Source organism: Zeugodacus cucurbitae, chromosome 3 (genome assembly GCF_028554725.1).
Source record: "Zeugodacus cucurbitae isolate PBARC_wt_2022May chromosome 3, idZeuCucr1.2, whole genome shotgun sequence".
Taxonomy (NCBI): domain Eukaryota; kingdom Metazoa; phylum Arthropoda; class Insecta; order Diptera; family Tephritidae; genus Zeugodacus; species Zeugodacus cucurbitae.
The window spans coordinates 27,369,727-27,857,313 of NC_071668.1; the positions used below are offsets into that span (position 1 = coordinate 27,369,727).

Consider the following 487,587-nt stretch of genomic DNA (forward strand, 5'->3'; position numbering starts at 1 on the left):
ATTTATTTGAAGCACTGACGTCCTCATGTTGTATATATGGGGACTTGTAATCTTATTATCTGATTTCGAGTTTTAGAAAGGCGACCCCACACCATTTCTGGTGTTTTCCCTTGCTGAATTGAATCATTATTTGTGGTTTTCAGCATAACTTTTGTATGGGAGGTGGGCGTGTTTATAATCCGATTTCCTCCATTTTTGGACTAAAAGAAACGACTGTAGAGAGTTGGCTTGATATAGCTTTAGATATGTACAAAAAACCTATTTGGGGGCGGGGCCACGCCCACTTCTCCAAAAAAATTGCATCTAGATATGCCCGTACCTAGTGTGATCCTTTGTATGAAATTTTATATGTTTTCGGTTTTCGCCATTTTGTGGGCGTGGCAATGGTCCGATTTCGTCCAACTTCCTCAGAGTGCCAAGGAAGATGGGTTCCAAGTTTCATTAAGATATCTCAATTTTTACTCTTATTTCACAGCTTTTAGTCTCTTTTGTTGGTTGTTTTCATTTGACTTTGACCTTAGCATTTATGGCTTCTTGCGCCTTTCTGCTGACTCTTAGACGATTAATATTGAAGAAGAGGAAACAATCAGTCATTAGAACCAAATTAACATTAATAGAAAGGTAGGTTATAATTTCCGTTTCAAGAAATGAAACAATTTTTCCTGGTCCATTCGCATCCCAAATATGGCTGCTTATTTTCCAGGAAGGAATTTGTCTAGCTAAAGAAGTTATGAAGACAAAAGTGTTGCAAATAAATTTTCAAAAAGCATTTTAGACAGTTGAATTGAAAACATCATTATTTACAATAAGGATCGACTAAATGTTCACAAATAATTCCTCATTATATCGTTCTGCCTATTACTCTCCAATATTAGCGAGATAAATGCCGCCCAGCATGCTCCATTGCACTAGCTCAACACAAAAATGTCGTTTAGCTGCACTCGAACCATAAACCGACCCCGAAATCTACTCAATTCAGCCACTCCCTGCGACATAAATTTCCATTTGAAGGCCAAAGCTCGTAAAACTGACCACCCATGGTGATACACAAAAAGAATTTAGCCAACGGCTGCAAGCATTCAAAAGACAAAACAAAAACGAAATAACTTCAAATATGTTGCACAAGCTTTCGTGCAAGTGGTTTGAGAATATATGCGTGCAGTTAGACATCGAGGAAGGCAGGTCAATTTTATTGCATTTCGAGTTAATAAAAATAAATAATACGATGGTAATAACTAATCGCACAAATATATATACGCAAATAGAAGGCAACCCCGAATATGATATTAGTTTATGGTTTTGCTTCGCTTAACCTTTACTAGCGATGTTAGCAACATTTTCTCGCCATTTAAAGCGCTTAAAGTGATGTGAATTATGTGTTGAGAGTTGTCAACCGCCTAAATGTATGTCACACCACACTAACGAACACACACCAGTCAACGTAAAACGATACTCGTATGCCCTTTAGGGTAAGCGATTTATTTATTTTTGCCACATTCATTGCGCGTTTTTACTAATGCTCGTAAATATGCACAGGCCTTGGGATGAAGGGGGTGAAAGTGAAATCGTTATGTGAATGGATTGCCATGGTGCGGAAATATTTTTGAAAAAATACAAAATAGAAAAAAAATAGAAATTGAGATTAGATATGAAGAAGATAATAAAATATTCTAAATTGAAATTTATTGGGATTTTTTTAATAGTTATATTTCTATAGATAAGATATGATCAAAAACATGGCTAGCTAGCTTTTTTTCTTCTTTAAGCAATCAACAAATAAATATCCCGATAGGTGGCGCTGCGGTGTTGAATGCCATATTTACCAGAGGAAATCTAGAATCGAACATATGTTGTGTCAAATCAAAAAACTGAGAACAAGACGAAATGTCTTCAGTCATCAAGTCAAGACTGAACAGTAAGACATCATTTATCATAAAATGATTTGTTTAAAAAAAATGTGTTTTATCTGATGGTTTAGCGAACTTTTTTTCAAGCATATAAGGTACGGGTATTTGGTAGTATTCTTCCTTTTTTCTTATATGCTTTATCGAAATTATCTTTATCCTTACTAATAATGTTTCTTCTAGTATTTCTGCTCAGTTGTCAACTCTGCATTAGCTGCCTTTATTTATGTATTTATTTCTCTGCATACATGTTTAACTATCGTTATGTAATATATGTATGTTTGGATGCGAGTACATTGCCCTTCGATTTGAATTTTATTGTCAACGATTACAAGCAAATGAATGACAAAAACAAAAGTTATTGTGGATTATCGTTTGCCTTTGGCCTTCCTTTTATACTTGCCCATCTTCGCCAGCCATTAAATACATATTTACTACTAGTCCCATTGTTGTTGTGCGCTGTTAAGGCTTTATTGTTTTGAGATGATTTTTCATGCGTAAAAGTATTTATGAATACACATTAATATTTCCGCAAACATTTATGGTATATTCCACAGTGTGGTTGGTCTGTGTGACTTGGCGTTGGCGATAAAGACTGCTTACTAGTTACCGATACGATATGATGCCAACCAACTAGGAACTAAATTCATGGAAAACGCAAATTATAATTGAAGGCGGATGGGTGCCATCTTACTACTTCAGACATTTACTGTACTTCCTTGTGTAGTGTAGCTTTAATAAGACTTTGTTTATTTTTGTAATAAAACAATTTATTTGTTTACATCTTTTTTTATGAAATATTATATTGTAAAACAAGTAAGGAAGGGCTAAGTTCAGGTGTAACCGAACATTTTATACTCTCGCAATTTATTTATTTAACTTTATTTATATTATATAATACACAATTTCACCCACAGTCCATTGAAAGTTGGAAACCCTAATATTAGGTTAAAAGCACCAAGGTCTTCATGTTCGATATATGGAGCCTTAAAAACCTATGGTCCGATTTCGGCGATTTTTAGAATGGGGCTGCCACACTATTAACATAGTATTTGCGCACAGTTCTGCACCGATATCTTCACTAGTACTTACTTTATATATTGTAAAGTAAACGATTCAGATTGTCTTCAAAGTTCTGGTATATAGGAAGTAGGCGTGGTTGTGAAGCGATTTGGCCTATTTTCACAACATATCATTGGGATGTAAGGAAACTATTACAAACCAAGTTTCATTGAAATCGGTCGAGTAGTTCCTGAGATATGGTTTTCGACCCACAAATGGGCGACGCCACGCCCATTTTCCATTTTGTAAAAAAATCTGAGTGCAGCTTTTATCTGCCATTTCTTATGTGAAATTTAGTGTTTCTGACGTTTTTCGTTAGTGAGTTAACCCACTTTTAGTAATTTTCAACCTAACTTTTGTATGGGAGGTGGGCGTGGTTATTATCCGATTTCTTTCATTTTTGGACTGTATTAGGAAGTGGCTAAAAAAACGACTGCAGAAAGTTTGGTTTATATAGCTCTATTGTTATTATACAAAAAACTTAGTAGGGGGCGGGGCCACGCCCACTTCCCCAAAAAAATTACATCCAAATATGCCCCTTCATAGTGCGATCCTTCGTACCAAATTTTATTTCCATAGCTTTATTTATGGCTTAGTTATGGCACTTTATGTGTTTTCGGTTTTCGCCATTTTGTGGGCGTGGCAGTGGTCCGATTTTGCTCATTTTCGAAAGCAACCTTCCTATGGTGCCAAGAAATAAGTGTGCCAAGTTTCATCTAGATATCTTAATTTTTACTCAAGTTACAGCTTGCACAGACGGACGGACGGCGAACGGACGGACGGACAGACAGACATTCGGATTTGAACTCCACTCTTCACCCTGGTATATATATGGTATCACTTTGGTATATATAACCCTATATCTAACTCGTTTAGTTTTGGGTGTTACAAACAACCGTTATGTGAACAAAACTATAATACTCTCTTTAGCAACATTTGTTGCGAGAGTATAAATATGTGTAACGTGTCAACGATGATATTATTGGAAAAGAAGCTATGCTATTAGTAGAATTGGTAGAAAACTGGTCTATAGTCAATACTTAATTTAGTTATACTAATGACTATCGACATGCAAAATTTTGTTTGCATCCTGTTGTTATAATTTGAATAAGGTTCACAATCACATCAACATCACATAGTATGTATAATACAACTTTAGAGACCAACTGATCCTGAATAAGAATCAATGAAGATTTCACTAAAAAACTCTATACCAATACTACATTGGAAGTATAAAAAAAATTTAAAATTGTCGGACTATAACTTCTGGTAGTTACGATACCGTATGTATCGGAGAGAACATTAAGAAATCATATCATATTGGTCATAATACGTATATGTAGCTTGAAAATGGCTGAAATTGATCCAGGAGTTACTAAAGGCCCCATATAATACCCCAGTCAAATAATTATATGAGCATTTTTGCTTTTGTTTATATTTCTTATTCACTGTTATTTTTTAGATTTCGGTAAATGTGGAATAAAAGGTTAATATGTTACCGTTACTATGCAACGAAAATTGTTTCATACTTTTCTCGTTCGTTGTACAGTTACATTAAGAATGTGCTTGTGAATTGGGTATTGCATAGTAAATATTTATATGTGCAAAATCAGTTAAGTGGATCTTTCTTACTGATAGTGCTGCAGTAAAAACTTTTTTTGCTAAAATTTGTTTTCAAAATTATTGTAGGTGCATTAAATTAATGATTTATTAAAAATTTTATAACATTTATTTTACTTTAAGCCTAAAATGCCTCGTGGTACTAGTTTATCAGCCGAGGAACAAGTAATAATCATAGGAATGCATGAAAGCGGTTCCAAAATGGCTCTAGACCAAAGCGACATCGGAACTGTATCTCAAAATTTCTTAAAAACCCCACTAATTATGGTATAGTGCGGACGAAAAACAACATTGATGAGCGGTACGAAAGGATGATTCGACGGCTAGTAGTTGCGGACTTGATATGCAGCGATCAACTATGGACCTAGTTAAGACAGAAAATCACAATAAATATAATTTTTCCAATTTTACATAAAAATCAGTTTCTGAAACACACCTCCATAGCACCTAAACCAACGCTAAAGAAGGACATAATTAAGCACATTTGCAAATAAATAGCAATTCCGTCTCGATGAGTGATAGAATACAGTCTTTAGTGACGAAAAAAAATTAAGTTTGGAGAGATTCGCACCAGGAACGACGGTCCTACTACAAGCGATGTTTTGGAAGCGGTACCTTGATTTCATGGGCTGCATTTTGCTGCTGTGGAAAGCTATCTACATTATTTATATTCACTCAAATGAATACTAATATCAATGTAGATCTTTTGAACAGTGAGGTAATAAAATTTGCTGGCAATATTTATGGCATATAACTGGACATATCGAAAGGATAACGCTTCAATCCACACAAAGAATATCTTTAACGACCGGAAAATTCCGGTATTACAATGTGCAGCATTGAGTTCGAACCTAAATCCTATTGAGGATCTCTGGGGGAACCTCTCTGCTCCTGTTTTTCAAAACGGAACGCAGTTTGAGAAAGTACGTCACTTTAAATTAGCCATAAAGCAAGAATTTGCCAATATTTACATAACTATTCTACAGTCAGAGGTTAATTCTCTGATTAAGCGGCTTAATTTAGTTTTAAAATATAAGGACAATTCTACTGACTATTAAAATAAACATTTCTTTCAGTTAAACTCAAATGTAGAGGCTTTACTGGTAAAAATAGTAAAATGCACAGATAAATATTTACTATTAGCCTAAACTTCAATTCTGTTTTATAAGCTAAAAAATATTTTGAAATTTGTTAATTTTTTGTTTTTTATATCGTATGCATTAATAATAACAAACCTGCATACTCAGAAACCGAGGTATATATAAAGATTTCTTCAATTTCGGCATTTTTTTGGGATTCACAGAGTCCTAAATCAAATCTTTATTTCTAACATTCTAACTCCTTAAACACGAAATTTTTTTTTATGTGGCGCTACCATATTGTTTTCGGTTTTTTTTTTTTTTTGAACATTTCTTATTGTTTTTTATTGAACAACACACAATTTTGTCGAAATAATTTGGTTACTCTCGAAATTTGTAATTTTCTTATTTCTTTCACTGGAAACCTGCGCTATTTTCCTATTAAAGGATCCTCAAGTTTTAACAACCTAAGCAGTCCAAGGCGCTACTCCGATCTACGTACCATACTATAGGTACTTATGCATTTTATAACTAGTAATTCATTCACTGTTGTCCTTACTCTTTACATTTCGTTTAAAGCGACAATAAATGTATGAAAGTTATATTTAATATTCACACGTTTTTCACAGATTCACAACGCAATATTTCTTAAATAAAAAACAACAAATCCTTTCCATTTGTATTATCCCTGCATTATTTTAAATATTGATTCCCACTCACAGTCACTTGGGTGTTGCCACTTCTGTTGCCGCTTCTGTTGCGAACTGGTTGGCAAACACTATCGACCACTAACAGTATGTTGGCCACAACACTTCAACCACTTTGCTCTTCCAATACATCGACGTTCATGGTTTTTGCAATTTCCCATTCAATTAGCATGAGCTGACTTTTTTAATATTTTAAAATCTGATTTTTTCGCATTTCCCCTCATAAATGTTGCATACTCAACCGCAACATTGTCCTTTATTGGCCGCCAACAATAAAAACAACTCATTTCTCTCTTTTTATTTATTTTTTAAGTTTGTTGTGCATGTAATACTTGCAGTAATAGGGTTCAATGGCTTCTAATTACACGATTAGCACTGTTTTTTTTTCTTTAATATAAAAATATGTGTATAGATTTGTTTTTTCATATATATTCAATTTTTTTCACCATTGCAGTTATAATTATTAATTTAGTAATTGATGCGAAAGCATTTGAATTTGTCAACTGATTTAGTGAAATTGTGATATATTGTATGATCAGTTATTGAAGTCTATTTTTATCCTATTCCTTAGTGAAAGACATAATAAACAAGTAGGGAAAGGCTAAGTTCGGGTGTAACCGAATATTTTATACTCTCGCAATTCATTGCTATATTTTTATTAAGAAAACACACAATTTTACCCAAATATTCGGCATAAATATATTTCACATATTATAATTAGGTATTCTCATATATTCATATATAAGAGAAGTTATGACCCGATTTTAAACTTTTCTGGTGCAGAGACACACTATTAGAAGAAACATATTTCCTCTGAATTAAATTAAGATACCAGAGAGATTTACCAATATTTTCGGTGAAAAGTTACCTTGGGGCACTGAGTTCTTCATATTCGATATCCGGGGCATTGAAAAGTTATAGTCCGATTTCGACAATTTTTTCACAAGTGATGCTACAGATCATATATAGTATTTGTGTAAAGTTTTATTTCGCTATCTTCATTGGTTCCTTATGTATATATTATAAAGTGAAGGAATAAGATGGAATTCAAAATTGAGTTATATGGGAATTAGTCGTGGTTGTGAACCGATTTCACCCATTTTCCACACGTGTTATCAGGGTGTCAAGAAAATATTATATACCGAATTTTATTGAAATCTGTCGAGTAAGTTTTTGACCCATAAGTGGGCGATGACACGCCCATTTTCCAGCTTGTAAAAAATCTCAGTGCAGCGTCGTTCTGCTATTATTGCTGTGAAATCTAGTGTTTCTGGCGTTTTTCAACGTAACCTTAGTATAGGAGGTGGGCGTGGTTATTATCCGATTTGAACTATTTTCATGATGTGTGGTGGGGTACGTAGGAGAACCGACTGCAGAAAGTTTGGCTTATATAGCTTTATTGGTTTGCGAGATATATACAAATAACCGATTTGAGGGCGGGGCCACGCCCACTTCCCCAAAAAAATTACATCCAAATACGTCCCTTCTTAGTGTCTTAGTTATGACACTTTATAGGTTTTTGGTTTTCGCCATTTTGTGGGCGTGGCAATGATCCGATTTTGCCCATTTTCAAAAGCAACCTCCTCAGGGTGCCAAAGAATACGTGTTCCAAGTTTCGTTAAGATATCTCCACTTTTACTCAAGTTATCCGTTGCACGGACAGACAGACATCCGGATTTCAACTCGTCTCGTCATCTTGATCATTTTGATATATATAACCCTATATCTAACTCGTTTAGTTTTATCACTTACAAACAACCGTTATGTGAACAAAACTATAATACTCTCTTAGCAACTTTTGTTGCGAGAGTATAATAAAATGACGAATTGTAATATATGGGGTAATGAGGGAAAGAAAAAATCTACAAATCACTAAAAGGACAGAACAAGTATATTGTTCGGTATCTGAGGTCTTGAAAAGGTATAGTCCAATTTCGACCAATTTAAGATAAGTTGAGCACTGCACAATGAATGCACAATTTGTGAAAAGATCCTGTGAAAGAATTTAATGTTATATTATATGGGAGTAAGGTTACAACAACGCCTTACTTCCCATTCCCATTTCAATATTAGGACGGAATAAAAGATTTTACGTTAGAGTGTGGGCCCATATTTATATATTTCTTTATGTAATGTTACCTTCACACAATTCCTCAATCTTAAAAGTTTCTCTTGATATCTCCTTACTGAACTCTAAGTCCTCTTAAAAGTCAACTTTTCTTATTTAACTACCTGCCCAATAAAAAGTTGACTAAATCTCAAGTTTGCTTTGACGCACTTCCTGCTAAGGCCAAAAATTAAATAAAAATGCTAAATGTTTGCATGCGCTCAACTACAATATCAAATCTCGTTAAGCCAACAAATCCCATAAATAAGCACAAATCAGATTAGAACGCAAAATATCTTCATAAATGTCAAACAACAATAATAACAACACAATAGCAAGGTTTTTGTATGGAAACTAGACCTGATGTAAAAAACAAGCAACGAGAATAGAGGCAGATGTCGAATACAAGCGTACATGTATTGAGTAAATAATACAAAAGCGAGAAAAAGTGAGTTGCCTGCTGTTAGGCGCTGTGGCTGCTCGAAATCGCCCACGCACGACGCCTTAAGCAACGACATGCTGCAGATCTTTGTGTCGATGGCAAGTGCAAAAGAGTCACGTAGCACTTAGCACTCGACACTTTTTTGCGGCTGTTGGTGTCACCGTCATTTTCGGAATTTTGTGGATGTTTGCTCTGCTTTCCTGTTGATTGTCGCTGTCACCCTGAAAGTTCCACACAAGCTGACTTAAAAGTCATATTTCTTTAGGGAAATGAAAAAAGACAAATAGAAAGACAATTGCAGAAAATCAAGAAGAAACATGGCGAAAACAACACTTTTTTCTTCTGATGTCAATAGATCATTGGAAGGGTGTGGTTCCAACTCGACATACGGAACACCAGCGTCAAAAAGAACCATTTGTATGCTGCCTTTTTTATAACAAACATAATCCATTAAATACTTACGTATCGAATCGATTTCAGAACATTTATTACCCGGATTGTTTGATGTTCTCGGGGATAAGGCTCCAAGATAATGAAACGAACGATCTGAATAATGTCTTGATTATTCTTACTTCACTGTTAGACGAAAAGTAGATCCTACACCCACTGATAGAACCTTTAACCTTCACAGAATACTTTCCGAAAACGGTTTGATGTAGATCGACTATGCACCTCTCGATGCATGAAATAAATTTGATTCTCTAACTAACTAAAATATCTTCTGAAGAAATGTATGGAAGATAACAGAAGTTTGAGAGATCATGTAAAATTTAAGGTAGATTAGCAGCTGAAAATCAGTCTAGGAAAACCGACTCTCCAACAATGAGCAGAAAAACCATCAAGAATTAATAGTAAACAAGTAAGGAAAGGCTAACTTCGGGTGCAACCGAACATTTTATACTCTCGCAATTTATTGCTATATTTTTATTAAGATAACACAAAATTTTACCCATATATTCGGCATAAAGTCCAATTGGAAAACGAAAATCATCATATATAGTACATAGGCTGAGGTAATTCCTAAACCGATTTCACTCATACATTATATCTAAGATTATATGCTCATTTAATTTGGCTAAGATATTTAATATATTACACGATTTATAAGCTATTAAGCCCATCGTATTTTTGGAAATCCTATAATTAGGTATAGGAGAGCTAGAGGAAGTTTTATGGTCGTTGCCACGCCCACTTTCCCAAAAAAATTACATCCAAATATGCCCCTTGCTAGGGCGATCGTTTGCACCAAATTTTACTTTTATAACTTTATTTATGGCTTACTTAGACACTTTATGTGTTTTCATTTTGTGGGCATGGCAGTGGTGGATTTTGCTCATTTTCTTACGGTCTCAAGGAACAGTTGTTCCAAGTTTCATTAAGATATCTCAATTTTAACTCAAGTTATCCGTTGCACGGACGGATGGACAGACAGACATTTGGATTTTGACTCGTCTCGTCATCCTGATCATTTTGATATATATAACCCTATATTTAACATATTTAGTTTTATGACTTACAAACACCCGTTATGTGAACAAAACTATAATACTCTCTTAGCAACTTGTGTTGCGGGAGTATAAAAAGGCTCCTGCCACTCAACATTTCGAGGTTATGAATCGATTAATGTATATGAAAAATCAGAAGTATCGGTAGATAACAATTTAAATACTTCAAATAATTGTTTCAGAAAGCTAATTATGCTACACTTTCATTACAGTATTCAACTATTCGAATCTTGTGAAAATATTATTTTTGTTCGTTTTAAATGGCTTACACAAAATACACAACTTTTTGGAATTTATTCCGGGATTTGGCTGCCTTTAATCACTCAACTTTATGGTATTGTTGTACAACTTTTTCATGCTCAATGTATTTTACTCTACTTTTGATACACAACCACCACTACTGGCAAACATTTTTTTCCCTAATTGTATCCGCAATTTATCTATTTGTTCTGCTAAACTTTTAATGCACAAACACGCCTCCAGCTGTTCAACATAACTTTATTGAGTCTATTCGAATTCGAATGTGCATTATGTATTCATACAAATGCACAAAGCGAAACGATAGCTCAACGTCAACTTTTTTTGGCCAAAGGTAATGAAGCTAATTTGATTAAATTCGTGCCTGGGAACAGGTTTTGCTATGCAGTATGCTTAGTTGTTTGGGTTTACATATCAGCAATCGGACGCAAAAGTATTGAAGGTTTAATGAAAAACGTGTAGCCAACATATGATGTGTATATGTATACACATTTATATAAATATCATATATTTTATTTGGTTTCTACATATTATTTGTATTCAAAGAGCCCAAAAGTTTAGTTTGAAGAACTTATTTGGTGGTTATGCATAGTGAGAGAACATATTTGTTGTGCACTAATAGTTTTTATACTCTCACAACAATATTGCTAAGAGAGTATTATAGTTTTGTTCACATAACGGTTGTTTGTGAGTCATAAAACTAAACGAGTTAGATATAGAGTTATATATATCAAAATGATCAGGATGACGAGACTTGTTAAAACTAAAAAGGGTTGTTATTGAAATCGACACAACGCCTACTTCCCATATAACTCAATTTTGAATTCCATATGATTTATAATATATACATTAGGAACCAATGAATATAGCGGAAAAGGCTTTACACAAATACTATATATAAGCTGTGGCACCACTTGTGGAAGAATTGTCCAAATCAGACTATTCCTTTTCAAGGCCCCGTATATCGAACATGAAGAACTCAGTGCCTTAGGGTAATTTTTCACCGAAAATATCGATAAATCTCTAAGATATTTTAATTTTATTCAGAGGGAATCTTTTTCTTCTAATAGTGTGTCTCTAAATTGGTTAAAATCGGATTATAACTTCCCCATGGTCCCATATACCTTATATTCGTATTATCAACCTTCTGGTGGGCTTTATACCGCATATATCGGTTAATATGTGCGATATCCTAGCAAAATTAAGTGAGCATATAGTCTGGGATATAGAGTACCTTGGTGGTGAAAATTAGTTAAATCGGTTCAGGAATTACCTTAACCCTCATATACTGTGTTATCTTAATAAAACTATGTTAATAAATTGCGAGAGTATAAAATGTTCGGTTGCACCCGAACTTAGCCTTTCTTTACTTGTTTCTAAAATGATAATGATATGTTAAAATTCAACAGGTTAAGCTTAAATATGTAAATATGACTTTGAAAAATTATGCATTTAATGCATTACTTTCACGTTCGACTTTCTAAAACATATAAGAAAATTATTTTTGGTATATATGCACTATATATATTAAATATTCGGTGTTTATTTTATAGACACCAATTATACCGTTCTATCACCAGTTATCTAAATTGAAAATGTTTTAAAGCATGGTATCATTAGACCTGAAAGTAGAACTATGGTTACGCGATGAAACCGTTACACAATCCAACATAACTACTTCCTGCTAAATATATCCATGAACAAAACAATAGACCCATGTATTTTTTATTCCATGGATTTCTTTAGATTCCGAATTAATTTAATCTTAATTAGTACTGTAAAATTATCAATGAGCACATTCTAATGCGATTCACCTTTTGTGTTTTTTTTTTTCTGAGTACTACGGTTTTTTTGTCAGCGATTAAGGGAGATAAATATATATTAGTGGTATTCGGTTAAGCAAATAAGATTACCAATCTCATATATTTATACATTTACGCCCTGTATTACACCAACGCACATATACAATTATTTGTGTAAATGCTTTTTATCGATCAGCAGTTTCTTTTTATAGTGCTCAATGGCAGCGAAAATTAGGCAAATTCTGTTTATTATTATTAAAGAAAGCATTTTCGAACATGTTTCGAATGTTGAACTAAACAATTCTTGTAATAAATCGGTGAATATAAACTCTTACTTCCGATAAACCGATTAAGGGAATGCTGCCCATTCCAGTTACCAAAGTGATCAGGGTGACGAGTAGATTTGAAATCCGGATGTCTGTCCGTCTGTCCGTCTGTGCAAGCTGTAACTTAAGTAAAAATTAAGATATCTTGACCAAACTTGGCACAAATATTCCTTGGCACCATAAGAAGATCAAGTTCGAAAATGGGAAGAATCGGACCATTGCCACGCCCACAAAATGGCGAAAACCAAAAACACATAAAGTGTCATAACTAAGCCATAAATGGAGATATAAAAGTAAAATTTAGAATAAAGGATCGCACTAGGAGGGGGCGTATTTGTTTGTAATTTTTTTATAGAAGTGGGCGTGGCCCCACACACAAATCGGTTATTTGTATTTAACTCGCAAACTAATAACGCTATATAAACCAAACTTTCTGCAGTCGGTTCTCTTAATGAAATTCCGTATATAATATTTTCTTGACACCCTGATAACACGGACAAAAAATGGGCGAAATCGGTTCACAACCACTACAACTTTCCTTGTAACTCAATTTTGAAATCCATCTTATTCCTTCACTTTATAATGTAAACATAAGGAACCAATGAAGATAACGGAGTAAAACTTTACACAATTAGTGTATAACATCTCTGGCTTCACTTGTGAAAAAATTGTCGAAAACGGACCATAACTTTTCAAGGCCCCAGATATCGAACATGTTGAACTCAGCGCCTAAGGATAAATTTTAACCGAAAATATGGGTAAATCTCTCAGATATTTCAATTTAATTCAGAGGAAATTGAGCCTCTGTTCCAAAAATTATTAAAATCGGGTCATAACATTTCCATATACCTCATTGTAGGTTTTTCAAAAGTATCTTCTCCTAGCTCCCATATACCTAATTATAGGTTTTTCAAAAATACGGGGAGCTTTATTCCGCATATATGTATTGGTTAAATTTCTTCAATAAATTGCGAGAGTATAAAATGTTGCACCCGAACTTAGCGTTTCCTTACTTGTTGTCTTTTATACTTGTTTATGTGTGAGATTGATTATGTATCTTGGGAGTATGCAATTCCTCATATACCGAATGATTTTTCATGTCGACAGTGGCATTTCATCATGGAAATAATTACGTTCGACCTTCCCAAGCGGCATCGCTTCGTTCTATGAGTTCTTGAAAAGTCCAAGAAGATCCGACCTTTTCGAGCCAGCGAGGAGGTCCATTTCTGGGTATGTAAATTGGCGCATTTGGGACGAAGAATAACCTAAAGAGATTCAACAACTATCATTTCATTAAAAAAAAACAACGGTTTGGTATGTTTTGTGGGCCAGAGGAATCATGGGTCCATATTTCTTCAAAAATGCCGGTGAGAACGTAATCGTCAATGTCGACCGCGCCATGATAACCGACTCTTTGATGGCTGAAATTGAAGCTCGTGATCTCGGCGACTATATTTAAAATGTACGTTTATTCATATGTATGTATCTATCAATGACCTTGAGACAATATATACGTATAATACAATGAGCTACGAAAGCTTTCTAATTCTAGTACATTACATACAGATATCCACGAAGTAAAAGCAAATTATCACTTATACGCAGAGGCGCACAACTTTCACTAAATTATATTTTAACCACAAAATACGTAGTTGGCTTGTAGAAGGACTTTCGAAAAATTTAAGGTACCTTTCATTATCAATGAAAATGTAGTAAGCTTGCAATTTCTGCCCTCACCGCTCGCTACAATAACCACAAAAGCTTTTACAGCATGTGTCGGTATGTAGCTAAAATGCCGTTCATTCGCCATTATACGGTTAGAAAATTTATATTGCATTATAGCGCATACGAGAGAATTTATGTAGTTGTTGCTAGCTAAAATTGGTGCACTGCCACAACCAAAACCAACGCAACCGAATTTCGAGTTGCTTTTAAGGCCGAATATCGCTCGGTTTCTATGCCATGGGCGGGCTTTGTGGTATCGACATATTTCGTATCACTGACACTGTGTTTACTTTCAGAAGCTTAGTGGAAAGTCCGCGCCACAGGTGCCGCATTTGTTTATGCAGCAATTTACGATTATCTTCGAAAATTATTTATACGCCAATTTAAGCCCTTCAACTGGGGCAGCCACAATTGTGCAAAAGTGCATACTTTGTGCTTTATTATTAAACCGAAGTGTGGTGAGGTTTTGTTCACACAGCGGAATGCTTGTTTGTGGGTAAATGACATGTTCGGACATGTGTTAATTAACTTTTTTTGGACTTTTTTTTCCAGTAGAGATGAAAGAACTTGGTTTTGACTCAATCCGATCTGGTCGATTTTGAGAAACTTATTTAATTATTTTCTCTGAAAAAGAGAAAAGAATAATTGGCTTTATTGGTAACTGCGTCGTACCTTTCCCTCCAAACCGCTAACAAGTATTCTGAAAACTTTGTATCGTTTTAATTGATTTAAAGAGTGAAAAGGTAAAATTTTTCGTAATAATTATTGTCGGTCAAAGTGTGATATACCTTGACATACGACCTTCATATCCAAAGTTGACCATGAAATTAAAAACTTTTTGGAATGTGTGACTTATATTACGTAGAATATGTACTATTTGCAAAAATTGTATTTACTTTCGAAAGAAAAATACATTGTGTGCAAATGATACTAACAAAAATAGAACTACGTAAAGGTAAATAAATATTTTTCTTTACCTCTAACAAAATTGAACATATTTTTGTAAACAACATTTGCAATAAACCTCAAACAATAAAATATAAAAGCTAAAAACAATAAAGAGCGAAAACAATATTTTATTAAAGGCATGAAATGGAAATAGCCAGCGATTGTCACTACACTTGCGGTTGCAAGCGCTGCAAGTGAATAAAGCGACGGGTAGCCTAATTGCAGTTTTTCTCATTTCTGCTACACTACTGCATATACATACATACATATATAGATATACATACACATGTATATTATAATATTTTTCAATGGCTCTTACACAATCAGTCGAAAGTGTAAAACCATGTTGCTTGCCAAAAGTTATAAGCATGTCATTCAAGTGGCAATCTATGTGTTTAATTGTTTATAAAGTGTGTAATATCATGAGTAATCAATTTACTAAATCGGAAGCGCTACTAACCTTCTGAATGCCAATTAAAACTAGTTTATTAATGCGTGGCACAAAGTAAAAAACTGATTGAAACACTTATTTATATAAATATTTGTCATTAATTCTCATCACTATCGCTACTACAAATATGAAAATAAAGGAAATAGTTTAAAGCTTATTGCTTTATCCTTAGTTATACGCCATTAAAAGATACTGTTTCCTTGTTTTATCTGAAGAGAATTTATGTTGTGAACCAAAATTAATAAAAATGGGGTGTCATGAGTACTAGATACATATACAAAATCTGTTTTGGAATCGCATTGCAGAAATTTGAGAATAGCGATTCGAATAAACTATACCAATTGTTCTCTATAAACATTTATATTATATTTGAAGATTTCAAAGTTCACTACACCTACATATGTACTTGTAGGTATATAATAATCTTTACAATTTCATTTTAACAATCATTTTTGAATTAAATTGATTTTTAAAACAAATCTTTGTCTTCTAATAACCCGAAAATAACTATCAGATTTAATTAAAATCATCGATACTCCTGATGAAATCGTGAACAATCGTGGTCAAACCTTGTTTTTCTATTAAATTATCAATCAAATAAGGAAGGGCTAAGTTCGGGTGTAATCTAATATTATATACTCTCACAATTTATTTAGAGAACACACAAAAATATAATCGGAATAAAGTCCACTTGAAAACAAATATCGTTAAATATAGCCAAGCTATATTATATTCAAAATTTCACGTTTACTTAGTGTTGCTAAGATATCTCACATACTAACCGACATATAAAGTATGAAGGCCACGGGACGTTTGAAAATCGAAATATGAGGTTTATGGGGGCTAGAGAAATTATTGCTCTGATCTTGCAAGTTTTTGACACAGACGCACACAGTTAGAAACGATATATCTCCTTTGAATTTCTGAAGAATATCTGAGAGATTTACCGATATTTTCATTAAAAAATTAGCTGTCAACTTTTAGGTCCTTATTTTCGATATCTGGGGCCTTGAAAAGTTATGATCCGATTTTTGTGATTTTATAAGGGCTGTGCCACCCTAGAAATAAATTATTTGTACAAAGTAAGCGAATGGGAAGTATGCTTGGTTGTGAAACGATTTTGCTCATTTTAATATGTATGTAATATGTACCAAATTTCATTGGTCGAATAGCCCTTCTGTTTCATATTTCCCATGAAATTTAAGGTTTCTGATGTTTTTCCTTACTAAATTAAAGCACTTCAATATCATAACCTTTGAATGGGAGGTAGTTGTGGTTATAATCTGATTTTGTCCATCTTTAGACTGTATAAGGAGATGGCTAAAGGAAACTTTGGAGAGTTTGGTTGATATAGCTTTAGTAGTTTACGAGATATGTACAAAAAACTTGGAAGGGGCCCCAAATATGCCCCTTCCTAGTGCGATCCTTTGTTCCAAATTTTACTTTGATGACTTTATTTACGGCTTAGTTATAGCACTTTTTATGTTTTCGGTTATCCCAATTTGTGGGCGGTACACATGTACCAAGTTTTATTAAGATATCTCCATTTTTACTCAAGATACAGCTTGCACGGATGTACAGACGGACGGACAGACAGACACCCGGATTTTAAATTTACTCGTAATCGTGATCACTTTAATATACATATATAACCCTATATCTAAATCTTTTAATTTGACAAGTTTCTGTTGGAACTGCCAAAGCTATAATTGAAATCAATTAAGGAATTTCAATAAACTATCAAAAACAACCTAACGGTATTCTCTAAAACTTCAATAAATGATATAATTTTGTTCTAAAATTTAATTTTACACATTTATTCAGGTAAAAGGTTATTGGACCAAACACATTTTTCCAGGAGATTGAGTCATAAGTCAAAAAAATTAAGAATCAAAGAATACACTTTTTTACTTGTGAATCAATCTTACGAAAAAAAATAGTTTGGAGCAATACCCAGCCGGGTGTTGTACAGTGTTATATAATAAAATATAGAAAAAACAAATGAATTAAACGAAAGTTTTAATTATTAGAAAAAACTTAATAGAATTGTGGATACTTAAGAACAAGAAAATAAGTAATTTACAATAGAGGATTATATCTCACATATGAAATGTTATTAAAGCATTAATATAACCCTATAATGGGAGTTTTTTACAAGTTATAAACCGTCAATGTAGGTCTACTAATCAGTCATACTGTTGCCTTACTCTGCCGGAGTAACCACCACAGCAGCAAATAGCAACCCCTAAAAGTGCCGAGCAAAATAAAAACGATAAACAAACAATCCTTATCAACAGCAAGACTAAAATAGACTAAAAATATGTTTATTTGTTTACAATGTCAGAATGTCAACAGGTGTTGTTTACTAACACTAAATTTAACAACAATCTGGCCGGCAATATTTTTGTTTTTTCCATAACCATACCAACACCGGTTACTGAAGCAACGGAAAAAACCATGGCAACCGATGGTCAAAACAAAAGATAATATTTCCTAGTTTCAAGAAAATCTTTTCAGACTAAAGGACTCGTAGTATTTTGAGTAAAACTTTGAGAAAAAATATTTAATTTTCGGCGAGAAAAATAAATTTGTTCAGCCATGAGTAACAACATTCTCAACAGCAATAAATCGAAGTTTATAATAAATACTTCAGGTGAGTGATTCGCCGACAAAAATTAAATTTTCAATATATTGAATATATATGCATATATGCAAAATAGCAATATGCAATGCACGGTGCTATGCCAGGTGGTATAAAATTATATGTTGCACTCTCAAAAGCAGAAGCTAAATTTGTGGCCACACGGAAGTAAACTTCAGAGTATCAGCCGAAGAAACTGTCCGTTTTTTTAAACTCCTTATTTATTATTAACTATATTAGCTGTACTCCTGACTGCGTATCTTGCTTCGTACACCGCTACTAAATTTCTCATCCACTCTTCAACTATTCACAGTTGAATATTTTGCGGCCAGCGTGAGCGGTGGCCCTACTGCTGGCGAGCATCTGTCCGCCGTGCAGGAGTTTCTCGAGAACGATGAACTGACCGTCATTGCGGCGGTGCATAACAAATTGGATGGCAGCATAAAATTTCATCATCGCATACCTGGTGACGAGGTTTGCTTGCTATTTTACAAGATACCACAGGTCAGCGGCAAGAGTGGCACCGCAAACATTTCAGCAGCAAGCAGTGGAGCGGCATACGACCAACCGCTTGGTATTTTGACGCTCGAGGGCGGTTTGGTCAAGTCAATTTATAATTCCGTTTCGCGTGTATTCTCACCGCAAGCTGAAGCCAGGGTAAGTAAACGTTGCAATATGGTCACTTTTATATGCTTTTACGAATAATATGTAGAACTTAGTTGTTGCAGCACTAAGCTGGTCTTAGTAGTTGGTTCCCACATACGTGTATACTCAGTTTTTCTCTTGCGTATTTCACTTTACTGCTTGGCTTATCTCTTTACAAGCATTAAGGTTTTGCACTTTTATTTTAATTGACACATAACTAGTTTACGGTTCTATGGGTTTTCGCCCGGAGTTGTAAAAGGTGCATAGGTCAAAGCAAGCCACAAGAGTTAACTCACCGCACATATTGACTTTAAAACTTTAGACCTCAACTACAACTTTTCACAAAAGTATTAAACAATTTTTCTTTAATTTTTCATTTTCAAGAAAACTGAATACAGTTCAGAGTTGAACGGTTTGCTTGAAAATTTACATATGTCTTTGGGCTCAACTTTGGGTTTACCACAAAGTGGTGAGTATATATTATATGAAATGGGCATTATCCTTAAACTAATATGTTCATTACTTATGATACTAGTGGTACTTATTATATTTAATATTATATGTGAATAACATTTCCTGCCAGGCATAACATCATTAAAGGACGAAATTAAATATTGGCGGCAAAAGTTAAATCAAAAGTCCAGCTCTCGTATAGACCGTGAAATGTCGCAGGCTTTTATGGGCTTGCTTGAGAATATCGACAAGCAAATGAGGTAAGAGGCGAATAGTTCGGTAATGATATGTATCGTTATACGAAGCACCGTAGAAAGGTTCAAGCATTCTAACTACTTATTAAATTTCATAAGTTTAGTTGTATAGATTACACAAATACCGGCACGAGCATTGAAGAGTTCTTAGACAGTTCACATAATTGTCTAGATGAGTTATGGCGTTTACCATACCAATATCCACAGGCACGCATGGCTGATCTACTAGATATTATAGGTAATAAATGTTTTCAAAATTTCCATATTTCAAAAAATAAATGTATTATATTTGAATTATGCTCTCAATCTTATAATAGGTAATCGTCTGCTAGCAATATGTGTAGAACAACTTGTAATGGAGGATATTTGGAGTTTAAACTCGCAACACATGAACACACAGATGAGTCAATGCATTGATACTGCTGACTCCTGGATGCAGCTTTGTGATTCGCTTACGCGCCTATTCTGGCCTAACTATATGCAGCATCCCTGGGTTGGAGAGCCCCATATATCCAAGCGCGGTCAACAGTTTAAGGAACGACTTTTGGAGATAAAGAATATCAAGAATCTCTACAAACAAATCGCCACGTTGTTGAATGATGAAGAGATGCAGAGCATTCTATATGAAACATCGCCGTTTAAAGGTAAAGTATTTGTCTATTATGCTCGATTTCATTACCGATTTCATTTCGTCTATAGAAGTTAATATTTTCGATACCACTCCTTTGGGTCAATCGAGATGGAATAAAGCTTTGCAACATTTCGAGCAAGTACTGCAACCAATTGACGAACGCATTGCTTCAGCACTGAAGGCACAACTACATAATCATCTCAGTAATCCACGGCAAGTTATATTCATTTTCTCCAAATATGAAACACTCATACAGAGACCCGCCGTGCTTGAGCTATTGACGATCGAACGAGAACAATTTCTACAGTCCTTGCAATTTTTACTACAAGATTTACGCAAGGCAATGTCCGATACGAATATGGAGCCCGATACCGGTCATCTATCGGTGATTTGCAATGAATGTCGTTGGTTAAAGGTCGTGCAATATCAGGTGAGGTGGTCAACTTCAGCTAAGACTACAAATTAGTTTACATTTTAGTACAAAAAAACTTTTGGTTCACAGATTCAGGAAATCGAAAAAGTAAGTCATTTGGTCAGTGGGCGCGAGGGTTTCGAAAAGGTCAACAAAGCAGTGCAAGAGATCAAAGAGGAGACCGAATCCCTACTACGCACCAATTTTGAGATTTGGTGCGGCCAGTGTTCCACAAACGTCAAGAGTGGAGAATTAAAGTATTAATACTTCTTCAATGCTTCCCTTAGAGCTTTTCTAATATTATTCAAAACATTCATATTACAGACTCCGCGAAGATCAACCGGTCGTCAAGTTCGAGAAGGAAGGTCGACAGTTAATGCGTGTTACATTCAATCCCAAATTGGTCACTTTCTGTCAGGATGTGCGTGAGTTCGAAAACCTCGGTTACAACGTGCCTTCAGAACTGCGATCATCAGCTACACATGCCGCTAAGTTCATGAGCTACGCGCGCCGTCTGCAACAGATTGCTACATTCCACAACACAATTGGTGACCGCATGATACCGTGTGAAAGACCGATCATGTTGAAGAATGCGGTAGAGTTGTCGAAGCTAGTGCAGAGTGAGACGGTCGCCTGGAATGATGAAGAATCAGTGCAACGTTATGTGAATATGCTGCAAACCGCTGTTTCGAAGCTATCCGCCGATAACACCCTGCTAGTTGGTTACCATGAGCAGGCCAAAAGAACGGTGTGTTATTACTGTTACTCTTGGCAATATTAATAATATTATCCTCCTTTTTTACTACTCAGGTCATTAAACTAATGAATACCGATTTGTTCACACAAAATCAAGTGTGGAAGGATGAAATGCGTCATCTACGCGATCTGGTGGCTACAATGGAGCGTCAAGGATACACTAACTTGGATGCCTTTAAATTACATTGGGACCACCAACTCTATAAGGTTTTGGAATATCAGTACATCATCGGTCTTGTGGATATGAATAATAAGTTGCCTGATATACACATCGATATTTTATTCAGGTACATATATCTAAAACAAGCTCCGCAGTTAAGATAAATATAGGCTCACAAAATTTGTATGTGTACATCTAAATAGTCTTCCTAATTCTGTCTAATAAATATTTCCAAATTTTTAATACTTATATTAATACTTTTTTCTTTCAGACAACGTCAGCTTTGCTATCGTCCACCCGAAGAAGAGATACGAGAAAAATATTTCACTCAACTTCGACGCTTCATCGAACGTCCCAGTAGCTTTCGTGGACTATCCGACAACAGCACCGAGCTATTTAAAACAATGATTGAAACCAATCGTCGCTATTTTGGGCCACTCTTCGAACGTGCCGAGGAATTATTTCGTAAACTTGAACAATTCAAAAATATCTGGTTACCTTGGGTCGCATTAGGTTGTGTAGATATAGAAGAGTTATGTGACATACATCTTACAGCAGCAGATGACTGGGATCGTGAATTTAGAGCATGCAAAAATTTCAGCCAAAAGATTGCGAAAATTCAGAAGTATGCGCGTTTATCAAAATAATTGAAAATTTTATTATAGTAAAAACTGTCTTTTTTAGCTCCGAAGAGTCCATTGACTGCATCATTATCAACACTTCGCCTCTACGTTCAGAAATTGAATTAATTAGTCGACGTTATTGGGAATCGTTGACCAACAATTTACGGACGGCTATTGTAAATGATGTCACCATGGTCCAGGAATTCTTACAGAACTCACTACAATTCCTGAATAATGTACCCATGGAAGAGACTTCGATAACTGAGTCCGGCATGAAATATGAGAAGATGATGTCGGAACTACCAAAGGTTAACGGATATGTTTTTTTTTAAATTACCACTATACTCAATATATGCCGACTTTTTGCAGATATCCGAAACGCTTGATGCGGTGAAAAGTAAAGACGCCTGCCTAGCCGGTTGGTGCAAGGAGCGTGTGACCGCCTTAGCTAATATTATCTTACAGTGGGAACGGCTACAACCTCTTATTGAAAACCACGCGGTTATACTACAACGTCAAGTCGATATGATTAAGGATCAAGCCCATTCACAATTGCAGAATCTACAAAATGAAGCCGAAAAGTTTTTGCTACGTTGGGAGTCGACAATCAGTGAATTGGAGAGCAATGAAAACGCCACGTTGGAGCTATTCAAAGAACGCCGTGAGCATTGGCAACAAATAAAAGCGAAGAAAGCGCAACTTTTGGAGGAATGCAGCAAATTTAATATGAATTTTCCAACGGAGTTATTGGCGCCTTTCAAAGAAATCGAAGAGAAGATGCAAGCACAGTCCAAACAGTGGGAGATTTACGACAACTATCTCACTGAAATGAACAACATTATCGATGAAGAGTGGGCCATCTACCGTCGACGTCCTTATGAGTTGAACGAATTTATCAACAAATGGGAGGGCTCAGTACATGCATCCATCGATTTGCCTTCGAAGCGTATTCGTCAAAGCGTGGAGCAGTTGCAGGACATTATGCCTATTTTACAACAATTACAATCCGATACTTTAACCGAGCGTCACTGGGCCCGGATCTTTATGCTGTTAAATAAACCAGATCCAAAATCTATGCACACGCTGCTCTTACGCGATATTTTAGAAAACTGTTATGCTCTACAACAGTCCTCTGCTGAAATAACAAATGTCGTGAAGCAAGCTGCTTCGGAACAAATAGTTCGTCAAGCTTTAACCGAATTGGATCAGTGGTCTGTAACAGCTAACCTCAAGCTGATAAATCACAATGATTCGGACGGAAAAGCAATACCACTTATTAAGGACTACCAGGAAGTGTTAAACAAAATTGGAGATAATCAGTCCTTATTGCAGTCTGCTAAGAATTCGGCGGCCTTTGAGGCATTCTCAGATCAAGCTGATTTATGGGAGAGTCGCTTAAATACTTTGGACACACTTCTAACGAGTTTAAGTCAATCCCAAAGACGGTAGGTACTCCATATTTGGAAAGCATTCTATGAGAATAATGGTTCCATATAAAATGTGAACGTAAATTCAAACTTATAAAAATAAACTCATTTCCAAAATCTGTCTTAATCCTGTCAACACATTCTATCAACTCTAGGATCTTATACTCAATTGTTTATATGGTTCTTAATCCGATATCTTCCTAAATAGTTGGGTGTATCTGGAGCCTGTTTTCGGCGCGGGTACCTTACGTAATGAAGAGGCATTATTTCGTCGTATCGACAAGGATTTCCGTTATGTAATGCGTGAAATACAAGCAGATCCGCGAGTAATATCACTTACCAAGATTAATAACATATTAACTATTGTGAATTCGCTGGAAACGCAACTATCACGTTGTCAAAACAATCTCATGACCTATATTTTGGTAAGCTTCTATGGTATGCCATTAACTACACTTCAACTCATGCGCAGCGTCTTGTCTTCGGTTTATTTGTAGGACAAACGAAACTCTTTCCCACGCTTTTATTTTCTTGGCGATGATGATTTACTCGAGATATTGGGACAAGCGACAAAGGATGCTGAAATTATACAAAAACATATCAAGAAACTCTTTCCCGGTTGTCACAGTCTCGGCATAGCGAAGTCATTGAGCGAAGCACCAACTGTGTACACCATACAATCAGTGCATAGTACCGAAGGCGATATGCTGCAGTTGCAACAAGTCGTGCCTATGAAGGGACCCATTGAGGTTAGTTTACAAACAAAACTTTGGCAAAGCAGACAAACAAACCGGCTGCTTTTAAACGACTTCCCACTCAACGCACTCGCTTTATTTGACTTTCTGCTTCTACTCCTTGCATGCTGCTTTCCGACAGGATTGGCTCAATCACTTAGTTAACTCCATACAGCGTACACTTAAGGATGCGATATTTGAATGCTACACAGTCACGGGCTCTGACAAATTCTCCGAGTCGATGCTGCGAAAATACCCCATCCAAGTATTAAGCACCAGTCGCGCCATACAATTCACCCACGAAACGGAGAAAGCAATACAGTCCATGTCATTGCGAAAGCTGCATCAGGCGTTGAACACTGAAATAACACACTTCGCCAATATGAAAAACCAAACAAACGACACACTGCTGCAGATTAAACTGCGCGCACTGCTCTTCGATCTGGTGCACTACGCATCGGTGGTAGAGACGCTGCAGCAGCACAATGTTATGCACAGCACCGATTGGCATTGGCTCAGCCAGTTGAAGTTCTATTTGGCCGGCAGTGACGGGCGCTTAGTCGTTATGCGTATGGTTTACGCTGACTTCGAGTACTCGTACGAATTCCTCGGCAATCCCAATAAGCTGGTGAACACCAAGCTGACGCACAAATGTTATCTCATCCTCACACAAGCGATGCACATGGGCTTGGGCGGCAATCCGTTCGGACCGGCAGGCACTGGCAAAACAGAGTGTGTCAAGGCGTTAGGCGCGATGTTGGGTCGTTTGGTGTTGGTTTTCAACTGTGATGAGGTGAGTTAAGAGTGTTGCGTTGTTCGTGCTGTTGGTCTCGGTTAAGTAAGATGTTAATGCTGCCTTTTACTATCTTTTGCAATAACAAAACGGCATGCAAATGCAAATTCGACGCGCACAATGTATGGGTGGTTGTGCGCTTTTAAATCAGAATGTGGACACTGAATCGATGAGCCTAATTTTAACTGGACTGGCGCGTTGCGGTGCTTGGGGCTGCTTTGATGAATTCAATCGTCTGCATGAGGCAACGCTCTCGGCAATTTCTATGCTAATACAACCCATACAGATGGCTTTAAAGGATAAGTCAGATGTCGTGCAAATTGGCGAGAGAAACGTAAGTATCTGTGGTCGGAAGCGACGCATACACTTAAGCTGCATCAAATGCATTTCACTGGCCGTTTTGAATGGCTTCGAATACGCATATGAACTTAGAAGCTATCAGTCTGAAAAATTCTGTTTATGCAACCTATTACTCGAATTACTTAGCCAAAGTGTAGTATTGAGGGAAGCGTAAAGCTGCAACAAGAGCTGCATTCCAGTCAGTACACTCAGTTAGTGAGTATTTTGGAGCAAGTATTATATAAGTTTATAAAGGAATATCACCAGAAGTCAAGTAATCAAATGACTAGGGTAATTAGGAAGAAAAAAGTTTGCAAGTAGTGACTCATTTCAAGACTTTCTTCATTTTAACTACCTGGTAATAATGAAGCAAAACAGTTAAAGAAATCAAAGGCTCTCTCCTAGCTCTAAGCGCAAACTAATCTTGCTCTCTTATACTTTCATTGTGTTTCTTAATATCCTTTCTCTCGTTATTAGATCAAGCTCAATCAGCATTGCGGCATTTTTGTCACTTTAAATCCTGCTGGCGCCGATTATGGAGGCCGGCAAAAATTGCCCGGCAACATACAGGCGCTATTTCGGCCGATTGTGATGCAACAACCAGAGCCGTTGGAAATATCACGTGTCATGCTATTTGTGGAGGGATTCCAACACGCCAACGAAATCGCCGAACGCATTGTCGAACTTTTTGATTTGTGCACAAAAATGTTATCCGCCCAACGCCACTATGATTGGGGCTTACGGGAGTTGAAAACCATTTTACTAGCCTGCGGCATGGAACTACGCGTACAGTTAAGCAAAAACAAAATGTGCAAGAGCTTTGACTTTGCCACTGCAGACACCAACGTTGGCGATTTGAATATGGAAATGTCAACTGTAGTGAGCATGTTACGCATGTCCATTCTATCGAAACTCCATCTACACGATGTGGCACGCTTCGATATGTTAGTGACAAACGTTTTTCCGGAAATTGAAAAAGTCGCTTATTGCAAATCTGAGCTGCAGCAACCATTAGTTGAGGCGTTTGGGAAACTCGGCCTATGCGTCAATGACATGCAAATCGAAAAGGCGCTGCAGTTGCATGAACAGCTCAACAAGCGTATGGGTGTGGTGGTAGTAGGACCTCCAGGGTGTGGAAAGTCGACAGTAATCACATTGCTAAGACAAGCTTTGTTGTCAACTGCAATGCAAACGACATCAACCGACATGACGCCAATGAGCGCGACACAAATCCGACTACATACAATCAATCCAAAATCGATGAGTCGCGTTCAACTGCTCGGTCGCCTTGACCCAGACACGCGGCAATGGATGGATGGCGTGTTGACCAATACGGCTGTAATAGTGAATGCTGAACCGTCAAATGTTCACTCTTGGATAGTGTGCGATGGCAGTATTGATCCGGAGTGGATAGAAGCTTTGAATTCAGTACTTGATGATAATAGGTGAGTGCATTAATATTAAGGTCAAAAGAAGTGTTTAAGTGACTCAATGAAATGTCAACGTAAGACAGTAGGCAAACAAGGCATGTTGGAAAGGACTAAGCGGTTAAGTGGTAGTTTGGTAATTACACTTCGCAACAATGCTATGGCATTTATAAACTAGTAAGGAAGAGCTATTATATTCTTTTAAAATTTGAGTGCCAGGGCCGTTTTTTACTTCGCTCTTAGTTTCCTAGGTTAAGTTCGTCTAAAGCGTTATCCTTTCGTTGTACTCCAAATATATCATATAAAACCTTCTCATAAAATCATACTACATTCGGAGACTGCTTCAAACTAATAGATTCGTTTAATTTTGAGTCCTAGGGGAAGCCGTCGAGATCTTAAGTGCCTTTAATCAGAACGCAATTGCGCTTACTCTAGTTTCTCAAATTAAAAATGTCCTCTCCCCATTACTGTTTAATTTCTATATTTCTAAACACCGTCACCCACCAGTAAGAATTTCAGTTACCTCCTACACTGATGATTGCACGACAATGACGTCGGCACTGGAATTGATGACATGTGTTCCAAAGTGAACGACTTGAACTTTCTCACTTCTTCACTGCGATGAGCCCGGCACTCTCTCCTGCTAAATCCACGGCGATCCTTTTTACCAACTGGACAAAGGAGTACAGACTAAATCTCAACATTCACGTCGATGTTACACCAATACCGACCCTCAATAACTCTAAAATTTTGGGTATTACCTTTGACAGTCTGCACTCCTTCACTCCACATACGACGATAATGAATAAAATACAAAGCCGCAACAAGATCCTCAAGTCACTAGCGTGTAGCACTTAGGGAAAGTACAAAGAAACGTTGCTGGCCACTTATAAGGCTATCGCCGGCCGGCCGGTCGTCAACTACGCGGTATTGGTATGGTTACCTGGATGCAGTGAAGAGACAGACGTGCCAGAACCACACTCCGGACAGTCATAGGATGCCTATTGATGTCTCCTGAATCACACCTACATAAAAAAGCTACCTGTAAAATAGCATAATGATTCTACTAGGGTGTTTTCGCAGAAATCACCAATGTAGTCATCTGCTGGAAGCAGAACCCCAGCTACATCAATAGGCTGCTTCTACAATACTTCGACGATGTAATGCAATACACCGACCAGACTGCAGGCGCGGACAGCTTCCAACACGCCTTAAACACCATTCATAGCGGATCCATTAACACCTTCACTGGCTCTCTCCCAGTGAATGGCGTCCTTGGAGTCAAACCGCCACCTATATCAGCGCGATGAACTCGAGTTGTCACGTGAAACCAGAGTGACCCTTGCGCAACTTCGTTATGGATAATGTTGCAGGTTAAACTACTTATCTATTTATCCAGACAGAACCCCGACATACAGAATATATGTCCTACATGCAATAAGTTCTCGCATGATACTAGTCTGCATGGCCAACGAACCCAACTGATCTAACTCCTCTCCCTTTGGTCCGACCCTGTCGAAAGAGCGTGTTTTCTATGCCTACCGTTAGATGACCCCGACGAAAACTAGACACAAACTCACACTTTCTGATTCAGCAGGGCTAGATAAGTGTTAAAACAACAAGATAATAGACAAAGTCCCTCGATAATTTCGCTAAATTAATACAGATTTCTATGAATAATGACTCGGCCTTATGCGAGTTTATTTTTATTTTCGTCAAAAAATCCCTCGGATAATTTAAGAATATTTATCCGCTAGATAGGTTTTTCATGTTATTTAGGATACAATATAATTATAATGAAACACTTATAAACTAAACTTTATCTTACAATTTGAAAGATATAAAACAAAATAATATGTAAAATAATGCGTCACATATTACATTTAAGTGTTTTAAGCACTAAAGCGTTACCTGCGTTTAATACATAACATTAAAACTTTACACTTAAAGATGATTTTCGAAATCAACAACATCATTCTTAAACATATTCTCTCCCTCATGAAAACTGTTAATTAATGTCTATGCAAATGAGCGAAATCAATTCGTGATGATGAAATGTGAGCGCGTGTAATTTTGAAGTTATGGGAATATGAAAATATCAATTTATCGGCAGCGTCTTGCTGAACAACTAGCTATAAGGAATACTTATGTGCTAACGCTAATTTCAAGTAAAAAAGTTGTTTATAAAACGATTGCATTAGATGAACTTGCTTGCTTTTAGCTTAAATTCGCAACGCCACGTCCCAGTTTCTGCTGCTACCGCCTACGGTACTAAGAACCTTTGTGGGCCGCATAGTGTTGCATTTGCTGTTGCTGCTGGTGATGGGCATGCGTGGCTGACAGTGGCGGTGGTAGCGGCGCGTGCGTGCGCATCTGTGACATGTGCGCCTGCGGTGCCATGTGTTGGAACATGCTGCACTGTTGTTGATGCAAATGATGTGCGTGCGCATGCGCATTCTGGAAATGGTGTGGCGCCGCAATTATATCGGTGGAAGTGTGCAAAATAATTTCCGGTTCGATTATTGCTATATCACGATCTTCACCCACGTTGGCGGGTCTCGTGGCGCGTGGCAACTGCGCACTCGCATTAACAGGCGCGCTTGAGGCTGTTGTCTCCGCATTATATTCCTGCTTGATCTGATGATATTCCTGCTTAATGCCATTGGTGGTGGTGGGATACAATGACGCACTTAGGTTTTGATGTAAAATCGGATGGCATAATTGTGGCATTAGCGATACACCAGCAATTGGTAGTGGATGGTGGGCGAAATTCGGTGGTGGATAGAGCAGACTTTTATTCAGTTGCGTCATGCGCGCAACAGGTGCCTGTTGGTGTATATTAGCGTTCACCGTTGAGGCACTTGTCACCGCCGCTGCCGTTAGTGCTGCGGTTGTTATGGCGGCAAGGCTGTTAGTTGACGTCGCATGGCTGACGTTATGGCTAGGTGCGCTCACGCTGACGCGCTGACGATTGCTATGCTGTGACGGAGTGCTACCATTGGCGGGCAGCGGATCCGAAATGATAACTTCCGGTTCAACAGGCACTGGCGGTATGTTCGCAAATTCGGCTTGCAGCGTCTCCTCGCTGATTATGCCCTTTTTGCGCTCCTTTCGTATCTTATCACGTAATTTCTCCAATTGCCGAAAGGCTTCGTTGGCACGACGTGCCTTCTTTCTATCACGATCACGTTCCTGTTCCATACGCCGATACTCGGGATTGAGCCGCTTCATGCGCTTTCGTTCCCGATCGCGTTCGCGCATCAGCATCTTATTGCGTGCCTCCTCCTCAGGGGTGAGCTGGTAATAAAAATTAGTTGGGGAGAGAATTAGTTTGTAAATTTTGAATAGTAACAAAATTGTTGTAATTAAAGAGTACTGTTTAATATGAAATTAATTGCAGATTACTGACGCTGCCTTCCGGTTGGCGCATACAATTTGGCAACAACGTGAACTTTATCTTCGAGACCGATGACGTACGACACGCTTCGCCAGCGACCATATCGCGCATGGGCATTGTGAACATGAAGTAATTATACTCACAAAACTCTAATTTTATGTAAAATTATTAATATTCACTCTTACAACAGCGCGGCCGACTTTCCACAAACACAAATAATGGACGCCATGCTGGCCAAGATAGAGTTTGGCGATTTGCTGCGCAGCTATATTGATGAGCAGTTCAAGCCAGCCGCGCAGTGGGTAGAAAAAGAGTACCTCTAGTAAGTATTGCTCAACAAAAGTATTTCGAAGCCTGTATTTATATACTCGAACCCAACAGCTGTCTACCCGCTTTAAATACATGGAACTTACTAAGCGCGCTGCTACTGATCTCTCGCGATGTACAAAGACGTGACGAGTTCTGTGTAACGTTATGCCGTGCTCTATATGGATTTTTACCAACAGAACGCCACAACGAACTCGCCAATTATGTATATGAGCGAGCAAATCTTTACATAAACAATCCGAATCACGCCGAACTTTCCTACTTCGATAAGGCACGCGATGCAATAGAGTTCTATGAGTCGGACAACCTACCGATAGTTAGCGCTAGTGGCGCAGTCCAGCTCATACAAACTGCCGCCGTCAAATCTTATTTGAGTACGCTACGCAGCTATTTAAGCGCAGCCGCCAGCACACCTTTTCTCATTGTGGGTCCTACAGGAGCGGCCAAAACGTTGTTGCTGCAGCAGGCTGTACAGGAATATGCTGGCTATGATTTAATTGTCATTAACTGTTCGATGCAGCTAACCCCCGCCTACATTTTACATTGCTTGAAGCAGGTAATCTGAGTTTTACGGTTTTTTCGACACTTAACGGTATATAATTATTAACAGAACTGCGTCGTTGTGAGCGGTCTTCGCGGCAGAGAATTCAAAGCAAGACAAACGCGTGTGGTTTTGTTTCTGAAGAACCTTGATCTGTGCTATTTCGATGCTTGGGGCACCAGCGATATTATGGAACTGCTACTGCAGTTGGTGCAACGCACCGGTTTCTATGCAGACAACTTGGAATGGGTACATGTCAATGGTGTGCAAATATGCGGCTCGGTTTCACAGGCCACCACGTCGTTAATGAGTGGAGGCCTGCATAAGCTGCCGCCACGTTTTCTGGCAATAAATCAATTTCTGCGCGTCAGTTATCCAACCGATGCGGATATGTTGACCATCGTGCAGAGCCAGTTGGAACCGATAATGGCAAGCGGACACTTCAAAACGGCAGCAGTGAATGTGCAGTATGTGGTTGAGGTATTGTTGGAGCTATTCAAGAAAGTAAGCTTGCCAACTGGAATATAGTTCGTAAAAGTAGTTATACATTATATCTTTCCCCGCAGGTGCGTGCAACTTTCACAAGTTCTTCACACATGTGGGAGCATTACAACTTCAATCCGAAGTTCATAATGAAATTATTGCATAACCTTAAATATTATCCCGCTGACGCTTTCAATGAGGTAACCACATATTTCTAGAAACCAACAAATCATATTTCAACAACTGTATCATTTCAACCGCGTTAGGCACTATGTTCGGAAGTGATATCTATATTCGAAGATCGTTTGGCAATCGAATCGGATGTTCACGAGTTTCAGAGTATATTCAGGCAAACAATGCGCAAATTTTATGGCAGAGAGGTAAAGATACATATATATAGATATTTATAACAGTACATAAACAATTTAGAAATGCGCTAATTTCATTTAAAAAACACAGAAAGTATTCTTCGTGCCCAAGACTACAAAACATAGCGCCGAGCTTCGTGCACTCGCGCACGATGAGTGGTTGGAAGAGTTGCAGCGGCAGATAACAATTTGCAGTAAGTTCTAATAAATATTTACTCAATCTACGCGCGATTACTAACTACATTTTCGTCATTTAGACGCTGAGTCCTTCGTCATTGACGAGCCAATTACGAGAGAGCTACTTGATCTGACAACAAAAGTGGCACGATTGCTGGCGCGCGATGAGACTCATTTGCTGATGCTTGCACGGGCTGGTGACAGGCATATGGATGCGTTGTATGCAGCAGCCAATTTGCAGCAAGCCAAAATTTATAACACACAAGGAGGCGCTGGATATGGAATGTCGGATTTCTACAACGATTTAAGATTGGTAAATTATTAGCAATTAATACACAGTTATCTTTTATTATATGTGTATGTAATATTGAAACCTCCCACAGGCCATGCAAACTGCGGCGATTGAGGATCAATGCACTATACTACTTATAGAGCACTGTTGGATCACTTTTGCACCGGATATTTTGAAACCAATTGAGGCGCTGCTTGAGGGCAGTGAAATACTGGATTTATTCGGCGATGATCTAGAATCTGTAGCAAGTTCACTTAAGCATGCTGCTCAGTTGGAGGGTTTTCAGGAGTCTATAAGCGCCTACTTTTTGAAAAGTGCAGTTATTATCTGGATTATATACTATTTGTACTTAGTAACAATTTTCAATTATAGAAGCGAAGCAGAATTTGCACCTCATCATTGTACTGGATCCTGCTAATCCCGCGCTTAACGGTTTGTTTAGCAAGTTCCCAGCGCTTTATCGTAATATGGAGTTGTATTTCATACGCGCAGCCTCCAATGAAACGCAAAACCAATTGCCGAAAAAATGTATCGAAATGCTAGGCGAAGCGACGGGTAACAGAGGCGCTGTGCCTGTATTTTCCTACTTCACCGACGCTGTGGAAAGCTTAGTTATGCAGCAGGCACCAAAGCGTTACTATCAACTCATACGCTCCTACTATTATATATACACTAATTTCGCAAAGGACATCAACAAGCGATTGGTCAAATTGCAGGTAAATATATCTCCACTAGTTCAATTTGTATTTTCTGTTAACTCGCACCGTTCCAACTCGTTTCTAACGTAGCATGGCGTTGACAAACTGGCCGCTGCACACAACGTTGTAGACACACTTAAATCGAATGCCAGCCAACAGGAGGAGGCGCTCGCCGAGAAACGCAAACTGGCTAACGATGCGCTCGAAATGATTTCGGCAACTATGCGTAGCGCCAACGATCAGAAAACCAACATGCTAGAACTGAAGAAGAAAACACAGGAAAGCAGCGAACAATTGAAAGAGCGTCAGAAAGAGATACAAAAGGAACTCGCCGAAGTGGAGCCCATACTCGCTGAAGCTAGCACAGCAGTAGGTCAAATAAAATCGGAGGCGCTCTCTGAGATACGCTCACTACGCGCGCCACCCGAGACTATACGCGACATACTTGAGGGTGTATTGCGGCTGATGGGTATACGTGATACCTCGTGGAATAGCATGAAGACCTTTCTGGCGAAACGTGGTGTGAAGGAAGATATACGCTCACTGGATCCGGCGCATATAAATCCAGACAATTGCGCTGCTGTTGAGAAGTTACTAGACGCTAAGGCTGAATCATTTGAGATGAAGAATGCGAAGCGGGCCTCTGCAGCTGCGGCACCACTTGCCGCCTGGGTGAAGGCCAGCGTGCGCTACTCGAAGGTCATACAAAGCATACGACCACTTGAGCGCGAACAAAACGAACTGCAGCGCAACTTGGACGTCGCTGAGGGTGAAATGCAAAGCTTAATGAGTGGACTGGATGATGTGGACAACCGTGTTAAGCAGTTGTCGGCAAAGCTGAACTCTTACACACAGGAAGCAGCGGTGCTAGAGATTAAACTGGACGATGCGCGTAAAACTCTACATGCAGCTGAGGTACTAATTGGGAAACTGAACTCTGAATTCCACACTTGGAGCATGCAATTGGAGGAATATAAAACATCACATAAAACGCTGGACACCAAATCGTTGTTAATTGCGCTGGCCATCAACTACTTTTCGCATCTTACATTGGACCGCAGAAGGTGACATTTTCTATGTTATGTATTTTTTAGTTGGCAACTCCTTTATATCTCAATACATTTCAGCTTCAGTATGGATCGCTTACTTGGCGAACTGCAGCTACGGCCATTCGATCTACGTAAAAGCTTACTCACCGAACAGGAACAAATTATTTGGGAGAGTATGGGTCTCGCCTCGGATGCGCAGATAATTGAAAACGCTGCGTTACTTCGTCAAATGGTCGAACTACCTTATGGCAGTTACCCTATACCACTGGTATTAGACCCCACACAAACAGCCATCAATTGGTTGGAGGAATATTTACGCTCAAAAGAAAGACCTTACGATATAATCACACAAAATAATGAACGCTTGAGCTACATGCTTGAATTGGCCGTACGTTTTGGCAAAGTGCTGGTGGTACAGGATTGTCAACAGGTGCGCCCGCCACTGCTGCAGTTATTACAGGGTCACTTTTTCGTCAAGTTCGGCAAGAAACTGGTAGAAGTCGGCTCAAAAATGATAGATCTACACGAGCAATTTCAGCTCATACTCTTTACGAAAACTAATAAGTTGAGCATTCAACCTGAAACTTTGAGCTATCTGACTTGTATACCGTTTACGGTTACCGCGATCGGACTAGCTGATCAACTCATGTCAAAAGCAATAGTTCTGAAGAATCCAGAACTGGAACGTAAACGTATTGAATTGTTGAAGAATGAAGGTGTTCTCTTGAAGCAACGCATCGAATTAGAGGACAAACTGCTGGAAGAGCTCTCAACGGCGCAGGGTGATATTTTGAAGAACGACATGCTATTGAGCACACTCAATGATGTCAAAGAGAGTAGCAATTTCATTGATAAGTCACTCAAAGAAAGTGCGCGGGTAAAGGAGTCACTGCTTTCGGACTATACGAATCTACGCGAGCTTTGCACGCAATCAGCTAAATTTTATATGGAACTCACGGTATCCTACGAGTTGCCAGCTTTAGCTTTCATTCAAATATTTCTTAACTCGCTGCAGGCCTTTGAAGGGCATAACTCCGTTTCTTCAAGTGAAAAACGCATCTATGAGCAATTGGTTTCTGCCACCTTTCAATATTTGGCGCGCGCAATACCACGCTCCAGCCACTTAACGTTGGCACTGTATGTGTGTAAGTGCGCCTATCCAGAGCGCATGCCTGCCGCCGAATGGGAAATGTTCGTCACAAACTTTATGGTTACAGCTGACGCCAGCACAGGCAGCGTAGACTTGAGCACAGTACAAATGCCCGATTACATGAGCAAAGAAACAGTGCTTAAATTGAGAATTTTGCTAGCACAAGTACCACAACTGGAAGAGGAGTTGCAGTTACAGAAGGATTATGCTTGGCGTAGTTTCATAGTAGATCAGCTGCAGGATATACCAGGTAATTAGCGAATATTGATTTAAGTTCTAATACCCAAAATAATTCCGAAACTCAAATTTTAGGCGAAATCAAATCTTCATTTCATCGTGTTCTCATAGTGCAGATATTTCGACCCGATCTTTTGTTTTTGCAGTTACGTCGTACAGCTGCCGAAATATTGGAAATTTCTCCAGACGCAGTTCCGCAGCCAACAGTGGATCAACTTGCTGATGAAAACACTGAAAACAAGCCAATTCTTGTAATTACTCAAGCGGAAAATGATCCAGGCACTGAAATTCGAAGTTCTGCGATAAAAAAAATTGGCTTGGAAAAATATACTGAACTTTCTGTGGGACGTGGTATGGAGCGTCGTGCACTAGAGGCGGTACGACAAGCAGCCGAGGTTGGCAAGTGGATTTGCATAAAAAATGTGCATCTAGTACCGGATTGGTTGTCCGAGTTGGACCGCGAACTTGAGCAATTGAAGAAACGAGAGGGCTTTCGTTTGTGGCTTACTTGTGAATCGACAAGTGGCTTCAATGAGACGATTATGTACAAGTTTGTGAAAATTTTGTATGAGTTTCCAAGCGGTATTAAGCAAAAGGTTCGACGCATGTTACAAAACTTTATGTTGAGTGAATATCGCAGCATTTCAAAAGATGCTAAGCTGGTCAAAATACGTATTGTGATATTTATAGTCACCGCTGTACTGCAGGAGCGACGCAAGTTCATACCACAAGGTTGGTCCAAATACTACGAGTTCGGCGAAGCTGATTTCAAAGCTGCTATGGACGTGCTCCTTTGGTTAGATAAAACGATGACCAGTGGCCGTTGCGATTGGACGATTATGCAGCGTTTGTGCGAAAATGTGGCATTTGGCGGTCGCATAAGCAATGCACGCGACATAAAAGTGCTGCAACGCTATTTGGAGGAGTTTTGTTCAGCTGATGTGTTGAGCAATCGTTGGAGTCCTTTAAATACGAAAGTTGTTGTACCTACAAGTTCACAAGTATTGGACTATATAAGCGCAATTTCAAAGTTTCCCGATTCAGATGATCCAGAAGTATTCCGTTTGTCTAACTATACTAACATGAATCGTGAAATTGAAAATGCAAAGTATATTGTAAATGAATTACGAGCATCCTACTATAAGAAATACGATAGTGTAGAAGAATCACTTGAACGTGAACAGGAAAGCACTGATTTAAATAAATTAGAGAAGCAAATTAAACCGATATTGACACTATGGAAGAAGCTGGCTGTTGTAAGTGTTGGGAGCCGTTATATTATATTATAAACACATAAAAACACTTAATTCTCCCACAGAAATGTACAGTTCAAAAATGTCTTGAGGATTTGAATGCATCTTCACAACTTGTATCACCTTGGCAGCTATTTATTGCTTCTGAATTAAGAACAGCAGCCAAGTGTTTCCAAGAGGTGCACCATACACTTTCACTCACACATAATTGGCTCAAGGCTGGTTCTAAAAATACCAAAACAGTTGTAGACTTGAAATTATTAAAAACCCTGGCGGAAAATCAAGTTAGTATAATTATTTTTATTTTTTCACTTGTTTTATTATTGTATATTACAGATACCAGGCTCTTGGCTCCGTTGTTGGAGCGGTCCACCTCTAGCGATGGACTATATACGTGGCCTGGTATTACGTACACAAGCCTCAGAAATGCGTTACCGTTCAGATATTCACTTGGAATTTGGCCAGCAAATAGACTTGACGACAGTTTTCAATTGCGAAACTTTACTTTCTAGCCTCAAGCTAACAAATTCAGTGCAGATGAAAACATCGTGCAAGGATCTTCAACTAGTTACCAACGTAGTAAATAGAAGTACGGAGCACAGTGGGCAAACAATTGGTTCTGGTATCACGGTAGCACCACTTAAGGTAATTAAACTTTTTAACCGCAAACTTGTTTATTTTGCTTTTGTGTAAACAATTAGACGACGGCGTTTTCCTGTTGCAGCTCTCTTAAGTGCTCTCTTTTTTTGATACTCACCTTTCCCATTTTGGCCATAAAATGATACTCCACTTTAAAACAAATATTAGATTCCTTTTATAAAAGAAAATATATTGTTTTTAGGCTTTTTGCCTTGAAAACCCACGAATTTGCAGAAATTTCAACTGGCTGGCTGTCTAGTTTTTGTTTTTGATTGGCAGCTCGCAGAGAACTCTCTGCAGCTCGGCAAATTGGCTGACATTTATTGTAGTAGATTAAGCAATATGTATTGAGTTGCCACCTTCATGCAAATTAATTATTGGAAGTTTATAATGACTTTTTGCATATATTTTGAATTTTTTTTTAAAGAAAACAACAATAAATAACTAGTTTCTTATTTTTTAGGTGGATGGCGCTGTTTTTACATACGGAAAACTTACAGTAGAGGCAAGCGCGGATAGTCGTTCACTGGAATATAAAACTCCTGAACTACTTTTTACTTTTAAACCTTATACCAATGCTGAGGAGAAAATAATCATTCAAAAGCCACCTGCTGGTGTTTTGAAATTGCCTTTATATTCAAATGCTAGCCGTGAAAAGTTGCTTTGTTTTATTGATATCCCAACTATCGAAACTGCAGATTTGGTACTCTTATCGGGAGCAGCACTCATTGTGCCTGATTTGTAAGCAATCGGAAATCAGTTGGAATTTTATTATATTGAATTAAGTGAGAGTAATCATACTATTAAATGAGTTCATACCTTCAAACAATAAATGATTGTTTTTCGTTTACTCAATCGGTGCCATATGTTTATGATAAAAAAAAGTCAAAATATAACTTTATTGTCAAAAATTTACAAACTTTGACATTAGACAAGCATGGTAGTACATCGCAGGAGACCACGATGTCCTGAATCTCAATTCCATCGGTATTAGTGTAAAAGTTATAGAGAAACTGGACATCCTACAATGAATGGAACATGTTTATCTTATCTGAAATATTTATCCATGTTTACAACCATGTTCCAATCAGAGAATGTTTCCACCATTTCTAAATTGCTTAAAAGCTATTCGGTTTTTAGAGCGTACGTTCTTATCTAAAATATGGTCTAAATTTGGAAGAACGTTTTCATAAAAATAACATTAAATAGAGGGAAATACGTAACGTACGCTAAATTCACAAAGAACGTAACAAAGAGAACGTACGTTCATTTCGTGAGCATTTCCAACGTTTGTGGTGAATTCTTCAAAATGGATTTGGTTGATGTCTAGAATGTGTAATGGAGGCGGTTTGTTACAATTCACAGTGGTACAAGTTTTTTCATACTTAAAATGAGAGTAGCAAAGGAATTGGGCCAATATAAGGGGTTACATCTACTTAAGAGCCCTAAAAAATGAGTTTTCCAAATTTTTTCCTTGGAAAAAACATAATTTTTCTGCCATAAATTGGGAAATCGGTAAATTTTTATCGGTAATGAAAAAACTTCAATTAAGTACTAGAAAATTTTGTTCAGAGGCCTGTGCAAAACTGTGAGACTGATCGTGTTTACAATTATGCGTGTAACTTAAAAAATAACCGTCGGATTGACTTGAAAATTTCAGAGTGTCTACTTGAATACAGTGAAACCTTCCACAAGCGGACACTGACGGATTATAGGAGTGGATGAATAAACATTTTATGAAAATTTATACACACACTATTTATAAAATAAATTAGATTTCTTGGTCATTTAACTACCGTTTCATAGTTATAATAAATTGTACATATTTATTTATGTTTGAGTTTTCAAAAATTCCTTTACCGTGGTTTGTCGCAAGTATCCTTATTTCAATTTTATAAAACTGCTTACAAGATGATTTTCAAAATTTGTCTCATCTGAGCGGCCATTTTTATCAAATGTTAGTAGCCACTCACTCACATGTATGTACATAAGTAATTTCATGAGACATCCAAGCTTTCGGATTTTACTTCCATTCAACTGGCAGGCTTCTTACATCGTATTTTTTAAACGCGCGTGAGCATGCTGCTTCGCCGATCACAAACGGTTTTTCTTTATCTCCAGTCATATTGGCAAACAATAGCTCTCTTAATATTTCCTTCGATAACTTACCGCCAACGCATTTTTCGTTCTTCAAGGCGAGAGTCTTCTTTGAGCTAACAAGGAAAACTGTCCAGTTTCATCTGCAGTAAATATATTATATCTTCTTGCCTGAAGCCTAATAACATGGATGGTAGCTTTTGTTTGATTTAATGAACATCCTCGGGATTAACCTCTGCAGATTCCCCACATACTCATATGAACGTCATATTACAGTTTTTCTACTAATTCTTTGCAAAATGCAAGCACAAGTCGAAGAGAGATTCATAAGAAATGAACGGGATATTCTTTCAAAAAAAAAAGGCAAACATGTGTTCATCTGAGATAATTTGGGCATATATATGTACATCATAGCTAATTTTCAATAGTAATGGATGCTATTGGCATATATCGGTGGTGTTTTCCTGGCTGCATGGGACCATTACTGCCGAAGATTCAACACTCTTTCACTACCTCATTGTTAATGTTGCTTATGATAATTTTTGCTGGCAAGAGTGAGTTTGCGTTGGATTTCGAGGCTGACATTGTTGGTGCTGTCGATGCTTGTTCTCAGTTATACGAAATTATCTACGACTTCGAAGTTACGAACAGTGACGTGGTAGCCAACACGAGAATGCGCTGACTGTTTGTTTGATGACAGGAATTATTTCGTCTTGTCCTCGTTCACCTCCAGACACATTCGCTTCGCTTCCTTATTCAGGCGGGAAAAAGCAGAACTTACGGCACGGTTGTTGCTTTGATGATACCAATACCTTCTCTATGTAGCTCTGCAGCTCGTATTATTTTTTCCAGCATCAAGTTAAAGAAGTCTCATTATAGTTTTGCGGGGATACCAAATGCAGAGATCGCGGCATAAAGGCAGCTCCTTTTCGTGCTGTTGAAAGCAGCTTTAAAATCGTAGAGATGGTGTGTGTCGATCCTCTTTTCACTGGTCTTCTCCCTGGTGAATATCTGGTCAAATGTGGATTTTCCAGGTCTAAAGCCACACTGCTAAGGTGTAAGGTGCTTTTTTCCGACCATATTCCGCAAAGAAGCTGATGCATGCACCTTATCAGCTCTTCGCCGCCGTATTTGAATAGTTCGGCTTTGTTGTTCTTCAGGCAGGTAATTGCTATTCGAATTTCTTCATGGTCGGGTAATGGAACATTACCATTCGAACATTACCTCTGTCGGCCAGCTTCTCAAGCTCTTCATACTCACGCATTTCGGCCTCTTTCTTTTTTGCCTGCAAATAAAGGGTGATTTTTTAAGAGCTTGATAACTTTTTTAAAAAAAAAAAACGCATAAAATTTGCAAAATCTCATCGGTTCTTTATTTGAAACGTTAGATTGGTTCATGACATTTACTTTTTGAAGATAATTTCATTTAAATGTTGACCGCGGCTGCGTCTTAGGTGGTCCATTCGGAAAGTCCAATTTTGGGCAACTTTTTCGAGCATTTCGGCCGGAATAGCCCGAATTTCTTCGGAAATGTTGTCTTCCAAAGCTGGAATAGTTGCTGGCTTATTTCTGTAGACTTTAGACTTGACGTAGCCCCACAAAAAATAGTCTAAAGGCGTTAAATCGCATGATCTTGGTGGCCAACTTACGGGTCCATTTCTTGAGATGAATTGTTCTCCGAAGTTTTCCCTCAAAATGGCCATAGAATCGCGAGCTGTGTGGCATGTAGCGCCATCTTGTTGAAACCACATGTCAACCAAGTTCAGTTCTTCCATTTTTGGCAACAAAAAGTTTGTTAGCATCGAACGATAGCGATCGCCATTCACCGTAACGTTGCGTCCAACAGCATCTTTGAAAAAATACGGTCCAATGATTCCACCAGCGTACAAACCACACCAAACAGTGCATTTTTCGGGATGCATGGGCAGTTCTTGAACGGCTTCTGGTTGCTCTTCACCCCAAATGCGGCAATTTTGCTTATTTACGTAGCCATTCAACCAGAAATGAGCCTCATCGCTGAACAAAATTTGTCGATAAAAACATTTCGAACCGAACACTGATTTTGGTAATAAAATTCAATGATTTGCAAGCGTTGCTCGTTAGTAAGTCTATTCATGATGAAATGTCAAAGCATACTGAGCATCTTTCTCTTTGACACCATGTCTGAAATCCCACGTGATCTGTCAAATACTAATGCATGAAAATCCTAACCTCAAAAAAATCACCCGTTACGTATCGCTTCCCTCTTCAGCTCTCAGTATTTATCCCATCCTGCCTGTGTTGTGATCGTTCTTTAGTTACTCTACATTTATTTCAATTATTGCTCTTCGTTGTTCCCAAATAACAGTTTCGCATCCGCTTATCCGCAATTCAAGTTTCTTATCCGAGAGGTCCGCGTTCGCTTTCGAGAGGTAATAAAAAAAGTAGCAAAAAAGTGTCCGCGACCGGTCAAGAGAGGGTTCGGTTGTTAGAGTGGAATTTGTTCTGAAAAGTAAAACTTGGTTCCTGAATTTTTGTTCGGTTAAGATAGGGGTTCGCTTGTACATGTACAAATGCAATAAAAAAATCGGGTTTTTGAAAATTTTAAATAGGAGAAGTATCTTAATAAAAATAATTATATGAAAAGTCAAATTTAAATTAATAACATAAAAAAATAATGAACTATCAGGATTCTTAGCTGTTATGTGTCCATTGAATCCATCATCCTCCATGGATAGGTTCTTTGGGTTCATTGTCATTCCATGTATTTCACTGTTGTCTCCGTTAAAAATTTGATACCAGAAATACGGTTCTCTTACTTTACTAATAACGGAAGGTCCATGTAATTGGTGGGGTCATGCCATAAAATATACTGCTAAAGTATTTAGACCGCAGTTACCGGAGGAAACTCGAGGTCTTGGTTGGTGTCTGTATCTCAACGTGCCTACATTATGTAAGTGCCAATGCAATAATGAAAGGTACGATCATTATTATGGAACTCAATATTTGTAATCTTTCGAAATGTTAGAAACCAAATAAAAAAGTTAATCTTGGTAGTCAAAAATGCCTACGAAATGTAAGAAATTTAAGTTTAAATATATTCATATGTTTATGTTTAAAGCTTTAAAATTCGATCTTATTAAACGACTTGAATCCCCTTTAATTCCTAATCGATATTTAATAAATAAATAATATTAAAATAATTTAATAAAATAAATTTGCCACAATTATTGTAAATTTCGTGCAAATTAATCGCTTAAACTTCAATGCCAAATATAATTAAGGCAAGTTTGACACGGTCAACGGTTTTCAGCGTAGATTAATTTAAATGGGTATGATTAAATTTAGACAGTTGTGTGAAAACTTCCCTACACACAAGCACAGTTACTTATAGCTGTAAATTACGCACAAATATACATATGCAAATTGGAATAATACATATGTACATATGCATAACTCTTTCTCTGTGGGCTTACTTAAAGCCGCATATGACATTGAATGCCAATGGCAGGTGGCTTTAATCAACCCCACACCTGTGTTGTTGTTGTAAAGCACTGATCACCGCTGAATTGCGCATTAATCGTTTAGCCTCTGCCATCATTGAATTTTCAACGGAATCACTAATTATTAGCGGGTTCGCAATTAAGACGTAATGTCAGCATTAAGTTAGCGCACCATAACGGCATATTGTAGATACAGAATATGGCTTTGAAATGCGCTAATCCATGTCCAAATTAGAGTACGCCTATAGGAACATTAAAACGCAAGCAAAACACATTTCTTGTATTATTAAAAATAGTTTACATATCTAAGAATCCAGAGTGGTTCTGGTTTATTTGGTTTGAAAAAAATTATATTTGAATTCATAATCTATTATATTTCAACTAGAGTTTTGCAGGATCGAGTGCATTTGAAAACCATATTCTTCGGTATCTTCGATATTTTTAAGAGAAAAAAAAACAGTTGATCCTTTTGAGAATCGAGATGTGGACATTTTCAGTACTCATTCTCCTCATGATTAGTTTGTGGAGCAGAAAAGCTGTACGACGTTAGGTCTTTCTCAAATATTCTCTTGAGGGACTACTAATAATACGACTCTTCGCTGCAACTTAATCTCTGTGAGCCTCTCTCCCCTGTTGCATCAACACATTATGCATTAATTGAACGTCAACACAAACATCACAGCAATATTGCTGAGCTGTCAGTAGCAATCACGCCCGTTAGAGGTGCAAATATGTGCACACCAACATACATATGTCTTTACACACACTGACTATTGCAAATATGTATGGATGCTTGCGAGTGCGTATTAGGTCATCGGTTAGACCGCCATATAATCAGCCAAGTGACAAACGCATTAAATACAAATTACACATTCAATTGAATCATCAAAGTTTTACAAATGTGTTACGCTTGTGTAACTGTTAATTTATGCCAGTGTATTGGCAACAAACATTAAACATCAGCCAAATTGGAATATGATAACGCAGTAGAGAGTACAAAGAAGGTACATTGCAGACTAGACGGAAAGTAACTAGAGTGTCAGTAGTGCATGAAGGTTTGTAATTAAAAATATCGCTAAATCCTGGGAGACTTCGTAAATACATTAAAAAATTAAGAATTTACTGATTTTTATATCGACATTACTTTGAGTACCCGGAATGTATGGCGAACTACTATTACAATTATGTTTCTATATAAGAGTCCTATGGCTCCGCGGGGAAAGCAAAGGTCCACAATGAGATTCCTCAATTTAGTACGATCTTGTGTTAGCCTCTTCATTTGACCTCAACTTCTTTGGACCATATAAATATATATATATATATCGCTGTCCAAATTTTCTCCAGGTTTGGGCTTGTGGATTCGAGTTCCGGGGGATTGTATCTGGATCTCGTCTCAGAACATGTTCTATTCAGCCCCATTTTCGATTGATTGATTATTTGCCCCTACGGTGTTTGGTTTGTGTGTGATCATAAGTCCGTATCAGAGACGATGGCGGGCTGAAACTGTTATTATTGATAGAGTTTGAGAGCATTCAAAATATAATATAACATAGGATATCTTTGGAGTATTAGTTTTCAATATTCAATAATTTGAATGTCATACAAATTTATTTTTTAGATTTATTATATTTGCACCAGCAAAAGCCACTATTGAATGTCCAGGGTTAATTGTCTTTGTTATTCACATCTCCTTTCTTCCTCGTTTGGACGAAAGAAAATTAGTTTTAGGTGTCAGTAGACGAGTGTCGAGAGCTGTGAAATTTATTTATATTTAGAAGATTAGGTCTAGTTATAAAACAGCTACTTCAGCCTGCTTGGTATTAGTAGTAGCTCTGCTCAGTGGATACTTATTTAACGATTACCATAAAACTCATTACAAAAACCACAGCTTAAATACATTACGCACTCATAGAAAATTATATCGATCCGAATGCATCAAAACGCCCATAAAATGTATATGGGTTGAGAATATTTGAAAACTTGTAGAGTTATACATTACAACTTCTGCTTTGCTAATATCCAGAATCACATTAAATGACAAAATGTACTTTCAAATTAACTTAAAATATACCAGTACAGCATGACTGAGTTTTCCTGCAGCAAAATAATAACTTGAATCACACATCCTACTATGTTCGAGATAAGCATTCGTGTATCAAAACTAGCATATACGACTATTACGTTTAAATGTACGGCACTTGTCTCATATTTATATTTAATTATGCAAAACTGTCAGCGACAAATCGGCGAACTCGTCTTCATTTCTTTGTTCAACGTTCACTCAAATGTAGTCATTAAAAAGTGAATAAGTAGAGACATAAATAAACAAAAGTTTTGGTAAACCACTGGCGACATTTAATTACTTGTATGAGATGGTTGTTATTCACGGCTTGATGGCGTTATGGCACAGTGGGGCATTTTCGCGTAGTCATCAGTAAAAGTGAAAGGTCTAAGTTATACGCAGTTTATTTACAATACAGTCTCTGTGTTGAGATCTAATGAAAAGTTCATGAAGTTCAAAAATGCATCTTTCAAGCAGAAAAGTTTGTATTGTTTCTATTTGCTAGTAGACTTGCCGTAGTTAGATCTCACAGATATTAGGAAAGTTAGACACATGTATAAATTGCATAATAGTAAATGGTACCCTAAATTCTGTACAGTACAAAAATACCCAAAGAATCTGTTTGACATATTGTCCATCAACAGTTGGGAAACATGGGAAAGCTCTGTGCAATGTTGGTGTCACATGAGCTTACAATCGTCCAAATATGCCGTTATATGTGGAAAATTAATTTATTATTTCTCTTCGGAGTCCAATCCGTTGTAATCTAAGTGGATTGCATGCAGTGGAAAAGCAGCAGTCAGCCGGAAAAGTTTGGACGTCTATATATCAGGGTGTAATTGGAATAATTTTCATCGGTAGTTTTCTGAAAGAGGGTAAACCATGATTGGAACATTTTAAGGACGAAATGGTTCCTTTTGAAGGGGAAGGTTGCAGGAGGCAAATGTGGCTTTAAAACATGTTCTTCTTCTTCTTAACTGGCGTAGAAACCGCTTACGCGGTTATAGCCGAGTCCACATGTTACATATCTATTAATAGGATGACAACTGCACTTGTTTTAACTGACTTCGAATTGCTTCCTGATCCTCGCTATTCTCCAGATCGATTTTTCTAATTCTGAGACCTTAAAGAATTGGTCGCTGGCAATAAATAGCCAAGATTGAGAACTTGAATACTTGTATAATTTTTTTAGGGGTCAGCAAACTTTTCGTGAAATTTTAAGCTCGCTTGTACAGTTAAGCTGTACAATCCATATAATATGTATGTTAAACTTTTTTTAATATAGTACTATAATAGTAATATGTATAAGTCAACAAATTGCTGCAACTTCAGAAAATATTTTTGACAAAAATCATAAGATTGCACCACTGTGCCCCACCAGCGCTCACAATACAAATTTGTTAATAAGCAGAACATTAACATATACATATATACATACATATTTTGCATACAAACAACACAAAACTAATGCTAATATTCCAAACGAAAAGCAAACACACATTTAAATAAAGGAAAAAGCAAAGCAAATGGAGAAGTTTCAAGATGCGCTGCCATATGCCAACACACACACACTCATACAAACACAGCAACATGCACATTAGCGTATTAGCAAAAGTATTCCGTTAAATGCAGGCAAGCGTACATTTTGTTTACATCATTAAACTAATTTTATGCGTCTGTATGAGTGTGTGTGTGTGTAAGTACACATGTATTTATGTCAATATGGCTTTTCACTTAAATTACAGAAAATTTCCGTCGAAAAGTTTAGCACTTAGCTGAAAGCATTTAAATGAAATCAAACTTGGCGCACATTATTCGTTTGGGCGAAGTCCTTGTTGTGCACTACACACACACCCCCACTCGTCTACTCTTTGGCATCGCTATACCAGTATGACCGTATAATAAAGCCTTTTCTAGGCCTTAGCAGAAGCAGCATAGATACATACCAATTCCGTTGTGTATATTTGTAAATGTATAGAGAATTTGAATAAATTTCTAATTTTGAACCCTTAAATGAAGTCCGTCCCTTCAGCTCCTTTTTTGGCTTTTCTTTTAGGTTTTTCTGTGATACTTACCCTTTACATGCATGTCTACATGTGTTCGTATTTAACAGTTAAGTACTTATTAATTTATAGTGTTTTGTTTTAGCTCTTCGACCTCCCGTTGGGCAAGGCCCTTGCATGCTGGCCGTAAGTTGCCTAATTCGATTAATTTTCATACAAAAGGATTATGTTTGCTTAAAATGTTTCCATGTTAATATGCAGTTTGTTTGCCTCTTAAGTACATCCGCCAATTTGCCGAGATTATTGTTGTTTACCTCTTTCTGTGTTGAGTGCATTTACCGACCTTAACTTAATTATGTTTGATTGCCTTTGTTCAAAATCAACTCGTCTCTATGGTATTTTCCTTTAATTACTTACACTTGAGTTCAGGCAAACAAAAATGTCCCGTTGAACTAAACAAATTCCATAACAGCGATTTGAATTTGGGAATTTAGCTAACACATGAGTAAATTTTAAATACAACAACTACAACAGAAATAATCAAGTTATGACATCGGCTTACGTAAATATATATGCAAGTTGCCAATTCGTTCGAAAATAATATTTGTCCACTGGATTGATACAATAATCTCGCCGGCAATTGTGACCGAAATAACAGTTTAATTTGCTTATTCCTGCAAGTTGGTTACACTTGATCTTGTAACGCATGAATAAAGCACAGCCTTTTATTCTGCACAAGATGTTATGAATATAAGTAAATCGAGCAGAGCTAACTAGCGATTAGATACATCAGTTGAGCTTATTTGATGGCTCCACTGAATAATTGTTAAGAATCATTATAAATTTAGGCTAATATTTAAATAAAGGAAAAAGCAAAGCAAATTTTCGGTTGCACCCTTACCAACCACTTAGCATTTCCTTACTAGTTCATATATATTTTTTTATGGGAATATATTACGTATACGCCATGTTGCACACATAACCCTAAATAAGTAGTAATTGCATTTAATAGATATAAAATGAAAACCACATTTCTTTATATTCCGTATTTCTATTATTCTCAATTTAAATTTTTTTTTTGTTTTTTTTTTTTTGTTTTTATTACAATTGTACCTAGTATACAATTAAATACCAACAACAATTAAATTCTAATAACTTAAAAATAATAATTAAAAGCTAAATGTTAGAGAAATTCATTTCCTGCTACAGTTGCCTTGCTAAGTCTAAAGGCCTGTTAGATGAGCCTGGATGCCTCTTCATTTACATGCTGTATAAGCCTCATTTCGTGAGTCTTTGCAAGTTTGGTTATTTCGTTTACTACTGAATTCACACCAAGATCACGGTGAAGGTCAGCAGATCTAACATACCAAGGAGCATTAACTATACTTCTGCAATACACTTTTGACTTGAGCATCCTCATAGTTGAGCTCCATAGGTCCAAATTGGCTTTAGTACTTGATTATATATAAATGCGATTGAAAGCGTGGATCTCCTACCGACCAGATGGTAAAACTTAGCAAATTTTAAATCAAGCTCGCACCTTTTTTTCTTGATATGCTCTTTCCAGCGAAGCTTAGCATCTAGGGTAATTCCTAGGCACTTAGCATTATTGTGATGTGGTATAGGAGTACCATTTATATAAATGGGATGGTATGATGGTTTTTTTAAAGTAAAGTCTACGTGCATTGATTTGCAATCGTTTAATTTAATGCGCCGCTTGGAAGCCCATTTAGTAATTGCATTGACTGCTGTTTGCACTCAAAGGGTAGATATTGAGGTTGACTCTCCTTCTGCTAACAGGGCTGTGTCATCCGCAAATGTCGCTGTTACATAACTTGAGTCAGTGGGGATATCACTTGGCCCCAAAACGCTTCCCTGGGGAACACCCGCTTCTAAGAAGGCTGCAGAACAAACGTTCTTTTTATCCATAGCATTTTCAACGAAATTAACGATTCGGTGTACCTGGTCAATTGTTGAATGATGATCACGAAAAGTAAGGTGTAAGGTGTTTTCGATCTATTATTGATTTGAGCCTCTTTATGAGAACATTCTCGAAGACTTTCGATAGAGCGGGCAGCAACGATATTGGCCTATAAGATGTGACATTATGTAGTGGTTTACCGGCTAGGTATCATAATAAATTCAGATACTTTCCAAAGCGATGGGACGTATCTTTTAATTCCTTTACAAGTAACTGGAGAATGCTGACGAGTCTCAATTTAAAATACGACAAAAAATATTTTAACTTTACAGAATATTCCTTCGACATTTCGATTAATCGTTACTTTAAAAGGTCACAGGTTTCAACAAATCGATGTTTTTATTGTTTTATTAAATTCTGTAACATCTCTTTCCAGTCAATCAGAGTAATAGTATGGACATATAATCTGAAAAAGTTACGCAATACCCTGTAGCTTTATTGTCACTTAAAACTTTAAAAGCGTTGTTTTCAAAATCTGTTGTCAAGATTTCTCTAGAACTACTCAACCGATCATGAATACATTTTAGATATGTAGGTCTCGATTCAAATTCAATTGTCGAGATCGGACTATAACTTTTCAAGCCCTCGGATATCGAACATGAAGAACTCAGTGCCTAAAAGTGATTTTTTACCGACAATATCGGTAAATCTCTCAGATATTTTAATGTAATTCAGCGGGTCATGACTTCCCATAGCTCCCAGGTATATGGGTATTATAGGTTTTTCAAAAATATGGTGGGCTTTATTCCGCATATATCGGTTCATATATGTATGAGATATCTTAGCAAAATTAAGTGAGCGTAATTAAAAATTTTCTTTATTCTATTGGACTTTATGCCGAATATATGGGTCGCATTGTCTGTTATTTTAATTAAATTTTATTATCTTATAACATAACTATACATTTACTTTTATACAGCACTATATAGAAAGTTAATACAAATTTATACATATGAGATAATCAATGTCTATCATAGGAGCCGCGAAGACTGCAAGTCCATGATAGTGTTAGGCAAAAATTACGGCCACAGTTAAAGGTTAACGTTTCAAAACACAGTATCTAATTTGTTTCCTTGCAGGAGAAGCTCATACGTTGCAGATATTGGTTATGGAACTTTGCAACCTTTTATAACTAAGAATTTTCCTTAAATTGCCCTTGTATATTGAGCTGATGACATTCGTCCGTTGTTTGGCTTTTGCTTTAATTAAAATATCTGAAATTCAAATATATAAACAATAATTCGCAACAAAAATTTAAGCTGAACTAATCTTTAAACCATTTATAAATATTTTACTGCAATATATGCTTTTTGCATTGTTCTTTGTTGACTTTGTGGTGTTAAATATTGTTTGTCATATTTTTAACTCATAAATACATACCGCTTGTAATATTTACTCTGAATAAATACATTAAAGCACATAACAACGCTGATTGCATCATTCACAAATCAAATAGTTATTGGCCGACTTTGTAATTGGGCCTTGAATAATTAAAAAAAGATACACTTGAAATAACATTTTTATGACTCTAACTAGGTTTTTTACTCATTTTATTAGAGATAAACCTAAAATTTCGATCGAAATATGTAACTTAATAATACATTACTTCTTTGTTAGTGACATCAAGGTTTTAGTAATGTAATACGTTTTTCTTCATTCTTGACTTCATTCCAGTTTTTATTGTATGTGTTGTACTAATATTGTCCATTATGCGTTGTAGATAAAGTCAAACTTTCCCACATTTGTTCACATTTTGACACATTGCCACATTTTTATGCGGCTTAGTTACCTAATTGAAAGTATCCGCCCGGTTTAGTAGTATTCTGAAAGGGATACAATGCGGTCGCAGGATATGTATTATGTTTTTGCACCTTTTTTAGTTACATATCCGCATGTGCGTAAATATGACTTACATAATAACGTTATCCAAATTCCATTAAAAATTTACATGCTATTGTATTTCGGGCTTATCTTCCAAACCATATGCAAATACAGCACCAGCAATGTGGTAGTAACATGAAAGTGTACCCTCTTGGAAAATTGGTTACAAGGGGAAATTTTTAGTTTAAATATCAAATTAAATTTTTTTTAGAAGAACTTCGAATTTTGAATTAACTTATTAATGAAACACAACTTTTTGATTACAAAATGCTACGGATATCAAAAAGCGGTGATGCAATTATTCGTCAGTTGGTGCCTAAATTCTATTGAGGTAATATATGGACCGAAGAATCGAAAAAAAATCCAAGCAATAATATTAGATGACAAAAAAGTTGATCAACGAAGCTCTCAATATATCAGATAATGTATTCGAAACCACCAAATTCTTCTAAAGAGCTTTGTAGCAATTATTTGATGTTTACAGACCTTCAAATAATGCTTGATGGAAAGAAGTCGCCTGTGCATCAGCCCGACTATTTAAATTTCCTGCAGGTTCCGTATGTGCTTATGTAACTTTTACACACTTGTAATGGACCATGGCACTTTTATTCTACTACTCGTAGCGCTGGTTAGAAACAAGAAACTTTTCTACTATAAATCTATTTACGAGAACGATAACTTTTCTCTAACACGTTTGCTAAAACACTTTTTTCGGAGAAGGCTGTATACTTTTTTCAATCGACCATGCAGTGAAGCATATAAAATATTTTAAATTTTATGTTTATCTGGAAGGATAAAATACACACACATGTATTTTACCTTCATTTGCATATCAATTTTGTAACGGTCACCAAAAGGACTTTATGGAGTGTGAAAAATCTCACCACAACTTTTTTATCTGTAGCCGGTGTGTGTGTGTTTTTCCGCAATTCCGATTTTTAGTGTTATTATTATTTTAAAATTTTACACATGCACATTTTGTAGCACAAGCTGTTTATGTATGTACAATATTGTCAGGCCATGCGTGTTATGAAGCTCCTGGAAAAATAAATACACACATATCTCATACAAAAATACCAGAGTATGTACTTATTTATATTTGATATGTGTTTTTGTGTGTGTATTTGTGCAGAGAGAAATATGTGAATACCGTTGGGTGAGTACCACTGACAGCTGTTGACGTCGGTCATGGTACTTGTAGACCGAATACCATGTGTGTTGGTGAAATTGAAGTTGATTTTTGGTGTGGCAAAGTGATATGACAGAGTACAAAAAGTGCTGCCAGGCAGGTGCTTGGGGTTGACGCGGTCGTTGAGGAAGCAGTCCTCTTGTGGAGTGAGTGATATGCACGCAAAAAAAGTTTACAAATACAGTGTACATAAACGAGTAAGGTTGTGTAGAATTCGGTCGAATACTAACTTTAATGTCTCCTATTATGCTGATCAAATCTCACCCACATTTTGAAAACCCGGGTACATAACAGAATAAATGTAACATGTTTTTAAGAAAAGAAAACGCTATTAGAAGTTTAAGATTTCAGAAAGGCTTCACTATTTCACTTATTTTTCTACGAATGATTAATTCTGAAGATTTTAATTCATATCATCCAGTTTTGATATGCCATTAGTTTTGAGAGCATGATCTCTAGTTTCATCGTAATATCTCTATTATTCTTTAATATACCAATTGAGAAGTTATCTGTATAGTTTGAAATATGTATATCTGATATATGGAGGCTATTCAAAGACATACTCATAAAATGATAGGTTCTGTACCAAATTTATACTTGCAGAATGCGGTGCCTACCGGATATGTCAACGAGATAAAATACTATGCTTGCATTTTTCTTTATTACCTTAACTAGAGAGTTCTAAAACCATTAATCTGTGTTTCAGATAAACATAATATATTTTATAAAGGGTCAAAGTGCGTTTTATGTTTATGTGACACTACACACCTGGTCTGGCAAACCAAATTGTCAAGTCAAAACTATAAACTCGATTCGAACTCGATATGTAAAAATACTTACTTGTGAAAATATTTGAAAACTAATGCATTTTTCTGAAGCTCTTTCACAATGTCCATATCAGAGAACTGCAAAACTCACTTTTTCCTTGAATCAGCTCATACGCAAAAGTTTCTATTCAATTCCAATCACTGAGCGAAACACAGCGTTGAGTAAAAATCAGCTCATGTTGCTGCACCGCTCATTCGCGTACAATGTGAGCCTTCGGACCGAAATGCTTTGCTCACGTTTGCTCACTTCACGAAATGTTTAGCTCACGTTCGCTCACTTCACGAAATTTTTATCTCCCTTTCGCTCAGTGATTGGAAGTGAATAGAAACTTTTGAGTATGAGCTGATTCAAGGAAAAAGTGAGTTTTGCAGTTCTTTGGTATACATATACAATTATATATCTACGTATATATGCATGTGTGTGTGCCAACGCATTTTACAAAACCAGTAGCGCTGCTGGTTGTGCATTTATTCAAGCACAGTGAGTTTATTCATATGTGTTGAATTTGCTCATACCCGTTGAGTTTGCTCATAGACGTTGAGTTTGCTCTTTTGTGTGCTTGTTTTCATTCAACACGATCATTGTTGAGCCGAATGAGCGAACGCCTGGGTAGAGCTGTTTCAATACGAGCCTGAATAAACTCAGCAAGCAAACGAATTACCGCAATTGAGCTGAATTTAGCTCAGTAGCGAATATATTCACGAATGCCATTTTGAGCGCTTGAGCCGAATGGGCTGATAGTTCGGGTATTGTTTGTGCATGAACATTTTTGCGCTCAACGGAAGCCGTTCTCTGGTCCATATTAACTATATTGATATGAGCATTGCCAATGATGTCGATCACATATGTGCACCTTGTTATTTTTTCTCCGACGTTTTTTGTTAGACAAAAACTTCCATTACTGTGTTTCCAGAATTTTACTTGTAAGAACTAAGCAAAGGAGTGTAACTTTATAAGATCATTTGGCATAAAATATATCCCTTCCATTTTTTTGGTTCTGGAACAAGCACGCACTTAGTAATAATACTCAAAAGCATTGCCATAGTTGTTTTCAAAGCTTCTGAAAAGAAAAGCTGAGAAGAATTAGAACTTAGAACACATCTTGTAGAGGGGATGCTATTTAGTGGGAGTGTCTCTAGGATCCATTTCTTTGATTAATGGATGTTATGCTTCGAAAAATAAAATGATAGTTCACTGGTTTATTCCTGATCGTAGTGGTTTTGTTAGAAGTATCAAACAATACATTTATCACGACGAAAATGGAAATAAAAATTGATAAGGACCGTTTATACATATATACTTACTAATTTTGAAATTAGCAACAATATGGGTGTCCAGCAACCATTTATTCAATCTTATAACTCAAAAACAATAACTGCTACAAATTAAATTAGAGTAATACAGTCAGCTAATTTAGCATTCGCTGTCGAAAATGTTTGAAAATACAAATCATCATACAGATCATTTGGTATTATCCCATGTATTATTTTATTTTTTTAAATTTCAGATAAAAACAAGGTGTAACAAATACATACAAATTTTTGAGAAAATTGCTCTACTGTTTGCATAGTGATGGGTTTTGAAAACAGCTGTTTAACTGAAGACATTTTCGTAAAAAAAACTTTATATCGTTTCAAATTATTTAGTTGCTACTAGCACTACCCTCATCTGATCTCCATGCTTTGCAGGTATGAAGAGTGAAAATGCATAACTAAACGCCACTTTAGTTTAGCGGCATAGAGACTGAGCGAATGCTGCGTGTTGGCACATTATTATTTCTATTTCGCAATTTATGCGCTTTGATATGCCAAATATAATTTTCGTACATCGACCATTTGCATTTGCAAAGCCAAGGGGGCTGGCGGCAATGCAGGAAACACCCCTTTGCTGCTGCTTCCGGTGACAGCACCGCTTTCACCTTTGGTGAGTTGGCTGCGAGCGCTGTGCCATTTTTGTTGCGGCCCGTACGTGCTGACGACGCGTTGCGAAGACTTTTAAAATAAATTGTATTTGTTTTGCGGCAATGAATTGTGCACTTTGTTCGCTGTTTTCTGTTTTCTATTTTTTTTTTTGTTTTCAGCTTTCTTATTTGTTTTTCCGTTAGGTAGCTTTTCAATTTTTATATTTTGCATTCTACATTTTATGTGGACAAATATGGTGTCTAGTCAAGTTGAATTCGAGTGCTTGTTTGGGCTGCTGCTGCTGCATGTGAATGCGCATCACTTTATTGCTTTGTGCATTTTGTCATACCGAATGTCACGTTGCAATCAACGGAATTGCAATCAGCTGTTTTTCTCTCATTACTTTCCGCAATCAGAATTTTCGCATAAACTTTTATGCAGTTAACTGGAATAACTATGCCACACCTACATACATGCCTGCTCACCCAAAATGCAAAAATGCACCTGCATAATGCATAATTTCGTGTCACAGTCACAGCCGCACGTGTGACTGCGCGGAGTTTGCACAAAATAGACCGTTGTTTGCTTTAGATTAATAAAGTTATGGTGAAACGTATTTCATCTCGCCTCTACTGGTTCCAACTGGTATCGATCTTGTATCGTCTTTTAATGTAAAACTTATTAAGCCATAGATTTGTTGCTTTAATGAGATACTTCTCGATATTATTTTCGATTCATAAATTTTATTCTGTTGTGTGCATCAAGATCGAAGTTATGATTTAAATAGACGTATTATTACAAACAACAAGATCACGAATCTTCATCTTTGGTATTTTTTGATTTCACTATGAAGAATTTTTTCCAATGGTCATGTCATCATATTTATTGTGAATCAGTTACTCTTTTTAAATTGTTTGAAGATACAGTCTGAAGACGTTTTGCACTCCAGGATAGTTGGACAGTTACTCGCGTTTTTCTCAAAATTGTTCTTTAAAAATCGATTGTCAAGATTTACTCAACCGATCTTTAGAAAATTTTAGGTCTTTGCGATACAATTTATAAGATTTTAGATAAATGTTTTTTTTGTATTGAATTACAACTATTTAAAAAATATACCGCGAAAATAACTTTTCGTAAAAAACTCGTAAAATCCAATATTGATTTTTTCAATTTTTCCCTTCATCCAAGTTCTAATTAAAAATCTTAACTAAGCAAGTATTTTAGTTATTTGTACTTCAGAGTTGTGCTGTCAAAACGGACGCATCTTTTTCACAGACGGCTTGTCGAAAATGACATTACAATTTCAGGGGTTTTAATATTTTTCTTCAATTATTTCAGTAAACCCTTATTAAATGTGTATCTTTAAAACAAGCCCACCAGAGCGCGCCACTCATTCCTCCTTCTTGCTACTTGACACCAATTGGAAATCCCAAGTGCAGTCAGGTCTTTCTCCACCTGGTCTTTCCAACGGAGTGGAGGTCTTCCTCTTACTCGGCTTCCACCAGCGGGTACTGCATCGAAAACTTTCAGAGCTGGGGCACTTTCGTCCATTCGAACAACATGACCAAGCCAGCGTAGCCGCTGTCTTTTTATTCGCTAAACTATGTCTATATTGTCGTATAGCTCATACAGCTCATCATTCCACTGTCTAAGGTATTCGGCGTTGCCAATGTTGATAGCTCCATAAAACATCCGTAAAACCTTTCTCTCGAAAACTTCTAGTTCCGTTTCATCGCAAGTTGACATCGTTCATGCTTCTGCACCATAAAGCAGGATGGGAATGATGAGGTACTTACAGAAATTTGTTTTTGGTTCCAAAGTAGCACCTGTTGGCAAGAGTGATTTTGCGTTGCATTTCGAGGCTGACATTGTTGGTGTTGTTAATGCTGGTTTCCTGTTTTTATAAATTTAAAAGATTATCGTTATACCGAGGAACGGAATAACAGTCTGACAAGCTAGATAATTTGAGTTGCCGAATAATAATATGAGCTAAGAGGCTGACCTAACCTGTCTTTTATAGTTAGAGATAAAATCCAAAAATAATCGTGCTATATAAAATGTACCGAATATGGTAGTTCCACTACTCCGGTTAATTTTACCCAACAGATACACATTATATCTTTAATTATTGTAATTTGTATGGATATTTAATGTTAGTTCCGCTATTGACTTCTAAGTTTTACATTTTTGCTGTTTTAAGGGGTTATATACAGTTAGAATTTTCAAAAAATCGATTTTTTTATCTAATTTTCTTAATGTACATATATTTAAGAATACACACACAGAAAATTTCATATCGTTCCGGTGAATATTTTCAAAGCAAATGAAAATTTTGAAAAGGCGTTTCAGAGTGCTTGGAAGTACAAGGTCCAAACTTTAACGTTTTGAAACGTGTTTTCAAAATTTCGGTGAAAAATCGATTTTTTTTTGAGAAACCGCCATTTTGTCAAAAAATTTTATTTCGCTTATTCCTTCGATTAATTACTAGATTTAACATTATTTTAACGAAATCTGTTTGGTTTTTTAATTTCGGATGATCCAGTTCCGAGATATAGTGGTCACCGCAAAACGTCTTTTTTGAAAGGAGCTCCTGGAGATGAGCTGTAGCTCTTTTTCAAATAAATATTTTTACTAGTACTAAGTCTTAAAATACAGTTAAAAGATACCATAATATGTGTATAAATTTTTGGATCAATAAATTAAAAAGTTTTCTCAGAAAAAATTCTGGAAAATTCACTTTTTCGGCCGTCTAATTGTATATAACCCCTTAAAACTTGTTTTCTTATGACATGCTACGAGTAAAAAAACTGATTCCGCAAAAGGTTTGAAGTAGAGACGTTAGTACACAGAATATTTCCACCGAATATGAAATATTTAACAAATATCGTTTACAAATAACTCGAGTTCCTCTAGGAACAAAAATCAAAAAATCTATATGTTTCCAAATAATTTAAATACTAACATCCAGCATATGAACGACCCATTGAACTTATTTCCTAACCAAAAGTTATAAATCGCCGTTTAAATTCTAATACAAATGCTCACATACATACTTACTTAAATCGACATGTTCGCGCAGTTGTTCGGTGCGCCAGTTTAATATATGATTTTCCCCATCAATACAAGTCAAATTTATTGCTGTAGATTTACATAGTTTAGAGGGGAAAAATTGTTTATAATTGCAATTGACGTTAACGAATGCGAGTGCGGCGTTTAAATATGTACATTGTGTATATGTATTTATGTATTTTAGCTGAATGATTTCCCAAAAAAAAAAAACATTTTAAATTAGGTACACAGATTGTGCAAACTCACATAATTTTCAATTGTTTGTGTTCTATCGGTTTATGTTATTGATACTTCGATGTTTATTGAATTTTCCATCGACCGAAAGGATATTTTCCCAACGGCATGAATGAAATAAAAATTAAACGGCTTAAATGCAGAATAAAAGGGTGGACACCAAAAGCATGAAATGTTTCATATATTTTAGATAAAAATAATAATTTTATTATTATGAAAACACCCGTAAAACACATATGTTAAATAAAAGAGTATGCTGATCTTTTATAATTATATGTATATAATAAAAAATATTTTTAATTAACAATAAATTTTTTATTGTCCAATAGCAGGTCTTAACTCTGTGATCTCCAAGATGGATAACTCAAATAGTTTGTTTCCATGTAACGACTGAGCGTATTGAACCACTTACAAATCTGCTGAGGCTTAAGTCAAAAAGTTCAGACTTTAGTATATCCGAAATGCATGGCAATCTATAAGGAAAAATTAGAAATATATAACCGTGAGTAGACTGATTGAACAGTGAACCATTCATTACGACGTACCACTCATTAGAGATCCTATACTCGAGCAAGAAGCTATTGTGTTCTATGGGGCTTTCGTAGCAAGCTCATTAACTTTATTGTTATGTTTTAGTCAGTTAGCCATACTAGACTTATCATCGAATATATATCGTCTACTTATTATCCTTCCTTGAAGGAGGAATAATGGCGAATCGAAGGTTGGGTTTGTGTGTTTTGAAAAAACCACATACCATAGTTACTTGACATTATTTAAAAAAGTTAGAGCTTATAGTTCCACCCTTGCATTTTGCTGAGTCGCACTTTATTTTCACTGAGATTCACAATTCCGCGAAAGCAAACAGCCAAACAAAATGTATAAATACAAATATACATATGTACGTTTATTCACAAATTTACTGTATATGGTATATTGAATATGTGCACATTAGCGCAAACACATAAATTGCCAAATGTGGCAAGGCCACACATGTGACGAAGTCCATATTTTGTGTTTACCAGCGACTGCTCATTACTTACACACCGACTTCAATATTATATACAAGTGGATATGTATATTCTATATGTACATATGTACACATATATGCAAGCTCGTATCGCTGTCTGTTTTCCCGTTGCACAGGGGGGAAATACAACACAATTTATTATCTAAGCCCGGAATAAATTAGCGTCCAAATAAATGGCAAAAACAATGGATAGCAACAATAGCTTCTCGCCATATCGTCATTGGCGCAATCGTTTCACTTCTGAACTCAACAAACCCCTTGCAAAGCTGACTAAAATTGCAAACAGCAAAAATATATGCACTAATATATACAACGGTATCTCTACCAACGAAATAAAAAATCTGTACAGGATAATAAAATCAAACTACCATTGAATATATTTCGGTTAGGAGTGCGCTGCTGATAATGGAAAGGGAATTGTGGAGCGAACTTTAATGCGGAATAATCAATTAAATAAATGACAATAGCGAACTTTGATTGACGACATAGAGACATCACGTCATGGCATGAAAAATTCACTACACTTTCGATGCTTGCTTGAAACTTATTGCCACTTAATTGTTGGGTAGCACTATTTACGGGTACATGTTCCAACACATTAATTAGCTGGTACAATTAAGACGTAAATTGTCAAATTGTGTTTCGTACATGCACTCAATTAAGTTGAAACAATTAGTATTTGACAGCTTTCGAAAAAGAGTTTTATATGTTTTTTCACGTAAAAAATATTGAAGCTTAACTGCCAATTTAGTAGATATTCGTTTACACTCTAACTTTATTAAATGATTTTCTGGGTTATATATATGTATGTGATTGGCGTTGAACCGTTTAGCCGGTTATAGCCGAATCGATAGATACAACAAATATTCTTCAAAGCTATAACATATTGACAATAACCGTATGCATGTTTTTGTCACCTAAAACTAAACGAGTTCGATATAGAGTTATACTCGTATATACAAAAAATAATTAGGATATCCGCCAAATTTCTTGCTTAAAGCTTGATTGTACATGAGCAACGGAGGGTCTTCTGCACGATAATTAGCTAATCGATATTTACTGCTCATTATTTACATATAGCATTTTCATGAGATCTGAGAACATTGTAAAGTCACCGGAACGAGATCCTGGGAATACGCAATCGAATCTTATCGAAGTTCATTACGTTCATTGTATCAGGGTGCTCCATAAGAAAGCAGTTTTTTAATTCAAACAAGAAAATTAGGGCTAAGTTCGGTTGTGACCGAACATTTTATACTCTCGCAATTTATTTAATAATTAATATAGTACACAATTTGACTCACATATTCGGCATATATATCGTATAAAGTCCATTGAAAGTTGGAAACTCTAATATTATGTATATGGGAGCTAGATGAAGTTATGACCCGAATATCTGAGAGGCTTACCAATATTTCGGGTAAAAAAAATATTAGAAGCACTGAGGTCCTCATGTCCGATATATAAAGCCTCGAAAATCTATGTTCCGATTTCGGCGATTTTTTAGAAGGGCGATGCCACACTATAAGGGCAGTATTTGTGCAAAGTTCTGTTCCGATATCTTCACTAGTGCTTACTATATATATTGTAAACTAAACGACTCAGATCGACTTCAAAGTTTTGGTATATAGGAAGTAGGCGTGGTGGTGAACCGATTTGGCCTATTTTCACAACATATCATTGGGATGCAAGGAAAATATTACAAATTGAATTTCACTGAAATTGGTCGAGTAGTTTCGGAGATATGGTTTTTGACTCATAAAATGGGCGGAACCACACCAATTTGAGTGCAGCTCTTCTGTAACATCTTCATAATGAAATTTAAGGTTTCTGGTGCTTTTCCTTGCTAATTTAAAGCATTTTTAGTGGTTTTCAACACTAGGGAGGTGGACGTGGTTATAATCCGATTTCTTCCATTTTTAGACTGTATAAGGTAACCCTTTCTTATTTGTTTGAATTAAAAAACTGCTTTCTTATGGAGCACCCTGATACAATGAACTTCAATAAAATTCGATTGCGTATTCCCAGGATCTCATTCCGGTGACTTTACAATGTTCTCAGATTTCATGAAAACACGACTGTAGAGAGTTTGGTTGATATAGCTTTAATAGTTTACAAGATATGTACAAAAAACCTAGCCCGTTCCTAGTGTGAAATTTTACTTTTATAACTTTATTTATGATTTAGTTATGGCACTTTATATGTTTTCTGTTTTCTCCATTTTGTGGATGTGACAATAATCCGATTTCGCTCATTTTCAATACCAACCTCCTCAGATTGCTAAAGAATATGTGCCAAATTTCATTAAAATATCTCAATTTTTACTCAAGTTATCGCTTGCACGGACAGACGGACTGACAGAGGGACAGACAGACATCCGGATTGCAACTCCACTCGTCATATTGATTATTTATGTACATATATATAACTCCATATCTAACTCTTTTAGTTCTAGGTGACACAAACTACCGTTATGTGGACAAAACTTTAATACTCTCTTTAGCAACATTGTTGCGAGAATATTAAAATTATAAAGACGCCCACTCCAGTTTATCAGTAAGGGCAGAAATTAAGTTCGGCATAATAAGTACCGAATATATTTGCTCTATGACATATTATTTTTATAACACACATATATAAATAAGTGTATGTAAATGACAATACACACAAGCTCACAGACCGTTTAAGTACTCATTTATAAAATTAACAAATTTTCAAAGGCCACGTACGGAATAGTTGATAAATTGATTAATGCTCAATCACATATTATTGCTTTAATTACATACATACATATACATATGTATGTACTTAAGTCTTTGCATAGCTGACAAGTTTACGTGTATATATGTACTTATGTAAGTCATATTTAATAGAAGCGTAATGATAGTAAAACGTATTTAATAAAAATTATTATTTTCTAAGCCTAAGGCTCATTAAAGGCCAATTAAATCAAATATGTACGTATATAATATACATAATGTTATATGTTCATAAATGTGTATAATCACAGATCACTGAATATGTCAATCAACTAACCAAATAAATCAAATTGGAAAAGAAATAATCAAAACTACAGTTAACAACCGTATTAAATTGCTTCCTGTTTACCAATGACAATTCCAAAATTTGTCTAAAATCCACAAATATATGTATGTCTACATGAACTCATGAGACCGAAAAACGCAGTAATGAAATACATACAATAGAATAGTAAATAGACAGGTAGCCGTCTAAGTATTTCAATAGTGATATATGTTTATCAAACTTTTGGGATATACGTTTTTAAGTATTATTTTAAAAGATAAAAACACATAACATACCCAATATTTTGTTTTATTATATTTATTTCAGTTCTTTTCATTGTTTTTAAAGACGGTTTTAACATTCCGTCTGTTTTGAAATACATTGCAGTTTTGTTTTGATAGTTTCGAGATAATTATTTGAGGATGGTGCAAGCTGGGTCTACGGATAGTCCACCATTGGACTTCCACTTCCTTAGCATGAGCGATCCCTTATATACAACACAGAAAGCTGTGGAAACATAATCTCGAAAACAGTAAAGGACATGACAAGAATTTCTATAATATTTGGGATTAAATAAACAAATGTACACTTATTTCTAAAAATATTAATCAAGAAATGTGTAACTGTAAGATAGTGAGTTCGGAGAAATATTATATAAATATCTCCTTCCATCTTTTTGTCTTTTGAATTTCGCGGCTATGTATAAAGCGCTACAGAGCTCGTATCTGGCAATACTATACTTGACATAACCTACAAAACGATCTATATATGATTAGTTTGGATATTGCGTTCAACAGTTATAGACGTTTAAACATGGAGTTCACTAACGTCGATATTCGCGCTATTTTAAAGTTTTCCTTCGTTAACGCAAATTCGCTGGAGAAACGTTTCGTGAGATTAATGGTGTTTTGGGGAATGGTACTCTATCACTTCGAACTGCGGAGCAATGCTTTCGACGATTCAGAGCGTGTGAAAACGACACCATAAATAAGCCAGACGACGGAAGATCTGTGACGACGAATACCGATCAAATCATGGAAAACATCGAGTTAGACCGATATGTGGCATCACGTGACATGGCCCAGGAGATGGGAGTTAGTCACCAAACCATTATAAACCATCTGCAGAAGGCTGGATACATAAAAAAGCTTGATGTTTGACAATATCAATCGAAAACGCTCGTGGTCGTAGGCCGTTGAATCGTCCCAAACAGTGGCTATGCCGGGATTGACGGCCAGGAAGGTTTTGCTGAATGTTTGGTGGGATTGGAAGGGAATCATCCACTATGCTGCTAACATATGGCCAGACGCATTCTATCATCTACTGCGAACAACTGGACCACTTGAAGCAGGTGATCGATTAGAAGCGTCCAGAATCGGCCAACAGGAAGGGTGTAGTGTTCCACCAGCACAACGCCAGACCACACACATCGTTGATGACTCGTCAGAAGCTACGGGAGCTCGGATGGGAGCTTTTTTCGCATCCACTATATAACCCGGACATAGCGCCAAGTGATTACCACCTGTTCCTGTCCACGGCAAACGCCCTTGGTGGTGTAAAGTTGAACTCAAAAGAGACTTGTGAAAAGTGGCTGTCCGAGTTCTTCGCAATTAAGGAGGGGGGCTTCTACGAGGGGTTTTATAAAGTTTTCGTCTAGATGAAAACAGATTATCGAACGGAACGCCGCATATTTGAACTAAATCCGATCACTGTAATGCTTTTTATAAGGCATTGAATAAAGAGCAAAAAAGGTAAGGGAGATATTTGCCAACCTCATATGTAATCAGGATCTCAGTATGATTTTGAAAGATTGATTTTGTAAGAATATACACGATCAAAACTAAACCTTAACAAAACCTTAGCCCAGATGGCTCTTTTCAGCTTTCGAAGACTGCACAGGCGATGCATGGAAGGAATAAATGGAGAAATAATAAAAATAAAATTCATTGGAAATGATAAGAATGAACAAAAACAGTATCTGGGGGAAATTGAGCTTAAGTTAAAATTTAACACACTGTGAAAGTAAGAAAACTTTATTATTAGCCACGGTTGGTTGGTTTAATTAACTATAGTACACCGCAGGATCGGTTATTAAATCGTTGCTTTTTATCCACCAAGGTATTTCAAGGGGAACAACCATGTATATTCTAAAACAATTGGGAAAAATGATATGTCCACAATTTTTGAAAGAATTTCCTTATATAAATTGGATTTTATTTTATGATTTTGTTTTAAGTTTTTAAATATTTCATGTAATATTGATTATTAAAATTAATTGATATTTAATTTGTCAAGTGCCTAACTGTATATGTATCTCCGCTTTACATTATTTCTTTTATTCTAGCGAGTATTCTTCTGTTGCCAAGTTAGTAGAGAACAATTCTCTAGTAATTGCTGATTCCTGTATTTTCATGCAAATAAATTTGTAACATATTAATTTGAGGTACTAAATATAAGAGTAAATATATTTTTCACAGAATCTTCTCCACTCAACCATTAAATCTCGAGCAATGTAAACAATTTGCAGTTATTGACTCCCATTTATGTGAGCACTCAAACACATGTATTTGTTTGTATGTGCTATAGGTGTATGTGTATAAATACTTATTTATTTGCAACATGTAGAACTATGTAACTGATATTGTCCGTGCGTTTGCACAGCTCGTTCTAATACTTTTTTTGCGAGTGTGGTGACAATATACTGCTACATATCTACATTTTATATATGATTGTATTGGCATACAATTTGCGAGATCGAATAACGCGTGGCAATAGCTAGCTCGAATACATCCGCAGTGGAAATCTTATGATGTTTACATGTACTCATTGATTTTACCATATGAATATGTCCATGTTGTGTGTGAGTATTGTTTATGGGTTTTGTTGTTGCCGTCCGAAGATATATGCTACTTTTGACGGTTGTGGTTCTTCTGTCGTGCAGCTGATAAACATGTTGCCGGATTTAATTTATACAAATGTTGCGTTCCACTTGATTTGCTTGCAGATTAATATAATTGATTGCTCTACTGAAAAGAAGACGACGAAAGAATCCACGGGGAAGATAATCGAAGCCGTCGTAGCATTGATGAATAACATAAGGAAGAACAAATAATGAATACATGCATTCAAAGGCAAATAGAAATAAGGGAGATGTCACAATCATCATACAAATGAAAAAGTGATCCCTGTTAAAACAAGTAAGGAAAGGCTAAGTTCGGGTGCAATCGAACGTTTTACACTCTCGCAATTTATTGATGTAATTAAAAAAAAATAACACAATTCGGCATATATGGAATAACGAAAATTATCATATATAGTATATGGGGACTGAGGTAATTCCTGCCGCGATTTCACTCTTTTCACCACCAAGATACAACATATCGAAGACTATAAACTCACTTAATTTTATATTACCTATAATTAGGTATATGGGATCTAGGGGAAGTTATGATCGGGTTATAAGAAAAAAATTACCTCTGAATTACATTAAAATATCTGAGAGGTTTACCGATATTTTCGGTGAAGAACTACCTTTAGGCACTGAGTTCTTCATGTTCGATATCTGGGGCCTTGAAAAGGTCCGATTTTGACAATCTTTCCACAAGTGATGTCACAGCTCAAATACAGTATTTGTGTAAAGTTTTATTCCGCTATCTTCATTGGTCCCTAATGTATATATTATAAAGTGAAGCGATTTCGCCCTTATTCTACCATGTGTCATCAGGGTGTCAAGAAAGTGTAATGTACCGAATTTCATTGAAATCGGTAGAGCAGTTTCTGTGATATGGTTTTTGACCCATAGGTGGCCACGTCCATTTTCCATTTTGTAAAAAAATCTGAGTGTAGCTTCCATCTGTCATTGCTTATGTAAATGTCAGTGTTTCTGACGTTTTCCGTTAGTGAGTTAACTCACTGTTAGTAATTATCAACATAACCTTTGTAAGTTAGGTGGGCGAGGTTATTATCCGATTTCTTTCATTTTTGGACTGTATAAGGAAATGGCTAAAAGAAACGACTGCAGAAAGTTTGATTTATACAGTTTTTTTGGTTTGCAAGGTATATACAAAAAAGCTTTTTCGGGGCGAGGTTACGCCCACTTTTAAAAAAAAATTACATCCAAATCTGCCCCTCCCTAATGCGAACCTCTATACCAAATTTTATTTTTATATTTGTGGCTTAGTTATGACTCCACTCAACTCCACTCGTCATCCTGATCATTTATATATATATAACCCCATATCTAACTCTTTTATTTCTCGGTGACACAAACAACAGTTATGTGAACAAAACTATAATACTCTCTTTAGCAACTTTGTTGCGAGATAATAAAGAAAAAATATCATCACTGAGATCATTTACCTTTAATAGAACGATAACACTCACCCATACTCGAACTCATTTAAAAGTTCCCGAATTATCATTAGTTCGCAAATTTAATGACCAACATAAAAACTGTTGGACATTATGTGAAAGGGGCTGTGGTGCATTTCATGTTTCATGCAAGTCAAGGGAGAAGTTACTCATACGCCCCGGCATCAAATGCAGTGTAGTCGTTGCACATTCAAGCAGCATTTCATACTGACTTCACAACTTTTGACAAATAATTGCATTTTTTCTGTGTCCGTAAACAACAATTCACGGAAACTTTTGTAATTTTTCTGTTTATTAAAAATGCAAAGTTTAACTTGTAACAATGCCACAAAAAGCATTATGAGCGAATATTTTGTAAGTAAATGAAATGCAGCAGGTGACACACTTTGATGCGCTTGTTCAATTGTTGACGGATATGCAGAGCTGAAATAAAACATACTAAAAGTGAATTCGTACAAACAACGCGCTGGTTTGTGTGCGTGCACATTTGCGTGAATAAAATTGTGTGCTTACATTTCGAGTGGATAAATATACTTGTGGAACACACACTTATATTTATATGGATATTTGTAGGTTTATTTGAGTGGGGGTTTCCAGAATTGCTGTAATGTTAAGAATTTATAAATTATAATATTATGGGACCGATTTTTTTTAATTGAAACGCAAGGTTAGCCAATCGTCTACACATTAACGACTATAAGGCTACAAACAATTGGTGTGAGATAAATGGCAACTCTTCTCTTGAATATCTCCGACCAAAAATTATTTTTAACCAGCTTGATCTTTATACAGTAATATTTCATTGATTTTACCATTTTTTTTAAATACAAGAATAAAAAATGTGAACAGGTGGCAACCTTGTCAAAATATATTTTTTAATTTGGGTTTTTTTTTTAAATAAAAACAGTTTATAAATTGCAAAATTTTTTTCAATTATTTTTTTTTGGTGCTCACGAATATTTTTGTTTTAAGGGTTTTCAATTATCTGGCAACATTGTAACGTTTACTTATCCAAATTTATTCAGTTAAAAATAAAATTGCCTTGGAATTGCCCACTTATATTAATATCTACGCATATTTTCATTTACATACATACATTTTTTGCGTTTGTGTGTGTAATGCGTTCATATTTAATAACAAATTCTACTGTTAGTACCAATGCAGCGGCGGAGAAAAGAGTGCGAATGACAAAAAATAAATTGCTCTAGTGCATGTTGCAAATTCATGCAAAAAATTATTGCATTACAACCGACATTTACCTACATGCATATGCCATCAGCTGCAGGCCCTGAGCTGCGCAGCGGCACCAACTCACTGCAAGAGCGGCGGCAACCGACCGCAACAAAGTGCACTCCGCCGCACAGTGGTGTCATTTGCGGTGCGCAACTCAGCGGTGAAATGCGATTTAATGTTCCTGAAAATGAGTTCTGATTTGATGCTGATTCTCGTTACTATTTCTCTGAATGCCACATTGGAGATGATGCGGTTGCATGGCAATGGCAACAAAGGCAGCTAAGAATCTTCTAATGAAATGAAATGAAGATGCAACAAATTAGTTGTATATAAGAGTCACAAATAATTATATCCTTTACGTGTTGACAAGCAATGGACAACAAAATACTGTAAATATATTATTTGAGCGATTTTAGTGAAATAGTAGATTTCATTACAGGAATCGAATGCACATTGTAATTATTGTATTCCCGATGGGAGTATAATGTATTTTTTGCTGTTTTTAATATCAGAAACTGATCTTAGATAGACATAGAGTTACATACATTGAAAGTAAAAAAGAATGTTAAACTTTCATTTCTGTAAAATTAGTTCAAATTGGGTAATGACACGCTTATTTAGAGATTGTGTTCCAAACTTGTAAATGTGCAATAACCCCCTGCAATGCCAGAAACCTCAAGTTCCTTGATGAGATGATGATCATTCACATGATAATCGCATACATTTAAGTGATATTCAATATTTAAAAAAAGTATTTACCCGTTTTGAATCGAACTTTGATCATACCATTGCCGCTATATTCCCTGGTCCTGTTGAAAAATCGGACCACAACCATGCTTAATTGATTCATAGCTATCTTATACCGAATACCGAGTTCCTATTTATAATCGGTTAACACCTTCCTCTAGACCAGGCTGCTTTCATACGATGCTTATAGGTATACCTATACTCTACGTCTACAAATCTATCAATCTATAGAATCTTTATACAATTATGCGGACATATAGTGTTCCAGAATTAAGCTTTTCTTTATTGCAATAAATTTCACAGTTGCTTTTACTCTCGAAATCATTAAATATCACTATCGATTAATATCGCTTTCAAAAACCTCCATGCATTTGTGCAATATAACGCACCGTCATTTATGAAGTCACTTTATTTATGGTTAATTCCTACACTGTTTACCATTTTGCATACATATTTTTTATTCATTTTTAAAACGCAAAAATTCTTTCATTTAAATGGTGATTTGCATCGACTTGTTTGTATTTATATTTGTGTAAACGTATGCGGATTTTTATATATAAATAAATTGGAATTATATATATATATATATATATATTTGGCGTAGGAACCGCTTTAAGCGATTATAGCCGAATCCACCAGAGCGCGCCACTCATTCCTCCTTTTTGCTTTTTGGCGCCAACTGGAAACACCAAGTGAAGCCAGGTCACTTTGCACTTGGTCTTTCCACCGGAGTGGAGGTCGTCCTCTTCCGCGGCTTCCTCCAGCGGGTACTGCATCGAATACTTTCAGAGCTGGAGTGTTTTCTTCCATCCGTACAACATGACCTAGCCAGCGTAGCCGCTGTCTTTTTATTCGCTGAACTATGTCAATGTCGTCGTATAAATCGTACAGCTCATCGTTCCATCGCCTGCGGTATTCGCCGTTGCCAATGTTTAGAGGACCAAAAATCTTGCGCAAAACCTTTCTCTCGAAAACCCCAAGAGTCGTCTCATCGGATGTTGTCATCGTCCACGCTTCAGCGCCATACATCAGGACGGGAATAATGAGCGACTTATAGAGTTTGATTTTGGTTCGTCGAGAGAGGACTTTACTTTTCAATTGCCTACTCAGTCCAAAGTAGCACCTGTTGGCAAGAGTGATTCTGCGTTGGATTTCAAGGCTGACATTGTTGGTGTTGTTAATGCTGGTTCCCAGATAAACGAAATTATCTACAACTTCAAAGTTATGACTGTCAACAGTGACGTGGGAGCCAAGACGCGAGTGCGCCGACTGTTTGTTTGATGACAGGAGATATTTCGTCTTGTCCTCATTCACCACCAGACCCATACGCTTCGCTTCTTTATCTAGTCTGGAAAACGCAGAACAAACGGCGCGGTTGTTGCTTCCGATGATATCAATATCATCGGCATACGCCAGGAGCTGTACACTCTTGTAGAAGATTTAGTTCTGCAGCTCGTATTATTTTTTCCAGCAATAGATTGAAGAAGTCGCACGATAGTGAGTCACCCTGTCTGAAGCCTCGTTTGGTATCGAACGGCTCGGAGAGGTCCTTCCCGATCCTGACGGAGCTTTTGGTGTTGCTCAACGTCAGCTTACATAGCCGTATTAGTTTTGCAGGGATACCAAATTCAGACATCGCGGCATAAAGGCAGCTCCTTTTCGTGCTATCGAAGGCAGCTTTAAAATCGATAAAAAGATGGTGAGTATCGATTCTTCTCTCTCGGGTCTTTTCCAAGATTTGGCGCATGGTGAATATCTGGTCCATTGTGGATTTTCCAGGTCTAAAGCCACACTGATAAGGTCCAATCAGTTCGTTGACGGTGGGCTTTAGTCTTTCACACAATACGCTCGACAAAAATATATATATATATATATATTATATTTGCAATTCTACAGTAATAACAGTCTTTCGTAAATAGCAGGATAACGTTTATACTTTTCATACATTTTTTCAATTTCTTTTTTTAACTGTGCATCTTGTCAGCTATTTAAATACGACGCTATAACCCTTCAAAAATCACTAAATGATTGGAATGGTCGTGAAATGACGTTGATTGACATAACTGATTGGCGCTCTAAATATAATAAAAACAGACCTGATATTTCTTTCATGAATATTTGATTATGGAAAAGTTCGGAGTAAAGTGTCATATGAAAAATATTTAGTTTGAAGCAAAAATACAGTTGCTATACTATAAAAATGATTTCAAAAAGCAGGAAGATCGATCCTCGACGGCAACTATTTCACAAAATGAAATGAAATTATTATTTTACAAATTTACTAATTAAAAATGTGTTTATTTTAAAAGTTACATGATAGCTTAGTTATTTGTAAGTCTCTTTTTTTTTAAATCACCAGCTCAAATACGAAGCATGTCAATGATATGTAGGGCAAGCGTCTCCTTATATTTCTTCTAGCTGACATTTCATTTCTCTATTAAAGTTGTTTCCGGTTATTACATAATATATTTCATATTATATGCAGCGTCATTGCAATTCGATTGTCATAAATACGAATTTGAAATTCTGCATATTGCTTGCATTTGCAACATGTAACTGACAGCTGTGTCTCATTACTAAATTGGCAACACTATCACCAAATTCAATGCGAAGCAGACGACATGTGTCAAAACTCGTACAGGCAAACTTAAATCGGTTTAAGTGTTTAAGGAAATAGTAGATATTGCATCTAGGAAAGTGTCAAAATGATGACCAGAATAGTTATATAAATATGTATAAGATCAATTCTTTAGATGGGAAAGTGTAACAGTAGAATGAAAAGGTAAAAAAAAAACAAATAATATTTGAAAAAGGTAGCAGTAATTGTTACAACATGCTTAAACAAACAACCCTACTTAATTTCTTTACAATACATAATTAAAGAAAAAACACAGAAAATTCTAATTTGTTGGGAAATGTTTATTATCATTCCAAAGAAAATTATTTGGAGAACATTCATTTCTTTAAAATGTTGGCCGCGGATACGTCTCAGATGATCCATCCGTGGAATCCAATTTTCGATGACTCGCTCGAGCATTTCGACTGGTAACTGGCTCGTGATGTTTTGCTCCAAGACCTGAATCGAAGCGGGATTGTCCGCATAGACTTTAAACTTTACATAAACCGCAGGAAAAAGTCTAATGGTATGATATCACGCGCTCTTGGTAGCCAACCGACCGGCCCAAAACGTGGAATTATAAATCCCCACAGGAAAAAGTCTAATGGTGTGATATCACGCGCTCTTGGTGGCCAACCGACTGGTTCAAAACGTAATATTATCTGCTCACCTCAGTGTTCTCTCAATAAATCCATGGATTGATGGGATGTGTGGGAGGTGGCGACGTCTTGTTGAAACCAAATGTTGACGAGATCATGAGCTTCAATTTCAGGTAACAGATAGTCGGTTATCATGGCGCCATAACGGTTGACGGTTACGTTCTCATCGGCATAATTTTTGAAGAAATATGGATCGATGATTCCACCGGCCCACAAACCATACCAAACCGTTACTTTTTCTGGATGAAATGACAGCTTTGGATTGCTCTTCGTCCTAAATGAGGAGATTCTGCTTGTTACGTACCCATTGAGCTAGAAATGGGCCTAATCGCTGAACAAAATTTGGCTCGAAGGGTCGAATCTTCTTGAAACTTTTCAAGAGCCCATACAGCGAAGCAATGACGCTTGGGAAGGTCGAGCGGCTTCAGCTCTTGCACACGCTGCATTTTGTACACTTTCAATTTAAAATCTCGACGTAAAATGCACCATGCCGTTTCGGTCTATTCGGTCGAATATTATCCAATATTGAAATAATGAAATGACTAAAAATACTGAACAAATATAATATGACAGCTTGATCCGACTCATGCGAGGACTGTCAAAAAAGGCTATTGTAAAAAACTATTCTAGTTGGATCACCCGTTAGTTCTTTAAATTGTGAAAATTTTCTTTCAATATGTTCGAAACCATACATGTCCACTCTGCTCCCTGTGTCGCTGGTTTAACTTCCTGAAATTTCCAAAAGTATTTATGTTGCTTCTGTTCGAACTTGGCTCTCCTTCACCTGCCCTTAATTAAATACATTCCAATTATTGCAAGTCTTAAATTGAGGTTCGTATATACATGTACAAAGTTGCTCGTAAACTCCGTTTATTATATCAAATTCACTAGCACTCGGGTGTGATATCACTGTCAGGTCGCTGAAGGCCATAGAAATTCTCGTACAATCGCAACGAGATAATCTCACGTGCAAGCAGGAAAATATCAATTAATGAGAGTGCATTGAGGTGACAAAGTTGTTGTTGCTATTGCCGTTGCTACCAGCTAGCTATGATGCTGCGCTGAACTGCCGTGATAATTATCTAACGAGATTACACGAAATTTTCGAAGCTGCAACAAAGGCCACATTAGCGGATGCAGTTGAGGCAGCTGTGGCAGTCAGGCGAGCGGTATTCAGGACATAGTCAAACAAAAGCAACAAAGCTGCGGAAAAGTCATCAACAGCAAGCCAACAAGGCATACTCATGATTTCCACATTGATGCGCTCCACTAAATATTTACGGTGTTGTTGTTTGGACCATTCAAACTCAAGTAAACTGTGCAGTCTGTTTTCAATCCGAGCTCCTTCAACTGGCAGCTGCAGCAGGAGCGGAGTGTCACAGCTAAGGATGAATGTGAAGTTGAAGCGGCAACAAGTAGGGAATAAGACGGCGGATTGCAAGCAGAATGCGGAGTAATGTTGAATGCTGTTCCAGCTAAATACAAACATCCGTGTCGTTAGGGCAACTGCAGCTATAACAAACACCAGAGGCAGTAGGCATGACAACACGCAGCAACTGCTGCCGTACAACTTGCCACATCCGGTCAAAGTTGAGACGAGAACTTGGCACTGCATCGTCGTGCTGGAGACATTATTGTCACACAACGCTGCCCACAGATCTTAGCGTCTTCGTTTGTATAATACATATGTATATATATTTATTTATATACAATATATACGATATGCTATTCCTCCTATTTAGTGCAATTTCTACACTTTGTCGTCTTGAGGGTTTATCACTTTTATATTGCAATAAAGGTTTTTGTTCATTTAACATTTGTTGCTATATCTATCTCATTCTCACTCAAGATATTACAAAGAGTGCATATAGTAATTTTGTTGAGTAACTGTTGTTTGCAACATCATTAAATACTCTATATATCCATATGCCGGTCTATTCAAATGACAACTTGAGTAAATATTTAAACTTTCTGACAAATTGAAATTAATACACAACACGAAGAGTATCTAGCGTTCGATCCAGCGAACGAACTTAGCTATTCAATATTTGTTTCGACTAAAGCAAAATCTCATACTAGAATCAGTAAGAAATGGCTAAGTTCCGAAAAATGGGTGTAACACATTATTCCAAATCACATTATTGTATACATATCTGATGAACAGTTCGCGAACAAGAATTACATTTGCCTAGTAGCTACAGAGTTTTAACATTACTTGCGAATAACATTTGTAGACATTTTCAAAGAGTAAACATGACAGCAAATGATGTTCGTGCGTACGTTGACGTCTATTGTCGAATATGTTCGCCCGAACACACGTAAGAAGACATTGGAGCACCAGCTCGTTCCCAAACTGATGAGATTTCGGCTGAAGCGCCCTTACGTGCGAGCTCATCAGCTCTGCAGTTCCCAGCGATTCCGCTATGACCTGGCAAACACGCGACTAAAGTTTCTGGACTCAACTTAGGTTGATTCTACAGAGTTTTAAATAAAACCAAATAAATGAAATTCTCCTGGTTATACTTTTTATTCTGATCCAATCTTAAGACTGACTATGAATGAATAGATCATCATATTAAGTCGGTAACTTAAAATATGCAAAGTGGATTGTGGGAAGTGGGAAGTGAGTGCCTGGGAAAAGTGTGGGCATGGAAGTTAGGATATGTGTAATGTGTATAGGAATGTGGGAAGTTTTGGAATGTGGGATTGAAGTGTGCTTATTATAATAGTGTGTTTACAATATGAGTATGATCTGTTTAAATTTGGGTACGGAACATAACTCCTCCCCTCTTAGATTCGAGATTCTCCCGAATCTCGTAATAGCTTAACGTTTAATTTAAATTGAATGAGTATCAAAAATGTTCTTATATATTTACATTTGTTTTTATATAAGTAATGACAATAGCTGTAATAAGTCACTTATGGTGTGTAATTTAATAACAGAAAATGTTCATATACATGTGATATATTATTAGGGTGCGGAACATTACTCCTCCCCTCTTAGATTCGAGATTCTCCTGGTCCTCGAAATAATTATAAATGTCATTAAAATGGTATGTAATGCAATATCAGGAAATATTATTTATATAGGTATATATTTAATTTTTTTTTTTTTTATTTTTATTTTTTTTTTTGTTTAAGATATAAATGTAAGTAACAGTGGGTGTAATAAGTGTAATGCTATTGCAATATTATAGTATAAGCAAATAAATTTAATGTTATTCAATGTCAGGTTCAGTGTTTTTTTTTTTTTTGTTTTTTACATTTTCAATAGTTGTTTTTTTTTATATAATTGTACATTTTCAATAGTTGTTTTTTTTATATAATTGTACATTTCCAATAGTTGTAATAAATCTAACGCTTATACGCTTATGGTATAAATAACACTGCAGTATAGATAAATATGTCAGGTGAGTTCAGTCCTGTTGGTGTCAGTTATTATCAGTAAAATAATTAGTAGAAGAGTCTGCAAATTTAAGTGGTCTTTTAATGTTGGTCTCGTGAATGTTATCTAATTTGAGTTTCCTAAACTTAGGTTGTTCTTTGTGTCGCACATTGGTATAATTTTTTACAAAACCTATTTTCCTGTTCCTGATCCTGTTCAATATAGTCCTCTCTCTTTGTATTAAGTTTATTGTTTCTTATTTCCTTCTGTAATTGAATTCGCTGTTTTATTAAGTCTTTATTCGCATTATTATAATGGACGTTATGAGGAGTAGTGGAGTGAAAAGTGTGGTTATATAATTGAATTATTAATTGACATTTGTTCCTTGATAGGAAGTTTTTCTTCTAAATTTTGTGATCTGATCTTTTCTGTAATTGTATTATTGAGACGTTCTACATCTGAGTTACCTGTATGACTGTTAGGCTTAGTGAAATGTGTTTGAATTTCTTGTTCTTTGCAGAATTGCTTAACATTCGTATTATTGAATTCATTATCAAAAACAAATTTATTTATTTTTCCAGAAAGAGATAAGTATAAACGCAATTTTTCTACTAAGCTTACACTGTTTCTGTCTTCTAAGTAGAAGCTTACTGCGTGTTTAGAAAATTTATCTAAAAACATTATAAAAGCTTGTTTAGAATTAATATATGTGTCTACATGAACAATTTCATCTATGGTTGATGGTGTTTCTGTCGTACGAAATTTCTTTTTGATCGGATTACGGTCATATTTGGCCGCACTACATCTTTCACAATTATTAATTACTTTATATATTATATAAAGTAAATTTGGAAAATATATTACGTGTTTCAGACTTTGATAGTTTGCTACGATGCCAGCATGACCAGATTCTTTGGTATGGTAGAGTGCAATTTGTTTAATTGCATGTTCCTCATTTTCCATGTCTTTTGCAAAATAAGAGCATTTCACAAATTTAGTACTGCAATTATTTCCATATAATTCAATTAACTTAAGTTGGACCTTATTATACAAAAAATCGCTTAATTCTGAATAAATGGCAGTTTTTCTGTTTGTAAATAGTAAGTCTTCATTTTCAATATAAATACGTCATTTTTATCAATATAAATACGTTTGTTGCCTAAGATATGTTCAAATTCCTTTGTTTTTTGTTCAACTAGAATTATTTGTGATTTAAATCTGTTAACAATAGTTTCCAAAATTGGAATATGATCATTAGCGTTCTCTTCTTGAGAGTGAACAGTGGCCATTGTGGAAAATAAATCATTTTGTTCGTTTATAGCATTTATTTTATTTTTGCAAGCATCTATTCTGCTGAGAAAATCTGCAATTTTGTTATCTTTTCCATTGATATAATCTATTTTGGCGTCATATTCACCTAATTGTATTAATCAACGTTGCAATCGAGGATTTATATCTTTGCCATTATATTTAGCTTGGAGCCACTTAAGTGGTTGATGATCACCTTGAAGATCGAATTCCCTACCAAACAAATACGGTCTAAAATATTGTGTCGCCCAAACAATAGCTAAAAATTCCTTTTCAATAGCTGAATAGTTTTTTTCATGGTCATTGAGCGTTCTGGAAGCATAACAAATAGGGTGCCCATCTTGGGATAGTACAGCACCTAATTGCGTCCGTTGTCAGCTTGAATCGCTTGTTAAAATTTGGATAATGTAGAACTGGATACTTTGTTATTAATTCTTTTAATTTTTCAAAAGATGTGATATAATTTGGGTCATTTAGATTGATCTTGTTATCTTTTTTTAGATAATAATCCATCGGATAAGCAACTTTAGCGTAATCTCGAATACATTTCCGATAGTAGCCTGTTGCTCCTAAAAATGATTTGATTTGTTTTTCAGTGGTTGGCAATTTAAGTTTTTGTATTACTTCTACTTTTTTATCGTTAGGAGTAATTCCTTGAGAAGTAAGAGTATGACCCAAAAATTGTGTTTGTTTACTTAAAAAATTACATTTATTAACTTGGATCTTCAAGCCTGCCTTTAATAAAGTGTTAAATATGATTGGCTGGGGCGTTTTTAAGCCCAAACGGCATTCTGACAAATTCAAAATGACCATGAGGGGTACTAAATGCTGTTTTCTTTCGATTTTCTGTTTTGACCTTAATTTGGTGGAAACCCTTAGCGAGATCTATTGTAGTAAAGTATTGTGCTCTTCCCAGTTTATCAAGAATAGAATCAATATTAGGTATGGGAAACTTATCACTTACAGTATTTGCATTCAGTTTTCGATAATCAATTACAATTCTCCATTTTTTTTGGGAGGAATCGTCGACTTTTTTGGGTACGATCCATAGAGGACTATTATAGGGAGACGAAGATTCTGTAATTATTCCCTGCTGAAGCATATCTTTTATTTGGCGTGATATTTCTTCCTCATGAATTATGGGGTATCTATAAATTTTTGAGTAGATTGGATTGTTTGTTGTTGTAACTATTTGGTGTTGAACATTGTGAGCAAATGTAAGATTATCACCTTCTTTGTAGAATAATGATTCATATTTTGTTATTAATTTTCTTATTGCTGCCCTTTCTTCGCTATTTAGATGTGAGAAGTCTAAATTTTCAATAGCTGTTCTATTTATATGTGACAAATGACATATATTTACATCAAAAGGGTATTTTTCAAAAAACAATTTCCTTTTGCCTACTTCTATATAGTCATCATCATTGTTAATGGTTGCTTTGAATGCTTTCAAAATGTTTCTGCCAATGATCGCGTTGTAATTTTTGTTTTTCAAGTTGACCACTTTCCAAGATATAGTTCCGAATGAAGGAAACTCTTTCGGAAAAGGTGTAATTATTTTATCTGTAATTTTATCTCTTCCATTTATTGTAGAAAAGTAAATTGGGGTTTTGAGACTTTCTAATTCAAAATTATTAAGAGTATTCGGGCCTATTACACTAATGTTGGCTGCCGAGTCTATAAGACATCTAATTTTTTGGTTGTCTATGGTTAATGTAATTATTGGTAATCTTGATTCCGAGGCTCTTCGTGAAAATTTATGCTTTCATTTGTTCCGTCATTTTTATATTGATCTTCAATATTTTGGATCTCCATTCGTTCAGTCGGGTCAATAGTCATATAGGACATTTTCGTTTGAGTTGAATTTTGTGAATTATACTGTTTTGTGTTGTTCGACTTATTATCATTAAATTTGTGATAATTATTATCCGTCCTGTAATTATTTCTGTTTAATTTGTAATTGTTGCTATTCGAACAGTCGTACTTTTGGTTACTATTGTTGTTGTAATTGTTATTTTGTGTCTTATTATTCGAATTATATTGAGGTTTACTTGTGGTCTTACGGTGGCCAAAAGCAATCGTATTATTTTCATCTAAAAGCTTGTATTTTGTATATTTTTCTTTTATTTGGTCAAGAGTATTCGTTTCAGTCATAAGAGCTCTAGTTGATGGATGTATTTTGTCTAAGAGAAGGTCAATTAAGTCTCGTTCTATATTATGCGGTTCATACATATCTTTTTTGTCATCGTCAAAAAATTGTAGTTCTAACAGATCGTATTTTGCTGAAATAAATATACTTAAAAGTTCTCGTAAATTACTCACTTTGATATATCTACACTTATTATATATTTCGCCATACGTTGTCCTTGGATGAAGATGTTCTTTCAATTTCTTTTTTATTTCTTCCGAAGTAGCATTTTCCTTTATTTCACGGAGACATTTAGCTGCATCACCGCATATTTTTTCCTGGATTATTATTTGTAGTCCAAACTCCTGTACGGCTGGATCATCAGAACACAAGCCTAATGTTCTTTCCACCGACTTTGTAAACTGCATTAGATGGCTTGTTCCTTCCAACTGTTTCAAGTGGCGGAACTGTTTTAATTTGTCTCTATTATTTAGAGATAAGTGTTGTTGTTGTACTAACTCGTGCATTGCTGCTGTTGTAGCACCTTGGTTTTGTATATGGTGTGCTTGAGTTTTAATTGTATTATCAAGCTCTTGGAGTTTTAATTGTTGTTGCTCAATAATAGCTTCTTGTCGACTGATCATCAGTTGAAGCTCTTCAATTTGTTCACTATTCATTTTTCTATTTACATCAAATTTGTGTGTCATATATTGATATATGTATGTATTTTTTGAATTGGCTTCAAAATTATAGGTTTTTTTTTTTTAGTTAATCACCGACTGTTTCGTATTCATTAAGTTTTTCTTTCACAAATATTGTTTTACTAAAATCTTTTTGTAGTCACTGATTTTTTATTTATCAATTACGCTGTTTTGCACATTTATGACACATTAATCTGTTAGTTTTTTATTTGTAATAAATTTTTATTACACCACTTTTGTGTTAAAACTTTTTAATAATGGAACTTTTTCGGGTCGTTTGCCGACTGCGCCACTAAAGTTTCTGGACTCAACTTAGGTTGATTCTACAGAGTTTTAAATAAAACCAAATAAATGAAATTCTCCTGGTTATAATTTTTATTCTGATCCAATCTTAAGACTGACTATGAATGAATAGATCATCATAGTAAGTCGGTAACTTAAAATATGCTAAGTGGATTGTGGGAAGTGGGAAGTGAGTGCCTGGGATTTGTGGAAAGTGAGTGCCTGGGAAAAGTGTGGATATGGAAGTTAGGATATGTGTAATGTGTATAGGAATGTGGGAAGTTTTGGAATGTGGATACAGGGTGTGCAATTAACCATTCTGCCATAAGTGCCATATGGTACGACAACAAATACTTCCTTAGTCATCTGATGTCAAAAAGATTTGACTTCCTTGACATTTTCATAGGTTTTTTTTTTAAGATAAATGTATGTCACGTTGAAAGCATAGCTACACTGAAATAGTTAATGTTATGGTGTTCAGTTAAGGCTGCAACTTGGTGGATGTGTTATTCAAAGCATGATTGAAATAAAATGTAACGGTACAAAACAAAATAAAAATATTTCAGTTATAAAAAGCATTTGATGCAAAGTTTTTCAATATTTATATACCGACATAAAAAATGGTGCACCTTATATGTGTGCGCTCATTCAATAAGCCACAAGTTCCTGGGTATGTTTGTAAAAATATGCTCTGCTTTTGGTGTGAAAAATTTGACGCCCGCACATTTTCAATTAGTTTGATATTTCACAGTATTTTCGGCATCAGTATTGATGTTTACCACCCACAGTCGAAATAACTGAAATTGACGTTGAGTAACGCCACCAAAGTGGTGTGGTTAACGTCAGCGTCAATTGCAGCATGCAACGTGTAACACGCAACGAGTCGGTGGCGGCGCTTTCGATTGCCCAAATTGTGTAAAATATTATTTTGGCACTTTTTATGAGTGCAGTTGCATTGAGGTCAATGTTGAGTTGCACGGAGATACCTACGATACATATATCGATGTTGCTGCAACAAATGCGGGTTGTATCAAATACAGTACAGTTGTGTGCATATGTATATATGTAAGTATGTGTTGCGTGATTGTGGCACAATCGGTTGCGGCTGAAATGGCAGCTATGTTTAATTAAATTATGCATACCTGATGCAAAAACAAAAACAAACACATAACGTGGCATACATAACGCAAAATATTATTTACGAATATTACTTTTTCATGTTTGCGGTGCATTTGAAATACACCACATCACAGGCATACCCCTGCACATTCATATAAATATACATACACTCATATATTAAACGCAGCGAAATTATTATACGATAAATAAATAAATAAAAAAATCTGTGCAATATTGCTTGCTAATTTTCGCAAAATGCGAAATTCTGCACATGAAATTTTGCGTGAACCAATTTATTTTTCAATTATGAAAGGATTTGGCAATTTGCCGTGCGCGTCGAGCGTGTTTAAAGAGTGCTAATGCCATGGCTCACCGCACCAGCGGTACGCACACACTCACACATGACTGAGTGTTTGTAGGTGGTTGTGTGCAAGTGCGTGAAATCAATAGCAGTGAAAAGTAAAATAATTTCAATACACTTTGTTAAAGTAAGCATGCAGGTTCCGCACACCGTAAAACATGGCAATTGTGGGGGAATGCGGTAATGAAATATCAGACCACCAAGTGCTCTACAACATGTAATATGCTGATATGCTCGCCTGCATTTCCATACGGTACCGACATACATAAATATATTTAATGATGTACTTATATTGTTAATATCGTGTTCCAAAATTTGACGAAGATATGCTCCCTGTAATGTGTTGATACTGGCACAGTTTCATGCAATTTTGATATGTGGGAGTATATACATATATACTTCTGTATATACGTATATTCTGTATATATGTATATTCGTATAATTTCATATATTCATCTGGAAGTTTGTGCTAAAATATTCATGCTTGTAGTTCACTCAAGCATGTTAAAGGTTTCGATGAATAATATTTCACTATATAAGAAGCTGCCTTCGGTATGCACAAGTTTAAAGTAGAAACCTTCTTCGATTCGCCATTTCTATGCTCGCTATATATGAATGTGGCTCTTTTGTCAAAAAATCTGCATATTAAAACAACAAAAAATTTATCAAACTTAATTCAATACAAGGACAACCTCATTAAAAATACGATTGCTTTTTCAATATTAGCAAGGGATGCTTTTAAAGACAATTTACTGTTGGGACTGCTTCAAATATCATCTTAAAATGGCAGCTGTGAAATACATGAAAGCTAATTAAACAGCTGGTATAATGTGTTCGATTCGCTACTCCACATTATTCACAACACTATATTATATTTACACAAGCTTCCTTGATTAAATGGCTGAAGGGTTGTAGCCACAATGTATCCTAAATAAAGATGCATCCATTTTCAAATGAAATTTCCAGATCTATGTATTATACAACTGCTGAAATGGAGTCCAGAAAAAGAGGATGAAACAAGATTGAATCAATATGATTAATTTAATCCCGACTTATATTTGTGTCATGAATTTCAGTTAAACTTTTTGTGCATGAAATTTTGGTTTATTTAGTATGTTAAGAGAATATACAATATTTTATATAAATCACTATAGAGTTACGCCAAAATAAAACCATTATTACACCCTAATATCGTTTAGCCTCGGAAATGAGATAGAATTTTGTAAATATAAGAACCTCATATCAATATAGCTAGACTCAATACTGTGGCCGAATATAATTTCAATTCCTGTTGTGTTATTAACAAAACTATATTTTATAATCAGTAATGATGAGGAAGATGTAGTAGTCTTAGAACAAGCTGAGTAGCCAACAGACATCCGTTTGGAGGCGAGCTAAAGTGGGAAGTGGGTTTGGGACCCACCATGATTTAAGCGCATGCACCTGGAATGTCCGGACCCTTAACTGGGAAGGTGCCTCTGCCCAACTGGTTGATGTCCTCGTAAGAGTAAAGGCTGACGTCATTGCCATCCAAGAAATGCTATGGACGGGACAAGGACGGAAGAAGGTGGCTCGTTGTGACATCTACTACAGCGGCCATATAAAGGTGCGCAAATTTGGTGTGGAATTCGTGGTGAGAGCGAGACTCCGTCGTCGAGTCCTGGCATGCACTCTGGTGCATGAACGTCTAGCCACAATCCGCATCAAAGCGAGGTTCTTCGACATGTCGCTTATTTGCGCCCTCGCCCCGACGGTAGAGAAGGACGATGTGATCAAAGATATCTTCTATGAGCGCCTGGAATGAAATGTTTTTATGCCATGTAATGGCTTTTGGGTGGTTGGTTTTGCAAATTGTGTATTTCAATGACAGATATTATCCCTGATCACGAAATAGCGCAACAGTCCAACAAAGCGTACTGGGATGGTTCCATTTCACCATATTCCTTGCAAACTTCGAAAGTTTGTATAGGTTTTAAATTTTAGACACACGTAGGAGAAAATATTAAATGTCCAATTTGGTTGGATTGATGATGATTTAGGCAATGGAGGTGCCAGACGATACTTTTATGGAATTTCATACCATCTACGTACTTTGACTAAATTTAAGATTATCATGATATTATGATATGATGAGTTGTGATTTGAATGATATAACATTTTACTCACTTTACAATAGATGGATAAAATATCATTAAATAAATATACCGAAAGTGCTGATAATAAGTTAAATGCGGATGACAACATTTTTCTGAAAATGTGTTTTCATTTGTTTTTTGTTTTTTGTTTTTATTACGAGAATAGCTCTTTTTTCAACAATTAATAATTATTTTTCCAATTGTTTGTTTCTCCTTGCATAGAGGCTTCCTTACATTATTCTGCATTCTTATAGGCGTTAACTTGGGGGAACATATTATATAATGCAGAACTTTGAGCATCGACTTTGCTGCTCATTTAAAGACCTTATTGCACAGCATTTTAGTTTTTCGCGCTGAATTTGATGTTATTGTTTGAGTGTGAGTACGTGCATAAGCAACGTTTTTAATAATATGAATCATATTATTTTTTTTATAATTCAATATTCGTGCTTGATTAAGTGTAAATCAATTAACTTAATAGCAAATCTCTTCGCATTTTATGCGCATATGCGGCAGATTGTGCGTATTTGGATATTTCAATGAAGAAAACTGCACAACAAATATAATTTTTTTAGACGGCGCAATAAAAACCATTGTGTTGTGTATATGTAGTTGTGGCGTTAATTTATGTAGTAAATTCTTTTGCTGCGGATTTGATTGCTATTTTCGCTGCTCTTAAAATGCAAATTTCATCGGATAATTGTGTAAATTGAAATTTAATTTTAACTTTCATTTGACAAACTGTAAACCATTACAAAACAACTTTTGATATTGTTTTTGAATAAATTGTGTTTTTTTGCAATTTGTGCTGTTGCACTTGAAAAAAAGCATGCGCTTTAATATCCAAGGGCAATTTAAATAACTGTGTGTGTGTATGTTTGTGCTCAAGTGTTAAACGTTTTTGTTAATGGTTTGCACGACATTTCCAGCAGATAATAGAATTAATTTTTATCATTATAAATATGTAAAATCACTTACACAAAAAAACGTAGGAAATAGCGCAATTCCGACACAACTTTAGTGATTCATTAACCACCATGGACACTATACATTCCATTAAAGGACTTGGAAGAACATTAAAATTATACTTTTGATTTGTTAAAATCGGAATGAAAATTTATAAGTTCTGCAATAGCTTGAATTTAAGAGTTTCTCTGAGATTCATTTAAAATTTAAACATTGTGTTGCATGTTTCATTTCTTACATTACTTCCAATACCCACTTTGCCAAGCCGACCTTGAGTGCAGATGTCGCAGAAAGATGCATTTTGCAAATATATTGAGAGAAAAGTATGCACAGTTATTGAGAGGCGAGGCTAGTAAGTCAACTTACAGTTGCTGCCTCCCCGCTCTTTTTGCATTGCACGCATTTGTTATAACTTTTGCGTTACCTACCGATGTCCTGAGGCAATAACAAACCACAATCGGCGTAGAGACCATTGCGTATGTCAAAGATTTTAAACTGATTCGACGGTTACGCTGGCAACGGCCACATCGGCTGTGCCGTTAACCGCGCAGCGACATATGTAACGACAATAAATACTTTTGTACACAGGCACATTTATATAAGTGAACTTGTGTAAATCTGTATATATGTATATTAGTGTGGTCCTTGTATTTAAAATCGTGTAGATAAAAATAAATTTTACTACAGTTATCCAAGGAAAATTCTCTAGACAGACTCTAGTCTTTTCCATCTTCAGGGGACTCACATGTTCTGAGCTTCTATAAAATCTGAGTTGCATCGAGAAAATTGTAATGCCTTTAAGAGTCTTCTCTAAATAAGTTTCATTTGATAAAATATTGTCAAAGCCTCACTTTTGGTTTAACAACAATTTGTATATATGTATGTGATTGGCGTTGCAACCGTTCAGCCGGTTATAGCCGAATCGACGATAGTGCGCCACTTCTCTCTCTCCTTCGCGGTTCGGCGCCAGTTGGAGATCCCAAGTGTAACCAGGTCGCTCTCCACCTGGTCCCTCCAACGGAGTGGAGGCCTTCCCCAGCAATTTACTGCTGTGAAATACACCAAAAGCGGAATTATTGTGTCTTTTGAGCACAAATCATGTATAAACCTAGAAATCAATTTTATTGGCTGACAACACTTTATTAAGTACTGTTTTAATAACAAACAAGAATCAGAAATTCTAAAAAATTGAACGTTTTTTTATGTTCACGCTATTTCCGAATGGCAACGCCATTTGTAATACTCTTAAGCTATCTCAGCTTGACCTGGAAGAGAATATTTATAGTTTATACCACGTTTTTGAAATTTGCTCATTAATCTCGGGTTTAATCCTTCATTGAAATTGTTTATCGATTGCACAGCTGAAATTGACCGCTGAGAATATGTTGGATACTTTCCCCTTTATTGTCCAGATAAGTGAGATAAGATAAGTGGTTTCAACTTTGAAGTCACATCTTAAGTGAATTGCGAGAATTAACTGAAACCGCTTTAAGAGATTGGATCGTGGATACTTAAGGAACTATTAATCCACATGTATGAGTTATGGTATTATTACCACGGTGATCAGTCTCGAATGTTAACTTAACCTTACCTGGAGTTGCTGTTGTAATCTCTTTCGAGGGTTGTTATTCTGCGGATATTTGTTAAGTAAGCTTGGTATAAGCATATTGTTTGAGCAATTCGAAATTATTTGAAGTTTTCAGAAAGTACTAATATTTTGCTTTAGTCTTCACTATGAGCATAGTGCGAATATCTTTTGGCTGTATGTGTAACAATAAAATTTTACTAAACTATGTATAAGGGACATCCTAATGTATTTTGTGCGCGTAAAATTATGCTCGGGTGGGAATATTCTCGCTGTGTCGCCAATAGTGCTACCAAAACGTGTGCAGCAATGCGGAAGCGAGTTTGGTTGCTTTCACGTTATGCTGCGGCATTTCAGGTCGAAACGCAATCGCTGATGCAAAACACTACCAACACATACCAAGCTTTTCCCTGCAATAAATATAAGTGTTACCAGAAGCACATAAAACCGTTTTGTTTTGCACTGCTATTATTCATAAAGTAGTTTTTATAATACATACATCCCCTTGTTCTTACCATTTTATATGGACTGACTTTTCCAATAAATATAGAAATTGTTTAAATGCCGAAGGAAGTCCAGGAGTATATTCTTTCGTAAGTGACATATAAGTAAGTTGAATTGTGGAACTTAAAACAAGGAAATCTCTTCAAGGGTTATAATATTCAGCCGGCTTGAAAGCCAGTAGTATAAGATGAGATAGACTAGTGTGGGGGAATAGAACAATTTGTTCTAATATTTCTTGGGCAAAATAAATACTATATAAAAGAAGAGCTAGAGATATTTGTTAACGGAATTAGGGGTTTACTTATATATCATGTGTTATTATTATTATCAGTTCCATTTCACGCACTTCCTCCTAACTCATCCAAAAAGCACTAGTGTCGATACAAAACGAGTTATTCGAAACGGTCCATCTCGCTACAGGTCACACGAGTATATACTATATTTCGATTCACACATGTTTACCCGCCCACTTGCGGTGCATTTGCTATGGCACTTGTAGCGAGTGTCATTGTGCCTCGAAAAATTTCGGAAATATCTCAATTTGCTGGCGATACGTGGAGTGATTTTCAATATCTGCACAAATTTGCATTCAATTTGGTTGAATCTTCCTTTACATACACATATTTTTTTCCGAATTCCCGCATAACAAGTAAGCGTTTTGGTTATATTGTCTACCTTTCTTACCATTATCCAGTTTTTTTGTGTGCATGACAATGAACTGAAAATGTCACTTGTGTGTGACAGGCTTTTCGGCGAAAGGAAATATTTACAATGTGTTACGTTTCGAAGACGTGGCAAGAAATAAAAAATGCCTTAACTTTTCATACACAAGCACTCACGTCGCTTGGGCTACTTTCAATTTGTTCAACAAACAAAATGGTATTTAGATGGAAGTGGTTTTAAGAGCATAAAGAACCACATATCAGTTAAGCCAGGGACTTCGACACTAGAAATAGTTTCTCGGGGCTTCGACCAGGAAGTTGAAGCACCTGAGTATCCAATCTTTGATTGCCCAATGACAATGGAGGCCCTTTATAACACAAAAATAATTATTAAATAGGATACTGTGCTAAGGGGCGAGGGTTCATATGTCGCAGTGTGTGTCGCCACTTTAATTGAATCCAATCTAATCTAAGCCATAAATGGTGTCAATCCTCTGCGTAGGTAGTTCTCCTGAAATGCTTTTGTTGCATTTTATAGATTTTAAGCTCAATTTTGCAAAAGCAAAACTACTATTAGTCCTGGAGGATCCATTCAAGGAATTACATAGATATATCATATTTTTATAAAAGAAAGGAATAAATTAGAAATTCAAAAAGTCTCTTTTACAATAACATCAAATTTCTCTAAGAAATTTTTGGTAGATTATGAAGTTTCGTAGTCTCAAATCAGAATCTTACCCGACTTGATGTACTACTTGGATTTCTTGACGGACGAATATTCCGCGTACTTCGTAGGATGTAGAGACCAAACATCACTTAGTATCATAGAGTTTTTATTCCAAAAACATTATTTTATTAACATTCGAAATATTTTTTTGTTTAAGCGAAATATAAAAAAAATTATCATTTAGTATACTCTCGCGAGCCAATAATTCGAGAGTGAAATTCGCGACTTTTTTTCGTTTTGTCCTTACTTTTTCGCCCGCCTTGTATTGTCAAAATTGTGGGTTTTGATAGGTGTTAACACCACTAAAGCTATTCGCAATATAAATAAAATTATTTTCTTTATGAACACGAAAACTAAATGATTCGAAAATAATAGTAAATGCAAAAGCGACAAAAAAACAAAATGCGACAGTTGCAATTTTCACATTTGCATGCACTTGTCGCTGTCATAGCCGTGTTGGGTTTAGTTGACATCGATGTGAGTGCTTCTCAGGCATGTAAAATCGTATCTCAAGATGTCAATGGAGCTTTAATGCTTTGAACAATAAAAACAACAGCAACAAAGGCGCTGTCTTTTTGGATTACACTCCTTTCGTATCGTTTTTCACAAAGCCGCTTTCCTCCATTTGCCCGCTTGCCATCCCGTGAAGAGCGACATTCCCTTACATAGGAAATTAGCTTCGCCGAGCACTTCAAAATAGTGCATACGAAATGCCGCTCCTTGCTACGAGACAACGCTGTGCATTTTGTCACTAATTTTGCATTGCAAAAACTTAAGTGGAAAATTTGCATGCAATTAAGGCGCGCGCACGCTACCGACAACCTTCAGACGTCAGCTTTTCGCTGTCGTTGTTGTTCACTGTTCACTCTTCGCATGCGCTTTTTGACCTTTTTCTGTGTTTTGTGAATTCTGAGCAAAGCAAATTCAATGTAGTGACACTTGGAGTGGCATATGGCAAACTGGGTGTGCAAGCAGTTTTCTATGCGAGAATTTGTATGTTTGGGTGTACGGATGTGTACGTGAAAGATACTACGTTTGCATTCTTACGCAACTGGGGATGCACTTTTAAGTAGAAATGCTTAAAGCTGTATACTTGTAAACTTATAAAGTTCTGTGATTTTGACTATTTAGCCGAACTTGTTTAAAGATTTTGGAACGTGCACTTATTAGACTCTCGCAACAAAAGTTGCTAAAGAGACTATTATAGTTTTGTTCACATAACGGTTGTTTGTAACACCTAAAACTAAAAGAGTTAGATATAGAATCATATATACCAAAGTGATCAGGGTGACGAGTAGATTTGAAATCCGGATGTCTGTCCGTCCGTCCGTCCGTCCATCTGTCCGTCTGTGCAAGCTGTAACTTGAGTAAAAATTAAGAAATCTTGACAAAACTTGGCACAAATATTCCTTGGCACCATAAGAAGGTTAAGTTCGAAAATAGGCGGAATCGGACCATTGGCACGCCCACAAAATGGCGAAAACCAATAACACATAAAGTGTCATAACTAAGCCATAAATGAAGTTAGAAAAGCAAAATTTGGAATGAAGCATCGCTCTAGGAGGGGGCATATGTGGAAGTAATTTTTTTGGGGAAGTGGGCGTGGCCCCGCGCACAAATCGGTTATTTGTATTTAACTCGCAAACCAATAAAGCTATATAAACCAAACTTTCTGCAGTCGGTTCCCTTACGTACCACACAACACACCATGAAAATAGTTGAAATCGGATACTAACCACGCCCACCACCCATACAAAGGTTAGGTTGAAAATTACTAAAAGTGGGTTAACAAACTAACGAAAGTCGTCAGAAACACTAAATTTTGCAGAAGAAATAGCAGGGAGCTGTACTCAGATTTTTTTACAAAATGGAAAATGGGCGTGGCATCGCTCACTTATAGGTCAAAAACCATATCTCAGGAACTACTCGACCGATTTCAATGAAATTCGGTATATAATATTTTCTTGACACCCTGATAACACGGACAAAATTGGTTTACAACCACGACTACTTTCCTTATAACTCAGTTTTGAATTCCATCTTATTCCATCACTTTATAATGTAAACATAAGGAACCAATGAAGATATAAAAAATAAAAATAACAAGTAAGGAAGGGCTAAGTTCGGGTGTAACCGAACATTTTATACTCTCGCAATTTATTTATTTAGCTTTATTTATATTATATAATACACAATTTGACCCACATATTCGTCATATATATTGTATAAAGTCCATTGAAAGTTGGAAATATTAGGTTAGAAGCACCGAGGTCCTCGTGTTCGATATATGGGGCCTTAAAACCTATGGTCCGATTTCGGCGATTTTTAGAATGGGGCTGCCACACTATTAACATAGTATTTATGCAAAGTTCTGCACCGATATCTTCACTAGTGCTTACTTTATATATTGTAATGTAAACGATTCAGATCGTCTTCAAAGTTTTGGTATATAGGAAGTAGGCGTATAAGTTTTCAAGAAATCATTATTAAGCCAGTCCAAGTAGAACCGATTAACGAAACTCAAAATCTTAAAGTTTTTTAAACTATATTAATTAATTAAGCTTTTAAACTATATTATTATTATTTTTTTTTTTTCAATATTTCTTTATTTATTGAATCTGCTTTGTTTAAAGCCTAACAATAAGTATTAAAATCTTAAATCTATTTACAACTAAGTAAGCTCAAGAATGTGTTTGAGCTTTTTGGCAGAACGTTGCTCTTTAGTAGGCAGGTAGATCTCTTCTTTTTAAACGAGTTTGATTGGAATGTACCAAGGCGTTTGCCAATGGGTTTGGATGTTCACGAAGTTTAGAAATATATTTCTTTCTGCTGTCCTCTATTTCCTTCTTTACCATAGGAATATCAAGATCCTTATGGATATTTTCATTACGCATGTACCATGGTGAACCCGTTATTGTTCTAAGCATTTTAGATTGGAATCTCTGAATTATATCAATGTTGGTTGCACAGGTCGTACCCCACAGTTGAATACCATACATCCAAATCGGTTTTATGATTGCATTGTATAACAGGACTTTGTTGTCTAGGCTAAGTTTAGAATTTTTGTTTAGAAGCCAATTTAAATTTGCTGCTCTTAACTTCATGCAAGTTACTTTACTCGCTGTATGTTTCCGCCACGTAAGCCTTCGATCCAGGTGAATCCCAAGATAAGTAACTTCATTCGCTTGGGGTACTAATACATTGTTTATTTTAATTGTCGGACATGTTTCTGGCCTTAGAGAAAATGTAACATGCTTGCATTTTTGCTCATTAATTTTTATACGCCAGTTGGCTAGCCATTCTTCGACACAAGTTAAGTGCTCCTCTAATACTCTTGATGCTCTAATGGGGCATTTGTTTCGGCTTACTATGGCTGTGTCATCCGCAAAAGTGGATGTCAATACGTTGTTAGCTATTGAAGGTCTGCTGTATATATTATGTACAGAGTGGGGCCTAATACACTGCCCTGAGGTACACCGGCCCTTATTGCTCGTTCTTCTGATATAAAATCTGCTACTTTAACCGTAAATTTCCTATTTCTTAAATATGACTCCAATGTTTTATGCAATTCGTAAGGTAAAACGTTTTTGATTTTCCATAAAAGGCCTTCATGCCAGACCTTATCGAACGCCTGAGCTACATCGAGAAAAATAGCTGAACAGTACTCTCTGTGCTCGAATGCTTTCCTGATTTCGTTTGTAATTCTATTCACTTGCTCTACTGTGCCATGTTTAGCACAAAACCCGAATTGATGGGTTGGTATTATATTATTTTCGTGGAGGAAAGGAGACATTTTTGATAGTAAAACTTTTTCGAATATTTTGGAAAGACATGGTAAGAGACTTATTGGTCTGTAGGAAGATGGTTGTGTTAAGTCTTTTCCAGGTTTATCTATCATGATGATCAGCGACTTTTTCCACGAAATTGGATAGTACCCGAAACCAAGAATTGCATTAAAGAGCAAAGAGAGCACTGATATAGCAATATTTGGCAACTCAATTAACATTTTTGGAGTAATATTATCGTGTCCTGAAGACTTTTTCGGATTTAGCTCTTTTAGGATCTTGATAATTTCATAAGTAGACGTCCTAATAGACACGCTTGACTCGTTTGCAATATTGGGCAAAGTTGGCAACTTAAAGTTGTTTTTTGGTACATTGGGTTGAAATACCTTTTCAAGGTGATTTGCAAAGCAATTTGCCTTTTCCTCATTACTGCGCGCCCAATTACCATTCGACTGTCTTATAGGCATCTTGGAATCTACTGGAGGCTTAAAATACTTTTGGGCTTTCCAAAGGGAGTTTTTCTTGCTAGAATTTGGACACAGGTGCTTTATATAATTTTCAGTATTGTATTCTTCATCGCGTTTAAGTGCTTTTTTTAACTTACGTGCAGCCGATTTCAGTTGACGCAGAGTAGAAGGGGAACGACTTAACTGCCATTCACGTCTCGCTTGCCTTTTCTCATTTACAAGCTTTTCTATTTCATTATTAGTCATGTTTCTAAAAACCTTAACTTTTCTTTTAGGTGTTGCCAAGACAGCTGCATTTGTTATTACATCATTGAATTCCATTACGCTTTCATCAATGTCTCTTCCTGTACTTATTTTTAAATCGATATTAATGTGGCTACTGATATATTTTCTATATTTCAACCAGTTAGTTTTAAAAGATGTTAGAGATACTTTTGGCTCAACTATCATGGGCTGTTCGAATAACTTTATTAGTACAGGAGAATGATCTGAAGATAAGTCTGTACATGTATCTGCTGTTATTAGCGATTTATCTATATTTTTGACTACAGCAAAATCTATTAAGTCTGGTATTTTGTTTCTATCACTGGGCCAGTATGTCGGCTTACCAGGAGATATTATATCAAGGTTATTGTGCTTATTTATAATAGTGTAGTACAGCTGTCGTCCTTTCGGATTAATAAGACGTGAGCCCCAGTACATGTGTTTTGCATTATAATCACCACCAGCTAGAAATCTTGGACCTAGCGTTCCAAAAAAATCTTTAAATTCGCAGTCTGTAATTTTAAAACGAGGTGGACAGTATATAGCCGTCAGATTGAGGTCAGAGCCTCGATTTTTCAATGATATTGTTGTAGCTTGTAGCTGCGCTGTAGCATGTGGTTCTAAAGCATGGTGGTTTAGCCGATTTCTAACCAATACTGCTGTTCCACCGTGCGCCTTTCCATCTGGATGATTTGTAACATGAAGTCTATATCCCGCTATAAAGAAATTGTTTTTATTTGTTAAATGAGTTTCTGATATCAGCATAACATCTATGTTTTTTTCAGTCAGAAATCGTATTAACTCCAGTTTGTGTTGGTTTACACCGTTGGCATTCCATATACAAATATTTAGTATACTCATTTTTTAGATAATAAAGTTTGTAACATTTGATTTTGAGATTTGATCAAATCTTGGATCATATTTTGCATCGTAGACATGAATTGTGTCATACATTGAGTCAGATTTAGAATCATATTTTCAATACCTCCACTTGGTGGATTTTGCGGTTGTTGCATTTGCACAGCGTTGCCTTTTACCACATTTGCATAGCTTCCCTGGACAAAGATATCCTTAGAATTACCAGGTTTCGAACTCTGGTCTGTAATTACTACATTTTCGTTACGAGGGATATTCAACATTTGGTTACGACGAGCTTGAATTCCCAGTGACAATTTTGATTTCAAGTCTTTATATACAGGGCAGCCCCTGTAGTTAGCAGTATGATTTCCTCCACAGTTACTGCATTTTTTATTTGTATCCTCTTTTTTAAGAGTGCATTTTGATGTTGGGTGCAAATCACCACATACCACACAAACACTGCGTAGAGTGCAATATGATTTGGTATGCCCATACTCTTGGCAGTTAGTGCATTGTACCGGACCATTTCTTTTATGAGGTTCTTCAACGGTAATTCTACGATGGAGTAAATATTTTAAATTGTATATTGGGTGTGTTTCATTCTTTTTTATTGGATTAGAGTTTGGCAACAATTCAATTTTAAACATTGGTTGTGGTACTTTATTTCTATTGAAGATATTTACCACATTTTTAATTCCAAAGCCGCATTCTTCAAGGGCTTCTTTGATATCATTAGATTCTACCGAAGACTCAATGCCTTTTACAACAACAACTAGGCCTTTAGAGCTCTTCAGTTGATAAGAATAATAATTCTTGTTGTTATTTGACAAAAATTTTACTATATCCATAAAACTTTTCTCAGTGTAGGATTGTATTTTAGTTTCATCAATCTTGCCTTTTTTCAAAGGCACGATATGAAAATTGTTGGTACCTACAATTTCACTGAGTTTATCAACAAGTGCATTTGAGCTACGCTCACGTAAATATATTGGCGGCGGCTAAGCATTCGCGACTGTGGTGGCACCCTTCGCATCGTCGTCCAAACCATTGCTTAGTATGGCAAATCTGTTGCCATTTAAATTTCCAGGCTTATTTGTATTAAGCGTGGCGGGTTGAAACTTTTTGGCATTAACCGCTGTCTTGATAGGACTTGATTTCCTTTTTATGTTGACGTAGCGGTCAATGCCAGTCTGTACAGATTGTACTTTTCTCTTCGGTACATGCTCACCTTGCATTGTTTTTTCCATTGTTGTCCGCTCGTTTGCTGATACCTGCTTGGTTGATGTTGCCTGCTGATTTGTTGTTGCGCACTTGCTGTTTTTTTCAGTTTCTGCTGATCCCTTCTGCTGCTCGGCTGAGCGCTTCGATGACTCATCTTTCTCACCGTTTGATTGTTTATTTGAGAGAGCAGATTTTGCAGGCTCAACAAAGCTGAAGTAGGCGTTCAGAGAATGCCTACGACCTTGCTGTTGAGACTGCGCAGCGCTAGCGCTCATATTTGTTTTTTTTATTTGTTTGTTTTGTTCACTTTTATATGTTGTTTGTTATTTATTGTTATTTTAAACTAATTTGTTTTGTTTATGTTTTGTGTTTTGATTTCAAATTTCGAATACACAAGTTATTGGTTGTTTATTTTTTTTGTTTTGCTTTTATTATTAATTTATTATGAAAGTTTTCACGGAGCGCATTAAACACGTCCGTACTCTTTGAAAGCTCACACTCAATATTATTATTATATACACATATTTGTACTTAAATTAGCCTAACTAATATAAATCATTCAACATAATATTGCTCTGGGCGGTACATTCGGAACCATATCAAATAAGACATCTTGTCAATCCGAATAATCTGAATACCAGTTAAATGGGAGAACCGTGTTAACATTTCTTTCACTAGACTACTATCAATAAAAGATGTTTACTTAATTTCGTTAAGATATCCACAGCGTGCCAGACGATTTCATTCGAAGTCAGTGTATCCAGCGCTCTAGAGCAAGTGGACCAGTGACTACCCATCTGCTTGTACGCCGACATCAATGTTGCTAGAGTACCCTCTCATGCAAGCTGGTCCGCTTTGCAGTTTCCAGCGATTCCGCAGTGACCGGGTACCCACACAAGTTGGATTGCAAAGTATTTCGATGCTACTGATAAGGATGTTAGACACTCCTTTTCTAGCTTAGAGCATATGTCAACGAATCCAAGGCCAGTATTGCCGCTCTGCTGTCGGAGTGAATACACACCTATCTGGAGGATGCCACATTTCGGAGCCGCACTGAAAGACGCTGCAAATGTAGTGATGAAATTGAGATGATACGGTTCTGCAACAGATTTTTCATTTCGATATCCACTAGTTCGCGCGGTTCTTAACAAACATCTATACATACTATATATCTATTTGTGTACAAAATTGCATCGCAATATATTGACTCTTACTCATTTGAGTAAACAGAAATCAATTCGTATTATCAACCTGATTATGTCGATATAAAAAGCGATACAAAAATGTTTAATGAGATCTGTAATCTAATAGACTATGCAACTTACAGCCATCTGCCATCTAATGCAATATTTGTTTATTTAAGGTGTCGGCATGACAATGATCCAAAGAACGGGCTCCCTTGTAACGTGAACCGAGAATCCTAAATTGTTTTCCACAGTTTCACTTAGAATTGAATTTTATTAAAAGATGTAAATTTTGTGGTAGACACGTAGGACTTAGATTAGATCACAGTTATACTAATAAATACATCTTTCAATATTTATGTAAATTAAAAGGTCGGAAATCAAAGAGTAGCCCACAATTTTTAACTCAGAAACTTTACTGTATACTATATATAGTATATATACTATACATTGTATGTAATATAAGGATAAAAGAGAATGTGATACTACAAACAACAACAATAGGCAAACCAAGGTAAACTTTTCAAGTCAACAATGTGGGAAATATTCTCAGCTTTGCATACTTTATTTTATTTTGTACGAGAAACCTAGTAAGAACATGTATAATACACTTATACTTAAGTAGAAGTAGAAGTGTTGTAGGGAAGCAGATACGAACACATATTTTTTTCATTACTTGCTAACTTTTCATGCAAATGGCACAGATACATGCACATATATACACATGTATAGTATATAGACATGGTACTTATGTGTTGTTGTGTAGATATTTGTAACACTTCGTTTGACTTTTCACTTGCTTATTTCGAGTATTTACCTTAGCCCGCATGCACTCGCCCTCATAAGGACAGCTGACACGTGCCAATTCACCTTTATAAACACATACATGAATATGTATGTACCAATATATACCGATGTGTGAGTATGTATTTATAGGTAGCTGCTTGTATCGAACTTTAGACGAATAGTGTGATAGACAATTTGACAGCTCCAGCATTCCGCTTGTGCAACATTTATCGGTACAGTGAAATTTTTTTATTAGAATGCCACAATTTTCTGCTTAATTCAGACCTTTCAACGCACTTGTATTTTCCCATGGCATTTTCTAGAGGTGCCGGTATTTTCTTGGTGTTAAGCTTAAGTGGCGACTTAGCGCGCTGCCACCGTTTTTTGCGCCCCGTTCACCAAAGGGAGTGTGCATTGTAGGTGTAAAGGCATGTTCGTACATACAATTGTAATCGCATTTACACCCACGCGCACACACCCGCAGACACACAAACGCGCAGAGAGAGATGTAGAGAAATGTCAACACTTACGTAAATGACTTTATGTGAGTGTTTACTTGTTGTTGGCTTTATTTGTTTGTTTCTTCGGCTGTGTGGTTTCTTATCCATTTCTTTTTTATTTTCTCACTACTGTTACTTGTTTATTTGGTTTGATTGTTGTTAATGTTGTTGTTGTCTCTGCTGTCCTTGGCATCGTTTTGAATTCCATTTTAAAAGTTTACTTGTACTTTAATGAGTTTTTCTTTCATTCATTGCTTTCTGTCTGCTATCAGACTTTTAACTTTTGACTCAGTTAATGGAGGTTTTAGATGCTAAAATGTAAATGCTTCTGATATATACACACTTGCATACATACATCTATACGCGCAGATGTCATCATCATCACATTCAGAGTGCAGAACTTTTTTGCATGCTGTGGACTTTGTCTCATTCACATAATTTAAAGTGCATTAGTTGATGAACAGCATTAGATTGAGACACTATGCTTTTAATTACATTTGGTTTATAATTTGATGAAAACCAAGCGTGCAGTTATTTTCTTTTATGCTCGAAGAATGAATGAAAACTTATTACAGTAAGTACTGCTACTAAATGTGGCTGCAGCTTGTTCTCGAGTGATATATAAAAGTTTGATACCAATACCCGGTTTTATCTTGCTCTTATTATACCATAAGGAGGAATATGGAAGGAAGAAGAAGCAATATTGTTATAATATAATATATATATACAAATTTTCAAACATGTTCTCTATATTGGGAATCGAAAGCCGGAGTGCAGAACTTTAATCTGCTAACCCTAGCCTACTCCAAACACAAGCCTCTCTCACGGGACTACCGGACAAGGTATTACTTCCTGGGAGGGACAAGACATTTTAAGTCTCCTTTATAGCGCGGACTGACTGACGCCTAATCTGTTGGAGATGTCTCAGTTCTGTCAGGATTAAAGCTGCAGCTTCGCTAACAGCTTTCCATTTTTTTCCATTTTAGCTACCACCTAAGGTTGTTTTCAACTGTTCCATTATGTTTGAAAAGCTAGGGTAATGAAAAAATACGTGTTCAGAGTATTCTACAGGTTCTGCACATAATGGACAATATGGACTAAGGCCATAACGGAATTTGTACAGGTAGCTTCTGAAGCACCCGTGACCACTTAATATTTGGGTCAAGTAGAAATCCAGGTAATCATGTTTCCGAATGGATGTCCGGTATTAGTCTATGGGTCCACCGGTCTTTGGTTGAGGTTTCCCACCATTGCTGCCACTTTGTGATTCTCATTTTTCTAGCATATGCTATTAATTTATCGGTTGGTGGTTGGTGTCTTCGCAGCACTCCGTCATACATAAGGTTCCATAAAAGGGGGACTAAAACCGATCCTTGCACTAAATACAGTCGCTCTTTGTGCTTTCGTCTGTACATTGGGTGACGTGTATTTCATATAGAGCTTTGATTAGGTTTGTCCATTTCACTGAGTTGAAGGCATTCTTCACATCCAGGGTGATAAGCGCGCGATATTTTTTGGTATCACCTTTCCATCTTTTGCCGCTAACTGCATCCTTTGCATTGTCAACGACTTATTTTAGTGGAAAACCCTACTGTCTTTTCGATAAACCGCCGGCTTCCTGGATTGCGGTTTCTTATTATACTTTCCGACACTTTTCCCAGTGTGTCGAGCATACACAGAGGTCGATACGATGAGGTTCTTCTGGTGGTTTCTTTGGCTTTAGGAGTAATACCAAATGCTGAACTTTCCAGGGGTCAGGGAACTCCCCTTCGTTGTACATTTTAACGAGCAATGCGGGTTTTGCAGTTATAGGTTCCTTTAGAGCTATTTATTCTTCTTCTGAGACTAAGAGGGGTGACCCAGTAGCATCATTTCGTCGCTCAGCATAGGAGATCGATTCATGCGCAGAAAAAAATACTTCGACGAAATACTGACTTCAGGAGTTTCTTATGCCTTTTAAGCATTTCTTTGAGACTGTTTTCGATTTCGTAAGCGACGTCTAGATGAGTGGCAAAGCTTCCTGATCGTGGCTATTTCTTCATTCCACCAATATACTGGCCCTCGTTTGGTGGGATGTGTTCTCCGGCGCATAGTTGTGTCACATACTGCTGCTAGTTCCTTACGAACTGCGAATACCAGGGGGGTTCGACTTCGCATGGAACATTTGCTGCGCGCTAGGCTGTCGCAAAAAGGTCAGAATCAAACTCTTTTTGTTTCCAGCCTCTTTTCTTAGACCTGTTCCTACCGAGGGGTTCCGTCTCTCCGAGCAACGAGACTTCAGCCATAATAGCCATGTGGTCGCCATTTGTATATATGTCCTCTACCCTCTACCCACGATGATTTGTGCTTCTGCTACCCCAAGCAGTCGACCATGCATTAAAGTCGTCCGTTATTAGTATAGACGATTTGCCTATACCATATAAATTGGATGTATATACCATATAAATTCGCCCATGTGAAACCATTTGGGGATACTCTGGCTCAGGACATAAAAGGTTGTCATTTGCAGGACCATATTGCTGCCTTGCCAGTTATGTCTGTGATCTAGGTGCTTTCGGAACGCTGAGAATATTGCTCACTTGGAATGGCGGCGTCAATATTATTTTCTACTACAGTTTGATTCAGCAATTCTTGTGCTGCTGCGCAGTGATTTAAGTTTAACTGTAAGATCCTCATTTTTTAAGTGATTTCAGCATCTCCTGATACTTGGGACAAGTCGTGCTGAAGGCTGAATGTTCCCTTTTGCAAAGCAAGCCGCACGAGTGTTAGTACATCACTTAATTTGGCTAAGATATTTTAGATATTAACGGATATATGCGAATAAAGACCACCGTATTTTTGAAAAACTTATAATTAGGTATATGGGAGCTAGGGGAAGTTATGACCCGACGTCACACCCATTTATTATTTTTTTTTTAAACCTGAGTCCAGTTTTTTCCTACCATTTAGTGTTACTGACGTTTCTCGTTCGTGAGTGAACACACTTGTAGTTGTTTTTAACATAACCTTTGTATGGGAAGTAAGCGTAGTTAATAGCCAATTTAACCTATTTTCATGGTGTGATAGAGTACTTAAGAGAAATGACTTCAGAAAATTTGCTTTATATAGCTTTAATGGTTTGCGAGATCTATACAAAAATTCTATTTTGGGATGGGCCATGCCCACTTAAAAAAACCCCTCGCTAGTGTGTGACAAATTGGGGGTGTGGCAATTGTCCGATTTCGATTAAATATTAAAGTTATCCGTTTACAGACGGACGGGAGACATAAGACTCTACTCGTCACCCTGATAATTTTGATCTATATAACTCGATATCTAACTCGTTTAGTTTTATGACTTACAAACAACCGTTATATGAACAAAACTATAATACTATCTTTGCAACATGTTGCGAGAGTATAAAATATGATCTTGCCACAGTATTGCTATTGATATTTATTTAGTTTCACTGATATAACTGAAAATAGATACAGATTGAAACAATAATTTTATTTTCAGTAAAGCAAAACAGTTTGGATAGCTAACTATATTTTGTAGCAAAATTTCTCCGAGTTTTCGGTAGGAATGTGTTAAGTTCCACAAGTTTTTATTTACTTGTCGCTCTCTTAAGATAGCTTTGCGTCAGTGAGCATTTTTAATCGATGAGTAACTCCCCCTCTATTCATAATTTTTTTGAATGCCGTAAGTAGTCATTATAAATCGCCTTCATATTGAATTTGATTCATTTATGCCGCGGGCATTAGCTTATAATAACCTCAAGTTGTGCATATATATTTAAGTATAAGCTTATCAAAACATATGTAGGTATATATCTATGTAATGCTACTTTTGGCAAGATTTACACTTTGGTACTTTCATATACCTTCAGACAAGCATTTCATTCTAAAATATCGTTTATGCATGAAAGAAAAAAATACTATCTCGACACTATTTCTCTCTATACTAATCCCCCTATGTCCTCCAGTTGCTGCCTGAAGCTCAACTTACCAAATAGCATCAAAAACATTAAAGTTTCGCTGCGAGAAGTTGCGAACGTGTGTCACGCTGCCACAGTTACTGGCAATATTTTCATTTCACTAACTCACCGACATTTCGATGTACTCGTATTCGTTTGATATATTTAGATTTACATACTAAGTTGAGAGACTAGTCAAGAAGTGAAAGCAAAAAATAGAAATAATTTTAAAAACAATTTCAACGCATGCAAATTTCACATTGTAAATATGTATGTGAGTCGTGTTCGCTTGTTGCCATCCTCACTGATGGTAGTCACACACACACACACACACGTACATACAGTTAAATCGGCCGCTTTGCAGCCAGTGAATCTGAAGTTGGTATTTTTTCTTAGCAAACGCCCATTTATCAAATGTCGCTTAGGCTCGTTCGCAGCCTGCCAGCTTGCCTATCTGCCTCAATGCCTGCTTGGTTGCCTGCCGGCTGCCACATAGGAGCAATTGTGCGCCCAAATGTATGCAATAATAATCACAATAAATTGCTTCAACAGTTGGAGCTAATGGTGAGTGCGCAAACTTCTCGGAGCTTCGGTTGTGTGCGTGCTACAAAATTATTGAATGCTTGTGTGCGGCTAACCAGTACAACAATAAAACCCAACTGATTTTCGGTAAATTTAGTAGAGCCTGTACATGAATAAATGAAAACTCCAAGTGCGATTTGTTTGCCAAAGTGGAAATATTAATAAATAAGTAAAAACAGCATAAATTATTTAAAAACATAAAATTTATTTTTTAAATATTGTCTGCTCTAGTTGTTGGGATTAGAATTTTCATTTTTGTGAAAGAAAAATTGTTTGCTAAAAATTATTTATTTAGGTGCATAGCCACAATCTATGCCAGTGGCTGGTGGCATAAACAAGTTAAATGTGAGATCCACACTGCTATTGCACACTCCAAGGGAACCCTCTGGTGCAAAGGAGTTAAGCTGGAGCTAAAGTGTTAATCTCAAGTTTCCTGTTGTTTGTGATTACTTATGCAAACTATGCGCATACGAAAGCATTTATTTTTGTTGATTTCTTTTATATTTCTCATTTTTAATAGCAAATGTTAATGAAAAAAGCATATTATTTAGAAAGATAATTTTATAATAATTTGAACACAAAATGCAAAATTGGTAAAAGAAAGAGTTGAAAGAAGACTCGACGACTATGCGTTACTTGTACATAAACGATCACAAATAAAGAATTCTGAGAAATAATTAAAATATAAATTAAATCACGTAAAGACTTCTATGTAAAATTAAACCGTTAAAATTTGTATTAAATTCTGCCAAATTTATTCAAACGTTATATCATTAAGATAATTTGTTTTGAATTCGACGTTTAATCATAAAAACAACCACCATACAGAAATTAATGGCGCGATAGGAAACTGCTTTGTTGAAGCAAACAGTACTGATTTTAAACTTGATTGAGGCTCTTTAGATCATATCTCTCTTCGCTTTCTTCAGCTCTTTCTGGGGGATCCTTACAGGAAGCATGTAGTTAAGACATTTTAGCGCTTTTGCTGACATCTAGAGTGCAGGAAGTTTCTTATCTTCAGAGTTAGCCCCATGAACCGCTGGGAACTGCAAAAATGGATGAGCTTGTAACAAACGGCCCCCGTCGTTTTATTTCATCATGCAGGGGCCGATTCGGGGCTCCGCCGTCCTTTTGTGCTCTAACACTGGTAAATGTTGGTTAGCAACTAAAACCTGCTCGGTTGCGAGATGAGATGTATGTGATTGGCGTTGCAATCGTTTAGCCGGTTAAAGCCGAATCGACGATAGTGCGCCACTTCTCTCTCCTTCGCAGTTCGGCGCCAGTTGGAGATCTCAAGTGTAACCAGGTCGCTCTCCACCTGGTCCCTCCAACGGAGTGGAGGCCTTCCACTTCCTCGGCTTCCTCCGGCGGGCGCTGCATCGAACACTTTCAGGGCTGGAGTGTTTTCGTCCTTTCGGACAACATGACCTAGCCAGCGTAGCCGCTGTCTTTTCCTTCGCCGAACTATGTCAATGTCGTCAAATTACTCGTACAGCTCATCGTTCCATCGTCTGCGGTATTCGCCATTGCCAATGTTCTGAGGACCATAAATCTTGCGATATACGAAAGTATCTACTACTTCAAAGTTATGGCTGTCAACAGTGACGTGGGAGTCAAGACGCGAATGCGCTGACTGTTTGTTTAATGACAGGAGTTATTTCGTCTTGTCCTCATTCACCTCCAGACCCATTCGCTTCGTTTCCTTATCCAGGCGGGAAAAAGCAGAACTAACGGTGCGGTTGTTGCTTCCGATGATATCAATATCATCGGCGTACGCCAGGAGCTGTAAACTCTTGTAGAAGGTTGTACCTTTTCGATTTAGTTCTGCACCTCCTTTTATTTTTTCCACCATCAAGTTAAAGAAGTCTCACGATAGTGAGTCACCTTGTCTGAAACCTCGTTTTGTATCGAACGGCTCGGAGAGGTCCTTCCCAATCATGACTGAGCTTTTGGTGTTGCTCAACGTCAACTTACACGGCCGTATTAGTTTTGCGGGGATCCCAAATTCAGACATCGCGGCATAAAGGCAGCTTCGTTTCGTGCTGTCGAAAGCAGCTTTACAATCGACAAAAAAGATGGTGTGTGTCGATCTTCTTTTCACGGATCTTCTCCAAGATTTGGCGCATGGTGAATATCTGGTCAGTTGTCGATTTTCCAGGTCTAAAGCCACACTGATAAGGTCCAATCAGTTTGTTGACGGTTACTTTTGCGAGATACTTTTGGTTCAAAGTGCGGACTTGCCGGAATAGACGTTAGTCTTCACATAAAATAAGAGACAGGTTACCGCCTTCAGAACTGGAGCGTTTTCCACAGTCGCCCCTGAGCATGAATTTCCACTCGCATGGTTTACGCTTGAGAATTTAATTGATATATTGAGTAGGTTATTGCCACCTTCGCTTTATTGTTCTACTTTCCGAAACGCGAAGAAAACAGATCGGTCGATATGTTTCGACACAAACTAGGCAATGCCTATGAAATTATATTGAGAAATGAATGGTGCTATTGCTAAAGTATTTGCATCAGATAGATATGTATGAACAGCTATTTAAATGAATCATCCCCCACTTGTCTTAGCTTTAACACCTCAGAAGATAAATTTATTATCTTGCCACACTACACTGCAAGCAAACGAAAATTGAAGAAAAACAAACACAAGTGTTTCATTAATGCCATGATAAATGTGTGAATTAAATATGAATTTAGCTTTAAACTCCGAAGCAAGTGGCAGAGATAGATATGGAAAAATGGCAGACTAATCAAAATTTACACTTGCAGCAGATTAGGTATACGCATGTACCAATGGAAATGTACTTTTATATGAATGTCTACGTTCGGTGTCAGACATTTTGCTGCAAGCAAGGCGTCGGTGTTTGTTTTTCGTTATTCGATATCCTGTTGTTCAAATAAGATTTCATGTACACTCATACAAACATAAATAGAATGAGATGGTGGGTGCAATTTGTATTTGTTTTTGGCTATGATTTGGCTATGTTTGTCGTGTTTTGTGTGTATTCCATACATGCTCGTATTTTTGTGAATATGCCATTGACACGTATACGCTCCGGTGCACAACATTTGAAGTAAGAACAGCAAATTTTGCACATAAGCAAACAAATTATACAATGAATACTTAGAAGACTTTACTTTAGTTCTTTAGATTTTATATAATTGTAGTTGAAGATGGAAGCATGAACTGGTTGATAGTAAAATTCACAATTTGAACTAAATATAATGGAATAATAAATGTTTTTGCAAATATGGTATATTGTCAGGTTTTCTATCGAGTTTTGTACATTATATTTTTCTACAACCAAATTTAACCAGAGGCATTACAGCATTCTTCAGTGCAAATTTTATTTTTTCAATTTCATTAAATATTGGAATATACTCGTATGTATTTATATAGTTGACAGCATTGTATCATTTACTTGAGTATAATACATTAGTTGTCCGTTGATAATTACTATTAAAGAATATGTTGTTGCTTTTAATACCGAATAATCTAAATAGTTGCTTATTTGTAGATATTATGCATAAATCGAGGACACATTACCTCTGATTATTTTTATTATTTACAGTTTTGATGCACCTTGGAGAATTTTCCGCTTCGCTTCTTTTCACGGGTGTCACAATTTTCCGATGATTCAATCAATCAATATTTTATGTCATTGGGGTTATTATTACCAAAATATAAATAATATAAATAAAGAATAAATCTTCGTACCTCTTGAACCAATCGTAAAATTACTCTTCTCTTCTACTCTTCTATTCTCCTTATTAACATCTCATCTCTGACAGTTATATAGTTAATGATTATTTAACGACAACAAGTTAATTCACTTACATCTGTCACTAGATTGCAAAATAAATAACGTTTTCCCAATCTTAAGATCTTCAAAATATATGGTTACATAATTTTTCTGAGCTTAACGGTCGAACCAAATCGAGTGTGACTTTGCAACGACATAATTCACATGATAATGGATCTCTCCCTCATAGCTGAGTTCCCCATATAATATGATGATAAATAAGATTTCTTAAATGTTGCAAAACCATGTGAAAGCACAAAATGGCGAAAACCGAAAACACAAAAAGTGTCATAACTAAGCCATAAATATAGTCAGAAAAGTAAAATTTGGTACAAAAAGGCTTTTGTATATATCTCGCAAACCAATAACGCTATATAAACCAAACATTCTGCAGTTGGTTCCCTTACGTGCCCCACCACACAAAAGTTAGGTTGAAAATTAAAAGTGCGTTAAATCACTAATGAAAAACGTCAGAAACACTAAATTTCACAAAAAAATGAAAAATGGGAGTGGCATTGCCCACTTATGGGTCAAAAACCATATCTCAGGAACTACTCGACAGATTTCAATGAAATTCGACTAATTCCCATATAACTCAATTTTGAATTCCATCTTATTCCTTAACTTCATAATATATACATAAGGAACTAATGAAGATAGCGGAATAAAACTTTACACAAATACTGTATATGATCTTTGGCATCACTTGTGAAAAAATTGTCGAAATCGGACTATAACTTTTCAATTACCCGGATATTGGATATGAAGAACTCAGTGTCTCATGGTAATTTTTAACCGAAATATCGGTAAATCTCTCCGATATCTTAATTTAATTTAGAGGATTTTTTTTTCTTCTAGCAGTGTGTCTCTGTAGCAGAAATAGTTAAAATCGGGTCATAACTTCCCCTAGCTCTCATATACCTAATTGTCGGATTTTCAAAAATACGATGGCCGTAATAGCACATAAATCGGTTAATATGTGAAATATCTTAGCCAAATTAAGTGAGCATAAAATATTAGATATGATGTATGTTGGTGATGAAAATGAATGAAATCGGTTTAGGAATTACCTCAGCCTATATACTATGATGATTTTCGTTTTTCTATTGGACTTTATGCCGAATATATGGGTCAAATTTTGTGCTATCTTAATGAAAATATAGTAATAATTTGCGAGAGTATAAAATGTTCGGTTGCACCCGAACTTAGCCTTTCCTTACTTGTTTTTTTTATAACTTTATTTATGGCTAAGTTATGACACATTATGTGTTATCGGTTTTCGCCATTTTGTGGGCGTGGCAGTGGTCCGATTTTAGCTGAGCGAAAAGGCTATAATGCTTGGCGAACCGAAAACAGTATTTATATCACACCCACTGCCATCTGCTATTAAATACCGATTTTTCAGAAACACATTAGTCAATTCGATATTTCTGCGACACAGTTATTTATAATACATTTATTTTCGTGTTGCACTGGCTTTTTATGCGCTGTCAAAAAGGTTAAACTTAAATTTCAACCCTCACTTCATGAGTTATATTCAATTATGGCATTTGTTAGTGTTAACGGTGTTTGAGTATATTTCTATTTTTGGTAGAATAAACACAAATCAATTTCGCCTAAAAGTTTTGCTCATCGATGTGCAATTGTAGCTAACAAACATTAGTGTCTACATACATTCGAGTCTTTTCTTAACCCAAAAGAAGTCAATTTAAAGCGTTTCTAACCAACACACACATACACGCGCATAAATCGAACACAATTGCATTTCAATTTATGCTGCTCATTCGCTTCACCTGTCGACATAAAGAACTTTTACCTTTCATATGCACACAAATAAAAAAATTCAATGTTGTTAAATTTATTGAGAAAATGTTTGTGAAAAGCGATGACGATGACGACGATGATGGCGAAGGCGGTGCGGCAAGGTAGCCGAGCATCAAAATACTTTATGCATTCGCACATATTCAATTGCTGTCAATTCAACGACAGCCGGTGAAAGGAGGAGCAACAACAAATAACACAAACAAAAAAAAGAAAAGTAAATGAAAAAAAACAAAAACAAAATTCGGTTGAGAATAAAATAAAAATTGGCGAAATTGTAGAAAATTGTGGCAGCAATAAAAATGCAAGCTTACAAGTGAACACATATGTGCGTACGCGTCTATGCGTGTGTGCGTGTGCAGATGGCTAAGTATTTGTGTGTTGATGAAAGTAGCACACGCATTTAACAGCTGTCGGCAAACACGAGTTGTGGGTGTGCGGCGACGATTACCGGCGTCGAAAAAATCGCTATCGTTTGCCATTTACCAGCTCAATTCAATTCATTTTCGGGTTATACAAGCATATCCCGCACTCTGCGGTACATACGAAGTCGCCACCACCGCCGTCGCCGCTGCTGCCACTTCAACGTGCGACAGCGAAATTTCGCTATCGTTGTGGAAAATGTATTTGAAGGTGAAAAATATTTTACATTTCAATTGTTCTTTATGGTTTCGGCGCTGGTGGCGTGCTTTGGGTGACTTTGGGTGAAATGGTTGAAATGGCGGCGCAGCGATTTGAGCGCCGCATATGCCACAAATGTGCATGTGTGTAGGTTTATTATACAAGCAGTTTTGGCGTCGAAACACTTGTGTTGGTTCCGGGGACATTTTGAATGTCCTTCATCAATTTTATAACGGTGCTTTTTTACCTTTTTCGCAGCAAACTCGATGTTTGTGTCTGTCTGTCTGTCTCCGCGCGCTATCAATTTCCTCATCTAACTGATTGTTTAGCTGCCAGCGTGTATCTCTATGCACAGTTACATCTGCATGTGATGTGTTATATGCATGGGGCTTGAGGTGTGTTAGTGTAATTTTCACTGAAATTGAAAGTGAAAAATGGATTGCGGCTGTTTCGAGCAATGAAGTGCCAATCTGTTGTCGTTGATTTGCTGCGAATGTTCATCCTCATGCATATCAAATGCGTGTGTACATGTATTTCTTTGATTGCATCTGCGCGAATATGTAAATGTGTTTTGATTTCTGTAATTTCCATCCGTTACCTCTAACTACATATGCATGGAATGAATATTTAAGCTGTCAGAGAATCAGTTAAGCACAACCAAATGTATAAATGTATAGATATATGTATGTACGAGTACATATGTAGCTGGAATCATGTTCATTTTCGTGATTCTTTACATCATGTGCGCCTCACTCAAGTTTGATTGAGTTTTCACCCAGTCTTTCTGCAATCTCTGATTGCCGTCGATGCAGTGGTTGAGAGCGCTGTGAATAGATGAGCTAATAAAAATGTATATTTAACGGTGCCTGGCTTCTAACTCTTACTCTTTTCACTAGTGAATTACATAAGCTGATATATGCGTGTATTAAAGAAATAAAAAGTAATACTTACAATAAGATATGTATGCATTCGAATTATTTAGTTTATTTATGCTGTAAAATTACTTTTATTTATTTTTATTTATATACTAGCAGCCACGGCCACACGTTCTTGTGGCTAAGGTTAAGATTAAATTAGTAAATTTTTCAATACAGAGAAAAAATTCTTACGAAAACGTTATAGTCGGTAAATTTGAAAATGATTAATATCGATTGTAGTAGATCTGTATTAAGCGTAAATAATCAAAATTTGTTAAACATTAAATTTTTTAAATCGTGTATTGAAGTATGTAACAAATGAGCATATTTCAAAGTTGGCTCAAACTTGGCTTCGATGACGATATTGATTACCTTATTCAAAACCAGTCTTGTTATATTGCAAAGTCGAGGTTGATTTATTTTACGCAGGATGGCAACTCACACTACTTGTAATTGCAAGTGAGTGGGGATAGTTCAAGCAATTTTAAATAGTCTGTGGGCATACTAGTTTGTGGCTGTCAACTCTCCTGGAACGAAATTCTAAATTGTAGCATTAAGATCATCGAGATCTTTGTATTTTACCACGAATATAGGTCATTCAATCAGTCATTTATGGTTATCATATTGTGGTTTCATGTCAGGAAAAACAAGATGAATTACCTTCTCTTTCGAGTCAAGGAAGTGACAGAAATCTGTTGGAAATGCTATTAATCCGTCGAGGTGTCAACTGCAACCCTACCATTTCCAACAGCTTCTACAATCGCAACTTGATATTGGTGCAAAATCACTCGTATGTTAGTTGCTAATTGGCAATTTTTTATGTGTCGCCACAAATTAGATGATTGACGTCAGCAACAGTTGATCAGACAACAGACAAAATTATTTTATCAAAAAAAAAAAAAAAAACAATGACAACTTTCAAAATATTATTATTTTTTGTTTTCTTTTGTTTTATATTTCTGTTGTCTACTCGAATAAAATTCGCTTATTATCTTTTTCATATTTACTTACTTTCTAATCTTTTCCTGGCCTTCCACGAATATTTCAAGACTAAAACTAGCCAAATCGGTAATGATTATTTTTGTATATTTGTTATAACAGGTGGCATATAAGAATTGGTTAGATGGCTTAGCGAGATACCTATCTATCGATGAATATTGAATATTGCTTGAAGCAAAAAGTCCCACAGCGTTTTGCCGTTAAATATTTATCAAGAAAACATATTATTTTATATTTTCTTCAGAATTATTATTGTTGTTTTTCTTGGCTACCATCATATAATACAATGGCATTAACATTTTCAGTGCTGAAGATTCAACACATATAGGAAAGTCTTAAAACAAGTACATACTTGGATTTTAGAGAACTATTTGGATGAGCTACGATGTTCGAACAAAGTAATACTGGATAGTTTGAATGCTAAAGAGATCCATTTTATATTTTATATTTTATATTATATAAATGTGTCTAGTTTATAAAAATTTATCCAAAAAAATTATCATATTATATCTCTGGTACTGCTTTATGATTAACATCATTATCTGCTAAGGAACAGGCAGGAGAAATTTTCGAGGTTGGTTAAATTAACAGATAAATGTAGTAAATATTCCCCAGCCCCAACTATCTGTTAATAACATGCGTACTTTCTACATTCGAACTGTCTCCCCTTTTTAACATTTCGAATATTCTGCAGGCTTTTAACATTATAATGTTAAGTAAAAGAAAAATTGGCATTTCATGGCTTCAGTCCTTCAGTGGGTGTGCAGTTCATATTCGAGGATGCGCTTCTACTCGTTGCAGGTATCCCATGGCTTTAACAGCTGCCCCGTTATAAATAAACCGCAAATGTCGATTTCATTGTACATTTATACATATGTTTGCACATATATGTATGTACATGTCTGGCATTCGTAGTACAGCAGATATTCATAGCTAAGCGGATTCGGCTTTTAAATCAAACATAATCTATTGATTTAATAAATGCAAAGCGATTACACTTTTCCCTCTTGATGATGATGTGGATAATGCTAATAATGACAGTAAATTGCAATGTCGGATTTGTTTTTAGTAACAATACACATTAAGAGCTGATAAAATATTGTAAAGTACAGAGAGAAAATGGTTGCCACAGTTTTATATTTGCAAATGTTGAAGTGTGTAGCTATAATTTAAATATTTCAAATATAAACAGCATATAATACCTAGATAGCTTTTATGTAAGTGTGTCAAACGTTGCTGGGAAAGTTGCTCAGTAGCAGAGAAAGAATTAGCTGGATTATAGAAAATATAAGGGCTTCAAAAAAATTATTTGCACTGTAGAATTTAAAATGAAGAGGTCTTAAATTGTTCATTATACTACTTGAATTTAAGTGAAATTACAAATCAAGAACATAAATAGATGTGTTCAACACTAGCACATGTCTCAGAAATTATTTGACTTATTTAAACGTAATTTGGTAACATCCTTCTTCATCTGTTTGATATGGTTCTAATGTATAACGCTCTACTACAAATTGTCGGAATCGGTCAATGCCTTTTAACGCCTACTGAAACCGATATAAGTCGTTCTACTATAACCCAATGAAAATGAAGAGAATGTCTGTAGCTTTCTGTCTAAAAATGGGTGAAATCGGTCTAGCCACCTTACAAGACATACATATACAAATTTTCTATATTCTTTTTTATTTAAAACTAGCAGAACACTCCCGCTTCGCACAGGCTTAAGCAAACATTTCAAAAGCTGCACACGCTCCGTACTCGACTTTCTGGCACGGGATTGCGATGCGAGAATTACTAGCAAGACGATTTTTTGTTTCAGATTAAGATTCTCCATCACGGAGTCTTTTTGATACCCTCAATTGGGAACTATTTCCAGAAGGTTGATATTCTAGCAATAAATATATCCTATGTTACTCGGGGTGAATATAACTTTCCAATGGTGAAAGAATTTTTGAAATCTGCACAGTAGTTTTTGAGTTTATTCATTACAAACATACATACAAATCATTCCCCTTTATAATAGTAGTATATAGATAGACGGGTATGTGTTCTTACCGTGGGCCGCATATATCAAACATAGTAATATTCCAACCTCCCTTTTGCCATTTTTTCAGTAAAATTTAGTGTTTCTGATGTTTTCCGTTAGTGAGTTAACGCACTTTTAATAATTTTCAACCTTCAAGTTTGATTTACATAGCTTTATTGGTTTGTGAGAAATATACAATAAACGTATTTGGGGGCGATCCACACTTTATAATAGAAATACACCCAAATATGCCCCTCTCTAGTGTGATCCTCTGTAACATTCTATATGGTTATGACACTTTATAGGTTTTAGATTTCTGATTTCGCCTAAGGCTCCGATTAGCAACCCTCCCACAGCCTTAAGGAACTTGTGTACCAAATTCCTTAATTTTTATTCAAGTTATCCGTTGCATGGACAGACGGACGAACAGACAAATACACTTTGATGTATATAACCCTCTATCTAACTCGTTTAGTTTTATCACTTACATACAACCGTCATGTGAAGAAAGCTTATGTTCTCTTATAAACTTTGTTGCGAGGGTATAATGAAGACAATCAATCAAATCTTTAAGTAACGAATGTTGATTTTGATTATGATACAACACATTTTTATATTAAAGTTTGATGTATATACATTTCAGACGCCTTCAACTATTAGAAATTGTGATCGTTCTTTGCTAATACTTCAATTAAATAAGCGCTCCGAAAACCCAAGAATTGTCGAAAGATATTTCTCATTACTATAAGTAGAGGATGTTCCAATCTTATCTTTAATCAAAAAGCTTTATATTACAGAACGATATTTTCCGTCATTACAAATTTCACAAGTATCTTCTCACTCACAGAATACCATTTATAATAAAACATATCTTATTACCCATAACTTGTTACATATACTAATTCTTCATACCTTATCATAAATGACAAAAAATTTCAACCCAGATTCCTTTAGCTTAAAGCTAATGACATTTTGAAGAATTTCTGATCGTATTTACTCACGTTGACTTCGAGCTTTCCAAACACGGCACATAATTCTCGTGGAATATCCTGCAGCGGAATTAACTTAACACAACCATGGACCCATATAAATGCGTCAGTTAATATATAAGCAAAAATTTACGCGTTAACTTAAGATTTTTCAAACTTAATGAGCGAACTAGGTGGAAACTAATCCGATTTCCGCCGAAGACATGTGCACTCCTGTACTTTACGAGCAGTAACGACGAGAAACAGCCAAACGCTGGTGAAGGGCGCTTACATGCTGTGCAGCCATTCATGGCGAACATGTTTATCAGCAGCGGATTTAATATTTTATAGTTGTGATTGTTTGTTTGTGACAGTGACAAATCTCAAGGAAAACAATTGGGCCAAAGAGAATCAACAATGATTGGGGCCACAAGTGCAGGCGGAAGATTGTTAGTCGAAGTCGCTCTACGGTGTGTTTAATCCTCTTAAAATGCGAAAATGCGTAGCGCGCGCACACACAAATCTACGCAAGAAACACATGGAGCATGAAACAACAACAACAAGCAAGACCTAACGTCGTCGACGATTAGAGCGAAACAGTGGGAGCATAAAGGGGCGGGGGGCTTTTGTGCTGCAAGTGAAGCAGCGATAAAGTTGAAAACGGCGTTGTCAGCGCTTTCGCAGCTAATCATTTTAAAATGTGTTATTCCACCATTCGCCATTTTCCAAGCCATCAATTTGGCGTCATCAACTCAACGAATCTAACTGTGGCGACGAAATGTGCGGTGCGTAGCAACGGAGAGCAATGCAACGTCAAATTTGCGGGTGAGAACGCTACAACTTGACATATTTTTGACAGTCACGACAACGTTGCAGTCAAAAACAGCAAAAATGCGGAGAAGCATTAGTGATGGCAACGTTGACAGCTTAAAGATACTGGCACCGTAAGTTATTTTAACGGCGGGATGAGTTTCGGTGGCTGAGCGGGCAACCGTGCCAAGTTGTGTTACAGCGCTAAACTGGGGTGAATAACTATACACAGGTGTGTCTACAACTAGTATATACACTATATTATAATCATTGGAGTTCTTTAAGTAATATAAACATAAGCTAAGCGAAAATACAATTATTGGAAAAATGAAGAAAATTTTCTAATTGTTTAATCCTGAAGAGCTGACGAGATCTACGGCCAAAGAGTAGACTTAACACTTGTATATGAATTGGTATAATTAAGGCAGCACATATACGAAATGTTAAGGACATATTAGGAAACAAGTAAGGAAGGGCTAAGTTCGGGTATAACCGAACATTTTATACTCTCGCAATTTATTTATTTAACTTTATTTATATTATATAATACACAATTTGACCCACATATTCGTCATATACATTGTATAAAGTCCATTGAAAGTTGGAAACCATAATATTAGGTTAGAAGCACCGAGGTCCTCGTGTTCGATATATGGGGCCTTAAAAACCTATGGTCCGATTTCGGCGATTTTTAGAATGGGGCTGCCACACTATTAACATAGTATTTGTGCAAAGTTCTGCACCGATATCTTCACTAGTACTTACTTTATACATTGTAAAATAAACGATTCAGGTCGTCTTCAAAGTTCTGGTATATAGGAAGTAGGCGTGGTTGTGAAGCGATTTGGCCTATCACAACATATCATTGGGATGTAAGGAAACTATTACAAACCAAGTTTCATTGAAATCGGTCGAGTAGTTCCTGAGATATGTTGAGTTAACCCACTTTTAGTAATTTTCAACCTAACTTTTGTATGGGAAGTGGGCGTGGTTATAATCCGATTTCTTTCATTTTTGGACTGTATTAGGAAGTAAGGAAGAAAGCAACCTTCCTATGGTGCCAAGAAATAAGTGTGCCAAGTTTCATCAAGATATCTTAATTTTTACTCAAGTTACAGCTTGCACAGACGGACGGACGGACGGACGGACAGACAGACATTCGGATTTGAACTCCACTCTTCACCCTGATCACTTTGGTATATATAAGCCTATATCTAACTCGTTTAGTTTTGGGTGTTACAAACAACCGTTATGTGAACAAAACTATAATACTCTCTTTGGCAACATTTGTTGCGAGAGTATAAAAATTGCTCTAATTTTCAATGAATCCGTCAAAGTCAACCAAGCAATTTAGGCTGCTAAGATTAATTGTATAATTTATTAGTAAATATTTATTCCTTAAAGACACAAAAACTGCTATATACGGCAGGTCCTTATTTCGGGAACATAGTAAATACCGTATGCTTTCCTAACAATTTGTTACAGATGATGAAATGGTTTAGCATAATAACTGCCAATTCCCAGCTTTCAGATGCTTCAGTCGATAAAGCAGTATATCATCAGTGCTAGTGGTTTAAATCCAAAATAAAATTTAATACTGGACGGTGCTTAGTCGGGTATCACCGGGGAGCACATTGAACACAAAATTAGCTTTGAAACAAAAACTACAAATTGGCTCGAACGGCAGCTGCTCAAAACTGCTGGGCCTAAATCTTTTTTTGATAGTGGGACCCCATACATTCAGGCAGATGTTCCGGACGAAATAAAAGAGAGACAAAGAGAAACATTAGCGGCAGACTGCGGATCTACGCCAAGAAAAATGCCTATTGGGTGGTTATAACACTAAAATATTCTAATTTGTAATAAACCTCTCTCAAGAAAAGAATCAAACTAACAATACACTGTAAGCTCAGGAAACACCTACACAATCTGGACTTGGTGTCATCAGAAACCTGTCCCTGAAACTCCCCTACACTTACTTTTAGAATGTGCAGCATATCACAGGAGCAGAAACAGAATTGGGGCTTACAGACGCTATTGAAGGACGCATCGACTCACTTACTCCTAGCATTATTCTGGAATTAATCAGAGTGCTGGGACTAATGGAGTCGATGTATACATTGGGGGACAGGTCCCAATGCATACCTCTATAAGCATTCTATTCTATTCTTCACCTTCAAAACAAGATTTAAAAAGTTACAATTTTACGAAATCTGTTCCTGACCGCAACTTTTAGTAGTAATCATTACAGGTAAAGAAGATATATATATGTCTGTAAACAAATATCTTCTTTATTATTCAGTAGATTTTATGACTTTCTTTTTCACTTTTTCTTCGATTTCTTTTGATCGCCTACTTTCCGTATTCAACAGCAACTGACGCTGAGCTTTATGAGTTCAAAGTTTAGTGAGCGTTTTTAGTCTAGCATAAATCAGCTGGAGAGAAATAATGAAAGTAAAACAGAAAGCAAAAGGAGAAACAAGAATGCTCTTCCAAACTAAAGGTAGCGGAATTATTCAATGGGAAAACGCAATGGCTTTTGTTCGAGTAGCTGTCGCCGACAAGCGTATTATAAAAATCTGCCTGTGTATATGCACCTAGTTCGACAGACAATAAATAAAATTTTCCATCATACAATGTACAACGGTCAACAGTGTGTCACAACATTGCTGAAATTGAATGTGTGGCATGAAGTGCTCGCACAAAGAACACTGGAAGCTTGGATTTATTTAAAATATCGCCGTCACACGACGGCTGCATATGGTGAGTGGCATCACAGTGAACAAGTTCTGGCAATTCGAGCCATTCATCGCACTTTTGGCGGCTGTGAAAACTATTCACTTGCGTACACTCCGCAGGCATTCATTCATCCACAGAGAGCTGGGTGCCGCAAACAACCAACAAACGCAGCGAAAGCCGGGGGAAGCTTCTGTGGTAGGCAAAAGTTGGTGAACAGCGTTTAGGATAGTATTAAAATTTGCATGAATAAAGTTTGTGCGTAAAAACATTTAAATTGGCAACTGAGATGAAAAGTAAAAATTGAGAAAATATAGGGGAATTCAAGCAATTTGGTTAAGCTTTGAGAGAAGGTCTTATTCCGTTTTGGTGTTATTCCATATTTTGTCATTTATTATATTAAATCACAAATGTTTAGATTTTTCTAATAAATTTTGTAATTTTATTATTGCCTTAAGTGTGGAACGTTCCAGCCACTCAAGACACTACAGGTGTTTTCTGGCATCACATAATACTTGATTTTAGCAAATCATGTGTAATTACCATCTTGGGGATCAGCCATAGAACCGAACCTAACCTTAAACTAACCGAAGTGTAAAGCGAGTAGACAGCAGTGGTGGCTTCCGAAAAAGTGGTTTTCTTTCTTACAAATTAATTACCTGATATCTGTTTGTGAAACTATGTGAATAATTTTGAAATCAATCAATGTAGTTTAGATATTAATGTCAGCTTAGAATACGATCGTGCCTTGATCCCAAAAAAATTTCCTGATGTAACCTACGATTGAAATAAATGGTAGTCTTTTCTCATCTATTTTTATTAAAATAACGTGACCTTTGCCATTTATTAAGCAGCAAAAAATAATAAACGACTTTGATTTCTTAGGTTGATCTAAGACATCTATTTATATACCTCAAAATATCAGCAATCTTTTCAGTGCCGTTGCATATATGCATGCTTAAATCTACACTCATCAATAAAAAACAGATTTCTGATTGACAGTTATTGTGCGCCAATTATTTATTCAAAATGCCAAAGTTTGGAAAAAACTTTACAAAGTTATTATAAAGAGGAGATACGCAAATTATAACGGAGTGTTAGAAAATAGAGGAGATAGCACCCGGAATGTAGTGACAGCAATAATTGGTACTTTTTGTACCACTTTGTTTTTTGCTCAGGTATCAGAGCTAACTGTAGTTGTTTGCGATGCAGAAATCGCAATCCTTTATAAGTATCAAAAAAGTCAGAAAAGTAAGCCTGACCACAAGACATTGAACTTTTACTATCGGCAGATAAACCGCTGTGGAAAATAAATCAAAGAGAAAACAAATTAGAAATCTAGTACTGCTTACATTAGGGTATGACTAAAAACTGAAACTTAACTTATATAAAAGAGATGCATTAAAGCGTGGAATTTTTTCTAACGGATCAGACCCACTGAAGTCTAAAGTTGCCAGTTGCCGTCAACTGAGATTAATGGGGTTCCCACCCTAGCGGGCCGGTGAATTAGGTTCTATATCTAACACATAAAGGTAAAGGAGTCTTCAATAGAGACATTACAAAAGTAGACCGATAGGGACAGCAAACAACTCCATATTTTTCATTTCTCTTCAGTAAGGTTTGCCATTTCTTTATGGAAAAATATACGAGAATGAAATAGTAATTGAAATTCTATCGGCTTCTGTTATAGAAATTGGTGTTTCAACACGTGTGTCCAATCCGAAAGAAGGGTTGGAGAGAGTTGAATTAGGTGCTCTTATTCCGTTTTAAAAATGTTATAAAGCTTTGAAATTAAAGGTCTGACATTTTGCGGATGTCAGCAAAGTCGGCGGTCGTCCCGAGAATCTGTATCTATCTGTGACCCCGTCGCAATTGCGATACGGACAACCTCTAACTGTCTAGACTAAGCCCGATGTATTCAACATATGTCCCGTAATGAATCTCCTTACCAAACACCTCCTTTCCTATATCATAACCCAGTCCAAACAGTTTGTTTCCTGGGGCTACCTTGAAAATCTAAGTAAATTTTTGCAACCAGCATTATGTACGGTGTCCTTGGTGTTCACTGTATTTAAGAAATTCGAAAGTTTCCTCGAAATAAACTAGAACTTAACCTTAACCGTTCTAATGTTTGCAAGAAAAAATCTGATAAAGATTTATGAAAATTTCGGAGCACACTTATTTCTTGCCACCATAGAAAGGTTGCTTTCGAAAATGAGCAAAATGGCGAAAACCGAAAACACATAAAGTGCCATAACTAAGCCATAAATAAAGCTATGGAAATAAAATTTGGTGTGAAGGATCGCAATATGAAGGGGCATATTTGGATGTAATTTTTTTTGGGAAGTGGGCGTGGCTCCGCCCCCTACTAAGTTTTTTGTACATATCTCGCAAACCAATAGAGCTATATAAACCAAACTTTCTGCAGTCGTTTTTTTTAGCTACTTCCTAATACAGTCCAAAAATAAAAAAAATCGGATCATACCCACGCCCACCTCCCATACAAACGTTAGGTTGAAAATTACTAAAAGTGGGTTAACTCACTAACGAAAAACGTCAGAAACAGTAAATTTCATATAAGAAATGGCAGATGGAAGCTACACTCAGTTTTTTTTACAAAATGGAAAATGGGGGTGGCGTCGCCCACTTATGGGTCAAAAACCATATCTCAGGAACTACTCGATCGATTTCCATGAAACTTGGTTTGTAATAGTTTTCTTACATCCCAATGATATGTTGTGAAAATAGGCCAAATCGCTTCACAACCACGCCTACTTCCTATATACCAGAACTTTGAAGACGATCTGAATCATTTACTTTACAATATAGAAAGTAAGCACTAGTGAAGATATCGGTGCAGAACTTTGCACAAATACTATGTTAATAGTGTGGCAGCCCCATTCTAAAAATCGCCGAAATCGAACCATAGGTTTTTAAGGCCCCATTTATCGAACACGAGGACCTCGGTGCTTCCAACCTTATATTATGGTTTCCAACTTTCAATGGTCTTTATGCACTATATATGACGAATATGTGGGTCAAATTGTGTATTATATAATATAAATAACGTTAAATAAATAAATTGCGAGAGTATAAAATGTTCGGTTACACCCGAACTTAGCCCTTCCCTACTTGTTTTTTTAGCCTTTTCTTGAATGTTTTAAAAATTTTCTTTGACACCCTGATGAGTATTTTTGTAGAGCATATCTGTATGTATATGTACATACTACGTTTAGATGTGCTGGCCTATCTGCGTGGTTATGCATCATCAACGAAGCTCCAATAGTTGTTCAAAGGACATTAGACAAAAACGCAGGAATGAAATATCTCAACAAAAAAAAATTGTAAAATAGTTAAGCAAAAAATGACTCCCAAATGATAGCGCTGAGAGGGATAAAAAATGATTGCTTGCCACACAGGCGATGTCGAAGCGAAAGGCAAACGAAAGCGTACGCAGCGAAAGCAAAAAGTGAAGAACAACCGCGTCACACTACAACAAAATTTACGACTTTCACAAAGGCATGTTGTGCTAGAAGCTTACAACAAAGCTCGCATACGACCGTACTTTTAAGTGCCATGTGTAGAACAAGTGGCACGCGCACTTCCATATGTGTGCAGGTGTGCTGCGGCAAGGCCATGTACACATATACACCCGACTTAACCGCAAACGTAGAAAAAACGGGCAGCGCTTAAGTGCGAGCTTGTGCACCTTAAACGGAAGTACCTTTTGTGGGGCGGCATTGTCAGCTTCCGCCTCATAAAAAATTCGCCCGTTTAAAACGATATCTCAAAGTTCTTCTTCAATGCATGATAGCGGCGGGGTATAGTTTCTTTATATCGGCATGAGTAATTGTGCTGCCGCTCCCCACTCTATTTGCTCGTACTTCATCCATTTTGCTTCACAATCACACACTCCGCAGCACTTTGATTGCTTTTAAAGCTTCGCTGCACTTTTTGTAGCATCGCATCGCATCGCCTTTTAATTTTTGTTTCAAGCATTTCCTTTATATCAATTTCCTTTTTGCGTTCATTAAATTTTTTCTCAGGCTTCATTTGCGTGTTTCCAGCCGATATGCAATTAAAGTGTTGTGAAAAGCAATCGAATGGTGTTTGAGTGGAAATTTGAAATGAGTTTGCATTGAAGTGAGTGAGTCCTTTGCAAACGTGTTTAAATAGTTGTTCCTGCTACACTTCACACAAGGAGTATTTATAAAAGTATATAACTCGGTAATTAATTAAACAGCAAGTTTTCAATAAAGCTAAGTGCGGCGCACAATCGAAGTCGGTGTGGTGTGTGGAAGCTTTTGAGGAGCGGCTCTTCCTTCTACTAAGTTAAATGTTCAGACAAGCTGAACTCATTGACAAGTTTTCTTAATGTGACCATAACCTACCGCATAGCAGTCACCATAATCAATACGGCTCATAATAAAGTAGTCTTTAAAGCTTTAGCAGTAACTATTGCATCAATATAACTAGAGATATGAAATTTATCGGTTTTGTAATTTAAATACAGCAATAATTTCCGATTGTCGTAACTACGTTAGCGGGACTCGAATTTTATTTTCTGTCGCAATTACACTGAAAAAAAGTGCGCTTTAAAATTAAACGTGAACACTTTTAAATTTTATTTAAAGTGTCTCAGTCTATAGGTTCTTTATGGGGAACACAAAAAAAAATATTTTGTAAAAGTGCTAATTTTAAGTTTTTTAATTGTTTACTCTTAATTTAAAAGTTAAAATTTTTGTTTTTAATGTAAAATTCTTAAATTTAAAAAGGTTAACTTTATTTTATAATGACAAACTTTATATTTTAAAGTACAATTTATTATTTATAATGTAATCACTTTTAAAATTGTATTAAAAGTGAATCCATTTGATTTAAAATTTTTAAAAGTTTAAAAATAAAATTATAACATTTATTTTGAAAGTGTTAAATTTAAAATGTTAAGTGCAGAAAAGTGTTAACGTTTACATTTAAAGTGTTCACTTTATAAATCAAACTTTCTATTTAAACGTGTTCACTTTGACATTTAAGAATTTAGAAGTGTAAACAATATACAAGAATGACCAGTCAGGGTAAAATTATACCGGAAAACGACTTGCTGCGAATGTTTGGCAACGATATCCAAATTAATGAGCAGGGTGATTTAACGTACACGTGTGTTGAGGAATCTCCTTAATCTGCTAAAGGAGTTTGATCTGGAAACACTTTTTCATGGCTTAAAAAGTAAGTAAAAATTCTTCGGCAATATTAACAGTTATGCATTATTAATGTTCCTTAATTAATGTTCCTTAGATGCTGGAATAATTTTTCGAAGCTTAAAATATTTGTCGAAAGAAGACATTGCGGAAGCAGTAACAAATATTGGTCTTCGAGCAGAGTTTAGAGAAAAGTTGTTTTTCTGGCGCAAGTCAAAGGTAAATATAATATTAATTTTGAAGCTTATTTGCGACGTTAAGCACGTACATAGATACAATTACCATTTGAATATTACTGCGTTTATAATTTAGCAAACTTATTTTTTCAGTTTGGAATAGAAGACGAAACGTTGAGCCAGACTTCAAAAGTCGTTGATTGGCTAGAAAAAAACCGTCACAAAGATTCACCTTGTTCTTCAAATAATTCAATAAGAAACGCATTTGGATAACGGGTAAGAATATACAGTAAAAGGTTTTGTATTAAATTTTATGATAAATTTCATTGCAGCCCCTTTCAACATTTTTAAACGATAACTCAGCCGGAAAACAACTTATTTAATATTACGAGGAATAGGCATGTTTTACGAATAAGCAACGCGATGCCCTCATTAAAATAATTTTAGAAGGTGTCATGTTAACAAAGACAAAGCTTAGACCAGAACACTTTGCTAGTATTGTGGAAGAAATAATTGGTTTATTTCCCAATGAAAAAGAGTCCCAGGTATTATTCAAAATTTAATTTATAATTTATTTCATATTGTAAACTGATTTCTTTCAGGATTATTACTATATTTCAGGCAAGCTCTATTCCAAATATTTTAATTTAAAGACAAAGATTAGAAAGAGTAGTCCATCCACGGAAAGATCTCTTTCGAGTGAAGTACTTGATCCATTAGTGGACGAAAATGTTGAAGTTGACGAAACGCTGTCGTTATGTTTAAAAACTTCGCTTCAAAAAGATATCAATAATTGGGATGAGGTTATTGACAAATGGCAAAAAACATTTACATTTCGGAAAAAGGATTTGGCAAAGCTTTCGAATTCTGATTTTTTGCAAGAGTGGCCAATTTAAAAAGACTCCAGAGCACCATTTCTGGTATTTAAAAAGAACTTTAACACAAAATTCAAGGATATATATATATTTTTTTTTAGATTAATCTAGATTTCAATTTGATTTATCCAGCAAAAGATAATCTTTTAAAAACAAAGTGGGATAATTTTAAAACCAAGATAGTGAACTACTACTATGCCAACATACGGAATCAGCTATCAATAGATCTTTTGAACCAAGCAAAAACGACGAAAAAAATTGGTAAGTTGTTGTTAAATTAATAAAATAACACTAAATATTTTTTTTTTAGATTTTCAAGACTACATTTTTACAATTCTTCTCAATTCAGTTCTGCTGCCTTCAGCAAGATTAAGTGTAGATGGAAATACAAAAAAGAAAGCCACCATTAAAGATGCTAATGAAAGCTTCGTTTTGCAGTTAACAACAATAATCGCTAATTGTCAATACGAATAAAAGAAATTATCGGTAAATATTTTTATAATAAATTGACTGTACAGCCGTTTATAATTGTGGTAGGAGACTCTGAGGACGATCTTAAAACCTTTTACATTTACTTTGACAAAACTTTGTACAAACTAAATTCTTTTATTGAAAGTTTGGATATATGCTTTAAAATCTTTCACGTGTTTAATCTTAAATATCCTAAGATCTGCGAAATGCCATGGATATTTATCCAAAAGTATTTTTATGAATTAGATTCAAAATTTGATTTAAAAAAGTTAAAATCTTACTTCATTGTTAACACATATGAATGAAAAAAATTATATTTTGTAAATTTTTCGATTGTAATAATGTATAAATGTTTCAGATGTTTTCAGTTATTTAAAAGTGTTGATGTGCTAATAAGACATTTAAAATACATGCATTTATTGTCAAATAGAGATAAACTTCAATGCGAACAAAATAAATGTAAGCAAATTTTTTCTAACTTTAGTTCTCTAAAGCGACATTTGTTAACACATAAGAATATAATTTGCATAACACATAACTCATAAGAATATATAATGCAAGATTAAAAAAGATATAATAATATAATGGTTTATTATTTAATTTTAAATTAAATTATTTTATTTAATGAATTATAAATCAGTTATAAATAAGTTATTTCATAGATATAAAATAAATTTAAATTTAAATATGTTTGAATAAAAAAAATGTGAATTAAAAACAATTAAAATAGTGTGTTTTATTTAAAGTTTATAGTGAAAGCTTTTAAATTGCATTTGAAAGTGTTCACTCTCAAAATAAAAGCTAAAGCTTTTAATTTGAGGTTGAATGTGTTAACTTTTAATTTAAATACAAACATTTTTAAATTGGGTTAAAAGTGTGAACTTTAAAATCAAAAGTGTTTATATTGTATTCGAGAATGCGCATATTAAAATGTAAAGGTTTCACTTTAATATTCAAAGTGCTAACATTAATAATTTACATTTTAAAGTGTTAACTTTAAGATTAAATATTTTTCAATACGGCTGGTTTTCATACATAAAAATTTTTAAATTTGAAGTTCCTTGTGCTGGATTTAAAGTGACTTTAAAGTGTTTCTTTTCTGAGTGTAAGAGATTGTTATCAGTTTAACGCTTAATTATTTTTAATTTACATTGCAATGAAGTAATTATTTAACTGACAAATTGTTATTTAATTTGTGGTGAATTTATGTGAAAATACCAGTGCAACCCAATGAAATATGTTCAATGATAGAGTGGTGTATATGTTGACAAATCAACATAATGTTGTAAATTGCAATAATAAAATTTAATAAATGAAAACATAATTAAATTTAAATTTAATTTTCAACAAATTAAATGCAATCAAAAGACGATTTAAATTTGTTTGACAAATAAAATTGGAGCATTTTTTGAGAGCTGTCAAAGGCTGATTATTAATGCGAATTCGAATACGTTTGAATAACAAACAGGGTGTAATATATTGATTCGTCTAATATACCGGTTGAGACCGGATAGTTATAGATTCACGAAAATCATTCATTCTAGGAAAGGATGAAATGTATCCAACTATCATCCAACTCTAACACTAAAAATATCAAGCTAAAACAAGGAAGTGAGAGATATAAAATTCGGTACATGCTAAGTTCTGCACCAGCAACGATGCCAGGGAAATATTAAGAAGAATTCCAAAAAACATATATTGGATGGGATGGAAATTTGTTTGACATATCTTTCATGATTATTAACATGATTAACAGTCATCCAAGTAAACTGCATACTTGACATACGTATGGAATAATTCATATAGTAGTAAGCGTATCTCAAATTAATTAAATTATTTGTAAAATTTTATTATTTAAACTTCGAATTACCTCTGCATCCACCAGATTTGGTTTCCAGCTACTTTTTCTTGGACATTTTGAGATTGCTGGTAATCACCAAGATAAAGTCTTACTTCGTAGCATAAGTAAAACCGTACTACAAATGTTGGATTGATACCGTCGGTGTTTTAAAACATTTATATGTATTATTATAATATTTAATTAAACAAATGTTTATTATTATTTAGGATATTATATACTGAATAAAGTTTTAACAATTTCTTTCTAAATTAAAGTTTTGTGAAAAAATCTTTCGAAAGAAGCGGGTGATGCGCTTGACCATACGTTCGCAGCCGTTTTTGAGCCGAAATAGTAGTCCAGCCGAAGACGACAATCCATTTATTTATGCTGGAGTGGGTTATATATTCTATATGGCTTGTATTCGAGGATGGTGTTCTTATGATGTTGTGAATGTGGTATGTCAGTGTTGTACCTTTGATAATTGTGTGCCAGTGCTGAGTAGTGTGGATTAGAGTTCATATGAAATATGTACGATGAAAGGATGAAGCATATGCTCATTTAACCATCCGATTACCCTAGGCTAATAAAGGGGTTTTCAATAGGGACTCTACATAAGTACAGCGATATGAACATCAAACGACGCTATATTTTTTCCCGATCTGACGCGGCGTCATTGTGTCGTACTTCTTCCGTGATGATCAGGACCGGCACGTTACTGTTAATGGGAATCGCTACCGTTCAATTGTAACCGAATATTTTTGGTCCGAATTGGATGGTATGGACTTGGAGAATATGTGGTTCCAACAGGAAGGCGCCACAAGCCACACAGCGAATCGATTTATTGAAAACCAAGTTTGGTGAACGTGTTATTTCTCTATATGGGTGGTTTATAGGTTTTTGCAGTTTATTATTTTACTGAATTGTTTCATTTGTACTTGATATTATTATGGAATATTGTAATTATTTCCCATCGGATAGCGACTCGAGACCAGGCTCAGGTTTGGCCCGAATGGGTGCTCCTTTGAGAAAATGCTCTGTAGTTAAGGCTGTGAAATCTGAGAAATAATAGTAGTATGACGTACATTGGGGTACTTACGCTCCTTTAAACACTTAATTAATTATTAATTAATTAATTTGGTATAGTGAAAAATATACGCAATATAATTTAAAAGTTAGATTGATATTGTTCTAGATATTGTACTAGTCAACGTAAACAAAAACAGTATTTTCGCCTCCTTTCTCTTTTAATTCTTACAATTAAAATAAACAGACTGCCTATCTCTGGGAGGTATGGTTTTTGTTGTTGTTGTTGTCACGCCAATTTTACGTAACGCAATTTGTAAGCAGTTTTGGCGGAAAACACTTTATGTCAGCAAGTTGTGTTGTAACGCTGCTATCCAAGTGGTCTAGTAGTCTATCCAAGTGTCTATTTCAAGTGGTTAACCTATAGTCATGTCGTAAGAGTGTTTTTCAATGATTAATGTTTAACTAGCTGATATTTGAAAGCGAAAACGAAAGTTTATGCAAGAATATTTAAAATGAAGAAACAAATTAAATGGAGACGTAATTTAAAAAAACTGCACCGACTCCCTCATTTGTTATTGGCAAACAATTGATCGTCCTCATTGCAATGGCTTCCCTTGTATTAAATGGAGCAAGTTAAGCTTAGGCCAACTGAGCTTTTATTGTGCTTCAGCTTATGAAAACAAAATTATCATTCATATTATATGCAATTTATTGCCTACAATTACTTGAGCGAATAAAATTATCGGAATGTATATGTATGTACATATATATGTGTAAGTGTCGATGATGTCGCAAAAGTGCGTTGAGTGCAAAGCACTTGCCGCAAACTCGAGCGAATTCAATATACCGAAATGGCGCTTTTATAGTATTATTGTATTGTGTTATTCTTTGATTTCTTTTATTGTTGTACGCCGAAATACGCGTCGATGGATGTAGGCGAAGCGACGAAGACGCTATCCACGATTTATCGCTTCATATCGCTATGCATAATAATTTGGCTGTAAAAATATAAAATACGAATAAATAACAAACACCAAAAACGAGAAAAACAAGAAAAAACGATCGAAGTTAAAAAGGAAACTGAAGTGCCGAAAACAAGAATAACGAAATATGAAAAAGAAAAATCGAAAAACAGAAAAGAACAAATGCAAAACAAGTCATAAATACGACATAAACAAATGTGATGCGAAATCGCATGAAAACATTACCGAGGCAAGCAGCAATGCGCAACGAATTGAATGGCAAGTAAAACGCCTCGAGTACGGGGCGGGAAGTCTGCAGACTGGAGGAGTGCACGCGAAAATATTGGCCAAGAATAATATTTACCAATTGGGAAGGAAATTTGTGCGAAATACAGTTAAGTGTGGAAGCGAATGTGCTTATGATTTCGTGTCAGCTTCAATGTGCGAGTGAGCTGTGTGCGCTACGTCAGAGATGAGGGGCTCTTAAATAAGTGCAGGCGATAGCTTGCTATTGGGGTGAAGAAATTCAAAAACAGAAACAAAATTAATAAAGCAGGAACAAGTGCGAATGGGACCGAACTTCAAATACTCTTGCAGAACGAACTTCGGTTGGTTGTACATGGGTTATAAGGGATCAATTGGAGTAATATGCACAATTTTTCAAGTTGAATGGTTTGTAAACCCTTCGACTTCTTGCCGATATTTGAAATGTTTGTATCTTGTGAACGATTTTTAGTAAACACTTCTATTTTATTATTCTACAGGGGTGAAGGCAATATACCTATCTTAACGCTCCGCCTAAATTTTGATGTTACTTTGATAGGATAATGGACATACTAATATACTCAGCATGTTCTCATTTCTATCAAACATCATGGAATTTTGTATTCCATAACAAATAATTTTCCCTCGATATCGCTTTTCCCACTATGTGGAATTAGATCTAAGTAATTTTATATCGTTTTCACTGATTTTGGTCACAGTGAGCTGGTCCATTGTGATCTCAAGCAGATTTCACCTCACTCAAGGCTTTTCCATAATCAACTATTTATGAACATATGCCCAACAAGTTCCTTTGATATCTGTAAAGGGTCAACTATTGTGATCAACTCTATTGCTCGACCATTCGATCATTAAAACCACTCTGTTGACTTTTTGGTGAAATTCTTATTCATAAATCTGGCGTCAGTCAAGAACCAAGACCGTGGTTTGTCGAGTGCAGCACATATTTATTATATTCAAACTTTTAGCTTGCCTGGTATAAATCTATATCAACCCGTCTCTGAACAAAACTATTCTACACTGTGCAGCATTTAACGTGTGTATAAAAATGAGGAACATAAAAAACGAACGCTGGTACGATAATACATAAATAAAATTCACTACAAATGGGAATGCATGTAATGTCAGCTCAGTGTACGCTGTATTCAATGTTCACTGCGCGAAGCTGATAAATAAAAGGCAAGCTGATGATACAAATAACGAGCAAGAGCAACATGCCAAAAAAAACGGAGTGTTGAGCTAAAGCGTTGATAAACATGGCGCCCACAGCGAGTCACAGACCGAGTGGCTGACTGGCCGTTTGGCTGGCTGGCAGCGCATTGCATGTTGTATTAGCATTTGGTGGCTAATCGAATGAGCCACTTTGCGTCCCAACCCAGATAATTTGAACGTGGATGTACGCTTAACGCCCACTATGGCGATAGCATTTGATTTGGTTCGATTTGGCTAGGCGCAACTTTATCATCGCATTTTGATGGACGAAAATAGCAATTTTATCAACAAGCCACAAATCACCACAGCAAATACGGCGATTAAGCCTAATGCCCCAAAGACAAGACCTGCCTGTCGAAGCCAGGTTATTTCTGGTTTGCAGGCTGCCAGCAGCACACTGTCTTTCTCTCATATTTATTCCGTCATTTTTTACGCGCCACTCTCGGTTCATCGACATTATTTGCATTGATTTTCGCCGGCCCTTCACACCGTGCCATTCGGTGCTCGTCCAATTGAAGCCTTTTCAAAATATGAAATTGCCTGAACATCGTACTGGCCCCAAATCGACGTTGGAAATATTCGTATTAGCGTGTAACTAGCGCTGTTGGCTGCGCATCCAGCGAAGCGTATAGGTGCCGCTCGCCGGCATTTGTTGCTATCTAATGATGCAGACAAATTCCATAAATGTAGCACGGAATACGGTGGCAGGGCGCAGACAATGGCAATGGCATAAAGCAAGCACGAACTTCATCAAAGCCAGCAAAGCAGCGCTGAATGGAAAATGCCATCGTCCGAATTGGCACAATCAATGGTCCGTTGGAGCGTTCGCTCTTTGTGGTGCCGTGGATGTGTAGTGCTGTTGTAAGATGCTGCTTCTGCAGCGCATTCCAAATTTCATCAATTCGAGTAGCAAAAATTATTGACTAGGTACTTTGGCAAAATATTTGTTTTTATTTACTGCATTCGAATTTATGCGCGGAATTCCATTGCGTCTTCGACGTCTCTCCATCTCCTTTTGACCGTCAACATCTGAGCTTCTCTCCTCTATGCTTCATCATTGCTTTTGGCTTTCCATTGAGTCTGATTCTCCATTTGCAAACATATTTTATTAACTCGTGTTCTTTTCCTCTGCCTTTGAGTTTGCTTATCTTCGCTTAGCGGCTGATTTGATCGTACTCCTCCCCTCTTCGCAACGGACTTTCTGCCATCCGCAGGATAGGTGCTTGCTTTGGTTATGAAGTGATTTTGGTAATTTTGTAGATTACATTAGCGAAATATTTTCCAGTTTATTTAGTAAGGTCTCGTCGAGAGTGAAGTAGTGTGCTTTGCAAATTTGTTGTCTCATTTTACCATAGATATATTGTAAACAGTGCAGCTGCTATTTATTATCCTTGGTTGGTTTTAATTTAAAAGTTTTGAAGTTCATAATGGCCTTGAATTTTATGTTGTCAAGTGGTTAAATGGAATTGGTAGATACGCTGAATAGATACGCTTTAATATATAGTATCTTAAGGGTGCTTTACATATTCAGTATGGAAATTTCTTAGAAAATTAATTTCATAGTCTTGTTGTATAAAATACTATTAAATATTATGAAAATTTGGATTCCACTTAAATACATGACTTTATTGGAATACTATATATTAAACCTTTTGATTTAAAGCATTATTTCGAGAAAAGAAAAACAAGCCATCAATTTTAGTACACCCTCGCAATATGTTAGTAAGGAAAGGCTAAGTTCGGGTGTAACCGAACATTTTATACTCTCGCAATTTATTGAAGAAATTTTATTAAGATAACACACAAATTTACCCATAAATTCGGCATAAAGTTTAATAGAATAACGAAAATCGTCCTATATAGTGTATGAGGGCTGACGTAATTCCTGAACCGATTTCATTCAATTTCACCAGCAAGGTACACTATATCCAATACTATACGCTCACTTAATTTTGCTAAGATATATCACATATTAACCAATACACATATGCGTAATAAAGCCCAACGAATTTTTGAAAAACTTTTAATTAGGTATATGGGAGCTAGGGGATGATATTTTTGCAAAATCTATAATTATGTATATGGGAGCTAAGAGATGTTGTGACCCGATTTTAATAATTTTTGGAACAGAGACACACTATTGGAAGAAAACAATTTCCTCTTAATTACATTAAATTAGTTGAGAGATTTACCCATATTTTCGGTTAAAATTTAACCTTAGGCGCTGAGTTCAACATGTTCGATATCTGGGGCCTTGAAAAGTTATAGTCCGTTTTCGACAATTTTTTCACAAGTGATGCCACAGATCATATACTGTATTTGTGTAAAGTTTTATTTCGCTATCATTATTGGTTCCTAATGTATATGTTATAAAGTGAAGGACTCAAATGGAATTCAAAAGTGAGTTATAAAGAAAGTAGTCGTGGTTGTGAACCGATTTCATCCATTTTCCACACATGTCATCAGGGTGTCAATAAAATATTATATACCGAATTTCATTGAAATCTGTCGAGTAGTTCCTGAGATATGGTTTTTGACCCATAAGTGGGCGATGCCACGCCCATTTCCCATTTTGTAAAAAGATCTGAGTGCAGCTTCCTTCTGCTATCATTTCTGTGAAATTTTGTGTTTCTGACGTTTCTCGTTAGTGAGTTAACGCACTTTTAGTCATTTTCAACCTAACCTTTGTATGGGAGGTGGGCGTGGTTATTATCCGATTTCTTTCATTTTTGGACTGTATAAGGAAACGGCGAAAAGAAATGACTGCAGACTGGTTTATATAGCTTTATTGGTTTGCAAGATATATATAAAAAACCTATTTGGGGGCGGGGTCACGCCCACTTTTCCAAAAAAATTACATTCAAATATGCCCCTCCCTAATGCGATCCTATGTTCCAAATTTTATTTTCATAACTTTATTTATGGCTTAGTTATAGCTCTTTATGTTTTTTTGGTTATCGCCATTTTGTGGGCGTGGCAGTGGTCCGATTCCGCCCATTTTCGAACTTAACCTTCTTATGGTGCCAAGGAACATATGTTCCAAGTTTCATTAAGATATCTCAATTTTTACTCAAGTTACAGCTTGCACGGACGGACAGACGGACAGACGGACGGACGGACGGGCAGACAGCTCGTCACCCTGATCACTTTGGTATATATAACCCTATATCTAACTCATTTAGTTTTATGACTTACAAACAACCGTTAGGTGAACAAAGCTATAATACTCTCTTTAGCAACTTTTGTTGCGGGAGTATAAAAATTATTGTTGCTTATGCTTCAAATGAAAGGGATGCACAAGGACGGTAGCTTTCCAATTCAAGATCAATTGTTTCCAATACTATGGTCAACATTATATTCCAGGGTATGTGAAATATGCATTTACATTGGCTATCTCGATATACTTGATACAAACTGCGAGGTCATTCGAGATTATTTAATTTGATAAAGTATTATAGAATTATTAAAATATTTTATCTTGGTGAAGAAGATATTTTTCATACAACTCTCTACACGTTGTGTTGATTAATAGAAATATCAATTACAACTGCAATTAAACAGAAATCTTTCGAAATTCAGTTAAACGAACTTATTCAATTTTTGTATACAGTAGCTTACAATTACACTAACTACAAAAACTACTTAACTGCTTAGCTATTAATCTCCAAATTGAAGTGATTTGCCTCAAATTATAAACTTCTTAAAGTGGCCATCAACTGACGACTGACAACGATTGCCACACGGAAAGTCAACCAACTTCTTGGAAATAAAATATACAGAAATTGTATATATGTTTGTAGTAGGTGTGTGCATATGTTGTTCGTACTAACTTTTGGAATATAAAAAATAAATAAAATATATATATTTACACGTAAATAAAGCAGCAAATCTTGTACATTTCACGCACCAACTTGTCCGAAGTAAAGCCGAAATAAGCACTGCAATAAATGAACTCGTAACGAACCACGAAATGGATCATCAACAGCATCGTCAAGTAAAGTTGAGCAAAGTTTTTAATCTCATCAGTGATGAGTAAGTACTCATGAATAAAGCAGTAAGCATACACACACATAACAAAACAACAGACAATGCCAACAAGAAGTAAAACAATACAAATTACCCAAAACTCAAACAAATAAACATTTCATTTGGACCAAAGTTTGATGAGTCTTACAACAGATTCTGGCATTTCGATGCGGCAGTCGTGAATTTAGGCACCCTATTTGGCTTTAAACATATATATACATAGATGTGTCACATTAAAGCGCTACCCTTGACCAAATTATGAGTGAACTGCCGCAAGGTGTTTACGAGTGTGTATGTCAAGTGGCAATGAAATTAAATGCAACAAAAAGCTGCTGGGAACCGTTGCCGCAGGCGTGTTACTGTAGCGTTTAAGACACACAAAGGTCTTTTAAAGTGACCAAGTAGCGCCGAGTGTAAGCCATAAAATGGCTATAAAGCGTAAGATAGCCAGCCAGAGTGGGGGTGAAGGTGGGGACTGGGTGTTGGCGAAAATGGAACGCATGTGGAATATAAAAAATGCAAGCGGCCTAAAGTGGCTGAAAACGGAAACGGCCCGCAACGACGCAACAATTATGGCTAAAAAGCATGACAAAAGCGGAAAGGAAAACTTTGAGTAACAACAAGAGCACTAACAACAATAACAATATGCATACAAGTATAACGCGGCAAGCGGCAGCCAACGTTTCACAACAGTCACTTAAGTGAAAGAGCTTATTATAATAAATACGACTACAAAGAGCAAATGTAATGCGCTCGAGGGTAGGTGGGCGGATGTGGAGGGTGGAAACTTGTATGTCTGTAAGACTTTCTTGAATGCCTGCTTACGAGCTGCCTTTTTGCTTTGCCACCTACTTGCATATGCATGAATCTATATATGTATATATGTATATATGTATGTGTATTATATGATTTTGCCAGCTTTTGTGCCGGAAGAGCCGTTGGAAGCGGAAAAGCGGAAGAGCGAAGGCATCAAAGTGAAGAATTGGCGCGTATATACATGAATTTGTATATGTAGGTGTGTTCACTCCCTCCTCCGCCTTCGTAATGTTATTATTATTATAACAATTGTGGTTGGTCTTTTGCAATCGCGACCAAGAAATTCATCAAGCATGGGCACATTTACAAATGTTTCTTATGAGTTGTGTTGTGTAAAAAGCGAAATTCATTTAACATTATGGCGATTGTGTGTGGGCGTAAAATTCAAGTTCACATTTTTGTAGTGAGCTATTTACAGTGATTCACAGAGTTGTTCCAAATTAGAACGCAATCGAGTTATCGCTCTAAATATTTGTGAAGTGTGCATTGAAAAATATTATACCGGAGAGAAGTCAGTTTTACGAGGGCTGCTATATATATTTCTGGCCTAATAATGAAAATAGGAATATTTATCAACGAAAATGGTTTTATTGTTTTTCAAAATATTCTCCATCAAGATTTATACACTTTTGCATGCTCTCAAACCAATTTTCGAAGCACTTTTTTTGAGCCTTTTTTGAGCGATTGTCAAATTGTGCGGGATCCAACGAGAACAAACCTTTTTTACGGCCAGGTGTTCATGCAATATCGAATGTATGGTGGTGGGAGAAATGCATAGGCATGCCTCTATCTGAAGGTATGTTACATGACGGTCTTGCATTATCAGTTCACGTACGGCATCGATGTTTTCTGGCACAACGGCTGTTTTTGGACGACCTTCACGGAATTCGTCTTTGAGCAAGCGTCGGCCACGACTGAATTCGTTGTACCAGTTTTTCACAGTGCTATAGGATGGTGCTTCATAGCCATACAAAGACTTTAGTTCATCGATGCACTATTGTCGCGATAATCCACGTTCAATAATCAATGTTCGCGATAATCAATGTTCACGAGTTAATTCCATTTTTTGGCCGATATGAATTTTTTAATTCCCTGTAAATAAAACAATTCACGATTGAATGACAAAACGTTATGAGTGATGTTATGCTAAAAAATGTCAATCTTTCCAATGGAAATGTCAGATTGCACCTGGCAACACTTAGTGTTGCCTAGGCCAGAAATATATATAGCAGCCCTCGTATATATGGCCTAGCCGGAAGTGACACTTTGACTATAATTGGTCTCATTACGCTCCTAACTTAGATCTAAGAAAGTAACACCATTCAACAACTGGATTTGATAGATATATTATATTTTGACACCTGTCCCAATTTCTTTTAGATTGGGACATGGGAAGATAACCCGCACCAACTGGCAGAACTGAGATCTCAGGGGAAAGCAACATGGAGTAACTCCTATCATAAGACGCGATTTCCGTTTACCTAAAAGAGACTTTGGGACTGACCACCGTCTACACCACACTAAAGTTATTTTGGTGGTAAGCCCTGTATTGATAGCTTTCCAAGATATGAGGTGTTGCCCTAATATCCATTGATTCAAGCAGTCTTTAAAGGAGCTGAACGATATTTGTTTTTGGTAACTGCGATTTCGCATTTTTTTCCACATTAAAGCGGGCAAACTTATCCAATTGTTGACTTGTATACATTTGACTAGGTACTTAGATGATATTGACCGTTGTAGTTAGCCATAGAAAGTTTTTTGAATGTCTCTTTACATAGCTTACGTAGGGGGACTTCGAGTTGGTGTAACAGATCGCTTTACACCATATGATCTTGCACTGGATCACATGACATCTTTCGAGCATTGTAAGCGTTGTTAAAACCCGCTCAGTTGTGAGATCCATTTGGCCCAAAGTGGAGCACATAAATGTGTGTAAACTTAAAAATATTCACCTTGTCGCAATGATGGGAGTACTCACCGGACACTGTGGAATAGCATACATGTGATGAGGCTGGGAATCCGCTGGACGCATAAGAATGACAAATAATGATGTTGGTTTTATTTAAGAACATAGAATTTCCCCCACAGTTTGAGTTTAAACTGGCAGTCACTGTGGCAGTAATACCATTCATTCTTGACGAGACTACTTACAAACAGTGCATCATGACGGCGACTATAGAGGCCACAAGGCCACTGCCAGTGACGCAGCCACTTTTCCTACTCAACGCTCCACACAAAAGCGGCGTCGCTGCGGACACTTGAGGCATTCCTTCCACTCTGACCAACTTTCTTTCACTTTTACCACTTTAACGTTTCTTCCCCTCCCCACTTATTGTACAGAAACAAATTGGCATTTCGTGGTGTGCGTGTGCGAGCACCGCCTTTGCCAGTGCGAATGTGTATTTTAAACAGATCCACATATAAACTCATACACACATTCACATGCTCAAATACATACACATGGTTGTAGTTTTTTGTTTAACTTTTATGGTAGCCTTAGTGCAGCCATGGCTACTCCTGTGTTTGGCATTTATTATATTATTGTTGTTGGGGTTTTCAGTATTTTGTTCCGCTGGGAAATTAGTTTTCTGTGGTTTTATGCTCTCATTTCATCAGCGGGACAGAAACAAAACTGTTCGCGTTAAAAACAACTTTTTCAACGCCCATCCGCTTTGCTTTTTGCTGGAATGAAAGGAGCGTTGTTGCGCTTTGCTGTGGCTTCTGCCGCTTTCTTTCGGTTGCTGCTTTCCCTACCAGCACCTGGCAAGCTGTTGATGACGACGCTGTTTTCGCTGTTGTCTCAGCCGTTTTATATGTAAATTGTGGAATTTTATTACTCAAGCGGTGCTCACACACGCGCACAATGCAAAATACACACACGGAACACAAGTGATCCTTTTAACACTTGAATTTGTTGAGAAGTTGCAAAAAATTTCCATGATTTTTCGTTTATTATACCCAGTGTTGTTGCTGTTTCAGTCCCTGCAACCAAATAAATACCTTTCGCATTCCTAGTAACAACAACTAACTCACACAATAATAAGAAATGTAAATGTTTGGCGAGTAATATTCGTGGAAAAAAATTCGTAGCGTAAAGTAATAAAAATTTGAGAAACCCATTAAATAAAGAGTCTTATATGAGAATGCTAATTAATTGTTCTTCAAAATTTAAAAGCATCTTAAACACACAAGACTTGAGTAATATGTGCTTTAAAAATTCAATTGAAAGTATTTTAGATCTATTGCTGAAACTAATAGTAATATCCATGACCCATTACTTTGTCACCGACCGATTCGAAAATCATGGTGAATTGGAAAATGTGAGTGCTTTCAAGGTAGCGAAAGAGAGATGAGGCTGGGTTAAAATAATAACCGACAGATTGTAGGTGGCTGATGTTGTTCAACTGCTAATCATTGTATAACTCGATGAAAAATATTTATGGATTACAGGATTATATGACTCAACACTTTGTGACCGGTTTACAAGTGGAGGCTGTTGTCGATGATGAAAAATAATTTTTTCTTGTCTAGTCGCAAAATCCGAGAGTTCTTTGGTAATATTTCGCTTCCCTTGCTTATGAATGTAATTCCGGCCGTTTAAACGTTTTGAATTGGCTGTTTGAGTGACTTTCAAAGCTTCTGCGAATTCTTCTGGTATTTGGCAACAATCTTTATAGAGTAATGCTTCCGGTTCCTCATCGTCATTCTTTTTGGCCACCTAGAACATTCGACATTCTTCGCTTTCGTTTACTTTCCGCACGTTCGTTGGGGGTGGGGGGGTGGTTGTTTGTAGGGTGTTAAGGTTTGTTTCGTCGAAAAAAGACCTTTTTTCATGAATTTTTTTAGAAAAAATTATTGCTGTAGGTTTATTTTACTTATTATTATATGAAAGTACAACATTTTAAGGATACCTAAAAAAAGTTTTATCGAACAATAGCGAGGAATAACGGATTTATCGTCGATCTCTGCAAGCACCTCGAAAATAAGTTTTTGTGCAGTGACCAGCCTACAGCATCACTGGATCATCAGAAACCAAAAAATGAAAATGCTTTCTTTAGTTTATTAGTTTATCTTTCAATTGACGTCGAGTTTTTTTTTTTGATTTTTAAATTTTTGGTACCATTTTCAAGCCAAAATGACGATTTTAGACAAAAAATCGACCTATGTGTTATATGTGTAGCTATATATATGTAGAATATTTGTACAAAATTTCAAAACGATCGATGCAGTAGTTTTTTCTTTAGGCTGATCACCGACTTTAAAAATGGCATATTTGGGAAAATCGATTCAAAGTTTTATACACTCAGTGCAGGTAGCTGGAAGGCGCGCAAACCTAAGTTAGAGGTACCGTTATTCAACTTGCTGTGACTTTTTTAGTTTTTCTCCGAATGACCTAAAACTTTAACACAATATTCTTGAGATGTTGATGACTCAGAAAAAAAAAATAAAAAAATGAAAGAAACGTTGTCAAACCTTACCCTCCTTAAGCTAGACTATGTTCACCATAAACTATCTCCAAAATACGATGGCTAAGGTATTTTTCATATTTAAGTAATGAAGAAGAACTTCCCCGCAAAACACTCTTTCAGGGACAAAGGTCGTCAAATTTGGGCAAAAAAATTATTGTTGTTTACGTTTAAAATGAATGGCATATACTGAACCAGTAAGGAAGAAATAAGTTCGAGTGGGACCGAACATTTTATTCTCTCGCTTTTTATATATTTAATGTTATTAAGATAATACACAATCCGACCCAAATTTTTACAACAAGCTACATTATATCCTAGAACATACTTTCAATTAATTTTGCTAAGATAGGTAAAACCTTAACCGATATATACGGTATAAAGCCCACCGGATGTTTGAAAATCCATATATTAGTTATATGTGGCATAAGGAAATATTGTCCTGATATTGCCCATTTTTAGCACAAAGGCAAACTATTATAAGAAACAGACCTCTTTTGAATTTATTCAGAATAGCTGACAGATTTACGACATTTTCGGTAAAAAATTTAGCCACAACGTCTGAGGTCCTCATATTCGATATCTTGGGTATTGATTAAAGTTATAGTCTGCTTACGGCTATTTTTAAACGGCCGTTGTCACACTTATGCAAAGCTTTGTTTAATTTATGTATTGGACTTCAAAATCGCGGTATTAGGAAAGGAAATTGGCATTGAGAAGCCAAAAAAATGGTACGAACCAAATTTCGTTGAAATTGTTTGAGTATTTCCTGAGATATTGTTTTTGACTAATTTCTCATTTTTAATATAAATCCGAGTGCACCCCTTCTATACTATCTTTACCATTAAATTTCTGTGTTTCTGGTGTTTTTCCTTATTAAATTAAAGCACTTTTTTACAGTTTAAGTTTATATTTTACGATTTCTGAAAACATTTTTTCTCTCAGCAAGGAACATAAAGAGAAACATTTACGAAGTGAAGATTTAAAGTAGGTCATAGTAGGGATGGAAAACTCAACTCTGACTTTAGTCGAAAATCGATCTTTTATTAGAAATAATAGAGTTTTTAGGATCGATTCAAGCTTGTCTTGAATCGATTAAAATCGACTTTTACTCGATGACTTTGACAGTTGATGAATTAAGATAATCACTATAAGATTACTTTTAAAAGCACAATACAAAGTACCAATCGAAGCGTTTCTTTATAAATAGCCTCTTTCTGATTTTCTGATTGGTCTATAACAATATAATATTTACATTGCCGCCGGTAATTGATGTAATTAACTTTTTAATATACGGTACATAGTATTGAACAATTCTTCATCATGGCTCCCAGTTTGATATGGGCCTATTGCACAAAAGTTAACAATGGCAGTAAAGTTAAGTGTGATTTATGTCATAAACAGTTTTTGTTTAATAAAAGCACATCAACAATGATGAAGCACTTACAATGTGCTCACAAGATTGCTCCTCCGTCAAGTAACGAAAAACAAACTCAGAAAAGATTGAATGACAGTCACAATGATTTCGAAGTTCAGCCTAAAAAGTAAGTGCTTTTGAAGAACTTTTTAAAGTTTGTACATAAATTATTCCTCTCCACAGACAATTTAATTTTTTTATATTGATACTAACTTAATCATGTTTGTTCTTAGGTTGTCGCTGTCGAATCATCTGTTCCATCGGTTGCTTTGGTACCTCAAACAAAATCATCTCTTCAAGAAAATACCACAGTACAATCTCAGGTCCAAGGTCCTATGGATCGTTGTATAAACAATGCTAATTCTTTTTCAGGTAGTAGTGAATTAAATTAGGAAACAACGTTAATCTTATTAATTTCTTCTATCATACATTTTCATTGTTTCCTAGCTGGTGGACGTAGATATGATCAAGCTACCACAGCTCTTTTACGAATGATCGCTGTTGATAATATGCCTCTGTGTACCACAGAAGGACCAGGATTCAGAAAATTTATTAAAACACTGCAACCGTTGTATCACATACCCTGTGAGCCAACTATAACTAATGCTATGAGTCGTAAATATCAAGATTTGTCGAATAAAATAAAACTTGAACTGCGACAGACTGAATCTGTGTGTCTTACTACTGATATCTGGACTCACCAACACACAATGAAAAGCTATCTTGGCTTAACAGTTCACTATCTGAAAGGTCAGTTACTGATTTTATTTTCAAAAATCATTACATTCAGTTTTAACTTCAAATATCTAACTTTATTGACATATTAACCTTTCTTCACAGAAACTGAGATGAAGACTGTTGAGCTGGGCGCTTATCTCATGGAAGAGAGGAAAACAATAGAAAATTTGAGCTTGAAATTAAGAAATATATGCAATGACTGGGGTCTTGATGATAGTAAAATAGCAGTATTCGTTTCAGACGGGGGCGCAAACATCAAAGGAGCTATTAAAAGTGAGTTCGGCGATGGGAAACACATTTCATGTTTTGGACATGTAATAAATAATATTGGTCAGCGCCTTATCGAAGTTAATATTACTCCACCTGCATCTGAATCTCGAAATCAAGTTTCCGACTTACCCGCTGATGAAAATGATGCTATTGACAATCTTGAAGACTTAATTACAGATCATACTGAGCAATCGTCATTGCGTGAGCTATTGTCAAAAGTTAAACAAATTGTCACATTCTCTCGACAAAGTGAAAGAGCGACTACAGAGCTGCTGAAATTACAGAAGGACAAGCCTGAAAATTCTCGTCTGAAATTAATTCAGGAAGTGCGAACGAGATGGAACTCCTGTTTTGAAATGGTTGACCGTTTCATTGTGCTTGCTGATCATGTCAGTAAAGTGCTTTTACAAGTGAAGATGGACAAATCTTCGAAAGCTAAGCCACCTAACATGATCACAGGTGAGGAAATCGATGTGTTAGTAGAAGTTCGTGACATCTTAAAACCTCTCTAGCAAATAACTCAAGAGGTTTGTTTTGAGAAATGTGTAACATTGAGCAAGTGCATTCCTTTGATTTCAAGTCTTAGAAAAGTAAGTTCCCATTATTAAACTAGCAAAGCTATTGCAATATTATCTTGTTTTGAATTTTTATTGAATGAATTGATTTTATATTTTACAGAAGATTGAAGAGTTAACGCCAGAAACTTTAATTGGGCGACATTTGAAAAAGAGAATGGCTCAAGACATCGAAACAAAATACGGCAATATTGAATCCGTAAAACTGTACGCTTGTGCAACATTGGTTGATCCTCGTTATAAAAAGTTTGGTTTTCAAAGTATTCGGGATTCTGCACGAGCGGTAACTAATGTCGGTAGGTTGATTATGCAAACATTATTTGATTATTTCTATGGTTTAGTTTAATCTTAATATAATTTTTTGTGTAGCCGATCTTGTCAAGACAGAACGAAAATTAGCATTGGCAGCAACGGTGGCAAATATTAACTCTCAAGATGAGATATTAGCTATTCAAGGTCCGGATTCTCAGAAAACGAACGATGACAATGATGATTTATGGTCTTATTTTGATAACACTGTGAGTTGTAGTTCCAATCTTGCAGATTCTGATGAGGCTGGAGGATTACCAATACAATTACGACAATATTTGACACGCCCGGCTGTCAATCGGAAACAAAATCCTAATCCGTTCACTGTGTGGGAAAGTATGAAAAATGAATACTTGTCAATAGTTGCAACGTCCGTACCCTGTGAGCGATTATTTTCACATGCAGGACTTATCGCAAATCAGTTGAGGAGTCGCTTATCACCTCAGCACATTAATGAGCTAATATTTTTAAGATCAATCGGCGAAGAAATGTGGTTTTCGTAGTTATTTATTTTTAATTTTTTTGTTTTTTAATAAAAAAAAAGCAATTTTATTATCCAATACCAAAATGTATGCAATGAAATCCTAAAATACTTTTTATAATATGTTAAAACTAAAAAAATATTGATATATCTAATGAATTTCGTGTACGAGTTGCTTAATTTATAAAAAGTCAACTTAAGTCACAAAAGTCGATTATCGGGGTTGATTAATTGACTTCCAGAATCGAAAAACTAGAAGTCAATTCCAAAGTCAAAAATCGATTCCGCTCGCGCTCTTTCCATCCCTAGGTCATGGGCTGCGAACACCTTAAATCACTTAATATAAATATAATAAGAATATGAAAAAACTATAAGAGTTATTAATAGTAAAGCAAAAATTATTATTTTTAATAATTTCGCAAAGCCAATTGTTACTTCAGCAAAATAATAAAATAAGCGGTTGGAGTCAATGAAACTTTAGCCGTCAAAAACATAAATTATTTGGCAATGAAACTTCCTGCGGCCCATAATAAAACTCAGTTTGACAGCAATTTTCGATGATTTGTGAAAATGGACTAATGAATGTACATACAAACGAGTACACGCGCAAAAAAGGAAATCGAGAGGCGTACGATCCAATTGGGGTAAAAATTCGAAAGTAAATAATGAATGAGGACAAATACAATAATCTCATCAGCGGGGTGTAAAAAAAGCGTAATTAATTTTCGGCGGAGGCATTAATTCCCGAAGGGGTCAGCGAACGTAATCAGCGCGAATATAATAAATAAAGTAATTAATTTCCTTGCAACGTGTTTCCGCACAGCACAGAAAGCCAAAGTGAATGCGGCGCAAAAACACAGCAGGACGAACAAGTAAAGAAGGCAATAATGATAGGGGCTGAGTTATGATGGCCTGCGATGTGGAGAGGTGGTGGAGAGGCAAATAAAGGCGCTGGAACAACAGTAATTGTAAACAGTTAACGATGGAGCATGCCACATTTCAAGCTGTGCAAAACAAAAGGCCACAAAGTAGGTGAGCATATGACTGAGATTAACCGAAGGGAAATACGCAACGAGGGAATTGTGGAATATGCGACGTAAAGGGGAAACAAACATACGAAAGCAATCAAAAGTGTGTGACAGCATTTCAATCAGTCCACAGCGGCAATCAGCAGTACATTACTACACACAGAAACACATACGCCTAAATGCACGCAACACGCACAACACTCATGTATGCATATAGGTTTAACACGAGTACAAACATTTGTCTGTATAAAGCATGCCAAGCAAATGCGTATGCAAACAAGTACCACTTGCTGAACTAGTTCATATGGGACTAGTAGTGCTCTCGGTGATACAACATGTTGACAAAAGAGATGTGAAGGAATAAAGAAATTTAAGAAAAGTAGATGAACCTTTTAATATGTCTATGCTATACTAAATATTGTTGTGGAACAAACCAGGCAAAGGGTCTGTTCAAAACATTTATTTATGAATAATTTTACAACAATAATAAATATATATTAATCTATTTTGGGACTATTTTCTTATGAATTTTAGTATCTTCTTCAACAAGCTCTCATATTATTGTATATCTAGTTAAGCCGTTGCCAGATGAGTTACCTTTCATTCTTCAATTCTAACTAAAACCGCCAAAACGCTGGGGAGTGTCTGTAAGCCAGTCCGTCATTTAGTCATTACGAGGTGGCAGGCGTCGAATGTCGCGTCAACTAATCATCGGCATGTCCTGTTACTAACGTCAGCGACAAGAGGCAAAAGCCGAAGTAACAGCAATAATCTACAGAACATAAAAGCGAAGTTTCAATGAGAAATGGTGAGTCATATAGATACATACTATATGTATAAGTATAGTGGGGATTTTTAAACAACAAGGGCAAACAATAAGAATAAACTTTCGATGTTGCCGTATTTTTAAATTTATGCGTAGAAACGCACCCATTATCGATGAATCGTTACAATACATTTTAAGTTTTATTTTGAATTTTAGTAAAAAGTTAAAAAAGTAGTACGCGGTTTGGTTTTAGAAAAAAAATTTAAATAAGAAAAAGTTAAAAATGTATTTTCAACATTTTTGTAGTCTCTAGAACTACCCAAATCTGCATCAACTACTAGTGTATGCTCGATATCAACAACGCAAAGCGTCAGTCCCAGCAGTGCCCCACACTGTCGCATCTTGTTAACACCACAATACCTTTTGTTGTCACTTTCATCTCTTCCATTCTCAGCTCTCTATGTATGTGTGTATGTATGTATTCATTTGTTTTCTTTTTAGCGCGCCTACTGCCGCGATCACGCTGGCTGTCACGATGTGTCATGTTAACTCAAATTACCGGAAATAATTTGTCCCTAACCGCCAATTCTGCTGCTCCCGCTGTTACTGACGTCTTCAATGCTGTCAACATTCTGGGTATTTTGCCAGTTGGCCTCGTTTGGCGTTTGTTGACATAAAGTTTTGCATTCACTTATAAGCACCAATGTTGCTGTTGTTGCTTCTTTTTTTGTTTTCCTTCGGTTATTACGTTAGATTTCGCTTTGCGTAAAACAGATTTCGAAAAAGTCAGGCTGGTATATTTTTGTGGTCTCTGGGGGAATAGCATATAAATATAATGCTTTATCATAGAGTTGGTAATTTTAGTGACAATATGAAAGCGGAATATTAATATATTTTAGTCGAATATACTTATAAGGCAACTATTGTATTGGTTTGTTAAGAAATTTTACCTCAAAGAGTTTCCGACCGGTTGAATACACAAATAGATTTTGATCAAATCATTCAGAGAGGACACCCTTTATACAGCCTTTTGGCAAAGAGTTAATTGTTCTTTACTCGATTAGAGCGCTAATATAGATCGATGATTGTATGGTAACAAAATAAAAATCGTATCTTACTGCCTTAATCTAATGGAGTTGAAACTGGAATGCAACTCTGGGGGTTGTTGTCCACGAAGTAAATTTGGCAGCAGCTTTTAAAAAATAGCAATCCGCTGAAACTTAGCAACTTCTTATAAACAGCAAAAACAAAATGTATAACAGCTGATCGTTAATCGAGTAGCCGGCTGTTCGAAAGCAAAAAGTGGTTTCTCAATTATAATTTTATATTGGTACTTCTAAAATACTAAACTTTAAATGACATTATATTTTCACGTCTGTTAGCGAGTGGTACAATACTAATTGACAGAACTTCAGGACGGTATTACATTGTCTTATAACTTTTATTATTTCGTGACGTCGAATAAAAAATCAAAACAAGAGAACCAGAAGATCTAAGTGTACTATAAATACCATGGTTTACTAAGGGAGCAACCTATTATTGTTGCGAACAGTAAATATAACTACGATCTCACTCATACTATTCAATCTAATAGTGGAACCTAAGGTGTCATATATGTACATATGTATATCACAACTGAACAATAATTTTTACTGAAAATTTTAAAGTTGAAGTTGTATTTATTTCATGAATCCCCATCATACTGTCCGTCATACGCCATTAATTCAAGTGCATTTCGCAATAATCATCATGAAACCTCAGGGTAAGTCTTTGGAATTTGTTGTGCTCTATATTTAGGAACTAGTTGCTTTGGTGGTAGGTTTTTATGTTCCAGTGTTGGCAAACTAGACATCCACTGAATATTACAAAGTGGTCATCATACTACAACCTAATCTAATGGTTCTAAATGATTCATATTTCTTCTTAAGCAGTAATAAAAATTATTTTTAACGTAAATACAGTACTTTGTTGGTCAAATAAATAGGTTGATATCTTTATTAATCTTAATAAAGATCATTAATAAAAAATCAGCATATAACCTCATTACTTAAGAACAAACGATTACTATCTATGTTATTCAAGAAATATAAGCCTATTGTTTTGAAAATTAAATTATTAATATGTATTATCGATAATGACATTGATAACTTAATATAACTTGTTAAGCAAGCTACGTTTAATATTATGATCGCTTATTATCGAATTGCTTTGTGGCAAAGTTTCCTTAGACTACTGTCATGTTAATATAAAATGTCGTAGAGAAAATTATTAAAGCATTTCACTTGCGGTTGTCATCGAAAACTTTACACCGCTTTCAACGATGAAACAACTTTGATTAATAACTTTTGCGAGAAGGCTGGAAATGATTTTAACCTCAAAATATTGGTTGATTTTTGCACATTTTCTCACTTCAGTTGCACCAAGTGGTGTTCGAGATAAATTTGTACTTTATTGTACACATTTAAAATATATCCATCCCTAGCCATGGAATTGTGAACGGTAGCAATATTGTATTTTCCTTATTTTACTCAAATTTTGTTTTTTGGGTGTTTTATTTATTGAAAATTTATTAAAGTGAAGTATAAAGTTGTATTTTTTACATAGTTAGGTTAGGTTAGGTTCGACGGCTGTTCCACAAAAGGAAACACACTTAGACTCTTAAGGACAGTTCTTTCTGATGCCAAAAGATTTACCGCCTCACTTATATTTAAGAATTTACAAAGCGCCTAGAACCTACAATAAAGAGGTTTTTTAGTTTTATAAAATGTTGGGAAGATTCTACCTCATCTTCCTCCAAGCGGCTTCTGCAGCTAGCATTCGATAAAAATATTTAGTTTGACCCCGTGAATACCGTTGGGACATCGTTGGAACTATTATGACTAGCGAAAGATTGACCTTACTGAGGGCGAAAAGTTCCCTTGACCTCTTAAAATTTATTTTGGTTCAGAAGGATCTATCGACAGAACAGGTGCAGTTCAGCTGAGACCCATTCATCCATTCGACTCACTGTCTACCGAAAATAAAAAAAATCTTTATCACCAGCGACACCAACATACGATTGGGATATCTATTCGCATTTATTTATTAAAAAGTCAGTTACTATTGTACAACATTATGACACTGAATTACTCCGTCATTGTCAAGTGTACAATAATACAAAAGTATTGCATGAATCCAGACAACACAATGAAAAATAATAAATGGACAATGTATGTCAACCTAACCGAAATCGGTCTACTTTGATGAGCATTACAATTTTGGGTCGACAAAGGAATTAACATATTGTAAAATACTGTTATCAGAGGATACTCATTTTTCAACGTCATACAATCAAAAAGGACCACAATGAATAAGGATGTGAGAGATTCCTAGACATGAAATATGTATGCATGAGTGTAAACATGTGCTCATAAGTATAACTGCGGGGATTAAAGCAAAGAACTTCGAATGACGAGATATTTATCTTATGAAATCCCTTTCGAACATGTCAGACGTTTGAAAGCAGACAGTAAGATATGTCAATTTGAAAATGCCAACACCTTTATGCCGGCATACCGACAACTTTGGGTTGCTGTTTGCTCAATACACAGCACACATATGCACATTAAGTTAAATGACATTGTGTAGCGGAGCATCTGCGATGAAATATTGTCAATTGTCCGGCGGTAAATCAACTTTAAGGATGTGCGCGCCCAAAGCAATTCAAGTGCTGGCATTTTTGTGACACTAAACGTGTGCTAATGCCAATGAGATTGTTTTCTGCCATAATATTAAATTTATTTAATCGACCAAAGGTACACACATCGACGTGTTCACAAATTTCCACATTCTCACATGTGTATTAAATGCACATAAATGTGTGTGTCAGGCGTCGTAAGAAATACCTTGAGAGCAATAACAGCGCGCATTTGTCGAAGGCTTCAAAGAAGAAGCGCTTCGAAAAGAATCATAAGCTTTTATTTGTTGGCTGTTTCCACAGTCTTCTGCCCATTAACGCCAGCACTTCTGTATATTGTGTGTTTGTGGGTTGCCTTGATCTGTGGCGCAATAGCTTGTGCAATCAAGTTCAGACTAGGCAAGTGTGAAATGAAGGCCATACCAAATATTATACCCACGGCACACTGATGTGCTTAGGTATTTAATTAATGCGAAATACAATTTACTTTTTTTTTGGCAAATTTGGGAGCAATCAAAGCACTCCATTAATAACAATTAATATTACAGAGGTATTATTATATTAGTTTAATTTATTTAAAATCATATTCTTCTTTTTCTTCTTCATCTTTATTTTGCGTAGACACCGCTTACGTTATAGCAGGCTTAAGAACAATCTTTTTTTATTTTTGCTATTTGGTGCCCATTGGTGATACCAATAGCAGCGAGATCTTCCTCCATCTGGTCTTCCTTAGTTTCCCTCGGGGGTGTACGGCATAGCATACTCTCAGTCGCTTTTGCTTGATTCGCTAATGGTTCCATACACTGCAAAATGATAATAAATCTTCCGCAAAACCTTCCTCTAGAGAACTCGTAACGCCGACTCATCAGGGCGGGAATGATGAGGGACTCGTAGAGTATGGCCTTTGTTCGTCGATAGAGGACTTTACTTTTCAGTTGCCTGTTCAATTCAAAGTTTTTAAATCCAAAATAATCAAATCATAACTTCATCTAGTTTTACGTTGGGTACAAAAGTAGAACTCACATAAGTAATAAATACTGGTAGCTGTCGAAACAAAAATTTGAAATAGCTAACGCTCTGTCTATGGCTTGTCGTACATATGTGCTCGTATGACTTTTATTGCCTCTACTATACTATGTATGTACACATATGCATGTGTTTATATAAAGAGCATTTCTGCCTGTTTATAAACTACAATGAACGAGCAAGTATTTGTATGACTTTAACATGGCAGGTTTCATATCCTGTTATTGTGGCAAGGTATTGCCTAGTTTGAGCAATAAGATTATCATTAGATTCCCATTACAGTTACTTTGGAATTTCATATGAAGTCCATAACTGTTGTCGATAAGAGGATTCCACTAAAAGCGGTAAACATTGGAAAAAAACGAAGGTAAGAACCAATTAAATTAAAGAAAGTATTTACTTGTTGTGGGACACCAATATTGTCATATAGAAAACAACAAATTGAAAAAAAATGAAAAAAAAAAATATTTTATATGATCTTAAAGTTTAACAAAAAATACAATAAATGTTAGCTCAAACATACCTACATATAATTCTAACGAAGACATTCTTAGTGAGTTGAAGTAATATTATACGCTCTTGGGTATACAGTACTTTCTATTTCTTAGTATGTAGAAAAGAAAACAAGTAATTTCTTCTTTTTTCAAAGTTAGCACCCAAAATCTCAAGCTCATACGGCAGATGTTATAATGGCTCAAAGAAGGATTTTAGAAAATAAGTATATTTTGAGGTATGATGTTATCTAAAGGATAGGCAGAGACAGAACGAATCGAGTTCTTCGATTTCCTTTACAAAACTATATTAAGCAAATATTTTTCAGTCAAAATGATAATTAATGAGGTAAATACAAAAAAAAAAAAAAAATAAAAAGGGGTGTGATGAAGACAACTTTTTTGGTCAAAGACCATATCTGAGGAACTACTTAACAAATTTTAATAAAATTTTGAACATGATATGTCAGTGACATCCTAATGTTATGTCCAGAGATCAGTTCACAACCACATATATTTTCTGTATAACATATTTTTGAATTCCAACTGATTCATTTACTACACAATATATAAATCAAGATTTATAAAGATTTTGGAATAAAACTTTGCACATATACTGCATTACAGCATTGTCGAAATCGGACTAAAATTTTTCAATGCCGCATATATCAAAGGACCACTACAGCAAGAGGCAGTACATTTTAAACCGAAAATCTATGGAAATCTGTCATATATTCTATAGAAGTTCAGAGGGAATATTTTCATTATATCGTATTAATGTGCCTTTGTGCAAAAAAATTCGTTAAATCGGATAATTACATGTTAGATAATATGTGTGGTATGTAACGAAAATGAAGTAAACGTATAATCTTGGATATAGCTTTGTGGAGAAAATTAGCGAAATCGGTCCGGGAATTAACGAGTTTCGCTATTCTAGTAGATTTTATGTCGAATATGTGGGCCAAATTGTGTATTATATTAAAGCGCCCAATACACCACACCAGCATGCTGGCGCAATCACCTGATTGTGCCGAATTGTGAATGTACCGTATTTAGTTGGAATTTTCAAGAATATTTGGGGAGAATTTATTGATTTATATGAATGAATATAAGGCTGACATCACCGCAATCCAAGAAATGCGATGGACGGGACAAGGACTGAAGAAGGTGGGTCCTTGTGACATCTACTACAGCGGCCATATAAAGGAGCGCAAATTCGGTGTGGGATTCGTGGTGGGAGAGAGACTCCGTCGTCGAGTCCTGGCATTCACTCCGGTGGATGAACGTCTAGCCACAATCCGCATCATAGCGAGGTTCTTCAACATATCGCAGATTTGCGCCCACGCCCCGACGGAAGAGAAGGACGAAGTGATCAAAGACACCTTCTATGAGCGCCTAGAACGTACCTATGAGCGCTGCCCCCGCCACGATGTCAAAATCGTGCTTGGCGATTTCAACGCTAGGGTGGGTAAAGAAGGTGTCTTTGGCACAACGGAAAATTCAGCCACCATGAGGAAACATCACCAAACGGTCTGAGGCTGATCGACTTCGCCGGGGCCCGAAATATGGTCGTCTGTAGTACTAGATTCCAGCATAAGAAAATCCATCAAGCTACTTGGCTGTTCCCGGATCGAATCACTCGCAACCAGATCGATCATGTTGTGATAGATGGACGACATGTCTCCAGTGTTTTTGATGTGCGTACGCTTCGTGGTCCCAACATCGACTCGGACCACTATCTTGTAGCAGCTAAGATACGCACCCGCCTCTGTGTAGAAAAGCGCACACGTCAACAAACACAAGGAAGGTTCGACATCGAGAAGCTGCAATCACAACCAACAGCCGAACGATTTTCTACTCGACTTGCACTCCTGCTCTCTGAGAGCACTCATCAGCATCTCGGTATAAGGGAGCTGTGGGACGGCATATCAAACTCCTTACGTACAGCTGCAACCGAAACCATTGGCTTTCGGAAAAGCCAAAAAAACAGCTGGTATGATGAGGATTGTCGTCTCGCAGTGGAGAGAAAACAGACTGCCTACCTCGCAATGTTGCGATCGACCGCAACACGAGCGGGATGGGAAAGATACCGAGAGCTGAAGAGGGAAGCGAGGCGCATTTGCAGACAAAAAAAGAGGCCGAAATGCGTGAGTATGAAGAGCTTGACAAGCTGGCCGACAGGGGTAATGCTCGAAAATTTTACGAAAAGATCCGGCGACTAACTGAAGGTTTCAAGACCGGAGCACACTCCTGTAGGACCCCCAGAGGTGATCTAGTTATTGATGACCAGAGTATACTGAGTTTGTGGAGGGAACACTTCTCCAGCCTGCTGAATGGCAGTGAAAGTACAACACCAGGAGATGGCGAACCACGTCACTGTTGACAGTCATAACTTTGAAGTTGTAGATAATTTCGTCTACCTGGGAACCAGCATTAACAGCAATAACAATGTCAGCCTGGAAATCCAACGCAGAATCACTCTTGCCAACAGGTGCTACTATGGACTAAGTAGGCAATTGAAAAGTAAAGTCCTCTCTCGACGAACAAAAACCAAACTCTACAAGTCTCTCATCATTCCCGTCCTACTTTACGGTGCAGAAGCGTGGAGGATGTCAACATCCGATGAGACGGCACTAGGAGTTTTCGAGAGAAAGGTTTTGCGGAAGATTTATGGTCCCTTAAGAATTGGCAACGGCGAATACCGCAGACGATGGAACGATGAGCTGTATGTGTTATTCGACGACATAGACATAGTCCAGCGAATAAAAAACAGCGGCTGCGCTGGCTAGGACATGTTGTTCGAATGGATGAAGGTGCTCCAGCTCTGAAAGTATTTGATGCAGTACCCGCTGGTGGAAGCAGAGGAAGAGGGAGACCTCCACTCCGATGGAAGGACCAGGTGGAGAGAGACCTGGCTTCGCTTGGAATAACCAATTGGCGCCAAACTGCCAGAAGGAGGGATACGTGGCGCGCTGTTTTGGACTCGGCTATAACCGCGTAAGCGGTGTCTATGCCAGTCAAGAAGAAGAAGAATATGAATCAATACCGAAATTTTAAAAACTAAAGGTAATACGAGGGTTGCTATATATATTTCTGGCCTAATAATGAAAATAGGAATATTTATCAACGAAAATGGTTTTATTGTTTTTCAAAATATTCTCCATCAAGATTTATACACAGAAATGTTTAAAACAGGTTATTCGTCTCCACATTCTCACCTTTTTGATATAAGCAATACAATACCGTGTGCATTGTATCGCATTTTGGGCATATAAATCAATTACTAACATTGAAAACCCTTCCAAAATACCTCAAAATGAACAATCTGATTATTTTAAATATAATCGAAATTAATTATTTTACTTAACCTTGTACATATTTCCAACGGTATGATCCTTATTAAGGCATATTTAGTTGTTCAATATTGTTAAACATAAGCTTCCCCTACGGAGTCTATGTGCAACACAAGAATTCACACACACACAAGAATTTCGGTTGTGCAATTTCATTAGCAAGTATTTAGTTGTTGCCCCAACCACATGAATATATGCCTACCCTAATTGGATTCATATTAGAATGTGTATGCCTAATGTGGTTTCACCCCCCTCTAAGAACCACACACACTGAACGAGCACAAAAGTCGCATGCATATAGTATAGTCGGTATATAGCAGTAAATATGTATGTGAATATGTATATATTATGTACGCATATATGCATAGAATTAATAGCAGGTAATCTTTTATAATTAAAAAGATTTACTGGCTCATTGTTATTTGGTGGTGTCTAGTGACTCATTTGGTTGTGTGTTTAAGTGGCTTTGTTGTTGTTGTCGTTAATAAATTATATGTGTTTGTTTTTATTTTTACATGTGCTGTTGTTACCTTGATTACATGCTAATATCGTAAATATCTATTGCGCTGACTATGAATGTGTGCGACAGCATATTAGGCGGCTGCTTTTATGAGCGCTTTGTGCAAAGCTCCAAATAAGCGCAGCCGAACAGACACACATTCATACGCACTCCATATGTATGTTTTGTTGTGGTAACAGCGCTTCCTTATAATAGACAACAACCTGTTTGTACGCTCAATTATTTCGACACTATTTGGCTTAATTGAAATTTAGTTTTGTGGTCATTGTTTGTTAGGGTTTATCATACGCCATGGCTGCCTATAATCGAAAGCCAGTACATATTTACATGTTTGTGTTGAGGTGGTATTAGAACATTTGTTTGCAATGTGCGCCTTACAAAACCGAATCACATTAATTAAATTACAGTTATTTAGTTTTGCTTTTACACTTGGCCGCATACTTCGTGTTTACTCGCTCATGCCAACATATGTATGTTTATATAATTTAATATATGGCTAATTTAGTAACTGGTGAAAAATTTAAAGGCACTTTCCGCCACTACACTTGGGTAGTGATTATGCGGTAAATTAACTAAATACATTATTTTAAATAAATTAGTCTAAATCAAATTGCTCAGTTAAGTCATTTAAATATGCTTTTCAGTAATTATATTATGTGGTTATTTATTGCTGAAATGTTAGAGATAAATTAGTTGCAAGAGCGGTTTCATTTAGTTAAGGACTTGAATCACAATATTTTTTCCCAATCCAGCAGGCAATGTATACAGGCTAAAAGAAGATTAAATCTGTTTACGATTTGATTTGATTTGATAATTTCGTAATAACTGACAACTCTGGTCTAAAGATGGTCCAAATACATACCTGCTGCTAATTTTAGTTTATCGAATATTAAAACAATTATTGTAGATTTAAAAAGATTTTAGCTTTAGCATAGTGACATGTCCAAAATTAAATTGCCTATAGGCAACATTGAACTTACCGGCTTCTAATACTCATTATTTAAATATTTTTGACCAACGTTTTTTTTCAATTATGTAGGCTTATTTATGTGTTGTGCAAGCTTAGAGCTACTTATTCTGATATGAGCTGTGCACGTGTTCATTCAGAGGGCGTTCTACGCAGAGAGATTGTCAAAAATCGTTTCGCGAAAAAGTTATACAAAAGTGGTTATACAAAAAGTGTTCAAAAACATAAAAATAATTGTGTTATTTTAAAACAAAGTGATCTATATAAATAAATATAGATAAGAGAGTTATTTAAAAAAATAGTCATGAGAAAAGTGTTTAGTTTATTTATAATAATTTAATTGTTGCCTATAGGTAACATCCTTTTTCTTTTGAGTGGTAAGGCGATCTAAATCAGCACTTTAATCGAGCAAAGGCCGGTTAATTGATCAATTAACTTCTGTACGAAAAGACTAATTTAAGCACCGGAGATCATATTTTTACAAATGTAGACCAGAGAGTCTATTCTGTATTGCGATACGCAAAACATTATTGTTCATTCGACTAATTATTTTTGGAAAACGGACTCTGTGATGTTATGGATGGGTTTTCAAAGTCTAGCACAAAGCTCTAGTGAGTCTCTTATTCCAGTCATGGATGGTCCGTAAATAACAATGCAATCACTTGTAATTCTAGGTGCATAGGAGGATCTTCTTCAGTCCCTGCAGTATTTAATTTATTGAGCCTCTTTATTGGAATTGGAGTGATTTCATAGATCCAATAGATAATAATCCTAATTGCTCCTCTATAGCAGTTAGTGGGCTGGATGTGAATAAATTCTTGTCATATCGAGATTAATGGTGAGGCCAATTTTAATCTCCACAATAGATGCTGAGGTATCTTGGAAATAGCTCTTAAATTGTATTATTTTCTAAAGTGCACAAGAGACACGGTTATAAATACTCCTCCTTACCTCTTCAAGAAAAATACAGTTTACTTAATATCTGTGTATATTTTCCTACCTTATTGCGTTATATTGCTCCTCAAATCTTCATTCAATTGGATACTTAGCTTATTTCTCAATCTGCAATCTGGTACTTTAAAAATATACCCTAATTCAAGGAAAAATATATTAAATTATATTATAAATATTTATCGATCTAATTCATGAAAGAATCATACCCGCACCCAAGCAACATTGTTTTCCTTTCACATTTCAGCCTACAACGGCATTTCATTTTAATTTTTCTCAAGTTTGTTGTTTTTGCTTGGCATGCTGTTGACTTAAGCAGCGGAGCGTGGTGAGTATGATAATATCAGTCACTCGAAGCGGTCCGCAAAGCGACCATGAAAACGCATACAACAAAAGCAAAAACGATTTTTGCATAATGCCGCATAAAAATCGATTTTTATTTCGTTGCCCATGTATTGTTTTCCAATATTTTTCCTTTTGTTTCCCTTTGTTTCCCCTGATGGGCGGCCCAGATGTTATCGCCGTCTAGATGTTACAGCTATTACTGTTGTTATTGCATGTAAGTACCCGTTCATTTTGTTGTTGTAAATTAATTTAATAATATATGCGTTGTGAACGTTGTGTGGCATGCATAATTGATTGGTTTTTAATGAGGGTACGCGCCGCAGCAGCAGTGGGAAACCGTAGCGTCTGACAGTCGGTCTGCGAATGACTCTTTATTGCTACATTTATATTTTTTCGCATGAACACTATGAAATATATAGAAAATGTGTCGGCTAAAAACTCATTTATAATAAATTTCAAGTGCAGATAAATGGCGCGCGGGGCAACGTTTTTATATCGAATATATTTTCTATTATTGGCTGCCATTTGCACGGAGGATGTTGTGTCATTACTGCTGTCACACTTGCACACTTGCTTAACAAATATTATATTTTTGGCTTTCACATACGTAGATATAAATGTATATATGAGTGTGTGTGTCGGTTGTTCAACGAGTGTTTATGCTTATTTCGCATGCTGCATGTGGCATTTGGCATGTGGCAATGAGTCGCATTGTATGCCAATGAAGTGTTGCATTTGTGTAATAACTCACCAGGCAGCTTTATGGCACTTTGTCACGCGTTAAGAGTAATTCAACCATTCTATACACTGTCACCGTCTGCTGCAAGCCATTTGTGCCACTCTTTCGCCATTCGCAGAACGCAGCGCAGTGGCTTAATGTCAGCCGCAGTGATGTTCTAGTTTATGTATTACAGCTGCTGCTTGACTTTCAGCAAATAGTGGAGCGCGTATTGGCGTTAATAGCGTAAATTGCTTTCGCTTTTGCACTTAGCCAAGAGGCGAACAAATACAAAGACGCATATAACAGTTGATGATTAATTGCGTTTCAATTAGTGATCGAGCTTGTGGGCACGCACATTAAATTTGGCCAAGAGCTATTTTTTAACTACGTCATATTATATGAATCTGTTAACAATAAACGTCACTTTTTGTTGTTGTATGCGTTCTGAGAATGCATAAATATAATGAGAATTACTAAATATAAGGCATGGCATGACATAACATGACAAATGTTACTTTCCCAGATACATAGCACAATTCGATCCTAAAACAGAACAAACGCGGCCGTCTTAGTCTTATATAATATTAGTGGTTTTCTAATTCAAGCCAATCGATAATCTAACCATGAACTTGAGTAGAAATTGGTATATCTTGATACAAATTTGAACTGTGAGGAGACACTATATGGTGTTGATTGTTGGTTGTGAATGAAAGGGGTGAAACCGGAATGATTGAATTTGATTGCTCGAAAATTGGAAATCAAATGCCGTGCCTCCTACTTAGATGAAATGTTCAATCCAAATAACTATGCTGCATTTGATTTTTCGATTTGGCATTATATTCGTATACTACAGTTGGAAAAATTACAAAACCAAGAAAATAACACGTTCCGGAATACATCAATCATCAATAAAGATATAGCAATCACATTTTTCACAAACAGCAACCCTGATGTTTGCATATTATTTCAATGGGAACGTACATCAATTACCAAACATTGTGATAGTCATCCTTAAGAACTGAGGTCCTTAATTTCCGTAGGCGGGAGCTTGAGAAGTTTTTTCTGATTTTCTCTTTTTTTAGATAGTATATTTTTAATAAATTCATCGAATGAATTTATTCTGATATGTTTATTGGTGGTCCAAAATAAATACTGTACTGTACCGTACTGAGCCTTTGTTGTAAATATATTGGCACTTTGTGGGCGTGACAATGATCCGATTTCACCCATATGAAATATCTGATCAGACAACTCGTGTATCAAGATTGATCAAGATATTTCCAAATTTCCTTCTCCTATCGCTTGCACGGACGGACAGACAGTTATATTGTGACGAATAAAGCGATTTCTGTTGGACCACAAATGTTATATTTATCTGGTAATTTCTTTTGCAGTTATTTAATTTTCATAGATATTTATGTGAGCATCATTTCAGCCCTCGGAATTTTAAAACTTTTTAGCTAAGTTATTCCTTCAAGAGGTCCCCCATAATCAGTTGTTGTTAATATACTTCATTATACAAGTAAGAAGAAAAAACAGGAATAGGCACGCATAGCAATCCCTTTTAAAAATAAGTTTACTTCATTACTTGTGAACAAGTTCGGTGTATGAAAGATATTACAAGATTTGTAATACTTATTGTAGTTTTAAATAGTATATATCGATTTATGAAAATGGAATATACATATGTCAATACATCCAAAAAATAAAAAAAAAATTGTCCTTTTGAAATATGTACATAGCAATATCTGTGCCAACTACTATATTTTGCAAAATATGACCTACAAGTTAAAAGTGCCCCTTAACATATTTAATTTAAACACAAGAAAGTCTAGACGTGCCATTTTTTTTTTTTGCATAGCAGTAAAAGAACTTTGTATTAGGCTTTTAAGTACAATGGTAAATGGACAACAATGTACAATGCCACTATTTCTTCTTCTTCTTAACTGGCGTAGAAACCGCTTACGCGGTTATAGCCGAGTCCACAACAGTGCGCCACGCATCTCTCCTTTTGGCGGTTTGGCGCCAATTGGTAATACCAAGTGAAGACAGGTCCTTCTCCACCTGGTCCTTCCACCGGAGGGGAGGTCTCCCTCTTCCTCGGCTTCCACCAGCGGGTACTGCATCGAAAACTTTCAGAGCTGGGGCACTTTCATCCATTCGAACAACATGACCCAGCCTGCGTAGCCGCTGTCTTTTTATTCGCTGGACTATGTCTATGTCGTCGAACAACACATACAGCTCATCATTCCATCTTCTGCGGTATTCGCCGTTGCCAATGTTTAAGGGACCGTAAATCTTCCGCAAAACCTTTCTCTCGAAAACTCCTAGTGCCGTCTCATCGGATGTTGACACCGTCCACGCTTCTGCACCATAAAGTAGGACGGGAATGATGAGGGACTTGTAGAGTTTAGTTTTTGTTCGTCGAGAGAGGACTTTACTTTTCAATTGCCTACTCAGTCCATAGTAGCACCTGTTGGCAAGAGTGATTCTGCGTTGGATTTCAAGGCTGACATTATTATCGGTGTTAATGTTGGTTCCTAGGTATACGAAATTATCTACAACTTCAAAGTTATGACTGTCAACAGTGACGTGGGAGCCAAGACGCGAATGCGCTGACTGTTTGTTTGATGACAGGAGATATTTCGTCTTGTCCTCGTTCACCACCAGACCCATTCGCTTCGCTTCCTTATCCAGGCGGGAAAAAGCAGAACTAACGGCGCGGGTGTTGTTTCCGATGATATCAATATCATCGGCGTACGCCAGGAGCTGTACACTCTTGTAGAAGATTGTACCTTCTCTATTTAGCTCTGCAGCTCTTATAATTTTCTCCAGCATCAAGTTAAAGAAGTCGCACGATAGCGAGTCACCTTGTCTGAAACCTCGTTTGGTATCGAACGGCTCGGAGAGGTCCTTCCCGATCCTGACGGAGCTTTTGGTGTTGCTCAACGTCAACTTACACAGCCGTATTAGTTTTGCGGGGATACCAAATTCAGACATCGCGGCATAAAGGCAGCTCCTTTTCGTGCTGTCGAAAGCAGCTTTAAAGTCGACAAATAGATGGTGTGTGTCGATCCTTTTTTCACGGGTCTTCTCCAAGATTTGGCGCATGGTGAATATCTGGTCAGTTGTTGATTTTCCAGGTCTAAAGCCACACTGATAAGGTCCAATCAGTTTGTTGACGGTGGGCTTTAGTCTTTCACACAGTACGCTCGATAGAACCTTATAAGCGATGTTAAGGAGGCTTATCCCACGATAGTTGGCGCAGATTGTGGGGTCTCCCTTTTTGTGGATTGGGCAGAGTACACTGAGATTCCAATCGTCGGGCATGCTTTCTTCCGACCATATTTCGCAAAGAAGCTGATGCATGCACCTTATCAGCTCTTCGCCGCCGTATTTGAATAGCTCGGCCGGCAATCCATCGGCCCCCGCCGCCTTGTTGTTCTTCAAGCGGGTAATTGCTATTCTAATTTCTTCACGGTCGGGCAATGGAACATCTGTTCCATCGTCGTCGATTGGGGAATCGGGTTCGCCATCTCCTGGTGTTGTACTTTCACTGCCATTCAGCAGGCTGGAGAAGTGTTCCCTCCACAAACACAGTATACTCTGGTCATCAACCACTAGATCACCGCTGGGGGTCCTACAGGAGTGTGCTCCGGTCTTGAAACCTTCAGTTAGTCGCCGGATCTTTTCGTAAAATTTTCGAGCATTACCCATGTCGGCCAGCTTGTCAAGCTCTTCATACTCACGCATTTCTGCCTCTTTCTTTCTTTTTCTGCAAATGCGTCTCGCTTCCCTCTTCAGCTCTCGGTATCTTTCCCATCCCGCTCGTGTTGCGGTCGATCGCAACATTGCGAGGTAGGCAGTCTGTTTTCTCTCCACTGCGAGACGACAATCCTCATCATACCAGCTGTTTTTTTGGCTTTTCCGAAAGCCAATGGTTTCGGTTGCAGCTGTACGTAAGGAGTTTGATATGACGTCCCACAGCTCCCTTATACCGAGATGCTGATGAGTGCTCTCAGAGAGCAGGAGTGCAAGTCGAGTAGAAAATCGTTCGGCTGTCGGTTGTGATTGCAGCTTCTCGATGTCGAACCTTCCTTGTGTTTGTTGACGTGTGCGCTTTTCTACACAGAGGCGGGTGCGTATCTTAGCTGCTACAAGATAGTGGTTTGAGTCGATGTTGGGACCACGAAGCGTACGCACATCAAAAACACTGGAGACATGTCGTCCATCTATCACAACATGATCGATCTGGTTGCGAGTGATTCGATCCGGGGACAGCCAAGTAGCTTGATGGATTTTCTTATGCTGGAATCTAGTGCTACAGATGACCATATTTCGGGCCCCGGCGAAGTCGATCAGCCTCAGACCGTTTGGTGATGTTTCGTCATGGAGGCTGAATTTTCCGACTGTTGTGCCAAAGACACCTTCTTTACCCACCCTAGCGTTGAAATCGCCAAGCACGATTTTGACATCGTGGCGGGGGCAGCGCTCATAGGTACGTTCTAGGCGCTCATAGAAGGTATCTTTGGTCACTTCGTCCTTCTCTTCCGTCGGGGCGTGGGCGCAAATCAGCGATATGTTGAAGAACCTCGCTTTGATGCGGATTGTGGCTAGACGTTCATCCACCGGGGTGAATGCCAGGACTCGACGACGGAGTCTCTCTCCCACCACGAATCCCACACCGAATTTGCGCTCCTTTATATGGCCGCTGTAGTAGATGTCACAAGGACCCACCTTCTTCCGTCCTTGTCCCGTCCATCGCATTTCTTGGATTGCGGTGATGTCAGCCTTTACTCTTACGAGGACATCAACCAGCTGGGCAGAGGCACCTTCCCAATTAAGGGTCCGGACATTCCAGGTGCATGCCCTTAAATCATAGTCCTTTATACGTTTGCCGTGGTCGTCATCAAAAGGGGGGTTTCTCATCCGAGGCCTGTGTTTCTTATTCACTGGTTATTCGTTTTTATGTGGTGGGTCCCAAGCCCTACGCACAACCGCATAAGCGGGATTCGCCTTCTCACTTTAGCTCGCTTCCAGACGGATGTCTGTTGGCTACCCAGAGGATACTTGGTCTAAGACCGGAAGTTGTGAGCTGCTTGAGCCACATGTAAAAGAATCGTTCCTGGCCACTCCCAAGTGAATGGCAGTCAGAAACTTTCCTCACTTACGTGAACTTCTACATATGACTCCATCCTCCAATGCCACTATTTATTTGACCTAAATTGATGATATATAGTATCCGACAAAATTATTGATACCCTACTACATTTCTTACTATTATTTGAATATTTCTTTTAAGAGTTCAGCAAAAAAAAAAAATTCACGTACTACTGGTAGATACTATATAGTAACTATAAGCTACCAAATAATAATGGTATGATATTTGCCGTTAGCTTTTGTTTCGCTTGCAGAATAAAGACTTTTTTTAAATTTATACAAAACAAAAGTATGCACACCGTGACAATATTTGCCATTTAAATATAATATGCTGAGTTCAAATTTAGAGCCTTCAGCACAAAAAATGGACTTGGAAGATACTACATACATACAAGTTAGGTTAGGAAGAATGTTTCGATCAAAAATCGACAGAGCTCCTACTATGGCCTGCCCAAACCTCTGACTTAAATCTTATTAAGCATTTATAGCAATATTTAAATGATAAGCTCGACCGAAATTCTTGTCATCGCAATAAATGAGACATGTTTAATAGATTGAAGCTAACTCTATAATACATGTGGGTATCCATACTTTTGTCATATTTTGTGTTAAATATTTGCCTTTTTCAGATGGTCGCTTGTTTTGCAACAAATAGTTCAAATGTGGAAAATATAAATTTAATTTTTTTATGCAATATACCCATAAGCAAAATTGAAAAACAATCAAAGTCATAAATTTCATTTCTTAAAAGATATAATCATTTTGGTATTTAATTCATAGGATATACATAGTTTTGTCGGATACTGTATATAGCCTTATATTAATAACATACATTAGTATGGTCTTCTGTTAAATAGGAGATCCATAGCTACTTAGTGTGGGGCTTACACACGGCGAAGTGCTTAAGAATTTTCATATGCTTCACTAGGTATTACTTATTTGCTTTTGGGCATTAATACTTATGGGATTATTTGATACACCCACATGTTCTCACCTCTTAAACAGGTTATAATGAAAGGCATGTTTGTTGTAATACTTGCTAAGTATGGGCTGATGAGCATTGACACTTTGTGGACGCATGCCTTTGTGTAAACTTACTGCGCTTTCTACGCTACTTCGCTTCAGTCTGATAGTTTTCTTAATATTGGCTGTATATATAAATAGCTATGTATTCCATTCATACGAGATTATATGCCAGTGTATGAATTGACGATTCCTTTCCGTGCGTTTTTTTGCTCATGCGTGGGTAAATAACGCTCATTTGTCGTATCGGCGGCGTGTTTGTCTGCACCGTAATTCGATTGCCACCAACGATTGTGTCAATTTCGGTACCAGCCGCTTCCGATCATTCATTATTTGCACAGCCAAACAGTTGGACGGCAGACTCACCCGTACAACGAAATTACAATACACACGAAGGGAAAACAGGCGAATATGAGTGCATGGCAGAAATTGATAGTTGTGGGCCTATACTTCGCCAGCATTTCGTATTGATAGTCCGGCGCCGGGCGAAATTAACAACGTACGTATCGACTACAGCAACATTTCCGTTTCCTTTGCCGACTGCCTCGCAAATATATCGACTCGACTCGGGCGGTTTGTTTGTGCTTTGCGCCTTTAGTCGCCCAAGTAATCAACGTTCAATGCCTTTGTTTGCACACACAAAACAACATCCTTTCACACGCATACACGCACACCGCACACATGGCGTTTGTGTCATTGGTGAGACTGTTTTCACTGTCGGCTGACCGGCTCTTGTTTGGTTCGATATATCGTGTTGTTGCTGCCGCTGCACCTTTTACACATTAACTTGAGTAAATATGCTCAGACGAAATTGCAAAAGGCTCAATGTGGAATTTAAATTCTCTTTCATTGCATTTTGAACTACGAACAAATACTTGACATACCATTCGGTGTACTTGTAATTATGTAAGTATGCCGGGCACTGTCTTTGCTTGCCAACAGATATGTAAATTGTGGCTGGAAAATGTAAAGTAAACAAAGAAAAATGGTGAAATGGGAAGATTCCACTAAAGGGGTTTTGGTTTCCAAAAATATTTTTGAAGTAGATGGCAAGAAAATGTGAGAAAACATAGCGGTAAAAAGTAATTAAGAATACCCAAGAGGAGAACCTTATAGAGTAATCAATATCATCGTTAGATTTCTAGAACAAAAAATTTCAAAACAATAAAGTCTTGGGAACATCGAAAAAATATCTATAATTTTAGGGTTAATACTGCCAAGATTGCTTTCGATAAGTAACTGCGTCAGAAAACTCTCAAACCCTACATATGAAAGGTCAAACCGTTTATCATTAAAACATTCCGGAACATTGTGATTGGCTCACTCAACCCAATATCATGTTTCATGCTACTAATATTAGACAGCTTAGGTTTACTGGAACTTTGTTTGGTCAATTGACGCGATTTCAAGGTTCATCTGACTCAGATCTTAGTATGAGTTTGAATTTATCAGTACGAGGTTTTAGTACTTCAAATGCTGTTCAACAACTCTTCAAATCTCGGTCGTGGGAACCATCCTCCATATTTAATATAACTTAACTAATAATTTGCTAACTTACCCTTGAACTTAATTTTAGAACTTGATCTATTTAAAATAGACTTTCTATAACCTTATTTATAACTCAAGTTCTTTCATGTGCAATAACGCACTAGACTTACGGCAGCCAATCAGGCTTGCGTAAACCACTCTTACATAGCATGCTGCAAACAGTGTTTCGGCAGTTACTTTGTTATTTGTACCTCCAATGAACTTCGTCTCGCCGTTTGATGTTTCATTTCGATTTGACACAATTTTACACGATAGGTAGCCGAATTTGAATTGCCTGTTGTGAACTGCTTTAAATACATATATCGTGTGTGCATATATACAAAATACTGTCGTATGATTGACTGCAAAGGTGAAAAACCCTTTCATTTGTAGTATCTTATAGCCGGCGGCAGAATATGTGCGCATGTATGTAGTAAGTTCTTTGTAGATTGGCGTCGGCTTTGTCTTAAGAGTTGTTTCAAAGGAAAATTCTCATTTACGGTGCGACAGGTGACACAGTTGAAACTTAACGTTAAATGAATTTGCCTACAAAGTGCGTTTGATTTTAGTAAGCATTTTCGATACACAAGCTCATGTCACCCCATCAATGCCAATATTAGTCACCTCATTCATTTGCTTAAAGAAACACTTTTCGGGATTTTTTTTGACGATTTTTTTTTCAGTAAGAACATTTTATATGTGAACATTGTGTAAAGATAAAAAGGGAGAGAAATGTAAGACCACTCAGGACAATCTAAGAGATTATAATTTTGTATTTCTTAAATTAGAATTATTTAGAGTTCTTACCAGTGCAGACGAGCTGCAGAATAAAATACAAATATAAAATTAAACACGAACCATTTTACTTATGCAGCAGACATTCCAATAGCTAATAACGTTTTGACATCCAACATGGTACATGCGTAACGAAAATATCCATAAAGATCTTCCCATGGAAAAGAAGGAGATAGAGGACAGCAGAAAAAAATACATTTCTAAACTTCGAGAACATCGAAACCCATTGGCAAATGCTTTGGTACATTCCTGCAATAAAACACGTTTAAAAAGAAGAAATCAGCCTATTAAGGTTTGTTTCGTCGAAAAAAGACCTTTTTTCGTGAATTTTTTTAGAAAAAGTCTTTTCGTCTTTTTTCGTGAATTTTTTTAGAAAAAATTATTGCTGTAGGTTTATTTTATTTATTATTATATGAAAGTACAACATTTGAAGGATACTTAAAAAAGTTTTATCGAAAAATAGCGAGGAATAACGGATTTATCGTCGATCTCTGCAGGCACCTCGAAAAAAAAGTTGTTGTGCGGTGACCAGCCTACAGCATCACTGGATCATCAGAAACCAAAAAATCAAAAAAAATTTTTTTTTTTTTATTGAAACGTAATTAGATATATTTTTACATTTCATATGATTGCAACTAGTGAAACAAACTGAGTTTGTGGAGGGAACACTTCTCCAGCCTGCTGAATGGCAGTGAAAGTACAACACCAGGAGATGGCGAACCCGATTCCCCAATCGACGACGATGGAGCAGATGTTCCATTGCCCGACCGTGAAGAAATTCGAATAGCAATTACCCGCTTGAAGAACAATAAGGCGGCGGGTGCCGATGGATTACCGGCCGAGCTATTCAAATACGGCGGCGAAGAGCTGATAAAAAAAGGAGCTGCCTTTATGCCGCGATGTCTGAATTTGGTATCCCCGCAAAACTAATACGGCTGTGTAAGCTGACGTTGAGCAACACCAAAAGCTCCGTCAGGATCGGAAAGGACCTCTCCGAGCCGTTCGATACCAGACGAGGTTTCAGACAAGGTGACTCACTCTCGTGTGATTTCTTTAACCTGATGCTGGAGAAAATAATACGAGCTGCAGAGCTAAACAGAGAAGGTACAATCTTCTATAAGAGTGTACAGCTACTGGCGTACGCCGATGATATCGATATCATTGGAAACAACACCCGCGCCGTTAGTTCTGCTTTCTCCAGACTGGATAAGGAAGCGAAACGTATGGGTCTGGTGGTGAACGAGGACAAGACGAAATATCTCCTGTCGTCAAACAAATAGTCAGCGCATTCGCGTCTTGGCTCCCACGTCACTGTTGACAGTAATAACTTTGAAGTTGTAGATAATTTCGTCTACCTGGGAACCAGCATTAACAGCAATAACAATGTCAGCCTGGAAATCCAACGCAAAATCACTCTTGCCAACAGGTGCTACTATGGACTAAGTAGGCAATTGAAAAGTAAAGTCCTCTCTCGACGAACAAAAACCAAACTCTACAAGTCTCTCATCATTCCCGTCCTACTTTACGGTGCAGAAGCGTGGAGGATGTCAACATCCGATGAGACGGCACTAGGAGTTTTCGAGAGAAAGGTTTTGCGGAAGATTTATGGTCCCTTAAGAATTGGCAACGGCGAATACCGCAGACGATGGAACGATGAGCTGTATGTGTTATTCGACGACATAGACATAGTCCAGCGAATAAAAAAACAGCGGCTACGCTGGCTAGGACATGTTGTTCGAATGGATGAAGGTGCTCCAGCTCTGAAAGTATTCGATGCAGTACCCGCTGGTGGAAGCAGATGAAGAGGGAGACCTCCACTCCGATGGAAAGACCAGGTGGAGAGGGACCTGGCTTCGCTTGGAATAACCAATTGGCGCCAAACTGCCAGAAGGAGAGATGCGTGGCGCGCTGTTTTGGACTCGGCTATAACCGCGTAAGCGGTGTCTACGCCAGTCAAGAAGAAGAAGTGAAACAAAACAAAATTTTACTAACAAGCAATATTTTTCTAATTTTAAAAGATAAATACAATATAAGCGCTTTTTTTTTTTGTTTTTTTTGTCAGAAACTAAATATTACGTTTAATACTTTTTATTTTCGTATAAGTTCGTAGAATGTTGTTCGCTTTAGTCGACGCCTGCTATTTCTAATCTCTCCTAGTCGTCGGGCTTCTGCGTTTACATGATTTTGCAATCTCGCTGAATGTTTCAATACCGTCTCGTGAATAACTTCCCAGACCATTTTTATATGAAGATCACGGTGCAGGTCTGAATTACGTATATACCACGGGGCATTTACAAATTTGCGTAGGACTTTATTTTGGAACCATTGTATCGCTTGAATATATATCGGTGCAGCGCATCCCCACAGTTGAATTCCGTATGTCCAAATAGGTTTCAACGTTTGATTATATACGAGAATTTTATTTGATGTTGTTAGCTGCGATATGTTACCGATTAACCAGCTTATTTTGCTATATCTTAGATTTAGTTCTGCAACTTTTTTTTGTATGTGCTCTTTCCATTTCAGGTTTGCATCTAGCGTTATGCCTAGATATTTCGCAGAGGTGGAGTATGGGACTACCACATTACCAATATGTAAAGGAATATATCTAGCACTTTTGTTCGTGTAGTTTACGTGTATTGATTTCGTCTCGTTTAAAGTAATGCACCATCTCCGTGTCCATTCCACTATTTCGTTAATTGCGGATTGCATTCTGTTGGCCGTTTCCTCTTCGCTTTTGCCTGTCGTTATGATGCAGGTATCATCAGCAAATGTGGCAATTGTACAGTTTGTCGGCGTAGGCATGTCGGAAGTGAACAATATATATAAAAGTGGTCCCAGGATACTACCTTGGGGTACTCCTGTTTTTATTAGTTGCAATGTGGTATACGATTGTCCCTGCTTGATTCTGAAGTAGCGGTTGCTCAAGTAAGATTCAAGTAAGTCAGTTAGGTATTGTGGTAAGAAACGTCTTAATTTATAAAGTAAACCATGGTGCCATACTCTATCGAATGCCTGAGATACGTCTAGAAACACAGCTGTGCAAATCAATTTATTTTCCATCGCATCTTCTATTATGTTCGTTATGCGATGTACTTGATCGATTGTGGAATGTTGAGTCCTAAAACCGAATTGATGAACTGGTATGATACCTTTGTCTTCAATTATGTTCTCAAGTCTTTTGATAATGACAGCTTCGAGTAGCTTAGACAAAATAGGCAACAATGAGATTGGACGATATGACGAGGCTTCATGTGCGCTTTTCCCAGGTTTTTGTACCATAATGATTTCGGATACCTTCCATGACATTGGGACGTATTTAAGATTTAAGCAGGCGTTTATTATCGATGTAAGCTTTGTTAAGGCTCTGGGTGTTAAATGTTTCAATACATCACTTGTAATTAAGTCGAAGCCGGGAGCCTTTTTAGGCTTTAATCTAATTTTGATGATATTTTCCACTTCTTTTTTTGTAGTTGGTTGAATTTCGCTTACATATTGCGTTGCTTCTAGCTGCGGTAAGCTATCATGGAACGAAAATGGACTAAACGTTTTAGTTAGTTTATCTGAAAAAACGTCCGCTTTTTCTTCGTCGCTTTTAGCCCAGGAACCGTTGGGCTTTCTGAGAGGAGTATTAGCCAATATGGGTTTCCTGGCATTTTTAACAGCTTTCCAAAGAGAATAGTCTGTATTTTTGTTTGGCGTTAATTTCTTAATATAGTTCGAAATGTTTTGATTTTTAATTTGTTTTATCAAGTCGGAGTGTGAGCTTTCAAAGAGTACGGACGTGTTTAATGCGCTCCGTGAAAACTTTCATAATAAATTAATAATAAAAGCAAAACAAAAAAATAAACAACCAATAATTTGTGTATTCGAAATTTGAAATCAAAACACAAAACATAAACAAAACAAATTAGTTTAAAATAACAATAAATAACAAACAACATATAAAAGTGAACAAAACAAACAAATAAAAAAACAAATATGAGCGCTAGCGCTGCGCAGTCTCAACAGCAAGGTCGTAGGCATTCTCTGAACGCCTACTTCAGCTTTGTTGAGCCTGCAAAATCTGCTCTCTCAAATAAACAATCAAACGGTGAGAAAGATGAGTCATCGAAGCGCTCAGCCGAGCAGCAGAAGGGATCAGCAGAAACTGAAAAAAACAGCAAGTGCGCAACAACAAATCAGCAGGCAACATCAACCAAGCAGGTATCAGCAAACGAGCGGACAACAATGGAAAAAACAATGCAAGGTGAGCATGTACCGAAGAGAAAAGTACAATCTGTACAGACTGGCATTGACCGCTACGTCAACATAAAAAGGAAATCAAGTCCTATCAAGACAGCGGTTAATGCCAAAAAGTTTCAACCCGCCACGCTTAATACAAATAAGCCTGGAAATTTAAATGGCAACAGATTTGCCATACTAAGCAATGGTTTGGACGACGATGCGAAGGGTGCCACCACAGTCGCGAATGCTAAGCCGCCGCCAATATATTTACGTGAGTGTAGCTCAAATGCACTTGTTGATAAACTCAGTGAAATTGTAGGTACCAACAATTTTCATATCGTGCCTTTGAAAAAAGGCAAGATTGATGAAACTAAAATACAATCCTACACTGAGAAAAGTTTTATGGATATAGTGAAATTTTTGTCAAATAACAACAAGAATTATTATTCTTATCAACTGAAGAGCTCTAAAGGCCTAGTTGTTGTTGTAAAAGGCATTGAGTCTTCGGTAGAATCTAATGATATCAAAGAAGCCCTTGAAGAATGCGGCTTTGGAATTAAAAATGTGGTAAATATCTTCAATAGAAATAAAGTACCACAACCAATGTTTAAAATTGAATTGTTGCCAAACTCTAATCCAATAAAAAAGAATGAAACACACCCAATATACAATTTAAAATATTTACTCCATCGTAGAATTACCGTTGAAGAACCTCATAAAAGAAATGGTCCGGTACAATGCACTAACTGCCAAGAGTATGGGCATACCAAATCATATTGCACTCTACGCAGTGTTTGTGTGGTATGTGGTGATTTGCACCCAACATCAAAATGCACTCTTAAAAAAGAGGATACAAATAAAAAATGCAGTAACTGTGGAGGAAATCATACTGCTAACTACAGGGGCTGCCCTGTATATAAAGACTTGAAATCAAAATTGTCACTGGGAATTCAAGCTCGTCGTAACCAAATGTTGAATATCCCTCGTAACGAAAATGTAGTAATTACAGACCAGAGTTCGAAACCTGGTAATTCTAAGGATATCTTTGTCCAGGGAAGCTATGCAAATGTGGTAAAAGGCAACGCTGTGCAAATGCAACAACCGCAAAACCCACCAAGTGGAGGTATTGAAAATATGATTCTAAATCTGACTCAATGTATGACACAATTCATGTCTACGATGCAAAACATGATCCAAGATTTGATCAAATCTCAAAATCAAATGTTACAAACTTTATTATCTAAAAAATGAGTATATTAAATATTTGTATATGGAATGCCAACGGTGTAAACCAACACAAACTGGAGTTAATACGATTTCTGACTGAAAAAAACATAGATGTTATGCTGATATCAGAATCTCATTTAACAAATCATCCAGATGGAAAGGCGCACGGTGGAACAGCAGTATTGGTTAGAAATCGGCTAAACCACCATGCTTTAGAACCACATGCTACAGCGCAGCTACAAGCTACAACAATATCATTGAAAAATCGAGGCTCTGACCTCAATCTGACGGCTATATACTGTCCACCTCGTTTTAAAATTACAGACTGCGAATTTAAAGATTTTTTTGGAACGCTAGGTCCAAGATTTCTAGCTGGTGGTGATTATAATGCAAAACACATGTACTGGGGCTCACGTCTTATTAATCCGAAAGGACGACAGCTGTACTACACTATTATAAATAAGCACAATAACCTTGATATAATATCTCCTGGTAAGCCGACATACTGGCCCAGTGATAGAAACAAAATACCAGACTTAATAGATTTTGCTGTAGTCAAAAATATAGATAGATCGCTAATAACAGCAGATACATGTACAGACTTATCTTCAGATCATTCTCCTGTACTAATAAAGTTATTCGAACAGCCCATGATAGTTGAGCCAAAAGTATCTCTAACATCTTTTAAAACTAACTGGTTGAAATATAGAAAATATATCAGTAGCAACATTAATATCGATTTAAAAATAAGTACAGGAAGAGATATTGATGAAAGCGTAATGGAATTCAATGATGTAATAACAAATGCAGCTGTCTTGGCAACACCTAAAAGAAAAGTTAAGGTGTTTAGAAACATGACTAATAATGAAATAGAAAAGCTTGTAAATGAGAAAAGGCAAGCGAGACGTGAATGGCAGTTAAGTCGTTCCCCTTCAACTCTGCGTCAACTGAAATCGGCTGCACGTAAGTTAAAAAAAGCACTTAAACGCGATGAAGAATACAATACTGAAAATTATATAAAGCACCTGTGTCCAAAACTCCCTTTGGAAAGCCCAAAAGTATTTTAAGCCTCCAGTAGATTCCAATATGCCTATAAGACAGTCGAATGGTAATTGGGCGCGCAGTAATGAGGAAAAGGCAAATTGCTTTGCAAATCACCTTGAAAAGGTATTTCAACCCAATGTACCAAAAAACAACTTTAAGTTGCCAACTTTGCCCAATATTGCAAACGAGTCAAGCGTGTCTATTAGGACGTCTACTTATGAAATTATCAAGATCCTAAAAGAGCTAAATTCGAAAAAGTCTTCAGGACACGATAATATTACTCCAAAAATGTTAATTGAGTTGCCAAATATTGCTATATCAGTGCTCTCTTTGCTCTTTAATGCAATTCTTGGTTTCGGGTACTATCCAATTTCGTGGAAAAAGTCGCAGATCATCATGATAGATAAACCTGGAAAAGACTTAACACAACCATCTTCCTACAGACCAATAAGTCTCTTACCATGTCTTTCCAAAATATTCGAAAAAGTTTTACTATCAAAAATGTCTCCTTTCCTCCACGAAAATAATATAATACCAACCCATCAATTCGGGTTTCGTGCTAAACATGGCACAGTAGAGCAAGTGAATAGAATTACAAACGAAATCAGGAAAGCATTCGAGCACAGAGAGTACTGTTCAGCTATTTTTCTCGATGTAGCTCAGGCGTTCGATAAGGTCTGGCATGAAGGCCTTTTATGGAAAATCAAAAACGTTTTACCTTACGAATTGCATAAAACATTGGAGTCATATTTAAGAAATAGGAAATTTACGGTTAAAGTATCAGATTTTATATCAGAAGAACGAGCAATAAGGGCCGGTGTACCTCAGGGCAGTGTATTAGGCCCCACTCTGTACATAATATATACAGCAGACCTTCCAATAGCTAACAACGTATTGACATCCACTTTTGCGGATGACACAGCCATAGTAAGCCGAAACAAATGCCCCATTAGAGCATCAAGAGTATTAGAGGAGCACTTAACTTGTGTCGAAGAATGGCTAGCCAACTGGCGTATAAAAATTAATGAGCAAAAATGCAAGCATGTTACATTTTCTCTAAGGCCAGAAACATGTCGGACAATTAAAATAAACAATGTATTAGTACCCCAAGCGAATGAAGTAACTTATCTTGGGATTCACCTGGATCGAAGGCTTACGTGGCGGAAACATATAGCGAGTAAAGTAACTTGCATGAAGTTAAGAGCAGCAAATTTAAATTGGCTTCTAAACAAAAATTCTAAACTTAGCCTAGACAACAAAGTCCTGTTATACAATGCAATCATAAAACCGATTTGGATGTATGGTATTCAACTGTGGGGTACGACCTGTGCAACCAACATTGATATAATTCAGAGATTCCAATCTAAAATGCTTAGAACAATAACGGGTTCACCATGGTACATGCGTAATGAAAATATCCATAAGGATCTTGATATTCCTATGGTAAAGAAGGAAATAGAGGACAGCAGAAAGAAATATATTTCTAAACTTCGTGAACATCCAAACGCATTGGCAAACGCCTTGGTACATTCCAATCAAACTCGTTTAAAAAGAAGAGATCTACCTGCCTACTAAAGAGCAACGTTTTGCCAAAAAGCTCAAACACATTCTTGAGCTTACTTAGTTGTAAATAGATTTAAGATTTTAATACTTATTGTTAGGCTTTAAACAAAGCAGATTCAATAAATAAAGAAATATTGAAAAAAAAAAAAAATTGTTTTATTTTGATAGTGAGAAGTTTGGTTAAATTGTTCAGCTCTTTTTTATATTGAGGAAATCGCGTGTTTTGCCACTTTTTACGCATTTTTCTCTTTTTACTAATGAGATCCAGAATATCTGCAGGGTATTTAGTATAAACGTTTTTTTGCTTTAGAACAGGAGTACTTTTCCATGCCGATTCTTGAATAACTTTCGTAAATTCATAGACTTCATATTCCAGGATATCAGGTGTTGTTATATTTTCTGTAGGATCAATACGTTTGTCAAGCATATATTTAAAATACTCCCAATCTGTATGTTTATTAGAGAGATATGGTGGTAGCTCGATTTCTTTTAGATGGTCATTTAGAATGAAATACACTGGTGAGTGGTCCGAATTTAAGTCTAAGCCAGTGTCTACGGTAATGAAGTCCTTTGATATTTGACGAATGATAAAAAAGTCGATCAAGTCAGGTAATTTTCTTGCATCGGTAGGCCAGTAGGTCGGTTTACCAGTAGACACTAAGTCACATCCAGTGGCCATAGCGGCTTTAAATAGCTCTCTACCCTTTGATGTCGTAATTCTTGAACCCCATTGCGAGTGTTTTGCGTTAAAGTCACCACCCATAATGAATTTTCTAAAATAAGCTCTGTATATAAATCATATTTAATATTATGCCTAGGTGGGCTATATATTGCAGTAATATGTATTTTTCCAATCCCAGAGTCGACCGATATAGTCGTAGTTTGGAATTCGGGAATGCTTATATTCATTTCTTTGAAGCAGTTGTTGGACATTGGCGAAGGCAAAATACCAATCGATGATACCGGTTGGAACACATTGCCGAACAACTTTTGTACATTTTTACAATCGAAAGAAGAATTGATTGAAAGTGTATTTCCGAATATTGTTCAACACTATCAACGCCACGATTATTTAAGTGAACGCGCAATATTGGCACCGAAAAACGTACACGTCAACGAAATCAATTTTGCCATTCAAGAAAAACTGCCAGGAGAAGCTACAACATATACATCGATTGATAGAGTTTTGAATCAAGATGAAATAGTCAATTATCCAACTGAATTCTTGAATTCTTTGGATCCCCCCGGTCTGCCACCGCAGAGTTTGGTCCTGAAAGTCGGTTCATCCATTATACTTCTAAGAAATCTGAAGGCACCGACTTTGTGTAATGGCACAAGACTTTCAGTCCAAAAATTGTGGCTAAATTTGATTGAAGCAACAATACAAAATGGCAAGGCAGCATTCCCATGATTCCAACGGACATTCCGTTTGAATTTAAGCGCTTGCAGTTCCCAGTACGTCTTGCCTTTGCGATGACCATCAACAAATCGCAAGGGCAAACGTTTCAAGTGTGCGGCGTCAATTTGGAAGAACCGTGCTTCTCCCACGGCCAATTGTTCGTCGCATGCTCGAGAGTGGGAACACCAAGATGCTTATTCATTTACGCGCCAGGTGGAAAAACCAAAAATGTTGTAAACCAATATGTTTTATAAATGTTTTATAAATAAGTAACAGTTTTACAACAATAAATAAAACACAAAGTAAAAACCCTTAAGAGTTTTAATCGATTTAGGTGTAGCGAAGCGCACAGGGTAACAGCTAGTATGGTATGTAATCGATTCCTTTTTATTTCAACTTCAAAATAAATTATGTGGTTTTTTCGACATAATCGATTAGAGAGGCTTGCATCTAAGAGGAGATTTCTCGCCTCCTCGTTCACATGTTCATTAAGCCTTTTGTAGTGGGCCTCTGCCTGAATCGTTATTTCTTCGGCGTCTGTATTAACCCTTAGGTCTCGATGAATATCAGACATTTACAATGCCTCTTAGCACCTTGTTTTGAAAACGTTGTATAATATTAATACTATTATTATTGGCACATCTCCACAGTTGTGCACCATATGACCATACCGGCTTGGTTATTTGTTTATAGAGAAGCTATTTGTTGTTTATGGACAGGTTTGACCTTCGTCCAATTAGCCACTTCTTTTTGAGATTAAGTTCAATCCTTTTTATTCTGATATGCACTTTCCAGCGTAGTCTAGCATCGAGAGTAATGCCAAGATATTTTGTAGCGCAGTCGAACGCCTGCGCAACGTCAAGGAATACGGCTGAGCATACGTTACCCTCCTCCAAGGATTTGTCTATGTCTGATGTTATTCTATGAATTTGTTAGGTCAAATCCAGCTGCTTTCTTATCCTTAAGCTTTTCAATCTCACTTTTAAGTTCACAAATGGCGATTGCTGGTATTGTTGTATGATATGGTTGAATACTATCGAGGAACGCGATTTCACTACTCTCATTTGGACGAAAGCTTTCAGCTAGGTGTTTTGCAAACGCATTACCTTTATCACAATCACTTCTAGCCCATATATGTGATGCAATAATTTACAGAGTGAGTAATCATCTTTTTTGTCAGCGGATAGTTGAGATAAATAGTTATAAATTGACTCATTCTTAATATGAGCGATTTCTCGTTTTAATTCATCTGTTGCCTTATTGAGGTTGGTTTTGTCGAGTGGTGAGCGTGTTTGTTGTCATATCCGTCGTAATTTTCTTTTCTTAGTTAGGATGATTTTTATTTCTTTAGGGTAATTTGAACCTACATAAGTGCATCCCGTTTGATTGAACATGTATAGTTCATTCGATTCGATTGGGTTATATCCAACGATTGACGAATCGAAGACGTCGAAGAAATTAAAGCTTGAATAAATTCTAAAAATAAATGATTTCATGTTTTACGGTCGTACAATTACTAATACTAATGATAATATAATACATTTTATTAGGCATATGACATAAAATATTTACAAGATATGTACAAGATCATACTCATAACCCAAATTTGGAATGCAACTAGAATTTAGAGGACTAAATATTTCTGAAAATCTATTGTCTTAACTGCCGAACTGCATCGTCACATATGCAGAATGGCTGCCAAATGTAATGGAAACACATCTGTCACATTAAAGAGCTCTTCATTGAAATTCACTTCGAGTAGTCTAGAAGAAAAAGTATAGAGAAAATCAGCGACAAAGTATTTGCATGGATATCCATAAATTTGTGCAATCAAGTATGTGGGTTTGTATTTATGCCCCAATAATCATGAGGAACTTTGCCAGTTATTTACACTTACCTGTTTTTACATAATTTTTATTTAAAGTAAGACACCTTAGATTTTTTCGAAAGCAATAAGTAAATGTACTGATAGGCTTGATTCAATTTTCAAACACCATTAAAATGTTCCTTGCGGAATTGTTGACATAGTTCCGTTATCAGCTATATTATAATTATAATAATTTGAGGAATCCTGTCAGTAATAATTAACAAATTACGAATTACAATACAGTAAATATCTGTAATAACTTCTTTAACTTAATAATAACATTTTTCCCTGGTTAAAAGCTAAACAGATATTTATTTTATTCTCCGTATTAAGCTGAGAAAAAAGTGTTGGTAGAAACTGTTATCCACACATTGTTACAGCCGTGAACTCTCGTCGTTTTAAGCCGCTTTTGTGTACGCTTTGTTATCACTTCGTCTTAGTTCATTGTTGTAGTAGTGCAAGTTTTTGCAGTTGTTGATGTGATCAAAATCGCTGAGCTTCTAGCGTTCACCGCTCTCAGCAGCAAAAGTTTCTGTCGTTGCCGCGTCGCTTCATTTACTCCTCCAACTTTTCCGGCCGACTACTAACTGTTGCTCATGACAGGTGGCTCCTGATGCTTGTGCAACCACGGAAGGCTGTTTTTGCCAGGAACCAACGGGAAATTGTTTAGAATAAACAAATTAAGAGACAGCCGTAGTGTTGATAGAGTACAAAGCATGAATTTGCATGCATTTTGTTTATAATAGTTTCATTTGTATTATACAATAAAAAATCTACGTGCTCTGTTTAGTCATTTATTAACCTCTCTTTGTTTCCCTACTTTTGAGATATACTCGCCAGTTAAAAATTGTATTAATGTAAATTAAAATAGAATATCTGATTCTGTATTCCATTCATATTTGATTACTATATCCAGTAATAATAATGAATAAGCCAAACATTAGTGACGACATTGGCACAAATCTTGTGGCAAATTATCTAATATGGGGAAACACAGATATAAATTTCATCGAAAATGGACCGTACTTTGGCTAGCTAAAGATACAGCATATAAACACATCAGGAACTGTAGATAGCATCTATCGAAAATAACGGTGAAGTTGGTAATGAGGTGGACACTTTTTAATGTGGTGTAGTATTACAAATTGAGATAATATATAAAGTACTTCCACTAGTCCCCGTAGAACTAATAAAGGATATTCGAACATTCACGAGGCTTTATAACGAGTATCGTTTGTATCTTCACTTTAAATTCCTTCAATTCTAATATATATGTAGATTCTTCTAAATAGTGTAAAGTACGACTAAGACTAATCAAAACTGCTTCTCGATCGCTCTCTCTTCCAATAAAATAAATTACGTTCCCCAATATGGCTGTGCTCTCCTCTACGCAAGTCATGTACTTCCGGTTTGTGCGCAGACAAGACACGAAACTTGCTACTACAATCGTAATTTAATAGGTTAATTGTTCAAGAAACATACCTCACACCCGCCTTCACGGACATACAAACATATGTATAATTGTATTCGCACTCAAATGAATCATCTCTCTCGCATTGACATAATTCATATGTCACAAAATGTTGTAATATGTTCCCATTATCATGTAATTGAAATACGTATATTATACAATATGGAAGAACATGTGCCCTAGCTTGTCTTCTGATGCCTACAGTGCATGCACACATCCACACAGTTAAATTATGCATAACATCTCATTTAAATGTCAAACGTTTGCTGCCACATTTTTTATTACTTTCTCCTTTAGACATTACAGTTATTTCTGACTGGTATACGTACTGATTGCGCATACCTTCTTCCGCTCTAAAAATTTCTAGCAATTAATATTTCATTAAAAATATACTCAAATATGAACATACATACTATATACGGTATGTATATTGATAAAAGTGTGTGCTCACCTAGGGTATATTTGATTATTAAGTTGCGAGTGAAGAGTAAACGAGAAAACTATATAAATTAATATAATGGCTGTGATGATGTGCATACGTGTTTGTGTGTGTTGAAACTTCGTGTTCATGAGTATGGCAATAAGTGCGAATGTGAAATTTCATATATCATTCCGAAAAAATGTGGGAATGCCTGGTTTTTATAATGTGTGTGTGACAGCTGAGAAACCACACATAACTTAATTGAAATTTCAGATTCTCAAATAATTAAATTTCGTTCAGATTCTTCCAAAATTGTGCAATGTAGATTTTTATTTACTGGTGAAATCGAATATACTCATACGAATTTAAGTTAAATTAAGTTTTAAAAATTAATTGCTTCTCTCGTGGTTTCTAAAAGTAGGTTCTGTTATCTGGAACTGTGACTGCTTAACCGCCAATTCAAGACTCTCCCATGGAACCACTGGGTTAAGTATTACTTCATGGAGAGCTGAATATGTGCTATCATTTGATGTGTTCCCGTTGTCGGGTGAAAATTGGGATGGACCGGAGTGTCTAGGGTATGTAGATTGTACTTTAGCGGTCGCTTTAAAGGACCAGAAGAGGTAAAACTGGTTTGCTACTTCATTTAGGTAGTTATTGATTTTGGGGAAATAAGTCCTCTTACCTCAGAACTATACGTTTCAGTGTTTTCATCAGTATTTAAAATCCATCTCTTGATTTTTGGTGGTAGCGACGATACTGTGACTGTGTCATCATGACAATACGTTGGCTCACATCTTCACCATCACAACATTGGCCGAATGAGGATTCCCCATCTAGCCTATTCTATAGACTTGGCTCGATATGAGTTTGCCTTAAAACTTCTAAAAGTCCTTTGTGTGGTACAAATTTGAGTCGCCGACACGGACATATTTGTATATTTTTATAATCCTAGATCGGGTGTATCGAGCTAAGTATATACTTAATTTTTCTTTTCTAACCTAAGTACTTATCGGAAGTTAAATCCACGATGGTCGGTTTTACGATTTCTAGATCCACCGGTTAACCGCGCCTAAGGACAAGAAATACTGTAACATGTCTCAATTAAATCAGTGTGGTATGACAGGCTCTACAAAATGAAAAATATCACATTGTCGCAATTGTCAAATATAATAGCAAAGTCAAAAACTTTCTCCTTTAATTTCTAACTATCTTCCGTTTCTCATACGCGCATATGGTTATATGTACAGTTGCCCTACTTTCTACCCTTGCAGAATGTTGACGATTTTATTACACATTCTGTCATCTTTGCATCCATACTAACCTCAGCAAAGTTGATTTTACACACAGCAAACTCCTCAGTCAGCAATGAATATACATAAGCTATTTATATAAGGAATCCAGACAATCCAAAAGTACTCCACACCACAATCCCAGTTTACGAAAACCACATTTACATACACATCAACACACACGTAACATTCTTACGCACTCTGGTTGGATGTTTCCCAAAGACACGAATCTCTCATCAGTAATCCTTTGCTAGCCCACATTAGCTACTGTGGCAGCTTGTTGGCTTATTGTTCGTCAATTCCGACAATACCGACAATACCACATATGTTCGCTTAACCTACATATTACCGAGCACAAAGGATTCCTATATGCCGGCATTTAAATGCTAAAACAATACAAACACATACTATGTTTGTAGGTATGCGAGATTGCCAACACAACACTAGCTGCAACAATGTTGGCAACAATGGCTGAGATGGCAACACCGTGTACAGGTGCTATTGGCTTGTCTTCTCTATCTGTGACTTTGTCAACTTTTTGTAATTTTTGTCATTTGCTCGGTTGTTTGTATATTTTGTGCCTCGCGATTTCGTACCCAGACCGGTTCGTAGCACACAAATTTGTTAACATAAAGCAAAGCCGAAAATCATTCAGTTCTTACGCATTCGTTTATCTCTTCTGCCTCAAACTAGCACAGCCACCGAAGCACTGTCTGCTTTTATTTTTTGCTTGGTGCAGGCTTAGTTTCTGGAGTGCAACCGAAAATTTGCTCATTTCACCAGGCTGTGAGTTTTCCGCTTCAATGCAACAGATATGACATTAATTTTCATAGCTGGCTTTAACTACGCTCCCACCTACGCATTTCGGTGGGACTAGGTTATGGCTGCTACTTTAATATCCCACCATCACGCTGCACCAATCTCCTATTGAAATGGGCAAATGCTCCGTTGTTTTGCCGCTTTTTGCGCACCTCTTTCGTTGCATTGCAATTGAGCCGGTCTTTCCTTAGGCATTGCTGAAGCCAAGGTTCCATCATCTACGGCCTGTTGTTCTGCTTGTTTTCATTGTGCTCACAATTGTTATAGTGTCCCCTTCAAAATTCACAGTCGATTTCGCCTCTGTCACTGTTCGAGTTTCATTTTGCGTATTTTCGCAGGTTTGTTCATTTGCTTCGCAACTACCTGTTTGTGTAACTGTGTTCCGGCATTGCCGAAATAATCATTTCGAACGTTCCATAGATGCTGCACTCACCAAACTCATTTTACTGATTCTTGCAGCCTTGGGATTCCCGCCTGGTTGTGTCGTTGGCAGTTGGTGATATGAGTCGTATTCTATTTAGGCATGCACCTGTCGCCTTGGGTGCATCTTTGGCACGATGCCCGCGCATACACATAGTACAAACTATTACTTATTGAACAGTTTGTTATTGGTATACAGTGGACCATGAAAGTGCAAAATTTTACATTTATTTGTCTATGTACCATTTTATAAAATTACTTTAAAAATATTAACCAGCAAACGACTTTTTTTGTTTCTTCTAAAGAATTACGCTTTAGTTGTTAACTGGTGGTTAGAATCTGTTTAGTAAAACTACAAAACTCGCAATTAAGTGAAATATTTTTTTAACTAAATACCTCTAAAGTTCACAGTAGTCAATCCGCTGCAACCTTCATGGCAGCCACTTCCGCCTGAAAAACGCTACAATTTCGGTCCATCTCTAAAGAAGCTCACCTACCCACCCGAACCTCTCTTGAAGATATGAGATCGGAGTAAAGGCCGCCAGGAATATACTCGGCGACTTGGTGGTAACCCAATATCCTCGGAATGAAGTTGAAGCGCCCGAAGATCACTCTAGTAGGCCAGCACTCCTTTACATACCCAGCCTCTCTGAGCCTAATATAGATAAAGTGCTCTGAGATTTTTAATTCGTCAGCATATTTAAATAATTTAACAATTTTTCGACAATTATAGTAATTTGCTATAGAATAAATGTCAGTATCAGTGATCAATTCATCGTTGTTAATCAATTTATTTCTAAGGAGAATTATTTTGAGATTCAAGGCTAAGAAAAAAGATGATAGGTTGGACAATACAATCTTATGAAAAACAGGTGGATGTGTAAGTCAATGAAAACTTAAATGATATAATGGGAACAACCCGAAATATAGACATCTTACTTTCAATAAGCGACCCTCTTTCCACGCATTGTATTCGTTGCATCGTGCAGGCCATTACGATTTGACAGTCATCATTAGACTCATGAGTGAAATGATGGAACCACAATTGTCCGATATCAAAGAAAATATTATTAAGATTGATGAGCTTCAACCATTGCTTATACCGTTGTTGGTTTTGCTTGATTGATGCTGAAAAAACGGAAATAATGCTTTCTAATGCTCTAATTTTCATGGCTGATATTTTTTGATTGTTGGTATTAACCTTAAAGTTCATTTTACGATCGTCCAAAATCTCTTTGAAAATTCTTTTCATACTTCCTCTTTGTGAATGAACGGGAAGGAATTTAGAAAAATACTCACGAATGATTCTTCGTCGGTTGCGATTCCCGGATACATTTCAAGACCAATACTAAAGTCACTCAAACTGTTGTATCTAGCGGTATTATGTGTCTTCTGAAAGATTGATCTAAATATGTCTGCCCATATATAAAAAGTTGAATATTTGTATTCTCAGATAGGTCATCTTGTAATGAGGAAATTTGGCAAAGACGTCTAAATATTTAACATTTTTACAATCACGTTATTTCAGTTCACTACCAATTTGAAACCACTGTACGTGTATTGCTTGGGGTATGACCGTCCATATCGTCTACACACACATAGAAGGTTATAATTGAAGTGAAGCTTCGTACGCCTCATTCCTGTGTATGGTTGTAATTGCGGCTTGTATGCTGATGTTCTCCAAAATGTCTGCAGCGACAGCTCTTTGCTGCTATTATCGTGGCGTACCCTTTTAATCATTACTGCTCGAAAGGGCTAAAAGGTTTCATTCTTTGTCCGTGTGTTTGAAAAATGATACAGACAGCAAACAACAGCACGTATATATGGCTGCTTGCGTCACCTAGAAGGCTCGAGGGCACGTAGACTCATTCAGTTGGGTGTCATTGTGTTGCGTATCTTTTGCAGCGAACAAATACAAAACATTTGTGCTTTTGCGTAAACTAAGCAGTTGTCAATGCGCCCTTATTGAACTTGGTTGCTGTTGTTATCATTGTCGAATTTGATGCTTACTCATTGAGTTTTGTCAACGAAAGTGCACACCCAAATACACACACATGCCCCGTGAGTGCCACTTAAGTTTGCTTAAATTTTGACACGGAAGCGGCAAAGTAAGATTTCACTTTATTTAAATCGTTGAATTTTAATGCTCTAATTTCCTTACCTACGACTTGCCGGACGTCACTGGTGATTGTGAAGATTTTATATATCTAAAGTATTAATTTAAGTAGTCATTTAATTGAAATGTTCGCCTTTATTTCACAGGGTTTATTATTATGAACTTAATATCTTTTATTGTTGTCTTTCCGCCCTAAAAACCAAGTGCTCATTCTCTTTCGATTTGCTCTTGGATGCAGTATTTTAACGATTTGAAGAGAGTTGGCGCACATTAAATTATAATAATTATTTTTTTTTCGCTGCACATTTTCCGTACTGTGTGTGTTTGGTGCGCCCCATTTATTTCCGGCTACGATGTCCCCACTTGCTTTGTGCGCTTATGTTGCAGACATGTTGCTACTTCTGCCGCCACTAATAAGATTACAAAATTACTCATTCATACCGAGCGCGGAAGTAATGTCAGGCGACAATTGGCACAAACAAAAAATTAAACGAAGTGAAGAGAATGCAAAAGAAAACATATAAGGTGGGGCTAAATTCGGGTGGACCCGAACATTGCATACTTTCGAAATTTGCGGGAAATGAAATGTTGAAAATATTTGAGTTTATGAGGGCAAGGGTAATTCATGGACTGATTTTACCCATTTCGGACACAAGATTGTATGATATCCTAAATATTATGTTCACTAAATTTTTTTACAGACATACCGATATTAAATTTACCCGAATAACGAAAATATTTTGTGCCCGGAGACTAAGTGGAAGTAATGAAGTATCAATTGTATAAATTTTTAGTACAAGATCCCACTATTATTAGAGAAAGAGGCTTCCTTAATTCCATAAGGCCTTTGACAAATTGATAGATAGTTTCGTTACAAAGCCTAACCTTGGTACGGAATTCTTTATATTCGATATGTAGGAAAGTGAAAAGTCCCATTACTCAAGTTATTGCTTCTCGGCCAGAAGTTCTGGTAGTAATCACTTAATTTATTCCACCAGTAGTTCTGAAAATGTTGACAAGCATTTGTCGAAATAAATTTTGATAATTTTGTGGAGTTGCAAGTATTTTTTAGATTAACAAAACTCTGAAGCACTGAACACAATGTTACGCTGGTATAAAGCCTTCAAATTCAAGCGCAAAATGCATATGAAATGCTGCAGTTTTCTCCTACTCCATCAAGCGGCAGAAACCACTCATGTTGCCACTTGTCTCGTTGGTGTTTTTGTTCTTCTCAATGCTCTTGATTTTATACTACTTTGTTTGCTATTGCGACTGCTGCGCTCCAGCGCTTGTCGAGAGTGCAAATATTTTGTCACTCTGACGTTTCCGTGCTTGGTGCATATTCAAAAAATAAATGTATCAAAGTGTGTGTAGGCTGGTGCACAAACTCACCATGGACCACATGAGAATGTGGAATACTTATGGTTTGGAGCAGTTCAGAAATATTACTTCCTTCTTTCTCTGATAGACTGAAGCAGTTACTATGGTTATTCTAAAAGATCAAATAAGATATTGTGGTAATCGAGTGCTATATAGTGGTTGGGAGTGGAACAATATTTGAGGCTACTGTTTTCTTACTATACCCCTATATGCTACAGAGTTTCTTTTATTCTTACTGGGATATTTATATGTATATAGTATATCATATTATATACAGTGTCGAGTTTAACTGATATAAATATGTATTTCACAGTGCTTTTGACATTCGTAGCGCTCTGCCCAGTAAGCAGTTTTTAATTGGATTGCAAAGTTTTAAATATCTTAATGTATTAAGTCACAGGGTTGCATTAAATAGCTGCGGAAGGTCAAATAAATCGAATATCATAAGATTTTTAAATTCGTAAAATCGTAACGTATGCTGATGATACAAAACGCGCTGCGTACTTCTGCTTTTTCCAGACTGGATAAGGAAGCGATAAGTATGGGGTCAGACAAAGAAAATTTTGAGCTTATTAAGTATTGCACATGAACTCTTATGAAATCTCTCTCAACTGACGCATAACTCATCATTTTTATGGTAATTCAAGATTTTAATTAGTACAGAATTTATATTTCCTATAAACCTATAGAAACCAAGGTGATCCTATTTCACCAAAAATATTAAATATCATTATTAAGTATACAACCATCATTTTCCAGTACTTAGACTTGGTAATTATATTAATTGCTTCAAGAGAAACTTTGGTGGCCCAATTTTGTGAAGACAATAATTGAGTGACCAAGTCATATTCTATACTATTATCAGAAAATTAATATTTTTAACTGTTTCTTTGACCAACTTTGGGTTTCTTACTGTCTTCCCTAAATAAAAGAGTTTGTGGAACGCTTTTTACCGCTCAGCGTTAATGTCGATGCGCCACTCCAAAATAAAAGCGGCAACTTTCAGTTACATATCAAAATGTTTACTTTAATTGTTGTTGCGAAAATTTATTGTACAGAGAAAATTCATTCATTCATACAAATTGTATGGGCATGAGGATTTTTTGACTGTCATTTGCCACTGCCGCTTTTATTTAGGGAAGGCAGTTAAAGAGAAAAACTATGAACCGAGATTGTTAAAATTTAGTTAGGGCCTAACCATAGGTGATGTTTCTTCAGAACACAAAATTGTAATTAAGATGTACATCTGAAAACTGTGTGATAGTAAGCAGATCCTAATCTAAAATTATTACCAGATTTTAAGTTTTTTTTTTTTGAATTTGAAAACAAAACATGTTTTCGGAATATAGTGCATACTTCCTAAACTAGAGCCTGTCGTATAATATTTGGATCACTATTAGTAGTTCAGGCACCCTTACATATACGTCGCTATCTCTTAAAAACAGCTTACTGGGTTGTGCAACATTGAAACAATTCCACAATGTTTTGCTGCAGCAGAGTGCGCGCAGTCAAAAGATAATTAAAAATCATTGCGCACAAATTTTGCTGGATTTAAGCCAAAACATGAATTGAATAGGAAAAATTTTACGCGCCAAAACGGGCAAGAAGCGAAGGCGGCTGAGCAAACTGAAATTGGTGCACTAACTACCCGTACAAACACACACACACAAGCGCTGAAAATTAAATGCGCTGCGGAAATGCATGGCTCGGCAAGAAGCAAGCGAGCACACACATACGACACGACGCTATCAAAATAAGAGTCGAATGAGTAGGAAAATGAAAAAAAAATGAAAATACTGTTTTCAAAAACGGACGCTTGCCGCATTGAGACGAGGCGACAGGAAAATCATTTCAAAAGTCGCTCATACATAAATGTCGTAGAATTAAATGGCGCGAATGCACTTAGAGGTAGTGAGTGGTCGGCAAGGGCGGATGGGATGGCAGACTGCAAATAAGCTAAGCAAATAATATGACAAAATGCGCTGCAGTTGCTTTCGGCACACACATATACAGACATACTCACTTATATATATGGTCGCTGGCATCCGCAGCGCTATTAGCATTTGCACCAGCGCCACTTCCCCGCTCCCCCGGTCTCCCACATACAACGGCTGCTGCATATGAAGGAAATGGTAATTATAGCAGCGAGTCTTCTCATTTTCCAATTTATTAACGAGTTTGTGTTAGCTGAAATTTCGAAATCAGCGTGCAAATAAGCCAACTGCAAAAAATTATCAACCATGCTTGCGGTTTTGTGGCTAACAATATGGCAACCACTTGTCGACGACTGCATTTGTGTTTTTGCTTCCTGCTTTCTTATTGCGTTCGTGGCTGAATCGCTGGACGCTTGCATGGCCAATTGACTCGCATATTTACGAACTCTTTACTATAAAATCGTACAAAGTTTGAAATTGTTGTTGTTGTTTTTATTGTTGTGACTATCGGACATCATAAAGTGTGCAAATGTTTGAGGTTAATGTGCCATACACACTCGCAAGCAAACATTCGATTAGAATTTGCTGAAAATTTGCCAGACGCAAGAATCTAAAATTCGATAAGTTTTTATTCCAATTGATTAGTTGGCTTCTAATTTAGGTCACATATATATATATCTATGTGTCTGTGCAGCAATGTGCAACAACGGACGTGATTATGCATGCAAAGTTCTTTAGACATTGTTGCTGCGTTTTGCTTTAAATATCACTTTCAACTTGCATTGCTCTCGGAGCTCGGATTATCCAAATGAAATGCTTAAAATCACTTGTGGAAAAAGTGTGGGAGACTCTTGGCTGAAGTAACAAAAACAATCGCTAACTCCAACTAAAGTAACTTGCAACAAAGCGCCTTTCCCACCAGGTTGTGGCCATTACTTTGGTATTTGTTTAGCAGGGTTTATTAGTTGGCATTCAGCATTAGATTTCGCAGTGTAATAAGTCGCTCAGAGGTACGGTTGGCCTTTCAAAGCTTTTGAGAATTGTTGGTTTGAATCGATGAATCAAAATTAAACGTATTTTTAAGCAAGTTATATATTTGGCCAGGAAATTTTCAATTAAGTATGAAATAGACCAAAAATACTATGAAGAATGGTGAATTGTGTTGGTTGGTTTGAAGCTGCTTTTCTTTTTGGATGTTGCATCACTAATAAAAATCGATGGAGCAATATATGAGGTAACGCCGCAATTTATTTCATTTTATGGTCATAAATGATCATATAAAATAAAAATATAAAAAGTTATCCCGCCACTGCGTATGAGTAACAAATTATATTAATGTATTACTAACAAGTAAGGAAGGGCGAAGTTCGGGTGTAACCGAGTGTTTTATACTCTCGCAATTTATTTATTTAACTTTATTTATATTATATAATACACAATTTGACCCACATATTGTATGAAGTCCATTGAAAGTTAGAAACCATAATATTAGGTTAGAAGCACCGAGGTCCTCGTGTTCATAAAAGTAGTATTTGTGCAAAGTTCTGCATAGATATCTTCACTAGTACTTACTTTATATATTGTAAAGTAAACGATTCAGATCGTCTTCAAAGTTCTGGTATATAGGAAGTAGGCGTGGTTGTGAAGCGATTTGGCCTATTTTCACAACATATCATTGGGATGTAAGGAAACTATTACAAACCAAGTTTCATTGAAATCGGTCGAGTAGTTCCTGAGATATGGTTTTTGACCCATAAGTTGGCGATGCCACACCCATTTTCCATTTTGTAAAAAAATCTGAAATCAACTTTCATCTGCCATTTCTTATGTAAAATTTAGTTTTTCTCACGTTTTTCGTTAGTGAGTTAACCCACTTTTAGTAATTTTCAACCTAACTTTTGTATGGGAGGTGGGCGTGGTTATTATCCGATTTCTTTCATTTTTGAACTGTATTAGGAAGTGGCTAAAAAAACGACTGCAGAAAGTTTGGTTTATATATCTTTATTTGCTTGCGAGATATGTACAAAAAACTTAGTAAGGGTCGGGGCCACGCCCACTTCCCCAAAAAAATTACATCCAAATATGCCCCTTCATAGTGCGATCCTTCATACCAAATTTTATTTCAATAGCTTTATTTATGGCTTAATTATGGCAGTTTAGGATTTTTTGGTTTTCGCCATTTTGTGGGCATGGCAGTGGCCCGATTTTGCTCATTTTCGATTTCTCACCTTCCTATGGTGCCAAGAAATAAGTGTGCCAAGTTTCATCAAGATATCTTAATTTTTACTCAAGTTACAGCTTGCACATACGGACGGACGGACAGACAGACAGACATTCGGATTTGAACTCCACTCTTCACCCTGATCACTTTGGTATATATGTATAACCCTATATCTAACTCGTTTAGTTTTGGGTGCTACAAACAACCGTTATGTGAACAAAACTATAATACTCTCTTTAGCAACATTTGTTGCGAGAGTATAAAAATCTGAAGGAATCCTTCTGACCAGGACACCAATTATATTATTTTATAATAAGAAATGAAACCATGCGTTTTCATATTTGATTTACGTTGTCTTTTATTCTATTGCAATCATCTGTGCTATGTCAATACATCATAGATTTTGGCATGGTACATTTCTGCAGATATGCTATATATTTTTATTAAGGTATTCACTTAAAAGTTTTGATGAAAATTTCAGAGAAAATCTATATCTATATTAATGAGACAAAGAAACGAGAAATAATTAAGGAAGGTTATTCAGGAAGTTGGGTAAAGCATAAATGCTTATTAATGTTTAGTTCAGAGTTGTAGGAGCACGCATCAAAGATGTACACCAGTAAAAAAAAATACACCATATTTTACAACATAACTTCGATAAAGGTGTAAATGTAAGCCATCCGGCTGAGGATATGAATATAATTTATGATTCTGATACTATAAAAGTCAATTAATCTTAACTTTAGTTACGTCGATTACTTTCCGATGTTTTCGATGTCAAAGAGGCTCCACACCACGCTCGTCGATCCTGATCGTCATGTAAGCACTGTTTCAATTGTCCAGGAGCTAAACATTGCAGAAAACCCCCTTAGAAACAATTTAATAATATATGCAAAAAGAATATCGATGTTAACGCAAAATAAAATTTTCATCTGGGAATCACTGCTGAATCGTAATCAAATTGATAAATTTTTTAAGAGGATGGTTAACGGAAAAATTGAGCCGACGCAAACCGTAGCCAAGCAAGAATTAACAGTTATCGTAAGTTTAGGATTGGCAGAGAGTTTTCTACTATGAACTGCTAACCTACGTCCATATGTACTGTGAACAATTAGACCGAATGAGGGCCAGTAAATAGGAAAGGAGTGTTTAAGAACAACGTCATATTTAATTGTTAATTACTTCGGAAACTACCTATCTGATTTATTGTAATGAAATTATTATGCTTTTATGATATTTATTATTATGTATTCATGGGTGTATATAATGATGTTCTTTTGACCAACAACAATATTAAGATTCTTTCCCTAATGGAAGGAAAAGTTCTGCTTTCCTGAATAATAATCATATGAAACATTATTTGCCAGATGAAAACTAATGGAATGATATTCTCTGTATGAAGATTTATAATTATCAGGCAATATGTATGCAGTAGTCATTTCTTACAACTTTTTATGGAATTTAAAGGCTGGAAACTATAGTGATCTCCATTTTCTTGGGTTATATTCTGATTACACCGAGTGTTTTACTCACATCTTCGTCTCTGATCCAAAATTACATCAATTGGAAATTTTCAGTGCTTGCAGTGTTACCTGACGGAAACTATATACTAAACGTATACTACAATGCCCCTTAAACAAAAAATTCTTCATCTAACTAAACATAACAAAACAAATTCAGCAGCACTTAATCATAAATTCCAATGTATGTATGTATGTATATATGTATATATGTATGTATGTCATGAATATTTTTGTTCAACCAAAATGTTGTTGTATTTTTAGAGAGTAATACAGTAGCAAGCTTAAGAAAGCGTCAGTTATTGATTTTTGATTACATATTTTGTAAAGGCACAATTAAATTTCCAATGAAAACATTTAAATTCAATAAATTTACACTAAATATGAGTATTTCCTTACACTAATCTAAACCCAGTTGTTTACTTAATATTTAATCCTCTTATTATGTCAAGTGCACTTAAGGCGAAGTTGCAAGTTGTGTACTTGATGGACAGATGTACATTGTACAATTAAGAGTTCTACTAGCTCTGAGATTGCCGAGCAGCTGTGGCGTCAAGCTGAAAGTAATTATACTAATAACGCTATATTAGTGGATGTTTGTAAACACCCTGCAGAAAGTGCAACTAACGAAGAACTAATTTCAGTTTGTGTACGACAGTGCTAATTCTGACCAATAAATGCAGACTTTTTTAATATTGGCCAAATTAATATTCAGTTTTTTTTTTATTTTTTCTTAAATCGAACTTAAGTTTTGACGTCGGTTTTTTACGCCTGACTGTATTTTCAACAAATAAAAATCTTATGAAAATATTTTAGTCCTTCAACGAAAGGACTAATTGGACCATAATTTTTTTAACGAATTGAGAACTATAAGTAAAAATTCGAAAAAATTAAGTTCTAAATATAAATAAGCAGCAAAGAAAGAAATTGGAAATATAAAATTTGATTTTAAAAAACATTTTCGTGTGAAAGCTGGTGAATAGTACTATAAACACTTAGAAATTATCATACAACATATTAGCCCACCACTGTGTATGAGTAAGGAAATACGTCCATGTATTATGGGAAAACTTGAAGAAACCTTTCAGGAAATAGCAAAGTGATTTAGCAAATTATTTTTATAAGCTTATTAGCTATGTCTGATATTTTCTTACGGTATGCACTTGGACGAATTTGTTTAACCCAACACTACTTATAGGTAAATAAACTCGCCATTAGTATAATTAGAAAATACTATTGTTTACAATTTCTAATGACATAAATTCATATCTGTTAATTTCAATTGAAATATGCCACTTGCAGAAGTTGGCATTGGTTACCCCAAAAACAGAGATAGCTTTTTTCTCACATACTAATAGTTTTCTCAAATATTTGTTTTCGAACTCGCCATATTTGCGCCATCAAATCAATTAGCCACTATCTTTTTTACTATAAACCACTTTCTGTGATTTACACACCGGTTTAAGCACATGTGTGAGTCTAAATCTACTTGCAATGCATGCAGAGTCCGTAGCAGTTTGTATATGTGTGCACCTGTGCATTCATTTATGGTTGGTTTCTAGTTGCGTCGAGTACCAAAAACACTTGTTTGTTGTTGGTAATTGCGTGTATGTATGCGGTTACCCATTGCTGCCACAAATTTGCGCGACGGTGATTGTAAATTGGGTATGAAGTTAACTCCACCAAACCATTATGGTCAGCTAAAATGGTGAACAAGTGTTAGATATACGTTACGTTAAATCAAATAAATGTGGATAATCGTGTGTGTTTGATTTTAGAATTTTATTGTTTGCACTTATGTGCAATAAAACGAAATAAATAAAGGTAATTATACATATTTTAAGGAAGGTATAGATTTTGTACTGAATTATTAATACTGAGAAATAAGAGTGGGTTGCATTTAATCGGGTAATGCTTTGATATAATTTTAAATAATATATTCAATTATAATCATTTATTCATGAGCACTCCATCATTACTTTTCTGAAATATTACGCGACTGTATTGTTAGCCCAAATCAAAGAAGGAGTTCCGGTAAGACAATCGCAAGTTGGTAATTAAATTTACGGAATTAATACCAAATCGCTTTATAATTACTGATTTCGTAGCAGCGTATACCTCACTATTATTAAAGTTTCTTCCACCACACTGATTTCCTGATAAGTATATTCTCGCATATTTAGCAAGCGGTATGAACCGATAAGGCGCGTGTACTTTTGGTGTTCCTTTAATCAAGTTATGGTCGGTTGCTCCTTTGCAATCATTTCACGATTACCACGTTGCTTTCGTGCTATGATTCACTGTGATTTTATCAGTGTAACAACAGCTGTGCGATTGTATGCCACACATTACGTATACGCCACGTGCAACTTAATATATGCCCTTAAAATGCATATTTAGAGCCAGCAAGCGGCATACGGTTTGAGTAGCATTTAAATTCGACTAAAGGAAATATATACCCAATAAACCGTTACATATAAATACATACTTTTGGAATTTTCGGTTGTGTTGTTGCCCAGTAAACAATATGGGTTAGGCACTTGGATGAGATGTTTTTGACGAATGTCGTTATTATACGCATTATTAAATATTCAGGAAGCCAATAGGACTGATTTTGGTTCATGAACTGGAATTATTTCATGCAGACATCTAGATTGCTATGATGAAGACTATGACATGGAATTTAATGTCATTTGTATAAGTAAGTTTCGAATTAAATTCGCTACAAAATAGCGAAATTCTATACAATGTTAGTTTCTGATATGGAAAATATCAAAAAAAGTTTGGCCATCAAACAGCACTCTTTTTAATTTTATTTCGAGCATCCGAATACCACTTCCATTTACCACAATGAGTAGCTACAATCAATTAAAATGCTCATTGAGCAATATTGACTTTGTCTTTGAATTCGAAAATCCCTACGCTCTGCCTTTTCAAACAAACTACCAATTATGCGCGCCGTGCCCATGGCCCTGACTGTGCGCCTCCACTTGCACCTATACTCACCACAAATAATGTCTTTGTGCGCTTCGCGTGTGTATTTTGGTGGCGTGGGCTCTTGCAAATGTTGTGTGTTCTTCGTTACTCGTAATTTCGCACTAATGTATTCAATTCAATTTTCCCCTTAGATTTTATTCAAATCACAGCTACTTATGCCACGCACGTACACGCCTTAATAAATGTGTATTGTAATTGTGAATGAACATACTCAAATGCCCAAATACTCATGCAAGTACAAGTGAGCAAAAGTAAGCGCAATGATAAGTTGTTGTTGTTATTGTTGTTATTAAGAAAGAGTATTTGAGAAATTCATAGAAGTAAGTCAGGCGTACAATAAATACACTTTCCATATTTCTGCGAATATCTATGCAAATACAACGGTTCGGTTCTGGCAGAGGCAGAGCGCTATCAACAGAGTATTAGCCGCTGCCTGTCTTGCCTTCGATATTCTGCGTAGAGCTCTTTTTGCTGAAAATCTTCTAAAATGAGTTTTTCTCTCGCTATCAGCCAGTCTCTATGCTAATTTGTTTGCGTTTTGCCTTTTCATGCGCCTAAGCAATTATCGATTCCAATAAACAACAAAGTTTTTGTGCGAAATGTGCAAACCAATAAATAACCAAGAAGAAGACACGCTGACTTAACTTATGCTTTCGTTGTTGTTTGTGTTCGCTCATTTGATAGGCTTCGAGCAAATTCAGTTTGCAGTTATTAGATAATTTTTGCTGTTTTGTTTTAATTTACTGAATTTTTGCTTCACGTTCAAACACATGTGCTCACACACACACACATAAACAGCAGTCTGCGCGCATATGGCTTCATGCTGCAAATTTATTGGTGCGAATCGCCTATAGAGCCTCGCACAGACATCGACAATTGCCAGGCATTTGCACATTAAACAGAAATAATGGTCATTCTTACCGAAATATACGAAGTTAATGAAATACTTAGGAGTGTCTATCTGTCTATGGAATATTAAATGAGTGTAATATTTAGTTACGTGTGCGCTGCAACTGGAGTGCGTGGTATATTTCACATTAATTGCTTCCATGTGCATAAATAAATATGAGCGCAAATGAACGAACATCAAAGCTGCGCTTTTCGTGCGGCGTGTGCTCGCCCTGCCAGCGGAGTCCTTGTGGTACTTGGGCTCTGTTTGTGTGGCAGGCCGGCTTCTAGCTTACGTGTGGATGCCAAAAACCACAAAATTCACTGGGCAGCCTTTATTTGGCAAGTGTGTTGGAGTGCTGGTGCGGTGGCTCAAAGTGAGTGCCACCCTTCAAAATCATGCGACTACTATTTGTCAAAGAACAATGTGAAATATTAATTTACATTTTAAATGCGCACAACTGAAATAGTGCAAATAACGTGCCCAGCTGATGAGAATTTTATTTGCGAAACTCCAGTGCCTTTTTTTAAACTAAAGCACTATTTCGAAATTTAAAATTGTGCTTTCGACGTAGGATGAACAAAGTTTGCATTAAATCTGTCAGTATATTCTGATATGTGTACTAATCATATACGACAGCACTAAATATTCAGTGCGAAGAGTTCAATTTTACAATGAATATACGAGGTATTATTATGGACAATATATGGCAAAGTGTAACAAGAAAAAATGTATCGGTAATATTGCATATCTTTCAACTTCTAGAAGATTTTTTAGATTTATCTCGATCAGATTCGATTACGACTTAAAAAAGTGCCAACAGTGTATTGTTCAGCGTGGAGAATATTTCGAACAAAAACGTTTAAACCGTTTTATGACCGCAGATGTTTGTTTTAATTGGCCCCAAGATGGAGGTCGAACATGTTATTTTTCATTAAAATGAATTGTATGGATCCTTAACAGATAATAACTTTGATCCTGAAACAGTCACTGTATCTTACTTTATGGAAGCAAGGCAATAGCCGCGTTATGTACCGATAACTCTCTGATCGGTTCAGCGTTGGAACAGTGACAACACACTGGCCATCAGAGCAGTGTGACATCTAAAAAATTAAATATTTTGGCCAAAGCTTGTGGAGCAGCAAAGAATTATGGAAGTATATATATATATTTGGCGTAGGAACCGCTTTAAGCGATTATAGCCGAATCCACCAGAGCGCGCCACTCATTCCTCCTTTTTGCTTTTTGGCGCCAACTGGAAACACCAAGTGAAGCCAGGTCACTTTGCACTTGGTCTTTCCACCGGAGTGGAGGTCGTCCTCTTCCGCGGCTTCCTCCAGCGGGTACTGCATCGAATACTTTCAGAGCTGGAGTGTTTTCTTCCATCCGTACAACATGACCTAGCCAGCGTAGCCGCTGTCTTTTTATTCGCTGAACTATGTCAATGTCGTCGTATAAATCGTACAGCTCATCGTTCCATCGTCTGCGGTATTCGCCGTTGCCAATGTTTAGAGGACCATAAATCTTGCGCAAAACCTTTCTCTCGAAAACCCCAAGAGTCGTCTCATCGGATGTTGTCATCGTCCACGCTTCAGCGCCATACATCAGGACGGGAATAATGAGCGACTTATAGAGTTTGATTTTGGTTCGTCGAGAGAGGACTTTACTTTTCAATTGCCTACTCAGTCCAAAGTAGCACCTGTTGGCAAGAGTGATTCTGCGTTGGATTTCAAGGCTGACATTGTTGGTGTTGTTAATGCTGGTTCCCAGATAAACGAAATTATCTACAACTTCAAAGTTATGACTGTCAACAGTGACGTGGGAGCCAAGACGCGAGTGCGCTGACTGTTTGTTTGATGACAGGAGATATTTCGTCTTGTCCTCATTCACCACCAGACCCATACGCTTCGCTTCTTTATCTAGTCTGGAAAACGCAGAACAAACGGCGCGGTTGTTGCTTCCGATGATATCAATATCATCGGCATACGCCAGGAGCTGTACACTCTTGTAGAAGATTGTACCCTCTCTATTTAGTTCTGCAGCTCGTATTATTTTTTCCAGCAATAGATTGAAGAAGTCGCACGATAGTGAGTCACCCTGTCTGAAGCCTCGTTTGGTATCGAACGGCTCGGAGAGGTCCTTATGGAAGTGTTTCATTGAAAAAGAACAAATTCGTTTCCATTTGGGGTTGGATGCATGGATGGAATGCATTTTAAAATAAATACTCCACAAAATAATGTACAGTGGAACTTCTCTAACTCGAATGACCATAAGCCACAAAAAAACTTCAAGTTAGAGATACTTCGAGTTATAGAATTTTCATTAAAACATATAAATTTTCAAAAAACTGTAAAATATTGATTTATGCACTGTTTAATTTATTTACTTGACGTCTGTATCCCATGCCCTTGTTAGATGATTTGTGCAATCCATAAGTATAATATCATATTTTTTGTTCGCCTCCGTGTGATATAGAGGGACTCTTTAAAAATTCTGCCTCGATAGTAAAAATTTAAATTTTGTATTATGCCCTTGTCGAAAAGTTCGATTTATGGAAGGAAATTTGTATGAAAGTTGCCTTCTATTGCCTCTTCAAGGGTTCTAGTTATGGATTTCTAGTTATAGAAATTCGAGTTAAAGAAGGAAATTTGTATGAAATTTGGCTTCTAAACGCTATTGCTAATTCAAATGTTCGAGTTATGGAGAAGTTCGAGTGATGGAAATTCCACTGTATAAGTATATCCTATTACTATGTAAAATTTTATATTTATGTTTCCACTTAGGTTATTTGCGATCTACGATTCTTAGACGTCTTCGATTTTTAGACGTCTTCATTGGCTTTCCTATAACAACACATGTGTTTATGTATACATAACGGTACTTTAAAATAGAGTTGCCATAATAAAAAAAAAATTCGAAATATCCTGATTTTATAGAGTGTGCCAATACTTTTGTTTCGCAATAATTAGTACCTTTTTTCTTCTATAACTACCATTAAATAAATATGAGAGATAATTAAAGAAAATATAATTGATATAATATGACTCGTCCAAATTAAAGATTTAAAAAACAGTGCTAAAGTCAAGGTATCTTGCTATGCCAATACTTTTTATTCGTCACTGTACATACATATTTTCTAGAAAACGTTTGTATGTGAAAAATAAAAGAGCTGTTTTTAGGAGGTTTCCCGTCAAATATTTAAACCTCTCATCTTCACGAAAATTTCAAGACCAAAATGAGCCAAATCGGTTCAGACGTTCTCGAGTAATATTTATATATATATATATATTTATTCTTTCATTGCGATATCCATTGTGTGTTATAAATGCATAAATTGCACGCAAAAATTGTCAGAAGAACGTTATGCTGTTGCAAGAGTTGCCAGAAATTCACGCAAAGTATCACAAATTTGAAACACTACTATCGTGATTGCCCTCTCGTAAACACTCATTGCTTATAACCAGTTTGTTTTAAAAGCAACCTTTAAGTAAGAGGTAAGAACCGACATAAACGAAATACTTACTACTATATAGCTTACACAAACATTATCGAATAATTTATTTTGATATTAAAACGAAGAGACCGGCTTAATAATAACATAAAATATTTCTCCTAAAAAAATATTTGTAGCTTAATTTTTAATTGAGTTCCAGAAAATTATGTTTGTTCCATAACAGCTATTTTATGCATTGTTAAAGGTCGACTCATCTTCAATTCTTAAGCAAGTTATCGCTTGCACAAATAGACGAGCGTACATTCATACACAGAAACTGGAAAACCGGAAATTAATTCTTTTCGTCATCTTGATCATTTCGATATTTTTTACACCATTTCTGAATGTTCTGATTAGTTTTGGGGGAGTAAACCAAACATATTTTAGAAAGCTGTAGGCTGACATTTTTATGTTCTCGCAACAAGGTGCAAAGAAAGTATAATAGTTTTGTTCATATAACGGTTGTATGTAACACTCAAAAAAAGAGTTAGATAAAGATTATATACTCATACCAAAGTGATCAGGACCAGAGAACGGCTTCCGTTGAGCGCAAAAATGTTCATGCACCAACAATACCCGAACTATCAGCCCATTTGGGACAAGCGCTCAAACTGGCATTCGTGAATGTTTTCGCTACTGAGGTAAATTCAGCTCAATTGCGGTAAATTCGTTTGCTTGGACATGGACACCACCACAATCAAACGAGCATCACAAAATGATACCCATTAAGTTTGCTCATAGGCAGGCATGGGCAAAGTCTTAGCAGGTGCTAAAAGAGCGTAAAGCTCCAGTTACCGATACTTGACTTGACCTAGAGAGACTTGATAACTGTCACATAAAAGATCCGTTTAATGGGCCTTGCATGTATTTGATTAGCGAACGCATGACTTGACTTGAAAGTCTGTTGAATTTAGAACTCTAAGTTACGTTGACATTTGAACTGCTCTCCCTCTCTCACTGCTTCTATTTTCATTCTCATTATGACGCTATTCCAGTGTTGCCTGAATATTTTCGGTTAAAATTAAATATGTTAAAATTCTAATCTTTAATATTTATAAATCTTCAAATAAAGAAAAAATAAGATAATTCAGAGGAAAATACCTTTTTCACAACAATTATTTTTTAATGTGTTTAATAAAAAAATCTTTTATTTTATTTATAACGCAAATACTTTAAGTGCAATAAACAAATCAAATCAAATAGGTACGATATGAGGGTACATTTTGCAACAGAAACATAACTATTGCGAATCTCTGCATGAATTTGTGGTGATCTGCTCAGAAAAAAAAATATTTTGCGAATTTATGTAATGAAAAATTGATTGTAAATGTTCAAAAACAATTTGAATAAATTATTTTTTCACCTATCATTTATACGCTTGGCTGGATCCAATTTATTACATCTTCTAACAATTCTAAATATCGAAAAACTGAGCTTCACAGATTTCCTAATAGTGAAGATTTTTTTGTATACTAGTTTTGAAATCTTCAATCTTAGTGATATTTTAATTTAAAAAACTTAATTTTAAAGCTAAATCTGCACATCTGGCAACTCTACCCAGAAACTATAATAATAACAGCTGAAGTTGAAGTTGTGTGAAGTATAACTGCATCTAAGTTTCCCAAGCGAAATTTTTCGAAGCTGAGTCAAGTCAAGCATCGGTAACTGGAGCTTAAGTGATCGTATACGTACACACACCGATTGTCACTAACACGCACAAGCGAAGAGCGTAATACGAGCACCTACGATGGGACAATACGATAAATAAACGACGATAAAATCAGTCTGAAATCAGCAGTTGACTGTGCAGGTCGATGCGGGCGAAGTTGTATATTTTACGTATGAAATGAAAACAATTTTTTCTTTATAAAATAACACTAAATTACTTTTTTAAATTATTATATTACCCAATTTTACTATAATTTATATTAAATATTAATTATTATTAATATAAATTATTATTAATTTTTACATTCATTAGCACGTGCATATATTCGCATTGGGCAACCGTGCGGCATAGACCCGCTCGTTCAACCTCTGCAAGCAGACTGAATATTTTTGATTGCTGAATCGTTTGGTACCACCCCAGTAAAAAATCTTTGGATTAATACCAAAATAGAGTAATAAAGGAGTAATTGCTTGTTCATCCATTTCGAGCATTAAGTGAGTAATAAAGGCAGTTTCGTTAATTAAAAAAAAAGTTAGTTTTCTCGCTTGTTGATACATTTTGGAGGAATAAACAAGCTATGCGAATAATAATATGCGAATACTTCGATTATTCTATTATTACTCCAAAATGTATCAATAAAGGAGTAATGAATTGTTCATCCTTTTCGAGCATTAAGTGAGCAATGAAGCATTTTCGTTAGTTTTTACAAAAATCGTTTCCTCCCTTATTTTGGAGGAATAGACGAGCTATTAACATGCTAACGCATAGTTCTATTGCTTATTTATTACTCCAAAATGTATCAATAACGGATTAACCATATCGGCCAATCATAACTGTTAATTTTTGTGGAATTCTTTTGTTTACAATAAAAGCGTATTTTGTCACTTTAAAATAGTCTGAACTTTGTAATCGACGCGTGAGCATTATTGTAGTATCGTGAATGTAATCAGATAAAAAGTGGTCAACTGTCGCGAATATATACGGGTAAAAAGTGATAATTAATAAAAAAATTTTATTATAAAAGATAATGAGTTGCAACTCGCAAATATTCCAAACTCAGGCAATATTTTCGCCGGAAATTATACCAGGTAGTTCGACTAATAGTATAGGTAAATACATAAAATTGCTAAATTAATTGATAAATTAACATTAAATACTTTCTCTTTTTAGAAAAAAATGAAGACGTTCTCAAAGCGATAAAAACGGTGGAAAATAAACTTGATTGCCTCTCAGCCGAAATCGGGACGTTAAAAGAAGTTATGTGCAAACATAATGTATTATTGGACGCGATTGGTAAGATCTTACGCCCAGCCACGATCGACTTGCAATTTTTTCCAATTAATTCTCTGGTGGAGCTAGATTCAGCAGAAGAGCTGATCAAAAACAAACCGGAATCCGAAGTGGTGAGATCAATTATATCATTTCTTTTTCTAAAGAGAAATGTTTGAAGTTTTTAATGTATTTCTTAATGTTTTCCAGATTAGCTACATAAAATCCAGGATAAATAATATCCAACTGGAAAAAGCCTTAACAAAAATATTTGACGATAACGTTTTGCTGAAAATAAATTGGGATGGCTCGAAAAACAAAACTGCGATAAATAAATACAGACTGTTTAACTTTTTCTTTTTCGGTAAGATCTGAGTTTTGTATATTTTATCTTAAATAACTTCTACATATATGTATGTATTTTTTCATCTTTTGCAGAATCAGTTAAAGAAACATATTCGAGTTACGGGGATTTTGAAACAGCGATTAAACTGGCCTTTCGAAAATGTAAGGCAACTTGTTACCGAAAGACCTATTCAATAAAATCTGCTTCGTCTCAGGAAAATTCTAAAATTATAACTTAATTTTAAATCATCATAACTATGCATATACAATGTATTTCTAATTTATGTGAATTACTAATACTTATATTTTGAAAATTAAAACATTGAATTCAATTATTTAAAAAACAGTTTATATATTTCTCTGCTCTTTTTGGATGTAAATAATATTACTCTTTTTTGTGCTCTTTCTGGAGGCAAAAATCATTACTCCTTCTGGAGATAACAAATATCACTCCCTCTGCTCTCGTTTTGGAGGTCAAAAAGAGCTCAAAAGAATGCTCAGTTTGTGCTCCATTAGGAGCTCAAAAGGAGTGACCCCTCGTAAGGACATGCTATTTTAAAAAGGAGTAATAAATGCATGGGCTTCGGAGCATTGTGGAGTAATCCATTACTCGCAAAGGAGCGATCTAAGATTAATCTTTGGATCATCCGATTTTTTACTGGGACAGTAAGCACACTAACACAATCTCGTTTTGTGATGCTCGTTTGATTGTGATGGTGCCCATCCCTGGGTATGAGCAAACTCAACAATAGAACACAATGTGTACCAAATTCTTAGTGCAATGCATGTGACGCATAAGCTGATCGTGAACAAAGCATACAAAAACAATATACATACCAGAGAACTGCAAAACTCACTTCTTCCTTGAATCAGCTCATACGCAAAAGTTTCTATTCACTTCCAATCACTGAGCGAAAGTGAGCTAAAAATTTCGTGAAGTGAGCGAACGTGAGCTAAACATTTCGTGAAGTGAGCTAACGTGAGCAAAGCATTTCGGACCGAAGACTCACATTGTACGCGAATGAGCGGTGCGGCAACATGAGCTGATTTTTACTTAACGCTGTGTTTCGCTCAGTGATTGGAATTGAATAGAAACTTTTGCGTATGCGCTGATTCAAGGAAAAAGTGAGTTTTGCAGTTCTCTGGTATGTATATTGTTTACATTTATTTACATACATTTTAGTTGATTGAAATATGATAAGTTACTGTTGCTTGCTATCCTAATAAGTCGTGTTTTCATGCAAGTTTGGAATAATGAAAATGTTCCCAAATATTTTCTTTATCCGGTAGTATAAAAATCAGTAAGAGTCTTCTGTTTACAAATTTAATATCTTAATTATTCACGAATTCAAGTAAATCTAATGTTGGATTGGCATGTTTAGCATCAGGCATACATTGTGGGGTTTGACTTTACTTAACGGGAAATCCATAATTGTTTATTTTTTTATGATCAAATTTAAATTCATAACATATCGAATCAGAGCACTTCTAACTATTTCAATCATCAACAGGATGAGAGAAGTAACCACAATGCGGCCAAATATGTTTACACAGCAAAATAAATAAAATAAATAATAATAAATAAAATAATAGCGTTATTTGCAGAAAAATATTTCATTTGCAGTAAGTTAACTATGCGCGCAGTTGATGTTTAATTAACATTGCCAAACTTTCATATTTTCCACGGCATAATTAACCACAAATTTCGCCTAAGTACGTTAGTACTCATTTACATTCTACTGCAAGTGAATAAAGTATACTCTTACATACATATGTATGCACAAACACAAATGCTGCTAATATTTGCTGAAACAAAACCGAAACAAAATTAAAGCTAACAAAAAGTTTAATATAAATCACAAATGCCGCGCTTCATTAAAATGCCTTTCGCCGCAATTGTGCGCTAATTTATGGCGTCGAATGGCAATACAATGGGGGTGGGGGGAAATCAGCAGCACCAACTGATGGCAGGCACTGATGGCAACGGCACTTCAAAAACATGAGTACAACAATACAACAAAGCTTTTGTAACAATAATAAAAATTCATAAATTGTTTTTACAAGAATACTTTTTAAATGAGCATTTTATTCGATGCTGACAAAGCAGTTAAGCCTTTAAGAGAGCGGGGTTGATGAGAGGGGCGGGGGTAGATATGCTGCTAGGCAGATATGAAATTTATGCATCTGTAATTTAAATAGGTTGTTGGTTGTATGTATGTTAAAATACTTGCAACTCATACACGCGTAAGGCACTATGTAAATATATATATATATATATATATATATATATATATATATATATATACGATACATACATAGAATATAAACGTACAATCTGTATATGTGAGCACAAGTGTGAGTATGCAAATGTAAGCCGTTTGCCTTACATGAGGAGATGAGCCTTGGCGAATGTCAGCCATGAGGTGTCATGTCGCGTTGAGCCAGCGAAGCTAGCTGTCTACCGACTGTTGACAGTGTCTGACTACCTAAATGTCGGTCAGGGCTGGAAATTGCACACCACTTTTGCAGCATACCAAGCAATTCCATACACATTCACGCCAGTTGTTGTGTACATGCAACGCATATACTCGTACAGTGTTCCCATTCCTCTTTGGTGAGCCCATTTAACATAATAGAGAAAATTTGCTTTTTTGTATATCTGGTTTGGAGTTGAAGCAGATAAGTGATACTAATAATCGATTAAAAATTACGATTTTTATCCAGCTAAAGCCACATTATTCTTTGTTTCTTTTTTCATTCAAGTAAAAATATATGTATTCAGTCAAAACACGTGACCTCGGTCATATTAACCTATCTAGTCTAGGCAGTTTTGCAACTTGTAGAAGCTTAATATTCCTACAAAATTGCCTACAAAAATTTAAGTACTTGAGCTGGTTCTTCATGGTTTTGATTTACTTGTATTGTAATAAAATCGTGGTTGGCTTGTTTTGCCTTTTTGTCTTTAATACCGATAATATCTATAGACAATAATTACCGCACTTTGTATTACTCACTTTCTTGTTTGTCATAATTAGTCTAAAGAAAGAGATTAATGATATATTTCTTACCCAGTCACAATTTACCGTTATTAATGAACAAGCTTTGCGTTATTCTGGTACATCATCCCACAATGTTTATGCAAATCAGAATTTATTACTAAGTGAAGTTGTGGACTGATTGCGTTCACTTTTGATTAGAGTCCGACCGATTAATCGGCCTCGGAACAGATAATAATCACTTTGTGCCTGGTCTTGAATATAAGTTGGATGCAAAAGGATCCTAAACAAGCTTCCGTTATCTTGCTAGCTTCTTGGGAATTCATCAACAATAACCATCCACTTAAGAAATGTATTTATCCAGGAGAGAATCACAGGTGGTCATTTAATGGTCGATGAAGTTATGCGTAAACTCGTGTGACAGCCATAATTCGAGCTTCATCATGAATAATACCTATCGCACTTATATAACGCGAGATACAAGTTACTAAAGTCATCTAATTGAAAAATAGCAGATTAATTTTACTAGACCTACTATTTTCTAATATTGGTCTCAAAGCTGTCATTTGTCGTTAAAGGAAAAGAGCTATACGGCTGACTTCCAGCGTGCTTGGAGAAAACGTATAGTAGTTTATTTAATTTTTTTTTTTTATGAAAGAATCGGCATCAGCATCGGTCGATAGTTTGCTAACTGGCCGATAAATCGGCAACGGCATCGGCCAAAAATTGGGAATCGGTCGGTCATACTTTTGATAATTAATTATAAGGGATTTATGGTTTCCTTGAACTTATTGTTTTTGGAATCTATTTGAAAGTCAGCAGGGTGATAGTTTCTCACTGCATTGGATGATATGTATAATACATTTTTGCCATATATGAAGTTTCATTTGAACTTTGGATAGACTTAACATTACAATGTGCAAAGACGACGTCAGTGGGTATCAAACTATGGTATGAAAAATTGTGCGCCTCCTCATCGCCACTAACTGAATGTATTGCATCTGCTTAATTTATAATATTACAAAGAATCATAAACGAAGAAGACTATTACTATTACTGTGTGAACCCTTGTACTCGGGTACAAAAAATGCATAGTTTTTATACACATATCTTTGTGATTTCATAAATCATTGAAGCTCCTACAGTAGCAGCATTTTATTTATTTTGACTGTGCCGTCTGTCTTCAGCGATTACAGTGACGATTGTTAAATTGCGAGTACAATATGATGTCAAGTGCAGTGCCGCATGTTCTCACAAAATATGAATGTATTGTATATGCGATAAAAGACCTGCTGGGTTGATATTTGATTGTTGTTCCTATTTTTTATGTAGACTGTTGCTCGCCTATTTTGGTCTCCATTCCTTTTAAACATTTAAGAACCGTGGAGTTCATTTGATTTCTGTGAATATTAAATTTTTTTATATTTAAAGTACCAAATATATTTTTGATTAAAAGGATACCTTGTCTATAGGATGAAATTCTCTCATTGGGACAACTCATATATCGATATAGTATGTTATAAACGTTGAATAACTTCGACACTTTCTAAGAGAGTGATTTTCTTAGATTGAAATGTATGATTGAAATCTTCACACCTGCAATTCGAATCACGAGTTAATAGGTTAGAACACTTTATAACTGATGCTATGGAAGATTATAAATACTATTCTGGAGTCCTCGATATCAACCAAGCGTTTGATAAACTCTGGTATCTAGGGTTATTACTCAAATAAAAGGAAAAACTGTAAATGCCTTATTATTTGCTTGTAAAGTCTTTCATGCACTACATTAAATTCCGTGATGCTGATTCGGATTTGAAACGTGTTCGGGCTAGCGTGCCCCAAGGCAGTGTACTCGCCCCTGTGCTTTGTATTCTTTATGCAGCAGAACTTCCAGGAATCAACTCTGACTCTACAATTATGGAAACCTACGCTGATTGTACTGAACTGATTGCATGAACTGACAACATTACCATTACTTCAAGGAAACTTCAGATGTAATTGAATGAAACATTTAAAAAGCTATAACTCAGCCATAAATTAAGCTATTGAAGTAAATAGGTATGAAGGATCGCACTATGAGGGGGCATATGGGGATGTAATTTTTTGGGGTAAGTGGGCGTGGCCCCGCCCCCGAAGTTTTTTGTACATATCTCGCAAACTACTAAAGCTATATCAAGGAGACTTTCTAGAGTCGTTTCTTTTAGGTACTACCTCATACAGTCCAAAAATGCTTAAAATCGGATTATAACCACGCCCACCTCCCATACAAAGGTTATGATGAAAACTATATATGAACTAAAACTACTAAAAATGCTTTAATTCAGTAAGGAAAACCATTAGAATAATTAAATTTCATTATAATGATGGTACCGAAGTGCTACAAAATGGTATACAAAATTTGAAATGGGCGTGGTTCCGCCCACTTATGGGTCAAAAACCATATCTCCGAAACTACTCGACCAATTTCAATGAAATTCGGTTCATAATATATTCCTAGCTTCCCAATGATATGTTGTAGAACTAGTCCAAATCGGTTAACAACCATGCCAACTTCCCATATACCAGAACTTTGAAATGGGTCTGAATAGTTTACTTTACAATATATAAAGTTAATTCTAGTGATTATATCGGAACAGAACTTTGCAAAAGTACAATATTTACAGAGTGGCATCGCCCTTCTAAAAATCTCCGAAATGGGTCCATAAGTGACCTCGGTCCTTCTAACAATTTTTTTACAGCAAATATAGCTAAGTCTCAGATTTAGATATTTCGAAGAAATACAGAGGGAATATGTTTATTCTAATAGACATATTATTAGAGCCGTGAAATCTGGTCATAACTTCATCTGTCACTAATATACTTAATATTAGGGCTTTCAAACTTCCAATGGACTTTATACCATATATATGCCGAATATGTGAGTCAAATTGTTTGCTATATTAATTATTATTTATAAATAAATAAATTGTATGTATGTGATTGGCGTTGCAACCGTTTAGCCGGTTATAGCCGAATCGACGATAGTGCGCCGCCTCTCTCTCTCCTTCGCAGTTCGGCGCTAGTTGGAAATCCCAAGTGTAACCAGGATCGGAGGCCTTCCCCTTCCTCGGCTTCCTCCGGCGGGTACTGCATCGAACACTTTCAGGGCTGGAGTGTTTTCGTCCATTCGGACAACATGACCTAGCCAGCGTAGCCGCTGTCTTTTTATTCGCTGAACTATGTCAATGTCGTCGTATAACTCGTACAGCTCATCGTTCCATCGTCTGTGGTATTCGCCGTTGCCAATATTCTGAGGACCATAAATCTTACGCAAAATTTTCCTCTCGAAAACTCCTAGTGTCGTCTCATCTGATGTTGACATCGTCCAAGCTTCTGCACCGTAAAGCAGGACGGGAATGATAAGCGACTTGTAGAGCTTGATTTTGGTTCGTCGAGAGAGGACTTTACTGTTCAATTGCCTACTCAGTCCAAAGTAGCACCTGTTGGCAAGAGTTATTCTGCGCTGGATTTCGAGGCTGACATTGTTCGTGTTGTTGATGCTGGTTCCCAGGTATACGAAATTATCTACGACCTCGAAGTTATGACTGTCAACAGTGACGTGGGAGCCAAGACGCGAATGCGCCGACTGTTTGTTTGATGACAGGAGATATTTCATCTTGTCCTCATTCACCTCCAGACCCATTCGCTTCGCCTCCTTATCCATGCGGGAAAAAGCAGAACAAACGGCGCGGTTGTTGCTTCCGATGATATCAATATCATCGGCGTACGACAGGAGCTGTACACTCCTGTAGAAGATTGTACCTTCTCGGTTTAGCTCTGCAGCTCTTTTAATTTTTTCCAGCATCAGGTTAAAGAAGTCGCACGATAGTGAGTCACCTTGTCTGAAACCTCGTTTGGTATCGAACGGCTCGGAGAGGTCCTTCCCAATCATGACGGAGCTTTTGGTGTTGCTCAACGTCAATTTACACAGCCGTATTAGTTTTGCGGGGATACCAAATTCAGACATCGCGGTGTAAAGGCAACTCCTTTTCGTGCTGTCGAAAGCAGCTTTAAAATCGACAATAAGGTGGTGTGTGTCGATCCTCTTTTCACGGGTCTTCTCCAAGACTTGGCGCATGGTGAATATCTGGTCAGTTGTGGATTTTCCAGGTCTAAAGCCACACTGATAAGGTCCAATCAGTTCGTTGACGGTGGGCTTTAGTCTTTCACACAGTACGCTCGATAGAACCTTGTATGCGATATTTAGGAGGCTGATCCCACGGTAATTGGCGCAGATTGTGGGATCTCCCTTTTTATGGATTGGGCAGAGCACACTGAGATTCCAATCGTCAGGCATGCTTTCTTCCGACCATATTCTGCAAAGAAGCTGATGCATGGACCTTATCAGTTCTTCGCCGCCGTATTTGAATAGTTCTGCCGGTAATATATCGGCCCCCGCTGCTTTGTTGTTCTTCAAGCGGGTAATTGCTATTCGAATTTCTTCATGGTTGGGTAATGGAACATCTGTTCCATCGTCATCGATTGGGGGATCGGGTTCGCCATCTACTGGTGTTGTACTCTCACTGCCATTCAGCAGGTCGGAGAAGTGTTCCCTCCATAATCCCAGTATGCCCTGGACATCGGTTACCAGATTACCACCTTGGTCTCTACATGAGGATGCTCCGGTCTTGAAACCTTCGTTAAGTCGCTTCATTTTTTCGTAAAATTTTCGAGCATTCCCTCTGTCTGCCAGCTTCTCAAGCTCTTCGTACTCACGCATTTCGGCCTCTTTCTTTTTTTGTCTGCAGATGCGTCTCGCTTCCGTCTTCAGCTCTCGGTATCTATCCCATCCCGCACGTGTTGTGGTCGTTTGCAACGTTGCGAGGTAGGCAGTCTGTTTTCTCTCCGCTGCGAGACGGCACTCCTCATCGTACCAGCTTGTTTTTTGTCGTTGTCGGCATTCTTTGCTGCACAGAGGCGGGTGCGTATCTTCGCTGCGACCAGATAATGGTCCGAGTCTATATTTGGTCCTCGGAGCGTACGCACGTCTAAAACACAGGAGACATGTCTTCCGTCTATCACAACGTGATCGATTTGGTTCCACGTGTTTCGATCAGGAGACAGCCAAGTAGCTTGATGTATTTTCTTATGCTGGAATCTGGTACTACAGACGACCATATTTCGGGCCCCGGCGAAGTCGATCAGCCTCAGGCCGTTTGGCGATATTTCGTCATGGAGGCTGAATTTTCCGACTGTTGTGCCAAAGACACCTTCTTTACCCACCCTGGCGTTAAAATCGCCAAGCACGACTTTTACATCGTGGTGGGGGCAGCGCTCATAGGTGCGTTCTAGGCGCTCATAGAAAGCATCTTTGGTCACATCGTCCTTCGCTTCCGTTGGGGCGTGGGCGCAAATCAGCGATATGTTGAAGAACCTCGCTTTGATGCGGATTGTGGCAAGACGTTCATCCACCGGGGTGAATGCCAGGACTCTGCGACGGAGTCTCTCTCCCACCACAAATCCAACACCAAATTTGCGCTCCTTTATATGGCCGCTGTAGTAGATGTCACAAGGACCCACATTCTTCCGTCCTTGTCCCGTCCATCGCACTTCTTGGATGGCGGTGATGTCAGCCTTGAGTCGTATGAGGACATCAACCAGCTGGGCAGAGGCACCTTCCCAATTAAGGGTCCGGACATTCCAGGTGCATGCCCTTATATCATTATCCCTAAAACGTTTGCAGGGGTCGTCATCAAAAGGGGGGTGTCTCATCCGAGGCTTTCGTAGATTTTTCATTGGGGGGTGTTTTTATGTGGTGGGTCCCAAGCCCTACGCACAACCGCATAAGCGGGCTTCGCCTTCTCACTTTAGCTCGCCTTCAAACGGATGTCTGTTGGCTACCCAGAGGATACTTGGTCTAAAACCGGAAGTCGTGAGCTGCTTGAACCATGTGGAGAAGAATCGTTTCTGGCCACTCCCAAGTGAATGACAATCAAAAACTTTCCTCACTTGCGTGAACTTCTACACATGATCCCATCCTCCTAAATAAATAAATTGCGAGAGTAAAAATTTTCGGTGAGACCCGAACTTAGCCCTTCCTTACTTGTATTTTTTTAATTTCATACCAACATAATTCATCCTCATTTTATTTCATTAAATTTGGTCATTGGGTTTTTATAATAAAAAACATTCTAAATATATTGATATTAAAAAAATTTAAAATAATAATAACAATGGAATTTTCGTAAAACATATTCCTCGCGCGACAAACAACAGATTACTTCTAGTATAAAGCTGTCAAACAAAGACGGAAAGAGCTGTAAAGCAACCGCTACCCCATTTCCAAGGGCTGAATTTATTATTAAGAAAAATGAAATTATGCAACATCATTTTTTTAATTGTTCATAATTTCGCAAAATATATTGAACAACAATCATCAATGAGCGCAGGTTACGGCTTGAGCTTGAGGGGATTCTTAGTTGTAGAGTAGGAAAACTGGTAGTTAAGAGTAATAACGCCGTGTGTTGTGGCCATAAATTCGTGTCACTTACGCAAGCACAGCACAAAAACACTTTCAGCAAGGAAATGAAAGAATACACAGACAAGTGTACGCATGCACCCACATGCAACTCGTAGCAAATATGATGACTCGATCGCATGAGGAAAACAGCAGTGAATGCACCTCACATCCAGCTGCAGAAAGCAAGGTCCATTGAAACACGTTTGTACGTAAGAATGGAAGGTGCGAGTATGCATTCACGTTGCCGAATTGTATGCAATGCAATGTGATTCAAAGCCACCAACGAATTGTGGTGCATGTCACAGTCACACTCATTGTTTGAGCGCTGAAATTTATGCGAATGCTGAAAGCACCGGAATGAGAAGAAAAAAACCAAACAGGATTGAAAGGCAGTGAAACAAAACTTCGGTGCATCGATGCATTTAAGGCGGCTGAAAGTCTTTATGCACCGGCATGCCGTTGCATCGTTCCATACGTTCCGCATTGCCAGCGACGCTGCACTCGACTCTATGCTGGCACTATTTTAGTCGTGCATGAGCCCAGCAGTGAAGGCAGTGAATAATCAAACTAGTTGGGAAATACAACCGGAACTTGGACTTGTGACAACTATGTAATGAGTTTTTAATTTTTTTCTTTTTCCTTTTTCCTCCATAAACCAACTGTATTTTTCTGACAGAAATCTGACAGCTGTTATCTACAAAATACAGCAAAAAGTTTCAGCTTATTATATTGAAAAGGACATTCGACTGTCCGGTTGGACCCCCGTCTATACTAGTTGTTGAATAGGCTATAGCTCCCAGTGTTATCTGCGTGGTATGCACTCAATCAAATATAACTTGCGGCAGTTGCACTTCATTCAAGTGTTTTTTAAGCTAACAATTCGTGTTTCTTGTTTTTATTATTTCAACGCTCTTGCGACGGCACTCTTCACAATTAGTGTTTCTCCGTTCCCTTTCCAGCAACTCACTTTTCGCCATCAACACTCTTTTATTTATCGAATATGCATTTATTGTTTATATGCATGGGTGTTTGCGGACGTGCACATGTGGGTGCAAGAGACTAAAATTTTAATATAGTACCACTGCCATTGTGCGTGGAAATGAATTGTGAATTGCTTGAAAGCTCAACAATGGAGCAGCTGCTGACGCAAAGCTGGAGATCAAACCAATAAAGCGGTGTTTTCAAAGCTGTAGAGTGCACCGAAATCACTTCAATATCGTATAAATATTCTATGGAAATCGTTTTTAAGTAAAACGCTTCATGTGATCGTGATAATAATAAAACGTATCGAGCTGTTGAGATTGCATCATACAGCTGTGATCGAAATAATTATATTAAATAAAGTCGGCATGGACGAGGATTAGAAATTCATAAATTTTAATCCTTTTAATTTTTCTAAAAGTTATTCCAAAAAACATATATATATTAATTATTTAAAAGTTAATAGAGAACACCCTCTAACGGTATTTTTCTCAATATACGATATTAAACAAAATGAGTATTCGGTCGCTTGAACTCAATAAGCCTCTGCATCTACACAACTTATAACATGGAGCAACAAATTTGGACACCGAAAATTCACTCACGTTTCAAATTTGGAAATTTCAACTTAGTAAACAAGTATTTAATTGACTAAAAGTCACAATGCATGGCAAATTAACTTACTAGTGTTGTTTGCAAAGTTTTCACTTTAAAGCAATTAGCCGTAGATAGATGGCACATGAGCACCAAAGTTGTTCCAAACTGAATACATTGTTTCGCATTCACTGACTGATTTGTTGTCAGACATTTTGTAACTAAATTATTACGTAAATATCTACAGTGAGCAGACTGGTACAAAATTGGCGCGGTTCTAATGAATTTTACTATCAGTGCCTGCCTGGTAATTTAGATGAGTTAACGGATTGTCTAGTTTTGGTACCAAAGATTCATCTTAGCAGTTCCTGTTTCCTTTTATAATATAAGTAAATATCAGTAGTGTGTGTTTGCCTCTAACTACTGCAGTAAATTCCTTCCTGACTTAGTTGGGTAAAGTTTTTGTCAAAGCCTAGTAGTAGTAACTGGTATTAAAGTTGCAACAGATCGTCATCGCAAGAAGAAGATATTAAGTTCCATCAAATCAAGTGTGTATGTGTGTATGCGAAACTGAGTATAGTACTGTTCATTTAATGTAACTAATTGTTTAGCATATACATAAATATTTACAAAGCGTAAGAGAAACAACCGAACATTGTATATTCTCGAACTTTTTTATTTAATTTTATTATTGTAACACAGAATTTGACCCACATATTCGGTAGATATATAGTAATAAGTCCATTGGAAGTTTGAAAACCCTAACATTAGGTATAGATTCTGACCCGATTTCATTCAGTTTTGTAACCGAGACATATTATAGAAGAAAAATATTCCCTCTGAATTTCTTCAAAATATCTGGGAGACTATAACTTATATTTTTGATAACAAAAATTATTCGAAGCACTGAGGTCCTCATGTTCGATATATCTGGCCTTGAATCCTATTCTGCCGTCCATTGATTTGTATATTTGTTCGACATGTAGTTACTCTTATTTAGGCTTAGTTTACTAGGCCACTTATACTAACAACTTGAATTACACACCGTTCTACCATTCCATTTTACTCATTTTATTCTGTATGCAATTTTATTACTCACACTTGTGCTAAATCGAATTTACGTTTACTCAACGTTCATTGGATTCACGAACCGTAAAGGACACACTCGCTATATTTCCTCAGATTCGCACACATGTTTGAGGATTGTACTACAAGCTCGCACTCACCCACATACATACATATGTACATGCGAACATTTGTGAGTACCTGTAAGTGATTCTAAGGTAATAGTCTGTCTGAAATGTGATAGTGATGGGTAAACTGCAAAATCGCGATACAACTCTGGCATTATCAACTGCAGGTCGATTTACTTTTATTCACTTTTATTACAGATCGAACGCGACAAAAAGTTAAATCGGAAAAAATGGTCATAAGAGTTGTGGCGCGTGTGAAGTGTGTATTGTTGCTGTTGTTGGTTGAGTAGCGGTGTTTCTTGTTATGCAAATATTTAATTTTACTTCAGTGCATTGTTGAACATATCATGCGAAATATACATATACATTTATTGTACATGGATATAAAAATAGGTGATTGCACTGTTAGTAATGAAAATAAAATAGGAAGTACAGGTTTTATGTTCGTTATTGTTGAATTTCGGTATGTTCGTACATTTTAAGTATCAAAAGAAATAAAAAAGATTGTGTGTATGTATATAAAAATATATTTATATATGCATTTCGAAAAAAACTTAAAACAAGTAATAAACGACTATGTTCTAGTGCATCAGAACATTATTTATTCTCGCAATTTATGAGAATTAAATAAGTGAAATCTTCTGAGTGATTTTCCAAATTTTGCTGTTGTGTTCAACATTCATGGAAATTATTATATTGGATATATGCGTATTAGAGAAATATATGGACCAACGGATAACATATGCTATGAAAATATCTCACATATGAACTAATATATTGAAAAATAGAATAAAAAGTACAAAAAATACAATATTTCCAATATGAGATTGAGATTAGTCCGAATATTGGGTCTAGGGAAACGTTTCTTCTTCTTTGGCACTACAACCGTTGGTCGCGTGAGTGCATCGCCTTACATACGTACGACATGGCCTAACCAGCGCATTCGTTGGACTTTTATACGCTTAACTGTATTAATGACGTTTAGATCTCACAGAGCTCATGGTTTCATCTTCTTCGCTCACGTGGTTGGTACCAAAGATCTTGCGGAAATTGTTCTCTAGAACACTACAAGTGTTCTAATTACGGGTTGCCATCGTCCATGTTTCTGTGCCGTATAATAGGATGGGAATTATGAGATACATTTAGAGTGTAATTTTTGTTCGTCCATAGAGAGATCGGCTTCTCAATTGCCTACCGATCCCAAATTAGTAGCTGTTGGCAAGAGTTATCCACGTTTAGATTTTTGGAGGTATTTATACTGGTTCCGAGAAAACAAAGTCCCTAATTTTTTCAAACGTATAGCTGCCAATAATGACGCGAGTAATGTCAACCAGTCTCTCTCCATTCTGAGAAGTTATCGTGGAGGCTAGATTTTCCGACTCTCGATCCTATCATGCCTTCCGTGCTTGTATATGATTAAAACGAAAAAAATATTAAAGCTGACCTAACATGTGTCTTATGAAAATGTTATTGAGAATGGTCAATTTTTTTGTAAGTCATTATCATTTTAAAAATATTTTACTTGTTTAGCATAATTAGCAGAATACGCATAAGTGTAGAAGTTTAGAAAACCTATTAGTATTGGGCATATCTGGGACCATGTATGATTCTCGACTGTATAACAAAATTCTGAATATTTCAATTTTACTGAGTTTCATGCGAACATAAAATGAGTCCGCCAAAATATTTCATGACTGGTAAGTGGTGCTGCCTTTTTATGCCCTGAGTCAAATGACGAAATTTTTTTGTAAAACCAAACGATACCGTAATTTGACGCATGATATTAAATAATTTGGCAAGAAAACAGATACATAAAAACATTTTCATGTATGCAAATTTATACACTCATACCATACATACTGAAACTTCCCATAGCCCTGTTTTAAATTTTTACGCGACTGTGATACGATATTGCATTTTACGACCGATTGTACAAACGGATAATAATTTTATTTTTCGCTTTTTTACTGTCACGTATAGACTTTAATTTGCGTCTGTAACTGTTTGAGCTGTAAAAAAGTTGACTGCCGAAAATTAACACCCTTTTGAAGGTCTAAAGGAAGGAAAAGTGTTGTGCTCAATAGACAAACAAAACAACTGTGCTTGTTAAAGTCGCAGATTATCAGCACTTACAGGCGGTAAAGTCTTTCCATTTGCTGTTTAGTGCAAGCTGGAAAGTCGCCTGAAAGTTGGCAGTTATTGCTTTCGGCTCCTTTATGCGCCTTGATCGCCTTCAACGGCTCCAGAGCAATTTCATTTTACTGGGTTTAGTTTATTTTTTACTGCAAAAACTAGATGACAGCAGCTCGGAGACAACGCTAAATATACGCACACCACAAGACCATTGGTTGCATGTATGCAATATACATATGTATATATTTTTAAGGTGGTGTGGCTCTAACGGGTGACAATGACAGTTATTGTTTATAGAAGTCAGAAAGTGTGATTGACATATTTTCATAAGAGAGTCCACGTCATCGTTATCACAGTGGAGTATATAAATATATTTATTAATTACACATACGTACAGCGGTGGTATAATAATTAGAATCACCTTCTTTATGTAATGCTTCAACTTTTTTATATTAAATATATATTTCTCCACTACTCAATATCATTTCCAAGAGTTAGTCATTGCAATTACGTGTAATAACTTGTATCATAAATTAAACGAAAAGTACTCACAAACTTCGTTAAATATTGCAGTGGTAAAAAGTTAGCCAATATATCTTATCAGCGAAGAACAAAAGTTTGAAAATAATGTGATAATCGAACAGTAGCTGTTTCAGAACTCACCTGCAATAAAGCATTTATGTAGCTGTAGAAAGGATAGCAATAAGGCATCGTAATTTTCAATGCCTTCATTTTCATTTCACTGAAGAACTTTAAAATCGCCAGTTATAAAATTTATTACCACAAGAAGAGTAAGAGAACGAAAAACTTGTCAATACTGTAATATACTGCATATTCGTACGAAGTCTGTCTATCATTCAGAGCTTCAATAACCTTTCAGATAACATCGCCATCTGTTACTAGATTTTCAAGACATGTTACAAAAAGTCTAATCTTAAACCTTCATTTTTGACAATTGGATAAAATGCTACAACATCCTCGATCGACATCTAAAGGCTATATATTTCATCAAATCATATCCAAACATGGTAAAAATCTTGCAAAATTTAGAATGCCCAATTGAGCACAACGCATACAAAGGCTTCTTTCGAAATGCAACAAAGTTAGCAACAAAGTTTAGACAGCAATTAAATTGTTTAATAATTGGTTTCCGAAGAACTATTAAATTTGAGAAAGTTTTAAAATTTAAATTATAAATTTCTTCTGAACCTTTGACTCTATTATGTATGTATGGATTAGTTTGGATCAGTAAATTTTTACGAAAAATGGTTGCTTACCATTCCGAAAACGATCGAAGCAAGTTCCGCAAGCTTCCCGAATACTCTATTGATTGATTTTCATTATTTTGCTTGACTTTAAACTGTATGTATGGGTTGTTATACGCTTAAATATGTCATACATGAAGAAAATACTCAAATCAATAGAACTTTGCCTATTGAAAAGTTATGGTGGGTTTCGGAGCTGATCCTTTGACGGAGATCAGTGCGATCCCACGGATACAGATGAAAACTCGAATCAAATGACAATTCTAATCAATCCGCCTAACTATGACACTAAGAATTCTTCAACCATAATTGAGCGATTGATGTTCAGAAAATAACGGGAAAGAAATGCAAAAATTTTAATGTTGTCGCCTTCAAATAGTCCTCATTCGTTAATATGTATTTATGTCAGCGCTTCGGGCGATAGGATGGGATTTTATTCGACTATCTTGGTGAATATATAAAGATACCTTTTCAATGTAAACGAGGTTGTGATCCAAATTTACTTATAGTATTGAATATATTTGTAGAAGAATGAAGAATTTTGCTTTTTCGTCTCAACCATTTGAAATCTGGACGTAAAAAACATAATAATTATACATAAATAAATATTATAATAAATCACAGAAAAATTTGAGTTTCATGCTTAACAAACATACTTTTTCATAACCTTAGACCAATTTCTATTTATTTACTTTGCTTTTTTATTTTATTTAAAAGCAAACAAATAAACAAAGGAAATAATTAAAGAAACTCTATGGGCGAGTGGGTCAACCTCCCTTTGATTGTCTATGATTTGCGCACTTTTTTTCTTCCACTGATGTATTTGCTGTTATTGCTCGCTATTTTTTCACCAAACACGCACACTTTACATCAGCTTTTTTTATTTCTTCGTTAGTTAGCAAGTTGGCCACTTCCACCACTTAAGTGTAACCAAGTGCTATTTCTGTCGGTGTAAGGATGTGCAGGTGTGAGAATTTCCGCAGCTGACCGAGGCTACATAATTATTGGTTAGACGAGCTTTTATTACGCCACGCATTACATACGAACTCTTCCGCACACCCACAAATGGAAGCGTAAGAAATTCGACCCAACTTGCTTCAAAGAGTTTTGAGCTGCTTTTTTAGCTTTGCACAAATTCTACTGATATATATATACATATATTGTTGCCTAGTTTTGTTTCGTCTATTTCGTTGATTTCCGCTATTTTTCGCTACATTATTGCACGTTGTTAATCTCTTTCTTTCCGCTTTTTATGTTTTGCTAATTTTTTGCTTTTCCGCTTTTTTAACCACATCTATTTTTATACTCTCGCATCATGCTGCACAGTGTTTAATTGTTCAGCAAATGGTGGGTTGTATTACCTAAAGCTCGTGGAATTGGAATATACCGTGTAAACATTCGCCCTTTGGTCCATACGTGTTGTAACTAGCGAAAGGAAGAGATGAACTTTTAACAACTCACTGGGTCGCGAACGAATTACAAGTCGAAAAAATCGGGTAAAAAAAATGCATGCGTCTAGACCAGAATACCCCCTTAATATAACACACAATTTGACTCACATGTTCGGCATATATATGGTACAAAGTCCATTTAAAGTTAGAAAACCCTAATATTAGGTATATGGGAGCTAGGTGATATTATGACCCGATTTCATCCATCCCGAAGACATATTGTTAGAAGAAAAATGTTCTCTCTGAATTTCTTCAAAATATCTGAGAGACTTGCCCATATTTTCGATAAAAAATATATTCGAAGCTTTGAGGTCCTCGTGTTCGATATATGGGGCATTGAATTTAGCCTATTTTCATAACATATCATTGGGGTGTCAGGAAAATATTATGAACCAATCGTTATGTAAACAAAACTTTTATACTATCTTTAGCAACTTTGTTGCGAGAGTATAAAAATATAAAATTATAAATAATATTTTTAATTTTTTGGATCAGTCCTAATTAGCTCTTCTTTTCACCTTTTTGACCACAGAAAAGTTTCTTTCCCATCTATTGAATAGAATTTAGAAACTTTAATAGTTACTATTAGATGCTCTCGTCTCTTTAAGATTGTTAATCACTATGTATATATCGTCTCACTTAAATATCCAAATAATTACATTAGAGTTTGAACAATTGTATTTAGTTTTAGAATACAGTTCAGTAACAAAATTTAAATAGTTAAAGAAATTAAAAATTTTGTATATTCAAAGGATATTAAAGTAAATTTAAAATTCGTTGCAGAACATAATTATTATTATTTCTTTGATTCCCTTTTTGAATGCTACTATCGACATTTCCGTTTTTGTGCTTATTCGGACTTGACTGAAGCCTGTGGGCAGCTGTTGATGCATCTTGTTTGTCTAACTCCTTATTTTATTTTGCAACGTTATGCAAATACTGTACGTATGTATGCGTTTATTTTGCTTGCCACTTGAAGCTTCGTAGATAACTATTTGCACAACTGTCTATTCGAACGGTCAAAGGATGGAGCTCGCATGCAACTAAGGAGCACTCCACAATGACTGCAAAAAATGCTCGCTACTGCAAGAAGTTCCACTTCACTTCAATTCATGGCCTACAATATATATAGAGCTGTAGAGACTGTATAATTTAAAATTCTCAGTTTTAATGCTGTGAAGGTAAAATAAATAGGGTTTCTAGGGATCTAATTTCTTGGTATTTTTGGAAATGGAGATATCATGAAAACATACATTTTTTTAATCCTAATAATTCATATATAGTCTACGGATTATTTCAAATATACATATATATTATTACGGGTACTTATTTTTTAATCCACACAGTTTCTAAAGGATAGCTGCTCATGATCAATCACTTATTGAGCGGTCTGCTATAATAAATATTCCGAAAAGTTGACCTCTCTAGCTTCGAAACGTTAAGGTAGATGTACCACATTACATCAAATGTCTGTCACTGTAAGCATGTTTGAATTTAGACTCACGCCTCGAAGCCTCACGTACAGATTTAAGAGTATAAATTCTGTATTTACTGTGGATATGATATGTACATATGTATCTGAGTTCGCTGCTTCATCGTTCAAACGGATGCGAAATTGCTAACAAAATTAGAACATTTGTATAGCTACATAACAATACCAACAATTACAACAATCCAATAACTATTGTGGCGCACATCTGTTGCCGGCAATTTACATGACGCTTTGGTATGTTTTTATTGGTTTCCATAAAACTATTTATGTGCGACTTCGGACTAGGCAGTACAAATCCTGGACTACAAATAGATATGCCGGAATAAAATGGACTAGCACGGAAAATACTTGGCACAAATATTGTCTTTTATGTGTGTCATCGCCCATCTAAAAATCGATAACCGAAAGATATACGAGGACGTCAAATGTCGAATATGAGAACCTTCTTGTCTATATTAGGCTTCCTAATGAAAATAAAGTTCAATTTATGAGACATTTAAAGGAAATTAACAGTGAATTTTTTCTGCAGTTGATGAGGTCTGATATTGAATGTGTATTAAATTGATTCAGTACCTTCCGTAGGGCCCGAACGGCCAATGATATTATGATTTTCCATCATCCGGTTAACTTTATACCGTTAATTTTTGACAGTACGTAAGAATGTATTCTATGAGACATTCTGTAGTTAGATGCTGAAATCGTCCTATTGCTTATACCCTAACCCCCATAATTCTAATTGTTTTCTAACCCATGTTCCTTAAAAACTGGCGAGTGCAAATGTTATGACGCCATTGGGCTCTATCAAATATTCGAATTTTCTAGGGTTTAAGAATGTTGACCGAAGACAAATTCTCATTTTTTAAGTGGCTTCGCTTTCGCATTATTTTTAACAGAAATTATCTTCCATCTCATAAATAAGAAAGAGAAGACTCATAGAAATGTATATCATACAAATATTATGTTATGAAGCCTTGCTGCAGTCTTTATCAGTAATTTTCCAAATATATTCATTGAAATTCGACACCAACCGAATATTGACTGGGTACTGATTAATTTAAATTCCACCTCTGCATATACACAGTCCATTCAACCGCCCATTTTTAATTTCCTGCAAGTGTTTAGCAGCAGCAGCAGCGAACAACGAGCTAGCGATGCTGTCGTATCGCCTGCGAAGCTACAGCGATTACGAAATACTGACACTTGCGCTGACATCCTTGCAGGACATCTGCCAGCTAAGCGTCCGCTTGCATTGTTCACGCGACCGTGAACTCATGCGACGTGCTATCTTCTTATGCGACTGACGGTTGGCTCAAGCAACGGCTTTAGCTCGCGCCAACATGCCGCATATCAATGACATACTGCGCTCCGTGCCAGGCCGGTATTACCAGCTAGTAGAGCAATCAAATAGGAGTAGATGGCTAAGCGGCGATGAAGTGTGCGCTGGTCGAGCGTGCTTCCCTGCCATTTTAGCGCAGTGCTACTGCAGCTGCTAAGCAGTCACTCAACTACGGGATGAGTATAATGAATGAACGAATGCATGAATGAATGGATGATTGAAGGAGTTAGTGTATATAATAGAGATGGGGGCTTATGATTAAAGAATGGTGTGAAAGTGTACCATAAAAACGGTATATAAATTTGCAATTTCCAACTGCTGTAAATTCTTAGCTGCTAAATGTTGATTGCTCTGTATCGCAACAATTTTCGTTCCAGCGACAAATTGCTCATCCATAGCTAGGAATAGTCAGTGAACAGCCGCACATATAAAGCAGATAATGCCGCTTGGCTTTCTCTGCATCTCGGACCAGTTAGTCAAAGAAGTTGGTCGGTTAATTCTTAATTTTTATTTTATTCTTTCATTTTGATTTTGTCACTTGATTTGCTCTTCACCGAAGCGTGATGGAAATATATGACAAAACAAGTATAAGCTCAGCTGTTGCGGGAGCAGAGTTGTGCATGATTGAAAGCGCAAACGAGCAGCAACTGACCTTAATTAAATATGACATAAATAATGCCTTAAATATATTCAATTAGAAATGTTCAGTTTATATAACGGTTGACACTAGCAGAGAACTGGTAATAAAGGCATTTAACCCTACTATAGACTTTCGATTAAAATCTGAACGAACTCCATACAACTTTATAATATACTTATTATCGTGAACCAGTTCCTGAGCAATGCTTGAGCATCCTAGGCAATACTACTTCTTCAGATAACCAAAATAAACCAAATAAAGAGTTGAAGTAATCTAAGTTTTGTTCCAGGATACGTACTGTTTCAAAATATTTGACCATCGGGTGTTTCAGTAGTTCGGCTTATTAGGCTTGTCATAACTTGCGTTTGGATAGCAGAGTTTACAAGATATTTGTCTGCGAGAGATGATGCTGTAACACTAGAACGAGAAAAGATTTTTGAAAGATCCTTATGACACCATATCTTTTATACGCATTGTGAAATTGTGGATCATGATCCTGTAGCTTAGGAATGTTCTATTGTTGTTGCTTGCTTCAAGTATCTATTGCAGGAGTGATTTCAATGAAAACACCCAGCACACACTCGTTGGAGATTAGTGTGCTTTTTCCCTAACCGGGATTATGCAGTCCAGTCACTGTCTGAAGTATTTATCTAGCTATAATTAGAAAAAAAATTCCTTGTCGTATTGCAAAAGGGTTTACCGTCATGTTCGCTAATGTAAGATATGGCATAGCTTCCGGTAGTGGACACTTAACCATTACTAAGTCCGTCTATTATAGAACAAATCTATATTAAAACCCACGTAAGACATCTTCTACTGGGTTGCCATAGTGTGAAGCGACAATCGCTGCTTGGGGACCAACCTGCCGCCTACTTGCCTTACTGTCATTATATTGCTATATTGGACGCTAGTGGTTGTTGCTATTTTGCTCATGATATTCGCAGTAGCGACGGTGCAGTAAAAGCGCAACAATTCACTCAAGTGTAAATAAAGTATTGCATTCTTTTCAAAACAGCAGTTTTTTTGAGCGCGTAATTTCATTCCTTTCATGCGCCCAACAAAGGCGTGTGTTCTTAAGGGAGCGTTCGTCCACCAGCGTATGTTCAGCGCACTTCTCGCAAATGTGTGTAAATATATATGTGATTCTATGGAGGTGTTTGAGTTTTTTGTGGAGAATATTAGTCTGCGCTGCGTCAAAGTGACAAAACACCTGTGAATTCAGTTTTTGTAGCAGAACGAATGAAAGCAAAGGAAATGAAAAACGTCAACACAAACAGCACAATGTACAATACAACACTGAAAAAGAGCTAAGTAAGAAGACTGTTAGTTGCAAGACAGCTCTGCGCTGGAACGAAGAGTGGCGCCAAAAGCGGTAATGGAGTTTCTTATATTTTAAGTGTATTTTTATTTTATAAAGGCATGTGTTATTGCTTTTATGTAGTAAATACCTAATAATGACAACAAAAACTTGGCATTCGCTTTGTACTTAAATTAAAGCAATGACTTGCGAATTTCCTTATACCGTGTTCAAGTGTAAGGATGGTTTACGTTGTATGATAATATTTGTATGCTCTCACCACATGTGGCATAGAGTATGTTAGGTTCTTTGTTAAGCTAGCAAAGTTTATGAAAACAACTTGAGATTGATCTAAGGTTGAAAAGGGTGTATGATAGTTAAAATATATTCTGAAAATAGCTAAGCGATTTTCTTACGTGTAAAAAATGTATAGAAACGATCTACACCTCCTGCCATAGATTTTATCAATTGTTTAGGTTGGCTTACAAGTACAGTCCTGAGTGATATCAGTAGAAATGAGGGAGTTGATTATATAATTTCACGTTCTTCCATTAAAGTCTTTGCGATTAAAGCTCTGTTACCATGTGTCCTATTAAAGTAAATGTGGTGTATAGCGTATTTATATCTTATCTCATCTACTTTTTCAGGGTTTATCGTAAAAACACTAGCGAAGCTTTAAATTGTATAGAAGCAACTGTATTACGAAGTTATTTTGGAGTATTATGTAAATAAAACAGCCACGAATAATAAGCTGTTTAGCCAAACCAAATATTTGCAGTACAAATATTAGGTGTGAATAGGATTATGGGATATTTTGTCTTACTTTAAAATTCCTTCCAAACAAATAAGCGCACACATTTTACACTTTTATTTCATTTTCTTTGCGGTAAGGTATAAAACGGGAAAACTGAGACAGCGTCATAAACTAATTGAAATCTCTTAAGCCATTATTATCATTGCATCGCTAAACAGCGCCAACGTCGCGGCGTTTAATGGCAACGGCAGAGAAGCATAAACTAATAACAAAAACGACATTAAAGACGGTATGAATTAATTATCATAGACAGGTCGAGATATAAACATCATTGTTCATTAAGTAATTTCGGTTTTGCAATTTCAGTTATTCAGGAGTGAGTAACTCCTTCTGGCTTAGTACAAAATTTACTCTAAACAAAATTTGTGTATTTTTAATAATATAGAATTTTAAATTTTACTCACGGTACTTTCCTCGATACTGTTTTATTCGTGTCAAATAATGTACGAATTGTACTCGTTGATTAATTGTGACTACGTGGCCAAAAGACTTCTAAATATGGATCGCAAGAAATATCTACATATAAATATTGTTAAAGCATTTTGACCCTATCACATGAGTCGGCTAATGTGTATTCTAGCTAGTTTGCTTCATTCGCCAAAGGTATAGCTATCGACATGTTTCAACCTAAAACTTTTGAACGCTGGAGAAAGAAATCAAATAATGTTTCCATCTCGTATTCATCTATATAGCTAACAGTTTGCATCCGTTAGGTTTCTTAACATCATCAAATGAATCCCTATTCCGCAGTGTTTAGTGAGTACTCCCACTATTACGCTAAGATTAACATTTTTAAAATCATGTAGTTTTGCATTTCATTCTCCAAGTGATCTCTCATCCAAAAGAGTCCTTCAAACGAGCAGATGTTGGTTATTAACCAAAGTTTACCGGATTCGCGAGCGATAGAACGCAAGAGGTCGCCGAAGTCCAGGTGCTCTTTCTGGCGAGTTCGTCAGTTCCCAGCGACTCCGCTGGGCCCGAACCCAAACGAATCAGATAGTGGAATAGCTTGATGCTATCGGTAATGACCTAAGACTCTTCTTAACTAGCTCAGAACAAACATTTATAGAACTAACAAGTGTTAATTTTTCCCTTCATAATCCATACAGCGCCTTTCAAATCCCCCTTTCAGTCAGTTCCACACTTCATTTTAGATTCATTGTAGAATTATATTGAATGTGAAAGCAAAGAAAGTGATAAAAGGCGTTTTCGTAATAACAATTCAAGTGGCTATTCAACGGTTATCACGACCTGGGGTGGCTGTCTTCTTTAACCTCGGCTTACTCGCTTTACATAAGTGGCATGTTGTTGTTCGCTTTTCAGCTTCTGTCCATTTGCATTACCAATTCTATTTCATTTTGTTTATTCCTGTTACATCTCTTTAAAACTTGCACATTACATTTTTGCCGTTTTCTTTTCATTGGCCTTTCTTGCAACGAGTTGCTTTGTTTGTTGGGCGCATAAGCGGACAATGGCAGATTTGTTTTGTATTTGCTTTTTTATATGTTAAATGACAACACCACTGACTTCCGCTTTTGTTCTTAAACGCTTAAAGTTGCAAATGCTAAAGGTCAATCGGCAGTAGTGCAACATTTTAAGAGGGCGTGCTCGATACACACATACACTTATCTCGTGAATTCAAAAAAAGGTTGTCGAAACGAAAGTCCAGTCGAGAACTCAGCGAGTATATGTACACATAAAATCGTTGGGTTATTGCGGTACTTCACGATTTTCTTTTCCCTTGTCGGCCAGTTATTGTATTTAGATGTAGATTTCGGATATTACTATAGCCTTGCTCTCTCCCTGCTGTCATTTCGAAGTGGGTTTGTTGTTTTCTTCCTGTTCACTAGCCAGATAGACATTTAATTTTAAATGGTATTTTTAATTTGCATAACCTTAAGAACTCTTTTATTTTTGTTTGGACAACAACACTTTCACAGTTTCTTTTTTCTGGTTCGACCGCGTCACGACCTACGGCGCCTTTAAACTATTCTGCGGGAGCAATAAAGTTAAAAGTTGTGCTTTTAACGATAATCTTTCTTTGCAATGTGGCCTTTATCATTTCTACTAGGCAGTATACCATTGCGTAGGAGTCTTATGAAACTCGAATTGGTTTAAAGATTTTTAATATTTCCAAAAGCAATGATAATGGTAGTGCTTATGTTTTTGTAGAATTAAATTAAATATGTGAGTTCAACACTCGCAATCGGCTATATGTACATATGTATTAAAGTATATTCATTTACATATGTATGTCACAATATTGCGTTTCTTTATTATTAAATTTTAGAGAATTTTTAAATTTTTGCTCGAGGAATGTTTTTAAATAGACAATGTCCGGAATTATTATTTTTTTAAAGAAGTAATTGCCAAGAGCATTTCAAACTAAATATATTTCAAAAGTAGAATTCAACATGAACTAAATCTCCAGAGGAAATATTTTAAAACTTTAATTATGTTTAAAAGTTCATAAATAGATCATTTTATTTATTGAAATGGAGAATTCATTGAGCTCGGTTTTATACATATACATATGTATAATGATGATGATTCATTAGATGTGGCTAAATTTACAAAGTAAGCTTAAAACCTTCACGAATATGGTTGCCTCAAAAGACGTTACTTGGAAAGCTTACACTTGCTCAGTAAAAAATACTTCGACCGATCAAACCCGTAAAGAAACGAATGGACCAAAAAGCGCTGCAAAGTCGATATATCTTGTCGTGGTAAATGCAAATTTTACAAAAATCATAGACTCACGTTATCAAAGAAGATTTGGGACTCAGCGCGTAAAAGTGACAAGAAATAAAACGATCGTTTGTTTCTCGGGGGTTCCCAAAAATGCAGCGTACAATTTCAAAACGTATGTAGTGCATTTGCGATCAATGAGCATTCCTTAGAAGTTGTCCAACCCATTGAATCACCCAGTAAAAGCGAAAAAGTTGTTTTAAAACAGTCAATCGTTTTCATTTAGAGTCGATTCTGTGTACCAGTGTGTATGGCTAGAGTTGGTAGTTGAGATGTTGCAGAAGTTTTGTGAATTGTCTATGTTGCGAAAAGATCAATACGAATCTGCAAGAAAATTGAAGTTATATTTGTGCATTTCATAATTATTATAACAAGTAAGGAAAGGCTAAGTTCGGAACATTTTATACTCTCGCAATATATTGAAGAAAATTATTAAATTCGGCATAAAGTTTATTAGAATAACGAAAATCGTAACGAAAATAGTATATGAAGGCTGAGGTAATTCCTGAACCGATTTCATTCATTTTCACCAGCAAGTTACACTATATCCAAGACTCACTTAATTAGATATCTCACATATTATCCAATACATATGTGTAGAATAGAGCCCACCGTATTTTTGAAAAACCTATAATTAGATATATGGGAGCTAGGGGAAGTTATTACCCGATTTTAATAATTTTTGGAACAGAGACACACTATTAGAAGAAAACACTTTCCTCTGAATTAAATTCAATTATCTGAGAGATTTACCAATATTTTCGGTTCAAATTTACCCTTAGGCGCTGAGATCAACATATTCGATATCTTGGGTATATAGATATAGTTCGTTTTCGACAATTTTTTCACAAGTGAAGCCAGAGATAATATGCACTATTTGTGTAAAGTTTTATTCCGTTATCTTCATTGGTTCCTTATGTATATATTATAAAGTGAAGGAATAAGATTGAATTCAAAATTGAGTTATAAGGAAAGTAGTCGTGGTTGTAAACCGATTTCGCCCCTTTTTTGGCCATCTTATCAGGGTGTCAAGAAAATATTATATATCGAATTTCATTGTCCTGAGACTGGCTTTTGACCCATCAGTGGACGATGCCACGCCCATTTTTTAGTTTGTAAAAAAATCGTTAGTGAGTTAACCCACTTTTAGTAATTTTCAACCTAACCTTTGTATGGGAGGTGGGCGTGGTTATTATCCGATTTCATGGTATGTGGTGGGGTACGTAAGAGAACCTACTGCAGAAAGTTTGGTTTATATAGCTTTATTGGTTTGCGAGTTATATACAAATAACCGATTTGGGGGCGGGGCCACGCCTATTTCCCCAAAAAAGTTACATCCAAATATGCCCGTTCCTAGTGTGATCCTTTGTTCCAAATTTTACTTTTATAACTTCATTTATGACTTAGTTATGACACTTTATGTGTTTTTGATTTTCGCCAATTTGTGGGCGCGGCAATGGTCCGATTTCGGACCACCTTCTTATGGTTCCAAGGAACACGTGTTCCAAGTTTCATTAAGATATCTCAATTTTTACTCAAGTTACAGCTTGCACGGACGGACGGTCAGACAGACATCCGGATTTGAACTTTACTCGTCACCCTGATCACTTTGGTATATATAACCTTATATCTAACTCGTTTAGTTTTAGGACTTACAAACAACCGTTATGTGGACAAAACTATATTACTCTCTTAAGCAACTTTTGTTGCGAGAGTATAAAAATTTGAAAAAAAAATTTAAAGCATGGAACAAACCGGTCCTATCCCTTTGAATGAAGTATCCGCATTTTTCTTGAATCGAATGTATTTAACTAACTTTTGTAATCGTTTTTACAGAGTGAACGAAGAAACGTCGAATTGATGACAGTAACTATAATTTCATATAACAGTAGAACTTTAAGTGACTGAGGATCACCCATTGGTGACTGTTGAGCGGTTAGCCCATATCTATTGAAATATTGAATTTTATATAAATAATATAAGTCAGAACTAATGTATCTCTGCAGTCCTCAAAACAAACTTTATGATGAAATCTATTGCCATTATTAGATACTGGTGTCAAGTATAAAGTTAGAGAATTTGTGTCCTCCAAAGACTTATTATACAGGCTCAGAAAAAAAAAACACTTCGCTACTGCTGACTGTACCCATAAAAATTAGTACGTCTGGTGTAAAATTTTGATTGAAGCAATTGGGAAACTTGAGGTATATTGGTCCGGAATTGAACATATTTTAACTTTTACGTGAAATATCTGGAAATTAACAATGTTTGTGGAATCATCATAACACAGCATATTCTGTGGAATTTCCATACTAAGTTAAAAGTGATGCTATAGTTTCATAAAATGATATGTAAAAATCTGGGGTTGCAACCACAATAACTTCGAGGGAGTCTTATGCGATGTTGAAGTGTTTTCATATGTTTACCAATTACTTGCCAGTAGACAACAAGGATTCCGCATATATATATCTATAAGCATTACTCCACGTGAGCTACACCACCTACGCTTTTACAAATCTGAAGCGGAAACAAATGATTCACTTCCGTTTGTGTCCATAGCAGGAAAATGGCGACAGACAGACTGATTGACAAACCAGATGCAGGTTAAAAAAAAAACAGAAGAACAACAATGACAAGCGAACGCTGCACTAATGACAACAATTTGCAGAAACAAAGCTGCTCTTGCTCTCTCCAGCGCACAGCTCTTGCATTTAAGCGGTGGCGCTTGTGCCGAGCAATCGCTTTAGTGCAGCTTAATGCAAACACTGGAAGGAAAGACAAGGATACCGGCATAAAGGAAGCCGAAGGCGTGTGTTAGTTGCCAAATGAAAATGATAGCGAAAAAATAATAAATGAACAATGTCTGTTCGAGAGACATGAGCAGCTAGCACAATATGTCCGGCAATCACAATCACATAAACAAGCGCTGACACATAGCTTTTTATAAATTGCTAGTCTGCCGAGCAGGATACCGAACATACCACACAAGTAGACATCCAATTGTTTGTGTTGTTGTGTGTATTTTATATATCTGTGGTGCTTACAAACGGCAGATGGCGAAGCGATTCGAGTTGTAAGGTAAATACACTCTAAGCTACCAGCATTACCGCATTACATAACTACATATGCCTCTCATTTGAGGACCACACATTAGTAGGTGTATAAATATGAGCAGTTATGTATGAAACATAGAGAATTGCGAGACTACAATGAGTACAGTTCCTCAATGTGGGGTTACAGGCTTTTGACGCTTTGTTGCTTTCTTCTTGGGAAAGAATTCAACCTCTCTTCACTTAGTCGTAAAGCATCAGCTGCTGCAATCACTAAAGCCATCGGTTTCATTCATCTTCGTTAAAGCTGCCTTACTTAGCTAGTGAAACTCCGCTGGCGAGTGCTGATGGACGGATGGTAAAAAGTCAATAGAGGGCAACGTGCAGAGTGACAGCAATCTGATGTAGAAGCTGCTTGAGGAAATTCAGTTCTGAGTATTATTATTATTATTAACCCAAACGATTACCCTCCTCCCGCCCAACCGACGCGTGGGGCGCAGTCCGCATACGAGCGGAATTTGCCGAGTCTAGAAAGGCAAGAGATTTTTAAGCGTCCGGTTCTCAAACTGCTCAGCTACAGAAAGAAACATTTCAACAGCTGAGATTTAAAAATTTATAAAAACAAAAAGTTAAAAATTTCTGAATATTATTTATTAAGAGAAGACAAAATAGTTTTTTTGATGCTAAATATTGAGTCAGATGGATCAAATGTGCTGGAATGCGAATTAAAATCATGACATATTCGGCAGAATGGTTCATTTAACTCAAAATTTGTTCTAGAAGATTTTAGAAATAATGGTCTAAACTGCCTGGATGAACGCAATGGGACATTAAACTTAATATCAGACAAAAGGAATGAACTACAAACTAAACCATTCAGAAGTTTTACTAGAAAAATTATACCTAGCATTTCTCTGCGACTAGTGAGTGTGGGAAGATTTATAAGTTTTAAACGACTAGTATACGGGGGAAGATTCAATTGAATCCCAATGTAAGTGGCCTAAAGCAAAAAGTAAAAATTGTTTTTGAACGGACTCAAGCTTATCAGAATGGGATTGATAGCTAGGATTCCATACCACAGAACCATACTCCAATATAGGCCTTACCAATGTTGTAAAAAGAATTTTAGTAATATACGGATCACTAAATTCTTTAGACCAACGTTTAACAAAGCTAAGAGCACCTTTAGCTTTTAAGACAATTGAATTTACATGAGAATTAAAATTTAGTTTAGGGTCCATATTAACTCCTAAATCAACAAAGCTAAAAACTTGCTCTAAACTGAAGTTATTAATTACATAGGGGGAAAGATCAACAGTTCTACGGGAAAAGCACATCGTTTTACATTTTTTAAGATTCAGTGGCATATCATTTTTGTGACACCAAGTAACTAAATTATTTAAATCCGATTGCAACTCAGTCCTTTCGTTATGAGAAGTATATGATTTAAAAAGTTTTACATCATCCGCATATAATAAAATTTCTGAAAACTTAATTACTGAAGGTATATCATTGATGAACAACAAGAACAGAATCGGGCCGAGATGACTACCCTGTGGAACCCCTGAAGTGACACTAATTGAATCGGATAATGTATTATTAAATAAAACTTGTTGTTTTCTGTTAGTAAGATATGAGGATACCCATTCAAGAAGTCTTGGTTGAAAACCAAGAAGATTCAGTTTTTGCAAAAGAATTGAGTGGTTTACTCTATCGAATGCTTTACTAAAGTCTGTATATATAACATCAGTATTCTTATTATCCCTAAAACCCATTGACACATGGTTTACAAATTCAAGCAAGTTAGTTACTGTAGATTTCCCTTTACAAAATCCATGCTGAGAGAATGAAATTAAAGGAGAGATTAAGAAAGTTATTTGGTCAGTGACAATAGCTTCAAAAAGTTTGGGTATAGCTGACATTTTAGCTATCCCCCTATAGTTCTCAACAGATGATCTAACTCCACTTTTATGCAAAGGTAATATAAAAGAGTTTTTCCACATTGACGGAAAAATACCTTGTTTAAGAGATAGGTTAAAAAGCTTAGTTAAGGGCAGATAGATATATTTTGCGCAATTTTTAAGAAAGCTTGAGGGAATCATATCAGGGCCATATTTAAACGAATCTTTTAACGTAACTAAATAATTTAAGACATCTGTTTCAGAAATAATTGGTGTATTAATTACAGTACTCGGACATAACACTTGATGATATGGCACATTCATAGGGTAGTTTGAACAATAATAGGATTTGAAGAATTCTGCAAACATATTAGAAATAATATAATTGTCACATGACATTGTGGATTTATATTTCATCGCGGACGGAAAATTTGAAATCCTGCGTTTGGAGTTAACGAAACCATAAAACAATTTCGGATTACGAATAATATTATTTTTTACTTTGATTATGTAGTTTTTATAACATTTTTTGTTAAGTTCCTCAAACTGACGACGCAATTTAGAATATTTTAAATAGTCAACAAGAGCTCCAGTTCTTTTATAAAGTTTAAAAGCACGAGCTTTTTTATTTTTTAATTTACATAGCTCATTCGAACACCACAAATTTGAACTTTTTCTTTTGATAATAAAACATTTCGGAACAAATCTTTCAAAAATATTATAAATTGTTTCATTAAAATGTGATACATTTAATTCAATATTACCACTATAATCAGGCCAAGTCAATTTAGAAAGTTCACAATTAATCTTTTTGAAGTTAGCTTTCGCAAAGTTGAACCGAGAACAAAGGTCCTGTTTGTTGCATACAAGTAATTCGTCTATGATTTCGATATTAATTTCCAAGGCAGGGTGATAAGAGTCCTCTGGCAAAACTAAAGGATCAGATCGGACCACAGAAACTGTTGAAGTATTATCAACATAGACCAAATCTAAGAATTTACCAAACTTGTTCGGAATTAAGTTAATTTGGTTAAGACCCATCCCAGACATTTCTTCCAAAAACTCATTAAAGCTTAAACGAGTGCAAAAAGGGGTAATGCAATCGTCAACAGATTTCCAAGATACACACGGTAAATTGAAATCGCCTAGAACAATTATGTAATCAGTATTCTTAGCAATTGAAAAAACATTATTTATTAAAGAAGCATGCTGCGTATATACAGATAAGTCCGATTGAGGCGGAATATAAGATAAAGTTAGATAAATAGAACATTTATTAATACAAATTCGTATGCACTTAAATTCAATAAAGTCCGCATGAGGAACTTCTACTTCTTCAGATGGAATTGAAGAATGCACAGCAAATAGTACACCCCCCCCGACTCTGTTCAGTCGATCGCATCTAAAGATTTGAAATTCACTATTTAATATTTCGTTATCAAAGATATGAGGTTTAAGCCAAGTTTCAGTAAAAGCGATGACTTTAAAATTACAATTAGTGCTGTTCAAATACAATTCTTTTAATTTTGTATTTAACCCCCTTACATTTTGATAGTGAATTTGTAATGAATTTTTTATAATTAGTTTTTTGAATCCGCGGCATTTTTTGGAATATGAGCAATTACAGTTTGTTTTTGTTGCTTTTGCTCGAATTCGCGCACGAAAGCACCAGGTGGCCAAAATGATTCTTCAAGTAGCAATTGAAAATTAACAGCTGAAACGCCAATCTTGAAAGAAGATATGTTTCTTTCGTATTTAAAGTTAAATTTTCTCACATCAATATCAATATCGTTAATTTTTAATTTCGACGAGATGTAAAACTTTATATCTTCGATTGTGGTATCCGAAGCGAATCTCGAAACGAAAATAGATTTTCGTTGAGGTATTACTACCAAATTTTTTGCCACAAACTCAGAGTTAATAGGAGGCGGATCCTGAATAGTTTTCCGCTTAAGGTTATCGTTAATTGTTTTCGGAGGATTAAGCACTTTTGAAGAGGAAGGCTTCTCTCCTTGAGGGCAAGGAGATGAGAGATTAATAAGGTCTTCATAATGCTTAAATTTTTCTGTAAGGTTTTGAAGTTCTCGACCGATTTCTTTAAAATTATTGCGCGCCTGTTTAAAAACTTTAAATAATTCAATATCTGTCGGTCTACACTTTAAGCACGACCAGCGCAGACCCTTTCCATCGAGAATAGAATCTAAGATTCTACCTGTCAATCCAGCACATTTAAGATGGGCAAGCCCGTCACAAAGCCAACAAGAAACAAAACGATCAGAATCGCCTTTAATAGTACAATTCGGAAAATTGCAAGTCATTATGAAAAAAAAAAAAAAAAAATTTAAATTGAAGGAAAAAACAGAATAGTAAATAATAATAAAAATGAAGATATGATATAATAGTAAATAGAAAAACAATAATAGTTATACTGAATTAGCCGAGATCACAACCAATATAATAGTGAGCAGTTTGAGAAGCACTGAGCCACTTAAAAATAACACGCAAACAGCTGTGAGCAAAAATGAAAGAAAAAAAGACGAATCAAAAGAAAAAGAGCAAATTAAAACAAAAACAATATGCAATCGCACAAACAATTGCAAAGTAGGAAATAAAATTGATAATTGATAACAACAACAAATGATTTAAAAGACTCGGCACCAGAATTTAAGAAAATAGTTAAAATACAATTAAAATTTAAATATAACACAAAAGCAAATTAGCACAAATACTTAGCTTTAGATTACACTTATTAAAAGTAAACTTTCTTTAATTATATTAATAAATTTAAGCACAAATTCAAGAACCGAGAAAAAATTAAACTTCACAGTTTGACGTGTTGCCAGATTTTTTAATAAATATAAATAGTTAATTCCTAGATGATATAAGTTAGTGGTTCAAAAAAAAAAAAAATAAATACACCTTGCGTAATATTACAACAGCCTTAAATAGAGCAACTTAAAGCGTTTAAAATCGGAAAATTTTAGAAAAAGAAATACATAATGAGAGAGAAAAAATGTATATGAAATGAAATAAGCTTAAAAACCCACAGATTTGTGGCTGCTTAAGTCCTACATAATTCAAGAGTGTTGAATGAAAAAATATAACGCGCTTAATATTTCTTTTTTAAAATCCAAATGTAACGTGTTTAAGTTGTCCATTTTAATATTGCATTTAATACCAGCAGCGCCTTAGTTGAGTTTTCTTTGTCAATATATATTCAAAAATTCGTATTTTTCTGCAATAGATGTATGTATGAAATTGGCGTTGAAACCGTTTATCCGTTAATTGTCGAATCGATAATAGCGCGCCATTCTTCTCATTCCTTAGCAATTCGGCGCTATTTGGAAGACCCAAGTGTAACCAGGTCGGTCTCCAACTGGGCTTTCCAACGGGGTGGAAACCTTCCTCTTCCTCTGCTTCCACCGGCGGATACTGCTTCGAACACTTCCAAAGCAGAGTGTTTTCGTCCATTCGGACAACATGACTTATACTATGTTTACACATAACGAGATTATACCCATTTACGAGCTTAACTCGATAATTTATTATCGTAATTAAGAAACGAGATTTCCCATACAAAATTCCTCGCTGGATAATCCGAGATTATAAAATTATCTCATTTTATATAACTAGATTTTCGGTGTTATTTCTAAGTTTATCGATAATTTTGCGAAGAAGAGGAGAAAAGTCAAATGAAAATGTAAACAACAAGTAAGGAAAGGCTTAGTTCTGGTGCAACCGAACATTTTATACTCTCGCAATTTATTGAAGAAATTTAACCAATACATATATGCGGAATAAAGCTCACCGTATTTTTGAAAACCTATAATTAGGTATATGGGAGCTAGGAGAAGATACTTTTGAAAAACCTGCAATGAGGTATATGGAAATGTTATGACCCAATTTTAATAATTTTTGGAACAGAGACACACTATTAGAAGAAAACAATTTCCTCTGAATTAAATTGAGATATCTGAGAGATTTACCCATATTTTCGATTAAAATTTATCCTTAGGCGCTGAGTTCAACATGTGCGATATCTGGGGCCTTGAAAAGTTATGGTACGATTTCGACAATTTTTTCACAAGTGAATCCAGAGATGATATGCACTAATTATGTAAAGTTTTATTCCGTTATCTTCATTGGCTCCTTATGTTTAGATTATAAAGTGAAGGAATAAAATGGACTTCAAAATAGAGTTATAAGGAAAGTAGTAGTGGTTGTAAACCGATTTCGCCCATTTTTTGTCCGTGTTATCAGGGTGTCAAGAAAATATTATATACCGAATTTCATTCGAATCGGTCGAGTAGTTCCTGAGATATAGTTTTTGACCCATAAGTGAGCGATGCCACGCTCATTTTCCATTTTGTAAAAAAATCTGAGTACAGCTCCCTTCTGCTATTTCTTCTGCAAAATTTAGTGTTTCTGACATTTTTCGTTAGTTAGTTAACCCACTTTTAGTAATTTTCAACCTAACCTTTGTATGGGAGGTGGGGGTGGTTATCATCCGATTTCAACTATTTTCATGGTGTGTGGTGGGGAACGTAAGAGAATCTGCAGAAAGTGTGGTTTATATAGCTTAATTGGTTTGCGTTAGCCGAAGGCCCTTGTTGCTAGCGCTGCTAAATATTCATTTGTCAAATAATTTATTATTGTACAAATTTCTTAAAAATAAAAAAAAATAAATAAAAATAATTGGTTTGCGAGATTTATACAAATAACCGATTTGGGGGCCCAAAAAAATACATCCAAATATGCCCCTTCCTAGTGCGATCCTCTGTTCCAAATTTTACTTTTATAACTTTATTTATGGCTTAGTTTTGACACTTTTTGTATTTTCGGTTTTTGCCATTTTGTGGGCGTGACAGTGGTCCGATTTTGCCCATTTTCGAAAGCAACCCTCTCACGGTCTCAGGGAACATTATTCAGACATCTCAATTTTTACTCAAGTTATCGCTTGCACGGACAGACGGACGGACAGACATCCGGATTTCAACTCCATTCGCCATCCTGATCTTTTATATATATATAACCCCATATCTAACAATTTTATATCTTGGTGACACAAACAACCGTTATGTGAACAAAACTATAATACTCTCTTAGCAACTTTTGTTGCGAGAGTATAACAATTAAGGAAATGCTAAGTGTAACCGAACATTTTATACTCTCGCAATTTATTAATTTAATTTTATTAATATAACGCACAATTTGACCCACATATTCGTCATATGTATAGTATAAAGTCCATCGAAAGTTGGAAACCCTAATATTTTGGATAGAGCTAGGTGAAGTTATGATCCGATTTCACTCATTTTTGGCACGGAGACATATTATTAGAAGAAAAATATTCCCTCTGAATTTCTTCAAAATATCTGAGAGACTTAACTATAATTTCAGTAAACAAATTATTCGAAGCACAGAGATCCTCATGTTTCATATATGGGTGCTTGATGGTCTGATTTCGGCGATTTTTAGAAGGGCGATTCCACACTATAAATGCAGTATTTGTGCAAAGTTCTGTTCCGATATCTTCACTAGTGCTTACTTCATATATTGTAAAGTAAACGATTCAGATCGACTGCAAAGTTCTGGTATTTGGGAAGTAGGCGAGGTTGAGAACTCATTTGGCCTTTTTTTATAACTTCATTGAGTTGTCAGTTTATTATGAACCGAATTTTATTGAAATTGATCGAGTATTTTCGGAGATATGGTTTTTGTTTTTTTTTGCTTAATAACCGTGGTTGACTCATGTTTTCAGTAGAAAATTTAATGTACACATACTTATTTAATTTAAAAATGTACATAAACTTCTTGAATTCATTTTTTAATGTAAATATGTATGTACACCAATGTTCAATTGTGAAATAATAAACATATTTAAAAATCTATAATCAAAATTGTTATTCGATTAACCGTGAAAATCGATTATTCGTAACGCTTCTGCATCATATCCAAATATTTATAAAAGTTATGCTCATAAAGTTTAAATTTTTAGTATACCTACCAACTCAATCAGTTTTTTTACGATAATCCGAAATCATTTGTCAAAGCTATGAACTCTATTTAGTAAACTTTTGAAGGAAAAGCACATTAATCGAGTTCTTGAAGCAGGATTATCGTTTCATTGGAGGTACATATGTGTGTTATTGTCACAATATAATATAAATGGTAAGGCATATATTGTTCGAGGCAAACTATGTATGCAATTTATATTATATTATATTTAGTCATACTCACTTTACTTTTGTAACAAGCCAAACTGTACATTCGTGGATGATTTTAAAATTATATTATATTTTACAATATATTATAATCATATAAAGATTAATTTACGCAGATTTTTCAGTCCTATATAAGCGATTAGATATAATGTATGTATGTGTGTGTGTGCAAAAACATGCAATTTATAATAAATTAAATATCACACTGTTGAATATTTAACGACGCTCAGAAGCATTTATTTCCAGCTCAATATAAAATAAATTAGCATATTACGATGTGTTGGCCATAAATCTACAAAATATTGAATAATATTTCAAATAATTTTTTGCATTTAAAGCACAAAAATAAACGACCTGCGGCGAATTTTTTGCGGTCGAGCAAAAAAATAACCCATACCGGCGAGCATTAACTCGATTCTGCCAAATCGATTACAAATCGCATTGACCCACAATTTAATCTGTTGCTAAAATTAAAGATGCCCACAAGGCAAACCATAAACAAAGAAAAAACATAAGCACACAACGATAAACACAGTCCTTTGACAAACAGAGTTACAAACACATACAGGTGTTTGTGTATGTGCAGACATGTTGCATATTACTGTTGTTGTTCGACCTGTAGACATGTGTAACTTTAACAGCCCAACATTAATCATTTATGATGGTTGCAAAGCATACAAATTGTGTCTACATACACAACTTTATATATACATACACTTACAGCTACATTATGGCAACCTTTAGCATTGATTTTATGTGCTTGTAATTTGATATGTGGAATTGTATTAGTGCAGTGCTAACCGTGTAACTGCAAGTCAAGCGTGCGGGAATATCATAGAAACACACCTGCAAAGCTGTCTAACTGTATATGTATTTATATGTAATTGCGGTTATATAGGGCATGTGCCCTATTGGGAAATGTTTGAGTTTATTATGGATTCATATTTTCTGAGTATACGAGGTGATAGAAAGATAACACACTGCCAGCGCACAGTTCAATGTCAATGGTAATCAGTATTCTCTATCGAGAATTAGTATTTTTCTCACTGTTATAATATAGATCTTTTTAAATGCGAAAATTAAAAACTATGAAAACGATGTCATTTTATTCTTCGCAGATCATCATGATAGATAAACCTGGAAAAGACTTAACACAACCATCTTCCTACTGACCAATAAGTCTCTTACGATGTCTTTCCAAAATATTCGAAAAAGTTTTACTATCAAAAATGTCTCCTTTCCTCCACGAAAATAATATAATACCAACCCACCAATTCGGGTTTCGTGCTAAACATGGCACAGTAGAGCAAGTGAATAGAATTACAAACGAAATCAGGAAAGCATTCGAGCACAGAGAGTACTGGTTCACCATGGTACATGCGTAATGAAAATATCCATAAGGATCTTGATATTCCAATGGTAAAGAAGGAAATAGAGGACAGCAGAAAGAAATATATTTGTAAACTTCGTGAACATCCAAACCCATTGGCAAATGCCTTGGTACATTCCAATCAAACTCGTTTAAAAAGAAGAGATCTACCTGTCTACTAAAGAGCAACGTTCTACCAAAAAGCTCAAACACATTCTTGAGTTTACTTAGTTGTATATAGATTTAAAATTTTAATACTTATTGTTAGGCTTTAAACAAAGCAGATTCAATAAATAAAGAAATATTGAAAAAAAAATTATTCTTCTATTCAAGTAATATATATCAACAAATTATTTATTGATAAATATTGCGAGTTGAACTGTTTCCATGACTCCTTCAAACTCCTTGTACTTTAGGAAAAGATTAAATGGGAAAAGAGTCTTGAGTGTAAAGCACATCTGGCGGTAAAATAGTAACTTAATAAATTAGCTGCAAACATATTAGTTTATTGTATTTTTTTAGTTACGGTTTAAATTGCTTCAGTATTACTCCAGCTCGGCTAGTCAACGTTTGTTCGAGAACAAACTCGTATTAATTTCTCCGATACCGTATTTTATAATTTTTTATCATAACTATTATATACATTTGATAACTAGCTAATTAAGATCTATATTATTAAAGCTCGAGGTGAAAAAACTTTAAATTATTTGGTAAATAGATATACACACGAAAATATTGATGACCTGGAATTTTTTAATGATTTCTTACTCGATTCCCTTTTAGAATAAACTTTAGAAACTTGAAGTTAGAAAAATGGGATGTATATTATTCTAGTTTTGAGCCTGAAAAAATTTATTTTATTTTTAAATATCTAATTATTTCAAATTCTTGGCAAGTCAAGAATCACTCAAAATACATAAATTTAGCAATTTTACACTTTATTAATGTTCATACTAGTAGCTTAGTATTAACATATTAATCCCATTTGGGTCATTTTCGCCACACACACACACAAATGTATGCGGCACATGCTTGCTGTATGAAGATCAAACGCCGAACGGTCAATAAACGTCACGCTTCACTGCTTCACTGAGTTGATTGGCTGGCTGCTACGTGTACGTGTATATGAAAACACGATCAAATATATAGTACTGCTTAAGCATACAAACAATAATATGCGGCAATAAGCTGGCGCGCACCAGCTACTTTATTTGCTTAGGTCTAACACACACACATATGTGTTTGTGTGTGTGTGCTTACTTGATAGTGAATTTGTTATGGTGCAAAAAGGCTTTAATGTAATACCGAAAATTGGCATAAATTACTAACCTATAACAAACAGCTTGTGTCGACACAGCGCTGTTGGCAAAACACACAAACACACCCACACGTGCAGAACACAAGCACAGAAGCGAGCACACCGAAAAAGACCCTTACGCGCACAGAGCCACCTAACAACAACAAGGGCAATGGACACACTGCAGCAGCAGCTGCGCCTGAAAGTCGACACAAAGGCAGACACGAAAGTGTGTCAGTCGTAAGAAACTTGACTACGACAACAACGGCAGCTATGTCAGCAACAACAAGCAAAAACAACGCACTAAACAGCAGCCAGAGAAGTCAGGTTAAGCAACGGGCATAAATGCAAAAACGGAGTGTACGGCGACTGGCATCGCTCATACGCCACGGCTGGCACACATTTGCGTTTCAGCCGACGATGTACGGGCGACACGATGACAACGACGACGACGACATTGGTGATGGCGACGGCGACGAACAACTGAACGGCGCGCCGCAGCGTGTTTTAGTTAGCGCTTTCGAAAGCGCGCCTTATCAGTGACGACATAGCCAACACGTGTTTGCCGAGTCGCGCTCGTTGAGCGACACTTAACAGTTGCTCGCACTGCTGTTGCGCTCGGCACGCTCTGTGGCGCCGGCGCATTGCAAACAGTTTCCACAGTCGTGCGGGGAGCAACCGGCGTGAGACATTCGTATGAAGAATTTCGAAAATGCGTTTTCGAAGTTACTGTTTTGCTTGTGTTTTTACTATGAACTTCGTGGAGAGCGCTCGCTGTGGCTTGCGCTCGCACATTTCGCTGCCTTTCGGTTTGTCTACGTACACGGCGTATGAGTAACAGTTTGCGTAGAAAAAACTATGCAGCGGCTCGTGAACAGCATCCAGTCATCTGGTAATGCTAAAAGTGTACACAACGCGTGACCAATTACGCACTCGAATGCCAAACGCTTTCGGTAACCTATTTGCTGTTGTGGGCTTGCTTGTATATAACGTGTAAGCTGGTGTAAAGAATGAAGACACGTCTTTGGCATTGTCGAAAAAATTAAAAAAATTGGAAAATTTAAAATTTTTGAAAAATAAGTGCTCGAAAATATTTATTGGCCAACACGGCGTCATGATCGTCAATTGCGTATTTGTTCAACACGCGTCATAGCAGCGCCTTGCTTGGTGCATGTGTTTGTGCGCAGCATATTTACTAAAGCCGGGTTGGGAGAGAAAATAATTGTTTATGCATGACCGCGGTGGTCGAACGAGGAAACACAGTGAGAAGTTAAAAATAAATAATAATGATAAAGGAATAATATTGACAAAAAGAATATTAAAAAATTATAAGAATTAAGTGTGAAAAGTTATGCAGTGCAATTCGGTTGTTTGATGCTTAAAAATATTTGCATAAAATATACTAAATATTGCGCAATAATAGTATAAGGAATATTCTATGTTTAATATTCATATTAAATATGCGAATAATATTATAAAAGGATTAAAATAGTATATCTAGTGTGAAGGCTATAGACAAAGTCTTAATAAATTTCATAATAATTAATAAATATATTAAACAGAAATTGATAAATTGATGATATCTGAATTTTTGGAATACATTAAAAAAACGGAAAACACACCAAGTGTTACAAAATATGCCGATTAATTAAGTGAACTAAAATTAAAAAAATACAAAAATAAAAAGGATTAAATAAATATGTAACAAAAAATACACAAAACAAAAAGTGGCAATATGAACAATAATTGCAAACAGCTTAGTAAGAAGATTATAATTCGCATAACAAAAACTAAAAAACTAATCCTATCATAATAATTTGATAAGCAGTGATTATAAATAACAAAAAAAGTAATAATTAAATACAAAAATTAAAAAAAAAAAAAATATTGCAGAAAAAGTGCTAATGAGAAAGATAAATATTTAAATGTGTATGACGTTAATAAAAAGTGAGTGTGAAATAATTAATTGAGATATGCAAAATACAAAATTATCTTACAAAATTAAAAAAAATAAAAATTTAAATTTATATAAAACAAATATGTGAGAAATACATGTTACTTGCACAAAAAATATTCAAAAGTTAATTTAACTAATATCAATATTATTATTGCCATATTAAATAAATGTATTAAATTTCACATCAACAAGTGTATTTCTAAGTGTGCGAAAATATTGAATATAACAAAATATGAAATTTAAATGTGAACAAATTTGAGAGTTACTACAATTTTCCATGTGAGCAGGCAGTTACAGCAAAATGCCCGGAAAATTAATGTTTTAAAAAACATTTTAAATCTAAAAATTTCATAAATCATATTTACTGCAATTAAATTAAGCCCACTGTTGCATTAAAATCGTTTAAATTCCACACAAAAATGAAATTGCGTGAAAAGCACACAGCAAAGCATATGTCTTTCGAAAAGACTTTGATGTGAAGTGCCAATATCTGCCACAATTTGTGCCACCTTGATGCACTCGCAAAATTATCTCGCCAGCGTGTAAGAACACACGATTGCGGGTGCGAGCACTGACGCTGTAAGTGCAGAAGTGCCATGTCACGCTAAGCAGTGGCAATTATAGCTGTCAACTTGTGTGAAGAGCCAATAGAAATGCGAGCTATGATATAATAATTCAACAGCGCCAGCAACGCAGACCGGAGTGAGAAGACAGCAGCGAAGATAGAATTGTGCAAGCAGAACGCGTCAGCAAAGTGCGAATTGAAAGTGAAAAATAAAATTAATAATAGCAATATTTTTAGAGCAGTAAATGAGTCTAAGGAAATTTGAAAAATTTAATGATATATAATTATAGTGGAGAAAATACTAAGCTTTTACAAAATAAATTAAACGTATTTAAATAGTAAAAGCAACCAAATTTATATAGAGCATTTGTTTTTTGTGCAAAATTACAGTAACAAAAAAAGTGCAAAAGAGTGTTAAAAATTATGAAAAATTTATTTTCTGTGTATTAAATCTATAAAAAAGTCGCTTTGATTAAGAAAAGCGGAGAAAATCAAATACCCCAAATTTCAGACTGGTTTGGGGTCACTTTGTACAAGTGAAACACCAGTAATTACAATTATAAAGTTAAACTGAATGAAAACACATAAAGGTACATAACAGTTAATAAAAAAATATAAAAATAAAATAAAATACAAAAACCAATTGCATTGAACTGGCAACTTTGAAAGTCTATAAAATTTGCATTCAAGTGTGAAAGGTAAGCAGTGAAAGTATTTTCTCAACCACAAAACATATGCTATTTATAATACAATATCAAAGAGGGAGATTTTATTTGAAAAGGTGACACTTAGTAAAGTGCGGAAATATAATGTGTTCTGGAGTAGTTAATATAAAGCATAAGCGTTAGACAAATGTTAGTACAATTATGGGGTGGCATGCCATGCCACACAATAACGGGCACTGAAACTGTTTGTATGTGCGAGAGTGTTCATTGTAAGCAAAAGCAAATGCCAAGAGCAGCCTGTACGCCGCCAGGGCAAAGCTTGTCGCCTTGACGAAAGTGTAAATTTTCACACGCGACAAAAGGCAATTTGCTGATGTTAATGAGAAAGTTAATTTACGAAATGCTTGAGAGGAGTCTGTGGTGAGGGTGGGGTGCCCTTCCGGCACTGCCAGACTCGCTGCTAGCTGCCTGCGCCTTTGATAGGGGCCAATGCTGCCTGCTGCTGTTGTCGACGTTAAAGTTATTGCTGAGGCTTTGTTTGTAATGTTAAGTGCCTACGTGCGTCGGTCGCATGCCGCTCACCGCTCACCACTCTGCATGGCACTCTCAAACCACGTACTCACAAACGAACGCCATGTACACACTGTGGCATTCCTCTCGGGTGCTCAAAGCCCCTGTGCTAATTGCTAGTGCCGCCTGTGAAACACGGATATATAGCATGGCGGTTAACGCTACTGCTTTTTTCTCTGGTGTGCACAAATTTTCGACGCACAGGAAATTTATTAAAAACTATGGAAAGAGTAGAGAAGACTTGCCTCCATCATGCAGCACCTACAGTTCTTATATGGTACATAAGTAATTTTGTTAAGAAACTGCTGTGATGATAAAGAGCACCGCAAAGCAGACCATAAAGTTAAAGCATAAATTAGCAATGCAGGGATATTAAATGATAATTTCGAACAAGGAAAAGTGCTGAAATATGTTACTGATATATGTCGAAATATTCGGGCTGGGCTGAAGTAACCGAGAGATATATTACCTCAGATATATTTTTTCAAGTTCATTAAGTATGATCATATTACTTGCTCGAAATGATTGTCTCCATCACCCTTTTCCTCTTTTCGGAACCCAATATTTATGAGCTTTATAGAGTTCCGAACCTAACGACTTAGCTGCCACTAGTTATCTCCAGGCATAGCTCTGCCCACCAAAAAATTAGTCAGACAAGTTTATAACGTTAGAATGAGACCGAATAGTATATCAAAACTTTCAGCCAAGTAATTTAAATATCTTTATAATTTCACGTATATTAAATTGTAGGAGAGAATGATTAACATAACCTGGGATTATATATTATTATGATGTCAAAAAATAATGGAAATAACTTTACTAACTTTCTCTATATATCAATAAGGGATGTAGTATAGTAATGGTCAAGACCTTTTCACTAAAACGAAAATAATAACATTCTTCATTCAAAATTGTGTTGGACCCTTATCTATATAAGAGTTATATAAAGGGAATACAAAGAAGCAAACAGTCGAAAAATTTTGTTTCACATCAAATTTCTGCGAATACCAGATTTGCTAAACTAACCGTAAGTAAGTAATATATAGTATTACTTATCGTATACCGTATTACTTATAGCTAAAACACCATTTGTTTAAAGTATTTAGGGACATTAAAGCTCGTACCAAATAAAATCAATTGCGGTTAGGTATACAAATTATATTGGGCATACAATGCGTAACCCTAAACCAACAACCAACACAATAACTTCAGTCACATTGCTGCTATGAACCCTCATGTGTGTAGGCGGTTACTTTGTGTGAGCCGGAAGTCAAGAGCGCCAAAGTTCGAAATAAGTTAAAAAGGAAAATAAACAAAGTTCAGAATTCAAATAAAAAAGTTAATAAAGCAAGTAAGGAAGGCCTAAAGCCGGTTGCAGACGAATTTTAAATGCTCTAGCGATTATTGAGAAATTAAGATGTGTGAAATATTGGAAGGTGTCGGAAAAATATTTTTCAAAGAAATATGTTAATGATTGTTCAATCTCTATAGTATATTAATGAGTTATTTGTTACACTAACCGATATGTTAATTATGATATGTATCAGAGAAATTGAGGTCGACTTTTCTGAACCCTGGTCGGCAGGGACATGACTAGTAACTATCTACTGTAAAGACCTCAAATGAAGTGGGAGTGGCTGTGAGCTAAGACCATGTAGAAATTGTAGTGCACATTAAGGGTGCTTGAAAAGCCTTTAAAAGTGGGCGGTATAACCCACATCGCATAATTTGGAACTTACTCTCATATGAATCATTGATTATTCCTGCATTTCTGGTTAGTTTTAATGTGTCTGGAGTTAATATATAAGACTAATTGTACTTTCTGAAGTTTTAACTTTAAGTGAAGCTCTAACACAAAGTTCACTCGGTATTTTAAATAGTTTTGAAAAGAGCACGGAGGTTTATTTAAAAAAATTAAACCAAAGAGGGTCGGACCAGAGATTAATTCGAGCCAGACATAAATCCGGAAAATATAAATACTCCGCATTATAATTAGGTCTTATAAACAACCGTTTTACGAATAAAATTATTATACTCTATGCAACTTTGTGTGCGAGTACTAAAACAGCAACAGCCAACCTTTCGTTTCACACAAAGCTGCTGCCAGCCGGCGCCAGTAACACTCGATTAAAGCTTAAAGCCCCAGTAAAAATCAACGCATTGACAACACAAACAACACTATAGAGAAATATTCAAAACAGCGAGAATGAGCAAACAAACAAACAAAGCAAAACAGAGCGAAACTAAAACAAAACACAAAATTTGTTTAATAGCATAAAAGTGAAGAAAATGTATGAAAATCTCCATACATTAGTAGCATAATGTAATGAATGAATGATTGTATGTATGAGTGCGGGCATGTGTGTGTGTGTGTGAGTGTTGGAACACATCGTGTTTTTCACCAGCTGGCTATTTACATGCCAACCTAACAATGGTCTTATCTGCACACTCGAATTGGAACACCCAAACCGCTCGAGTGTGTAAGTTGGGATAGCATGAAATAGAGAACACTGAAAAAGATAAAGAAGCATCCTGTGTGTGACCACACACGCACACATACATCCATAACTGTGTTGGTATCTAATTTGTGTGCTCAGCGCTGCATGTGTGTGTTGGTGTTTGGTTTGTGAATTTGCTTGCTAGTGTTGCAAATGAGTGCGCATGTTGAGTGTGATGAGGTTTTTGTGTTAATTAAAAGTATGTATTGTTGCTGATTTTATTCCTTTTGCCAAAAAGCATGTTGTATGCCGTTTGTACTAGTTCATTTATTCACACACTAATTCGAACAAACACCCACACAAATGCATACGTAATGGATTACCTGCGAACATGCAGTATGTGTTTCTGTTTGGTAAATATTTGCGCAAAAATATAAAATTGGCTTGTGTCTTACCGAGCTCTCTCTGCCGCCTCTCTATCATCATGCAGCAAGTGTGTGGCTAATTACTGTGAATTTATGCCGCTCCATAGGAATCGAGTTTTCTTCTAATAATGTCTGTACATATGTATGTATAATACCTGTATTTCACACATCAATGCATATATAATGCCAGAAAATATAGATGGTGAATGGTGCAAGTGAAGGCAGGGCAACTGCAGCTGCTTGTTATGTTTGAGCATTAATAAATTCCTTTATCTAATTAATGTCAGCGCCGCTGGCAGCGAATGGCCTTTTATGTCTAATAAATGTCATTAATATTTTATTCCATTAAATTCCATTTAGTGCGAGAGAAAGTATCAATGAAGTATTTCAGCAATGATAAAGTCAAAGGCTTTCAGTGACGGTGTATATATCGCATAGTGGCTTCTTTATTATTATTTTAGAAAACAGTTATGATACAATAATATTAACGGAACACATTTTTGATCCTGAAATATTACACTTCTTTCGATGAACTTTTCTTTAAAAACATTTTCAACAAATTGAGGAATAGTCAGTAAGCACCGTGTCGTGTTAAAGTGAATTTCTTAGAGAAATTAGCTAGAATTGAGTGTTGATTTGTGTCAAATATTGAGGATGTAGTGAAGAATTTGTGCGTTATCCACTCCATTCGTTGCTCAGCTGCTTTATTTTTTTCCTGATAATTTAGTCAAGGTTTCGAATAAAATTTATAATTTATTATGCGCTTGGTATAATACTGGGAATGAATAAATTAGTTCATTTAACAACAGATATGTCAGATAGGAGGAAAGTAGGTCAGCATGATTCCCATAACTTGGACAAGCTCGTTTATAATAATTGGCATATAATTACTCTAAGTACATTCTTATATATATATACACTGGGCGTCATCAGGTTAGCAAACATCTAGATCAAATAGTTTTATTTAATTTCTATCAAAACTAAAGAAATTACAACTTTTTGAAATTAAAATTTTTAGTGATTATTAATGAATCAATTGACTATTAAATAAAATATGATTTTTTTTTCACCATTATTCAATATTATTTAATATTTTATTTTACGAAATCAATCGAAAAATTATTGTTTATGAATTTGGTCATCAGGTCATTATCTGCCAAGATTATATTTTTGAATTTTTGTACTAATTTATTTAAACATTTATATTTTTTAAGACTGTGTCGATCACCCCTTAATGTAAATTGAAAAAGAATCAAAGATCCGATTGGGTAGCGATTCGTACAATTTTCTAATATAATTTCAGGTAATTAATGACCAAGGCTTTTTAATGCTTTGAATTTGTTTTTATTTAGTGGAATATTGGGAGATTTCACCTCAATATATTAATGAAGAATATGGTCAACAAGTTCCTGGAATATCTATTAAAAATTAGTCAAGTCAGCTATCCATTATGTTCATCGAAATTAATTTGTAGATATTTTTATGCTTTTTTCCATAGAAAACAGTTTCCATAGTACGCTGAATTCGTCGTCTTTGATGCTCGTACGGTATTTAACACACCACTTAATAATGTCTGTTTCTAGTACCTTCGCTCGCAACAAAGATATGTTTCAACAAGTAAGGAAGGGCTAAGTTCGGGTGTAACCGAACATTTTATACTCTCGCAATTTATTGATGTAATTTTATAAAGATAACACAAGTCGACCCATATATTTAGTATAAAGTTCAATAGAATAACGAAAATCATCATAAATAGTATATGGGGACTGAGGTAATTCCTAAACCGATTTCATTCGTTTTCACTACCAAGATGCAATGTATCGAAGACTATACGCTCACTTAATTTAATATGACTTATAATTAGGTATATGGGATCTGGGGAAGTTATGACCCGATTTTTATCTTTTCAGGTACAGAGAGAAACTGTTATAAGAAAAAAATTCAGAGGGAATGAATTACATTAAAATATCTTAGGGATTTACCTATATTTTCGGTGAAAAATTAACCTTAGGCACTGAGTTCTTCATGTTCGATATCAGGGGCCTTGAAAAGTCATGGTCCGATTTTGACAATTTTTCCACAAGTGATGTCACAGCTCAAATACAGTATTTGTGTAAAGTTTTATTCCGCTAGCTGCATTGGTTCCTTATGATTACATTATAAAGTGAACGAATCAAATGGAATTCAAAATTGAGTTATATGGGAAGTAGACGTAGTTGTGAACCGATTTCGCCCATATTCCACCCGTGTCATCAGGGTGTCCAGAAAGTGTTATATACCGAATTTCATTGAAATCGGTCGAAAAGTTCTTGAGATATGGTTTTTGACCCATAAGTGGGTGCAGCTTCCTTCTGCCATTTCTTGTGTAAAATTTGGTCCGTCTGTCCATGCAAGCGATAACTTGAGTAAAAATTAAGATATCTTAATGAAACTTGGAACACATGTTCCTTGGCATCCTGAGGAGGTTGCTTTCGAAAATGAGCAAAATCGGTCCACTGCCACGCCCACAAAATGGAGGAAACCGAAAACCTATACAGTGTCATATCTAAGCCATAAATAAAGTTATGAAAATGAAATTTGGAACATAGGATCGCATTAGGGAGGGGCACATTTGGCTGTAATTTTTTTGGAAAAGTGGGCGTGACCCCGCCCCAAAATAGGTTTTTTGTATATAACTCGCAAACCAATAAAGGTATATAAGCCAAACTTTCTGCACTCGTTTCCTTTAGCCATTTCCTTATACAGTTCAAAAATGAAAGAAATCGGATAATAACCACGCCCACCTCCCATACAAAGGTTAGGTTGAAAATTACTAAAAGTGGGTTAACTCCCTAACGAAAAACGTCAACATTTTACATAAGAAATGGCAGAAGGGAGCTGCACTGAGATTTTTTTACAAAATGGAAAATGGGCGTGGCGTCGCCCACTTATGGGTCAAAAACCATATCTCAAGAACTATTCGACCGATTTCAATGAAATTCGGTATATAACACTTTCTGGACACCCTGATGACACGGGTGGAATATGGGCGAAATCGGTTCACAACTACGTCTACTTCCCATATAACTCAATTTTGAATTCCATTTGATTCGTTCACTTTATAATGTAATCATAAGGAACCAATGCAGCTAGCGGAATAAAACTTTACACAAATACTGTATTTGAGCTGTGACATCACTTGTGGAAAAATTGTCAAAATCGGACCATGACTTTTCAAGGCCCCTGAAATCGAACATGAAGAACTCAGTGCCTAAGGTTAATTTTTCACCGAAAATATAGGTAAATCCCTCGGATATTTTAATGTAATTCATTCCCTCTGAACTTTTTTCTTATAACCGTTTCTCTCTGTACCTGAAATGATAAAAATCGGGTCATAACTTCCCCAGATCCCATATACCTAATTATAAGTAATATTAAATTAAGTAATATTAAATCGTGAGTCCCCATATACTATTTGTGATGATTTTCGTAATTCTATTGAACTTTATACCAAATATATGGGTCGACTTGTGTTATCTTTATAAAATTACATCAATAAATTGCGAGAGTATAAAATGTTCGGTTACACCCGAACTTAGCCCTTCCTTACTTGTTTTAATTATAATATTTGCGATGCCTTCAGTTCTATATTTAAATCACATGAAGTTTATTTAAAATATTTCGAAATTAATGGTTTTATTATCCATAGCAGAACAATCTTAATACGTAGTTAAATGTTTATTTTTTCCAGAAAATAAATCATCGTTTCAGTTTTCTGCGGCCACTATGTGAGTTTTGCTGCAATCAACTTAAACTTATTAAAATTTATTGTTAAGATTTTTATCAATGAAATATCATAAATAATAAATAATATTATTATTGAATTATATATTTTATTGGCAATATATACAAACACAATACTTTAGTTTTAATTGAAATAATAATTTTCTAGCTTTAATTGTGTTAACTGAAAAGCAGACGTCCATAACCTTTATGCAATAATTGGCATTCAGTGAAATCATTTGAAATAAATCATAAAATATATAAAAAATTATTGTGCATGCCAATTCTGCAAAATGCTATGCACTTAAACACTAAAAGCACTAGCAACTAAATAAATTAAAAATAGTGCCACTTGTCGTATGAGCAACCCGTGAAATTATATATTTTTGTAGTTAACATATGCTCTGTTAATTTTTTTTGTGGCTTGCAACACGCCTGTATGAAGCGCTTAAAACGGTCAAATAAATATTAAAAAAATGTGTTTCCATCAATCGTTTTTTTTACGTAATTGAAATATACACCTGCATTGAACTATTGTAGCAAGTAGGAAAAAATCGCCGAAATTATGGCTTTACATTGCAAATTCAATCTGATTCAGTTACAAAGCTGTTAGTAATCACCAAATTTAAATAAAAACAGCGGATTTTGTCAATAATTTTTTTTTACATTCAGTTATTTGAGTGGCATGCAGTCTAATCCGAAACTAAATTTAATATTTTTATGGATTGATGTACAGTGTGGCCTCGATAGAACTAACTTCTAAAAATTTGTGCAGTTGCGTTGCTTGATTCATATTGAAATGCGGTTTCAACATTTTTTTATGAAAATTGGTATATTTTATAAATCGCTTCTTCATTATTGGATGCCCGCGAGCTTTCAGAATTATGCGTTTTCCCGTTCCCGACTGACAACTCTATAGGAACTTTTTAGGAAGATTTTCTTTTGGGCGTTCATTTTATCGAGTTCGTACTGTATATGAATTGCAAAAGCTAATTTTAAGACAATTAAATTTTATTAGTAAATGTATAACACGTATGTTATGAATTCCTAAATAAAATATTTCTCAATTGTTTAAGTATTTAAAAAAAATGTTTTGTGATATTTGTATACAAATTTTGTTGTAATTTAATACTCACCAAAAGATTCATTAGCGCACTAGATTGCCGTGTTGTAATTTAATATACTGAGGACATTTAGAGCTAAGCAAAAACATGATACAACATGTTTTTTGAGATACTTCTGCGCAAGTAGTACAAATTAACGTAAATGCGACTTTAGCTAGCTGATGTTCGATATTTGCACTGAATTATTAAATTTGATTTCGATTGAGTCTAAGTTGTCATTTCCAGTACTTAATTTCCATTTCAATTTTAAATTCTATTAAGTGCATTTTTAGCCCCATTCGGCACAGTTTCAATTATTCGTTTACTGGATTTATTAATTTTGTACTCGAAATATATACAACAACCAAACCCTATTATAAACCAATTCAATTAACTTCGCTCCAAATGCAAATATGAGAAAATATGCATTTCAAATCGTAATAACAACAATGCTTCATAATATTTTCAGCCACTCTTATATTTGCATATTTGCAATATGGGAAATATTATATATACAGGGCTTTAATAAATTGACTTCTACAAGAATGAAATATATATATAGATATATACGAGTATGAATGAGCGTATGTAATTTTCATTTGACTAATATCTACATAACGACAAAAGTCAACAAAATTTATTGGAAAGAGATACGTTCTTATAGTGCGATATGGTATGTTCTACTAAGAATGTTGGAATTAGATATTATGACAGTTTTGCCCGTTTTTTTTTTGGAAGTGATTTTGGTTGAATCCTTGGCTCGTGACTTCATTGAGGAAAGAAGGTGATGGGGTTGGAATTTGATATATGCTTTCGTTTATGACGTAACAAGTCGTAATTATACACTACATTTTTCATAACATTTTATTTGTTTAATGTTATTAAGATAACACAAAATTCGCCTTGTATATTTGTTAAAAATAAAGTCCACACGAATAATGAAAATCATTATATAATATATCGTATATGGGGCTGAGGTAATGCCTGGGCCAATTTGATTAATTTTCACCAACAACCTATTATATGCAAGCGAAAACGCTCACTTAATTTTATCTCATATTTTAACCGATATATACAGTATGAACCCCTAATACTAGGTATATGCGAGCTAGGGGATGTTGTGACCCGAATTTCTCTAAATAACATTAAATTATCTGAGAGATTCACCGATATTTTCGATTAAAAATTATCCTTACGCACTGAGTTCTGCTTGTTCGATATCTGGGGTCTTGAAAATGTATGGCCAGATTTGGAATTTTTTTTCAAAATAATGATAATAATAATTATATTGTAGATTGAACGAATCAGATGGACTACGGAATTATGTTATATAGGATTAGGCTCGGTAATATCACGGTTGCAAGAAAATAACATGTACCAAATTTCATAGAAATCGGTCGAGCAGTTCCTGATATATCTGTTTTGACCCTAAAGTGGTCGACGTAACGCCCGTTTACATTTTTTTTATTTGATTGTAACTCATCTCCAAATTTTCACGAAAATCATAAGCCTCTTTCCAATATTTTAATAATAATTTTTAAAATTCAATATTTTTTTTAGAAAATTTATGTCTTGATGTCCGAAGACTTGTAATTTTTTTCATTCAAATATTATTGTTTTGTGGCCATAGTACATTGCTATGAGTTTTCGTGTCATAGTTAACATTTTGTAAATCAGTGTTAATTAACGACTCAAATTAAACAAATTGATTGCTTGTCAGAAATACGAAAGTTGTGTGACAGTTTGGGATTGTGGTTCATACTAGTTATAGAATACATAACTAAAGAAGATTTGTGCCATATCTACGGTCTACTTCAAAAACACTATAATAGTTTTCTTTAAATTTATTTAGTGAAACTAGTTCCTTGATCACCACCGAATGTAGATTTATATCACGCATTCTTGTGTAGATATATCAGCACTCATGCGATACTTATTTATTTGACTTGGTTCGTAATTTCGAATTTCATTCAATGGCCACAGTAAGCAATATTTATCGTGCTTCACTTGCCAAGCGTTATACGCCTCTGGCGGCCACACGCCAACGCCGCTAACCCACCATCATTGTCATGCGGTATCTGCGCTGATTTTTTGCAGCATTTACCCTTACTATATCTTCGTTACCATTTCACTTATTGTAGCTTTAGATTTATTACTCGGCGTTGCGTTGTGGCCTTGGCATGTTTTTCATTTATTTCGTTTGATTTCATTTTGTTTTCAGCATTTCAGCAACGAATTATCCTGCGGCGATTCGTCTGCTGTTTTTATTGCGGCACATACTGCTTTCGCAAATAACCCGTCAGTCAGCGCAGCTAATACCAGATCTACCAGCTCAGTGATAATCGAATGTCTTAAATCTGGCGTATTGCGTATCCGCTGTCCTTTCGCATTGTCCTCAACCAGCGTATCGCTCTCTCTAATAACATGCGTGTGCCTACTGCTGTGCTCCTTGTCAATTTCTGTGTGTACTGCTTTGTAAGAGATTGAAATTGGATAGCCATATATTTTTGAGAAATAAATGTGGAATGTGTTTTGCTTGCATATTCATTGCGAGCGCCTGCTGTCTGCCTGTCTGTCTACGCGAGGCTCATAAAGGCAAATGTATGCTTATGTGTGTGTGTATGTGCTTATGACCTAGCACCGGCGGCAATTTCAGACATTTTAAAGAATTTTTATGTTATTTACGTCGCTGGCGCTGGTGCTGGTGTGCGCTTCGCTTAATTTAATGTCGATGCCGAAGTTGTGAAACAATTTCGTGTAATTTCTGCTCCACAAGCAAAGTATTATTTATGCTTTGACAATTATTGGCAGTTATCTGCACGAGTATGAGTGTGTGGGGTGGGAGGGGCGCTCAATTGTTTGCAAATTAGTCACGTATGCTCTTGAAGTACGCTTGTACTCAGGCAGACATAAGGTTATGCTCGTTTGGATTTTCGTAAAATTTTGCACGCACGTGTGTATGTGTGTGCAAAGCAGTTTTGCCAACTATCAACATGTTTTCAATTATTACTTTACATTTTGTTGACAATGCTTTCGCACACGCAGCCTCTCCATGCAACACGCTCACGTGCCGCATGGCCTTTTAGCTGCACCATGTACAAGTAATAGGTATTACCATAAATTATTACATCCCTTTGTACATCCTTAAATGTACACCTTTATATAAGCACTTGCCGTTATTGCAAACACAATTTCATATTCCGTTACTATACATATAGAATACTCACATGGATTATGTATGTATACATGTGTTGTGTATATTTTCCCAGTTTTAAGTTGTTTTATTTTCCGCTCCTCTCCGCCTTTGCGATAATATGCCGACAATTCTGAAAACTTCCAAATGACAATCAGAAGTTTTAAGTCGAAAATATTTCATTAATTACGCGCTTGTGTTCGCCACATCGTCCCAAATGCGCAGACCCCCTCGAAAGAACGTGTGCCATACGTACGTATATGAGTATATATTTGCCTAGAGTTTCGTTAAAAAAAACGTTATAATTCGCAAAAGTAAAGTTTAGTGTGGAACTTGACGCTAGTACAGTGTTCAAAATTATAAGAAATTTGCTAAAATTATTATACATTATGAACTCTTAGCCAATTAGTGAGAAATCGGCATACTTTCGTATATGGAATAGAACTCACTTTGTTGTTTTACATTTTATATACTCGTATTTGTTCAAAGTACTTCTGCAAGGAACATATATGTATGCTACTTTTTAACAACAGAGTTACGCTTTAAGATGCCGAACAGAGAAATGGCGAATCGAACCCGACTCAACAGAAAACAACACATACACACCATCCTCTAATCGCTGGCCATATGTTACTAATATTAGATATTTACGTATATTCGGACTTCATTCATCATACTTTGAAGTAGAGAAATATCGAAGATGATAAAACAGAGTCCACTTTTTTCTTAATGTAAATAATTTATACCAAAGATAAACTCACTTCGCATCACAGTGCGTTGCAAGAACTTCTCATGGTAACTTTTCACCTTTGGGTACAACTTTCAATGCTGATTTCCCTGCTGTGAAAGGCGCGAAAAACCTGCCAGTGTTAACTTATGATCGTTCGTTTCCAGTTTTAACTTATTACAACAACTGGATATGTATGCTTGTGCTTAAGGAAACACGGAAAGAGTGAACCATATTGGGTAGCGACCCATTTTGAACAATATTTTGTGCTTTTGTAATACTTTAAAATAACTTAAACATTTTGTTAAACAATTAAAATGACTTACGTCCACACACCGACCTATAGTCAATTAGGATTTATAGAGGAAAGGACTTAAGATAATTTAAAAACTTTTTGAATTGAAAAAGACCTCCGATGGATTAATATATAAATTTTATCAAATAAAAGTACTGAACTGGAATCAGCAGTAGTTTAGCATCCATCAACATTCATATTGGTGGGTGTGATATAGTAATCTTGGAGATAATATTTTATGTAAAGACAAAATACATTAGTAAACGTAATATATTATTATGCGATTATGATTATATTTATTAGGATTATATGCATATATAATCAGTTTGGATCTCATCATCGCTGAACATACAATTTCTAATTTCTCTTCTAATATCGAATATAGAAATAAAACCTTCGGATAACGTACTACTGCCATGCTACTGAAAACTCTTTAATTTGAATCAACCTATACAATATAGTATAGATCTGATTGGCATTGAAACCTTTCTCTCGAGAACTCCTAGTGCCGTTTCGTCAGATGTTGACATCGTCCACGCTTCTGCACAATAAAGTAGGACGGGAATGATGAGGGACTTGTAGAGTTTGGTTGTTGTTCGTCGAGAGAGGACTTTTCTTTTCAATTGCCTACTCAGTCCAAAGTAGCACCTGTTGGCAAGAGTGATTCTGTGTTGGATTTCAAGGCTGGCATTGTTGGTGTTGTTGATGCTTGTTCCCAGGTATACAAAATTATCTACGACTTCGAAGTTATGACTGTCAACAGCGACGTGGGAGCCAAGCCGCGAATACGCTGACTGTTTGTTTGATGACAGGAGATATTTCGTCTTGTCCTCAATCAACATACAGTACAGTATAGAGTATTTATTCCTTTATACATTTGACTTTTTAGAAACGTGGACTTTTTGGCCCAGAAGACTTTGGTACGGACATACGAGCTTTTTCCGCACTTTGGAATAAACGACACCCTCCTCAAAGCCATCGGAATCTGACCCAATCTAACGCAGTTCGTTTAGATGGAAGATGCCTACTGCATGACAACTCTCTAGCTCTCCAAGAAGACCGTTTGGCCCACTGAATCTCTTGCTTTTACTTTTAACAAAGCCCAATCGCCTCTTATACTACTTATCCTTTTAAGAAACCTACAATCAATTTCCACCAAAGAGGTTCCCTTTGCCGTTCTGATTGTCCAGAGGGTAGGTGTTTTCAACGACGTCCTTCATGCAGAACTAAAGAACATTTCTACCTCGACACAATCGTTGATCGAGTTGACGGAGAGCACTGATCTGCGGAAGGGTTGATAAGATTTTCCGACTGCAGATGTCCCAATTTGAGTTTCTAAAATTTCTATAAGATTTAGTAGCTAGACACGCTCCATTCTCGTTGCAGCTTATATACCTGTGATACGAGAAGTAGTGGTGGCTACTTGCTGTGTTTACTGTGTGAGTTAATTCCAAAAATGAACGAACCCAACGACTGAGCTTTAAGTACACATCTAATTTGATATACAGTTCAACTTCCCTAACTCGATTCAACATAATCCGAGTTAGAGAGATTTTATAGAAGTTTTCATTAAAACATAAAATTTTTCAAAAAGCTGTAAAATATAGATTTATACCAAGTTCTGTTTATTTACTGTCATTAAGTTTTATGTACACACAATCTATAAGTGTAATATCATATTTTTTGTTCGCCAGCTTACGATATAGAGAGACTCTTTAACAAAAGTTCGATTTATAGAAGGAAATTTGCATGAAATTTTACTTCTATTGCTAATTCATGGGTTTGAGTTATGGAGAACTTATAGAAGTTCGAGTTATGGAAGGAAATTTGTATGAAATTTGTATGAAATTTGATTTCAAAACGCTCTTGCCAATTCAAAAGTTCGAGTTATGGAGAATTTCGAGTTAAGGAAGTTTGAGTTATGGAAGTTCAACTGTATTTATAAATGTTTTCTGTGCAGTAGACTGATAGTAAAATGCTTATGTCGGATGATATGGGATATACTAAATTTAAATTCATAACGTTCTTAATATAAAGCGACAAAAATCGTCACAAGCCGTCTAAAACTTCGTCAAATACGAAAAAACATTTTCGACCAAAGATTAAAATAGGCTCACTTAATTTAGTTTCATATATTGTTTATGTACAATGTCATTAAAAGATTTTCGCAGTAGTATTTAATATCCGGTTCCGTCTAATTTCAAACCCTTCTTACTTGTTAGTTGAATCTAAATTTTTGTTTCACATTTGTTGCAATTAAGTGGCGTGCTTCTTGCACATCGCTGGCTCTTCCGCAACGCACGTATGCGCTTAAGAGTGCTTGTACATTTGTAAGTACGCTTTTTTTGTTAGTGTAACTGTGTTGTTGTTGCTTTTATTGTTCGGCTTTTGTAAGCCAATGTGGCACAGCTGCTGTAGCAGCTCATTTGTTTAAATTTAAATGTTGATGGCAGCAGCAGCAATGCCGTCAAGTGGCGCTTATAAATCGCATTAAGTTTGAGTTGTTTAATTGAATTGAATTACCGCTGTGCCGGTATGTGTAAGTGCTATTTTTGCCTCAACACTGTACCACCGTTGTATGTGCATGAGTGTGCGCGCGACTGCGGGTAAGCAATTGCCGGATTTTCCATGCGCGTTTGTGGTTAACCTGCTGTTGCCACTATTCGCTTTTCACCTTTTGACTTCCGACTGCCAAACGGCAAGTCTGCCGCAGTCAGATGTTGCTGACTTTTAACTAGAGCTGCCTGCTGCTGCCTGCCTGCCTATCTACCTACGTGCGTCCCATTGCTGTTGCTTGAATTCGTGGCGCTGTTGTTGTTGCTGTTGCCGCAACAACATTTGACAATCCGACCGCAACGCGGTTAAAATCTAATTACGCGCTTTGAATTGTTGCCAACACTGTTGTGCTTTGTCTATTCGCATACAGCGACAACAACAACAACAATCCTTAAGCACATGTGTGAATGTATATAGTAAAGTATTTGCGTGAGTAAATCTACGTGCGGCGTTGCAGCTCCGGCCGGCGACGTGCCACACTTGCACTTGACTTACTGCAAATTCCTGTCATATTTTGCCCGCTCGTTCAGGCAAGCCTTTGCTTGTCAGCAGCGGGTTACGATCTGTTCGCGGCAGCTACTGGCTGGGGTATTTGCGAAATGTCGTTCGTTTTCACTGCTCTGTCCGCACTAAAACGCTACGCTGCTACGAGCTGTAGCTCCACGCTCTTTTTTATGGCCAACACAGTTCAGCTTGGCATACTTGCATTGCACTCGGGCACGTATGCAGCCAGATATTAAGTTGGAGTGCATTAGTACACCACACTTGGCAGGCGATCCTCAGGTGGGCGGATGTGGAAATGCAGACAAATGGCAGGCGACGTAAGCAAGCAAGAATTTATGACTCCTCCATCTCTGTGTGTGCGTGTCAATATATTAGTGCACCCCTTCCCCCACACACAAGTGCATTTGCATATATGTTTGTGTATTGAGCATATAAATCTACATATTTGTCAATGTGTGCCGGCCTTTGTGTGCCATCTCGCATTCGGTAGCCTGCACTTTCGGTATTGCTTACAAGCTGCTTATGATGGGCGCCGTGTGCAACAGTACACCACTTTACGACCGCAACGTGTTTGCACCGCAGACGGACATTTATGCGTTTTTGAGCGTTTAAACGATAATATTTACACACATCAACATTAGCACTGATGCCAGTAGTGTACAATAATATAAGTGCTCTCTATCAAGGCAAAACGTACACAAACGTATCTAAATATCAGAGTCACGATTAAAAATTTACTAACTAAATAAATAAGTAGATAATATATATTGAATTAAGTCAGTAAGGAAATAGTCAAATATAATACTATAAAGTCCTTACTCTGATCTCAACGTCAAATCAATCTAAGACGAACTATAAACTATAATGTTTATTGAATTCAGTTGGTTTCATTTAAAAAAATTGACATGTGTTGCTCTTTCTTACTAAATTTTAATTTCAGGAAGTATGGAATAGTTGGCCGATGCGCTCATTTTTAGTATCCACAAGAGTAATTTATTATCTGACTAGATAAGGGCATACTTAGCCTCAGTACTATATTTCAGTTAGAATGTAGACATTCAACATATGAGCTACGAGAAGCTTCAATTCTGAAACAAGCTCTCATTATTATGTTCAATAGACAAATTTCATTGTAGTTGTTATAAGGAGGACTGGAGAAAGTAGTGATTCCTTCATTACGAAAATCAGAGCATACGATGCTAAGTAAAACAATATCATATAACAGCGAATAATTTATGAGTATTATATCTTTGTGCAATATGTTCTGAGAGTATAAATATGATAGTTTTTAAAAATTGGACAGTTTTGTCATTTTATTTGTGCTTACATCCAAAACTAATTATTTAAGAGTTCTTAGTTCTAGAACAATAGTGATAGAATACAAGATTACGCCACAGGTTTACCGTTAGCATTTTTGTGTTTTAATTTGCTATTCCGTGAAATCACTATAGTTAACAAAACGCGAGTAAAGCAAGCAAAAGGAAGAAAAACTGCCAAAGTGTACGGTGCTTAATTATTTATAAAATTTTTTAGTGAAAACAAGTAAGGAAGAGCAAAGTTCAATTTGAAAATGAAAGTTTGAAAACCCTAACATTAGGTATAAGGGAACTTGGGGAAGTTATGACCCGATCTTCTTGTCACGGAGACATATTATTAGAAGAAAAATATTCCCTCTGAATTTCTTCAAAATATCTGAGAGACTTACCTATATTGCTATATGGGGTCTCGACATCTTATTATCAGATTTCGACGAATTTTAGAAAGGCGATCCCACTCTATAAATGCAGTATTTGTGCAAAGTTTTGTAATGTAAACGATTCAGATCGACTTCAAAGTTCTGGTATATGAAAAGTAGGTGTGGTTGCCAACCGATTTGGACTATTTTCATAACATATCATTGGGATGCCAGGAGAATATTATGAACCGAATTGCATTGAAATTGGTAGTGTAGTTTCGGAGATATGGTTTTTGACCCATTTCAAACTTTGTATACCAATTTGAGTACAGCTCTGTACCATCTTTACCATGAAATTTAACGTTTCTAGTGCTCTAGTGCTTCTTTAGTAAATTATAGCATTTTTTGTAGTTTTTAACATAACCTATGTATAGGTGGAAGGCGTGGTTACAATCCGATTTCCTCCATTTTCGGACTATTGGTCTACAACTTTGCTTCCGCTGTTTTCCAATAGATGTCTCTAGGGTCAAGCACTGGTCGATTTAATCGTTTTATATAGATCTTGGACATTTGTGTCAACATTAACCCAACAAAATATGTGTAGAGATCTGTCTGCATCCCAAACTTATTCTCAAAACTGAAAATGTCACTTTTTGAGCTGAATTCTCGACATTTGGACGGAATACGCATGCTGCCAGAAAGATGGTCAAAAGGAGTAGCTAGCGACGGCCAATATTTTGAATAACATTTTTGTAACCGTTTTTATACAAAAAAGCCTTAAATTTATAAAAAAATCGGCGGAAGCAAAGTTGTAGACCATATATAAGGAAATGCCTGAAGAAAAGAAAGAGTACTCTCTATAGCAACTTTGTTGCGAGAGTATAAATATATAAATTTTTTAAATGAAGTGTGTAACGCCAGATAATAAAAATAGTGCGAAAATTTCGTCTATAAAGAGTTTTTTCACCTTTTGAAACAACAAAAAATTGCTGTTTTTATAACTATTTTGATGACGAAGGTATGGAAAGAGAAGGCCTTAAAACATTGCCTGCCAAGCTCTCTTCTCTGTTTTAATTTTTGTTTGTGTTTTATTCTATAAAATTATATTGTTTTATTGGTGGTTGATTGGTTGGTTGAAAAGGAGGCGAAGAGAGCCTGACCGCAAGCGGCCGCACTTAGTCGGTCGATTTAACGAATTTTCCATCCCAGCTGCCCAATTTCTCTTAGATTAGAGTAATGGGAGCCATAGAAGGATGGTTTGACAGAAGGCTGAGCATTCACAGAAATAATGCTTTAGTGTCTCGTCATCTTTCGCGCACGCCCTGCATTCTGCCGTTTCTACTATACCAAGTCTCTGGTGGCCTTTCAGAGGTAGGTGCCCTGTGATGACCCCTGTGATACAGCTTAGTTCTCTTTTGCTTAAAGTAAGAAGTTTTTTGGTCTGTCCAGTGTAAACACTACCCCATAGTAGTTTTGTGGTACAACCCGTGTTGCACATGTTCCATGACCTGAGATGTTCCCCTAGTTTTTGCTTTATTAAAATGTCAATTTAAATGTGTCGCACGAAAACGTGAGACATGCCAGATAATGTGTTAAAGACAGAAGCAAATATAGAGTTCTCCAAAGATTTGCTTGCAACCTCATATGAGACTAGAACAGTGAATAATTAGCCCATATTTACCACTTTTCACGTCACTAAGCAATGATCTGTGAGTCCTTGTCAAGTTTAAATTCAACAATGTCACTTGAAGATCCATAAATTCATTCATTAGATATATTCCTTAGAGATACAATATGCAATATACAAATATACTTTCATACCGTAATTCCGTTCAATCGTTTGCGCAATATCGCACTACTACTAGGCATTGCTAACTTAATTAACTTTGAAGCATCTCTTTTGAGTAAATATGAAGGAAGACAAATAAATAAACGCGCTGCAACACAACGTTAACGAAAATTTCATAAATTGCCTGGAAATATTTGCCTTCGGCTAGCTCTATATTAAATACGCAATAGATATTTTAGTTCGCGATATTGCCAACATTCTGGAAATAATTGCAATGCCAGCAGGCAATACTAGGTATTTGGGTCAAAAAAAGACGTACGAAAATCGACTTTGAGTTAAATTGGCTGCTGTTTAATAATTCATGCAGGCGAGTGCTGCAACCGTTGGACAACTGTGTAAATATTTTCTTTCGATCAGCAAGAGTTTCCCCGCTGCAACATGCTGCGAAACTTATAGTGAAAGTTAGCTGCGAGTACAGCATTTTGTTGCAGTAATAATAACAACATCATTGAATTTCCTTTCGATACTTTCAGTTTCTTTTATCACTTTAATTTGATTCTGCGAAACGTTTTTGTTTATATGTATGTATGGTAACCCCGTGGACAATTTTACACGTTCGCAACATGTTGCATGGAGAATAATTGATACATATTCTTCGTATAATGGCTTCTTCAAACTTTGATAATTTTTGACAATCATTAACTTTTAAAATGGATAAAAATACTTCTTAAATCCCCAGAGCCCTTTAGGATAATAACATATAATGTCAAGTATGAACAGTCCATAGCTAACAAATGGCATTTCTATGGTTAGTTTCCATCATTTCGTTATCTAGAATAAATATAGGATTGACTTAAGATAGGAGCTAGAGCTCCTATAAACTTGAAATAATATTTCACATTTCTTAATCATGGAATACTTTTGAAGTATTTTTTATGAAAGACCCTTCTCTTTGGAGCTCGTTTTTTATTTCGAATAAAGTGGCATACAGCTTCGAATTATTGTTCGCTGGGTTGTGCCACTCTAGTGAACACTACGCCCCATTGTATGCGAGGTTCTGCGAGAGTTGCAATCAAAACAGCGAAAAATGGCCAAAAGTGGGTAGCGAAAGGAAATAAGCGAAAGCGTAAAATTGAAAATGAGCGAATGAGTAGATGATGGAGTCGAATGTCCTGCGCGCTTATTGCTGCATTAATGAAAATGAAAGAAGCCTGAAGAGGACGCAAGAACGTAGGCACACACCGACATATCGCTACGTAAATATACAAACCAACTGTACAGACCCTTATGTATATGCTGTCACATATCTGTATTTCACTTTTAGCGCTAAATTCAATAGTTTACACAAAGAGTTATTCTGCGAAATTAATGAAATTCCCACGTTTCGCACTGAATCAAATATTTTTGGCATTCTTCGGAATACGTGACGGCAGCGCGTAGTGGTCAATAAGCAAAGGATATCCGTTAACCGCCACCAACTTTTATACACAAGCCCACAGTATTGGGCTCCACATTCCGTGGCATTTCAATGTACGCAAGTAATTTTCTGATCATATCCTTTCGAGGCAATTTTACAGTGGACACGCAATTTCCTTCGGAATTCTTATTTCACTCAGCAGTTACATATGGTGCACATCGCAAGTGTTATGAGTAAGTGAAAATGTGTAAGAAATTGCGAGAGTAAGACATGTGATGGAGTGACTCAGCAGTCTGTGTGCAGTTTTATTAATGTCAGATCAGTTTTTTCATAGTATACAGTCATATTTCGATTTTTATATAATTTGTAAAATTAAAAACAATGTCAGTTATTTCTTCATTTTAAAATAAAAAGTAATTTAATGTGTTAATAAGAAACTACAAAGACGGCGTCCAGAAGATTTTTTCAGACATTTTCCTCTTTTCCTTAGAATTAGTCCACCCAACGACTAAGACTAATTTCGGTTCGAGAGAAAAAAATATTTCTTTTTCTTTTTCAGACTGCATCTGTTTTACCTCACTCGTGAAAATTGTTTCAAAACCGCATTGTTCAATATTTTTCACTCATTGTGCAAATAACTCTAACAGCCGTCATACCCAGTGTCTATTTCTTTTCATTTTAAATCGATTTTCAAAAATACCAAAATTCTCTTTCCATGAAACATGCTTTTGGTTTTGATTTAAAGTGTGATTTTTTGCTCACCACAACTCAACGCTTTCTTGCTTTATTTCCACTTTTCGGAATTCGTTTAGAAATCAGAGTCAAAAACAATTTTATGAATTTCTACTTTAATCAGGATTATGCAGCATTTCCCAGAGCTCCGTTGTGGCTGCATATTTCATTCGGCATTTCACACCTTATTGCCACGAGTATCCCCAACATGAAATCATTCATGTTGATTTCAATCAAAAACTCATTATGTTCGTGTTTTGTCATGAATATGTATTGTCATGTGCAAACATCTACACACATACATACACACTCGTATGTATTATTTACCACATTGCCACTCTCATATTTCCATGCTAGTTTTTTCTGCATGACTGAAGTGCAGCCAATTGTGTGCACTGTGATTCCCACAGCTAATAACGGCAAGTGATCCGCATACATAAATGCACGAAAATCAGAAACGAGCGAACGAACGAAACTATGCATTCGCAAATAGCGCTTTGTCATCAAATTTCATACATTTGCCAGCAAATATTTGGCTAAGGATAAGTAATTTCAAAATTTCCACTATTCATTGTCGTACAGGGTGGACCGAGAGACATTTTTACTTTTTTAGTTATAAACAATTGGACTTGCGGCAACATTTCGATGATTTTTTTAAATCCACGCCAAAAATGATATGTAAATAAATTGAAATTAATTTCCTTTTAGATATGTGTACCCTAAAAATTAAGTTTTAAATATTAAACATTTTTTCTGAAATATCCATAGAACGGGTTCTTTCGTAGTCGCCTTTGGTTCACCATCTGCCATTTACATATTTACACACATACATACATTACTTTTGCAATTTACGAGCAGAAGCAGAATTTGTTAGCAATGGTAGTTACAAAAGTTTCGCTGTGTTTTGCAAGTAGGGATTACTTCACGAGTTATAACAAAGTTGCTAAGAGAGTGTACCAGTTTTGTTCACATAACGGTTGTTTTTAACACCTAAAACTAAAAGAGTTAGATATAGAGTCATACATACCAATGTGATCAGAGTGACGAGTAAAGTTCAAATCCGGATGTCTGTCTGTCCGTACGTTTGATCGTCCGTGCAAGCTGTAACTTGAGTAAAAATTGAGATATCTTAATTAAACTTGGAACACGTATTTCTTGGCACCATAAGAAGTTCGAAGATGGGCGAAATCGGACCACTACCATTCCACAAAAAACCGAAAAAGTGCCATAACTAAGCTATAAATAAAGCTATGAAAAATTTCGTACAAAGGATCGCACTATGTTACCTCACTGCTGAGAGCCTCTATTTCTTAAACTATTGTTTCGTATACCAGAAAATACTGGAACTTGTTTTAACAGTAAGGCTCAACTCACAACGGATTAGGTATGACGTCTTTTCTTGTCTGATACGACAAGGTCCCATGTGACATGTCACACCGAACAAGGCGAAATAAAAACGTATGTTTGTGTCTTGACTTGTTTTAAGAGGTGTTGTCAAACTATTCATGTATTTTCATACAGCCAACGCACACCAAATGCGACAAATTTGTCTCAAACCGTTTTTACTGTCGAACTATACATACGTGCAACCCATACCAAATGAAACGAGACAAGATAAGTCAGAAAAACAAGTTTCGTTGTCTATTGCTGCACCGATGTTTTTAAAAAACAAAATCGTGCATTTTATTCGTGCTTTATTGCGTAGAATTTAGAATGGATATCGACGCGAAAAAAATTGTGTGTTTAATTGAGGCAGGAAGCCCTAATTAATTAATTACTAAAATAAATACATATACATATATAATAATATTTATAATTAATTTTTACGCAGGAATTATGGTTTCTTGGTAGTTTGTATTATATTTAATGTATCTAAATTTTGTTTTATTTCAATGCACAACAAGCGAGACAAAACGCATTGTGTTTATTGTGTGTGTGCATTGTGTCTTATTAGTCAAAGATTATTTTGGTTTTCTTGTATGGGTCCCACATAGATCGTGTGTTCGAAATTCTCTTTAAGGCGTTACATGGGTGGGTTCAAAAAATCATTTTTTTTCTGTTTTTTTGGCTTATTAATTTCTACAACATCTCATGAATATTATCCTAAATTTTCAAGTCGATCCGAATAATAGTATCGCAGATACAGCCTTTGGAAGGTGTGCTACTCAACCGATCTTGATGAACTTTTACACAGGTGTTCGAGATACAATGTCAAGCAAATTTGACCGAAATTTTTATTTTTTTGGATAAATGTCTGTCAAAATTCAAATTTTTACTTTTTTTTGTTTTTCCTTCGTTCAAGCACGAGTTTATGGTCTTACCTAGAACACTTATTTTTGTTTTTTCATTTTGGAAGATCCTGTCAGGAGTTATGTTGACAACGAGGACGTACCTTTTTTCCGAGGGGTCATCGGAAATGACGTCCCAATGGAGGAGTTTAGTTTTTTTTTTGGAAAATTTCAGAAATTTTTCTTTAAATATATATCTATAAGACAGAAAAAAGTTTGAACTAAATAAATAATTTTTTACATAGAAAAAGAAAATATTGAAAATAGGAAAATTTTTACGCGACAAAACCCATGTAACCTCTTAAGTCTCTATATTTCCCATTTGCTAATATAAATATTGAACATATGTATGCCGTAATCAATAAATGATTTTCAAAGTTAGGCCTTTCTTAAGAGTTGTATACTTGCCTAAATCCATTCGAAATTTCAATAATTAATTCGCCTTTGATAATTCAATTGCAATATAATAGTAATTATTTCACAAAGTTCATGAACTTCAACATCCGCCTAAACTATGTTTGTATGGAAAATAGTATACTTTCGTGGAATTTTAATTTCTTGTTTTATCGCTTTGCTTCTTTCTTCTCCGAAATCACCACAACATCACTAATAGTTTACTCCTAAAGTTACTTTTTATATAAATTCGTTTGCAAAAAACATCCGCAGGACCATTCGAAGAAACTTTTATTATTTTACAACTCAAAAATAATTAGCTAATTATATTTTAGGGAAATGTTAGTTCTCATGCATCCAATGTCAATAACATGAACCGATGCTACTCTACTCATATTCCTAACTAACAGAAACAACTTACCTCTGATCATAACCACTGTTTCTTATTATGTAAAGATACATATTTATGCTGATGTTATATTTATATGTTTACATTCACTTTAATTAATTTATCTGGCAAGTTGTCAATGGTAACTTAATTATGAAGTGAAATAATATTGTTACTTATTACACCAAACTTACATTAATGCCCTAATAACATACGAACGTATGTATTCCTTAGACAGAAAAACTTACTACCAAACCAACCATGTGTGTGTGTGCAGTCCACCCAACCACGAGTAAGACTAATTTCGTTTTATTTTTTTTTTTTTAGCATTTGGCTGACTTACTAAATCACAGTTTCCGGCGTATCTATCTGAGTGGTCCTCCCACACACTGTTGGCAAATTAACAAAGACACACACGCCTTTATTTGCCACAACCCAACTCTTCTTACTGTACGCCACACATTAATTTCCGTTGCCAATATCCTGTTTCCCATGCTCGACGTCGGCCGTCGATTTTTGTTTCGAATTCGTTTCTCAAACGACTTTTTCTTTGCACATCTCACACACGGTTGCTGAGTGAGTTGGTTCTATGCAGATGTACTTGTAGGTTCATATTAGTCATATTAGGGGGAGTGGAAAATATTTCAGGTTCGAGTTATTCTGTATCATTTAGCTAACTGGCACCTTTGTGAGTACTCTGTACTTTTCCTAGAATACCAATGCTCAAAAGTAGTAGTGAGTACTTTGAATGTAAGTACTGCTGTCATTCAGATTTTTTCGAGTTCCGAGTATTTTAGTGTTAATTTATTATGAGTACTAAGTATTTTCAAATTCTAAGTAACGGTACTTTGAAACTCGAATACAGTAGACCCCTTTCAGAAAAGTGTTTTGAGTGCTTTTTGTAACAATCCTGCCAATATTAATACTCAGCGCTTGAGTATGATTTGCTCCCAATTCCGCCACACTCCCCACACCAAGTGCGGCGAGTTTACAAATGTTGATTTTGTTTTCACGTGTATTTTATTGCCGATTTGTTTGTTGGTCTTTTTGATTCGCACTCTGGAATCTCTTTAATTTATTGTTACGGCCTCTTATATTACACTTATGTACGACGAGAACAGACATAAAACATACTTTGCTGCCAAACTGACTGCTGCAGCTTCAAAATTGCTTCATGAAATATATGTATATGTTTGTATATAGACATGTACATATGTATATGTGTGTGAGTAGAATGGCGTTTATATGAATGTGTGTCTAGCGGCCAAAACCTCGTTTGGCGCATTGTCGGCGGTGATAAGGCCCACACACCAATAGTACGCCATATTAAAAAACCAAAACAACAATAACAGCAACAACAACAACAAGTTATGGCACAAAAATATGTGTTTCGTTTAATTGAGAAGGGGTAGCGCACCCGCACAGTAGTTTAAAAGAGCCTGCATATGCTTTCGGCCGACCTTTTCTTCATGACCTCATTCATTGCATTCTTTCCCATTTCATTGTTGATATTTTAAGCTGCCATTACAGCCTCAAAGCTATTTGCTTTTTGTATGCTATTGCCATTCATATAGTGTATATATGTATATAAATATACGTATATATATGTGTGTGTGCGTCCTTTTTAAATGAGTGCCAAATGCACTTAAGTTTATTTATGTGTTATGTTGTTGTAACAGTTCTTTTTGTTCGTGCGGCTGTTTGAGCCGGGTTTCATGTTTCATGTTTCTTGTTGGTGTTGGTCATTGCATTGTCGTTGTATTTCAGCTTTTGGGCGCAATAAAGTGGACACTGCCAATTTTTAGTGTTTGACTTGCTGTTGCTCTTGCCTACAAACCACAACAACAACAATGAGTCAACAATAATATATGTATGAATGTGGGTTGGTAAGTAGGCGTGTAGTTGGCAACAACTGCCGTCTGTTGTTTTATCGAATGATCTTTCATTTAATGGCTTTAGACAGACAATTTTCACCTAAAAGAGCAATCTTTGGCGCAATCAAAGTGTGGAATAAATACATACAGCATTGTAATGATATTATCATTCGTAGGGTTATGATACCGTTCAGTGCATATTTGTGTGTTAAAGTCAGTTAGGCAGTATTATGACTTAAACGCGCCACAAATGTTTCATAATAGGAACAATATCTGAAAACAATAAACCAAAAATATTTCGGTAGTAAATGGATAAATTAAAAAAAAAAACAAATTTTAACCAAAAAACTCCCTTTTTTTGTAAAATTTTCACCCTATATTGGCTCGAAAAAAATGGTTATAATACAATAAAAAATCCTTCGTTCATTAACTAGATAATGTTACTCAAAAGATTTGTGAAAAATTTGAACAAAATCGATTCATAACTTTTCGAGAAATCGTGTCCACCGACTTGAAAACGCCCACCTCCCATACAAAGGTTAAGTTGAAAATTACTAAATGTGCGTTAACTCTCTAACGAAAAATGTCAGAAACACTAAATTTTGCAGAAGAAATAGCAGAAGGAAACTGCACTCAGATTTTTTTACAAAATGGAAAGTAGGCGTGGCATCGTCCACTTATGGGTCAAAAACCATGCCTCAGGAACTACACGACCGATTTCAATACAATATTTTCTTGGCACCCTGAATATACCTAATTATGGTTTTTCAAAAATACGGTGGGCTTTATTCCGCATATATGTATTGGTTAATATGTGAGATATCTTAGCAAAATTAAGTGAGTATTATTCATATGTACATGTACTCTTAGCTATTAAGAGTCAATCATATACTCCTTCTAATTCGCAAGCACTTTGTAACTGCAGATTTAATTGCTGTATCCAAAGATAGAAACTAATAAAGTTAGGATAACAGCAACACACATATTTTAGCATATTTTTGGGAGTCTTTGTAAAATTTAATGATATGTTTCACTGTGTAAAATTAAATTTAATGCAAAACATAGAGGAAAATAGTGAATACTTTCTGTATACCACTCTATATCTTTCCTCATTATCCCTATACGCTTAATACACTATATATTGCAGAGTCTATGTGATATCTCAAATCAAATTGAAGAAGTCTTAATCCTGACTTTATGCCACCTATTGTTCGTATTCCCTAAATTCTTCGGAGAGTATGTCAAATTGCTTATACTTCCTAACTCCACTCCATAGTGTCGTCTTGAATTGCTATATTACAGAGTTGTAGCACCTCATTCCGCCTATTTGTAAATTCCACTTAACCTACTTATCTGGAGTGCCAAGGAATATTTGCTTTCTTGTTTACATATTGCTACTGTATAGGTATACTGACGCATTAATCTTTCGATATACATTTGTCGGTCTGTTTAGACGTTGCCAAAAGCAAATATGCCTTGTAGTGTAATGTAGATTCGTGGAATTACATTTCGTCTGTTACTAATAGTTACCATGGCTTATGTGATACTTTGATATGTACCTGGGGTCAGTAAATTGATGAGCAAATGCGTCGATTGCATTTGAAGTGATACAATCGTATATAACACTCTATATGTAATTGTATATGGGTTGATATGTCAATGCTTCAGTGGACTTATTGAGGAACTTTAGTAAATCACTCAGCAAATACATTTGCACACTTACGAGAATTTATAATCGGTCTTATCTGTATATTAATGTTGCGTAATAGACCTGAGGTGAAGCCTTCAATTGGGTTGGAATTGGGCGACAGGAATGAGAGATTTAAATTAGAATATCCTGATTGAAATCGAACTAGTCCCAAAAGTATCAGACTTATTCCGAATTTTAAAATTTTTTTTTTAAAAGAAGATCAGGGCGCGAGTTAGTAATTTCTCATTAAAATCTTGAACGGTCTTGACAATTACCTTGGAAATTGATAAGTAGCACATGTAAAGCATCAAAATTACTAAATTACTTTTTTGCGGTCTAATGACTAGTGAGGCTTGGGGTTTATACTAGTTGTAAAGTAATTAATAACAAATTTGTTTGACTGCAGAGTCATTTAGTGAACATCTGTTCTACTTTGGTGACATATTTGATTCATTATTTATATGCTTATGCGAAGGCACATTTACTGTTAGAATATATAAATACATATGTAAATGACTACATATTCATAAATGTGGATCAAAAGTACTTAGTATTGCGAGGCACATACCACCTTATTGTTATTATCATTGTTATAACAACAACTCTATTACCATAACGGTAAATAAGGTAACTGAGCAATCGGCTTGTGACATGCAACGCACCTGTGACGCAATGAACAGCTTCCTGGCACGTCATAACTACTTATACATACCCGTTATGCATGGGCAAATGAAGCCACAAAGCTTGGTAAATCTGCCGCTCCCTTTGGCTTACAGCGCCACTTTATAGGCCTTACCTTATTCAACTGATGCCCTTTAGGCGCGCTATTGCCTTTATTTGCCATTTAGCCGCATGTTGATGCGACTGCTTCTCACAAGCTGCCATGACGACGCCTGCACAGCCGTGCGCCACCAAAGCCTCTGCCAATTTTAAGTCCTCCAAATTAACCACCTACCTAATTTGCATATGCGAGCATAAAAATTTGCCGCTGAGTTTACGAAATACACAAAAATTCGCTTCCCTAAATGTGTACTTACACATTTTAACGTTTCCCACAAGCATTACGCCGCCCGCCATTACGCCACTTTTCAAACCACTTTTTTCCTGATTCCTTTCTCACTTTTGTGCTCGTAACATTATTGTTGCCGGCTTATGTCATTTGGCGGGCGAAAGCGTATATAATGCTGCGGTTTCGTCAGTCTCTCTTTTCCTTTGTACTTGTTACTTTCCGGCTCTTTGTTTGCGCACTTTGGCAAACAATTGTAGCTCCATTTTTACAGGCATAACGGGGCGCTGAAAAGTTGATATTACTTTAAACTTAAATTATGTTTTTTCGCACAATTCGATTTATTATTTAAGATAGTTGATATGGAGAGTCATACACCGATTGTACAATAGCGATCTACCAACTTTTCAATACCGTTTTTGGGACGTTTTTGTAGTACGATTCCTGTGTTCCAAGTCTGTATAATATGATAGTTGCGGATATATGTCGAAACTCATGAAATTTTGTTATTGTTTTAATTAACTGGGTTCGTTTTGTTCGTGGCGTCCACATTGCACAGAACTAATTTCCCGATAGCCCAAATTTATACTTAGGTTTGGAAAGGTACGTCTGACTATAAAATGTCTCATTCTATCCACTAACCTTCCTTAGAAACGAAAACTTCTTTTAATACAACCTGATACTACGGTTAATGAATGGTGGAAGATCCCACAGTGTTTCTAAAATAAATTCTTCAGAAATTTCGCATTAATATAGACTTCGATATTAGTAGCAATTTTACAGTTTTTAGAAGGATTGAATCTTCAAACAATAAGGTGAAAACATTATGTAATATGCGATTATTAAAATATACCGATAACATTTAGAAAGCTTTTAGTTATTCTTAGTATCACATTTTTATTACAATATTTAGCGAACCATGTGAACAGTATTAATTTCCGTACTTCGTCTTGCTGTTAAAATTCTCAGAAACAACACGCTCAACTGCTATTGAGAGTTATAGATGCGGGAAGTACTATAACAAGTTGAAATTTAAGACCACCCATTAGTTCTGAGTCAAAATCTTGTTTTGAAATTTTACGTATAGGTGAAATACCGGTTCTTATGGGTGCCAGTGTATGTGGGTATATACATAAGTACATGAGTAATGTTATCTGGTAATGCCGTGCTCCATTTCTTTGCTTTCACTTTCGCTGTTCATCGCTTTGCCGCGGCAGCTGCGCTCCTTATTTTCCCCATGTAGGCCATGTTGCCTCGCGTCTTATGTCTAATCCAGGTAATACCGCTTAAGCATCTTTCGGCGATGTGGATTTAAACAGGCGTGGGCCATTCGTACAACCACGTACGCACTTATACTGCATATACATATGTAGGTACTAAGATAGGCATGCGAGTACATTCCCTTAAGTCGATTAGTATTGCGTGAAGTGTGATGCGGTGGCAGGAATGCCGCTTAAATGTTGTGCTACAAGTAAATTGGAAGATGATGTATTTATGTGGCATCATAATAAGAAATAAGTATCGGCAAGTAAGCCGAGCCACCTGCTCACCAATGCAAACAATGCGGAGGGCGATATGTAAGCGCTAAGGCGTGTCTTGGGCGTTACTGTGCGGCTTGTTTGTCATGCGTTGGTTTGCGGTGACAAGGCAATAATTTAATTTTGTGCTCGTATTTGTTTTACTAAGCGATAAGTTTTAAAGCAAATGTTCGATACGCTGGGGTGCGTGAGCGCCCGTCGAAGGTAAGACAAAACTTTTTTGTTAAACTTTATGTGTATGGGATACCCTAAAGTTTAGGTGGGTAAATTGAAAAGTTGCTAAAATCAGAGAAAACTTTCCCACCAAAGAGGAATTAAATGTCCTGGGTAAAGGCTTTAAGTGGCTCACATTTGATTTACCACGTGGTTAAAAAATAATAAGCAAATATGAATTATTGAATTATACGTAACCAAGCGGTTTACGGGTATAAAGAGGGATTGTCATATTTAGTCAAATTTCAATGGTATAAATACTCATTATTTGTATGGATGTACATTTCGGGCTTCTCTGAATTTAACTTGCTTTAAACTTTAAAACCAACAGCAAGTTACCCAGTTACAATGGGTAGAAATTGCATATCCTATAAATCAGTGCACAGTTTATCACTTTCGAAGTGTTTCGTGAATCTATGACGATCGAACAAAGTTATTTTGAGATTTTCGTCAGGCTAATCTGAAAAAACAGGTATTTAAATTTCACAACTTCTTGAGAATGGGTTCGGGAGATATAGCAATTCAAGTGACTCCTGGTTTGAACTCTTGATAAAGAAAATATATGTATTTTTGGTCGAAAAATTAATTATACTTTTGTAATAAGAGGCTTGATGACTTTTATCTTAGCTTTGTGACAAGTTCAGAAGACAATGATCGCTGTTCTCATTTTGATGATTTCGATCGGTATTATTAGCACCCTCAAGATGTCAGATGAATACTTAGCGATATCTCAGTGACATCGTCATGTTCTATAACCTTAAAAAAATGTTTGTTGGAAATATAATGTTAGCTATTATGAAATAAGTACTTATCTAAAATTGCTATTGAACAGGTTAAAGAAAACTAAAATATAAATATTTTTTTTAAGTGGCATATCTCAAATACATCATCTCGCCAATGCAGCTTTTAATATACTAAAATGTGTTCCATTTTATAGTTTACACCCTACTTTAGTTTAATGTTATGACCAGGGACCGTCGCGGCTGCATCGTATAAATTCCAGCCGAGATTGCTTAATTTTCGAAACCTTTTTGCCGCAATCTATATCGGCGATAACCATTGTTATGGAGTAAGTACGTTTGTTTTGAAATGACAAACCAAACTGTGTATAAATCAAGTAACAGCTGAAAAAATACTTACTCCGAAAAAACTATTATCTTAATGGAGACCACACATCTAAAAAAACACCCATTACCTTTCATTAATTTCAATTTAAATGCAATCAGCATATAAACAATTCATATTTAAAACTTGTTGCCGGGATTATGAAGATATTTATCAAAAAGCGCACGCGTAAAGGCTTAAGTCAATATCACAGTGTAGGTTTATTTGCCGAAGCCATTGGGAAGCCATAAAAGCGAAACCGCTTCCTTAAAGCCTAGCGCTACGCTCATTTGTTTCATACATGTTTATAGTATATATAGCCATGTTTCATTAGTTCCACCTTTAGCATTGGCAGCATTTGCGGTCATTTTCCATAATTAAAATGAATAATGAACACAAATGACCGCAAAATGAGCAAACAACAACACAGAAATGCGAACAAATGCTACAGCGTATATAAAATTAATAAAATAATTAAAATATAAAATCCGGGGTTATTATCACGCACGTGCATTTATTTACATTTTTGTCACAAATAGCCAGGTACGCTGATTGAAACAACTTTCAATGTTGCCAACAATTAATTAGTGTCAAAAATGCATATTAAATTTTATGGAAATCCTTTAAATTAATATGTATCAGGTGGAAAATCAGTTAAATTAAATGTTAATTTCTTATAATACAAAAAGCGGATACATCTTGATACACACTTTTTAAATACGCCAGAGAAATAACATTATGAAAATTGATTCATGTGTGATAAACCCTCAGATTACACTAAGGAATTTATTGGTTTAATGAAATCGGGTTTAAAATATTGAAGGAGTTTCAGTAAATTATTTATTAATGAGATAATTTTTGCCGAATATTTATTGAAAATTTTGAAATTCAAAAATTAATAAAAGGCGACATACATATTTAAGCATATCTACAGTAATCCCCGCTTAAGTACCCCTTCTTAGCATGCAAGACTTTTGAGACACTTAAGCGGGAAAGCACCCAGTGAAGAAAATATATCAGTCGTAGCTGAGAGTGTACACAAACACGGTGGAGAGTCGATTCGGTGGCGTTAGCAGTAACTCGCACGGACGTATGTAACGACTTGGCGTATTTTACGTCGAGATCTTATATTGAAAGCGTACAAAATACAGATTGTGCAAGAACTGAAGCCGCTCGATTTTCCTAAGCGAAATCGCTTCGCTCTATGGGCTCTTGAAAAGTTCGAAGAATATCCGATATTTTTGAGCCCATTTCAGACAAACGGATGGACCATCTCAGACGTAGCCAGATAGGGAACCTCGAAATAGATCACGCTTTACATATATTAAAGGGAATTATTAAAATATATATATTTTCCGCCTTGAAGAATAACAAGGCGGCGGTTGCCGATGGGTTGCCGGCCGAACTATTGAAAAAACGGCGTTGAAGAGTTGATAAGGTGCATCATCCTTTTTGCGGAATATGGTCGGTAGAAAGCATGCCCGACGATTGGAATCTCAGTGTTCTCTGCCCAATCCACAAAAAGGGAGACCCCACAATCTGCCACAATTACCGTGGGATAAGCCTCCTCAAAATCGCTTATAAGGATCTATCAAGCGTACTGTATGGAAGACTAAAGCCCACCGTTAACAAACTGATTGGAACTTATCAGTGTGGCTTTAGATCTGGAAAATCTACATCTGAACAGATCTTCACCATGCGCCAAATCTTGGAAAAGACCCGTGAAAAGACAAGCGACACACACCATCTCTTTGTCGATTTTAAAGCTGCTTTCGATAGCACGTAAAGGAGTTGCGTCTATTCGGTGTCTACGCCAGTCAAGAAGAAGAAGAAATGTTCGATAACCGCATATTCACTTTATATATATCAAAAGAATAAAAAAGATGGTCTGATTTCCTTAATTTTCTCGATCTTTGGAAACATAAAAACACATTCTTAGAAAAACTGATGTTAAATTTAATAACCATTCCTGGGGTGAACACCGCCTCATTAGTAGTGAAATTAGATTGATCAGACTTCAACTAGTGGGAATTCCAGGCATGTTCTTGGAACAATATCTGTATCTATACCGATTATTTCATAAAATTATGAATAGCCATTTGCGGTAAATTAGATAATAATATTTGTTTCTATATTTTCAGCTCTCTAATATTATCACAAAGCAAACACTTCAACATAAAGTGGACTTTATGAAACGGGTAAGCCAAATATTCGATTATTACAAGCTGTATTAAAAGAGTACGAATTAGTGCTTTCACACCGAATGAGTCAGCCAAGCTCTGTGCGTGTTGGATTTTCCCTCCACTAAAATTTAGATAACATTACATATTGTGATACCATTCTTATCTCTCCTTATTAAAATATTTTCTACAAAGTTACGAGAATTGTTGAATAACATTGGTGTGGGGAAAAGTAGATTGGCTATTTTTAGTACCAAAAAGCTTAATAGTTTATTAATCTTACTTTCGTCTTTTCCGGTAAATTATATGTAAAGGTACCCTGACAAGCATATATGAACAGGAGTTATATGATGAAGGATTAAGACATAATCAATCCGGTAAAATTTCACTTTTCTAGCACTATTGGTTATGGAAGTCAATGAGGTAACAAACAGCAGAGTGGAAATAGGGTTTTGATCTCTCTGATGAATTTAATTTTTGTAATCCTATTCCTTTAAAATGTTAAGGCTGTAAAACGGTGCACTTCCATGCAATTATATTTATTCCTTAAAATGTTCAGACGTGTTTAATATTTGGCACCCACCACACAATGTTTTTACAAACTTCCTTATTTTTATTTTGGAACATAAATAGATATTAATATGTTCAAAAAATATTTGTCTTTCTCAAAGTATTTATGTGTAAAAACATTTGTGGTAAGCATGGCACGCCCAGTATATTTTGCATTCATTTAGTGAGCTTTTATGTTTTTATTTCGACGAACTTTATTGAATTACAATTCAGAAAAAAATTATATAAATATATTTAAACTGAAATGTTTATGTAACGAGTTAATTGAAATTCTACTTGCAGGCCACGGGTGAGGTTGCCCATGGCCTGGCCGTAGAGTCTACTGGCATGAAATCGAACACATCTGCTGCCAAATTGAAAAATAGTCGCATGACTCACACCGCACACACACACCCAAATAAATATTTTATTCTCGCGCTGACATATGAGTTTGCGCTACGCATATATTTCTACATATGTGTATTTAAAAACGCATGCGATTTAAACTCGATTGTTTTGTTAAACAACTAACTACAAGCGCAAATGCACACACACGCCCATGTAAATGACAATAGTATGAATATGTATGAGTGTACCTATGCATGGTTGTATTTGTTGGTGTTTAATTGAAAAGATCAGCGTGGAAAGCCGCACATTTTTCGAAACGGTTTAGTAAATTCTCCTTTTGTCTTTGAAATAAAGTGAATTTAAAAATTGTTTTAGCGAGTTCGAGTTTCATGCTAAAATATAATATATAATACTAAATATTCCAAAATTTCCGTGGAACTGATAAATGAGTCACGAATAGTAAATATAAAAGGAAATTGAACAATGCGCGACGTGAGTCCATGCAAAATATTTCAGTATATCACACCGCAGTAAATAAATTTGGGAAAACAAAAATTTAAGCATTTAAAAAAAGAATTGAAAATTTTTGAAAGTTTTCATTGTACATTTATTAAAAAATATATTAATGCAAACATTGACCGGGTAAATAATTATTAAATTGCCTACGATTAACACATGTACATGTTATGCAATACATATTAATATAGCTGTTTGCATTTATTTGTCAAATGTCAATTTGTAATAGCTCTAAGGCTTCGGAATATAGATAAATATACACAAAAAAATATATTTTTACTTAGAGATAATTAACCTTAATAATCTGTAAACAATATGTATAAGTATGTACGCGAAGCATTAGTTGTCTTTGATTCGCCAAGCGTTAGAGAATTGCAAATAGAACATCTTAAACTTGTTCATACAGACAGAGGACTTGCACCAACAAGTTTTTGGACAAAAGCGCAATTGTGTTGCGTTACTTTCTTTGATGGAGACGCGAACATTTTAGTAACTCCTTGGTTTGGTTACGGTATCCATGCCTTACGTTTTGGATATGTCATTTGAAGCAGCCACTAATGAACACGTTAATTCGTTATTGCTTATGTATACGATATTACGCAATATTACCTCTTAACTTTACTGTTGTAAGATATCGAACATACTGACTGATACACATATTCGGTCAGGAACTTCCTAACAACTTTAGATTCAGGTTTTCAGGTCTATTGCAGCATTTTTCAACGATTGCAGCCTTAGCTGCAATGGACTCCAATCGATGCCGATGCCAATTAATCGGGTAGTTGGGAAATAATCGACCGATGCCGACGCCGCAGTATAGCTGTCCTTTCTCTTTATGGAGAAATATGAGCTTTGAGGCCAATAACTGGAAATAGAAGGTCTAATAAGAAGACTATTCATTATGTTTTCAATGAGTTGCTTTAGTAATTTGTACCTCGCGCTGTATAAGTGCGATCGGTATTTGTAATCAGGAGCGCGGTGAACCGGTGAAAACGATAGACGAGGAAGGTCACGGAAGGCAATTAACTTAATTTGATGCTACCTCTAGAAGTTGCCTGGAAGAAGACAAGGTGGAATCAACTCATCACTTTCTTCTGTGATCTCTACCTTTGCGAGATCAATACACAAATTTTTTGGATCTCACTTCACTGAACAACAGCGCGAACTAGAGGATATAAAAGTGAAAAATCCTCAGTACATACGTATATGGCGTCTAAAGCAAGGCCTCGACCAGTTGCAACAAAATTTTAAAACGAAATTCCACCAGCTAAGTCATTTTATATAAAAAAAGACTACACTATGAGGTGGGCAAGTAACCATCAGTTGGTTACTTTGATGAAAAAAACGACTACTCGTACATATGAACATACTTTCTGCCAACATAAGTGCTACACTGAGATCGTTGTAGCTCCTGGACTTAAATTTAATACCAAACAAAACGAACGATAATATGGAATGCAATTCCTAATACAATTGCCTCATGTTCCAGAGCTGTTGAAAATTCACGAACAATATAGCCCAGCGTCCGTGCTCTCAGTGCGATTGTCGTCCACCGCTAGTCACTGAGTTGTGTGCGAAAACCAACGCCACCTCAACACATCCGCTAACTGTCGGTTTTTTTCACACAATTTGAAAGGCTGTCGTCGCAGGTTGGCATTTGCACACGCGTCCACATTGGTGATCTTACAAACAGCTACACATCTGTATGTATACATGTATATTCATCTCACACTCGATAGTGACAATTATGCATTGAAGCGTGAAGCAGCAGCGAATGTTAGAATTAAAAGGCATTTGCATAATTCCTACGTACCTCCACAGTGTCGCGCTATCCTTTCGTAAACAACAAGCTGACTATACTTACCAACATGGACAACCTGTAAACACATGCTCGTACATGCTTCTACTGAAAATGATTGAAATTTCCAATTTTTTTTCCAGCAGAAACACTTTCATGATGGCGCAACTATAACCATGTATGTGTGTATGTGTTTCGTATGTTTGTATGTATGTAGGTCTAAGCCCCGATGGCAACGACGCATAAAATTTGCGTAAATCTGTGGTCCTGTCGTCGCTGCCAACCAGTTGGGCAGTCGTTCATTCGCTTGGTTGTCTAACCGTCGCATCGATTTTGAGTGGGAAAATTCGCATTTTCATTCGACTGACTGCTGGTGTGCATGTGTGTGTGTGAGTGGTGTGTGAAAATGACGGTTGTATATAATATTTATATAATCACCGTGGAAACGCTGGGGGAGCGGGCTATAAGCTGGGTCGGCGATTGTGTTGACATTTAGCTGCTTGGGTGGCGGCAATTCATCCATCAAATGTGCAGGCTGAAATTTTTGACAAATGATTTTCGGAAGGTTCAGTGCTATTTAATGTGTTGTGTAATTGCCTTATTACATTGCATAGAAAGTCATAAGTGCCTTGACATCGAAAAAGATAATTAGCTTTAATAAAGACCATAATGTGCTTGTTAGAAGTCTTAGGCCAATATTAATATTAAGTGTTCTCATTTTCTAAAATTATGAGCGCGAGTTGCTGACAATTGGCCTCGTAAAAGAGTAAACCCTCTCAATAAAACATTATTGTTCCTTGTAATTCATTCTTATAAAGTACGCATGTACTTATTGGCATAGACTCGCACACAAATACTCGTAATTACTCGTGCAGCTAGTTAGATTGTGCGGTCGCACTTTATACTATGTAGGCCATTTATAACGGTAATGTGCTGTTGTTGTCGCGTTTATAAAATCACACTTCCGTTTTGATGGGGACATTACCCTCAAATTAGCCATAAAGCTCACATCAAAAGCCGTTTCATTGCCATTGTATGAAATTATTAATTTTACGCCGTTATAAATACAGTTTTACAGCAACAGTGGTTAATGACTCACCACGTGCGGTACCAAAATGGCTTCATAATTATTCAAATGAAAACGAGTTCCGGACATTATGGGACAAACAATGCAAAGGGGAAGACGTGCTATGGGCGGAATCGAACAATAAGTACTCTTGAAAATTATAGGAAATTTATTATAATTTTTGCCATTTTAACTGATTGAGAAGGTCTTGGATGTTGTATTCGTGAAGATATTTAGTCAAAACATTTAAGCTCTGAAACAAATTGAGCAACATTTAAGACGAACCATTACACCTGACCCATAAAAAGTCATTGAAATTCTCATTTTATTATTCACAATTCTATGCAGTTTTTCGCATGCCACACGACGGTGATTTGTTTTCGCTTAATGGCAGAAAATTTGGACGCAACAGCTAAAATAAATTACTATTTCCTATTACACCTCAAGTGAACTACTTCTATGCTAAGGGAACGTATTATTAAAGTTGGTTAAATATTGGTATATAAAAGTAAGTATTCGAACTTCAAAATTTGTTCGAAAAAAGTATGTTTTTTTTAATTCTACTAATTATAAAAGATACCTCCAAGAAGGCCTACGCAGAAAAAATAATTTCCCACCTTTACTGACTATTTATTAAATATATTTTTATAGTTTTTCTAAGACACTTCAGGACTTATTCGTTATAATTTTGTTTCCTCTTGCAGAAAATTTCGTTTGTAATGAAGTTACATTTTAAATGAAGAAATATTTTAATTATAACAGTTTTGCTATGATGCCTTAAATTATATTTCAGATGTTATTTGTTTGGTATAATTTGTTTACCTCGTCAATCATTAAATAGAAAAAAAAACGCTCGTACTATTTATTCATTCGGATGATGGAATTTGAAAAGTTTTAAAAAAGGAACGTGGCCCTGCTAAAGAATAACTCCAGAAACGATAAACTTTCACAGGGATGTTACAGTAGGCTTTGCTATAGTTTTGTTGAAATATATTATAATGGATTCGGAACCGCAATACTTTATTGTATAAATTTCTTGACCGATTTTAACCACATTTTTTATCTTAGAAATACAAGTATTCGACGGTTAGTGGTAGGGATATGTCAATGTTATTATGTTGTTGTCATAAACTTAACCCACACCTTCTTCTGTTCAATACTATGGTATTCAAGTCCAATGCCGATTTTGCCCAGATATATTCAGTAGATAAAATAATTTATGCGTGATGTAAAGGTAAGTAGTACCAAACGTGTGCGATGTAGGTCTATATCTTCATTCCTCAGAGTCGAAAATTCGTCCAGTCTTTAATCTTGTTTAGTTTTACATATATATATATATATATATATATATATATATTTGGCGTAGGAACCGCTTTAAGCGATTATAGCCGAATCCACCAGAGCGCGCCATTCATTCCTCCTTTTTGCTTTTTGGCGCCAACTGGAAACACCAAGTGAAGCCAGGTCACTTTGCACTTGGTCTTTCCACCGGAGTGGAGGTCGTCCTCTTCCGCGGCTTCCTACAGCGGGTACTGCATCGAATACTTTCAGAGCTGGAGTGTTTTCTTCCATCCGTACAACATGACCTAGCCAGCGTAGCCGCTGTCTTTTTATTCGCTGAACTATGTCAATGTCGTCGTATAAATCGTACAGCTCATCGTTCCATCGTCTGCGGTATTCGCCGTTGCCAATGTTTAGAGGACCATAAATCTTGCGCAAAACCTTTCTCTCGAAAACCCCAAGAGTCGTCTCATCGGATGTTGTCATCGTCCACGCTTCAGCGCCATACATCAGGACGGGAATAATGAGCGACTTATAGAGTTTGATTTTGGTTCGTCGAGAGAGGACTTTACTTTTCAATTGCCTACTCAGTCCAAAGTAGCACCTGTTGGCAAGAGTGATTCTGTGTTGGATTTCAAGACTGGCATTGTTGGTGTTGTTAATGCTGGTTCCCAGATAAACGAAATTATCTACAACTTCAAAGTTATGACTGTCAACAGTGACGTGGGAGCCAAGACGCGAGTGCGCTGACTGTTTGTTTGATGACAGGAGATATTTCGTTTTGTCCTCATTCACCACCAGACCCATACGCTTCGCTTCTTTATCTAGTCTGGAATACGCAGAACGGCGCGGTTGTTGCTTCCGATGATATCAATATCATCGGCATACGTCATACATCTTGTAGAAGATTGTACCCTCTCTATTTAGCTCTGCAGCTCGTATTATTTTTTCCAGCAATACATTGAAGAAGTCGCACGATAGTGAGTCACCCTGTCTGAAGCCTCGTTTGGTATCGAACGGCTCGGAAAGGTCCTTCCCGATCCTGACGGAGCTTTTGGTGTTGCTCAACGTCAGCTTACATAGCCGTATTAGTTTTGCAGGGATACCAAATTCAGACATCGCGGCATAAAGGCAGCTCCTTTCGTGCTATCGAAAGCAGCTTTAAAATCGATAAAAAGATGGTGAGTATCGATTCTTCTCTCTCGGGTATTTTCCAAGATTTGGCGCATGGTGAATATCTGGTCCATTGTAGATTTTCCAGGTCTAAAGCCAAACTGATAAGGTCCAATCAGTTCGTTGACGGTGGGCTTTAGTCTTTCACACAATACGCTCGACAAAACCTTATATGCGATATTGAGGAGACTTATACCACGATAGTTGGCGCAGATTGCGGGGTCTCCCTTCTTATGGATAGGGCAGAGCACACTAAGATTCCAATCGTCAGGCATGCTTTCTTCTGACCATATTCTACAAAGAAGCTGATGCATGCACCTTATCAGTTCTTCGCCGCCGTATTTGAATAGCTCGGCCTGTAATCCATCGGCCCCCGCCGCTTTGTTGTTCTTCAAGCGGGTAATTGCTATTCGAATTTCTTCATGGTCGGGTAATGGAATATCTATTCCATCGTCATCGATTGGGGAATCGGGTTCGCCACCTCCTGGTGTTGTACTTTCACTGCCATTGAGCAGGTCGGAGAAGTGTTCCCTCCATAATCCCAGTATGCTCTGGACATCCGTTACCAGATTACCTCCTCGGTGCCTACATGATAATGCTCCGGTCTTGAAACCTTCTGTAAATCGCCTCATCTTTTAATAAAATTTTCGAGCATTATCCATGTCGGCCAGCTTTTCAAGCTTTTCATACTCACGCATTTCGGCCTCTTTCCCTCTTCAGTTCTCGATATCTATCCCACCCCGAACGTGTTGTGGTCGATCGCAACGTTGCGAAGTAGGCAGTCTGTTTTCTCTCCACTGCGGAACGACAATTCTCATCGTACCAACTGGTTTTTTTGCGTTGCCAGAGACCAATTGTTTCGGCTGCAGCGGTATACAATGACTTTGAGATGCCGTTCCACAGCTCCCTTATATCGAGATGCTGATGAGTGCTCTCAGAGAGCAGGAGTGCAAGTCGAGTAGAAAATCGTTCGGCTGTCGGTTGTGATTGCAGCTTTTCGACGTCGAACCTTCCTTGTGTTTCTTGACGGGCGTTCTTTGCTGCACAGAGGCGAGTGCGTATCTTTCCTGCTACTAGATAATAGTCCGAGTCAATGTTTGGTCCTCGGAGCGTACGCACGTCTAAAACACTGGAGACATGTCTTTCGTCTATCACAACGTGATCGATTTGATTGCGCGTGTTTCGATCAGGGGACAGCCACGTTGCTTGATGAATTTTTTTTATGCTGGAATCTGGTACTGCAGACAACCATATTTCGGGCCCCAGCGAAGTCGATCAGCCTCAGTCCGTTTGGCGATGTTTCGTCATGGAGGCTGAATTTTCCGACTGTTGTGCCAAAGACACCTTCTTTACCCACCTTAGCGTTAAAATCGCCAAGCACGATTTTCACATCGTGGCGGGGGCAGCTCTCATAGGTGCATTCTAGGCGCTCATAGAACGCATCTTTGGTCAGATCGTCCTTCTCTTCCGTTGGGGCGTGAGCGCAAATCAGCGATATGTTGAAGAACCTCGCTTTGATGCGGATTGTGGCAAGACGTTCATCCACCGGGGTGAATGCCAGGACTCGGCGACGTAGTCTCTCTCCCACCACAAATCCAACACCAAATTTGCGCTCCTTTATATGGCCGCTGTAGTAGATGTCACAAGGACCCACCTTCTTCCGTCCTTGTCCCGTCCATCGCACTTCTTGGACGGCGGTGATGTCAGCCTTTAGTTGTATGAGGACATCAACCAGCTGGGCAGAGGCACCTTCCCAATTAAGGGGCCGGACATTCCAAGTGCATGCCCTTAAATCATTATCCTTAAAACGTTTGCAGGGGTCGTCATCAAAAGGGCGGTGTCTCATCCGAGGCTCTGTGTTTGTTTTCATTGGCGAGATTTTTTTTATGTGGTGGGTCCCAAGCCCTACGCACAACCGCAGAAGCGGGCTTCGCCTTCTCACTTTAGCTCGCCTCCAAACGGATGTCTGTTAGCTACCCAGGGGATACTTGGTCTAAAACCGGAAGTCGTGAGCTGCTTGAGTCATATGCAAAAGAATCGTTCCTGGCCACTCCCAAGTGAATGGCAATCAGAAACTTTCCTCACTTGCGTGAACTTCTACATGTGACCCCATCCCCCATATACCTATTAATATTTCAGAAGTCTTCTATTCTTACATGTTGCTTGCATGTCTGTTAGTCCTTCGTAACTTCTTTTATTATGCGTTATATACTCGTATATGTAAATATTCAACACACAGGGTCGATACTAATATTTCCATTTCTCAATATAATGCAAGCAAAAACCGAAATTGCAAAAGAAAAGAGGGGAACTAAGACAAAAAAGAACACAACGCGTGGGGTCCCAACACAAGCAATTTTGTGCCCTCCCATTTCCAAGTCACTCCCTCTTTAACAGTTGAAACAATGTTGTGACAAAAGCTGCCGCTTCTGAATACTGACTCACTTCCGACTTCTTTGTACTTTATTAAATCCATAGGAGGATAAAATTACGCCCACACTATGATCCCTTTTGTCTCGTTTGAGTTTTGAAAAGAGTTAAAATGTTTGATGTTTTTTCGTATAATACCATGAAAGAGCAAGTGTACGCTATTTCATCAAGATAAATTAACCTTTTCGCGAAAAAACCAACATACCGAGCGACATCGCGAAATCAGTTCGCCATTTGGTCAATAAAGGCATCTTGGTAATTCTCATTATTGGTATAAGCAAATAATGTTGTCCTCTCTAAGTAAATAAACGCAAATGCAATTATGTCAAGTAAGAATTCAATTGGAAATCATCTAATTTATAATTACATATACTTACAATTTAAATATCAAATCCAATTAGATTTCATTCAATTAAGGGAAGCCAACTTCTACCGACAAAGCGTAGAGCGAAGCAGCGCTGCCATATTTCTGCAATCTACAGTAGCACACTTCAATTAGTAAATGCACAATTCATTTAAATAGTCATTCAATCAATGCAACATAATGCAATTCATTCTACCAAACCGAAGTGTTGTTCTTATGCAACGTCTTTTTGCTGCATCCGTTGAAGATAATCAGCCAGCATCCGCTTGCTAACTTCGTTTTCAACAATAAACATACAAACAAACACACTACTTAGTAGACGATGTGAACTTCCGCAGTGCACACCAAATAAAGGGTGCTCCGATAGGTTGTGTAACTATTTTAATATTTCGTTTTGTATTCGTGTAAATCAGGCATGACGAACAAGAGGGGAAAGTACTTGCAAGTGTTCGACGAAGGTAGATGAGTTCGTAATGGTCTTTCGAGATTTCTGATGGTAACAACGCTTCGTTTTGTTTTTAGTTGGTGGTATATACGAAGTTGCATTGATGGTATGCTCATCGGCTTACTATTCTATTGATTTGTATATTTATTGATCCAAAATTATAATGAGTGTCGGAAGACATTCCTTTTCTGGTGTCTATTCAGTTTTCGGACAGTACAAGATCCGAAAATTTTCAGCACCTTAATAATATATCGGAGAAGATCTTCACCGGCAAAAGGTCTCTGTCGAATATATCTAAAGTTCAGTTTCGGCTGTCAATAGAACAGCTTATGGTCCCTTCTATTCGCCGAACTAAACGGTTCGAGCCGGTCCGCTACAACTGATGTATGTAAATTGAGAAAGCGCACCACAACTCTCTCCCTCACTCTCATTTGAAATATGCCCTCAATTGGTTTTTGGGAGTACTTAATTAATAAGGGCTCCCAGCATCGATGCATCCCTATTGAAAACCCCCATAGTCATGATGTTCTTTGGCTTCTTCTGCATTTCTAAGTACTCTTGCATACTTCCTTGTTTCTACATTTTAATTTATATATGTGTCCGTTTGTGTACTTACACTACTCGTACTACTTTGCGCACAGCTTTCTACTGAACAAGTTTCAGATAATGAAATGATCAATATTGAACAATTCAGTTAGCTCATTCACTTTGCTACGCCATTAATTTGTCAAGTGCTGACTGACGACGAATGTCGACGACTAGCAAACAATCCACAGACTTTCCGATTTCTCCACACCAACACACCATCCTCCATCCCACATACAATGAAATGTTGTGCTATTAGCAAACGTCTATACTTATATGTACTTGTTGCATGGAAATTGCAAAGGTACTATGAATTAAGGATGCTTAAAAGCCAGGCAAAAGCAACAACACTGGCGTATGAATTTCCAAAGGACTACGGTAGCTGCCTGCAAGGCTATGTTCAACTCAGTAATTACAAAGACGAGTTGTAAGATTAAATTTACAACAAAACACCAACGACGACTGCTTATTGACTTATTGTATTAATGTATGCAGGCGGCGGATGAGTGCGAACGCTGGCTGGTTGATGATGTTCAATGGTGGGTGAATTTTAATTGGTTTACACAACAAATATTAATTAAGCTAGATTTCAGAGTGGAATTGCTTAAAGTGCATAAGTAGCTGAGCTGCAGTTGTATGCAGAATGAGGCACTTACGAAAACTTGTGAAAGCTCTTGCGGATTTGCGTACGTATTTTCGGCGTGAAAATCATTCGTGCGAATTGTTGCCAAGTTATTGCTGAAGTTACTTTGTAGTACAAAATGTAATTATATGTATAGTCATGCGCAAATAATGCGTAAGTATCTACCGGTTAAGATGTAATAGTCGTATTGTTTCTAAGAGAGAGAGAGGGCCATTAGGATTGAATACATGTGATCTGTAGTTAGACCTAACCTTCAAGAGACAACAAAAAATGGGTTGATGAGCATTATCCGGGCGAGAATTGAACGAAAGAGCTGACATGCTAAATATTTCACAAATTTGTATTGTATATATTGTTGTTGAGAATCGAGTGGGGATGTGGGGGTCTCCAGATCTGGCGACCATTTTACTATATTCAGGACTCAAGCGTCTGAAAGAATGAAGACTGTGAAGCAAAACATAAATCATGTTGAAAATGATATTGGAAGATCTCTTTAAATGTACATCTATTGAATAATATATCAGTATGAACCACAATTTCAAAAAATTCACGACTTGTTATTCAGATTTCGAATAACTTTGAAATTAAAGCAAACAGTAAGAGATGATTTAATAAAATATAATAATGTTATTCTAAATCATTGTTAGTGTTGCCATGTATTCATATCTGACGAATTTCACATACATTCCACATACATAGATACAATTAAATTACTGATCACGAAATTAATTCCAAGAAACATCTCATCTCTGTCTAGTGAACGATGATATGAAATAAATGTATGAAAATGACAAATTATGGATTCATTTATACATATATGTATGTTATATTTGTATAATAATTTTGCGCAATGTAGCAATACATTTATGCTCATTAATCGCTAGCACAATGAATTTAATAATAACCAATCCAATATTTATTATTTAGCAGAAACACTTCATATTATCTGGCATTAAAATGCTTAAAGCACTAAGTGATAAACTGAATGTATATTTGTGCAGAGCCATATGCATTTTACTTAGCATAGAATTTCTTGATTAATGGATAATAATATAATAGTGTAAATACTCATTTCAGGCAGGCGGTACTCAGCTTATTTTTGGCCTGTAGGAATTGTAATTATTGAAATTATTGAACAAGGGAAAATTTGTAAATACTTGTTGGGCATGAGGAAATAAATACACAAATATATGTATTTTCTTGGTTTTCTTCTAATTTTAATTATTTCAACTTAACGAATAAATATCAATTCGTACCATAACTAAATTATTATTAATTTTTTATTCAAATGTATTTATTTCATGGTCAGCCAGTCCCGAATGTAGCTTATTTTCTATGTTAAAGTAATAAAAGAGAACACTACGCACCTATACACTCACAAATACACCAAAACATCAGGACACCACACTCGACATCATGATGGCAATGATCAACAAAAAGGGACTTCCAGACAACCAGATTTACACTTATTAACTTTGCTTTCTACGCTATCGATCACACAAGTTCGTAGCTGTCCCCACACTCTCTCGATACGATTTGGAAGTTTTAGTTTTTTTATTACTTCTTTTCATTTGTCCATTTTCGATGCGTAACTTAAAAAACAAAACTATCCAGAGTTTCATATAATCCATAGTACTAAATAATCAAATTACATTAAACTATAATAAGTAATCAAATTCAATTGTAAGAACGAATCGCGAGTCCAGTTTTATTTCAATTTTAGTGTGAGTGGTGATTGTTTCCCATAAATTGGATATACTTTTATTCATATATATTCCACAATGATGGTGTTGAAATCTCACACGAGTTCTAGAATAATTGTATATTGCTGTCCGACCTAAACAATGCCTGTTTAAGATGTCTCCAACAACAAAGTTAGCAGTTCTATTCAATCCGTGGCCAAACTTTAAAGTATTTGATATTTTCTTGGAATTGATATCTTCAGCATGAAGTAGAAACAGGAAACTTATCTATAATTAAAATGCAAAATATTTAGATATAGAGTATACTAAACTAAGACACCTTCATTCAATGAATCAAATGAATCAATCAAAATTAGGATATTTCACTATTCTGTTATAGTTCTAATTTTAAAAACTAAATTTTAAGCAATTTATATCTGTTATTTACTGTCTCTAGAAATAGTTACTAATTCGAATAGCAATTACCCGCTTGAAGAACCCCAAGGCGGCGGGGCCGATGGATTGCCGGCCGAGCTATTCAAATACGGCGGCGAAGAGCTGATAAGGTGCATGCATCAGCTCCTTTGCGGAATATGGTCGGAAGAAAGCATGCTTGACGATTGGAATCTCAGTGTAATCTGCCCAAAACACAAACAGGGAGACCCCACAATCTGCGCCAATTATCGTGGGCGCTTCCTCAACATCGCTTATAAGGTTCTATCGAGTGTACTGTGTGAAAGACTAAAGCCCACCGTCAACAAACTGATTGGACCTTATCAGTGTGGCTTTAGACCTGGTAAATCTACATCTGACCTGATATTCACCATGCGCCAAATCTTGGAAAAGACCCGTGAAAAGAGGATCGACACACACCGCCTTTTCATCGATTTTAAAGCTGCTTTCGACAGCACGAAAAGCAGTTGTCCATATGCCGCTATGTCTGAATTTGGTATCCCTGCTAAACAAATACGGCTGTGTAAGCTAACGTTGAGCAACACCAAAAACTCCGTCAGGATCGACAAGGACCTCTCCGAGGCGTTCGATACCAAACGAGGTTTCAGACAAGGTGACTCACTTTCGTGTGACTTCTTTAAATGTTGGAGAAAATAATACGAGCTGCAGAGCTAAATAGAGAAGGTACAATCTTCTATAAGAGTGTACAGCTGCTGGCGTACGCAGATGATATCGATAACATTGGATCCCCCGCCTGGATAAGGAAGGGAAGCGTATGTGTAATAATTATGAAGTTGTAGATAATTTCGTCTATCTGGGCTTCCTGGAAATCCAACGCAGAATCACTCTTGCCAACAGGTGTAGCACCTGACTGAGTAGGCAATTGAAAAGTAAAGTCCTCTCTTGACGAACAAAAACCAAACTCTACAAGTCCCTCATCATTTCCGTCCTACTTTATGGAGCAGAAGCGTAGACGATGTCAACATGAGACGGCACTAGGAGTTTTCGAGAGAAAGGTTTTGCGGAAGATTTATGGTCCCTTAAACATTGGCAACGGCGAATACCGCAGAAGATGGAATGATGAGCTGTATGTGTTGTTCGACGACATAGACATAGTCCAGCGAATAAAAAGACAGCGGCTACGCTGGCTAGATCATGTTGTTCGAATGGACGAAAGTGTTCGATGCAGTACCCGCTGGTGGAAGCCGACGAAGAGGGAGACCTCCACTCCGATGGAAGGACCAGTTGGAGGAGGTTTCGCTTGGTATAACCAATTGGCGCCAAATTGCCAAAAGGTGAGATGTGTGGCACGCTGTTGTGGACTTGGCTATATCCGCGTAAGCGCTGTCTACGCCAGTCAAGAAGAAGAAGAGAAATAGTCACTTGAATAGTTTTAATACAAAATTTATATTATTTTAAATCCAATACCAAACTTAAAAAGTGATGTTGTTGTATTATTTGTTTGTAAAAAGTACAAACACTTGCATATCATATGTATGCCCGAAATACAAGCTTTTTATAACATTTTTAAATTCAGTAAAGTGATTTTTACAATGTTAATAACCTAAAACTAGACTGTGCTACACCCATTGTACTATATTTGAATCATATTTATACAAACAAATGTTTTTCTGATTTCATAGTTCTTGAGTGCGCTGTTATTGACGCAAGGGATTCACTGCATACATATACACAGAAAATAATCACATATACAGTTACTTACATACATAAAAGCAAATATACTTACATAGATCTTGTTGCTGCACATACGAATGTAGTTCGAATTCTATTCACACACTATATACAAGCATCAATAAGTAGGCCTTCAAATGCCTATATTCATTTCTACAGGCTAGTTAACAAACTTATAATGCTTTTGGGTATACAAAGCTGCTTTTAAATAAAATTGTTTTAATAAAGTGAATGTTCTACTTTTTGCTATTCAACAATTTTATGGCCTTCAGTATTGGCTTTTGAATGCAAGATGTAATTGATTTAGTAGAGAATGTCTAGATTTTGGCCGTATCAAGCAAAGAAGCCGATTTTTCGAAGAAAATATGGGAGCAACAATATTTAATTATGTTAAAAGGTTTCACAAACGCATAATACCTATGTACACAAATACATATGGACACATTATACACATGTATGTACTCATTCGGAAATTTTGTACATCAGTAGCTGCTAAAATCTTATTTAAATTATAAATATTATTTTTATTAAATATTTCTTAAATATTCAGCATTTTACATGAAGAAACGCGTAAATGATTAAATAACCGTGAGAAAATACAGGTCAAAAACGCATAAGAAATGGAAAGTCCCTACTGCTCTATAAAAGCACATAATCTTTCAAGACGAAAGAATCGCAAAAGTTTCGCTAACACATGCCACCTACAGTAATAAGTATATATAAACTCAAATATATGTGCATACGATTGTAGTCGCAAGTTGCTTGCATCCATTTCACATACATACATACATACATAGAAGTACCAAAATGTGTTCACAAGTGATCCAGCTGTACGCATTTCAGCGCGAATTGAATAAACCACTTTTGCAAGTTTTAAGACGTTGAAATACCATGTGATTGAAAATCCCAACGACCAAAAAAAAAAAGAACTGAAGAGCCAAAAATGGACACAACATCTTGCTCATAAACTACTGCGTGAACCAAGCACGACAGAGCGCAACAACGAAGAAAAGTGTTGAAGTATCAAAGTGTTACAGCAGGATTTTAACTTTTTACTCCACTTTCTTACACAAACATACACACACACACTCAAATGACTTTGTTACAAAGAATCTGTCAAGTTGCATGAAGATAAAGTAATAGAATTTGTTGAGTAGATAACTCATACGCCCCGTGGCGCACTCACGCTGGCTATTTGTAACACTGAAATTAATCAGCTGCTTGTGAAATATTATGTGGCTGTGCGAAATTTGCTACAAAGAGAGTTATTATTGTTGCGTTATGTAATCAACTGTACGAAATTTCTTGTGAGTGTTGGGGAGTGTGCTGTATTTACAACAAAAGCAATGACATAAATGTACATATTTTAACTCTTTTTACGTTACAGGCCGCGGTTTGCAAATGATATGAACATATATATTCACAAATATACAAATCTAAAATGGAAACATACAGTATTACTAGGTATTGGTTGGAGCTTCAGCTTCTGTGTTGTCATTCCACGAAATATATATATATTCATACAATCAATAAAATATCATGGTACGTTTCTATAAAATATTTTTTTTCTAATCCGTAATTGATTTTGACTTAAAAAGTGAAAGGAGCCCGCTCCTTAAATATTTATCTTATTGGATGAAAGTAATATAATAATTTTTAGAATATTTTTTTGAGATAGAAGGAAAAAAGGTAAACATTTCTACTGTTCACCTTGCTGTATTAACTCTAAAAAAATTCTCATAAATCCAAATAAAAACACATAACTTTTATATTCATTTCGATTTTTACCACAACAAGGAAAATTGGCTGCCACAAAGCTTTCAGCATAGTTCCCGAATCATTCCGCACTCAAAATATTCTTCTAATATACTACAGTAACATTTCGTGCGAACTCCGTTTTTCTTACTTATTCGATTTGCTTTTAAAGTAGTCATCCGACTGACGCTTTCTGCTAGTCACACATATGGGATTACAACAAAGTTAACTGGTTGCAAAGCAAAGTTTTGCCTTTGCTACTGGCTGGTTTATTATAGCCACAACACCGAGGGAAGCTCAACTGTTGGAGTTGCTGCTGAAGCTGCATAAATACTTTAGGCGTTGCTTTTATTTGCACACACAGTCAGCTACTTGCAATGCACTTCTACTTAGGGGTATACATTTATACAGCGTTGCTAGCGTAAAGTATGTCTGATGCTAATATACTATATAGTAGAGTTCTCGGCAGTGAAGCAATTAGTTATAAATCATTCTGGAACTAGTAAGAAGTTAAAGCACAACTTGTCCGCTGAATGTCTTTCTTCCATATCAGAAACTGTTTTTGGATGTTGATATCTTGTGAGAGGACAACTGTACAAGAAAATACGAGTCTTAAATATATTTTATTACAAATACTAATATGAGAGCCTGAGATTTTTGAATTTTCTTTTTATATCTGAAGTATATACCTAAAAAATACTAATACGGTTGTGTAAGTTGACGTTGAGTAACACCAAAAGTTCCGTCATGACCTCTTCGAGCCATTCGATACCAAAGGATGTTTCAGACAAGGTGACTCACTATCGTGTGACTTCTTTAACTTGATGCTGGAAAAAATTATACGAGCTGCAGAGCTAAATAGAGAAGGTCTCACATAATTTTTTGCAGGTTCGTTTGAATTCTTTGAGGAAATTCTGCATGCTAAATACCCTAGTTCGTAACTAGTTCGAGACGAGCACTACCTGCTTTACTACATAGTTTATAAGCATATATGTGTCGATGAATATGTGCGAAAGTGAGTGATTGGTTTATGGAATATGCAACATGCTCTCCGTGCCTTATGTGTGCTATGTTTCCCATGATGCAGGAATCTTTGTCTGAGCGCATTTGAATATTATATTCGCCACGCAAAAGAAAGCAAGACTGCATTTGTTGACTATGAAGTCGCAAGAAGCTGGAGTGCCATTTGCCTGCTTAGCACAGCTCTGGCTTACGCATTTGTCTAGCACTGTGTGAGTCTGTATGCATAAGCGTGGTTTTATGCTATAATGCACAATAGAAGAGTGTGAATAATGCATAAGCATGTATGTGCCATGCGCTTGCATTTGCTGGCGTTTGAAAAATGTATGTCGATTTTTCCGCTTTCAAATACTTTGTAATACAATTTCGGGTATCTACCGAAAACTTTTTGAATTTTTCGCAAACTAAACACATATACGCACACACATACAGTGTACCATGTCTTTATTTACTTGCCGAACTACCGTTGTCCATTCAGCAGCTGAGCATTTATGTTGACACCCCAAAATTCACAAATATTTGCCGCCTCCACTGTCTTCGCAAGCTGTGCCTTGTCCGGCAGCGGAGCAGCTAAAAGTTCACATGTAAATCCATTGGAATCTAAAAACTGGTCGCCTACATCGCCGAAATGTGTTCATATGCTTTGTTCGAAAGCGTTCGAGTGCCGACTTCTAGTGTTGTTGGCGAAAAGTAAGTAAGTGTATTCGTTTTGTTGAATGAAAAATTACTTTTAAGATACTTTGCCCAGCATACATAGCAATTTGATGCAGTTTTCTGTGTGATATGCAAAAATTCCAATGCAAAGTCTAGTTGCCAAACACAATTACATGTACATATGTATGTATTTGTTGTGATTATATTCTACAGGCTGACACTTACATGCTTCTGCTGCTGCTACACCATTCGTCTTCATGTTCGCTGGAGTGACGCAGCAAAGTGTCAATGGCTTGCAAAGTTAAAATGAAATCTTGTTATGTATATGTATGTGTTTGTGTATATTTACTACACGAAAGTATAATTCTTGTTTAATACAAGAAGTTATGTAAAAAGCATAAATGTATGGTTTTTAAAACTCATAAACTATCTTTCAGTTACGTCCATAAATTTGTTAGCCAAACTACTTTAAATGTGTGTAGAAGAAAGCTTATTATTTAACTTCTTGCTGCCGGATGTAGGATATGTTGTGAAAGCCAATTTGCGCATTTTCGTATGAGAGAATAAATATTTTTATCTCTATTTGAAATATTTATTCACAGCTGAGGAGCAAGCGTTTTTCGCTAACGTGTGCAGAGGTTTTGACATTTTGGAAAGTATTTATGTATATCACAACAAACGATTTTATTTTCACATACCATACCATAGGTATTTTCTTAAATATGCAAAAACTGAATTTAATTGCCCAAAAAACAAAAGTTTATAATCAGATTACTAGTTCAGAGCATAATTTTCTAAAATTGGAGAAACGATGAATTTCAATCATTCTCCAAATATGTGAAGTAAAATATGGATCCAATGGATAGGGGTCTTACGAAAAAGTAAAGTTTTAAAAACTGCTCTTGCAACCCGAAAGCTCTCCTTAAAAATAATTATTAAATACGCGAGAAACTAAAGAGAAAGCGTTTAAGCCCCAAATTAAGTCTTGAATAGTTTAAGTGTTCTTCTTAACTGACGTAGACACCGCTTACACCATATCTACTAGAGCGCTTCCACTTTGGAAACTCCACTTTTTACCTGTTCTTTCACACGGAGTGTGAGGTCTTCCACCAGCGGGTACTGCATCGAATAATTTTAAAGCTTGAGTGTTGTCATCCATTTGGACAACATAACCTAGCGAGCGTTGCTGCTCTCTTTTTATTCGCTGAACTATGTCAATGTAGTTATATAATTCATACAGCCGATTGTTCCATCGTCTGCGGTATTCGCCGTTGCCAATGTTTAAGAGACCGTAAATCTTCTGTAAAACTATTCTGTCGAAAATTCCTAGTGCCGTCTCATCGGATGTTGATATCGTCTACGCTTCTGCACCATAAAGCTGGACGGGAATTATAAGCGACTGTAAAGTAGGATTTTGGTTCGTCGAGAGAGGACTTTACTTTTCAATTGCCTACTCTGTCACTCAAGGACCTTTTTTTGGAACTGGATCAACACAAATAGCTTTAACTTAGGAAATTCCAAATTTTTTTTTTTTATTTTCGTGACTTCAAGACAAAAAAAAAAGATTACTGAAAATTGTAATTTTTTCGTGCCTCTGCCTAGCCCTTACCTCGACGGTAAGCTCTACCGAATTAAGTTAAAATAAGATTATTATGAGAAAGGATAAACATTTACTCTTCTCTTTCTACTGAATATTGCTGAAACCATCACAGGAAATGACGGTTATAATTGTATAGTCGTCGATCAGTTGAGAACGGTGGGAAATCTGTAGTTCTGAAGATAAAATGACAAGATTTTCATGTAGAGCATCGTTGGATTGAAACGTACTCGTCAAAATGATAAACTTTAGAAGCTCACATCAATATGGAACTATTGTAACTCTGTCAAGTCAATAACAATAGCGATATAACCAACTTCAGTGTAACAAAGTGTCTCTGTATCAGATGGATCGCTATGTAAGCAGCAACGAAAATAGTATTGGCGCATGTTTCGCTTGAGCGCGGAAATACCCAAAGTAGTCCATTTGGCAGTTCATCTAGAAAATGGACAAAGTGTGCATTTTAATCCTGAGAACGCATTAAGAAGTGTCTTCTTAAACTAATGATTTATTCGCAGTTTGCTGTGTTCTGATATGCCACGGTATCATGCATCATCAAAGAAGTCGTCGTAAACAAGCAACATCACTTGAAGGACATCCAAATTGGTGAATGTTCGTGGTCGGACATCGTCTCAAAAATTGAGAACAGTTCTGAAAATCTGTATGTGACTTACCGCGAGAAGAGTTATCTATTCCACTTGCTTGAGGACGATTCGCATTGGGATAATACGCTCGAGGATTCCGTTATATTTTCATCGCCGCATAAAATTCGTACATTGTTCGCGGAGTGTTTACCTTTGCCACGAAAACCGAGATCTGTGATTCGATTTTTTAATGAGAGATTAAAAATATTAGAAAAGTATAATGCAGACTGACAACACGTTACTAAATCAATAAACAATACAAATATTCAAATATTTATATTATAGTAACAGAAATTCAAGCCAATTCAACAGAAACTGCATATTGCTAAAGTTCACCGAAGCTATTGATTTTTATACTCTCGCAACAAAAGTTGCTAAAGAGAGTATTATAGTTTTGTTCACCTAACGGTTGTTTGTAAGTCCTAAAACTAAACGAGTTAGATATAGGGTTATATATACCAAAGTGATCAAGGTGACGAGTAAAGTTCAAATCCGGATGTCTGTCTGTCCGTCCGTCCGTATGTCCGTCTGTCCGTCTGTCCGTCCGTGCAAGCTGTAACTTGAGTAAAAATTGAGATATCTTAATGAAACTTGGAACACGTGTTCCTTGGCACCATAAGAAGGCTAAGTTCGAATCGGACCACTGCCACGCCCACAAAATGGCGATAACCAAAAACACATAAAGAGCTATAACTAAGCCATAAATAAAGTTATGAAAATAAAATTTGGAACATAGGATCGCATTAGGGAGGGGCATATTTGAATGTAATTTTTTTGGAAAAGTGGGCGTGACCCCGCCACCAAATAGGTTTTTTATATATATCTTGCAAACCAATAAAGCTATATAAACCAAACTCTCTGCAGTCATTTCTTTTCGCCGTTTCCATATACAGTCCAAAAATGAAAGAAATCGGATAATAACCACGCCCACCTCCCATACAAAGGTTAGGTTGAAAATGACTAAAAGTGCGTTAACTCACTAACGAGAAACGTCAGAAACACAAAATTTCACAGAAATGATAGCAGAAGGAAGCTGCACTCAGATCTTTTTACAAAATGGGAAATGGGCGTGGCATCGCCCACTTATGGGTCAAAAACCATATCTCAGCAACTACTCGACAGATTTCAATGAAATTCGGTGTATAATATTTTATTGACACCCTGATGACATGTGTGGAAAATGGATGAAATCGGTTCACAACCACGACCACTTTCTTTATAACTCACTTTTGAATTCCATCTGAATCCTTCACTTTATAACATATACATTAGGAACCAATGATGATAGTGAAATAAAACTTTACACAAATACAGTATATGATCTGTGGCATCACTTGTGAAAAAATTGTCGAAAACGGACTATAACTTTTCAAGGCCCCAGATATCGAACATGTTGAACTCAGCGCCTAAGTTTAAATTTTAACCGAAAATATGGGTAAATCTCTCAACTAATTTAATGTAATTAAGAGGAAATTGTTTTCTTCCAATAGTGTGTCCCTGTTCCAAAAATTATTAAAATCGGGTCACAACATCTCTTAGCTCCCATATACCTAGTTAAAGGTTTTTCAAAAATTCGTTGGGCTTTATTACGCATATATGTATTGGTTAATATGTGATATATCTTAGCAAAATTAAGTGAGCGTATAGTATTGGATATAGTGTACCTTGCTGGTGAAATTGAATGAAATCGGTTCAGGAATTACCTCAGCCCTCATACACTAGCCTTTCCTTACTTGTTTTAACAAGTTTTTGTACTTCTGTAATTAAAGGTAGGAAACAGCTTAAAAATAGTTACCACTTGCTGGTAGAAATTTTCAACAGAAAACTTACTTTACTGAATGTTTAGACTAACTTGCTGTGAACTTTTCGAAAAAAAATCCACAATTAAATGCTTTCGTTGGCAGATAGCTATGAGCGTGTTGGCATCTCTGTCAGGAGTTTATTTCATTTACCCAAACTCGAAAGTCCATTAGCATGAATATACAACAAATACACCAACATAGACGACAATTCAATCATTGACAAACACACACACACACAAACACAAATAGACACGTGTCGGCAGCCTGCGGTGATAGCTCAGGCATTTTCATTTACACAACTACAGCAAGAACAGGAAAATAAATTCACACAAAACCACTCCGAGACATTTACACACCAATCCATGTATGTATGTATATACAACAACACAAATACACATAATTGTTTACACACTCCAACTTAAGTTTGTGCTTATTTTGCGTTCAACCGAAGTGTGAGTGTGTGTGTGCCTGCATTTGCATCACTTGTTAGTAATTTTCTTGCACAAAACAAATTTATTGACAATCAAAGGAAAATCTAATTTTCACAAAAATACATCGACGTGTCAACGAAGAGCCGTCAGTTAATAGTAGTGAGTTAGTTGTGTCTTCCCCTGAGTGCCGAACAAAACCACTTCAAAACACTTTCGCACCCACACACATGCACTTGTATAGGTATGTATGTGTGGTAGATGTAATTGTACATACATTTGAAGTGACTAGGCAACCAATCGCTGTCAGCATTTGATGACAATCAGTGAAGTGCTAAGTACAAGCAACAGTGAGTGCAAGTACATGCGCCTAAAGCGGTAAACTTGTAGTTTTTGATTACAAACGTGTATTTATAGAAGTCCTACTGTGTGTGTGCGAGATGTAAGCAGTGAATTTTCAACTGCTTTCTTGGCACATTTTACACAAACAAACCCACTTTAAAGTAAACTTTAATGTAGATATTCAAGGTATACTTAAAATGTATGGCAATTAAAGAAGACTGAAGAGACTGTACAAATGTGAAGTATAAGTAATGCTGCAACATTCTCTAACCATACCAGTCAAATTAAAAATCACGTTAGTTAAAAATAATTTTTCATAAATTTTTTCAAATGTCAAAACAATTCAAATGCCATATCTTACAAACTAACTTACTGATAGCTGTCAAATTTAAAAAAAAACATTACAGTCTATCTCACAATCAAGAAATAGCTTTCGAACATAATTTACGTTACAAACAAACCGCTATTTAATTTTTTTCCCATGAGGAACAGTTTTGATATTAATTGTATTCCAATTTATTTTAGCCTTCCCACATAGCTGTTGCATTAAATTTAAAATATTACAAACGGACTTGATTTATTAAGATCATAAAATAAATGTTTTAGATAATAGTCTGGATATGTTCTAAGAAAACAAGACTGAAGTCGTACTCACATGAGACTTTGTACGGTTGCTCGATTTAGGAAAGCTAGAATTGGAACGTTCAACAAATTGCAATTAATGTCTAATAGCATTTGTAAAACAAGGAACCATATAAGCTTTCATATAGTATTACTGATACAGCTAGCTAGACAGAACGTTACAACGCGATCCGATCTAGATAACCGCATAATTTCGTCATAATTTCTTACGTTCTTATAGCGCTTCGTTTACAGAAGTACACCTTTAGGTACATGTTTATTTTACACTATCTTATCATTTAATAAGCAGCTCTTGCAGTGCTGTCGAGTAGAACTAAAACAGAACATGAAATAATAATATTGTACACATATATTACATGACCAAGTACATAGCTATATATGTGTATAGCAGTTCAGTATTTTAGTCCTCCTATGTTGCCTTAGTCTAAGTAAACTTTAATATAAATATTTGTGTTAGTTATATTGCACATATATAATAAGATGATCTTGGCATACAAGGATTCGTAATGCTCGCACTCGTTGTGCATGTACTCGATAAGCACTTGTGTTTATACGCCTGAAAGCACACTACCACCTGCAGAGTGTACGTGCAAGTGACACTACACACATATTTGCCGACAAGAGCTAAAATTATAAAGAGTAAAACTAACCAAATTGGATGGAGGTAACATCATTTTGGCCAGTAGGCATTAAATAAAGGAATTGCTGCAGTGGCAAAAAACCAACGCAAGATAAACGAATTGCACGCACACAGCGCCATATATTATACATACATACATATATTTAAATATATACAGAAATATATATGCTATAAATGCACGTGAATTTATGTATGTAAGTTGATTACATTTGTTTGCAGTTGCACTTAGTGCAGCCTCAACCAGAATATGTATACAGCATACATTTGTAGCATTACATAATACTCGTAATGAAGCTTCTGTCGGTAAATATGTGCTTGAAAGAAATGTTTTCAAATATGACTATATTGTGGATAAAGTCTACTTTAGAGCTTGTAAGTTAAGTAATATAATCGCATAGTGGGAAGAGGCCGACTATTTTGACTATAATTCAATGAAATGCTGGTTTTTGTTGTATTTTGTGAGTTGAATACTTTGTGAATTATTTTGAGTAAGGCTGTAATTTGATTGTGTGCTTGTCATGAATACTTGCTCAATTTAAAATATCCGTAAATAGTTAAAGAGAATAAAAACCAATGTAAACTTAACATACTTCATATAATGTTTGCTTCATGTGGTATTTACTCAGTTCTGATTTTATTAAAAATTTTAAATATAAAACGAAACCGAAAGTTTTTGCTTAGTTTATAGTGAAAGCAAGGCAGTTATATTTAAAATCTGTATTTCAAAATAAATTTGAAAATTACTGGTCTGAAATGTATTTAATGTGAACAAAAAAGGATACATTTAACTTTTTACATCAGACAGATTGGTTTGTAAATTTTCAAAAAGTTTGTGATACATGTATGTGTGATTCTACGATAAAAGGTTTCAATTGCATAGAGAAAACGGCCAAAGAACAACTTTGGATTTTTTCATGAAACCTCTATATTATGATATTTGTCCCTTTTATTTATCTTCTCATGTAAGGGCAAGTCACTTAATGCATATTTTATTACTTTTTCGACGACCAGGGTAAATACATCGCCCAGGAGAGAGACGTACAGTTTATGGTAGATAATTATTTTACCAAAAGCAAATAGTTAATTTGAAATAGTATTACAAATTAAAGGTACTCTCTTTCCTAGATGAATAAACCCTAAAATTTAAATAAAAAATTAATAAATTCATTCTTTATCCTAAATAAACGAAACAAATATCTTAATATATAAAAATCCAGTGTACGTGTGTATGTTCCGAATGAACTCAAAAACGGGTCAACTGATATTCTTGAAAGTTGGCATGTACATGTAATTTGGTCCAACTTAGATGATAGGATAGTTATTATTCAAATTAATCGTCTCCATAAGTAATAATTAACATTTTGTTTTACTTCTAATTTACAGTTACATAAATACATCCAAATATAATATAAAAACAAGTAAGGAAGGGCTAAGTTCGGGTATAACCGAACATTTTATACTCTCGCAATTTATTTATTTAACTTTATTTATATTATATAATACACAATTTGACCCACATATTCGTCATATATATTGTATAAAGTCCATTGAAAGTTGGAAACCATAATATTAGGTTAGAAGCACCGAGGTCCTCGTGTTCGATATATGGGGCCTTAAAAACCTATGGTCCGATTTCGGCGATTTTTAGAATGGGGCTGCCACACTATTAACGTAGTATTTGTGCCAAGTTTTGCACCGATATCTTAACTAGTACTTACTTTATATATTGTAAAGTAAACGATCGAGATCGTCTTCAAAGTTCTGGTATATAGGAAGTAGGCGTGGTTGTAAAGCGATTTGGCCTATTTTCACAACATATCATTGGGATGCAAGGAAACTATTACAAACCAAGTTTCATTGAAATCGGTCGAGTAGTTCCTGAGATATGGTATTTGACCCATAAGTGGGCGACGCCATGACCATTTTCCATTTTGTTAAAAGATCTGAGTGCAGCTTTCATCTGCCATTTCTTATGTGAAATTTAGTGTTTCTGCCGTTTTTCGTTAGTGAGTTAAACCACTTTTAGTAATTTTCAACCTAACCTTTGTATAGGAGGTGGGCGTGGTTAGTATCCAATTTCTTTCATTTTTGGACTGTATTAGGAAGTGGCTAAAAAAAACGACTGCAGAAAGTTCGGTTTATATAGCTCTATTGGTTTGCGAGATATGTACAAAAAACTTAGTAGGGGGCGGGGCCACGCCCACTTCCCCAAAAAAATTACATCCAAATATGCCCCTTCATAGTGCGATCCTTCATACCAAATTTTATTTCCATAACTTTATTTATGGCTTAGTTATGGCACTTTATGTGTTTTCGGTTTTCGCCATTTTTTGGGCGTGGCAGTGGTCCGATTTTGCTCATTTTCGAAAGCAACCTTCCTATGGTGCCAAGAAATAAGTGTGCCAAGTTTCATCAAGATATCTTAATTTTTACTCAAGTTACAGCTTGCACAGACGGACGGACATTCGGATTTGAACTCCACTCTTCACCCTGATCACTTTGGTATATATAACCCTATATCTAACTCTTTTAGTTTTAGATGTTACAAACAACCGTTATGTGAACAAAACTATAATACTCTCTTTAGCACCTTTTGTTGCGAGAGTATAAAAATGGATTGCTGTTCATTTGTGCCGCAAAAAAACGAGAACGGCCAAACCGATCTGGCTAATTTTAGTCTTGAAATATTCGTGGAAGGCCAGGAAAAGATTAGAAAGTGAGTAAATATGGAAAAATTGCGAGGAAGATATCAATAAGAGAATTTTATTTGAGTTGACAAGAAACAAGAACACAAAAAAATAATATTTTGAAGGTTGTCATTGTTGCTTTGTTAAAATATTTTTGTTATCGTTCAATTGTATAAGGTTGTGTCGATAGCCCGAAACAATTTATAACAAATAAGGAAAGGCTATATTCGAGTCCAACCGAACATTTTATACTTTCGCAATTTATTGATTCAATTTTGTTAAGATAGCACACAATTTGACCTATATATGTATTCGGCAAAAAGTCCAATAGAAAATCATCATATATAGTATATGAGGGCTGATGTAATTCCAGAACCAATTTCACTCATTTTCACCACCAAGGTTAACGGGAATAGGGGTAACTTGGCACCTGTTAGTAGGCAAACAAACGGCACAATCGGCATTGAAATTACTCCTAAATTGTAAATGAACGAAACACCAGTCGGCAAAATCGCCGAAAATAGCGCTATAACGAAGATTTTCCAAATGTTCAAGAAGTCGCTGAAGGTACTGCACAGGACTTTAAAAGATCCTGATTGTCGATTTTTGGTGGAGCCAGGATTCTGTTAGCAGGTGATTTACGCCAGACTCTTCCAATTATTCCCGGATCAACTGTTACTGACGGGCTAATCGCATGTCTAAAATTATTTAATTTGTGGCGACACATAAAATATCGCCAATTAACAACTAACGTATGAGTGTTTTTGTAACAATATCAAATTGCGATTGTAGAAGCAGATGTAAATGGTAAGGTCGCAGTTGACACCTCGATGGATTAATAACATTTCCAACAAATTTCTGTCACTTCATTGACTCTAAAGAGAAGTTTTCCCGATATGAAACCTCAATATGAACACCATAAATGACTGATTGAATGACCTATATTGGTGGTAAAAAAACAAAGATATCGATGATCTTAATGCGACAATTTAGAATTTCGGTCCACGAGAGTTGACACAGCTACAAACCAGGATGACGTAGTCAATTATCCCAAACTATTTAAAACTGCTTGTACTATCACCACTCACTTTGCAATTAAAAATAGTGTGAGTTGACATCATGCTGCGTAACATAAATCGATCTCGAGTAATCAATATCGTCACCGAAACCAAGATTGGAGCAACTTAATTTAATGTATACCTTAGCCACAACAACGTGTGGCCGGGTCTGCTAGTTAAATATAAAATCTTAAGATCTTTCAAAAACATTTCTGACTTTTTAAAGACGTAATATATCCTCTGCCCTTTCAAAAGAAGATTTGGCATGGGGAGAGTCTGGCCAACCTGATCTTATTTATATATGTATATATATTTGGCGTATGCACCGCTTATGAGATTATAGGCGAATCTATTTGAACGCGCTAGTCATCTCTCCTTTTGCTGTTTGGCGCGAATTGGAAATACCAATAGACCACTTTTGACCTGGTTTTTCCTAAGGAGTGGAGGGCTTACTGTTCCTCGGCTTCCATCAGCGGGTACAGCATCGAACACTTTCCAAGCTGAAGCGCTTTCGTCATTCGAACAACATGACGTAGCATCTGTCTTTTTATTCGCTGAACTACATATGTATGTCAGTGTCGTCGTATAGCTCATCGTTCCATTATCTGCGGCATTCGCTTTTGCCAATGTTCAAAGGGCCATAAATCTTACACAAAACCTTTTTCTCGAAAACTCCTAGTGCCGTCTCATCGCATGTTGACATCGTCCATGCTTCTGCACCATAAAGCAGAACGGGGATGATAAGAGACATGTAGAGTTTGGTTCTGGTTCACCGAGAGGACTTTTACATTCAAATGCTAACTCAGTTCAAAGTAGCAGCTCACGACTTCCGGTCCGAGTGTCATGATGAACAGTATCTCCTCTGGTCTCTAACTTTCTCCAGTTATTTTGCCAGGGGAAATACGACAGAGGAGAGACGTTTTCACGAACAATTTAATTGTTTTAATTTACCGAATTATTTTTTGGGTTAATTATTTATTTCACATAAATTACCGCAGTATTAGTAATTTAGGACAATAAAGGCAAATAAATTAAATTAATAGTATTCGTTATATGAATTGCCAGTGGAGAGATAAAATCAGTTTTCGAATCCAGTATACATTCAGCTTCATCATCGAAAGCAATTATTATATAATGACTCGTTCACCTCCACATATATTTTATGAAACACAAAATAAAGTATTAACTTAACTGCAGATTGTAATCTAAGTAAGTTTCTAAACAGACACTTAAAATAAGTTAGAAGGGATTAAGTGCAAAGAATATTATTGCAACGGTTCTCAATTTAAATGAGAAATGGCGTTAAGGCAAGTGAGAATTCAATTCACATAGAAACAACCATGTTATTTCTGACTTTACTTCTTCGGGTAGAAACTGCAAAAGATGAACTCTATAATTGATACATAACTTATTCGAATTTGAGTACCTGTAGTGATTCCATATTGCAGGTTATCACACTGGAAAAAATACTCTAGTAGAAAGATGACTTCCTATCTTTAAGGCAACATTCATATCACTGCCGTCAAGAAATCCTAACTTTTATTGAGACGGCTTCGGACCATTCTAAATAACGGATAATTATTGTCTTGCTAGATGTGATTTGGGAAAGGGTTTCCCTAATTTTATGTTAATTGTGATCAAACTTTTCGTTTGGTAGAAGAAATGTCTGATTTGAATACATAATAACTTAATTAAATCCATCCTATATAATGCAATAATCTTAACTTTCAGAGTTCTATGGTGTACGTGGTTTTGTAATGGATCTGAAACTCCATTGCAAAAGAGAGTTTGTCATAATACATTTGGATTATGCAATATGTTAATATGAAAGAACATATATTCTACGTTCTTATACTATAGTGAGAAAATCGGCAATTCTAACCGAACTTACCATCTATAAAAGTATAGCTGATAAGTATTTAAAGATATATAATGACAAACTGGAATCACAGAAGATCAGTACAATTGAAAATTGGCACTCAAAACCTAGTTCGATTGTTTTATGAGGAGTTTATTTGATGGAGTGATCATTCCTAAGCTTGAAAAATATTTATTTCTTATTTTGGTTTCCAATACCAATTTTCATCAAATTCTGTACACTCTCGATCTTTTTGTAAGTTATTCACTTGTTAATTCAAAAACTCTCTCAATACTATCATCTTAAGGTGACAAAGAAACAAAATTCTGATGCATCCTCTGTGAAATTGCAAGCAATAAATATTGCAAAATCTTGCATACATATACACATATAAGAAAGTCTTAAATGCATGAGGAACGGGGAAATGACATTGCACAGCCCCAAATAAAATATTAGTTTTTAATATTGTAGGTATGCTAATACAAGAAAAGTGCACCTAGTTACATATAAATGAGAGACGTTAACCTGGCAGACACAATCACATGCGCACATATGAAAATACAATTTTCTGATATGTAGCTTTAGCTGGAAAACTACAAATTTAATCTGCTAATGTTGGCATTATCAACGTAATGTGCGCCCAGTCTTTCATGCAGATCACAACTTTTACACACTCATATGATCGCATGCCTTGAGGGGTAATACAGAAATATTTGTCTAGCTTTGGAAAATATTTTCATCCTTTTCAAACCGACGACAGCCGCCGGGTGAAAATATGACAACGAAGTTCGTTTGGTGGCTTGGCAGATGCGATGCGAGGGCCAAGTGAGGCATCGAAAATGCACATGGCAAAACGAAACGTGTGTCTTTATGGACATATATTTGTATGTATGTGAAAAAGGAGTGACACGAAATATCACAGAAAATAAGAGATGTAAATTTCACAGCGGTTGATAATACAGTATGAATGTGTACTCGTATGTAAATATGCCACTTTGTTTTAGCTAGAAGCTAGTGATTCGAGGATGATATTAATCGAACTCGAATTTTGGTGCGCTTTACAATCGCTAAACTTTTAGGATTTAAAAATTGTCAGAATAGATACTGTAAAGTTATAAAGGCCATTGAAAAAAGCTATTGAAAATTGAAGAAAAAAATAATTCTTTCACTATCAAATGAAGTCGCTTGTGCCGTTATCTTTCTATTCAAGCTGTATAATCTATTTCTGAAATACCACAAGAGTCCTCTCATTTCAGTACAAAATTTAGCTAATGCTGCGATTATTTCTCGAAATGAAAAAGAGGTCATACGTCGGACACCTCTATCTGGTTAGTATTTTAGAAGTTAGTATTGGAACAATGCACCACTGTTCTCTATATTTACCAAAACACTTTTAAAATCTAGATATAGACCATAAAAAGTCTACTGGAAGGACGGGGTCTAGAGAGAATATAAATATGTTGTGTGTGGTTCGGTAACCTAACTCTTTCAGAGTCGTAGCCCACGCCGCTAATTAACTTATCGCGGAGATCCCTACTAAAGAGGCTATTTAACATTTATCGTATTATACTCAAATCCAGCAATTTATAAATTGCTTTTATTTGTTTAGAAACCTTTTTTTAAATTGTCCTAACTCCGTCTGTGTACATATGTACATACTTAAGCAAATTGTTGATAACATTATAACCTGAAATTTAATAACTACACTTTTTTGCTTCACAGCATTTTTTCGACTACGAAATGAACAAAATGGGAGCTTGTTTTTCATAAATTTTTCACTCATGCCAAACATTTTAATAACAACCCGAAAAGAATTCATCAAAGTGAAACAAATTGCAGCTGACGCTGATTTCCGGCAATTCATACCGTAATATTTCATAACCATCACGCTCAAATACCCAATGTTTTGCTTGGCTTTTTTTTTCAAATATATACATTACATGTTTTATACTTTTATTTTTCATTCAAACGCGAATACTTATCTAATGGCTACAACAGCTTGACACAGCTGTTAAGCGAATCCTGAGTGGATAAAAAAGGTTTGACGGCCAGACTGTAGACCTTTTTGTTGGTGGCTTTGAATGCAATGACTTGTAACAGTCACGAAATATAAACGTATTTTGAGTTACAATCAGGGCAGACAACACATGAGAAACTGTTGAATACTGCACAGAAAAAAGTGGCAACGGCAATCAATCTTTGGCCACCCTTTTGCACATATTTATATAATGGTTGTCTTTTAAAAATAAATACACTCTCGAATTACAACATTAGGCAGCATTTGTGGCATATCAAATTGCAGAAAAAATTTCCGGAAGTGCCCATATGATACTTGGCTGCATAAATAATGCTAAAAAAAATAAAAAGGCAGAAAATATTCATAGATATTTTGAGCCTCTTTCTTTCGCTTAAGGGCTCTCCATACATATTGTTATGTTTGATGCATAAATGACCTTTGAAGAGCTCTATAGCTTAGATAATAAAAATGATATAAATAGCTGAATTTTCTTAGCTTTAGTAAACTAAATTTCAATATCCGCATAGTCTACATGCGCCACTTAAACCCAATCAAAAATCACTTGTTCCATAATCTGGTTAGTCCAACACTTATGCGCTAAATGATAGCGCCGAGCACTTTAAATTATTTATGGACAATTGTGGCAATTAAAAGTTTGTACGCTTCTTCGCAGCTAGCACTCTCCAGTAAATATTTATGTTTATGGCACATGCAACACATGCATATGTATGGGCGGCTATGGAACTGTAAATGTATGCACAAGTTGTGTGTAACGGTACCCAACGCCTACGGCAATGCGACATATTTAGCCGCAGTTGGTCGTTTAATCGGGAGTCTGGCGGGTAGTCATAAGCAATGCAGCGAAAATAATTTCATAATTTGCAAATAATAATCATGTGGTGATCGTATATTGGCTTAGACAGGGTTGTGCCTCTCTTGTCCCAATCCCAGCAAATTGTGTGAAAATACTACTACTGGTTAAACCAACATGTATTTCATTTAACAAATAAAAAATTCTTAATTATATAACTAAGATCCTATATATAATGAACAAAAATATTCAAATCTTTTAACAACTCCAAAAGATCCCGAACATCTTTATAGTAGATATATAAGTTGTATTATTGTATGGATCAATGGACTTGATCTTCTTAGTAATTATCGAATTGATTAAACTGAGATGATCTGCGAACTTTTCTCTAGTCAAACAAAAAGAAGAAAATAAATAAAGAAATACTAGAGTAAGAGTACAGTTCCAATTTGAGGAAATAAATACAAATTTCAAACTAAATATAAACTTTAGCCACCAAGTTTATTGGCAAGTTAAGTTGAGCGCAATAATTTGTGCAAACGTTTGTGATGGAGCAGAGCAAAGTACATGTGTACTTAGGTTGCTTTACAAGGCGCATGCATAAAGGGGTGAGCGACTGCCAAGTCATACGATGATGGCAAATTGCGTTTACAACTTGCATGACCTTGCAAGCGATTGGACCAAAGAGAGACACATAAACATTACATATAAAAGTGCACTACAAGCCTAAATAGTTGGCGAAGTAGATATGTTCATTTGTGTGTGTGTGTGCTTGTTGGTGAGTGCAAAGAAATGCATGTAATGTGTTTGCTTGTGGCCGAAATTTGCGGAAAACTTTTGCAGTGAACGCTTGCTTGATTGCCGTTTGCCAGCTATTAACTGCAATGAGTTGTAAAATTTTAAAAGTGCTCAATGCTCCGCAAAACTCACAAGTCATTCGTGTCGATTTTGGTAGCAAAAACAAAAAAAAAAAAACAAATCGAAAATAGCACTGAGCTTATGGAAACACCAAAGCCGAAGGAGACAAAACCGAATGCTGCAACACGCTGTGGCACAAGTGGTGGTCAGAAGAAATGAAGAAAACACAGTTAGTGCATGATAAGTGGTTTATTGACAATTAGTGCAAGCAAGTTTATTGACGAACTGTTAATAGTGTATCTGTATGAACATTTTCGCATTTTTCTGATCTTTTAGTTATTTTTAGTTTCAAGTGTACCATTAAAATTAGAGATGATGACAAAACTTGATTTGCTGAAATATATAAAGGGTGATCCATTTCGAGGTTCCCTACTTTTTAAAGAAAAAACACAGAAAATTCAAATTTAAAAGGGAACGTTTATTATCATTCGAAAGAACATTATTTGGCATTTATTTTTTAAATTATCTTTTTCGAATGTTAGTTGCGGCTACATCTATTTATGGTCCATCCCTTGAGTCCAATTTTCGATGACTCGTTCGAGCATTTCGACTGGTAACTGGCGAATGACAGACGTGATGTTTTGCTCCAAGGCCTGAATCGAAGCGGCAAGATATTTTTTCGAACTGTATCGGTATGTCTGATATATTTTCGCGAAATATTTTTTGTTTAAGTCAGACATATAGGAAAGCTTTTTTGTTGTTTGCTGTTGGATGGATGCCTGATAGAAAAAGTTTTGCAAAAAGTTAGACATTTTTTCCCACCTTCCGAGTGGCAGCGTGAAACAAGTCGGCCTGAAGGTACATTTGAAATTGGTTATCATTGTTGGTTATCCACCAACTCAAACCATGAAGTTCGAAAATAACCTTTTATTTCGCACGTTCCCTGTAGTGTATTGTTTCCACGAACTGCATAGAATATAGAAAAAAAGATATTTGAACAATATCCACATTCCACCAGAAATTGTGATAATATTTTGCTACAGTTACCAATTCATCGCGCAACTGCTTTGCACTGTCAAAAACGAGCGTTCAAGCTTAAAGCGATTTTTCAAAACCGTCAAATGTCAAATGGGTTTTTCAAGCACCTGCAAAATATTGTCACCGGATGAGCTGCACTGTTTGTTGAACGCCATGCGTGATGTGTCTAAAATAGATATTTATTTGCGCGTGTGTGTACGAGTAACTTCAGTTTGCGCTCAATACTTCCATATTCGCCTGCATTTGCCCGCACTTGTACGCTGCTATCAATTTCGCTTGGTCTCTGCCCGGTTTTCCGTAAATATGTAACCGTGGCGCCCCATAAATTCCCAACTTGCCCTGACAATTGTTGCTATATGCAACAATCGCTCTGTCAGCCACTGTCGCACAGTGCCTTTGGCAGCCATACCGCCTCTGCGATTGCATTTGCCACTGCAGCTGATACATAATTTCCCTCTCTCCTCACGCTCTGCCGCCGCTAGAGCTATGTACCATAACACACGAAGTTTATTCGATGCGCGTCTCTTTTTGCGGAGTGTTAAGCGCCATACGATGCACATCATAAATACCGGTCGGGGAGTTCAGGCCTCTGCTTACAACAACAATAACAGCAATTTCTGCCCTAACTCCCCCAACAGTGCCGGCATGTTTCTATTAACTGGTTAGCAGCTCTTCCGCCCGAACGCTGTCGTTTGTGGAATGACAGACGACCGCCGACAGACGGTGGATGGTGGACGGCGCGTCGCAGCGTGGTCGCAGAGCGTGCGCCCAACATGAGTCAGGAAATATTGTTTTATTCTTGGATGCGCGCGAGTTTAGCGACATTTTCACGTTTTAGAATTTACAATGGCGCTGCTGGTTTATTGCTTTCGATTTTTTGGGCTGGTTGTTTGGTTACTTGGTTGGTTGGTTTGATTGTGTTGACTCGGCTATTTTGTTCTTTTTCGGTTGTGTACCCTGGTGAATCCTCAAGCGCAAACTTGATACATATGCATATACATATATTGACATGAATGTAACTGTATGTATATACTTATATACAAGTATATGATTTTTTTTTGTTGATGTTGGTGAATTAACGCTGCTGTTGCGTGTTGCACATAATCCTTGTTGCGCGTTTAGCAGCGTCGCGGGTTATTTCTCTGCCGAGACTGTCAATTGTTTGTGTCGCTCAATGGCATTTACACGCTTAACGGATTTATTCTCTCTGGCACATTGGTTGGCGTATGTTTCGTAATTAAAGTCCTCCTCCTCCCTCAAAAATTTAGCTATCGAGTTTCGGGGAAAATTGTTTTGAAATGACTGGGAGGTAAATCAATATGTTGCTTCTGCATACGCCCACAGCAAGTGGGAGAATGTGGAATTTTTAATTGACAATCAAGTTTGTTTGTAAAAATTGCAAATTGTAAAAAGTGAAATGTATATCAGAAAAATTCAGTTGTATTTATTTCTTATACGGAGTTACTGATACATTAATAGAGTTGTCCGAACAGGCTCTTAGTTTGACCTCAAAAATGTCGGAAAAACGAGGAAGACCGTTTCTTAGTTAAACTTACAGACCAGTTAACGTATAAGTTCGTCAGGCAGTTACTTACTTTCAACCTCATAAATACTAAATAATTCCGTTTGAACTGAAAATAAAGAGTTTTCAATAGGGTTACTACAAAATTAGATCGATAGGGACAGCAAATTACGACATATTTTTTACCGCTCTTCTGACATTTCTCTTCAGTAAACTTTGCCATTTCATCACGGAAAGATTCAACTGCGTGTATGTATGGATATTTCGGGATGACACTCTGCTTTTCTCAGTTTTTGCGATTTCACATCTGTCTGAACTTCAAGGTTTCTTATTTAAATTTTCTGCTAAACTACAAGGAAAAATTTGGCATAAAGTCTCTTTCTGGCCCTCAACATAATCCAAAACGTGTTGTACATTATGGACAAGGTCTAAGGTCAACAGGTCATACCAAATATAATAAGAAGGCTGTACAATCTTCATATAACTGATGATTGAAATGAAAGTCTGTATGTTGTGGTATCTCCACCGTAGCTCAGAATACTTTATTTACAGTTTCGTATTGATTTTTGATTACAGTCGAATTGTTGATTGGGATTTCGTGTAAATATTTAGTATTTATTTTTATAAATTTTAGCAACATGTTATCAAAAGAGATAAAAATATACTAAACTTCTATCATCAACCTATACTTTCTAAGAGTAAAAACAATTACCTATAGACAAGCACGATTAAGCGACAATTTACGTCAGCAAATAGTTTCAGTTGACCTCATTTTCTTGTGACCATTATTGTAGCTACCATCAAATAATTATGTGATAAAATTTTATGCCAATAACACTAACAATTTCGCTTATGCCTCACACTGGCCAAACGTTCGCACTGGCTGTGGTTGGCCGCGCTAATTAGTATCATTGCCCGTTTGGGCGATTTGGTCATTTCCCGGTTTTGGATATTTCAGCACAGAGCGCTATTTACGAGTCGCCATAGCGGTTCGGCTGGCAAATGGTCGCTATGCTTACGCAAAATACGAATATCTGGCATCCTGCCAAGCGAGCGTTAAATTAACCTGCCCAACAGCGCCGAGGGAGTACAGCAAATAATTGGTCAACCAGGAAATATTTGGCCGTATCGCACAGCCAACTTTTTTTTGTTGCTATTGTTATTAGACAATAAGTAATTATAGGAATTGGAATTTTTTATTCATACCCATTCATATTGGCTTTCAGATATGCAGCTGGAATTGTAGGTGTTTAGTGGTTTGGCGGCGATAAACTGGAAATGCGTTAGGATTGAAGTAGAGTAGAGCTAGAAAAGTGTTGAAAGCACGTACTTATGTTATTTGCTAAATACACATACATATTTGGTGATTATAGCTGAAGTTATTAGTAGCTTGTGGATATTATACATTTTTAATATTGAGAATTCTGAATAATTTCGCAATAGCATATTTGTTTTCACGTTCAAAATTTAGAAATACCAAAACATGCGCTGTGTACTTTTGTGGCTTAAAAGTGTAGAGCTTTGCGAATATTTGAGGATTTATGAACTGTGTACCTCATGCAGTTCAATGACGAAATTGTTGAATTTTACCAAAAAATATTTATATTAAACGAGCGGAAATTCCAATATTCACAGTATTGAAAAATGGATGCTAAATTTGATATACATTTTTACTAAAAGCCTATAACCATAACCTATACAAATGATAAATTTAAAAAAAATAATGGATGAATCACTTTCTATTAACCATGGCAAATTATTTGTATCCATATTTATTGTGAACCTCAATTTGCCATATTTCAATATATCAAATAGCCAACCCCACTAAATTCAACAAATTAAATTAAATAACTGCAAACAAGGAATTGTATATACAAACATACATATATAAAATGTAGAACATCAGGGTACCACATCAAACATATGAGCGAAACTAAATTATCATTTAGAGCATAGCGGTGGCACTTTGGCGAATGACCCTCGCATCAATATTGATGATGCAGAAACGGAAAACATAAAAACAAAAATTATTTGTTATGGGTCATATGTAGTCAATTGAGCCAGTCAACTTTGTCAACAGAAACAACAAATAAATTTAGCAAATGTCACAACAATAAAGATTGCTCCGCTGCGCTCGAAAGAGGCGGCTTGTAAGTAAACAACAAAGCATCGATGTACAATGTTATTAACTTTATATGAAATGTTCGCACACACACACAAACACCCGCGCGCATATAATACACCACCGCACAGAAGCAAACGTTATAAGCCGGCTGCCTAAGCGTGTGGGAGCCAGTCACAATGTGAAATGAGACAATCATTTAAGCGACCACCTACAACAGCCGAAGCGTATTATTCATACTTACATGTGTACATATGTATATGCACATGAATACAAACGAAGGATAGCCCACTAAAGCTTGTGGTAGATATTTTTGGAAGATATTTGTATTTGTCTACTCTTACCCACAGATAAGAGCTTATAGATGGTATATATATATATTTATATATATTTATATATATATATATATATATGTGAGTGTTCACACATCGGCATGGCTTTGTTCGCAAGCAATAAGGTTAAATAAATTAGCTTAATTAAGTCAAATGAAAAATATTCCATTTTGAGTGATAGACATATGTATATGCTTGGGTGTATTTGGATGGTTCTGGTATATAACTACGTATATTTGATCCCATATGAACCCAGCAGAGCAATTTGTTTACCAGACTCACAGGACTAAAAATATCAATTGCTGATATCATAACTTAAAAGTAAAATATATATATTGATTGTTGTTGAAATATATTAAACATCTGGCCATTTAATTACAGTGTGATAATCGAAGGCTCCAATTCAAATTGCACTTATGGGTACTATGTATAGAAGACTTTAGTATCAGAAGTAGACTCCTGGAGAGCATGAGCATAGCGCGTGGTAAATTGCCAGAGATCGAGTGAGCTCTTCGATCTTAGCATGGTTCTTCTTACCATAGTTTAAGTAGTTATCATTAAAGCACTTTGAACCTCACTTCTTCATACATATATGTAAACTTGCGGGAATAAAAATAAAATATTTAAACCAGTCTTTAGCAATTGGACTGTTTCGCATTTTGGCTGCATTAGCCATTTTTAGAGCAATAGCCATAGATTCTTCGACGAATATCCGTAACACGTTGTAATCTATGACGCAGGTGCGACATGAATACTCGTTTCCTGACTGGATTAACAAAAAAATTGATAAATATTGATTGGCGAGTTCTCAAAATTTAAACTTTTACATCACGTCTTACAACACCACGATTAATTTTTTTCGAAAATATAGTGAATACGAACGGGCATCGAGAAAAAGCGTATAAGTTAAACTGAGGTTATTCTATACAAATAATCTGATATACGACTAACACATTTTACTAATTTAACAAATTACTGATTGAACCGCACCAAGATCAGGCGTTTACCAATTAAAGAATAACTTTATACTGGGTTACTTTGTTATATCCAAGAATTGACTTTATTATATTTCTTTAAATTATTATTTGTTGAACTGGTATGAGACTAACCAATTCCTTACAGAAATCTAGCTTTTGTCATCTCGTATCTCTCAGAAGTTAAAATAGTAAGAGCTGATATCGTTAAAAAAGATAATTAACTGACTAGTTGGGTTTTTGTTTCATAACTACTAGTTGTAAAGTGGTGCATAACTAAATGATTTGACTAAAGGGAATATATATATATACATACATAAATGCACAAGCGACATTGAAGTGAATACAATTCGTTTCGATGGCATTGAGATCGAGGTTTTGAGGTCACGATTGCTTTTGAAAAAGTAGCATAAGTATGGCGCGGCGTGCGACTATACTGAAGCGTAAAATTTTACGGTATGGTAAAACATATTTCAGTGAGTTATTTAGTGTACAATATTCTTGAGAGAGACAGAATTGTTTTCATGTTCATGCCCTTACAGAGCTATTCAAACCAATGAAAAACTAGTTGGCGTTGTCAAGGAGGCTCTATTCTTTAATATATAAATCTGGATTGAAACGAAATATTTTTCATAGAGAGAAGGGTTCCCAATCTGGTTTTCAAAATAAGTGGTCGGTTTGTTACAAGCTCTACATAAATATACTTTATATTCTTTCAAAACAATTACATTTTATTAATTTCAAAGCATACATCTATGTTTGTATAATATTCGATTCCAGCTGGCCTGGCTTTACCCGCCTTTATTTTCGTATCATTCCCGAAATAATGCACCGTGTAGGCAATTCTTATTATATGTATGTATATGTAATATGTATTCCGTTATAATAAATGAGCACGCATATATTTAGACGCTCTTGAGTGCTACTCATATGTCTTGCGTTGTCTGACTATGAGTACACTCCACCGCTTTTATTAACATTCGCCAAAGAGCTTTACAAAGCCACCAAAGATTCCTTGTTCAAATATAACAAAAGAAGATTGCGGAAAATAAAAAATTGCAAGTGAGTATTAAAAAGTATGAGCGCCAATAAACAGAGGTGAGTAAGTGAAATGTGGTAAATTGAGAACGAAATGCATAAAAATATGAAATCGAATATGTTAACCATTTGTGATGGTTTATACCATTTTTCCGAATAAATACGGGCGTATTCATGTTGGCGTTGAATTTTTCGCTTCCTTCACAAATATTTAAAATCCAAGCTCAATGAGTACATACATGCACTCGAGTGATTCCACATGTAGAATATTTTGTGTATTTATATTGTTCCAGTATATATTTCACATGTTTTATAACAATATTCTTCAATATATTGGTTATGGGCCGAACTACTAAAATTATTATAGGTAAATAATGACTAATGCCAAAAATGTAAAATATAAGTCGTAGCAACTCTGATCGAAAAAATAGTGAAATTTTATAGTCACCACACTTCGAATATGAGCTTTCCATTCCTCCAGGTTCTTTTAATCCGAATATACTCGTATAGTAATGCGTAATACTTTATTCTGTTAGTCAGATATACTATGAAGTAAATATTGGAGACATTAAAAAATATACATATTTCCATTGAGCTAAAAACCAAACAATTTTGGAAATGGATAATTTTGTCTAGTAACTAATGATACTCAGGAGCTGTCTTCAAGAAAACTTTTATAAACTTATTTTTTCAAAATGTAGTTATCGAAACATTACTTAAATCTCACACTCTAGAGTGCTACTCCGCACAAATTTTACACAAAATCGAAAGCAGTCTCAAAACATGTGATTCTTAAGTTGCACAAGTGGGTCAAAGGTCATAAATATGAGAGTATTTGTTTACACACAGCAATCACATCACATTCTAAGTCACTTAACACATTTTTTACGACTTTTTAAATGCATAACAAGCGTCAATTCAAAACACTAACATATATACATATACCAACAGCCCATACCGTCTGAGTATGAGGACGTCTGCAACTTGTTGTCGAAGCAGTCAGTAGATATTACGCTCTGATGGTGTTTCCTGCTCTTGATTGCCTACTGCCTGCGAAAGTGATTAAATCGATCATAAATTTAACGCAATTTCCAATCACTTTTAATGCAGTTAAATGATGTTTTATGACTGCTACCAGTTGTGAGCTGCAAGCGAGTTGAGTGGTAAATATGTTGCCCATCACCATCACACACTTCGTAGCACATATGCATTAATAAACATGGACTGGAACACATTGGCTTGGAGCTCATACACTGCGGAGCACTCTGTGCGTGCAGCAATTGAGATATATTCTGTTGATAGCAATATCTTGCATTACAACACTTTCACGCGTACACAAAGCACTCTATGGGTGTACAGCTGGAAGCATTTGTAATTTCATTTTATGAATTGATGAATTGACAAGCGTGCTAGATATAGGTTAGGGATATCGGAGAGTAAGCTGCTGAAAATCTTTAATGTTTATGAATAAATATAAAAAGAATTCTTAAGTCATACTAAGGATATTATAATTAATAAATAAAGTCAGTTTTAAAGGTCAGTGATAAAAAACTATAATTAGTTTTAGAATTCTCAAAGCATTTTAAAGAAGTTACAGCACATTAAAAATAAGAAGAAGATAATAATAAAAGTTAATATGAAATCAACTGTGATTTATGCAGCAAAACATAAATCTATAATTGTGTAGACTGAAACTTCGAATATCTGTTTCTATTAAGGTTTTATATGCCAAACCCCTAACTAGTTTTAAATAAGATTTTAATAAGTGACCTTCTTAAATAAGACGGACCAGGAATCATTTTATATGCTATTATTTAGCGAGGAGATTATAATAACAACAACTTTCGTTTTATTACAGATTCTTCTGAAACGGACTTGAAAACCACGGGTAAGTAAATTTCACATTTCAAGACAAATTAAATTCTTAAATCTATTCAACTTAAGTTACAGAAGCTAAGATCAACGGTTAACTAAATTGTATTTTAGAACTGGATCTAACAATATCAAATAAGATAAAAACAGCTGTCTTACCATGACTTAATAACTATAAACTATTCACTTATTAGACAGTTTAGATTATATTAAATAAGTTAGATATTTCACTGATCTCCTCATATTGTTCGTGACATATGCCGGGTGCATTTTATTAGATATTTTTTCATCAGAAATACTCTCGTGGGTTTGGTAGGAACATACCGAGGTCAAAAATTATTATCAAAATACTTTTAAAAATATCTAAAAAATTTTGTAAGCAGGTGAAATAGACAACAATTTGAGTAAGGATTACGGGGCGTATACGTAACATTTTATTCAAGTAATGCATTCGCCTATGCATTTTATTCCAGGTCCAATCAATTCAATTCTTTGGTTATTAAAATAATATTAAAAATATTTGTGTAACAAGGTGATAGTTTAAATAAAGGACAATTGGAGTAAGGACTACGTGACGTATACGTAACATTTCAGCAAAAAAATATTCTCCTACTTACGACTAGAAACTAAATTTCTTCAAGGTTCAATGTAATTTCATTTTCATATGAGATGAGACAATCATATATAATTTTTTTGAGACAAAATTACATTTTTACTTATATGTACGCATTCGTATTGGTAAAGTCAGCCAGAATGTTCTAATTATCATATACCAAAACGAATTTCAATATCTGCAGCGTGCCAATCGAGTTCAAAGTACAACATTTTCCGAGCACTTGTACGCATTCGGGCATTTTACTGGCTGCAACTCTCGCCTCCGTCGTATTGCGTATACGCATATTTTTGTCTTTTGTGCGGAAGCAAAACCGCAGCGACTCGCCAGGCCGCAAACATCCAATTAATTGGATAATTTAAGTGCAGCTGAATTCTCGCTGGTGAACGAAATATTGGCAATAATTTATTTTGCTGCTTAAAGTTCCTCACTCAGTCAGCGTTTCTCAGGAAATGTTTGGCGATTCATTGTCGGCTGCAGCGCTGCGTGATACAGCAGTTACAGTGGCTGCTGTGCACATGCAGTGTGTGTTTGCATACATGCTTACATATGTGTATGAATAACAGCCCGGCCTTTGTTGCATTGCTCACTTCGCTGAACAATTAATTAATTGTTCTTGCAACGGAACTGGCGGCACTGGCAATGCAAGCAACACTTGCCACAGTTGAGCTGCACAACCAACATTTACACTCAAATATACGCACTTGTCACGCTCATATGTTTACTTATACATACTTATGCATGCACATGTTCACACGAACACGCAGAATCGTGTATCCAGTCATGTCATGTTGTGGCAATATTGCATAGTAAGGCAAATACAGTTTGGTGATTGTTTCAAGCACATTGCTTCCATATGCGGACGGTGTTGTTTTGGTGATATTAACTTGTATTCCAATTTCTGCATGATATTTTATTAATTACTAGCAGACCCAGCCACACGTTTTTTGGCTAAATTAGTAAATCTTTCAATGCAGAGAAAAAATTCTTACGCATAAAGAAGAAAACGTTATAGCCGATAAATTTTAAAATGATTGATAGACATTATTGTAGATCTGTGTTAAGCGTAAATCACCATAATTTGTATAACTTTAATTTTTTTAATCGTATATTGAAGAAAGTAACAAATTACTAAATTTCATAGTTGGCTTTATCTTGGCTTTGGTGACGATATTGATTATCTTCTTCACAGAATTTATGTTACGCAGCATGTTGACAACTCACACTACTTTTAATTGCAAGTGAGTGGGGATAGTCCAGCAATTTAAAATAGTCTGTGGGATAATTGAATACGTCCTCCTGGTTTGTAGCTGTGTCAACTCTCCTTTAACGAAATTCTAAATTGTCGCATTAAGATCAAAGTGATCCTTGTTTTTTTACCACCAATATATGTCATTCAATAATCCATTAATGTTTATTATATTATGGTTTCATGTCAGGAAAAACACGATAAATAAGCTCCTCTTTCGAGGCCATGAAGTGACAGAAACCCGTTAAAAATGTTATTAATCCATCGAGGTGTCAACTGCGTCGCTACCATTTTCAACTATTTCTACAATCGCAGTATGATATTGTTGGAAAAATACTCGTATGTTATTTGTTAATTGGCGATTCTTTATGTGTCGCCACAAATTAAATGATTTTAGGCATGTGATTAGTTTGTCAGCAACACTTGATCCAGGAATAGTCTGGCGAAAATCACCTGCCAACAGAATCATGGCTTCACCAAAAATATTTTCGTTGTCGCGTAAATCTTTAATCCTGTGCAGTACCTCCAGCGACTTGAATATCTGGAAAATCTTGTTTATAGCTCTTTTTTTGGCGATTTTGCCGACTGGTGTTTCGTTCATTTGAAATTTAGGAGTAATTTCAAGACCAAATTGCCGTCTGTCTGCCTACTAACAGGTGCCAAGTTGCCCCTATTCCCATTATAACTGGGCGTTGAAAATTAGTGAAATCAGTTCAGGAATTACCTCAACCCTCATGTACTATATATGCTGATTTTTGTTATTCTATTGGACTTTATTTCAAATTGTGTGTAATAAAATTGCATCAATGAATTGCGAGAGTATAAAATGTTCGGTTGCCTTTCCCTACTTGTTACAAACTGTTTTGGGCTATCGACACAGCCTTATACAATTGAACAATGATAAAAATATTTTAATAAAGCAACAATGACAACTTTCAAAATATTATTATTTTTTGTTTTGTTTTTTTTTTTATAATTTTGTTCTTCTTGTTATCTTCCTCACAATTTTTCGATATATACTTACTTTCTAATCCTTCCCTGGCCTTCCATAACTATTTCAAAACTAAAATTAGCCAGATCGGTTTGGCCCTTGACTTTTTGACTTTTTTCGAGACTAACGCTTTGTATGATTTGTTTGCATGGGTGATTAGAAAATTGTGGATTTAAGACTTTTTCAAGCAATTTTTCTAATTTTTCTCTCCGTAAGAACCATCCTGGTACCTCTAAAAACATTCTAAACAAAGAATTTGCGAAATCGGTTCAGCGGTTCTCGAGTTATGCGCTTAGCAACACATTTTGCGATTCATTTTTATATTAATTATTTGATAGTTCAATAAATCATTTATAATTCAAAATATAAATATATAAATAAAAAGCAAAATAAACTTGAAGAAATGAACTGGAATGTAGTTCAACTAGATTTTACCCTAGTTGTTAATTATGTTTCTCATAGGCATGCAGACATGACAGTAAGTTTTCGAAATATGAAGCCAGGTCACGTTTCACTTGATCCTTCCATCGGAGTGGAGGTCGTCCTCTTCCGCGGCTTCCTCCAGCGGGTACTGCAACGAACACTTTCAGTGCTGGAGTGTTTTCATCCTTCCGTACAACATAACCTAGCCAGCGTAGCCGCTGTCTTTATTATTCGCTGAACTATGTCAATGTCGTCGTATAATTCGTAAAGCTCATCGTTCCATCGTCTGCGGTATGGGGGATGGGGTCATATGTAGAAGTTCAAGCAAGTGAGGAAAGTTTCTGATTGCCATTCACTTGGGAGTGGCCAGGAACAATTCTTTTGCATAAAACTCAAGCAGCTCACGACTTCCGGTTTTAGACCAAGTATCCTCTGGGTAGCCAACCCTTAAAACCACTTAAAAAAAACCTCCCCAATGAAAGACCGAACAGAAACTATCAGTTAGGCCATTTATAATTGTTGGTTCGATATTCTTAAGAATTTGAAAGTAATGCTGTTATCTCGATAAACTCATTATGGTCTAATTATTTATGCTAATAATTATTGCTGGCAATAATAAACTGTAAACTTTAGTAGTTTGAGAGCTACATTTTCATTTCATTACTTTGTACAATTTATACTGATAAATTAGGTGTGTTTTATTAGGCCATTACAGGCGGATTGCGGCTAAGTCGTTGACAAATAAAATACAAATAGTGTTCGATATGTGGGCGCGAGTTGTCAGCTGAAATTTTAATTATTAAAAAAAACTGTAAATAAATTTTCTCTATTAGTTTCTGATTGTCTATAAAATGCGGAGGACTCTACAATCAATATAAAATCCAGGATGGGCAACATAAATATCACCGAAGTTTAGTAAAGTTTTTATTTACAATTACGCACATCTACAAAAATTTAAAAATTTGGTTTGTTTATATTTTCATCTTTCGAAATAAGGTTTCTAGTCATGAATCTTCTCGAAATAAGATAAGCTCTGAACTGGCAGTCTTATCAAAGAATTTGGCAAAGGTTACCCATTTTGGGAACACCCTTCATATAAATTATATTTTTTACATTATTTCATAATAAATTGTAAAATATATTTTTATTCCAATTTCACTTTTATTCTAATTAATTTTAATTAACATTTAATTACGACAATTATAACTTATTACACTATGAGGATATGACTCCTCTCGTTGATGTCCACTTTTAGAATGCTCGATGATCGCTTGTTGCATTCAATATTTCGCTGACATTCGCCAACAAGCGCCAGTATTTTTCCATTGAAAATTGCCATTACTGTTATGTCAATTATTCAACCAAAGGTGCTGGAGTCTTGTTGTTTGGCGTCTTCAAATTGAGGAATGCGAAGGCCATCAATGCTATTTACTTTGTTGTTAATACAAGGTTGCCGGCAGCTTGCATTTTACCACCAAGCATCAATACTAACTTAACCCAGCATATGAAATGGGGAGCAAAAGTGATCTCCAATATAACCCAACATACGATAATATGGGAGCAAAATCGATTATTAATCGATGATACGTTAACTTATATATGGCGATAAATCCTGCCAGACGCTGTTTCATTTCGCGTTCGTCATTCTTATTACAGCCTTTTGGTGTTCGATAGCAACCAGTTTAGCTGCACCAGCTACGCACCAGGTTATTGCCACCACATCATATGTGCACGACAATAACTACTATAATACTTTGGCGAGCATATACGCCGGCAAAATGAAGCTTCTTCAACTCACTCGTTGATATTCCATTGAAGCTACATCGTTCTATTGATCCGTTAGTAGTTTATCCGACTTTGTTTCCTTCTGGGGCTGCGTTTTTCACATGACTTTCTAATGACCTCCTGTTCGATGTTTGCGTCCGTCCACTTATGGGTCGAAAACTTCGGTTCATAATATTTTCCTGGCATCCCAATAATATGTTATGAAAACAAACCAAATCGGTTCACAACCAGCCCTACTTCATATTTCTAATACATTTTTTATCGAAAATATATGTAAGATATTTTAAAGAAATTCAGAGGCAATATTTTTCTTCTAATAATATACCTCCGTGGCAACAATGAGTAAAATCGGTCATACCTTCCCATAGCTCCCATATACCTAAAATTAGGGTTTTCAAACTTTCAATGGACTTTATACCATACATATGCCGAAAAAGTGGGTCAAATTGTGTGTGTAAAACTAATTAAATAATTTGCGAGAGTATAACATGTTCAGGTACAGCCGAACTTAGCCCTTCCTCACTTGTTCTATATAATACATTCCATCAAATTGTACGGAAAGTAGACTAGATTAAGTTCTCATAATTTGACTAAAATTAATTACTGGTAGAGGTCGGTGGAAAACTTTAAAAACTTTCGTTTTCCCCGTAGCGCTCATTCAAAATGCCAACTCTTCAGTGTTTTACAGCAGGCTGGCCGCAGTGAAGTTTACGCATCGATCAATAGCAATTCAAAATTCGCCGTTGACCACAGGAGCAGCAGTAAATTAACCTAGCTTGCCGACCAACGAATCAGTTAAATCGCTGGAAGTTCATTTTATGTGCGTCCCTGGTGTTATTCAAAACTTATTTCTGCCATTGGGTGGCGCCACATGAGCGCATTGGCTTGGAAACAGTTCGCCACTGGTTTGTAAACAGCGCTATGCACTCTCGAATGCCGTTATTGTCGCCCCACGCAGCATTCCCCCACATTAATGAATTACTTTTAGTTCTGATTTTACAGCAGTAACCCTTTTGGTGCGCAGCCGGTGGCGGCACTTTATACCCGCCGGTTTTTCGTAATGAAAACAAAGTGTGATTGTAAAGGCAGCAATCGCTATTTTAGAAAATTTTATGATGTCAACCATAAAATTAAGTGACATTCAAACTGTGATTAATTGTTGTAAAACCTTCAACCGTGACCTCAACAAAATCATTAAAAATACCACAATAACAATAATTGCATCGTTTTGGGAAATTCGTGGGGAAATATCAACAAACTGGTTAACATGCGACTCTGCTTAATTCATTTAGTAAAATTGAGGACATGAAAATCGATTATGATACGCTACTGAGACATTTTCTCTCGATATCTTAATTTCAACATTTCCTTGTAATTCAATTACACGTCACTAATGGGAGGCTAGGACACAATTACTTTGGTATCATGCACAAGACAAGGGAGGTCCGATAAGCACTTGGCTTCACCGATGGCGCCATTAAAAAATCAGTCGGTGATTCTTGTTTATAAAAGTAAAATTTGGTACACTAGGAAGCGGCATATTTGGGTGTAAGTTTTTTGGGAAAACTACTAAAGCTATATAATCCAAACTCAAGTGTCGTTTTATTCAGGCACTTTCTTATTCAAATGGAGAAAATTTGATATTAACCACGCCCACCTTCCATATAAAGGTTATATTGAAAACTACTCAAAATGCTTTAATTCAGCAAGAAAAACACCAGAAACCAGAAATTTAATTATATAGATGAAACCCCTCTCCCAATGATAATTTATGAAAATAGACAAAATCTCAACCACGCCTACTTCTCATATACCAGAACTTTGAAGTAGATCTTAATCGTTATATTTAAAATATACGAGGGCTGCTATATATATTTCTGGCCTAGGCAACACTAAGTGTTGCCAGGTGCAATCTGACATTGGAAAGTTTGACATTTTTTAGCATAACATCACTCAGAAGTTTTGTCATTTAATCGTGAATTATTTTATTTATAGGGAATTAAAAAATTCATCTCGGCCAAAAAATGGAATTAACTCGTGAACATTTTCGTGCGATCATTTTTCACAACTTTCGACGTGGATTATTAACTAAAATCTTTGTATGGGTATGAAGCACCATCCTATAGCACTGTGAAAAACTGGTACAACGAATTCAATCGTGGCCGACGCTCGCTCAAAGACGAATTCCCTGAAGGTCGTCCAAAAACAGCCGTTGTGCCAGAAAACATCGATGCCGTACGTGAACTGATAATGCAAGACCGTCATGTAACATACCTTTAGATAGAGGCATGCCTATGCATTTCTCCCACCAGCATACATTCGATATTGCATGAACACTTGGCCGTAAAAAAGGTTTGTTCTCGTTGGATCTCGCACAATTTGACAATCGCTCAAAAAAAGGCTCAAAAAAGTGCTTCGAAAATTGGTTTGACCGCATGCAAAAGTGTATAAATCTTGATGGAGAATATTTTGAAAAACAATAAAACCATTTTCTTTGATAAATATTCCTATTTTCATTATTAGGCCAGAAATATATATAGCAGCCCCCGTATTATATAAAGTAAGCACTAGGGAATATAGTGGAACAGAACTTTGCACTAATACCACATTTATAGCGTGGGACCGCCTTTTTAAAAATCGCCGAAATCGGACCATAAGTTTTCAAGGCGAAAACAAATTGAGTAAAATCGGGTTATAATTTCCCCAGCTCCCATATACTTAAAATTAGGGTTTTCAAAGTTTCAATGGAATGGTTTTCAAAGTTTCCATATACAGAGGTAGACAAAATTATTTACACACCGGACGTTTTTTTACATGTTTCACAGAAAAAGCTTTTGCTTGTTGTTGTTGTTGTCGCTGGGTAACAAAATGTTGTTATGTATGTTAAACCTTGATCTATTCCTGAGAGAATGAAGTCAGTTTGGAAAGAATCGCTAGAATCCCTCCTTACTTGTTTTAATTTATATTCGGCTTAGCCAAAATTAATATTACTTATCACTATTTGCTATAAATAAAAGAAAAAAACAATATTAAAGCAATTTCTCTGTAGATTCAAGCAATTCATATTCAGTTTCAACATATACCATAACTCCTCCAACCCTGATGACGTTCACCTGGCGATCTTGCTCCGAAGAAGACGAAGTCTTACTTATCGGCCCCCGTATCGTGGTGTTCATAAAAGTAAAACGATTGAATATCTCTCTCTGAGTTAAATAAAAGGTGCGATTTTTTTCTCTTCTTTCATTAATATTTAAGTTACCGACTGTTTAGAAGCTGAAGACATTCAAAATGCCATTCCAAAAGTAATAGGTCTGATTTCCTCTATTTTACCATGCAGTATGGACTGACAAACAGGCGAAGAAACAATTCACTTAAATGAACAACTCTAACTTATAATGATTAACACGACTAAGCTCAACATTTTAGTATTGCATTCGCTTCAGATATCACCAATTTGGTTTTTGTGTGTCTAATTCTGACTCATTTGTTTCCTCCAATTGGTTCATTAAACAGCATTAATCCCATAAATTTCAATCAATGTGATCACTTTCGCACATCTTCCAATAATCTATTGATTAAAAGTTTGACGAAACCATTTGATATCTATTTGGCGTTGAAATCTAGTTGAGTAGTTGAAAAGAAAATTATTAGCAAAGGAAAATCAAGAATCACTGGGGACTATAGAACTTTAGTTAGTACACAAATTTTCTAGCGCTGCACCCGCTACCGGCGTCATATTTTATCTGCGTCGCTCTCTGAGAACACGCTTACACGCACAGCTGTCACTGGCGCCATGGCAGAACATAAAAGAACGCATGAACTCCCGTCCGCTCGCTGGGTGCAGCAGGACATCGACGGGTATGTAGAAGGTTTTTAAAAGCTGCAACACTGCTGCAATTTGTTCACTTGACTACTCTTGAATGCAGGACGACAATTCGTTCATCAATTTATTTTGAAGCATGATTTCATCATTCCACTCAATTGCTGAGCGTGCTGGCAAACTTTGCGTGGAAGTGCTCGTGTGTTTGTGCAGTTGCATGAAGCCAATGGCTGCTGCGCATCGAAAGTCCTGCCGCACGGAGCGCCACTAAATTACAACAACGCCAAGTTAGTGTAACGCAGCGAAGTGTGGGTGTGTATGCATCACTCAGCGAAATCTGCTTGCTTGAGCGCAATTTTTCTAATCAGCGCAGTTTTATTTCATTTTTTTTTTTTCGTTTCGACTTGGCAAGATTTGTGTTTGAAATCTTGTGCAGCATCATTAATCATTGAAATCGCTTTTCAAAAATCGATTGCGTGCACAATTTGCCTGGCACCACACTCCTCGCTACGAGACTCCCGTCGGCGGCGGCGATTTATCGCAACACTCCCTTACAAATTCAGTTGCCCATATATATTTACTTGTGCGTTCATTATCAAAACTTATGTATATCATAGATTTACTTATGAAACGAAATCCATATTTTACGTGGCATATTTTATTTATTGGTCCATTTAAACTAAAACAATAACAGGGGTCATTGCGTCCATAGCCGCCAGCCGCGACATTTGTCATTTCATTTTATGGCTATTGTATTTGCGTTTCGTGCAGAACGCTTAGTAATTTTTAGCGAGCGATATGCGATTATTTACGATTTCCTTTAATGAAGAAATGTTCATTTACCAACGACAACGGCGACAGCCAAAACAAAGGATAAAAGACGTGAATTATATGCGCGTACTATATCAACGCTTTGGCGCACGCGGCAAAATGATGAGTTGAAAATTATTTGCGGTTGTGCCCAGCCAAGTAATTTTAATGTCATAACAATGTAGTCAGCGATTTGAGATTTCATATTATCCGGTCATAATTTACAGTCATTCTGCACCTACCCACGCGCCAGCCGCGGATCCATTGTTTTCGCTTGTGTCATCGCGCAGAGTAAATGTTTGCAAAATGCACATTAAATGCTCTGAATGGAAGCAAGAGATTTAGAACGTAGCTAGTGTTTAGACATTAAGTCCCGTATTGTTTGACCAAGCGAGATTCCGTTAACGCAATCCCGTGGTTGAGACACATGTCTATTAAAAAGATTCAAATTAATAAGAAGTTTCTAATATAATTGCATTTCTCTATGGTCGTAATAATCTCAGTAAAATCTCTTAATAGTGTTGACGAAGCATTTGTGTGCTGAATGTGGTTTTCATTCAAACAGCGTTTATAGGATTTCTGAATGTGCTATTTGATTTTAGTTGCATTAGAGATCGAACACAGACCATCCATGGGAATTATACGCAACTCCAACAACTATACCACAGTGGCCAATTTTATTTGAACTGCAAGCTAATCTGAGGAGGGATTACATATTGTTTTAAGAATTATAGAGTCCCAACATATTTATCATTATGTATGTTCATAGGGTAATGCAAGATATAGTAATGATATTAGAGCTTTTACTTTACGTGTACTATCATTCGATTTTCGGGATCCAATAAAAGCATTCTTACTGCTTCACCTCCGTATTATTTTTATTGTTCCAAGCAACAATTACTGAGTCCTTCTGCAACATTCATTAAGTATCATTTTTCCTTCCTTCAATGTGGAGAATTGTTGCTGCCCCCGCTCTGTCATTTATTTAAAGAGTTCTTCGATAATAGCAGCAGCGAGGTATTAGAGTTCAGCAACGCAAGAAAATATTAACAAAAGCACTTTGAACGGAAACAATGAAATGCTTGTTGGAAACAAAAGCGAATAGCAAAGGAAAACGCACACACGAAACACGAAACAAAACAATTCACAATTAAAAGCAACAGCAGTTGTTCGGGCAGCCTTCTTTGACTTTGCTTATACTAAAGTTGAAAAGTTCACTGCTGAAGTTTAGAGTATATTTTAAATACTTTCCCGCCATTGCTGCATATTTCATCAATGCCTCGCATCTCTTGCAGAAATACACTTAATATTCCTTTAATGCTTGCACACTTTTGTGTCGTCAGACTGATTCAGTTCCATTTTACAGACGTTTTCGTCGCACTCTGTAGTTGTAGCTTCCTTTTGTAAATTTGCAAACCACAAGCATAATAATCTACGTTGACATAAATAAGTGGAAGTTGGAACATTAATGATCAAGTACTACGCAGTAAAGCTTTACAGCAATAGAAACTAAGAATTACAGAAGTCGAAAAAAGCGCACCACAATGTGGACATAAATCGAGACAAACGTAAATTAGAACTCTTACTTGGTTGTGGTATATACGTATGTATGCATCCATGCACTACTTTGGAACAATAGTAATGACTTTTCGAAGGTTTGGTTCTTCGAATCATTTCAGATTTTTCTAAAGTCGACTTAGGTACTATAGTTATGCTATAGCCGCAAAAGCGATTTCATTTCCACTAAGTTTCGTAATAAAGATATTATGATCTAAGTGACCGAAAACTTTGGGGAACCGTCGCCGTATACTAGTTTTATATATTATGTAGGTCGGTGTAGATTATACTAACTTCTCATGCTTTATAATCCTGCCAGTGTAAACATTGAATAAGTTTGGACGATATAATTACTTGGAAATATTTTTAAAACCTCAAAACGATAGTTTTTGAGGAATTATGTTTCCGCGCAAGTGCGGGATAAAAGTTTTGGTTTTGCCAATTTTGAGAGAGTCACTCCTGTACTCACTTTTTTCGCCTAAAGTCATCTAACTTTTCCTCGTGGTAAATATTCGTGTGGAAACCATCGCCTGCACGAGGCGATCTGTTTTCACTCGAAAATTAGATTTTCTGCTTCCAGCAATGCATTTTATTTCAGTGCGAACTCCGTCCGTTAAACGTCGTCGTGATTTATGGAGCAGCTAAAATGAGCACGTACTCAAGAAGCTGAAGTATCTGCTGCCGAAGGTCAAGCTTAAACTAATGCTGACTAGGGCAGTACTGGGATATTCCACGAAACTTTTGTTCTGTTGTTGTGTATCTGAAAACCTGATCTCATTTTACATAATTTTGGAAACAAATTTTAACACTTTAAAAAATCAAGGTGGCCGACATTAGTGTGTTAATGGAATATGAAAGTATTACTTATTCCATTCATGGCTGATTGAAAAAAAAAATTATAAACAATTTTGTCATCGTTAACACCTAATATCCGAACCTAATAGGAAACAGTAACGTATAATAGTCCAACAACATATATTTACACCCCTATTCAGTCACCAATATTTGAAAAACTCATTCATTTCGTACATCCAATCGTATAGTATCACTCTTGGAATAAGCTATAGAGCAAAGGTGATTCCAATTCCAAAACATGATTGCGATACAATAAAACAGCATTCAGCTGGTTTAAGATGGATCCCAATATTTGTTGAAGTATTCTAACCTGACATGCGAGCATAACTGTTTGATCTTAACTATTAATCTAACTGATAATATTGTTATATTAATTGACCAACTGACCAAGTATGTTTTGATCAGTGTATCTGAGCAGCACTAAAAAACGTGCCCTCCTACTCTAAGACGTAACTTTTTGCCGCACTGTGAAGTGAGTTTGCTGCTCGCCTTTCCTTTAACTCGCTACATAAAGCTACATAAAAGCATTATTTTTTTTTCAACATCGCTACATCTTCACCTTTGTGACAATAGCAACCGCCTGATAGTTGCTTCTGCTCTTGCAAAAACAGACATTTCACAGTTTGTACCTTTGTACTCTAAGCTGAAAGGAAAAAATTAAATAATCAAGGCAGTTTAAAGTTCGCGTGGAATCGGACAAAAGATGATATTGCATATACAGGAAACATTTTCTGGAGCAAACGCTCTTTTGGTTTCTGAGACTTGTGAAGTTGGGTTCGGATCCAGATCCTGGATAATCCTTTTCCTTCCCAATAACAGCGAAAGAAGTTGTTATCTCGCCATAATTAAACTTATCACCACCAATTTCCTTATTTTAGTTAAAACAGCAAATTTACTCTATGCAGCACTTTATGCGTGAGTACAAAAACTGCATTTCCGTTACCGTGTTACCAACAACAGTCATTGTCGCAGTTGGTTGCCTTCGTCCGGATGACATAAATTTTATTCCGCGTCGATGCTGGAGGGCACAATAATGCAGCATTTTAATTAGCAACACTGCAATGGAGTGTCAGTTGTGCTGTATAACTGTATAAATAAAACTAGTAAGGAAAGACTATGTTCGGGTAGTACTGTGCATTGAAAGCACTTGCAAATTGTACGAAAGCAAAATGTGTAAAAAACTCCGGTGTGTTTACAAAAACAGTTATAAACAAGTTAGTATGGGCTAAGTTCGAGCAAAACTATGCAAAATGCCCCTACAGATTGGAAGAAATTTGATAATGGAATATATCTAGTAGTCTAAAGAAATATATTAGTAATAGCAATCCTATATTAGAATATCAATAATGAAAGTTGTGGGTCGATAATGTCATAGTGCTCATCTACTATTTTCGGTCTAGAATTATAGGCGACTGATGACTTTACTTTTTAAAAGATACCGAAGAATCTGAAAAATATGAGCCGATCGGAATAAATAAGCAATATGGGACATAATTTCCTCAAGACGTTTTTTTTTTGATTGTTTTAAATTATGTGAATTTTGGCTCTCTTTCTCTGTCTCACTCTTTTTCGGGGATCTCTCATTGTTGGAAAGGAACATCATCTCATCCTCATATATACTTCAATACATTATATATAGTAGATCCTTCGATCATTACTCATGATTCATGAAGGTGTGCATTTTGTTAGGGAAAAAACATGTTGGAGTTTCTTAAGATCCCAACTTCTGGACACATACCATATCAATCATATTGTATATATATATGTATGTATGTATATAAATTGTTAATTGGTTGTACGGATAAATATGGAATATAAAAAAGTTTGCAAATAATAAAACAGAAATACTCATAGCCCGATGTTTTATTAATAAATAAAAGAAAATCTAAGAGCGATGCATTGAACTAAAAAGGAAACAATACTTCAAAACCTCAACAGTCAGTAACGAAAGTTGTTCAGTAACGGCATATTTAAATTGCCACTCAGAGAGTGCTCACCTTTAATTGCATGCGCTCAATCAAAATTAGCCATACTTTAAGCGCCCAATCAAAGAACGCTGCTCACTTTCTGCACGGGAGGAAGTTTTTCGCAATGAAATATCTAGAATTTTTACCACCCCGACTAAAGAAAGAATTTTCATTTAAGTTGAAACTCACAGCATTACCGAAAGAGTATAAAAATTCGCACATTAAAGTATGAATTAAATGAAAAAGTATCTTTTCTCCGCATCAGAGGCACCCAGCCCCCACGCTATCCTTCAACACTATGAGAAAGTTGGTCGCACTAGTGCGTATGTGTGTGCGTGGGTGTGTGCGTGACTAAAAGGGTGCGCATTATTGTGAAAGGAAAAATTAAAAGAAATTCAAAAGTTAGTTTAAGAAAATGAGGCAAAGTGGAAAAGTTTTATACGGCAATGTGTAATTTCCCCAAAGTATATGAGTGCTCATTTCTGGAAGCTGTAACACAAGTATACAAGAACGCCAGCAACAACAGAATATTTTGAACTGTAGCAACTGAAAAGTCGTAAAGTGCTACCGACATTTGGATAATGAGTTATTGCTGAATTTTGCGAGGCAAAGCATTAAGGAGCAGCTTGCACTTACTCTTCTCCCTTGATTTACTTAAGGTTTTTATGTTGGTTCGTCGTAATATAAGTGCAACGGCGCAAAGGAAACGCAAGAAAGCTGAGGTGTTGAGCTGAAGATGTCTCGCAATCATATTACAATGGTTAAGGGGTACTTAGTGCTGTTCTGCATAAACTTTTTATTCGACTTTTCTGTGTCAGCCAAATATTCTTCAATGCAAAGGAAGTTATATAAAATTACAGATATGTAAATGGTAGTGATATGAAATTAAGGTTTCGAGTTGAAGCTATTTTGGAAGAGTTTTTGAAGACTTTCTATGCAATGCCTACTTCGTTGCTTTTTCCTACCACTCTCACAGTTGTATCTAGAAAGTGACGAGTGTTCATTTCGTTCTCAACAAATGGCGCTGTTGTTTATTGAGCTAAATTTTATGCAAAACTTACGTCGATTTTAGTCAATTTTTGGAAGCAGTCATTTGTTGTTGGGCCTGAAAAGTAATTAATATCTGCGACTTTCATATGTTTCACCCAACCCACTTGTTTAATTTCAGACTTACCATTAAAAGGTTGCCAGTATACTCATATCTACACCTAAAGTTTGTCTAAAATAGTCAGAAACTAACTCTTTGACGAGCCCAATAACTGAATGCTCTAATCTCAGTCAACAAATAGTACTAAATAATCCACACACACGCACTTTCCTCACTATTCCCACCTCTCTCTGTTTGATATCTTCCGACTTATCAAAAGTTTTTCTCATGCTTGTTTTTGTCTTTCATTTAAGTGCTACTTTACATAATCATCTGCAGCTTCGCGCTTTTGATAGCTGATATTCTTGCATGGGAATAGTTGGAACTAGCTTCTGCCAAGAGTAGAGCGATCATTTTTCATTTCACGAACTCATCAACTCGCATTCATCATAAACCAACGTCGGGTGCCGTCATTTTTTTCCAAAGCAAATGGTGATGGAAGTGAATGGCGAAATAGCGCGGCATAGAGTTAGTTTAGTTTAGAAACTTTTTACGCATTCAAATGAATATGATGTTGCGCTCAACTAAATTCTCACTATCATCTGCTTAGCCAGAGTTGAACTGGTAGAATCAGTTGTAGCTGATAGTACTTTTGGTTGTTCTTCTCTTTGATGAAAATGTTTCTAATACTTTTGCTGGTGGCTGAAGTAGTGGCTTTAGCTGCAGTTGATTATATTTATTATATTTATATCTCTTTAAGCAAAGGTATGTATTCTTTCAATTTACAATACAAAAACAAAAAAACTTAATTATCTTATTATAATTTTAATTGAAGTTCCTTAAGTCACGTAGGCATCTTCAAAGAACTCTATTGAACATTCATTATGATTTCTTTCTTTCACCAATAAACGAGGTCGGTTTGATAAGTGTATAAAAGAAAAACAAACATTTTCAAAATCGAGATTTATTTCGAAGCACATATTCGTTTTAGTTCCAGACACTTCACTTAGCAATGGATCAACTTCATAAAATAATCCGAAAATGAATTTTTGAATTGTAGTCATTCGACTAAAGTGAGAAACTTTTAAATTTTAGAATCAAAAATAAGTTTCTTGGGGCTTAAACTGGTCATCTGCGATGGGGCGTAATTCGTAATCTCATTCGACGAAGGTGTGAGCCGTTGCTTTGTCATAGCAGAACAGCAAATTTTTCTTCGCCAAAAAGGTCCATCTTTTCTGCAACCCGAATTAGAATCGACCCAATAGTATAGAAAAGTAGAGCCCTGTGACCATTTCTAACACCTTTCCAGTAAACAGTAGAGTTTCTGCCTGCTTCGGAGCAGGGTCGCCGAGTGAAACACATGTTTCCGACTACTATTTGGTATGTAATATGTCAAGTGGCCCCATTTGGTCTCACAGCTGCATTCGTGGTCTGGAGAATTCAAGCACTACCCCCATCTCGTCAATTGCTTTTACATGGCGAATATTTCATGCAGAGGTACATCTTTCAAGGTGTCTACTGCCTAATTTTTTTCTCCGGACTTCAATCGGGGGTACCAATACAATGTCGTGAACTACATCTCTTCATCCTTCATGTCGCATCATAAACCGACGCACGAAGTTGAAATTCGTACAGCTAATTTTTAGGAGTTGCTATCGAAGAAGAAGTAACATCGTATACAATATCCAAGTGCTCTCCGACCGACACTGCTCTTATTACATTATTATGAAATCAATGAAAATATGGTAAAAAAAACTACGAGTTCCAAAAAATCGTGACAATAACCATCTATGAGAATGTACCATATGATAGTAGCACCATAGCAGTGGGATAATTACTTATCGGACCGCCCTAGTAAGTTAACTTCAATGGGTTCAAATCGCGCCCTGGGAAAAATTATAATTAAAGCACACTTTTATGTAACTTGTTTAACCTTCCATTTGTTTGGATACGTTAAAGATGCGCGCATCAATAAGAGCGGAAGTTCATCCTAACCTCTCGAAAGGGTGTAAACACCATTTAATTATTTATGTAGCTGCTTTGCCTAAGACAGAATTTTCGAGTCTTTTTCGCAAGCTTCTTACATTATTTCTTCTTCATTTCATTCTTAGACCATTCCACACTTTATATTCGAACAATGTATGAAAGTAGTTGAAAAAAGTTTGTAATTTTGTGATTTTCCTGTCTGCGTTGTTGGAATACCTGATGAACTGCAAATCACACCCACATGAAAATGTATGTTTGTGCATATTTTCATGAATACGCAACTCTTGCGTCTTTTCGCCTTCCACTGAGAGTGATTCCGTTGTTAACCCTTCATTGCAGATGTGGGCTGTGAGTCACAACTGCTATGTCGCGATTTGATTGGCAAAAGTAAAACGTACTACACTTCGGATTAATATGAGAAATGAAAATAATATAATATTTTCTGAAATCCATATTAATCAAACTTAATTGTTTAAGGCATATCAAAATAAGGCTATAGAATAATTCAATAACTCTCTAATATCTATTCTTAAAGAAACAGTGAAGAAATAAGTCATTCTCTTATAAAAGTGGTCATAATTATTAAATCAAGAAATGTTATCGTTCAATTTAGTACACTGCGAATATTAAAATTAGATAATAATACGGTGTTAGTAATTATTGTTATTACGTTTGCTGAAAAGGAAATGTCAAGTACTAAGATTTCTAAAGTTGGATAAGCCTCCAGTTATAAGATGTTTAATGCGCATGACTCATAATATTGTAAGATGTAATAGAATGATCAGTTTGTCAAGCGAGAGCGTAACTTGATTTTAATTTCATTGTTCCAACATTCCGAACAAAGCTACTGCCCTTGTATGTGTTTTTCAGTACATGTGACTAATTTCGATCTTTTGGAAACTACATCTCTACTGGCAGCCATAAATTATAAAAAAAGGGCTTCTCTTCTACCTCGGAACCAGCATAAATATCAGTTGCAAACTGATTCCTCTCTCTACGAACAAAAAACACGCTCTATAAGTATCTTATCATTTCCGTCCAAGTATACGGAGCAGAAACATGAAAAATGCAAAATAGGACGAGAAAGCAATTAGAACATTCGAGAGAACTGTTTCTGCAAGACTTTTGGACTTTTAATGTACGCGATAAGTACCGAAACATGAACTGTGTAAGCTTTAAGTCGACATGGATATACATACATAGTTAAATCCAACCAATGCGCTTCAGCGAAAAGCTCCTTCGACTCGATACTAGAATTGATACAAGTGCATCGGTCCAAGCTGACGTACGGTTGTAGATCCAAAGAAGAAGAATAAGAAATAATTCTTCTTACTTTCAGAAATGAGCAAAATATGGTCTCTCTCGCTAAGCTCTTAGAATACTAATACGATACCTGATACCATTGCTCTCAATATACCATATTTTCTTGCAGTGAACAACATTAGATCTTGAAAGCTACGAAGCCATTTGAAACTTCTTAAGGAAGTTAACGAAATAAATATGTAAACTTTGAATACATTCGCTGAACAGTATTTATTAGATATGGAAAATTGCCAGTTTCCAGTTTCCTTTATAATGAATTTACTTTTTTTATTCAATGAGCTTAAAACTGCTTATTTGGGTCAATATTATAAAGAATCCACATATGTATGTATGCACTCCATTTACGAAATTTCTACAAAAAAATTGAAAACGAAAATATCTACTGTTCAGAACTTATCTCTCACCTACTCGTTATTACCATTTTTCAGCTGCAACTGAGCAAGCCTACGTGCATGGAATGCCTTGCGTTTTGCTTATGCACGTTTTTAAATATTCATAAGCGTATACGCATACAAAGCTCCTTACATATGTATGTATTTATAAAAAAAATTAAAAAAACTTTAAGCCGTCTATCAGCTGCAGATACACTCGTATACACGATTGTTATTGCCGATTTAACATAAGCACTTATTTTATGCAGAGCATTTTTTGCTTTTACATTTTACGCCCAGATTATCAACAGACGAAACAAAGACAAAAGTTAAATCTAGCAAAATTCGCAAACAAATTGCCAGAGGTGGCCTGGCGGTGAAGCCGAAGAAACAACTCAATAAAACAAATCAAAATTCACAAAGCCCAAAACGCTGAACGATGCGAACACAAAGCAAACAGTATTAAAAGTCAGACGAATTGTCACGCGCACATTTCAGAGATACATACGCCCTTCGAGAAACGTCTCGAATACCCGGTAGGAAATTCTTAACTCCAAATATTACTTGAGTAGAGTTGGACCGGAGCCCTATGGATTACTATATTTGTGAAGTTTTGGCTGCTGAAGACATAACTAAAATATATTCACCCCTTCTCCCCCCCTTGTCTAAATAAATAGTACATTTGCTTTAATTTCGAAGACCCACAAGCAACAAAAGTGACATTATTGAACTAAGAGGAAATTAAATTAAAATTTATCTTGAATAACTTTAATTGATTCTAAAATTAGCGCAAAGAAGAAGAAAAAGTCTATTAAAAAACTAGTCAATAGTTGTTCTCTTTCTAAAATAGGCGATTAAAAATATTATTTGCGCATCTAACAATATAGACCCCTTAACATTAGATCCGGTCCATTCAGATGACGGTTGATGTGAAATTTCATCCAATCTTCCGTATAGATGAGTAAACGCACAATGCGATGGTTCAGTTTAAAGGGCTCCGTTGATAACTTAATTAATTTCATCTTAACAACGTCTATTGCACCTTCTTTGGTTTCATCGTCCTAGGTTCTCATTAGCAAACCGCATCCTTAGAGAGCCCAGTTAATATTTACTTAACCATTTTTTTTGCTGTTTTTTCATTCATTTCATTTCATTTATCAACATTCATTTCCTACTGGGTATGATCACATGTATGCATAATACCAGCATATACACATGTCCCCGTTGCACACACCTACATATGCATGGGTAAGTATCTCAAAGGATTTTCATAGCCCGCAACTTAGCAAGGCAAAATCGCAGATGAGCCGAGTTTGGGGACTTGAAAAAATTCAACGCAAAGCTGAATAAATAAAACAAAACATTTGGGGGAACATAAATGGGGAAGGGGTAAAGCGAAGGACTAAAAGAGCAAATGAGTAAAAGGACAACGTAAATGTCGATCTCAGGCGTGCAAGAAATCAACAAGATGGCATAAAGAAAAGCCGCACAAAAAAAAAGAACGATCAAGTATGCAAAGACAACTTTTTGGTGAAGTGCATGAGAAGTGGGTTGAACGGTATGACGGGTATCCGATGAGATTTCATATTACTGGGCATGGTACATAGAGCTTAAGCACAGCCGTAAAAGGCAGTGCAAGGCTGAGATTCTTCAAATTAAAAATGTTGATAATTCTTCGTGTACAAATGCTCAAGGAAATTAGGGGCCTCAGGAAACTAACATGAAGAAAATCGCAATACTTAGCTGGAATAAATGCTAAAAATTAAGGCACTGGCTGTCGAATTTGCATATATGGTACTCTTAATGTGTATGTGTATAAGTACATAAACGTAAATCGTATTAAAGCACTCATGCGAGGAATAACAAAACTCAAAGTAAACATTCTTGCATGTCTGTATGTATGCTGGTGCGATGTTATGTAGCAAGGTGCTACTTAGAGATTAACAAAATAGCAACAACAGAGCAAAGTGGTACATGGTGCAATGATGTTTCATTGCCAACAGACATGCCTCAGCGGATATGGATGTAGGATTGTGCACGCATGAATGTTTTTAAATCTATATATATATATATTATATATAATATACGATATATATATATATATTTCTGAGTATATCTCTACTCCGTTCTAACTGCTTTAATGTGCGAATATTGTCTTGCATTATTTGTTTAAGTCTATTATCCAGGTGTGTATATTTAGTACAAACCTCGCTTCATCCTCACAGCGTATCGGTATTAGCCGGTCGCAGCTGTAGCAAAAGGTTGGAATGTTCCTTTTTCTCTGTAAAATAAGTAAGTTGCTTGGCGTGGCATTTGCTTAAATATTTCTAAAAGGATTTTGTTGTGATCTCTGACACTGCACTCACTTTCGCTGTGTTGGCGCTCGTAGCGAAAACAAACGAGCTACTCGAATTACTGCGGATACAAAAGCGATGTGTCATGTGTCTTGCCGCTCAGGTATTCACATCGCGTTTAAACGGAAAGCGTATTTGACGATGCTTGGAGCGACTTAGCGTGTTCTACAAGCTCGCTCAAAACAGACATTGTAGTGCTGTGGGCTAGAAAAGCAAAATTCAAGAAATATATGTAGATATCCAGAAAATAATTCGAAATTTGTTGTGTTTAACAGAAAACCATCGCAATATATTGTGAATAAGACTCCCTACTCCCCAAGTTATTAAATATATTCCTAATTGATAGAATAATAACTTTAACATTTTTATAAAATGAAAAGAGTAATCTTGATTTCAAATATTTACCGAAGATTTGGAAGTATCACTCATGGCTTGTTTGATTAGAATATCTGGCTTAATAACCGAAAAATAGTATTTCTTTGAAACTCAAAGTTAATAAGGATGTCATATTTTTTATAGAATTCGTGAGCAATTATGTGTTAACTGAAAAAAAAAAAAATTTTAAATATAATTAATATTTTACATTTATTTTCAATAACCTATTGACATCGACGAGGTATCCACGTTTTTAGATTAGTGAAACATTGTTCGGAAATACATTCCCAGTTATTATATAAGGCTTAACAAATTTTACTATCTATCTATTCCTTAACTTTACTTCGCAATATGATTTAGATGCGGCGGTTATGGTGGCTAATTCCTTCAGCATTGTACTACTTTCGAAACGCCCATTGTCGTGGCAATTTATTGCAAAGGTTTCTTTTATTCTGCAAATGGAAATTCCCTAACATTTCTTCATATATACTATAACCCACTCAGCTATGAATCTTACGTGAGGGTTTCACTTCAGCATCAGAAAAATCACCAGATGCCATTGCATTGCCCCTTCTATGCACTGTGCCATTTTACTGTAGCGTTCCATAAGCAGTTGTTAGGTGGTAGTCGTAAAACCTTCCCTGAAAAATAAATAAAATTAGGATTTGTCGTCAAATAAAACGATATTCTATTATCTTCTGCCAAATTTAAATGCTTTTTAGCAAATTTTAAACGCTCTTTCATGTTACTTTTTGCTATTAATGTCTTTTTGACTCAACGACGGGCATTAATAGAAAATGTATATGTACCTTTTAAAACGGTGAAGTCTTTACGGAATTTCCTGGAATTATGTTTCTAGCTTACAAATACTCGATAAACTGAGCTTTTCTGAAATTTGCCTCTCTGTAATTCTATTCCATTATAAAAATTATTTATTATTATTATTTTTTTAATGATGGAATTCGAATTTTGCGCATTTTTATTTAAACACAATAACACATTTTTTTCGCACAAATTATGTTTTTCATACATAATAAAAACAACAAATCATAATAATCGAAATATAATTATTAGCTATTATTTTTCCAATATTGATTTATATTACTGTTTTTTGAAAATGATGTGTATTTAAATTGAAGATACATATTATTATTAATTTCTTCAAATGTTAGTTAATTTTACTTCAATGTAAATCCCTCGCACTGCCTATATAAATTCTCAGGAAATTTACATTTTATTAAAAACCATGTATGGGTATACATATCATAATGGTTTCTTACCTTCAAAAGCCATTATGTTCCAATTTATTCTTCACAGATCATACGCAGTATTTCGATATTTGTATGAAAGCCACATCTGTTTACTTGATATTCATTTGGAAAGCCAGTTCCAAGATATTTCCATGTCCATTTAGGCCAAGAGCACACATACATATGTGGAATTCAAGCAAGCTACATTCATATATATATTGTACATAATAACGAACTGAAGGCAACGAGTAGACGATATCCTGTCATATAAACCGTATACATTTACATTTGTACATGTGTAAGATATTCAGTGGTAGAAATGTTAGTATGCAAACGCACTGTGTTATTCAAGGTTATTCAAGTTTCGACAACGGTATCGATATTTATGCATTTGTAAAATTAAAGAATTAAAGGAATCGTATGAGGCCAAGTGATAACGTCATACAATAACGTCATAAATAAAAAAATTGTTAAAGAGAAAATATCATACAAATTTTATTTTTCCTGTCGAATATCTGGAATTTCGGGGATAGTTACAGCTGGACACAAATTGTATTAAAACAAGTAAGACAGGGCTAAGTTCGGGTGTAACCGAACATTTTATACTCTCGCAATTTATTTATTTAACTTTATTAATATTATATAATACACAATTTGACACACATATTCGTCATATATATTGTATAAAGTCCATTGAAAGTTGGAAGCCCTAATATCAGGTTAGAAGTACCGAGGTCCTCATGTTCGATATATGGGGCCTTGACAACCTATGGTCCGATTTCGGCAATTTTTAGAAATGGGCTGCCACACTATAAACATAGTATTTGTGCAAAGTTCTGCACCGATATCTTCACTAGTGCTTACTTTCTATATTGTAAAGTTAACGATTCAGATCGTCTTAAAATTCTAGTATATAGGAAGTAGGCGTGGTTGTGAAGCGATTTGGCCTATTTTCACAACATATCATTGGGATGTAAGGAAACTATTATAAACCAAGTTTCATTGAAATCGGTCAAGTAGTTCCTGAGATATGGTTTTTGACCCATAAGTGGGCGACGCCCCGCCCATTTTCCATTTTGTAAAAAAATCTGAGTGCAGCTTCCATCTGCCATTTCTTATGTGAAATTTAGTGTTTCTGACGTTTTTCGTTAGTGAGTTAACCCACTTTTAGTAGTTTTCAACATAACCTTTGTATGGGAGGTGGGCGTGGTTACAATCCGATTTCCTCCATTTTTAAACTGTATAAGGTAGTACCTAAAAGAAACGACTCCAGATAGAAAGTTTCCTTGATATACCTTTAGTAGTTTTCGAGATATGTACAAAAAACTTAGTAGGGGGAGGGGCCACGCCTACTTCTCAAAAAAAAGTTACATCCACATGTGCCCCTTCTTAGTGCGATCCTTCATACCAAATTTTACTTCCATAGCTTTATTTATAGCTTAGTTATGGCACTTTAAGTGTTTTCGGTTTTCGCCATTTTGTGGGCGTGGCAGTGGTCCGATTACGCTCGTACGTTAACCTTCTTATGGTGCCAAGGAATACGTGTTCCAAGTTTCATCAAGATATCTCAATTTTTACTCAAGTTACAGCTTGCACGGACGGACAGACAGACATCCGGATTTGAACTTTTCTCGTCACCCTGATCATTTTGATATATATAACCCTATATCTAACTCGTTTAGTTTTAGGACTTACAACCAACCGTTATGTGGACAAAACTATAATACTCTCGTAGCAACTTTGTTGCGAGAGTATAAAAATCTAGTTGTAGTAGTTCCATTGGAATAAAGGACCGTTGCTTTCAAAATTTCTGAGACCTTTAACCGATATGAAGTCTCCATTATTATTTCAATCCACCTAGTTAACTTGCAATCGATATCTCAGATAACCACGAACAAATATTAAAAATATTTAATACACCGCCATCATGAACATTTTTAAGTAAAGTATTCAGTCTTAGGTTCGAGTTTAGCAGTTCTTTAACTATTTTACGTGAATAAGTTATACAGATGCTAGCGCCAGCGTTGGAAGTGAAATTTCCAGAAGAGCGCATATTTCCATGTGCTAACACATGCGCATTTACATAACATGTATGCAAATATATAGCATATCGGCATTTGTAACAAGCAATCTGTCACTCAAATTAATTTCCTCGCTAGCAAACAGACACGCTTTACGTATTTCCGTTGCAGTGAAGACTTACACCAGTACAAATATACACATATATTGAAAAGATAGAGATATACTCAATATATACGATACAATTTCATAAGATCGTGTGACTATCGCATTGTGACGTTTAAATTAACATGTAGCTCACACTTCTTGGCAAGCAATATCAAACACTGATTGTATTTCGGATAAGAAATATCTGTTCAAGAATTCATAACTTGTAGCGGTTATGTATAACTTTAGAATTACCAAAAGAGGGAGAAGCTTGATCAGACTAAAGTATTCATGTAAATTTAAGTGAGCTTTTGCGAAACTACAGCTTGTATATCTTTGCTTCGTAAGTAACAGCTTGTTTAAAGTTAAGACCGTTGAGCGATGTGGTGAGTTTTCACTATTTGCAATTAATGCTTTATGCCCCGGAGAGGGGTCTTACTGTTACGGGTTCCCTTCGAAGCATATACTGCTCGATTTGCAAAGGTTAGAGATTGACGAATCGTATAAACGATACCTGTTGCTTAAACTAACGCATACTAAACTGGGTTGCACTTCGTTTTTTGGTGGATAAATGTTTCTTTGCACCTAATACGCACCTATCTATATGTATCCATAAACTATTAAGTTATACACGTATGTATATTCTTTTTTATACTCTCGCAAAAAAAGTTGCTAAGAGACATAACGGTTGTTTGTAAGTCGTCAAAATAAATGAGTTAGATATAGGGATGATCAGGATGACGAGATGAGTTGAAATCCGGATGTCTGTCTGTCCGTCCGTTCGTAAAAATATAGATATCTTAACGAAACTTGGAACAGGTATTCCTTGGCAACTTGAGGAGGTTGGTGGCATCACCCACTTGTGGGTCAAAAACCATATCTCAGGAACTACTCGACATATTTCAATGAATTTCGGTATATAATATTTTCTTGACACTCTGATAATACGGATAAAAAATTATAAATCAATTTCGAATTCCATCTGATTCCTTCGCTTTATAATATATACATAAGGAACCAATGATGATAGCGGAATAAAACTTTACCTATAGCCTTACATTCATAGTCCATAAAATACTTTTAAAGCAGTGTTGATAATGATGTATTCCAATGGTCCCCCATATATTAATTGGCTCAACTAGAAAAGGCCTAAACAGAAAGCGCTTTTTTCTTTAATTTTCTTTGTTTATTGGATTTATTTATATAAATCTTCCAGTGTCCTCAATAATTCTTAACACGTAATACATTTTAGTACCTTAATAACTTCTAAATAAATTTTGTCTTACTCGAGCGAATACAAACTAGCTTTATCAATTAGCACTCTAAGCATCTATTGAGAAGCATAAAACTCGCAAAGCCAATTCTAAAATCAATTCATTATGCTCAGCAGGTATTATGTTATGTCTACTAATTCGTCGCTGTGCTTTGTTTTGCTTCACTCAACTCAACTCAACTCAACTAACTTCACTCTCGAAACTTTGACAAAGTGTGATTAAGGAAACTAACGGGGAAAACTACAGAAATGCCTCAAGGCTACCTAGCCTCCGCTGGCTAACCTACAAATAAACTAAAGTGAAAATAGATTGCGAATAGTTCACTTAGTATGTATGTGGTGTATGTCTGTCTGTGTCTGTGTATGCGTTTATTTGTGTGCGTGACCTACTAATTGTCATTAACGACAGATGTTCGCAGTGATAAGTAACGGAAGTGTGGTATGATTATTATGGTGACACAGCCGGAGAAAAACGTGGGAGGTTAAAGCGGAATCTAATCGTAGTAGAAGAGGCAGAGAGTGACAAGCATACAGATGAGGGATGAAGATAATTGCTGCGAAAGCTCTGGACTTACAAGCAGTGTACAAGAAATGCTGGTAGGGAGTATTAAATTCTGAAGCGTGTAGATTTAATTATTTGCTTTTGGCCTTAAGTCGTTAATGTTGAATTTTGATTGTTGAGTTGACAGTGGAAAATATTTGCATACATTTAAACGACATTAGGATGCAGAGGACAAAAGGGAAATAACAACAAAATTCAAAGTAATGCCGGGGTTTGCTGTAAAAATCCAGGAAACAGAACTCTTCAGGGAAGCGACCTAAAATCACTACAGACTGGCACTGAAATAGCGAGTACACACCTCATAGTTAAAGAGAGCTGACCGTTTAGCACTTCAAATGGAAGACAAGTATAAAAGAAGAGTAAATAAATAAACAAGACTTGCAAGCTGAAAGCAAAAATTCGAGTATTCGCGCACTCTTTAGTTAAATACATATTTAAATGTGTTTGTTTATATAAGCTATTAGCGCCAGAAAGGCCCCTAGCGGTTCACACCGCAGTCTACGTTGTGAGTGTGTATGTGCGTTTTGTCGCATACAAATAACTGCCAATTAACATAATGGACAAGTTAACAACATTTCACGTGGTCTGCGACATCGTTAAATATAAATTTTAATAGTACAATGCAACGAAGCTGTACTGATAAGTCTTTGAAATTTCCGATGCAAAGCTGAGAGGGCGGAACGGAACATAATGGATTGGTTCATTGTGAACGCGTTAATGTAGTAGGACATTTTGTTAGCGATAAACACTTAATAAAGCATTAAGATAACTTAATAACATCGTTATAAGTCCTAGAAGTGTATGGCTAAGTAAGTAAGTATTGCCAACACTGCTCTCTTATCGACTGAAACTTTCTCTGGCGCATGCTACTACTGACGCTTGAAGTAATTGTTGTTAATGTATTCCATTATTTATTCCTCATTTATTTGTGCCTTTAAAACTTTTAAAATAATTTTGAAGATAGATTTCCGTTCGTTGCTTAGAATTATTTGAAAAGTAAATATTTCTCTGAAAATGTGTTGAGTACGCAATGTTTGTATGTTTGTGATTGGCGTGGAAACCGTTTAGGCGATTATAGCCGAATCGATGAAAGCGCGCCACTTCTCTCTTTCCCTAGCAGTTCAGCGCCAGTTGGAGATCCCAAGTGTACCCAGGTCACTCTCCACCTGGTCCCTCCAACGTATTGGAGGCCTTCCTTAGCTTCCTCCGGCGGACACTGCATCAAACACTTTCAGAGTGTTTTCGTCCATTCGAACAACATGATCTAGCCACCGTAGCCGCTGTCTTTTTATTCGCTGAGCTATGTCAATGTCGTTGTATAACTACACCTCATCATTCCATCGTCTGCAGTATTCGCCGTTACCAATGTTCTGAGGACCATAAATCTTGCGCAAAATTTTCGTCTCGAAAACTCCTAGTGTGTCGTCTCATCTGATGTTGACTTGATTTTGGTTCCTCGAGAGAGGACTTTACTTTTCAATTGTCTACTCAGTCCAAAGTAACACCTGTTGACAAGACGCAATACCAGCAAGAAATATAGTAAACGTAGACCGCACAGCTTTATAAAATTAAGCACATCTCGTATTAAATTTGTGGACTAAACATACAGAGTCTCAGAAGAAGCATGGCAGCAAAATACTCCATGGGTATCTGGGGTAAAATAAATGACTATATTTTTTTGATTACAAACTATTACTCATATAATTAATGTCTCTTTACACTCTATTACATTATTTGACTGTACATTGGATAAACCAAGCTACAGTGAAGTTATCAGAGTAAAACTTTCCATAAATAGTGCTATTATAACGAGATAACACTATATTATACTATATTTTTTCAAGGCATACATATACATACAACTCTCATATTCGCTCTGAAACTATAGCTGACTTTATACTGAAAATATCATTAATAATCAGAGTTATTCTAATGAAACGGATAGGCCGTAATTTTAGTGTCTAAGAACGGAAAGATTGATTCCGAAATTATATTAGAATATATCGGTAGTCCTGTGGGCTTAAGAAAATTTGATGGACATATTTTCTTGAAGATACTTTAATTTAATACCAAAAGTAAACATTCGAAAAGTGAAGATTCGTACTACTTTAATGAAATTTATTGGCCGTTTTTTTCAATGATGGGATAATGAGATCTGTCACGACCTTGGGGTGCCCATGTAAATTTTATATGATAAGGCAACATTTTCCTATATAATAACCTTCAATTACACCTTTGCTCATAGTTCCTGTATAATAACTCATGGACTACGCCTCTTTCAAGTAAGCGATAGAGAGCGTGACAAGCCAACCAATTTCAAAAAGAATCCAATAGTTTCCAACATAAGCAAATTTTTATACAGAACCCTATATGTATTTATATATTTTGGCTTAAGTAAGTAAGTTGTCATCCCCGCACTCTCAGTCATAAGATGGGAACGATGGCCTATTATAGATAAAATTATGTAAATATTGTTACTCGTGCAGCAACAATGTCCGAAGTCGCTAATTGGATGGGTTTCTATCATTAAAATATTGACGACTTTCTGATAATGTACTTATTATCATCCCTCTCAATTTCCAATGACTTGTGAGAGTAGGTTATCTGTTTTAGATAGGAATATTGTTTGCTTAAAGAAAGCGATAAAATTTAAAACAAAAAGTAAGTGAAAGTTTAATGTTTCAATGAACTTTGGGGAGATCATGTGGCCCACAATACTATAAAAGCGCATGTAGACTGCTGACAAAAAGAACAAAGATTAATGATTTCCCATTTCACGAATCTAATGACGAGCAAAAAAATGGAGATTCAGCAAGACACCGATCTACGAACGTCGGCTGAATCTAGAAAACAGCGAATAGCAAAGCCGACAAAGCGTCAGCGACGCATTTCATTACAGGCAATTTAAAAAAGGCAATTGAAATTCATTTCCACGAATTTTTCACAGCATTGTTACCTCGTGTAACAAAATTTCTACTGAATATACTGAAGTGAGGCTTTTTATTATTTCCTCTGACAACACACATACATTTCCATATATTTTTTAGCCCGAGCAGTATAGTTGAAAAAAATAAAATAAAAACATACTGTGACTTCCACTTTTCCACGCTTCGGCCAAAAGCTGATTATTCATGTAAACAACTCAGAAGAATAACGGAATCTATAAATATGCGAGCGCTGTCTGTGTGAAGGTGCGATGGTTCATGCTTTGTTGCTCACAATGATAAGCTAAGTTTATTTATGGCTTTCATTTTGTGTGTCATCCTTTTGTAGTTGTGTATTTCTATTTTTTTCCTTTCAACAAGTACCCTGGACATGCTCTTGCCCTTGCCACTGCGGTGTTTTGATGTTGACAACAACAGTGTCGTAGACAGCTTCCGGTCATATATTTTACTTAAGTATAATTTAAATATTCTAAGTGAATTCGTAATAAGATTTAAGAGTTTGTTGAATTTTTAATAAAAACAAAAATACCTTGATGTGGTTTAAGTCACTATAAGTGTGGGTTTTAAGTTTACAAATACTGTTCATTATTTTAAGGGTCCTTAATAACTTTATTATTCAATTTCAACGTGGATTGAAATATAATCTCTAAAATTGTACTAATGGTTACATAAATGTTTATCTTCTTTACCAAACGAAACAATAGACTTCGAGCTAAAAGCAAAATAAAAATCTCAATTTATGTAACTTACGAATAAAAAATAAATCTTATACAGAAGTTAAGTTTTTTAAAGAGTTTGTCCAAGAGTAATATATTACGGTCCCTGTAAAAATTGTCGATATGACACAATAACTTTTATAGCCCCCGGATACCAAATATGAGGACATAATTGATTATAGATAATTTTTTACCAAATATATAGGAAATTCGCTCAAATATTCTAACGAAATTCAGAGTAGATGTTTTCCTTCTATTAATGTGCTTTTTTGTCAAAAATGCGCAACATCGGGTCAATACTTCCACCAGCTCCCGTATACTGATATACTGATAATTGACAGCTGTTTAGCTGTTGGTTGAGAGCCTTAACCCGATTGCCTTAGGCAGTAAATTCCACAGTGGTATTTCTATCTCAAGAAATTACTGAAACGCTACAAACTCTCACTCTTTCTCTTAACCCTATCAGTAAACAAGTCAACACGACTCAAAATTGCGACTGTAAGTGTAATCAGCAAACTCGTTATCCACTTAGTAGATAAGATTTTCCTCAGCACGTCACATTTGTTTGATAACCAGACAAATATATAATTCCAATACAACCGCAGAAGTAACCGAAAAGCAATGCTGGTATTTACATTAAATCTGGCACGAATTTGCATGTCGTCGCTCAAAATTTTCCACAAAATTTATTACCAAATTTGCACCCTAACTAAATTTGAGTGTCACCACTCGACACTCAATGAAAGAGTTGTAAATCCAAATAAACAAAACACTTCCACTCACCAAGCTGCTGGACTTACAGTGGAGAGCTGTTGATATGCCTTGCCAAGAAATAGAAAATCATACAAAAAATCTACAGTTTCGACCGCAAACACTTCTAACACTTAACCTCAAATGACAATTACAGTTTCCGACTTCCAACTTCCGTTTCCCGTACAACAAAATAGACTTTTGAAAACATAAAAAGATAAACTGGTGCAACTTCTTCAAATCCAATTCAAGCAGTGATGCAAGCAACAAGAAAAGAACGAAATTCTAAAATAGTGTGGAAAAACTAAACCAGTCGGAGTAACAACTCAAATCTGTGGTTGGACACAAAGTGTCAACTGTCAGCTACGGAACACACACCGCAGTAACTCACAGCACGAATTTCAAAAACAACGAATACGAGCACAAGTGTAGGAAAGAAAATGAAATTGCAATAGCGGAAAGAAAGGGAGCAAAGCAAGTGAGCAGAAAACTTCACAACAACAATAACAAGTGCATACAATACACTATAGAAGAAGTCGGCATCCGATATTTCGACAGTGCAAGCGTGCCGAATGCGGTATATGAAAGAGGTTAAAGACGCTGCTGCCAAGAAGCAGAAAATTCAAAATATTTTAAAGATGAAAGAATTTAATCTGAACTATAAATTGCCAAAAACTCCAAAAGTGGCCAAAGAGTGCAAAGATCACGAAAAGGCTGCTTAGTACACAGAAGTAAGTAGAGCAGAGGATAGGAGTTAAAAAATTTGCAAAAAAGTCAAATAGGAACAGCATATAGCAAAGTAATGCAAGCAAATCGTCCGATTATCATGCAGAAACAACATAGAAACCGAAAAAAGGCTGTGTACACAAAGGAGGAAAAGTCTTACCCAGCAGAGAAACCGTTTGTATAAACACTTTGTGTGGTGAACATGATATTCATAAATAGATTTCTTTGTGAGAAAATATGGCTATATCATTGACTGATTCATTGTGGGGATAAAACCATTAGGGTCTCTCTAGCTATAGTCTTCTTAAAATAGTCTGAACTTCACTCGTCGAGTCCCCTTAGCTAGCTTCTTTAATATATTCCGGTCTTCAGTTTTCATTTATTAATATAACACTCTCTCTGCTCAAAATATTTTTTAAGGATATTTTTTGACCAGCTTTTATTACTTCAATAGAAAGGTTTGTAGTCGCTGAGGTGAGGTCTGTTCCATGAGACCCATGCAGCTGCCTACCGCTATATCGCAACAGATTTACATATAATAGCCAATAACTAGTCGGAGCTTTAGCGAACTAACTTTGGTATATATTTTTGGAATCACAAACCTGTAGGTATAATAGTGATGATAGAAATGAAAACTTGGATGTCTGTGGCCGAAAGCACTGCCAAAGATAGCGGTGTAAAAAACGTTCGGCTGCTTCGCAAGTGCACGCGAAAACTGCGGAGCGTCGGCGACACAGTGTGACTTGGCAAATCTGGGAGTAAATTGTTGGCAACACTTTTGCAATGGGGACGCCCTTATTCAAGAATATCCTGAAATGATTATGTGCAACAAATGATAACTTCCAGCTTCTGGTATACTGAAAATGACAATGTCATTGGAGCGACTAAGTGGGGGTAGTGATGAAGTTGGAGGCAAAGCCTTAAAAAAATGTATGCTGATAGGCAAAGGCATGAGTTTGGGTTATGAATATAACAATGTCATGCATACATATCTACTATCAAACTCACTAGTATTGTCATTGCTGTCGTGGTAACGCTGAGATGCCTGCAGCCGACACGACGCGCCATCAGTCGCAGTAAAATACAAAATCTGCTAAAATCCCATTTCTTTTACAATTCTCTAGCCACTGTTTTCTTAAGTTATTCCGGTAAATGCATTGCCTTTGTATGTGGACAACAATTGTGTGCGGCATATAACCAGCCGGCAACAGTGCAACATTGTTGCATTCCGCATGAGCCGCACAACGCGTTGCATAGATGATTGCCACTACGTCTTGGTGTCTGCGACAGCAGTCTGCTCATTCACCATAAAACCGAGGCAATATGAGCAAAGGGCTAGACTATGAAAGAAAAGGCGCTTGCCGCTTGGTCCACAACCAAATTTAAATCTTATTGAAACTACAGCAAATATCCAGTTTTTACAACGCAGTCGTATGGAAATTCTTGCTTCGGGCTCTTGGTTTTTCTCTCTTTTTTATACAAATGTGTAGAAAGTGTGTAAGAATACTTGGAAGATAAGCATTGTGGTATTAGAAATTATGTGAAAGTAATACTGAAGTCAATTTTAATATTTTATTTTGTTTGCCTGTATTTGCTCATACGCAGAAGGAATATAGCCTGTGATCATTTGAGAGAATAACTTAAGTTCATTTAAATAAATTTTTCCGACTTTTATCATAAATGTAAACCTCAAGCAAGGTATCATCTCTCTAGAGATAATAACACAAGTAATAAAGTATTTATTGTGATTCTAAAAGCTTCAATTTCACACGGAATTTCGTCAAAAAAGGGTTTGGAAGTACAAGAATGGGGGTGGATAAGATATATAGTTCTGCTGAATTACCAAAGAGAACAGAATAGTGGCAAATTATAGTAAAATCTGAACATAGAAAACTATACACTGAAAGCTACCAAATTTTGATTGTATTTTATTGGGCACTGAAAAACGCTCGCCTTAAGGCGGACTTGATTAGAAGCAGAAAATTTTCCACACGTCAAATGCCCACTGAAGAGATTTGAATATTTTAAATAATTGTTTTTCAAAAGTACTTAAGTGGCTTTCAACATACTTTAAGAAAACTAAGAAAAAAACATATATTCAATCTGAAAAAGGAATAAAGCCCTGTTATGAAGTCCAAAGAAAACTCATAAATTTAATATGATATAATAGAATATACGGCTTCATTAAATTTTGGTGAAAGAAAGTCTAGGTTTCATAAGCAGGTCGTAAATTTGACAAACCATAAAAAATACCGTACTAACTTTTTCGCACAGTCAAATCAATTGAATACATTAAGATTATAATTGAGAAACCAGTTTTTGCATAGCAGACTACTCGATTTACGATGAGCTGTTATACATTTTTGTTTTGCTGTTCATAAGAAGTTAGTACATTTAATCAGATGACTGCTATTTTTTCAATTACCACAACTATAATTTCTAGCAGCGACAACTACTGTAAAGTTGCATTACCATTATTTTATCAATAAACTCTCCAAACTTACAGCGTAGGCAACAACCCGCAAAGCTGCATTGCATTTTTAACTCGATTTGTATCCGATTAAAAATTAATGTAGTAAAACAAGAATATTCTTTTGTATGGTAAATCGATCAAAATTTGCGCTTTAATCGAGCAAAGGCCGGTTAATTGATTGATCCTGTGCGAAAAGGCTATAAGTAAGCATTAAAAACACATAAGTATTTGTGTGTACACGAATTGGCTGGCGCTATTTCAATAAAATTTCGATCTATATTTTCACATAGAAGTGTTCACAAACGTCGCCAATGTTGATAGAATTGAAATATTTATTTTCTGAAACAAAACCTCCTCAAACTCATTGGAATAAGCATTTAAGTCCTCAATTAATATAAAAAAATAAAAAAATGGTTTGGCGTGTTTAAACGATTGGAGAGTGCAACACAAGGTTCCGATCAGGATTAAAACCTCTTTTTCGCAACGTTGTAAATTGTAAATTCAGATTTATGCTGTTTTGACCAATGTGCACAGAAGTTGGCAAAGTTAAAATTTTTCCAATACCAATAACATACATATATTAAAGAAGTGCCTCCGGTTAAATTGCTGCATTGAGTACCATAAATCAATATAATTGACACCAATAGGGGTAAACTTGCTTTAACAGCGGAGTTAACTAAAACTTGCGGATACTTGGATATTTTTGTACATAACCAAATATCACAATTTTGCTCAATCATTAGGTAATCGCTGATATTAATGGTAATAAATGATATCAATGGTAATTTAACGATTTTTCAAGTAAACTAACTATTTTCAGTATATTTGTTTCACTCTACTTTATAACTTTACAGAAGTTGGAAGACAAATTTATATGTATATATATTAATTTTAAGAATGGATGCTGCGGTTTTATGGACTAAAAATGCATTTTTCATACCCTACAACTGCTGATGCAATTGTATTGTATATGAAAATCATATTTATAACTGATGTCTGTGCAACAATATTTCTCGAATTTCTATATATATGTCTATAAACTTGTCTTCTAGCTACGCTAAATGCTAAATTCAGTTGTATGTCATACCCTTTGACAACCAAACTGACTAGCATGTGGCAGACGACAAAGTTATTGTGGGCAGAAGTTGGCAAAAGTTAACGGCATAGTTTTACGGTACTTACCAACACATAAAATCGTCAAATGCTTGTCTGATGTACATCTTAATCATTTCGCCAGAAGTTGCGCAAAACTCTAACTCAAGTAAACGCTAAACTTTTTTATTAACCACTAGAGCAGGATATACTAGTGAGCATTAGACAATCGTTGGTAACCTAGCTGCAAAAGAACAATACAACTGGGTTAAAAGCACATTTGACTTGTTTAACACACCTTGATTTAAGACGAATATTCTTTTACGCATTTACGCTCAATAAACAAACATGTCTCAGTCTAGAAATTTTACTTTAAAAGGGTAAGCCAAATTCGGGAGGAACGGAAAATTATGTAATATCATAATCACCAAAAAATAAAGTGCGGAGCACTGTCCTTGCTTTCGTAAAATTTTGGAAAATAGTGTATAAGAACTATTTGGTATTTTGGTTTGCATATTACTTAGTCCTGCCTGAAGTACTGTTATAAGTTCAGAACATTATAGATACGAAACTATAACAAATTTTTTAACACAGTTCGTTTTATGTAATACTAATGAATTAATTAAATATACGATGTACAAAATTTGATTCGAAATTATCAACTTTTGTTATCACACAAGCCCTCAAACGATTCGCCAATTGATCAATAGCATTACGCACAGTTTTAGTGACTACACTGCTCGAACCAAATAATTTTTGAGACTCTCTTCTTCCTGTAGGGTATTCACTGGCCACAAATTCTAGTCCAAAGCATTCAAATTTGGATTTCTAAACCACCAATTATCTGCAGCTTGCAAGAATTTCGAAAGGAGCAGAAGAGGTAAATAGATAACTTAATTGTTGAAAAAGTTGATGTATGTATTAAGAAGCCTTGGTAAGTAAGCCAATTAAATATTTCAACACGTTTTTTTGAAGATGCTTTAATCAATTTGATTGTGGAACAGATCAATATGTATGTCCTCCAAGAGACTGTTAGTAAACTCAATTGCTCAAATAAAGATATTCGTCGATTTCTTGGAGTTTTCTTGAGTTTCTTAGAGTTTGTGATTTGAGTCTTTTACTAATTTGTAATCGAGACAGTTAAACAGGTTCTCTGAAGTTTTTCCTGTCAAGATGTTTCAGCCGCAGTGTAGAGAAAGCTGGACAATGATGGAAAATGTGTTTTGATGTTTCAACCTCCCCTTCTTCCATGCAACTTTAGCAATTTGCATCCGTCAGGATATTTAGCCTCACAGCATGTAGCCCCATCTGGCATTGGCTAGTAAGGACTCATTATGGCAAGTGGATCTCCTGCGATCCAGAATGATCTCGCAGTCGCATTGTGGATAGTGGGGAACCAGCTTGTTCCCAATCTGATGAGATTGCAGCTTGGATGCCTTAACGTACAAGCTTATCGACTTTGCGACTTTGCGGCTTTATGCGAACTAAAGCCTGAGTCAGATTTGAAAAAGCTTGGCAGGGGATCGTAAATAATGAAATAAAATGAAATGCGAAGCTAATTTTGGTATTGCCGCAGTGCCCTGGCTATATAACAAGCCAGTTATAATTCGAAACATCGTCATGTTGTTGCAGAACCCGCCCAACTCCTAGCGATACGATGAAATGGGCCATTGGATAGTTTAGGGAGAGAAAGGACGGTGTAGTCTTTATAAAAAGCGTAAAATGTGGTGTTCATCTATGCTGCAATACGCACAAGATCTGTTTTTTTATCTTATCACACTTAAAATACAAAATAAACTTATGTGAATATGATATGATAAAAAGAAATCTCTTGTATTTATATTTTTCATTGCATAATTTAAGTCTCTCAAATACTACCCTAAACCCCCAAAGTTGCTTATAAGCAACTTTCTATATCTCGTAACCCAATCAAGCTAGGGAGCTTTTAGTTAATTAAGTTATTTGAAGTCAGAAAATTAAGAACAACAAAATTTCAGATAGTTGGTGCAGGTGCGGTCGTGAAAGGGTTAATATTTCGTTTATTTTTATTTCGCCAAATATTAAAGTTTATACAATTTAAGTCGAAGTCGAGTCACTACCAACGTAAATGCACCTGCATAAAAGGTGACTATTTTTCCAACTCTTTCTTTCCAACAACAACATTTCGACTACTTCTTAAACCGCAACTCTCTGCTGCGTTAATTTGATTAACACCGTAATTATGTGATATTTCCACGATTTAAATGCGCTTCATTTTTACTTAATTGCCTTGTCCCAACTTCTGCTAGGTACGCTCTGACGTACAATGATTGGCATATGAATACGCAATTTTATGCTTCCCTTGGCAAATGACGAATGCTGCTGCCACCCGCATTCATGCTCGTGTAAAGTGCGACATTCATTTCATGCATAACAAGCTGAGTTGCGGGCAGCGGCATTGCCGCGAAGTACAAATAAATAATAAGCCACAATCGATGCGGCACGTCAGCTGCATGCCGCTCGCACACACCGCTCAGCATGCTTAAAAGCAATCACTACAACAATTATAATGAGGCCAACAATGCAGAAGTCACAAGCGAAAGACGGTGAAAAGTGAACTTCATCATTTAACTGCTATCGAATATATAAAGCACACATTTTAACCAACAATGTGATTGCAGTTGTAATGCGCATTCACTTAGCACATATCCGCATATATGGCATGTACTATAATGTATAGGTAGGTGTGTAAATAATGTACCCGTAGGCATATGCGCACATTACACATCGGCAATGCAGCCGAAAGAAATCATGTTCAAGTGAAAAATGAACCACCAAAATCATTTATTCAACATTATTATTCCGCCAATTAATTCATAATAGCGCACACGCACTCGCTGAAAAACGCGCATTCAAGTTCGTGATCGTCGTTGGTCGCTGCTGCTGCTGACATGCAAAATCTGCTGACCGTTGGAGTTTGTCGTCCATGAGTCCTCAGTGTGATCCTTTGTAAATTTGCTGTTCCGTGTTTTCCGAGTGTGACATGAATTCTTGTGGTTGTAATGAGATAAGGGGCATATTCAACGTACCTTTTTATGTAAAATATTATACATTCATAGGCTGAAATCCATATTATACCATAGTGAATGAAGGTTGATTTTAACATTGGTTCCGAATATGACAACAATTTATGAAAAGCACCGATAAAATATCTGTAACCTGCTTCTTTCTCTCAAAATAAATGAAATAAATTAATGAGATTAGGTGAAAACAAATATCAGTTTTTATGTTTTTAGTGAACCTCCGGATATATTCCGAAAAGGGGTACTTTGAATCAAGACATACATAGCTATGTTCATTTAAACAATTAATTTAAGTTCCTATTCCCTTCCTACTTCTCAGGCGAAACTATGTTTATCTTTTACGAGCTTATTCATCTGCCGAAGCATATATTTTAAGTCCAATGGCAGTAGAAAACGTCAGGTATGATAGATGAAGAGGCTACGAAAGAGTTTTCCTAGTATTTCCTCGGTGAAAATCTTCTAAGAACTGTAGGTCTATTGGTACGTCTTTCTCCACAACATAATATACAAGTAACTTCTAGTGTATTGATAGAAAGTCTACAAACAGATAACATCTAACAAAAAGTATAGTGAAGACTTCAATTTTTTCGCTTAACCGGTTTTGATTGGAATAGTTCATGATTCTCACAAATTATTTAAAGTTTTGATGGACCACTTCTGCTAAAACTGTGTACAATGGAAGAGCTAAACTGTTTGATCATAGCGGGGTCTAAAAGTGTTTGCTTGTAATGTAAGGCTAGTATAGAGTATATATAGTTTCCACCACTGAATCTACCTTATAAGTTATTATATAAGTGTTTTATAAATACCTGGATCATTCCAAAACACTGTTCGTCCTTGGTTGTAGAATTTGGTTACATATATGTACATCCAACAATACAGCAATACACAAATATATATGCATGTGTGCTCACTCGTAATTGCATTACGTACACACACTTGCTAACACAGACACAGTCACCAATACGCGTATAAATCCTTGATTGTCCTGTCACCAACCAATGTCACTAGCGTAATATGCAAACGCAAGTGAGGTAGTCCGCGCAACAACATCAACAAATTGAAACAAAAAATATCCAACAGCAATGATAATTCCGTTGCGTGTAAAACGTACACTTCAAATTAATGCTTTTTATTGGATTTAATTTAATTTCATTTCATTCTTCACGCGCTCTCCGACGGACACAACTGTTCCATGGCTTACTAACCGAAGGGCGCAAAAGTTAATAACAACAGAAACAACGACAACAACGCATGCACAAGATACAAACAAAATATACAAATGTACGTAATAAATTGCTGCTGAGTAATTGTAATATGCGTGTAAATGCGCTTATCCAACACAATTCATCTGCAGTTTCGTCAACCCATTCATTTTCCATACGTGTGCATATTAATCCAACTGTTGCTGGACAAACACAAGGGGTACATATGCGCAGGCGTGTAGCAGGTGTCCTGAGTTGCTGAGAATAAACGCAAGTACAATAACAACAAAACCCATAAAAGTTGAGAAAAACGATAAACTCATAAAATAATATTAATAATAATAAAAACAACGGCATTTTATTTTTATGTATTGTAATTGCATCCGAAATCTGGTCGGAAATTGAGTGGTGTCCGATTGACACGCAATGTCGAGCACCCACAATTGAATTATTCATTGTCCACGCTGTTGCTGTTGCTGTCATTTTAATACAGATACGCATCATACGTGTTCTATCGCTATCAATTAAACGAAGAACACCTCAAGGAAATGTATAAATTTAATAAGGCGAAAATCGATATAATCGAGGAATGTAGTTAGGGATGAGTTCAATACTTTAATAAAAATTTGTAATACTTTTAGACTGGACAATAGCGTCCGAGACTACTAGTACGTCGCCATGAAAGTTTTAGCAAACTATGTCTAGTTTCCAACCATCAGTTAGTTTTTACTAATTCTTCCCAGACATAAAATATTTTTATTACTGTCATAAAAACCTATGAAGTTGTTATGTTATCTTGAGTGAACTTAGATTTTCTTTCTGTAGAACTGCTTGATTAGTGTACCGTGTTCTCATGCGCTTTAGGACTATATAATATATACTTAGTTCCAATCTCGCAGAATCATAATTACTAAAAGACTATATAGTTAGACTATAGTTATCGCTTCTTCACTGAACTATGTCCATGTCGATGTACATCACACAGCTCATCGTTCCATCGACTGCGGTATTCGCCATTGCCAATGCGCAAGCGGCTATAAATCTTCCGAAAACTCCTGACGCCGACTCATCACATATAGCAAACGGAGATGTTGAGGGACTTGTAGAGATTGGTCTTTGTTCGCACAGTACAGAAGAAGTGAAGTCCTCACTTTTGAATTGCCTACGCAGTCTAAAGGGACTCCTGTTATCAAAAAAAAAAAAACACCTGTTCGGCGTTGGATTTCAAAGCTGGCATTGTTGTTGTTTATGCTGGTTCCAAGGTAAACGAAATTATGTAGGACTTCAATGTTATGACTGTCAATAGTAACGTGAGAACCGAGTCGCTATTGCTATAATTGTTCACTACGCCTTTTGTTAGTGTTAAATCTTTGCTGCTTCTACGCCAACAAGATTTACTGCGCCACACAATCGTCTTTGATATCTATAAAATGATACCAAAATCTCAACTGTTGTAAGACGTTCGATCCATAGTTGTGCTATTGTCCAATAAACAAGGTTATATATAGCAAATGTGTTACGCCATTTTATGTATTTTAGTATATTATATATTACAATACTTGTCCAATAAATTATGAACGAAGAGAAAAATGTGCTATTTTTAATCATTAATAACAAACATAAAATGTGGTATATTTTAGAAAAAATTGTTGTAGTTTATAGCCTACTACGTGTGCTCAAGTTTTTGTAGTAAAAGCGAATGGAGTTGCCCCAATGGAATAAATACAGACATGTCAGAATCAAGTAACTTCTCCAGACCAGTACAAATAACTAAATTCAAAATTTCCAAACATCATGATTTTAAATTTCAAAGCACATGATTGTTTATCATGTCTTCATGTGTTATTATACAAATTTTAAGTCCAGGGTTATTGTCTGCGTATTATAGTATACTGAGAGAAATAGCCTACCGCCAATTATACTGGCGACTACACTTCAGTAGCTTTAAACAAATGGGGTGTTCATAACTTCGAACTAATTCAGTAGCTAAGGGATCCCACTGAATGCAATATCTCCTCTATATAATACTTCTCCGAAGACTCTCATCCCCGAAGACTCTCATCTTCTACGAAAATCACGTAACACGTTTTCATAATGAAAAAAAAAAACTCGAAAAACGTATTATTGTGAAGATGACTTCTTTTTAAATGGTGGTGGTCTGCCTGATGTACATTATATCTGAATTATAATACTTTATTGCACTATGGGTGTTGTGGCAGAAATACGAAATGAAGCATAATATGAAAATGAATCCAAAAAAGGATCATTTGGTTAGAATTTTGGTTTGCCTCATGTTGGTTAGTGCAAGGTAAGTAATCCGCCAGACACGTAAAAGGTGCAAACCTATAAGTCCCTCGTACGCACCGCCGGCAACACATCTAAGTCAAATTCATTTTGTTTGCGGTTTCATTTTAGATGTGTGCGCCGTTTTTTTGTGGCGCTATGTGACAATACAGTCAAAGTAGCGAACATAATGAGTACAAGATTTTCTACGCCTCCAGGCCACACATTCGCTGTCACCCCAACGGCGGCACTAATAGTTACGAGATATATGGCGCTCGCATTATCATTTAATTCATTTAGTAGAGCGTGAAAATGTGAGCGTGAAAATGTGAGCTTGCGAAAGCGTGCAGAAGAAAACAATGAACGGCTGGAGGAAAAAATTAGAAAAAATTCCGAGAACGAAAACAAAAGAAAATTGCAAGAAACGATGATAGAGTAGTAGTAGTGAATAATTAAATGGAATACGGAAGTGGAATTGCATGTAGACGGGCTGTCAATGAAGCTTTTACATACTCGCACTTAGTACATTCCAAAACACGACGGCATTGTAGTTGAAGTAAGAACAATTAGTCAGCGGCACGAGAAATGGGTGGGCAAATGTGTTCAAATGTGGCTGCGTGAACAAAGAAGTTTGGAAAAAATGTCATTTGCAGTCGCCCACAAAAACATTATATTGAATAGCATATCAGCAAGATATGTCATATAAAAATAGATATGCCCGCTGGCTGGCTAGCCAAAGTCATTGTCTGCCAGTCAAGTAACCAACCAACCAAATGGAATGACAAGAAGTGAATAGATTGTCCTTCCAACGGCCTCAGCGTTTGGCGAAATGGTTGGACTCGTCTAAGCGTGGTTGGTATTAGCGACCGAACGCAAATTGCCTTTTGTTCGCAAACATTTTTGCGATTGCGAAATACAAAAAAAAAAAAAAAAAAAAAAATTCTGCAAACTTTAAAGAACATTGTTGGTACCTTCGCGAGCCACGCTAAATCGCTAACGACAATGAACGATTATCCCGATGTTATCTAGCCCGCCTAGGCTATCCAGCATTTATGCCAACAAATTGCGGCAATTTTTATTTTTTAATCTTCATAATACTTTAAGTGCAGCAACTCGAGTGTGAAAATATGAAAGCTCTTAGAGAATTTGCATTTAACTTAGACGATCACTTAAATACACAGCATTGTGAGTTCATTGAAGTATTTGTATATCTGTTAAACATTATACAAATTTGTACGAACATGAGTAGTAAGCGCCACCTTTTACTAGTAATCCTGCAAATTTATGTGCTCAGCGGTAGTTTTAGTTGTAATTGTAATTGTTTGTGTTCGCCATGGAGACAACTAATTTCACTTCATAGCTGCGCTAATTGGCTTAGCAAAAGTTTAAATTCACTGGAATACTTAGTAATTTGTTACTTGCAAGTGTTTTGCGCCGGTATATCAGATATCTTCGCTGCAGACGTCTACACAGTTTGCTGTTCGGTTGGCTGGTCGGCTGTGTCTGCTCAATTTGCCTGATAGCCACGATGAAAAAATTAAGCTGCAGGCAGGTAGCGTGCAGACAGCTGTCGGGCTCTTTTCGAATTTAGTTATTTGTTAGCTTTGCTGAAGAACTTCGAATGTAAACAGTAATTTTATAATTATGTGTAAATTCGAGTATTACCAATTTACTTCAAAAACAATAAAGCCAGCTTGCTTTTTTCAATCAATTCAAACACAAAATTAGAACTTTTAATATTCATTATAACTGATTTCGTGTATTATGTATGTGGCTGTAACGTATATATAGATACTGACAGGCGTTCGCTGACCTAACTCAACTAAGTACTAATTCAGAATAGCAAAAAAATCATAAGAATTTAATTAAAGTTGAACTAAATTGATGATTGTGATGGAAAAGCCGGGCATACTTGTTTTTGCTTTCATTTCTGGCATTTGAAATAAATTGTCTATCCCAAAAATATGAAAACTAGGCTTTTGAGAATACTTAACACCTTAAAAAAATCCGGGTATACAACTATTTTAGAGAGATGTTTTGTCAAATTGAATTATTCGAAAAATCCAAAATTTAAAAAGCACTAATTGATATTCACAAATTAATTGCATACACTTGATCACTCTTGATAAAGATAACTATGGTGTGACAAAGTCTTCACCACACTTACAAGACTACAGTATATCTAGTCAGTAACATAAGCTGAACAATGCTAACAATGAGTGATGCTTTCTTTATACTGATAACATAACTAAAATCTCGGAATATGTTTCAAAGACATCTGGGTATCCAGACAAATATCTGGAATATACTACGCATTTTCAAAAATAGTTTCCCAAATTACGTGAAATATGGTAGTTAGGTAGGTATGGAGCCATACCGGCTCAATTAATGCAAGATGCGGTATTTTGATGCACCATTGTGAGACCTTTATATCTTGTTATCTCGTTTCATCGCCAAACCATTTGGTGCTTTCACTGAAACTACGTATCTCCGTAGTGCTTTTTGTGGCCATAGATCGATTTACCATACAAAATAAAAATTTACATTAATTTTTAGTTGAATTTTAATCGACTTGAAAATGAAATGCAAATCTGCGACAAATACCGTATTTGTAATTATATATACGTTCTTTGTCTGCGAGTTGTTGTTAACGCCATACGACGGTAGATGGCGCTGCTGGAAATAAATAAAAAAATAGCAGTCAGCTGATGAACCTTACTAACTTCTTATGAAAAGCAAAAACAAAAATGTGTAACAGCTGATCGATTATCGGGTAGGCAAACCTAACACTGTGTGTGGAGATCTCGCTTGATATTGCCTGACATGGTATTTGCTCCGCATCGAAATCGTCCTGAGAAGCTTCTATCTTTGCGTTTCCGAAAATGTTCCTGTGGCCGCGAACCCGTATTATAGACAGTAAGAAATATGTGTTGATACTATCTGTTAAAATCATAATTTGATAATCGAAGTCATGCAGAAAAGTATATCCTAAAAAATAAATAAAATGTACACTGAAGTATCTAAAATAATAATTTTCCAAATGTAACTACGTAACCCCAAGGTATGATTGGGGACGAGAAAATATGTATGTATATGAATGTGATAATGGGTATATAATGAACATACTTCAATACTAAAAATAAAGCAAAACTTATCTACATTTGAATGGCTCTAATTTCAATGGATTAAAATCTGGACTTCCAAACGGCCGATCATCTGCATCTATGAAACCTTTTATTACTGGAGTAAAATCTTGCAAAAAGTTCCAATAATCTCTATAGAAGGGATATTGTTTAACCGCTTTACTACGTCGTCTTATACATCCTGCTGGTCACCTTTTGCCCGGGTTTTAATCTCTTTTTCACAGAAGTGAAGAGGTGTTTAATGAATAGTCATTTGGAAAAAACGAAAAACAAACATTTTAGAAATATTAAAATTTTTGAGAAGCATATAAATTTAGCTTGCAATCACCGCAATACGGTAATATTTTCTTTAGTTCCCACAAAATTGTTAATAAGTGAAATCAAACACTGAACTGATTATTATATACGAGTAGGCACTGTAAATTTTTAACATAATTTATGACAGAATTAAGTAGTTAACCGTCAACATCAAATCAATATTTGCGTACTACTTTAGAGTAGTAAAGTAAAGAAAACTTTCTATTACCAAAATAACTCAATGTATAAAAATGCAACCAGAATTTCATGACATATTTTTTCTTTATTTCAGATTTTGTGTCAGTCCTTAAAAAATCTTGAGCTCATGAGAAATTAATCACTTATGCACACCAAAACCTCTGGAATTGTTAATAAACAGCTTCGACCGCCAATATATATACAAAGTACTTTAAAAGCCGTGTAAGAGTTCACACCAGACGCAAATATCCGTTAACAAGTTGAATCAGTCGAGCCGAGCAACGAAACATATAAGTCCTACTCGAAGCAGCAATGTTGCTGAACTCAACGGCACAGTGTTCAACAAGGAGCTATAAGGCGAGCTGAGTGCTTTTTCGCGTGCGCAAAATTAGTAAAACGGAAGTTAGCTGCTGGCATTTGACATAGCATAGACGTAGCAATCAGCTAAAACGCCCATTCGACCACAAGGGCGGCATATGTTTACAAGTTGAATGGACTTGAGCGCCTTGCAACTTCAAATGCATATTTGGAAACTTCTATTGATTGGTAAGTGTTTTTTAGGAAACACATACTTATAATAATTATAAATTTCATTATTATATATCTATGTGGGAGTGTAGCGTGGCACACTAAACATAATTAATCATAATTATTTATTCGTACGCTACTTCTTAAGTTTCCGATTTCTTGTTTTGTTTGCTAAAACTTAACGAATGTAAGAGTGTGAGACTATAATCAAAGAATTAAAGTCTTTAAATATTTTATATATGTATGGCAGTTGTAAGCCTATTTTACCGAATTATATTATATCCGAACCTGATTAAGAGAATTCCGTATAGTCCTCATATTAGCGCCAAAAGAAGGAACGGGATATTTTCTGAATCGAAATCTTATCGCTTGGGATCGGGCGATATTTCCAACAGTAAACAACATTTAAGGACAGCAGTCGTCAGTAAATAACTGATGCAAACCTTAAACAACTCCTTAATTTCCTCCTTATATTTCAATTGAATATTAAATCTGGTCTTAATTATTAATTGTTGCTGTTTTGCACTCAACACAGTTTAGAAGCTACACGATAAGCTCGGCAAGTGTTGTTTTAGCCACTGTAGCACCGAACTAGACAAGTTACAAATTTCATAAACATGCACACGGAGGAGTAGGTGTCCGTTGTGAGGAGGAGAGTAGCGCAGCGAATTCAGGTGAATTAGAGTAGAGTTAAGTGCAGTTGAAGCAAAATTTAACTCATCACCTACTTTTGTTGTTGCAACGCTTGCAATAATGAAGCATTTTCAAATTTCGCTAATTTTTGCAACTAGAAAAAAATTGAAGTAGGCAAACGAGAATTAAAATCAGTGAAGCACTTATTACCGTAAAGTGCTGAGAAAGCGGCTTTTCTCCACTACAAACTTGTTTTGCGTGCGTTGTTGTTTGGCGCGGTTATATACATACAAATCAACACATTTACAAATGGACACGAATGTATATATGTATGTGCAGCTTCCTAATTTATACTCGTACAGCTACTATGCTTTGCGTCAGTTTGCTAACTTTGCCGCTTCTCTGCCGCTGTTTGTTTATGGCATCTCTCCGCGCAGGTGTTTGTTTATTTACTAGACTGGCAATAAAATTTTCACTACTAACCAAATCATGATTCTCCTGCATTTGCGTTCAAAGTGTTTGTTTGTGGAGAAGGTGGAGAAAGAGCCGTCCGAAAGCATGCTAAAGTTTCAAGCGCATCCATGTTGTTGTTTTTACCTACTTACCACTTTAAAGTGAGTTCAGTTCTGTAGTTGTATTTGCTTCATAGTTATCTTATTTTATTTGTTTATTTGCAGTGGAAATTTTCACCTATACTTAAATTGCTGCAATTTTCTTCTGAAACTCTGAAGCATACTTATAGGCGCTTAATTAGTAAACCATTTCACTTGAAGTGCATTCAACGTCCTGGTCTCCTCAATTGCTTTGCTTCAAAAAAACTTATTCAACTTCTTGTTTCCTTTTCGTAGCAACTCTCTTGGTTAAGTATTTGCACAAGAAGTGTGGAGTCTAAAGTAAACAAAAACTTGATTATTTTTTAGTTATTTAAAGAGGTTATCTTGAATCAGCAGCTAGTGCTACGCAGTATTGCTTCAAGTGTTAATATATTTAATTTTCGTAAATACGCAAAAATAAATAATATATTTTAGAAAATGAATGAAGATGAAATAATTATTGAAATTCAGGGAGATTGATTGTTCCATGAAAAATTAATCACTTCTCTATAAAGAGATTTGGAATTCATAAAATATATTTTCAGTCTACAAAAAAATGAAAAATAATAAAAAGATGTGCTTATTAAATATAACAGAAAGCAGCGCGGTTTTAAACATTTCATTAGAATAATATCAAATTTAGGTTTATTAAAAAAAAAATATTGTTTAAATGTGAACTGTGTTCCAGTGAGTGCGTTCTTCTGCATTGATCGGAAAAAATGTAATAAGAAGCAAGGTATAAGCTATAAGGCGAGTGAGGCAAAACTTCCCAGCTTTTAACCGGGTTTGCAGCATAAGGCTTAGCGTTGTCATGATCATTTCCTCGTGTCTAGTCGCAAATTCCGGGCGCGTTCGCTTGAATTTCATTTGTTGTAATCGAGAGCGTTCTTCATTAATGGTTTTACCTGGTCTTAGAAGCGCATAATACAGCCCATCCTGATCCCACCAAATACATATCATTATTTTTATGTCAGGAATATTAGCTTTTCCCGTGTTTAGAGTTGATTGAGAGTAGTGTAGACCACATTTTTCATCATCAGTCACCAATCGATGCAAAAACGATTTCTTTTTGTAACGTTCAAACGTCCATCGTCCTTAAAACGTTTTGAAATTTTTGGTTTTCTTTTATTTAGAAACAATCTTCATCGAGTAATACTTCCAGTTCGCCATCTTCAAACTTCTTTGGCAATTCAGGAGGTTCTACGTCGCCCAAACCTAAATCACTACTATCTATCACTGTACTATCTATTTTGGTTTCGACAAATACTAAACTCCTTACCTGACTTATGGCTCTATCCATTACGAAGCCGCTCTGCTTTGTGTGCAATAAGAAACGTTTGGCGTTGTTGTAGAGGTAGAAAACATTTCCCATATACACAATCCTTAAAAAAGAAACCTGGTATGTTTCAGTTATGTAGTCACGACTCTCGAGGAAATGGTAATGTTTTCTTTATTCTGTACTATACCTTCTGTGCCTCAAAAAAACCAAATTATTATTGCCATTATATTAGTAGATTGCAATATAATCTAAAGTGTATGTAGATTTATAAGTTTGAAACGATTAGTATATGGGATAAGATTTAACCTAGAATCCCAATTCAAATACCTGGATTCTATACCATGGAGCCATACTAATATAGGCCTCACCAAAGTTGTAGAAATAATTTTGGAATATCATTACTATCACACCAAATAACTAAATTCTTAATGTATCTTTTAAACTGAGTATTTAATTGCTGAATGTATATAAATAATGAGTAACAAGTAATGAGCAACAGAATTTGACCACGATGACTATCTTATGGAGCGCCTGATGAGACCTTGAGTGAATCTGAAAAAGTAACATAAAATATCACTTGTTGCTACTGCGAATAGAAGAAGATAATAGAAGCTAAGAGAAGATACCCATTGAATGAATCTTGGTTGAAAACCAAGAATATACAGTTTTTGTAAAGGAATTCAGTGTTTTACTTTGTCAAACGCTTTACTTAAGTCGGAGTATATAATATCAGTAAGGTTATTCTCTCTAAAACCAGCTGATACATGCTTTACGAAATCATGTGATTTTGTTTTTCGAGGTTTCTAGAAGTGTGTCATAACGAATTCTACAGCGTTTGGTTTAACTATAGTTATACGCAATAATATTGTATCAACTTTTGTTGCTGTTTGTAGAGTTTTCTGTAATATTAAAAAAAACTTATATTGTAATTTGCATGGAATGCGCGATCTTTAAATTTGTTAACATGTAATTAAATTCAATATCTTCCACACATATTTCTTACCTTGTGTATATGTAATCAAAGTCACTAAATCACTACTTTAAATATCTCTTATTATTATTATTATTTATTATTAAATAATTACTTTAATGCAATTTATTCATTAATATGTAATATTTTTAATGTTAATTAAAGCATATAGAATAATACGTAAAGTGAATATTAGATGCTTACATTCATCTGCTGACCTGTAAGGATAGACAATATGCATAAACATGCCAAGGATCTTTGAGCAACCGTAGCTTACAAATATGCACTGGCAAATTTACCATCTTGAAATGAACATTTAATTAATCAAATTAGTAAAATTAGACATAACTTACGCACAACCAATAAATTCAGCATTACACACTACCAATAGTTAATAAATATAAATGTAAATATTTCCACATAAGCTATTCAGCTTAATTGACATTCTGCAATAACACAAAATTGCTTCGCACTCCAAAGGATCAGAGCTATACATTTACAACGCGCTTAATTAATGAAATTAAAGTAGAACGCTACTGATATGTGTGGCAACACGTTGCCAGCAATTTACTTATTATTAGCTATTAATATTGCAAGCGCACTGAAAGCGTATTGCATACCAAATGTGCACGCTCAAATAAACATGTGTGAGTGAAGAAATAAATTTCAGTTGAAACTATAAATTTCAATTACCTCACTTATGCAAAAAGAAAATTAAATTAATATAAATGACCAAACGAGTGTGCAATGTGTGGAGTTTTTTAAGCTAAGCTCTCCCACTCACAAACAAACTGTACATGCTTTGGCACTGGATTTTACTGTTATTTTCCGGTATTATATTGCTGCTTATTGCCATTCAATAAAATCGTCTAGTATGCTGTTAATTAGAGTGGTCTCATTGGGTGGGATACTGGTCGCATAAAGTTTTGCCGGATTATTTATGAATTTAGACAGATGGAATTCATTGGTTCAGGTCGATAATCATTTCTTTCACTTTATTGATAGTATATAGTATTTGAATTATCAAATCTAAATAAACGCTTGTTTCATTTGGATATATAATTAAATATACATATGTATATAAAGAGGTAATAAAATATTTAATGAACTCTGAAGAAGCACTACAAAGTAGTGAGCCTCCAGAAATTTCCAATGAAGTTATTAAAATAATAATTAATTTTTGCAGCCAGCATTTTATTAAAAACCAAAATTTTTATCTATTTACACAAGGTTCACTACAGAGCAACTAAAAGAGCAACGGTACCAATTTTACCCCTACTGCAGCAACCAGTAAATGCGCAATTTCCAATTTCACTTTAATTTAACGTCCATTTACTACGGATTACGTACACCGTAGGGTGTTAATAAAGTTATTTATCTGAAAAAACATTAGCACAAGTTTGCTTATTCATATACTGGCGCGTGTGAGACGTGTGTAAAGTGTGTGCATATATAGATATACTGTTTTACTTAGTTTGTGTCTTCTTCCGCTATCTATTTACGGATGTTATTCACTTACTCGCACACACAAATAAGGATGTGCACGCCCACACTTCTACAGCCGAACATGTGTTAAAGTGCACGTCTTCTTCTCTAGTTTATCAGTCGGTTGCGTACAGTGGAGGCTAGTGATTGATGACATCGATAAGTTGTTATAAATTGCAATGATTTCTCCTGCACTTTGTGATCCAGTGAACTCAGAGCAGCTTGTTGGTGGCAGCGCGCGTCTTTTTGCACACATTTTCAAATCACCATACTCGCTTTTCTTTAGACCGATAAGCTCGCCCGCTCCACATTCGTTTTCTGAGCATGCCGAAAATCTCACGTGCTCACGTAGTCACCTTCTATAGCCCTTTGTTTTACTCTATGTGCCATTCGGGGGTCGACACGTCGTATGCGCAACGTGCAGTCAATACTACAAATGTTTCCAACGTTTTATTTGATTTTATCTGTGATTTACCACTGAAGCTTTGTTGTTTTCTGTTCGAAATTGCCCAGCAATTAAAATAAAGGATGCTTATTGCAGATCTACTCATAGTAGCGCTTAAAGTTTTTACTGAAGATATGGTATTTATTCATGTTGACCGCAACACCAGAGCAAAGCAGACATAAAAAAATGTTTGCAACATCAATTACAACAGAATTCAATCTGGCTTACATGTCTTCTGCGCTCGCACACACATACACACTCGCTTCTCCTTCAACGGTCTTAACTGCAATCGTTAGCAGCGCTAGATTTCCTACTAGTTGTCGCCTGTGGTGCCACGCATTTTATTTGACTCACTCGGTCGACAAGTACACCGCAGCGTTTTGGTTGCTCTCTCATGCATTATGCATATGCAAATGCTCCAGCACTCATGCAAACAATTTTCAAATACTTTCAGATTTCACTATTGCATTCTCTAATATGCTAGCAGCTGGCACATGCAATGACATAATGCCCAATGCAAAATATCTTCGTACAGTTATCTTGTGTGTGCCCACTTGCATCTATCTGTTTTATTCTAAGCATTAAAAGCCGAAAGTTTTTTCTTTTATGTTGCGAATGTGAGTGTGTATGTGTCTGCATGGCATTTAGGCTATGTGGTGCTCGGAATAGTTCAGAGATTGCGCCTGCATAAGTGCTTTCGCAATTTAGTCTCGTATTATCCTGCCACGGAGGGTAATAAAGAATTCAAGTAGAAAACCACAGCAATTAAGCTAAAGCTAAAGATATTATGGACAGTGTGGGATAGGCACTGAATACTGCGAAGACAAAAGTGTCCACATAATGAAATTGATAATGTGACTTTATATATATATATATATATATTTGGCGTAGGAGCCGCTTTAAGCGATTATAGCCGAATCCACCAGAGCGCGCCACTCATTCCTCCTTTTTGCTTTTTGGCGCCAACTGGAAACACCAAGTGAAGCCAGGTCACTTTGAACTTGGTCTTTCCACCGGAGTGGAGGCCGTCCTCTTCCGCGGCTTCCTCCAGCGGGTACTGCATCGAATACTTTCAGAGCTGGAGTGTTTTCTTCCATCCGTACAACATGACCTAGCCAGCGTAGCCGCTGTCTTTTTATTCGCTGAACTATGTCAATGTCGTCGTATAAATCGTACAGCTCATCGTTCCATCGTCTGCGGTATTCGCCGTTGATGGATGGGGTCATATGTAGAAGTTCACGCAAGTGAGGAAAGTTTCTGATTGCCATTCACTTGGGAGTGGCCAGGAACGATTCTTTTGCATATGACTCAAGCAGCTCACGACTTCCGGTTTTAGACCAAGTATCCCCTGGGTAGCTAACAGACATCCGTTTGGAGGCGAGCTAAAGTGAGAAGGCGAAGCCCGCTTCTGCGGTTGTGCGTAGGGCTTGGGACCCACCACATAAAAAAAAAGAACAACTCCCCAATGAAAACAATATGACTATATAGTAGATGTAAATATACCATTTGTATAATTAAGAATTAAGAATTAAAATCAAATTACATATTGTATTTAATAAAAAAAATGCATATTAATCTATATCTTTGTCAGTGTTCATATAAGTCATAATTCGTTATTCATTAATTGTTGACTTATTTTCGATAAAAAAAAAATATTTTAATATAGATTGGAGGTAAGACACGCATAACACTACGTAATTTGGTATCAAAAATGCCTTACCTCACCACCTACATTCTGGTTGTTAAGCAATTTTTAATTTAATTTTGATTTAGCCCTTGGCTTCACCCAAATATGTCATACTCATCCTGTTTGTAATCACGAGTTTGAGATCCAATAATTTATGAACTCATATACATCTGTATTTATTGTTTTAGTCATCTTATTGATACTTTTTGATATGAATGCTTAGAATTGAACATTAAACGATTAGACAACGGTACACAAAAATGTGTGGCATAAAAAGACCATGCTTATTTCCAAAAGTAATGAAAAGAGGGTGGACCTTTGATAGTCAATCTGTATATATCGTTAATAACGACATCTGGTTAACGAGTTATGAAACTTACATCCTAGTTTGAAAATCAGCGAAATTAATTAGTAATTAGAATTATTTCCCGTTAATTCCGTTTTTAAGTCATATTGAGGTCATGTTATAACAAAATATAGTTATTTATAATAGGCCAAATCTGCTATAAAATCACCACCAAGCTAAGTTTCTTAATTTTGTGTAAATATATAGACTATTTTCCTTCAACCTTCTAATTTATTATAACGTCGCAGCTATAAAGTGTAATGAAATAAAAACGTGAGATTATATCTCTGAAATTTTCCTTATGACTTAACTAATTCTATATCGTTACCTTTTATATCCAGTGGTTTTATGGCATGTTGAGTTTTAAATTAACTTATTTACTGAAATTATGGCGTATAAATTGGTTATGGTAAATCGGTTTTTAAAATATTCTTTATTTTATTTCAAAATATTTTTATTGCGCTTTTAATACTATAATAAAGCATGAGACAAGTTATGGTAAAAGCTTAGCCCTATAAAATTATATCGTGGGTACATAAAAACACCACAGAAAATATTTCCCTTTTCTTTCTAGCTTTTATTTCAACGTAATGAAAGCTGCTATAAATGTAAACAGCTATAATTTGTGTAGGTTTTATAATGCCATAGAGCTTTATGTAGCTCTCAATAATGAACTTGTATACTTAATAAGACTTAAACTTAAAACTCCGTATCAGTACTTTTAGAAGTTTTCGTTTATAGGAAATAATAATCAGTTCTAACTGTTATATACTTCTTTATAGCTAAAATAACTGTGGCTGTTTAACAGATATAAAAAGCTCTAGAAAGTTACAAAAAGTGCCATCTAAGCTTACAGTCCACACCCAATAGAGAATATTGTATGTCGATGTATAAGCAACTAAAGTTGTCTCACTCTTCTAAAAGCTCTGAAACCCAAAACTTTCATATAATAGCTTTTTGAGGAAATTGCGTTTAAATATGCAATACCTTTCAATGTTTGTATATCCCTTAAATATAATTTAAGAGAATCCCTGCTCTTTTTTCAGTTACTAAAGCTTTATTAAAAAGTTTTTGCTTATAATGCATATTTCGAATATATTTCTTTAAGCTCCGCGGTGCTAATAGAATATATTTTTAAATACAAATATATTTATGTTTTCCTAACCTCATATCGACATATTTAAGAATTTTTTTAGAATGTAAATGATCTGGCAGTTATATTAGGTTAAGCTTAACACTTTTTCTTCGAAGTTCCAATACATTCAATATTTTTAGTTTTATTAAAAAATGAAAAAAATAATGCCTTACCAAAAAGTGCGATCTCAATTACCTCTGCTATGATACTTGATTACTGATGAGCTGTGATTAGAAGCAGCTAGACCGTTTTTGAAAATTTAATTTTACTGTCGTTCAAAAATTTTACTCAAAAAACTTGTTTAGAATACATAACAGGTTTTTTGTGTTATATATTACGAAAACAAATAAATAATATGAGATTTACTCTGAGTAAAACCCCCCCCCCCCCCATACTTGTACATAGTTTTATTTTTATTTTTAATAATCATCAGACTCTTTACTGTTTTATTCCTCAGCTGAATATTAAAAATGAATATTAAAAATACAAATATATATCTGAGTTCGTTATCATCTACAACTACAAAGCTGTAAAAAATCTACATAGACGCTTTTGTAAAAGCTGCGCGAAAAACATGCATTGTAATAAATCTAAAAATATTTGTGTGTTTTCATAATTTTTGCATAACAAACACAAACACGAACGCAACAAAAGTGGAAATAAAAGGACACAGCAAATGGACTCACACACACACTCACACATTCAGAGAAATAAATGTAATAAAATGCCGCAAAATTTGTGCCAACAAATTTCGGTGGCACAGTCAAAGGAGGTGGCCAAATGGAGGTCGCACACATAATGTCACACACAAGTATCCATCTAACTATCTTGTACACGCTTCCACTATGCATACGTGCATGCTGAAATTAGTAGGAAACTAAGCGGCGAGCAGCGAACAAATGTGGCGTTCATGCAAATTCGGTTAGACCAACACTCAAGTTTATTGCTACAAGGGTGTCTGTTTGTGTGTGTGTGTGTTTGTGGCTGAGTATGAAATGTGGCGCTTAAATCTACAACGACTCTAACAAATTACGACAAAAAGCGTAGCAAATCGAGCCACAAATGCCAACAAAAGCAATAACCACGACGACTGCTGTAAATACTAATATGAAAACACTCACATTTGTAATAACCGCTAACGTTATGTTAGTGTCACTGACAGCGCCCTAAATGATAGTAAGGACCGACGTGGCGTTGTGAGCGATAGCGCCTGGCGTTCGATGGGGTCCGTGTGGGGTGTGGGTATACAAGAATTTTACGATTGTTGCTTCATTTAGAATGCGAAACTAAAGCTGCAACATCTAAAACGGAAAATCTAATAGACGAGCGCGATAAAATGTAAACATACTTTGGGGCGCTTATCCACATATTGCGGCATCATGTCGAAATAAGGCCAAATATATCCAAATATATGTGTATGCGATTGTTTGTAGTTCTAAATGACACACGGAAATATGTAAATTTTATGGCGATATTTTTTACAACAAGTAGAGCGCGGCGAAATATTAATCAGCGCGGTTATGATCTAAATTTCTGCTGACACTGCCAAAGGAATCCGTTCACACTTGGCGCTTTTGCGCTGTTATTACTTGCTCAGTTCCGTTGCTTCCGTTACAGCAGCACACGGTGTGTTGGGGGATGACTTGATTTATGTTGTAGCGTGGTAAAGAAAAAATATATATATGCAAGAAACAAATTAGTATCAGATTATTTGTGTTATGCAATTATTTACTAGTTGATGTTGGTAATATACATATCTAAATTCAACTTTTAGTGAAGGTAGGAAAGAAAGTTAGAAGTGAGACTAGCTTTTCAATTGATTAATTATTACAACGACAATTAGAGTACGAAGTATGCTATGTGGTTGAACCATAAAATGCATGAGAAAGACTTTCAAGAACTCTCATTGGCGTGAAAAATGCAACCAAATAATGGAAAAAGGACAAAATCAGTCGGCGAATTTCGACGAAGAATGGACATACTACATATATGTATTTACACCAGATCATTTACTCTACTCAAATTGAGCCGAATTATATCGTGGACGGGACAGCGATTGTGACCCTATTTATTACAAATCTTGAAAAGGACACTTGACGGGAGAAAGTTAAGTCAGATGAGGAATTTAAGTAGCTGCTAGGACTACTTATAGACCTCAAGAAAGCATATTTTCGAAATTTAAGTGGTTAGGTGGGTTTCAGAGGCTATAATGGTATTTTTACATTTTATTTTTCAATATATGCAACCATATATTTCATTTAAAGAATTCAGCATATCAAAGATACAAATTTAAACAGTATTTTGTGAAATTTTTATTTAAAAATTCTGAGAACTCTGCCGTTCTCATCTCCCATGACGTGGCCAAAAACAAAAACTTTTGCCATGGACAGCATAAATCATTGTTAGTATATTTAAAATCTATAAACCAAAAATATTTCGATATTACATGGATAAAACTAGTTAATGTACGAAGGAAACAGAATTTTAACAAAAACACTAATTCTTTTTTAAATTTACGCCATATATAGTGTCGAACAAAATAGTTGTAATAAAAAAAATAATTCGTTCATTAACTACTTAATAATGTTATTTTAAAGATTTGTACAAAATTTCGATTTGATATTTTTGGATAATGTTACAAAATTTTGTACTATTTAATAAGATTTTTTTTCAAATTTTGAAACCCACCAATTCCCTTCTGAGATGTTGCCTCCTACAAACAGCATAACATTTTCGTCCTTCAATCTTAAATAAATATCATAAAAAATTTAATTTGGCTTCTTACATTACTCGCACAATGCATTATGTAACTTTAGCTTCCGACCTAATTTAGCCCGACTTTGTTAACTTTCTTCATTTTTGAAACAATTCAAATTACCTGCCGCCTATCATTTATCAAAAATATATGTGCGTACATTACAGCGCACATTTTGTGCGAGTAAAAAATTTCACAATGCCATTCACAACTTAATTTGTGTGAACTCAAAAGCCACACACACATACACACATCCGTAAGAAATTTAATTAGCTCCATAGACACCTTTGCGGCACGCAAACAATTAATCTTATCGCACACCATTAAGGTGTTGTGAAATGTGCGATGAGGCGAACATGCTCGGGTATGTATGCTATGTGGCTATATTTTAAATGGTGCGTGCCTGCTTGTGTTTCTTAGGCATTTGCAATTTATCTTTGTGCCCTTAATCGATGAGCCAGGCGGCGCATAAATTCGTCGGGGGGCCAAAAATCGCAATTGTAGTACTTTGGCTTTGAGCTTAATGCTCAATTGAGATTTTTGGTGTGTGGTATTACACATAAATATATATGTTTAAAATTAGCTAATTGGGTGGTTAGTTAATTTGTACCTTATCATTTGTGTATTTCATTTGAACTTTGAACTCAGGTGTGTCAAGTGTATATAATTGAAATTAATAATCTCGTGCTGCAAAGTTCATGTTAAAATTTATTTCGAAAATATTTTGTAATCCCATTTGTAGTTTTTTAAAGAGAAAATGTTGTCAGATATTTTATACGATAATTAATTCACACTTTCCTCTTCTGCTTTTTCTAATTGTCTGTTATTTTAAAGATGCGATTAGATATTTGGATAAATCTACTTTAAAACTTTAGAATCTATAATATTACCCTAGAAATGAGAGCCTGGTGTTAGTAAGAACCAAAACAATTCAATAACTCTGAATTACAAGATTGATTCATTTCATTTAATTCTAAGAAACAACATATTAGATAATTATAAGAACTTGTGGACTGTTTCAAAGTCCTGACTGGCTGTTAGAATATTATTACTATGCCAGATTAGAATGGTTTTTGCGGTCTAGAAGAAAACAGAATATTATACACGAACAAATTCCTATATTGACGTACTACATATATAGACTGGCGTCAAAAATATTTGAAATTATTTTAACGTAATAACCTAATCTTGATATAATTTTATTAAAATATCCTTGTCATTAACCGGCTCCCACTGTAACCTCTTGACTGATACATCACATATTTTATGATAAGTGGATAGTTAAAAACGTTAGTTTCCCCAAATGTCAAGTGTTAAACCGTATCACTTTACTTTTAGCACTACAACATAACACATTTTTGCATGTGAAGTGTCAAATAACTAAATGCGTTATTCAAATCACTGCTTATAAAACCCTCTTCAAATTTCATATAACTAAAAGTCGTTAAATGTTGATATTACCTTTTTGATGCCTAAGCAGATTGATTGGCACTTTTGCAAAATATTTGACGGCACAAGTGTATTTACAAACAATTTAACACCAATTACTAAACTCTAAAATGATCACATTATATGCTTAACGCTTTGTTATCTTAAAAATTTTGCTCACCTGATTTTGTGAAGAGATTAATCAAGTGTCAAACACAAGTGTCATATCACTTAAAAGTTAAACGTAAATGTTTTACTTGACAGTTACACAATTGGCTATTTGGGCTGTCAGTTGCATGTGCCATTTGTAATTTGGTGTAGATTCTCACATCTCGCTCAGGTTGAACCCACTTTGAAGTCACTCACTTTGCACTGATGGCCTATCTCTTATTTAAAGTTGAGTACAAACTAATTGACAGTTAGTTATAGTCAGAAGTTTGGTTTTATTAACATACATATGTACATGAAAAGCTTCGTGTTTGTTAAATAATTAGCTCGTTATGAAATATGACACATCAGTTTGATCTTTTGATTATGTATAGTTATCATAAATGAAGTTATACATGCAATATAAAAGGTACTAACAAGTGTTCGAATATCCCCATCTCTGGTCGCTATATTTGCCCCTCTGTTCCTTTCAGTTAGTGCGAATTGGATACCTATGTATGAAGAGTTCTCACTAAAGTGAATAAACCTTTCACAATTATATCTATATTTTAATAATTGTGTGAGGCAATTTCAATTTTAAGTAGAATTATGCCAAAATTATCAGAATATAAAATATTTGGCATTAACAAAAGTAAGTTAGCAGTTCTGAAAAACTACCGTAACACAACCTTTCAATCTAAAACTAGTTTGTCAGAATTTGTGTCAACCGTCTGTAAAGCATTTACTAATAATGGCGGTAACAGACGGCGAAACGTAAATTAATACCTTGAAATGAATTTTATATATTACAATAAAAAATTGTATTAGCAGAAAAGCGAGAAGGTAAACTCAATCCATATATGATATAATAAAATTTTATGGGTTCGATCAGGTTTAGGAATACGAAGACTTTCTTTGAAATTTGTATTCATATCGCTTCAATACTTTTGAAAACATCCATTATAATTAATTTTAATAAACAAAATATTTCTGGAACTCACTGATATATTCACATAACAATATTTCCCCAAATAAATCTTTCTTGCTAATGGTGTTTACACTTTGCTTTGTAAGTTTGAATATATCTAAACGGTAATATATACGTACCACCGTTAGATGAGAAAATTTGAACAACATGTTGTGAGCGTATATAGAAATAAAAAAACATTTTCAATCATAGAAACAATAGAGAACAAATTGAAGTTTTATTTGTTCGATATAGCGAATATAGGATTGAAATTCTAGTGAAACACCAATATGTGAAATATTGTAAATAATATGTTTGATATAAACCAATTTCAGCCATCCTTGCAAACAAACCATTTGATATTCGATTAAACATTTTCATCAAGCACATTCAGAAACAATATTTTCCAAATGCGATAGTCCTCAGTAGGCAATGACCTCCAGTCTTCCTTTTTTGTGAAGAAGTTTTTCAGGGAATTCCTTATTAGTACAGCTTAGTTCTAGTACATCCTAACTACAGTGATCACTTAAACAAGAGTAAAAGCTTAAGCAAACATCAATCATTCGCTAGTAGTGTCACGAAAATTCGGTATATACAGGATGCATCATCTTATTTGTCAATGTTACGGTTAGGTCCGTTTTCGCTCAAGAAACATCATCGAGTCTTAATTTTTCAAACAAAATGAAACAGTCGATAGACATTGATTTCGGTGGATATTTGCTATTAATAACCGCCTCCAAGTTTTTTAAAACAGAGTGTATGCCAGTACTCCTCGGGCCAGCGTTAAGTTTTTTACAAATTTAAGCCAAAGTTGTCTACTGATGTCAAATTCAAAAAAAAATTCTAGTGATCAAACAAATATTCCAATTTCTGTTTTTAGTTATTGCAGATTTTCATAACGACAAAGAAGAAGACACACATTGTTTACTACTCAAACTAAAGTGGTCTTTGCAATTTAACATGCCCATGTTTAGGGGTATACATTTACAACAGAACTTGAAATAAATCGCCCGAAAATACCAGTAACGACCTTCGGCATGAGTGAGCGCACAGTTAACCCACTCACTTACTGGCACGCATTTGAGCATACATACTCACACAGATGCTTTTTTAACTACTTCTATTGCCTCCCACTCGCAATATTTCATATACCATATGTATATTTACTTTTTATATATGTTAGCATGAGGATATATATGTATGTAGATGGTGGTACACTAAGGATTCGTGAATTTCCCTAAATCCATATCAACAGTGCATCCATCCACTCTCTCTCAGCGTACCAGTTTCAATATGCTAAATGGCGTGTGTTGATTTTTAATACTCTCAACACCAGCAATTGCAACAATAACAACAACAACGTTGGTAGTGGCAATGGCACCACAGCGCTCTTGGTTTACCCTTGATATGGCCAAGGTAAAGTTTTTACATTTTACATTTTTTCCGTTGTGCGTTTTCCATTTTTTTTTTTATTTTTTTTTTACTCGCCTTTTTTCCAATTTTCCAGTTCAACCTTAACACCTTTTCAGCGCAAGCGGTTTTCAAAACTTTTTCATTAGACTCTTTACCCCCTTCTTTGCCAACAAAACATAAATTTGAATGCTTGCTTGCGTATAGCTGTAGTGGTAAGTATGTGGATTTATGTCTGAAACACAATATGCTCATCCACAAACATGTATATAAATATATATTTACAGTGCTACTTGCTATAGATAAGCTCGTCGGTGTGAGCGTAAGCACCCTGAACACTGTTGCTGCTGATGACTGGTTGCTGCTACACAAAGTCAGTGCTGTAATTTTCCCTGTCATTTCTTTCATTCTGATATTTCTTCTTTTTTTTATTCACTAACATATGTTGTATTTGTTTTTTCGCCTTTTTTTGCTTTTTTTAACCAATGTTAATTACGCCTCATACAGTTGAGTGCAACTTTAATCCCGAATGTGCCATGTTTACGCAAACGATTAAACCGTAGCGGCAGTGAGGAGCAAAGCCACGTCGGTATTTGTTCAGCGGCTGGGCTGGCTGAGCGCGCGGTGATGGGATCAACAAAACCATACGCTTGATTTTAGACATTTTTACATTTTTCATGCGGCAGGATTAAAAATCGCGTATAATACTTTGTAATCACAATTTTTGATTTTTCAATGTTACATAAACCTGCCAATGCGACGGCGGCGTCAATCAGCGCGCATTTAATGCTGCCATTGAAATACTAAAAAAAATCAATAATAATAATATTGTGGAAATATGCGATTGATTGCATGGATATTCTAAGAAAAAAACTACCAAAGATTTTAATTATGATCTAGCGAAGGCACTTGAGTCTCCACCCTGGCGTTAGAAATGTAGGCATTGTCTACCCAATCCCAAATTTAAATGTCAAGGCTCGAAGTTGTAACCTATTTACCGAGTAAATAAGGAGCATGAAGTCGCCGACTCACAAACCGCGACTTACTTACACTTGAAAGCGTAGATATTTAAAGGTTAACTGTAAGAGCACTAAGAATACAATGCAATAAAATGACGCCACACTCGAGGAATCCAATTAATTCACCGCACACATACGTAAATAAAGGCGCAGCAGAACAACAAATGTGAAACCGTTATTTACTGCATTTCACACAACATTCTCTGGCTGTGTCCCCAACAAATGGCCTTTCACTCGTTGGCATAAGTGATGGAATATTGCCGGCTCGATGCTCAAATAGGATTTGAATGGAGTATAATGCTGCACACAACACTAACGAACACAACAGGAGTACTTGAATAAACGAATATGTACAAATATGTATGTATATATGTATATTTGTTTTTATGTGTTTATTGACAAATGCACTCGAATATTTTGCATTACTTTCAAAAACAAAACGTATTTTCTTAATTTTGGGAGAAATGCCTTTTCGCTCTACTTGCCAACATAAGTACATATTTGTAGTATACATATGTGTCAGTAGTAGTCAATATGTGTGTGTGTATTAGTGCGAGCTTTTTAATAGCTTTTAATGCATATGCAAGTATTTTTCACTCTTTATTCGGATCAGCTGCACTTCTGACAGTTACTTCTTTGGCTTTCACTTAGCACCCCGCGCTCCGTGCGCAAAAGTTATGTGTGTATGTGCGCATGGCTTTGTGTTCGATTTACGCTCCAAATACGCTTTGGCTGCTACTTTCTCAAGCAAAAGATGGTCCTTTCCTTTTCCTACTAGAGCACTTATAAATGCATACAAATACATTTGTTTGCAAATAACTTGTGTGTATATGTACATATGTATTTGTGTGTTTTCAGCCTTTTAAGTTGTGGCAGCTGCATTGAAAGGATTGAAGTTCAACCAACAGTTAAACCTACTGACATACATTTGCATATTGCCCCCACCTCCACTACTCCACACATCTCGATGCCTCGACAAGTTCGTCAGCGTTTGTAAGGTTAGCTGAGTGTGAACCTACATATATAATTATATGCATGTACGGGTGTTCCGTCTGTGCGTGAGTGCGTGTGGCTGCATACATCACTTGTTTTATTGTTTTCAGTGCGCTTTTGAAGTGTGTCCATTGTGTACCCGTATGTATTAGAGTGTGCGTGTATGTGTGTGTGTGTTAATATACACTTTTACTTTTTGCAATTTGCATTGTGTTGCAGTGTCCGGCCTTAGCTTTGTTGACATGCCGCAAAACCACAAAATAACACAGCAGTGACAAAGAGGCCACCGCAAAGAGCCAAGTAGTAGTAGCAGGGTACGTTAGATTTCGGAGAAAAAATGCTCAAAATTAATGTCACCTCATAAATTTGCTATTTAATGCCAAAGCATTGTGGCATCAAAGCCGCTCAAGTGGGTCCACTTTAGCCACTCAGTTGCTGTTGTTGATTTTATGTTTTAGCTCTGTTCCAAAACAAATGTTCCCATCACCTTTGTTGTTGTTTATTTTTCATATTTATTTCTTTTTCTGCTGACTTTATTGGTTTTATTGTACTTCTATTTTTCTTCACTTACATTGAATTTTGTTGTTGTCACTTTTGGCTCGCATTAAGCATTTTTGTATGCATTTTCGTTTGCACTTTCTTTCGTCATATCCACTCCACTTCTAGCGGTCATTCTGTGTCATTCCAAGTACACATATCCGGTACATGAACTGCCTACAATACAATTCCTACAATTCCGAACAGCAATTCCATATTTCTCCTCCGTTCCAACTCTATGCTGTAGACAGTAGTTAAAAGTTAATATTGTGATGTCCACCCCTTAGCTTTATTTTAATTGGTTATAAAGGTTAGAATATTTCTATAGTAATATATAAATTGATGAATATGAGTATATTTGAACTGTGTTGAGTTGTTACATTTATCGTTAATATTATCGAAGTATAGTAACGAAAAATACTGTTATACTGAAGACACGATTGATATGGTTTAGTGACATGAAATGTTGCTATAATGTTTGTTTGATACTGGCAAAGCCCTACATAAACTCCCCCTGACGCGAGTAAATAAATTTAAAACGCACATTCAGGTGAGTGCGGTGCGGCAAGGTGTTCACGCAAATAAGCTTGTAGTTTCGAGGTCGTTAGTGGCCCTCAGCGTTGCTCTATTTGGCATTTGAATGAACAATGCACCCTGATAAGCGAATGCTGCCACATGAACCAACATCCGTTGCACGAGGATCCTCTGAGGGCCTACTGAGGATACTAAGCACACATTTACTTAGTAGGGATGATGTGTTCTGTGTTATAGTTTTTTTTTTTTTAATTTATATTTCGGTTACCTTGCGCTGCCTTGACCGTCTAAAATTTATACTTTATATATATAATAAGATTTTATATAAAAAGATTTTCTTTGGTTAGCAGTCTCTCAATCTATTAATTAGGACTCTAAAATTTTATGAGATACTTCTTTTTAACATCAGTTAAGATTCAATGAAATTAATGATATAAAATAATAGCAATCAAACCATACCTTCCTAACCCCATTTATCGAATGGTAAGTGAAGAATGTTAATTAAATTGTCTTGGTAGGTATTTTGGAGCATAATGTGGTTATATGCCAAAGCGTAGGGAAATTAAACTCCCGCAGCTCCTCCAGTCGACCTCAACCCATACATAGCAGCTGGCGTTCTAGACCATACAATGCAATATGCTGGTAATGTTATAATTTTCGGAATGTGATTTGGTGTCAATTTTTTTTTCAATTATTTCTATAGGTTTCCCTAGAACTACTATGATGACTATGCTAATTTATATTACTCCGTTTTATATTATAGCAGATATTAGTAGGTGCATTAAATATTTAGAAAATATGTTGCTTTAAATTGGCAAAATGTATTCGTCTCATACAAACTTAATTTTAGTTTTGTCTACTATTTCGCCAGCTTTATAGCGTGCACAAATGTTGCAAACATGTTAATTATTTAATAACACGCGCAGCAGTATCATAATGACAATCATAAAGCGAACGCCGCACAACGGCGCATAGAAACAAAACAAATATTTGCGAAATACATGAAATCATTAAATTTAATGGTGAAAATATGTTGCCAGCAACGGCAGCAAACAAAAGCGAACATCATTAAATTTAAACACACAGATTTTGTTAATTACAGTTAATACACGTACACTGTGTATGATTTTGAAAACCATTAAATCTGACAATTCTAAAACTAAATACAAACAAATATTTTTCGAAACAGTTTTAACTTTTTTGAAACTATTACAATTATTATTGCTTTGAAATGCTTAATAAATTTCTTTTAGGAAAGATATTAAATAAACCAGGTTTCTCTATTATTATGATTCTCTCATAAATTATCGTTTATCAATATATAATGGATTAACTAAAATCTTTCAGTTAAATGCATAGGAATATATACATACTAGAATTTAAGAAAGCGAGTAAGTACCGCCTCATAGAACAATAACCCTTTGCGATATTACCAAGGTTTTACAATTTTAATTTATGGGAAGCAGAAACAAATTAATTTTATAAAATCAATGACTATATACTTTTAGCACTTATTTTTGCGACCCACTGTTTGGGGTTGCCTAACATTAGAGAATGGCGAATAGAACAGACTATACTAGTTTTAAAACTAACTGGCAGCACTTATATTTCGTTATGTCTCAATTAATCAAAATCATATAATTTTTGAAACTCTTTGATTTCTTTCTTTCGAGTTGTTAATAACATAAATTATATTCTAATTTTAAATAATTGTCATTTTATTCATTCGCAATTGTAAAATTTGTTGAAAACCTGTTACTAGGTATCGTTAAAGAAAACTGTTTTGGACTTTAATCTCTGATATTGCACTCAAATCGCATCCTTTGTTGCTGCTTTCAAATGTTAAGAAAGAAAAGCTCTCTCTGCAAGCGAGTAGGGAAGAATTAAAAACGGCTGTTATAAATGTAATTCAAATTAGTTTGAAGTTAGAATTTAGTTTCTGCTGTAACACATATCTTATAGTAGAAAATAACATCGTTTTGCCTTTTGGCGCTGCACAGATGTTTGTAGCATTAAAATTACTTTATTATTATTGCCATAACGAATTTTAGACAAAGGTGGTATATTTCCGCGAATACTCACCTGATGAATCGCGCTTTTGAGTAGAAACAAGTGGGATTTCGCAGGTGTTGAAGACTTAGTTTGCTTATTGTACACGCGCATACATTTGTTTACCCTAGGGCACTTGCTTGGCTTTTGTAGAACAAAAACGAACTTCGAGGGTTTCACCAGGTGACAAACACCACGTAAAAAGTTAATGTTTTTGCGCTTATTTTGGGCTGATTGCTTTATTGAGGTTTATCCCTTTGTGAAAGATATTTCGTTAGGCCAACAACAACTACAACTTAACAACTGTTGCGCGTCCTAATTGCGTGTTGTGGACAAGAATCCACGCCAGAGAATTCACATTGCAAATTTAAATGGTTCTGTATTCTATAAACAATGATCATTGCAGGAGCGTATTTAGCAATGTTTATGCATTTTCATTTAAATTCCTTGGCACACCTTTATCAACGCACATTTTATACCTTTCTGTATTGTCTTGAAATGTTTACTTGGGACACTGGGACGCAATTGTCACCTCGCTGCTCAGCATATTCGCGATTTATATTATACTTGTCAAACTGGGAAAGGTGTAGTTATGTATTTGGCAAATATTTTATGCTGATGACTTTCGGGACGCATAGCACATAAAAGATTTACATAAGCCTTCAAGCGAGAATATAAAATTGTCAGCAGCTTTTTATTATTTGAAGTGCAAGGAAGTAATCCCGAACTTTTTGTTGTCGTAAATGAAAACTAAGATGAGCCTTTTACGTTTGCTTTATTTATGCTGAGGTTAGTCAGCGTTAGGTGAGACAAAGCTTTAACATTTTAAAAAGTTATATTGCACAGTAATAAACTTTCAATATTTTTAGAAGAAAACTTTTTAATTTAAGCAATAAACTGAGAACAGCCATAAATATGTAATCATGTTAGAGTCTCAGCTTAACCCAAACGCATGTTAATCACTTAAAAGCACCATATGCAAATATGCCTCATGTGAACAACAAAGCTTTCTTCTAAAAACCAGCCAACAACAATTAATTAATGCGATTCATCAACGCCTAAACCGAAATATTTCTCCACAAAAGCTGTCAGCGGTAAGTTATCCACAAAACGACTGAGGTCAGACCCAGATTAGTGTTTGTGACATTCATAAGAGCAATGCACATGTAGCATATGCGGGCTGATATGTCACGAAATTACACACAATTCGTTTTACAAATTAGGGACGAACTTTAAAGAGGTTCTCAATAAATTACGCACACAAAGCGAATTTAAATATTTGTAGACACGCGACCAGTCTACACCACTGCACATCTACATCTTCATATATATTTATCCTAATCTACCTGACGCAAAACTCCCCCACTGTTTGGCTACAAGTGGTTTACCTAAGAGATATGTACGAGCTCACACACACTCACATTTGCCACCGCAAAGCGCTTAAAGCCAAGTGAGCGGTTGGTTTGCGGTTATTGTACTTAACTTGTCGCTTCATATTTTACCCACAAGTAAAGAAAACAAAGCCAACAACAATAAATGAAGAAAAAACGCAAATGCTTTCGGTTGAATAGATCAGCAAACGAATAAACGAAAAAGACGAACGAGCGTGTGTGAAAAGCGAAAGCGATGTAAATATTTGCTTTTATTTAATTTCTTATTCATGCAACCACATTACTCTCAAATGTCTGCATACATATTCACCGCACATGTACATATTTAGTTAACACTTACAGACTTATAAATATATGTATATATGCTCCTTTCCCGTAGTGAGCCGTAGATATTGACCCTCAGCGTTTTATTGAGCAAGCAAACGATAAGGAGCTTAAGGCGATTTTGTAAAGAAAAGCAGAAGATTTGTTATTTTTCCTGCTCTTTTAAGTTCGGTGATATTTGTTTATTGTGAATTTTTAATGTTGTTGAATATTTAAAACTCTTATATTTTTCTAAATAACCGGACAATTCATGTGTGTTTGACTAAAGGCGGGCATTGCACAACCAGATCACGTGCTAGAAATAACACTTTTCTCCTTTTCCAAAATTCAATTAGACTTTACTATATCGATACAAGCATCGACTTCGAGTTGCTATGAAGCAATAGAAACTGTGAAGTACCGTAAAGATTTTTTAAACAATCCGTTTGTATGGGAACAGATGAAATTGCAAATTAACCCTTCTGCTATGTTTGGGTCAATTTGACCCAATTTATAGTAAAACTCGTCGAAATTCGCGTGTTAGTCTAGTCGTATTGTATTGATTCTTCTTCTATTTGTTAACTGCAGTAAAAGGAATAGATAAATATGAAAATTAAAATAATATCTGTTTTTTATGTTGCTGGAGGATGCCAAATGTAATTTCATTACACTTATTAGGTTGTTGGGTCAATTTGACCCACCTAGTATTTTGAAACATTTTGCCGTTTATTATTACATCACTCGATCAAAAACGCCGACAAAGAAAGCTAGTTATCGGACTAATACTAACTACTTCTTCTAATTTATTAGTGGGTCAATTTTTAGTTTTATAAGTGGGTCAAATTGACCCAAAACACTATATGTGTAATTTTTTCCTAACATAGCAGAAGGGTTAAAAGAACAAATAAATAGTATAATAAAAACAAAAATTAAAGTCCATATTCTCATTAGCTGTACTAATTTGGACATCTTAAATAATTGTTTTAATATTTAGTACAATCACATTGCGGAAGATGGAGTCATATGTAGAAGTTCACGTAAGTGAGGAAAGTTTCTGACTGTCATTCACTTGGGAGTGGCCAGGAACGATTCTTTTACATGTGGCTCAAGCAGCTCACGACTTCCGGTCTTAGACCAAGTATCCTCTGGGTAGCCAACAGACATCCGTTTGGAGGCGAGCTAAAGTGAGAAAGCGAAACCCGCCTATGCGTAGGGCTTGGGACCTACCACATAAAAACAGCCCCCAATGAAAAGAACAAAACAGCCTCGGATGAGAGACCCCAATTTTGATGACGACCACTGCAAACGTTTAAAGGACTACGATTTAAGGGCATGCACCTGGAATGTCCGGACCCTTAATTGGGAAGGTGCCTCTGCCCAGCTGGTTGATGTCCTCATACGACTCAAGGCTGACATCACCGCCATCCAAGAAGTGCGATGGACGGGACAAGGACGGAAGAAGGTGGGTCCTTGTGACATCTACTACAGCGGCCATATAAAGGAGCGCAAATTTGGTGTTGGATTTGTGGTGGGAGAGAGACTCCGTCGCAGAGTCCTGGCATTCACCCCGGTGGATGAACGTCTAGCCACAATCCGCATCAAAGCGAGGTTCTTCAACATATCGCTGATTTGCGTCCACGCCCCAACGGAAGAGAAGGACGATGTGACCAAAGATGCTTTCTATGAGCGCCTAGAACGCACCTATGAGCGCTGCCCCCGCCACGATGTAAAAGTCGTGCTTGGCGTTTTTAACGCTAGGGTGGGTAAAGAAGGTGTCTTTGGCACAACAGTCGGAAAATTCAGCCTCCATGACGAAACATCACCAAACGGTCTGAGGCTGATCGACTTCGCCGGGGCCCGAAATATGGTCGTCTGTAGTACTAGATTCCAGCATAAGAAAATCCATCAAGCTACTTGGCTGTCCCCGGATCGAATCACTCGCAACCAGATCGATCATGTTGTGATAGATGCACGACATGTCTCCAGTGTTTCTGATGTGCGTACGCTTCGTGGTTCCAACATCGACTCGGACCACTATCTTGTAGCAGCTAAAATACGCACCCGCCTCTGTGTAGAAAAGCGCACACGTCAACAAACACAAGGAAGGTTCGACATCGAGAAGCTGCAATCACAACCGACAGAAAACATTTTACTCTTCGACATGTGTGGTTCTAGGCATGAACATTCTGAAATTCTTAGTAACTCCGACTTCACTACTGATATGTGTGCCCATACCAATTCTTGATGGTTTCTTCTCTGCGCCCGTAACTGCGACAGTCATGTGGACGGTGCAGAGCCGATGTAAAAAAGAATGTTTAGGTGACGAACGTTATCTAATCTACAAAAACATGGAATTACTTCATGTAAGACTTTTCTATGCGTAATCGTAGGAAACTGTAAATAGGACTCTTTTGACTGAGTGCCTAGCTAGTTTCAATAAGTTTTAATTTGCTTAGTGGAATGGATTTTAACCGCAAGTCAGAAAGAGATATCGAGGAAATAGATGTAGCATCATCTCGACATTGTCCAACTTCCGCAAGATTTTAAGTACCAATTACAAGGCTTTTCTGGCGTCATCAAAACCAATAAAAAATTATAATAACGGGTGATTTTTTTGAGGTTAGGATTTTCATGCATTAGTATTTGACAGATCACGTGGGATTTCAGACATGGTGTCAAAGAGAAAGATGCTCAGTATGCTTTGACATTTCATCATGAATAGACTTACTAACGAGCAACGCTTGCAAATCATTGAATTTTATTACCAAAATCAGTGTTCGGTTCGAAATGTGAAATCCGCTTTTTTATCGACAAATTTTGTTCAGCGATGAGGCTCATTTCTGGTTGAATGGCTACGTAAATAAGCAAAATTGCCGCATTTGGGGTGAAGAGCAACCAGAAGCCGTTCAAGAACTGCCCATGCATCCCGAAAAATGCACTGTTTGGTGTGGTTTGTACGCTGGTGGAATCATTGGACCGTATTTTTTCAAAGATGCTGTTGGACGCAACGTTACGGTGAATGGCGATCGCTATCGTTCGATGCTAACAAACTTTTTGTTGCCAAAAATGGAAGAACTGAACTTGGTTGACATGTGGTTTCAACAAGATGGCGCTACATGCCACACAGCTCGCGATTCTATGGCCATTTTGAGGGAAAACTTCGGAGAACAATTCATCTCAAGAAATGGACCCGTAAGTTGGCCACCAAGATCATGCGATTTAACGCCTTTAGACTATTTTTTGTGGGGCTACGTCAAGTCTAAAGTCTACAGAAATAAGCCAGCAACTATTCCAGCTTTGGAAGACAACATTTCCGAAGAAATTCGGGCTATTCCGGCCGAAATGCTCGAAAAAGTTGCCCAAAATTGGACTTTCCGAATGGACCACCTAAGACGCAGCCGCGGTCAACATTTAAATGAAATTATCTTCAAAAAGTAAATGTCATGAACCAATCTAACGTTTCAAATAAAGAACCGATGAGATTTTGCAAATTTTATGCGTTTTTTTTTTTTAAAAAGTTATCAAGCTCTTAAAAAATCACCCTTTATATTTGGCTGAGTTAAAAACAAAATTAATTTATTTGAAGCTGTTGTGCTTAACCTTATACATTTTATAATTCACTTGAATGAATACCGAACAGAATCCATAAGACCATGTATACCATTCCATTAGACCCGTTTAAAATCTTTTTGTTTTTTTGTTTCAAAGCTTTTGATAAATAATATAATTTATTAGTAATTGCAAACAGATTTTCAAAAGTAGCTATAAACAGTTAAATATTATTATTACTTTTGTTTCAACATTTTCATTAAATATGTTTCGCTATCAGAATTACACACACTAATCAAAAGTATTCTTTAATATATTATTTTAATTGCGATTCGTATGATAACATGGAAACTGCTTACTCTCCACTTTCGATGAATGCAAATATGCTCCTTTTCTTTGAGCACTCAAATGCAGACGCACACTTGCACTTATGAATTCGCATTGAGTATTTGCTATGGAAATAAGTTTCCTTCATAAATCAATGCTAAAATATAGTGCGAATTCATGGCAAATATTTAGATAACCTTCGAAGGCTACATGGACGTTTCTGTGCGGCACATGTGTTGTCGAAAATTTAATTTACAACTATTTGCTGCGTAACTAAATATTTTCGAAGCGAATATCTGCATGCATGGTGACCGTACTTGGCACTCAATGGGTGCTCATAAAATCAAATAAATGGGAAAATAACATTTTCCGGCCGCAATCCGGACGCAAGCAATATTCATAACTCGACTCGATGGCCATCGCTTAAGGAAGCTGCTCGAATGGGGTTCAACTTTTTTCGCACAATTTCTATGCCACACCATATTTTTAAACACACACACTCGAGAACGATTACATATGTGTGTGTAAGGAGACAACTGATGCCGCATATACGCACATATAAGACATGTACATGTGCACATATGATGTATATGTATGTGTACGTGCTTGCACTATTATTACACTTTTTTGTGGCATCTATTATTATCACACTTATCGAATTGGAAGTGATGCGAACAAAGAATGAGGAAAATTGCATTTGACCAACAGACACTGACCAACTGTGGAATATGTGGAAGTGGAAGAATCAGAAGCTGAAATACAGAAATTGCAGGCGACTGCATTTTGCTACAACATATATAATATTATGGTGTGGACACTGTGTGCCATCGGAGGCCAAAAGCAGTAGACGAAATTTGATAACGGCACATGCCAATGCAACGAAGCTGTTGAAGTGTAAGTACAGCAGACAAACACACACATGCGGCACTGAAGTGTTGTACACTCGTACCATGTAATATCCATATAAGTTAGTGCCCTTAAGTGGGTTGTATATGCATATTAATATCGTGAATTGCATTTGTTTGAGTGTTACTCTGCATTTGTAAAGGATGTACGCCACTGCTTCAATTGAATAGTCGCAAAAGCAATAAAGCACATGTGTGTGAAACGAATGCCGTAAATAAGATTTATGACTATTTTCTAGTTATGTGGCAGCATAACTTAAGTTCGTATATTTGGAACCAACTTTAAAACCAGTTGGTCTCTACCGCAACTATTTTAATTAAGCATATATCTATAGTGTGTCTCACTTACGCCGAGTGACAATTTCTCAAGTTAATAAAGGCCGTACGTCACTTTCACATCTTCGGTGAATCGAACAACCAACTGGTATAGAGACTATACCACCTTGATTTGATATCCAGATATCAGACAAGCTGAAGATTTATTTTCTATTTTATAATAAATCTAAAATGTATAGTTTTGTCTTCGAAATGGTTTACAATCCACATGTTCATTAGCGGATCTCTCCTCCAAGGACTTATTGCGAACCAAACAATATAGTTTAAATGTGATCCTCAGATAAGTTTTTTAATTATCTTTATCAAATTCTTTATTTATAAAAATATCATACCATCATACATGCAATTTTTTATTTATCTCAAAACGTGTTAACATCAAATATTCCCCAAAACACTGAATAACAAACTACCTCAACTGCCCAGCAGGGCGTATGAGCAACTAAAATGTCTGTGCGTCCATTGGGGTAAACAGAGTGTAGACACAAGTTTGATTGTTTTCAACTGCGATTTGTGAACGTGTAAAAGCACTTTATTTGTCGTAACAATGTAGCCTGTGTATACAATTTTAAAACTATTGTGCTTTTCATTGCTTTTGTTGTACGTTTGACCGCAACGCGAAGGGCAAAGTTGTTGCGAGAATGGTTGGAATGAGCAGCAGTTTTGGTTATACAATAAAAGCTTGGCGTTGAGTGTAGAAAAAAGATAACATTTATACATACATATATTGGAATTTCGTTTAAACATAACTACTATGTGTGCGAGCATTTATTTATGTTCGTTTTTGTTACCCTTGTGCTGTTATGGTTTTTGTTTGCACTTTCCATTTGCTTAACTTCCTTCACGCTTTGAATTGCTATTTTACAACTTGGCATTTTTTTCTCTCTCTCTTAAATACATTTATTTACTATTTTGTACGTTTACTTTATTTTATTAGTGTATATCTGCAATTTGACCACAATTTACGAGCTCTGATTAGTGTGCAGCGCTACTTCCTTCCCAATTTTCCAAATATACGCATATATACACACAAGTATATTCGTATACAACTGTGTGTGTTCGAAAAAGAGTGAAAAAAGTTTTGAATCTGCTTCGACAGCATTCCTATTTATTATACGCTTGCGGTTAAGTAACCTGCTGTGCAACGCACACCACGAGCAGATATAATTGAAGGAGGAAATATCGACGAGCTTCCTTCAATCGCTTGTACAAGAGTGTGTTTGTGTGTTGGCAGAAATATTTCAGCTGGAGAATTTTGGAATTATGGGTGAAAAACTTCAGATTCCCGCATCAACGCGCTCATTGCACTGTCAACGAGTACGCTGAATGGCCCCAATTCGTTTCTCATTTATCAAATGCCAGCAGGAAAGTGGCAAAAGTACAAAAGCAACAACAGCGCCAACAACAATGCGCCATAGTTATATAATATTATTGAGTACTTACTAACAAGGCGTTCAACAAAAGCTGAAATAATACAATGAGAATCGGTAATTTTGAAGATGAAATACAATGGCTGATTGACTTACTCACCCCCTCACAGACGCCCACTTATTCACTTACATATCAACACTCCAATATACATATATACATTCCCTTTTGGCACCTATTCCATAGCATGCCTGTCATTCGGCGCATTCCTGTGCCGTCATGCCGTTTACTTGTGCTTTTGCTGTCGGTCACTGCCAGCACCACTGTCACGCTACGTTTAATAAAAATTTGTGATTTGTTAGATTCTGTCTGGTGGGTTTTAATTCAATTTATGGGTGAGTGGCAACCCAACAAAAAAGTATAGAAAATAACGATAAAAGGTAGTAATGAAAACCACACAATAAAAATGAGTAAGGTATATGAAATGCCTGACTTGGCACCTTTCATCGACTGCCAGCGACTGATTTTCGTTATAAATGACAGAAAAATATACTGCTTGTGGCTGCTTTGACGTCCATTCCCAGTCTAATGGTGGGTTACAATTAAAAGTTTGCGCACCAAATAAATGAGCGGCAGATGAATAGGCAATGAAATGAATGTTTATGCAAGTGATTATGCCGCAGTTGAAAGTTATTGAATATAAAGAAATCATTCTGAAAATGTCCATTGTATGACAAGCGGTGGAGAGAGTTTGCTTTGAATGCAGGGTGCGTTGACAACTATTAAAAACCGCATTTTACTGCCATTGAAATCTAGCCAAATTATTTTTTCATTCTGCGGCATTGGCAGAGCATCTTTATAAAGTAAAGCAGTACGTAAAGATTGTTAAAGAAATGAAATATTTTCTGTAATTAAGGATTGTGACAAGACATTAGAAAGTATATACGGATGATTTCTATGATATCTATTCTCCATTTCGTTTTTTACCAGACGAATACTAAGAACTTTGTGAGTATTTTTTATATCCAATGATCCTGCACGTCAGTTGAATATTATACAACTAATTCAAATTACATTACAATAGAGAACTTTGTTGTCAAAGCAAAGTTTTGAATTTTTATTTTGAAGAATGCGGAGAAAATGCTTGGGGTACAAAGAATTTCTTCAATTTTATAGACATACCAATTGTGGATTTTAGTGCCACGTGCTTCCACTTTTGCTTGTTAACTTTAAAGGTAATCTTGTTAAACAAAACCTAAATGATCCTATTATTTTTAGCGCTCTGATTGTTCATTCATGACTAATAATAGTTGAGATGCCTGATCATATAAACATAATGATGGGTCCTGATTTACACAGCATTCTAGGTATTTGATCAGTTATGAAATATGATACTTTAACAAGGCGAATAAAGATGACATTTTTAGAGGTATACTTGGAATGCAGGAGTAACAGGAACTATATATATATATATATACCTGGAATGTGAGTGCAGTACAACAATATCTTTTGTTTTCGATTGCTTTCCTAATTTCGTTAGTAATACCATTTACTTGGTCTATAATGCAATTTGTACATAATAATCGAATTGGTGAATAGATACCATAATATTATCACAGAAAACTCTGCAAATCGCAAATACACTTTTAGTGCAATTCGAAGTTATTCTCAGCCTGAGAAGTAGAAAGAAAGCAAAAGTTAAAAAACGGGGTTTCCTTTTGAAATCAGACAATGAGCCAAAATTTCGAACCTTTTAAGCGTCCACCTTGTTCTTTAGATTTTAGTACTCGGAGTAACTTTTTCTTGTTCTCAAGCTTTATTAGTTCGTTGTACATAAAATTAGCAATTATAGGTAGACACGTGACTGACTCATGAAAAACTTGTATTAATATTTTTAATAATTTTGTAAAAAAAAAAGTAATTTTTTTCCAAAAGTTCTGAATTCTTTAAAATTTTTCATATGTTTTACCCAACAGAATAATTACATTAACTCGCTCTCTATTTAACAATGAGTAATTTTTCTCTACATATCCGTTATCCGGCTATTACAATGCATATTTTTATAGATTTACAATCCCCTTTAAATTTATGCCCGGAATACTTGTCAAGAGTTAAACAGACTCGCTTCCGCCGGTTATCATTAACTGTAAGTAACTTCCAAAACAGTGTTCGTGCGATGCCGACTGCCATTTTTAAATAGACGAAGTAACGAGCTCACAACTCAAGTTTACGATTTTAATTTTAGATTTGAGCCAATGCTGCGCTACAACTATTAACTTGGACTGTTTGTGTTGTGCATACTAAAAAGTCGTGTACAAGACGGAAGACATTCCACACAAGTTATTCGCAGTCAAACACATACACAACACACACCCACAATCGAGTGTGACAAGCCAATGCGTGATAGGAATGTACATATGTGTGCGTGTGTGTTCGGATACACTGGCTTACAAAGTAAATGCATGCGACTATCCACATTGCAACGCTATCAATTTGATAGTTGCCACCCCACGGTACCTTACTTACGACTTAGCAGTTTAAATATGAGGAAGACAAGCTGAAAATTTGTTGCAGAGAATTGCCGTTGCGTATAAATCACGGGAAATGTACGCCATTCGAATGACAGACCAAACTTGCGAAAAGTTGTAGCCGTTACGCGAATCGTAAACAGAAGGCGGATGATAGAAGCCAAAGCTTGTGAGCAGAACAGCTTCTGAGCAATCATATACATATGTACTAACGGATGTTTCTCTAGTAGTACTATAGTATTCGGCTATTACATTGGGGCATAAATACACACTCACATATGTACGTACGCTACACACACACACACGCAATCCAAGAATCAGAATCTCGGCGAAGACATTAAGCCAGTAAGTGCCGTATAGTGCGAATTAAAGTGAGGAGGTGGTAAAGCGAAATCCATGGAGAGCTGGTCAAACCGTTTAGTGCGAAGCAGCAATTCATGCGACTGAGGAATTAGCTGCACTTCGCTTTGACCCAATTCATCCATCCAGTGGTCGGAGTAGCAGTTAACACCAAAAGCCGTTATAGCCACACAGACACACACTCATGTACCTACAAGTGGATGTGTATGCGTGATAGCCAATAATAACAACAAATAAGAGCAAACTTAATAATGATGTGCAAAATTTGTTGTTGTAGGGAAAAGGAAATGCCGAAATGCAATTCTCCGATTTTATTTAAGCATTCTCTGGAGCCATTAAGTTACAACACGCCCGTCTTAGCCAAGAACTGTCTGATACGCTCAGCTCGTTACACGTCACACGCCTCCCGCTCCTCAAGCAACTACATCTTCAACTGGCTTTCTTTGCTACATTTAATGCTCGGTGTGTGTGCAGCGCTGCTATGGCAATTGCTGGCATTTCCAAAGTGCTTGTAAGCATAAATCTTAAAATTGCAGCTGCACTGGGTCCTTGAGACGTTGTGAGTGTGCGCTGGTTGTTTGTTGTTGTGCTTGGTAAATGGCTAGCATTCATGTGGCTTTTTTGTTGTTGTTGTTTTTAGTGTGCATTTTATCTGTTCCGAGAGTAACTCTAATTGTGCACTGGTTGTTTGGCAGACGCCCCAATGGTTTAGTACTAATGTTACTAACGATTTTAGTTTAGTGGCAATTGCTGCAGCCTGCTTTGATTGCTGCACTTCCTGTTGTCGCAGTGTGTGCGTGGCTTTGTATGTATGTATGGATAGTAGTAATTTCCACACACTTCCTGTGAACGGTCATTGTAACGTTGGAGAGTTCATTAAAGCTTTTATGTTAATTTCAATTAGAAATACTTTCTTTCCTTTTTGAACAAACAAAATTAATTCAAAAAGTCCCGAAGTTTAAGCGGAAGCGAGGACTAGACACTTTTATTATGTGAACGGAAATAGAATTAAATGTTGCTAGACACAACCTTTTCTAAAGGTTTAGAATACAAATAAAAGTACATTAGAGAGGGATTTTCAAAGAAGAAAAGTTTTACGCTATCGCAAATTCTAAACTTGCAATTAAATGTAAGAGTGAATAGTAACATAATGTTGTCTACCAATATTGATGTTTGACACCAGAAGTATTTATAGAAGTTGCAGAGTTTTGAAAAGGCGTCCGCAAAATACTAACCCAGGGTCATTGGGATATTCGTTTTAGAGTCTTGGTTGCCATGAAGATCGAAATTCAGCTGAAGATAAGATGTTCTCAAACAACTTCAAGATAACCAACAATTAGCAATTTGACCAATACGATTTTTAAATTTTTATTTTTTTAGAGATTTTTATTTCGAGTTGTTAACGAGAACGGATGATATATCTAGATAACACGGAATATAGCGCTGCTGGGCGTTAGACCAAATCAATTATTTTCGAGTGATTCGAGCCCTAAGTAAAAAAGTACTTTCTCCGTTTTTCGAAGTTGGCCTCTAAACTTTAAATATTGATTTTCGAATTTCATAATAAGCTTCTGTAAAACATTTAATTAATACAAAATATGGATACTATCCACTTTTCCGATTCAATGGTGCATACAATTTGGTCAAACTTAAATGTTAAAGATTGGTCTTCGAAAAAAAATAAAACCTTTTCATTTCGAATTATTTTTTTAGCTTTGCACATTTGTCACGATTGCTACTTGTGAAGTAAAGTAAAGTAGAAAAATCTGTCATCTATAATTGTTAACTTAAATATAAAAATTTTAATTTTTTTGAAGGATCTGACTTTGATACCTTATAGCTTTCGTATAAGTTTGACTGAAAAATGTTATTATTAGGAAATGTACTAGTTATTGTAAAGGCGTTTCTAATAAGCTCAATTTTGAAACTCAGAAGCAAATATCTCGATTTTCAAGCTTACGTAAAAAACGGAGAAATTCTTGTTTTGCCTATGGATAAATATCCTGAAAAAAATGAAAAAAATTGTTAGATTCAATATCTACAATATATATTTTTGAAGACTGAATTTCTGTTCTAAAAAAAAAAACATTGTGATGCAATTTATTTACAAAATTTTGCATCAAACAACTCATCAAATACTGGTAGTATTAACCACAATCAGAATTTTAAATGAAAATTTAATCCGAAAACGATGTACAAATAAATTGCAATAGTTTTGACAGCAAACTCCCGCAGCTCGACATTTTTTGGTACAATATAATTTGCAAAAATCACAAAAATGCATGCCTCGAAGTAAACCAAGAAAAAAAATATTTTTAAAAGCACTTAACACAATGCGCTCGCACACCCGACCATTAAAAAATACAAATGCGGTTTTTATTGCTTTTTAAATGTTCGCAATTTGTATTATCACATTTTTTCCTTCGCCCATTGTGTCTGCAGCAAACACTTTTTGTAATGTGCTCACCGCACACACATGCTGCCGCAAAAATAATTCATGCGCCATAAAACTAACAATAACAATAACAATCACTTAAATATTTAACATGCACACCATATGCAACATACTCGTACATATGTACATATACGTGCCACAACAAGCGTTCGCTCACATTTTTGTGTACCATGGCAGGTGCATGGCAACATTGAAAGTTTGACAGACAACAAGCGCATCCGCTCATCAACTCCTCACCGCGCCACACTAAATAACTATGGAAATGTTGGCAGCAGCGCCAGCACTGTGTGTTGTTGCACTAATACCAATATCAATATACATATGTATGTGTGTGTGTGTAGCATATGGGTCTTGTTGTGTTGCAACAACAGTTTTTTGGACACGTGTAGTGGATTGTGCAATATTTTGTTTTACTCTACAATGTTTGGTTTTTGTAGCTGCGAATAATAGAGCTTTTCTAAAATCCATTTAACGGCTTTAACGCACTCAGCGCTCCCCGCTCGCATCAGCGCGCTTACACACAATCATACGTATACTCGTATGTATATATGTGCCACAGTGGGCTAACTACGCTGCTGGCTCACCCTCGCGATGCGCTTGAATTATGCGGAAACAGTATAGACTAGTAACTGGTAACACACATATCCTTCCTTTAGTTAGTGTATTAGTAGCTCGTAAGCTGGGCGGTTTAACTAGTCGTAACGTTTGTCAAACTATGGCAGGATTACTGGTTTGGTAAACGCTCCCTCGCGCACCTGTCTGCTTTCTTTTGCCTTAAGTATGTAAATATTTCATATGTATGTTTATGTGTATATGTTGTATTTGTTTTGTATTCGCTCGTTTCATTTTGTTTGGTGTTTTCATCAAATTGTGCTTTTAATTGCATACACTAAGGCGTAACAATGCTGTGGTCTATACGTCAACGCATACATTTGCATTGTATGTTTGTAATCAAACACACACACACATGCGAAATATTGTCAATCATGACCCACATTTTAAGTGTGAAAAGTACAATAAAAAGAATATCATTGTGGCGAGTTGTAAATGTTGACGGCGGAGAAACGATAGCATCAGAGACATCTCCAAGAGTAATAGTGCTATCCTTGCAGACTCATTAAGAGAAAAGTGTGTTTGGTGATATATACATGTGTATAATTTCTCTTTGGATGGATTTTTGTGCAGAATTTTGGAAACGAAAGAGAACTTTGAATTAATTCTCTTTTTTATTAAGCAACATCTGTAGTTCTCAACCAAACAACATAGTGGAGAACATTTTCGTATAACGGTAAAATAAATTTAAAAAATGTTTTTAAAAAATTTAAATTAAAATTTCGGTTATTAAGGAAGCGGCTTAAATAATAAAATTTTTTAATACTTCAATATTAATAAAGAAAAATATTCAAAAATTACTTAAAGCGTGACATTATAATATTAAAAATACAAATGCTGCTCTTCTATATTACTATTTGATATAAAAGGATTTAAAAAGTTCCCGATTTTTAAGGAAGAAAAGAAAGATGAGGCGATGACTTTTTGTTTCGAGCGTTATTTTGAGATAGGTTGGTAGATTCATATAAAATATATTTTAATTAAGTCCTTGGCGACGTTTGCTATCCAAGTGGGATCTCTTAATCTAATCTAATCCAATCTAAGGATAAGTGGAGTGTAATTATTACTTAACCAATTTCAATCGAAAACATGCTTTTATATAATAAAGTACTAAAGCCAGTTTGGGCCTATGAAGCTCAAATATGGAATTGCTCAAGTCAAAACTGTATTGCCTGCAATTTCAGTAGAAAACGCAATAACCAAACTTGCACAGACTTACGAAATGATAGCATGTAAATAAGAGGCATCCCGACTCTTCGGAACTGCTGAACGAGAAACCCGACTGAAAGAGGCCTTCAGACTTAACGAGGCAACTTTAGCAGCAAATGAATTCCTCTAACATTTAGCTTTTAATTATTATTTTTAATTTATTAGAATTGAATTGTTGTTTGTATTTAATCACTGTATACTAGGTACAATTGTATTAATTAAAAAAAGAAAACAAAAAAAAAATTACTTAATTGTTTGAAGACGTCTTAATTTTTGAGAAAATTTGTAATTGTAAATGTACTTACATTTTTTTTCAAGAATTAATTATTTTCTAAAAATTATCAAGTTATTTTGCGTTTAATTTTTATCTTCAGTAAAAATTTTCCTTTTTAAGCGTTTTGAAAGCAAATTTCGAAATATTTATTTTTTCAAAATATATATACATATATATTAGAGACTTGAGTACTTTTTAATTCATAAGCAATAAAAATACAGGAATTGTTTACATTTAACCGTTACTTTTAATTTTACGAAACAAATAAATTTATCTTTCAACTTGTTAGTACTCGGCTGAATCTGTTAATAGCAACAGTAAGAGTTCAGTAAAAAATACGCTCTCTCAGCGTCTCCCTTCTGCAGAGCGCAATGTTTGTACAAAAGTCAGTTGCAAACAAACAAATTCGCAGCCTGACTTAATCTCCCGCCTACTCTCTGAGCTGTGGCTGCACAGGCAACACGCCTTCACTCAGCGTAAATTAAAGAGTAAATCTGCACAGCTTCCCTGCCTGATGTTACAGACTGCGGTGAAATGAGTTTACCAAATTCAACTATCCTAGCCACAATGCAGTTGAGCACAAAAGTAGCGCTAAATGCGGCGTCGCGGCATGTAAACCGCTGCCTTATCATATCTGCAACAGCATCCCATTTGGAGCGAAGGATAACATAACAGACCATACACAGCATCAGTTCGTGTTGAATTGTCAGTGACGGTACGCGCATTAGCGGCTGATCAATCACATAAATCACAAATTCACTTCAAGTGTAAATAAACAAATGTACTAACTAAATAAATATGGAAATTTAATTAAAATGTGGAAATGTGCTGCTATAAAATAGTAACAACAATAAAAAATGTGCGAAAATTTCTGATAAATATTTTTGTTGCCATACCGTACCAACAGTACAAACAAAGTGGAAAAGTTATGCAGTTTGTTTAGAAAAAAATATATGAAAATAAAATATATTTATAAAAGAAATGGTATGAAAAAAATAAAAAGCTGTATTCACACAAAAAAAAAATATATATATAATATAAAAAAATAATAATAATAAACCAACAATAATAATTAAAAAATAATAAAAAAATTAAAATAAAATGCTAGATATTTGTAATTAAAACATTTAAATAAGTGCAAAAACTCTAAAATTAAATGCTTAAAAAAATAATAATAACAATTGTAATTAATTTTCGTTAAATAACAACCAAAATAAATATTTTAGTAATATTTAGTAATCAAATATATGAATAATTGAATCCCAAAAATGCAATTTTTATCAACATATAAAAAGTACATCACATATTTATCAAGTATTTATATTTGTTTTCAATGGCAAAAATTCCAAATTGCCCACAAGTGATTTTAGTGAACTTGCATTTATCAAATAATTTTTTAACTAGCGAAGCCGAGCGAGTCTCTGAACGCGCGTAAATCCATAAAGTGCTCACCAGCGAACGCCATAACTCGGCCATTAATCTCAATAGCCGCATTACAGCAGGGCACCAGCTGTTTCTGCTAAAGAGGATATTAGCCCAAAAGCATAACGAGAGGCAAGCGGAGTGCGTGTAGCGCCGATGGCACTTTGCTTTTCAATAAAGTGAAAGATATCGTGCAACAAAAAAGTGATAAAAAGCAAAGCAAAAATGTTAAAACAAAAAAATATCCAATATGAAGTAACTAAACAGAAAAATGCATATAAATCTGTTTGATTTCCTACGTTGGTGTTGTTGTTGTTGTTGTATTTGAATTTGTGGTCACCACATAGTCTATAAACAATACTGCAGACTGACATAATTTTGAATTAGTAGCGGTAATTCACGGCAGACATAATGATGAGTAAATTCGCTGCTTTCCGCCGCATTTTGCTTTAATTGTGTCTAAATTATGGCATTACCGACAAATAAATAATGGCTTCGACTTCATTATAATTAAGGCAGTTGAAAGAAATGTCAGACAAATTTATTGTAATTTGATAGCCGCCGTGGATATTAAATTATTAGCAATTAGTGAGTGACACTCATAATTTGTGGATAATTGGTAATTGATTTGAATTGGTTTCACGTCTCAGAGAGCGTTAGAAAATCATAAATTCATCGCGCTTCTTTATTAATAAAAAATACTAGTAAAATTCGTATGGATTGAAATATAATCTGAAATGTTACCAAATAAAAAAGTAGATCCATAGGTAATCCTTAACTCAAAATGAATTATGTTTTGATTGAATTACTCAAATTTTTTAATTTCTGGTTAGATTCACAATTTTACTTAATTTTATACACAAACCCAAAATAATTAATTAAAACATGTCCTGATGACGGGTATAATTGAAAACTGATAAAAATTACAAATATACGAAGTTTATTTGAGAACACATGAGCAAAATGATGACAAAGACCAGCAATGCCTAAGCTGAAAAAATTGTCAAAAAACTGCAATAATTTCCAGTACGTTAGTTTCACAGAAAAGTTCGTAACAAATCAAAAGAAGCTGCTTTCGTAGTTTTTTGACTTTCACAATAACTTCATGAAAAAACGCAATAAATCATCTGTGTTTTAGTAAGCATTCGCAGTGCAACCCAATCCCTCTAATATGAAGTCTCCCATTTCAGGCAGGCAGATATTCGATACAAACTATTCCAAGCGCTATTCAATTTCATATTTTTACCAGCTAGTTGTTGCTCCTTTCAGCGCTTTGGAGTCGGTTCATCTCATTCTTTTCACTCGCATAACTGTTGGTTGAACTCCATGGTGCATCCAATATCTAATGGACTGAGTTATCAATTTGTTGTTATTATTAGTCATAGTATTGATAGTGCTCTCACAGAGCTTTCGCATATCGAAATATTCATAAAGTATATGTTCAATATTTTTCTAATCTAATGTCTAAAAAGTTTCATAAACGAACTCTTCTATATTAAAGAGATCACCCAGAGTCGAATTTGTTCGACGAAATGCAAACATCATTTGTAAAAATCAGCGTTTTCACTCTAATACATTTTTTCAGAAATGATGTTCGTGCCATTTTCGAATATGTCGCTCGAACACTGGTATGGTTGAACAGTATTTTCTCGAACAAAATTTGAATACGTCTCTTTCATAAATTTGAATACGTACACGGTCACCAACCCTGAAATATTTGTAGAAATTAACAAATTCGACTGTGAATGGAATGTTTTAATGTTTTTATCAATTTGTTATAGTATTGGCTGCTACATTTAGCTATTTATTTTACAAAGCTTAGCATTCAGGTATGATATTCAAATATTGAATCAATATTTGGTAAATGAGTAACAGCTTACGTCACACTTCTAAGATGTTTATTTCGTTTTATGTTTTGTAATTCATAAGTTGAAATATAAAAAATCGGTTTACATCTCCAAAAAAATATTAGTTTCGTTCAGTTCAGTGAATGCTGACATTTTCTATTAACACAGAAATCTTGAAAACCACGTAATCAATTTATCGAATTATTATTATAATATTTGTGCACAGTACTAAACCAAGAATCGTATATTTTCCGATGTGGCGTTAACAATATTTTCCTATAAAAATTAATTAAACCAACATATGTATAATAAAGTCTTGCACAGCAAAATCGTTTCCAATTAGCTGTCCAGCAGTGTATTTGCAAGCTTCTGCACTAATTTAACTCCTCGCATTTGCTAGGTTCATATTCAAGCAAACTCTGTATCCTTAACCCTTTTATTTTATCTATTATTTAATTTTCAATTTTCTCCACAACAACAACAACGAAGCTGTAGCCATTCTGTTTCTACTCAACAGTATTTAAGTTCAGTTGTGAGTAAGTAGGCGGCACGGCACGGCTGTGTTAGAATATGGAGTAATTAGTTAGCTTGTAGCAGCAGCATTGAAATGTGATGAGCCAAATCAGTGTAATTAATCAGTGTATAAAATTGTGTTATACCACAAGCTGCAGGGGCGTTGTGTGCATAGCTACACTTGTATAGTAAGTACATATCCACAACAGGCTTGATGGTAATTGACTAATTATTGCTGATATTTATCGACAGCAACAAAACTGCACGGCTCAAAGAGCCAACCACAACTTTGGCAGCTAGAAGTCAACGGCAAGCGACTACATAACGATACAACGTACAAGTCGCTCAAAATCTGTGTACATTTTGTTGTTAGTATGCCAGTGTGTTGGTAACAACAATCTTGTAATTAGATAGATGTAGTAGTGTCGAGTGTTGAGTGAACTTGGCAAGTGAAACTTCATTTTATGCGAACTTACTTACAAGGTGCTGGCTTTTGGCCCCAAGGGTTGTGCGCTACGAACTGCCAGCATGTGAGAAAGTCATATAATATGCATACTATGCACACATACACACATGTATATGTGTACTTCAACAGGCACGTCATCACTTAACCGAGCAATAGTAATTGTAATTAATTACTTAATTATATAAAGATTATGTGATTCGTCTTCATAAAATGACTCGGGGCAAAGAAAGATGCAGCAGGCAGCTGCCACTGATCGAATTTATTTAATTAAATCAAAGTGCACATGCTCACATAAATATTTGTAATGAAGTCGTATGTTGTACTTTGTATGTATGGCGGCAGGGAGGAATGCTGTCATATCAACATATTGACAGACTGCCAGCATTTTTAAAAAGATTACAACAAAATATAATCAACTTCGGTACAGCAAACTACACAAATATGTGCGAATAATTCATTTAAAGTTGAAAATCAGTGAATTCAAACGAAAAAAAAAATAACGTGTAACGAATTCGATTTCTTGTTTGGTAATTTGAAAGCTTATTTGCAGTCATGGAAGTTTGCTGAATGTAAATGTGTGTGTCTGTCGCACAAGCGAAAGTGTGAAATATTCACGAAAAGTCTTTTTTCGCAGCAATGATAAATTAGATTTGTCGAAATGACTTTTTATTATTGCGGCTTAACGAGCAGAAAAACTTTTAATATCGATTGTCATGTAAAGTTTTGCGTGGCTTAATGATATGGATGAGCATTTATTACATAAGTCAAGTGGAACATATACGAAAAAGTAAAGTTTAACATTACTTTACTTACTTTTTTAGCAATGACAGTGAAAAGAAATGGAACATCAGTTAAATTTTTTCAAATGTTGAATTCGTACAAAATCGTTAAAAGTTAATTATGCATTGAAAGCTGTATTGTCGTCGCCAATTGTAATCTACACGCATGCTTTTATGAGCCGTAGATTGAGAGTATGCATTAAAATTTAGCTTCAAGTAAATAATTTTTATTTTAATATTCAATAATATTGAATTCACAGTATTAATATTTGACACAAATTCAATGTCAATCGAAATTAATTTCATGTGAGAAATTGCTATTTCGTTCCACAAGAAAATTCTTTCACTTTCATTTCAAAGAAACGCTTGTTGACAAGCGGATGCCATTGATATATTTGAAGAAAGCAGTCGAAATTATTTGACAAATTTAATCCTCATATTATGACAGCTTCGAAATTGGAATTAGGAAGACTCTCAATAAATTGTTAAAAATGTTGATTCTCTTGCTTTTTTGTCCTTAACTGAATTGGTGTATATTTATATCAAGTATTTTTACAAATATTTACACATACGATTTATATTAATGAGGATTCTATTGCATTTCAAAATATAATGAGTTATTCGCTCCTAAATTTGTAGTAATGTTTGTTATTGGTAAATACGAACGGGAAGAGATACCATACCAAACGGTTTAAATGTTTTCTTTAATTTAATGTATGTAGAGATAGCGAAGAGCATTGGTTAATGGTGACCATTATCGCTCTCGTCCCAATACAAGAGGACAACTCTTCAAATACCGATATCTATATATTAAACACGAAAAAATTATAATGCTACTACCAATTTAATATGAAGACGTCACGAGTAAAACTTAGGAGGATTAAGAATTGTGTCAATAAAATTATATTTGTATATTTTCGAATATGTTGTGAAACTAAACTAAACGATTGGACTAAAATATTAAGTGAAGAATGCATAATCGTTTGGAAATGATATTTTGTTGACAAAATTTCATTTAAAAGGTATAGCTTCATAGCGATGTCCACAATTAGAGACAATGTGTATAACCATTAACTTTTACCAACGTTTTTAGGTGGTTTCCACAAGCATAATTACGGCATATAGGAAGGCTTTTAAGAGTCAGAATGATTTCGTAACACTATAGGAGGCCGTTGATTGGATAATAGAGAAGAAGATGATGAGTCTGAATATGTCATAGTTGGCATCCTTCCTAACACTGTCATTGTGAATGATGAAGAGGTGGAAAATGAAGACGATTTGGTATGCTCTGGTATGCCGAATGATGTAACTGTAAGATTTGAGTTAGTTCCACGTCGTCAAGATGATTCCGATTGTAATGAAAGTGATGTAGAGAGACTTGCTTGCTTTGTTAAGCGCAAAAAAGTTGATCGAGGAAAATTTGGCAAACGGGTTTCAACTAATTATAGCAGGAAATATCACTCTACTGATTTGGTTCAAAAACGAGTAGATAGCTTTGTTGATATAATAAGCGATCGGATTTGTTTGAAAAAATATTGACATTGATGTTCTTATAATGATTGCAAATCTACCGTTCTTTGTGTTCCAGTTCTTATAAATATAATAAGTCGAAAAAGGTTGTTAGAAATCAAAATAAACCTGTATTACACTGACAATATGTTTAAGGTAAGACTTATATGTAATCTTATTCACAGAATTTTAAGCCAATGGGGAGTTCTTTATGACACACATTCAGTATAAGAGTCCATGGGTTAAATACTCTGGCCGACATCCTGAAAAAAAGTTTATAACGGGAAAACTGGTTAGATTTGGATATTAATGTATGCTGTGGTAAGACTGCAGAAATGACTAATGATCCACTTGGTGAACGTGGTGGTATAGTACCAACGGAACATATTGTACATTTTGAGAATACTTTTAATATAAATATTATGAAAAAATTAAGAAAATTAGTTCTAGAACAGAATATGATTATCGTTTTGACAAGAGTCATGGGGATACAATGGTACGTTGGAAGGACAATAAAGAGTTCAAACAAATATTTGACACCAGATTTGATTTGGGCGTTAATGGGTAATATCACCAGCACAAGCCAAATGTTGGATTCCAAGTCCGACGATATTAGACTAAAGCACTAAAGCGAGGTCGTTTCAAATCCCGTGTAATACTGGTTAGGAATAATTCTATTGAATTATTTTACTCGCAATACAACTGACGTTAGTTTTGGGTATGAAAATCAAAAAGTTGAAACATAACACTACATTTTACAGAGTCTCTTTTGCATTCAAAAACAACCGGACACAAGCACCGCATACATGATTATCTGCAAGTGCAAAACGTCAATAACTGCTGCACGTGCATGCTTTGGCGCCTTCAAGCGTGCTGCCCGCTACCGTTACATGCATACATAACACCCGCAGGCACACACATATATAAACATATATGCTCAGTATATTCATATTTATAACTTATACTCACTTAATAGTGTTACTGCTATTCCGCACAAGCTGCTGTGTGACCTTTATTGCACTGTTTTATGTTTGTTTCTATTACGTTTTATTGTCAACGCTGTCACTTGCAGCACACGCATGCACCAAGCAGCTTTATATGCTAATGAGTGTTGCCACCGGCTGACATGTGCAACACAGTAGCAACAACACACCGTTGTCAGTGCCCTCACCTATAACCTGTTTTATTCAGCACATTGCACCTGCATATATCTTATGCGAGTATATATGCATATATATATTCTATATATGCGCATGCAAATGTTTACTTTATATGCTGTGTGTTTGTGAACAGCGCCCGTGGCTTGGCTTTGCATTGGAAATTGCTCAGCGCCAGCTGCCGTTGACACTCACTCACACCTGACTAGCGGAAATGGGATTTACTACTATATATGAATGCGTTGGTATTGTTGCTGTTGTATATATATTTTATTTGACATACTATTTTTTTGCTACCCATATAGGATGTGAGAATTATCTGTTATGCTTTAAATGAGAGGCATTTCGCAAGTCGACTTCCCTACCTAACACTTGCATAAGAGAAGTTTAAGTAAGTTCAAATTTAACATTAGTATTTGAAGACCTTTAACATACTCGTCATTTGCTCATTTGTATTGGTGTAACTTTTGTACCAATGTTCAATATTTTACCTCTCACAGAGCAGAAGAGATGAAGTCTGCATTCGATTTGCTGCTAGCTGGTTAACAACACCAACAAAAAGTACAATCAGTAATTTCACGAGAAAATAAACATTGTTTTTGCTTTACAATAAGAATGACTAGACAGCTTCATTTGAAGGTTTCGAAGACTGCGAAATCACAGTGTGGATGTGAACTTGCACCCGTATAATATTAATCAGAAAGTATGTATATATATACAACTCGATCATAAATATTAAAAACAAGTAAGGAAGGGCTAAGTTCGGGTGTCACCGCCTTTTTTACTCTCTCAATTTAATTATTTAATTTTATTAATATAACACACAATTTGATCCACATATTCGGCATATGTATGTATGTATGTATGTGATTGGCGTTGCAACCGTTTAGCAGGTTATAGCCGAATCGACGATAGTGCGCCACCTCTCTCTCTCCTTCGCAGTTCGGCGCCAGTTGGAGATCCCAAGTGTAACCAGGTCGCTCTCCACCTGGTCCCTCCAACGGAGTGGAGGCCTTCCCCTTCCTCGGCTTCCTCCGGCGGGTACTGCATCGAACACTTTCAGGGCTGGAGTGTTTTCGTCCATTCGGACAACATGACCTAGCTAGCGTAGCCGCTGTCTTTTTATTCGCTGAACTATGTCAATGTCGTCGTATAACTCGTACAGCTCATCGTTCCATCGTCTGCGGTATTCGCCGTTGCCAATGTTCTGAGGACCATAAATCTTGCGCAAAATTTTCCTCTCGAAAACTCCTAGTGTCGTCTCATCTGATGTTGACATCGTCCAAGCTTCTGCACCGTAAAGCAGGACGGGAATGATAAGCGACTTGTAGAGCTTGATTTTGGTTCGTCGAGAGAGGACTTTACTGTTCAATTGCCTACTCAGTCCAAAGTAGCACCTGTTGGCAAGAGGTATTCTGCGCTGGATTTCGAGGCTGACATTGTTCGTGTTGTTGATGCTGGTTCCCAGGTATACGAAATTATCTACGACCTCGAAGTTATGACTGTCAACAGTGACGTGGGAGCCAAGACGCGAATGCGCCGACTGTTTGTTTGATGACAGGAGATATTTCGTCTTGTCCTCATTCACCTCCAGACCCATTCGCTTCGCCTCCTTATCCATGCGGGAAAAAGCAGAACAAACGGCGCGGTTGTTGCTTCCGATGATATCAATATCATCGGCGTACGCCAGGAGCTGTACACTCTTGTAGAAGATTGTACCTTCTCGGTATAGTTCTGCAGCTCTTATAATTTTCTCAAGCATCAGGTTAAAGAAGTCGCTGATAAGGTCCAATCAGTTTGTTGACGGTGGGCTTTAGTCCTTCACACAGTACGCTCGATAGAACCTTGTATGCGATATTTAGAAGGCTGATCCCACGGTAATTGGCGCAGATTGTGGGATCTCCCTTTTTATGGATTGGGCAGAGCACACTGAGATTCCAATCGTCAGGCATGCTTTCTTCCGACCATATTCTGCAAAGAAGCTGATGCATGCACCTTATCAGTTCTTCGCCGCCGTATTTGAATAGTTCTGCCGGTAATCTATCGGCCCCCGCTGCTTTGTTGTTCTTCAAGCGGGTAATTGCTATTCGAATTTCTTCATGGTCGGGTAATGGAACATCTGTTCCATCGTCATCGATTGGGGGATCGGGTTCGCCATCTCCTGGTGTTGTACTCTCACTGCCATTCAGCAGGTCGGAGAAGTGTTCCCTCCATAATCCCAGTATGCCCTGGACATCGGTTACCAGATTACCACCTTGGTCTCTACATGAGGATGCTCCGGTCTTGAAACCTTCGTTAAGTCGCTTCATTTTTTCATAAAATTTTCGAGCATTCCCTCTGTCTGCCAGCTTTTCAAGCTCTTCGTACTCACGCATTTCCGCCTCTTTCTTTTTTTGTCTGCAGATGCGTCTCGCTTCCCTCTTCAGCTCTCGGTATCTATCCCATCCCGCACGTGTTGTGGTCGTTTGCAACGTTGCGAGGTAGGCAGTCTGTTTTCTCTCCGCTGCGAGACGGCACTCCTCATCGTACCAGCTTGTTTTTTGTCGTTGCCGAAAACCAATTGTTTCGGCTGCAGCGGTACGCAGTGAGTTTGAGATGCCGTTCCACAGTTCCCTTATACCGAGATGCTGATGAGTGCTCTCAGAGAGCAGGAGTGCAAGTCGAGTAGAGTATTTCGTGGCTGTCTGTTGCGATTGCAGCTTTTCGACGTCGAACCTTCCTTGTGTTTGTAGACGGGCGTTCTTTGCTGCACAGAGGCGGGTGCGTATCTTCGCTGCGACCAGATAATGGTCCGAGTCTATATTTGGTCCTCGGAGCGTACGCACGTCTAAAACACAGAAGACATGTCTTCCGTCTATCACAACGTGATCGATTTGGTTCCGCGTGTTTCGATCAGGAGACAGCCAAGTAGCTTGATGTATTTTCTTATGCTGGAATCTGGTACTACAGACGACCATATTTCGGGCCCCAGCGAAGTCGATCAGCCTCAGGCCGTTTGGCGATGTTTCGTCATGGAGGCTGAATTTTCCGACTGTTGTGCTAAAGACACCTTCTTTACCCACCCTGGCGTTAAAATCACCAAGCACGACTTTTACATCGTGGCGGGGGCAGCGCTCATAGGTACGTTCTAGGCGCTCATAGAAAGCATCTTTGGTCACATCGTCCTTCTCTTCCGTTGGGGCGTGGGCGCAAATCAGCGATATGTTGAAGAACCTCGCTTTGATGCGGATTGTGGCTAGACGTTCATCCACCGGGGTGAATGCCAGGACTCTGCGACGGAGTCTCTCTCCCACCACAAATCCAACACCAAATTTGCGCTTCTTTATATGGCCGCTGTAGTAGATGTCACAAGGACCCACCTTCTTCCGTCCTTGTCCCGTCCATCGCACTTCTTGGATGGCGGTGATGTCAGCCTTGAGTCGTATGAGGACATCAACCAGCTGGGCAGAGGCACCTTCCCAATTAAGGGTCCGGACATTCCAGGTGCATGCCCTTATATCATTATCCCTAAAACGTTTGCAGGGGTCGTCATCAAAAGGGGGGTGTCTCATCCGAGGCTTTCGTAGATTTTTCATTGGGGGGTGTTTTTATGTGGTGGGTCCCAAGCCCTACGCACAACCGCATAAGCGGGCTTCGCCTTCTCACTTTAGCTCGCCTTCAAACGGATGTCTGTTGGCTACCCAGAGGATACTTGGTCTAAAACCGGAAGTCGTGAGCTGCTTGAACCATGTGGAGAAGAATCGTTTCTGGCCACTCCCAAGTGAGTGACAATCAAAAACTTTCCTCACTTGCGTGAACTTCTACACATGATCCCATCCTCTATTCGGCATATACATGGTATAAAGTTCATTGGAAGTTAGGTGAAGTTATGACCCGATTTCCCGCATTTTAGGCACGAAGACATATTATTAAAGATATTCCCTCTGAATTTCTTCAAAAGATGTGACAGACTTACCTATATTTTCGGTAAAAAAATCTAAAAAAAAAATAGAGGCACTGAGGTATATGGGTTCTTGAAAAATTATTGTCCGATTTCGAAGAGCGATGCCACTCTATAAATTCAGTATTTATGTAAAGTTCTGTTCCGATATGTTCATTAATGACTACTTTATATCATGTAAAGTCAACGATTCACATCAGCTTCAAAGTTCTGGTATATAGGATGTAGGCGTGGTTGTGAACTGATTTGGCCTATTTTCACAACATATCATTGGGATGCAGGGAAAATATTACAAACCAAATTTCATTGAAATTGGTCGACTAGTTTCGGAGATATGTTTTTTGACCCATAACTGGACGAAGCCACACCCATTTAAAATTTTTATACCACTTTGAGTGCAGGGTTCCTCTTTAGAATGAAATTTTCGGTACGAAAATTTTACGAGATATGTACAAAAACTTTAATAGGGGGCGGGCCCACTTCTTCTGACTATATATATTGAGCCAACTTACAATGCTTGATTAAAGGCAAAATTGCGAATTAATGATTTGGGAAGCAACATATTAAATATGCATTATAAAAGACTTAAATCTCACATACTATTATATAAGCCGAAAAGTTAACCTTTTCTAGCCAGCTGATCATCCGCTTTTCTAACATCAACACATGTTTTTGACGGAACACAGGCACAGATGTGCCCGCCGAGGGTTGAATTTTCATAATTCTGCACCGCCCTTTTTGTACTAAACGTATTTCGAGGCAACATGAACTTTCCAACCACGCGGCCACAGCGGCCATTGCGCATAATATCTATGCTGAATATTAAGCTTATTAAATTGTCATATATCGCCGCTGTCCACACACACTTTTGCAAAGTGCTCTAAATCAGCACTCTCACGTGTGCGGTTTGCAAAAGTTACAATTTGTTTTGTTTCACTTTTTTGTTCAAAACCAAACATTTTTCCCAACGTAGAAAATTCTATTAAAAACAGCTTTAAAATATGCACGAGTGTAAATGCAGACATTCAAAGCAGCAAACGAGTGTTATGTAATTAAATTTGTGCGCATTTTATGTTCTATGTTTTGTTTATTTACATATTTTTAGATAAATGCCACAAATGTGTTCATGTCTGTGTGTGTGTGTATCCCATGGAGAGATAAGCTAAGCTAATTAGACGCACACGTGTTCTTTCAACTGATGGTAATTATGCTGCTAACAGAAAAAAACATGAAAATAGAATTATGAAAAACATAAAAGAGTGCGCGCTACACAAAAAGGCAAATACAATTTACGCATTGTCGGCTACAAAAGCACATACGAGTACATGTGGCAAAATAAATTAAACCTTTGTTACATTTGCCATGCTTCCGCTGTCAATTTTTGATTTACTACTTTTTAATGTCGACTCGACGCTGGCTGCAGTGCGCACAAAAGCACCATTTGAGGTAACAATTGAATTAGCCTTGCGCTCAAAAAGGCTAACAACAGCAGTCGAGACCACACATTTAAATAAATTAGCTACAAAAGGCTTTGAAGTGTAGCCACGGCTACAATGTGTGCGCATTTGAATGATTCTTTGTGTGTGTTGAAGGGTTTTTTGTGCACTGATGTGTGCGGCTGATGTCACGTAAGCTACTTTTCTAAGCAAAAACAAAAAAAACCAAAACAAAAATAAAACATTAAATAGAATTTGTCATAACGTCAATTGTTGCAATAACATAAAACCAACATGAGATATTCACATTGGTTGCGTATACGCAGTGGCTTACCAGTACGTAGCATCGCATTATGTAAAGCTTTTAAATAGCATTTGAAGTCGATGTTTGTGGTTTTCTGAATAGCTGTCAATTATCATTGCATTTTATGTTTTAAAAGCATTGTGCCCTCCCACATGTGTAGACACCATGAATACTAGGGCGTGCATAGATAGCGCGCTAGATATTTGGATTTAATAGATATTATGACAAACTATATTTTTATTGTAAAGTTGTTGAGTGTAAAGAAAAAAATTAAAACTCGAAAATTAATTATCATCGGTTGAGGACGGCAATTTGTTAGTAATCTAAGGAACACTCCTAAAAATGAGCTGGTCTTACGGGGTCGGGATATAGGATGGAGGTCTTTAGACTTTTCACACCATTTCAAAAAAGGTTTCAACGAGATTTTTATACAGATTTATCAAGATGTTTCTTTATTACCGCACTCATGAACAGGCAAGTGAGTTCACAAACAGTCATTGCCGCTCATACTACATACTTAATCACTGCCAAACTATTTATTTTTTTACTTTCTTAAATTTATTAAATATTCAAAATCTAGACATGCCTTTTATTATTAAATTATTTGATTTATGATCTGTTAATCCCTGAACTGTAATGCGATGACAATCTTTTACAAATACTGCACACACGTATTTAGGTAAGCGGAGATGAAATAGTGATAATTTGATATTTATAAATCATTTTAATTCAAATTCGTTTATATTTGCTCCATAAATTGTTGGTATTTTTATACCATTTTAAAAAACTCGAAATTTCAATAGTTACAAAAATAAATATGAACGTTAAAAATAAATATTTGTATCTATTATACTAAAATCATGCTAAACAAGTTGAAATAATAATAAACGGCATTCAAAGCATTGACAATGAAAGGACAAAAATGTAGACAAGCTTAATTTGGATTAGTCATGAAAAACATAGATTTTGGTCGCATTTTTTTTTACTTTTAATCGCATAACTATATTGCTCATTTTAATAAAACATTAATTTGAATACCTGCTCATATCGATTGAGATTGCATCTCATATACACAAACATATATATATACATATATACATATGTATCTATACAAGTGTCATATAGTTCAAATTTGTTTCGAAAATCATTTATTTTTTGTAATTAATAAAATGTAGCGGTACTATTAAGCTGACTTGCGTTTTCATGCGTGACCAATTTGTTTAAAACCCACAGCCTTGCTGAATTCATGGTTGCATTTGTTGCAGTCAATTAATGAGGCAAATAAAAACTCAATCACGTTGTGTCATTAAATAAATGACAATCGATTACAAGAGTAATGTAAATAATATAATTATAAACGGATGAGCGCGAAAGTGAAGATATGCTTTCGCAAGCGCATAAATTCACGGGAATTATTTATTTTTTTTTTTTTATATTAAGCTTGGTCATATTTTCGAGTAAAAGCTAATTAATAAAGGGCATTATACATGCAATAATTTTAAGATCCATAAACGTTAACCATATTAAAAGCTTTTAAAGACTAATTTGCGTTGGTTTACATATTGTATTTACATACATAGTTATATATTATACAAAAAGATGTGAGAACAGGGTATTAATTAATAAGGAGTAACAAGCAAATGTTCGACATATGTATATATGAGATTTCAAACAAAATTGTATATTTAAATATAAAACTTAAAGATTAAAAAAAAATATTTTATTTCCAGTTAAATTTGCTGTATCAAGAGTAAATATTGTAACATTGTATGAGGAACTTCATAGTCTAGTGCATCGGATTTATATCGACAACTTCGTTGTTCTTTTCAGCTATACAATTTTATTAAAAAGTTGCGCTCAGAGAGTTAAGAATAACTAACTAAAAACGGTCACTTCAGAGCCAAGAAAATATGTGAACACTGACCCACCAAACTAGAATACAGTCCTTCTAAATTGATACTAGAGCTTTCCGAATTTTCTTTACACATATTCTTCATATTTCTTAGACACGTCTTTAAAGTATTAACTAGCGTATTTCTGCTCTGATAATTTTCATTTTTCATTTATTTTTTATTTTTTTTTTATTTCAAACACTTTTAATTAAAAAAATTCATTAGCCGTCTACGAAAAGCACACATACATACAGGCTGCAGTCCTTGAAGATGCTTATCTGTGTATATGAACGTACTGCCCATATAATATATAGCGTGTTCCTTTTTAGTTGTATGTGTTAAACCCGCACTCTTTTTTCTACACAATTCTTCTTTCTGCGCTTCTCACTTGTTCCACTTGAAAAATCATTGTGGCTGGGATCTTTTTCTTCTTGACCAGTTGACTACTTCCCTTCAGCACATTTTCTTATTTTACTATTTTATTTCCTACGCTCCTACTCGTGTCTTCTCCCGCCCATTTGTAACGCGAGCGCAACACTTTAGCACCCCATTCATTGTCAGTCCGTTTTTTTTTGTAGCGAAATAAATGAATGCACGTAAATTAATCCTTATGAATTTAATTACGCGCTCGTATAGCAGCGGAGCATAAAGCAGATTCATTGCGAGCACACTTGTGGCTTATTTGATACTTTCTCACTCGTTTCACACGTCAAATTGTTTCAACGCATATACAACAACTTAACCGAAACCATACACACTCGTATTAATTTCTTTCATTGTTATCCTTTTTGAAACCCTTCCACGCCGACTTTTTTCCCTATTATAGTCACCTAGCTCATTTTACTTCGCCTTCCTTCTGCGGCTTTTCATCCACTTCAATATCCACTTTCCGCCTTTATTACCGCTCCCAATGCGCTAATATGCGTTATAAGTGCGCTGCCGCCACACATTTTATCTCTCGGATCTGCCTTTTTCCGTATGCACTGCTTTACCTTAGCTTAATGCCAAAGTTTTGCGATATAACCCTTCGAGCTTGCCTCGTGGCTTGTGATCCGCTTACGCGTTCCTTTTCGCAGCGCAACTTCAGGCAGTTGCGTAATACCACCCTGGAGAAATGCTACGAAAATGCAGCTAAGCGCAACGGACCACAAAAGCTGAAATAAAGCCGGAGAAAAATTGTTTCCTAGCTATATCATAACATAAAAGTAGATATTTATATATATGCAAGCCATACTATTTCAATGAGTCCGTGTATGGTATGTACATATAGTATACCTACATTTTATATGTATAGAGAATATTAAATAAATATATTTATATAGTATCATCTATGTATACGAGTGCAGACGTGAAGTAGTTACTAAGCTCATAACCTAGTTTTTTATTTATTTAATATTTAGTTTACGTTTCCACTTTTTTGCCTTTTGGCTAAAGTTTGCGTCATGTTCATATGGTTGAACACTAAGCCCTTAACCGCGCAGTCTAACACTAGAGAGAGAAATATAAATTCGTCATAAACCGGTTGATTGTATCACAGAAATCAAACAAGACTATGACTCCTATTATCCACATTTCAATGGTGTATTTTTAAGCGCAAAAAATTTTACCTAAAATTCTCATGCTTAAAGCAAAGTATTTCAAATCTGGAAAATCTGGTTTGTTGACAAATCGATTATATGAAAAATCATCTCTAGAGGTGGCTTAAGGTTTCTCGGTTAATATCAGCCCATATAATTTTAATGCTGAAACAAGCAGATTTCAATTTATGGGTTAATGTTTCAGTGACGAATTTTTTCACCACAACTATTTTTGTTGAACCGAGAAAAGTCGTTTCGGAACCACATATTATTTAAACCTTAACGATTATAAAAATTTGTTGAATATGTACATATCAGCAGTGAATTTCTTACTAACGGTTAATTCGATGAGCATGCTCTTCAAGGGACTTAGGTTTGTATGACTTCAGAAACTCAGCAGAACCCGAATATATCGGACATATGGTCCACATAATAAAAACAAAATAGACAATTGCCCACGTACCCCAGAAGTGTGTGTATCTGTTAGTGTGCGTACCTATTAGTGTCGTCAATGCATGCATTTTTTATATCTAATACAAGATCTAATTAACAAGTTAAATTATAATGTTCAGCATATTTTACAACTGCTCAACTGAACTTTAACCAGAAAAATTATGAAGTCTTAAATGATCTTGAATCAGAAGAAATTTACAAGAAAATATGACAGTATTTTCCTGACGTATGCAATCTCGTCTTTATTTACCTTTATGGCAGGAACACCAGATATAGAAAGCCCTCACCTTTTACTGAAGAGGTTTACAAATTTTCCTGGAAAAGTGGACGACAAAACAAAAAAATATTAACAACAATTTATAAATACAGGCAATATTTAAGATTATTTATCACACCCTTCCTGTCTGGTTCATATCTCATTTCACTGCTCACTACTCTGCTTTGCACTCAATGTTTCCGTCTAATCTCTTCCTGCTAACTTATTCTGTATCTCATTCCGGCGTTTCCTTTTCCTATTTGTGTTTGATGCTTTTTAGCAGTTAATATTTGTTATCAGTTAAAAGTTGCAATTCCACAATAAGGAAATTAGTGCACCAAGCAATCTGCAACTATGTTGTTGACTGGTGATCACGAAAATAACAAATTTACTTTCGTTTCGGAGTTCACTTTGGCAAAATTTCGTTTGTAGGTACAATGCATTTCCTCTGCCAGTGCAATATGAGTTCTATTGGAATGATGTGTGATATAAAGTTTACTTTGATTTAGTAGCTCTCTCTGTTGTGAATGCACCCACACATATGTACCTGCGTGTCTGTACATGTAGATTAGAAGTTACGTGTGTTTGTGGAAGTAAAACTCTTGTGGAACATGCATAGAATTTTAAATAGGTATGCGAGATGGCGCATCGGATTTGTGGCGTACTAACAAAAACAATACAAAGTTATGAAGATTGTGTTTGCGATTGAATATTGTGGGTGTGGCGGGAACTATGAAGTAGAAGAAATCTGCCGTTGAAGTAACAAAATTTCATATTTCAGAAATGAAGGAGGAATCTGTGTGCAAACATTCGATTGTACATATAGATATGTGTATCACTGTTTATGCTAGAACAGTAATTTTATTTTCTATTACTTTTCTATTAAACCAAATCCAAATTTCAAATCTTTTTGATAGTTAATAAAATACTGTAATAATATTAAAATTTCAATAACAATAAAATAAAACTGACAATCACTGGTCTGAGCCAAGTCAGGAAAATTCCAAACGAATTCCAAATTTTTGAAATCAATAGTTAAACGAAAATGAATATTGTACAAATTGTCAATGACAACATCAGTTGTTAAAATTGGATTAAATTATGCTCTTGTTATTTCATTTTACAAAAAATGTTGTGTAACATGCCAATTGTACCTATTAGTAAGTTCACAGAATTATGATCGTCTTACCTTCGATTTAACCAGGATAAAAACATAATTATCATCAAGTTTCGAGAAGCTATTATCTGATTTATGTGTAATTCCTAAGCGAATGTTCCGATGAAGTTCCACTTAACCAAGTGCATTAGCTAACATTCTCTTTCATTTTGGATTTCATGTTTGCTCTATGAGATTCATTGTAATTGACGTGCTACCAGAAAATATTGAAAAAGTCTGCAAAAAATTCTTCAACCTATTTATAGATCCATATTTTTCAAACCATCTATGATCTATTCAAACAAATCTACCATGGCGGTTCCTGGAAGGTTTTTGGATATGTGAAGATTTCATATATTAGTGGCAGCTCTACAGCGGCCATTGTCGTCGGCAAAATTAGCAACATTTGTCAGTCAGTGACAACTTCTAGCCTACTGACGCGAAGTTGTGTTGTTGTCTAAAAAACTGTGTCCATAAGAACGTGTATTTTTTAATATTTGACAGATGTCGTTCGTCCCTTACCGTCGTCTATGTTTTCAGGGTGTCACTTTTTATAATCTCGCAACAAAAGTTGCTATAGAGAGTATTATAGTTTTGTTCACATAACGGTGGTTTGTAACACCTAAAACCAAAATAGTTAGGTATAGAGTCATATATACCAAAGTGATCAGGGTGACGAGTAGATTTGAAATCCGTCCGTTTGATGTCTGTAAGTCCGTCTGTCCGTCGGTGCAAGCTGTAACTTGAGTAAAAATTAAGATATCTTGACGAAACTTGGCACAAATATTCCTTGGCACCAAGAGAAGGTTAAGTTCGAAAATGGGCGGAGTCGGACCATTGCCACACCCACAAAATGGCGAAAATCAAGAACACATAAAGTGTCATAACTTAGCCATAAATGAAGTTATAAAAGTAAAATTTGGAATAAAGGATAGCACTATGAGGGGGCATATTTGGATGTAATTTTTTTTGGGGAAGTGGGAGTGGCCCCGCCCACAAATCGGTTATTTATATTTAAATCGCAATAAAGCTATATAAACCAATCTTTCTGCAGTCGGTTCTCTTACGTACCCCATGAAAAAAGTTAAAATCGGATAATAACCACGCCCACCTCTCATACAAAGGTTAGGTTGAAAATTACTAAAAGTGGATTAACTAACTAACGAAAAACGTCAGAAACACTAAATTTTGCAGAAGAAATAGCAGAAGGGAGCTGTACTCAGATGTCTTTTACAAAATGGAAAATGGGCGTGGCATCGCCCAATTATGGGTCAAAAACCATATCTCAGGAACTACCCGACCGATTCGAATGAAATTCGGTATATAATATTTTCTTGACACCCTGATAACACGGACAAAATCGGTTCACAACCACGACTACTTTCCTTATAACTCAATTTTGAATTCCATCTTATTCCCTCACTTTATAATGTAAACATAAGGAACCAATGAAGATAGCGGAATAAAACTTTTCACAAATAGTGCATATCATCTCTGGCTTCACTTGTGAAAAAATTGTCGAAAACGGACCATAACTTTTCAAGGCGCCAGATATCGAACATGTGGAACTCAGCGCCTAAGGATAAATTTTAACCGAAATTATGAGTAAATCTCTCAGATAATTTAATGTAATTCAGAGGAAATTGTTTCTTCTAATAGTGTGTCTCTGTGTATAGTCTTGGATATAGTGTACCTTGTTGATGAAAATGAATGAAATCGGTTCAGGAATTACCTCAGCCTTCATATACTATACATGACGATTTTCGTTATTCTATTAAATTTTATGCCGAATTTATGGGTTAATTTGTATGTTATCTTAATAAAATTTCTTCAATAAATTCCGAGAATAAAATGTTCGGTTGCACCCGAACTTAGCCTTTCCTTACTTGTTTATTTTACATTCATTCTCTCCTAGTGCCTTATTCGGAACGTCGTTTTCATCTTATCATATTCCAAAATTTGCACAAAATATTAAATAATAAAATATGAAATTGTATATATATATATTGATAGAAATTTCTGCACTTTATTTATTTACAAAAAGTACAAGCACTTAGACAGTTATTTAGACATAAATTTAGCGCTACGCTGAAAAAATCGCAATTCTTTGATTGTTTTTGCTAACCCCCGAAAACAAGCGAGATTTATGTATAATGTAGCTTAAAGTTTACTCACTTTTATTAGGCGTTAAAAGTTAGACAAGAAAAACAAAACTCAAATAATACGCATATTTCATAAATTCTGAGTCCATGCGCATACAGCCCATAAACATGCGACGCTCATGATGCTCATAATAATAAACATAAAACGAAATGTATTGGAAAAACTTTTGATAACTCCTCACTTGGAATTCAACTTCCACTTAGCGATTAGAGATGACTTTTTTGCAGCAAAAAGTTACAAACAGCTCCAACTTCCCCATTAGAACAGGCATATGTGATATTTATATCAACGAGTATGAGATCTAAGTTTAGTTGGAAGGGTAACCGAATCAAAACAGGCTTAGTGAAGTGCTGCTGTTGCACTTCTCCTTGCAGAGATGTATCAGCCGCGTTTTGGAAGTTGACTTAATAATATTGCTGGAATTTAGTATTATATTATTTAGGCGTAAGACGGATGAAATTATGAATGAATATGGGAGTGGTGTGGCTTAACTTTACTTTTACTAAGGTTAGAAATGTGAAAAAGTGAGAAGTGAACCTTTATAGGTTGTAGAAAAGAAATGTTGTTAACAAAAGTATATATTAATAAAAGTATATAAGTGTATAAGTCGGCATTTTTGGCATAACAAACAAAGTTATCAAGACAAGTAAATCGTCGATTTTTTTACAAATTCTTATTTTTTCTTCAATAAAACTCACAAGGCTTCATAGCAAATTGGCACTCAAGTGTTTTCTTGAGCATGAAATGAGTGTAATTGCAATGTCTTCAGCCAAAAAAAAAAGATTATATTTGTTTTCTCTTTTAATGTGCACATTCAACTAGTATCATATAACCTTTTCTTATATCCCAAATTTCTTTTGAATGTTCACAAGCAATCAATTCTTTAATAATTTCATTCTGTCGTGTATTTTTTTCCTGCACCTTCGAATAAATGAAATTGACATTAATCAATTACTACTGGCGTGAGTTATACTTTCCACTTTGCGTAAAAGAAATCTATAAAATAATGTGCCCTCATTTATATTGTGATATAACAAAAATTTGAAAAAAGATACAGCTCTTCCTATCTTCTACTTATGTATGTATATAGAATATGCACTCGCAAATTTAATAACCAGTACGTATGTTCTCATACATATTAGTATGCTGTAGCAACTTTTCTTATGAATTTCCCAAAAGAGCATTTTCACCCCACGCCACCAATAACTTGAAACAGTGTGGCAGCATGAAAGCACTCAGTTCTACTTCCCAACTTGTCTGCTCCAAGGGAGCAAGAAAAAATGTAACGAAATGATAAAAACGGCACTTGGCAGCTCACTGCGGTGCTTGTCGTTTTCAACTTCGCCAGAACTTCAGCGCGTACTTCATACTGTGTCATTTGGCGCTATTCAATCTGTTTTGTTTTGTCGTTTTGCTGTCAATGCCATACAAAAAAATGTTGAAGCATTTAAAAAGTTGCACTTGTAGCTGTTAAACTGTCATCAATCAAAATATAACTTGGAATGCTTTACATACATGCGAGTATATTTAGCACCAAAGCTTTATCATACTCGCGTAATGAGGGGATCAAACACGTATGAAAGTCAAAAGTTAAAGATTTTAAATAAAGTAAAAATACAGCATTTGAAAAATCTGAAGAGCGTTGGAAATCATTGCTTAAAAGTTGTCAGCGGGAGGGAAAATCTGGTTTGATATAAGTACAGTATTTTGGATTTTTTGCATACTCGGAAATTTTTACCCATCCGAATGTATAATTTTATCGCAAAACACTAAATCTTTTTTTCATATAGATTAAGGAATGCTAGTATCTTCAATTTATTTCTATCTATATACGGTTTCTATTTCCAAAGGACAACTCATCCCAAATATACTGTACGTATTGTCAAGATGTGGGTGATACATTAAGTAGCTCACCTTCGAACTTAGAAGATAAAATTCGAAACATGAAATGCATTCAAGAAGTGACAAATATAATCAAAAGTGATCAAAAGTTTAACCCACTCAATACCAAAACGGTTAAAAAAGGTTCTTAGACATAGAAATATTGGAATTAACCTACCCTATCTTCGGTACATTCTATAAATCTATTAAACATATAAGACCGTGGGATCACGATCACCTATAAACTAAAACTTAAATAAAGGTAACCTCACTTGGTAACTCCAATACCATTCTCGGGCTTAAGCGTTTTCCATAAGTTGTAGGCGTTAAAATTCTGAGTATTCACAAGTATGTTTTCGAGAAATACCGATATTTTAAAAACATTCTGAACTCGAAAACCAAAATAAAATACAAGTCCGGCCAAATAGTTTCTTGGCGACGATTCTTGTTTATTATTAATATCATTTTTGTATTTAAGAAGTTGTCCAATTCGCAGCAGGTTCCAAATAAGAAAGCACAAAACTTATTATAACAGTAAACACACCAATTAATTTGGCAAAATACAATGCAGCAACGACTATTATTATTACAAACTTCTCAAAGCTATCGCAAAATAAATATGAATGCCTCAAATTCCAACATAAATTCAATAATTTTTGTCACTTTTATTGTTTTGTCATTTTAATTTGTCAATTCTCGCTTAAAAGGTTCCCATGGAAGACATAACCTTCGCACACACCACAACAGCTATCCAAGCAGCGCTGCCTCCTACCACATATACTTATTTATACCAATTTATCAATTTTTAATACGCTTCGCTCTCTTTCTGATTGTATTGTGATTTATTGCGCCAAACAGCAGCGTGTATGTGTGTACATGGGGGGTGGGAGTGAAGTCAACGTAGCAATATGAAAGTCACTCTGTTTTTAGCGCCTTAACAATATAACGAAGACGGCAATTTACAGTTAGCGCTCTTCGCAATGGCGACACGTTTCGCCGAAATCATAAATTCCTCTCTAACTGCAGGCGATTGCCATGCGCCGCCTAACTTTTATTGTTGCCGCTGTTTAACAAGCTTTGTTAGGATGGCAAAAGTCAGCATGCCCGCTCGACATTTAAGTCAAAAACTCGTCGACTAGTCGGCACTTTGTAGTTGTAGTACCCGCCGCTTTACTTTAATGCGAAATGAAATGTTTTTGCGCTTCCAGAATGAGCAGATAATTTATGCTTTGGTGACTTCTCCATTATAAGGAGGCAGGGAGCGCTCATAGATACAACGCAGATACAAAGTTGTGCGGCAATTTAATTATATTTGTTTCTCTCTATATTGTCTTGTATTTATACAGTTTAATTTGCATTTATACAAACATACATACACACACCTTGGGAAATTAATGTGTGCTAAGTAATTGTTTAGTAAACAATTTAATTAATTTCTTTAGTTAATTTATTCCTTTATTAAGTTACTACTGTAAAAAGCTGTGCAATGTGATTATCCTAATAGAACTTACTACATCTGTTTGTTTAAATTAAATTATTTATTGATGGTAAAAAATAATAATGTTTATTTAAAAATATTATTTCTCTTGACATTTTATGTAATGCATTTGGCATACAAACAAAGAGTTTTCGACTGATGTCTGACTTTAATTAATGCAATTAGTGAGACATAATTTATTAATTGATTTCATAATTGCCTTATGTTGTAATTAATGTTGTAAACAGACTGGAACCTTTGTCGTTAAATGTCTCTTTTTGTGGAAAACGTATGTAACGTCCAAACCAATTGTTGTTATTTACATATATTTCGTAAGGAATTTCACTTTATTTTATTTATCCAATAATCCGGTAAACAGATTATTTTTACCATTATGTCAAAGACACCCGGTATCCACCGCAAGGTATTTGCGTGATGAAATTAAAAGCAATTTCAAATCGTGTCAATACTTTCATTAGCCCCCATATACCTCATACACACGATGGATATAGATTTATATTTGAGATATCATAGAAAAATTATGTGTACGTGTAATCTTGTATACGATGTCCAGTCCAGCAATTACCACAGTCCCCATATACTATAGATAATGATTTTCATAATAAGTTAGATATGATGTCAGAAAAAAATGTCTATCATGTTCAAGAACAATGCCACTGATTATCTCGAAGATCATTTACCATTTGATCCATAGTCAGTTTTAAGAATCAACGACATTTGTAGTAAGTCTTCATACTCAGCGGTTTCTGCTTCATCAGTTTCATTCAATTGTATTTTTTATTGAGGGCCCGAGGTTTACTACGAGCTATATCCGTAGAATACATGAAATTTTTCATTCAACCTCATTTTACAGTCTCACAAAATCATTATGTGGATTTTTGATGTTTCCGTCTATAATAGCCATCGATGTTTGTTCCGCGGCTGCTTCTTCTAGCACGGATGACGGAATAACACTCAGCTAACCCTATTTGTATGCGTACTATTCTAATCGACAAAGACATATTTTATAGCGTTTTATTTTCTCGAAAAAATGTTGCATTAATTCTGACGTGTACTCGGGTTTTCACATTGTGAGTGAGAGTTGACCAGCTTGTAATTGTTGTAGAAATTCAGTTTCGAAAGATAACATAGGGAAGGCTGAAAAGTCCAACATATGGAGATCTGTGAACCGAATTAATATTATGAATTAAAGCATTTCATATAAAATAAAATTCAAAATTTGACATTTCCAACACATTATTTGGAAGGTAAGTAAGTGTGACAAACAGCAAACCTGTAACATATACAAAACAAGATTTTGAATGAACTATAAGAGAGAATAAAAGTGCAACATATACGTAACTTTATGGTCTGTCACTGAGGGTTAAATGAATGCTAAGAAAATGTGACAAAAGCATTAGCCAAATAAATGAAGTTAGCGCCAAACAATGTGGTTGAGAAGCACAAAAGACACTTAGTGATTTATATGACCCTTGGAGTGTGTTTCTATGTACCTACACATACACACACAGGCAACCATGTAGCATACTTACCGGCTCACTGCATTGTGACTTTCTGCAGCAGAAAAAAATACAGAGACTTGCAGAAAAAGACAGGCCCATAAACAAGTGGATAAATATGTTTGCGTGTTGGCAAGTGCAGTGTTCTCCGACCGATATTTACTTATATCTTAAATACGACTGCCACCACAAACTAAGAGTAATGCGTACATACAAATAAGCATTCATATAAAATTAGCCACTGAAGGTAGTTGGAGCTGCGTTGACTCTGACACGCAATAACATATAAATGACCAACTGTAAAGAGACTTGTAGCATTGCAAACAACATACTTAGTATCAGCAGGGTAAATATCTCATTGGAAGCCATCATGATATATATACATTTGTATCAACGGCTGTATTTTTGTATGGGTGTGTGTGTGCTTTATATCAATGAGAGTGCGCTTGCAAGCGCTCTGGTACCACATACATCTTCTCGCTGTTATCTCCTTGTTGTTCATTGTAAACAACTTAATCATCGTCAGCGTTGTAGCTGCTTTAACACAGACAGTCGAACGAGTATGTATTGGATGGAGGCTCCTGTTACTGGCGGGTAGTTATATCAACGTATGTATGTTTGTACAATATAGAGTCAGATCAGTGATGCAGTGTATTTTTGTAGTTAACCGCTAGTTTTGCTTGCGTTCTTTTTTATCGCCGTTCCCTCCAGCTGTTGCTTTTGCGGTATTTTATTGGGCTATGTGGTGTTGACTTTTTCATCATCAGCTCAGCAGCTGCCCATAACACACGCATGATGATATATTGCATTCATTTCGTCGTTCGAGCAGAAATTTTCATTTTCTTCTTTCACATTTCCGTTTCACTTACAATGGCATATAAATTCAAATGATTTATTTACAAGCGCTTGATTTATTTGCGCATTTTTTACTCGGTAATACACATGTATATGTATAGCGTAGTGTATAGTTATTGCTCTTAATTTTTCCGCTCTAACTTAACGAATTTCGACTATAAATGCGGCGCTTGATTATTGGCGGGGAGGAGTGTATTAATTCAATTAAAGCATGGAACACATCAATGCACATAGACAACATGAACCGACTACTGAATTGTACTTAGTATTTGTTTATTATGAAACTTCATGAGTAGAGGGTCCAACAGGTTTTATATGACCTTCGGATAGTTTTTCAATAATTTGCATTTTCAAAATGACGGAAAAATAACTTCAGCTGATAATTGAAGCAAATAGGGAAATATACCATGGCTCAGCATAGTAGATGGCCGCCATTGAAATTATATTCGAATAGGCGAATCAGGCCATCGATTTTAAGTACCTGAGATAGCCATCAATGCGATGGATGGTGGGCTTGTTCACTATGGACAAGAATGTGATAGAGAGACTACTTTATTTCAGTGTTTGATACAGTTTAAACGCAATCCGAGGGAATTTAAGAAACTGGGCTTCACCCGACGAACCAGCCCCGAAGAAAGCGAAGAGGTAATTATGGAGATGCATAAGGCATGAGCTACATCGCCTTTAGTAGGCGGACCGCCTACGCATGTGTTTTTAATCAAAGTTCTTAAGTCCAAATTTGAATTTTTTTGAATGTGAAGAGAATGAAAAGGAAATTTTAATAGAGAAGATATGATGGTATGCTACATAGTTAATTACTAATGTAAATATATGCAAAGTGACGATGAGATCAAAGACCAAACAATGTTTTGCTTTTAAGCTTTTGACCATCGTCCTGTGTATGACGCACTAATAAAAACATGTTTCGTTCTCAATTAATTTTAATTTATTTAATTTGTGTTGGTAGCTTTTGAACTAAAAATAAAGCTTTTATTCAAATTTTTTTTCATTCCAGATACTTGAAATATTTTTTATTTGCATAAGTAGTCTGATACATCATATTAGATTACTCTTGAATATGACTAAGGAAAAGTATGCCGTTTCAACTAATATTAATAATAAATACACATCCTACTACATTCTTTTAATAATGGTATGTATTTATTTTTATTCACTTTCTCTTTCGCAATTCCTTTGTTGACTTTACGCACATGCTTCCGTTTTAACGGTTAACTTGTCGTCAATTTTGATTTTATTTTTGCCCTTCTTGCCTGTTTGACAACTTTATTATGCTCACTTCAGCTGTCGTCTTAAACTTCACCCGTACTTATTTGCTGCTTACACCTACTTTCTTTTGCAAATATTGTCTTAAATTTTTTGCTTCTTCTCCTTGGAATTAATATAGTCAATTTGTACTACATATTTCACGACATTACAACTTTCCTCGGAGTAATATTGCCTGTGAATTTCTCCTTCATTCTTTATCATTGGCAAAGGATTCTAGGAATACATTTATTCGTTCAAATATTAATATATCACAACATTTTTGCTGTCTTATGGAAATGCATATCGTAGTAGTTCCTCACACTTTCGTTGTATTCTGGTCACTAAAGATAACGCTCATCACAGATTCACATTTAGTCGAGATTTTTTATTTTGTTGAGAAACATTACTCGCGAAGCTTCCGCATGCGACGCTCTTTCCTACTGATATCGTGTCCCAGGTACTTTTGAGATGAATTTACAGACTGAGAAGCGATAAAGAGGAGTATGATGTGGGCAACGATCACTCATATTTTCAGTATAAAATTCTTTAGTATCTCATTTGATACCAGAATAATGTTTTCTAAAGGCTTCAAGAAGCTTCTCAGGCATCAAATGGTAACATGCTGATTTCCGTAGTCTCAATCTAAGTCATAACCGGGCTGAAGTTGATTAAGACAGTAGTCTGCTTTAGAAGCCGAAAAAAAGCGTTTTTAAACAATTTTTTTTGAAAGGGAAGGAAATGATAGCGGTAAACGGAATTTTAAGACGATAGTGAACTATATTTAAGGCTTAAAAAACAATATATATTATTAAGCAAGTAAGGAAGGGCTAAGTTCAGGTGTAACTGCACATTTTACTCTCGCAATTTATTTATTTTACTTTATTTATATTATATAATACACAATTTGACCCATATATCGTCATACATATTGTATGAAGTCCATTGAAAGTTAGAAACCATAATATTAGGTTAGAAGTCCTCGTATTCGATATATTGGTCCTTAAGAACCTATGGTCCGATTCCGGCGATTTTTAGAATGGGGCTGCCACACTATAAACATAGTATTTGTGCAAAGTGCTGCACCGATATCTTCACTAGTACTTACTTTATATATTGTAAAGTAAACGATTCAGACCGACTTCAAAGTTCTGGTATATGGGAAGTAGGCGTGGTTGTGAAGCGTGATTTTCGTGGTTGTGATTTGGCCTATTTTCACAACATATCATTGGGATGTAAGGAAACTATTACAAACTAAGTTTCATTGAAATCGGCCTAGTAGTTCCTGAGATATGGTTTTTGACCCATAAGTGGGCGACGCCACGCCCATTTTCCATTTTGTAAAAAAATCCGAGTGCAGCTTCTATCTGCCATTTCTTATGTGAAATTTAGTGTTTCTGACGTTTTTCGTTAGTGAGTTAACCCACTTTTAGTAATTTTCTACCTACCCTTTGTATGGGAAGTGGGCGTGGTTATTATCCGATATCTTTCATTTTTGAACTGTATTAGAAAGTGGCTAAAAAAACGGCTGCAGAAAGTTTGGTTTATATAGCTCTATTGGTTTCCGAGATATGTACAAAAAACCTATTTGGGGGCGGGGCCACGCCCACCTCGCCAAAAAAATTACATCCAAATGTGCCCCTTCATAGTGCGATCCTTCATACCAAATTTTATTTCCATAGCTTATTTATGGCTTAGTTATGGCACTTTATGTGTTTTCGGTTTTCGCTATTTTGTGCGCGTGGCAGTGGTCCGATCATTTTCGAAAGCAACCTTCCTGTGGTGCCAAGAAATAAGTGTGCCAAGTTTCATCAAGATATCTTAATTATTACTCAAGTTACAGATTGCACAGACGGACGGACAGACAGACATTCGGATTTGAACTCCACTCGTCACCCTGATCACTTTGGTATATATAACCCTATATCCAAAACCAGATATATGTCCGTATTTTCCAGATATGTACAATGTGCGGTATAAATCGGTTGAGAAGTGTTCGGGCAGAAGAGCACGAGCAAATCGGACCCCTGACCGACCCAAAAAAACCGGTTCTTCACAGAAAACCGACTACCCACTCGTCGAAGTTTTGCCCCAAAGCCCCACCCACCGACCGCCCACACTGCCACGAGTGTGTCCCAAAAAAACCCGGTTCCAAAAAGTAACCGGTTACTGCAGTACTAGGCATATGCCGCAAAAAACCGAAAAAATTCGGCAACAAGTGGGTAGGTGGGTAGGGTATAACTATATGACGATATGACACAATATGACACCTTGTGAATACCCTAATTGAAATTTTTTCAAAGTTGTAAGTATTTTTCTGGAACGCCTGGAGTCTGCAATTATAAATCGGTGCCCGTGATAGAGGTCGTGCGATGCATCTGAAACAGTCGGACCAAATTTTTTCGAAGTTTGAAAAAAATTCACTTTTTTAAGAAAAAATTGACTTTAAGTTGCAAAACAAGTAGTTTAAATAATACTTTTGTCCAACTTTTTTAATTCAAATAGAAGATAATTTAATACTGAAGCTAGATCACTTTGGTTTTTTTCGATCGGACATACATATATTCTTTTTGCTATCGCCGGCACCGTTTTCTAACACTTGTGAAAAAAAACTCGAGAAACTCAGTATCCATTCGCACCTGCTCGATGCTCGGCCACTAAAACTACTCTAGCTTCGAAAATATGTCGAATCGGCCTCTGGAATTTTAAAGACATATTCTTGGATAGTTTATGTTTTAGGACATAGACTACTGCCTTAACAGACATGGAGTCCTGCGAACTATTCATCACATTAATGAAATTTTAAATTTTTTAGGGTTTTAAATCTAAAACCATAATTTTATGTTAAAATGATATACAAATATTATCAAATATTTAACTGACAATTTGCAAATTACTTTCAGCAATTACACTTTGGGATTCTACATAAAGTAAACAAACATTATGACCAACACTTTCGTCCTTGCTTCATGTGCATACACATCGAACACATTGCCGCTCATTTGTTGTCATTTTTGCAACATTTAGAACTTATTTGTTTGTCAGCAACAACTTTATTTGCTTAGAGCGTGTTATTATTCGTTTGCCTTGTCTGTTTATTTACATTTTAGTTACATGCATTTGTGTTGTGTTTAACTGTTGTTTGCTACTCGCCGTTATTGCATACATTTAATTGTATGTGTTTCACAATCTGAATGGCGACTGTGTGTGCTTTGAGAAATAGATATGTCATAAACTTGAAGATTTGTTTACACCAAACTCGTGTTGTTCAAGATCCGAATAGAGAGAAATACATGACTTTTCCATGTATAAGTGTTGTGATTTCGCTCACAGCATTAACAGGAATTATTAGAAGTCCCTTGTTGATTTGTTTGCTTATGTACTCGTATATGGCATGTTAGCATTATTTACCTACGTACATATATATGTATAAGATTAGTAGTTTCGTGTAAACCGAATTAACATAAATATGTATATATGCAATTAAAACGACTAAGTATACACCACTCTTCATATAAAACAGATCAAGTTAGTCAGCCGACTGTATCTTTTTCAGATTCAGTTGTATACTTTTGGTTAGTTTTAAGACTTTAAAATAGATCTAAGTCTTTGAGGTTACCTTTTGATTTTTTGCTTTACGGTAGAACTGGAGATTTAGGGGGTTGCAAAAGCAACTCGTCGCAATTTTAACATCGATTACATTGATTTTTCTGAAATTCCACGAATAGGTTTTTCCTCGATTCCGTCGTTCAAACGTTTCCAGGTCAGGTTTTAATTGAACTAGTGCGTTTCTCGTTCAAAGATTTTGATTGCGGCAATAATTTCTGGATCTAAAGTTATATTTGATATAATATTTTATTGGATAGTATAGTATATCTTGGTGTACCCCTTCATTTATGGATATATATATAGTATGAATGAGTTCCGAGTTTGTATGTTGCTTTTTATCGGTACGAAGCATTGAATTCCTAACAAGAAAAATGCTTAACCCGGTACTGCCCAGAACTTTTTACGTTTCAGATTTTTCTATTTATTTTGATCGCCTGAGCACGAAAGTGAAGTCTGTTTTACGATTCATTATATTCAATATACAGTAGTTTTCCGAAATAATGAATATTCGTTTTAACGAAAACAGCTTATAACGAACAAGCAAATTTATTACATTGATTACCTTAAATAACGAACATCGGGGATTTCTAAGTATTCGGTTTAACGAAGAACATGAGGAAGACATATGAAGAAAGAGAAATAAAATAACATCGAACCAGAATTAAAAAAAAAAGCTTAAAATTATTGATCAGCACCAAATAAGTGTCAAAATTGGTCCATTTTGGAAGAATTTATTCAAATTGAATTGTTTTGTTATGATTTTTCATTTTTTAACAAATAATTAATAAAACAATTTATTAAACTGCAATTTACGGATATTTAGCTCATTTTTATTGAACACATACCTCTAAGTGAGTACTCGAATTAACGAAAAATTCGACGTAACAAACAACCCTGACAATTAATGTGTTCGTTATTTAAACTTTCCGGAAAATGCGAAAAATCAGCGTAGTTTGTTGTTTTATAGTGTAATTTTCACGTTATTTATGAAAATATAGGGAAACATTTTGCGTTACCATATGGTAATCGTGGGTTGATTCGGGTTAATATATGCATTGCCTAAGTTTATTAGTGTGAATACACTATTCTACCCCAAACTAATTGAGTGATCATAACCATATGTTAAAAACTTTGCACACACAGCTAGCCTTTAACAATTTGTAGTTACTTAATTATCAATTTAATTACAATTGACGATAATTTTATTGTTCGTACATTTCTAAATGGCATCTGCATTTCTATTAAATTTCTTCATTGTAAAATTCCTTAAATTGCTTACACAATTAAGTTCAATTAAAAGCTTTTCTATAAATTCTATCAATATATAATTGTATTGCTATAAAAGCATACAAATAGAATTAATAAACATTATATGACACACACACATAAGAAAAACTTTTCAAAGTGGGTTATTCTTTTCATGTCGCGAAATTATGCATTTTCTGTATGAACAATGAACATTGTAAAAAATAACATAGGTTTCGAGTTCTAAAAGGGCAGTCGAGTTTTAAAAGGGCATTTAATTATACATATACCGAAAATATTGGATAGATTTGGGATATAAGGGCAAATCAATGACGGTCTGAAGTCGGTCTCTGATTTTAATAATTCCAGATAGCATCCTATTAGGGTGATATTTACAAGAACGTATTTAAAAAAAAAGTTTGGAGATTTCACCGATAACTTGTGTCGGTCTTAAATACTGCGTGAGTAATCTTTAAATATATATTATATTTAGATTATATGTATGTATGTTGTGTAATTGGAGGCATCAATTTAAATTTGAACAAATACATTATTGTATAACTAATAACTGTTTTGCTTTTTCAAGAGCCTTACTTTAAATTAAAGCACTATTGAATTAGCATAGTGGGATAAAATACCTCTCTCCCTTTTACGACTTTTTAAGTATGACAATAATATGACTTGTGTGCAAGTCCCACTCAAACATAATTACGCTGCATCCCGCTGACTCTATCGTCCTTATATTAAAATAATAGCCTGATGGAAAATATTATTCTAAAGTAATTGCTCATTAAACCGCTTTTCTTTTCTTTTTCTTCTTTTATTTTTTAATTTAATGTAATGAGTTGGCAAGATTTTTGAATGCCCCTGAAGGAAATAGACTGCGATATTATTGAACTATGTCATATGATTGTACCAGTTGTAGAAGTAAAAAACATTTGTCATCAGAAATAATAAATATATACTGATAATTTCTGGTGTTACAGCAACGACTTATACGGTACTTTTTTATCAATATACCTCATTTTATCGAAACGAAATTATGACATTCCCATTAAATCCAAGCTAAGGTAACTAACACAATTTAAAAGGCTATAAACGCAAAAGTATGGTAAAAGTATGGAATATGGAATATATGTGTGTGCATCTATGATTAATTACACTCATATATATGATTATTTGGTGCTCACATGAGTACATGCACATATGTATGTATGCACGCACCACTTCAAGTGTTGGCACACCAAAGCCAATTTTCGCACATGGCCGCTTTTGAATGAGGAAATAGGGCACTTTAATAATAAGTATGTCTGGAAAATAAGTAAAAGAGGCAAAAGCAACTACGCTGGCAAAAACATCAGCAAGAGTTCATTCCACTCTTGGGAATGCACGCGCTAACTTTAACGCAAGCCAAAGCAAAAATAACAAGTAAAGCGGGATTAATGCCGTGCGTAGTCATATGCAATATGTGCAGCAGTGATTAGAGAAAAATAATAGGAGTTAGGCAAATACATACAAAAAGTCGTATATATCGTTGGAAATTAAGGTCGGTTCTTTATTATTATTATGATTATTTTGTATTTCTTCAGATTTGATTCAAATTCAGATTGCTAACTCAGTTAATTTTCCATATATAAATAATTAGTTTTCGAATGATGAATCTTGATATTTGTTTCAATTTTTATTACGACAAAGAATTTGTACTTTTTTGACAATTTGAGTTGACTTCAAATTTCAACTGAAGTGGAGTTGTGTTGTAAAGCGTAATGGTATCGTTTATTCAAGAAACTCTATTAAACATTAAATAAATATTTGAAGATTATTCATCGCCTAATTAATATACGCCAATAAATGAGATGTCATGTTAATTAAAGCAGCTGTGTATATCACTATAGTATGTTATAATAAACTGGCTTAATTAGGTTCATGTCGTCGAGAACCCTGCATATGAAAACAAACACCGACAATTTATTTGCTTCCATATACGAATACCTTACATCGCTCTCCAAATATATTTAAATTTTATTACCGTTATTTTAAGTAAACAGGGAAAACGACTCTAGACTTCCGCAGCTCAGTACTGGGCTTCTTAGTGATATGCGAATTTGAGCAAAATTATTCCCTACGACTTCCATTTGCAGTTACTTACTTTATATGTGACTATATATGCAAGTATACCCACATACATATCTACATAAGTATACGAAGGTTCATATACTGGTGCTTACTTGTACTCGCATGTGTGTGTATTTATCATTGTTTTGTTGGAAACGCATATAAGGGCCAATGTAACTAAATAAAACAAAAATCACAGCACTTTTGCTAAATGCACAAACGCAAACTTAGTTGTGACACAGTATATGCACACATAATTATTTATATACATACATACATTGCACTATCAACTCAAAACTCGCAGTTCGCAATTCGCAACTCTCAGCTTGTCTGTGCACAATTCTCTTGCAGCTGTTCCCTCACTTGCTTGCAGTATTTTATTGTTATGATCAAGCTTTAAATAGGTATACATATGTATACGTGTGTGTACGCGAGTTGCATTATTCTTTCCTTAAATGTTTAATATGTAATTAGCTAGATATGTATACAAGTAACGGGTGATTTTTTTGAGGTTAGGATTTTCATGCATTAGTATTTGACAGATCACGTGGGATTTCAGACATGGTGTCAAAGAGAAAGATGCTCAGTATGCTTTGACATTTCATCATGAATAGACTTACTAACGAGCAACGCTTGCAAATCATTGAATTTTATTACCAAAATCAGTGTTCGGTTCGAAATGTGTTTATCGACAAATTTTGTTCAGCGATGAGGCTCATTTCTGGTTGAATGGCTACGTAAATAAGCAAAATTGCCGCATTTGGGGTGAAGAGCAACCAGAAGCCGTTCAAGAACTGCCCATGCATCCCGAAAAATGCACTGTTTGGTGTGGTTTGTACGCTGGTGGAATCATTGGATCGTATTTTTTCAAAGATGCTGTTGGACGCAACGTTACGGTGAATGGCGATCGCTATCGTTCGATGCTAACAAACTTTTTGTTGCCAAAAATGGAAGAACTGAACTTGGTTGACATGTGGTTTCAACAAGATGGCGCTACATGCCACACAGCTCGCGATTCTATGGCCATTTTGAGGGAAAACTTCGGAGAACAATTCATCTCAAGAAATGGACCCGTAAGTTGGCCACCAAGATCATGCGATTTAACGCCTTTAGACTATTTTTTGTGGGGCTACGTCAAGTCTAAAGTCTACAGAAATAAGCCAGCAACTATTCCAGCTTTGGAAGACAACATTTCCGAAGAAATTCGGGCTATTCCGGCCGAAATGCTCGAAAAAGTTGCCCAAAATTGGACTTTCCGAATGGACCACCTAAGACGCAGCCGCGGTCAACATTTAAATGAAATTATCTTCAAAAAGTAAATGTCATGAACCAATCTAACGTTTCAAATAAAGAACCGATGAGATTTTGCAAATTTTATGCGCTTTTTTTTAAAAAAAGTTATCAAGCTCTTAAAAAATCACCCTTTATGAACATATGAAGGCTGCTCAAACAGGTGCTTCCCGCAAGGAAAGTGCGACTTTACTAGATTATCTCATAAGTGACAGAGCTTAACGCAGACGCAAAATGCAATCATTGATATTTGTTTTAATCTAGCGACAAGTAAGTTAAAGAAAGCTGGCGTAAATTTATTATTTTCCCTAGCTCTTACTGATCCTCCTTTATGACTTTTCAGTAAATGCTTTAACTCTGTTTGATTTTCTGAAATTTAACTATTATACTATTTTAATTTTACCTTGAGATTTTCCCTCCTTCTAGTAAAATGGTTGCGAAAAGATAATAGGAAAAAAAATAAGGATAGATGTATTGATTTCGAATCTACATTTAAGCCAATAGGCATACCGACCATAAAACTCAACAAACACCGCACTATAACAGCTTTCTGAAACCCCGTGGCGGATCCAGAAAAATTTTTGGGGAGGGGTTTTACGAAAAGTTTTATTACTCAACGAATTTTTAATATAGCAGTTCTCTCGCGTTATTTATTATAGGACACGTGTTTTGTGTATTTTTCGAAAAATACGAATTTGACTCTAAAAAAGCTCGAGAAATATTTTCTTTTTATGAAAGGGTGATCAACTGTTCAGAACAAAACTTTCTTGCGGAGGTGAAAATGTGGAAACAGCGAACTTCAGGCAAGCATTTTCGGAATGCAGTGAACAAAACGTCTTTTGGGAATGTTTTGAAGATTTTACGCATATTGCCGTTATTGCCTGTTTCAATAGCATCACCGGAAAGAAGTTTTTCAAGTTTAAATAGAATTAAAACCTATTTACGAAATACGACAGGTCAAGATAGGCTCAATGGTCTAGCATGAATGAATATTCATAGGGATATTGTTCTGTCAGTTGATGAAATACTGGAAGAATTATTTCAAAAACCAAGAAAAATATAGCATGGAATGTGAGATCCCGTGTAATCCTCAATTAATCACTGAGCTTCAGCGATACTGCTTGTACAAACGTAGAGAAAGTTCGAATTATATGAAAAACAACAAAAATCTTGTAACTTATATTATAATTTAATTATAATTGCTTATAATTTGATGTGATTTTTTTTATCAATAACCTCATTCCAAACCCTTATCAACAAACATATACATATTTATACTCTCGCAACAAAAATTGCTAAGAGAGCATTATAGTTTTGTTCACATAACGGTTGTTTGTAAGTCCTAAAACTAAGCGAGTTAGATACCAAAGTGATCAGGGTGACGAGTAAAGTTCAAATCCGGATGTCTGTCTGTCCGTCCGTCCGTCTGTCCGTCTGTCCGTCCGTGCAAGCTGTAACTTGAGTAAAAATAGAGATATCTTAATGAAATTTGGAACACGTGTTCCTTGGCACCATAAGAAGGTTAAGTTCGAAGATGGGCGAAATCGGACCACTGCCACGCCCACAAAATGGCGATAACCAAAAACACATAAAGAGCTATAACTAAGCCATAAATAAAGTTATGAAAATAAAATTTGGAACACAGGATCGCATTAGGGAGGGACACATTTGAATGTAATTTTTTTGGAAGAGTGGGCGCGACCCCGCACCCAAATAGATTTTTTGTATATATCTCGCAAACCATTAAAGCTATATAAACCAAACTTTTAACCGTTACCTTATACAGTCCAAAAATGAAAGAAAACGGATAATAACCACGCCCACCTCCCATACAAAGGTTAGGTTTAAAATTACTAAAAGTGCGTTAACTCACTAACGAGAAACGTCAGAAACACCAAATTACATAAGAAATGGCAGAAGGAAGCTGCACTGAGATTTTTTTTTACAAAATGGAAAATGGGCGTGTCGTCGCCCACTTATGGGTCAAAAACCATAACTCAAGAACTATTCGACCGCTTTCAATGAAATTCGGTATATAATATTTTCTTGACACCCTGATGACAGTGGTGTATAACTCAATTTTGAATTCTTCTGATTCGTTCACTTTATAATTTATACATAACGAACCGATAAAGATAGCGAAATAAAACTTTACACAAATACTGTATTTGAGCTGTGACATCACTTCTGGAAAAATTGTTAAAATCGAACCATGACTTTTCATGGCCCTTGATATCAAACATGAAGAACTCAGTGCTTAAGGTAATTTTTCACCGAAAATATAGGTAGATCTCTAAATAAATTGCGAGAGTATAAAATGTTCGGTTGCACCCGAACTTAGCCTTTCCTTACTTGTTTTCTCTGAGTTTAAGGGGTATTTTAACACTACAACTCCCACAAACTCCCCATGCCCCCGGAGATCCGCCATTCCTAAAACCTATTTATTAGGGAGCTGGAGAAACATGAGACATTTTGAAGAGTTGCGAGCCACAGATCACTGTGTCTATTTTTATCTAATTCTAATTCTGAATCTAATTTTAATTTAAGAATTCTTAATATTTTTTCTTGTCAGAAAGTAAGCGAAATTTTTTAAATCTACAATAATTTGAATATTGATTAAAGTCATAAAGAAGTGCAATACTTTCAAAGAAAGAAACTGTTATTCTATTATTTTTTTCCTTTGCAATTTGATATGTATAAATGTAAATAAACAGTTTATGCTTGCAAATTAACGAACACATTTTTCGTCTCCGCTGGCTTAGTTTTATTATCAACTAATAAGGTCGAGGATTTGCGCGTGGGTGGAGCTGGTAGTAAAGGTGGTTAGAATCTTAGCACAGCTTGTAGTATTTATGTACATTCATGTAATATGTACACATTCATACATACATATACTTATACCGATATTTCCTTGCTTAAGTAACTGAGAGTCATATCATTCTCTTTTTCATTTCATCTTCCGCCATCTTTCGCATTTATCTTAATTTGTATTTCTCGTTAACTGGTCATTGTCCCTTTGTTTAGATCATTACCAGCGCTTTTATGCAGAGTCATGAAGTGTCACTGACAATTATTGGATTAGGTCATTGCGAGTGTATGAGTTGTTTGGTAAAATGAAAGACAAAGCTTAATAATGTCTTAAATAGGCCAACGCAGCTGAGATGAAGTAATATTGTATGAAATTAGCCGAGAGTTCATTGGAATTAAATTGAAATACAATATATTATGTCATACACGTACGAGTATGTAATAGGCTTCTTACAAAAAGAGCTGCATCATTTAATTATATCGTCATATGTATGTATTTAAATACATGAAGATAATGTGATTTCTTAATATATAAAAATCACGTGTCACGTTGTTTGTTTTCGATGGACTCCTAAACTACTGAACCGATTTTAATGAAATTTTTAACACTGTGTGCAGTTTGTTCCAACTTGAAAGATAGGATAGTTTATAACTCTCCTTATAGTCGCATTATTTATTTATTGCAAATTATTTGTTTATTATTAGCAAAAAGCTATCCACCAGTTGGTGGCGCTAAGTGCGGTATGTTACAGTAGATGGCGCTACATTTCTTTCTAAATTTTCATGGATTTAGGCTGTCATAACAAAAGCTGCCACTTACTGAAAACATTAAATGAAAATGCGTTGTTTGAAGTTTATATTATTTGTGGTAAAGTTATACGAATCTATGACTTCCAATATTCTAAATTTAAGAAAAAATCACATACAATCCGTGAAATAAATAAAGTTATGTACATATGTATGGTCAGACAAATAAGCAATGCTGCCACTCTTTTCCAGTAAATCTTCCTCGAATTTGGGAGATTTCAGAGGATTTTAGGAAATCTCAGAGTTAATTTCTGCATGTATTTTCTAAATGCAAAAAAAAATTTCATTTATTTGCATTTAGGTATAGAATTTTGCATGGCTAATGCCCGGTTTCACACTCCATACTTAAGTTGTGCCTAAATAAAATCTTAGCTAAGTATTGTTGCAAACTGAGTAGTCGTTTGCGTTTCACAGTCAATGCTTAATTTCTATAAAATTTTATTATGATATATGGCAACGTTATGGGCAACATATGTTTTACAAATGTCATTCATAAAAATATGTTTGAAATATTTAAATTATAACAGACAATACATAAATTTGCGAGGAAAATTATATCAAAAATTGATGAAAACAACAAAAGAACCGCAAATTTCATCACTAGCGAGTCGGAGCACCTATGGGAACTGAAGGAAAAGTATAAGCTGTTATTGAGTGCAAACGAACGGACACTTGCCCTACGCTACGAAAGATGTCGCTGAAAATTCAAAGCAAATTCAAAACAAAAATCAGCTGTTATTTAAGCATTGCTTAACCTTTAACTACTGAGGTGGTGGTAAATTTTACAAATCGTAGTTTGTTTTTTAGTTTTAAGAAAAGTGGTTATGAAATAAAGTCCTTGTTTTGTTAAAATAGAAGTTCGATTTCTTTAAATTTATTATTTTATTCATTTAAAAATGAGTTTTATTATTACAATTAAAAACAAATAAATTAAAAAAAAATTTTCGTTGACAAAAATTATTTATAGATTATAAAGGGGTAAAATTTACCCCACCTCAGTAACTACGTCCAAATATTTCACCTCAGTAGTTAAAGGTTAAGCCTCCTATTTTCAGTGCTTAAGCATAACCTAAGTATGAACTGTAAAACACTATTTTCCTGTTTTATCTTAAGCACAACATAAGTATGGAGTACATTTGGAGTTAAATTTAGAGCTATATGTGCTATTTCAGTAGATGGCGCTACCAACAAAACAAAGAACGAACTTCGCCAAAAATATTTAAATTGATCAGAGACGTTATTCCCTGCATATATTAACATTCCATACAAATAAATGGCCTTGAACAGAGTTCAAAAAGCCTTTTAACTATTTCAAATAAAAATTGGGCGGGGCGAAGTTCGCCGGGTCAGCTAATACATATATAATCATTACAATGTTTTTGACAATGACATTTAGTTCTGCTTCAAATGTAAACATTCAATTTAATGTCTTCAACCGACTTCGACAAATTCCACATCACTCATACTATATCGATTCGAACTAGGAAAGAAAGCTGTAATGAATATATTGCTTATGTGCCGCAAATATATGTCACCAATCATTCTTCTACTGTCATGACTGTCACTGCTCTCTCGAAATTTCTTCTTCTTTTCTTCGTCCATATTGTTCAACAATTCGTCTTCAATATTCAAAGCAAAACCCTACTTGCAAAGAAAATCGCCGGTGAATAGGTTAGATTCCTAGTAGTGAAGAATAACAGGATAGTAGTCGATGATTTAGAAATATTTGATAATCAAATCCAATTCAAATAAATAAATGCCCAGTACCAGTGATTGATATTGTACTTTTATTAGTCTATAGTTAATGTTTAGAGGTCGATGTGTTCATAACTGTGATTTTCCATCTTAAGAGCATTTTACAGCACAGATTAAGGTTAAATGAATATTTTAATGTTAATATAATATTCTAACTGTTATTGTTATTTTTATTTGTGCATACATTGAACTCAGCTATATTTATTGTATTTTATTTATATCTATTTGATATTGGCTGAAATTGATTTATGCAACTTCGGTATTCGTTCGTAGCATAGGACATTTTCGAAATATTTTATGCCAATAAAGTGAATGCAACACATTCCATGCGTAAGCATATTCCAACAAACAACACGCTCTGCTATTTTGCCCTATGCTCTAATAATAAACATATGTTTTGCTAATAATTTGCAAAACTTGCAGATAGACAACACACACGCTTGCATAGCCAGTATCAACATCAATGACAAGTTATTGTCAGCAATATTGTCAATATCATTGGAATATTCAATATTGATGAGCATGCAAATTGAATGACACATACATATGTTTGCAAAGTCAGAAGCTTACATAAAGCATGTGTTTGTACATATTAAAGTAGTATTTACGGCAGTTTAACCAAGATCGAATGAAGTGATAGGTAAATAGGCAGATTAGTCCGATATGATTACTACTAAGTGGACATTTGTCATAAACATAGAGTCCACAATCTTTTATGCAAATGATGGACTAAAACTAACGGTACATACATACATATTTACGTATACGCATAATTTTAATAGATATATACATTATTGGGAGTGATGTGTAGAAGTTGTTTACCTCAATTGAATAAAGCCAGATATTATTGAACCGCAACTGCTCGCAAAGATAAAATGCTTTGATTTGATGGACCATTTTTCGCATTTATGACAGCGACCATGTTTAGTTCCGCTTTTTTTTTGTTTTTTTTTTTTTATCTTTTGAATTTCGCGGCTACAGAGCTCGTATCTGGCAATACTATACATCTTTCAAAGGTCTTGATATAACCTACAAAACGACGCTATGCATGATTAGTTTGGTTATTGCATTCAACAGTTATAAACGTGTAAACATGAAGTTTACTAACGCCGAAATTCTCGCTATTTTAAGGTTTTCCTTCGTTAAAGGCAAATCCGCTAAACCGGCAAACGTTCCGTGAGATTAATGGTGTTTTGGGGGATGGTACTACATATATCACTTCGAACTGCAGAGGAATGGTTTCGACGATTCGGAGCGGGTGTAAACGACACCATGGATAAGCCAGCCGGAGGAAGACCTGCGACGACGAATACCGACCAAATCATGGAAAACATCAAGTTAGACATCCCCCAGGCTCCCATCTCCTTAGTCACCAAACCATTTTAAACCATTTGGAGCTGGCGGGATACACAAAAAAGCTTGATGTTTGAGTGCCACATGATTTGACGCCAAAAACCTTCTGGACCGAATCAAAGCCTGTGATATGCTGCTGAAACGGAACGAACTTGACCCATTTTTGATGCCCACTTCGTGTATGACTTGTCAGAAGCTTCGGGAGCTCGGATGGGAGGTTTTATCGCATCCACCATATAGCCTGGAGTGAAGCCGTTCTGGAAAGTTCCAAGAGTTCAGTAAAAAGTATCAAAGCTGCCCAAAATTGTTCCCATCTTACTTATAACGGATGTGTTTTTAAAATTTTCAATCTGGCAATCTGGATTTGGTCTCATTTTATACCAGACTTACTCCGAAAGAACGTTTGTTGATGACATACATACGTCGCCAATTGTTACAAAAGGTGGTCGAAAATTGGGCCTCTCCTTCTAAAACATAATGGCAAGTCCTTGTCTTTATAATAAAGCTATATTTTGGGTATAGCACTACATTATATGACATATATGTATTTCTTTTTGCATATCACATATCTAAAACAAAACACCCTTTACGTGGTTGGCTTGATGATTCAGTGCAAGCTAAATACAGTTATTATACTTATCAGAAACTGCAAATGTTTGACTATTCCGGAGATAATACTACTTTAATTATTCTCTTTTTCTCATAGATTGTTTTCGGTTGTGAGTGCTTTCTGATTTGTAGTAAAATCCGAACACATACAAGAAACAAATATGGAATCATGTGCTCAGTTCTAAAACTTCAAATCAGCTTTGAAACATACAGTCATTCATAACTTTCCATTCGCTTAGCTGTGTGAGCTATCGCTCCGTTAGACACCCGTAAAGTGACGCCTGCTGATGTCCACGGTGAAGTTAGTAACTTTGTACTAGCCGGATTTCCAAAACATAGAGATCTCTTCTAATGCTCATGGCTGCAACAATAGCATTATTATTAGATGAGTACTCGTACATGGTACGAAGTAGTAACACTTGTGTACGCACCCATTGCATTCAAGCGGAAGGAAAATGCTGCAACTCTCTTAACTAACTAAAACATTCAAACTGAGTGCCATCTACCGAGTAATACGAATACAACAATAAGTAAGTGGGTAAGTGGGCGAACGAGTGCTCTAGGTGGATGTGAAAAGGGAAGGTGTCGTGAAAAATACTGGAGCCGCAGGCGAAACAGCTAACTAAATATTGTGGAAGCAGAGCGAAGCTTCATCTGCCTTGCTGGCTAAGTGGTCGCTCTCGAGGACACTTTAGCAAGTGAATTTACCTAAATCCCTGGAAGTTTTTGTCGTTTCTTTGGCGTGCATTGTAGGGGAAAATGGCAGACTTAAATGAAAACAATCTTTCACTGCAACTGTCGACCATGCTTTTTGCGTTGCAATAAAGAAATATAAACATAAATGAAGTTTATTTAAAAGAAATGTGGGGTAAAAAAGCAAAGAGCAGTACTAAGAAAAATTCTGAAAAGCAAAAAATAAAATGAAATGGCAATTGTGCGCTAGCTTCTCAATTTTGTCATACATTCAATTTGTGTTGGCATTACGCTTGTTTAGTTTTCTATGCGGAAAAGTAAAATGCTGTATGCAGCAGCGAATACAAGACTACTAATGAAAGTGCAGTTCAAAGCCATTTGATTTAATTATAAATTGGAATAAAATATTTATATGACTGCATTTTCGCTGTTGAATTGAAAGGCAATAAATGCAATTCTCTGCTTTAAGATTAAAATTAAAAATTAAAGTCAGTAATGAAAGCTTTTGGGCAAATTTTCTAGTACAGGTGCTTTCATTCATTTCTCTATTTTGAAACTAATAAGACTGTGGCTTCGACCCAGTGGAACTTAGCTTTAAGAACCAAACAGTGAGACGATTAAGTTAATGGAATTATTTAGTTCGACTTCAAAAACGCCAAATAAGTAGTTCATGTACTAACTTTTCATACTGAGACAATAAGTTAAATGTATATTATAAAATTTGTCCTTTAAATCAAATACTTTTATATGCCTTTCAAACTTCTTTATTAAACATATTAAAATAGTTAAGGTTTATGTCATGTACATTTGAATAAAATTATTATGTCGAAATACTCGGATTGCTATGAGTGCTTTTCAATTCACATTTCTTTGAACTCATCTACTTCTGCTTGCGTGCTTTGTATTTTAAATGAATACATCTAATTAAACTGTAGAAATTCTTTTTTGTGTCGTTTAAGCGTTCCAAGTACAAAAACGAATTAGAATGAGGAACGTATTAAAAACTGGTCAAGTGTTTATTTGCTTTTAATTTAATTAAGAGTTAATCAAATTGTTTAAGTTTGTTAATTTTATCAAAAGAAACGTTTTCAAATAAATATTTATTTTGAAATTTAAATATCTGCAGTTTTCTTGTTATTGCAAAGCAAACTGTATAAATTCATTATACAACAGCAGCGAAACGCAATGGGTCTCATTCTATAAGTATCACGCAACGTTTTAATTAAAATAACTTTGATCCATTTTTTTATAAACAACCATTTCACCTAATTTTTGTGGAGTTAACTCTAAAGTATCAGAACAAACATACAATAATATAAACAGGTCAATAATACCCCTAACTCCCATATACCCATTTAGACTTAGCGTTTCCTTACTTGTTTTCGAACTACATAGTAAAACGCAAACATAAAACCAGCTATCTCCTCATTTTGAACACTTAATGTACCTTAATGTATTTGGCCAATATTGCTAAATAATGTTTTTGTGATATATGGGAACTATGCCTGGAGATTAGAAAAAAGATTTTAATTGTGAAAATATTTGCAATTTTCATTTGATACATTATGATTTAGAGCTTTAATTGAAACTGTATATTACACAACAGATTTGAATTTGAATAAATAAATAAAATAACTTCCAATTTTATTATGACATTTAATTTAATATTAACTATTTATTTGCTGCTATTTAAAGAAAATAAAAAATAAATCGATTCAAAGATATATAAATACTTAAATAAATAATAATATTTGCAAATATGAAATCGATTTCCAATTTTAGTTTTTAAGTGACTTGTCATTGGAGAAATAGTATAACAATATGTGTACGTGTATGTTCAAGTATTTCATTTCTTAACACCACATATAAATAACATGCGAATTGACATATGTACATATGCTAAACCGTGTCATCCAGATAACTAAGAACAAGCGCTGCGACATTTATTAAATACAAACAACAAATTTAGTGTTGCCACACCATTTTTGGGCTTGTTCCCTCTCAATATCTTCAAAGACACTTTTCTCATTTGGTTGGGCTTCAACAGCTTAAATTACTTAAGCAACTGCTCTGAGCCAAACGAACACACTCACATACTTACATAACTTTAGTGGACATATTTCGATAGGCTTGGGATTATTTACTCATGCCGAATAACTAATTAAATAAATGAATACAACAAAGTAAACAATGTTGCGAACAGCAAACAACCAAAATACGCAAACAAACAAAACCAACTACAAAACAGCTGAGCTTTCAATAGCCCAGTTAATTGGAATACTGTGTAAATGCGGTAAAGGATTTCTATGCTAAGCCAAATTGAGTTAAGAAATACATATATATAGGCAAAAGAAATACAACAACAACAAAAAATTTTATGAAATAAAATAAACAGAAAATAGATATTGAAAATGTTGTTTCGAAAACAACAAAAATACTAAATGAATCTCAGAAGCAATTAATTGGTGGTGATGTTGGTAATTGTGGTTAAGATTTTTTACTCATTCTGCCTTTAATTATTTAGTAAACACTGTAATTAATTTCGAGTAAACAAATCTTTTGGAATATAATTGAAAATGTGTGCGGCTTCAGGCCGAAATTCCCTGAAGGAATCGGTGTTCAATTTAAAATGTGACGAAATAAAACAAAAACGAAGTTATGAAAAACACTTGGATATTAAATTCATCAATACAAATGCTTCAAATACACTAGTAAAAAAATAAAATTTGATGCAAGAAGCGCGCAAAAAATTGCAATCAAAATAATTAAAATCTCCGCAGACAAGTTCTGAGCATAAATAATCCAACGTAGAATAAACTATATCACCACTCTTAATTAAACACGTTCGACATCATTATTTTCGAAATCAACATTATCAAAACGGCGACTGCGTCAACCACGCAACACCTCGCTGGTTCCAGCTATGTATTTAGTCTCTTTGCTATCTACGCTTGGCAGCTTTTGGTGTTGTGGTTGGTGTTGACATTGTTAATAAAAATTGCTGCGTCTCCAATAATTTTTTGGATAATAAATTATTTTAAGCTAAACTGTGGTCCACACCAATTTCCCTGTTTCGTAGTTATGGTCGATCCATTAAAGATATTTTGGGTACTCACAAATAGCACTTATCTAGGTAAGTATACTACAATATAATACTAGTAATATGTAGCTATTTAAAGAGGAAAACGTTCTGTTTCTATATATTATTTATATGGTTATTATTTTAATATAACAGTTAATTATAATTTTTTACTCAGTTTCCTGGGAACACTGAGATCGCTTAGTACCTTATTCTTGTATACTGGAAGCGAGCGCGATGTATTAGTCGCGAAGCTTTGTCGAAATTATATGTATAAATTTCGTTTAGATTGCTTTATGAAATTTGATTTAAATCTGTTGTAAGAATAAATCTCCTGATATGTATTTTCTTAGCTATTTTCTTAAAAGGTCCTCAGACATAGCTTGTGTATTCTAGTTGACACAAATTGCTAAAATTGTCACAGCTACAGATCATAATTGTTAAAATATATGAACTATGGCGGAGAGCAAAATATATTGGCTTTTATTATTATTGACTTCTAAAGATTTCAGGCGAAACTATCTAGTGTGAGTAACCACTTTATAGTTAACGTGAGTTAATTAAAATTACTATATGTTTCTTTCATAAGCAAAGTGGAAGGAATTAATTAACGGAATTATATATGCGCCAAATGTTTAGCTCTTAATTTCGTCCACAAATGCATTACTTGAGCGAGGATTTTGAGTCATGTCATTGCTATTCATTAATTTTGTTTTTGAAAAAAAAAAACCTTTTTATTATTCAAATTTATGTAATTCACAAATGTAGACTGCGCTCAGAACAAAGTGGAAGGAAGGCATTTAGATGGAATGGCGGGCATTGCACTCCAGCCGTTCGTTCGCATTGTAATTTGCATTTCAAACTCTTATTCGCACGTTTTTAATTACGGACAAATTCCATCTTCTTGTTTGCGCCGCATCACGCGGTCACAGTTCGCAGATTCGTGCTCTCAGCGGGCCATAATTAACATTTTATGAAAACGGCCTTTTCGCATACCCCAAAAACCCGGCGGGCAAGGTATATATTATTATATACGTTCAAGTTTTTTAAAGAGCTGAAGATTAAATAGCATTATGCTGCAAGGATGGCTAAAATATAAAAAAGTAATAGATGGTTGTTATGTATAAAAAATTTAATAATTTAAAAATATATTATATATTTGGAAAAAAATCTGATCTAAATTAAATTTAAATATTTATATTAAGAGATTGGTGGACCAATTTTGTCAGATTTTGTGAAATTTAAGACAGTAATTTCTGGTAACCTCAAAACCCACAACCGCAGCTATCACATCTTGTCAAATCGTTAGAGTACGGTCTGCGATGTGTGTAATTATCCACCATAAAGCGTAATAAAGAGCATCTAATAAATGACAAAGGAAACAGACAAAATATTTTTATAACTTTCCTCAACGCTTTGTTGCTAAGCAACTCTTTCGCTGTTAGTTCATGCAAATTACACAAGAATCTGCCGGCATGCACGCCTGTATTTTCGTGCACACCGCCCCCACCATATTTGCACAGGAACACTGTGTTGCACGTTCATTTAAATTCACCCTGCGGCTATATCACCAACAACATCAACCGGAATCGGTGCAAAAGAGCGCCGCGTGCAAGCAACCAGCGACGTAACCCAGATTTCAAAGCGAAAGATAAAAGAAATAACAAATAAGTTAAAAACAAAAACCGCCCAAAAATCGGCCATGCAAGACTGTGCATATTTATATGTCTTTGGTGATTTCAGTTATGTCATTGTTGCAACATACGCGTCTGTTGACTCGCCCACACACAGCTACACACTCACTTTTATAACATAACGGTGGGAAATAAGATTTCACCAACATCAGCCATATCTACGAGTAGGGGCATCAGTTGTGTCTACTGACATGCACAATGGCTGCTTGCTTGTTTTGCCAAGGATTGCTATTTCTTGATTTGTTGTTAGGTACATACTGAATACGAATTTTATGAACACATAAATTACTTGATGTGCACCAAATAGATGTCTATGTGTTGGCAACAAAGTATTAAATTATGCTTTGTGAAATTTGCTGAGCTGTTCTACATTTAAAGGCGTAAAATATGATTTCTGACTGATATTTGCAATATTTTCTCTACCCAAAGCTCGAGTTTAAGGAAAAGGTATACAAAGGTGTGCCTTAAGAGAGGTTTCATATAAATTTGTTTCGACCGGCTAACTACTCACTCTGTATTATAGTTTAAATATGCCGATCAATTATATTCAGATAGATATATAGAGAAATAAATAATTTAGATTATTATGATAATACGATTAAAGTTTCAACCGAGATTCCAAAGACTGAAAAACTTGATAATAAGGGCCACTTAAAAAGATGAAAGCTTCTTTGAAAGCAATACAAAGAGATATAACTGCCAAAAGATCAACACCACATTTATTGCCGTTATATAAAAGTCATGTGCAGTCATAAATACATCCATGTGTATGCATGTATGGCTGTAATCAAGGACCGCCGGCAACTTCATTGCGAATTCCCTTTCCTTCCGTCACTGCAAGTTCAAGCGGATTAGACTCGTGCAGCGTTCTTTCAGTGGCACTTATATCACCCGTTATGCTTTCTTTTTAACTAGCTTTATCGGTTTTGCTCCTTTTACTACCTTGACTCCTTTGACATTTTGCCATCCTTGCTAAGTGGGCATCAAAAAGCCATGGAAGCCAACGTATGGCCGGCCGTTGTGAGATGTTAAAAACTATCTTGCACGTGCATTTAATTTGCCGTGAGCTGCGATAAGGGAAAATCTGTATTTAAATTTCGACACTGAAATATTAAAACCATTTTTTAAGTTTTTAAGTAATACAATAAAAACAATAGATTACTAAAAATATAAAAAATATCTCAACTTATGTATACAAATTGGTACTGTTGAACAAAACCTGAAATACTTTGTTTTCCAGTGAACATTCTGTGAATATATATTACAGTGGGAACTAGCAACTTTAAAGATTTCAAAATATTTCCAGCAAATATATTGTTAAAAGTATCAATTTAATAATAACTGACCTAATTCACAAATTGTTGGCAAAAACGATACGTATATATTCTTTATTTATTGAATGATTAAATTATTTCACCCCTATTGCGAGTGACGAATGACAGTAGATAATATACTACTGAGCGATTATTGACTACCGATGCTGTCGTAAGTATCGATCATTCGCTTAGCCATAGACCTTGAATTTCAATCGCTCTTATGTCGATCAGAAATGTTCGATTTTTGTCGATCAAGTTACACAATATCATCGACCCAATCCACTACAGTGTATTCTACTGTCAGTTGACACTCGCAAAAGGGGTATATATAGTGATGGGATATATCAAGGTATTTACTCAAGATCTTGGGTATTTACCCAAAATAAGGGTATAAATCAGAACAAAGAAAAATTTAATTTATATACCGTATATATGCTTTCCTATTTTTTTGATATTCGCAACATTTCAATTAGAATATTTTTCATAATATTGTACATGAGCTTAGCTTAACAAAGTTAATATGTTCTTAATGTTTCAATATAATTCATCCAAGATTTCGATATTGATTCGACAGAGTGAGCCATCAAAATAGGTGTTTGTTTTCAACTTGGCCTTTTCATTTAAGTCTTTTTTCAAGAAGCCACTTTTTGGTTAGGGCCAACTATGATGCATACGACATCTCTTGCGGACGCGAAATATTGTTCTTTCATGAATGAAATTACTTGCGCTGTGAGATGTCAATGGTATTAAATATCTCAATCAATTTATTTTACGGTCACTCAACACAATTTCACAAATTTTCGCATGTTTCTGGCGTCACTGTCTCTTGTGGCCTTTCTGAAAAAGGTCCAAAAATTGTACTGCTTGTCTTTGACAATTCAATGACGGAAATTAATTCATCAAAACGATCTGACCAAATTTATGGGTAATTATTTACCGGTATTAAATTTGAATGGAGGGAGTGTCTATTCTATTTCCATATATAGAATATAAAGACAGGTATGGACCGATTGTGAAGAGAGATTCCACTTATCGAGAATACTATGATGCCAAATCAAACAAAGTGATGTAGTACAAAACGGTTTTACTTCCAAAGATATTATAGAGGGAAATCCATTATTTTTCCAATAGCGAATTTTCCAGAATTCAGCGACCTGTACTGCCAACAATTAGACCTCCTGAAGGAAGTTATCGCCCAGGGCAGGACAGCTTTGGTCAATAGGAAAGAGACTCTATTCCATCAGGATAAAACCAAGCAAAACTCATGGATAGTAACTGGCGAAAAGCCAGTAGCTTGTTTAGGAGGTTTTGATGCATCCACCTTATGATAGTTCGAACTTGTTAACAGGTTCTGACCAACCTGCTCTTGTTTATGGCGAATCATTTTGCGAGAGAAAAATTGCATAAACGATAGTTTGAAAATGAACTGTCCCATTTTTTGCCAATAGGGATCAGGGTTTTTATGAGAGTGATTTGTATAGTTATAGATCGATAAGGGATAGACATCTTGAAGTCCGTTCGTTTCATCTTTCTAATAATATTGATATTTTTATATTTATCTTGACCATTACACAAGGAAGATAAAATTTGTCCGTTTTCTTTTCATAATATTTGCTTGAATAAAAATTTGTTAATTTTTTCGCAAATTTTAAAACTCATATAAAGTTATTTGAGATTCGCAATTGTCTTCGTTCATTCGTTTTGCTGAATCTACGTGCACAATATTCAATTATGTAACTTGAGAGTGACTTACCTGCAATAATATTTGCATGTATACGTACATACATATATGTTGACATGCAGACAAAAACAAAAATATATAAATATTTAACTGTTAAATGTGTTCGCACAAATAAATAAATCCAACTGCGCTCAAACACATACATACCAGCATGTAAAATTTAATTGTTGCACGTATGCAAATGGATTTTGCTCCGCATCAATTCACTTGAAAGAGCTAAGAAAATACTCGATTACTTTTTACATGCATATGTGCACTAAGGCTGGGAGTGTTGCAGAAATCCGTCCGCTTCCGTCACGTGCGTTTCACATTTCTTTGGAAGCATTGAGAGGCAACACCCGAAGACTGGCTGCCTTAAAACTGGGACGAAAGTGAATAACAATGAGAAATAAATTGTTGCTTAAACTATTTGCACAGTATAGCATTTGAAAATAGAGATGTATAACAGCTAGCTAAGGTAAGCTAAGAAGCTGCCCTGCTGGGATTACTATTTGACAGAAAGTATCCTTTTGATTCAGAGAAAAGTTACATTAATTTTCCCATCAGCAAAGTATTAATTTTATCAATGAAATTTTAAGGTATGTTGTGATTGATTTTTCTTAAACTGAAACTAGATGCTCCTTGGAAGAATAGCCGAAGTCTTAGTAGAGCACTGAAAGCCTGAACCATATTCAGCATTTTCTCTCTTCTCATTTTATTTTCCCGAAATATTGTCACAACTAAGTGTCCTCCTAAAATTAATTAAGGTAATAATTTTGCTCCAATGCTCCAATGTTTCTTGCTGTGCAGCTGTTACAATTTCAAGTTGAATAAAATGCAACTTGAAAACATTTGAAGTGTAATGTGCTGCAACATCGCACGGATGCCCAAACGCTTTTCCAATGTTTATAGTATCCTGCAAAATGTATGTCGCACAAAATCAATGAAATCCATTGTAAACAACTTCAATTGTTTGTTGTAAGAAAGCTGCATTGTGCAAGCGAGTAAACACACACACGCCAGATAAGCCATATAACTTTTGAATATCAGAACTTTTAACTGTATTTATATTTCCTTAAAGAGGAATGTGCAAACTTTATCTGTATTTATGTCTTCGTGTCGGTATATGCGTTTAGACATTTAGTGCATAGTAGCTATGGAGAACAATAGAAATAAATGCAGAAAGTTTATTTTTAAAACTTTTCTTCCAGCCACTTAAGCAAATAGCTAAAAACTATCTCGATATGAATTTTTATTTTAAATATTTATTTTTTTTTATCTCTTTGCAGTTACAAAATTTGTACGCATTGGTATTGCCGATAAAAACGACTCTCCACCGTATTTCGACAGATTTCTCTACGAGACTGAAATTGATGAGAATGCCGATCTACAGACAACTGTACTCACCGTCAATGCCAAGAATCACAATGATTGTAAGTATCAAAGGGCTATTAAATGTAATTCATTCATATTGCTAGCATTAGAGTTTTAGATATGCAAATCAACTAGCAGCTGCTGGTTTATTAATAAGTTTTTAATCTAAATTCATTCAATCAAAATATTATTATTTCCACATTGGAAGAGCCTGAATATGAAAAACATAAATTACAAAATAATGTAAAAATAAAAGTACTCCTCAAGGAATAGTGCGCAGCTGTTAAGGCTCCACTGGGACTACGTCACCAAATTTCCTCCAATTTGCATTAGCCAAGGAAGTTATCACCTCAAACCAGACGATTTTCGGTTTTTTTGTGCTCGCATTGATACAGTTCTAGGGTTATGCAGCAGTCGTTAAGGGGTTTGCAGAATACATTAGGCCCGTTTCTTATTACCCAACTATCAATAGTTAACCATGTTTCTGTCCACAAAGCTATAGGAAATGTGCCTTTGAGAGGGCAAGAGTATAAGAGAGCTGGCATTGAATATAAGAAAATATATTTATGTATTACGGTTAACATTAAAACATTAACTGTTTAATGATTGCGTTAGCCTAAATTTTCTTGCAGAATTTTATTTAAGTACATACAGAGCTGTTTGTTTTACTAATTTCAGCTAGTTAGTTTCACGTTTGTTTATTGTTCCGCTTGAATTTTATATTAATTTACTGATATTGGCTTCTGCCCAAATTCAATTGTTTCTTAGAAGAGAATATTATTAGACGTCGCCTTATAGCTGTTTCCATCCAAATAAGATTATAATGAAATTTGGAATTTGATTGCAGCAAAACCATGGAGAGCACAAATTTTTCAGTATACCAAAAATTTAATGTCCAACTTTATTGTAATGAATAAAATTAAGCCAAACAGGGACCAAGTGTATATAGGCATATCTACACTCTATCTTACACCGTTTTCATATATATTCAATATATATATTATATATTCACTAAGAGAAGTTATATACTCAAACATCTGTTTCTACCAAAGTTGATTGAGATAACACATAATTTGGCCCACATATTCGGTATAAAGCCAACTAAAGTAACGGAAATGATTATATTATATATTGTAATGGTAATCGGTAAAAATGCATCCATAGTCACTAAGGTCCTCATATTTGAAGACTGACACCTCGCATTCCTCAAACATAGTTTTTGATTTAAAAATTCGCCAATTTTTATATCAAATTTAGTGCAACTCTTTTTCACCATTTCTTCCATCAAGTGAATCTGACATTAACATAAATGAATTCGTAATTTGAGGTGGGCGTAGTTATTATCCCATTTCAAATCGTAAATCAATCGTCAATTTCAAATCGTAGCAAGAGGCAATAAATGTTTTCAAATTTGGTTTTATTAGCTTTATTAGTTTGAAAAATTGTGCATTAAACATAGCAGGGGACGTAGGGGATGTGCATTAAACATAGTAGGTCATAAATGATCTGTCGTCTTTTTACCGAATTTTACTTTTATGTTTAAAATTATGTCTTAGTTAAGCACTTTATATTTTTTCCAATTAATCACATTCTGTGGGCGTGGAAATGGTCCGATTTCACTCATCTACAATACCAACCATCCAATGGTGATACTTGTACTAAGTTTCAGCAAGATATCTTCAGTTTTACTCAAGTTATCGCTTGCATTCATACGATTTAGGGATTATTTTAAAAATTAAAATAAAATTCTCTAAAATCTAAAATCGATAGTAAAATATGAAATTTTGTATTTTGCTCTGGTCGTTCGTATAATGGAAGGAAATCTGTATGAAATTTAACTTCTATTGCCAAATGAAGAGTTCGATTATGGAGATCTTCGAGCTATAGAAGTTCGAGTTATGGAAATTCAACTGTCGTTGGAAAAAGTAAAATGGATCCTCATAAAATCTTTATATTTAAGCTTTGTCAGCTAATTTGCATGTGAATGTTTGAGAGTTCCATTAGAATTCCTTAAATGATAAGATTTATATTTAATAATATAAATTAAAATACTATGGATATTGCTCAATAATTCAGTTCACGAAATTTTCATCACTTAAAAAATTCGTGCACAACCAATTCCTCTCTCTCAAAAGCTCCAACTTTTCCATTCGCTATAATTTTATGTAACACAGTGTACAAAGAAATAACAAAGTTAATTTTCCTAGAAATCCGTTTGCGCGATATTTAAATATGTAACACAATAAATAATATCCATTTACTGCAAATGATATAATTCTATTTGTGCAGCCATTGTTAAAAGCACCGGAAAATATGTTAATGCTCTTGTTGGTTAAACGTTTGTATTATTTGCTTCAATATTTCATTCCTACTTCACAGCTGGGTATATGGTCTGTATGTAGTATTTGTATGTATGTATGTATGTATGTATGTAAGCGCGGCAAGCGTGAAAATAACGAGCAAACCAATTTGAATATTACCCTTATCCGCAAGTGCGCCAATTGTACGCTAGTGTTTAATAAAATTGACATTCATTTTCCGCATATCGACAATATACGAATACAAATGTGACTACAATACATACACACTGAAATGTACAACAACAACAAGATCTCACAGCGAGCGCCAACAAAGCCGCCAACGTTAGCAGACGCCTCGAAGTCTCCGCCTAAAATAGTGGCAAACAATAATAGAAAGATACTGCAAGACAAATGTGACAAAGGCAATAGTAAAGAATGTAAATGTTTACCAAAGAAGCAGCTTGTAGTGCGGCAAAAGCGAAAAGAGAGGTCACCACGAAGGAAAGAAACGAATTGTGTGCACATTAACCCAAATGGAAGGATATTTACGGCGAGTATATGTAAAGAATTCGCATGAAAAAGCCGTAAACAAAACCGTAAATGACAAATTTCAAAATGAATTAGGGAAACGTGGAAGGATACGGTTGTTTTTAAGGAGACAAATGAAATATTTCAACACTCCGCATGCAATCTTCAGACACAGAGCTGAGATTTAAATTAGAAACAATAGGTTTTTGTGGTTAAAGTGAGACGAAGGCAGGATATTTTAAAGCAATATGAATGCGAATAGCACTTAGTGTTGCCACAATAATGAATTGAAATTAGAACGCACTAAACTTTTGCTATATTTCTTAAAATGTGAAAGTTGCCACATACAGCGAGCTTTACACATTGTAGTTTACGCACCACATTGTTCACACATACTCTTATTTGAACACACATACTAAAACAAGTGCGTGCGTATTTTATATTGAGTATCAAACTACCATATGTACATACTGTTGTGTTTACGTTAGAATTGTTAATCGCCTGGAATTTATGGGAGGAATTTTATTTATGATGTACGATAACAACTAAAAAGAAAGAAATATGTGAAGCTTAGATAAACGTTTTGTGAAATTTCAGTTTTGGTTGAGATGTATGTATCCGATAGCAATTTTAAACAATGCATTTGCGTGCTAACTCATTGTATAATAAACAAAAATTCAAATTTTTAATAGATACTTTTAAATATTACACTTTAATCTCCTGCAAGTGCCACAACATTTTAATGTCATGAAATATTTTAGTCTTCATACAAGTTGCGCGTTAAAAGCGCTCCATTCCATCCTCCATGCCCATCAAATTTATCATTGCCTTAGAGATAGCCGATAAAAACTTTAATGTTGAATGTCGAACGCTCATCAAGCAGAAAAGAATCTACGAAATCAAAACTATGCGCATTAAAATTAAACGCCAATAAAGGTGCAAACTTTGCGGTGTCATTGAAAGTTTTACTTTCGTCGATTTCACAACTTTTCCACTTGTTTACGCTACTTTGAGTTTGCCCAGACAAGCGAGCAAGTAATTAGGTCACGCAACATGACTTTCTTCGCAGCAATCCTCGCTTCTGCCATGTCAGTGTACTATTTTCGGGGCTACGGTATAGCAATTGAAAAGTCTGCAACTATATACGCAGGAAGATTTAACGCTAATTGCTTAATTATTATTGCATACCAAATAGTACACAGAAGAATTTGTTGCGTATACGCCATGTAGTGCAAAATGCAAGGCACAGCCATATAAAGTATACATATATTGTATATGTACGTATTAAATATTTCGCTTAAATGGCAATATTGCCTGTTACGCAGCTGAAGCACACACTTATATATGTATGGCATATATGAGCGCACTTGGCATATCTCTTCCTTTTCATCACGCTTAATGACTTATAATGAGTATAGATTAAAGCAACAAAAATCGTGCCGTCAAAACCATGCACAGCTCACAGCTTACAGTTCAGCGAAATACTGCGTGTTTTGGGAAATTGCTTCCCCACAACACTTACGCATGAGTAGACACAATCAAGTCCACGCACACACGTCTACATATGTGTGTTTGTGTACACTTGTCGGTGCTTAACACTTCGCTGGCTTTACCTCATTAGAGCGGTTTAATGTGTGGCGCCCGTTACGTCATTTTATCAACACTTTAAGCATATTATCATAATGCTTCGAAGATTTTGTTGTTCTTGTTGCTGCTTGTGGCACATAAATTCAATAAACTAAAACGTGTGCAATCAGCATATGAAGATAAGTACCCATTAAAGCATTCTCGCTCGCACAGTTTTGAATTGAAATTGGTAGTGCAGCTAAATGTTCACCGAGTTTAAAATACAGACACATTTGGATAAGATATTTCGTTTTTACAGCTATAGAAGCTTTTAACTTTCTCCAATTTTCAATTTAAAGCATTGTTGTTGAGGGCAATGATCAAGGGAACTATACTTAAGGAGATTATATTATAATATAAGTTCGGATTCAGACTAATGAGGGTTAACTGTATTATATAAATGTTCATAAAGTGGTAAAGGTTACTATGTGAGCTAGAGGTCACGGTTTCCGTATTTTATGTCCCAGCTAAACAATCATGACTTGGTATATACTAGTACTTTACTATAAACACTATAAATAAACTGAGACCTAATAAATAATACATTGATTTTTTAATTTATTGGATTTTGTCTTATTATGGTCCAAGTATTAGAAAGCAAACTCAATACTGTTCTTCTGACTAACAGTGCACTGCATAGTATTAAATATCATATAGTATCGATATCTTACTACTTACATATGGGCATTTCTAGACATCGTAATCGTTGTACAAAAGTTTTTTTTTTCGAAATACAATGTAATTAAAATTTTTATTTTAAGAGTCGGCTCAACCCGCTAATAAATACACTACTTTACAAATATAATTCGGAGTAGAGTGTGCAAAAAATATTTTTGTCAACAAAAGTCACCACTCAGCAAACTTTTTAATCTGATAAAGCTCCCTATGTCAGAAATAATTTGTTTAAAATAAATGTCATTCCTCTTTCATTCAATTTTGAGACCGCCCTATCAAAATGCTACTGACTTGGCAACGTTAACATGACAGTACTAAATACTAGACCCAAAACAATAATTTCTTTAACATCAATTTATGCTACCATTGGGAATCAGTGGAAAGAGTAAAAACAAATACTGCAGAAACTCGAATCCAATATTCCTCTTATAGTTTCTCCATTAAGGGAATAACATTGATAGCTTAATTTTAACATAACTACCTTCTACAAGAAAAGTTGATCAAATAAAACTGGTTCAAAAAACCTGAGGCAAAGGATGGTGGACTACTAGATTATTTGAATGTGTCTTCTCGGAAATATTCTGCTTTAAACAACAAAAGTGAAATGGGTATTTGTCAAAATTGGATATCCCAAAATCTGGTTCTTAACACCCCTATTGAAACTTAAATAGAAATGGATAATGCAGTTGAAGATTTCACACAATTAATTCATGAAGCAGCTGCTACTCTCCGAAGAAGTAATGAGTGTGTCTTCTCTGATAAATAAACTTAATTAGCCTTACATAAGCTATAATCTTTACAAACTTTAGTAATTTTCACTTCAGTTTCAATATATACATTTAAGAATACGGAAGAATCTCCCCAAATAATAGGTATTTCGACGGTTCCATTGTTCCGTTTTCTGTGGTAATCTATTAAGGATAGATTTCCGTCCAGACTACTATTAAGCTTCCAACCAAACGAAAATTCTTTATTTAATATTTCAATTTTAAAATAAACATAAAACCAAGTTTAACATCTTTAACATCTATGAATCTTTATACATTTATATATATATCTTAATATATAAAAATCACGTGTCACGTTGTTTGTTTTCGATGGACTCCTAAACTACTGAACCGATTTTAATGAAATTTTTAACACTGTGTGCAGTTTGGTCCAACTTGAAAGATAGGATAGTTTCTAACGCTCCTTATAGTCGCATTATTTATTTATTGCAACTTATTTGTTTATTATTAGCAAAGAGCTATCCACCAGTTGGTGGCGCTAAGTGCGGTATATTACAGTAGATGGCGCTACATTTCGTTCTAATTCATTTCATGGATTTAGACTGTCATAACAAAAGCTGCCACTTGCTAAAAACATTAAATGAAAATGCGTTGTTTGAAGTTTATATTATTTGTGGTAAAGTTATACGAATCTATGACTTCCAATATTCTAAATTTAAGAAAAAATCACATACAATCTGTCAGACAAATAAGCAATGCTGCCACTCTTTTCCAGTAAATATTCCTCGAATTTGGGAGATTTCAGAGGAATTTAGGGAATCGCTGAGTTCATTTCTGCATGTATTTCCTAAATGCAAAAAAAAATTTCATTTATTTGCATTTAGGTATAGAATTTTGTATGGCTAATGCCGGTTTCACAGTCCATACTTAATGATATATGGCAACGTTATGGGCAACATATGTTTTACAAATGTCATTCAAAAAAATATGTTTGAAATATTTAAATTATAACAGACAATACATAAATTTGCGAGGAAAATTATATCAAAAATTTATGAAAACAACAAAAGAACCCCAAATTTCATCACTAGCGAGTTGGAGCACCTATGGGAACTGAAGGAAAAGCTGTTATTGAGTGCAAACGAACGGACACTTGCCTTACGCTACGAAAGATGTCGCTGAAAATTCAAAGCAAATTCAAAACAAAAATCAGCTGTTATTTAAGCATTGCTTAAGCCCCCCATTTTCAGTTAAGCATAACCTAAGTATGAACTGTAAAACACTATTTTCCTGTTTTATCTTAAGCACAACATAAGTATGGAGTACATTTGGAGTTAAATACGGCTGACGTTGTAAGGTAATTGAATAAGTGCGCTGTATTAGGCTAGATGGCGCTATAGAAGCAGATGCTGTTATATTAAAAGTCCAAACGTTTATTTTAGCTAAAATTTGTTAAACGTAAAACGTGTGTTTAAAATTTATCAGACTCGGCCACGCTTTGCTTTCTTTTTATTATTTAAAACTCTTTAAACGAATTAAATAAAAGTAAGTATTATTAGCTTGCTTTTCATTTTATTTATTATCTTATTTTGAACTTTGAAGTAATATTTTCAATAAAATGCCACCAAAAAAATCGAACCTCAATAATGCACAGACTACAGTTTCCTATTCGTTTAGCTTTTGCCATGTCCATTAATAAGTCTCAAGGCCAAACAATGTCCATTTGTGGGTTAGATTTGGATAATCCATGTTTTTCCCATGGGCAATTATATGTTGCATGCTCACGTGTGGGAAAACCATCAAATCTATTTCTGTTAGCTCGAGACAGGTTAACCAAAAATATTGTGCACCAATTAGTGCTAAGTTAAATTAAAATGTTTATAATTCAAAAAAATAAATACTACTATTAAAAATTAAGAATTATCTTTCCTAAGATTATAAAATGTTATCAACTAACAATTTTGTAATTAACTTATTTGTTAAGAACTTGAATATAAAATCAAAAATGAACTATTTTATGAAAATTTGTGCTTATTATCAACTCTACGAAAATTTTCATCAATAATTTTAAAAATTTTGACCTCAAGTTCAAATCTCAATCCCGTGGATTTTTATACCAGATATATACTAAGGTTTCCGTCTTTATTCATAAATAATAATTTCATTGTAGTGAATAGTTTACTGCAACACAGCAAATCTAAAAGTGAGGAAATGTTCATTCTGAGAATTCGAATGATTCCAACCGATTTATCGTTTAAGTTCAAAATTTTACAGTTTCATATGTACATACATAGGTATGTATGTGTCATGTTAGCGTGTTGGAGAGCCATCTTCTTTATTTGTTTACATGCTACACAACAAAACAAAGAACGAACTTCGCCAAAAATATTTATATTGATCAGAGACGTTATTCCCTGAATATATTAACATTTCATACAAATAAATGGCCTTGAACAGAGTTCAAAAAGCGTTTTAACTATTTCAAATAAAAATTGGGCGGGGCGAAGTTCGCCGGGTCAGCTAGTATATATATATATTTGGCGTAGGAACCGCTTTAAGCGATTATATACATATTTATTTCTAGTCCTTAAAATATTAAAGCGCATTTTAGTAATTATCTCACCACCTAATTTATGCATCCAATGTTCTCTCTATCTTTTCCTAACAATCTCACAGCCTCGAATATTCGATACCAGATCACAGGCGGTAACATAGGCAATGCCTTTGGCGTACAAAACACAACTGGCGCTATTTTTGTTGCCAGTCCACTCGACTATGAAACCAGACCAAGGGTAAGTACACACATATTTACAAATATACATGCTTGTATCTTTAAACTAAGGAAGGCTGAGGTTTGCTAAATATATTTCAAACTTTATCCATATAAAGTGCGTACAAACATATGCATTTATTTACGTGTTTATGCATATTTGAGAGTGCTTCCACGAATTGCCAGAAGTATTTAAATATTTTTGTATATTTTCACAACACACATCTACACTGCGTGCAAAAAATTGTAATTAGGCCAGGGGCGTTGAAGCTAATAATAAACATTTCATTATGCGACTGAAAAGGCACAAAAAATACTCGGCATTGCAAGCTTTCTGCCATTGTTTTAAACGATAATGGACTTTTGGTACTTCATTTAACAGCTCAATTTCGCATTTCCGTATTCTATAGCTTTCGGTTACTTCCGTTAAATGTTTTTAGTATTTTTCTGATAATTAAACAATGCTCTTTTAAATTAAACTAAATTTTACTGAAAAATTAAGCAGTAAAAACTATTAAAGTTCTCTCGGAGCTGTAAATTAGCACTTATATCCCCAGTATGATTTCCGTACGCCACGCTTGAGCGTACTGGCACGCGTGAGGGACGATTATAATGATGGCGTCGCTGGACACGTCAGACCCATAGCCTTGGCGAATCAGGCCAACAGCCCATTGAGAAATCATGCACGCAAAATGCCAACGAACTCATGCAGTGAGTGCCATGCCACACACTTATTTTCAGAAAAATCAACTTTCACTTTGTCCCTCACTATAATTTACAGATGTTTGCAGACGACTGCACAATCTTGGCACGGACGCATGTGCCATATGTACATGAGCACAGTGACACAAACAGTCGCATGAAATGCAGTTTATCATATGTACTTATAAAAAACCAATTATATTTAATGTTGGAGAAAAAAACTTTGAACTTCATCAGTTCTTGGAATAACACAGTTTCATTTATTTCAAAATTACAAATTTTATTTAGGAATTTTATGATCTAGTATTTAGATATTAGATGATATTTCATAGGTTATGAGCTTGTGCGTCCTTGAACATGTCCGTAGCATTTTTCACTGTTTGGAAACAAATCTTATTTAAAAATCTTCCTTTTCCAATTTCGAATTACAATGCCTTTGAGCACACAAAGTTTACAAAACTCTCCATTTGACTGAAATGACATTTCGTTTTAATCGATTTAAAATCACTGTAACATAGTATGTGCAAACCTACTTAAGTGGGTATTTTCTAGGGTATGTCTGTGCTGTTTTGCATGAGCAATTTTTACATTACACGTAAAATTGTAAAAGTAAAGGGGCATGCAACATTTTATGGCAAGCGCCACATGTATGGCACCGTATATGAAACGCACAAACACACACACACATTTGTAAAAGCATATGTGTCAGTGTAAGTTATGAAAGTCTCAAAGTAAGTTGGCTGGATGTTCTGGAGCGCGTTGAAATTCAATTCACAACTCAGATGCCAAGATATTTGAAATTTTTCATCAAAACCCAAATACAACGCATGTTTTGTGTGTTTATTTCACTGAATTACAAAGAATAGAGAGTAGCAGAAGAGTGATGTTTATCCCAATAGAACTTCAATATCTTTGTTGGAGCAATATATTTCCATATATTTTACTATGCGATATAATCAATCCCCGTTTTTAGTGAACTTTTCATGTTTCAGCATTTTACTATGTGATTTACATAAATTCCATGTATCTTCAATTTTGTTATTGTATGTATATATTGATGTAACAGTTTTCTGATTGTATGCTTTGTATTTTCTCAGTACGAACTCCGCTTGGAAGCGTCGCGCAATCGCAAAACCAACTACACCACCGTCGTCATCAATGTACGCGACGTCAACGATAATCCACCGTCATTCGATCGTCAAACATATCGCACACAAATAACGGAAGAAGATGATCGAAATCTTCCCAAACGTATACTACAGGTAAGAGTAATTACCATAATAAGGGAGAAGTTTGGAAATGATGGTTTGAAGTTCATATTTTCCACTAAATAATACATATATTAAACCACAGTATTTATGTAGACACTTACTAACATATACCGCTACATATAGTACACTGATGATGGATTAGTATATAATGTTCTAATAATTCGGTAAATTACAAAAATTAGAAGTCTCAACACTTTTCATTTTTTCATTGAGTGAGAAACAAATCATTATTAGCTAGTTTCTCGATCAGTGCTTAGTGATGGCCGATATAAATCGATGTACGAAACTTCGATGTATTTTTAATGTGATACATCGCTAAATTTTGATGCATCGAATGGTGGTTGATATTTTCGATGCATCGATGTTTTTATTCGATACATCAATGTTTTTTTGTTATGGGATTTGTCTTGATGTGAACTCGATTTAAAATAAATGACAACTTTAAAATACAAGCAATGCACTTCAAGAACGCTCTAGCCAAGGATATGCAAAAAAAATTACTAAGAGAATGAGTGTTGTAGAATGCGTGATCCCACTGGCCACCATTTCAGATCCTAGATTAAAAAAATTTAATTTTTCTGATGACATTTAGGTCTACAACTTTGCTTCCTCCGTTTTTTTTTTGTAAATTTAAGTTTTTGTTTGCATCCGCATTTTTCTTGGAATTAAAAAAGAAAAGAAAAATTTCTCGCAAATGTCGAGAATTCGGCTCAAAAGGTGACATTTTCAGAAGAGAATAAGTTTGTGATGCAAACAGATCTCTACAAATATTTTGTTAGGTTAATGTTGACACAAATGTCCAAGATCGATATAAAACGATTTAATCGACCAATGCTTGACCATAGAGACATTCCCGAAAACGTCGAGAATTCGGCTCAAAAAGTGACATTTTCAGTTGAGAATAAGTTTGGGATCGAAATGTCCCAGATCGATATAAAAAAAATCGATTTAATCGACCAGTGCTTGACCCTAGAGACATCTTTTGGAAAACGGCGGAAGCAAAGTTGTAGACCTATTAACTTTGGGTAAAAGGGATGCATCGATGCATCGCATAACATCGATGTAAAGTTTCGATGCATCATATCGAATAAAACATCTATGTTTTTTTAATAGCCATCTCTATCAGTCGAATAAATAGTTATTTCATCCGTTTTGACCGGCTAAAAATTGTTAATAAAAAATATTTAATTAGATAATTGAGACAATAAAATTTGTATAAATATCTTACATTTAATTTATTAGAAATCAACAATCATCAAAGAAATGAAAGAAGTCTTGCCGTTCTTTTTTGTTCATCTTTGGTCGATGATTTGTAGAACATTTAACAAAATTCAATATATGAACACACATATTTATCCGCTGTTTTACTGAGAATTATAATCACATTCTCTTATATTTTTGTACGAGAATAACACTGTTAAAAATCAATTACTAAAAACAAAAATATAGAATAACAAAGTTAAGTTTGGTTTGGAGAAAACCCTTAATAATAGAAGTGAGGTGGGCGCCATGAGAAAAAAATATATCTTAAAGAAAAATAATTTAATGGAATTTAAATAAGCCACATTGAAATGTTTTCAAGGTGTAACACCACGATGTCAAAGTGGTATTCTTTAAACAATTGGGAATATATTGGTCTATTAGTTGTTGGGATTTCAATAAAAATCCACATGTAGATACCCTGTTTTGAAGTTAATAATTATATGTCAGCCTCGAAATCCACCGCAGAATCACTCTTGCCAACAGGTGCTACTTTGGACTAAGTAGGCAATTGAAAAGTAAAGTCCTCTCTCGACGAACCAAAATCAAACTCTACAAGTCGCTTATCATTCCCGTCCTCCTTTATGGTGCAGAAGCTTGGACGATGTCAACATCAGATGATACGACACTAGGAGTTTTCGAGTCCTCAGAACATTGGCAACGGCGAATAGCGCAGACGATGGAACGATGAGCTGTACGAGTTATACGATGACATTGACGACGACAGTTCAGCGAATAAAAAGACAGCGGCTACGCTGGCTAGGTCATGGTGTCCGAATGGACGAAAACACTCCAGCCCTGAAAGTGTTCGATACAGTACCCGCCGGAGGAAGCCGGGGAAGGGGAAGGCCGTTGGAGGGACCAGGGGGAGACGAAACTATTACAAATTGTACAGCTTGTTGCGGAAGTATAAAACCACAATTTCCATGTGCTTCCGAATCACTTCAATTTCAGTTTGAAAATACGTTCAATACTAAAATAGAACTACAAAACAGATTCCGCGGGGCTTGTTATATAAAGCAAACTGATTATTTAATAATCCGCATACCGCTTTCGTAAACATTTCGTTGCCCCGCAGCTGATGCGTTACACATCGGCACACATATTTTTGTACATGTGGCACCAATACAGTTTAAATTGATGCAAAATTGTTGTATTTCGAAATGCATGTGATTGAGCTGTGAATTGCTGACTGGCATTAAGCATTTACTTAAGCCGCTAAGCTGCATAACCAAGTTGAAAAGCATTTAAGTGCACGCTTATGCACTCAATGTGAATTTCGCATTTAATTCTACAACAAAAACTAAGGGGATTTTCTGAACAAAGGTACACAGTTAAAACGCTTGAATAATGCCGAAATCATATGCAAATGCAGTGTTGCAGAGGAAATAAATAAATTTTTCAACGAAAACTCCAAAATAACCATCGTGATATTATTATATATAGTACATACAAATACATATTTTTTTTAATTTAGAGCGAATTTATATGCATAGACGTGTGCGGCACAGACGTGCAAAAGCATGCGATTCACGGCACCATTGCTAAAAGTGAAATGTGAGAAAATAGCTTTAAAAGCGATTTGATTTTCATTATTATTTTGTTTATGGCGATAAAGTAAAAAATGCTCATAAAAAGTTCCCGAAAATTGTCCTCATATTTACGTCTAGCAAACGCGTTAATACTGGTAACTGCCATGTGTGTGGTACTTAAATACATGTATGTGTGTGTACAGGTATAAATTGCCAAGCATATGAAATGAAATGAAGTTAACAATACATTTTTGCTATAAGTTGCACATACATGTTGCATACATGTTGCTCGTACACTTTCGAAGCAATAAAATAAATAGCATATTACACATACATATGTTTTTTTTTTAAAGAATAATAATAAAGAAATATTTTCAGAGAGCACATTTTTGCTGCGCACAAAAACAGTTGTTGTAAAAACTTTGGTATTTTTCAGAGCGAAATTCTTGCTTACTTATAAATATTCAACATTTTGCGACAACTTTTATATCTTTTATGTGTAAAATACTTATTTGCAATTAAATATTTTCATTTAAATGGCCAGTATGCCAACTGTTTTTTAAAACAACTCACACATACTTATACGTTAGCATAGCTGCGCATATGAATATACCGTTTCCGATATATAAATAAACATGCACAAGTACAACAATTACATATCCACAATGGAACATAACCGCAATAAATCTCGCGTGTATTCAATAAAAATCACGACCGACTTCTGCCAACATTTCCAAACAATGTCGCACGAAACGAATGAAAGGTAATTTATGTTTGTTAATCATACTTTCTGTGTTTTGCTTTCAATTTCTCCCGGAATTAGGTTACTGCCACCGATGGCGACGTAGATAGGCCAATGAGTATTGTATATTTTCTGACCGGCCAGGGTATCGACCCGGATAACACAGCAAACAGCAAATTCGATATAAATCGTACAACGGGCGATATTTTTGTACTGAAGGTAAGCTATTTTAATGGATTTTAATTTTTAATAAGTTTAAGAACGACATAAAATACAAGCATTTACATATGTATTAAGTACGTAAACCTGCTAGCAATGCAGTGGAGTTGTGATAAATCATATTAAATCATTATCTGCTCAAGGGGTGTATGCGCGAGTCGTTAAGTTCAAATCATTTTAATAAAGGCATTAGACGATTTTCCAACTTGTCGATATATATTTTGTGGTATGATTTGTCTTTTGCATTACATATAATTAGATTTTGCGATTACAAAGTGGCTAAATTTATTTCTGACGAAATTGGTTTTAAGATTGGAGAAGAGGAAAATTTCCCTAAGGGCTAGATCTGGAGAATATGGGGAATAGCAACATTTCTTGATTATGAATTTGTACGAATCCCACTTTGCTTAAGGCCTACCCTTACCGAAATATCATGAGCGAAATGTCTAACACATTCTCATTGTTTTTTGTCAAAAAACAATGTTTATTAACACCTGACATACATTTTTTATCCAATTTTTAAAACAAACAAGATTTTTCTTCACTCAAAATAATATATCTCATAAACTAATAGTACGCCAGTTGCCAATTTTGTACACGAGCCGTTTGAAGATTAGGGCTAACTAAAAATCATATACATTTAATATTAGTAGCGACATCTATGTGTAAGCTTACGAACTTTCACCTCTCATATTAGAACAATATTAAATATAGTATTTGTGGTCTTATTGAATAATTTAATCTATTTGATTCGTCTATACACGGCTCTACCCCCAACATCTCATAAAAAATACTTTAATATTCAAATATTAACGACACATTTCTTTCATACCTATAGTCTCATCACTGTATTAATATCCAAGGACATCAATTTGCCAGCTTTCACAATATTGAATTTATGTATGAATTCGTAGTAAAGCTTACTCATAGCCTAGCAAAGTCAGCTCCGCTAAAGTGATTGGTGAGCGACAAATCGAACAAACAACTGGTATAATTCAAATAGACTGGCATAATAAAAGTGTAGAATGGGAAGAGGAGATGCAACTTTAATTAAAATTTCAAAGACATTTATTTTTTATATGAATAAATAAATTGTCAGTCAAGACATTGGAATCACCCTAGCGAATCCAATAAATACGGTACATGTATAATTAAACAGCGATCCAATGGCGACAAAACTGGGGCAAATATCCAAATACACACGTACATTGTACATGTGTATGGGTGTGTGCGCTTGCATATGTTCCGGCGAAATTAAAAAGTTTGTCATGCTGACTGAACATATCGTATTACCAGCGAAATGCTCGTTCGCATATGTCATGTAGGCAAATGTGTGCGCGCCCTGGTATGTGGGCGTGTTGACAACTGTCACCAATGAAATTTTGGTAGCGCGAGCATATGTAAACGTGTTTATAATTTGTTAGTTGTTTTTGGGTTCTCTTTTCCGCTACGCATTGCAGTCATATCTCGATGTGCGCTTATGCATTTGAAAATTTCATTTGTGCGGCGGCAATGGCGACTTTTGCCAAACGTGATGTCGACAAGCGGAATTTTAATATTGGAAAATTGCGAAGTTTTCGGCATTTGGCTTCCGATACAATAGCACAGTCGAATGAGCCAAAAATCATGAAGTTTCATGCAGTAGATGGTTTAAAAAGATATATGTAGATATGTGAGACACACATGAACGCTGAAGCATATGAGTTATATTTGTTTATGTCATGAGTATATGAAAAAATTGGCGAATATTTGGATATCCGGTATTTAAAATTCTTTAATAAAGCTAACCGTTTTAATTTAAAAAAATCTTAATTTTGAATATATATTTTCATTAAGGATTTAGGTTAGTTTCCAAATATTTAGCCATCTTATTACTAGTTTTATTTTCGTCTGCAAATATTCATTGTTCTCAGTGTTAGCAGTGTCTGGTGTCCGAGTTTCGTCGGTCTTGCTATATTCTTAATTGCAATAACTAGGCCAGGGCACGTCAACGCAATTGAAAGCGGGCGCGAGTTAATATGAGTTTAAAGTGCTTTTTGGCTTTTAGAGCTTTGCGAGTATTTAGAATTTTCAGCACTCATCAACCATAGCTGTCAACAATGGCCTCATCTCAGCTGAATGACAAGCGATAAGTAATATGCAGTGTAATAGTTGAAGCGTGGGTGGTATATCGCAAAGCAATTTGAAATTTTGGTAGCATTCTATCATTTTCACGAGCTCTTAACGGTAGACGTTAGTAAGAAGGTCAGTTTGAATTTTAGGTCGCGCCTTACTTGTGATTCCAAAAGCTGCTGAATTAAATCAACATTTTTTGTTGACATCAAATGATGCATAAGAACTTCGCTTCGTAATCGTTGGAGGGTAGCGAAACGAACAAATTATAACAGCAATCTCGGTTAAACCTGGTCCTTTAACGCAAGCGAAGTTGTGTTGTGATTTTTCTTTGATGAAAAATGCTTTCGCTTCTAATAACATGTTTATAGCCTAAAAGTATATATATATAGTATATCGAAGAATCAAAATCGCATCCTGCTTAGTATAATTAAATTTTCTTTATTTTGCAAAAAAAATACAAAGCCACTCGATCGTGATCAACCGCATGGTAGGCCACAATGGCGATTTACAGTCTTCGCCCAAGATGAAGGTGGCGAGGGATTGGTCGGATATGCTGACATTCAGGTGAATCTGAAGGATATCAACGACAATGCACCTCAATTCCCGCAAGGAATTTATTTTGGTAATATAACAGAAAACGGTACCGCCGGATTGCCAGTTATGACAATGTCAGCTGTGGATTACGACGATCCCAACGAGGGCACCAACGCCAAACTAATTTATTCAATTGAAAAAAATGTGATTGAGGAGGAGACTGGTGCGGCGATATTCGAAATAGAACCAGAGACAGGTGTTATAAAGACTGCAGTGTGCTGTTTGGATCGTGAACGCACACCCGACTACTCTATACAGGTGGTTGCGATGGACGGCGGCGGATTGAAAGGTAAATTAACGGTACTAAATATCCTTTTCAGAACATTACTTTACAACAGTAGTATTGTTATGAATATATATATGTATATATATGAATTTATTGTAATTAGGCACTGGCACCGCATCGATACGAGTTAAGGATTTGAATGATATGCCGCCGCAGTTCACGAAAGACGAATGGTTCACCGAAGTGGATGAAACGAACGGCACTGCCATTCCCGAATCGCCAATACTCACAGTTACCGTGCAAGATGAGGACGAAACAAACTCATTTCAGTACAAAGTGGTGCCGAACAGCGGCTTTGGCTCTGAGAAGTTCGCCATGGTGCGGAATAGTGATGGTACTGGTTCCTTGAAAATCACACAACCGCTCGACTATGAGGACCCGCTGCAGAGCAGTGGTTTCCGTTTTCGTATACAAGTCAACGATATGGGCGACGATAGTGACAGTGATAAGTATCACGTGGCGTACTCATGGGTGGTGGTCAAACTGCGCGATATCAACGACAACGAACCACACTTTGAGCGCGATCATATCGAAGTTGCCATCTACGAAGATACCAAAGTGGGTACAATACTAGAACAGTTCCGCGCAACGGATGCGGATCAGGCGGGCCATAGCAGAGTAACGTATCGCATTGTGCGCGCCTCAAATAAGAAACGTCAATTCTCCATCAGTACGAAAGGTGCCGTCAGCGTTCAAAGGCCATTAGATCGGGAAGAAACCGATCGGCATTTTGTACAAATACTAGCTATCGATGATGGTAGTACACCGCGTACAGCGACTGCTACACTGACCGTCATTGTGAAGGATGTTAACGACAATGCGCCAGTTTTCGCGAAAGATTATCGGCCGGTATTGCCGGAGAATGTATCGCCGCGTAAAATTGTGGAAATAGCAGCGAAAGATGCCGATGATCGAGCACGTGGCAACGGTGGACCCTTCACCTTCCGACTGGATCCTCTCGCCAGTGATGTGATACGTTCGAGCTTCAAAGTGGAACATGACAGACGTAAGTATTGCACAGCGATGTGAATATAATTATTACTTAGTGCCCAGAGTCAAAATAAAGTCTATTTATTTCTCGGGCAACTACAACTTTTAAAAAATTTGGTCACAACTATATTGGTCTCACAAAGCAAATGCGACTTATTAGAGACTTAATTGCTATGGCCCGTAGGTATCGTTGTCGTTTTGTTTGTTTATGAGAGTTCAATAAATTCAATTAATTAAATACATCTATATCATAGAGATATAGCCGAGTTCATGCTGGTGAAAACATTTACACTCTCCTTTCGCCTTACGGACTTCAAAAATATACCCCTTCTCAAATATCTCAAAAAAAATTTGACATTTTAGCTGATACTTAGAATGACTTTAAACTAATTAACTTTTTCAAGAATTGTTTCTAAATTTGACATGGAAATAAAGCGTCAAATTTATATAATTCAGAAGGTGCTCTCAACTATTCAAATATTTTCAAACTTCAGAATGTTTAACCTGTCCAAAACCCCACAGCAGATTGCTTACACCATTAAAATGTGAACCCGCTCATGGCAGCGTATTTTTATCTCCACTTGAATACGAGCAATTAGGGTAATTATATCACAATCGCTTCATGGCCAGATAGAATACGCCGCTTTAGGCATTTCGCTTAATTTGCCTGAACCGACATAAATATATTTGTCTTTATTTTTCCCATTTCTCCACAAATTACTTTTCATGCAACCCAACAAAAACAACGATCGAATGTCTCGAACCACGACTAACCGGGGAAAATCAACAAACAATTCAACAAAAATAAACGAATGCGATACTCAACGCAAATCCACTTAAATATGTCTGACAATCAACCAAATTAACTATGGCCACTCGTACAAACAAAAATTTGCGCCATCGTGCTCATCAACTTTATTCGTTGAAACCCTCGTCGAAAAACATCCGCAGGCGGCGACAATGGCAATGGCATAGCAATTGTTTCGTCACTACGTCCCTTTGATCGGGAACAACAAAAGTCCTACCTCATACCAATTGAGATTAAGGACAACGGAACACCGCCCATGACGGGCACCAGCACTCTAACTGTCATTATTGGCGATGTGAACGATAATAAAATGCTTCCGGGCAGCAAGGATGTTGTTGTCTACAATTACCAAGGACAATCGCATGACACGCAAATAGGACGCGTGTACGTACACGACCTAGATGATTGGGACGTTCCGGACAAGAAGTACTATTGGGAAGCGCAGGAACATCAACGCTTCAAATTGGATACAGACACGGGCATCGTTATGATGCGTGCGGGCACGCGTCGTGGACGCTATCAACTGCGCTTCAAAGTTTACGATCGAGAACAGGGGCAGGTGGATGTTCCGGCGAACATGACTGTCATAGTGCGTGATATCACACATGAGGCAGTCCAACAGGCGGGCTCCATGCGCTTGGCGGGCATAAGCGATGAAGACTTCGTGCGTGTGTGGGACTATACACAACATAAATTGCAGCGTTCCAAGCTTGAGCGGTTTCGGGAGAAACTAGCAGAACTGCTGTATACGGATCGTGATTATGTTGATATATTTAGTGTGCAGCTAAAGTCGGAGCATCCATTACTGACGGACGTACACTTTGCTGCACGTTCACCAACTCAGCAGCCATACTTTAAGGCAGTGCGACTAAATGGTGTGGTGCTTATGCATCGCGAAGAGATTGAGAAGGAGGTGGGCATTAACATCACTATGGTCGGCATTGATGAGTGTTTGTATGAGCGACGACACTGTGAAGGTTCCTGTACAAATCACGTTGAAATACACAATCGTACGCCATACACGGTAAGTATCAATAAAACAGCGCTGGTTGGAGTGCGTCTTAACACGAGCGCTGAATGTGTTTGCAAGGCGCGCACCTTCAGTCGTGAGGAGACTTGCCGGACACATCATTGCTACAACGGTGGTCGTTGCGTCGATACGCGCAGTGGGCCGAGATGTGTTGCCTGTCCAGTGGGCTACAATGGGCCCCGTTGTCAGCAAACGACACGCAGTTTTCGAGGCAACGGCTGGGCTTGGTATCCGGCACTGCAAGTGTGCGAGCAATCACACCTTAGTCTCGAATTCATTACAAAAGAAGCGGACGGTCTTATACTATACAATGGACCAATAGTACCACCCAAACAGGACGAATACCTGCTGCGCGATTTCATTTCCATTGAGCTGGAACAGGGCTACCCACGTTTACTCATCGACTTTGGTTCTGGCACTTTAGAGTTGAGAGTGAAAACGAAAAAGACGCTAGACGATGGTGTTTGGCATCGTTTAGATGTGTTTTGGGATAGTGAAAATGTGCGTATGGTGATAGATTTCTGTCGCAGTGCCGAAGTGTTTGAAATGGAGGATGGGTCAGCGCCCGAGTTCGATGACAATTCCTGCCAGGCACGTGGCCAAATACCCCCCTTTAGTGAAGCACTGAATTTAAATGTACCACTGCAACTAGGTGGCATCTATCGGCAGCATTTCGATCAAACACTCTATCACTGGCAGTATGCGTTTACGTCGAAAGGCTTTGACGGCTGCATACGTAATCTTATACACAATTCAGAACACTACGATCTAGCATTCCCCGCACTGGCGCGCAATAGCTATCCTGCATGCCCGCAAACAGACGAAGTTTGTTTGAAAACCGAACACACAGCTCGTTGTTGGGAACAAGGCAATTGTGTTGCCAGTCTAGTGCAAGCCAAATGCTACTGTCGACCCGGCTGGACGGGTCCCACCTGCAACTTACCCACCATACCTACCACATTCAAACCGCAGAGTTATGTCAAATTTGCGCTGAGCTTTGAACCGGATCGCTTCAGCACGCAGCTGCAATTGCGATTCCGTACACGCGAGCAACAGGGCGAACTATTTAGAGTTAGCGATCAGCATCAACGTGAATATGCTATACTCGAACTCAATCGCGGTCACCTGCAGCTGCGGTTCAACTTAAATTCGATGCGCGCCGAGGAAAAACGATTACAATTGAATGACATCGCTGTCAACGATGGTCAGTGGCATGTGGTGCGTGTTAATCGGTACGGGTCGGCGGCTTTACTGGAGTTGGATGGTGGTGAGGGTCGGCGTTACAACGAAACTTATAATTTTGTCGGTCATCAATGGCTTTCCATTGACAAGCAGGAGGGCGTGTATGCGGGCGGCAAAGCGGAATATACCGGCGTAAAAACGTTTGAAGTGCAATCAGATTTTCAAAGAAGTTGCCTGGACGATATTAGGTGAGTGTGCTTGAAATGTTAATTAAAATTTTGTGCAGCATATTGTTGCCTAGAAAGAGTTCAAAAATACCATATGTAGTGGAAGTCCACTAGAATAGTGCGCCTTATATGAAAGAACCGATACGCATATATTCCGATTTATATATACGATTTATTCTATTACTTTTCAAAACAAAAGTATTTTTTCGCTCCTTCCCTACTTTAATGTAGTTACTTAACATATTTTTCAACTATTCTATTGTTCTCTTTTCCACCTTGTTAGATTGGATGGCAAACACTTGCCACTGCCACCTTCGATGAATGGCACACAATGGGGTCAGGCGACGATGGCGCGCAATCTGGAGCGTAACTGTCCATCAAATCGACCATGTTCAAACGTAATCTGTCCGGATCCATTTGATTGTGTCGACCTATGGAATGAGTACGAATGCACGTAAGTATGAGAGACTCCGTTAGCATGTAAATTTATTCATGACATAAGTAGACACCATTCGACTCAACGTATATATATATTTATATGTAAATATAAGAGTTTACTGTACAAAGTGCTTCCGCACTCTATTAGATAGACAAATAGTTATGAATACACCGAAACAGTGTGTCCAAATCACCTACTTAGGTATTCTTAACGGTCTGAACGGTCAAATTACACGAATGACTAACTAATGAGGCATGAAATGTAAAACTGACTAAACAATTACCAGGGTGTTTAATCAAATGGCAAATCTAATGATTTGTTAGAAAGAAAGATAAAGTTTATAATAGATTTTCTAACACCTCAAATAGTTAAATCGGGATTCTCCAAAAATAATTCAAACAAAAGAAATCACATAGTTATTGTCAGTAACGTTTCAACTCACACAAATTTTTCACCAACCGGACTTAGACCTGATTCTTAACTATAGTTTTGATTATTTATTTCCAACATTAATCCACTTATTTTAATTCAATTTGCTTTACTTTCTCGTTTTATCTCCAAATTACAGCTGCAGTGAGGGCCGTATCATGTCCGCTGATACGAAGGGCTGCGTCGACCGAAACGAATGCCTCGACTTGCCTTGCCTGAATGGAGCGACATGTATAAATCTCGAACCGCGTCTCCGTTACCGCTGCATCTGTTCCGAAGGTTACTGGGGCGAAAACTGTGAGTTGGTGCAAGAAAGTCAACGCCTCAAGCTGAGTGTGGGAGCTCTGGGAGCGATTTTCATATGTCTCGTTATTATACTATGTGAGTAGATTTTTATATAACCCAAAATGCGTAAATTATAATCAATAAGTCTTCCTATAAGTGAGAGTTCAATATGTATTACAATTTTCCCGGCAAATCTAAAGCTTATTCTAAGAGCTAAAATTTTTTTAACAGAGTTATTGGTCGTGACAGGGCCACTTATTAAAAGTTCTAAGTTCTATAAAACAAATTATTCCGGGTGAGTTTAATTTTTTCACAGTCAATATATAAGTGGAAAAATTTCCGGAGAAGTTGAAAATGTTTTCTTGTTAAAGTAAAGTTAGGTATCATTTCGAATATGGTCTGAATGGTAGCTTTTCGATTTTGAAATTCAGTCAATGTCAATTCTCGAACAACTCAAACAGTATGTTTGAAATCAATCAAAAAAACAAAATGATATTTACTTATATAATGACAAGCACGCTGTGGTATTTAAAATGCTTTTGTTTCTCTTTGGCAACTCGAACAAGTTAAAAAAGTGGAATTCCACAAATACGTTTTCAAAGATTCTCTGTTAATTTCATAAATTGATGACATTCGTTTTTACTGTTATTGCTATTAAATCTCTAATTTAATATAAAAGCTTTTATAAATGATTACATTATATATTATTAAACTGATTGCCTATTAAACCCATAAAATATGATGATGCGCCAATTAGCTTTGGAACATTTTCTTTGTAGCTACGGTTATTATGTTTTAAATTAACTTAAATATTTTAATTATCTCATTTACTTTAAATCCACCTTCGAAGTTAGCTTTTATTAAAATCAGCGATAATTTGACATCAGTACATTCAACTAGTTGAATGTTTAATTGAATATGTGGATCTCGTTAAGCTAGTGATAGGCATAGATGACTGCATACATATAGACACCATCCCTGCCACGACTTGCACCACACACCCGTAATAATTCTGCAAAGTTTTAAGCTAATTACACTTGGTGGTATTTTTTAATTGCCAATCCGCAAAATTACGGGCAAACCGCAGGGTTCACTTTAATCGAGATGGTTGGCATTAGTCGTTGAAGAGGGGTTGACAAATTTACGTCCCCAATATGAAGTGCGAAAGTCATTAACGAATTTCTACGTGCGTGCCACGCTCTTTGTCAAATTGAATTGAGTGAAAACTGCGCTTAAATTAAAATAAGCAATCAACGCAGTTTGTACTAGATAGTAGCATGAGTCTGTATTTATAAAATTAAATTCAGAAAAAAGTTAAAAATGACCATCATAAATTATTTGATGGTTTCATTATGGGCCGCCCATCGCCTCGTGCCTTTGTTGCTTCTTTTATTAAATCTATGGTATCTATGTGGCGTGGTGATGAAGCAAACAGAACAGAAGAAAAGAAAGAAGTGACGCAGAAACGAAAAATTTTAAATTTTCTCCTCGGTGATGATAAAAAATTCTCACAGAGTGAAAGAACAAACAATAGAGGTAGTGCCAACAAATGACATCAAATAATATGACTCCGCCAAAGCAATCTGAAATGAAATCACCAAAGACTCACAATCACAGTGGGGTGAAAAGAAAAATAATGATTCGTATAATGAATAAGGCGTTTCCGTGTCATTTGTGCGAAGAAACAAACTTCAAAATTAAGATTTTATAAAAAATGGTTTTAATGAATAATTTATAATAAAATTGTAGTTACACACATATATATTTCGGCACTCGGAAGAATCGGCGAAAATTTCATAATGAAAATGGCTTAAACAAATATGGACTAAATCTAGAATAAGACTATAATCCTATTGCTATTTTCTTTGAACACCATCTGCTCGATGAGCGCCACGAGTACTAACAAGACAAGATATGGAATGTCAAGTCATTTTAATATTAATAAGAATCACCGAATCTTTTGTTATCTGACAATTGAGGAATGTTTTGAATAATAGATACGCAGATTAGAAAAGGTGATGCAATTAGTGGTAATTAAGTGGAAAACGTGTAGAGGTGGATATCATAAATAACAATATCATCGTGTCATTTAGATACTTCAAATTAATATTATGTCTACACATATATGTACGAAAATAAAATAAATTACTTTTTTGTCTACAAAAAACACTGTACCCTTCTAAAATAAGGCTACTATTTACACAAAATAAATAAAAAAGAAAACCCAGACCAGACTTTTTTCGGTTCATCAACATTAAGAAAATACATAAATCTATGGGGCAAGCAACCAGATTCGGCGCACGAAGATAGCGGACTCTGCAAGGAGCAGTGAACACCATTCGCGTTTAATGAAGCTAATTAAATGGACAAGTAACAAAATAATGTTGTATTACAGCGCTAGGAATAGAGCGTTGCTACAGAAAGCACAATGCATAAGTTCTATTGTGTTAAGGAAATAATGACAAGTAACTACAATGAATGAACTGTGAATTGAACGCAAATACGACTAGAGTGACAACTGGTGTAAGAAAAAAGGAAAAGAGAATACGTGTAGAATTATGAGAGTTCATCACCATTAATGTAAATTGCATGCTATAAAATAATATGTCTAAATAGGTATTTGCTTATCAATGAGTACAGAGGATGTTGAGTCCATTTCCTAAGTGTGGTTGGTTAGCCAAATATTTGTTAACAGCTGAAGGCTGCTCCAATTATTGTAAACTTTGTACTTTTCCGTAGAATAATTGGAATCCAAAGTTCAGCGGAAGTTTATAGTTCTTCACCGTAGTCAGGTGCTGGTCATCGGGAGGGTGTTTAATTCAATTACCGATAAAGTAAAATTATTTCATATATTTCTTTAGAAACTGCTCATTGTAATTACTCCAATTGTATACTTCAAATAGGGATAGGACATATTCTGTCATATTTGTACAGAAATATTCCAATAGGAGTGGTAGATATATTTGATAGTGCTCTAGAAGAAACCATATGAGGTAAAAATATTAATTAGCCACTGTTTTTAGTCAGGAGATTCAATAATCTTAATATGCATAAATTATATACTCTCTAAAAAAATTTCATACATATGAACCTAAAGCCAACATAAGGATAATTTTAATACCAAGTCAGTTCCAAATAAGAACAATTTCTTACTTTTCTTAGTTTTTCATCCTAAGTCCATTATTCTCTGATGAATTCTGTGGGAAATAATATCCCGTTCTTATCTCCCATTTTACAAATATATTTATTTCTTGTTATTATATCATACTCCAAGTATTACTAATGAGTTGTTTTCAAACTGCTTCATTTGTGGTGGAAAATGTTTTAAGTAAATTTGAAAATTAAATTATCTTTATCACTTTTGTTTTTGCAACGTTTGTTTTGCAAGTTTTGTGCAACACAAAACTGACCAAGCTGTACATCCCTTCTTTGAAACTTTTATCACCAACTGGGTGACCAGTACTCCACTTCATGGCTAAATGTAACTTGAAACTTTAAGCTACCAATGGAGATATTTCGAAATGAATGAGGGAAATACCACCCCAGTTACTTGCACCAAAATCAAGTAGTAGCAGACAATCTGGAAAATGACAAACGGCAAAGTTTCTGACTTTGACCAAGTAAGTGTTAAAGCCACATAGTTGCATGTATATATGCGTGCTCAGGTATGTTTGTATGTGCACACATGTTGCAAGCAACGGAAGAAGCTTAGAAGTGAAAGGAAGCAACTGCATTTCGTGCATCCTTCCATACGAACACTTGCATTTTTACTTTCTCCAACAACTTCCTTCCTCTAATATTTAGCCACTCGGTCTCGCTCTCTCACACAATTTTCGCTGCCTCTGACTTATTTCGTAAGCTCCTTATAAACACTTTCAAGAAATACATGAAAAATAACCACCCTTACCGCTTAATAATGCACCACTTACATAATAATTACACTGTGAGAAGAAAAGTTTTGCGACACGCAGGTGCCGACAAACGCTTAAATGGTGGAAGCGACTTTGGGCAACTTATTGCATGTAGCAAATTAAGTTCTAACAATAGCCTTAGTCTAAAGTTTTGCACAATAGACTGCCAATGCAAGTACGTAGGTTGCTAATCAATTCATTTCTGTCCTCATAAATTTAGACAACCCTCGCTAACTTAAGAAGTCACAAAGAACAAGAAATTTAAGTTTCAAGGTTAATAAGCTTCATACAAGCGAAGTGCTTCATGGGAAGCTTAAACAAATTTTACTTTGGTGGTATTATATTTGTCAACACGGTGTTGTTGTTTTACAAAGAAAATTCTTTTAGTAGATTATCAAATATAGACATTAAATTCACAATAAAAAAGCGATATATCCCTCTGAAGTAACTAGGCGCCAGACAAAATATTTTAATAATTGCAATTGACTCTATATGATAAGAAATCGAACTTAACCTTCATGCCAAACCAAAGACATGCATTCAACTTTCGAGTTGCTGTCAATTAGTTCGTGAAATATTGCATTTTGAGGAACTAAACGTTCTCAGAACTCTTCTCGCTAAGATGGAATTTAGCAAAAAATGAGATGAAGGACATACACTTGACTAAAATTGTATCGTAAAAATGGTAGATCGCTATAATCGGTTTTTCGCCCTGGTTGACAACTATGTTGGGTAATAGAAACGAATTTCACCTGGTATATTTTGTTGCTATCCGACTTATGTTTATATATTGATTTCCCGCAACGAGCCTTTAAACTGTGGGAGTAGTTGACACTAAACTAGAAAAATGGATCACAATTACTTATGTTGAATAAGGCTATACTATTTCTTAGTATTTACTTACAATAATCATAAATACATTTCAAATTCATGATATGAACAATTTCTAGAGCCTAATGTGGCCAGTGTTTCAATCAAATTCGCCTCCTTAGTTTAGTGTTATTCTCAGCTGTAGTGCTGAAATATAATAAATTGAAAATTTTACCAACTATAAAATCTTTTGGTAAAGTTTTAAAAACTTTCAAAATTTCCAAGCGTTCAAATTTATCAACGTACTCTAACTATGGTTTTTAACAAATAATTAATGCACTTTTCTATTATTTGTTGTTGTAATGACCGCAATGCAACACTGCTTTTCAACTTACTCGCTTTTATTGCTCTTGCAATATCAAACTTCTACTCCCTGCTACTTACTTCAACTTGCTAAGTTTAGCCTTGAATAATTCTCTAGTTTGGAGTAACTCTTTCCTTTCTCTTAGCTCTCATTGATTTTTGTTTTCATTAACTCTTCATTTGTTTTCGTTACCTTCAACAATGTTGACAGCAGGAAAGTTTTAATCAGTTTTATGTGCCACGTTTTGTAAACAAGTAAAATCTAATTATTTCGAGATGGAGTAGAATACGTGTACTTTCATGTTGAATTAAATGAAAGCCAAGAGAGCAGCGCTATTTTGAGTTGTGAACGGTTTTGGGTAAAAACATTACATGCGATATTGAGAAGATCAATAAGATAAAGTTGTAGGATCTGTAAAGAGAAATAATGTGAGTCCAATTCATTGCAAGAAAAGTATTTTTATTATTACCAGTTTTGAGGCATTAGTTAAGCTGCCAATGAAAGCTTTTCAAAAGGCAAATAAATTATTAATTAATAGACTAATATTGAGAAACTACCGAACCTCTGAAACCTTATCCTCATCTTTAGTGCATTACATTATATTCTCTAAATCTGTATTAAACGTTAATCATTTTTTTCTTCAGCAATAAGTTTATGAAAACTCTCTAATAAAATATTTAATAACAAGTAAGGAAGGGCTAAGTTCGGGTGTAACCGAACATTTTATACTCTCGCAATTTATTTATTTAACTTTATTTATATTATATAATACACAATTTGACCCACATATTCGTCATATATATTGTATAAAGTCCATTGAAAGTTGGAAACCCTAATATTAGGTTAGAAGTACCGAGGTCCTTATGTTCGATATATGGGGCCTTAAAACCCTATGGTGCGATTTCGGCGATTTTTAGAATGGGGCTGCCACACTATAAACATAGTATTTGTGCAAAGTTCTGCACCGATATCTTCACTAGTGCTAACTTTATATATTGTAAAGTAAACGATTCAGATCGTCTTCAAAGTTCTGGTAGCCTATTTTCACAACATATGATTGGGATGTAAAGAAACTATTACAAACCAAGTTTCATTGAAATCGGTCGAGTAGTTCCTGAGATATGGTTTTTGACCCATAAGTGGGCGACGCCACGCCCATTTTCCATTTTGTAAAAAAATCTGTGTGCAGCTTCTATCTGCCATTGCTTATGTGAAATTTAGTGTTTCTGACGTTTTTCGTTAATGAGTTAACCCACTTTTAGTAATTGTCAACCTAACTTTTGTATCGGAGGTGGGCGTGGTTATGAACCGATTTCTTTCATTTTTGGACTGCATTAGGAAGTGGCTAAAAAAAACGACTGTAGAAATTTTGGTTTATATAGCTTTATTGGTTTGCGAGATATGTACAAAAAACTTAGTAGGGGGCGGGGCCACGCCCATTTCCCTAAAAAAATTACATCCAAATATGCCCCTTCATAGTGCGATCCTTCATACCAAATTTTATTTCCATAGATTAATTTATGGCTTAGTTATGGCACTTTATGTGTTTTGGGTTTTCGCCATTTTGTGGGCGTGGCAGTGGTCCGATTTTGCTCGAAAGCAACCTTCCTATGGTGCCAAGAAATAAGTGTGCCAAGTTTCATCAAGATATCTTAATTTGTACTCAAGTTACAGCTTGCACAGACCGACGGACAGACGGACGGACGGAGAAAGTATAATAAATCGAGTATAATATGAATCGAAATGAATTGTTCGAATATTTTACTCTGCCACTGATTCTAACTCATTTCACAAACGAGAATATCTATTCAGCTATCTAGCTTTGTTATTTTCTCATGTGATTTGCTCTTCTCATTTCCCGGCTGGAACACACAAAAACCACTTGCAGTTTAGAATATTTATATGCCATAATAGTTCATCGGAAAAATATAGAAACGTACATTTCCAAATCACTTAAATCTTTTAAACCAATTCACAAAAGCACTTACCACGCAGCACACACATGAAAACTTTTGAATTGTTGAACAAACTCCACTCAATGAGCATGTTTCTCAACATTTTTTTTGTCTATTTTGCAGTACTTTCTCTACTGTTCGTGCTGTATAACCGCAAACGCAAGACAACGAAGAAGAAACGTGCCGGCCCGGAAAAGGATGTACGTGAGACTGTTATCAGTTATGACGACGAAGGCGGCGGCGAAGACGACATGACAGCATTCGATATAACACCACTGCAAATACCCATCGGCGCCGGCGGTAATATGCCACCAGATATTGCCACCTGCAAGATGCCAATAATATGTGAGTAGAGATAGGAAATTCAATACACTGTAGCAATGTAGTTATGGATAAAGTTACTTGCAACCACGCCACAAATGTATTTGAAATAAAAGCACGTATAATATTATCGGATTAAGTAATGATGGAATAAGTTAATACATTTGTATATATAGAGATAGAAATAGCGTAGAAACTATTATTTATATTTGCGAAATTATTTGTCATTCCATAACTCATTTATGGATCAATTCTAATCCGATTCCCCTACCGCATGTAATTAACAGATCCCGTTATGACACTGTTGCCCGGCCAAGAAGTGAATGTCGGCTTTCTGATGGAGGAGCGCAAGAAACGCTTCGACAAGGATCCGAACGCGCCACCATTCGACGACCTGCGCAACTTTACCTTCGAGGGCAGCGGTAGCATAGCCGAGTCGCTGAGCTCCTTGGCCTCAGGTGCGTACCGGCACACTCCGACCACCGTCGCCACCACTTCTTTCATGCACTGTAATTTTTGCTAATGTTGTTATTGCAATTATCAGCAATAAAACAACATGTTTAGATTAACTGTCGCGTCACCTACTCACACATATTTCCTTGCAGGCACCGATGATGAGAATCAAGACTACAACTATTTGACGAACTGGGGGCCGCGATTCAATGCACTCGCCGCCATGTACGTGCATCACGACCGTACGAAGCTGACGCGCGTAGTGGCGACAAACGAAGTGGCTATAACTTCAGCTGCTGCAGCGGCCGTAAAGGGAAGTACAACGGCCAATATTTTGGGCGTACCGACGGGGACGGGAATCGTTAGCAGTGCAGGTATGTTGACAAAAACGACAGCCGCCGTAATTGAAGAAGAAGATGAGGATGAGGAAGACGAAGATGAGGAGGAGGGCAATGTGGCGTTATAAAATTAGGCAATGCAACTGACAACCGAAGATCGTGTGCAATGCGTTCGTAAAAGTCGCAACTACTAGCAGGCAAACACATGAAACGTTGCACTGGATTTAAAAGCAACAAAATATGTCTTTGCTGGTAAAAGCTAGTGGGCGCCTTCGCAGCGCCTTACGGTAAAGTACGAGCATGTGCTCGTTCCAATGTGTTGGCTATGAAACGAATGGGGTAATTAAGGTCAAAGCAAAGGAAATGCATACAGCTACATCGTTTGTCAACGTATGAGTGAAGTTTCGGCTTGTGCTCATTAGCAACAGCATAACAAGCAGGCAATCAAAGAAACTGAAAGCGAAAACTCTTAAAAAATATTTGTAAGGAATTTAAAATACATTTGAGAGGAAAATATTCCCGTTGGCAGACGATTCTGCGTTTCACAAGCGCTTAAGGCAACTTTAAGACTTTTCAATATTTCTTCGCTTTGTTTGACTTGAAAAAAGACACTTCATTCGAAGCACGACTGAGAATGATATTAAAAAACGATAAATCCCCGTTAGTTATGTGCTGTCAAAAACAACAAATGTGGTTACTTTGTATAATCAGCGAAGCAAAGGAGAGCCACACAGAAATGCCAACTCAATTGTAAAATAGTTTGTAAATATTTTGATTAAAAACCAAACGACTAATAATAATAATGTTAAACTAATATAAACTAAAATAAATTTAAAAACGGTAAGCATTGATGTAATTTTAAATTTCAATACATAAACTACAGATAAGTCTAACAATGTCTAAGGGCGGTAGCATAGTGCGAACGACTACTAGTATAGTTAAATGAAATTTAACTTAATTTTATGCTAAGCAAGTAGTTATATGATACGTACATGAATACAAATCAAATGAAACAGTTTAAATATATAATTTAATGAACAAAATATATTTCAAAGTATAATAATAATAGATAATAGATATTAAACTATGCTGATATATAAAAAAATAATTATAGTTAATAACTAAAAAATGAAAACGAAATATTTCTGCATTTATTAGAGCAAGCATAAACATTGATTTAATAAAAAATACAAAAACTAAAATAAAAATAAAAATGACATCATAAAAACATATTATATTAAATTTACTTATATAAATAATACAATATGTAACAGTGAAATCAAAAATGGAATTAATGAGAACAAAACTAAATTTAGTTATTGAATTGTTAGTTAGCAATAAGGATATTGATTTTTTAATAATAACGATAAAATGGTAATTCAAAAATATAAACCAAACAAGAAATATATAAAACAACATTTGCATTTAATTTCATTTAATGTCACATGAGCGCATTCGAGCGCATTCGAGCGCAGTTAAGCGCAAAAGCAGGTAAGCATTGCAGAGCACATAACCATACAAAGTAGGGAAAAGCACAAAAACGAAAAAGTGCTTGGGCAAAGCCATCACATCAGCACGTCATCAGAAATTAGTTCCAGCTGTTGCCTACTACCATTTTGTGTGCTACTTTTTGTCTTCATGCCTATTGCCTTTTCTTGTGCTTAATGATCCTTTGAGGCGAGCGTCGTAAGCACCATAACAACACAGTTTCAAAGCACCATAACAACACAGTTTCAACTAATCAGCCAATCGCCCAGTGTGCTGCCAGTCGAATGTCACATAAAATGTCACTCAAATGTGAAAAGGCACGAGCCAGTGTCGACTGGGTGAGAGCGATTGCTGCCGGCGCCTTAAAAGGAAAGTTACGGCAAAGGCAACAGGAAGGCGCACAAACAAATGTATAGTTGTTTTCAATGGTGGTCTGTTCCAAGCGTTGGGAAAGCATTGTAAAGTTGGCGATTTATTTCTGTTTACTAAGCTTTAGTTCAACTTGTAAGCTTGAAAGAATTTGAGCATGTAAGTATCGAGCACAGAGCAACGTTCATTCTTCTAATTCGCAATCTAGAGACTATGTAAATTTCCTATCTAAATACGATTTGGCGAAAGAATATAATATATTGGTGCAATATCACCCGGAGTTTCCTTATAACTTATATATACGGTTCATTTGTAGTATACTTTCGCAGCAAATTTCCAGAATGGCGCACTCTCATATTTCTTTTCAAAATGCTCATTATTCCCGCCTTGATGTATGGGGCCGAAGCGTGGACAATGACAACATCCGAGGAGACGACTCTTGGGGTTTTCGAGAGAAAGGTTTTACGTAAGATTTATGGTCCTCTGAACATTGGCAACGGCGAATACCGCAGACGATGGAACGATGAGCTGTACGATTTATACGACGACATTGACATAGTTCAGCGAATAAAAAGACAGCGACTCCGCTGGCTAGGTCATGTTGCACGAATGGATGAAAACACTCCAGCTCTGAAAGTGTTCGATGCAGCAACCGCTGGAGGAAGCCGGGAAAGAGGACGACCTCCACTC

At 35.7% G+C, this 487,587-nt stretch overlaps 3 protein-coding genes and 1 long non-coding RNA gene across 9 annotated transcripts; 3 read left to right on the forward strand and 1 right to left on the reverse strand.

The window, feature by feature from the left end:
* The first annotated feature begins 18,435 nt into the window (after positions 1–18,435).
* On the forward strand, positions 18,436–38,762 carry LOC105212910 (cytoplasmic dynein 2 heavy chain 1). Its single transcript, XM_029040649.2, has 34 exons — positions 18,436–18,589; positions 18,891–19,234; positions 19,607–19,691; positions 19,806–19,935; positions 20,034–20,167; positions 20,247–20,573; positions 20,629–20,990; positions 21,063–21,229; positions 21,297–21,720; positions 21,783–22,015; positions 22,160–22,513; positions 22,573–22,819; positions 22,881–23,956; positions 24,147–24,363; positions 24,436–24,687; positions 24,815–25,465; positions 25,617–25,799; positions 26,282–27,249; positions 30,632–30,757; positions 30,819–30,950; positions 31,010–31,511; positions 31,566–32,000; positions 32,063–32,179; positions 32,246–32,359; positions 32,439–32,541; positions 32,605–32,837; positions 32,908–33,130; positions 33,189–33,532; positions 33,605–34,578; positions 34,642–35,963; positions 36,026–37,206; positions 37,269–37,487; positions 37,540–37,848; positions 38,306–38,762. The coding sequence occupies exons 1-34, from the start codon at positions 18,535–18,537 to the stop codon at positions 38,585–38,587; spliced, it is 12,825 nt and encodes a 4,274-aa protein (XP_028896482.2). The 5' UTR covers positions 18,436–18,534; the 3' UTR covers positions 38,588–38,762.
* On the reverse strand, positions 28,899–38,150 carry LOC114804075 (uncharacterized). Of its 3 annotated transcripts, none has more exons than XM_029040650.2 (2): positions 37,961–38,150; positions 28,899–30,528 (listed from the first exon to the last, which is right to left on the reverse strand). In XM_029040650.2, the coding sequence occupies exons 1-2, from the start codon at positions 37,976–37,978 to the stop codon at positions 29,503–29,505; spliced, it is 1,044 nt and encodes a 347-aa protein (XP_028896483.1). In that variant the 5' UTR covers positions 37,979–38,150; the 3' UTR covers positions 28,899–29,502. The 3 variants fall into 3 exon arrangements, with proteins under 3 accessions (XP_028896483.1, XP_054082982.1, XP_054082981.1); XM_054227007.1 differs by lacking the exon at positions 37,961–38,150 and adding an exon at positions 37,776–37,891; XM_054227006.1 differs by lacking the exon at positions 37,961–38,150 and adding an exon at positions 37,639–37,781.
* An 83,739-nt stretch (positions 38,763–122,501) lies between the features above and the next one.
* On the forward strand, positions 122,502–123,345 carry LOC128920365 (uncharacterized). The gene is made up of 3 exons (XR_008470428.1): positions 122,502–122,712; positions 122,769–122,928; positions 123,017–123,345. It is a non-coding gene; the product is annotated as an uncharacterized LOC128920365 (long non-coding RNA).
* Positions 123,346–240,261: 116,916 nt separating this feature from the next.
* Positions 240,262–485,843, forward strand: LOC105212869 (putative neural-cadherin 2). 4 transcript variants are annotated; one of them, XM_054227233.1, is made up of 16 exons: positions 240,262–241,993; positions 275,782–275,838; positions 318,543–318,572; positions 364,358–364,809; positions 454,066–454,209; positions 462,684–462,799; positions 464,577–464,741; positions 468,366–468,503; positions 471,081–471,501; positions 471,602–472,504; positions 473,440–475,756; positions 476,019–476,189; positions 476,743–476,984; positions 484,052–484,273; positions 484,537–484,707; positions 484,855–485,843. In XM_054227233.1, exons 4-16 carry the CDS (start codon positions 364,755–364,757, stop codon positions 485,166–485,168), a joined length of 5,379 nt encoding a protein of 1,792 aa, XP_054083208.1. In that variant the 5' UTR covers positions 240,262–241,993; positions 275,782–275,838; positions 318,543–318,572; positions 364,358–364,754; the 3' UTR covers positions 485,169–485,843. The 4 variants fall into 4 exon arrangements, with proteins under 4 accessions (XP_054083208.1, XP_054083207.1, XP_028896506.1 ...); XM_054227232.1 differs by having other exon boundaries at positions 240,263–241,993; positions 484,537–484,758; XM_029040673.2 differs by lacking the exons at positions 240,262–241,993; positions 275,782–275,838; positions 318,543–318,572; positions 364,358–364,809 and adding exons at positions 401,501–401,801; positions 447,492–448,100 and having other exon boundaries at positions 484,537–484,758.
* Positions 485,844–487,587: the final 1,744 nt, after the last annotated feature.

Coding starts and splice junctions, on each gene's coding strand:
- LOC105212869 (XM_054227232.1), top strand. CDS start 364,755: ATGGACTTGAGCGCCTTGCAACTTCAAATGCATATTTGGAAACTTCTA. Junction 454,210..462,683: donor TGCCAAGAATCACAATGATT/GTAAGTATCAAA, acceptor ACAATCTCACAG/CCTCGAATATTCGATACCAG. Junction 464,742..468,365: donor TTCCCAAACGTATACTACAG/GTAAGAGTAATT, acceptor TCCCGGAATTAG/GTTACTGCCACCGATGGCGA.
- LOC105212910 (XM_029040649.2), top strand. CDS start 18,535: ATGAGTAACAACATTCTCAACAGCAATAAATCGAAGTTTATAATAAAT. Junction 18,590..18,890: donor GTTTATAATAAATACTTCAG/GTGAGTGATTCG, acceptor AACTATTCACAG/TTGAATATTTTGCGGCCAGC. Junction 32,838..32,907: donor TCTACAACGATTTAAGATTG/GTAAATTATTAG, acceptor AACCTCCCACAG/GCCATGCAAACTGCGGCGAT.